Raw genomic sequence first — 490,398 nt, forward strand, 5'->3', positions numbered from 1 at the left:
TTCCTACCCAATTTTCGGGAAGTTTATCCCTCTGGCCACAAAGGACAAACCTTCCGAGTTATGGTATTAATTAAAGCATTCAACGATGCTTATAAGAGCTCGTAGCTTAGATCTGACATTAAAGGGACTCGTGTTCTGTGAGCAAAACAATGACAATCAAAACGTGGATATCATGGTTTTAATAAAGATTAATACTACGATTACATATGACTAAATAAAGGATACATGTATATACAGAAAAGTAAAGAAAGTAAAGAAGGAGGATAAGGGGAAGGGAAAGGAAGAAGGGTATGATCGTGTCCGATCCGACACCTTCCCGAACATAACCACTAGAGCCATCAAGAACCATATCACCTTAAACAGGGGTAAAATCTTAAAACGCATCTAAATTTCGATAGAATTGATACTTGCATGGTTTCTTTGTGTTGTGTATAGCGAGATGCGTGCGTTGGCGTTTCTCAGTGTTCGTGCGCTGAAGCGCTCTCTACGTTTGGTTTTTCCGGAGCTTAGTTGGTCCGCGGGAGTTTTAAAGGTGTTTGGGAAGGGAGTGTCTTGGAAGGGAAAGTTCATCTCGTCCAAGCTAAGTTCCTCGGTCTGATGGAGGATCTTCAAAGGAAACAACAGCTTGGCTGGGCCGCGCCGGCTCGCTGTCGAAACCCGCGAGCCGCGCTGATGAGGAAATTTGTCTCGTCGGGGTCCTTGCAAGTTTTCAGAGCCAAAAAATGTGTTGGTGTTTTTGTCCTTTAAAGTCCATTAAACTACGCCCATTTTCCCTGAGACGACCAATCGTTGTTGTGAATTTCAGGCGGGAGAGACTTTCTTTGTTCGGACTTTATTACTCAATGGAATGTTCTTGCTGGAAGCCAGAACTAGTAAAGTTTCACTCCAAAAGGACTAAACATACTAGCGGTACATCTCATAATCATATACTTTGTACCATTGACTAAGACAAAGAAAAAGGAACTTTTAGACATCAAACATGCCTTGGTTTAGAGACCTAAAGGCAGTGCATCTTCTATACAGAGCAATTTTGAGCGTTTAAGATAGCTCTTACATCACGCAAACATAAGAAATATGGGGAGCATGCATATACTTAAGAAATCATCATATATGTAATTTCTGGGATAGTTTAATTAAAGGCTAAATAGAGAGGAATGCTTGTGTGTGTGTGTGTGTGTGTGTGTGTGTGTTAGGGTCATCCCTCGGCCGTTCTAGACTGAAGGGTGAGGTAGGTGTCCTGGCTGATTAGAATCTGATTGAAGCTCAAAAAGGGCCATCATAGTATCTTCTGGTAACACTCTAGCTGGTCATTAATCAGTTGGTGGTGCAATTTGACTCAGACTTGTTGGAGCCGTTGGAGCAGGAATTTAATTTATATGCAGAGCTGTTTGGAGGAAAGCATCTCTGATGTTTCTCCAAACGACTCACCACTTTGATCCTATGAGAGAGACACTCCAGACGCTACAACAGTGCGCGGCGCTATGCCTCGCCACTCTTGTTCCCCGCTGAGGAAGGAGGTGAGGCAGACCGTGTGCAACGCCACAAAGCCTTGCCACGCTCAGCCCCTCCTTCATTTGGAGAGCGCGCTGGGCGGTGTACAACGCTCCCATGCCTTGTCAGCCTCTGGTGCCTCTCCAAATCGCCAGCAGGGGGTGCCGGCTGTGGGAACGCACTCAAGCAGCCTTCCCACACTCGCACACCCCCTCAGCGGATGCAGGTCGTGTGTCAGACCCAGACCCCTACACGGACCACTCCCATGTCATCCTGGGGTCCCTGCATTCCGCCTTACTGCCCTGCTGCGGGTACGTCTGTGATACCGATGACCCCGCTTGTTCGGTCTCTGGGGGCCTGGCTAGCGCTCCCCAGCCCGTCTCGCTGGGTCATCTGTACCATCAGACTTGGCTTGCGATTCAGTTCGCCCGGCGTCCGCCCAGGTTCGGGGGTGTTCACTTCACGTCTGTTGTGTGGGTGGATGCCCCCGTGCTTCAGGCGGAGATCGCTGTCCTACTGGCGAAGGACGCGATAAAGCCGGTCCCTCCAGCCGATATGAAGTCCGGGTTCTACAGCCCGTACTTCATTGTACCCAAGAAAGGCGGCGGGTTACGGCCAATCTTGGACCTGCCTTACTTAAACCGCTCCCTCCACAGGATGCCGTTCAGAATGTTAACGCAGAAACGCATCTTCAGGTGCGTCCATCCCCAAGATTGGTTTGCAGCGATCGACCTGAAGGACGCGTACTTTCATGTCTCTATTCTCCCTCGACACAGAGCGTTTCTACGCTTTGCTTTCGACGGACGGGCATGTCAGTACAAAGTCCTGCCCTTCGGGCTGTCCCTGTCGCCCCGTGACTTCACGAAAGTCGCGGAGGCGGCCATTGCTCCCATGAGAGAGCATGGTGTTCGTCTCCTCAACTATCTCGACGACTGGCTGATTCTTGCCCAGTCGCGGGAGCAGTTGTGCGAACACAGGGACATGGTGCTTCGGCACCTCAGCCGGTTGGGTCTTCGGGTCAACTGGGAGAAGAGCAAACTCTGTCCCGTACAGAGGATCTCTTTTCTCGGGATGGAGATTGACTCTGTCGCCATGACAGCGCGCCTCACCGAGGAGCGCATCCAGTTGGTGTTGAGCTGCTTGAATACGTTCAAACGCAGTACAGCGGTTCTACTGAAACAATTTCAGAGGCTCCTGGGGCATATGGCAGCAGCAGCCGCAGTAACGCCGCTAGGGCTGCTCCATTTGAGACCGCTTCAACACTGGCTACACCACCGAGTCCCGAGATGGGCGTGGCACAGCGGGTCCCTCCGTGTCCAAGTGATGCTGAGATGCCGCCAAACCTTCAGCCCGTGGTCGGACCCTTTATTTCTATGGGCAGGAGTGCCTCTAGAACAAGTGTCCAGGCATTCTGTTGTCTCCACGGATGCCTCATCCACGGGCTGGGGTGCCACGTACAACGGGCTTGCAGTTTCGGGTCTGTGGACGGGGCCCCAACTGCAATGGCATATCAATTGCCTGGAGTTGCTGGCAGTTCGTCTTGCTCTCAGCCACCTCAAAGGGTCGCTCAAAGACAAGCACGTTCTGATCCGGACGGACAGCACTGCGGCCGTTGCATACATCATCAAACAGGGATGTCTACGCTCCCGCCGCATGTCCCAACTCGCCATCTCCTTCTGTGGAGTCCGAAGCATCTGAGGTCCCTTCGTGCCATCCACATTCCGGGCCCGCTCAATCGTGCGGCCGACGAGCTGTCACGGTTGCCCGTGCTGCCCGGGGAGTGGAGACTCCACCCCCAGGTGGTCCAGCTGATTTGGAGTCGCTTGGGGCCGCACAGATCGATCTGTTTGCCGCCCCGACACGACCCACTGGCAGTGGTACTATTTCCTGACTGGGGGAACCCTCGGCACGGATGCCCTGGTACACAGCTGGCCCCAGGGCCTACGCAAATATGCCCCCCCCCCCAGTGAGCCTTCTTGCACAGACACAGTGCAAGGTCAGGGAGAGCGAGGAGCAGCTCCTCTTGGTAGCTCCGTACTGGCCCAAAAGGACTTGGTTCCTGGAACTAGTGCTCCTCGCAACAGCTCTTCCTCTGAGGAAGGACCTCCTGACTCAGAGCACTGACTCAGACTGACTCACTGACTCAGAGCAGAGGGTAGGGCACCCTGTGGCACCCGCGTCCGGACCTCTGGAAACTCCATGTCTGGCCCCTGGACGGGATGCGGAGGTTCTAGGTGACCTACCGCAAGCGGTAGTTGACACCATCACTTCCGCCAGAGCCCCCTCTACGAGGCGGCTATATGCGTTGAAGTGGAACCTGTTCGTCGACTGGTGCTCTTCTCACTGAGAAGACCCCCGAAAGTGTTCAGTCAGATCTGTGCTCTCTTTCTTTTCTTCAAGACGGGTTGGAGCGAAAGCTGTCTCCCTCCACCCTCAAGGTATATGTTGCCTGCTATAGCGGCAATCATGACCTGGTTAATGGTGAGTCCTTAGGCAAGCACGATCTGATTGTCAGGTTCCTGGGGGGGCGAGGAGATTAAATCCGCCTCGTCCTCCCTTTATACCCTCTTGGGACTTGACTCTGGTGCTGACCACACTTCAGAGGGCGCCCTTTGAGCCTTTACAGTCAGCGGAGCTTAAGATCTTGTCTCTAAAAACAATACTCCTGATTGCATTGGCCTCGGTTAAGAGGGTAGGGGACCTGCAGGCTTTTTCGGTCGACGAATCGTGCCTGGGATTCGGGCCAGGTGACTCTCAGGTAACCCTGAGACCCCACCTGGATATGTGCCAAGGTTCCCACTACTCCCTTCCGGGACCAAGTGGTGAGCCTGCAAGCACTGCCTTCGGAGGAGGCAGACCCAGCCCTGGCTTTTCTCTGTCCAGTTCGCGCCCTGCGCGTCTATGTTGACAGAACGCAAAGCTTTAGGACCTCAGAGCAGCTCTTCGTCTGTTTCAGAGGACAGCAGAAGGGAAAGGCTGTCTCCAAGCTGAGGATGGCCCACTGGATAGTGGATGCCATCGTCTTGGCCTATGAAGCCTAAGACGTGCCCTGCCCGCTCGGGTTAAGAGCCCACTCCACTAGGGGTGTTGCTTCTTCCTGGGCGCTGGCCCCTACGGCGGTCCCATACGTGTATTCTCCACGGTACAGCTCCCTACGGCGACCTCGTGTCTTTCCCTTGGCAGAGTTCCTCTGCCGTCTCAGTTCGGTGTCGTCCCCCACCTGTATAGGCCGGGGCCACCTCTGGGACTTCTGTATGTTGTGCTGCCCACGGCCAGCCCATACGTGTTCTCTCCACATGGTAACTCCCTCCGGGCATGATGTGGCTCCCGCAGCGTCCTTCGGGCACACTTTCCCAGCGTTATCCAATAAGTCTGCTGAATGGGTCTTGCGGAACAGCAGTGTGACTCTCCCTGCGTGAATTTCCCCGCCCGCATCAGAACTGGGTCTGAGGGGCTCTCGCTGGGAGCTGGAAGTGGTAGTAACTTTGGCGTTTTCCATAGGGATCCCAATTCGTCGGTAATACCGACGTACATCGTAGTGACCGACTGAAAGGGAACGTCTCGGTTACGTATGGTAACCCTCGTTCCCTGAAGGAGGGAACGGAGACGTACGTCCCGTCGCCACAGTTCCTTACCATCACTGCAAGGTCACTAGTTCGGCTCCTCAGTGAAAAACGTCAGTGCGATGCTCTCACTTCCTGTTTATACCCGCGGCGCGGGGCGGAGCGCGAGATGCAAATCTCACACGCCAATGGCCCATTGGCCTGTTCTCTAAATCTCGAAGCTGATAGGGGCTCTCTAAAGTGATCCCAATTCGTCTGTAATACCGACGTACGTCTCCGTTCCCTCCTTCAGGGAACGAGGGTTACCATACGTAACCGAGACGTTCCCTGAGAGGGAATGAGACGCTGCGTCAAAACGCTTTGAGAACGCTTTTGCGTGATTGCGTCTTGAAGCACTTGTGGAATCAGTCCAATGGACAGACGGAACGTCATAGACGGGTGATGTCATAGACCGGAAACTATAAAGCACCCGTGAACACAAACAGAAACTAGCTTCTGAAAAAGCCTGAAAGAAGTCGCTCACGGGCACACAGGGAATATGGCAGGGTGACGCAGCGTCTCGTTCCCTCTCAGGGAACCATGGTTACATACGTAACCTGAGACGTTCCCTTTCAAGGGAACTCGCGCTGCGTCAAAACGCTTTGAGAACGCAATACCAACGCCGCCATAAGAGCACGTGACCGTATGTGTGAAATCAAAAGTGCACACTACTACGATAGCACCTGCACCCCAGGAGTGGTCAAAGCAGATTAGTTTCCCTTGGTCTGACGCAGAGGAGGACAAAGGCCAGCAGTACTAGGTATTACAATGCTAATAGAATTTTTCCCAGCAACATAGCCTGGCCTAGGATGAAGAGAACTTTCCCTATGCCGGGCGCAACCCCTTGACTGCAGATCTAAGCCTCAAAAAGCCACAAAGGAAACAAGTAACTAGCGGGTGTCTCCTCAAAGAAACCTCACCCAAAAGGAGCGTGGAAAGCAGCTAAGGCTGCCACATACACCTTCAATGTGGCTAGAATACAGTTTCCTTGTGGACGGAGCTCTGGAGTGATATATGGTCTCAACAGCCTCGGCTGAGAGGCCTGAACTTATGGGCTGGGCCCCCTCGGAGGCCAGGCTCAGTTTCACCCTCCTGGCAGGGGTAATGATCAAACCTCTCACTTGAGAGTGAAATTCCCTACTGAACGGAATCTCCAGCGGAGAGCCATCCAGAAGAGAAACTAGGTCTGAGCCCTACTCGGGCCCGCTAGTACGGAGCTATTAACAACAAACGAGCCACGTCTCGGCGAATTCTCTCCAGAACTCCCAGAAGCAGAGCAATTGGGTAAAGGTGTACAGGGGTGGCCTCGGCCATTCCCATATCATGGTGTCCAGTCCCGGAGGAGCTGGATAACCACAAGAGCTCCGCCACCTCGGTGTGGAGTCTAAATTTACCCGGGCCTCAGCCCCTGTCTCAGCAGGATCACTCATGATCGCTCCCCCCAGCCCGCAAAGGAAGACTCTGTCGTTAGCGTAACGTGACGAACATGAGTCCCCAATACCGGCCTTTAGGACGTAAACCAAGGATCTTTCCACATAACTAGAGCATGAAGGCATCGCCGCGTGACTTCAATCATGCGGAGCAGGTATCCCCTCAGGGAAACCCCTTGGTTATGAGCCACCACTGTCATGGTCTCATGCTCAGCAGGCCAAAAAGGTATCCCCGTCGGACTCAGCTGACATGAAACCTAACAGATTCTGGGCGCACATCCCAGGGCCACTACGTTTCCGGGTGGAACCTGAGATATGTGCTCGTTAGGGACCACTGCGCCCCGAAACACACAAGGTGGCAGGGTTGACAGAATGGTCCCCCTGAGGGCACCGAAGGGAGACGGGCACCGTATAATGAGTTAGAGACCGCCTTCCTATGGAGGGGACCCTCTGAGACATGATATTGATATTGTCAGAAATATTATAGATACCAGTCTCTCAAGAGTGGCCTCTGGTGTACCACGAGCAGCAAGCGCAGTGCCCTGAAGCGACGAACCGGCAGGGAACAACTGGCCTAACTGCTCTAGAAACCTCCTCGGAGGGGCGCACATCCCAGGACCACTACGCTTCTGGGTGGAACCTGAGATATGTGCTTCTTTCTTCTTCTTTCTTTTTTCAGACTGCATCTACACGCTGCCTGGGCAAAACATGAGATGCAGTGTTATATTGCTCTAGAGAGTGACCACTCATGATTTCTACCCCCAGCCCGCAAAGGAAAACTCTGTCGTTTGCGTAACGCGACGAACATGAGTCCCCAATACCAGCCTTTAGGGCATAAACCAAGGATCTTTCCACATAACTAAAGCACGAAAGCATCGCCGCGTGACTTCAATCATGCGGAGCAGGTATCCCCTCAGGGAAACCCCTTGGTTATGAGCCACCACTGTCACGGTCTCATGCTCAGCAGGCCAAAAAGGTATCCCCGTCGGACTCAGCTGACATGAAACCTAACAGATTCTGCCATGGTGCCAGTCCCTCAAGACTGACCTCTGACATACTGCGAACAGCAAGCGCAGTGCCCTGAAGCACGAAGGTGCAGGAAACAACTGGCCTGACTGCTCTAGGACCCTCCTCGGAGGGGGCGCACATCCTAGGGCCACTACGTTTCCGGGTGGAACCTGAGATATGAGCTCGTTAGGGACCACTGCGCCCCGAAACACATGAGGTGGCGGGGTTGGCAGAATGGTCCCCCCAGACATGATATTGATATCGTCAGAAATATTAGAGATACCAGTCTCTCGAGACTGGCCTCTGGTGTACCACAAGCAACAAGCACAGTGCCCTGAAGCACGAAGGCGCAGGGAACAACTGGCCTGACTTCTCTAGGACCCTCCTCGGAGGGGGCGCACATCCCAGGGCCACTACGTTTTCCGGGTGGAACCTGAGATATGAGCTCGTCAGAAATATTAGAGATACCAGTCTCTCGAGACTGGCCTCTGGCCACAAACAGCAAGCACAGTGCACTGAAGCACGAAGGCGCAGGGAACAACTGGCCTGACTGCTCTAGGACCCTCCTCGGAGGGGGCGCACATCCCAGGGCCACTACGTTTTCAGGGTGGAACCTGAGATATGTGCTCGTCAAGGACCACTGCGCCCTGAAACACACGAGGTGGCAGGGTTGGCAGAATGGTCCCCCTGAGGGCACAGAAGGGAGACGGGCACCGTATAATGTGTTAAACACCGCCTTCCTACGGAAGGGACCCTCAGAGACATGATATTGATATCGTCAGAAATATTAGAGATAACAGTCTCTCAAGACTGGCCTCTGGTGTACCACGAGCAGCAAGCACAGTGCCCTGAAGCACGAAGGCGCAGGGAACTACTGGCCTGACTGCTCTAGGACCCTCCTCGGAGGGGGCGTGCATTCCAGGACCACTACGTTTCCGGGTGGACCCTGAGATATGTGTTCGCCAGAGACCACTGCGCCCCGAGACACATGAAATGGCGAGGTTGGCAGAATGGTCCCCTTGAGGGCCCCGAAGGGAGACGGGCAGCGTATAATGTGGTGAACACCGCCTTCCTACGGATGGTTTCCCTCAGAAACCTGACATTGATGGCGTCAGGAGTTTTACTTTGACAAAGCCCTCTTTATGACAATAACTGTCTTTCAATACCGCCTTGCCTTAAGAGAACTTTACTCTGCTTCCACATTTTGGAATTAGAAAGGGCACGAAGCACTCAGCGCATGCTCTTACCATAACCATGGTTTTTTAGAAATATGTATATATATTTTCCATATATAAAAAATTCTCAAGCCACAAAGAAATATGATTTAATTTGTCAAAATGAAATGCATTCAAAACCACTCAGATGTTCACTCTTTTGGCTGAATATTCATTGGCATGAAAAATGCAAAGAGGAGTCAAACACTTTTTTTCCTTTTTCTCTTCCTTCTTTCCCCCATTTATAAATGCATTGTGGCAACATGATCTATGTGTTGCCTCTGCAAACACGAGATCCATTGATTTCTCTTATATTTCAGAATGTAATCTACGCGTTGCCTCGGCCAACATGAGATCCATTGATTTCTCTTATATTGCAGAATGTAATCTACGTGTTGCCTCGGCAAACACGAGCTCTGTCCATTATATTTTTAGCAGACCCTGATCTATGCGCTGCCTCGGCAAAACGCAAGATCAAACGCTACTATATTGCAGACTGTAATCTACGTGTTGCCAAGCTCTGCAAATCCGTTACATTCTTAGCAGACTGCATCTACACGCTGCCTCTGCAAAACGTGAGATGCAGTGTTTATATTGCAGACTGTAATCTACATGTTGCCTCGGCAAATATGAGATCCGAGTCGTTATTTTCTCTTTTTCGCTACGTGCTTTTCTTACACATTTGAGAAATTTATCAATGAATGTCCGCCCACTCCTTTTTTATGAAAGCTGACGCACATACATATGTCTCTGCGCTTCACTCGTGGTGGAAGGAACCGCAAGCGTGCTTCCAACCCTGAGATTGAAACACTGGACCCGGCAGGTGAAGGCAGAGAAAGGGCGATGCCCATCTCTAACCCCTCTGCCGGACCTATTTGCAATCCCCACGACTGAAGCCGCCGTTCTGCCTCGGCAGAAGGGACCTGAGCCGCGGGGAACGCGAGCCGAAGCGCCCTCGTCGGAGAGCGCCTGGCAGCTTAACAAACAGTCAACACACATAGAATATGCATCCCCACCCGTAATGAAATGAGGGCAGGGATGAACACATCCAGTGAATTGCTGTCACATTTGTTTTACTTTTATGTTTTTCTTTTACAAGAACAAAGGTGGAAAACTCCTGCCTAACTTTTTCTAACGACAGACAAAAAACACCAGTTTTTACAGACAAGATTCACACAGAGCGCTTCTTGAAGGCAAAGAAGCTAGTTTCTGTTTGTGTTCACGGGTGCTTTATAGTTTCCGGTCTATGACGTCACCCGTCTATGACGTTCCGTCTGTCCATTGGACTGATTATATATATATATATATATATTTTTTTTTACATATTATGGCTGTACAAGAAGTCCATATTTTACCTACTGAACATATTCTTGGCCCAAAAGTCAAAAAAGTCACTCATTGGCTTCCCTTCTGATTCCAATTAGTAGCTAAAAGGTCCACAGAAGGTTTTATTTTATTGTATTTTTTTTACATGTTATGGCTGTACAGAAGTCCACATTTTACCTACTGAACATACTTTCGTCCCAACAGTCCTTAAACACTAACTTACTATACACACTCATTGACTTTCCTTCTGATTCCAATTGCAAGCCAAAAGTTCCCCCTTTTTTTTTTAAAGGTTTTATTTTATTTTATTTTTTTTACATGTTATGGCTATACAAGAAGTCCATATTTAACTTACTGAACATATTTTTGGCCCAAGAGTCCTTGAACACTAACTTACTATACATACACACTCGTTGACTTCCCTTCTGAATCCAATTGGCAGCCAAAAGTTCCACAAAAAGGTTTTAATTTTTTTTTTTATTATAATTTTTTTTTTTTACATGTTATGGCAGTACAGAAGTCCATATTTCACCTACTGAACATATTTTTCAAAAGTCACTCATTGATTTCCCTTCTGATTCCAATAAGTAGCTTACAGGTCTAAAAAAGGTTGTAATATATATATATATATATATATATATATATATATATATATATATATATATATATATATATATATATATATATATATATATATATATTATTATTATTATTATTTTTTTGTATTTATTTTTTTTTACATATTATGGCTGTACAAGAAGTCCATATTTGACCTACTGAACAAATTTTTGTCCCAAAGGTCAAAAAGTCACTTATTGACTCTCCTTCTGGTTCCATTTAGTAGCTAAAAGGTCTACAAATGCAACACCAATGATAAATAGAACGCTTGTGCAATGCAATGCAACAACAAATTTTTCTTCTTCAATGCACTTCCGATTGAGTTAGTTCGTACACATTGCAATGCAACAAGTGCATAGCTTATATGTTATTCTTCAATACACAGTGTTAGATTGTGTGTGCAATGCACTGCCATAGCAAATGTTATCTCTTAAATTCACATCGGAAATTAGTTACTTATTTATGCATTGCAATGAACAAGGGCATAGCTTATATGTTATTCTGTGTTAGATGTTATTACGTGTTAAAACGTTCGTGCAACGCAATGCAACAGCAATGCTATCTCTTCAATGCACATTGAGTTAGTTCGTATGCATATAATGCAACAAGTGCATAGCTTATATGTTATTCTTCAGTATAGCAATTAGGTTATCTCTTAAATGAACATCGGAAATTAGTTATTTATTTATTGCAATGAACAAGTGCATAGCTTATGTTATGTAACGTTAGTGCAACACAATGCAAGACCAATGTCATCTCTTAAATGCACATCCAATTGAGTTAGTTCGTATGCATTGCAATGCACATCGGAATGAGTCAGGTATTGTTTGCATTGCAATGCAACAAGTACTTACTACAATAAAACAGCAACATCTCAATGACTCTTTCAGATATTACATCAGCCAGACAATTGTCCATATTTGACTACAGAACTTATTTCTCGCCGTAGGTTCTAAGGACTAGAATTTTCTATACATGATCCTTGACTCCAGATTTTATGTTGTAATTCAAGTAATTCAAATATTAATTTTTGAACATATTTATGGCCAAAGTTTTTAACTTTCTAAATTTTTATGCATGCTCAATGACTCTTGATGTTTCATTTGTAGTTCAAATATGACTTTTTGACCATATTTATAGTTCTGTCAGGTCCATTAAGTCAAGAACACACATGACAATAAAAATGATTTAGAATTTTTATTGAATTGCAATCAGTTGATGAATTCTGAATTAAATTTGTTTTTGGCGGTATGGCTCTGTTCAGGGAGTCCTCTGACCTTTCATGAGCACCATGAAATAGCAGAGAGTCAGAGGACAGCAGCAGCATCAGGGAACGCTTACCAGTTTAGGACTGGGAGAGCTTAACTATTCCCCCTATGAACAGAGCAGCAACGATGACATAAACAAATGCCACGTTATACACGACAGGAGGAGGTGGGGAGGTGGCGGGTTGCAAAGCAGCGAGCAGCTAGTAGTAAGAGCGAACTTGATCTGCTTTAAATAGGCGCCCTGCTTTTAGCGTAGCCATTAGTAACGAGGGGAGTTGAAACAGCTGATGCAAATCAGCTGATGAGACAGTGTTGTTACCAATAGCGTTAGCAGCGTCTTGACTACTTGGCCTGCCAGAACTGACGCTGACGCTCAATTTCTGTCAGGTCCATTAAGTCAAGAACACACATGACAATAAAAATGATTTAGAATTTTTATTGAATTGCAATCAGTTGATGAATTCTGAATTAAATTTGTTTTTGGCGGTATGGCTCTGTTCAGGGAGTCCTCTGACCTTTCATGAGCACCATAAAATAGCAGAGAGTCAGAGGACAGCAGCAGCATCAGGGAACGCTTACCAGTTTAGGACTGGGAGAGCTTAACTATTCCCCCCAAACAAACCATACCTGGCAATCCTCTTGAGAATGACACAAGAGGATGGTGTAGAAAGACTTCTTCTGATGTTTCATCAGTAGTTCAAGTATGACCTCTAGTACTTATTTCCGGCCTAAAGGGTCTTTGAACTTTAACTTTGAACTCTTTTAACTCTCCTTTTGATGTTTCATTAGCCAGACAGTAGTCCGTATTTGACCTATTGGACTAATTTATGTCCAAAGAGTTCTCAATCTTGAAATTTCTATACATTCTCATAGACTTTTTCTGATGTTTCATCAGTAGTTCAAATATGACTTTTTGAACATATTTATGGCATGAGGGCCTTTGAACTTCAACTTTATATACAAACTCATACATTCCTTCTGAAGTTTAATTAGACTGAGGGTACTCCACATTTGACCTATTGAATGCATTTCTGGACAAAGAATCCTCAATAATGAACTTTCTATACATTCTCATAGACTTCTTCTGACGTTTCATCAGTAGTTAAAGTAGGACCTTTTGAACATATTTGTGGAAAAAGATTCTTTGAACTTAAATTTTAGATACTCATACACTCTTCAGATATTTTATCAGACTGAGAGAAGTCCGCATTTTACCTATTGAATGCATTTCTGGACAAAGAATCCTTCATCATCAAGAAACGTTTATACTCATAGACTTCTTCTGATGTTTCATCAGTAGTTAAAGTATTACCTTTTGAAATTATTTCTGGCAAAAGGGTCTTTGAAACAATAAAATTTTATATACATAATCTTTTGATGTTTCATTAGCCAGACAGTAGTCCATATTTGACCTATTGAAATGATTTATGGCCAAAGAGTTCTTGTTATTGAAATTTCTATACAGTCTTATAGACTTCTTCTGATGTTTCTTAAGTAGTTCAAGTAAGACTTTTTTAACATATTCATGGCCAAATAGACTTTAAACTTTAATTTTATATACATGCTCATACACTCCTTATAACACTGGGAGTAGTCCACATTTGACCTATTGAACACATTTCTGGACAAAGAATCCTTAATATTGAACTTTCTATACATACTCAAAGACTTCTTCTGATGTTTCATTAGTAGCTCCAGTATGACCTAGTTATTTCCGGCCAAAGGTTCTTTGAACTTTAACTTTGAATACCTACCTTCCTTTTGATCTTTCATTAGCTAGATAGTAGTCCGTATTTGACCTATTGAACTTATTTATGGCCCAAGAGTTCTCAATCTTTAAATTTCTATATATTCGCATAGAATTTTTCTGATATTTCATCAGTAGTTCTTTTAGAACATATTTATGGCCTAAGGGTTTTTGAACTTCAAATTTATATACAAACTCATACACTCCTTCTAAAGTTTTATTAGACTGAGAGTAGTCCACATTTTACCTATTGAACGCATTTCTCCAAAAAGAATCCTTATTATTGACCTTTCTATAAATACTGAAAGACTTCTTCTGATGTTTCATCAGTAGTTCAAGTATGACCTCTAATACTTATTTCCGGCCAAAGGGTCTTTGAACTTTAACTTTGAACTCTTTTAACTCTCCTTTTGATGTTTCATTAGCCAGAAAGTAGTCCGTATTTGACCTATTGGACTATTTTATATCCAAAGAGTTCTCAATCTTGAAATTTCTATACATTCTCATAGACTTTTTCTGATGTTTCATCAGTAGTTCAAATATGACTTTTTGAACATATTCATGGCCAAATAGACTTTAAACTTCAACTTTATATACATGCTCATACACTCCTTATAACACTGGGAATAGTCCACATTTGACCTATTGAACGCATTTCTGGACAAAGAATCCTTAATATTGAACTTTCTATACATTCTCATAGACTTTTTCTGATTTTTCATCAGTTGTTCAAATATGACTTTTTGAACATATTTATGGCCTAAGGGTCTTGGAACTTCAACTTTATATACAAACTCATACACTCCTTCTGAAGTTTTATTAGACTGAGAGTAGTCCACATTTGGCCTATTGAACACATTTCTCGACAAAGAATCCTTATTATTGAACTTTCTATAAATACTCAAAGACGTCTTCTGATGTTTCATTAGTAGCTCCAATATGACCTAGTTATTTCCGGCCAAAGGGTCTTTGAACTTTAACTTTGAATACCTACCTTCCTTTTTATGTTTCATTAGCCAGACAGTAGTCCGTATTTGACCTATTGAACTTATTTATGGCCCAAAAGTTCTCAATCTTGAAATTTCTATATATTCGCATAAACTTTTTCTGATATTTCATCAGTAGTTCTTTTTGAACATATTTATGACCTAAGGGTTTTTGAACTTCAACTTTATATACAAACTCATACACTCCTTCTGAAGTTTTATTAGACTGAGAGAGTAGTCCACATTTGACCTATTGAACGCATTTCTCAACAAAGAATCCTTATGATTGAACTTTCTATAAATACTCAAAGACTTCTTCTGATGTTTCATTAGTAGCTCAAGTATGACCTCTAATACTTATTTCCGGCCAAAGGGTCTTTGAGTTTTCACTTTTAATACATACCTTCCTTTTGTTGATTCATCAGCCAGACAGTAATGAACAAGTGCATAGCTTATATTGATCAGTAGTCAAAATATGAGTTCTCCTTTTTGACATATTGAACTTATTTATGGTCAAATAGTTTTCGGTCTTGAAATTTCTATACATACTCATAGATTCCTTCTGATGTTTCATCAGTCGTTCAGGTATGACATTTTGAACATATTTATGACCTAAGAGTCTTTGAACTTCAACTTTATATACAAACTCATACACTCCTTCTGAAGTTTTATTAGACTGACAGTAGTCCACATTTGACCTATTGAATGCATTTCTGGACTAAGAGTTTCTCAATCTCGAAATTTCTATACAAACTCATTGATTCCTTCTGATGTTTCATCAGTAGTTCAAGTATGACATTTTGAACATATTTATGGCCTAAGAGTCTTTTAACTTTAAATGTATGTACATTCTTATATACTCCTGAAGTTTTGTTAGACTGAGAATAGTCCACATTTGACCTATTGAACGCATTTCTCGACAAAGAATCCTTATTACTGAACTTTCTATACATACTCAAAGACTTCTTCTGATGTTTCATTAGTAGCTTGTTTCATAATTTCAAATCTTGAAATTTCTATATATTCGCATAGAATCTTTCTGATATTTCATCAGTAGTTCTTTTTGAACATATTTATGGCCTAAGGGTTTTTGAACTTCAAATTTATATACAAACTCATACACTCCTTCTAAAGTTTTATTAGACTGAGAGTAGTCCACATTTGACCTATTGAACGCATTTCTCCACAAAGAATCCTTATTATTGACCTTTCTATAAGTACTGAAAGACTTCTTCTGATGTTTCATCAGTAGTTTAAGTATGACCTCCAGTACTTATTTCCGGCCAAAGGGTCTTTGAACTTTAACTTTGAATACATACTCTCCTTTTGATGTTTCATTAGCCAGACAGTAGTCCGTATTTGACCTATTGGACTAATTTATGTCCAAAGAGTTCTCAATCTTGAAATTTCTATACATTCTCATAGACTTTTTCTGATGCTTCATCAGTAGTTCAAATATGACTTTTTGAACATATTTATGGCATAAGGGCCTTTGAACTTCAACTTTATATACAAACTCATATATTCCTTCTGAAGTTTAATTAGACTGAGACTACTCCACATTTGACCTATTGAATGCATTTCTGGACAAAGAATCCTCAATAATGAACTTTCTATACATTCTCATAGACTTCTTCTGACGTTTCATCAATAGTTAAAGTAGGACCTTTTGAACATATTTATGGAAAAAGAATCTTTGAACTTAAATTTTAGATACTCATACACTCTTCAGATATTTTATCAGACTGAGAGAAGTCTGCATTTTACCTATTGAACTTATTTATGGCCAAATAATCCTTAATATTGAACCTTCTATACATTCTCATTGACTTTTTCTGATTTTTCATCAGTTGTTCAAATATGACTTTTTGAACATATTTATGGCCTAAGGGTCTTGGAACCTCAACTTTATATACAAACTCATACACTCCTTCTGAAGTTTTATTAGACTGGGAGTAGTCCACATTTGACCTATTGAACGCATTTCTGGACAAAGAATCCTTAATATTGAACCTTCTATACATTCTCATAGACTTTTTCTGATTTTTCATCAGTTTTTCAAATATGACTTTTTGAACATATTTATGGCCTAAGGGTCTTGGAACTTCAACTTTATATACAAACTCTTACACTCCTTCTGAAGTTTTATTAGACTGAGATTAGTCCACATTTGACCTTTTGAACGCATTTCTCAACAAATAATCCTTATTATTGAACTTTCTATAAATACTCAAAGACTTCTTCTGATGTTTCATTAGTAGCTCAAGTATGACCTCTAATACTTATTTCCGGCCAAAGGGTCTTTGAATTTTCACTTTGAATACATACCTTCCTTGTTGTTTCATCAGCCAGACAGTAATTAACAAGTGCATAGCTTATATTGATCAGTAGTCAAAATAGGAGTTCTCCTATTTGACATATTGAACTTATTTATGGTCAAATAGTTTTCGGTCTTGAAATTTCTATACATACTCATAGATTTCTTCTGATGTTTCATCAGTGGTTCAGGTATGACATTTTGAACATATTTATGATCTAAGAGTCTTTGAACTTCAACTTTATATACAAACTCATACACTCCTTCTGAAGTTTTATTAGACTGACAGTAGTCCACATTTGACCTATTGAATGCATTTCTGGACAAAGAGTTTCTCAATCTCGAAATTTCTATACAAACTCATTGATTCCTCCTAATGTTTCATCAGTAGTTCAAGTATGACTTTTTGAACATATGTATGGCCTGAGAGTCTTTTAACTTTAAATGTATGTACATTCTTATATACTCCTGAAGTTTTGTTATACTGAGAATAGTCCAAATTTGACCTATTGAACGCATTTCTCGACAAAGAATCCTTATTAATGAACTTTCTATACATACTCAAAGACTTCTTCTGATTTTTCATTAGTAACTCCAGTATGACCTAGTTATTTCCGGCCAAAGGGTCTTTGAACTTTAACTTTGAATACCTACCTTCCTTTTGATGTTTCATTAGCCAGATAGTAGTCCGTATTTGACCTATTGAACTTATTTATGGCCCAAGAGTTCTCAATCTTGACATTTCTATATATTCGCATAGAATTTTTCTGATATTTTATCAGTAGTTCTTTTTGAACATATTTATGGCCTAAGGGTTTTTGAATTTCAAATTTATATACAAACTCATACTCTCCTTCTAAAGTTTTATTAGACTGAGAGTAGTCCACATTTGACCTATTGAACGCATTTCTCCACAAAGAATTCTTATTATTGATCTTTCTATAAATACTGAAAGACTTCTTCTGTTGTTTCATCAGTAGTTCAAGCATGACCTCTAGTACTTATTTCCGGCCAAAGGGTCTTTGAACTTTAACTTTGAATACATACTCTCCTTTTGATGTTTCATTAGCCAGAAAGTAGTCCGTATTTGACCTATTGGACTAATTTATGTCCAAAGAGTTCTCAATCTTGAAATTTCTATACATTCTCATAGACTTTTTCTGATGTTTCATCAGTAGTTAAAATATGACTTTTTGAACATATTTATGGCATAAGGGCCTTTTGAACTTCAACTTTATATACAAACTCATACATTCCTTCTGAAGTTTTATTAGACTGAGAGTAGTCCACATTTGACATATTGAATGCATTTCTGGACAAAGAATCCTCAAGAATGAACTTTCTATACATTCTCATAGACTTCTGACGTTTCATCAGTAGTTAAAGTAGGACCTTTTGAACATATTTATGGAAAAAGAATCTTTGAACTTAAATTTTAGATACTCATACACTCTTCAGATATTTTATCAGACTGAGAGAAGTCTGCATTTTACCTATTGAACGCATTTCTGGACAAAGAATCCTTCATCATCAAGAAACGTTTATACTCATAGACTTCTTCTGATGTTTCATCAGTAGTTAAAGTATTACCTTTTGAAATTATTTCTGGCCAAAGGGTCTTTGAAACTCTAATTTTATAAACATAATCTTTTGATGTTTAATTAGCCAGACAGTAGTAAATGTTGTAGGTGGCGCTATGGAGCCATTTTGCCATGCCTAATTCTGAAACTCATATGTAGATGTCTTCAGGCCAGGACTCTTATCAAACATATGAAGTTTGTGGCAGGTTGGACATTGTATGCCTGACTTACAACAGCTTCCTGTGTCATGGCGAAACATCAGACTTTGTCAGGCCGCCACGGTCACGCCCTTCAGGTAAAACTCAAGATCTTCACAATATAACATTACCAAGGCCTTTAGATTAGACTGACCAAATATGATGTTGATCTGGTTACATCTCAAGGAGGAGTTCATCACAGCGTAAAACATGTAATTTCCTGTTGCCCACAGGTGGCGCTATGACTGTCACTGAATATTGGCATATTGATGTCTTCAGGCAAGGACTCTAATAAAACATGTGAAGTTTGGGGCAGATCAGACATTGTATGTCCGAGTTACAACAACTTCCTGTTTCATGGCGAAACATCAGATTTTGCAAGGCCGCCACGGACACACCCTTGAGGGAAAACTCAAGATCTTCGCAATTTAACGTCGCAAAGGCCTTTAGATTAGACTGACCAAATATGATGTTGATCTGATTAAATCTCTAGGAGGAGTTCGTTAAAGTACAACGTCTGGAAATGGCACATTTTGCATCAAAAAATTAAAATTATCTGACTTCCTGTTGGTTTTCAAATTTTGCACGTAGAGACTTTTTTGTAGGTATTGGGCTGTTACATGTGTATACCGAATTTCATAGCTGTACGTGAAACTTAGCGGGAGGGGCACTACGTTAGGTGGCGCTGTCGAGCCATTTTGCCACGCCTAATTCTGAATACCATAACAGACGTAAATTTTCACCAATTTGGACGAGTGTGGAAAGTTTTGTGAGTTTTCGAGCGTGTTTAGGCCCCCCAAAAAGCGATTCATTTGGGAGAAGAAGAAGAAGAAGAAGAAGAAGAAGAAGAAGAATTAAAGCTGCTAGCAGCGATGAAAGGGCCCTCGCACATGCACCGCCAACCGGTGGCCTCAGGAAAACAGTGAATAGTGGGCGACATGCAGTTAAGCGGGTCAATATAGGAGAAATATGGCAAACTCACTTCAATGTGCCACACTTCCTTCTGCCAGCAGGTCGCGCTTCGACTATAACTGAATATTGCCATGTAGAGTCTTCAGGTCAGGACTATTCTCAAACATGAAGTTTGAGGCAGATCGGACATTGTATACCTGAGTTACAACAACTTCCTGTTTAATGGCGTAAATCACATACAGTAGCACGTATCCACGTGTTGCAAGATTTATTGTGTTTCTAGCATTTTTGGGATTTCATGGCATATTTAAAAGTGTTTCTGGGAGTGAATTATAGTATAAAGCATGCCATTTCCTGTTGCCAGCAGGTGGCGCTATGACTAACTGAATATTGGCATGTAGATGGGTTTAGGTCAGGACTCTTATCAAACATGTGAAGTTTGGGGCAGTTCGGACATTGTATGCCTGACTTACAACAGCTTCCTGTGTCATTGCGAAACATCAGACTTTGACAGGCCGCCACAGACACGCCCTTCAGGGAAAACTCAAGATCTTCACAATATAACATCACCAAGGCCTTTAGATTAGACTGACCAAATAGGATGTTGATTTGGTTACATCTCAATGAGGAGTTAATCACAGTGTTAAACATGCTATTTCCTGTTGCCCACAGATGGCGCTATGACTGTCACTGAATATTGGCATGTTGATGTTTTCAGGCAAGGACTCTAATAAAACATGTGAAGATTGGGGCAGATCAGACATTGTATGTCCGAGTTACAACAATGTCCTGTTTCATGGCGATACAACGACATTTCTGAGGCCGCCACGGACACACCCTTCAGTGAAAACTCAAGATCTTCGCAATTTAACGTTGCAAAGGGCTTTAGATTAGACTAACCAAATATGATGTTGATCTGATAAAATCTCTATGCGGAGTTGATTAAAGTACAACATCTGGAAATGTGAAAATTTGCAACAATTTAGTAAAGAAAAATCAAAATATCTCACTTCCTGTTGGTTTTCAGATTTCGTACCAGGAGACTTTTTTGTAGGTATTGGGCTGTTACATGTGTGTACCGAATTTCATACCTGTACGTGAAATGTAGCGGGAGGGGCACTTAGTTGAAATGTTGTAGGTGGCGCTATGGAGCCATTTTGCCATGCCTAATTCTGAAACTTATATGTAGATGTCTTCAGGCCAGGACTCTTATCAAACATATGAAGTTTGTGGCAGGTTGGACATTGTATGCCTGACTTACAACAACTTCCTGTTTCATGGCAAAACATCAGATTTTGCGAGGCCGCCACAGACACGCCCTTCAGTGAAAACTCAAGAGCTTCGCAATTTAACGTTGCAAAGGTCTTTAAATTAGACTGACCAAATATGATGTTGATCTGATTAAATCTCTATGCAGAGTTGATTAAAGTACAACATCTGGAAATGGGAAAATTTGCAACAATTTAGTAAAGAAAAATCAAAATATCTCACTTCCTGTTGGTTTTCAGATTTTGTACCAAGAGACTTTTTTGTAGGTATTGGGCTGTTACATGTGTCTACCGAATTTCATACCTGTACGTGAAACGTAGCGGGAGGGGCACTTAGTTGAAATGTTGTAGGTGGCGCTATGGAGCCATTTTGCCACGCCTAATTCTGAAACTTATGTGTAGATGTCTTTAGGCCAGGACTCTTATCAAACATGTGAAGTTTGGGGCAAATCGGACATTGTATGCCTGACTTACAACAGCTTCCTGTGTCATGGCGAAACATCAGACTTTGACAGGCCTCCACGGACACACCCTTCAGGGAAAACTCAAGATCTTCACAATATAACATCACCAAGTCCTTTAGATTAGACTGACCAAATATGATGTTGATCTGATTAAATCTCTAGGAGGAGTTAATCACAGCGTAAAACATGCCATTTCCTGTTGCCCACAGGTGGCGCTATGACTGTCACTAAATATTGGCATGTTGATGTCTTTAGGCAAGGACTCTAATAAAACATGTGAAGTTTGGGGTAGATCAGACATTGTATGTCCGAGTTACAACAACTTCCTTTTTCATGGCGAAACATCAGATTTTGCGAGGCCGCCACGGACACGCCCTTCAGGGAAAACTCAAGATCTTCGCAATTTAACGTCGCAAAGGCCTTTAGATTAGACTGACCAAATATAATGTTGATCTGATTAAATCTCTAGGAGGAGTTCGTTAAAGTACAACGTCTGGAAATGGCACATTTTGCAACAAAAAATTAAAAATATCTGACTTCCTGTTGGTTTTCAGATTTTGCACGTAGAGACTTTTTTGTAGGTATTGGACTGTTACATGTGTATACCTAATTTCATAGCTCTACGTGAAACGTAGCGGGAGGGGCACTACGTTAGGTGGCGCTGTCGAGCCATTTTGCCACGCCTAATTCTGAATACCATAACAGACGTAAATTTTCGCCAATTTGGACGAGTTTTGAAAGTTTTGTGAGTTTTCGAGCATGTTTAGGCCCCCAAAAAAGCGATTCATTTGGGAGAAGAAGAAGAAGAAGAAGAAGAAGAAGAATTAAAGCTGCGAGCAGCGATGGCATCAGCTTAACTGTGCACAGCAGGCAATAGGCATTTAAAATTGGAAAAACTAAAAGGACTATGTCAAAGTCATCTGAATTCACGACATTAACTGCAGCAGTTGGTGCTGCTATGACAACGAACCACAACAGCCACATCTATGAGATCAATTCAATTTAAATTAATTTCATGTCAGATGATGTCAAAGGTCAAATTGGAATGAGTTCACAATACCATTCAAATGCTGATGTTGTATTATCCTAACATTTCTCTTCATGTGTTTTTGACCTACCTTAGCTACCGTTTGTGCACCAATCTTATGCACCATAAAGCGTGCTTTCATTTCAATATGGGTGGTCCAATAAATTTTTTTTTATAAAAAAAATTATAAATTGAGCCAAATCACAGTAAAATGCAAAGATGATTTTAATATCAGTGTCAGGTAAGAGTAAGATACGTGTCTACATTTTATGGAAGTTTATTATAAACAGCCACTTTTAGAAAACCATGTGAAATTTACTTTTAATACATTTAAATTATATCAGTAAATTATTCATTAAAAGACATCTGCATCATATGTGATCTTGGCAAACACAGCACATGACGTTTTTATTTCAAGTGATAGTTATTTGTGAAAGCCTAAGAGAGAGTGGCAGAAAGAAAGACATGGAATGTTTTTTATATCCTGTTTCAAAACTAACACAATGCTGCCATCTTTTGTTCATTGAGAGAAGGGCAGCACACACAGGCACAATAGATTATTCAAAGAAATATTTATAATATATATATTAGTGCTGGGCATCGTTAACAAAAAAATTAACTAATTAATCACATTTTTTTCTGTAATTAATCGCGATTAATCGCAAGTTTTTAATATTTTAAGTTTTTAATATTTTGATATTGTAATAATTTCAGTTACTCTCCAAATTAATTTAGAAACAATTTAAAGACAGCATATTGTAAATATGTGTTGTGTTGTCATTTTTTATGAATGAAGGCCAGTATCACTGATACTAAAGTCTCTATGAAACATTAATGACGTTACATTACAGTTTAACTGAAAGATCCCAATTTCAACATTTATTAGGCTTTAAAAAACAACTTTTAATTTAAGTGAACTTAAAACAATCTTTACATAAACCCAAAATAATAAATGTTATATTTACCCATGGCCTTACCTGTTATACAGAAATGTAATAGTTATCAAACCTTCCTTAACTGCATAAATAATAAATCAAATATAGATGAATCATCATTAAAGCTACAATTTTCTCTGTTCCCGTTGTTCTTTGATGAACATTAATGACAGGCATCATCAGTGCTACTGTCACTTTAAGAACAGCCGCGGGTCTCACGCGCTGTCCCGCGCATCTCATTTCCTCACAACTCTTTAAGTTCATTTAAGACGTTATTTAACTAATTTAAGACTCTAATATGAGAATACTCAAAATCCTCTGTGTTATTGGTTGTTCAAGAGCAAAAGAGAACTCGATGTGAGCAGGAAACTAACGCGTGTCTATCTATGCGTCGAGTGTGTGTGTGTGTGTGTGTGTGTGTCAGTGTCCCTTGATTAGCTGACATGAGACGCATCCACACAGACAGGACACTGACACACACACACACACACACACACACACACACACACACACACACACACACACACACACACACACACACACACACACACACACACACACACACACACACACACACACACACACAGACAGGACACTGACACACACACAGACAGGACACTGGCACACACACACACACACACACACACACACACACACACAGACAGGACACTGACACACACACACACACACACACACACACAGACAGGACATTGGCATACAGCGCGCTCTCTTGTGTCTTGTCGCGCTTGGAAGCATTTACATGAATAGGAGCGTGATCATGTAACGCTAAGCAAAAATGGATATAAAAACGGATGCTGCGTTATTTGCGTTAAATATTTTTAATGCGTTAAGCTTCCGTTTCACGTTGACCGAGTTTGGTGGAGATTGAATAAATCGCCTACGAGGAGAACGTAAAAACTCAGACCCTGAATTATACAAATATTCACGTTCAAACAAAAACTTTCTGTGAAAAAAAGACACTTATAAACAGACACTTGTAGAAAACAATGTGAATTTTGTTTTAAAATAAATTTGAACTATGCCAGTAAATAATGAATTTAAAGACAAATGTGTCAAAAGTGATCTTTGCAAACACAGCACCTTAAAGCACATGTATAGAAAACACACACACACACACACACACACACACACACACACACACACACACACACACACACACACACACACACACACACACACACACACACACACACACACACACAGAGAGAGAGAGAGAGAGAGAGAGAGAGAGAGAGAGAGAGAGAGAGAAACAAGTTCCCTTTCGAAAGGGAACTCGCGCTGCGTCAGCTTGACGCTACGGGGAACGCCTCCAGCGTGACTGGTGCCTGAAATCACAATGAAAAAACTTCAATCCTATTGACCGGCGACAGCCTATGATGTCATCAAGGTGCGACCAGGAAGTATATAAGGGCGCCTTGCCAGCATGAGAGTATCTCTTCGTCTTCAGGGACTGTTTTTGCCTGTCTTCACGTGAAACGTCTACAAGAAGGATAACAATGAAGTGTGCTGAGAACGCCACTTCTGCAGGTGTGTTTTGAATGTGTATCTTGCACTTTGGATACACACACACTTTGCGTTTACTGTCTGGGAGAAGAGCATGCATGAGAGGTTTGCGAACCTCTTGTGAAAGTATTTGTGAGCGTTGTCCTCTGGAAACGCTCCGCTCTCGGTGGGACCTCTTCTCGAGGGGAGAGGTTTCAGCATCTGGGAAAGAGCACGCTCAAGCTGAGGCTGAGCGGCGTCTGAAATGCGCTTCCCAGATGGATCTGGCTCGTCGCTTGGAGATAGTTATGGTTCTTGAGGACGATCCAGTTCGCGAGAGGCTCGAGCAGAGGATGGGTGAGTCAGTTAAAGATGCTGAAGCTTTTCAAACCATCCTGTCCCATGTACGGGGAGTTGCTGGAAGTCATGGAACGCGCTGCGGGTAGACTGCAGCTGCCTTGCGGCGCGTGAGGAGAAAGGCTGAGCGTCCAAACAGTTCGGACGATCGGTTTCTCTCCGCCCATGACCTCCCAACTCCTGGGAGTCTTCCATTCTTTCCAGATCTCCATCAGCAGATCTCGAGGGAATGGAAGAAACCATACTCAGCCCCGCATCTGTCGACATCGGCGAGCTAGATGTCGCTGATGTCGAGGGACTGCCTGGCTGGGTATGTGTCGATGCCGCCCGTGGACGAGATGTTATGTTTATCTCGCCTCTGGGCAGCCGGCGACACTGTGGCTCCCACCCTGCCGGTCTAAACGCCTGAATGGCAGGGCGTACATGTCAGTGGGTCACGCTGCGGCAGCTTTGCACACCACAGCTGTGTTGCAGGCTTACCAGGCAGACCTGCTGAGGGACCTCGATCAGGGGGAGGGACCCCCTGAGGCGGTAGTCGAGTCGCGCTGGACAGCGGTTTTCGCTCTCCGGGCCACCGTACAGATAGCGCCGATGGCGGCAACGGTGGCCACGGAGAGACATCTGTGGTTAAACCGTTTGGACATCAAGGAGAAGGAAAAAATCCTTTCTCTCTGATGCCCCGGTTTCGCCATCTGAACTTTTCGGCACCTCCGTAGAGGCGGTGGTGGGAAAGTTCGGAGAGGCGAAGGCGCGCTCGGCGGCATTCAGGACATGCATTCCGTTGAGGTCCGGGACCGTGCCCAGTCAGTCGGGTGTCCCCGGCCCGTCCCAGTCTGAGGGCTGGAGACGGGAATAGCGAGCCAGCGTCGCCTCTCGTGCGCCCCGCCGCGGAGGACTGGGGGCGCAGGGGAGGCGGGACACCCGCGACAGGAAGAGGAAGGAAGCCGGGGCTGGTAACCGGAACCAGCGCAGGCAGCAGACTCCACCCCCCGAGGAGCGCGGAGATGAACGCTGCCTTTTTCCCTTCCTCTGGTTTTTCCCCCGGGCGCTTTTACATCAGGCCGGTGGCCTATGATGAGCAGAAAATGTAAGATTCTGCCGGCTCGCCTGGCTAGTTTGGTGAAAGCGCCCCCCCTCAGGATGGCGGGCGGATACTAGCTCGATGGCTGGGTTGAAGCACCGCGAGGAGCGATTGGTAAGTCCCCCTCTATGAGGGCGAAACATTTTCAAAACTATGTTTTTCAGGACTTTTTGACCGTCGCTCCCCTGAGGGGTTGCTTGGGGAAATTTTGGATCATCGAGGGATTTCGCAGGGCCTGCAGCTCCCCGTGAGTAAGCTAAGAACGATCTTCTTTGCAACATTATGTGGTTGTCTGTGAATTTCTCACTTTTGCTAGTAGAGTCTTGCTGCCTCTCCGTGTTATTTTTCCCACTATGTGGGTGTTTAATTTGCGCTCTTGCCCAAGGGCTTGTAGTGTAGAGGGCTAGCTGTGTTTTCCTAGCGTAAAAGTGGGAAGTAGCTGAAGACCGGGTACGCGCTAATGCGCGAGCTGTAGTAAGATCTGCGCCCAGCTCTGCGGGGCTTTGGGAAAAGGGGTTTCGGGGCCTCAGTGTGTTATATTAGAGGTAATAATATTTCTTTCCCGAGCCCTGAGTAGATCTAGTGCGGTATGCCGCACCACTTGGCCTAGGCTTTGTCAAGGATGGGGGCGTTCCCTTTTAATGAAGGTTGTTCGCCCCTGGCCTGTCCTTTGATATGAGAACATGGCGTGGTTTATGCATCCTGGTTTCAGCCTCCTCTTGTTACAGAGTCGTCCGGCCAAGGCCCGCCCCCTTCTCTGCGTTCTGGGGTTACGAGTAACGCAGTCGGGGTGTTGCAGCAGACAGCGACTTTGCCAGTGGTCGTGGGGCGGAGTGAAGCGTCTTTCGCTGGTTTTGCGATCAGACTTATCTGCCGTTTCCGCCTTTCAGAGCTTGGTGGCCGCCATCTTTTGGCGGCCCCCGGCCTCTTCCTGGAGGATGCTCGGCCGGTGGGTTCTATATTTTCTAAAAGAAAAGGTATGTTTCACCCTTGCTCTATGTCTCTGCTCCACCTCCTTTAGGGCTCGGGTTGAACTGAACATCGGATAAACCTCTGTGAAGGTTCTGGTCGGATGCTCCCCTGAGGCCCGAGCATTACCAATGGCTGACGCCCTCGCACTTATGGTTGGCCGCTGCATGGAAAGTAAGACAGCCGCCCCGAGGCAGGTGACGTAAGTTGTACTCCCCTCGCTTTAGAGGGTCTTTGATTAAGCACTTTCGCTGAGTACACTGCTGTTGGCAATGTGATTAGGTCCATGTTTGTAGGCGCTGCCCGAGAGACTGCGCCGTCCTAGGGGCCCTAGGACACGGCGATGCAAGTTGTCCCTAGCTGCCTCTGGGATGGAGCCAGCCCCAGGTGCGGGCATAGGAGCCAGCTGGTTGTTAGTAACCAACTTCGGCAGTCTGGGCAGTTGGACTTCAGAACAGGTAGTAGGCGTCAACCGGCCTCCCTGCAAGGAAGTCTCGACGCCGTGGCCCACGAGTGGGCCCTGGAGGCTCTTCTCCACTGGTGTCGACGTCAGCAGTAACCTCGTCAGCTACTTCCTTGGGGTTGAGTTCCCAGGTGTGAACTGGATTTCCAGGCTTTGTCAGCAGCAGACAGCTGCCGCCAGCCCAGGCGCAGCAGCCAGCCTTCTTAAGGCCGCCCTGAGGGGTAGGCTCCAGGTTTGGTTTACCTTTACTCAGATGGTAGGCCCGATTGGCCTCCCTGAGGGCCTGCTGTGGTCAGCAGGCGCTGCCTGGTCTCCCCCGAGGGGGCACGACTGGCATTGAGTCCCTCGATGGCTGGTATAAGCTGCTAGTAGGCGCTGTATGGCTAGCACGAGTGCTAGTAGGTAGTAGGCCTCAACCGGCCTCCCCTAATGCAGCCGCTGGGGCGGTGACCATGAAGTGCCATGAGTAGCACATTCTGGCTTGGGCGGCTCGCTCTGCTATCAGGTGGAGGCATTGCGCCTCCCTGGAATCGCTCCCCGGTCCCCAGGTTTGGTAACGGATCGTAGCATGGGATGCTTTCAGGCTTGGAGTAGTAGGCCCCACGTGGCCTCCTCTGAGGGCACGCTCCTGTCTCGTGGTCTCTGGATAGGTCCAGTCACTGAGCAGAGGGCTGTGATGGAGGAATGCCCGGCATTGTTGCAGGTGGTAGGCCCGTTAGGCCTCCCTGATGATGCGAGTCCCTATCTTCCCTGCTACCTCGAGGGCTAGCACGACTGCGATCAGGTTTCAGGCCCGTTTGGCCTTCCTGAGGGCGAGCTCCGCTGTTGGACACGCGAGCAGTCGGCAAGGGTTACCAGGTGGAGGCTCCTCTCGGCCTCCATGGGGAACGAGTTCCCCTGGCGGGAACGCATAACTGGCTTTACGCTGACAGCTAGTGGTCACCCGCTATCAGGCGCCGGTCTCTGGCCGTTCGCGAGACCTGGAGGCGGTGTTCTTACCCTAGCACGACGAAACTTACTGCTGCTATGCGGTCCCCACGGGAGGGGACTTTCATAGTTTGCCTACTGCATGGTTACCTACCAGGCAGGCTTATGAGCTCCTCTCGAATGAGGGTCTACTATGAGCTTACGGCCGCTTGGCGCTGGTTAAGGGTTGTAGGCCCTCGGGGCCTCCCTGGCATAATCAGCCTGTAAGGCCTCTGGCCTCCTAAGCACGTTTTAAAGTAGGTGCTTGGTAGATCCGAGGATCGAGCGGCTAAACTCCCCTCGCTAGCAAGGGTTATATAGCACTTCGCTGAGAGCTGCTCTCCGGGATAACCCGTCTCTGAGATCTGGCTAGTGGATGTCACTGCCTTTTTTGCAGCACCCTAGCGGGATGCCTCTTCGGAGGCGAGTACCAGAGGCTCTGTACTGTACAGACAGGGTTGACCGTATTACGTGTCCCACATTAAGTCTGGGTCACCTGGTCAGGTCTCCCTGGTGGCATTCGGTGAGAACCTCCCGAATAGTGACTGGCATAGGGTTCCCTCGTAGTTCCCTTGCCACGTTCCCTTAAAGGAACCCCTTCTAAGTCGAATGGGCTGGTTCCAGGCCTTCGAGCAGGGCCTGGGAAGGACCTCATGTGTGTGAAGGTTCCTTCTTGGGCGATAGCTTGGGCTATGACCGTAGGGAGCGCTGTCACTGACAGCCTAATGTGACCAGAAGGGGAGTGGTTCAGGCATCTCAGTAGAATCTGCTTGTCTTGACAGTTGTCACTGCCAGTGGGCATGCACTCCCGTCGGCATGGCGGCGTTGGTATATCGTTCCCCGTAGCGTCAAGCTGACGCAGCGCGAGTTCCCTTTCGAAAGGGAACGTCTCAGGTTACGAATGTAACCATTGTTCCCTGAGAACAGGGAACGAGACGCTGCGTCGCTGTGCCATGCCGCAGGGCCTGCCTGCCGAAAACAGTCCCTTCAGACGATTAGATACTGTCATGCTGGCAAGGCGCCCTTATATACTTCCTGGTCGCACCTTGATGACATCATAGGCTGTCGCCGGTCAATAGGATTGAAGTTTTTTCATTGTGATTTCAGGCACCAGTCACGCTGGAGGCGTTCCCCGTAGCGTCAAGCTAACGCAGCGTCTCGTTCCCTGTTCTCAGGGAACAATGGTTACATTCGTAACCTGAGACGTTTTTTTTTTATCCTGCTTCAAAACTAACACAATGCTGCCATCTTGTGTTCATTGAGGGAAGGGCAGCACACACGGGCACAATACATTATACAAATAAATATTTATAAAATATATATATATATTCATCTGAAAAATAGTATAGTCTTTTAAAATTAATCTAAGTTCAATTGCCAAACATACAATCTTAATTTAATTGAAATCAAAATATGATTTTACAAGATATGAGAGAATTTCTGTTCCCCTTTTTTGTCCTTATTTAATCCCTCGGCATGGCAACACCGTTTGAGATATCCAAAATCCGTTCGCATTTTAGCATCTTCGGTATCTTTGTTTCATGTTGACCGAGTTTGGTGGATATTGAATAAATCGCCTACGAGGAGAACGTAAAAACTCAGACCCTGAATTACACAAATATTCATCTTCAAACCAAAATATCTGACTACCTGTTGGTCGGAGCTAATGACTGTAAATTCGAAAGTTGTCCGGCTCGAAGAGAACAATATATGTACCGAGTTTGGTGACTGAAGATAAAACTAACCCCCCCACTTTTGTCAAAAGGTGGCGCTAGAGAGCCCCTCATCCCCGCCCATTTCTGAGGCTTTGCCAATGTGTACTGACTGACATCTCTGATGTGTGTGTTGAGTTTCAAGCAGTTTCAAGCAATTTCAAGCATGCTAAGAGCCTCAAAACAGCCAAAAGATTATTAAACTTTGACACGTTGCCATGGCAACAGTATTTGAAATTTCAGGAATCCATTTCATACGTCTCTATCTGTCATGTTTTCACATTATACTGATGAAGTTTGAAGTTATAAGCTGCTAGTAGGCGCTGTATGGCTAGCACGAGTGCTAGTAGGTAGTAGGCCTCAACCGGCCTCCCCTAATGCAGCCGCTGGGGCGGTGACCATGAAGTGCCATGAGTAGCACATTCTGGCTTGGGCGGCTCGCTCTGCTATCAGGTGGAGGCATTGCGCCTCCCTGGAATCGCTCCCCGGTCCCCAGGTTTGGTAACGGATCGTAGCATGGGATGCTTTCAGGCTTGGAGTAGTAGGCCCCACGTGGCCTCCTCTGAGGGCACGCTCCTGTCTCGTGGTCTCTGGATAGGTCCAGTCACTGAGCAGAGGGCTGTGATGGAGGAATGCCCGGCATTGTTGCAGGTGGTAGGCCCGTTAGGCCTCCCTGATGATGCGAGTCCCTATCTTCCCTGCTACCTCGAGGGCTAGCACGACTGCGATCAGGTTTCAGGCCCGTTTGGCCTTCCTGAGGGCGAGCTCCGCTGTTGGACACGCGAGCAGTCGGCAAGGGTTACCAGGTGGAGGCTCCTCTCGGCCTCCATGGGGAACGAGTTCCCCTGGCGGGAACGCATAACTGGCTTTACGCTGACAGCTAGTGGTCACCCGCTATCAGGCGCCGGTCTCTGGCCGTTCGCGAGACCTGGAGGCGGTGTTCTTACCCTAGCACGACGAAACTTACTGCTGCTATGCGGTCCCCACGGGAGGGGACTTTCATAGTTTGCCTACTGCATGGTTACCTACCAGGCAGGCTTATGAGCTCCTCTCGAATGAGGGTCTACTATGAGCTTACGGCCGCTTGGCGCTGGTTAAGGGTTGTAGGCCCTCGGGGCCTCCCTGGCATAATCAGCCTGTAAGGCCTCTGGCCTCCTAAGCACGTTTTAAAGTAGGTGCTTGGTAGATCCGAGGATCGAGCGGCTAAACTCCCCTCGCTAGCAAGGGTTATATAGCACTTCGCTGAGAGCTGCTCTCCGGGATAACCCGTCTCTGAGATCTGGCTAGTGGATGTCACTGCCTTTTTTGCAGCACCCTAGCGGGATGCCTCTTCGGAGGCGAGTACCAGAGGCTCTGTACTGTACAGACAGGGTTGACCGTATTACGTGTCCCACATTAAGTCTGGGTCACCTGGTCAGGTCTCCCTGGTGGCATTCGGTGAGAACCTCCCGAATAGTGACTGGCATAGGGTTCCCTCGTAGTTCCCTTGCCACGTTCCCTTAAAGGAACCCCTTCTAAGTCGAATGGGCTGGTTCCAGGCCTTTGAGCAGGACCTGGGAAGGACCTCATGTGTGTGAAGGTTCCTTCTTGGGCGATAGCTTGGGCTATGACCGTAGGGAGCGCTGTCACTGACAGCCTAATGTGACCAGAAGGGGAGTGGTTCAGGCATCTCAGTAGAATCTGCTTGTCTTGACAGTTGTCACTGCCAGTGGGCATGCACTCCCGTCGGCATGGCGGCGTTGGTATATCGTTCCCCGTAGCGTCAAGCTGACGCAGCGCGAGTTCCCTTTCGAAAGGGAACGTCTCAGGTTACGAATGTAACCATTGTTCCCTGAGAACAGGGAACGAGACGCTGCGTCGCTGTGCCATGCCGCAGGGCCTGCCTGCCGAAAACAGTCCCTTCAGACGATTAGATACTGTCATGCTGGCAAGGCGCCCTTATATACTTCCTGGTCGCACCTTGATGACATCATAGGCTGTCGCCGGTCAATAGGATTGAAGTTTTTTCATTGTGATTTCAGGCACCAGTCACGCTGGAGGCGTTCCCCGTAGCGTCAAGCTAACGCAGCGTCTCGTTCCCTGTTCTCAGGGAACAATGGTTACATTCGTAACCTGAGACGTTTTTTTTTTATCCTGCTTCAAAACTAACACAATGCTGCCATCTTGTGTTCATTGAGGGAAGGGCAGCACACACGGGCACAATACATTATACAAATAAATATTTATAAAATATATATATATATTCATCTGAAAAATAGTATAGTCTTTTAAAATTAATCTAAGTTCAATTGCCAAACATACAATCTTAATTTAATTGAAATCAAAATATGATTTTACAAGATATGAGAGAATTTCTGTTCCCCTTTTTTGTCCTTATTTAATCCCTCGGCATGGCAACACCGTTTGAGATATCCAAAATCCGTTCGCATTTTAGCATCTTCGGTATCTTTGTTTCATGTTGACCGAGTTTGGTGGATATTGAATAAATCGCCTACGAGGAGAACGTAAAAACTCAGACCCTGAATTACACAAATATTCATCTTCAAACCAAAATATCTGACTACCTGTTGGTCGGAGCTAATGACTGTAAATTCGAAAGTTGTCCGGCTCGAAGAGAACAATATATGTACCGAGTTTGGTGACTGAAGATAAAACTAACCCCCCCACTTTTGTCAAAAGGTGGCGCTAGAGAGCCCCTCATCCCCGCCCATTTCTGAGGCTTTGCCAATGTGTACTGACTGACATCTCTGATGTGTGTGTTGAGTTTCAAGCAGTTTCAAGCAATTTCAAGCATGCTAAGAGCCTCAAAACAGCCAAAAGATTATTAAACTTTGACACGTTGCCATGGCAACAGTATTTGAAATTTCAGGAATCCATTTCATACGTCTCTATCTGTCATGTTTTCACATTATACTGATGAAGTTTGAAATAAATCTGGTGAAAATAAGATGGTGATTCAAAGCATTTTTGAAAGTGACACACTTCCTGCTGCCAGTTGGTGGCGCTATAACTTTGACTCACAAAAGTCATATCCATGTGATCGGCCTCTTACAACGAACACACAGCTGAAGTTTCATCCAAACCAGTCAATGTTTGCACAAGTTAAAACACACTTCTTGTTTCCCTTTTCTCGCCATAAATTCGTTGCTTCGCCACGGCCAAACCATTTGAGATATCAAAAATCTGCTCGCAATTTAGCATCCTGGATATGTTCTCTTCATGCTGACCGAGTTTGGCAATGATCGAAACAATGGCCTCGGAGGAGTATATTAAATTCCAGAGCATGCGTTTTCCGAACAACCCATAATAGCTCACTTCCTGTAGGGCTGACGCATAACTTAGAGCATGAAAGTTGTTTGGCCTGATGAGATCTACATGTGTACCGAGTTTCATACATGTACGTGCAAGTGTGTTTGATATATGGACCAAGTTTTCAGACCCCACTTTAGGGGGCGCTGTCGAGCCCCCCTGCCACGCCCGGGTACCAGCTTCAGCCCGGCTCTGATGGCCGCGCATTCCGACGCCCGTGCGAAGTTTCAAGAGTTTTCGAGCATGTTAAGTGCCCCAAAAGTACCCGAGAAGTCGAAAAAAAAAAAAAAAAAATTAAAGCTGCGAGCAGCGATGACGGGCCCAAGCCGGTGGCACCGCCACCCCGGTGGCATCAGCTTAACTGTGCACGGCAGGCAATAGGCATTTAAAATGGGAAAACATAAAAGGACTATGTCAAAGTCATCTGAATTCACCACATTAACTGCAGCAGTTGGTGCTGCTATGACCACAAACCACAACAGCCACATCTATGAGATCAATTAAATTTATATGAATTTCATGTCAGATTATGTCAAAGGTCAAATTGGAATGAGTTCAGAATTCCATTCGAATGCTGATGTTGTTTTATTCTAACACTTCTCTTCATGTGTTTTTGAGCTACCTTAGCTACCGTTTGTGCACCAATCTTATGCACCATAAAACATGCTTTCATTTCAATATGGGTGGTCCAATAAAATTTTTTTAGTAAAAAATGTATAAATGGAGCCAAATCACAGAAACTGCAAAGATGATTTTAATATCAGTGTCAGGTAAGAGTAAGATGCGTGTCTACATTTTATGGAAGTTTATTATAAATAGCCACTTTTATAAAATCATGTGAAATTTATGTTTTAATACATTTATATTATATCAGTAAATAATTAATTTAAAGACATGTGCATCATACGTGATCTTGGCAAACACATCACATGACGTTTTTATTTCAAGTGATAGTTATTTGTGATAGCCTATATGAAAGGGTTAAATTATGATCAAGAGAGAAAGTCACACACACACACACACACAATGATAGAGTGAGAGTGAGGGGGAGGGGAAGGACTGAGAGAAAGGCACACACACAAACTCACAGGGTGAGAGAGACCCCCCCACACACACACACACACACACACACAGATAGAGAGGGGGAAGGGGAAAGACAGGCAGATGGCATTCCATAGACTTAATGGTTTGTATACTGTACAAACTGTACATTCTATCCCCCTACACTACCCCTAAGCCTACATATCGCACACACACACACACACACACACACACCATAGCTGTCAACCCTCCCGTTTTTTCCGGGTTTCTCACGTATTTTAGCTCTTTTCCCGCTGTCTTCCCGTTTTAGTATTTTCCCGTAAAATATCCCGTATTTTTACGTTCTGATTGTGTTAACTCAGAACACGCAACTATCTGGTTTAGTGCCAGAAGACGCGAATGAGAAGTCGCGCGCACTGTGAGAAAATTTTCCGTGCACTCATCCGAGAGCGCGCACACATCTCTCAGCGCGCAAATATTGAGTTCTCTTTCAAGTCTTGCTCTTGAATGGACAAACTCACGCAAAAAGTATGTCAACATATTGATGAGTATTCTAGCAGACATAGTCTGTATATGGCTTAAGTAAGCTTTATACAGTCCAGAAAAGACGACGCATATCCGAGGTCTTAAAGGGGCAGTAGCCTTTACTGCTGTCTGTTTAATGTCAAACAAAAGACAAGGGCATCACTCACTACTCTTGATTGAATAACGTTTGTAAGTTTAATAGGATTAATCTTTAATTTATACAGTCATATATGCAATGTTATTTTACATTTGATCAATTTCTGTACCTGAAAACTAATGTTAGACGTACCTGAAAAACCTGAAAAGCATAGTGTATTTTATTAGTATCTTTGCTCAATAGTATTTATTTGTGCTGCTGCTTGTATTTAAATGATTTGTTCTTATTATTTTCTTTTGTTTTATTTGACAGTAGTCCTTTTTTCCCTGAACATAGCAAATACTGAACCGTACCGAAACGGTGAACCTTAAACCGTGATACAAACCGAACCGTGAGCAATTCAAAGGTTGGGAAACACTGGCTTAGGCTACTATCGAAGAAGAAGAAGACAGTTGCAGCCGCGGTTGGGAGGAAGAGGGAAAAAGTAGCGGGAAGTAAACTTCAAGGAGAGTATAGTAATAATAAATAAATGATAATAAATGGAATAAATAAATAATAAATGAAAATAATAAATGTTATATTTACCCATGGCCTTCCCTGTTATACAGAAATGTAATAGTTATCAAACCTTCCTTAACTGTATAAATAATAAATGAAATATAGATGAATCATCATTAAAGCTACAATTTTCTCTGTTCCCGTTGTTCTTTGATGAACATTAATGACAGGCTGACTCCACAAAATGACTCTAATTTGCCTCTTTGAAAAATAATTCTCTAATTTAACCTTATTACTATACTAATTGTAATATAAATAATACAAATATTAGAAGAAAAATATTTTAAGTGGTCATTATTGACAATAAATATTGCACAATTAGTATTTAGTACCAAAAGATCTCCTCAAAATATTCAATAAATATTATTGAACTAAAATATAGAACATTTATTTAATTGAAAAATAGTTAAGGTGTATGGTCACATTTGACCATCAATTAGTATGAGTATGACCAATTAGTATGGAATACCTGAAGGCTAAGTACAATAAAAAACATTAACATTAATGTTAACATTGTTGCATTACTCTCCATTATAAAACGATCCTGTATGGTTGATGTAATAATCAATGCACACTATGCTGTACTGTTTACCAAAACTTGCTGCAAACCCCTGTAAAGTGGAGCTGTTGTGTATCAAGCCATTCAAATGTATTGACACAGCGCTAGAAGTATTGAGATTTCTGTGAAGCACGACTGCGCGCGCCGCCGGGAGATGATAGAGCATGTCGCAACTCCGTATGGTTTTTCAACACTCTGGCTTTAACTGTTATGCCATATTAGCGCCAAAACGCTATTTATTGTTTGAATTTCGCATTAAAACTTTAAAAAATGTAAAAGCTTAGACATTGTTTAATATCAAAAGCAGGTTTGGCAATTTGGCGTGAGATTAAGTTGGGCAGCGTGAGAGCGTGAGACAGAGCCTGAAAGCGTGAGTGTCACGCCAAATGCGTGAGAGTTGGCAACCCTAGGCAAAAGAGAACTCGATGTGAGCAGGAAACTGACGCGAGTCTATCTATGCATCGAGTGTGTGTGTGTGTGTGTGTGTGTGTCAGTGTCCCTTGAATAGCTGACATGAGACGCATCCACACAGACAGGACACTGACACACACACATACACATACACACACACACAGACAGGACACACACACACACACACACACACACACACACACACACACACACACACACACACACACAGACAGGACACTAACACACACACAGACAGGACACTGGCATACAGCGCGCTCTCTTGTGTCTTGTCGCGCTTGGAAGCATGTACATGAATAGGAGCGTGATCATGTAACGCTAAGCAAAAATGGATATAAAAACGGACGCTGTGTTATTTGCGTTAAATATTTTTAATGCGTTAAGCTTCCGTTTCACGTTGACCGAGTTTGGTGGAGATTGAATAAAATCACCTACGAGGAGAACGTAAAAACTCAGACCCTGAATTATACAAATATTCACGTTCAAACAAAAACTTTCTGTGAAAAAAAGACACTTATAAACAGACACTTGTAGAAAATAATGTGAATTTTTTTTAAAAATTAATTTGAACTATGTCAGTAAATAATGAATTTAAAGACAAATGTGTCAAAAGTGATCTTTGCAAACACAGCACATGACCTTCTGTAAAGCACATGTATAGAAAACACACTCACACTCCTCTGTTTTAAAAAAAGAGTTCTGTCTGAATGAGTACATGAAATCACGGCTGTCAGGTGATAAGAATTGTAACTCAAATGTCATTTAGAAAATGAGTCCTGTAGTGATATAGTGTCATAGTTCATGTCCACATTAACCACTACGTTGTAATACCAATACCCATGTCATCATACACATTTGTGTCCTCATAAATCACATAAGCAAGCACAGAGAGAGAGAGAGAGAGAAAGGGAGTTTCAAAAATAATACAACACTGCCCCCTTTTGGTGATAGAGGGGAGGGCACACAAACAGCCAAAAACATTATTAAACTTTGACATGTTGCCATGGCAGCATTATTTGAAATATCAGGAATTCATTCATATGTCTCTATCTGTCATGTTTTCACATTATACTGATGAAGTTTGAAGTCAATCGTGTGAAAATAAGATGGTGATTCAAAGCATTTTTGAAAGTGACACACTTCCTGCTGCCAGTTGGTGGCGCTATAACTTTGACTCACAAAAGTCATATCCATGTGATCGGCCTCTTACAATGAACACACAGCTGAAGTTTCATCCAAATCAGTCAATGTTTGCACAAGTTATTACACACTTCCTGTTTACCTTTTCTCGCCATAAATTCGTTGCTTCGCCACGACCAAACCGTTTAAGATATCAAAAATCCGTTCGCAATTTAGCATCCTCTGTATCTTGACTTCATGCTGACCGAGTTTGGCACTGATTGAAACAATGGCCTCGGAGGAGTATATTAAATTCCAGAGCATGTGTTTTCAGAACAACCCATATTAGCTCACTTCCTGTTGGGCTGACACGTAACTTAGAGCACGAAAGTTGTTTGGCCCGATGAGGTCTATATGTGTACCGAGTTTCATACATGTACGTGCAAGTGTGTTTGATATATAGACCAAGTTTTCAGACACCACTTTAGGGGGCGCTGTCGAGCCCCCCTGCCACGCCCGGGTACCAGCTTCAGCCCGGCTCTGATGGCCGCGCATTCCGACGCCTGTGCGAAGTTTCAAGAGTTTTCGAGCATGTTAAGTGCCCCAAAAGTACCCGAGAAGTCGAAAAAAAAAAAAAAAAAAAAAAAAAAAAAAAAGAATTAAAGCTGCGAGCAGCGATGACGGGCCCAAGCCGGTGGCACCGCCACCCCGGTGGCATCAGTTTAACTGTGCACGGCAGGCAATAGGCATTTAAAATGGGAAAACATAAAAGGACTATGTCAAAGTCATCTGAATTCACCACATTAACTGCAGCAGTTGGTGCTGCTATGACCACAAACCACAACAGCCACATCTATGAGATCAATTAAATTTATATGAATTTCATGTCAGATTATGTCAAAGGTCAAATTGGAATGAGTTCAGAATACCATTCGAATGCTGATGTTGTTTTATTCTAACACTTCTCTTCATGTGTTTTTGAGCTACCTTAGCTACCATTTGTGCACCAATCTTATGCACCATAAAACATGCTTTAATTTCAATATGGGTGGTCCAATAAATTTTTTTTAATAAAAAATGTATAAATGGAGCCAAATCACAGAAACTGCAAAGATGATTTTAATATCAGTGTCAGGTAAGAGTAAGATGCGTGTCTACATTTTATGGAAGTTTATTATAAATAGCCACTTTTATAAAATCATGTGAAATTTATGTTTTAATACATTTATATTATATCAGTAAATAATTAATTTAAAGACATGTGCATCATACGTGATCTTGGCAAACACATCACATGACGTTTTTATTTCAAGTGATAGTTATTTGTGATAGCCTATATGAAAGGGTTAAATTATGATCAAGAGAGAAAGTCACACACACACACACACACACACACACACACACACACAATGATAGAGTGAGAGTGAGGGGGAGGGGAAGGACTGAGAGAAAGGCACACACACAAACTCACAGGGTGAGAGAGAGACCCCCCCCCCCCCCTCCCCACACACACACACAGATAGAGAGGGGGAAGGGGAAAGACAGGCAGATGGCATTCCATAGACTTAATGGTTTGTATACTGTACAAACTGTACATTCTATCCCCCTACACTACCCCTAAGCCTACATATCGCACACACACACACACACACACACCATAGCTGTCAACCCTCCCGTTTTTTCCGGGTTTCTCACGTATTTTAGCTCTTTTCCCGCTGTCTTCCCGTTTTAGTATTTTCCCGTAAAATATCCCGTATTTTTACGTTCTGATTGTGTTAACTCAGAACACGCAACTATCTGGTTTAGTGCCAGAAGACGCGAATGAGAAGTCGCGCGCACTGTGAGAAAATTTTCCGTGCACTCATCCGAGAGCGCGCACACGTCTCTCAGCGCGCAAATATTGAGTTCTCTTTCAAGTCTTGCTCTTGAATGGACAAACTCACGCAAAAAGTATGTCAACATATTGATGAGTATTCTAGCAGACATAGTCTGTATATGGCTTAAGTAAGCTTTATACAGTCCAGAAAAGACGACGCATATCCGAGGTCTTAAAGGGGCAGTAGCCTTTACTGCTGTCTGTTTAATGTCAAACAAAAGACAAGGGCATCACTCACTGCTCTTGATTGAATAACTTTTGTAAGTTTAATAGGATTAATCTTTAATTTATACAGTCATATATGCAATGTTATTTTACATTTGATCAATTTCTGTACCTGAAAACTAATGTTAGACGTACCTGAAAAACCTGAAAAGCATAGTTTATTTTATTAGTATCTTTGCTCAATAGTATTTATTTGTGCTGCTGCTTGTATTTAAATGATTTGTTCTTATTATTTTCTTTTGTTTTATTTGACAGTAGTCCTTTTTTCCCTGAACATAGCAAATACTGAACCGTACCGAAACGGGGAACCTTAAACCGTGATACAAACCGAACCGTGAGCAATCTGTACCGTTACACCCCTAGCGTAACGTATGATAAAATGACTGAAAAAAGGTTGGGAAACACTGGCTTAGGCTACTATCGAAGAAGAAGAAGACAGTTGCAGCCGCGCGGTTGGGAGGAAGAGGGAAAAAGTAGCGGGAAGTAAACTTCAAGGAGAGTATAGTAATAATAAATGATAATAAATGGAATAAATAAATAATAAATGAAAATAATAAATGTTATATTTACCCATGGCCTTCCCTGTTATACAGAAATGTAATAGTTATCAAACCTTCCTTAACTGTATAAATAATAAATGAAATATAGATGAATCATCATTAAAGCTACAATTTTCTCTGTTCCCATTGTTCTTTGAAGAACATTAATGACAGGCTGACTCCACAAAATGACTCTAATTTGCCTCTTTGAAAAATAATTCTCTAATTTAACCTTATTACTATACTAATTGTAATATAAATAATACAAATATTAGAAGAAAAATATTTTAAGTGGTCATTATTGACAATAAATATTGCACAACTAGTATTTAGTACCAAAAGATCTCCTCAAAATATTCAATAAGTATTATTGAACTAAAATATAGAACATTTATTTAATTGAAAAATAGTTAAGGTGTATGGTCACATTTGACCATCAATTAGTATGAGTATGACCAATTAGTATGGAATACCTGAAGGCTAAGTACAATAAAAAACATTAACATTAATGTTAACATTGTTGCATTACTCTCCATTATAAAACGATCCTGTATGGTTGATGTAATAATCAATGCACACTATGCTGTACTGTTTACCAAAACTTGCTGCAAACCCCTGTAAAGTGGAGCTGTTGTGTATCAAGCCATTCAAATGTATTGACACAGCGCTAGAAGTATTGAGATTTCTGTGAAGCACGACTGCGCGCGCCGCCGGGAGATGATAGAGCATGTCGCAACTCCGTATGGTTTTTCAACACTCTGGCTTTAACTGTTATGCCATATTAGCGCCAAAACGCTATTTATTGTTTGAATTTCGCATTAAAACTTTAAAAAATGTAAAAGCTTAGACATTGTTTAATATCAAAAGCAGGTTTGGCAATTTGGCGTGAGATTAAGTTGGGCAGCGTGAGAGCGTGAGACAGAGCCTGAAAGCGTGAGTGTCACGCCAAATGCGTGAGAGTTGGCAACCCTAGGCAAAAGAGAACTCGATGTGAGCAGGAAACTGCGAGTCTATCTATGCATCGAGTGTGTGTGTGTGTGTGTGTGTGTGTGTGTGTGTGTGTGTGTGTCAGTGTCCCTTGAATAGCTGACATGAGACGCATCCACACAGACAGGACACTGACACACACACATACACATACACACACACACACACACACAGGACACACACACACACACACACACACAGACAGGACACTAACACACACACAGACAGGACACTGGCATACAGCGCGCTCTCTTGTGTCTTGTCGCGCTTGGAAGCATGTACATGAATAGGAGCGTGATCATGTAACGCTAAGCAAAAATGGATATAAAAACGGACGCTGTGTTATTTGCGTTAAATATTTTTAATGCGTTAAGCTTCCGTTTCACGTTGACCGAGTTTGGTGGAGATTGAATAAATCACCTACGAGGAGAACGTAAAAACTCAGACCCTGAATTATACAAATATTCACGTTCAAACAAAAACTTTCTGTGAAAAAAAGACACTTATAAACAGACACTTGTAGAAAATAATGTGAATTTTTTTTAAAAATAAATTTGAACTATGTCAGTAAATAATGAATTTAAAGACAAATGTGTCAAAAGTGATCTTTGCAAACACAGCACATGACCTTCTGTAAAGCACATGTATAGAAAACACACTCACACTCCTCTGTTTTAAAAAAAGAGTTCTGTCTGAATGAGTACATGAAATCACGGCTGTCAGATGATAAGAATTGTAACTCAAATGTGATTTAGAAAATGAGTTCTGTAGTGATATAGTGTCATAGTTCATGTCCACATTAACCACTACGTTGTAATACCAATAGCCATGTCATCATACACATTTGTGTCCTCATAAATCACATAAGCAAGCACAGAGAGAGAGAGAGAGAGAAAGGGAGTTTCAAAAATAATACAACACTGCCCCCTTTTGGTGATAGAGGGGAGGGCACACAAACAGTCAAAAACATTATTAAACTTTGACATGTTGCCATGGCAGCATTATTTGAAATATCAGGAATTCATTCATATGTCTCTATCTGTCATGTTTTCACATTATACTGATGAAGTTTGAAGTCAATCGTGTGAAAATAAGATGGTGATTCAAAGCATTTTTGAAAGTGACACACTTCCTGCTGCCAGTTGGTGGCGCTATAACTTTGACTCACAAAAGTCATATCCATGTGATCGGCCTCTTACAACGAACACACAGCTGAAGTTTCATCCAAATCAGTCAATGTTTGCACAAGTTATTACACACTTCCTGTTTACCTTTTCTCGCCATAAATTCGTTGCTTCGCCACGGCCAAACCGTTTAAGATATCAAAAATCCGTTCGCAATTTAGCATCCTCTGTGTCTTGACTTCATGCTGACCGAGTTTGGCACTGATTGAAACAATGGCCTCGGAGGAGTATATTAAATTCCAGAGCATGTGTTTTCAGAACAACCCATATTAGCTCACTTCCTGTTGGGCTGACACGTAACTTAGAGCACGAAAGTTGTTTGGCCCGATGAGGTCTATATGTGTACCGAGTTTCATACATGTACGTGCAAGTGTGTTTGATATATAGACCAAGTTTTCAGACCCCACTTTAGGGGGCGCTGTCGAGCCCCCCTGCCACGCCCGGGTACCAGCTTCAGCCCGGCTCTGATGGCCGCGCATTCCGATGTGTGTGCAAAGTTTCAAGAGTTTTTGAGCATGGTAAGGGCCCCAAAAGTGCCCGAGAAGTCGATAAAATAATAATAATAATAATAATTAAAGCTGCGAGCAGCGATGACGGGCCCAAGCCGGTGGCACCGCCACGCCGGTGGCATCAGCTTAACTGTGCACGGCAGGCAATATGCATTTAAACAGGAGAATATTTTAGAATCGCTCGAATATGCCACATTTACCGCAGCAACTGGTGCCACTATCACCACAAGCCACACCCATGATGTAATTTAAATCTAGATTAATTTTAATATCATAGGATAAAATAAATAAAAGTTATATTTTCCTGCTCAAAATTTTGTAAGTCCAGAAGGCCAGTATTTAATTCAAGGTGTTTGTAGTTCTTTTTTACTTATTCACACTAAAGTAGGGATGAAACGGTATGGAAATTTAACATCACGATTATAGTGACCCAAATTATCACGGTTATCAATATTATCACGGTTTTGTTCAAACAAGATGAAAGTGTTCAAAAAGAACAGATGCACACACTTAAAACATTTCAACAAGTTTTATATTTGAAATTAAACAAACAACAAATAACTAAAGCAGCTCTAAGCACTTTTTTAAGCTAGATTCTGTGGGATTTCTTTACTTAATGGCCGTCGTCAATAGCAACGCATAACGCATAAATAATAATAATTTGTCGTAAATATAATCTCTAATATTATCTCTGTAAATATATTCTCAATAAATATTCTCATCAGTGTTCAGCTACGATGCATTTAAATCAACCATATTTTGTGTTAGAGCCCAAACAGTATCCAAGTGAAATAATGCATATCCATATTTCCATATGATTTGACAGTTTATTTTATTAAATATCAAAATGTGTGCATCATACCTGACACCTAGATGAACACTTTACAGTCAGTTTTATGACTGTCATTCTCTTTAAATGCTAGTGAAGTTTGGTAACGTTATACACGTTTCAATGTTGTATGTAACTTTGCAGACGGTCCCTAACTTCGCCAGCGTTATGCCAGTCATATCAGATGCGCTGTGGTTCTGCTGTGTTTTTTTTAAACCATTTTACCTAAATCACCAAAATAATAAATGTTATATTTACCCATGGCCTTCCCTGTTATACAGAAATGTAATAGTTATCAAACCTTCCTTAACTGCATAAATAATAAATGAAATATAGATGAATCATCATTAAAGCTACAATTTTCTCTGTTCCCGTTGTTCTTTGATGAACATTAATGACAGGCATCATCAGTGCTACTGTCACTTTAAGAACAGCCGTGGATCTCACGCGCTGTCCCGCGCATCTCATTTCCTCACAACTCTTTAAGTTCATTTAAGACGTTATTTAACTAATTTAAGACTCGAATATGAGAATACTCACAATCCTCTGTGTTATTGTTTGTTCAAGAGCAAAAGAGAACTCGATGTGAGCAGGAAACTGACGCGAGTCTATCTATGCGTCGAGTGTGTGTGTGTGTGTGTGTGTGTCTGTGTGTGTGTGTGTGTGTGTGTGTGTGTGTGTGTGTGTGTGTGTGTGTGTGTGTGTGTGTGTGTGTGTGTCAGTGTCCCTTGATTAGCTGACATGAGACGCATCCACACAGATAGGACACTGACACACACACACACACACACACACACACACACACACACACACACACACACACACACACACACACACACACACACACACACACACACACACACACACACACACACACACACACACACACACACACACACACACACACACACAGCATACCAGCATAGCCATACAGTTTAAGTTCACCTACACTTTATATTAATAAAAAGGTTTACAGTGCAAATACTGTTGTTGCATATACTGTGCATAAAATTTGAAAACATTTGCAAAAAACACCACTGTATCATTAAAATTTTTTTAAACCTTTAAGTAACCATTTTTTAAACATCTATAAACATTACTTTTACATAGATAGACGGACCAGATATTCCTAACACTTTGGGAATACTTAAGGGTTACTAGTTGTTTTGTAAACTGTCTATAAACATTATCTGGATGGTTATTATAAAGTTGCAACCGATGACTATAATACCTTGTTAAATAGTTAATAAACAGTACCAGTAAAACGTGGGCAGTACCAGTAAAACATGTAAACAGTACCAGTCAAACATGTGGGTTGTCCTGATACTGTACTTCAAAATGTAACAGTGTAAAAATTGCCACAGAATAAAGTAATTGTTCAAGATCTATTGGTAACTCATAAAAATAATGTCATATTTGCATAAACTGTCACTACCGTATATATCCCGACACTAGCACATTAAGATAAGCTATGAAAAAAAATCATGTTCCTCTGCCTCTTTCTGGTTAAATAATGTTTATAATAATTGTTAATATAGCATGCTATATTAACTATTCCAGGTTATTTATGCATAGCATAAATAATAGTTAGTAGAGCATGCTATGCCACTTTCATCAAAACATATTACAAAGCTATAGCAATCTCATGTCATTCCGTCTTTTCGAAAAAAAAGTTGCACTAACTGTTCGTTACAAGCAGCATTTGCCGTCAGGCAGGTAACGATAGCTAACATAAACATATTTTTGCTAGCCTACCTGCTGCAAACTTACACTTTTTTTGTACAAGACAAGTAGAGCTATTTTATCCAGTGTAATTTATCACATACCACTATCTTGTTTTTTCTTATCCTCCTCTTCCTTTCTCTATTTTCTTTTCTGGCTTCCTGAAGCATAAAATTCCGCTTAAAATCCGAAGATTTTGTATTTTGCCGCAGCAGAGATCGCGTGGTTGGCTGGCTGCTGTCAGCGACTTCTGAGAGGGGCCCCTTAAGGGGGATCCCGATAACAGTGTCATTGCACTTTACTGCATTGACTATCAATGGGGCGCTCACACAGTTTGTCGTTTCATTTTATTCTTAACCTGTCGCTGTCTTGGGGCCCCAGGCCAGCTCGAGGCCCCAAGCAATTGCTTGGTTTGCCTGCCTTGTCGCGACGGGCCTGCACACACACACACACACACACACACACACACACACACACACACACACACACACACACACACACACACACACACACACACACACACACACACACACACACACACACACACACAGAAAGAGAGTTTAAAAAATAACACAACACTGCCACCCTTTAGTGAGGGGAGGGCAGACAGAGAATAAATATTCAGAAGAAATATATAAAATAAAATAAATATATTGATCTGAAAAATAGTATGATTATTTTAAAGCTATTTGGTTACATTTTAATAAAACATTGTTTTAGTATGTTTTTAAACACACACACATACACGTTGTAATACCAGTGTAATACCCATGTCATTATACAAATTTGTGTCCTCATAAATCACAAACAAGAGAGAGAGAGAGAGAGAGAGAGAAACAAGTTTTTTTTTTATCCTGCTTCAAAACTAATACAATGCTGCCATCTTGTGTTCATTGAGGGGAGAGCAGCAGACAGAGAATTTCTGTTCCCCTTTTTTGTCCTTATTTAATCCCTCGCCATGGAAACACCGTTTGAGATATCCAATATCCGTTCACATTTTAGCATCTTCAGTATCTTTGTTTCATGTTGACCGAGTTTGGTGGAGATTGAATAAAACGCCTACGAGGAGAACGTAAAAACTCAGACCCCGATTTAACCAAAAATTTACCTTCAAACCAAAATATCTGACTTCCTGTTGGTCGGAGCTAATGACTGTAAATTAGAAAGTTGTCCGGCTCGATGAGGTCAATATATATACTGAGTTTGGTGATTGTAGATGAAACGAAGCCCTTCACTTTTGTCAAAAGGTGGCGCTAGAGAGCCCCTCATCCCCGCCCGTTTCTGAGGCTTTGTCCATGTGTACTGACTGACATCTCTGATGTGTGTGTTGAGTTTCAAGCAGTTTCAAGCAATTTCAAGCATGCTAAGAGCCTCAGAACAGCCAAAAGATTATTAAACTTTGACACGTTGCCATGGCAACAGTATTTGAAATTTCAGGAATCCATTTCATACGTCTCTATCTCTCATGTTTTCACATTATACTGATGAAGTTTGAAGTAAATGGGGTGAAAATAAGATGGTGATTCAAAGCATTTTTGAAAGTGACACACTTCCTGCTGCCAGTTGGTGGCGCTATAACTTTGACTCACAAAAGTCATATCCATGTGATCGGCCTCTTACAACAAACACACAGCTGAAGTTTCATCCAAATCAGTCAATGTTTGCACAAGTTATAACACACTTCCTGTTTCCCTTTTCTCGCCATAAATTCGTTGCTTCGCCACGGCCACACCATTTGAGATATCAAAAATCCGCTCGCAATTTAGCATCCTGGATATGTTCTCTTCATGCTGACCGAGTTTGGCGATGATCGAAACAATGGCCTCGGAGGAGTATATTAAATTCCAGAGCATGGGTTTTCCGAACAACCGATTATAGCTCACTTCCTGTTGGGCTGACGCATAACTATGAGCACGAAAGTTGTTTGGCCCGATGAGGTCTATATGTGTACCGAGTTTCATACATGTACGTGCAAGTGTGTTTGATATATGGACCAAGTTTTCAGACCCCACTTAAGGGGGCGCTGTCGAGCCCCCCTGCCACGCCCGGGTACCAGCTTCAGCCCGGCTCTGATGGCCGCGCATTCCGACGCCTGTGCGAAGTTTCAAGAGTTTTCGAGCATGTTAAGTGCCCCAAAAGTACCCGAGAAGTCGAAAAAAAAAATAAAAAAAAAAAAAAAAAAAAAACCAAAGAATAATCTGAGGAAGAACAATAGGGCTCTGCGCCCTTTGGGCTTGGGCCCTAATAATCTGAGGAAGAACAATAGGGCTCTGCGCCCTTTCAGGGCTTGGGCCCTAATTAAAGCTGCAAGCAGCGATGACGGGCCCAAGCCGGTGGCACCGCCACGCCGGTGGCATCAGCATAACTGTGCACGGCAGGCAATATGCATTTAAACAGGATAATTTTTTTAAATCGCTCGAATATGTCACATTAACCGCAGCAGCTGGTGCCACTATCACCACAAGCCACACCCATGATGTCATTTAAATGTAGATGATTTTTAATGTCATGGGATGAAATAGATCTCTTTCAAATATGTGAAAAGTTATCTTTTCCTGCTCAAAATGTTATAAGTCCAGAAGGCCAGTATTTAATTCAAGGTATTTGTATAGTTCTTTTTTTACTTATTCACAAGTGATAGTTATTTGTGATAGTCTATGATATGAAAGGGGTAAATTATCATCATCAAGAGAGAAAGGCACACACACAAACTCACAGGGTGAGAGAGAGACCCCACACACACACACACCCAGGGTGAGCCTGAGAGTGAGGGAGGAGGGGAAGGACTGAGAGAGAGGCAATCTGCACATTGAACAAGATTCACAAGATTTTAACAACAAAAAGAAATAAAATCTAAATGGTGGGAGAAAGTTTTTTTTACTTCAATCTCTGAAAACATTATTTTGAATATATTTGAAATCACAGATGTTGGGTGATGAGAATTGTAACTCAAATATAATTTAGAAAACTAGTCCTGTCTGAATAGTGATATGTCAGTGAGATCAGCTCGGGCGCGCACACCGTCTATGGGTGATGTCACGTATTTTGCGAAATGCGCAGTTAGGTGATGTCGCCCTCCACACGTTGCGAAACAGACTCCGAAATGGGGAAATGTAAATTTGCGGACTCCTGGTTGGAGTAGGATGAGTTTAAACAATGACCGCAGGGTTTTTCTATGGTTTTTCCTGCATAGCGGCCGCCTCCGTCACATTTCGTGCCACCTCCGTCTGTCGACAAAACTCAAGACAGGCAGTCACTTGCTCAGATTAGGCATGTTGTGGTAATTAAATAATCATCAGAAATATATATTGTCACATGATCTTTCAGCAATCATTATTAGTATTTTATGATTTGCTAGTACAAAGTCATCTAAAGCCATTCCATAGCTGAATGTCTTTCCTCCGCTGTAGCTGTCCATCATTCTCCGTTCAGCATTCAAACTGCGCGTCGTGTTTGGTTACAGTCAGTCAGCTGCTCGGTAAAGCTCACTCCAAGATGATATATTCCCGTTATAAAACATGATATGCAGATAAAATTATTTATCTTCCTGGAGTTTATCTAGCGGTTTCTGAACGATGTTGTGCTCCCTACCCGGGTGACAACACAAGGCATCACACGCACAATAACCGGAATTTAAAACTGTGAAGAAACCGACCGATATACATAGTAGACTAGGATTTGTGCGCTCAACGCTCATCGTCTCTTTATGCCGTGAACTTTTTAATGTGCACTCGCGCTGCACTGCGCCCTCTGACTCCATGTTGCTTTAAGCGCATCATTCTGCACCCGGGATGCGCATAAGCGCATTGTGCCACGCTTTCATATATTTTCATAGTTTTGTGCACTTAAAGATGATTAAAAAAAATCTTGTTCTCACGTATCTATCATATATTTGTTGCCCCTTTACAGAGCTGCACATTACGTTTACAATAAACTATAAATCTTGAAATGTTATATTATTTGTGTAGGCCCATATAATTATTTACATTCATATATAAATTAAATATAAATTGTTTTTTTTATAAATGTATTTAATAAGAACACAAAGTAATTTGTACCTTTTCATTAACATTTTTAGATTTTATAAAATTAGTCCAGAGATGTTTTTTCAAGAATTACTTTTTGTAATTGCAAATTTTTTTAACTATCCACTCACCTAATTTAATATATATTTTTGTTATAGCTTATGATTATATATTTTTATTTTATTGCTCAACAGTACTTCTCATCGCCGATGAGGTCTTTAAATATTTTGAGAAGGTCTTAAAAAAGTCTTAAAAAGGTATTAAAATTTACTTCAGGATTCCTGCATATACCCTGCATATGCATCATACGTGATCTTGGCAAACACAGCACATGACATTTTTATTTAAAATTAGAAAGTTTTAAATTAGTTAAATTAGATTAGTTAAATTAGAAAGTTGTCCGGCTCGAAGAGAACAATATATGTACGGGGACACATGAAATGTCTACAAATGTATGTCCTCAGAAATCACAGAAGCACACACACACACACACACACACACACACACACACACACACACACACACACACACACAGAGAGAGAGAGAGAGAGAGAGAGAGAGAGAGAGAGAGAGAGAGAGAGAGAGAGAGAGAGAGAGAGAGAGAAACAAGTTTTTTTTTTATCCTGCTTCAAAACTAAGACAATGCTGCCATCGTGTGTTCATTGAGGGAAGGGCAGCACACATTCCCCTTTTTTGTCCTTATTTAATCCCTCGGCATGGCAACACCGTTTGAGATATCCAAAATCCGTTCGCATTTTAGCATCTTCCGTATCTTTGTTTCATGTTGACCGAGTTTGGTGGAGATTGAATAAATCGCCTACGAGGAGAACGTAAAAACTCAGAGCCTGAATTATACCAATATTCACCTTCAAACCAAAATATCTGACTTCCTGTTGGTCGGAGCTAATGACTGTAAATTAGAAAGTTGTCCGGCTCGATGAGGTCAATATATATACTGAGTTTGGTGATTGTAGATGAAACGAAGCCCTTCACTTTTGTCAAAAGGTGGCGCTATAGAGCCCCTCATCCCCACCCGTTTCTGAGGCTTTGCCCATGTGTACTGACTAACATCTCTGATGTGTGTGTTAAGTTTCATGCAATTTCAAGCATGCTAAGAGTCTCAAAAACAGCCAAAGACATTATTAAACTTTGACACGTTGCCATGGCAACAGTATTGGAAATTTCAGAAATCCATTCATATGTCTATATCTGCCATGTTTTCACATTATACTGATGAAGTTTGAAGTTAATCGGGTCAAAATAAGACAGTGATTTAAAGCATTTTTAAAAAAAAGTGACACACTTCCTGCTGCCAGTTGGTGGCGCTATAACTTTGACTCACAAACGTCATATCCTTGCGATCAGCTTCCTACAACAAACACACAGCTGAAGTTTCATCCAAATCAGTCAATGTTTGCACAAGTTATAACACACTTCCTGTTTCCCTTTTCTCGCCATAAATTCGTTGCTTCGCCACGGCCAAACCGATTGAGATATCAAAATCCGCTCGCAATTTAGCATCCTGAATATCTTGTCTTAATGCTGACCGAGTTTGGCAATGATCGAAACAATTGCCTCGGAGGAGTATATTAAATTCCAGAGCATGCGTTTTCCGAACAACCCAAAATAGCTCACTTCCTGTTGGGCGAAGTTTATGACTATGAGTGCGGAAGTTGTTCGCCCCGATGAGATCTATATGTGTACCGAGTTTCATACATATACGTGCAAGTGTGTTTGATATATAGACCAAATTTTAATAGGGGGCGCTGTTGAGCCCCCCTGCCACGCCCGGGTATCAGCTTCAGCCCGGCCCTGATGGCCGCAGATTCTGACGTATCTGCAAAGTTTCAAGAGTTTTTGAGCATGGTAAGGGCCCCAAAAGTGCCCATTTAGTCGATAAAAAAAAATAATAATAATAATAATAAAAATAATTAAAGCTGCGAGCAGCGATGACGGGCCCAAGCCGGTGGCACCGCCACCCCGGTGGCATCAGTTTAACTGTGCACGGCAGGCAATAGGCATTTAAAATGGGAAAACATAAAAGGACTATGTCAAAGTCATCTGAATTCACCACATTAACTGCAGCAGTTGGTGCTGCTATGACCACAAACCACAACAGCCACATCTATGAGATCAATTAAATTTATATGAATTTCATGTCAGATTATGTCAAAGGTCAAATTGGAATGAGTTCAGAATACCATTCGAATGCTGATGTTGTTTTATTCTAACACTTCTCTTCATGTGTTTTTGAGCTACCTTAGCTACCGTTTGTGCACCAATCTTATGCACCATAAAACATGCTTTCATTTCAATATGGGTGGTCCAATAAATTTCTTTTAATAAAAAATGTATAAATGGAGCCAAATCACAGAAACTGCAAAGATGATTTTAATATCAGTGTCAGGTAAGAGTAAGATGCGTGTCTACATTTTATGGAAGTTTATTATAAATAGCCACTTTTATAAAATCATGTGAAATTTATGTTTTAATACATTTATATTATATCAGTAAATAATTAATTTAAAGACATGTGCATCATACGTGATCTTGGCAAACACATCACATGACGTTTTTATTTCAAGTGATAGTTATTTGTGATAGCCTATATGAAAGGGTTAAATTATGATCAAGAGAGAAAGTCACACACACACACACACACACACACACACACACACACACACACACACACACACACACACACACACACACACACACACAATGATAGAGTGAGAGTGAGGGGGAGGGTAAGGACTGAGAGAAAGGCACACACACAAACTCACAGGGTGAGAGAGAGACCCCCCCCCCCCCCACACACACACACACAGATAGAGAGGGGGAAGGGGAAAGACAGGCAGATGGCATTCCATAGACTTAATGGTTTGTATACTGTACATTCTATCCCCCTACACTACCCCTAAGCCTACATATCGCACACACACACACACACACACATACACACACACACACACACACACACACACACACACACACACACACACACACACACACACACTACCCCTAAACCTACCATCACAGAAAACATTCTGCATTTTTACATTTTTATTAAAAAATTGTTTAATATGCTGTTAAAGCTATTTTGATTTACGGGGACACATGAAATGTCTTCATAAACCATGATTATGTTGTAATAAACACCCCTCCACCTATATATGTTATATATATATTATGTTATATATACCATGATTATATCCCAAAATAATAAATGTTATATTTACCCATGGCCTTCCCTGTTATACAGAAATGTAATAGTTATCAAACCTTCCTTAACTGCATAAATAATAAATGAAATATAGATGAATCATCATTAAAGCTACAATTTTCTCTATTCCCGTTGTTCTTTGATGAACATTTATGACAGGCATCATCAGTGCTCCTGTCACTTTAAGAACAACCGCGGATCTCACGCGCGGTCCCGCGCATCTCATTTCCTCACAACTCTTTAAAGTTCATTTAAGACGTTATTTAACTAATTTAAGACTCTAATATGAGAATACTCAAAATCCTCTGTGTTATTGTTTGTTCAAGAGCAAAAGAGAACTCGATGTGAGCAGGAAACTGACGCGAGTCTATCTATGCGTCGAGTGTGTGTGTGTGTGTGTGTGTGTGTGTGTGTGTGTCAGTGTCCCTTGATTAGCTGACATGAGACGCATCCACACAGATAGGACACTGACAGACACACACACACACACACCCACACACACACACACACACACACACACACACACACCGCAGCATAGCCATACAGTTTAAGTTCACCCACACTATATATTAATAAAAAGGTTTACAGTGCAAATACTGTTGTTGCAAATACTGTGCATACAATTTGAAAACATTTGCAAAAAACACCACTGTATCATTACATTTTTTTTTAAAACCTTTAAGTAACCATTTTTTAAACATCTATAAACATTACATTTACATAGATAGACGGACCAGATATTCCTAACACTTTGGGAATACTTTAGGGTTACTAGTTGTTTTGTAAACTGTCTATAAACATTATCTGGATGGTTATTGTAAAGTTGCAACCGATGACTATAATACCTTGTTAAATAGTTTAATAAACAGTACCAGTAAAACGTGGGCAGTACCAGTAAAACATGTAAACAGTACCAGTCAAACATGTGGGTTGTCCTGATACTGTACTTCAAAATGTAATAGTGTAAAAATTGCCACAGAATAAAGTAATTGTTCAAGATCTATTGGTAACTCATAAAAATAATGTCATATTTGCATAAACTGTCACTACCGTATATATCCCGACACTAGCACATTAAGATAAGCTATGAAAAAAATCATGTTCCTCTGCCTCTTTCTGGTTAAATAATGTTTATAATAATTGTTAATATAGCATGCTATATTAACTATTCCAGGTTATTTATGCATAGCATAAATAATAGTTAGTATAGCATGCTATGCCACTTTCATCAAAACATATTACAAAGCTATAGCAATCTCATGTCATTCCGTCTGTTCGAAAAAAAAGTTGCTCTAACTGTTCGTTACAAGCAGTATTTGCCGTCAGGCAGGTAACGATAGCTAACATAAACATATTTTTGCTAGCCTACCTGCTGCAAACTTACACTTTTTTTGTACAAGACAAGTAGAGCTATTTTATCCAGTGTAATTTATCACATACCACTATCTTGTTTTTTCTTATCCTCCTCTTCCTTTCTCTTTTTTCTTTTCTGGCTTCCTGAAGCATAAAATTCCGCTTCAAATCCGAAGATTTTGTATTTTGCCGCAGCAGAGATCGCGTTGTTGGCTGGCTGCTGTCAGCGACTTCTGAGAGGGGCCCCTTAAGGGGGATCCCGATAACAGTGTCATTGCACTTTACTGCATTGACTATCAATGGGGCGCTCACACAGTTTGTCGTTTCATTTTATTCTTAACCTGTCGCTGTCTTGGTGCCCCAGGCCAGCTCGAGGCCCCAAGCAATTGCTTGGTTTGCCTGCCTTGTCGCGACGGGCCTGCACACACACACACACACACACACACACACACACACACACACACACACACACACACACACACACACACACACACACACACACACACACACACACACACACACACACACACACACACACAGACAGGACACTGACACACACACACACACACACACACACACACACACACACACACACAGGACATTGGCATACAGCGTGTTCTCTTGTGTCTTGTCGCGCTTGGAAGCATTTACATGAATAGGAGCGTGATCATGTAACGCTAAGCAAAAATGGATATAAAAACGGACGCTGAGTTATTTGCGTTAAATATTTTTAATGCGTTAAGCTTCCGTTTCACGTTGACCGAGTTTGGTGGAGATTGAATAAATCGCCTACGAGGAGAACGTAAAAACTCAGAAACTGAATTATACAAATATTCACGTTCAAACAAACTTTCTGTGAAAAAAGACACTTATAAACAGACACTTGTAGAAAATAATGTGAATTTTTTTTTATTATATAAATTTGAACTATGTCAGTAAATAATGAATTTAAAGACAAATGTGTCAAAAGTGATCTTTGCAAACACAGCACATGACCTTCTGTAAAGCACATGTATAGAAAACACACTCACACTCTGTTTTAAAAAAGAGTTCTGTCTGAATGAGTACATGAAATCACGGCTGTCAGGTGAAAAGAATTGTAACTCAAATGTCATTTAGAAAATTAGTCCTGTAGTGATATAGTGTCATAGTTCATGTCCACATTAACCACTACGTTGTAATATCAGTGTAATACCCATGTCATCATACACATTTGTGTCCTCATGAATCACATTAACAAGCACACATACAGAGAAAGGGAGTTTCAAAAATAATACAACACTGCCACCTTGTGGTGATAGAGGGGAGGGCACACAAACATCCAAAAACATTATTAAACTTTGACATGTTGCCATGGCAACATTTTTTGAAATATTAGGAATCCATTCATATGTCTCTATCTGTCATGTTTTCACATTATACTGATGAAGTTTGAAGTCAATCAGGTGAAAATAAGATGGGGATTCAAAGCATTTTTGAAAGTGACACACTTCCTGCTGCCAGTTGGTGGCGCTTTAACTTTGACTCACAAAAGTCATATCCATGTGATCGGCCTCTTACAACGAACACACAGCTGAAGTTTCATCCAAATCATTCAATGTTTGCACAAGTTATTACACACTTCCTGTTTCCCTTTTCTCGCCATAAATTCGTTGCTTCGCCACGGCCAAACCGTTTGAGTTATCAAAAATCCGCTCGCAATTTAGCATCCTCTGTGTCTTGACTTCATGCTGACCGAGTTTGGCACTGATTGAAACAATGGCCTCGGAGGAGTATATTAAATTCCAGAGCATGTGTTTTCAGAACAACCCATATTAGCTCACTTCCTGTTGGGCTGACACGTAACTTAGAGCACGAAAGTTGTTTGGCCCAATGAGGTCTATATGTGTACCGAGTTTCTTACATGTACGTGCAAGTGTGTTTGATATATAGACCAAGTTTTCAGACCCCACTTTAGGGGGCGCTGTCGAGTCCCCCTGCCACGCCCGGGTACCAGCTTCAGCCCGGCTCTGATGGCCGCGCATTCCGATGTGTGTGCTAAGTTTCAAGAGTTTTTGAGCATGGTAAGAGCCCCAAAAGTGCCCGAGAAGTCGATAAAATAATAATAATAATAATAATAATAATAATTAAAGCTGCGAGCAGCGATGACGGGCCCAAGCCGGTGGCACCGCCACGCCGGTGGCATCAGCATAACTGTGCACGGCAGGCAATATGCATTTAAACAGGATAATTTTTTTAAATCGCTCGAATATGTCACATTTACCGCAGCAGCTGGTGCCACTATCACCACAAGCCACACCCATGATGTCATTTAAATGTAGATGATTTTTAATGTCATGGGATGAAATAGATCTCTTTCAAATATGTGAAAAGTTATCTTTTCCTGCTCAAAATGTTATAAGTCCAGAAGGCCAGTATTTAATTCAAGGTATTTGTATAGTTCTTTTTTTACTTATTCACAAGTGATAGTTATTTGTGATAGTCTATGATATGAAAGGGGTAAATTATCATCATCAAGAGAGAAAGGCACACACTCAAACTCACAGGGTGAGAGAGAGACTCCACACACACACACACCCAGGGTGAGCCTGAGAGTGAGGGGGGAGGGGAAGGACTGAGAGAGAGGCAATCTGCACATTGAACAAGATTCACAAGATTTTAACAACAAAAAGAAATAAAATCTAAATGGTGGGAGAAAGTTTTTTTTTACTTCAATCTCTGAAAACATTATTTTGAATATATTTGAAATCACAGATGTTGGGTGATGAGAATTGTAACTCAAATATAATTTACAAAAACTAGTCCTGTCTGAATAGTGGTATGTCAGTGAGATCAGCTCGGGCGCGCACACCGTCTATGGGTGATGTCACGTATTTTGCGAAATGCGCAGTTAGGTGATGTGTCGCCCTCCACACGTTGCGAAACAGACTCCGAAATGGGGAAATGTAAATTTGCGGACTCCTGGTTGGAGTAGGATGAGTTTAAACAATGACCGCAGGGTTTTTCTATGGTTTTTCCTGCATAGCGGCCGCCTCCGTCACATTTCGTGCCACCTCCGTCTGTCGACAAAACTCAAGACAGGCAGTCACTTGCTCAGATTAGGCATGTCGTGGTAATTAAATAATCATCAGAAATATATATTGTCACATGATCTTTCAGCAATCATTATTAGTATTTTATGATTTGCTAGTACAAAGTCATCTAAAGCCATTCCATAGCTGAATGTCTTTCCTCCGCTGTAGCTGTCCATCATTCTCCGTTCAGCATTCAAACTGCGCGTCGTGTTTGGTTACAGTCAGTCAGCTGCTCGGTAAAGCTCACTCCAAGATGATATATTCCCGTTATAATACTTGATATGCAGATAAAATAATTTATCTTCCTGGAGTTTATCTAGCGGTTTCTGAACGATGTTGTGCTCCCTACCCGGGTGACAACACAAGGCATCACACGCACAATAACCGGAATTTAAAACTGTGAAGAAACCGACCGATATACATAGTAGACTAGGATTTGTGCGCTCAACGCTTCTTTATGCCGTGAACTTTTTAATGTGCACTCGCGCTGCACTGCACCCTCTGACTCCATGTTGCTTTAAGCGCATCATTCTGCACCCGGGATGCGCATAAGCGCATTGTGCCACGCTTTCATATATTTTCATAGTTTTGTGCACTTAAAGATGATTAAAAAAAATCTTGTTCTCACGTATCTATCATATATTTGTTGCCCCTTTACAGAGCTGCACATTACGTTTACAATAAACTATAAATCTTGAAATGTTATATTATTTGTGTAGGCCCATATAATTATTTACATTCATATATAAATTAAAGATAAATTGTTTTTTTTATAAATGTATTTAATAAGAACACAAAGTAATTTGTACCTTTTCATTAACATTTTTAGATTTTATAAAATTAGTCCAGAGATGTTTTTTCAAGAATTACTTTTTGTAATTGCAAATTTTTTTAACTATCCACTCACCTAATTTAATATATATTTTTGTTATAGCTTATGATTATATATTTTTATTTTATTGCTCAACAGTAGTTCTCATCGCCGATGAGGTCTTTAAATATTTTGAGAAGGTCTTAAAAAAGTATAGTATAGTCATTCCGTTTCATGTTGACCGAGTTTGGTGGTACTTTAGTTGAGTATTTGTGCACATTTATGTGTGTGCGTGTGTGGTCAAACTGCAAACACAAAACAATTCACAATTATTATCTAGTAATGTTCACATCACCAAATACGTTTCTAAAACATTGTAACATCAGCTTTGTGTACTAAGCATTAAACTTTGTTTAACTAAATGCAACATATTTTACAGGCAATACAAACTGTAAATGTCTAAAACAAAACAAATATATAACATATAGGCGTTTAGGCGCTAATCGCAAATAGCGATCTTCATAGTGATACACAAACCATCACAACACTTAAACAACATAACACTACTCACCACGCTGGGAATATAATGTAAGATAATAGTTTTAGCTTGAATTATTAAATGTTCAAATCTTCATTTGAGATCAACATGGCTTTCTCACTCAGTTCTCTAAGTTCAGTTTGTTTTTCCCTGCACTTCTTCCTGCACGATCACATCACTTGGGCTCACCGGAACAACGTCCTTAAAGGGGCAGCACCCAACATCAGGGATTACCAGTCCACACACACACACACACACACACACACACACACACACACACACACACACACACACACACACACACACACACACACACACACACACACACACACACACACACACACACACACACACACACACACACACACACACACAACACACACAAACACACACAGACACACACAGACAAATCCCTGAAGAGATGGAATGTTTTTTTTTTTATCCTGTTTCAAAACTAACACAATGCTGCCATCTTGTGTTCATTGAGGGGAGGGCACACACAGGCGCAATACATTATACAAATAAATATTTATAAAATATATATATATATTCATCTGAAAAATAGTATAGTCATTTAAAATTAATCTAAGTTCAATTGCCAAACATACAATCTTAATTTAATTGAAATCAAAATATGATTTTACAAGATATGAGACAATTTCTGTTCCCCTTTTTTGTCCTTATTTAATCCCTTGCCATGGAAACACCGTTTGAGATATCCAATATCCGTTCACATTTTAGCATCTTCAGTATCTTTGTTTCATGTTGACCGAGTTTGGTGGAGATTGAATAAATCGCCTACGAGGAGAACGTAAAAACTCAGACCCCGATTTAACCAAACATTCACCTTCAAACCAAAATATCTGACTTCCTGTTGGTCGGAGCTAATGACTGTAAATTAGAAAGTTGTCCGGCTCGATGAGGTCAATATATATACTGAGTTTGGTGATTGTAGATGAAACGAAGCCCTTCACTTTTGTCAAAAGGTGGCGCTAGAGAGCCCCTCATCCCCGCCCGTTTCTGAGGCTTTGCCCATGTGTACTGACTGACATCTCTGATGTGTGTGTTGAGTTTCAAGCAGTTTCAAGCAATTTCAAGCATGCTAAGAGCCTCAGAACAACACTGCTACCTTTTAGTGAGGGGAGGGCAGACAGAGAATAAATATTCAGAAGAAATATATTAAATAAAATAAATATATTGATCTGAAAAATAGTATGATTATTTTAAAGCTATTTGGTTACATTTTAATAAAACATTGTTTTAGTATGTTTTTAAACACACACACATACACGTTATAATACCAGTGTAATACCCATGTCATTATACAAATTTGTGTCCTCATAAATCACAAACAAGAGAGAGAGAGAGAGAGAGAGAGAGAGAGAAACAAGTTTTTTTTTTATCCTGCTTCAAAACTAATACAATGCTGCCATCTTGTGTTCATTGAGGGGAGAGCAGCAGACACAGAGAATTTCTGTTCCCTTTTTTGTCCTTATTTAATCCCTTGCCATGGAAACACCGTTTGAGATATCCAATATCCGTTCACATTTTAGCATCTTCAGTATCTTTGTTTCATGTTGACCGAGTTTGGTGGAGATTGAATAAATCGCCTACGAGGAGAACGTAAAAACTCAGACCCCGATTTAACCAAAAATTTACCTTCAAACCAAAATATCTGACTTCCTGTTGGTCGGAGCTAATGACTGTAAATTAGAAAGTTGTCCGGCTCGATGAGGTCAATATATATACTGAGTTTGGTGATTGTAGATGAAACGAAGCCCTTCACTTTTGTCAAAAGGTGGCGCTAGAGAGCCCCTCATCCCCGCCCGTTTCTGAGGCTTTGCCCATGTGTACTGACTGACATCTCTGATGTGTGTGTTGAGTTTCAAGCAGTTTCAAGCTATTTCAAGCATGCTAAGAGCCTCAGAACAGCCAAAAGATTATTAAACTTTGACACGTTGCCATGGCAACAGTATTTGAAATTTCAGGAATCCATTTCATACGTCTCTATCTGTCATGTTTTCACATTATACTGATGAAGTTTGAAATAAATCTGGTGAAAATAAGATGGTGATTCAAAGCATTTTTGAAAGTGACACACTTCCTGCTGCCAGTTGGTGGCGCTATAACTTTGACTCACAAAAGTCATATCCATGTGATCGGCTTCTTACAACAAACACACAGCTGAAGTTTCATCCAAACCAGTCAATGTTTGCACAAGTTATAACACACTTCCTGTTTCCCTTTTCTCGCCATAAATTCGTTGCATCGCCACGGCCAGACTTTTCGAGATATCAAAAATCCGCTCGCAATTTAGCATCCTGGATATGTTCACTTAATGCTGACCGAGTTTGGCAATGATCGAAACAATGGCCTCGGAGGAGTATATTAAATTCCAGAGCATGCGTTTTCCGAACAACCCATAATAGCTCACTTCCTGTTGGGCTGACACATAACTATGAGCACGAAAGTTGTTCGGCCCGATGAGATCTAAATGTGTACCAAGTTTCATACATGTACGTGCAAGTGTGTTTGATATATGGACCAAGTTTTCAGACCCCACTTAAGGGGGCGCTGTCGAGTCCCCCTGCCACGCCCGGGTACCAGCTTCAGCCCGGCTCTGATGGCCGCGCATTCCGACGCCTGTGCGAAGTTTCAAGAGTTTTCGAGCATGTTAAGTGCCCCAAAAGTACCCGAGAAGTCGAAAAAAAAAAAAAAAAAAAAAAAAAAACAAAGAATAATCTGAGGAAGAACAATAGGGCTCTGCGCCCTTTCAGGGCTTGGGCCCTAATTAAAGCTGCGAGCAGCGATGACGGGCCCAAGCCGGTGGCACCGCCACGCCGGTGGCATCAGCTTAACTGTGCACGGCAGGCAATATGCATTTAAACAGGAGAATATTTTAGAATCGCTCGAATGTGCCACATTTACCGCAGCAACTGGTGCCACTATCACCACAAGCCACACCCATGATGTAATTTAAATTTAGATTAATTTTAATATCATAGGATAAAATAGATAAAAGTTATATTTTCCTGCTCAAAATTGTGTAAGTCCAGAAGGCCAGTATTTAATTCAAGGTGTTTGTAGTTCTTTTTTACTTATTCACACTAAAGTAGGGATGAAACGGTATGGAAATTTAACATCACGATTATAGTGACCCAAATTATCACGGTTATCAATATTATCACGGTTTTGTTCAAACAAGATGAAAGTGTTCAAAAAGAACAGATGCACACACTTAAAACATTTCAACAAGTTTTATATTTGAAATTAAACAAACTTTTTTAAGCTAGATGCTGTGGGATTTCTTTACTTAATGGCCGTCGTCAATAGCAACGCATAACGCATAAATAATAATAATTTGTCGTAAATATAATCTCTAATATTATCTCTGTAAATATAATCTCAAGAAATATTCTCATCAGTGTTCAGCTATGATGCATTTAAATCTAGCATATTTTGTGTTAGAGCCCAAACAGTATCCAAGTGAAATAATGCATATCCATATTTCCATATGATTTGACAGTTTATTTTATTAAATATCAAAATGTGTGCATCATACCTGACACCTAGGTGAACACTTTACAGTCAGTTTTATGACTGTCATTCTCTTTAAATGCTAGTGAAGTTTGGTAACGTTATACACGTTTCAATGTTGTATGTAACTTTGCAGACGGTCCCTAACTTCGCCAGCGTTATGCCAGTCATATCAGATGCGCTGTGGTTCTGCTGTGTTTTTTTTAAACCATTTTACCTAAATCACCAAAATAATAAATGTTATATTTACCCATGGCCTTCCCTGTTATACAGAAATGTAATAGTTATCAAACCTTCCTTAACTGCATAAATAATAAATGAAATATAGATGAATCATCATTAAAGCTACAATTTTCTCTGTTCCCGTTGTTCTTTGATGAACATTAATGACAGGCATCATCAGTGCTCCTGTCACTTTAAGAACAACCGCGGATCTCACGCGCGGTCCCGCGCATCTCATTTCCTCACAACTCTTTAAGTTCATTTAAGACGTTATTTAACTAATTTAAGACTCTAATATGAGAATACTCAAAATCCTCTGTGTTATTGTTTGTTCAAGAGCAAAAGAGAACTCGATGTGAGCAGGAAACTGACGCGAGTCTATCTATGCGTCGAGTGTGTGTGTGTGTGTGTGTGTGTGTGTGTGTGTCAGTGTCCCTTGATTAGCTGACACGAGACGCATCCACACAGATAGGACACTGACAGACACACACACACACACACACACACACACACACACACACACACACACACACACACACACACACACACACACACACACACACACACACACACACACACACACACACACAGCATACCGCAGCATAGCCATACAGTTTAAGTTCACCCACACTTTATATTAATAAAAAGGTTTACAGTGCAAATACTGTTGTTGCATATACTGTGCATAAAATTTGAAAACATTTGCAAAAAACACCACTGTATCATTAATTTTTTTTTTTAAACCTTTAAGTAACCATTTTTTAAACATCTATAAACATTACATTTACATAGATAGACGGACCAGATATTCCTAACACTTTGGGAATACTTAAGGGTTACTAGTTGTTTTGTAAACTGTCTATAAACATTATCTGGATGGTTATTGTAAAGTTGCAACCGATGACTATAATACCTTGTTAAATAGTTTAATAAACAGTACCAGTAAAACGTGGGCAGTACCAGTAAAACATGTAAACAGTACCAGTCAAACATGTGGGTTGTCCTGAGACTGTACTTCAAAATGTAATAGTGTAAAAATTGCCACAGAATAAAGTAATTGTTCAAGATCTATTGGTAACTCATAAAAATAATGTCATATTTGCATAAACTGTCACTACCGTATATATCCCGACACTAGCACATTAAGATAAGCTATGAAAAAAATCATGTTCCTCTGCCTCTTTCTGGTTAAATAATGTTTATAATAATTGTTAATATAGCATGCTATATTAACTATTCCAGGTTATTTATGCATAGCATAAATAATAGTTAGTATAGCATGCTATGCCACTTTCATCAAAACATATTACAAAGCTATAGCAATCTCATGTCATTCCGTCTGTTCGAAAAAAAAGTTGCACTAACTGTTCGTTACAAGCAGCATTTGCCGTCAGGCAGGTAACGATAGCTAACATAAACATATTTTTGCTAGCCTACCTGCTGCAAACTTACACTTTTTTCGTACAAGACAAGTAGAGCTATTTTATCCAGTGTAATTTATCACATACCACTATCTTGTTTTTTCTTATCCTCCTCTTCCTTTCTCTTTTTTCTTTTCTGGCTTCCTGAAGCATAAAATTCCGCTTCAAATCCGAAGATTTTGTATTTTGCCGCAGCAGAGATCGCGTGGTTGGCTGGCTGCTGTCAGCGACTTCTGAGAGGGGGCCCTTAAGGGGGATCCCGATAACAGTGTCATTGCACTTTACTGCATTGACTATCAATGGGGCGCTCACACAGTTTGTCGTTTCATTTTATTCTTAACCTGTCGCTGTCTTGGGGCCCCAGGCCAGCTCGAGGCCCCAAGCAATTGCTTGGTTTGCCTGCCTTGTCGCGACGGGCCCGCACACACACACACACACACACACACACACAGGACATTGGCATACAGCGTGTTCTCTTGTGTCTTGTCGCGCTTGGAAGCATTTACATGAATAGGAGCGTGATCATGTAACGCTAAGCAAAAATGGATATAAAAACGGACGCTGCGTTATTTGCGTTAAATATTTTTAATGCGTTAAGCTTCCGTTTCACGTTGACCGAGTTTGGTGGAGATTGAATAAATCGCCTACGAGGAGAACGTAAAAACTCAGAAACTGAATTATACAAATATTCACGTTCAAACAAACTTTCTGTGAAAAAAGACACTTATAAACAGACACTTGTAGAAAATAATGTGAATTTTTTTTTTATATATAAATTTGAACTATGTCAGTAAATAATGAATTTAAAGACAAATGTGTCAAAAGTGATCTTTGCAAACACAGCACATGACCTTCTGTAAAGCACATGTATAGAAAACACACTCTCTCTCCTCTGTTTTAAAAAAGAGTTCTGTCTGAATGTGTACATGAAATCACGGCTGTCAGATGAAAAGAATTGTAACTCAAATGTCATTTAGAAAATTAGTCCTGTATGAGTAGTGATATAGTGTCATAGTTCATGTCCACATTAACCACTACGTTGTAATACCAGTGTAATACCCATGTCATCATACACATTTGTGTCCTCATGAATCACATTAACAAGCACACATACAGAGAAAGGGAGTTTCAAAAATAATACAACACTGCCCCCTTTTGGTGATAGAGGGGAGGGCACACACACAGCCAAAAACATTATTAAACTTTGACATGTGGCCATGGCAACATTATTTGAAATATCAGGAATTCATTCATATGTCTCTATCTGTCATGTTTTCACATTATACTGATGAAGTTTGAAGTCAATCGTGTGAAAATAAGATGGTGATTCAAAGCATTTTTGAAAGTGACACACTTCCTGCTGCCAGTTGGTGGCGCTATAACTTTGACTCACAAAAGTCATATCCATGCGATCGGCTTCTTACAACGAACACACAGCTGAAGTTTCATCCAAATCAGTCAATGTTTGCACAAGTTATTACACACTTCCTGTTTCCCTTTTCTCGCCATAAATTCGTTGCTTCGCCACGGCCAAACCATTTGAGATATCAAAAATCTGTTCGCAATTTAGCATCCTGGATATGTTCTCTTCATGCTGACCGAGTTTGGCAATGATTGAAACAATGGCCTCGGAGGAGTATATTAAATTCCAGAGCATGCGTTTTCCGAACAACCCATAATAGCTCACTTCCTGTTGGGCTGACGCATAACTATGAGCACGAAAGTTGTTCGGCCCGATGAGGTCTATATGTGTACCGAGTTTCATACATGTACGTGCAAGTGTGTTTGATATATAGACCAAGTTTTCAGACCCCACTTTAGGTGGCGCTGTCGAGCCCCCCTGCCACGCCCGGGTACCAGCTTCAGCCCGGCTCTGATGGCCGCGCATTCCGACGTGTGTGCAAAGTTTCAAGAGTTTTCGAGCATGTTAAGTGCCCCAAAAGTACCCGAGAAGTCGAAAAAATAAATAAAAAAAAAAACAAAGAATAATCCTTAGGGGAACAATAGGGCTCTGCGCCCTTTGGGCTTGGGCCCTAATAATAATCCTAAGGAAAACAATAGGGCTCTGCGCCCTTTCAGGCTTGAGCCCTAATAATAATAATAAGAAACAGAGGAAGAACAATAGGGCTCTGCGCCCTTTCAGGGCTTGGGCCCTAATTAAAGCTGCGAGCAGCGATGACGGGCCCAAGCCGGTGGCACCGCCACCCCGGTGGCATCAGTTTAACTGTGCACGGCAGGCAATAGGCATTTAAAATGGGAAAACATAAAAGGACTATGTCAAAGTCATCTGAATTCACCACATTAACTGCAGCAGTTGGTGCTGCTATGACCACAAACCACAACAGCCACATCTATGAGATCAATTAAATTTATAAGAATTTCATGTCAGATTATGTCAAAGGTCAAATTGGAATGAGTTCAGAATACCATTTGAATGCTGATGTTGTTTTATTCTAACACTTCTCTTCATGTGTTTTTGAGCTACCTTAGCTACCGTTTGTGCACCAATCTTATGCACCATAAAACATGCTTTCATTTCAATATGGGTGGTCCAATAAATTTTTTTTAATAAAAAATGTATAAATGGAGCCAAATCACAGAAACTGCAAAGATGATTTTAATATCAGTGTCAGGTAAGAGTAAGATGCGTGTCTACATTTTATGGAAGTTTATTATAAATAGCCACTTTTATAAAATCATGTGAAATTTATGTTTTAATACATTTATATTATATCAGTAAATAATTAATTTAAAGACATGTGCATCATACGTGATCTTGGCAAACACATCACATGACGTTTTTATTTTAAGTGATAGTTATTTGTGATAGCCTATATGAAAGGGTTAAATTATGATCAAAAGAGAAAGTCACACACACACACAATGATAGAGTGAGAGTGAGGGGGAGGGGAAAGACTGAGAGAAAGGCACACACACAAACTCACAGGGTGAGAGAGAGACCCCCCCCACCCACACACACACACACACACAGATAGAGAGGGGGAAGGGGAAAGACAGGCAGATGGCATTCCATAGACTTAATGGTTTGTATACTGTACAAACTGTACATTCTATCCCCCTACACTACCCCTAAGCCTACATATCGCACACACACACACACTACCCCTAAACCTACCATCACAGAAAACATTCTGCATTTTTACATTTTTATTAAAAAATTGTTTAGTATGCTGTTGAAGCTATTTTGATTTACGGGGACACATGAAATGTCTTCATAAACCATGATTATGTTGTAATAAACACCCCTCCAACACACCCATTTCTGAGGCTTTGCCCATTTCCACTGACTGACATCTCTGATGTGTGTGTTGAGTTTCAAGCAATTTCAAGCATGCTAAGAAGAATTATACAAATATTCACGTTCAAACCAAAATATCTGACTTCCTGTTGGTCAGAGCTAATGACTGTAAAGTAAAAAATTAACTAATTAATCACATTTTTTTCTGTAATTAATCACGATTAATCGCAAGTTTTTAATATTTTAAGTTTGTAATATTTTGATATTGTAATAATTTCAGTTACTCTCCAAATTAATTTAGAAACAATTTAAAGACAGCATATTGTAAATATGTGTTGTATTGTCATTTTTTATGAATGAAGGCCAGTATCACTGATACTAAATTCTCTATGAAACATTAATGACATTACATTACAGTATAACTGAAAGCTCCCAATTTCAACATTTATTAGGCTTTAAAAAACAACTTTTAATTTAAGTGAACTTAAAAAAATCTTTACATAAACCCAAAATAATAAATGTTATATTTACCCATGGCCTTACCTGTTATACAGAAATGTAATAGTTATCAAACCTTCCTTAACTGCATTAATAATAAATGAAATATAGATGAATCATCATTAAAGCTACAATTTTCTCTGTTCCCGTTGTTCTTTGATGAACATTAATGACAGGCATCATCAGTGCTCCTGTCACTTTAAGAACAACCGCGGATCTCACGCGCGGTCCCGCGCATCTCATTTCCTCACAACTCTTTAAAGTTAATTTAAGACGTTATTTAACTAATTTAAGACTCTAATATGAGAATACTCAAAATCCTCTTTGTTATTGTTTGTTCAACAGCAAAAGAGAACTCGATGTGAGCAGGAAACTGACGCGAGTCTATCTATGCATCGAGTGTGTGTGTGTGTGTGTGTGTGTGTGTGTGTGTGTAACACACACACACACACACACACACACACACACACACACACACACACACACACAGACAGGACACACACACACACACACACAGACAGGACACACACACACACACACACAGACAGACAGGACACTGACACACACACACACACACAGGACACTGGCATACAGCGCGCTCTCTTGTGTCTTGTCGCGCTTGGAAGCATTTACATGAATAGGAGCGTGATCATGTAACGCTAAGCAAAAATGGATATAAAAACGGACGCTGTGTTATTTGCGTTAAATATTTTTAATGCGTTAAGCTTCCGTTTCACGTTGACCGAGTTTGGTGGAGATTGAATAAATCACCTACGAGGAGAACGTAAAAACTCAGACCCTGAATTATACAAATATTCATGTTCAAACAAAAACTTTCTGTGAAAAAAGACACTTATAAACAGACACTTGTAGAAAATAATGTGAATTTTGTTTTAAAATAAATTTGAACTATGTCAGTAAATAATGAATTTAAAGACAAATGTGTCAAAAGTGATCTTTGCAAACACAGCACATGACCTTCTGTAAAGCACATGTATAGAAAACACACTCACACTCTGTTTTAAAAAAGAGTTCTGTCTGAATGAGTACATGAAATCACGGCCGTCAGATGATAAGAATTGGAACTCAAATGTCATTTAGAAAATTAGTCCTGTATTAGTAGTGATATAGTGTCATAGTTCATGTCCACATTAACCACTACGTTGTAATACCAGTGTAATACCCATGTCATCATACACATTTGTGTCCTCATAAATCACAAAAACAAGCACAGAGAGAGAGAGAGAGAGAAAGGGAGTTTCAAAAATAATACAACACTGCCACCTTTTGGTGATAGAGGGGAGGGCACACAAACAGCCAAAAACATTTTTAAACTTTGACATGTTGCCATGGCAGCATTATTTGAAATATCAGGAATTCATTCATATGTCTCTATCTGTCATGTTTTCACATTATACTGATGAAGTTTGAAGTTAATCGGTTGAAAATAAGATGGTGATTCAAAGCATTTTTGAAAGTGACACACTTCCTGCTGCCAGTTGGTGGCGCTATAACTTTGACTCACAAAAGTCATATCCATGTGATCGGCCTCTTACAACGAACACACAGCTGAAGTTTCATCCAAATCAGTCAATGTTTGCACAAGTTATTACACACTTCCTGTTTACCTTTTCTCGCCATAAATTCGTTGCTTCGCCACGGCCAAACCGTATAAGATATCAAAAATCCGTTCGCAATTTAGCATCCTCTGTGTCTTGACTTCATGCTGACCGAGTTTGGCACTGATTGAAACAATGGCCTCGGAGGAGTATATTAAATTCCAGAGCATGTGTTTTCAGAACAACCCATATTAGCTCACTTCCTGTTGGGCTGACACGTAACTTAGAGCACGAAAGTTGTTTGGCCCGATGAGGTCTATATGTGTACCGAGTTTCATACATGTACGTGCAAGTGTGTTTGATATATAGACCAAGTTTTCAGACACCACTTTAGGGGGCGCTGTCGAGCCCCCCTGCCACGCCCGGGTACCAGCTTCAGCCCGGCTCTGATGGCCGCGCATTCCGACGCCTGTGCGAAGTTTCAAGAGTTTTCGAGCATGTTAAGTGCCCCAAAAGTACCCGAGAAGTCGGAAAAAACAAAAAAAACAAAAAAAAACAAAGAATAATCTGAGGAAGAACAATAGGGCTCTGCGCCCTTTCAGGGCTTGGGCCCTAATTAAAGCTGCAAGCAGCGATGACGGGCCCAAGCCGGTGGCACCGCCACGCCGGTGGCATCAGCATAACTGTGCACGGCAGGCAATATGCATTTAAACAGGATAATTTTTTTAAATCGCTCGAATATGTCACATTAACCGCAGCAGCTGGTGCCACTATCACCACAAGCCACACCCATGATGTCATTTAAATGTAGATGATTTTTAATGTCATGGGATGAAATAGATCTCTTTCAAATATGTGAAAAGTTATCTTTTCCTGCTCAAAATGTTATAAGTCCAGAAGGCCAGTATTTAATTCAAGGTATTTGTATAGTTCTTTTTTTACTTATTCACAAGTGATAGTTATTTGTGATAGTCTATGATATGAAAGGGGTAAATTATCATCATCAAGAGAGAAAGGCACACACACAAACTCACAGGGTGAGAGAGAGACCCCACACACACACACACCCAGGGTGAGCCTGAGAGTGAGGGAGGAGGGGAAGGACTGAGAGAGAGGCAATCTGCACATTGAACAAGATTCACAAGATTTTAACAACAAAAAGAAATAAAATCTAAATGGTGGGAGAAAGTTTTTTTTACTTCAATCTCTGAAAACATTATTTTGAATATATTTGAAATCACAGATGTTGGGTGATGAGAATTGTAACTCAAATATAATTTAGAAAACTAGTCCTGTCTGAATAGTGATATGTCAGTGAGATCAGCTCGGGCGCGCACACCGTCTATGGGTGATGTCACGTATTTTGCGAAATGCGCAGTTAGGTGATGTCGCCCTCCACACGTTGCGAAACAGACTCCGAAATGGGGAAATGTAAATTTGCGGACTCCTGGTTGGAGTAGGATGAGTTTAAACAATGACCGCAGGGTTTTTCTATGGTTTTTCCTGCATAGCGGCCGCCTCCGTCACATTTCGTGCCACCTCCGTCTGTCGACAAAACTCAAGACAGGCAGTCACTTGCTCAGATTAGGCATGTTGTGGTAATTAAATAATCATCAGAAATATATATTGTCACATGATCTTTCAGCAATCATTATTAGTATTTTATGATTTGCTAGTACAAAGTCATCTAAAGCCATTCCATAGCTGAATGTCTTTCCTCCGCTGTAGCTGTCCATCATTCTCCGTTCAGCATTCAAACTGCGCGTCGTGTTTGGTTACAGTCAGTCAGCTGCTCGGTAAAGCTCACTCCAAGATGATATATTCCCGTTATAAAACATGATATGCAGATAAAATTATTTATCTTCCTGGAGTTTATCTAGCGGTTTCTGAACGATGTTGTGCTCCCTACCCGGGTGACAACACAAGGCATCACACGCACAATAACCGGAATTTAAAACTGTGAAGAAACCGACCGATATACATAGTAGACTAGGATTTGTGCGCTCAACGCTCATCGTCTCTTTATGCCGTGAACTTTTTAATGTGCACTCGCGCTGCACTGCGCCCTCTGACTCCATGTTGCTTTAAGCGCATCATTCTGCACCCGGGATGCGCATAAGCGCATTGTGCCACGCTTTCATATATTTTCATAGTTTTGTGCACTTAAAGATGATTAAAAAAAATCTTGTTCTCACGTATCTATCATATATTTGTTGCCCCTTTACAGAGCTGCACATTACGTTTACAATAAACTATAAATCTTGAAATGTTATATTATTTGTGTAGGCCCATATAATTATTTACATTCATATATAAATTAAATATAAATTGTTTTTTTTATAAATGTATTTAATAAGAACACAAAGTAATTTGTACCTTTTCATTAACATTTTTAGATTTTATAAAATTAGTCCAGAGATGTTTTTTCAAGAATTACTTTTTGTAATTGCAAATTTTTTTAACTATCCACTCACCTAATTTAATATATATTTTTGTTATAGCTTATGATTATATATTTTTATTTTATTGCTCAACAGTACTTCTCATCGCCGATGAGGTCTTTAAATATTTTGAGAAGGTCTTAAAAAAGTCTTAAAAAGGTATTAAAATTTACTTCAGGATTCCTGCATATACCCTGCATATGCATCATACGTGATCTTGGCAAACACAGCACATGACATTTGTATTTAAAATTAGAAAGTTTTAAATTAGTTAAATTAGATTAGTTAAATTAGAAAGTTGTCCGGCTCGAAGAGAACAATATATGTACGGGGACACATGAAATGTCTACAAATGTATGTCCTCAGAAATCACAGAAGCACACACACACACACACACACACACACACACACACACACACACACACACACACACACACACACACACACACACACACACACACACACACACACACACAGAGAGAGAGAGAGAGAGAGAGAGAGAGAGAGAGAGAGAGAGAGAGAGAAACAAGGTTTTTTTTTATCCTGCTTCAAAACTAAGACAATGCTGCCATCGTGTGTTCATTGAGGGAAGGGCAGCACACATTCCCCTTTTTTGTCCTTATTTAATCCCTCGGCATGGCAACACCGTTTGAGATATCCAAAATCCGTTCGCATTTTAGCATCTTCCGTATCTTTGTTTCATGTTGACCGAGTTTGGTGGAGATTGAATAAATCGCCTACGAGGAGAACGTAAAAACTCAGAGCCTGAATTATACCAATATTCACCTTCAAACCAAAATATCTGACTTCCTGTTGGTCGGAGCTAATGACTGTAAATTAGAAAGTTGTCCGGCTCGATGAGGTCAATATATATACTGAGTTTGGTGATTGTAGATGAAACGAAGCCCTTCACTTTTGTCAAAAGGTGGCGCTATAGAGCCCCTCATCCCCACCTGTTTCTGAGGCTTTGCCCATGTGTACTGACTAACATCTCTGATGTGTATGTTAAGTTTCATGCAATTTCAAGCATGCTAAGAGTCTCAAAAACAGCCAAAGACATTATTAAACTTTGACACGTTGCCATGGCAACAGTATTGGAAATTTCAGAAATCCATTCATATGTCTATATCTGCCATGTTTTCACATTATACTGATGAAGTTTGAAGTTAATCGGGTCAAAATAAGACAGTGATTTAAAGCATTTTTAAAAAAAAGTGACACACTTCCTGCTGCCAGTTGGTGGCGCTATAACTTTGACTCACAAACGTCATATCCTTGCGATCGGCTTCCTACAACAAACACACAGCTGAAGTTTCATCCAAATCAGTCAATGTTTGCACAAGTTATAACACACTTCCTGTTTCCCTTTTCTCGCCATAAATTCGTTGCTTCGCCACGGCCAAACCGATTGAGATATCAAAATCCGCTCGCAATTTAGCATCCTGAATATCTTGTCTTAATGCTGACCGAGTTTGGCAATGATCGAAACAATTGCCTCGGAGGAGTATATTAAATTCCAGAGCATGCGTTTTCCGAACAACCCAAAATAGCTCACTTCCTGTTGGGCGAAGTTTATGACTATGAGTGCGGAAGTTGTTCGCCCCGATGAGATCTATATGTGTACCGAGTTTCATACATATACGTGCAAGTGTGTTTGATATATAGACCAAATTTTAATAGGGGGCGCTGTTGAGCCCCCCTGCCACGCCCGGGTATCAGCTTCAGCCCGGCCCTGATGGCCGCAGATTCTGACGTATCTGCAAAGTTTCAAGAGTTTTTGAGCATGGTAAGGGCCCCAAAAGTGCCCATTTAGTCGAAAAAAAAAAAAAAATAATAATAAAAATAATAATAATCCTAAGGAAAACAATAGGGCTCTGCGCCCTTTCAGGCTTGAGCCCTAATAATAATAATAAGAAACAGAGGAAGAACAATAGGGCTCTGCGCCCTTTCAGGGCTTGGGCCCTAATTAAAGCTGCGAGCAGCGATGACGGGCCCAAGCCGGTGGCACCGCCACCCCGGTGGCATCAGTTTAACTGTGCACGGCAGGCAATAGGCATTTAAAATGGGAAAACATAAAAGGACTATGTCAAAGTCATCTGAATTCACCACATTAACTGCAGCAGTTGGTGCTGCTATGACCACAAACCACAACAGCCACATCTATGAGATCAATTAAATTTATAAGAATTTCATGTCAGATTATGTCAAAGGTCAAATTGGAATGAGTTCAGAATACCATTCGAATGCTGATGTTGTTTTATTCTAACACTTCTCTTCATGTGTTTTTGAGCTACCTTAGCTACCGTTTGTGCACCAATCTTATGCACCATAAAACATGCTTTCATTTCAATATGGGTGGTCCAATACATTTTTTTTAATAAAAAATGTATAAATGGAGCCAAATCACAGAAACTGCAAAGATGATTTTAATATCAGTGTCAGGTAAGAGTAAGATGCGTGTCTACATTTTATGGAAGTTTATTATAAATAGCCACTTTTATAAAATCATGTGAAATTTATGTTTTAATACATTTATATTATATCAGTAAATAATTAATTTAAAGACATGTGCATCATACGTGATCTTGGCAAACACATCACATGACGTTTTTATTTTAAGTGATAGTTATTTGTGATAGCCTATATGAAAGGGTTAAATTATGATCAAAAGAGAAAGTCACACACACACACAATGATAGAGTGAGAGTGAGGGGGAGGGGAAGGACTGAGAGAAAGGCACACACACAAACTCACAGGGTGAGAGAGAGACCCCCCCCCCCCACACACACACACACACAGATAGAGAGGGGGAAGGGGAAAGACAGGCAGATGGCATTCCATAGACTTAATGGTTTGTATACTGTACAAACTGTACATTCTATCCCCCTACACTACCCCTAAGCCTACATATCGCACACACACACACACTACCCCTAAACCTACCATCACAGAAAACATTCTGCATTTTTACATTTTTATTAAAAAATTGTTTAGTATGCTGTTGAAGCTATTTTGATTTACGGGGACACATGAAATGTCTTCATAAACCATGATTATGTTGTAATAAACACCCCTCCAACACACCCATTTCTGAGGCTTTGCCCATTTCCACTGACTGACATCTCTGATGTGTGTGTTGAGTTTCAAGCAATTTCAAGCATGCTAAGAGGAATTATACAAATATTCACGTTCAAACCAAAATATCTGACTTCCTGTTGGTCAGAGCTAATGACTGTAAAGTAAAAAATTAACTAATTAATCACATTTTTTTCTGTAATTAATCACGATTAATCGCAAGTTTTTAATATTTTAAGTTTGTAATATTTTGATATTGTAATAATTTCAGTTACTCTCCAAATTAATTTAGAAACAATTTAAAGACAGCATATTGTAAATATGTGTTGTATTGTCATTTTTTATGAATGAAGGCCAGTATCACTGATACTAAATTCTCTATGAAACATTAATGACATTACATTACAGTATAACTGAAAGCTCCCAATTTCAACATTTATTAGGCTTTAAAAAACAACTTTTAATTTAAGTGAACTTAAAAAAATCTTTACATAAACCCAAAATAATAAATGTTATATTTACCCATGGCCTTACCTGTTATACAGAAATGTAATAGTTATCAAACCTTCCTTAACTGCATTAATAATAAATGAAATATAGATGAATCATCATTAAAGCTACAATTTTCTCTGTTCCCGTTGTTCTTTGATGAACATTAATGACAGGCATCATCAGTGCTCCTGTCACTTTAAGAACAACCGCGGATCTCACGCGCGGTCCCGCGCATCTCATTTCCTCACAACTCTTTAAAGTTAATTTAAGACGTTATTTAACTAATTTAAGACTCTAATATGAGAATACTCAAAATCCTCTTTGTTATTGTTTGTTCAACAGCAAAAGAGAACTCGATGTGAGCAGGAAACTGACGCGAGTCTATCTATGCATCGAGTGTGTGTGTGTGTGTGTGTGTGTGTGTGTGTGTGTAACACACACACACACACACACACACACACACACACACACACAGACAGGACACACACACACACACACACAGACAGGACACACACACACACACACACAGACAGACAGGACACTGACACACACACACACACACACACAGGACACTGGCATACAGCGCGCTCTCTTGTGTCTTGTCGCGCTTGGAAGCATTTACATGAATAGGAGCGTGATCATGTAACGCTAAGCAAAAATGGATATAAAAACGGACGCTGTGTTATTTGCGTTAAATATTTTTAATGCGTTAAGCTTCCGTTTCACGTTGACCGAGTTTGGTGGAGATTGAATAAATCACCTACGAGGAGAACGTAAAAACTCAGACCCTGAATTATACAAATATTCATGTTCAAACAAAAACTTTCTGTGAAAAAAGACACTTATAAACAGACACTTGTAGAAAATAATGTGAATTTTGTTTTAAAATAAATTTGAACTATGTCAGTAAATAATGAATTTAAAGACAAATGTGTCAAAAGTGATCTTTGCAAACACAGCACATGACCTTCTGTAAAGCACATGTATAGAAAACACACTCACACTCTGTTTTAAAAAAGAGTTCTGTCTGAATGAGTACATGAAATCACGGCCGTCAGATGATAAGAATTGGAACTCAAATGTCATTTAGAAAATTAGTCCTGTATTAGTAGTGATATAGTGTCATAGTTCATGTCCACATTAACCACTACGTTGTAATACCAGTGTAATACCCATGTCATCATACACATTTGTGTCCTCATAAATCACAAAAACAAGCACAGAGAGAGAGAGAGAGAGAAAGGGAGTTTCAAAAATAATACAACACTGCCACCTTTTGGTGATAGAGGGGAGGGCACACAAACAGCCAAAAACATTATTAAACTTTGACATGTTGCCATGGCAGCATTATTTGAAATATCAGGAATTCATTCATATGTCTCTATCTGTCATGTTTTCACATTATACTGATGAAGTTTGAAGTTAATCGGTTGAAAATAAGATGGTGATTCAAAGCATTTTTGAAAGTGACACACTTCCTGCTGCCAGTTGGTGGCGCTATAACTTTGACTCACAAAAGTCATATCCATGTGATCGGCCTCTTACAACGAACACACAGCTTAAGTTTCATCCAAATCAGTCAATGTTTGCACAAGTTATTACGCACTTCCTGTTTACCTTTTCTCGCCATAAATTCGTTGCTTCGCCACGGCCAAACCGTATAAGATATCAAAAATCCGTTCGCAATTTAGCATCCTCTGTGTCTTGACTTCATGCTGACCGAGTTTGGCACTGATTGAAACAATGGCCTCGGAGGAGTATATTAAATTCCAGAGCATGTGTTTTCAGAACAACCCATATTAGCTCACTTCCTGTTGGGCTGACACGTAACTTAGAGCACGAAAGTTGTTTGGCCCGATGAGGTCTATATGTGTACCGAGTTTCATACATGTACGTGCAAGTGTGTTTGATATATAGACCAAGTTTTCAGACCCCACTTTAGGGGGCGCTGTCGAGCCCCCCTGCCACGCCCGGGTACCAGCTTCAGCCCGGCTCTGATGGCCGCGCATTCCGATGTGTGTGCAAAGTTTCAAGAGTTTTTGAGTATGGTAAGGGCCCCAAAAGTGCCCAAGAAGTCGATAAAATAATAATAATAATAATAATTAAAGCTGCGAGCAGCGATGGGGCCCAAGCCGGTGGCACCGCCACGCCGGTGGCATCAGCTTAACTGTGCACGGCAGGCAATATGCATTTAAACAGGAGAATATTTTAGAATCGCTCAAATATGCCACATTTACCGCAGCAACTGGTGCCACTATCACCACAAGCCACACCCATGATGTAATTTAAATCTAGATTCATTTTAATGTCATAGGATAAAATAAATAAAAGTTATATTTTCCTGCTCAAAATTTTGTAAGTCCAGAAGGCCAGTATTTAATTCAAGGTGTTTGTAGTTCTTTTTTACTTATTCACACTAAAGTGATAGTTTTTTGTAATAGTCTATGATACGAAAGGGGTAAATTATCATTCAGAGAGAGAAAGGCACACACACAAACTCACAGGGTGAGAGAGACACCCCCCCCCCCCCCCCCCCACACACACACACACACACACACCACACGTGCGCGCACACACTCAAACACACACACACACATCCAGGGTGAGCCTGAGAGTGAGGGGGGAGGGGAAGGACTGAGAGAGATGCACTCTGCACATTGAACAATGTTCACAAGATTTTAACAACAAAAATAAATAAGATCTAAATGGTGGGAGAAAGTTTTTTTTATTTCACTCTCTGAAAAAAATATGTTGAATATATTTGAAATCAATATGTGTGGTCCAATATAAAAAATAAATAGAAAGTCACACACACACACACACACACACACACACACACACACACACACACACACACACACACACACACACACACACACACACACACACACACACACACACACACACACACAATGATAGAGGGAGAGTGAGGGGGGAGGGGGAGGACTGAGAGAAAGGCACACACACATACTCACAGGGTGAGAGAGAGACCCCCCCCCCTCCACACACACACACACACACACACACACACACACACACACACACACACACAGAGAGAGAGTGATAGAGAGGGGGAAGGGGAAAGACAGGCAGAGGGCATTCCATAGACTTAATGGTTTTTATACTGTACAAACTGTAAATTCTATCCCCCTACACTACCCCTAAGCCTACATATCGCACACACACACACACACACACACAACCCCTAAACCTACCATCACAGAAAACATTCTGCATTTTTACATTTTTATTAAAACATTGTTTAGTATGCTTTTAAAGCTATTTTGATTTACGGGGACACATGAAATGTCTTCATAAACCATGATTATGTTGTAATAAACACCCCTCCAACACACCCATTTCTGAGGCTTTGCCCATTTCCACTGACTGACATCTCTGATGTGTGTGTTGAGTTTCAAGCAATTTCAAGCATGCTAAGAGGCTCAAAAACAGCCAACAGATGATTAGACTTTGACACACTGCCATGGCAACAGTATGTAAAATATCAGGAACCCTTTCGTATGTCTACATCTGCCATGTTTTGTCATTTATACTGACGAAGTTTGAAGTAAATCGGGTGAAAACAAGACAGTGATTTAGCATTTTTGAAAGTGACACACTTCCTGCTGCCAGCTGGTGGACACACAAACACACACACACACACACACACACACACACACACACACACACACACACACACACACACACACACACACACGTTTGTTTTTGTGAAATGTGAGGACATTCCATAGGCGTAATGGTTTTTATACCGTACAAACCGTATTTTCTATCCCCTTACACTGCCCCTGCCCCTAAACCTACCCATGACACACACACACACACACACACACACACACACACACACACACACACACACACACACACACACACACACACACACACACACACACACACACACACACTGCCCCTGCCCCTAAACCTAGCCCTCACAGGAGACTGTGCAGTTCACTTTCTGTGAAAAAAAAACTTGTTCTGTATGATTTATAAGCATTTTGAAAAGTGAGGACATGGGGAACGTCCTCATATTTCACCCTCTTTTTGTAATACCTATGTCATACCCATGTCATTATACACATTTGTGTCCTGATATTTAACAAAAACATGCCCACACACACACACACACACACACACACACACACGGAGAGAGAGAGTTTCAAAAATAACAACACTGCTACCTTTTAGTGAGGGGAGGGCAGACAGAGAATAAATATTCAGAAGAAATATATTAAATAAAATAAATATATTGATCTGAAAAATAGTATGATTATTTTAAAGCTATTTGATTACATTTGAATAAAACATTGTTTTAGTATGTTTTTAAACACACACACATACACGTTGTAATACCAGTTTAATACCCATGTCATTATACAAATTTGTGTCCTCATAAATCACAAACAAGAGAGAGAGAGAGAGAAACAATGTTTTTTTTTATCCTGCTTCAAAACTAATACAATGCTGCCATCTTGTGTTCATTGAGGGGAGAGCAGCAGACACAGAGAATTTCTGTTCCCCTTTTTTGTCCTTATTTAATTCCTTGCCATGGAAACACCGTTTGAGATATCCAATATCCGTTCACATTTTAGCATCTTCAGTATCTTTGTTTCATGTTGACCGAGTTTGGTGGAGATTGAATAAATCGCCTACGAGGAGAACGTAAAAACTCAGACCCCGATTTAATCAAAAATTCACCTTCAAACCAAAATATCTGACTTCCTGTTGGTCGGAGCTAATGACTGTAAATTAGAAAGTTGTCCGGCTCGATGAGGTCAATATATATACTGAGTTTGGTGATTGTAGATGAAACGAAGCCCTTCACTTTTGTCAAAAGGTGGCGCTAGAGAGCCCCTCATCCCCACCCGTTTCTGAGGCTTTGCCATTGTGTACTGACTGATATCTCTGATGTGTGTGTTGAGTTTCAAGCACTTTCAAGCAATTTCAAGCATGCTAAGAGCCTCAGAACAGCCAAAAGATTATTAAACTTTGACACGTTGCCATGGCAACAGTATTTGAAATTTCAGGAATCCATTTCATAAGTCTCTATCTGTCATATTTTCACATTATACTGATGAAGTTTGAAATAAATCGGGTCAAAATAAGATGGTGATTCAAAGCATTTTTGAAAGTGACACACTTCCTGCTGCCAGTTGGTGGCGCTATAACTTTGACTCACAAAAGTCATATCCATGTGATCGGCTTCTTACAACGAACACACAGCTGAAGTTTCATCCAAATCAGTCAATGTTTGCACAAGTTATAACACACTTCCTGTTTCCCTTTTCTCGCCATAAATTCGTTGCTTCGCCACGGCCAAACCATTTGAGATATCAAAAATCCGCTCGCAATTTAGCATCCTGAATATGTTCACTTGATGCTGACCGAGTTTGGCAATGATCGAAACAATGGCCTCGGAGGAGTATATTAAATTCCAGAGCATGCGTTTTCCGAACAACCCATTATAACTCACTTCCTGTAGGGATGACGCATAACTTAGAGCACGAAAGTTGTTTGGCCCAATGAGGTCTATATGTGTACCGAGTTTCATACATGTACGTGCAAGTGTGTTTGATATATGGACCAAGTTTTCAGACCCCACTTTAGGGGGCGCTGTCGAGCCCCCCTGCCACGCCCGGGTACCAGCTTCAGCCCGGCTCTGATGGCCGCGCATTCCGACGCCTGTGCGAAGTTTCAAGAGTTTTCAAGCATGTTAAGTGCCCCAAAAGTACCCGAGAAGTCGAAAAAAAAAAAAAAAAAAAAAACAAAGATTAAAGCTGCGAGCAGCGATGACGGGCCCAAGCCGGTGGCACCGCCACGCCGGTGGCATCAGCATAACTGTGCACGGCAGGCAATATGCATTTAAACAGGATAATTTTTTTAAATCGCTCGAATATGTCACATTTACCGCAGCAGCTGGTGCCACTATCACCACAAGCCACACCCATGATGTCATTTAAATGTAGATGATTTTTAATGTCATGGGATGAAATAGATCTCTTTCAAATATGTGAAAAGTTATCTTTTCCTGCTCAAAATGTTATAAGTCCAGAAGGCCAGTATTTAATTCAAGGTATTTGTATAGTTCTTTTTTTACTTATTCACAAGTGATAGTTATTTGTGATAGTCTATGATATGAAAGGGGTAAATTATCATCATCAAGAGAGAAAGGCACACACACAAACTCACAGGGTGAGAGAGAAACCCCACACACACACACCCAGGGTGAGCCTGAGAGTGAGGGGGGAGGGGAAGGACTGAGAGAGAGGCAATCTGCACATTGAACAAGATTCACAAGATTTTAACAACAAAAAGAAATAAAATCTAAAATCTAAATGGTGGGAGAAAGTTTTTTTTACTTCAATCTCTGAAAACATTATTTTGAATATATTTGAAATCACAGATGTTGGGTGATGAGAATTGTAACTCAAATATAATTTAGAAAACTAGTCCTGTCTGAATAGTGATATGTCAGTGAGATCAGCTCGGGCGCGCACACCGTCTATGGGTGATGTCACGTATTTTGCGAAATGCGCAGTTAGGTGATGTGTCGCCCTCCACACGTTGCGAAACAGACTCCGAAATGGGGAAATGTAAATTTGCGGACTCCTGGTTGGAGTAGGATGAGTTTAAACAATGACCGCAGGGTTTTTCTATGGTTTTTCCTGCATAGCGGCCGCCTCCGTCACATTTCGTGCCACCTCCGTCTGTCGACAAAACTCAAGACAGGCAGTCACTTGCTCAGATTAGGCATGTCGTGGTAATTAAATAATCATCAGAAATATATATTGTCACATGATCTTTCAGCAATCTTTATTAGTATTTTATGATTTGCTAGTACAAAGTCATCTAAAGCCATTCCATAGCTGAATGTCTTTCCTCCGCTGTAGCTGTCCATCATTCTCCGTTCAGCATTCAAACTGCGCGTCGTGTTTGGTTACAGTCAGTCAGCTGCTCGGTAAAGCTCACTCCAAGATGATATATTCCCGTTATAATACTTGATATGCAGATAAAATAATTTATCTTCCTGGAGTTTATCTAGCGGTTTCTGAACGATGTTGTGCTCCCTACCCGGGTGACAACACAAGGCATCACACGCACAATAACCGGAATTTAAAACTGTGAAGAAACCGACCGATATACATAGTAGACTAGGATTTGTGCGCTCAACGCTCATCGTTTCTTTATGCCGTGAACTTTTTAATGTGCACTCGCGGTGCACTGCGCCCTCTGACTCCATGTTGCTTTAAGCGCATCATTCTGCACCCGGGATGCGCATAAGCGCATTGTGCCACGCTTTCATATATTTTCATAGTTTTGTGCACTTAAAGATGATTAAAAAAAATCTTGTTCTCATGTATCTATCATATATTTGTTGCCCCTTTACAGAGCTGCACATTACGTTTACAATAAACTATAAATCTTGAAATGTTATATTATTTGTGTAGGCCCATATAATTATTTACATTCATATATAAATTAAATATAAATTGTTTTTTTTTATAAATGTATTTAATAAGAACACAAAGTAATGTGTACCTTTTCATTAACATTTTTAGATTTTATAAAATTAGTCCAGAGATGTTTTTTCAAGAATTACTTTTTGTAATTGCAAATTTTTTTAACTATCCACTCACCTAATTTAATATATATTTTTGTTATAGCTTATGATTATATATTTTTATTTTATTGCTCAACAGTGGTTCTCATCGCCGATGAGGTCTTTAAATATTTTGAGAAGGTCTTAAAAAAGTCTAGTATAGTCATTCCGTTTCATGTTGACCGAGTTTGGTGGTACTTTAGTTGAGTATTTGTGCACATTTATGTGTGTGCGTGTGTGGTCAAACTGCAAACACAAAACAATTCACAATTATTATCTAGTAATGTTCACATCACCAAATACGTTTCTAAAACATTGTAACATCAGCTTTGTGTACTAAGCATTAAACTTTGTTTAACCAAATGCAACATATTTTACAGGCAATACAAACTGTAAATGTCTAAAACAAAACAAATATATAACATATAAGTTAGGCGTTTAGGCGCTAATCGCAAATAGCGATCTTCATAGTGATACACAAACCATCACAACACTTAAACAACATAACACTACTCACCACGCTGGGAATATAATGTAAGATAATAGTTTTAGCTGGAATTATTAAATGTTCAAATCTTCATTTGAGATCAACATGGCTTTCTCACTCAGTTCTCTAAGTTCAGTTTGTTTTTCCCTGCACTTCTTCCTGCACGATCACATCACTTGCGCTCACCGGAACAACGTCCTTAAAGGGGCAGCACCCAACATCAGGGATTACAAGTCCACACACACACACACACACACACACACACACACACACACACACACACACACACACACACACACACACACACACACACACACACACACACACACACACACACACACACACACACACACACACACACACACACACACAAATCCCTGAAGAGATGGAATGTTTTTTTTTATCCTGTTTCAAAACTAACACAATGCTGCCATCTTGTGTTCATTGAGGGGAGGGCACACACAGGCACAATACATTATACAAATAAATATTTATAAAATATATATATATATTCATCTGAAAAATAGTATAGTCATTTAAAATTATTCTAAGTTCAATTGCCAAACATACAATCTTAATTTAATTGAAATCAAAATATGATTTTACAAGATATGAGACAATTTCTGTTCCTCTTTTTTGTCCTCATTTAATCCCTCGCCATGGCAACACCGTTTGAGATATCCAAAATCCGTTCACATTTTAGCATCTTCAGTATCTTTGTTTCATGTTGATCGAGTTTGGTGGAGATTGAATAAATCGCCTACGAGGAGAACGTAAAAACTCAGACCCTGAATTACATAAATATTCACCTTCAAACCAAAATATCTGACTTCCTGTTGGTCGGAGCTAATGACTGTAAATTAGAAAGTTGTCCGGCTCGAAGAGAACAATATATGTACCGAGTTTGGTGACTCAAGATAAAACTAACCCCCCCACTTTTGTCAAAAGGTGGCGCTAGAGAGCCCCTCATCCCCGCCCGTTTCTGAGGCTTTGTCCATGTGTACTGACTGACATCTCTGATGTGTGTGTTGAGTTTCAAGCAGTTTCAAGCAATTTCAAGCATGCTAAGAGCCTCAGAACAACACTGCTACCTTTTAGTGAGGGGAGGGCAGACAGAGAATAAATATTCAGAAGAAATATATTAAATAAAATAAATATATTGATCTGAAAAATAGTATGATTATTTTAAAGCTATTTGGTTACATTTTAATAAAACATTGTTTTAGTATGTTTTTAAACACACACACATACACGTTGTAATACCAGTGTAATACCCATGTCATTATACAAATTTGTGTCCTCATAAATCACAAACAAGAGAGAGAGAGAGAGAGAGAGAGAGAAACAAGTTTTTTTTTTATCCTGCTTCAAAACTAATACAATGCTGCCATCTTGTGTTCATTGAGGGGAGAGCAGCAGACACAGAGAATTTCTGTTCCCCTTTTTTGTCCTTATTTAATCCCTTGCCATGGAAACACCGTTTGAGATATCCAATATCCGTTCACATTTTAGCATCTTCAGTATCTTTGTTTCATGTTGACCGAGTTTGGTGGAGATTGAATAAAACGCCTACGAGGAGAACGTAAAAACTCAGACCCCGATTTAACCAAAAATTTACCTTCAAACCAAAATATCTGACTTCCTGTTGGTCGGAGCTAATGACTGTAAATTAGAAAGTTGTCCGGCTCGATGAGGTCAATATATATACTGAGTTTGGTGATTGTAGATGAAACGAAGCCCTTCACTTTTGTCAAAAGGTGGCGCTAGAGAGCCCCTCATCCCCGCCCGTTTCTGAGGCTTTGCCCATGTGTACTGACTGACATCTCTGATGTGTGTGTTGAGTTTCAAGCAGTGTCAAGCAATTTCAAGCATGCTAAGAGCCTCAGAACAGCCAAAAGATTATTAAACTTTGACACGTTGCCATGGCAACAGTATTTGAAATTTCAGGAATCCATTTCATATGTCTCTATCTGTCATGTTTTCACATTATACTGATGAAGTTTGAAATAAATCTGGTGAAAATAAGATGGTGATTCAAAGCATTTTTGAAAGTGACACACTTCCTGCTGCCAGTTGGTGGCGCTATAACTTTGACTCACAAAAGTCATATCCATGTGATCGGCCTCTTACAACGAACACACAGCTGAAGTTTCATCCAAACCAGTCAATGTTTGCACAAGTTATAACACACTTCCTGTTTCCCTTTTCTCGCCATAAATTCGTTGCATCGCCACGGCCAAACCATTTGAGATATCAAAAATCCGCTCGCAATTTAGCATCCTGGATATGTTCTCTTCATGCTGACCGAGTTTGGCAATGATCGAAACAATGGCCTCGGAGGAGTATATTAAATTCCAGAGCATGCGTTTTCCGAACAACCCATAATAGCTCACTTCCTGTTGGGCTGACACATAACTATGAGCACGAAAGTTGTTCGGCCCGATGAGATCTAAATGTGTACCAAGTTTCATACATGTACGTGCAAGTGTGTTTGATATATGGACCAAGTTTTCAGACCCCACTTTAGGGGGCGCTGTCGAGCCCCCCTGCCACGCCCGGGTACCAGCTTCAGCCCGGCTCTGATGGCCGCGCATTCCGACGCCTGTGCGAAGTTTCAAGAGTTTTCGAGCATGTTAAGTGCCCCAAAAGTACCCGAGAAGTCGAAAAAAAAAAAAAAAAAAAAAAAAAAAACAAAGAATAATCTGAGGAAGAACAATAGGGCTCTGCGCCCTTTCAGGGCTTGGGCCCTAAATAATCTGAGGAAGAACAATAGGGCTCTGCGCCCTTTGGGCTTGGGCCCTAATAATTAAAGCTGCGAGCAGCGATGACGGGCCCAAGCCGGTGGCAACGCCACGCCGGTGGCATCAGCATAACTGTGCACGGCAGGCAATATGCATTTAAACAGGATAATTTTTTTAAATCGCTCGAATATGTCACATTTACCGCAGCAGCTGGTGCCACTATCACCACAAGCCACACCCATGATGTCATTTAAATGTAGATGATTTTTAATGTCATGGGATGAAATAGATCTCTTTCAAATATGTGAAAAGTTATCTTTTCCTGCTCAAAATGTTATAAGTCCAGAAGGCCAGTATTTAATTCAAGGTATTTGTATAGTTCTTTTTTTACTTATTCACAAGTGATAGTTATTTGTGATAGTCTATGATATGAAAGGGGTAAATTATCATCATCAAGAGAGAAAGGCACACACACAAACTCACAGGGTGAGAGAGAGACCCCACACACACACACACCCAGGGTGAGCCTGAGAGTGAGGGGGGAGGGGAAGGACTGAGAGAGAGGCAATCTGCACATTGAACAAGATTCACAAGATTTTAACAACAAAAAGAAATAAAATCTAAAATCTAAATGGTGGGAGAAAGTTTTTTTTACTTCAATCTCTGAAAACATTATTTTGAATATATTTGAAATCACAGATGTTGGGTGATGAGAATTGTAACTCAAATATAATTTAGAAAACTAGTCCTGTCTGAATAGTGATATGTCAGTGAGATCAGCTCGGGCGCGCACACCGTCTATGGGTGATGTCACGTATTTTGCGAAATGTGCAGTTAGGTGATGTGTCGCCCTCCACACGTTGCGAAACAGACTCCGAAATGGGGAAATGTAAATTTGCGGACTCCTGGTTGGAGTAGGATGAGTTTAAACAATGACCGCAGGGTTTTTCTATGGTTTTTCCTGCATAGCGGCCGCCTCCGTCACATTTCGTGCCACCTCCGTCTGTCGACAAAACTCAAGACAGGCAGTCACTTGCTCAGATTAGGCATGTCGTGGTAATTAAATAATCATCAGAAAAATAAATTGTCACATGATCTTTCAGCAATCTTTATTAGTATTTTATGATTTGCTAGTACAAAGTCATCTAAAGCCATTCCATAGCTGTATGTCTTTCCTCCGCTGTAGCTGTCCATCGTTCTCCGTTCAGCATTCAAACTGCGCGTCGTGTTTGGTTACAGTCAGTCAGCTGCTCGGTAAAGCTCACTCCAAGATGATATATTCCCGTTATAATACTTGATATGCAGATAAAATAATTTATCTTCCTGGAGTTTATCTAGCGGTTTCTGAACGATGTTGTGCTCCCTACCCGGGTGACAACACAAGGCATCACACGCACAATAACCGGAATTTAAAACTGTGAAGAAACCGACCGATATACATAGTAGACTAGGATTTGTGCGCTCAACGCTCATCGTTTCTTTATGCCGTGAACTTTTTAATGTGCACTCGCGGTGCACTGCGCCCTCTGACTCCATGTTGCTTTAAGCGCATCATTCTGCACCCGGGATGCGCATAAGCGCATTGTGCCACGCTTTCATATATTTTCATAGTTTTGTGCACTTAAAGATGATTAAAAAAAATCTTGTTCTCACGTATCTATCATATATTTGTTGCCCCTTTACAGAGCTGCACATTACGTTTACAATAAACTATAAATCTTGAAATGTTATATTATTTGTGTAGGCCCATATAATTATTTACATTCATATATAAATTAAATATAAATTGTTTTTTTTTATAAATGTATTTAATAAGAACACAAAGTAATTTGTACCTTTTCATTAACATTTTTAGATTTTATAAAATTAGTCCAGAGATGTTTTTTCAAGAATTACTTTTTGTAATTGCAAATTTTTTTTAACTATCCACTCACCTAATTTAATATATATTTTTGTTATAGCTTATGATTATATATTTTTATTTTATTGCTCAACAGTAGTTCTCATCGCCGATGAGGTCTTTAAATATTTTGAGAAGGTCTTAAAAAAGTATAGTATAGTCATTCCGTTTCATGTTGACCGAGTTTGGTGGTACTTTAGTTGAGTATTTGTGCACATTTATGTGTGTGCGTGTGTGGTCAAACTGCAAACACAAAACAATTCACAATTATTATCTAGTAATGTTCACATCACCAAATACGTTTCTAAAACATTGTAACATCAGCTTTGTGTACTAAGCATTAAACTTTGTTTAACTAAATGCAACATATTTTACAGGCAATACAAACTGTAAATGTCTAAAACAAAACAAATATATAACATATAGGCGTTTAGGCGCTAATCGCAAATAGCGATCTTCATAGTGATACACAAACCATCACAACACTTAAACAACATAACACTACTCACCACGCTGGGAATATAATGTAAGATAATAGTTTTAGCTGGAATTATTAAATGTTCAAATCTTCATTTGAGATCAACATGGCTTTCTCACTCAGTTCTCTAAGTTCAGTTTGTTTTTCCCTGCACTTCTTCCTGCACGATCACATCACTTGCGCTCACCAGAACAACGTCCTTAAAGGGGCAGCACCCAACATCAGGGATTACCAGTCCCCCCCCCCCCCCCCCCACACACACACACACACACACACACACACACACACACACACACACACACACACACAAATCCCTGAAGAGATGGAATGTTTTTTTTTTATCCTGTTTCAAAACTAACACAATGCTGCCATCTTGTGTTCATTGAGGGGAGGGCACACACAGGCACAATACATTATACAAATAAATATTTATAAAATATATATATATATTCATCTGAAAAATAGTATAGTCATTTAAAATTAATCTAAGTTCAATTGCCAAACATACAATCTTAATTTAATTGAAATCAAAATATGATTTTACAAGATATGAGACAATTTCTGTTCCTCTTTTTTGTCCTTATTTAATCCCTCGCCATGGCAACACCGTTTGAGATATCCAAAATCCGTTCACATTTTAGCATCTTCCTTATCTTTGTTTCATGTTGACCGAGTTTGGTGGAGATTGAATAAATTGCCTACGAGGAGAACGTAAAAACTCAGACCCCGATTTAACCAAAAATTCACCTTAAAACCAAAATATCTGACTTCCTGTTGGTCGGAGCTAATGACTGTAAATTAGAAAGTTGTCCGGCTCGAAGAGAACAATATATGTACCGAGTTTGGTGACTGAAGATAAAACTAACCCCCCCACTTTTGTCAAAAGGTGGCGCTAGAGAGGCCCTCATCCCCGCCCATTTCTGATGCTTTGCCAATGTGTACTGACTGACATCTCTGATGTGTGTGTTGAGTTTCAAGCAGTTTCAAGCAATTTCAAGCATGCTAAGAGCCTCAAAACAGCCAAAAGATTATTAAACTTTGACACGTTGCCATGGCAACAGTATTTGAAATTTCAGGAATCCATTTCATACGTCTCTATCTGTCATGTTTTCACATTATACTGATGAAGTTTGAAGTAAATGGGGTGAAAATAAGATGGTGATTCAAAGCATTTTTGAAAGTGACACACTTCCTGCTGCCAGTTGGTGGCGCTATAACTTTGACTCACAAAAGTCATATCCATGTGATCGGCCTCTTACAAAAAACACACAGCTGAAGTTTCATCCAAATCAGTCAATGTTTGCTGACGTTATAACACACTTCCTGTTTCCCTTTTCTCGCCATAAATTCGTTGCTTCGCCACGGCCAAACCGTTTGAGATATCAAAAATCCGCTCGCAATTTAGCATCCTGGATATGTTCTCTTCATGCTGACCGAGTTTGGCGATGATCGAAACAATGGCCTCGGAGGAGTATATTAAATTCCAGAGCATGGGTTTTCCGAACAACCGATTATAGCTCACTTCCTGTTGGGCTGACGCATAACTATGAGCACGAAAGTTGTTTGGCCCGATGAGGTCTATATGTGTACCGAGTTTCATACATGTACGTGCAAGTGTGTTTGATATATGGACCAAGTTTTCAGACCCCACTTAAGGGGGCGCTGTCGAGCCCCCCTGCCACGCCCGGGTACCAGCTTCAGCCCGGCTCTGATGGCCGCGCATTCCGACGCCTGTGCGAAGTTTCAAGAGTTTTCGAGCATGTTAAGTGCCCCAAAAGTACCCGAGAAGTCAAAAAAAAAAAAAAAAAAAAAAAAAAAAAAAAAGAATAATCTGAGGAAGAACAATAGGGCTCTGCGCCCTTTGGGCTTGGGCCCTAATAATAAGAAACAGAGGAAGAACAATAGGGCTCTGCGCCCTTTCAGGGCTTGGGCCCTAATAATAATAATAAGAAACAGAGGAAGAACAATAGGGCTCTGCGCCCTTTCAGGGCTTGGGCCCTAAAAATAAAAAAAAACAAATAATAATCTGAGGAAGAACAATAGGGCTCTGCGCCCTTTGGGCTTGGGCCCTAATAATCTGAGGAAGAACAATAGGGCTCTGCGCCCTTTGGGCTTGGGCCCTAATAATCCTAAGGAAAACAATAGGGCTCTGCGCCCTTTCAGGCTTGAGCCCTAATAATAATAAGAAACAGAGGAAGAACAATAGGGCTCTGCGCCCTTTCAGGGCTTGGGCCCTAATTAAAGCTGCGAGCAGCGATGACGGGCCCAAGCCGGTGGCACCGCCACCCCGGTGGCATCAGCTTAACTGTGCATGGCAGGCAATATGCATTTAAACAGGATAATTTTTTTTAATCGCTCGAATGTGTCACATTTACCGCAGCAGCTGATGCCACTATCACCACAAGCCACACCCATGATGTCATTTAAATGTAGATGATTTTTAATGTCATAGGATGAAATAGATCACTTTCAAATATGTAAAATTTATTTATTTACAAATAAATGTAAAATAACTATATCAAAGTAATCTGAATACACCACATTTATGCCTACAAATGTATGAGTTAAACTTTACACCATCAGAATGCTGTTGTATGCTGCAGGCAACGGATATCCAGCCATCCCCCTCCACACACAGAGAGAGAGAGAGAGAGAGAGAGAGAGAGAGAGAGAGAGAGAGAGAGAGAGAGAGAGAGAGAGAGAGAGAGAGAGAGAGAGAGAGACAGACAGACAGACAGACAGACAGACAGACAGACAAGGTTTTTTTTTATCCTGCCTCAAAACTAACACAATGCTGCCATTTTCTGTTCATTGAGGGGAGGACTTACAGAGAGTGGTATATAGATGAATTATTTTAAATAAATAAATATATTGATCTGAAAAATAGTATATTCATTTTAAATTCATCCAGGTTCAAGAGGTAAATTAACATCATCAAGAGAGAAAGTCTCTCACACACACACACACACACACACACACACACACACACACACACACACACACACACACACACACACACACACACACACACACACACACACACACACACACACACACACACACACACACACACACACACACACACACACAGTGAGAAAGTGAGAGTGAGGGGGGGAGGGGAAGGAAAGGCAGAGGACATTGCATAGACTTAATGGTTTTTATACTGTACAAACTGTACATTCTATCCCCCTACACTACCCCTACTCCTAAACCTACCATCACAGAAAACATTCTGCATTTTTACATTTTGAATAAAACATTATTTAGTATGTTTTTAAAGCTAGACAGTGAATTAAAGCATTTTTAAAGCCAGTTGGTGTCCACACACACACACACACACACACACACACGTTGGGTTTTCATGTTTTATGGGGACCTTCCATAGGCGTAATGGTTTTAATACCGTACATACTGTATATTCTATCCCCCTTCTGATGAAGTTTGAAATAAATCTGGTGAAAATAAGATGGTGATTCAAAGCATTTTTGAAAGTGACACACTTCCTGCTGCCAGTTGGTGGCGCTTTAACTTTGACTCACAAAAGTCATATCCATGTGATCGGCCTCTTACAACGAACACACAGCTGAAGTTTCATCCAAACCAGTCAATGTTTGCACAAGTTATTACACACTTCCTGTTTCCCCTTTCTCGCCATAAATTCGTTGCATCGCCACGGCCAGACTTTTCGAGATATCAAAAATCCGCTCGCAATTTAGCATCCTGAATATGTTCACTTAATGCTGACCTAGTTTGGCAATGATCGAAACAATGGCCTCGGAGGAGTATATTAAATTCCAGAGCATGCGTTTTCCGAACAACCCATATTAGCTCACTTCCTGTTGGGCTGACACATAACTATGAGCACGAAAGTTGTTCGGCCCGATGAGATCTAAATGTGTACCAAGTTTCATACATGTACGTGCAAGTGTGTTTGATATATGGACCAAGTTTTCAGACCCCACTTAAGGGGGCGCTGTCGAGCCCCCCTGCCACGCCCGGGTACCAGCTTCAGCCCGGCTCTGATGGCCGCGCATTCCGACGCCTGTGCGAAGTTTCAAGAGTTTTCGAGCATGTTAAGTGCCCCAAAAGTACCCGAGAAGTAAAAAAAAAAAAAAAAAAAAAAGAATAATCTGAGGAAGAACAATAGGGCTCTGCGCCCTTTCAGGGCTTGGGCCCTAATAAAAAACTTTCGAAATCCAATAGGGTCCTCACACCATCGGTGCTCGGGCCCTAATTAAAGCTGCTAGCAGCGATGAAAGGGCCCTCGCACATGCACCGCCACCCGGTGGCCTCAGGAAAACAGTGAATAGTGGGCGACATGCATTTAAGCGGGTCAATATAGGAGAAATATGGCAAACTCACTTCAATGTGCCACACTTCTTTTTGCCAGCAGGTCGCGCTTCGACTATAACTGAATATTGCCATGTAGAGTCTTCAGGTCAGGACTATTATCAAACGTGAAGTTTGAGGCAGATCGGACATTGTATACCTGAGTTACAACAACTTCCTGTTTAATGGCGTAAATCACATACAGTAGCACGTATCCACGTGTTGCAAGATTTATTGTGTTACTAGCATGTTTGGGATTTCATGGCATATTTAAAAGTGTTTCTGGGAATGAATTATAGTATAAAGCATGCCATTTCCTGTTGCCAGCAGGAGGCGCGATGACTAACTGAATATTGGCATGTAGATGGGTTTAGGTCAGGACTCTTATCAAACATGTGAAGTTTGGGGCAGTTCGGACATTGTATGCCTGACTTACAACAGCTTCCTGTGTCATGGTGAAACATCAGACTTTGTCAGGCCGCCACGGACACGCCCTTCAGGGAAAACTCAAGATCTTCACAATATAACATCACCAAGGCCTTTAGATTAGACTGACCAAATATGATGTTGATCTGATTAAATCTCAATGAGGAGTTAATCACAGCGTAAAACATGCCATTTCCTGTTGCCCACAGGTGGCACTATGACTGTCACTGAATATTGGCATGTTGATGTCTTAGGCAAGGACTCTAATAAAACATGTGAAGTTTGGGGCAGATCAGACATTGTATGTCCGAGTTACAACAATGTCCTGTTTCATGGCGAAACAACTAAATTTCTGAGGCCGCCACGGACACGCCCTTCAGTGAAAACTCAAGATCTTCGCAATTTAACGTTGCAAAGGCCTTAAGATTAGACTGACCAAATATGATGTTGATCTGATTAAATCTCTATGCCGAGTTGATTAAAGTACAACATCTGGAAATGGGAAAATTTGCAACAATTTAGTAAAGAAAAATCAAAATATCTCACTTCCTGTTGGTTTTCAGATTTCGTACCAAGAGACTTTTTTGTAGGTATTGGGCTGTTACATGTGTCTACCAAATTTCATACCTGTACGTGAAACGTAGCGGGAGGGGCACTTAGTTGAAATGTTGTAGGTGGCGCTATGGAGCCATTTTGCCATGCCTAATTCTGAAACCTATATGTAGATGTCTTCAGGCCAGGACTCTTATCAAACATATGAAGTTTGTGGCAGGTTGGACATTGTATGCCTGACTTGCAACAACTTCCTGTTTCATGGCAAAACATCAGATTTTGCGAGGCCGCCACGGACACGCCCTTCAGTGAAAACTCAAGATCTTGGCAATTTTACGTTGCAAAGGCCTTAAGATTAGACTGACCAAATATGATGTTGATCTGATCAAATCTCTATGGCACTATGACTGTCACTGAATATTGGCATGTTGATGTCTTAGGCAAGGACTCTAATAAAACATGTGAAGTTTGTGGCAGATCAGACATTGTATGTCCGAGTTACAACAACTTCCTTTTTCATGGCGAAACATCAGATTTGGCGAGACCGCCACGGACACGCCCTTCAGGGAAAACTCAAGATCTTCACAATTTAACGTCGCAAAGGCCTTTAAATTAGACTGACCAAATATGATGTTGATCTGATTAAATCTCTAGGAGGAGTTTGTTAAAGTACAACGTCTGGAAATGGCACATTTGACTTCCTGTTGGTTTTCAGATTTTGCACGTAGAGACTTTTTTGTAGGTATTGGGTTGTTACATGTGTATACCGAATTTCATAGCTCTACGTGAAACGTAGCGGGAGGGGCACTACGTTAGGTGGCGCTGTCGAGCCATTTTGCCACGCCTAATTCTGAATACCATAACAGACGTAAATTTTCGCCAATTTGGACACGTTTTGAAAGTTTTGTGAGTTTTCGAGCGTGTTTAGGCCCCCAAAAAAGCGATTCATTCGGGAGAAGAATAATAATAATTAAAGCTGCGAGCAGCGATGACGGGCCCAAGCCGGTGGCACCGCCACCCCGGTGGCATCAGTTTAACTGTGCACGGCAGGCAATAGGCATTTAAAATGGGAAAACATAAAAGGACTATGTCAAAGTCATCTGAATTCACCACATTAACTGCAGCAGTTGGTGCTGCTATGACCACAAACCACAACAGCCACATCTATGAGATCAATTAAATTTATATGAATTTCATGTCAGATTATGTCAAAGGTCAAATTGGAATGAGTTCAGAATACCATTCGAATGCTGATGTTGTTTTATTCTAACACTTCTCTTCATGTGTTTTTGAGCTACCTTAGCTACCGTTTGTGCACCAATCTTATGCACCATAAAACATGCTTTCATTTCAATATGGGTGGTCCAATAAATTTTTTTTAATAAAAAATGTATAAATGGAGCCAAATCACAGAAACTGCAAAGATGATTTTAATATCAGTGTCAGGTAAGAGTAAGATGCGTGTCTACATTTTATGGAAGTTTATTATAAATAGCCACTTTTATAAAATCATGTGAAATTTATGTTTGAATACATTTATATTATATCAGTAAATAATTAATTTAAAGACATGTGCATCATACGTGATCTTGGCAAACACATCACATGACGTTTTTATTTCAAGTGATAGTTATTTGTGATAGCCTATATGAAAGGGTTAAATTATGATCAAGAGAGAAAGTCACACACACACACACACACACACACACACACACACACACACACACACACACACACACACACACACACACACACACACACACACACACACACACACACACACACACACACACACACACACACACACACAGACACACACAATGATAGAGTGAGAGTGAGGGGGAGGGGAAGGACTGAGAGAAAGGCACACACACAAACTCACAGGGTGAGAGAGAGACCCCCCCCCCCCACACACACACACACACAGATAGACAGGGGGAAGGGGAAAGACAGGCAGATGGCATTCCATAGACTTAATGGTTTGTATACTGTACAAACTGTACATTCTATCCCCCTACACTACCCCTAAGCCTACATATCGCACACACACACACACACCATAGCTGTCAACCCTCCCGTTTTTTCCGGGTTTCTCACGTATTTTAGCTCTTTTCCCGCTGTCTTCCCGTTTTAGTATTTTCCCGTAAAATATCCCGTATTTTTAAGTTCTGATTGTGTTAACTCAGAACACGCAACTATCTGGTTTAGTGCCAGAAGACGCGAATGAGAAGTCGCGCGCACTGTGAGAAAATTTTCCGTGCACTCATCCAAGAGCGCGCACACGTCTCTCAGCGCGCAAATATTGAGTTCTCTTTCAAGTCTTGCTCTTGAACGGACAAACTCACGCAAAAAGTATGTCAACATATTGATGAGTATTCTAGCAGACATAGTCTGTATATGGCTTAAGTAAGCTTTATACAGTCCAGAAAAGACGACGCATATCCGAGGTCTTAAAGGGGCAGTAGCCTTTACTGCTGTCTGTTTAATGTCAAACAAAAGACAAGGGCATCACTCACTGCTCTTGATTGAATAACTTTTGTAAGATTAATAGGATTAATCTTTAATTTATACAGTCATATATGCAATGTTATTTTACATTTGATCAATTTCTGTACCTGAAAACTAATGTTAGACGTACCTGAAAAACCTGAAAAGCATAGTTTATTTTATTATTATCTTTGCTCAATAGTATTTATTTGTGCTGCTGCTTGTATTTAAATGATTTGTTCTTATTATTTTCTTTTTTTTTATTTGACAGTAGTCCTTTTTTCCCTGAACATAACAAATACTGAACCGTACCGAAACGGTGAACCTTAAACCGTGATACAAACCGAACCGTGAGCAATCTGTACCGTTACACCCCTAGCGTAACGTATGATAAAATGACTGAAAAAAGGTTGGGTGTTGGGTGTCCATTTGTGTCCTGATATTTCACAAAAACATGCCCACACACACACACACACACACACACACACACACACACACACACACACACACACACACACACACACACACACACACACACACACACACACACACACACACACACACACACACACACACACACACACAGAGAGAGAGAGAGAGAGAGAGAGAGAGAAACAAGTTTTTTTTTTATCCTGCTTCAAAACTAACACAATGCTGCCATCTTGTGTTCATTGAGGGAAGGGCAGCACACACGGGCACAATACATTATACAAAGAAATATTTATAAAATATATATATATTCATCTGAAAAATAGTACAGTCATTTTAAATTAATCTAAGTTCAATTACCAAACATACAATCTTAATTTAATTTAAATCAAAATATTATTTTACAAGATATGAGACAATTACTGTTCCCCTTTTTTTGTCCTTATTTAATCCCTCGCCATGGCAACACCGTTTGAGATATCCAATATTCGTTCGCATTTAAGCATCTTCCGTATCTTTGTTTCATGTTGACCGAGTTTGGTGGAGATTGAATAAATCGCCTACGAGGAGAACGTAAAAACTCAGACCCTGAATTACATAAATATTCACCTTCAAACCAAAATATCTGACTTCCTGTTGGTCGGAGCTAATGACTGTAAATTAGAAAGTTGTCCGGCTCGAAGAGAACAATATATGTACCGAGTTTGGTGACTCAAGATAAAACTAACCCCCCCACTTTTGTCAAAAGGTGGCGCTAGAGAGCCCCTCATCCCCACCCGTTTCTGAGGCTTTGTCCATGTGTACTGACTGACATCTCTGATGTGTGTGTTGAGTTTCAAGCAGTTTCAAGCAATTTCAAGCATGCTAAGAGCCTCAGAACAACACTGCTACCTTTTAGTGAGGGGAGGGCAGACAGAGAATAAATATTCAGAAGAAATATATTAAATAAAATAAATATATTGATCTGAAAAATAGTATGATTATTTTAAAGCTATTTGGTTACATTTTAATAAAACATTGTTTTAGTATGTTTTTAAACACACACACATACACGTTGTAATACCAGTGTAATACCCATGTCATTATACAAATTTGTGTCCTCATAAATCACAAACAAGAGAGAGAGAGAGAGAGAGAGAAACAAGTTTTTTTTTTATCCTGCTTCAAAACTAATACAATGCTGCCATCTTGTGTTCATTGAGGGGAGAGCAGCAGACACAGAGAATTTCTGTTCCCCTTTTTTGTCCTTATTTAATCCCTTGCCATGGAAACACCGTTTGAGATATCCAATATCCGTTCACATTTTAGCATCTTCAGTATCTTTGTTTCATGTTGACCGAGTTTGGTGGAGATTGAATAAAACGCCTACGAGGAGAACGTAAAAACTCAGACCCCGATTTAACCAAAAATTTACCTTCAAACCAAAATATCTGACTTCCTGTTGGTCGGAGCTAATGACTGTAAATTAGAAAGTTGTCCGGCTCGATGAGGTCAATATATATACTGAGTTTGGTGATTGTAGATGAAACGAAGCCCTTCACTTTTGTCAAAAGGTGGCGCTAGAGAGCCCCTCATCCCCGCCCGTTTCTGAGGCTTTGCCCATGTGTACTGACTGACATCTCTGATGTGTGTGTTGAGTTTCAAGCAGTGTCAAGCAATTTCAAGCATGCTAAGAGCCTCAGAACAGCCAAAAGATTATTAAACTTTGACACGTTGCCATGGCAACAGTATTTGAAATTTCAGGAATCCATTTCATATGTCTCTATCTGTCATGTTTTCACATTATACTGATGAAGTTTGAAATAAATCTGGTGAAAATAAGATGGTGATTCAAAGCATTTTTGAAAGTGACACACTTCCTGCTGCCAGTTGGTGGCGCTATAACTTTGACTCACAAAAGTCATATCCATGTGATCGGCTTCTTATAACAAACACACAGCTGAAGTTTCATCCAAACCAGTCAATGTTTGCACAAGTTATAACACACTTCCTGTTTCCCTTTTCTCGCCATAAATTCGTTGCATCGCCACGGCCAGACTTTTCGAGATATCAAAAATCCGCTCGCAATTTAGCATCCTGAATATGTTCACGTAATGCTGACCGAGTTTGGCAATGATCGAAACAATGGCCTCGGAGGAGTATATTAAATTCCAGAGCATGCGTTTTCCGAACAACCCATAATAGCTCACTTCCTGTTGGGCTGACACATAACTATGAGCACGAAAGTTGTTCGGCCCGATGAGATCTAAATGTGTACCAAGTTTCATACATGTACGTGCAAGTGTGTTTGATATATGGACCAAGTTTTCAGACCCCACTTTAGGGGGCGCTGTCGAGCCCCCCTGCCACGCCCGGGTACCAGCTTCAGCCCGGCTCTGATGGCCGCGCATTCCGACGCCTGTGCGAAGTTTCAAGAGTTTTCGAGCATGTTAAGTGCCCCAAAAGTACCCGAGAAGTCGAAAAAAAAACAAAAAAAAAAAAAAAAAAAAACAAAGAATAATCTGAGGAAGAACAATAGGGCTCTGCGCCCTTTCAGGGCTTGGGCCCTAATTAAAGCTGCGAGCAGCGATGACGGGCCCAAGCCGGTGGCACCACCACCCCGGTGGCATCAGTTTAACTGTGCACGGCAGGCAATAGGCATTTAAAATGGGAAAACATAAAAGGACTATGTCAAAGTCATCAGAATTCACCACATTAACTGCAGCAGTTGGTGCTGCTATGACCACAAACCACAACAGCCACATCTATGAGATCAATTAAATTTATATGAATTTCATGTCAGATTATGTCAAAGGTCAAATTGGAATGAGTTCAGAATACCATTCGAATGCTGATGTTGTTTTATTCTAACACTTCTCTTCATGTGTTTTTGAGCTACCTTAGCTACCGTTTGTGCACCAATCTTATGCACCATAAAACATGCTTTCATTTCAATATGGGTGGTCCAATAAAATTTTTTTAATAAAAAATTTATAAATGGAGCCAAATCACAGAAACTGCAAAGATGATTTTAATATCAGTGTCAGGTAAGAGTAAGATGCGTGTCTACATTTTATGGAAGTTTATTATAAATAGCCACTTTTATAAAATCATGTGAAATTTGTTTTAATACATTTATATTATATCAGTAAATAATTAATTTAAAGACATGTGCATCATACGTGATCTTGGCAAACACATCACATGACGTTTTTATTTCAAGTGATAGTTATTTGTGATAGCCTATATGAAAGGGTTAAATTATGATCAAGAGAGAAAGTCACACACACACACACACACACACACACACACACACACACACACACACACACACACACACACACACACACACACACACACACACACACACACACACACACACACAATGATAGAGTGAGAGTGACGGGGAGGGGAAGGACTGAGAGAAAGGCACACACACAAACTCACAGGGTGAGAGAGAGACCCCCCCCCCCCACACACACACACAGATAGAGAGGGGGAAGGGGAAAGACAGGCAGATGGCATTCCATAGACTTAATGGTTTGTATACTGTACAAACTGTACATTCTATCCCCCTACACTACCCCTAAGCCTACATATCGCACACACACACACACACACACACACACACACACACACACACACACACACACACACACACACACACACACACACACACACACACACACACTACCCCTAAACCTACCATCACAGAAAACATTCTGCATTTTTACATTTTTATTAAAAAATTGTTTAGTATGCTGTTAAAGCTATTTTGATTTACGGGGACACATGAAATGTCTTCATAAACCATGATTATGTTGTAATAAACACCCCTCCAACACACCCATTTCTGAGGCTTTGCCCATTTCCACTGACTGACATCTCTGATGTGTGTATTGAGTTTCAAGCAATTTCAAGCATGCTAAGAGGAATTATACAAATATTCACGTTCAAACCAAAATATCTGACTTCCTGTTGGTCAGAGCTAATGACTGTAAAGTAGAAAGTATTTAAAATATCAGGAATCCATTCGTATGTCTATATCTGCCATGTTTTGTCATTATACTGATGAAGTTTGAAGTAAATCGGGGGAAAACAAGACAGTGATTTAACATTTTTGAAAGTTACACACTTCCTGCTGCCAGTTGGTGGCCACACTCACTCACACACACACACACACACACACACACACACACACACACACACACACACACACACACACACACACACACACACACACACACACACACACACACACACACACACACACACACACACACACACACACACACACACACACACACACACAGACTTAATGGTTTTTATACTGTACAAACTGTACAGTCTATCCCCCTACACTACCCCTACTCCTAAACCTACCATCACAGAAAACCTTCTGCATTTTTACATTTTGAATAAAACATTGTTTAGAATGTTTTTAAAGCTAGACAGTGAATTAAAGCATTTTTGAAAGTGACCCACTTCCTGCTGCCAGTTGGTGGCCACACACACATACACACACACACACACACACACACACACACACACACACACACACACACACACACACACACACACACACACACACACACACACACACACACACACACACACACACACACACACACACACACACACACACACACACACACACACACACACACACACACACACACACACACACACACACACACACACACACACACACACACACACACACACACACACACACACACACACACACACAGACAAACCCCTTAGAGAGAAAGAGAGATGGAATTTTTTTTATCCTGTTTCAAAACTAACACAATGCTGCCATCTTGTGTTCATTGAGGGAAGGGCAGCACACACAGGCACAATAGATTATTCAAAGAAATATTTATAATATATATATTAGTGCTGGGCATCGTTAACAAAAAAATTAACTAATTAATCACATTTTTTTCTGTAATTAATCACGATTAATCGCAAGTTTTTAATATTTTAAGTTTGTAATATTTTGATATTGTAATAATTTCAGTTACTCTCCAAATTAATTTAGAAACAATTTAAAGACAGCATATTGTAAATATGTGTTGTATTGTCATTTTTTATGAATGAAGGCCAGTATCACTGATACTAAATTCTGTATGAAACATTAATGACGTTACATTACAGTATAACTGAAAGCTCCCAATTTCAACATTTATTAGGGTTTAAAAAACTTACAGTTTTTTTGGATTGCTTACACACTAAAATTAAAAGTAGTACACTATTAGCAAAACCTTACACTCAAGAAGCAAAACATCAGCCCATATTTGCACAACTATAAGCACATTGTCAACCTCACACTTGTTGCAAAACTCTACACACAGTGATTTGCAAAACACTAAACACACTTAACATACATTACACACAAAAATCTATCATGAAGTCACTTCTTTGCACTACCAAAGCACTGACTGTCAAATTACCGCACCGTCCAACCAATTGGTTCAAAACAGTCATCAGGTGTGCAAACACTTGTTCGCTTAATTGTAGACACACCAATCAGGTGTATAAGCACTATAAAAAGCAGCAGGTGAGTTCCTCAGTCTACAAGCACAATGGAAAGAGTCAGAGAAAGAGTAAGACGACGAGGAGGAAGAGGAGGAGGAAGAGGAGGAGGAAGAGGAGGAAGAGGAGGAAGAGGAGGAGGAGGAGGAGGAGGAGGAGGAGGAGGAGGAGGAGGAGGAATCAACAGAGGAGCAATCAACAGAGGAAGAGATGGAGGCCATGCTGGAGGCAGAGGTAGAGGAAGAGGTAGAGGTAGAGGAAGAGGAAGAGGAAGACAAGAAGGTGCTCAAAGAGGACCGAATCTCACAAATGAGATCCGTGCAACACTGGTTGATCACGTTGTCAACCACGGACTGACGCTGAGAGAGGCTGGACTGCGAGTACAGCCAAATCTAAGCCGATACACAGTGGCAAGTGTGATAAGAACATTTCGACTGGAAAATAGGTACTGTAAAAATATCATCATATCACAAACATCTGCACGGTTTCAGTAACTGCTTACAGTACTGTATTCTATGCACTATCAGCACTTCTGTTACCTTTTCCTGTAAAATTACTGTACTATTGTATGGATTTGTTTTTAAATATAGGATTGAGGGTCAGGAGCGACAAGGGGGAAGGCCTCCTATGTTCACAGAACAGCAAGAGAGGGAGATTGTAAACATGGTTTTGGCCAACAATGCTATAACACTCAAGCAGCTCCAAGCTAACATTGTAAATAACCATGCCACTTTCAACGATATCCATCAGGTCTCAACATCAACACTGGCACGCATCCTAAAAAAAAACCATATTCAAATGAAGCAAATTTATCGAGTGCCTTTCGAGCGCAATTCCGAAAGGGTGAAGCGACTGCGGCATGATTATGCAGAGGTATGTATTCACTATAGCAGTGTGATCTTGCATACTGTCTCATATTCTTTTACTGTACTGTACTATGTATACTAGATCTACACTGAACTATACAATTTTGCCTGACACTGTTCTTCAGAGAGTTTTACGAATGGATGGAGAGGAGATCCTGCATGAGTTCATTTATGTAGATGAGGCTGGTTTTAACTTGGCGAGAACACGAAGGCGGGGAAGAAACATCATTGGCCAAAGGGCTATAGTCAATGTCCCCGGGCAACGTGGGGGTAATATAACACTCTGTGCAGCCATTACACAGAATGGGGTCCTCCACCGCCATGCCCATATGGGCCCTTACAACACAGCACTCATACTTACATTCTTGGACCAATTGCACAACATAACAGCAGCTAATCAAATTGATCATATGCAATACATTGTTGTCTGGGACAATGTGTCTTTCCACCGCTCTGCTCTGGTTCAGAACTGGTTTCAGCAACATCCACATTTCACTATCCTATATCTTCCACCATATTCTCCATTCCTCAACCCTATAGAAGAGTTTTTCTCGGCATGGCGGTGGAAGGCATATGATCTCCGTCTCCAGGCTGAGGTACCCCTCATCCAAGCCATGGAGGAGGCCTGTGACCAGATGGAGTTTGCAGCAATGCAAGGATGGATTCGTCATTCAAGACGTTTCTTTCCAAGGTGTCTTGCCCATGACAACATTGCCTGCGATGTTGATGAAATTATCTGGCCAGATCCAGCTAGGCGAAGAGACGATGTATAGTTTTTTTTGTTCCTTGAACTTACAGTACAATATGTGAAGTGACATTTTGTTACAGTATTCTGGATCTCCATGTCAACATTTTGGGCGTGTTGACAAATAAATTAGTTTCTTCAGTCTGCAACATTGGTCTTGTGTGGTGTTTGGTGACTTTACATTATATTTGTACTTTGTTGATGGTAGCCTACTCTAATCATAGGGAAGTAGAAGTGCTAAAAGTGTTTTAGGTTTATCACAGCAGAGTGTAACTCGTGCAAACAGAGTATGTTAATGTGAAACGTGTGTGTTTCATATGGTAACAAAGTGTGGTTTTGAAACAAAGTGTGGTTTTGAAACAGAAGTGTATAGTTTTTACAAGAGTGTTTAATTATGCAAAGGATCTGTAGTGTTTTGCTAATTGGGTGTGTGGTTGTGCTAGTTGTGTGTAGTGTTTTGAAAACGCGGGCCCTGTTTTGAAAATCGTGCTTAAGCAATCCAAAAAAACTGTAAAAAAATCTTTACATAAACCCAAAATAATAAATGTTTGTACCATGATGTCATGAGCCTGCAGACAAATATTATGTCTGTATTGATCACCACAATCTTTGCTATTTGTCTGAAATCTGGGAGCCCTGAGCACGATCCAACGGAAATGACCATATTAGCACTGTACTTAATGCCATCTGTGCAAACAGAAGCTGCTACAAGGACTGTGTTCTGGTAGTTATTCCGGAGATAGAGACAGTTCTTCACATTTTCAGGAAATGAAGCAACAATTACAGACTTCACTTTGTTAATTTCAACAGAAGGCTTGAAAAAGGAAGTAGCAGCTAAATGGAAGGCGATCATATGCTGGTGTCTGAGAGCTAAAGTAAGGGGTATGTTCTTGAAGTTGTGAATGTGGCGCACAACTTTTTTGAAGAACTTGTGTTTGCCTTCAAAACGCATTGTCCACACATCACACAATGGACCAAAAGTTTGAATTAGTTGAGGGTAGTGCTCAATGTAGTGGTGCTTCGGTCGTAGCTTCTCGTTCGGGAAAACTTTCTGAAATATATCTCTATGTTCTGCAATCTTGCAGTCAAGAAAGCACACTGATTCCTCTGAGAAGCTTGCAGACACTGACAATTCCACTACATCTTTTAAGTTCATTAAAACCTCCCAGGTTTCATCCCCCTCAGGAATGTGATGACCTATCAGTAGTGGCAGAAGGCGGAGGAGTGTCCAGTTTTCATGACCATTTCCTCCAATTGTTGCTTTGGAAGCAAAGTTCTTTGCGATGAGCTGGGGTTGGTTTGTTCTGTCTGAAAATGTATATGGAAACCTTTTAATAGCCACATTCAGGATTTCAAGTGAGAAGTATCCCTTTGATATTAGGGCCTTCAAGCACAAGGCCAGTTCAGCCGGAACAACACCCTCCAGAAGATCATGCAAAAGATCTGGAGGATAACCATTGACAACATGAAAATGTTCCAAGCTTTCACTAAGTGGGCAGCTTCTTTTCACACCATATTGTTGAGCCATGGTAGGATCCTGCAATACATCTTGCACCTGTCCATTATGATTTTCTTTTGTTCTTGGTTGAAATGAGCCCGTCCGCACTTCCTTGTGTTGTATTTCCTCCCGTGTGGCCATACAGAATCGGCACATCCGACTTACTGTGAAGCTTTCAAATAACCCTCCCAAAGAATGGGCAGCTAAATTATCTGCTGCAACAAATAATACTGTGCCTTTTATGCTGGCTCCTAACTGTTCAACATATACACCCTGTTGATCAAGAAAAACAAGGTCCTGAATGAGTGGGCGGAGAATTTCCCCATAACCATGGTCTTTGAGACTGCTGACCTTGAAAAGTAGAGCAAGCTGAATGGCATGAAGAGAGGAGCGATATTTAGGGTGTAGATTTCCAAGTACCCAGTAAATGGCACATAGCTTGTGTTTCTTCCTAGAGGTTCCCAAGGGGTTAGCCACCTCAAAATCATCGATGTACAAGTAAAGAGCAATCCTGAATTCTTCCTCTGTCAAGAGAGAATTGTCTTTAAACCGGGAACCATCCCTGTAAGATCTGTATCCTTGTGACAAATTTGTCTCAGGTGACATGGCCTTATCTAAAATGTCTCGATTGTTTAGTAATGTATGCAGCATTTTTACTATGGGGATATACACAACTGTCTGCCTGTCATTTTTTAGGACAAACTCAACAGGCGTTACCACAGAGAATTCTTTTGAAATGTTTGATGTTCGCTTGCTAGTGGTTGACAATGATCCTCCAGTAGAAGTGAATTTCAGGAATACATTATTCTCAGTAAATACTTTAACTATCTCACTCACTAAAGAGTCCTCAACATCTCCACAATGTTGATTCAGAATTTTTCCAAAAGATGTATGTAACAATGGCTGTGAAAGCACATAAATTTGGTTAATCTGCTCTATAACGTCTTGCAGGGCATTTTCAGAGATGTTAAGAATTGATGACATTTTCAGAAAAAGAGCAGCTACATTATGTTCCAACTGACTCTCCAAGTTCTCCACATCTTCACTGAGCTCAGTAACCTCAAACTCAACCTCATCAATTTCAGGGGCACTATCCTCGGGTTGAATATTTATATGAGATGGAGTTTCCTCAAGTTCATTATGTGACACAATTTCAGGTTTGAATGCCATCTTATTGTGGTATTGATGTTCCTTGCTTTTATGTGCATTAAAGGTTGAATAAACATTGCTCTGAAAGTTACAGCCTTGATATGGACAAGAAACCTTTTTCTTCAGCTTCAAATGTCTTCGTAAATGGGTAAAAAAGTCATCTTCAGTGCAAGGCTCCACAAAGTCACACAGCTGACAATGTAAAGCAGTTTCACCCACGTTCCCTAGGATCTTTTGAGTGTGCCATGTTGATAAATGGACTTTGAGTGCATTGAAAGATTTAAATGTGCACAGCATTCCTTATGAAGGCATGGTAGTGGTGATATTCGAGTGTGGCACCCATGTTTTAAGCGGTAATGCTTAAATAAGTAGCCCCTCTTTTCAGCACAAAATGTGCAGTACTTACATGTCCACTGCATGGGAAACGGTTTGTCTCTTTGAAAAATCTGAAAGGAAAGAAAAGATCATTTTAGCATCAAGCCTAGCAACATAAGACAAAAACAATGATATGCAGTATCAGACTTGAAATACCAGAGCTATAGGAAAAACTAAATCCTTGCAAAAATCTAATTATCAAGCTTTTAATCATTGAACTTCTTTAAGACAAGTGAACACAGCAGTACAAAAGGTAAATAATAAATGGTAAATGACTCACTTATGTGGGTAGACGTCAAGGGAACTGTAGTCCTGGGTATGATGGACTAAAAGTCGAACCCACAGTATCTATAGAGACAGTTCAGAAATACTAATTACATCAAATATTTGAAATTCAAAATATGCACAACATATTCTGTATGATGAAATATACTATAATGATGAATTAATTTCAACACACAAGATAGATTTAAATAGATTTTCTTAAATTGATTTTATTTTGTTGTAATCCAATTGCTTGATGCAAGTATAACTTTTACTTTAGCATGCAATAATAATACAGTTAATAGTTGAAAATACTTTTTATTACTGGGATAATGGAATGTCTGGATTGATAACCATCTGCTTGAGCCTGGATAGGGACAGTTAAAAAAATAGAACAATGTAACATCCAAAGCTCACCACAACTCATAAACAAGTACATGTGAAAACATTAACATAGGCATATAACCCACAAAGACGATTCCCAGTATTAAAATGTACATATGTACAAGATGACCTTAAATAATAAATGTAAGCCACTGAGTATGCCAGCAAATATGTTCCCTATCATAACAGGCTATGATAAACTGAGTGCTAAGATCTTTTCAGACAGGGAGACACTCTTCTGTACCGAGTCTGATCTGGGTACTACACGTGGTAACCATGGAAATGGCACAGCAACGAATATGGATTAGATTTTAGTGCAGAGTGTTAAATAAAATAACATATAACCTCTTAACCAGCGCCCCTATTTTTGAGAATTTTCTGAAAACGACAAACCCAAATGTAAATGTCTGCAGCTCTTAAACCCTATGGTCTATATTCATAAATCTGGTCTTATTTTAAACTAGACACTTGAAATTGTGTTACCCAAGAGACATAATAGCTCAAAGTAGTATGGAAACAGAGTAACATGTAAATATACATGTAAGTGACTCACGATTTTTTTATTATTATTATTCACTTAGGGAAAAAATTATGAGACTTTAATGTTAAGAGCCTGAAAATAACCTAAATATAAAACTGAATGTCTGATCATGTTTTGATTCAAATATGAGGATGATTCTCTCAGAAATGTAGCTTCTGTAAGCTTTTATTTCAAGACTAGGCGTCCTTTCAAAAAGGCCATTTATTTCAGAACATTTATAATTGTAAAGAGTGTTTTTCTTTCAAATAAATCTGCAATAAACTGCTAATTATAATGAATTTACAGTTACTGAAAAACTAAAGCAACTATTTATAGATTTTACAAAGTGTAAAAAAACTAATTTAGTCCATATAAAACTCCATAGAAAAGCCAGAAAATAAGCTTTTTTTCCCAGTCCTATCTAAAGAGTTAATGGTGCCACCAGTTATCAACTGTAAAAATTACAAATTTTACCTCTTCCCAACAGGGAAAACCACCAACAATCAAAAATGCATGAGTATATAGTGTCACAGCATTGCAATCAAAAAATGTGATTATAATGGAAGTCAATGGGGCAAAAACAGCCACGAGGAGTAACTGAGGGAGAAAAAATTAAAATCTAATGTTGCACAAAAACTAACAATGCATCAAAGCCATTGTTGTTTCTGATCTTTGACATGGCCAAGATTGTGACAAAAGGTTAAAAAAAAATCCAGGTTGCATTTACATCTTATATTGAAAATATGTAATTTTGTGCCACCCGAGGGTGCGTGCGTTACACTAAAGTTTTCCTTCAATTTTAACGTGACATTGTAACGTGTCTTGAAAGTTACCAATTTTCAACACCGAGGAAGTTATGGATTGAAAAAATAATAAAGTATTGACCAAGTTTCATCAAAATATAGCCACGTTATGTCCATATATAGTTAGCTAGAATTAGCCGATATTACTACACAGATCATTAGTAGCAAGCGCAAAACACTGGCCTGACTTACAGAAACAAAAGGCCCACAAGGGTAAAATATTTACTCACCAAATGAGTGCGCCAAGCAGAAGAATCGCTGTTATGCTGATGATAATCACAAGTGCCGTTGAAGCGATGTTTAGGTCCAGCTCGACCTGGTCAGTTGCGGGCATGATTTGACGACATGTCTTCAAAATTACTTCCACTTCCCCAACGCACAGAAGTTCTAAGTGATGTTAACTTTTTTAAAGAAATGTATAATAAAGACAGAGTCAGGGATGATATCAGTGTTTTTTATTTTATTAAAGAAGACGTAATTTCATTACATATGAAATCTTTTATCACTTTTAAAACGTTAAAGCATCGATAAGTTTAAATTGCATTTTTTCTCTAAAAGTTGTCCAAAAAAGAGTTAGTGTTATTTTATGACATTTTTAAGATGTAAAGAAATCAATAATTTACAGAAAAAAGCAAATGTGTCCATTCAGATTTGAAAAAAAAAAAAAAACTATTGGATTTTACATAAAACACAAAATTAGTTTAAAACTGTTACATGAAACACAAACTAGTTTAAAAACATTGTTAAAAAGACTAAGGTTTTTTTTACATACCGGTCGTTTTAAATATACACAAAAGTGTCTCCTTCATCTCTGTCATTTCATGGGGGAAAGTAAAAACCTGCGTCCAATCCTGCCGGAGTTGTGAATTGAATGACGTTGTGGGAAGCCTGCAGAGAGACACACGCAGACTCCTCCCCTACCCCGCCCATAACACATGATCACCGTGGGAAAAACTAAATTGCCTTTGGTTCTCAGTGAATAAAAATGCGTCTTCTCCCTTCAAAGTTTAAAGGTCCCATGGCATGGCATTTTTCTATTATTTTATAATGTTTCCTGAGGTGTACTTATATTGTTAGAATGACTTTTACATCATAAAATGTCATAATTTAGAAATAAAAGGCATTTTTTCAATACTGCTGTTTGCCCTGTGGCTGAAGGCCCTGTTACAAGAGGCGTGTCTGCTGTGAGACTTCAGTAAAAACGCCCACTGTTGTGATTGGCTGACATCTTTGCATTTTAAATGAGCGGAGGGGGCGTGGTTTAACGAGGTCTACGAGGCACGAGCTGCTGCCAGAGAGACGGATGGACCTGAGTTCACTTCACATCAGTTCTCAGCATGTCTGAACTGTTGTAGTTACAGCATATACTTCAGGTTATTAGTCTATTTCTAGTCGGAGGGACTGTCACTCATGTCAGAAAGTTAGTAACCTTAGTAAATTATGGATCAGCGCTGACTGGAGACGCGAACCGTTTAGAACGATTCAGTCCGATTTGGTGAACTGATTCGGTTCACTAAAAAGAACTGGTTCAAAAGAAAGATTGTTCGCGAACCAGACATCACTAATGTACCAGAGATGGAGCTCAGCGATTGCTAACAAAGTTATTTATAGTAACTACTGAGTTATGAGAGCGCTGTCAGTCAGCGCGAGTTTATTGTGTTTGTATCTGAGAGTTCTGAATAAACACGAGTCCCAGTCACACCGAGTCCGTCTTCATCATTATTACCAACTTTGTAACACATGCAAAGTACCATTACAGCTGTCGAGATGAACGAGTTAAAAGTAAGTGTTGATAATAGCATTATTTTTTAAATAAAATAAAAGCGTCAGTGACGCGCGTTGAGGACACAGCGCAAACAAAGACACAACAGCAGTAATCGAATGTAATCCAGTTTATTGTGGGGCTAGGCTGCCTAGCCCGGATATGCTCATGCTTACCCCCCTTCTGCTTAATCTCACGCCGCGTTTGGTGCCTCCGCTGTGGGCCAGATGCAGTACTGGGGGTCGGGGATGTTGAAGGCCACCGGCCAGTGCAGCCCGAGCTTCGGCGTGTGTGAGGTTTGTCTCTAAAGATGTTACTCTGCCGATGTTGAGCAGAAACTCATGACTGTATGCACATTCTAGAACCGATAGACGCGACGAGGACGTACAAAAACACTGACTCACAAGATAGAAAACACGAAAACACCGTTCTGTCTGGAGAGAGAGAAGCCGCATTGTGTGCACGAATAATAAATAATTAGCTACACATCAGAAATCACTGATCACAGATCAGAAGGAACTGAAAAAAGACTTCTGTTTTCATTTGTACATCCAAACACTGAGAAACTGCCAGCATTCACTCGTTCACAAGCCGAGGACAATAATATGGTGCCAGATTCTCTGGGTGGAGGAAAGGGAAACCAGGTAAAACGTCAAACCAGGAGACTTCAGGATTGGCTTGTCTGGGCTCTCATTTTCTCAAAGGCAGAGAAAGACAGCCAGAACTCGGGTTTACACCGATCAACATTTCTATCCATTTGGGGACAATATTCAGGCTAGGGGAACTCATATTAATGTTGAAAAACCTCATAAAATGAAAATTTCATGCCATGGGACCTTTAAGTGAGAAATGACCGGTCAAACAGGATGCACTGGCTCAAACAGACCACACCCACTAACACTCCCCTCTCAAAGCTGAGAGGTTAATTCAAATTTAAGGGGATACGTAAAAAATGACGCTGATGATGACATCACTCACGGGGGGAATTCCCCTCCCCTGAAGTAGGTGTACATTTAAAAAGGACGGTGAAATACTAGTTGTGATTATTGTCTAAAGATCGGAGATAAAGTTGGTCTATATTTAAAACTTTAGACCATATAGTTTTAACCCCATCTCAAATATAACACGAAACCCCTACACACACACACACACGCACGTTTAAATGTTTTAAAATGTCAGACATTGTGTTTGGATAACAGTGACAAGATCAGGGAATAGTTTTTATTAAAAAAAGAGAGTATTTCACATACATTTGAACTTTGAGCTGTTAAAATGTTTTTCATAAATATAAAGATAGAGTAAACACTATTTTCAAACAAGTATAGGCATTAACATATAAAAGAAATGTGGTTAAAATCATATGAAACGAATAATGTTAAGTTGTTTCACATTACATCTTACTGTTCAAGTTTCTCTCTAGTTTTAGTTAAAATAATTCTCTCTTACGGACCTCTGTGCGAACACGTCCTTCCAGGTCGACGACAGAAACAAGACATGTACCGCCCCTAACACTCCCCCTCGGTACGGAACAGATGTTAAAAATAAATAAATAAATAAAAGCAAAACAAATAATATTATGTTTTTCACATTACAATTACTGTTAATTTTTTATTTAGTTTAGGCAAAAACAATGGTCTCTTATGGAACTCCGTGCAAACGCGTCCTCTCTCCCTGATGGCTAGATCATCAATGGACTCTGGGGGCTGTGCGTAAACCCCCGCCAGACTCCGCCCCTAACACTCCCCTCGGAGCAGAAGAATACACCCTCTTAAAATAATTAAACAAATGACTTTTATAAATAGTATTAGTTTTAACATTTTGTTTAGTCATAGTTTATTTATTTATTCACTCTTATCTCTTTCAACTCTAATCATCTCAAGTCACACACATACAAATCACACACACACACACACACACACACACACACACACACACACACACACACACACACACACACACACACACACACACACACACACACACACACACACACACACACACACACACACACACACACACACACACACACACACATTCTCTCCCCCACACTCTCACACACCCACACAGAGAGATGTAGATTTAAATGTTGGCAAAATAATGAAATAACATTTATGAAAATAATACTAGCTTTAACAAAGTTTTTTACTTAAAAAAAAAAGAAAAAAGTTTAAACTGTTCAAAACTATGTGCTTTAAACTTTAAAAGCACGAAACATAGATAGTAAACATGGCGATCATCATGGTGATTTTTATTAAAGAAAGTTTTTCTTACATTTGAAGAAAGTTTTTACACGCATGTAACATTTTCCACACACTAATTTTAAACTTTAAAGCGATTTGAAACTTTTGATCTTAAATACTGCATTCAGGGTGTTTTTATTAAAAATCTTTTAAGATAGGCCTACATTTGAAGAGTGGTTCCCCATTAAAACATTAAAACAACATAAAAATGCTAAAAACAGAAAAGTTAAGACAGGATAGGTACAATGTTTTCACATGAGGTAAACAATTTCAGAAGAGGTAAAATGTGTTTCTAAACCACTGTTTCAAACCAGCTTTAACGCAAACTTGAAATGTTCCGTTGCAATGAAAGGTACCAGATGAACAGATGCACCAGTAAGTTACTGTAAGTGACGATTACAATGCGTTAGTATTAGACATATCATGCAACAGTAATTTAAATTTGTCCAACGAGCAGTTTTTAACATTTGACATCAGCTTAATCTGTTCTGTTTGAGACGTCATCACACGCAAATGACAAACGTTTGAAATGAGGATAGAACTGCTGTGTATAGCTGTATCTTCAAGCATCTAACCTCTAGCACAACCACCCCCCACCACACACACACACACACACACGCACAGACAGTAGAACGTCTAAACTTTTACGACATCTTACAGAATGTAAATACTTTGTATCATGCTGTTTTGTATAACGAGAAAGGATGTCTGTTCGTGACGTAGAATCAGTAAAGCGTCAAAGGTTGTAAAACATGTTCTAAAGATGTTTTGCAATGTTTTACAACACAGCTCTGGTAAATCTGCAAGGGTCTGGCATCGTGAACTCTAGATGGTATTGTGAACTTTGGTTGGCATTGTAGCAATTATGGCTGCAGACATATAGATGAATTAATCTTCCAAATGATTCGATCAAATTAACATCCTTTTCACAAAAGCCCAATTCAGCTCCAGACTCCAGGAAATCGACCATCAATCACGAGAGAGATGGGGGCTCGATTCTGCCCGGAGCTACTAGTTGTGACTTCCTACCAACTGACTTCCTATGGACTCATGACCAAACTCAGTTAAAGAGGACAAAGGATTCGTTGTGTAACAAGACAAAGAAACAACCAGACCTCTGTCTTGCAATGACCGGTAAAAGAACTCCACGTGACAGCTAAAACTCCAAGCAAGCTCACAGAAACTGTTAGCTTATGGAGTGCATCAAATAACTGATTATTGGACTTTCATTCAAATAGCCTTCGACATACCTTGTTAGTGTGTTTACAACTGATACACGTGACTATTATGCATGTACATTACTCCCAATTCATGCAATTGTGTAACTATTGAATGAGTGGATGAAAAAGCATCATGTTTGGTACCGGTGCGTTCGTATGGGTATAATCCAACAGATGAGCTGAATGAAATCTTTATAGAATTGATCATGTCCTTATAGTAAGAAATTAGGTCTAAATTTACTCTCTGCTTAAGAGCAGGAAACTTAATTCTATAGATAACCCAATTTTGTGGGAGGGGTGGAGACACAGTCACCCCTGAAGCCTAATTGGCCAGAACCCATCCAGGGGATGGGCAAATGTTTGAGTTTAATCTCAGAACACGAACGAAGAGTTCAGTTCTGTACAGTTCAGAAGCAGTTCAGTTTGGTTCGGTTCCAGTTCAGCGACAGGACCAGCGAGCCAGTGTCGCCTCTCGTGCGCCCCCTCAGTGGCGGAGTAGGGCGCAGAAGAGGCGGGACTCCCGCACTAGGAATCGGAAGGACGCTTGGCAAGGCCGGTTCCAGCGAAGAAGACCACGCTGGGACAAGTCTCCTCATCTTCTCCTAGTTTTTCTCCCCAGGCGCTTTTTACACCAGGCTGGGCGCGCCACAGGCGAGCGGTTAAGTCCCCTATAAGGGAAATTATTACATATTTTCTGTCTTACGCTCCCTGTTGAGGGCTTCAGGGATCGCTGGATACAAGTTTTAAAAGGGACTGTAGTTCCCCTGTCGGGTTGGCTAAAGAGAACAATAAAATGTTATTTAAACAAAAAACAGTTGCTTAAGCTCTGAACAAGTAAGCTAGTATTGCTAGTGGAAGCCAGCGAACATGGTACATGCGGTGAGATCTGTACAGCCCCTTTTTATTCCCAGACCTAAAAAGGCTAAGATGCGTTAGAATTAGCGCTGGGAATGCCGCTCATTTCCTGCGGGTGTGTAGCGGTTATATAAAAAAAAGAAGAAAAAAAAAGAAAAAAGTTTTTTTTTGTGTTGAGAGAAGGCTAGGCATATTTTCCTCCTAGTATTAAGCTGCTAACTGGTAGCCGCCTCAGGGTAAGGCGGTCTGTATCTTCTCTCAGTGTAAATTTCTGGAGAACATAGGATCAGACCATGCTAGAACTACAGTTAGATCTAGAGCCAGATCTATTTAACGACTGGCACTTCTACCCGAGTGCCCCTTTTGCATATATGCAATAGTAGCGGCCCTTTTATGGACCTCGGGTACAGATCTAGATTGGCCTAGGCTTTCTAGGGATTACGGAGATGCACGCCAAGAAGCGTTTGCACTCCGGGTAGCTGTTTCTTTTCTGAATCTAGCTTTATTATTGTCCCTAATGTAGCCTCCTCTTGTGTAGAGTAGTCCGGCCAAGGCCCGCCCCCTTACCTGCGTTCTGATCTCAGCCGCAGGTGATCACAGCCGCAGGTGATCTCAATCAGTGCAGCGCCCAATCACACACACAAACACATACACACACACACATACGTAACGTACCAGAAAGAGATAGTGAATTCATGAACCGTGACAGTACCCCTCCCCCTAGGAACGCCTCCTGGCGGTCCCAGGAGGACCTACCTGTTGATTGTAATCATCAATAAGGGAGTGATCCAGAATGTCCCTAGCAGGAACCCAACTTCTCTCCTCCGGACCGTAACCTTCCCAGTCCACCAGGTACTGGAATCCGCGTCCCCTCCGTCTCGAGTCCAGAATGCGATTAACCGAATACGTAGGTTCCCCATCTACGAGACGCGGCGGTGGGGAAACCGGGACAGGCGGGTTAAGATGCGAATGAAAAACAGGCTTTAATTTGGATACGTGAAAGGCGAGGTGAATTCTCCTGTACGCCGGAGGAAGTTTGAGGCGGACTGTCACCGGACTAATGATCTTGGTGACAGTGAATGGGCCAATAAATTTAGGAGCAAGCTTGTTAGATACGGAACGGAGCGGAATATTCTTGGTAGAAAGCCACACTTTTTGACCCACGACGTATACGGGAGGCTTAGACCAGTGGCGATCGGCTTTGGCCTTAGTGCGCGCCCCCACTTGGAGCAGAGTCTCACGGGCTCTGGTCCATGTGCGGTGGCACCTCTGGACGAAGGCGTGGGCGGAGGGGACCGCGACTTCGGAATCCAGACTCAAAAAAATAGGTGGCTGGTAACCTAAACTACACTGAAATGGAGAAAGGTCCGTAAATGACACTGGTAGTGAATTATGAGCGTACTCAACCATAGAAAGTTGTTGGCTCCAGGAAGAAGGATTCTTAGACACCAGACATCGTAACACTCTCTCCAGATCCTGGTTGGCACGCTCGGTCTGACCATTGCTCTGGGGATGATAACCCGAAGACAAGCTAACTGTCGCCCCTAGTAATTTACAGAACTCTCGCCAAAATTTGGACACAAATTGGGAACCCCTGTCCGAGACCACGTCCATCGGGAGGCCATGTAACCGAAAGACGTGGTCTACGACAGCCACCGCTGTCTCCTTGGCTGAGGGTTTTTTGGGCAAGGGAATAAAATGTGCTGCCTTCGAGAACCGGTCCACCACGGTTAAAATAACCGTCATGCCATTAGAGGGCGGGAGGGCGGTGACAAAATCTAGCACGATTTGGGACCAGAGTCTCGAAGGCACCAGCAGCGGATGGAGTAACCCATCAGGGGATTGGATAGACGTCTTACCAATAGCACAAACTGAGCATGCCAAGACAAAACTGCGGATGTCACGAGCCATTAATGGCCACCAAAATCGTTGCTTTATTAAACCGCTAGTTCGGTTTACTCTTGGATGACAAGCTATGTTGGAGCAGTGACCCCATCGAATAACTTCGGACCGTTACTCCTCCGGAACAAACGATCGACTCGGTGGGCCGCCGGGCGGGGGCGTTACCCCTTCTAAGGCCGATCTGACCTCCGATTCGACCTCCCATGTGAGTGTGGAGACCACTATTCTCTCGGGCAAAATACACTCGGGAGTAATCGGGCGTTCGGATGGATCAAAAATACGAGATAAGGAGTCGGGTTTGATGTTCTTGGACCCGGGGCGGTACGAGAGTAAAAAGTCAAAACGTCCGAAAAAAAGTGCCCACCGAGCCTGCCCGGAATTGAGTCTTTTAGCAGTTCTAATATACTCCAAATTCTTATGATCGGTCCAAACGATAAAAGGTACCCCTGACCCTTCTAACCAATGACGCCACTCCTCCAAGGCTAATTTGACGGCCAACAATTCTCTATTACCAATGTCATAATTACATTCGGCAGGAGACAAACGATGGGACAAAAACGCGCAGGGGTGCATCTTTTCATCTGAAAGAGAACGTTGGGATAGAACTGCACCTACCCCCACCTCTGATGCATCGACCTCCACCACGAACTGACGTGAGGGATCAGGGGCGACTAGGATGGGAGCCGAAACAAAGCGGCTTTTGAGTTTGGCGAATACAGCCTCAGCTGTATCGGACCACCTGAACGTAGTTCTGGGGGAGGTCAAGGCAGTCAGAGGTGCGGCTAGTTGGCTGAAGTTGCGAATAAACCGCCGATAGAAGTTGGCGAACCCCAGGAACCTCTGCAGGGCCTTACGGGAATCTGGACTTGGCCAATCTATCACAGCCTGAACCTTGTCAGGGTCCATACGCACTCCCTCAGATGAGACGATGTACCCTAGGAAAGGAACAGACTGTGCATGAAAAGCGCATTTCTCCGCCTTGACAAAAAGCCCATTCTCTAGCAACCTCTGAAGCACTCGTCTGACGTGTTGAACGTGTTCCTGGAGAGACGAAGAAAAAATCAATATGTCATCCAGGTAAACATATATGAACTGAACGACCATGTCTCTCAACACGTCATTGACGAGTGCCTGGAAAACCGCAGGGGAGTTGGACAGCCCGAACGGCATCACCAAGTATTCAAAGTGCCCCCTAGGGGTATTAAAAGCGGTTTTCCATTCATCCCCCTTCCTGAGGCGAACCAAATGATATGCATTAAGCAAATCCAGTCTTGTGAAGACGGATGCTCCCTGCAACCTCTCGAAAGCTGAAGACATCAACGGCAAAGGATAAGTATTCTTCACCGTGATGTTATTCAGCCCTCGGTAATCAATGCAAGGTAGCAGCGAACCATCCTTCTTACCCACAAAAAAGAACCCCGCCCCCGCTGGAGAAGAGGAAGGGCGGATGAACTCGGAGGCTAGAGAATCAGAAATATATTTCTCCATGGCCTCCCTCTCTGGAGCAGAAAGAGAGTAAAGCTTGCCTCTAGGCGGAGACTTACCTGGGAGTAAATCTATCGCACAGTCATAGGGACGATGCGGAGGAAGAGAAGCAGCGCGGGACTTACTGAACACCTCCTTCAGGTCAAGGTACTCGGAGGGCACGTTAGACAAATTCACCACCTCCTTCTGAAAAACAGGACGAGACACAGACGAACAGGCAGACACAAGACAAGACTCATAACACTTATTACTCCAGAACGAAACAGAATGTTGTCCCCAGTCAATCCTAGGGTTATGCTGGACCAGCCAAGGATGACCGAGAACAACGGGAGCCAGAGGTGAGTCCAGAAGAAAAAATGAAATGAGTTCCGTGTGATTGCCTGATGTAATGAGTGTCAAAGGTTTGGTGGTGAGTGTGATACCGGGAAGTTCTTGACCGTTGAGTGCGCTGACCTTGATAGTGTCCTGTAGTGCAGTGATGGGTATACCCAAGGTGCGTGCCAATGATAAGTCCATGAAATTTCCTTCCGCCCCTGAGTCCAGTAGTGCCTGGCAGACGTGAGACCGGGCTGCCCACAGCAGTCTTACCAGAAGGAGAGTAGAGGATGAGGTCTTCTCCACGGAGATCTCGCCCGACAGTAGCCTCTGGTTTACCGCCGGGCTTGGTCTTTTACTGGACATCTATCCCGGAAGTGGCCTCCCTTGCCACAGTAGAGGCAAAGACCACGGGTTCTCCGTCTCTCTCACTCCTCCCGGGAAAGCCGAGCACGACCCACCTGCATGGGCTCAGGATCGAAAGTGGGACTGACCGCACCCCATCTGCTGGCCTGAGGGCATTCGACATTAACAGGTTGACGCATCCTCCTGGATGACTGCTCCAGACGACTGAGGCGACTGTCCACCCTCAAGGCCAGTTCGATCAGCTCATCGAGTCCTTCAGGAAGGTCCAGAGTAAAAATCTCTCTCTGGGAACATATCCCACTGTGCCTCCTCGTTCCAGTGGCACTCAGCGGCGAGGGTGCGGAACTGAATGGAAAAATCCGAGACCGAGCGGTCGCCCTGACGAAGGTCGCAAGTTGACGGGCCGCCTCTCTCCCCGCCACTGCTCGGTCAAACACGCGCTTCATCTCTTCTGAGAGTGCCCGGAACGAGGAACAGCAGCGATGACGATTCTCCCACACCGCCGTTCCCCATAGCGCCGCCCGTCCGGAGAGTAGAGTAAGAACAAATGCCACCTTTGCCTCTTCAGTGCAAAAAGTCTGACGTTGGAGCGCAAAAAACATAGAACATTTAGTCAAAAAAGGTCTACAATAGTTGGGCTCACCAGTATATACCTCAAGGCTGGGTAGGCGTGGTTCATAGTGGTAGGCGTGGTTCATAGTGGCGGGTCGGCACTTCTGGTGTGGGGGGAAGCGGCGGTGGGCTGGGCACAGCGGGACAAGAGAGTTGTTTGATCGCTTGGGTCAGCTCGGACGCCTGTGCCACCAAGGTCTGTACAGCGCGTCCCATGACGGCCAGATTCTCCTCTTGTTGATCCATCCTGGAGACGCTGTGTGTCAGAAACTTGCTGAATCCATCCTTCTTGGTCAGAGCGTTCTGTGACGTTACCTTAACGTAAACAGAGTCGGATTCAAATGCAAGTAAAAGTATTTATTTGGACATAAGTTCAAGAGATTGCAACAGTGCAGAGATGTCCAGGTGGAAAGACGCTTGGCAGCACAGGGATGCTGAGGACAACCCAGACCTCCAGAGAAGAGTGCTGATGGTGGAGTGGTGAGAGGTGATGGTTCTGACGCTCACTCGAAGACCAGGAACGAGGAACACGAAGACCAGGGAACGTGGAATACGAAGACCAGGAAACGTGGAACACGACGACCAGGGAACACGGAAGGCAGCAGGAGAGAAACAGGAGGCAAGCGGGAACACACGAGGAACATCCAACAACGCTCTGACAAATGACATGACAAACAGAGACACATTAAATAGGCTGCGCTGATAAGCAGCAGGTGAAGCGCTGATCACAGCCGCAGGTGATCTCAATCAGCGCAGCGCCCAATCATACACACAAACACATACACACACACACATACGTAACGTACCAGAAAGAGATAGTGAATTCATGAACTGTGACACTCACCCATGGCTCGGGTCGAGCAGCACTTCGCAACCTTTTGGAAATAATGTAGGTTTGGTCGTGAGCTCCCTTGTAGCCAGAGCATTGCCATGGCTGACGCCCTCGCACGGTATGGTAGGCCGCTATTTAAGCTCGGACCTTCATGAGGTGGGTGGTGTATGTGGTACTCCCCCTGCTTAGGGGGTACAGGGCGTTTGGTTTGCCGAGTACTCTGCTATGGACAATGTGATTAGGTTCCAGTGCTTGTAGGCACTGCCGATAAGACTGCACCATTGTACAGTTGGCTCCAGATGGAATTGGAGGCCTTCGGGATGGGTCACCCAGCTTTGCTGGGATGGTTGTTTAGGCCAGCTGGTTGTGAGTAGCCAGCTGGGGCAGTCTTGGCAGTAGACTCCAGGTCAGGTAGTAGGCCTCAGAGATAGGCCTCCTTGCGAGTGAGTCCCGACGGTTGGGGAGGTTGGCAAATGATTAGCTGCAACCTGGAAAATAGGTAGTCAGCCTTGGTAGGCCTCTGCAAAGTTCGGCCCCATGTGTATTGCGGTATATATTGCTCCCCAACGATGTCGGCTTCAAGTAGCAGAATTTCCCAACTAATAACCCTAGTTAGCAGTTGGATGTTAATTTTTTGTCAGCCAGCAGAGAAGCTACTGTCAGCCCAAGGTTATAACAGCAGTTCTTTTTCACTCCTGCCACCAGAAAGCTGTCCCTGCAGGCCTGCTGTGAGGTGGTAGGCCCCATTAGGCCTCCCTGAAAGCAGGCTCCCATTCGCCAGTCGCTGTGTCAGTTAGCATGGGCTGCTAAGCTGTTGATGGGTGGTAGGCCGCACCAGGCCTCCCTGAAAACTCGGTATGAGGTAACAGGCCTCACTAGGCCTTCCTTAAGGGTGCAGGCTTGGGCTCAGTCATTTGGTGGGTTGTGATGAACCGTTGGCAGGTAGTAGGCCTCACCAGGCCTCCCTGAAGGAGGGCTCCTGTTTTTGCCAGTCGCTGTGCCAGCTAGCACACGAACTGCTAGGCTGCTGCTGGATAGTAGGCCGCACTAGGCCTCCCTGTAGACTGATTGTAAGGCTTTGCTGGGCCTCTCTGAGGGCCCGTTATCAAGTTGTAGGCCTTACTAGGCCTATCCAACTCTTAGCATAAGGTAGTAGGCCTCACCAGGCCTCCCTGAGGGCACGTTTCTGGGCTCCTGGACCATCAAAATGAGAAACAGTTAGCACGAGTCGCCTGCAGGTAGCAGGCTGGGCCTCCCGGCAGGCCCGCTATCAGGTAGTAGGCCTCACTAGGCCTCCCTTGAGGGCGAGTTCCTGAGTGAGGATGCTCGGGTAACTAGCAATGCTTACTGTCAGGTAGTAGGCCTCTACAGGCCTCCCTAAAAAGCCTGTTATCGGGTGGTAGGCCTCACCAGGCCTCCCCAAGGGTGAGTTCCCGAGTCAGAGGTGCTCGGGCAGCTGGCTTAGTTTGCTACCAGATGGTAGGCCTAAGCACTAAAACCTCCCTTAAGGCTCGCTAAACAGGCCCTAAGGGCTTGCTATCAGGTAGTAGGCCTCAAAAGGCCTCCCTGAGGATGAGTTCCTGAGTCAGACACTCAGGCAGTTAGCAAAGCTTGCTATCAGGTAGTAGGCCTCACAAGGCCTCCCTGAGGGTTACTTCCCGAGTCAGGATGCTCGGTTAACTGTTGTAGCTTGACTATCAGGTAGTAGGCCTCCATTAGGCCTCCCTGAGGAAACGAGTTTACGTTTTTCAGCTACTTTGACAGTCGGCTTCAACTGCGATCAGGTAGTAGGCCTCACCAGGCCTCCCTCTAAGCGAGTTCCTGAGCCTGATTTCTCAGGCTTCTCGGGCATATATTCCTATTATACAATGGGCCTCACTAGGCCTCCCAACGGGTCTTTGGTTCTCAGTACGAGGACTGCTAACTTGCGTAACGCTGACAGCCAGTGGTGACTTGCTATCAGTGATCTGGCCCTTAGCCGGCAGCATCTGGTAAGGTCTTACCCTGGCGCGACTGGTCTCGCTTCTGCTACTTGGTCCCCAAGGAGGGGATTTCAGCCTGCAACCTGGTTTACCTACCGGGCAGCTCCCTTTAAGCTCCCCTCCTCTCGGAGGGTCGTATGTGAGCCGAAGCTGCCTGGGCCTGATCGGGTGGTCGTTGGCCCCTAGGGTGGCCTTCCAATTAGATCAGCTTTTAGGCCAGTCTGGCCTCCTGAGTGTTTCTATCTGATAATAGCTCAGTAGATCCTAGGATCGAGCAGATTAACTCCCTCGCTGGCAAGGGTAGAAAGCGCTATGCTGAGTACTGCACTCCGGGATTCCCGTCTCTGAGATCCGGTCTGAGGAGGACATTGCCATTCTGCAGTCCCTTGGACTGGATGCCTCTCCAAGAGGCGAGTACCCAGAGGCTCTGTTATCGAACAGACAGGGATGGCCCGGCTGAAGCGCCTGTTAGAAAAAGGGGCACCAAGCTAGGCCTCCTTGGTGGCGATAGTGGCTGGCTGGGGCGCCATAGGGCCCCCTAGCCACATTCCCTTAAAGGAGCCCCCTTCTTTCGAAAGGGTTGGATCCAGGCCTTTGAGCGGCCTGGGTAGAACTTATCTAAGTGTTCGAAGCTTCCTACTCAGGCTTATAGCTTGGGCTATGACCGAAGGGAATGCTGTCACTGACAGCCTCTGTGACCAGAGGGGGGGTGGTTCAGGCATTTCAGTTAAATTTGCTTGTTCTGACAGTTGTCACTGCCAGTGGGCATGCACTCCCCTTGGCATGGCGGCATTGGTATTTCGTTCCTCGTAGCGTCAAGCTGACGCAGCGCAAGTTCCCTTTCGAAAGGGAACGTCTCCGGTTACGTATGTAACCTAGGTTCCCTGAGAACAGGGAACGAGACGCTGCGTCGCTTTGCCATGCCTCAGGGCCTGCCTGCCAAACAGTCCCTGAAGACGAAGTCTTGTCATGTTGGCAGAGTCATGTTGGCAGAGGCGCCCTTTTATACTTCCTGGTCGCACCTGGATGACATCATCGGCTGTCGCCGGTCAGTAGGACTGATGTGATTCGATTGTAACTCACACACCTGTCACGCCGAAGGCGTTCCCCGTAGCGTCAAGCTGACGCAGCGTCTCGTTCCCTGTTCTCAGGGAACCTAGGTTACATACGTAACCGGAAACGTTTTCTTTATATAAAAAATGCTAAACATATGGTAACCAGTTTTTGTACTCATCGGCAGAATAACAAAATGTTTTTAACATATCGTACATTTCAATAGTTAGCTAGCAACTGCAAGTGAGATCATTTACAGTAATGTGAAACAAACACATCAGAGTTGGGTTCTAGTTTATATTAAACAGTTATTGCCCACAGCATGTTTATCAGTGCTTTCATTCTCCTCAAACACACTGCTTTTGAAACTGTTTACCAATTTCAACATCACCATTCTCAATGTAGTGTACATGTTGAAGTAGTAAAGAAAATGGTAAAATGGCATTAGATACAAATAATGCCATTTTACCATTTTCTTTACTACTTCAACATGTATTCGTCAATATATTGTATATGCATGAAATAAAAAGTTGAATCTTAACTTGTTATTCTTTTGTGGTCTGAGCTCAAAACTGTATTACACAGCCTGCAACCCTGGTTCTTAGGAGGTAAAAATACAAATAAAATATATAAATAAATAATCATAATAAAAATTGTAATTATCTGAATAATAAAATAATAATCTTAAATGATTTCAAACGCTACATAGATGTTTTACATGATAAAATATTTATTTCGGACAAAGTGTAAGGAAAACAGACACACACACACACACACACACACACACACACACACACACACACACACACACACACACACACACACACACACACACACACACACACACACACACACACACACACACACACACTACATTGAGAATGGTGATGTTAAAATTGGTAAACAGTTTCAAAAGCAGTGTGTTTGAGGAGAAATGCAAACAAAATCTAAGATGCATGAAACACAAATATCTTCGTTACTTGTGTAAACTTTGTTAAGCATGAAAGCACTGATAAACATGCTGTGGGCAATAACTGTTTAATATAAACTAGAACCCAACTCTGATGTGTTTGTTTCACATTACTGTAAATGATCTCACTTGCAGTTGCTAGCTAACTATTGAAATGTACGATATGTTAAAAACATTTTGTTATTCTGCCGATGAGTACAAAAACTGTTTAGCATTTTTTATATAAAGAAAACAAAATATTAAAACCTAAAACGTTTTTTGGACAAGACCTAATAGACAGTCACCTAAAACACTGGTGTTACAGTATTGGTGTGCAGCGAAAAAAAACAAACAAACAAAAAACAACATGAATCACCCCACCTTTCACCTAAAATGTCTACCTATCAACTGTAATTAATTTACTTAGTCGTTGTTTAGAGACGTACGCAAAATAAATGTGTATGACTGGTGTGAAATGCACAGCTTTAAGTATAATAGTTAGAAACGTTTGAAATGAATCAGTTGTGTAGTTGTAACAGAAAAACAGAAAGACTCACTTTGTCATGTTGAGGTGTCATGTCCACATCATAGACAAACCAGAAAGATGTCCTAAAAGAAATATAATTTGTTAAGTCTTAAACACTCTCATGTAGAAGGACTGTCATTTAATTCTCTTTATGCTGTATTTGTTTGTTTTTAATTAATTCCTATGAACATGTTTGACCATACTCAGTGACTAGTTTTATTACAAACTGTACAATTGTACAAAACAAAAGAAAATGTGAACATCGTCATCGACTAGAGGAAAAATTTTGCTTACAAATCAACATAAACTTTCACAATAGACCAGGAGAGAAGATTTCTGTATTCATTTAAAATGGTTCATGCTGTTTATGTTTTGTAAGTTGCTCTCTTGAATATACATTTTGTGCAAACATAATTTCTGTATAAAGATTATGTTTGGATCTTATCCATTGCCTTTAAAAGAGTGTGGAACATCATAGTTCTTAAATGTATTTATTACAGCAGTGGTGGCATATCTAACAAACCCCACAGAAGAGCAAAAATGTGCAAAGATTTTTAGCACATATAGTAGTTTTATTTGCATGATGATGATGATGATGATGGTGGGAAGATGTGATAATAGTCGAAAAATACTATAATCTTTAATGTCAAGTGGGATGTTGAAAGAAACCATTCTGCGTACATTAAACACCTTAGGAAAAAAAAAATATTTGAAATGCTGGTTTGTCAAAAGAGAAAGTTCAATCTTAAAAGTTTCTTGCGTTTCTGCGTTCAACACATGCTTTCCCATGTGAGGAATAGCTTGAACTCACAATGCTTTGTTGACAACATCCAGAGAAGCGTCTTCAGCTAAAACAGAACTCACTCCAACAAAAAGAAATGTGAACAGTGTTATGCTATCTGGCAGGGCCGGCTCTGTAAATCTGGGGGCCCTAAGCAGGATAATTTTGGGGCCCTGCCTTGCAGTGCATAATGGAGTATTGCACTGCAAACGAGCAACTGTATACAATCTAACACTTACATATTTCATCTGTATATCTTTTAACATGATTGCCTACAATTATTTTACTGCTTATTAAAGTACACTCACTGAAACAGTAAAAGTAAAGATTATAGATTTGCAAATTTAAGGTCAATTTGTTGTAAACAAATAAATATTAATAATTTAGCATTAACAATATATAGCTAACTTACAACATTAGCCATAGTGGTATGCGGCTCGCTATGCTCTACTGAAGCAGCAGTAGAGTCACCTCCTCCAGCTGTTGAGATTACAATATAATTAATAATAAATACAGTATGCAGAGTAGATAAAACACATTAATTTTAAATTAATATTAAAGTACAATTAGACAACATAGTGAATTATGATTATAAAACTAAATTTTTTATTGGCAAGAGGAAAATTAGCTATGTTGAAGTTGCGCACAAAACTATTCAAAAGAAAGGCAGTGGGAAATATTTACTTGTGTCAGCCTCCTGAAATGTTTCTCCACGACCACCAAAATATTTAAGAATGGCTCCTCCTGAGAAAGTGACATTTAGTTTTTTACAATTATGTTAAGGGTAAATTAAAAGAAATCCAATGTTAAATTATATTATTTAATTATTGGTTGATTAACTCTTACATACTGTTCATATTTTAAACCTTCACAGCATGGACTGCATTCACTGTAAAAAAAAAAATCAGGTGCCCAATTGAAAATTTTCTAGTGAGCGATCACATCTAAAATTTTCAGTTGGCCAAATTTAATTTCTTGAATTTTAATTGAATTAAAATGCATCAATTCACATTAATTCAATTTGGCCAACTGAAAAATTTAGATGTGATCGCTCACTAGAAAATTTTCAATTGGGGACCTGATTTTTTTTACAGTGTTCTTTACTAAAATTTACCACAAATCCATTTTGCTTTTAGGTGTCTTGTATCGATCATCATTCAAAAATGTTTCAGAGAGGACACTGTGTTTTCTTTAGGTTTAAATGGTCTGGGCGATTTAGCTTAACAATAGGCTATATAAAATATTTCATAATAGTATATAGATTAATATTTATTAATAATCTTTAATTGCCTATTCAATTAAGACCATAAGAAAAAGCTTGTATTTAACCGCTTTATTTTAAACTTCATTTTGATTTTGACTGTCAAATGATTGCTCTTTCTCTTCCTATTACTTTCTTTCTCTCGAATGTTCTTAAACTATTTTTTTATTGTAATAAGCGTCTATTGAGACAAAGATTTTTCGTTTTTTTCTTTCCCAGAACTAGTGTAGGTCATGTAACGTTAACTGTTAAAAAGAAAATACATTCAAAGGAGGTGAGTCTGTCTCTACGCGTTCTGTAGCCCAGAGCTGGGGCCGACGGCTGGACCATAGCGCAAGCAATGTTGATTCAGCATAATCGACGGACAGCTAACGTTATGCTGTGTTCACACCAAACGCAAATAGAGTGTCTGGAGCGAGTGATTTGATTTCAATGTTAAGTCAATGGAAAGGCGCGTTGACGCGCGTCTAGAGGTCCCGCGGCGCGGAAGGCGCTTTTCGCGTGGTGCGAATGACGCGAATTGAGCGTCTTGCGTGATAAACTGCGGCGACGCTGGCGAGTGCAATCTGTAGTTAGGGGGCCCCCTAGTGGCGGCGGGGCCCTAAGCAGCCGCTTAGTTCGCTTATAGGGAGAGCCGGCTCTGCTATCTGGACAAGATGGTAAAAACATAGTGGAGTAAAAAAAAACAAACAAACGTCATTTGTAAATCCACATTTACAACCTTGTAACAAACTAGCAAATTGCTCATAAATCGATTTTCTGTATGCATTATAAACAGTGCTTTTCTTGTATGGTGTATATTTGAGCTATATTTTATGTTATTTGGGGGTCTTGAAAAAAAATGATGAGTGTACAACACACCATGTAAATTCTTCTCATTTTGTCTACGGGTTTTACCAGAGTTGTACCTTTGTTTTAACAACCTCAAACTTTAATGAATGTGTAGCTTTCAGTACAATAGTCAGATGTGATTCAGTTGTAATTGTTTTAAGTGTAAAATACACAAATTCATTTGTTTTGATGCTTCATGCGACCCCTGTAAAGTTGCACTAAAATGTCAATTTGATCAAACCTTCTCAAACAGAAAGACTATTACTTAAATAATTTTAAGGATTTTTTTTTATTTTTTTTATTTATTCCAATAAACATTGAATGTTGACAGCTCTCAAAAGAGTCTTCACCTAAAAACACATACAGTCCAACAAATAAATGTGAACAGTGTCGTCTGCTTTCTGAACAAGATGACTAAAAACTTGTCTAACTTGACAAAAAAACGTAATTTACAAAACAACATTTACAAATTTACAAAACTACTCACGAATGGATTTTGTGTATGTATTATAATTGGTACTTTAAAATATGTGCTGTGCCCTCTTTTCTTAGTTATTTAGTCTTTTGAATTTTACATGGATGTTCTAGATACACATAATTCCTGTGTAGAGTTTATGTTTGAAAGTTATCTAAGCCTTTACAAGAGTGTGGAACTTTGGATCACAGCGTTGTGACATATCCCTGACAAAATATGTAGGTGTGTAAAAAAAATAAAACAAAGATTTTAGCACAACTACTGGGTAATAATGTGGTATTCCCGGTGGTTGTTAAACACTTCAGGTAATTAATTTGAAATGTAGGTTTTCTGCTTTTGTGACACAAACATGTTTAAATGTTTAAATCGACTTTGGGTCATTTAATTGGAATCCATGCTTTAGTCACGATTCTATGAGAGAGGACTCAAATGCAGGAATGAGTGATCAGGGGTTTATTGACAAACAGCAGACAAGACAAGAAATGGTGAGGAGGTGAACAGTCCAAACAGTAGGCGGGTTAGGAGCACAATCACAGGCAGGAAGAGCAGCCACAATAACTAGCTCCAGAAGGTGGTAGACGGGAGAGCAGTTCTGACAGAGCAGCATGAGACCATGCAGAGGATACCAGCGATGGCCAGGCAGGATTCCTAGGGTAATGCAGTCAGGTCATATCAGGAAACTCACCAAGCTTTCAGCTAGGCAAGGAGAGCAAGCTGCCAGGGAAGCTCTACTTGCAGGACAGGAACTAGAGACAGAAAACAAGAGGATACAAGACCAAAAGGCAGCACAAACACTTAGCACTACTAGTATAACACACGTAGGTAGCCTATAACGAACCAGCAACCACATGAGGGAAAGAACACACCTTATAAAGGGAGCAGAGAACAAGAGGAACAGGTGAACACACTCAAGCTGTGTCCCAATTCAAGGGCTGCATCCTTTGAAGGCCGTGTCCTTTGAAGTGCGCGGCCGACGCGGCCTCCAAAGGACGCACCGAGACTCGTTTACAGTGGAAGGTATAGCGGATTGCGTCACCGCGGCGCGACGAAGGCTGTCCCAATTCGTAGGTCCTTCGAAGGATCCTTCAAAATACGGCCTGCAAATGCGTCCTTCTTTTCCCATGAAATGAAGGATAGTTGGATGGATGCTTCGCAGCCTTGCCTACCCCAGAATTCATTGCGCGCCGCGACGTCACATTTTTGAAGAGAAATTGCCAGATTACACTTTTAAATGCTAGTATTGTGTTTCAATTTACTCCAGTAATCTAATGTATCTACTGATAAAAATAAAATGTTGACTAAATATGTTACCAACATACGATTTTATATAGTTTACTACATATTTAGTGGTTTTGTTTTTAGGCAGTTGAATATAACTTTAAAGTCCAGTATAAATGTTAATTTCAGTTCTCTTCAACAGCAGCTGTCAACAGTTGCTAAATATTACTAATAATGTAACGAAATGCATTTACTCTGTATTTGAGTATCATTGTGAACTACCTCAGATTTTTATTCAACTTCATCTCAGAGGCAAATATTGTGGTTTTATGAAAAACTGACTTTTTACACATGATTATTAGATTTCGTTATTAGTTATCGTTTAAAAAAGAATCTAAAAATAAAATACACTGTCTTAAATAAATATGTCTTCTAGATGAGGGATAGGCACCGTTGGTCTTGGAGGGCCGCTGTTCTGCAGTCAGAGTTCAGCTCATAGAACAGTTATGCATGTTAAAATATTTTATGGTTTGATTTGAGGATATGAGGTAATTTAATTTATTCTTCCCTCTTTCTGAAAACATATTAGCTACATGGCAGCCATCGAATAAGTCAGCACTGCAAACCTGTTGGCAGACAGTGGAAAATGCACTGATCCCAGATGATGTCCCGCTGACAGAGGCTTCACCAGGGTCTCCCAGCCCAGCTCAATAAAAGACTACATAAAAACATTTTCTTCCATCTGTTTTATGTACTGTTAATTTTAAAATGTATTTTGTTTTTCTAATCTTAAACGTAACTTATGTAAATAGTTGTAAAAAGTACTGTAAATAAAAATGTATAGAACAATTTATTGTTTCATTTACAAATTAATTGACATAAATGTACAGAATTGTTTATTTCATTTACAAATTATAACTTGCATTACAAAAATAATATGTAGAACGATAATATTTAATTTACACATTTTAATTTACAAAACCAAAATTTTAGTTCTCAACAATCTCTCAAGAAGAGAAAACAATCAGTCCATTCTCTCCCTGCTCTCCTCTGTCTGTCTCTTCATGTCCTCCCTCAGTATCTCCATCAGCTCATCCTCTCGGTCTCGTTTCCTCTTGGTGGACTTGCTCCTCATCTTGGTCATCCTCTGCTGAACTTGGCCCTGGTGTGTCCTCAGGGATGGAGGCAATGAGGACAGTGGGGTTGTCCCAACACCTCATTCATGAAGACAAACCATGGCCAAGTTTCCCAATTCCTCACCTGTCCCAGGACACTTTCAATACTAAGGCAGAGGAAATAAACATGTCACTCAATAACAAACACAACAGCACAATACATTTCAGTAAAGATGTGTCTGTTAACTTGCATACTTTGTTTGTTTGTTTTTAAGTTGTAATTTTTTTTTTAACCTGCAAGGCAGGGGTGCAATCTTAAGAAAATTAAAAAAATATGATGCACCAGTAGCCTACAAACATACAAAATACTCCAGAAATCATATTTATAGATACTCAAACTCTATATTCTTTTTTTGGGGGGGGGGGTTTGTATAGGATAAAGCCTCCCTATAGCCTACCTACACAAGAACCTATGGAAATACTACAAATGGGTCGTACTCCAATCCACACTGGCCGAGTTTTTCGGCCCGGTAAATAAATACTCATTTGCTGCCCTCATTTTAATAAAGCTGTCATCCATAAAACTTCATCCATAAAACAAAACGAAATATTACATCAGATCACGTAACGAATAAAGCCGTGCAGTGGTAACACAGAAATAAAGACCACCGGCTTTTAAAACGTTTCGTTGGTTATTTGAGTAAATGAAAAAACACAATACTTACATTTATAAGTGTATTCCTCGGCCGCGGGATGGGCAGAGGAATACACTGCGAAGGATCCACTTGTTCTGGTTGGTTCTATCCTTCGCGGACGGGGAGAAGGACGGTGGGTAGGGTTGCCAGGTCTCTGCAACAAAAGTAGTCCAAAACTGCCAATGCGATTTTCTCCATCGAGCGGCCAAATTCTCCACTGGAGTTGTACGTTTGGGGGTGTTGGAGCGGCGAAATCGTACTTATGGGGTAGAAACAAACCCGCGGAAATAATTTTTCACCCGCGGAAACAACTTAAAAGTAGCCTAATTCGGCTGAAAAGACGCGGACTTGGCAACACGAACGGCAGGCTGCATTTGAAGGCCCCTTCGAATTGGGACAGTCTTCGTCGCGCTGCAGTGACGCAATCGGCCTTCAAATGCGGCCTTTGAAGGATGCAGCCCCCGAATTGGGACACAGCCTCAGACAAACAAGGAGCAGAGAACATGAGGAACAGGTGAACACACTCAGACAAACAAGGAGCAGAAAACATGAGGAAAGGGTGAGCACACTCAGACAAGGAACAGGTGAGCACACAATCAGTTAATCAATGAGGACTAGACAAGAGGCTTGTTTGAGATGAGCGAAATCTGCGCAGAACCGATCACCGGTGATCAGCGCGAGATGCATTCCGGTTAGAAAAGTGTCCGAGGGCGGTCCGCCTTGCTCTGATGTCATGCTGACGTATGTCAAAAAACTCTCGCGAGCGAAAGGCGGATGTGTCGGATTTTGCAGTCGAGCGCAGCTGCTCTCCACCGACTGCGCGGAGCAAAAGCATGATGGGTAGCCTAACGACTTGCTGACGACACAGCTTAATGCTTATTGGTTTAAACAACCGTGATGTATGGTTCTTTTTTTTTAATGTTTGATTTTAAAACTCTGAGATCATGTTTTTATGTGTGAATATTCCCAAACTCTCTAACAAAGGCGATCTCTCTGTGGGTTATGTGATTGTTGTCATATTTATAATATATATATATATATATATAAGCATGTATGTAGGCCTAATTAAAGTAAAAATGATTGATAAACACGTCTTTCGAATGGAAATAAATAACAAAAACTTTGGGTGTCTTGTTCATAATATTTATTTTCATATAAAAGTAACATAACTTAAATTACATCCAGTTTATCAGCAACAAAGCGCACGAGTGTGAATCCCGCGATATCCGCCTTTGATCTCGCAGGTGTCTGATCCACTACGAGAAGAGAGAACTGTCCGGCTTGCCTGCACTTTTTTCACTCCTCCCCTCACTGCAGCCGCCTAGTCTCGGCTGAACTTCAGGCGAGGCGAGGCGCATCTCAAACAAGCCTATTGACTAAACAAGGCGTGGTAACAGGAAACAAGGAGGCAGGACACAGGGAGCACATGGCAAACACAAACCAAGACAAAGCCATGTGTTCATGCACAACACAAACAAAGACACATTAAACAAAGACAAAACATACAGAGCTGTCAGAGGAGAACCCTGACACACTGCTTTAGAGCATCATGGTTTTAGTTTTGAAAAATACAGAAATAAAGGAATAACTATATGGCTTACTGGAAAAAATAACTGTGGGTGTAAGTGAAAAATCCTACGTCTTGTTTAAGTAAAATAACCGTACTTGGTGAAGAAAAAGTTGCATTAATGTTTTTATAATGTTTAATCAATTTCTTGAGAGAAACCGAAATTTTATATAGGGTATATGTAAAGGTTTGCAATGCCAACCAAAGTTCACAATACCATCTAGAGTTCACAATGCCAGACCCTTGCAGATTTACCAGAGCTGTGTTGTAAAACATCGCAAAACATCTTTAGAACATGTTTTACAACCTTTGACGCTTTACTGATTCTACGTCACGACCAGACATCCTTTCTCGTTATACAAAACAGCATGATACAAAGTATTTACATTCTGTAAGATGTCGTAAAAGTTTAGACGTTCTACTGTCTGTGCGTGTGTGTGTGTGTGGTGGGGGGTGGTTGTGCTAGGGGTTAGATGCTTGAAAGATCAAAGAATGAGTAAATAACTAAATTAAATAAAATTACGTTTAAAACAATATTTGGTTAAATTCTTTTACCAAAGTTTAAATCTACACCCTTGGTGTGTGTCTTTGTGTTGGCCTACATTTCCTTTGGTCGGGGAGATACAGCTATACACAGCAGTTCTATCCTCATTTCAAACGTTTGTCATTTGCGTGTGATGACGTCTCAAACAGAACAGATTAAGCTGATGTTAAATGTTAAAAACTGCTCGTTGGACAAATTTAAATTACTGTTGCATGATATGTCTAATAATAAAGCATTTTAATGGGGAACCACTCTTCAAATGTATCTTAAAAGATTTTTAATAAAAACACCCTGAATGCAGTATTTAAGATCAAAAGTTTCACATTTAAAAAGCATATAGTTTTATACTGTTTCAATACATTTTACTTTTTTCTGATAAAATTGTACAATGCCTGAATAGTACGTTTTTGTTTTTAACTATATGTATCGCTTTAAAGTTTTAGTTGTATGTGAAAATGTTACATGTGTGTGAAAACTTTCAAATGTAAGAAAAACTTTATTCTTGATCGCAATGTTTACCACGCAAGATGTATAGGAAAATATTTTTAATAAAAACAACCCCTGAATCCAGCGTTTAATCTCAAACTTTTCACATTTCATAATTTGAAATCATATAGTACTCATCATACTGCTTCAGAAACACATTTTACTTTTCTGATAAATGCCTGAATATATTACGTTTTTGTATTTAAAGGTCTGCATCACTTTAAAGTTATATATGAAAATGTTACGTGTGTGTGTGGAAAAACTTTCTTCAAATGTATGTAGTTCATAAAAATGTTCTTTAATAAAACCCCCCCGTCAAATGTACTGTTTGGAGACAAATGTAGGCTATAAGATTTTTTAATTAAAAAACCTGAATCAGTTGAATCTCAAAAACTTGTTTCACAATTTTACATTTTTAAAGCGTTTCAGAAACACGTTTTACTGTTTCTGGTAACATTTGACAATGCCTGAATACTGCATTTTTGTTTTTAATGATCCGCATCGCTTTAAAGTTTAAAATTAGTGTGTGGAAAATGTTACATGCGTGTAAAAACTTTCTTCAAATGTAAGAAAAACTTTCTTTAATAAAAATCACCATGATGATCGCCATGTTTACTACCTATGTTTCGCGCTTTTAAAGTTTAAAGCACATAGTTTTGAACAGTTTTAACTTTTTCTTTTTTTTTTAAGGAAAAAACTTTGTTAAAGCTAGTATTATTTTCATAAATGTTATTTCACTATTTTGCCAACATTTAAATCTACATCTCTCTGTGTGGGTGTGAGGGTGTGTGAGAGTGTGGGGGAGAGAATGTGTGTGTGTGTGTGTGTGTGTGTGTGTGTGTGTGTGTGTGTGTGTGTGTGTGTGTGTGTGTGTGTGTGTGTGTGTGTGTGTGTGTGTGTGTGTGTGTGTGTGTGTGTGTGTGTGTGTGTGTGTGTGTGTGTGTGTGTGTGTGTGTGTGTGTGTGTGTGTGTGTGTGTGTGTTTGTGTGTGTGTGTGTGTGTGTGTGTGTGTGTGTGTGTGTGTGTGATTTGTATGTGTGTGACTTGAGATGATTACAGTTGAAAGAGATAAGAGTGAATAACTAAATAAACTATGACTAAACAAAATGTTAAAACTAATACTATTTATAAAAGTCATTTGTTTAATTATTTTAAGAGGGTGTATTCTTCTGCTCCAAGGGGAGTGCTAGGGGCGGAGTCTGGCGGGGGTTTACGCACAGCCCCCAGAGTCCATTGATGATCTAGCCATCAGGGAGAGAGGACGCGTTTGCACGGAGTTCCATAAGAGACCATTGTTTTTGCCTAAACTAAATAAAAAATTAACAGTAATTGTAATGTGAAAAACTTAATATTATTTGTTTTGCTTTTATTTATTTATTTATTTTTAACATCTGTTCCGTACCGAGGGGGAGTGTTAGGGGCGGTACTTGTCTTGTTTCTGTCGTCAACCTGGAAGGACGTGTTCGCACAGAGGTCCTTAAGAGATAATTATTTTAACTAAAACTAGAGAGAAACTTGAACAGTAAGATGTAATGAGAAACAACATTATTCGTTTCATATGATTTTAACCACATTTCTTTGATATGTTAATGCCTATACTTGTTTGAAAACAGTGTTTACTCTATCTTTATATTTATGAAAAGCATTTTAACGGCTCAAAGTTCAAATGTATGTGAAATACTATCTTTGTTTAATAAAAACTATTCCCTGATCTTGTCACTGTTATCCAAACACGTCTGACATTTTAAAACGTTTAAAGCACATTCGTTTTTAAACATTCTTTGATCGTTTTCGAACTTTTTAGAAAAACACAAAGTTACAAACAGTCGTAAATTCCTTTGAATGGGGGGGGGGGGGGGGTAGGCAGGGGGAGAATAATAAAACATTTGTGTGTGTGTGTGTGTATGTGTGTTAAAACTATATGGTCTTAAGTTTTAAATATAGACCAACTTTATCTCCGATCTTTAGACAATAATCACAACTAGTATTTCAGCGCGTCCTTTTTAAATGTACACCTACTTCAGGGGAGGGGAATTCCCCCCGTGAGTGATGTCATCATCAGCGTCATTTTTTACGTATCCCCTTAAATTTGAATTAACCTCTCAGCTTTGAGAGGGGAGTGTTAGTGGGTGTGGTCTGTTTGAGCCAGTGCATCCTGTTTGACCGGTGATTTCTCACTTAAACTTTGAAGGGAGAAGACGCATTTTTATTCACTGAGAACCAAAGGCAATTTAGTTTTTCCCACGGTGATCATGTGGTATGGGCGGGGTAGGGGAGGAGTCTGAGTGTGTCTCTCTGCAGGCTTCCCACAACGTCATTCAATTCACAACTCCAGCAGGACTGGACACAGGTTTTTACTTTCCCCCATGAAATGACAGAGATGAAGGAGACACTTTTGTATATATTTAAAACGACCGGTATGTAAAAAAAAAAACTTAGTCTTTTAAACAATGTTTTTAAACTAGTTTGTGTTTCATGTAACAGTTTTAAACTAAAATAGTGAAGTATTTCACTAAAATTAGAAAACCAATGACTTTTCCATGTGTTTTTGTAAAAGGAAAAAAGATTAAAGTAGTAGATGATTTCAAATACTTAGGGGTCATTTTAGAACCAACATTCGGTTTTAAAAAACACATTAAAAAATTGTCTAATATTTTAAAATACAATATCTCAGTTTTTAAACATATTCGAAATATGCTCACTTATGATGCAGCAAAAATATATTTGGATGCAATGATTATTTCTCATGTTAACTATTGTATCTCATGTTGGTCTCAAACAAGTCAAATAACATTAAAACCATTAAAATCACTTTATAATCAGGCTGTAAAAGTATTAGATAAAAAAACATTAAGACATCACCATTGCCAAATTTTTAGGCGGTTAAATATATTAAATTTTGAAAATCTAATTGTATACTCAAATGTTAGGTTAATTTTTAAGATTCTTAATAATAATGCACCTCCACCACTGAGGCGATTTGTGCAGCTCTGCTCAGAACAGACTACCAGGACATCTAGGTCCACAAGTCGAAATGACTGTAGATTACCTAAAAGATGCTCTGCCTTTGCACAGACAGCCTTCTCATTCAAAGCTGTTAAAGAATGGAACAAGCTTCCAGATAGTCTAAAATTAACCTCTCACCTGAGGGACTTCTCTCAAAATGTTAAAAAGGTATTATTAGAAAACCAACTATGTCAGCACTGATTATGTTAATGTTTAGTAATAATTGACTATAGCAATTTTAAAAGGTTGATTGTAAACAGTATGTACAGGGTTAGCTTAGGCTGAAGTGTAAATGTAAATGAGGTTGTAAATAGATAGTGAGTTATTGATGTTTAGATGTATATATTTTATTGTTTTATCTGCCCAGGGACTGCGGATGGAAATTAGCTGTGGCTAAATCTGGTGTAAAGCATCTTTTCTTTTGTAAGATTAATGTACTTGCACATGGTCCCTGTCAAATAAATAATAAACTTAAACTTAAACTTAAACTTAAACTAATTTTGTGTTTTATGTAAAATCCAATAGTTTTTTTTTTTTTCCAAATCTGAATGGACACATTTGCTTTTTTCTGTAAATTATTGATTTCTTTACATCTTAAAAATGTCTTGACATCTTAAAATAACACTAACTCTTTTTTGGACAACTTTTAGAGAAAAAATGCAATTTAAACTTATCGATGCTTTAACGTTTTAAAAGTGAAAAAAGATTTCATATGTAATGAAATTACGTCTTCTTTAATAAAATAAAAAACACTGATATCATCTCTGACTCTGTCTTTATTATACATTTCTTTAAAAAAGTTAACATCACTTAGAACTTCTGTGCGTTGGGGAAATTTTCCCACGCTTCAGATGTTCAAACCATAAGGGGCGTTACACATGTCCAATTTTCCCATGGTGTACATACACCACCCATAAGGGGGAGGAGCTAGCGTGGGAAAATTCCCACGGTGTACATACAGCCCCCATAAGGGGAGGAGCTAGCGTGGGAAAATTCCCACGGTGTACATACAGCCCCAATAAGGGGAGGAGCTAGCGTGGGAAAATTCCCACGGTCAAAAGGGGCGTGGCTTAGAGGGCAATAAGCTTGAGCCTGACGAGTGCTGCCCTCTATCCTCTCTCTTCCATGCTTTAGAGCATCATGGTTTTAGTTTTGAAAAATACAGATATAAAGGAATAACTATATGGCTTACTGGGGGAAAATAACTGTGGGTGCAAGTGAAAAATCCTACGTTTTGTCTTGTTTTAGTAAAATAACCGTACTTGGTCAATCAAAAGCTGCATTAACGTTTTTATTATGTCTAATCAATTTCTTGAGAGAAACCGAAATTTTATATAGGCTATATGTAAAGGTTTGCAATGCCAACCAAAGTTCACAATGCCATCTAGAGTTCACAATGCCAGACCCTTGCAGATTTACCAGAGCTGTGTTGTAAAACATCGCAAAACATCTTTAGAACATGTTTTACAGCCTTTGATGCTTTACTGATTCTACGTCCCGACCAGACATCCTTTCTCGCTCCAGAACTCGCACTGCGTCTGAACGACGGATTTGGGGACACTCCCTAAGCAACAGCGTATCTGAAGTCTGAATGAAACTAGCCCAATCCTGATTGGTGTTGCGTCATGACATAGCTATGACGGCATACCCGGATGATACATAAGGGGAGCCGGCGCATAGTAACGGCAATTATCGCTCTTCAGCATAGCGCTCTCTGTGAAACTGTCTGTCTATTTATTGTTGTTTGTCAAAAGGAAAAGCTAACACTCAGACACTTGCGCTCTCGGCTGTTCGATGAGGCCGGCCAGCCTCGTGAGCCCCGTGGTTCTGGACCCGCAGCCGCTGAGGCGGCTCGGTGTCGCAGGTCATGGGGCTCACAAAGGTACTTGTCAGACAGGTTTGGGACTGCCGAGGCACTTTCCCACTCCTCATCTAACAGTTCCGAGATCCTCCCTCCCCCCATGTGGAAGCCCGCGCTGTGGCTTCTTCCCCCGGAGTGGAGGATCAGATGTTCATTCTCTCCGGTTCCGAGGAACCGGATGAGGTGGACATCGAGGCGGATGGTGAAGCACCAAGTGTGTCGCCACTTCATCCACCCGCCCAAGAGGAGCTGGTTGAGGTGTTAACCCATGCGGTGGCCAAGCTTAACATTGATTGGCCACAAGAAAGTCAAGAAGTCCAGCCACCAAGCAGGCTGGATGACCGCTTTCTGACGCACCGGGCTCAAACACCTCGCCAGGGCTTGCCTTTTTCCCCTGACTTGCACAAGGAGCCTCTGGGACGATGCCGCGGGTGGAAGATGCTCTCACAAGCTATCTTTCCCCCGAATCGGCATCCTCGTTCAAAGCCCTGGTACTGCCCACCAAGCCCTGTAGGGACACATCTTCCTTGGTGGGCAGAGCTTATATGGCGGCTGGGCGGGCTGGTAGTACCCTGCACACACTATCCATCCTGCAGGTCTACCAGGCTGACCTCCTCAAAGAGCTTGATGAGAGCGAGGGTCCCTCTCCGGAGGATATGTTAGAGCTTCGGAAGGCTGCAGATTTGTCTCTCCGCATCACCAAGGAGACGGCCCGTGCCATCGACCGCTCCATGGCTTCTATGGTGACTGTGGAGAGACATCTCTGGCTTAATTTATCGGGGATGAAGGAGAGGGATAAAACCTTCCTCCTGGACTCCCCGATCTTGCCTTCTGGTCTGTTTGGCGACGACGTTAAGACGTCGTCGACAGATTTCAGGAGGCGAGAAAGCAGTCTGCAGAGCCGCTCAAAGCCGGGAAGGCTAACCCAAGCGGGCAGCCTCAGCCGTCCACCAGCTCCTCGCACCGACAGGTGCAGAAAGAGAGCGTCGCCTCTAGAGCCCCTCCTCCGGGAGCTTGGCAACAGAGGCGGCGTTCTCACCAGCAGTCTTCCGCGCCTAAGGGCGATCTAAGGAACGTCCTTCAGGCTAGGAAGGCTGCTGGGAAGAAGTCCTAGCTTCGGCTGGGCTTCAAAGAGCGGTCCCCCCCGCACAGGAGCAATCAAGGTTGTTTCCTCCGCGGCGCTGTGGGGAAATTGATGTGGTAATCCCGCCGTCACTGACGCTTCGGGCCACATCGATTTCCCGCGAACGCGCGCTGCTCCAGCTGCCTCTGGAAAGACCTGCGGCTGGGCAGCTCACGCGTCCGCACACCGAAAATTGTTCCCAACTACTTCCTGCCGGTCAGCCGCTTCAGGGGGTTGGGGATGAGGCTCGTGTAACACCCGAGGCCAGCCTCGAGAGGCGCATGGAAATGCCTTCCGAATATTTCTACATGGGTCCTGCGTACTGTAGAGACAGGTAACTGCAGTTCAGTCACCTTCCTCCAAAATTTATCGGGGTGACGTGAACTGCAGTGGTACCAGAGCGGGTTCGGGTAATGGAACAAGAAGTAAAATCCTTGCTGGAAAAAGAGGCCATAGAGAGTGTTCCTCCGCCAGAGAGGGAGTCCGGGTTCTACAGCCGGTACTTTATAGTTCCCAAAAAGGATGGAGGGTTGCGTCCTATTCTAGATCTGAGGTATTTGAATCAGTCTCTGAGGAGGTTCAAGTTCAAAATGCTCACCATTCCCATCATCGTGAGTCAGATCCAGTCCGAGCACTGGTTCGTCACGATAGATCTGAAGGACGCGTACTTCCATATATCCATCCTTCCATGTCACAGGAAGTTCTTGAGGTTCGCTTTGGGGGGCGAGGCGTACCAATATCGAGTGCTTCCCTTCGGCCTAGCTCTTTCCCCAGGGTAATGCGCAAACGCCTTCATTCCTCTTGCTCATCACCTCTTGATCAATGTTAAAAAAACAAAAGAGGTTATTATAGATCCCAGATCAGTAGGTGACAGGAGCTCTGTTGTAATCCATTGTCAGGAGATTAAACAGGTGGCTTCTTATAAATACTTGGGAGTCCACATTGACAGTGAGCTCAAATGGCACACACATGTCCAAAATGTTTGTTCACGAGTCCATCAGCGCCTACACTTTTTAAGAAGGCTTAGATTATTTGGAGTCAGTAGTAATATTATGTACATTTTTTACAAGGCTACAATTGAGTCTGTCTTGCGTTATGGAATTATTACTTGGTTTGGGAATTTGACGGTGAAAACGAGAGCTCAAATAAGCAATTTGGTAAAGGTTGCAGGAAAAATTATGGGAGTACGGACACTAAATACTATGCAAGAAATCTTTGATACGTCTATGATACAGCAGGTTAACAAGATTATATTGGACCCCTCACATGTACTGTACGCTGAGTATGCGTTGATGAACTCTGGAAGGAGATATAGGGTTCCTCTATGTAAGCATAATCGCTATAAACATTCATTTGTCCCATTGTCGATAAAAGTGCTTAATGAGCAACTCTAATTATGGTAATCATGTACTGAATAATAATTTTAAGTTTTATAGGTATTTTAATATGAATTATCATGTTTGAAGAGTAGAGTTGTTGTTGTTGTTTTTATTATTATTATTATTATTATTATTATTTATTTATTTATTTATTTTTTATGATTGATGTACGTATGGAATGGATGTTTGTGTATGTTGATGTGCAGCAGTTCTCTCATCCAAAAACAAATTTCTCCTAAGGGAGACAATAAATGTTACCTTGACCTTGATTCCCTAGTCATATGGAAGAAACCTTGGTTTCTGTCCCAGGGGCCAGTGTTGGGAGCGTCCTGTTGCCGGAAATCCGTTTCAACAGACGCCTCCCTCACTGGTTGGGGCGCAGTCATGGACGGCCACTTTGCGAGGGGCCCGTGGGAGGGCCGTCATTCCTCCTGGCACATAAATTGCCTGGAGATGATGGTGGTCTACAAAGCTCTCAGGAGCTTTTTCCCGGACCTCTGCGGTCACCATGTCCTGGTACGAACAGACAACACAGCTGTCGTGTCGTACCTCAATCGCAGGGGTGTCTGAGGTCGCGCCCTCTATACAGACTGGCGCATCAGATCCTCCTGTGGTCCCAAGGGAAACTATTGTCCATCAGGGCAATGTACGTCCCGGGGGTCCAAAATCAGGGAGCAGACATCCTGTCGAGGCAGGGGCTGAGGCCCGGTGAGTGGCGACTCCACCCAGAGGTGGTGGAGGCCATGTGCCAGAGGTTCGGCCCAGTGGAAGTGGATCTATTTGCGTCTCGAGAGACGACCCACTGTCCACTGTGGTTTTCTCTCACGCATCCGGCCCCGCTGGGGAGGGTCCGTCGACAAGGCGCCAGCCTGCTCCTGGTGGCGCCGCGTTGGTCGACTCGAGTTTGGTTCTCAGACATCATAATTCTGCTGGCTGGTCTTCCATGGCAGATCCCTCTGAGGAGGGATCTCCTGTCTCAGGCGGGGGGCATAATGTTTCACCCCCGGCCGGAGATGTGGAACCTTTGGGTCTGGCCCCTGAGGGGGTCAGGTACCTAGAGGCCAGCCTGCCGGCAGATGTGGTTGAGCCCTTGCTCAGTTCCAGGGCTCCGTCTACGAGGAGACTGTACAGCCTCAAGTGGAATGTATTTTCCACTTGGTGCAGGGAGCATGAGGTGGACCCAGTTAACTGCCCAGTGGCTTCAGTGCTGGAGTTCCTCCAAAATCGTTTCTCTGCAGGGCTTAACCCGTCCACACTCAAGGTGTACGTGGCTGCCATTGGGGCTTTCCACACGCCTTTGGGTGATGGGCCTTTGGGTAGGCACCAGTTGGTTGTGCGGTTCCTCCGTGGGGCTCGGAGGATGAGGCCTGTGGCTCGTTCCAGAGTCCCAACCTGGGATCTGGCGGTGGTACTTGAAGGCTTGGCTGAGGTCCCCTTCGAGCCACTGGAGTCGGCTGACCCAAAGAACCTGACCCTTAAGTTGGCCTTTCTCTTAGCCATCACTTCTCTGAGGAGGGTGGGGGACCTTCAGGCCTTGGCGATTACGCCGACTTGCCTGGAGTGTGCCCCTGGCGGAGTAAAGGCCATCTTACATCCTAGGGCGGGCTACGTGCCCAAGTTTCCATCTAGTGTGGTCAGGTCTTTGGTGCGTCAGGCTTTTCATCCTCCGCCTCACATGACGGCGGAAGAAGGGAGACTTCACCTGCTCTGCCCGGTCAGAGCCCTTAAAATATATCTGGAGAAGTCTGCACAGTGGAGGAAATCTGAGCAGCTACTAGTGTGCTTCGGTTCACCCAAGAAAGGGTTGCCTGCATCTACACAGACAATCAGTAACTGGATTGTCCAGGCAATAGCCACGGCCTATCAGTAGCGCAATTTGCCTTCAACGATGGCCGTGAGGGTGCATTCCACCAGGGGCATGGCCTCCTCGGTGGCCCTCCTTTCTGGAGTCCCTCTGCAGGACATCTGCGAGGCGGCTGGGTGGGCTACCCCACACACCTTTATAAGCTTTTATAGCTTGCACCTCCCATGCGACGCCTGGCGCTAGGGTGCTCCAGTCCTAGCTGTGCCCGGTCTCCGGCTTCACACTAGGGCAGGCGCTACCCTCGGTGTGGCCTAGTGGGTACTCGTTCCCCAAATTCGTTGTTCCGACGCAGTGCGAGTTCCCTCGAAAGGGAACTGCTCGGGTTATGTATATAACCCTTGTTCCCTGAGATAGCCCGAGCACTGCGTCTCATCGCCACACCTCGGCACGCCTGGAGCGCATGCTTCATCGCGATAATTGCCGTTACTATGCGCCGGCTACCCTTATGTATCTTCCGGGTATGCCGTCATAGCTACGTCATGACGCAACACCAATCAGGATTGGGATTGTTTCATTCAGACTTCAGATACGCTGTTGCTTAGGGAGTGTCCCCAAATTCGTTGTTCAGACGCAGTGCTCGTTCCCTATCTCAGGGAACAAGGGTTATATACATAACCCGAGCAGTTATACAAAACAGCATGCTACAAAGTATTTACATTCTGTATGATGGCGTAAAAGTTTAGACGTTCAACTGTCTGTGTGGGTGCGTGCGTGTGTGTGTGTGTGTGTGTGTGTGGGTGTGTGTGCAAGGTGTTAGATGGTTGAAAGATCAAAGAATGAGTAAATAACTAGATTACCTAAAAATAACACAAAAAAAATTTATTTTACCAAAGTCTAAAAAATCTACACTTTGCGTGGGCCTACATTTCCTTTGGTCGGGGAGATACAGCTATACACGCCAGTTCTATCCTCATTTCAAACGTTTGTCATTTGTGTGTGATGACGTCTCAAACAGAACAGATTAAGCTATTTGATGTTAAATGTTAAAAACTGCTCGTTGGACAAATTTAAACTACTGTTGCGTGATATGTCTAATGCTTACGCATTGTAATCGTCATTTACAGTAACTTACTGATGCATCTGTTCATCTGGTACCTTTCATGGCAACGGAACATTTCAACTTTGCGTTAAACCTGGTTTGAAACAGTGGTTTAGAAGCACATTTTACCTCTTCTGAAATTGTTTACATCGTGTGAAAACATTGTACCTATCCTGTCTTGACTTTTTTTTTTTAAGCATTTTTTAATGTTGTTTAATGTTTTAATGGGGAACCACTCTTCAAATGTAGGCCTATGTGAAAAGATTTTTTATAAAACAACCCTGATTGCAGTGTTTAACCTCAAAAGATTCACATTTAAAAAGCATATAGTTTTATACTGTTTCAGAATGCATTTTACAATGCCTGAAAACTACTTTTTTTTGTTTTAAAGATCTGTATCACTTTAAAGTTTTAAAGTTATATGTGAAAATGTTACATGCGTGTGAGTGTGTGTGTGTGTGTGTGTGTGTGTGTGTGTGTGTGTGTGTGTGTGTGTGTGTGTGTGTGTGTGTGTGTGTGTGTGTGTGTGTGTGTGTGTGCTTGTTTATGTGATTTATGAGGACACAAATTTGTATAATGACATGGGTATTTTTTTATTTTTTTATTTATTTTTTATTTGATATCTTTATTTTGAACATGAGAGAAAAAAAAATAATAATAATAATAAAATACAATAATGTTCCAACATTTTAAAAGGAAAAAAAGAAAAGAAAAAAAAGTAAAGAAGACAATTAAATTTAAAGGGGGGGGGGAAACACTCAGTTTCAGTCAGTCTCATGTCAATCTTGAGTACCTATAGAGTAGCATTGCATCCTGCATATCTCCGAAAAGTCTTTATTTTTATTATAATTATAAAAGGAAGATGCGCTGTTCCGAGTCTTTCCGAAAAAAGCCGTGCGGCTGGGGGCGTATCGTGTGGGCGGAGCTAAAGAATGTCGAGCGCGCGCCGCTGTTACTGTGTTGAGTGCGTCTGAAAGCTGCGTCATCCCTAAAAGCGGGAAAAAACTTTATTCAACATAAAAAATGGCTTTTAATCGGATACAGCCATACATCTATGATCCGGAATCAGACCCAGAGGCTGAAGTTGAACAGGAGCAGCAGCAAAAACGACTAGAGCAGGACATCTCTATGTGGTATAAGTTACACTAACTATATAATATGCTTAGCGGCTTGTGTTATTTATACTTTAATTATATCGTGTGTGTGTGTGTGTGTGTGTGTGTGTGTGTGTGTGTGTGTGTGTGTGTGTGTGTGTGTGTGTGTGTGTGTGTGTGTGTGTGTGTGTGTGTGTGTGTGTGTGTGTGTGTGTGTGTGTGTGTGTTTACGCGTGGTTTGTGTAGACATGATTTGTAGCAAGCGGACTGGTTTTTGCGCGTCAGGCTAGTGTTTACATAGAAAGACATGGAATAGTAGCGCATTTGAATGAAGAAGCGCGCTTATTTAGTTCAACATATTTCCCCATTCTTTGTGTATTGTTGTTTGGAGTGCTTTTACAATACACAAACATACACATATAGTGGCCAGCTAAACAAATGTAAAATTGAATTGAATTGAATTGAAAATCCGGAAAAGCAAATTCCATCCACTTTTGCCTTAACGCGGGGTTATTTGGCTACGAGCCATCGCTTTGATGGGCGTAGCCTATTGCTTTCACGCGCTCTCTCTCTCTCTCTCGCGCGCGCGCTCTTCCGGTAGAATTGTCCGTACGGCCCATACAAGGAAATTCCGCCCTGTTGACGTCAAGCGGACCCATGATCGAAAAAAACTTTCCGAAACTTATGACTAACAGGAAGTACTAATTTTGGCAAAGAAATACTCCCATCAAACGTCCACCTTAGCTTTTGAAACTGTGTCCATGTTTAGCATGGGAATCCAAGTCTTTAACAGTGCAAAAAGATCAGTATGCATGAAACAGCATTTCACCCCCACTTTAAAAAGAAAACAGAATCTTACTTTCCTGTATAAACATGCTTCTATCTCATGTACGAAAAGGAGTAGGAAGAAGTAAAACTTATGTACTCCTACCCCTTTAATTCTTGTTTTCCTTTAAATAACATACATATGCCTACACCTACGCATATACATATACACATACACATCTACATATATATACATACACATATACATATCTCTATATATACACGTACATATCTATACCCCTATAGCCACATAACACATACCTACATATAATCATACATACATACATACTTTACAATGACCACTAACAAGTATTTCAAGTCATAACAGAGGAGCTCTCCTATTTTCCTACAGTACTTCTTGATACTTCTTAAAAATATTTTCTGTATACATTTTTTTTAAAGAGGAATATGTTAGGGCATTGGTTTAATTTTTCATCTAGTTTATTCCACAATTTAACTCCGCAAATTGATAAACATAATCTTTTCCTTGTTGTTCTAAATCTATTAGTCTTAAAGTTTCCCCTTCCCCTTAAGTTGTACCCTCCCTCCCTCTCAGAGAACATCTTTTGTATATTCCCAGGCAATAACCTATTTCTTACTTTGAACATAAATACTGCAGTTTGATATTCAATTTGATCGTAGTATTTTAATAATCTCGACTGCAAAAATAATGAATTTGTATGTTCACAGAATCCTGCATTATGAATGATTCTCATAGCTCTTTTTTGCATTATGACTAACGGCTGTAGTGAATGTCAGTAAGTGCTTCCCCAAACCTCTACACAATAGTTCAAATAAGGTAACAATAATGAGCAGTACAAGATACGAAGAGATTTAAGATCCAGCATATGCTTAGCCCTAGCTGGAACTGCAATGCTTCTGGACAGTTTGGTTTTGATGTATTTTATGTGAGGCTTTCAGCATATCTTTTCATCTATGATCACTCCAAGACATTTATTTTCATTTACTATTTCTAAGTTAGCCCCCTCTATCTGTATTTGTGCTTGTTGTTTTGACTTACAGTTTCCAAATACCATGAATGTAGTTTTACTCAAATTTATCGATAATCTGTTAGTATCCAACCATTGTTTTATTTTCTTAAATTCTGAAGTGATTAATTCCGAAAGTAGCTGTAAGTTGTCTCCTGAACCAAATATGTTTGTGTCATCTGCAAATAATACAAACTTCAATACTTCAGATACTTTACAAACATCATTAAAGGGTTAGTTCACCCAAAAATGAAAATTCTGTCATTAATTACTTACCCTCATGTCGTTGGACACCCGTAAGACCTCCGTTCATCTTTGGAACAGAAATTAAGATATTTTAGTTGAAATCTGATGGCTCTGAAAGGCCTCCATTGGCACAATGGCACGGTTGTGGGCCCCCCCCTCAGGGGCCCCCAGCGGGGCTGGATGCGTGAGGGAAAACCACAGAGGACAGTGGGACGTCTCTCGAGACGCAAACAGATCCACTTCCACTGGGCCGAACCTCTTGCATATGGCCTCCACCACCTCTGGGTGGAGTCGCCACTCCCCGGGCCTCAGCCCCTGCCTCGACAGGATGTCTGCTCCCTGATTTTGGACCCCTGGGACATACATCGCCCTGATGGACAATAGTTTCCCCTGGGACCACAGGAGGACTTGACGCGCCAGTCTGTAAAGAGGGCACGACCTCAATCCCCCCTGCGGTTGATGTACGCTACGACAGACGTATTGTCTGTCCGTACCAGGACATGTTGGCCGCGGAGGTCCGGGAAAAAGCTCCTGAGAGCTTTGTAGACCGCCATCATCTCCAGGCAATTTATGTGCCAGGAGGAATGACGGCCCTCCCATGGGCCCCTCGCAAAGCGGCCGTCCATGACCGCGCCCCAACCAGTGAGGGAGGCGTCTGTTGAAACGGATTTCCGGCAACAGGACGCTCCCAACACTGGCCCCTGGGACAGAAACCAAGGTTTCTTCCATATGACTAGGGAACGAAGGCATTTGCGTGTTACCCTGATCAAACGGAAAGGATTCCCTCTGGGGGAAAACCCCTTGGTTTTTAGCCACCACTGGAGGGGTCTCATGTTCAGCAGGCCAGAAGGTATTACGCTGGACGCTGCTGCCATGAGCCCCAGCACTCTCTGAAAGTGCTTCACAGTGATGCTGTGGCCTAGCCTTATTCCTGAGACCATCGCCAGTATGGCAGGGAGACAATTGTGCCCGCATCGTCGTCGAATCCCATACGACCCCGAGGAACGTTGTCCTCTGGGACGGCGTCAACACGCTCTTTTTCGTGTTGAGTCTCAGCCCCAGGCACTTTATGTGGTTCAGAACGACACCTCGATGCCGGACCGCCACTTCGTACGACTGGGCCAGTATGAGCCAGCCGTCGATATAATTCAGTACACGGATGCCCTGAAGTCTCAATGGAGCCAGGGCTGCATCCATGCACTTCGTGAATGTGCGTGGGGAGAGGGCTAGGCCAAAGGGAAGCACTCGATATTGGTACGCTTCTTCCCCGAAAGCGAACCTCAGATACTTCCTCTGATATGGGAGGATGGAGATATGAAAGTATGCGTCCTTCAGATCTATCATGACGAACCAGTCCTCGGACTGGCTCTGACTCACGATCATGGGAATGGTGAGCATTTTGAATCTGAAGCTCCTCAGAGACAGATTCAAAACCCTCAGATCTATAATCGGACGCAACCCTCCATCCTTTTTGGGAACTATAAAGTACCGGCTGTAGAACCCGGACTCTCTTTCCAGCGGAGGAACACGCTCTATGGCTTCCTTCGCTAAAAGAGTTTTTACTTCTAGCTCCATTACCCGAACCTGCTCGGGTACCACTGCTGTCCAGTATAACCCCCTGAATTGTGGAGGAGGAGAACCGAACTGCAGTTTGTAACCCTTTTCTACAGTACGCAGGACCCATGTAGAAATATTCGGAAGGCATTTCCATGCGCCGAGATAATCTACTAAGGGAACCAGCCTCTCGAGTAGGGTTGGGTACCGAAATCCGGTTCCAATATGGCACCGGTACTTATATAACCGGTATGTACCGGACCGAATCAGAACGCAGATTTCGGTTCCTCATTTCGGTGCCAAAATTCAAACGTGCTTTCGCGTGCTTTGGCTGCACCGAGCCAGAGACAGACGCTCAGCGCTGGTCACATCACAACTCATGACAACTATTCAGTGTTTTCAACCACATCATGTTTATTCCAGGTTTCAGACATTTAAATGCTCATAAGTAGGCTACTAGCAACAAAACACCCACTGATGTCTATGAAAGCGGCAATAACAATCCTTTCAGACGGTTATAATTTGACTAACGTTACATGTTTTATTCACATCAGATACATACATGCACATTATATAGTAACTATATAGTTTACTCTATTCTTTTTCCAGTTCACTGGTCACTTACTTTCATGTATTTCGTGAGACGAGAATTAACTCAAGTGTTGTAAATCCGACAGATCCGATTCTGAGGCATAAACTAACATGGCGCCGCCCATTGCGCTTTATAGATCAACTAACACACATTCACTCACACATTTGAACATCAGATAGTTCGTGACACAGTTAAGAAGTTTGTGAATATTTTGAATAAAAAGAAAAAGCTAAATAGACCCGATACAGCTGAGCCGTCAGCGCTATGGCGGCTGCTGTGTGTCATGTGAGAAACATGACGCGTCGCCATGGAAACAATAAGGCGATGCGTTCTAAAATATTTAGCCAGAGAATATGATCCATCCATCCATCTATCTTCTTCCGCTTATCCGGGGCCGGGTCGCGGGGGCAGCAGTCTAAGCAGAGATGCCCAGACTTCCCTCTCCCTAGACACTTCCTCTAGCTCTTCCGGGGGGACACCGAGGCGTTCCCAGGCCAGCCGGAAGACATAGTCCCTCCAGCGTGTCCTAGGTCTTCCCCGGGGCCTCCTCCCGGTTGGACATGCCCGAAACACCTTCCCGGGAAGGCGTTCAGGAGGCATCCGGAACAGATGCCCGAGCCACCTCAGCTGTCCCCTCTCGATGTGGAGGAGCAGCGGCTCTACTCCGAGTTCCTCCCGAGTGACTGAGCTTCTCACCCTATCCCTAAGGGAGCGCCCAGCCACCCTGCGGAGAAAGCTCATTTCGGCCGCCTGTATCCGGGATCTTGTCCTTTCGGTCATGACCCAAAGCTCATGACCATAGGTGAGAGTAGGAACGTAGATTGACCGGTAAATCGAGAGCTTCGCCTTACGGCTTAGCTCTTTCTTCACCACGACAGACCGGTACATCGACCGCATTACTGCAGAAGCTGCACCGATCCGTCTGTCAATCTCCCGTTCCATCCTCCCCTCACTCGTGAACAAGACCCCTAGATACTTAAACTCCTCCACTTGGGGCAGGAACTCTCCACCAACCTGGAGTGGGCAAGCCACCCTTTTCCGACTGAGGACCATGGCCTCGGATTTGGAGGTGCTGATCCCCATCCCAGCCGCTTCACACTCGGCTGCAAACCGTCCCAATGCATGCTGAAGGTCCTGGTTAGAAGGGGCCAACACGACAACGTCATCCGCAAAGAGCAGAGACGAAACCGTGTGGTCCCCAAACCTGACACCCTCTGGCCCTTGGCTGCGCCTAGAAATTCTGTCCATAAAAATTATGAACAGAACCGGCGACAAAGGGCAGCCCTGCCGGAGTCCAACATGCACCGGGAACAAGTCTGACTTACTGCCGGCAATGCGGACCAAACTCCTGCTTCGGTCATACAGGGACCGGACAGCCCTCAGTAAAGGACCCCGGACCCCATATTCCCCCAGCACCCTCCACAGGACGCCGCGAGGGACACAGTCGAATGCCTTCTCCAAATCCACAAAACAAATGTGGACTGGTTGGGCAAACTCCCATGAACCCTCCAGCACCCTGTAGAGGGTATAGAGCTGGTCCAGTGTTCCACGACCCGGACGAAAACCACATTGTTCCTCCTGAATCCGAGGTTCCACTATCGGCCGGATTCTCCTCTCCAGTACCCTGGCATAGACTTTCCCGGGGAGGCTGAGAAGTGTGATCCCCCTATAGTTGGAACACACCCTCCGGTCCCCCTTCTTAAAAAGAGGGACCACCACCCCGGTCTGCCATCCCAGAGGCACTGTCCCCGACCGCCACGCGATGCTGCAGAGGCGTGTCAGCCAAGACAGCCCCACAACATCCAGAGACTTGAGGTACTCAGGGCGGATCTCATCCACCCCCGGTGCCTTGCCACCGAGGAGTTTCTTGACCACCTCGGTGACTTCAGCCCGGGTGATGGACGAGTCCTCCTCTGAGCCCCCAGCCTCTGCTTCCTCAATGGAAGACGTGACGGCGGGATTGAGGAGATCCTCGAAGTATTCCTTCCACCGTCCGACAACATCCCCAGTCGAGGTCAACAGCCGCCCATCGCCACTGTAAACAGCGTTGGTAGGGCACTGCTTCCCCCTCCTGAGGCGCCGGACGGTTTGCCAGAATCTCTTCGAGGCCAGCCGATAGTCTTTTTCCATGGCCTCACCGAACTCCTCCCAGGCCCGAGTTTTTGCCTCCACGACCACCCGGGCTGCAGTCCGTTTAGCCTGTCGGTACCTGTCAGCTGCCTCAGGAGTCCCACAAGCCAGCCAGGCCCGATAGGACTCCTTCTTCAGCTTGACGGCATCCCTTACTTCCGGTGTCCACCACCGGGTTCGGGGATTGCCGCCTCGACAGGCACCGGAGACCTTGCGTCCACAGCTCCGAGCAGCCGCTTTGACAATGGAGGTGGAGAACATGGTCCACTCGGACTCAATATCTCCAGCCTCCCTCGGGATCCGGTCGAAGCTCTGCCGGAGGCAGGAGTTGAAGATCTCTCTGACAGGAGACTCGGCCAAACGTTCCCAGCAGACCCTCACAGTACGTTTGGGTCTACCGAGTCTATCCAGCTTCCTCCCCCGCCATCGGATCCAACTCACCACCAGGTGGTGATCAGTTGACAGCTCCGCCCCTCTCTTCACCCGAGTGTCCAAGACATACGGCCGCAGATCAGATGAAACGACCACAAAGTCGATCATTGACCTACGACCTAGGGTGTCCTGGTGCCATGTGCACTGATGGACACCCTTATGCTTGAACATGGTGTTCGTTATGGACAAACTGTAACTAGCACAGAAGTCCAATAACTGAACACCACTCGGGTTCAGATCAGGGGGGCCGTTCCTCCCAATCACGCCCCTCCAGGTTTCACTGTCATTGCCCACGTGGGCGTTGAAGTCCCCCAGTAGAACGACGGAGTCCCCAGTCGGAGCACTCTCCAGCACCCCTCCCAGAGACCCCAAGAAGGTCGGGTACTCTGCACTGCCGTTCGGCCCGTAGGCACACACAACAGTGAGAGACCTATCCCCGAGCCGAAGCCGCAGGGAAACGACCCTCTCGTTCACCGGAGTAAACTCCAACACATGGCAGCAGAGCTGGGGGGCTATAAGCAAACCCACACCAGCCCGCCGCCTCTCACCATGGGCAACTCCAGAGTGGTAAAGAGTCCATCCCCTCTCGAGGAGTGTGGTTCCAGAGCCCAAGCCATGCGTGGAGGTGATTCCGACTATCTCTAGTCGGAACCTCTCAACCTCACGCACAAGCTCAGGCTCTTTCCCCGCCAGCGAGGTGACATTCCATGTCCCAAGAGCCAGTTTCCGTGTCCAGGGATCGGGTCGTCTAGGCCCCCGCCTTCGACTGCTGCCCGATTCGCTTTGCACCGGCCCCTTACGGTCCCTCCCGTGAGTGGTGGGCCCACGGGAAGGTGTCCCCACGTCGTTCCTTCGGGCTGAGCCCGGCCGGACCCCGTGGGGGAAGGCCCGGCCACCAGGCGCTCGCATACGAGCCCCAACCCCAGGCCTGGCTCCAGGGTGGGGCCCCGGCTGCGCCATACCGGGCGACGTCACGGTCCTCCTTCTTTTTGTCATCATAAGGGGTTTTTGAACTGCTCTTAGTCTGACCCGTCACCTAGGACCTGTTTGCCTTGGGAGACCCTACCAGGGGCATATAGCCCCGGACAACATAGCTCCTAGGGTCATTCGGGTACTCAAACCCCTCCACCACGTTAAGGTGGCAGTCCATGGAGGAGATATGATCATATTTCAAAATAAAGCTGAAGCTCGAAGCTGGTTTGTAGCAGAGCAAGAACACAGACGACCGCTGTTATTACTGTAACTGTTATTTAGAGTTATATTAGGCTTGTTGTAGTTGGGTTAGGTGACTTAGGTTTTACTGTGAATTTGTAAATAAGTAAATTATAATTTGTAAATAAGTAAATTGTGTTTTGTATTTATTTATATTCATACATTTAAGTATACATTAAATTGATGTGGCCCGAAGCGTCATAGACGGTGGGATTACCACATCGATTTCCCCAGAGCGCCGTGGAGGAAACAACCTCGGTTGTTTCTCCACGGGGGGGACCGCTCTTTGAAGCCCTGCCGCAGCTAGGACTTCTTCCCAGCAGCCTTCCGCGCCTGAAGGACGTTCCGTAGATCGCCCTTAGGAGCTGAAGACTGCTGCTGAGAGCGTCGCCTCTGTTGCCAGGTCATTCGGGTACTCAAACCCCTCCACCACGTTAAGGTGGCAGTCCATGGAGGAGATATGATCATATTTCAAAATAAAGCTGAAGCTCGAAGCTGGTTTGTAGCAGAGCAAGAACACAGACGACCGCTGTTATTACTGTAACTGTTATTTAGAGTTATATTAGGCTTGTTGTAGTTGGGTTAGGTGACTTAGGTTTTACTGTGAATTTGTAAATAAGTAAATTATAATTTGTAAATAAGTAAATTGTGTTTTGTATTTATTTATATTCATACATTTAAGTATACATTAAACTTTTAATAAATGGTTCAATTTAAATAAAAAATAAATAAATAAAAAGCCATTTAATGTCGTCCACCTCGTTTTGTGGCCTTTTTTTTTTTAAGTATCGGTTCAGGCACCGTTTAGGCACCGGAACCGTTTTAAAAGTATCGGTTTGGCACCGGAATCGAAAAAAACCCAAACGATACCCAACCCTACTCTCGAGGCTGGCGTCGGGTGTTGCACGGTTCCCGTTCCCAACCTCCTGAAGCGGCTGACCGGCAGGAAGTAGCTGGGAACGGTTCTCCGTGTGCGGACGCGCGAGCTGCCCAGCCGCAGGTCTTTCCAGAGGCGGCGGGTGCAGCATGCGTTCGCGGGAAATTGATGTGGCCCGAAGCGTCATAGACGGTGGGATTACCACATCGATTTCCCCAGAGCGCCGTGGAGGAAACAACCTCGGTTGTTTCTCCACGGGGGGGACCGCTCTTTGAAGCCCTGCCGCAGCTAGGACTTCTTCCCAGCAGCCTTCCGCGCCTGAAGGACGTTCCGTAGATCGCCCTTAGGAGCTGAAGACTGCTGCTGAGAGCGTCGCCTCTGTTGCCAGGCTCCCGGGGGAGGGGCTCTAGATGTGACGCTCTCTTTTTGCACCTTCCGGTGCGAGGAGCTGGATGACGGCTAAGGCTGCCCGCTAGGGCCAGCCTTCCCCGGCTTAGAGCGGCGAGGGAGGTACTGGTGGAAGGCTGCCGACTGTCTCTTCGCCTCCTGGTGTCTGGAAACGACGGCGTTAACCGCGTCTCCAAACAACCCAGAAGGCGAGATCGGGGAGTCAAGGAGAAAAGCTCTATCCTTCTCCGTTATCCCCGACAGATTCAGCCAGAGATGTCTCTCCACAGTCACCATGGAAGCCATGGAGCGGCCGATAGCGCGGGCCGTCTCCTTGGTGACGCGGAGAGACAAATCTGCAGCCTTCCTCAGTTCCAGAATATCCTCCGGAGAGGGACCATCTCCCTCATCCAACTCTTTGAGGAGATCGGCCTGGTAGGCCTGCAACACCGAGAGAGTCGCCATATAAGCTTTGCCCACCAAAGATGAGGTGTCCAGACAGGGTTTGGTGGGCAAAACCGGAGCCTTAAGGGACGATGCAGAGTCGGGTGAAAGATAGCTCGCGAGAGCCTCCTCCACCCGAGGCATCGCCCCATAGCCCGCTTCGCGTGCCCCCAGAATATTGGAATAATCCAACACTGGAGGATTAGAAACACGCGAAGAATAGGGCTTCCTCCAGGATCTGCACACCTCGGTGTGCAGATCCGGGAAAAAAGGCAGGCCCCGGCGAGGTGTTTGAACCCGGTGCGAGAGGAACCGGTCATCCAGCCTACTGGGTGGCTGGATTTCCGGAGCCTCTTGTGGCCAATTTATTTTTAATTTAGCCACAGCCCGGGTCAACACCTCGACCAGCTCCTCTTGGGCGGGTGGATGAAACGATGAAACAATTGCTGCTTCATCCCCCGCCTCGGTGCCTAGTTCCTCTGGCTCCTCGGAACCAGAGAGAACAAGCACCGGACCTCCCACCCCGGGGGAAGAAGCCGCAGAGCGGGCTTCCACACGGGGAGGAAGATCCTCAGAACTGTCAGAGGAGGATCGGGAAAGTGCCGCAGCAGTCCCGAAACCCTCTGTCAAGTCCCGCTGTGAGCCCCATGATCTGCGACGCCGAGCCGCCTCAGCGACTGCGGGTCCAGAACCACGGGGCTCACGAGGCTGGCCGGCCTCATCAAACGCGGCCAGCCGAGAGCGGAGCACCTTGAGCGTCAGCCTCTCACAATGCTCACAAGCGGCTCCCTCGAGAGCCGCTTGAGCATGCTGAACGCCCAGGCAATGCACACAAAGCAGGTGTGTATCCGAGCCCGACATGTAGCGAGGGCAAGGATGCACACACTGCTTAAACTCTCTCACACTCTCACATTTTTCCATTTTTCAGTCACACACACTTTCACTGACAATACAACAGTAAATAGACAGACAGTTTGACAGATAGCGCTTGCTGAAGAGCAATAACTACCGCCATTACGTTCCAGCCCCCCTTTTATACTTCCGGGTATGCCGTCACGATGACGTCATCACGCACGCCAATCGGATTGGCCTAGTTGGCATTCTGGTTTCAGATTCGCTGATGCTAAGGGAGCATCCCCGAAGCGTCGTTCAGATGCAGTGCGAGTTCCCTCGAAAGGGAACCTTCTGTCAAAAACATGAATTATTATACCAACTTCAAAAAACCCACACATTCTGTCAAAAACATGATATATTATACCAAATTCAAAAAAACCTAAACCTTCTGTCAAAACACGATATATTATACCGGAGGGGAGGGGAGGGGAAACAACAAGGTCAAAGGTCATTCTGACCTATCCCGGAAGTCCCGCCCTAACCCGGAAGGTGAAAGGTCAAAGCCATTAATCATTTTGACATTAAGTATAGCATACTTACTACTAACTAATGTTAACAAGATTTTAATAATGCATTAGTAAATGTTGAAATTAACATTAACAAAGATTAAAAATGCTTTATAAGTGCAGTTCATTATTAGTTCATGTAGTTAACTAATGTTAACTAATGAACCTTATTGTAAAGTGTTACCAAGGCGGAGTGCTACATCAGAGCCCTTTATGAACTCAGTGAGAACTCTGAATTCGGTATAAGAGATCATATAAACATATAAACATTTAAGAGATCCAGTCCAGCGCTGTTCTAGAAAATGCTTAAAGGTCCCATGTCATGAAATTTTCATTTTATGAGGTTTTTCAACATTAATATGAGTTCCCCTAGCCTGAACATTGTCCCCAAGTGGCTAGAAATTTTGATCAGTGTAAACCGAGTTCTGGCTGTCTCTGCCTTTGAGAAAATGACAGCCCAGATGAGCTGATCTTGAATTTTCCTGTTATGACGTCATAACAGGAACGGTTACCTCCCTTTCCTCCGCCCAGAGAATTTGGCACGCCCATGCGAGCGCCATATTTGTTTGTCCTCGAGAGATCATGGCTTGTGAACGAGTGAATGCTGGCAGTTTCTCAGTGTTTGGATGTACAAATGAAAACAGAAGTCTTTTTTCAGTTCCTTCTGATCTGTGATTTCTGATGTGTAGCTAATTATTCAAGTTCACACAGAACTTTATTATTCGTGCTGCGGCTTCTCTCTCTCCCGACAGAACGGTGTTTTCTATCTTCTATCTATATGTCTTCGTTGCGTCTATCTGTTCTAAAATGTGCATACAGTCGTGAGTTTCTGCTCAACATCGGCAGAGCCACATCTTTAGAGATAAACCTCACTCACTCACACGGGCTGCACTGGCCGGTAGGCCTTCAACATCACCGATCCCCGCTACTGCATCTCGCCCACAGCGCAGGCATCATACGCGGCGCGAGATTAAGCAGAAGGGGGATAAGCGCGGGGTATCCTGGCTAGGCTAGCGAGCAATCCCCACAATAAACTGGATTACATTCGATTACTGCGCTGTTGTGTCTTTTTTTGCGCTGTGTACTCAATGCCGCTTTTCATATGATAGGAAAATATCTAAAAAATAATGCTATAATCAACACTTACTCGTAACTCGTTCATCTCGACAGCTGTAATGGTACATTACAAAGTTGATAGAATAAGGAGGAAGATGGGCTCGGCATGACTGGGACTCGTGTTTATTCAGAACTCTCAGATACAAACTAAATAAACTTGCGCTGACAGCGCTCTCACAACTCAGTAGTTACAATATAACTTTGTTAGCAATCGCTCCATCTCTGGTCCATTAGTGACGTCCGGTTTGCGAACGAATCGTTCTTATGAACCGGTTCTTTTTAGTGAACCGGTCAAACCAGTTCACCAAATCGAACTGAATCGTTCTAAACTGTTCGCGTTTCAAGTCAGCGTTGATCCATAATTTACTAAAGATACTAACTTTCTGACATGAGTGACAGTCCCTCTGACTAGAAATAAACTAATAAACTGAAGTATATGCTAGTAACTACAACAGTTCACTGAACTGAGACGTGTTGAGAGAACTGATGAGAAGTGACATCCGTCTCTCTAGCAGGCTTGTGCCTCGTAGACCTCGTTAAACCACGCCCCCTCAGCCAATCACAACAGTGGGCGTTTTTACTGAAGTCTCACAGCAGACACGCCCTTGAAACAGGGCATTCAGCCAGAGGGCAAACATCAATATAGAAAAAATGCCTTTTATTTCTAAATTATGACATTTTATGATGTAAAAATCATACTAACATTATAAGTACACCTCAGAATATATTATAAAATAAAAAATCCATGCCATGGGACCTTTAAACTTTTGTCCATTGTACACTCCAGCCACTGTAGGTTTTTTGAAGTACTTATAAAGAGAGTTGCATACATCGAAAGAGTTTGCCAGTGCACTTTCAGAAGACATGGCATGCATGATAACCAGATGGAGTTGGTGGTTAAAACAATCCACATATGGCACTTCTCTCTGTAATTCCTCTTGCAAGTGATTCTGTACCCCTTGTGTTCCTGACATGACACTTGCCCCATCATAGCATTGGCTTAGAATTTTGTCAGTGCTCAATCCATTATCTTTAAGTTGTGATAAGACCAACTTGTCAGAGACATGGTATCATAGTGCTTGCCATCGAAACAAGCCTCTCTTTCACACAGTTAGTCTTGTCCACATAACGCAGCACAATTGAAATGTTTTCACATCCCGTGGGATCTTTGGTGCCATACATTTTTAATGTGTACCACTCATCTCCAATTTATTTGACTATCTCTTCTGTTACAATTTTCCTCATGTTTTCAATCATTTCATTCTGTATATTATTTGAGGAGTATGTGGCATTGGGTGGTAGTGTGCTGAAAATCTTTGCAAGCTACTTTTCCTTTTTAGGAGTGTAGTCCATCAAAGCTAAAAAAAAAAATTCCACCGCCTTCCTCACCCCTTGAATCCACTGCATCTACAGATCCACGAAAAGGCAAATGGTTCACAGCTATGAATTTGATTATGACCACAAAAGCTGATAGATAGGCATGGTTCCTTTCAAGCTGATGTGAATTAACAAGAGATGAAATCTCAGTGCCTTTCTTGACTCTAGAAAGCATCTCCTTCCACAGCACCATCGCTGCAATGTGTTCTTTACTGAATTCATGCCTTTTTAGTCCCTTATTTTGAATGAGGGCATGGCGCCAATTGTTGTAGCCAATGGTTGTAAAGGCATTATCTGTCCCAGCTGAGCCAAATTTAAGACTTGCATAACAAAATGCAGAATCCCATTCAACAGAATATTCGAGCCAATCTCTATTTTTATACCAAGAGCTACTAAATGAACGACTATTTCCACTGCCACTAAATGATCAACTGAGGCATAAGCACATCACCTGTACGGGCTCTTCATCACCTTAGTCACTCTGTGACATCAGCCACGGCACTTGCTGGGGTTTGTCACCGGTGTGTGCAGGGGTGTCATGCGGTGAGAGTGAGGTTGTAGGGTGGGGTACGATGGTGTCATCAGCATGTCATTTGAACGTCTTGTGATGTAGAGCCTTGGGCTTTCTTTAGACAATTTTTTTATGTCCATGATGAGAATTATTCGTACGGTAGTGCAACATGGACAATTAAAATTTTAAGGCTACCTAAAGCCCCGTTTTAGAAAGTCAGCGAACAAATTTCCTTAATGGGACACACACACGCAAGCGAGTTAGACTGTAAGGTGAAGAAGTTTTTTATTTAATCCCGTTCCCATATACGGGGTACTAAATTATTTTCATTCCAATAAAAAGATCTATTGGTTTTGAGCGAGAAAATAAAAGTTGTCCATCTGTAATCCTGCAGTTTATTTTTTATTAGTGTTCAAAGTCAGCAATAGTTCTTTCCTTGTGTAATCATATTTTGATCATGAGTGATGAGGCTTCGTGGAACAATCGTCACGGGTTTCCCGCTAGATTAATAAGGTGGCTGCTTTTTGGAATGACATGTAAACATAAGTCCAGGATGTCTGCACCTCTGTCTTCAATATCAAGTAGCGAAGAAGAGGAAATTACGGCCAGACCTCCTTCAAAAGTCAGTAAAAAGCATTATAAAAAATGCTATATGCATCTCACATCCATAAAGAAAGAAACAAAGGATTTTACACGCACACGTTGGGATACATTCAGAAACAGCTTCAAACGGTGGCATGGCTTGCAGGGTGAGAATCAGAGAATAGCAGAAACATACAAACATTGTCTAGAAATCGAGTTTGACGCTGGGTTTCACTTCATTTGCTACAGGTGTTTCATTGACAAAAAAAGCTCTTGGATGCGGCCAAGAAACGGGTCACGCAGCATCCTGAAGCTCAAGATCAAGGCCAGTCTGTGTCATCAGGTAGTAGTACCTCAACAATTGAATGTCCGACAAAGAAACTTAGGTCCAGGAGGGGCCTGCCAGTAGCTTGTGTAGGTCCTGTTCTTCCTGCCTTGTGCATAATTTGTAAGAAAATGGACAAGTACATTACTATGTAAACACCAGAAAGACCATCTTTCACAGGAAGAAACATTGTCAGCAGGTAGGAAAAAGCAACAAACGCACACGCACACACACACACACACACACGCGCGCGCGTTTGAACTTTAAAGTTTTATGTCATATGCTCTGTACCATGGCTAAATTTCAATTACAATTACATCATTTATTTAATAATTATTGTACAGTCAGATTTTGATTGTTTTGCATACAGCATCAGCCGGAACATTCAATATTGTTTAAGTGTTAACACAGTTTTTACTTATTGGTTTTTATTTACAAATTGATTTTATTATATATTTTTTTATTTACAGGCCAATTGCTGAAAGCTGCTGAGATGAAGGAAAACACTATCATTCTTGTGCATATTCAAGACAAAGACTGTTTGTCTCTGGAGGTGCGATACCACAAGTCTTGTTACAGACAGTACACCAGGTTCTTGACAAAGTCTACTGCAACAATTACTAGGACCTCAGAAGAACAGTGAGTTGTTATAGCCCATTATCAAATAATAATTAATAAATCCCTCACATTATTGGACATTTCAAAAGTAAAGCATTGACCACCTACATAGTCTGTTTATTGTCGGTTTGACTGTAAAGAGTCTTGACTGGACAGCAATTCAATATGATAAAATGTGTAGTGTTTTTGAAGGTGGAAGAAACAAGAAATAATTTATTACCAATATAATTTCTTTCTGAAGAATACATTTAAAAAATATTCTCAAATCGATTGGTCAATTGCTTTTGATTTTCCACTAGTTATACTATATTTAAAATAGAAGCCATGGTGAAATAGTTATGGCACACAAAATAATACATCTTTTCCATATTTAATGTGTTTTCTTTTCAGAAATGTGCCAACCTTCGATGCCAGCTACAAGATCTTCTGTGAGAGGATCATCTGCCATAGAATAATTGTAAACCAAGAGGTGCTGACAATGATGCAGCTAAGAAGGATCTTTTTAAATCTTGTGAAAAAACATGAAGATCTTGATGTTTCAAACTACTCCAGCTTTGAAAAGAACATTTAATCAACATACATATTTATAATAAAGATAATCATATTTTATAATGTGTAGAAGCTGATACACAGTATATTTTTAACTGTTTTCAGTGTTAATATATCTTTATTTATACCGTTGTAATATTTTTTTCAATGTATCTTTGTTTCAGGCAGGATAAATTGAAGAGGAGGTTGACCTGTGATTTCCCCCAGCTGGTGTTTCACTCCCCCAACAAGCGCAACATCAGTGAACTGGTTTTTGTTGAGACACTGTCTGCTAATTGACAGGCTACCTCATCCATCAGGTACAGAAACAATTGAGGTAATTAGCCAAAGTGACAGTGAAAACACAGCAAGTAAAACAGCTGGTCGCAAAGACCAATTTCAATGGCCTCTATTAATGCTACAGAGGACACAAGGGCTGCGTTCGAAACCGCATACTTCCCTACTATATAGTATGTAAAAAGCAGTAGGCGAGCGAAGAGAATGCTCGAATCCTTTGTATTCATAAAAGAGTAGGCGAGAACTACCAGGGTTTTGGAGTATTTCTCGCGAGATTCGGACGTGCGTATACTGATGTTTCGTTCGAATATGCCTACTTACCTACTATATAGTAGGCGAAAACAGTACGTGAAAGGAGAAGTATGTTCGAAACCTCAGTAATCATAAAAGAGTAGGCGAGAAGTTCCCGGATGGCCTACTGATTCCGCCCAGATTGTGAAGTACCCATCGTCGGATACTTTTCTATCCCTGCCTTCCCATGAGGCCACAGGAAAGGATACGTCAGGCGGAGAAAAGCCAATCAAATGTGAGTATTACAAACCAAAATCACCGTTCCTTGTGTTAAAATCGCATTTGTTGGACTACTGTAGAGTAACGTTAAACTGTTGAATTGTTAAAAGTGTAAAGACGACAGACAGTATAGTGTAGTTGTGATTGGGCTGTAAAAACACGTTTTATTATGTATGAGCTCCAGTAACACACACACACGTCTCCAAAGTGGATTTACATAAACGATATACTTAAAGATAAAGATGCTTACTAAATGTTTATTTAACATCTGACAGGAACATTTTCGATAAGTATTGCAGATGACACCACAGCATGAAATAGACATCTGATCAGAGTGATGTGTGTGTGCTATAATGTAGAGTTCACTGTGGTCAACACTGCTTTACATGAACGTCAGTAATGTTAATAGATCTACATAAAGTAACTAAACATAAGTTATCTTTTTTTATTTGTCCATTAGTACTGTTGATGAATTGAGGAACATTAACACATCAGCAACTACCTCAACATTTAAGGCTATTGAGCACATAAACTTTTATGCTTTTATCAAGGTGTTGTTTAAGATAGAGGTAACGTGAAAGTTGTCTGATGTTACAGGGGTAGAAGAGCACGTGTGTGTTTATCTGGTGGAGACTGGAGAGAGGCTGATGAAGGAAGCCTGTTATCAAAGGCTTTGAGTATACTACAGAAATGAATAAAACATACATTTAAATCTTAAGTTGTATTTTATTTTAATTTCAAACAGAGTTATTTCAGCACTTTTCTGATTCTTGATGTCTGTGCATTTGCTGCAGAGCTTCTGTGGTTGAGCCTTGCTCAAGGACACACTGGTGGTGACGGCTGCGGAGATCCAAGCAGAAACCTTCTGCTTATCAGTTCAGTGTTTAGCCCACTACACCACAAAAGTCATAAAGCTACAATACAAGTAGCATGTAATTGTAAAAAATATTAAATCAAATATGGCAAGAAATGGGATGCTGACAACATGAATTGTAAAACGTTTTAAGTAGTCATGCTGATGGAGAGCAGGCACACGGATGTTTGGAGTAGACATCAGCAGTCAGATTGTCCCGCACATGTTCTCCACTCTTGCTTCAGGGTTGTGGGGTTCAGAAGGGACATGATGGACGGCTAGGACAGGCGAAGGTGTTCACGGTGGTCAACTGCTTCATCAAGCTGAGTTGAGATGGCAGCAGATGTGGGGTTCACCGTCTGTAAATGTGTGATGGTTTGTTAGAACAATACGTTTGAATAAAGCTTTGTTTCATGGTGACTTATTCATTTGTGATGCTTACTTTTATTCATTCTTTTACTCATTAATTCATGTTTCCTATTGTTGTCAGTAAATAAAATATTTTATTAACTCATGCATTTATTCATTGCTTGACTGAAAATTGGTATTCACATCGGCTGCATTTGTCTAGTGTATTTTCATGCATCGCTATGTCATATGACAAGTTGCATTTTGCTTGTTTTACTAAAACAATATAATTTTCAGTAAAAAAAAAAGTAATATAATTAAGTATTGGTCAGCATTTGTTATTATTATTATTGTAAGTGTTTTAGTGGGCTAGCAATGCAATTCATTCTGGGGTAATCTTAATTTTGAATAGTAATAACTTACATTTTAAGAGTATAAAATCAACAGTGTTCTCCCAAGGTGAGATCTTCGAGCAGCTGAAAGACGTCCTCGTTGCAGACTCTGAGGGAAACTGCACAGGTCGGGCTGTGGAGTTATTGATGCTTTGAGCTGTTACTGCACCTGTCACTCATAGGCCTATCTTTTATTTTATAATTACATGGTTGTATCTTTAACAATCCTAATAATAAAACAAATATCATGGGTTTGCATACATTATATACAAAGAAAAAACAATAACAAGGTTAGATATCTTTGAATAAGGGATTGAGGGATAAAACAGGAGTTAAATTTAAAAAGGAAAATATAAAGGAGATTTAGGCCAATTTTGCTTGTGGATGACATGTTTTGCATATAAAATAAAGAAATTAACAACATATTTAAGAGATCACGATTATGGGTTTTGGTAAGGATAAAACTGGGTCAGATTAGTAGGGTTAATATCACAAAATAAATGGGCAGCTGTTTCTTCAACAAGCCCACACAATTAGCAAGTTTAATCAATATTAAGATATTTATAGATCGATGAATTAAACCTGTCACTCGTCTTTCAAGTCGTTGCGCTTGAGATAACGTCGTAGGTCACATGATAACGTCAACATGGCGCATAAAGTGCGGATCGCATTCATACTTAACGAGATCAGGCAATATAGTACCTACTCTTTTAGAGCTCGTTAAGTAAGTACTTATTGAAAATGAGTACCTACTCAAAGAGTATGCGGTTTCGAACGCAGCCAAGGACACTTTATAGTGCGCCATTGTATGACATGCCCGTGGCTACCCACATCAGATGATTTAATTAATTTTTTTTAATTGTGAGCAAAGCAAAATCTGTTGTGCCACTCAAACTGTACAATCTGATTTCTTGGATTATTGGTGCAACTGAGAAACCAACACTGGCCCATTATGTTGATATTCCAGACGATTTGAATCTTAAAGTGATATCTATTTGTCAAGACATTGTGTATCTCACATCTCACATCGCGTGCGCAGGTTGTGAGCGCGTTGTTTGTGTTTGGAGCTCCGTCAAATTGATTCATAATCCTTGATTTTCTTCTTAAAGGTCCCGTTTTTCGTGTTTTTTTGAAGCTTTGATTGTGTTTACAGTGTGCAATATAAAATGTGTTCATGTTTCGCGTGTAAAAAAACAGTATTTTTCACACAATTTACTTATCTGTATACCGCTGTTTTCACTGTCCTCAAAACGGCTTGAAAGATTTCCCTGTTCTATGAAGTCCCTCCTTCAGAAATACGTAACGAGTTCTGATTGTGCCAGCGGTTCCCGTGTTGTGATTCGACAGCAGCTTAGGGCACGCAGAGCGCACGTTACCGGAAAGGTCACGCCTCTTACCATAACGGGGATGCATGCGCTCAATGATCTCTAAGTACAGCGTCCCTGGGAAAGCCAAACAAAGGTGACTTGACTCCGGGATGAAAATAACAGCGTCTCGACGACATGGCGACAAACAAACTATACGAACGCAACCGAACGCAACACTTCCTATTCTCCACGCGGGAGCAGCAAGACCACGCCCCCTTTTTCGCATGTTCTTGTGGGCGGAGGTTAGTCGACATACTGCTCTACTGACGTAATTAAAGCAGGAAATACCAGGATGTAGTCCTAACCGGCCGTTCGCTGTAGTCTTTGAAAGGGAACTTCTGTTAAATAAAATATCTCGCTTGGCATTGAACTTTGAGCTTTATAATTTTACAGGTATTATAAATGCTCTAACAGCAACATTACACACTAACTAAAGTTTGAAAAATGGGATCACGAAGAACAGGACCTTTAACACTCGCTTACAAACGAATACTTTCTATTATTTACAGCGTGTGAACATATCTCCGATACGATTCTCTATAAAAAAACAATCGGATTGCTTTGATATCGCTACTTATATCCGAACTTCTGCTACTAGCCGTAGCCCGCTAGCATTGCACGTGTGGTAACTTGTTTACACCCGGTACCAACTGAAACCTACAATTCGCCATCGTAGCACATCTGCCACAATGGCGAATAACTCTGATGTGTGTCTAATGTTACCTTTGAGTGCAGGTGAGGACACGTTCGAGCTGCATTCGGTGCAGTTGAAGTTGGAGTCGTTGGAGAAGCAGATTCACGGCCTTCTAGACAGACAAGCTGTGCTGAGAGAGCGAAGAACAGTGCTTGAAACATTGCGCGCCGATTCTCTCAAGTCAGTGGATAGTAACATTTTCTCTGCACAGGACCCAAGCACCCAGGACGCGATCATCATCCCTGGTTTCGTTCACTCCGGCACCGACACAGCACCATGGACCCTGGGTGTTTCCACAGCGGAAGACGCGAGCCAGGACCAGAGCTAGGACCTCTCCGCCCCTCCCGGTCTTTGAGATCTCCACCCGGAACCGCTTCTCCCCTCTTCGCGAGACGGAACGCGACGCTGTGGTCATCGGTACTTCCATCGTCCGGCATGTCCACGCTACCTCAGGTAGGTTATCACTCACTGCTTTCCTGGTGCTCGTGTTCTCGATGTCGCTGCGCAGGTTCCCGAGATCCTGAACGGTGACGAGCGCATCGGAGCTGTCGTGCTGCACGCGGGAACGAACGACACCAGGCTGCGGCAGACGGAGGTTCTGAAGAAGGACTACAGGAGTCTGGTCGAGACGGTGCGCAGAACATCGCCTGAAGCAACAATCATCATTTCTGGACCCCTTCCCACGTACCGACTAGGACATGAAAAGTTCAGTAGATTATTTGCTCTAAATGAATGGTTAATGTCATGGTGTAATGAACAGAAGCTGCTCTTTGTAAATAATTGGAATCTGTTTTGGGAGCGACCTAGGCTCTTCCGTCCTGATGGCCTTCACCCCAGCAGAATCGGAGCGGCTCTTCTGTCGGACAACATCTCCAGGGCGTTGCACACCAACATATGACTAGTAAGTCAAAGTCCAAATCACAGTATTTGCTGTCCTAACTTAATTGACATAAGTACCAATGTAGAATATTATATAGAAACTGTGTATATTCCTCGTTTAGGGAGGTCAAACATTAAATCTACTGTAGGATCTAGGAAAAATCTAATTGTGATTAAACCAGAAAATCTCAATATTAGTGAACAAAAAATTTTTTGTCCTAACTTAATTGACATAAATACCAATGTAGAACATTATATAGAAACTGTGTCTATTCCTCATTTAGTGAGGTCAAACATTAAATCTACTGTAGGATCTAGGAAAAATCGAATTGTGATTAAACCAGAAAATCGCAATATTAGTGAACAAAAACAATTTCTAAAACTAGGTCTTCTAAACATTAGATCGCTCACACCTAAGGCGGTTATTGTAAATGAAATGGTCACAGATAATAGTTTCGATGTACTTTGCCTTACTGAAACCTGGCTTAAGCCAAATGATTATTTTGGTCTTAATGAGTCTACTCCACCAGGATACTGTTATAAGCATGAGCCCCGTCTGATTGGTCGTGGTGGGGGTGTTGCAACAATCTATAGAGATATTCTTAATGTTACCCAGAAAACAGGTCACAGGTTTAATTCGTTTGAAGTACTAGTGCTAAATGTCACGCTCTTAGATGTAAGAAAGAAATCCGTATTATCTCTAGCCTTGGCTACTGTATATAGACCTCCAGGGCCCTATGCTGATTTCCTAAAAGAGTTTGCAGACTTTCTCTCAGATCTATTGGTCAACGTCGATAAAGCATTAATTGTTGGAGATTTTAACATACACGTAGATAACACAAATGGTGCGTTAGGGGCTGCGTTTACAGATCTATTAAATTCCTTTGGGGTCAAGCAAAACGTCACTGGTCCCACTCATCGTCTTAATCACACACTAGATTTAATTATATCACATGGAACCAACCCAACCGATATAGATATTATACCACAAAGTGATGTTGTCACTGACCATTACATGGTAACTTGCATACTGTGTACTGCTGAAATCTGTCATGTTGCGCCACGTTATCGGCCAGGCAGAACAATCCTTCCAACCACTATAGATAGATTCTCAAATACCTTACCTGATCTGTCTCAGCTGCTAAGTGAACCCAAATAAACAGATGAACTAGAGGAAATTACTAGCAGTATGAGCACCATTTTCTCTAGTACATTAGAAATTGTTGCACCAATTAGATTAAAAAAGGTTAGAGAGAAAACTAAAGCACCATGGTACAACAGTGCTACACATGTTATCAAGAGAGAAACTCGTAACTTAGAGCGTAAATGGAAGCAAACTAATTTAGAGGTCTTTAGAATCGCGTGGAAAGATAGTATGTCACGTTATAAAAAGGCCCTAAAAGCAGCCACCCATATGGAAATGTAATATATGTACATATATGAAATATACATATATTAAATATATCCACATAGAAAGTGAAAACATATATGTACATATATATCTGCCCATATATAAAACCTATTAGAAAATGGAACAATTTCATATATTGACATATAAAACTAGCCCATATATTTTATGTATGTATAATACAGTATTTTATATATATGTCACATATATAATTATCAATATACATGACATATATTTCTTTGTATATATGTTCAATATACAAACTACACATATATGCATAGCATATTGCTTGCATACATGTTACATATATGTCCCTAATATATGTTTTTATATAGTCTTATTATATATTTTATATTTAAAATGAAATATATAAAATATATTTTTGATAAATGTATATGGAATATATAAATTACATACGGTGCAGTTAGCAAAAAATAAGTAATACAGTAAAACATTTAAAACATTTAAACTTTATTAAAACAGTTTTAATACAAAAAGAAAAATTAAGCTGCACAAAATTAGAAAACTACTGAACACACAACCTTGTTATATATAAATACAATATTACAACAAAACAAGTAACAAATAAAACAGCACAGAACATGAAAATCCACCAACAGGTATATGATACAGCCTGTAATTTTTTTTAAGTTAGAGTCTTTTTGGATGTCCTCAGCTCAGTGATCTTTTGATTTATAGCTACCCCTAGTTGGCCCCTGGTGGTTCCATGAAATTTCTGGATCACCGATCACGGTTGTTCAGCTTAGGCTTGCGCCCTTGTCCTTTACGCACTGAAATTCCTCCAGCTTCCTTGAATCTTTTAATTATGTTATGCACTGTTGAATGTGAAATATCCAAATCTCTTCCTATCTTTCTTTGAGGAACATTGTTTTTAAACATTTCAATAATTTTCTCACGTATTTGTTGGCAAACTGGCGATCCTCAGCCCATCTTTGCTCCTAAAGGATTAGACCTTTCTTGGATGCTGCTTTTGTACCAAATCATAATAACAATCACCTGTTGACATCACCTGTTTCAAATCACATCATTATTTAACCATTTTACCTCATTACTAGCCCTAAATTGCTCCTGTCCCAACTTTTTTTGAAATGTGTTGCAGGTCTGAATGACATGAAGTTGACCAGACAAAACATGAAATATTGTGTGTTCATATTGTCTGCTATGAAATACAAGTCAAAGTAAATTTAGAAATCACTTCTTTTTTTATTTATTTGCGTTTTCCATACTGTCCCAACTTTTTCTGATTTGGGGTTGTATATATGTATATAAAAAAAACTTTTTTAATGAAATGTGTATTGTGTAGACTTGTTAAAAGTTCAAGCTGTTCAAATAAGGAAAAGAAGGAATGAATTAATAAGGAAACCATAGGCATATAAAAGTTATGTATGTTGTTTAAATAAATGGGCATATATAAATGAAACATATCGGTGACATATATGGTCATAACATACAATATTATATAAACAATAGTCATATATATCGTATTAATATATGTCAATATACTAATTTAATATGGAAAATGTATATATGTTATAAACTTATATCAACATATATCTAGAGATATGTAAATATGTGATTGCAATATATTGTCTTATATTTAGCATATATGACGGCGTCATTTGCGATATAGGGACATATATGTCATATATTACATTTCCGTATGGGCAGGGCTGAGCATCTCCGCAAACTAGTAGAAAATAACCAAAATAATCCAAGGTTTTTATTTAACACTGTGGCTAGACTAACAAATAAACAAGCATCGCCTGAACAAAATATTCCGTTACAGTTTAGTAGTAATGATTTTATGAATTTCTTCACTGAGAAAATAGAAAGCATCAGAAACAAAATTGTAAATGTACAATCTTTAATGATGTCTTATGCTTCAACCGCGATAAGCCCCTCAAGAACTACTACACCGCTTTACAACTATAGGACAGGAAGAGCTAAATAAACTGATCATTGCATCTAAACCAACAACATGTTTATTAGATCCAATACCCACTAAACTACTGAAAGAGTTGTTACCTGTAGTGGAAGAGCATCTTCAATATTATTAACTCGTCTTTATCTTTAGGTCATGTTCCAAGAATATTCAAGTTGGCAGTCATAAAACCTCTCATTAAGAAGCCACAATTAGATCATAACCTAGCAAATTACCGACCAATTTCAAATCTTCCATTCATGTCTAAAATACTAGAAAATGTTGTCCGCTCAATTGTGCTCTCTTGCAAGAAAATGATATCTATGAAAAATTTCAAACAGGATTCAGGCCGCATCATAGCACAGAAACCGCGCTTGTTAAAATCACAAATTATTTACTTCTAGCTTCTGACCAAGGCTGTATCTCAATACTAGTTCTACTCGATCTTAGTGCTGCGTTCGATACTATAGATCATAAAATACTCTTAGATCGACTTCAAAATTACACTGGTGTTCAGGGACAGGCATTAAACTGGTTTAGATCGTATTTATCAGACCGCTACCATTTTGTCTGTCTAAATGGGGAAAAATCAAAGATAACGTCAGTAGACTATGGGGTGCCGCAAGGATCCGTGCTAGGCCCTCTGCTATTCTCAATATATATGCTGCCACTTAGTAATATTATAAGAAAACATGGAATTAATTTCCACTGTTATGCTGATGACACTCAATTATATATTTCATCACGACCAGATGAAAACGCTAAATTATCTAAACTGACAGCGTGTGTTGAAGATATTAAATACTGGATGACGTGTAATTTTCTGCTATTAAATTCAGATAAAATGGAGGTATTACTTATTGGTCCAAAAAACTACCCACAAAACCTCTCACAATACAACTTTAACTTAGAAGGATGTCCTGTCACTTTATCCGCTACAGTAAAAGACCTGGGTGTTATATTAGTGTAACCGATGTTAGGGCCGAGGGACGATTACCACACTCCGGAGGAGCAGACACCTGAGGATACCAAGAGGCGGACAACAGAATGACTTTCAAAGGTAAGTTTTTTTTATTAATTTAAAACAATAAAAACAGTGCTGAGAATATTCGTGGCTGGAACCCGATTTGGGAAGAGGAACTGGGGGGGGGGGGATATTCCTCTTCTCTACTGACTCGTGGGTGGGACAGTAATTTCTTCGACTCGTCAGAAGGTGCTTGTAGGACGGACAGAGGCTTCTTCTCGCCTTCAACTTTCCCCACGGACAGAGCAGGTAAGTATTTGGCCCGTGAAGGTGTTCTTAGGACAGCCGATCGAATGAACGGTAGCTTCCTCACCTCTTCTGAGGGACAGACAGTGACGGTGCCCAGACTCGGCTTGTGGACGTGTTCATAGAACAGCCGATCGAATGAGAGCAGCTTCCTCACCTCTTCTGAGGGACAGACAGTGACGGTGCCCAGACTCGGCTTGTGGATGTGTTCATAGAACAGCCGATCGAATGACAGCAGCTTCCTCACCTCTTCTGAGGGACAGACAGTGACGGTGCTCAGACTCGGCTTGTGGACGTGTTCATAGAACAGCCGATCGAATGACAGCAGCTTCCTCACCTCTTCTGAGGGACAGACAGTGACGGTGCTCAGACTCGGCTTGTGGACGTGTTCATAGAACAGCCGATCGAATGACAGCAACTTCCTCACCTCTTCTGAGGGACAGACAATGACGGTGGATCAGGCAACAACAAGTGAGACAGGACCGTGGTAATTTACCCGCCTTTACTCTCGTTCCGTGCGTAGCAGAGCGGCGTCGTTGGGAGAGTTCGTGAGACTGGACTTTCGTGGACGTGAGAGACAGTGCTCGTGGAGTGTGGTACTCGGGGTGCGTTGAGCTCTTTCCCTCCACACCGTACACTCAAGTGGGAACCTGGACACAGCTTTAGACAGATCAATTTGAAGGGATCTTCAGTCATAAGTCAATATTCATCCATCAAAGTTTCAGAGGGAAACACAGTCGTTTGATCTCACCACACTTGTGCATAAATCACTCTTATAAATCTTCACACGTGTGCACTTCACTCTTTCAGACACTGCAAACTCACTTCATCTCCACAGTGATTAATCGACTCGTTTCTCTTCTCTCTGTAGGGTGGATGACTCGAGGAATAACGTTTTCAGAAGATCAGCATGAACACAGCAACAATCCTCCCAGCTGTTCCAGTTACTACGCTTCGTTCTGTCAACAAGATCACACACACTGCCCACAAACAAAGGTTAGTTGCACTCTGGTGATGGTCACTCTTCAACTGTGGTTTTCTCAACGGGTAATCAAATGAAGGGTGCACTTAACTTTTCCTCGGTGAGTCACTCAATATCCTGCAGTGGTTTCCTCTCTCACTTACTTCATTACGTTGCTGTTCGTGGTTTCTTCAGAAAACTCACTAAATGAGCATGCCTCGGGGAATCTCACAGTAGAACTCCGATCCGGCATTAAACCTTCAGCCTTCCTCTTTCACCGCCGCTGTCAGAACACACACTGCTGCCTACCCGTCCTCCCACACTGCGCAAACACTGCCTTTTTATGCTCCTTTTCCTGAGCACATGCTTCAATGAAGCACAGCTGATTTGCTTCAGCTGGCGCTCGTTATGGCCAACACTCAACAGAGCCAGATTTAGAACCAATGAGGAATCTTTTTGGATTTACCAGGTTTTCACCCGGTGACATTAGACTGCAACTTGTCTTTCGAAAATCATATTTCATATGTTACAAGAACGGCATTTTTCCACCTTAGAAACATTGCTAAGCTACGTAACATGCTATCTATTTCTGATGCAGAAAAGTTAGTTCATGCATTCATGACCTCGAGACTAGATTACTGTAATGCTTTATTAGCTGGTTGTCCTGCATCATCAATAAACAAGCTACAATTAGTCCAAAACGCAGCTGCTAGAGTTCTTACTAGGTCAAGAAAATATGATCATATAACACCAATTTTATCATCTCTACACTGGTTACCTATTAAGTTCCGTATCATTTACAAAGTATTGCTACTGACCTATAAAGCCCTAAATGGTTTAGCTCCAGTGTATTTAACGGATCTTCTATCGTCCTACAATCCATCACGCTCTTTAAGATCACTAAACTCGAGGCTTCTGGTCATTCCTAGGATATCTAAATCCACTAAAGGAGGGAGGGCGTTTTCACATTTAGCTCCTAAACTCTGGAATAGTCTTCCTGATATTGTTCGAGGTTCAGACTCGCTGTTCCAGTTTAAAACTAGATTAAAGACGCATCTCTTTAGCCAAGCATTCACATTATAAATACGTTTTATACTACAGTTAAATCGGATCAAAAGCATTAATATTCTGAACAGCAGCTATGCTAATTATTTCCCATCTGCTTTTCTGTTGTTATCTCGGGACACTAGTAACTAGTTCGTCAGCTCCAGTTTGTATCCAGCCTCTCATGGAGACGTGCCCCAGATGCCCCAACACCTGTGAAGAGACGACTCGACGCCTGTGAAGAGACGACTCAACGCCAGCGTTGTTATGGCCTAAAATAATACATGATTGATTAACTTATTCTAACATTTTTCTTTAACATTCTCTTTCTAACATTTTTCAATGTACATTTATGAAATGCACTTTCTGTAAAGCTGCTTTGAAACAATGTGTATTGTGAAAAGCGCTATACAAATAAATTTGAATTGAATTGAATTGAATTGAATCTAAGGGCCGGAGACAGGCCCCTAAATCATTGTGTCTTGGTCTAACTGTTCACCATTTAACAGGTTCATTACAAGTTGTCTAACTTCTAAATAGACTAGGACATTGTGCATCATGGGACACAGTTGTTAGTCTAGACACTAGCCTTTCCCAACTACAACTAGAGGGCAGAGAAAAAATACCAAAGGGATTCTCAAAGAAGATTCCTACAATACTTTTGTGGGACAATATTGAATTTGGGGAGGAGACACTATCAGGTCGTAGAACTACCCACCACACAAATGGGATTATGCTGCAAAGATCTGTAGTTGAAACTGTGTCAACAACAAACAGACAACCACTACAGAAGGGAGTTTCCTCATTCAAAGCACCCCCTAGCATCCCTGTAGAACAGTACCATCAGTCTTAAAGACAAGGACCACAGAACTTGTATCATCATGAAAGTATTCCATTACAGGCAGACACATACAAATTGAACACTGTGTCTACTGCACAAACTGAACTGGCATATGTTTTTGTAAAGTCCAAATATGCTGAAAGATGCACAATCCCAAGCTGGACAGGTTTCCATACATTGCTTCAAGGTGATGGCACTCTGCAAAAGTCAGCACTATATTAACTTCCAGTTATTGAGGCTTCACCGACAAAGATGTCAAAACAATTCTGAAGCAAAGTATCCAAATTGCTGATCAGCTAGAACTGGACCATATAGTGTTAGTTTTTGACCAAGCTACATATGCCAAAGCTCAGCAAATCTGCTGGAAAGATGATGATTTTTCTCAGCATATAGTGATTAGACTAGGTGAATTTCACACATGCATGTCCAACCTGGGCATTCTAGAAAAAAAGTTTGGAGATGCAGGACTGCAAGACATACTCATTGAGTCCGAAGTTGTTGCCCCAGGATCCATCAATGGAGTGATCAGTGGTCATCACTACAACCGCAGCATGAGGGCACACAAACTTCTGTATGAGAGTCTGTAAAGCATCAGACTTCTCACCTTCTTAGACTCTTTGCCACCAGAGGAGAGAGATGAGTGTATGGATGTAATCAATGAGCTCAAATGTGCATTCCAGGACAGAACAATGGATGTTTTGTGTGCAAATGAGAAATTTGACAAAATGTGTTCAAAATATGAAGACTTTGTGAAAAGAAGTGCAGAAAACCCAACGTTTGCCTTCATACATACAGTTCATACATTGACATGGCACAGATACTCCTTCTGTTTGTGAGAGCAACACGAGAATCTGACTGGCAGCTTCACCTGTCAACAGTGCGCTTGCTGATGGCATGGTTTTTTGCATACGATCGTGTAAATTATTAATAACAATAATAATGCATTTTATTTAAAGGCGCCTTTTGAAGTGCTTTGAGCGGCTGGTCCTGGAACACCTAAAAGACTCTATACCATCCACATTGGACTCACACCAGTTTGCCTACCGCAGCAATAGGAGCACAGAGGATGCCGTTTCCATGGCACTGCACTCTGTGCTCACCCATCTGGACCATAAGAACACGTATGCACGCATGCTGTTTGTTGACTTCAGCTCAGCATTCAACACTGTCATCCCATCCAAGTTAATTGCCAAACTTGGAGACCTGGGCATCAACACTTCAATGTGCAACTGGATTTTGGACTTCCTAACTGACAGACCCCAGAATGTTCGATCAGGATCCACCTGCTCCACATCCATCACTCTTAACACTGGTGTACCACAGGGCTGTGTGCTAAGTCCGTTTCTCTACTCCCTCTTCACCTCCGACTGCAAGCCTGTGTATGGAACTAATTCCATCGTCAAGTTTGCGGACGACACTACGGTGATTGGTCTCATCAGCAACAACGATGAGACTGCCTACAGGGAGGAGATCCAGCACCTGGCCACATGGTGCGCTGATAATAACCTGCTCCTCAACACCACCAAAACGAAGGAGCTCATCGTGGACTTCAGGAAGGAGTCAAGAGGCACACACGACACCATCCACATCAATGGAATGGCTGTTGAGCGTGTCTCCAGTTTCAAGTTCCTGGGGACCCACATCTCGGCGGACATGTCGTGGACGACCAACACCTCCAGCCTGGTCAAGAAGGCTCACCAGCGCCTCTTCTTCCTGAGGACACTGAGGAAGAATCAGCTCTCCTCGGCTATCCTGGTGAACTTCTACCGCTGCGCAATAGAAAGCATCCTGACCAACTGTGTGGCAGTGTGGTATGGGAGCTGCTCTGTTGCGGAGCGCAAGGCACTGCAGCGGGTGGTGAAAACTGCCCAGCGCATCACAGGAACTCCACTGCCTGCCATCGAACACATCCAGAGGAAACGCTGCCTGCATCGAGCTCGCAGCATCCTCAAGGACTCCTCTCACCCAGCCCACAGACTGTTTTCTCTCCTGCCCTCCGGCAGGCGTTTCAGGATCCACCGGACCAGGACCAGCAGACTAAAGAACAGTTTTTTCCCCAGAGCTGTCTCTTTACTGAACTCAAACCCCCGTTGATCCACTTCCCTCATAAACTGCGAACTCTCCTACCTCACACCTACATTCACTTTGTTATTTGCACTACCGACTGTTTATTACAGTAACAACTGTTTACTTATGCATTCTGCACCACCATACCGTAACTGGATTATGCTCATTTGCACTGCCGACTGTATTTACAGTAACAATGTTTACATTTGCATTTTGCACCGTACTTCTAACTGGAATATGCAACCACTTTCCACTGCACTTTTACACTTTCTTTCGGATAGCTCTGTCCATAATTTATTGTACTAACTTAATCCACTGCTATATTCCTCATATTAGCCTAACATATTATTGTATACCTCTAACTGTAAAATTCTGTTCAAGTAATAACCGTCTGTATATTTATTCATAGTACATAGTCACCTGTAAATTCTGTTTATAGTAATAGCCATCTGTATATTATATTCATAGTACATATTCACCTGTAAATTCTGTTTATAGTAATAGCCATCTGTATATTATATTCTAGTACATATTCACCTGTAAATTCTGTTTATAGTAATAGCCATCTGTATATTTATTCACTGTATATATTCATCTGTAAATTCAGTTCTACTTATAGTAATAACCATCTCTCTACTTATACATATTTATATATATTCAGAACATTTTTATGTCCTGCACTTACGCAACCATTGTATATCCTGCACTTGCTGCTATTGCACTTCTGGTTAGACCTAAACTGCATTTCGTTGCCTTGTACTTGTACTTGTGTAATGACAATAAAGTTGAATCTAATCTAATCTAATCTTTCACAACACCCAAGGTCACCTCACAAGCAAAATACAGATCAATACACAACACAACACGAACACTCCGAATATACAGATAAAGTGCAGTCAAGACTCAATAAAACTTTATTGCATTTATTTCACTTATTTATTGTTATAAATAAGCCTGTATAAAAATATAAGTTTTAAGATGTGTTTTAAAAGTCAATAAACAATCGCTATTGCGAACATCAAGGGGAAGGGAGTCCCATAGGCAGGGGGCAGCATAACTAAAAGATCTGGCACCCATGGAAGTCAGTCGAATCTGAGGTACCACAAGCGAAATTGAAGATGAAGATCTCAGAGTACGTGAAGGAGTGTAAATGGTAACACTTTAGAATAATGGTCATTAGTTAACATTAGTTAACTACATTATTTAACATTAACTAATAATGAACTGCACTTATAAAGCGTTTAGTAATCTTTGTTAATGTTAATTTCAACATTTACTAATGCATTATTAAAATCTTGTTAACATTAGTTAATGCACTGTGAACTAACATGAACAAACCATGAACAGCTGGATTTATATTAACTAACGTTAACAAAGTTGAACAAATACAGTAACAAATGTACTGCTCATGGTTAGTTCATGTTAGTTAATACATTAACTAATGTTAACTAATGACCATTATTATAAAGTGTTACCGTGTAAACATGAAGAAGTTGAGTAAGGTACTGGGGTGCAAGATTATGAAGTGCCTTGTAAGTAAGAAGCAGGATCTTGAATTCAACTCGATACTTTACTGGAAGCCACTGCAATTGCTGAAGAACTGGAGCAATGTGCTCAGTAGAAGATGATCTAGAAAGAACACGTGCTGCAGAGTTTTGAACCAACTGAAGCTTATGTAGCAGTTTAGCGGGGACACCTGTGAGAAGACCATTGCAATAGTCTATACGTGAAGTGACTAATGCATGAATAAGAACTGCGGTATTGTTGGTTGAGAGGAAGGGACAGAGACGGTTAGTGTTATGCAAATGGAAGTATGCAGTCCGTGTGATATTATTAATGTGAGTTTCAAATGTTAGTGTGCTATCCATGATAACACCCAAACTTTTAACCTGTGAGGAAGGAGATATTGCATTATTGTCAATGTACAAAGAAAAATGATTAGATTTCGATAAAACGGATCTAGCGCCAACAAGTAAGGCCTCAGTTTTGTTGCCATTTAGCTTCAAGAAGTTCACTGAAAGCAAGTCTTTAATTTCAGCTAAACAGCTGGACAAAGATGGTGGAGGAAAAGAACCAGTCGGTTTGGCAGACAGGTAACTAGGTATTTACCTTCATACTGGCTGGAAATGGCCCTCAATCACACATTCTTTTTGCCACGGTCAGCAAAATGTCCATGGATTTGCCTTGATTGCTTGTGACCAGGCCATTGAGCAAACATGCAAAAGAGATTCCAAGACAAAGGGTGGTTGGACAGGGTTAACACAGAATCGAGCTGCAGTATTTCACTGGATATTGTCGCAACATGAAAGGGCAGCCATAGCAAGACAATGTGAGATAATGGTAAATCTACTGATATAAGTAAACGAAAAGACCTTACAGCACACACATTCATGCTGATGAAAAAGATGCAACCAGAATAATTTTCACCCTTCCCAAAATGGCATTGTGTGTTTTAGCACTGGGACAGTCGCAGCTGAAGAAATCATGAGGGATTTGCTCGCAGCTCCGGAAAAGGGGAAAACAACTGTCAAAATGTTTATGGACCATAGATTGTTATCACCATCAGTTGACATATTTGCTCCCATCAAAACACAAAAACTAAAGACCTTCAGTGATCAAGCAAAGAAAAAAGAAGAAATCTGCAGCAGGCAAGGAAGTAATTTTGCCTGCCAACAAGAAGCTATTCTCCAGACTACTCGTCATAGGTCAAAGTAGAAAGACAGACCTGCGGGAAATTATGTCCTACTCCTTGGGAACTGTGTCATATCCTTTAGCCAGTGCTGATGGTTCACTTGATAAAACAAACAAATCAGCTCTTATGGATTTATTGGAAAACAATTGGAAACTGTTTAGTTGGCAAAGTTCCGGCAGATGGAGCTATTCTCTTCGATGGCATGGCAGTCATTCAAGCCATTCGGTCTATACCAAGTACTTCATCAAGACCATACTGCAGTACATAGTCAAGCTTGCTCTGAAGCACAACTTTACACAGATAGACTTTGCGATTGACCAGTATCCAGAAATAAGTATTAAAAATCTAGAACGGTCACAGAGCTGGTGGTGGTACACAACTGGTGAAAATGTATGGATGGGATCAGAAGACACCAACACAATGGAAAAAGATGGAACAAACAAAGAGGCACTGGCAGAATTCCTCTATGTTGTGTGGAAAGATGCTGATCTTACTGCTGTGGGGAAGGACTTGAGCTTGTACATAGCACATGGAGACCTGTGTCACTGCGTGACTGTAATGAAAGGTTTACAAACTCTCAGTGCTGTTGAAGATCTGACATGTGTTCATGAGGAATGTATAAAAACATCACAGTTTTGCTAAATTTACAATTAGTATGTTTAATTTTGCTTCGTGCCAATCCTTGAAGTTGAAGTGTATATCTACAAATTTGCCATATTTCATGGTCTACATTCACACTTGATGCCCCAATATCAGTCTCAAATGTTAAGGTACATGTATAAATGTCAATTTATGTATAATTGCATGAATATTTAAATGTTGCACTTTGCAGGTAATTTAATACTGGATTTAGATTTTTAAATGAACTTTTCTTTAAAAGTACTGTAAGGGAATACTAATATTTTTATGTTTTAAAAGTTATTACAATTAGGACAATATGACAAAATTTTTGTGAGTTTTTGTGAGTTTATAGCGTCGCTGCCCGATGAAACTCACGTATGTCCAAAACGTATGGTTACTTTTCAGGAAGTGAAAAAAACACCGTATTTCAAAAGCAGTTGAATGTAGCGTTGTCATACTTGGTACGGCATCTTTACATGTAACCATATTCTTGCCAGTGTAATGATATAATCCACATTTGACCAAAATTGAGTTTAAATGGACATACGTGCATATTTTACAGTAACGGTGGTCGATACGCGTTCTTCCGATCATAAATTAGAATGGCCAAGTCGCGTTTCATATTGACAGAGGAATACGTGCTGGACATTCTCAGCCTCTGGCAAGCAGTGATAGCAGTATGAGTGAGGCATGTTCTAGTGACAATCATGACAGTAGCATTACAGGCAATAATTTGATCAGTTTGACTAAGAAAAAAAAAGTTTGAATCTAATCAATGAGACCGCGTTTATTTACATACTAGCAAGCAAACTAATCTGTGAAGAACTAGATTAGAACTAAACTGTGGAGAGCTTCAATGTCGTATTTTCGGCTATCCAGTGCTGAGCTTCGATGAAACTTCACGAGACCGGCGAGATGCTTCCACAGGGCGGGGAGATACGCGGCGTGATTGACAGCTTTGACACCAAATGGATATACGTGAAAATCAGATGACATGATTTCACAACTTTTCATTGGCCATTTAGATATGTGAAGCATACTGTATACGGAAATGAACCTGGACATTCAATCCGTTGAAAAATCTCAAAATCTGCAAAATGGACATACGTGGTTTTCATCGGACAGCGATGATAGGGTAAAAATTATGACATTATGAGCTCAAGATTTTATTACATTGAGAAAATTATTAAATTATGAACATTTTATTACAATAATAATGTAATACTTATTACATTATGTGCAATTAATACATTATGAGAACAGTTGCTACAAGCACACTTATCTATACACAGAGTTTTGAACAGTCGCATACGTTTCCTGACCTTTCCTGTTCAATATACCTGGCATTTCCATGGTATTTGCATTCTCTTTTGCAGGGGCTTAGCCAAAACGTTTTTTCAGGGGTGGCCAGGTAAGACCCAGTGATTTTATTGGTGTGGCCAAATTTTTTTACTACTCACTGTGACATGCTGTACCAAAGCAAAGTCTACAGAAATTATAGATCACAAACGAACAAAAATACATTTAAATTGTCAATTTATTTACAATGTCATACAAAATAAGGAAAATATGTATGCTGATAATTTTAGGGAAAAAAAGATAAAAACCTTAAAGTCTGCAAAAAAACAAAAAAACAAAAAAACAATGAACAAGTCTTTCACACATGAACAAAGTGTAGACAGTCTTTCCCTGCTTTGTCTGTATTCTCACACATTTTAAGCTTATGGTCCTTTGCTTACCAAAAATTTGCCCTAAGAAAACAGATATCAAGTAACATTACAAAAATAGAAAAGTTACAAAATTGAAACAACATAGAAGTTTGTAAAAAAGAAACTATAGCCTTGCAATGGCCAATCACAGGTAGAGAAGTTAGAATCCACTCACCGCTGGAGTTTTTGTCCAGTGCCGAGTTCTGCACATGCGCTAATACTCTCTAAGTGTAGACATACACTCTAAAAAAAAAAGGTTCTATATGGCACCAAAAATGGTTCTTGGCGCGTAATCATAGGGGAACCTTTTTTAGTGCTATATAGCACCAATTTTGGTGCTTCAGTGGTTCTTCAGCGGTTCTTCAGAGGTTCTTCACCGGTTCTTTGACTAAGGTGTTATATAGCACCTCTGAAGAACCGCTGAAGAACCACTGAAGCACCAAAATTGGTGCTATATAGCACTAAAAAAGGTTCCCCTATGATTACGCGCCAAGAACCATTTTTGGTGCCATATAGAACCTTTTTTTTTTTAGAGTGTATGTACCTATATAAGAGATTAATTGCGTCGTCAGCTTCACTGATTAATATAACAGACTTTTGTGAGATTATTAATTATTATTATAATTATTAAATTATGAATTATTCAAAATTTGAATAAAACTTTTGTTTTCTATTCTTGATAATATTTATGTACCGAAATCAGGCTAATATAAATGTCAGGAAAACATGATTCCTGGGTGCATGTCAATATCCATGGGTCACTGGATCTTTGGTAAGTTGTAAGGAACACTATATCGAGACCAACCTTTAGTTGAAACTGATAACAGTTTTTTCTTTTTTACTTGCATTTCCCCTATTAAAAACCAATCATGCAGCAGCTCTTCTGCCTCTCAGTCCCGGCTAAAGGGGCGTGTTCCGACGGGAAAGTGACGGCGATGCATTGAGAATGAGGAGTTACGTCACAATGTTTTCACGCCGCGTTGCCTTTCGGGAAGGCGCCGCCATATTGGGAGGATATGCTATCAGTTGCCATGGTTATTTCGACAGTGAGACTGAGAGAGCAGCTTGATATTTGTTTGCATTTTTGCATTGCGGTGCAGTTTCTTGGGGAGAAATGGAGAAGGAAGAAGTGAAAGGAAAGGGGCTCTATCGGGAGAGACTAAATAACACCGCCAAACAGCGTTATTTAGAGAAACTGCTTGACATCAACAACATCAACTCGTACGATCTGCCAGCTACAGAATGATGCTACCACCTCTCACACACCCTGACATTGTCAAATATCTGGTTTATAGTATCAGCGCGTATTTTTTCGGCGCCCATGTTAACAGATTAGAGCATTCACACCGCGCGCAGCAGGAGCAGAGCAGAAGCAGCAGTGCCGTGATCGTTTCGGCGCCGAGTCTATTATTGCCGCTGCTCACGCTGAATTAAAGCCACAGTGGATTGTTCTTGATCAAAACTGACCTAATTAACATGGAAAAGAACAAATTTCACCATGAAATCATGTAGTGAAGTGTCCCGTGTGTTTCACGATCACCATATGACATCCAGAGCTGTGAAAAAATAGAATAAAATACACGAAAGCACAACACTGCCAGAAGTTTTTGCCCGAACTTCAAAAGCCTGTTTAAATTATTAAAACTAGAAGCATATCTTCACTTTAATGTTGCATTTATCATGTGAACTATTAATATAAAACATATTATATGCATGTGTGTATGAGACAGAGGGGAACACGGTCGCATTTGCAGCAGATATATGCTGCCCATCATAAATCAAAGCACGAGACAGACAGGGGTCGGAGGGGAACACCGGAAAATGTGACATAATGGACAATATTCGTCTGTATTTGCAATACACGAGCCGCGGTTCAGTTGCGCGAGACAAACGCTGCCAGTGTGAATGCACAACGGGCGCACGTGGCTCCCGCTCTCCATACGCACCGCTCCTGCCCTGCCAACGCACTGCTTGCGCGTGCGGTGTGAAGCCGGCGTTAAAGCTTACGAACTCTTGCATTGTGTAGGCACTGATACTATAAACCAGATAATTGACGATGTCAGGGTGTGTGAGAGGTGGTAGCGTCATTCTGTAGCTGGCAGATCGTACGAGTCGATGTTGTTGATGTCAAGCAGTTTCTCTAAATAACGCTGTGTGGCGGTGTTATTTAGTCTCTCCCGATAGAGCCCCTTTCCTTTCACTTCCTCCTTCTCAATTTCTCCCCAAAGAAACTGCACCGCATTGCAAAATTTAAAACAAATCTTAAGCTGTTCTCTCGGTCTCACTGTCAAAATAACCATGGCAACTGATACCTCCCATACTGCGTATCCTCCCAATATGGCGGCGCCTTCCCGAAATGCAACGCGGAGTAAACATCGTTACGTCACCTTCTCATTCTCAATTCCCTCTATTGTAAGCTAACATTTGTTTCTGCTAAGGAAACATTTGCATTACCTCAACTTTAACAAACTTTCCCGAAAAGGTAGGAAAACTTAGGTAAATAACATTGACTTTCCTAACCTGATCATCACCGTATCCTCTTGCGTTGCTCACTCGGCTTGCGTTGCTCACATCAGGGGTGGCCAGAGGGGTGGCCAAGCTTCAGACAGGGGTGGCACTGCTGGCCACCCTTGGCAACCCCTTAGCTATGCATGCACTGAAGAATAAAACTGCCCTGTCAGAGGTAATTGTTAGGGTTATGTTAGGTGTGTTCGACATTGGCTGTGGCTTGCTGTAACCGATTTGCGAGAGTAGCCGCATGCAGGCGGGGAGGAGCTGCAAACGGAGACATGAAGTCGGATACTTTCTGCTTCCCATAGTGATGCTTGCGCCGTATTTGCATACTTTATTACAGCTGAAGTGAAATAAATGCAATATTTGTAAAATACGCAGGTGTTTCAGAGACATTTTAATTTATGTAGGCTACTTCTTAATACAGTGTCTGTTTGTACGAGAATAAAGTTCAACATAGAAACCTACACTATCAATTTTTTTTATTTATTTAACAGGGACAATGCAGTCAAACATAGTTACAATACAATTACTGCAACTGATGCGCAGCATACAGAGTTTATAGCTAATGCTAATTCTCAACTCCTGTCCCCGGTTGGGCTTTTCTAACATTATACATACACTATACATTATAAAACATATGTGCAAGTATAAAACATTCACATTTCTACACACTCACTCACCCATTCACTCACATAGATTCACTCACTCACTCACAAAAAAAAACAAAAAAAAGATTAATATTTAAAAATGGTTACAGTTTTGGTTTGTCTTTAGCCAAACTTAAGCCTAGAAGTCAACTTTTTTAAGTCAGATATAGTCTTAATGTCAGATGGTAATGAATTCCATAGCTTAGCTACAGCTCTTGACAGAAAAGGCTGTCTGAGCGAAGCTTGTCCTGCAGTATGGTATCATGCAGTTATGATTTGAAGTGCTTCTAGTAGCTCTTTTGCTGTTCTGTATTTGAACAAATGGATACATTTAAAAATGTATTTTAGAAAACACAAATCACTAAAGCTTTCAAAGCTTAGTAAATTGTATTTCTCGAGGATATGACAATGATGATGGCAGATTGGCTCTTTATCCATAATTTTTATTGCTTGATTAAAGAGTGAACCAATGTGCTTTGTTGCAGATGGAGCTGCTTGTGCCCAAACTGTCATGCAGTGTGAGATATGTGAAAAAACCATAGCATCAGGGGCGGATCTACAGGGGGGCAAGGGGGGGCAGGTGCCCCCCCACTCTAGAGCCTTGCCCCCCCAGCTGCTCCCCTAACTTTGATAATCCAAAAACTGTACTTTTAAAAACAACCCGCCAGTATGTCCAATACATTTACCAAAAATAAACCATTTAATTTTTTATTTTAAATGTATTAAAATTGAAATGCATAAAATACCCCTCCCCCCGCACCTCTAATACTTAGCTACGTCCCTGATTCAAACGTGCAGAGCAGCGTTCGCTCAGTCTGGCTCACACACAGCGAGTCTATGGGGGTAGATTTGTTGCATTATTCCAAACAAATAGATTGTTATCCACAAATAAATGTAAAGAGATTCACAAAAATGAAATAAATTCACAAATAAATAGAATGAGATCCACAAATATATGCAGGAGTTTCACAAAAATGAATTAGATTCACAAATAAATACAATGACATTTGTGAATAAAAAAAAATATCCACACATATGTTTTTATGTTACAAACACAACTCTGCCCTTCATTCATTTGTGAATCTCTTCCTGTGCATTTGTGAATCTCTTCCTCTGCATTTGTGGATCGCTTCTTGCACATTTGTAAATCGCAGCACAGCGCGTGGATTTTGAAACATTTCTAGCGTCTACACTCAAACAAATCCACAAATAGGTAGACTACACCCACCGTCTACTTGAGCCAATCAGATAACGGCCATATTGTGCTGACTAGAGCCATAGAGCTCTCAATAGTTCTAAACATCTCCGCTCTGTCAGTCTGTTTTAATAGGATTTAGCAGGATAGACAGCATTTTCACTGTATTTGCAGCGATTTCTGTCGAATATTAACACAATATGTGCATTGACTTCGATTAGGCTTTACAGTAGCATTTTATTCTGGGGAGAGATAAAGAAAAGACAACGTTAATCTTTTTTTGAGTGATCTGGTCATTTTATTTGGGTCATGACAGTACAACATGATATTACATCGTTGAGTATTGTAGTCAATCGCGGGCATTTCTGTTGAAAATAATAACCAATCACAGTGTTTCCCACACATAGACTAACTTTTTTGTAACGCTATTTAAAACGTTCAGCTGCATTTCCTTTCCCTGCTCTCCCTCCGTCTCTCTGTCACTCACGCGCGTCTCTCGCTCTCAAATTGCCAAGCTGCTTTTGATATGAAACAAAGTCTAAGCGTTTACATTTTATTAAGTTTTAAAACGAAATTCAAACAATAAAAAGCGGTGTGGCACTAATGAGTAAAGTCAGAGGCGTTGAAAAACTACCTGCTCTCATCTCCCCGCGGCACGCGCGGTCACGTGGTTCATGGAGCTCTCAGACGCTTTTGACTGAAAGATCTCAGAGAATCTAAAAACTGTTGAAATGACAGATAGCATCTGGATATAGTAGCTGTTGCAGTGGTGCTCACGTTATCTAACTGAAGTCTAACGATATATTATATAACACTAAACATTACCTCTAACGTGCTTCACAAAATACATCTTCTATCAATATTCCTGAGAGGTCAACTAATGTCATAAAATCTCAAAATATGCAGTAATTTCATCAGTTTGCCAGGAGTGTGCTTGAGATAACCTACACTGAAATGAATGGGGTTCAGGGTTCAATGCTGGAAGAACTATTATTGGTCACTCCATGACACTCTTTAAGTCTATGGGAGTGGTAACTAACGGCTCTGGCCAAAACGTGATTGGTTGGAGCGAGAATGTGCTACGATTGGTCAGCACAATATGGCCGTTATATGATTGGCTCAAGTAGACGGTGGGTGTAGTCTACCTATTTGTGGATTTGTTTGAGTGTAGACGCTAGAAATGTTTCAAAATCCACGCGCTGTGCTGCGATTTACAAATGTGCAAGAAGCGATCCACAAATGCAGAGGAAGAGATTCACAAATGCAGAGGAAGAGATTCACAAATGCAGAGGAAGAGATTCACAAATGCAGAGGAAGAGATTCACAAATGCAGAGGAAGAGATTCACAAATGCAGAGGAAGAGATTCACAAATGAATGAAGGGCAGAGTTGTGTTTGTAACATAAAAACATATGTGTGGATATTTTTTTTTATTCACAAATGTCATTGTATTTATTTGTGAATCTAATTCATTTTTGTGAAACTCCTGCATATATTTGTGGATCTCATTCTATTTATTTGTGAATTTATTTCATTTTTGTGAATCTCTTTACATTTATTTGTGGATAACAATCTATTTGTTTGGAATAATGCAACAAATCTACCCCCATACGAGTCTGCTGCGGTGCGGTCGCCCTACAAATCGACTGGAGAGACTGAGCTGCCCCAGAGCCCCTGAAGGTGAAGTGAGTTTCCCCAGGTGAAGTTTAAACACACGTTTAACTTGAAATTACAAAATACACTGTTTATAGACGTGCTCCCTCTCAGTCGTGTGTCTTAATTTGGCGTTATTATTGGAAACCATGGTAAACCGTTGCTGCATTGTGGGGTGTAACACTGCATCACATAATCGCCATGGGAAAAAGGTTGAAAATGGATTAACTTTCCACCGCTTTTCTGCTTGGAGACGCAACCACGGAGACCAAGTATCCGAGGTAACAAAGAGTCGTCGGCTCGCTTGGATCGTGGCTGTAAGACAAACTGTTACCTGGGGATATGGTGTTGGCTGATCGCGGCTTTAACATAAAGGACAGTGTGGGACTTATGTGTGCCGAGGTAAAGATCCCTACTTTCACAAAAGGACGCTGTCAGCTGGATGCAAGTGATGTGGGGAGCACAAGAAAAAATGCCCACCTCCGAATTCACGTGGAAAGGGTGATTGGAACCGTCCGCTACAAGTACACTATTTTGTCAGATAAAGTAACGATTCACATGGTGTTGCCAAGCAAGGACGAAGACATGACATTCCTCTATAAGATTGTGTCTGTATGTTGTGCTCTGAAAAACATGAGCCCTAGCGTTGTGCTGAAATAAATGTGCATTAAATACAGCCATAAGTGTCTGTTGCATCCATACCCACAATCTTCACAATAAATATACTTAAATCAGTATAATGTGCAAAAGCAAGAAGTGTCACACAATCAGATATTTTTCAGTGTTTATTTGCAAGTAGTGCAACCTGAGAACACAGAACGGTGCAGAATGCTTCAAGGTAAAAGGTTAACGTTACATAGGCTTCATGATCTGCAGCTCCTGAACCCATCCATTTGTGAACTGCACATTTCATATGAATCCAAACCAATAATAGTTCCAATTTTGTCCATATACCGGTCCCTGGCTTCCCTATTTAACGTATATGCCGGTAAATGCCACATCCTTTTCGGGATTTTAACATAGTTTTTCTTTCTCCCAACTCTGCTTCTCCTCGTTCGATTTGCTGTATGTTTACATTCGCGAGGCCATCAACAAGGCCGCCACGTCCCAGAATGCAACGCAGCGCCCGAGCCCTATTACGTTAGCCAAAATCAGCGGTTGTGATCCGTAAGAGCACTCTTCCCTTTGATTAGCCTAATTTTGATTTTAGTAAAGACAAGAACATATAAAAATATTGTATCCATAACTGCCAAATCTCACGCATTCACCGTGAGACACGCAATTGACACTTTTCACGCTCTCACGCCACATACATTTTCTCACGCACAGAAAAATCGCGAAGCAAAGAGGACACGAAGACCGACAGACTAGACAGAGCAGGTTACTTATGATATAAAAAAAATCTCAGCTCTCAGATTCTGTCACTTTTATTACGAAATTCAGACAATAAATGCCGTTTTGGCGCTTGTAAATGTTATGTGACAGATCCCTAGCTGCACGTGGACAGATCATCTCTAGCTAGGCTAAATAAACACGAATGAACAATGTTGAAAGAAACAGTATAGCCTACAACTTACCTAAATGTATATTCCTCTTACATAATATCGACCAATCAATCTAACAAAGGGGTCAATAAAACAACTGGAGAACAATTATGTCACATAACATTTTCCTCAGGAAACCCATTTAATGACCATAATAGACTATAGCGCATTAGTTGGCTAGAAAAAAAGAGCTATAGAGAGTATTTTGCTAAATATGTGTAATGTACCATATTACATATTTATTAAATTTTTATTTATATCATGAAATAAAGTTGTTAATATAATAAAAAAACACATTATATGTAATTCGAGTTATTTTTAACCTTAAATAACACTGCCAGCTGATAGGGCTCTCTCTATGTTTACAGCATTAGGTGAGTTGTTTTTTTCTTGAGATTAGGTACATCTTGTGTTCCTAATATTTTTCCAAATGAGTCAATATTAAATAAAATCATGATAATTTAATTGAATTGAAATAACAAAAAAACGTAGCTTACCAGAAATTGTACCATGTAAACACTGTAACATGTTGTCACTAAACCTAATAAAGTTCAGTTGTTACTAAAATGTTAGTGACAAATACACTTATTGTGATGCAATTATTTATTTTTTTACATTTGATTTAGCTAAGCAGTCCTATTAAATCCAATTCCTCTCAGATATCACAGCAATGAAACCAATTGGGGAAATAACAAAAACAATAGGATTAAGTAGTCTAAACATAACTGGTGTCAAGTCAAGTCAAGTCAACTTTATTTATATAGCGCTTTTAACAATGTAGATTGTTTCAAAGCAGCTTTACAGTGTTAAACAGGAAAATAATGCAGCATAATTTTATTCAGCTGTATAGCCATTCTGGAAAAATTTCAAGTATCATACAATGACAGTGTGGGCTTTAGATCAATAATTTGATCAGTAATTTAGTTTAAATGGTTAATTTAGTTTATTATTTAGATTTTGAAAAATTTAGTGTCCCCAACTGAGCACGCCAAGCAAGTCCATGCATGGTGTGTGCATGCGATTAAATCTTTCTGATTTTATATTTGTTATATAGGCTACTTATTAGCTACATGGCCCTACAGTGTAATGTAATACAAGGACAACCAGAGGTTTTCACATATTGACTTTTGCAGGCAAGAGTAGTTGAAGAAAGTAGCTGGAGCCTAACCATGAAAAGGAAGGCTAACAGTGGGGATATTGCCAGCTTTTTTGCCAAAAAAATTCAAAGAAGTACACAGGAGGAAGAGCGTGAGGGAAATGAAGGAGAAGGTAGTAAACTGGAGAGACCAGGAGGGTCAGAGCAGGAGAAGACAGAAGGAGACAAGGAAATAAGTGACAGAGAAGAGGAAATAAGTGAAGGAGATGAGGAAATAAGTGAAGGAGACGAGGAAAAAGAAGAATCAGTGAGGGATGAAGAGGAGGCTCCAGATTCAGAGAGAGGGACAGAGGCAGGGAGTGATCAGGAGGAGGAAGATGACAGAGAGGAAGAGGGTAGACCTGCAGTTCCCCCTGGACCACATGGTATGTTTTTATTCTTCTCCCATATAAATTGCTGTACAGTAGAATAATATGTAATGCCACATATATGCATTGGCTATGTCCATGTACTGTTCAATTGCATTAGATAATTGTATTTGGCACTCTCCTCTTTCTTAAGATATATCAAAATGCCAAGGTGATGCAGCAGTGCAGCCTGATTTAAAGACATTCCCAAAGACACAACATGGAGCAGCAAAAAGAAGCTTCCACAGGGAGTGGTACAGTTCTTGGCCATGGCTTGAATATTCCATGTCTAAAGATACAGCATACTGTTTTGCAAGCAGACATTTTGCACATTTAAAAAACAGTGTATTCACATCAGAAAATGGCTATTCTAACTGGAAGAAGGCCACTTCCAAAGACAGTGGGTTTAGTGTACATGCCAGATCAGACACACATGTCAATGCGATGATTGCATGGAGTGATTTCAAAAGAATGGCCAAGAAAAATACAACTGTATTGGGAATGATGGGAGAAGAAAATCAGAAACAAGTAATCAAAAATCAAAAGTACATTAAAACTTTGGCTGAAACCTTGCTGTTGACAGCCACTCAGAATATTTCCCAACGTGGCCAAGATGAATCGGAAAACTCAAAAAACAGGGGAAATTTCCTTGAGATTTTAGATCTTGTGAGTAAACATGATGCCTTAGTGAAAAAACGGCTGTCACAGGGTCCCAGAAATGCTAAATACACAAGCAAAAGCACTCAAAATGAGATTTTGGAGTGTTTAGCAGAAATGGTGAGAGAGGAAATTATTAAAGAGGTTAAAGAAAGTGAGCACTTTTCTATTTTAGCGGATGAGACTAAAGACATTCAAAAAAAGGAGCAGCTGTCTCTGGTCATAAGATATTATTATAATGGTGTGGTTCAGGAGAGCTTCCTTGAGTACCAGAAAGCAGAGCACTTAGATGCAGCCAGTTTGACAGAGAAACTTATTTCATGTCTGGAAAAGTATGGACTGGAATACAAAGAGAATCTGGTGGGCCAAGGCTATGATGGGGCTGCAGTCATGAGCGGCAGGTGCTCTGGGGTCCAAACAAGGGTTAAGGAAGTTGCCAAATATGCATTTTATGTTCACTGCAGGGCACACTGTTTGAATCTTGTCATTGTGGACAGTGTAAAAAATGTCCCAGAAGCTGCATGTTTTTTCACTTTGCTGGAAAGACTGTACACATTCATGTCAGGCTCATATGTTCACATTAGGTGGATGGATGTTCAAAATAAATGTTCAGTGGTGGGGCACCACGAGAACTTCCAAGGCTAAGTGACACTAGATGGGCCTGTCGCTATGTTGCATGTAGAAATCTTATGGACAGGATGCCTGCAGTAATAAGAGTGCTGGATGAAATTTCAGATGAGGCCAATCCACAGAGAGCTGTAGACGCAAGAGGACTACGTTCTCAAATTGATTTTAATTTCATAGGGCTCCTGGCAGTCTTCAGAAAAGTGCTAGGTGAAACCAAGTTTTTACTGGAGATGCTCCAGTCAACTAATGTGGACCTTACTAAAGCAGTTGAACTTACTGAAACCCTCAGACAGACATTGGAAGATTATCGCAAAGAGGAGAGCTTTAATGACCTGTGGAGTACAACAATTGACACATGCAATGGTTGCAACATTTCTACAATTGTCAAATCAAAAAGAACCAAATAGACATCTAGGAGACTACATGATACTCTTGTAACATCTACACTTGGACAGCAAACACATGTTGACAGCAAAGATGTCTTTAGAATAGGTATATTCATTCCCATCATAGACTCAATGATCAGTGAAGTGGACAGGCGCTTTTCAAACTCTAGCAGCAAGATAATGAGGGGTATACAAGCTTTAAACCCATCAAACAATGACTTCTTAAAGGAAGAATTGGTTTTGTTAGTGGCTGAGGAATATGGTTCTGACTTGCAAGACTTGAAAACTGAGATACACAGGCAAAAAGACGTCTTGAAAGAAACAGAGCAAATGGCAAAGTAAACCCGTCCAGTCTGACTGAGTTTGTGACGTTCTTGGTGCCTTTTAAAGAGGTTTTCTTTTAGCTTTTTCGCCTGTGCAAGATTGCTATTGTTTTGCCAGTGAGTACTGCTGGGTGTGAGCGAAGCTTTTCAACTTTAAAGCTTGTAAAAACTCACCTGCGCTCAACCATGGCAGATGACCGTCTGAGAAATCTGGCTGTTCTCAGTATTGAGAAACAGCTGGCAAAAGCACTAGATTTAGATATGTTAGTGAAACATTTTGCTGCAAAGCACAACAACCGTCGCCTTAAGCTTTCCTAAAAAAGATGGGTGATCATGGGTCATTTCATTTGTGGACTGTAATTATAAGTTTTTAATTATAATAAGAACTTGAGTATTGTCCACGGTTGTATATTTGTAGTCCACTGCATCTTGGACACAATTATTGTACTTTTTTATATTTTCATTTTGCTTTTTATACTGTTTTGTTTTGTTTGGCTTATTCCTGTTGTGAATTAAACACCTTTGTAGTGTGTAAGGGCATGATTAAACAATAAGTACTGTAGTTAAGTGGTTTTGTGTTTGTTTTGTTAAAGCAATTCACATATAGGGATTTCCATGTACCGTCTACCCCTGCCACCCTGCCAAGACCTCTTGCCACCCCTTCGCCCCCCCATGTAAAATTTTCTAGATCCGCCACTGTCACCAAGCGACTGACTCTCCTCACGCAGCGGGCGACTCACTTTCCTCACACAGCGACTCACTTTCCTTTCCTCACTCTTGTAGGCCTACAATATTATAATAAAATGTACCCTTTTCAAACACTGTGATGGGGCAATAACAAACTACATTCAGTAAACTTTATCATTTTTGTGACACAAATGTAATTTGTTCTGAATCTGAACCAATATTCCAGTCAGTGTTCTGTAATTGATTTTCATGGCATTTTTTACATTTATAAATTTAATAAATGTAGGCCGTCATTAGGCATGTGCCGGTATCAAATTTTCATGTTGCGATTAATTGCTGAAGCTTTTATCACGGTATACGGTATTATCACGATATTGAAATAAGTTGCAAAAAAAGTGTTGTCATACTATAACAGGTTAAATCACTTTCTTATAACAAAAGAACCAAACATTTAAATACAATAAAGCAATACACAAAAATTTATAAAGTAAACAAATATTTTAAACAGATTAAAGTGCAAAAGAATTATAAAGAACAATAGGTATGCTGAAATGTACATTTAACTAAGATTAATACATGCTTTAGAAGTATTTTTCATTGTCAGTTTGTTAATGAAGGAACTAATGTTAAATACTGGAGCCTTGTAAAGTGTGTGATTGAACAACAGTCAGAACATATTCAAACAATATCTAGGGCATGTAATTTAGTCCAGATTAAAATATAAAATGCAAGTTTGAAAATTAATAGCCTTAAGTCTTTAAAGGAGCGTTTAACATGTTATATGCACGTGTGTATGACACAACGTCAGCTGCATAAGACAAACACTGCCAGTGTGTGAATGCACGACGCGCGCGGGGCTCCCTCCCGCAGCAGTTTTTCACGGAGGAAAACTTTCACAATGTTCGCGAGTTCAACACCGGATTTGCACAACGTCAGCTGCATAAGACAAACGCGGCCAGTGTGTGAATGCACGACGCGCGCGGGGCTCCCTCCCGCAGCACATTTCACGGAGGAAAACTTTCACAATGTTCGCGAGTTCAATGCAGGATATGCACAACGGCTTGACCTGAAAGCTGGATTTACAAACAGAAGCTGTTTACGGGCCACAACCTGTAAGTCTGATTTATTTTTCATCAATGTGTTTTCCTGTAATAGGTTGTAGCAAGGAAGTAAACAGATGACAACACTGTTCTGCAAACCAGTCTGTTAAATGCTCATTCATACTTAACGTTATCCGACGAACACCTAACGTTACAAACACTAACGTTAAAATCTCAACAGCGAACTTGGCATTAGTGTAAATGATTCTTTGATTAGAGCTTTTATGTATTATTTATCTACAGGCATGCTAAACATGGTTCTGTGTGTGATTTGGCTACTATAGTAAAGCCAGTGTTTAGTGTTTTGGGTTAATAGTTCTTGCGACAGATATTTGGCTATAATCGTTCTAAAAATACAAAAGTAACAGTGCCATTCAGTAGCGATCACTATAGATCCGCAGTCTTTACTCATTAGGACTGAACAGGTTCTGCTCGATCATCTTCACTAAAATGTTCTGGGTCTGATTCGGGCTCAGATTGGTGTGGTTTTATTGACGCCATCGTTTCTAATACTCAGTCTACCGGTAAGGTAAGGGGCGTGACGTTTCCGATAAACGTACACTGCGGTTAGCGAATCACAGCACACTGGGCCAGCTAACCAATCTGAGCCCATTGCGTATTTTTGAGGGACTGGCTTCATACAACCCGGAAAGCATCAGACCGTTTTACAAGGAGGGACAGAGCAGTGTAGAATAAATGTCAAATATATGAAAAATAATGATTTTTTTTTAAAAACGAAGCATTAACACATGTTACAGTGCACCCCACAAACACAATCAAGCCTTCAAAACAATGTGTTTTACCACCCCTTTAAGTATTATGTATAAGGTTATGTGATTACTGGGGAAACGGCTGCATTTCTGCTGTTCCGTCAGCGCCCTCTGCTGTCGAAGAGTGAATGTGCACTTCAGCGTGTCTCCTCATTCCGCCATGTGCTCGGCTCATGCACGGTCTATTTACATCAGTGCTCGTTCCTCTTTGACATGTTTTTCATTTTAAACGGTTGATGGGTAAAGTATTCTTAAAATTCATTCTAAAAATCTGAATAATTCGTAATAAACAATTATTCACGGTATTTTGAAGTGCCCACGATAACAATATTGTGCATGTTCATTATTGCGGTATATCATATTACCGTTTACCGGCACATGTCTAGCCGTCATCTTTCATGTCATCTATGTATATCTATGTCTATTGTTATTGTGCATAAAACATTATGCAAGTAGCCTACTATGGCTGACATGGCTAATATTTTAAGAAAACTTGCCAATGAAGTGGATAGTGGTTCTTAGCTGCTATGTAGGGTGTATGGTGATTTTTGTCAGATCAGAGATAATGTTACCTTTTTATAAATCAGGATTTTTGTAGGTCAGGTCAGTGAAGAAACTACTGGTTAATGGGTCGTTTTAGTCACTATTTATATTGGCACGCTATGTATATTTTCATTATTATTATTTGTTTACATATTTATAGCCACGCAAATGTGGTTCAGGCAATGCGTAGGGCCTACATTGATTATCTTCACTGCATATCTATATTTATAACAAAACGAGGTATAAATTAAAAAATATTTTTAAAAAACAATTACAAAAATTAAACAAATTAATATGTGTGTCAGACAACAAGTGTGTGTATATATATATGATTATCATTGTAATACAATTAAATATGACATAAAACACAACCCATTTTCTCACATTTTTGGTATGTCAGTTCATGTGTGATCAATAAAAGAAAAGTGTTTTGGCAAAACTGTAATTCCTCCAGGTACCAACAGACACAAGTTGCTTTCTCATACTGATGGATTTATTGAATCCAGCTTGGTCAGGATCATAAACACACCGTGAAAACTAAAAGCACAGTACAAACAATAATTAGCTTAAAGAAAGAAATTTCACAGATTTTGACAAATACAACATACAAAACATACCTCGTTGGTACCGAGTACCGAGAGAGGAATTAGTTTGTCCTTTTCTTCTTCTTTTTGTTTATCTTATTTCTCTTAAACTTAGCTTAGTGACCACACTTTAGTCATGCATCTTTCTTTCTCTTGAGAGATCGCTTTGTAATGGCAAAAATTAATTCGTCGACATCACTAATAAGAGACAAACCATAATCCAATTGTCTTTATAAAGATTTATTTTCCTTGCAAGGAAGAGCCACGGTCAAACGCAGCCGCTCGAGGCTACCTTGAGTGTGAACTGGAGACACAAAGAAGCCACAAGCTTCTTATACCCCCAATGTCTAAATAACCCCCTCAGTAATTTCCCATACATCTGGCGAAACCCACTGAAGGTTTCGCCTTGAGCAATTAAAAGCAAGAAACACAATGGTCCTTCATCTGTAACAACAGACAGAGTATCACCTACTCTTAATCAGCATATCTATTCAAACGCATAGATGCTAGTCAGGAATTCCAATTCCAGGAGCCATGAAAGATAAAAGGGACAATGTATGGCTTCCACAGGTGAGGCCTCTTTGATCTGACTTATTTAAAACACAATAGAGAAAACAGGTCTGGAAGATTAAATCTTCTGTGATTAAATTTTTCCCCAACAATTTCCCCCTTTTATCATTCTTTGATAACTTGCAAAAAAGAAAAATTTTAAATGTGTATATAATAAAAATAGAAGTAGTAATAATAGTCACTCATCACATTCATTAAAGCTGGATAACAGCAACCTGTCGAGTCTTTCTGTGGCATGAAATGGTTTCTGTCACCACAAACCCAAATTACAGCATGCGAAGTGTCACTTGGTTTTCTAAACGTACAGGTAAAACCTGTTGTGATACTGCCTATCACCGCTGTGCAGTTCCCTGTGGTCGAATTCTTGATGTCAATTCTGACTCTGCAGTCAGAACACCCTGCTTTCACGTTCAGCTTCAGTCTCGTGAGCACACGCACACATCTCCTTGAACATGCATCACTCTCAATTTTGTAATCAACATGTCTGTGTGGTTGTACCGCTGCGTTCTCTTTCGAGCAGACGTTGGATGTTTTGTTGGAATCTTCCCTTGCTCGATGTCCGCTGCAGCTCTAAGCACCACCTACTGGATTCTGTAGGCTTGAAATAGGGTTTAACTTGAAAACTGGTTGGCTCAGCACCACGTTGTGCCAGTGTCTCTGCTCCTGAGATGATAACGGCAAATGATGTTTATATATCTGCTCGCACAGACGTTTGCCTCCTGCTTCTCTCTCCTCTTGGCTCCTCCTCCCCGATCACTGTTGGGACCTTTCTGCAATGGCTCGCATGCACCCACGTCGCTCTCTCCGCTTCTTTGACGGCAGTGTCGTCAGAAGCCTGACAAAAGGCCCTAGCCACCTTTCCGCCTTCCAGCTCTTCGTACTCAGGTCCTGTTTTACCACGTGATCTCCTGGCTTGATGTTGTGCAAGGGAGTCTCAGCCGGTTTTCCCCTGTAGCAGTTTTCGCCTGCACACATACACCAGACAACAGAGAAGACATTTCTTTGCAATAATTCACAATTCTATTGATGCAAGCTATTGTTTACCCCCTTCCATTCCCATGAATGGTGGTCTTCCAAAAAATGTCTCAAACGGGCTCAGATTTACTAAAGGCCTTTTCTCGTTTTCATGTATTTCAATATGCATCAAAATGCGAAATTTTCAGCAAATATTGTAACCCCCTTATAAACTTCATTCATTTGAGTACCATTACCATTACCATTCCCCCTTTGGCTGCAGGCTCGCCCATGCAGCCATTTATCATAATCATTGAAAATATTGTTGGGGTAAACAAGGCTTGCCATCACTTCTTGTCTAGACGCCATTTTGCACATTCACACATCATTCATAAGTTTCCAGCCACGTCTCCACAGGTGCTTCTCCGCTGCTGTGGCAAATGCCTGCATACTCTGTAAGGAAATCAAAGCATTTGTGTTAGTTTCAGATAATAAAATACATTCTGGTTCCTTTGACTGCTGTGCTGCCGTGGCCTTCGCAGCCGCATCTGCTCTCATGGTTTTCTGTTGAAATAAACTCTTTGTTGTTAGTTACGCTGCGCATTTAAGTCTTAACTTGAAAGTTTCCCATAAACATACTGAAAGTATCCCATAAAATGGAAGACAAATCCGTATTTCATCTCTGTAAGCCGGGCTAAGTCAGTAATCACTGTCACTGCTCTCCCATCATGTTAGGGGTGTGTGATACCTCCAAAATTCAAACATGCCAACTTTCTGCTATCAACCGTTTGACGACACACACATCCCTAGGCCAGACCCACAGTCACTCCTCAGAGACTAAACACTTTAGAAAACATATATGAAAACAAACAATCAGTGGTTCTTTTGATTAATCAAAATCATAACAGACCTTTTTGGCATTCACTCAAACTCAAACTAAACAATACAAATAAGTAAGATAGATAATAATCCATCTTAGCGCCTTAAATCTCTACATAAAACATCCTTCAGTTTACATTTTGTGCTTTGCCCACAGTTTCTCACTGTGCATCACATTCTTATCAACCTTCCTTCAGTCAGTCATTTCAACACAATTCTTCACAAACTACCCTACTTACTATTTCCAACAGAACCATTTTCACTCATCATAGCCCACCTCATATTTAACCATTAACAAATATAAATCTAAATTTGTTAATGTTAAATATACTTCATCAAAATGACAAAATTATCAATTTGTATTACGTTCAATCAGCTCGTTCACTCATCTTTATCTCGTGACATCATACTTAATCATACTCAATACCCAATTCTTTATCAAAATCTTTTCAGCTCCTGTTATCAATAAACAAAATTAATTAATTAATCAATTAGGATTTCTTTTAAAGTACCCTTTTCTCCATGCCCTGTCCATTAAAACTCCTCTTACATCATGTCATTTGGCAGTGATTCTTATCATCAAACTTGCCACATCAATTTCTTTAACGCTGGTTAAAACCAATCTGTATTTTAAAAAGCATTCATATTTCAATATCCATTTTAGCCTAATTTGACTTTGATTGTTCACAATCCCTGTCAGAAATCCTAATTTTTATTTTTATTTTCTATTTATTTTTTTTGTTTCCTGTATGAATCAAAATATGTCTAGAAGTTATCTAGATATTCTTGTAGAAGTTATCTTTTTGGTTCGCCCTCCGGCCTTTCATAAATATGAGGGAGTCTCTAGATCATTTGGATAGTGACTTCGGTTAAATTGTCACTTTGTCTCTTAATTAATCCAAAGATAAATTAAAATAGTCTTCATCCATGACAAATTTGGTCATAATTACTAGTGACAGACAGAGCTGGATGTCCAATCCACTTAAAGCTCGTCCCATGTTCTGATCATCTTTTCATCAGATTCACTCAGAATAATCAACTTCCTCTAAAGTTTTTTTTTTTTTGTTTTGTTTAACTTAACTCATCTGTAATGATAAAGACACTAATTCCAGAGGTTACTGACACACTACACTCAATCATGACACATAAATATGAACTGCTCATTCTCAAGATGTGCTTTTACATGGTCTCTTAACCAGTTTCAAATATGTCTGTTCATTAGTTATTTATTTTTAGAAAAGTCAGCTGGGTTGTTTTGTTCTGATATCATTGTTTTTGTGTAGTCTCAGCTTTAACTGAGCAATAACAGATAGAGTACAATCCCTGTTTCCAGCCTCTCTCTCTCTCTCTCTCACCCAGATAATCTTTTCAACAGTCTTCTAAGACTTTAACTATAATGTTAAATTCATTAACCCTTAAATCATTAATCCTTCACAAAGTTTAGAAATTTCATAGTGTAACTTATTGTTTCAAGTTATCTTTAGTTTAGATTTCTTTGTTATTCAGACCTTCTCTTTAAACTTCAAAAGCCATCCTCATCTTAAAGCCATCACCATGTCTCCAAATTATCCTCTGCCATCCTAATGACCTGCAGGATTAAGACTATGATAGAGACATATTAGTTCAATATCATACAGTTTTACTAATCCAAATAAATTTTGTTCTGCTCCACAAAGTTATCAATCACAATCACAGCATGGTCTCAGCTGGCTCTTGAATGCCGATCTCATTCATAGCTCTTTTCCTTCAGGGTGTTTCCTGGCTCTCAATTTATGCGGTATTTGGTGAGCGGTATAGAGGGGCCAATATTAGGGCAGGGGCTGCTGTGTCCAGTCTTGACCTTGGCCCTTACGAAACACAGCTTCCCCCCCCAACAGAGATGCTGCTGGCCTCACAGACATCTGCCTCACCTCTCATACACACCTCACATAAAACCCCCTCCTCCTTTTTTTTTTTTTTTTTTTTTTTTTTTTTTGGTAGGTGGTCCAAGGCGACTTATCGTGATTCCCCTGGCTTGGGTTGCTATCCTGTCAGGCCGTAGGAAGTCTTACCCGTCATCGGGAACAACCACATCGTGCTCAACCTCGTCATCGCTTTGAGATCTTTGACCCTAAACAGGATCCGATATTTTCTAGAGCCTTTCGGAAAGTGCATTCAAGAGTCACCAGAGCCATCTGGTCTGCTTTCAAATTAGCAAAAACATGGAGACAGGTTAATTATAACACAACTTAATCACTAAAATCCATCATACTTCTTCAAAGACGCAACCTAACAGTGCGTGGATTACACTCAGTGAATTTAGCCAAAACAACTCTCCATTCCATTTAATGTTCTGCTACATCTGTGACTAAGGCCATCAGTTCTGTACATGGTGAAGGCTAAGAGTAGACAGAAGTTACTGGTCGTATCATACATTAATCAAAATTTCAGTTCAATTTCCGTCTTATTGCCCTCTTGATGGCACCTTTTTTATATCTTAACAAATAACTGTCTATTGTGTTCACATAATGCCCCGTGCTTTTACTCATCAATATCTTCTATCATCTGTGGCACAGGCTCAGATATCAGCTTTGAGCTGGTCTGGGATCAGAGAGAGACTCTGAGGCCTTCAGGGCTGGTACACTGCATTTTCATAAACCTTTCACTCCTCACACTAGCTCAGTGTAAGATCTGGCTTTGTTTTCAAATAAATATAAGACATTTTCCTTTTAACTCTATCCTTAGACAGAAATCACATTTTCAAGTGATCATAACTTTATATTTGTCTTTTGCCCCCAAAATAAATTCAGAAGCTATAATTTTCACTCAGATTGAGTCTCTGTTACTCAAATTAGGCCACGTGGTGGCCGGATTGAGATTACAAATTGTTTATTTCAGCTCAGCACAGGCTTATCTTTTGAAACCAAAACATCAATTTCTAGGGTTTTCAACATTTTAACACCTATAGTTATTTCAACAACCCAATATTCAGTCAAATCATCATTATCAGAGTTTTGCAAAGGTGAGAAGAGCAAGAACATATTTATTATCTTTTTCATTTAACTCGGTTAATCAGGATTTATATATTTTATATATCTTTTACAACATGTTTTATCATCTTTAACTTTAATTTTAACCTCATATTAAAATTATCTCAAATCCTTCCTTCAAAAATAATCACTAAAGAATTTATCAAGCTTATTATTTTCTCATTTTCTTAGTGCAAATCTCTGTTTTATTCTTTTTTTTTTTTTTTTTTTTTTTACTGATTTCATTTACAGAATTTAGTCTGGTGGCCTGATTTGCCACACTTTTTACACCTTATGGGTGTTCAGACACAGTTACGCGCAAAATCAATGGCCCAGCTGACCACAATTAAAACGCTCTCATCTTTAGCTTATGGAGCAACGTTCAGCAACCTGTGTGCTCCAAAAGTGGCAGTCTGTCTGAGAACAGAGCTCGCTCGAGGTCCAATAAAACAGACAATGGCTTGCAATTTATGGTGCTTTATCAAAGTTTATCTGCTTTTTTCACCAACATTATTTTTAGTTACTCAAATTGTATATCTCCCTTCGGGTATGGCACCTCCCCCATTTTATAAATTAATTAATACTCACAAACATCTACAAATTTGAATTTTCTTGTTCTCTCTTTGTTTGTAGCTAGTTAACTTCCAATTACAATAAAAACATTTCTGCCCATTATCTTCATCAGTCCAGCAAATTTCTTTGAAGTCAGGGTTTCAGAGCGGAGCTGCTTACAGCATTTGCTCTTGTTCATCTTACAATCTTTATACCGACTAATCAAATTACTGATCATATCACTCAAATTGTTAGCTAAAATTTAGTCAAAGTTCATACTCACCAGCGATCTTTAAACAGCTGTGGCATTTTAATTTCTCCGTTTCATTTCTCCACAGTCAATGCCTCTCACACCCAGCATTTCGGTGTCTGCTCACAGTTCTCACACACGTTCTCACAACAGCCCATCGATTTATCCTTTTCCTTCAACTGACTCTTTCACAGTCCCAGTCCGGTCACTCAGCGGTGACACTCAAATCATGACATTTAATGAACTTCGTATACGTTGCATGCATTTCTGGCCATATAATTTTCTCATTTGATAAAATACCGGTGTCTCATATTCAGCTAGCTTGCTTTGGATTTCCCCATATTGGCAGTCTGATTCTGTGGCTTTTTCGCGCGCGCGCTATTAATCTGTTGGACGTCTCCGTACAGATCTGATCTCTTCACCCAAGATCAGCCGGGCGGACACTCGCAATAGTGCCCTTTTCGGGACTGCACACAACTCAGTCCCCGGACCGCACACAACTCAGTCCCCGGACCGCACACAACTCAGTCCTCCAATTCGCCCACGTGATTTCAGTTTCTATCCCATAAACATATCAACCACGTTGCATTCGTCACAGAGTCAGACTCCCCCTATGGTTTATCCCTATCAATTCAATTCTCAATTTAACCAAATTCTAAAAAATAAAATAAAATTCCCCCTGAATTTTTTCAAGAGTTTGTCTCTTACCAGAAGCGCCCCGTTGCCATCGGATTCGTTTTCTCTGATTCCAGTGTCTGGACCCTCCGGACACCCCCAGAGCAGTCAGCCCTTCTCCCTCAATTTTTCGGGGTAAGGCTGTGACTCTAAGTCCAGGATGATCGGGTCACTGTCTGCTCTCGGGGTCCAGAAGGCACATCCAAGGAATCCCAAACTTCTGACACCAACTGTAATGGCAAAAATTAATTCGTCGACATCACTAATAAGAGACAAACCATAATCCAATTGTCTTTATAAAGATTTATTTTCCTTGCAAGGAAGAGCCACGGTCAAACGCAGCCGCTCGAGGCTACCTTGAGTGTGAACTGGAGACACAAAGAAGCCACAAGCTTCTTATACCCCCAATGTCTAAATAACCCCCTCAGTAATTTCCCATACATCTGGCGAAACCCACTGAAGGTTTCGCCTTGAGCAATTAAAAGCAAGAAACACAATGGTCCTTCATCTGTAACAACAGACAGAGTATCACCTACTCTTAATCAGCATATCTATTCAAACGCATAGATGCTAGTCAGGAATTCCAATTCCAGGAGCCATGAAAGATAAAAGGGACAATGTATGGCTTCCACAGGTGAGGCCTCTTTGATCTGACTTATTTAAAACACAATAGAGAAAACAGGTCTGGAAGATTAAATCTTCTGTGATTAAATTTTTCCCCAACAGCTTCTTCTATGGAAAAACCTCTTCCCTTTCGTTCAGTCACTACGACGTACGTTAGTGACTAACGAATGGGGGTTTCGCTTAGAAGCCAATCATCTTCGAGTATTCAACAGCACCCAATGGCAGTGCCAATGCCATGGGCATGCGGAATTTGCATGCGTAACTCCGCCCCACCTCGTGGGTATATAAGGAAGTACGCTGGCAACATCGCATTATGTTTCTGCTTTGGAGCCAAGAGGATCTCTTCACTCCTTCAAGCCTGATCTGAGTCTTCGACAGCTTTTCGAGACGAACAGCTTTCCAGAGGCGTTGGTGTTACGGCGCGTTCCAGTGATCATCATACTGCCTGCCTGCTGATCTGCGCAGTGGTCTGCTAGACAGCTGGTGTGTGGTCCCTGGGCGCTTCGGCGTTCTCTGCGAGGCTTCCTCTCCTAAAAGAGCTTACACGTGACGCGTCCTTTTCAGGATGTCTCGTCCGTGTACTTCTGGGTGTGGTCGGTCGTTATCTCCCTCTGATGGGCACACACACTGCCTGGTATGTTTGGGCTTTCAACATGCCCAGGCAGCGTTTGTGGATGAGTCATGTTCCCACTGCGGGAACATGACCATCGCGGTGTTGCGGTCAAGACTCCATGACCTTCGTACAGAAGTGAGAGTCCCCTCTACCACACCCCGATCTACTGACTCCCAGAGGCCCAGTACTTCGGCTGGTGGTCAGGGTGACCTGACGGTTACGGTGTGGAACAAAGCCCCGACGCTCATGCCTCGGGCCACACCCCCGTCTTGCACACTGCCTCCGGCCCCCCCGCGTGTCTCGTTTGGCGCTCCAGAGGAAGATGCGATGTCGATCACCGCATCACAAGGTGGGCTCGAGTCCTCTGAGGATGATGACTCGGCTGTGCTGCCGCCTTCGGGCGCGCCAGCATTGCCCGAGTCGGACCCAGAGCTGACAGCCATGTTGTCTCGGGCAGCCGCGAGCCTAGGGATAGAGTGGAACCCTCCACCCTGTCCCGAACGCTCAAGGCTCGACGATTGGTTTTTGGGAGCCCGCGCTGACAACAGTCAGTCCCCGCCCCCAATACCTTTCTTTCCCGAGCTGCATGAGGAACTTGCGCGGTCCTGGAAGTCCCCGTTGTCTTCCCGTGACCGTTCGGCGACTTCCTCCGCCTTCTCCGTCCTCGATGGGGCGGCAGCTAAAGGGTACACTGGGGTCCCTCCAGTTGAACGTTCTGTTGCGATGCAACTGTGTCTTCAGAGCGCTTCAACCTGGCGTGGTGATCCTAAGCACCCCTCCAAAGCCTGTCGATTCACATCAACCTTGGTGGCGAAATCGCACAGAGCCGCGGGGCAGGCTGCCGCTTCGCTGCATGCCATGGCGATCCTTCAGGTCTACCAGGCCAGGATCCTCAAGGACATGCACGAGGCCGGAGTTGATCCGGGGCTCTTAAATGAGCTGCGTGCCGCCACCGACCTCGCTCTCCGGGCGACGAAGGTGACTGCACGCTCCCTGGGTCAAGTGATGTCCACAAATGTGGTCCAGGAGCGTCACCTGTGGCTGAACCTGGCTGATATGCGGGACACCGAGCGGACCCGGTTCCTCGATGCCCCCATATCCCAGGCCGGCCTCTTCGGCGGGGCGGTTGAGGACTTTGCCCAACAGTTCTCAATCGCCCAGAAGCAGACTGAGGCTATCAAACACGTACTGCCCCGGCGGCCAGCTGCTGCCTCCACCCAGCCGCCGGCACAGTCGCCTCAGTCTGCTCCACGCCGAGGACGCCCTCCTAAGGCTCCCGCCCCTCCCACCCGGTCCAAGCAGCAGCCTTCACCCGGGCCGGGTCGCGGAGGAAGCCGTAGGAAGGCGTCCAAGTCCCCTCAGGCCGCCCCGCTAAACGCCAGGCCAAGCGGCGCTCCTGAGACGGACGGCTCAGGGATGGGAAATTCTTTCGAGGAGATGGTAGCAGGACCACTCCTTCCCCCGGTGGAGGGCCGGGGGAGAATCCTTTGTTCAGCTGCTGGCCCCCGGGTCAGCAGCACCCTATGTTGGTCAAAGAAAGAATTAACACTCCCATCCCTGAGCCCACAGAGTCCGGTGATGACGGTGCGCGCCACCCACGGGTCCCGCCACTCGCATCCCACTCTTTCGCCAGCCTCCTGGCAGAGCAGACCCCAGTGGAACGTGCGTCCTTCCCTGGTCTCCTCTGTCAGGACGCAGCTGTCAACCGTGCCCCCGCACCGGGACGCCCCACAGCCTCCCATGTCCGGGCCGGTGACGCTGCATCGCTGCAAGCCCACACCGGGTACGTCTGTACTCCGTATGACCCCGCTGGTGCAGTTTCTGGATGTCTGGCTTCAGCTTCCAGGGCTGTCCCGCTGGGTCGCGCGGACCGTCAGGCACGGCTACGCGATTCAGTTCGCGCAGGTTCCTCCCTGCTTCCGGGGAGTCCGTTCCACCATGATCGGGGCCAACGCCCCCGTCATGCGAGCGGAGATTGCCACCCTACTGGCGAAGGGTGCGATCGAACCTGTCCCTCCAGCCGAGATGAATTACGGGTTTTACAGCCCGTACTTCATTGTACCCAAAAAGACCGGTGGGCTACGGCCAATCCTGGACCTGCGCGTCTTGAACCGATACCTTCACCGGTTTCCGTTCAAGATGTTGCGAATGCAACATTTTCGAATGCGTTCGTCCACACGATTGGTTTGCAGCGATCGACCTGAAGGACACCTACTTCCATGTCTCCATTTTACCTCGACACAGACCGTTCCTACGGTTTGCTTTCGAGGGGCGGGCATATCAGTACGCAGTTCAACCATTCGGGCTATCTCTGTCCCCTCGCGTCTTTACGAAGATTGCCGAGGCAGCCCTAGCCCGTCTGGGCCTTCGGGTCAACTGGGAGAAGAGCAAACTTTGCCCCGCGCAGAGGATCTCTTTTCTCGGTATGGATATCGGGACAATGTATGGCTTCCACAGGTGAGGCCTCTTTGATCTGACTTATTTAAAACACAATAGAGAAAACAGGTCTGGAAGATTAAATCTTCTGTGATTAAATTTTTCCCCAACAGCTTCTTCTATGGAAAAACCTCTTCCCTTTCGTTCAGTCACTACGACGTACGTTAGTGACTAACGAATGGGGGTTTCGCTTAGAAGCCAATCATCTTCGAGTATTCAACAGCACCCAATGGCAGTGCCAATGCCATGGGCATGCGGAATTTGCATGCGTAACTCCGCCCCACCTCGTGGGTATATAAGGAAGTACGCTGGCAACATCGCATTATGTTTCTGCTTTGGAGCCAAGAGGATCTCTTCACTCCTTCAAGCCTGATCTGAGTCTTCGACAGCTTTTCGAGACGAACAGCTTTCCAGAGGCATTGGTGTTACGGCGCGTTCCAGTGATCATCATACTGCCTGCCTGCTGATCTGCGCAGTGGTCTGCTAGACAGCTGGTGTGTGGTCCCTGGGCGCTTCGGCGTTCTCTGCGAGGCTTCCTCTCCTAAAAGAGCTTACACGTGACGCGTCCTTTTCAGGATGTCTCGTCCGTGTACTTCTGGGTGTGGTCGGTCGTTATCTCCCTCTGATGGGCACACACACTGCCTGGTATGTTTGGGCTTTCAACATGCCCAGGCAGCGTTTGTGGATGAGTCATGTTCCCACTGCGGGAACATGACCATCGCGGTGTTGCGGTCAAGACTCCATGACCTTCGTACAGAAGTGAGAGTCCCCTCTACCACACCCCGATCTACTGACTCCCAGAGGCCCAGTACTTCGGCTGGTGGTCAGGGTGACCTGACGGTTACGGTGTGGAACAAAGCCCCGACGCTCATGCCTCGGGCCACACCCCCGTCTTGCACACTGCCTCCGGCCCCCCCGCGTGTCTCGTTTGGCGCTCCAGAGGAAGATGCGATGTCGATCACCGCATCACAAGGTGGGCTCGAGTCCTCTGAGGATGATGACTCGGCTGTGCTGCCGCCTTCGGGCGCGCCAGCATTGCCCGAGTCGGACCCAGAGCTGACAGCCATGTTGTCTCGGGCAGCCGCGAGCCTAGGGATAGAGTGGAACCCTCCACCCTGTCCCGAACGCTCAAGGCTCGACGATTGGTTTTTGGGAGCCCGCGCTGACAACAGTCAGTCCCCGCCCCCAATACCTTTCTTTCCCGAGCTGCATGAGGAACTTGCGCGGTCCTGGAAGTCCCCGTTGTCTTCCCGTGACCGTTCGGCGACTTCCTCCGCCTTCTCCGTCCTCGATGGGGCGGCAGCTAAAGGGTACACTGGGGTCCCTCCAGTTGAACGTTCTGTTGCGATGCAACTGTGTCTTCAGAGCGCTTCAACCTGGCGTGGTGATCCTAAGCACCCCTCCAAAGCCTGTCGATTCACATCAACCTTGGTGGCGAAATCGCACAGAGCCGCGGGGCAGGCTGCCGCTTCGCTGCATGCCATGGCGATCCTTCAGGTCTACCAGGCCAGGATCCTCAAGGACATGCACGAGGCCGGAGTTGATCCGGGGCTCTTAAATGAGCTGCGTGCCGCCACCGACCTCGCTCTCCGGGCGACGAAGGTGACTGCACGCTCCCTGGGTCAAGTGATGTCCACAAATGTGGTCCAGGAGCGTCACCTGTGGCTGAACCTGGCTGATATGCGGGACACCGAGCGGACCCGGTTCCTCGATGCCCCCATATCCCAGGCCGGCCTCTTCGGCGGGGCGGTTGAGGACTTTGCCCAACAGTTCTCAATCGCCCAGAAGCAGACTGAGGCTATCAAACACGTACTGCCCCGGCGGCCAGCTGCTGCCTCCACCCAGCCGCCGGCACAGTCGCCTCAGTCTGCTCCACGCCGAGGACGCCCTCCTAAGGCTCCCGCCCCTCCCACCCGGACCAAGCAGCAGCCTTCACCCGGGCCGGGTCGCGGAGGAAGCCGTAGGAAGGCGTCCAAGTCCCCTCAGGCCGCCCCGCTAAACGCCAGGCCAAGCGGCGCTCCTGAGACGGACGGCTCAGGGATGGGAAATTCTTTCGAGGAGATGGTAGCAGGACCACTCCTTCCCCCGGTGGAGGGCCGGGGGAGAATCCTTTGTTCAGCTGCTGGCCCCCGGGTCAGCAGCACCCTATGTTGGTCAAAGAAAGAATTAACACTCCCATCCCTGAGCCCACAGAGTCCGGTGATGACGGTGCGCGCCACCCACGGGTCCCGCCACTCGCATCCCACTCTTTCGCCAGCCTCCTGGCAGAGCAGACCCCAGTGGAACGTGCGTCCTTCCCTGGTCTCCTCTGTCAGGACGCAGCTGTCAACCGTGCCCCCGCACCGGGACGCCCCACAGCCTCCCATGTCCGGGCCGGTGACGCTGCATCGCTGCAAGCCCACACCGGGTACGTCTGTACTCCGTATGACCCCGCTGGTGCAGTTTCTGGATGTCTGGCTTCAGCTTCCAGGGCTGTCCCGCTGGGTCGCGCGGACCGTCAGGCACGGCTACGCGATTCAGTTCGCGCAGGTTCCTCCCTGCTTCCGGGGAGTCCGTTCCACCATGATCGGGGCCAACGCCCCCGTCATGCGAGCGGAGATTGCCACCCTACTGGCGAAGGGTGCGATCGAACCTGTCCCTCCAGCCGAGATGAATTACGGGTTTTACAGCCCGTACTTCATTGTACCCAAAAAGACCGGTGGGCTACGGCCAATCCTGGACCTGCGCGTCTTGAACCGATACCTTCACCGGTTTCCGTTCAAGATGTTGCGAATGCAACATTTTCGAATGCGTTCGTCCACACGATTGGTTTGCAGCGATCGACCTGAAGGACACCTACTTCCATGTCTCCATTTTACCTCGACACAGACCGTTCCTACGGTTTGCTTTCGAGGGGCGGGCATATCAGTACGCAGTTCAACCATTCGGGCTATCTCTGTCCCCTCGCGTCTTTACGAAGATTGCCGAGGCAGCCCTAGCCCGTCTGGGCCTTCGGGTCAACTGGGAGAAGAGCAAACTTTGCCCCGCGCAGAGGATCTCTTTTCTCGGTATGGATATCGGGACAATGTATGGCTTCCACAGGTGAGGCCTCTTTGATCTGACTTATTTAAAACACAATAGAGAAAACAGGTCTGGAAGATTAAATCTTCTGTGATTAAATTTTTCCCCAACAGCTTCTTCTATGGAAAAACCTCTTCCCTTTCGTTCAGTCACTACGACGTACGTTAGTGACTAACGAATGGGGGTTTCGCTTAGAAGCCAATCATCTTCGAGTATTCAACAGCACCCAATGGCAGTGCCAATGCCATGGGCATGCGGAATTTGCATGCGTAACTCCGCCCCACCTCGTGGGTATATAAGGAAGTACGCTGGCAACATCGCATTATGTTTCTGCTTTGGAGCCAAGAGGATCTCTTCACTCCTTCAAGCCTGATCTGAGTCTTCGACAGCTTTTCGAGACGAACAGCTTTCCAGAGGCGTTGGTGTTACGGCGCGTTCCAGTGATCATCATACTGCCTGCCTGCTGATCTGCGCAGTGGTCTGCTAGACAGCTGGTGTGTGGTCCCTGGGCGCTTCGGCGTTCTCTGCGAGGCTTCCTCTCCTAAAAGAGCTTACACGTGACGCGTCCTTTTCAGGATGTCTCGTCCGTGTACTTCTGGGTGTGGTCGGTCGTTATCTCCCTCTGATGGGCACACACACTGCCTGGTATGTTTGGGCTTTCAACATGCCCAGGCAGCGTTTGTGGATGAGTCATGTTCCCACTGCGGGAACATGACCATCGCGGTGTTGCGGTCAAGACTCCATGACCTTCGTACAGAAGTGAGAGTCCCCTCTACCACACCCCGATCTACTGACTCCCAGAGGCCCAGTACTTCGGCTGGTGGTCAGGGTGACCTGACGGTTACGGTGTGGAACAAAGCCCCGACGCTCATGCCTCGGGCCACACCCCCGTCTTGCACACTGCCTCCGGCCCCCCCGCGTGTCTCGTTTGGCGCTCCAGAGGAAGATGCGATGTCGATCACCGCATCACAAGGTGGGCTCGAGTCCTCTGAGGATGATGACTCGGCTGTGCTGCCGCCTTCGGGCGCGCCAGCATTGCCCGAGTCGGACCCAGAGCTGACAGCCATGTTGTCTCGGGCAGCCGCGAGCCTAGGGATAGAGTGGAACCCTCCACCCTGTCCCGAACGCTCAAGGCTCGACGATTGGTTTTTGGGAGCCCGCGCTGACAACAGTCAGTCCCCGCCCCCAATACCTTTCTTTCCCGAGCTGCATGAGGAACTTGCGCGGTCCTGGAAGTCCCCGTTGTCTTCCCGTGACCGTTCGGCGACTTCCTCCGCCTTCTCCGTCCTCGATGGGGCGGCAGCTAAAGGGTACACTGGGGTCCCTCCAGTTGAACGTTCTGTTGCGATGCAACTGTGTCTTCAGAGCGCTTCAACCTGGCGTGGTGATCCTAAGCACCCCTCCAAAGCCTGTCGATTCACATCAACCTTGGTGGCGAAATCGCACAGAGCCGCGGGGCAGGCTGCCGCTTCGCTGCATGCCATGGCGATCCTTCAGGTCTACCAGGCCAGGATCCTCAAGGACATGCACGAGGCCGGAGTTGATCCGGGGCTCTTAAATGAGCTGCGTGCCGCCACCGACCTCGCTCTCCGGGCGACGAAGGTGACTGCACGCTCCCTGGGTCAAGTGATGTCCACAAATGTGGTCCAGGAGCGTCACCTGTGGCTGAACCTGGCTGATATGCGGGACACCGAGCGGACCCGGTTCCTCGATGCCCCCATATCCCAGGCCGGCCTCTTCGGCGGGGCGGTTGAGGACTTTGCCCAACAGTTCTCAATCGCCCAGAAGCAGACTGAGGCTATCAAACACGTACTGCCCCGGCGGCCAGCTGCTGCCTCCACCCAGCCGCCGGCACAGTCGCCTCAGTCTGCTCCACGCCGAGGACGCCCTCCTAAGGCTCCCGCCCCTCCCACCCGGTCCAAGCAGCAGCCTTCACCCGGGCCGGGTCGCGGAGGAAGCCGTAGGAAGGCGTCCAAGTCCCCTCAGGCCGCCCCGCTAAACGCCAGGCCAAGCGGCGCTCCTGAGACGGACGGCTCAGGGATGGGAAATTCTTTCGAGGAGATGGTAGCAGGACCACTCCTTCCCCCGGTGGAGGGCCGGGGGAGAATCCTTTGTTCAGCTGCTGGCCCCCGGGTCAGCAGCACCCTATGTTGGTCAAAGAAAGAATTAACACTCCCATCCCTGAGCCCACAGAGTCCGGTGATGACGGTGCGCGCCACCCACGGGTCCCGCCACTCGCATCCCACTCTTTCGCCAGCCTCCTGGCAGAGCAGACCCCAGTGGAACGTGCGTCCTTCCCTGGTCTCCTCTGTCAGGACGCAGCTGTCAACCGTGCCCCCGCACCGGGACGCCCCACAGCCTCCCATGTCCGGGCCGGTGACGCTGCATCGCTGCAAGCCCACACCGGGTACGTCTGTACTCCGTATGACCCCGCTGGTGCAGTTTCTGGATGTCTGGCTTCAGCTTCCAGGGCTGTCCCGCTGGGTCGCGCGGACCGTCAGGCACGGCTACGCGATTCAGTTCGCGCAGGTTCCTCCCTGCTTCCGGGGAGTCCGTTCCACCATGATCGGGGCCAACGCCCCCGTCATGCGAGCGGAGATTGCCACCCTACTGGCGAAGGGTGCGATCGAACCTGTCCCTCCAGCCGAGATGAATTACGGGTTTTACAGCCCGTACTTCATTGTACCCAAAAAGACCGGTGGGCTACGGCCAATCCTGGACCTGCGCGTCTTGAACCGATACCTTCACCGGTTTCCGTTCAAGATGTTGCGAATGCAACATTTTCGAATGCGTTCGTCCACACGATTGGTTTGCAGCGATCGACCTGAAGGACACCTACTTCCATGTCTCCATTTTACCTCGACACAGACCGTTCCTACGGTTTGCTTTCGAGGGGCGGGCATATCAGTACGCAGTTCAACCATTCGGGCTATCTCTGTCCCCTCGCGTCTTTACGAAGATTGCCGAGGCAGCCCTAGCCCGTCTGGGCCTTCGGGTCAACTGGGAGAAGAGCAAACTTTGCCCCGCGCAGAGGATCTCTTTTCTCGGTATGGATATCGACTCGGTCGCCATGTGCGCGCAGCTTTCGAGCGCGCGCGCGCAGTCTCTGCTGACTTCCCTTCGTCAAATCGAGGGCAAGAGTGCGGTTCCACTGAAACTGTTTCAGAGGCTCCTGGGGCATATGGCATCTGCAGCCGCGGTAACGCCGCTCGGATTGCTTCATATGAGACCGCTTCAGCACTGGCTACGCGATCGAGTCCCGAGATGGGCATGGCGGTCTGGCACGCTCCGGGTACAAGTGACTCGGGCCTGCTTACAGACACTCACCTCGTGGTCGAACCTCAGTTTTCTACGGACCGGAGTGTCCTTAGAACGAGTTTCCAGGCATGTTGTTGTGACAACAGATGCATCTTCCACGGGCTGGGGTGCCATGTGCAATGGACAAGCAGCCGCGGGCTCCTGGACAGGACCCCAGCGCCTTCTGCATGTCAATTGCCTCGAGTTACTGGCAGTACGGTTCGCCCTGCACCGCTTCCGAGCGTTGCTGAGGGGTCAACATGTACTAGTCTGGACAGACAACACGGCCGTAGTAGCGTACATCAACCACCAGGGCGGTCTACGCTCCCACCGTATGTCTCAACTCGCCCGCCATCTCGTTTTGTGGAGTCAGAAGCGCCTGAGGTCCCTTCGTGCTGTCCACATCCCGGGAGACCTGAACCGTGCAGCCGACGAGCTCTCACGGATTCAGCCTCTCCCCGGAGAGTGGAGACTCCACCCCCAGAAGGTCCAGCTGATATGGGAACGGTTCGGCGACGCACAGGTAGATCTGTTTGCCTCCCAGGACTCTTCCCATTGCTCCCTGTATTATTCCCTGACCGAGGGCACCCTCGGCACGGATGCACTGGCGCACAGCTGGCCGTCAGGGCTACGCAAGTATGCGTTTCCCCCAGTGAGCCTTCTTGCACGGGTACTGTGCAAGATCAGGGAGGACAAGGAGCAGGTCATGTTGGTCGCCCCGTATTGGCACGGCCAGACCTGGTTCCCAGAACTTTTACTCCTTGCGACAGCCCCTCCCTGGCCTATTCCTCTGAGACCGGACCTCCTCACTCAGAGACGGGGCACCTTTTGGCACCCGCGTCCAGCGCTCTGGAAGCTCCACGTGTGGCTTCTGGACGGGACGCGGCAGGTTTGAGTAGCCTTCAACCTGCGGTGGTCGCTACCATCACTTCCGCTAGAGCTGAGTCTACGCGACGCCTCTATGCGTTGAAGTGGAACCTCTTCGTCACATGGTGCTCTTCCCGCCAAGAAGACCCCTGGAAATGCCCGATCGGGTCCGTGCTATCGTTTCTCCAGGAGGGGGTGGAGCGAAGGCTGTCTCCCTCCACCCTTAAAGTATATGTGGCCGCAATATCTGCCTACCACGATCTCCTGGGGGACAAAAAGGTAAGTCAGCACGACCTGATCATCAGGTTCCTGAGGGGGGCGAGGAGACTGAATCCTCCTCGCTCTCCTCTCGTTCCCTCTTGGGACCTCTCAGTAGTCTTAAGTGCTCTGCAGAGGCCTCCCTTTGAGCCTTTGCGGTCGGCTGAGATTAAGTTCTTGTCTATGAAGACGGCTCTGCTGACCGCATTGGCCTCGCTTAAGAGGGTCGGGGACCTGCAAGCATTTTCGGTTGACGAAGCGTGCCTTGAGTTCGGGCCGGCCAACTCTCACGTGATCCTGAGACCCCGGCCCGGATATGTGCCCAAGGTTCCTACCACTCCGTTCCGAGATCAGGTGGTTAACCTGCAAGCGCTGCCTTTGGAGGAGGCAGACCCAGCCTTGGCATTGCTCTGTCCAGTACGCGCTCTCCGCGCCTACGTAGACATGACGCAGTGTTTCAGGACCTCAGACCAGCTCTTTGTCTGTTATGGTGGAGAGCGGAAGGGAAGTGCTCTCTCAAAGCAGAGGTTGTCTCACTGGATAGTGGACACCATTGTTTTGGCGTACCAGCAGCAAGGCCGACCATGTCCCCTTGGTGTGAGGGCACACTCCACCCGGAGTGTGGCCTCCTCTTGGGCTCTAGCGCATGGCGCCTCGCTAACAGACATCTGCAGAGCTGCAGGCTGGGCGACACCCAACACATTCGCCAGATTCTACAATCTCCGAGTGGAGCCAGTGTCCGACTATGTACTCGCCCCTACGGGTGGCCGGTAGTGGGCCAGGCTCAGGTGTCTTCGCTTGCTCGCCATTCCACTCCCAGGACTGGATACGTGCGATATTTTCCTCAGGTGAGCTCCCCGAGAGCCCTGAGCTCCTCCAGCACTGCTTACGCCGACATCAGTTCAGTCTGCCGTTTCGAGCCCAGACCCTCATGTCCGGCCAGGTGCTCCGTGTGCATGGTTCCCTCCGGCGACCCCCACACGAGTATTTCCACCGTAAGCCTCCTCAGTGAGCAGGTGTCTTTCCTTTGGCAAGTCCCTGCCACCCCTAGGGTTAAAAATCCACCTTCGGCTGGTACCCTAGTGATCTTCCATATGCAGCCCTCAGCGGGTCATATGTGTATTCTCTAAGCCCTCCCTACGGTAGGCATCTTGGCATTCCCTCACTGGGATATGCTTCCCAGTGTACCTTGGTATTCCTGTGATAAGTGGGAGTCCTTCGTCCGTACTAGTCTTACAACAGGATACTCACACTTACGCAGGGCACTGGACGACAGCTGAGTGGCGTTGTTGTATCGGAACCCCCATTCGTTAGTCACTAACGTACGTCGTAGTGACTGAACGAAAGGGAACGTCTCGGTTACGTATGTAACCCTCGTTCCCTGAGAAGGGAACGGAGACGTACGTTTCCTTTGCCACGTCAGCTGTGCTGCACTGGAACGCGGAGTTCAGTCTTGGCTCCTGCAGCAGTAACATAATGCGATGTTGCCAGCGTACTTCCTTATATACCCACGAGGTGGGGCGGAGTTACGCATGCAAATTCTGCATGCCCATGGCATTGGCACTGCCATTGGGCGCTGTTGAATACTCGAAGATGATTGGCTTCTAAGCGAAACCCCCATTCGTTAGTCACTAACGTACGTCTCCGTTCCCTCCTCAGGGAACGAGGGTTACATACGTAACCGAGACGTTCTCTGCATACAAAGCTCACTCTTAAGCTACAGCGCCCCCTAGTGGCACTTAACGGTAATAATAATAATACAAATACAGAAAATGAATAGAAACGAAAATGTGGCAGTAACACTCCCACCAATCTCACAACTCTTACTGTGGGATTTCTATAGCTTACATTCAGACTGACAACTGAACATGAAAATGAACACAAACTCTTAGTCCGCTTCTAGCAAAACAATAACCTTATGAATAGGTCGTTCTAATGAGGTCGTTTTAGTCACAAGTTTACTGTGTTTGTCATGTGTCCTTTCACTAACCAAAAGTCGAACCTTTCTCACTTTGTTATCAGTTCCTGGATAGACATCAGTGACTTTGGCTAGCTTCCATTCATTACGTGGTGCCATGTCATCTTGTAAGAGCACTACATAATTTATCTTCAGATTCCTTCTGTGTACATTCCACTTCTGTCTTGGTTGCAAGTTGAGCAAATATTCTTTCCTCCAACGGATCCAAAACTCATTGGCTAAATATTGTACTCTTCTCCATCTTTTTTGAAGATACAAATCTTCTTTCATAAACTCTGCTGGAGGAGGTTGAACAATGGTTGACTTCATAGTGAGAATGTGGTTGGGCGTTAATGGCTCAGGACCTGTTGGATCACTTAAATGCTCGATGGAAAGTGGCCTACTGTTGACAATCGCCATGATCTCGTACAACAAGGTTCTCAAGGATGTACTGTCGAGTCTCTTTGCTGACTGGTCAAGGATGGCTGAAAGAACACTACGGATGGTCCTGATCTGTCTTTCCCATATTCCACCCATATGGCTTGCCGAAGGAGGATTCATGAGAAATTCACATCCAAGTGCTTTTACCTTCTCCTGATTCATTTCTTTCATGAGATCGGCGAGTTCTCTCTGGGCACCAATGAAATTGGTTCCTCTGTCACATCTCAGTTGACGCACATTTCCTCTTATTGCAATAAAGGCTCGCAGAGCATTTAGGAATGCGTCTGTACTCAGGTCGTCTACTACTTCAATATGTATGGCTCGTGAACATAGACAGGTTAGGATGAGTCCATATCTCTTGAGCTCCTTTCGTCCATCTTTGACGTATATTGGTCCAAAGCAATCCATTCCGACATAAGTGAAAGGCAGGGTAGGCTCCGTTCGGTCTACTGGCAAATCTCCCATACTTTGATTCTCTGTTTTCCTTCTGTATTTGCGACATCTGACACATTTGAAGATGTATGATGAAACTGCACGGCTGCTCCCAAGAATCCACCAACCATTTGCACGCAACTCATTCATCGTCATTCCATGACCTTGATGTTGAACCTTCAAGTGAAAATGTCTGATCAGCAAAGTTGAAATATGACTGTCCTTGGGAAGTATGGCTGGATGTTTTACATGCGGGTGTAGTACAGCTTGACCCAAACGTCCACCCACTCTGAGGATTCCTTCTTCGTCCAGAAACGGACTTAGTTTGTACAGTTTATGATTTGTGGTCTTGGAAACTGTTTTCTTTGATTTTAGACTCTTTATCTCTTCTGCGAAAGCTTTCTCTTGAACAATTTTGATGACAAACAGTTCTGTTTGTTTTCTCTCTTCCAAAGTTGTACTTTCTTTGGTCTTTTGTATATCACCCTTGCGTTCCTTGACCTTTCTTCTTAAGATTGCAAGTGCTCTTATCAATCTGGACCATTCTGAGAACTTCTCAAATCTGCTGAAAATAGTTTGCTCTTCCTTTGCATTGATGGTATACACACAGGCTTTGCGAAGTTCTGGATCATTCTCCCTGATCTCTCCCACCTTGACATCTCTATCAGGAATGTTCTTCTCCCAGAGAAATGCTAGCCCCTCAAACCATTCAGAGGACTTCAGTTGTTCTGCGGTTAAGCCTCGAGAAACGTAGTCTGCAGGGTTCTGCTCTGATGCGACATACGCCCATTGTTCTGGCCTTGTGCTTGACTTGATCCTTTGTATCCGATTTGCTACGAAGACTTGAAACCTTTTGGCATCATTATTTATGTAGCCGAGAACAACGGTGGAGTCTGTCCAGAAAAACTCTGCAATGTCTGGGATTTCAAGCTCTGCCCTGAGTAGATCACTGACTCTAACTGCAACAACTGCTGCTGAGAGTTCGAGTCGAGGGATAGTCGTGACACTAGTAGGTGTGACTCTTGACTTGGCCATTACCAAGCAACAATGGACTTGATCTGATTGGTTAATGATTCGCAGGTAAGTACAAGCACCATATCCATTGACACTGGCGTCTGCGAAGTGATGAAGCTCGTAGCTTTTAACCTGACCAAAATCTGTAGGAATGAAACATCTTTGAATCTGCATGTTGGCTAAACTTGGAAGGTCTTTAATCCAGGATTCCCACTGGGGTTTTAAGTGCTCTGGAAGCTTGTGGTCCCACTCAACCTTATCCTTGCACATTTGCTGGAGAATCTGCTTTCCCAAGAGGACGAACGGTGCAATAAACCCCAGGGGATCGTAAACGGAGGCGACAGAAGAAAGTACACCTCTTCTTGTAAGGGGGTTTGACTTGACTTGAACCCTGAATTTAAAAGTGTCTGAAGTGACACACCATTCAACTCCCAGAGCTCTTTCAATGTGTGGTAAACTTAGGGACATGTCAAGGTCTTTCACTGTGGCACACTCTTCCTTTGGAATGGTGGACATAACTCTCTCACTATTACACACAAATTTGTGGAGTCTTAACTTTCCTTTGGCACAGAGCTCTCTCGAGTCTTTGATGAGCTGAATAGCTTCCCTTTCAGTAGGAACGCTTGCCAAACCGTCATCAACATAAAAGTTTCTCTGTATGAAGTGTATGGTGTTTTCTTTGAATTGACCTTGTCCTTGGGCCGCGAGGTGTTTTAGGCCAAAGTTGGCACAGCCTGGAGAAGACGCTGCTCCAAAAAGATGGACCTTCATACGGTAAACTGATGGTGATGCTTCCAAATCTCCCTCCTCCCACCAAAGAAACCTTAAATAATCCTGATCTTCTTTTGTGACATGGAACTGGTGAAACATCCGCTCTATATCACACATGAATGCGACGGAACTTCTGCGGAAACGACAAAGAACACCAACCAATGCATTTGTCAGGTCAGGACCGGTTAAGAGATGGTCATTGAGAGAAGTGTCCTGGTACTTGGCCGAGGCATCAAATACTACTCTGATCCTTCCGGGTTTGTGTGGGTGATAGACCCCATGATGTGGGATATACCATGCAGGAGTGTTATTCAACTCTTCGTCAGGGACTCTTTCAGCATCTCCTCTTGAGATGATGTCATCCATGAAGTTTGTGTAATCATTGTAGTATGATTTGTCTTTCTTTAATCTCCTTTCCAGACACTTTAGGCGATGCATTGCACATATTCTATTGTCTGGTAATGTGGGTCTTCCGTCACGAAACGGTAGTGGCATCTCATAGTGGCCGCTCTCATTCTGTGTGATGTTTTCTTTAAGTTTTGTGAGAAACTTTAAATCTTCTTGTGACACAGGGTTGCCCTCGATGGCTCTTTCAGAGAAGTCTCCTTCAAGTGCTTTGATAATGTCAGAAGGGGTGATGTCCTTTACTGTTGTCCTATTGACATAGTGGACTTTGTTCTGAAGTTTTAGAGAGGGCTTAAGCTCTGGGATAACTTTCTTGACAATAATGCGATGACTAATTCCAATCGCATCTCCATAGTTCAGGCAGGGATTGGTTTGTCCAACTATACTCCAACCAAGATCGGTGCGCTGAGCGTATGGCTCGCCTTCTTTGCCTGACACAATCTCTCTCGGGAGAAGAGCTTGTGAGCAGTTGTATCCGATCAACAATCCTACCTCGCAATCTTGCAAAGGTGCGATTTCTGATTGAAGGTGTTCCAGATGTGGCCAAGCTTTAGCTGTTTCATTAGTTGGAATGTGAGCTTTGTTGGCTGGAATGAATTCTCGTGTGTATGTAGGAGGTAAAGTGATTCTTTTGCTTGAGTTAAGGCCACGAACTTGAAGATCTTGAAGTCTGTCGGACTGAACAACTGTAGTCTGGGAAGACATAGTAGACAGTTCTAGTTTAACAGGTTCTTGGTTTGTCTCTAGTAACTTTGCAACTTCACTGAGAACAAAGGTTGTATCGCTTTGCGAATCCAGTAAGGCATACACAAGAACTTCTTTGAGTTTTGTAGAAGATGAAAGCCACACAGTAATGATTGCAGCTGTCTGTGTGTTATTTTCTTGACTTGCGACTCGGTTAGTCGTAGCCATGGCTGTAACTTGTTCTTGAGCTCGGTCGCTTTGACTTGACCTTTCGTTACTTGACTTTGGATTAGCTAGTGGTTGCCTTTGTTCTTCTTTGTCCTTAACTCTATCTTCATGAAGACAAGTCGGATGCCCTTTACTGCACCTTTCACAAATATTGCGGTTGGTACAGCTCTTCGAATGATGGCCTGGTTTGAGACAACCAAAACATAGCCTCTCTGACTTAATAAAGCTGACTCTGTCTGACACAGCCTTTTCCAGAAAACTTCTGCATTTGTGTAAACTGTGCTTAGGTTTCTTACAGAATACACATACCAGTTGTATCTTTTCTTGTGAAGAGGTCATCAGTGTTTTAACTCCAATTTCTTTCTATTTTGTAAGTTTCAGTTTGTCTGATTTGTTAGGCTCACATTGTTTTAGTGACTGTAAAGATGTAACAGGATTACAGGCAATCTTGGCTTCTCTCGTTAGAAACTCAACAAACTGGCTGAAAGTGGGAAACAGATTTGTTTGTTCTTCAATTTCAATTTGCGGTTCCAACTAGCAGCAAGCCAGTCTGGAAGTTTGGAAAGTATCTTTCGGTTCTCATTGCAGTCGTTCAAGATCTCTAATGACTTGATGTGAGATGTTGCAGCTTCGCAACTGTGCAAGAAATCTGCAAAGTCTCTTAATTCGAAACTGTCCCTTGAGGTCATTTTTGGCCATGCATGCAGTTTGTCTCTAAAGGCTTTCGCGATTGTGAATGGATTTCCATATCTTTCTTCCAGAATCTTCCATGCAGCAGCATATGCAGATTCAGTTCCAAGCAGGAAGTATCCTTCAACCGCTCTCTTAGCCGGTCCACTCAAATATCTCCGAAGGTAGAAAATTTTCTCCTTGTCCGGGATATTTTTTTGGTCTATCAGCGTTTGAAATGACAGTTTCCAGTCACTGTAACTTAAGGGATCGCCAGAAAACACAGTAGGTTCCGGAACAGGGATACGGCTAGCACTTAGTGCACTTGCTAGCACTTTAACAAGATCTGATGTACTATCACTTATATGAGTGGCTGCAGCTTGGGGTATGACTTGTTCAAGCATAGATGAGAAGCTTACATGTTCAGCGTCTTTCATTTCTGTGTTAATCTTTGTTACATCGATCTTTTGTACTTCTGCTGCACTCATTTGGTCATAAACCTGCATCCTTGCTTGTGCTGCCTTTAGATCTTTGACCTTTTCCAGGTGCAGTACTTTTCTTTTCTTTTCATCAAGTGTTCTCTGCAGAGCTGCATACTCTGCTTCTTGTAGAGCCTTAAACTTTGCTTCATCTGCTTCTCTCTGCATTCTTAGTCTAATTTCTTCTGCCTCTCTTTCTAAGCGCTTTTGTCTAATCAATGTATCTTGTTCTACTACTTTTTTCCTGACTTCAGCTTCTAGTCTTTCTATCTCTTGCTGTTCCATTTCTTGTTCTTCTAATATTTTGAGAACAGCTTGACTCGCTGCTGCTTCTGCTGCGGCTTCTTGATGTTTTACAGAGGATCTATGTGAATGCTCAGATGAGTTCTTCTTAGTGGTGTTGAAGGAGCTTGACTTACTGCTTGCAGTTTGAAAGAGGGAGCCTGCTTCCGGCCAATCTTGTTCCTCTTTTCCTTCCAATCGGCTGGTTGCTTTATTCACGAGGAAACCTGAGATCTCCACTCACAGATCAACTCTGCGACGTGACTCCTGATCAGGTGGGGTGAGCTTACGTAACTCTTCATAAACTTTCGTGACATCTGCACAAAGACCTCTAACATCACCAATAATGTCTTCAAGTATGTCTTCATTCAAGGGTCCTGTTTGAGAGAGGGGTTTCTTAGATGCTTTTGCACGTGTTCTCCACTTTTCATAGTTGTAGTTAAATCTTTGCTGGAGTCCTTTAATCCTCTCATCCTGCATTTCTCTTCCCTTTTCTGTGAGTGTTTTCACTCTCTGACTTCTAATTTGTACTGATTCTTGCTGCTCACTAAGATCAGTACATTGGGTTTCTTCAGACTGCATCTGGGGGTCTGCACTAGCTAGTGGTGTATTTGGATCAGTCATTTTAACGTCTTGTCACTTGTCACTAAACAGCAAAACGTTTACGTTAACTAAAAGTCACCCCTGTACTGCAGGCAGTTCAAATATAAAGGCAGAATAAAATAAAAATGTAACACTGAATCTTAATGCAGTAATATGAATGTAACTTAGATTACTCTCCACTTAAATATACCCAAAACGTATTCAAATAAGAGTTATTCACATTTAAACTCTTCACATGAAATACTGAATTCAAATTACTGTTACAAATAGCCCAATAAACTAAAGTCCTGATGCTTAAACTTAGGTGCTTTAGAACTTACACTGAGGCTTAATAAAAAAAAACTAGGAATACCAAAACGTTACTTTCACTTTTTACTGTTTGATTAATCAACCTTAAACTTGTGTTTTGGTTTCCTTGTTTAAACAAACCCTTATCTTATGAATGTCCACATTTCTTATGGCCTTATCTTAAAGTGTTGCTCTTCAAATCGTATGCTTTGGTCCCGTATGCTTTGGTCCCCCGCTCTGCGCACGTGCCGATCACGCTGTGGCAAGACTGCTGCTCCTTTGATCATTCCGCCTCGCCTCCACTCGCGTGCAGATCAGTCCGAGTTTTCACTGTAATTCCTCCAGGTACCAACAGACACAAGTGGCTTTCTCATACTGATGGATTTATTGAATCCAGCTTGGTCAGGATCATAAACACACCGTGAAAACTAAAAGCACAGTACAAACAATAATTAGCTTAAAGAAAGAAATTTCACAGATTTTGACAAATACAACATACAAAACATACCTCGTTGGCTGAGTACCGAGAGAGGAATTAGTTTGTCCTTTTCTTCTTCTTTTTGTTTATCTTATTTCTCTTAAACTTAGCTTAGTGACCACACTTTAGTCATGCATCTTTCTTTCTCTTGAGAGATCGCTTCTTCTATGGAAAAACCTCTTCTCTGCATACAAAGCTCACTCTTAAGCTACAGCGCCCCCTAGTGGCACTTAACGGTAATAATAATAATACAAATACAGAAAATGAATAGAAACGAAAATGTGGCAGTAACAAAAACACTTGGGAAATAGAGAGAGAAAAGCTTTTTCCAAATGTTTTTTTTTTTTTTAAAGCGATTTAAAATGTGCATTTAAACGTGCATAATGCTCTTTTTATTGTTTTATTAATATACGTTTTAAAACATTAATTTAATAAACAGTTTTAAATGTGTCTATTTATTTATAGCCTACCTTTAAAATGTTTTTGTAAATGTATTGTTTTATTAAACTACATTTAAAAACACAAATTAAATAAAGAATTTTAAATATGACTATTGATTTGTCCATTTAAAAGTGATTTATTTATATAAGTTTTTATTTTTGAATGATTAAATCGATATATTAATTCTTAATTTTATTTTAAGTATTTAACTCCTGGTCCTCCATACATTTGTCCTGTATGTAACATTTTAGAATCCATAAAAAGTAGGCTACAGTAAAATGTTCGGTCAAATAACAACAATCTTTAACAAATGCCTTAACATGCAGTCAAGCCAGTCGTGTGTGTCGTGGCCGAGAACGCATGCATTCAGATCATTCAAACAAAGTTATTCATTCTGGTTTCAGCCTTCAATAACATCAAATCAATCAAAAACATTAAATCACTATACTAAAAAAAAAATTCTCAGAGACAGATGCAGCTGTAACCTTAACTTATTATTTGTGTAACCTATATTTAACTTCTTTAAATAGTCTAGCTTAACTGATGCCGTCTTAACGATTTTAGAATTAGTTTAGAGCTTTATGGTTTAAACCAAATTTATTTATTATTTGGATTGGTCTGAGATAAAATTATAGTACATAGGCCTATTAATACATATATTTATACAATTATTTTAACAAAGGGCGTTGTTTTTGATTTTCACTTGTAGAGTAGCAAGTAGCACGATTTCATTCCTGCATGAAATCGTGATTTTATGGCATTCATTTTATTTATTCAGTATTGGAAACTCCAACGGCCTTCCTTCGTTTGACAGACGTTTTTTTATTGACAAGCTGCAGATATTTTCAAGGCGCCATATTTCCTCATCATTTTTTCAAAATTGTGGGCCCTATACAATTATTTTTATTAGTAGCTAAGTGTCATGTTTTTTTTACTTTGTTATAAACACTGTTCAGATCAATAGCCTACTTGATCAAGCAATATTCAGAAATGAAGCAGCTATTTTTCTGATTAACTTTTATTAGATTGTAAAAAAAACAAACTTACAAAAATAAGAATGAATGTTTGAGAGGTAACATGTCTTTTCATAAACTTTAATTAATGTATATTTCTTATTTCACCATTACAGTGTTTGAAAAGGGTATACATTTTATTATAATATTGTAGGCCTACAAGAGTGAGGAAAGGAAAGTGAGTCGCTTGGTGAGGAACGTTTTTTTTAGATTAGATTCAACTTTATTGTCATTACACAAGTACAAGGCAACGAAATGCAGTTTAGGTCTAACCAGAAGTGCAATAGCAGCAAGTGCAGGATATACAACGTTTGCATAAGTGCAGGACATGGATATGTACTGAGTATATATAAATATATCTATAAATAGAGAGATGGTTATTACTATAAACAGAATTTACAGGTGAATATGTACAGTGAATAATATAGCCTGATCAGTCTGTTGTTTACTGATGGCTGCATGAAGTTCTTTCATAGCAAGCTTGGCATCAGCATCCGGGGAAATATAGGCTGCAGTTATAATGGTGGAAGTGAACTCCCGCGGTAGATAAAACGGTCTACATTTAACCATGAGAAACTCGAGGTTAGCTGAACAATGCGAGCACTTCCGCCCGGCCGGGTAGAGTGCACAGCCTCGGGTGTCCTAGCAATCTCAGGAAGGAGTCGAAGATTGTCCATAAAACTGTCGGAAATTCGCAAACCAATATCCAAAATCTCACCACGGGTGTACGATGTTAAGGCACAACTATTCTGAACGAACAGACCCGAGATGAGCAAGAAAAATACCGCAAAATTGCAGAATCTGGAGAGACCCAGAGCCTCGCGAACTACTCGCGCCGCCATCTTGGGTTGTGAGGAAAGTGAGTCGCTTGGTGAGGAAAGTGAGTCGCCCGCTGCGTGAGGAGAGTCAGTCGCTTGGTGAGGAAAGTGAGTCGCCCGCTGCGTGAGGAAAGTGAGTCGCTTGGTGAGGAAAGTGAGTCACCCGCTGCGTGAGGAGAGTAAGTCGCTTGGTGAGGAAAGTGAGTCGCCCGCTGCGTGAGGAAAGTGAGTCGCTTGGTGAGGAAAGTGAGTCGCCCGCTGCGTGAGGAAAGTGAGTCGCTTGGTGAGGAAAGTGAGTCGCCCGCTGCGTGAGGAGAGTCAGTCGCTTGGTGAGGAAAGTGAGTCGCCCGCTGCGTGAGGAAAGTGAGTCAGTAGTCTTCATTTTGGACCTTCCCGCCCGCCATAAGTAATCACTTTTGCGCGATACTGTCTGCAACAATAACAAGTGGAGGAGATGCAAGCAGCGCTGCTTTTGCATACACATTACCAACACTGCTTATTTAAACGTGCACTTTCACCTGGTTTGACCATTTTAATGCAAAATGGGATGATGGGTAATCCAAAATCTGAATGTGTTGTAATAGCTCAATTCCAAAACAGAAGATTTTCTATAAAAGGATAATGAGGTTTCAGTCATTCATGACAGATGTGTGAAAAGTTAATTGTTAATGTTAATGTTAATCAGTGATTGTATATCAAGAACAGGGACACATTAGGGTGCATTTCGTTTTGTGATTTCAACAGAATGAATAGTCTCCACAACAGCAATCGATTGAAGTGCTCGTCTGTGCATGAGCCAACGATACTGAAAACAGTGTCACGAGCACTCGGCATGATTTCAAAAATGCATTCCAGCGCCAGATCGCCTCTTTTGTAACTCTACTAATCAACTAGAGATGCTTAATTTGTATTATACAACAACTCAAGCTGCAAGAAAAGCCGCTATCTGTCGCCATGACGGCTGCTGATACTCTGACAATGTAAACATGCTTCTTCTTCGGCGTTTGCCTTGATACTGAGGTTTACCATCAACATGCCCGTGGACACTGCCAACTATCAGTCTGCATGTGGAATTGCAGCAGACAACAACGAAGAAGTATAAATGAAAACCAACGCGTAAAGGCCCTTTCACACCGGACGCGTAACGAAAAAGCGAAGTGGAAAAAGCGAATATTTCGTGTGCGAATAGTTCGCGTTAAAACCATTCACACCAGCCACGACGCGAGTTTGCGACGTTTCAGAGCTCCAACATTCCAAAACATTCGCGACGACAGCTGAGAAACACAGACACGTAATCATTCAGTGGAGACGAGCTTTTAATTTTCTTTAAAAGACAGAGAAGAAGGCTTTGGGTGCACCCAGTCTTAAAGAACAGAGTCTGAAGGGGAGTATGCTAATCTTGTACAGGAGCTAAAACTTTATCATGGCCGGTTCCGAACTTACTTTCAAATGTCCGTGGGACAATTTGAGGAGCTCCTCCAGACAGAGACGGTAGCAGCGCATCTTACGACACACACACACACACACACACACACGTTTGTTTTTGTGAAATGTGAGGACATTCCATAGGCGTAATGGTTTTTATACCGAACAAACCGCATTTTCTATCCCCTTACACTGCCCCTGCCCCTAAACCTAACCCTCACAGGAGACTGTGCAGTTCACTTTCTGTGAAAAAAACCTTGTTCTGTGTGATTTATAAGCATTTTGAAAAGTTAGGACATGGGGAACGTCCTCATATTTCACCCTCTTTTTGTAATACCTATGTCATACCCATGTCATTATACACATTTGTGTCCTGATATTTCACAAAAACATGCCCACACACACACACACACACACACTCACACTCACACTCTCTCTCTTCAGGAACGGCTCGATCCAGAGCTGCTGTGTTTCCAGTTGAGTCACAATGTAAACATTTAAGTGCCACAGTCGTACTGACGGAAACACATTCAATTTATATAGTCGCGGACACAATTAGATACAAAAAAAATCAATGTATTGATTATAATATCGTAATCTGTAGCCTATAAGTGGGCAAACACAGCTGCATCTGTACAGCTGTAAACACAACTACAGCTATAATCTCGTGAGAAATGCGACACCTGGCAAAGGTTAATGTTGATTGAATGGCTAGTGACATCAACTGGACATTTCGTCACCATTGTTTCCTTGTATGTGATTGGTTTAAGCCTTTTCTGTCGCTGCGAGTGTTAAAAAAAATCGACATCAAAACGAAAAAAATAAACATTGTTTTTTCGCCACAGCACATTCGCGTTCGGTGTGAAAGCTCTCATTACACAAACAGCTGATCAAAAAATAAAACCATTGTGCGAATTATCCGCGCGTCAAAATCGCGTCCAGTGTGAAAGGACCTAACTTGCGCCGTAGAGGATGCGGCGTAGGTCCGACGCAGAAGTATAAATCAGCCTTAAGCCGGACAAAATTTCTAACCTGCTTGACATCACCCGTGCTGCTTTATATTTTTGTGTAAATCATGGTGCATTTTTCAGGATTCTTGATGAATAAAAAGTTTTTTTTTTTAAAGTATGAAAGTTTAAAAATCTTATAACATTATAAAAGTCTTTACTGTCACTTTTGATCAATTTAATGTATTTTATTTTATTGTCTTTCAAAAAATATTTGGAAGAATGTTTGTAACCAAGCAGATAGAGCAACTATTGACTACCATAGTATTTTTTTTCCTTCTATGGTAGTCAATAGTTGCTTTATCTGCTTGGTTACAAACATTCTTTCAAATATCTTCTTTTGAGTTCAGCAGAACAAAGAAACTCATACAGGTTTGGAACAACTTGAGGGTGAGTAAATGATGACAGAATTTTCCTTTTTGGGTGAACTATCCCTTTAAGTTAAATACGTTTGTTAAATTAATTCGCCACCTTCCGATGATTCATTTAATTGCCTGTAAAACTGGCAAAACTGTCAAAACCTCTCATTTACACATTAAAAGCCTAAACTTTTATAAACAAGAGCTTAAAGGTCCCGTTTTTCATGTTTTTTTTTAAGCTTTGATTGTGTTTACAGTGTGTAATATAACATGTGGTCATGTTTCGTGTAAAAAAACACAGTATTTTTCACACAATTTACTTATCTGTATACCGCTGTTTTCACTGTCCTCAAAACGGCCTGAGAATGTCCTCGTTCTATGAAGTCCCTCCTTCAGAAACACGTAACGAGTTCTGATTGTGCCAGCGGTTCCCGTGTTGTGATTCGACAGCAGCTTAGCGCACGTTGCCCGGAAAGGTCACGCCTCTTACCATAACAGAGATGCATGCGCACAATGATCTCTAAGTACAGTGTCCCTGGGAAAGCCAAACAAAGGTGATTTGACTCCGGGATGAAAATAACAGCGTCTCAACGACATGGCGACAAACAAACTATAAACGCAACACTTCCTCTTCTCCACGCGGGAGCAACAAGACCACGCCGCCTTTTTCGCGTATTCTTGTGGGCGGGGGTTAGTCAGCAAACTGTTCTACTGACGTCATTAAAGCAGTCATTAAAGTACAGGGATGTAGTCCAAACCGGCCGTTTGCTGTAGGCTTTGAAAGGGAACTTCTGTTAAATAAAATATCTCGCTTGGCATTGAACTTTGAGCTTTATAATTTTACAGGTATTATTTATGCTCTAACAGCAACATTACACACTAACTAAAGTTTGAAAAATGGGATCACGAAGAACAGGACCTTTAAGTCTAGAGTTAATGTTAGCCTCGTTAACTTACCTGTTGTGAAAACGGTTGAGATGCTTACAGACTTTTTCCAAAGACACATTTCTATAAATTCAACAGAAGCGTGTCAATTACACGTAAGAAAAGTGTCTGGAACAATTGTGTGTATTATTTGTGTGATTTTAGAGACTAAACTCACCTGAAATCAGTGAAAACAACAGTGAGAGAGGGAGTTTTGCGGTTTGTCTGTTGTGTTCAGTGTTGCCAACTATTTTCCAAGGAAAGTAGCTAAAGCCTGCCCAAAAAAGTCGTTAAATATGTTCTCATTTCCTGTATCTTTTTTCATACAGTAGAACGAGTATGATATAGTGAATGAATGACAAATTTTTTTTAACAATCTTAATTGAGAGATGTCAGGAACTGGATGAACTAAAGCTCTGTGATAATTAATAATATAAGTGATAAGCACAAGAGAAGAATGGAAATCATAACGGGTCAAACTAAATTCTTTAAATATGAAACAAAGGAAGCAGATAAGTGATTGGTCCGTGGCAGCACTGTGTGATCATGTGGAGCTCGCTCATTCATGTCTGTCAGCTGCTGTGTGTGTTCAATGGCATGCGCTGCTCTTCTCAGCCATTCACTGAACAGGGTAGACGTAGAGAGAGGTGTGACGGCAGGGAGAAAGCAAGATTTTGCGCTTGCAGGACAGTACTGGCGACATTTGTAAAGTAGCTGACGTTTGTCCAAGAAGTCGCTAGATTTGTCGCTAGTCGCTTTTAAAAAATTTAAAAAAGTCGCCAAAGGGGTCAGAAAAGTCACTAAATATATAGCGACAAAGTTGGCAACACTGGTTGTGTTGCTGCGCCGTTTCCATGGCAACTATGCGCCGCTCCAGTGTTTGAAATTGATTCGTCAAAGTCACGCAGCAAGAATTAACACATTACATTAATAAAAATTATGAATTTATAACTCATTTTTAAATTCTATGACCCGCTCAGGTGCAAAATGCTACTCTTGGCACGTGATAGTGGGACAATTGTGGCACTTTCATAATGTAATATTTTTTGTATTGTTGTTTTTGCAAACACAACGATTTGAAAACATTGATTCATTCAAATTGATTAATTGATTAATTTATTAATCTTTGATGAATTAAGTAAATGTCCAATATTATACAAATGGCATACTTGTAATGCAATTAAAAAAAAAAAAAAAACTTTACCACTACGTCCTGTTGGGGTAACAGTTTAGGACCCAGGACCAGTAGTGAAAAATGAAGACCAAGAGTCAGGAGTTAGATTAATTAAAGAAATATTTACTGAAGAATAGTTTGCAGTTTCATCAGCAGAAGCCAGCGTCAGAGTCTCTAGTGGAATCGCAGGCCAGACTCTAACTTACAGAGAATTTTGCCCACCAGTTATACAGTCTGCTCCTGCCTGATCGATTGCTCCTGTCTGCCTGCTGTGTCTGTTGCTCTGTAGCTCAAGTCTGTAGCTCTGTAGAGCCTTGCTTACGTTTGAATCTTTATTTTGATATTTCCTCTTTCTTCTACTGCTAAATATAACTTACTCATCACCATACATTGTTTAAAAATGGCCTATCACGTTAAATTTGACATCGCTAGCTTTTAATATAAATCACCATCACACGTTAGCATTTCGCTAGCCTGTTAGCTTGTTATCTCTGCACCCGGGTCTCCCTTTTTCTGAGTTCATAACTTGGATTAGTAAATTGTGTCCAGCAAACGATTGTGGTAAGTGGTAAGTTGGATTTATCAACAAACACGGTAAGTCATGTCTTCTCCTGTCATTATCACTTGCACCGCATGTCGCATGTTTAGTGTAGGCTTCTCCGCTGGCGAACAGGGCTTCACATGTGATAAATGTAAGGAGATAGTTAGGCTGACGGAGAAGATTTCAGAATTAGAAACACGCATCCATACTTTATCTGAGAGTAGTGAGGATGTAATAGTTTTAGACACTGATTTGGATGCACATAGCTTAGTGAACTCTGTACATTCTTCGGTTCCAGCTGCAGGATCCTCGCAGCAGGGAAACTGGGTAACAGTGAGGCAGCATAGTCGCAGACCAAAAAACGCTTTTCCGTTCCGGTTAGAACATCAAACAGGTTCTCCCCTCTCAGTGAAGCACCCACTGAGTATCCTGTTGAAAGTGCCCTAGTCATTGGCGATTCTATTACACGGAACGTGAAGATAGAGACACCAGCCACCATAGTCACTTGTTTACCGGGAGCCAGAGCACCTGACATCAAAGCAAATTTAAAAGTGCTGGCTAAAGCTAATCGTAAATTCTCTAAGATTATTATTCACGTCGGCACTAATGATGTTCGACTTCGCCAGTCGGAGATCACCAAAATTAACATTAAAGAGGTGTGTGAACTCGCTAGTACGAAGTCAGAGGCGTTTTTTTGTTCTGGACCGCTCCCTGTAAAAAGGAGTGATGAGATAGTTAGCAGACTATCATCACTCAATGGCTGGTTGTCTAAGTGGTGTCTGCAAAATAACATAGGGTTCATAGACAATTGGAAAAGTTTTTGGGGCAGACCTGACCTGTTAAAGAAGGATGGCATCCATCCCTCTTGGGGTGGTGCCGCTCTTCTCTCTAGTAATTTGGCACATAGTCTTAGAGCTAAACCTTGACTCACTAGGGCCCAGGTCAGGAAGCAGATAAACTGGCTAAACCGACCGTCTGCTAACTGTCTCACGTTACCGGAGTCAGATAAATCCCAGCACATAGAGACTCTTTCACCTAGATATTATCATATAGAGACTGTGTCTGTTCCCCAAATTAGTAAATACAAAAAAACATCAAAACCATTCAACAGTAAAAATTTAATTGACGTCCAACAAATAAACAAAAGATATAATACAGATGAACAATTGATAAAGCTTGGGTTGCTGAATATTAGATCCCTTTCCCCAAAAGCGCTTATTGTTAATGATATTATTACAGATAATACTCTAGATGTGCTCTGTTTGACAGAAACCTGGCTAAAACCTGACGACGACATTACCTTAAATGAGTCCACCCCCCAAGATTATTGTTATAAACATGAGCCGCGTCTGAAAGGTAAAGGGGGAGGGGTTGCTGTAATTTATAATAATATCTTCAGTATTACTAAGAAGTCTAGTTTCAAATATAATTCCTTCGAAGTTTTGGTGCTTTATGTAACGCTATGTAGTGTACATGATAAAACCCGTTCAACATTTGTGTTAGCTACTGTATACAGGCCACCAGGGCATAATACAGACTTTATCAAAGAATTTGCTGATTTTCTATAAGAGTTAGTACTGGCCGTAGATAAAGTACTAATTGTTGGTGATTTTAATATCCATGTAGACAACGGAAAATACGTATTGGGATTAGCATTTAAAGACACACTAAACTCTATTGGAGTTAGGCAACACGTGTCAGGAGCCACTCATCGCCATAATCATACTTTAGATCTAATATTGTCACATGGAATAAATGTTGATACCGTTGAAATTCTGCAGCAGAGCGATGACATCTCAGATCATTACTTAGTATCATGTATACTTAATTAAGCTAAGGTTGCAAAGCCGCCCCCTCGCTTCAAAAATGGCAGGACAATCACTGCCGCTACTAAAGATTGCTTTTTAAATAATCTCCCTCATCAGTATCATCTGCTCAGCATCCCAGATAGTATAGAAGAACTCGATGTTGCAACAGAAAATATTGACTCTCTCTTTTGCAGTACTTTAGACACAGTTGCTCCTCTGCGCTTAAAGAAGATTAAAGAAAATAGTCCAACGCCGTGGTACAACGAGCACACCCGGGCCCTTAAAACAGCAGCCAGAAAAATGGAGCGCAGCTGGAAGAAAACAAAATTAGAGGTATTTCGTAATTCGTGGAAAGAGCACATGACCACATACAGAAAGGCCATAAAAACTGCTAGAACTGCTTATTTCTCAACTCTCTTGGAAGAAAACAAACACAACCCAAGGTATTTATTCGATACAGTGGCTAAATTCACCAAAAATAAAGCTTCAACTTCTGATGATTGTAAACAGCACAGCAGTAATGACTTTATGAACTTCTTCACATGTAAGATTGATAATATTAGGAAAAATGTTTTAACCATGCAGCCGTCTACTACAGCATCACATCAGACAGAGCATTGTAGTGTCACTGAGGAAAAATTACACTCATTCACTGCTATAGGAGAAGAAGAATTGGCTAAACTCGTTAAATCATCAAAATCGACAACATGTATGCTCGACCCTATACCGACTAGGCTACTAAAAGAGATGCTACCAGAGGTCATAGATCCTCTTCTTAATATCATTAATTCATCTTTGTCCTTAGGATATGTACCGAAAACTTTTAAGTTGGCTATTATTAAACCACTTATTAAAAAACCGCAACTTGATCCTACAGATTAGTCAATTATAGACCAATATCAAATCTACCCTTTCTGTCCAAAATACTTTAAAAGGCAGTGTCTTCATAATTATGTTCCTTTTTTAGAAAGAAATGGTATCTGTGAGGATTTCCAGTCAGGATTTAGACCGTATCATAGCACTGAGACTGCTCTCATCAGAGTTACAAATGATTTACTCTTATCATCCGATCGTGGCTGTATCTCTCTATTAGTGTTACTCGATCTTAGCGCTGCATTTGATACTATCGACCACAACATTCTTTTGAATAGACTCGAAAATTGTGTAGGTATTAGTGGAATTGCATTATCATGGTTTAAATCATACCTATGTGACCGTTATCAGTTTGTAGTAGTAAATGAAGATATGTCACACCGCAAGTTCAGTATGGAGTACCACAAGGCTCAGTGCTAGGACCGCTACTCTTCACCCTGTACATGCTACCACTGGGAGATATCATTAGGAAGCATGGCGTTAGTTTTCATTGTTATGCTGACGATACTCAGCTCTATATTTCTTCACGCCCTGAAGAAACTTACCAATTCACAAGATTAACGGAATGCATAGCTGATATAAAACATTGGATGACCGGTAATTTCCTGCAACTCAATTCAGAAAAAACTGAATTTTTAATTATTGGACAAAAAAGCTCCACAAGTAGTAAGCTAGAATACTGTCTAACACTTGATGGCTGTTCTGTCAAGTCCTCGTCGTCAGTGAGGAACCTGGGTGTGCTCTTTGATACCAATCTTTCGTTTGAAAGCCACATTTCTAGCATCTGTAAAACTGCTTTCTACCATCTTAAAAATATATCTAAATTACGGCACATGCTCTCAATGCAAAATGCTGAACAGTTAGTTCATGCGTTCATGACCTCAAGGTTAGATTATTGTAATGCTCTACTGGGTGGTTGCACTGCTCGCTTAATAAATAAACTCCAGCTGGTCCAAAACGCAGCAGCTCGAGTTCTTACTAGAACCAGGAAGTATGACCATATAAGCCCAGTTCTGTCAACACTGCACTGGCTGCCTATTAAACATCGCATACATTTTAAAATCTTACTTATTACTTACAAAGCACTAAATGGTTTAGCTCCCCAATACTTGAGCGAGCTCTTAACATATTAAACTCCATCACGTCTGCGGTCTCAAAATTCTGGCCAGTTGATAATACCGAGAATATCCAAATCAACTGCAGGCGGTCGATCCTTTTCCTATTTAGCTCCAAAACTCTGGAACAGTCTTCCTAACATTGTTCGGGAAGCAGACACACTCTGTCAGTTTAAATCTAGACTAAAAACACATCTCTTTACTGTGGCATACACATTAAACACTTTTTCAATGAAATGATAGTTAGGCTGCATTAACTAGGTCAGCCGGAACCGGGAACACTTCCCATAACACCTGATGTACTCGTTACATCATCAGAAGAATGGCATCTACGCTAATGATAGTCTCTCTGTTTTATCCCGAGGTTTACTGCAGTCAGCTGGATCCGGGCCGTATCCAGTTCAGATGGTGGACCTGCGCCCAGAGAAGACCAACACAGGACCCCGAAGTGTCTGCAGAGACCGTGATTAGACTCCCCCTGCAACTGCCTCATCGACACGGCATCTCAATAAACCCGTCTCCGGCGTGTTGACTCAGATTGTTCGAATATTACAATTAAATAATACTTAAATCGATATGTCATCCTCAATAAACCCGTCTCCAGCGTGTTGCCTCCGATCATTCGAATATTTCACTTTAATAATTATTTAATCAAAATCATCCTCAATAAACCCGTCTCCAGCATGTTGCCCCCGGTCCCTCGAATATTCTGATCTATTATGACCTCCGAGCTGTAAAGCTGCCAGAATAATAATAACAATACGCTGTTTGTTAATTGGCCAGAGGAGAACTGGCACCCCGACTGAGCCTGGTTTCTCCCAAGGTTTATTTTTCTCCATTAGGTCACCTAATGGGGTTTTGGTTTCCTTGCCACTGTTGCCTCTGGCTTGGCGTGCTCAGTTGGGGACACTAAATTTTTCAACTAAACATCAAAATAAATCTAAATAATAAACTAAATTAACCATTTAAACTAAATTACTGATCAAATTATTGATCTAAAGCCCACACTGTCACTGTATGATAATTGAAATGAACTGATGACATCAGCGTTTTTTCCAGAATGGCTATACAGCTGAATAAAATTATGCTGCATTATTTTCCTGTTTAATACTGTAAAGCTGCTTTGAAACAATCTATATTGTTAAAAGCGCTATATAAATAAAGTTGACTTGACTTGACTTGTTTACAAGGACATTGATTACATCAACAATAACAGATGGCCTAAGCCTTGATTGGCCACAGAGACCTAAAAGCCTAAACATTTGTCACACATGTATAGATATCCCGGAATGGCGTCGTTTAGTCAGGATGCTCGTCGCAACATCCCTCCCAGATGGGTAAGATTGGCCTCGGACGCCGTAAAGGGCGCCTGCATGTCGGGAGGCATCAGATAGCTCCAACCAACCTGCACAGAACATGTGAAACGCACACACATACAAGCACTAGGGCATCGCACTAGGGCATCGCACTCTAGTCAAATGTCAGTGGATTCTGACCATTATCAAGAGAACACCCAATACCCAAACAGCGATACAGCCACAGCTATCCTTGACGAGAGAGAGCCATGCATCCTGGCTGGAGGTCAACCCAAAGGAGCTGAGGAGACTAGATTTAAAACTACAAAATCATACTTAAACTAAATATATAAAAGTATGAAATCACACAGAATTACAATAATCTCAAGACTACATATGAAAGCAGAGAAAGAGATATTTATTTTGATTATCCTTGATTATTCAGGTTATGGATATAATAAAAAGAAACATTGAGAAGGATAGGTGTATAAAAAAGAGACACAGGTAACTGACCTGCCCCTTCAGTCCTCACAACGTTCTCCGTGGGATAAACTAGTGATGTCTTTTGAGGACGTGCCCACGAAGTTTCTGGAACGTTAGCTAATATAAAAAAAAAATGGAACTTTACCACAACATCCTCACAACGTTCTCCATGGGATAAACTAGCGACATCTTTTGAGGACATGCCACAACGTTTCTGGAACGTTAGCCAAGATAAAAAAAATTGAACTTTACCACGACGTCCTCACAACATTCTCCGTGGGATAAGCTAGCGACGTCTTTTGAGGACATGCCCACAACGTTTCTGGAACGTTAGCCAAGACTCTAAAAAATTTAACTTTACCACGACGTCCTCACAACGTTGTCATAAAGTAATGTCACGCTGACCAAATGACAACTAACTGACGACGTCGTCACAACGTACTGTGTTTGCTGGGATTTGCCCTTGTACTTAAGCCTTCAGTTTCTGTCAGTTATTTTGTCCTGGATTGTTTATTTTCAATGTTTACATGGTTGTGTTTCCTCAAACTAATTCTCCTGTTTATTGTTTTGATTCTTGGTTTAAAAATCTACTTAAGTATCTTCATCATTGTGTGCTTTCATTACAGCCTGCCACCATGACAGAATCCAGGACCAAACAAAGACTCAAGCATGGATTTTACTGAGGTTAGGAAGAGGCTGAGGACCATCTCCTGTACACCATCTTCCAGAATGGTTGGCCTCTAGAGTGGTAGCCTACGTGAAGGAGTTTTTTGAGTATTCCCATCTGGTGAACTGAAACAATTCTACGCTCAATGTCTGCTTTCGGATGGGACTGGATGATGATTTATTTCAGTTTCTTGCTCCAGGTAAATGTTATATACCCTTAGTTGATTATATTAACCACATCCTCGGGCTTAATGGTTCTTATTTCGTGGTTGATGAAGTTAAAGAGGTCCATACAAACCCTCATCCAGTCCCATCCCGATAGCATTGAGCATACAGCTCACCCTAGCTGCAACCTAACCCTCCACATCCCTAAACATGGGAACCATCTCATCCATTCCTCGGAAGATGGTTACTAACAGTGCTGACCTAGTAGCTAAAATGGCAGATCCTGTGTTTATCTCCATCTGGGTGGCTCTGAATACATCTTCCCCTCTCCGGTCCCCACATCCAGAGTCCGCTTCCAAGTCTGTTCAAGTGTGTAAAATCACTGAATGAGTGAAATTCCTAAGTGTTACTTGGGAAATGATATCATTATCTCTATCACTGTCACAAGCATGCCAGGCTCCACCCTCTTCCAGACACAACGCTCACTGTCACCCGAGGACTGATCACACTCACCTGCACTTCATAATCACTGCAATCACCACCTGCACTTAAGCCCCACGCATTCACTCAGTCACTGTCTGGTCTCGTTTGCACACACTCATGCTTATGCTTGCTTCTACGGGCTCACCTGTGTTTACCTACCTGTTCTCCCAGTCTCCTGAGTGTCTCCTCATCCTGTCTCCTGGCTCCTTGTCTCCATTGCTCCATCATCCTGCTCTCTGTGTCACCTGCAACCAGACGTACAGTATTACCATTGGACTACCTCTTCTGTTACTCACCTCATCTGCTCACATCCTGGTCTTGTTAATAAACTCTGTTTACCCCTGTCATCAGTTTTCCGTGTCACATCTGTATTGTAACAGTAACAGTAGACCGGACCAACACCGCACAGCACCAGGATGAGCACCCCGAATCCCTTCAAGGAGCTCGTCGACACTGTTCAGCGAGCTCTTCCCTCCAGCACACCTGCACCTTCACCAGCGAGCACTTCCGGAAAAAACACCACTGCTTCTTCACCCCCCGAGTGCGCCAGTCCCATGGCCAGACGGGCGCCCTTCTCTGGTTCGGTGGAGGATTGCAACGGATTCCTGCTTCAATGTTCGCTGGTCCTGGAGATGCAGCTGCACCTGTACCCACACGGTCGCGCCAAAGTGGCGTTCATCACTTTGCAGCTATCTGGTAAAGCGCTCCAATGGGCGGAATCTCTGGTCCAACGACAGTCCTGTGATCGAGACCCTTTCCGGTTTCATCGCACACTTCAAGGAGGTCTTTGGAAAACCGTCTTGGGATTTGTCGATCGGTGAACAACTCTACCACTTGAAACAAGGTACATTATCTGTAAATGAGTGTGCCCTCCAGTTCCGGACCCTCGCTGCTGCCAGTGGGTGGAACGAGCAATCCCTGATCACGACCTACCGACAGGGTCTGGATCCTCAGGTGCGGCTGCATCTCGCTGCATATGAGGACACCATCGGGCTTGAACGTTTCATCCAACTCTCCATTCGCTTCACCACTCGTATGCAGTCGTGTATCGAAGAACACCAGGGCCAGCCGACATTTTTTCCTTTCCTCTGCCGACCAGATGGTGTCAGCCCTCCAGAACCAGCCCACGAAGCTATGCTACTGGAAAATTCTCGTCTGACAGCGGCTGAGCGGCAGAGGCGGCTGACCCAGAATCTCTGTTTATACTGTGGTCTTCCTGGGAATTACATCTCCAAATGCCCTGTCCGTCCTCCACGTCCCATGGTGAGTGCAATCATTCCTTCCCTTAATAAGATGAAACCACTCACCACTACTGTAAACCTTACTGCTGCTGGTATCTCCCTTCCAGTTACTGCCCTCCTCGACTGTGGGTCAGCCGGGAACTTCATCTCGGGCACCCTCTGCCGCTAGCTCAAGCTCCGCACGTCTGCTACTCTGACCATCTACCAGATCCAATCGATAACCGGGAAATCCCTCAGTCGGAGACAAGTTAGTCTCTCCGTGGGCCCTATCGAAGTTCAAGTGGGAATCCTCCATATGGAGCGTCTACATCTGCTGGTTCTGGAGGAATCCACCGCTGACATCATTTTAGGGCGCCCATGGTTAGAGCAGCACAACCCAGTCATCTCCTGGAAGACAGGAGAAGTCCTGAAGTGGGGCGACAGCTGTTTCCTGGACTGCTTCCCATCTCCACCGGTACGTCCCTCTCCTCGTGTCCAAGATCTCCCAGTCTACGCCATGTCCATCGAGAGTCCAGTAGAGAAGTTCGGTGGATGTTCCTTCCTGCTACACCCCCTTCAGCGACGTCTTCTGTCCCCAACGGGCTTCCAAGCTGCCTCCCCATCGGCCATGGGACTGTGCCATCGATCTGCTGCCTGGTGAACCAGTGCCCAAAGGAAAGATCTATCCCCTCTCACTCCCGGAGGAGAAGGCCATGGAGGATTACATCAAGGAGGTGCTGGAGCAAGGTTACATCCGTCCATCTACTTCCCCTGCTGCTTTGAGTTTTTTCTTCGTGGCAAAGAAGGACGGAGGCTTGCGGCCCTGCATAGACTACCGAGCACTCAACAACATAACCGCCAAGTTCAGGTACCCCCTTCCTCTTGTCCCAGCTGCCCTGGAACATCTCCGTGGTGCCACTGTGTTCACGAAGTTGGACCTCCGCAGCGCGTAAAACCTCATCTGAATACGTGAGGGGGACGAGTGGAAGACCGCCTTTGTCACGCCCACCGGCCACTGCGAATACCTAGTAATGCCCTATGGACTCGGCAACGTATTCCGTATTCCAGGATTTTATCCATGAGGTGCTCCGGGAGTGTCTCCACAAGTTTGTGCTGGTCTACATCGACGACATCCTGATCTACTCCCGGAGCCTGGCTGAACATCGCCACCACGTTGCGGAGGTCCTCCAATGCCTGAGGAGCTTCCAGCTCTACCTCAAAGCTGAGAAATGTTCGTTCCATCAGCCCTCAGTGCAGTTTCTCGGCTACAACATCGACCGCAGTGGCATCCGGATGGACGAGGGGAAGGTGGAAGCCATCCGGTCCTGGCCAACCACCTCCACAGTCAAAGAACTCCAGAGATGTCTCGGCTTTGCCAACTTCTATCGTCGTTTCATCCATCTTTACAGTTCCATCGCCAGTCCACTCACCAGTCTCCTACGCAACAAGCCCAAGTCTCTGTCCTGGACCCCATCTGCCACCGAAGCCTTCCAGACCCTCAAGACCGCCTTCACGACCGGTCCCCTCCTCGTCCACCCTGATCCTGAACTGCCCTTCGTCGTAGAAGTGGACACCTCCACCACCGGAGTGGGAGCAGTCCTTTCTCAGCAACAGGGGAACCCCAGTCGTCTCCATCCATGTGCCTTCTTCTCCCGCAAGCTCAACCCGGCGGAGGTGAATTACGACATCGGGAACCGCAAACTCCTCGCCATCAAGCTCGCACTGGAGGAGTGGAGGCACTGGCTAGAGGGCGCCAAACACCCCTTCCTAGTACTCACCGACCACAAGAACCTGGGTTATCTCCGAGAGGCAAAACGTCTTAACCCACACCAAGCTAGATGGGCTCTATTCTTCACATGATTTCTCTTCAACATCTCCTATCGACCTGGCAGCAAGAACATCAAGACGGATGCACTTTCCCGCATCCACAGCCCTGAAGAGAAGTCAGAGGAGACTCCTATCTCCTGGTCGGAAGAGACCCTGCCCTCTGCTAATGCCTCCACCAATGTGCCGCCGGGTTGTCCCCCGTCCCCCCGACGCACTCCTCATCCACTCTTCCCACACGTCACTGGTCACCCCGGGGTCAATGACTGATACGTCAACGCTTCTGGTGGCCCCAGATGTCATCAGGTACGTGCAGGGATGTGGGGAATGTGCCATGTCCAAGAGTCCACGTCACCTACCTGCTGGAAAGCTCCATCCTCTGCCCGTTCCCAACCGCCCTTGGTCAAGAGCTAGGGGTGGATTTTATCACGGATCTCCCAGTCTCAGACAATTGTACCTGTGTCCCCTGCCGCTTCCTCCCACTACGAGGATTACCCACTGCCCTGGAAACTGCTGAGTTAATGTTCAATCACATCTTCCGCTATTATGGTATCCCCGAAGACATAGTATCGGACAGGGGTCCCTAGTTCATATCCAAGGTATGGAAAGCCTTTTTCTCCCTCCTAGGTGTGAGAGGGTCTGGGACTCAGCTCATCATCAACTTCAGCGGGCCCTTCACAGACGCAGGATGACAGCCGACCTTCGCTGCTCCGAGGCTCCCACGTTCCAGGTTGGGCAGAAGGTCTGGCTGTCAACCCGGGACATCAGACTGCGTCTGCAGTGCAAGAAGTTGAGTCCCAGATTCGTTGGCCCCTTCACCACCCTGTCACGTTTAAACTCCAACTCCCACCTCAGTACCAGATTCACCCCACATTTCATGTGTCACTCCTGAAACCACATCACCCCTCTGTTTCTGTTTCCCCAGAGCCTGGCGTTACCCCGGAGCCCCCTCCTCCGCCTCTCCTAGAAGACAGCGCAGCATACCAAGTCCAGGAGATCTTGGACTCCCGGCGTCGTGGTGGTCAGCTCCAGTATCTCGTTGACTGGGAGGCCCAGAGGATCGATCATGGGTACCCAGACACGACACCCTAGACCCGAACCTACTTGAAACCTTCCACTCTTCTCGTCCAGACAGACCGGCACCTCGGGGTATAGGTCGACCACCACGGCGTGGTGGAGATGGCCGTGGAGGGGGGGGTAGTGTCACAAGCACGTCAGGCTCCACCCTCTCCCAGACACAACGCTCACTGTCACCCGAGTACTGATCACACGCACCTGCACTTCATAATCACTGCAATCACTACCTGCACTTAAGCCCCACGCATTCACTCAGTCACTGTCCGGTCTCGTTTGCACACGCTCACGCTTATGCTTGCTTCTACGGACTCACCTGTGTTTACCTAGCTGTTCTCCCAGTCTCCTGAGTGTCTCCTTGTCCTGTCTCCTGGCTCCTTGTCTCCATCGCTCCATCATCCTGCTCTCCATGTCACCTGCAACCAGACGGACAGTATTACCATTGACATTCCCATTCCATTGGACTACCTCTTCTGTTACTCACCTCATCTGCTCACATCCTAGTCCTGTTAATAAACTCTGTTTACCCCTGTCATCAGTTCTCCGTGTCACATCTGTATTGTAACAATCACTGCCCATGATCATCTCTCGAGCCCTGATGAACTGATATCCTCCTTCAATACATCTTGCTCAGCTATCCTTGAAAATGTGGCTCCTCTTAAACTCAGACACCCTAATTTTAAATCTCAACAGTGGCTTGATGATTCCACCCTCCATCTCAGGCAGGTTTGTCGTAGAGCTGAGCGTAAGTGGAAAAAGGATAATCTCCTGTCTCTGAAATATTCAGAAATTCCCTGGCCAATTTTCAAGCTGCATCTAAAAAAGCCAGGGCTAAGTATTTCTCTGACATTATAAGCAAACACTCCCATTGCCCTATAATTTTATTTAATACCATAAACTCAATTGTTAACCCCCAAGTTTCTCCAGAGGTCGAGGCATCTACCAATAGCTGTAAAGAGTTTTTGACTCGAAAATAATGTAGGTATTAGTGGAATTGCTTTATCATGGTTTAAATCATACCTATGCGACCGTTTTCAGTTTGTAGTAGTAAATTAAGATATGTCACACCGATCGCAAGTTCAGTATGGAGTATCACAAGGCTCAGTGCTAGGACCGCTACTCTTCACCCTGTACATGCTACCACTGGGAGATATCATTAGGAAGCATGGCGTTAGTTTTCATTGTTATGCTGACGATTCTCAGCTCTATATTTCTTCACGCCCTGAAGAAATGTACCAATTCACAAGATTAACGGAATGCATAGCTGATATAAAACATTGGATGACCGGTAATTTCCTGCAACTCAATTCAGAAAAAACAGAATTTTTAATTATTGGACAAAAAAGCTCCATAAGTAGTAACCTAGAATACTGTCTAACACTTGATGGCTGTTCTGTCAAGTCCTCGTCGTCAGTGAGGAACCTGGGTGTGCTCTTTGATACCAATCTTTCGTTTGAAAGCCACATTTCTAGCATCTGTAAAACTGCTTTCTACCATCTTAAAAACATATCTAAATTACGGCACATGCTCTCAATGCAAAATGCTGAATAGTTAGTTCATGCATTCATGACCTCAAGGCTAGATTATTGTAATGCTCTACTGGGTGGTTGCCCTGCTCGCTTAATAAATAAACTCCAGCTGGTCCAAAACGCAGCAGCTCGAGTTCTTACTAGAACCAGGAAATATGACCATATTAGCCCAGTTCTGTCAACACTGCACTGGCTGCCTATTAAACATCGCATACATTTTAAAATCTTACTTATTACTTACAAAGCACTAAATGGTTTGGCACCCCAATACTTGAGCGAGCTCTTAACATATTATACTCCATCACGTCTACTGCGGTCTCAAAATTCTGGCCAGTTGATAATACCTAGAATATCCAAATCAACTGCAGGCGGTCGATCCTTTTCCTATTTAGCTCCGAAACTCTGGAATGGTCTTCCTAACATTGTTCGGGAAGCAGACACACTCTGTCAGTTTAAATCTAGACTAAAAACACATCTCTTTACTGTGGCATACACATAAAACACTTTTTCAATGAAATGATTGTTAGGCTGCATTCACTAGGTCAGCCGGAACCGGGAACACTTCCCATAACACCTGATGTACTCGTTACATCATCAGAAGAATGGCATCTACGCTAATGATAGTCTCTCTGTTTTATCCCGAGGTTTACTGCAGTCAGCCGGATCCGGGCCGTATCCAGTTCAGATGGTGGACCTGCGCCCAGAGAAGACCAACACAGGACCCCGAAGTGTCTGCAGAGACCGTGATTAGACTCCCCCTGCAACTGCCTCATCGACACGGCATCTCAATAAACCCGTCTCCGGCGTGTTGACTCAGATTGTTCGAATATTACAATTAAATAATACTTAAATCGATATGTCATCCTCAATAAACCCGTCTCCAGCGTTTTGCCTCCGATCATTCGAATATTGCACTGTAATAATTATTTAATCAACATCATCCTCAATAAACCCGTCTCCAGCATGTTGCCCCCGGTCCCTCGAATATTCTGATCTATTATGACCTCTGAGCTGTAAAGCTGCCAGAATAATAATAATAATACGCTGTTTGTTAATTGGCCAGAGGAGAACTGGCACCCCGACTGAGCCTGGTTTCTCCCAAGGTTTCAACTAAACATCGAAATAAATCTAATTAATAAACTAAATTTACCATTTAAACTAAATTACTGATCGAATTATTGATCTAAAGCCCACACTGTCACTGTATGATAATTGAAATGAACTGATGACATCAGCGTTTTTTCCAGAATGGCTATACAGCTGAATAAAATTATGCTGCATTATTTTCCTGTTTAACACTGTAAAGCTGCTTTGAAACAATCTACATTGTTAAAAGCGCTATATAAATAAAGTTGACTTGACTTTGAATTTTTTTACTGAGAAAATTGACCACATCAGTACACAGTTTTCTCCTGTTGTATCCGAGACCCCACCCCTTTTTCCCCATTGCTACAGCTACTTTTGACCAATTCCTCAGGTGATAATGCCATTCTGGTCCTGTTGGATCTCAGTGCTGCATTTGACACTAGACCATGGTATACTACTACAGCGTCTCGAACAGTGGGTTGGCATTAAGGGTACAGCTCTTAACTGGTTTCACTCCTACCTTCACCGAAGATCAAATTCAGTATCCATACGCCAGTACACTTCATCCTCTGCCCCTATGTTGTATGGTGTTCCCGAGGGATCCATTCTGGTTCCAGTACTTTTCTGCCTTTACATGCTCCCCCTAGGTAACATCATCAGAAATTTTAATATTTCATTCCATGTCTATGCAGATGACTCCCAACTGTACATCCCACTTAAATCCGGCAACTCCATGCAGCCTCTTTTAGACTGTTTGAAAGAAATTAAAATCTGGATGGCTAACAATTTCCGTTATTGTCTTTGATCCTTCAAAATAATGCCAACCATGGCCCCCTAGCCCCTTATGTTAAATCCCATGCACGTAACCTGGGTGTTATTTTAGATTCCAATCTTAACATGGACAAACAAATATCATCTGTTGTAAAGATCAGTTTTTACCAATTAAGAATAATTTCCAAACTTAAGTCTGTTCTGTCATATAATGATATAGGTTCCATTTTAGGTTTTGTTATGTAACTTAATAAAAGTTTGATTATTCTATTGGTTCCAGAATTTTCATTCCGGTGCATTACTAAGAACATGGATCCATCATGCCTTGTTACTACTGTGCAGGCTGCTGGTGGTGGTGTAATGGTGTGGGGGATGTTTTCTTGGCACACTTTAGGACCCTTAGTGCCAATTGGGCATCGTTTAAATGCCACTGCCTACCTGAGCATTGTTTCTGACCATGTCCATCCCTTTATGACCACCATGTACCCATCCTCTGATGGCTACTTCCAGCAGGATAATGCACCATGTCACAAAGCTCGAATCATTTCAAATTGGTTTCTTGAACATAACAATGAGTTCACTGTTCTAAAATGGCCCCCACAGTCACCAGATCTCAACCCAATAGAGCATCTTTGGGATGTGGTGGAACGGGAGCTTCGTGCCCTGGATGTGAATCTCACAAAACTCCATCAACTGCAAGATGCTATCCTATCAATATGAGCCAACATTTCTAAAGAATGCTTTCAGCACCTTGTTGAATCAATGCCACGTAGAAATAAGGCAGTTCTGAAGGCGAAAGGGGGTCAACACAGTTTTAGTATGGTGTTCCTAATGATCCTTTAGGTGAGTGTATATATATATATATATATATATATATATATAATTATTTTTTATTTTTTTCCTCTTGCAAATTCTGCCATGTAAATAGCGAATCCGCCATTGCGCAACCTCAACTGGCCTTTAAATGGAATTTTGAGACTCTAATTGGTTTATTGCACGTTACACCCAAAACACACCCATTACTGACTAATAGAATAGGGACAACCCTTTTAGACTATGCGCCGGGCACACCGACCGTTTTTCCCATCCTTAAACTAGCAAAAGTGGATCCGGACACGTCCTAAGTGCACTTGCGTTGTGCGCTTTAGACCATGCGCTTAGATCGTTAAATAGAGACAAAAATGTGAAAAAATGTAAGGGGTTTGAATACTATCGCAAGCCAATATTGCTAATTTAGAGGGAAAAAAATGCAATTGTCCTACCACATGAATATGTGTAATTCTACACATAGGTGTAAAGAGTACCTGAAAACCACACTTGAGTAAAAGTACAGATTCCTTACAATGAAAATTACTCCATTACAAGTTACAAGTCAAGTCATGTCAAGTCACCTTTATTTATATAGCGCTTTTTACAATGCCGATTGTTTCAAAGCAGCTTCACAATGTTAGACAGGAAAATAATGCAACAGAATTTGATTCGACTGTACAGCCGATCTGGAGAAAATGGTGATGTTATCCAGCTCATTTCAGTTATCATATAGTGACAATGCGGGCAGATCCGTAATTTAGTTGAAAATTTATTTGAATATTTAGTTGAAAATTTAGTGTCCCCAACTGAGCAAACCAAGCCAAAGGCGACAGTGGCAAGAAACCAAAACTCCATCAGGTGGCAAGTCACCAATTCCAATACAACTTGAGTAAAAGTCTTAAGTATCTGGTTTTAACAGTACTTAAGTATTTTATATAGGCTCGACAATGCACTAGTCTTCGACACCTGAGAGACATACCAGTGAAAACAAGAAATAATTGATTTGTAAGATGAGAAATCATGTTTATTTTCCAAAATAAAAATGAAACCGAAACCTCAATATTGCAATAAATCAAGGTCGACTCAACAGCCTCTTAAACGTCTACAAACTCTCAAGTCTCAGTTAAGCTCAAGTGCACAAAAAGGCCATAAGTAAACCAATATCCTTCAAAAAGGTCTCGTCAATATAGCGGATCAATAAAATAATGTTAAGTAAAATTAAATATTCAAACCTTTTGCTGATTTCAGCCTCATCACCGGCTGCAGTCATGTTCTCATCTCATAAATCAAACACTTCATCATCAACTACCTGCTAATGCATTTGTATTCATGTAAAGTATCCTTGCTGACATGTTTGGGTGAGTAAAGTCAAAACACACAAGATATAGTACCTTCAATGCCTTAGATGAATATGTCGCTTCTTTTATTAGCAGAAACAAACTGCTGCAGAAAAAGTTAGGTGCCATGCAAAATGTAATGTGTAATTGCATTACACATCACAAATGTATAGGAGTAAAAAATAAATTTACTTGTTTAGAAATGTAGTCAAGTACAGAGTAAAAGTTGCTAATATCTTTGATACTCAGTACAACTACAAAGTAGCCAAAAAGATACTAGAATATGTTCTCAAATACTTTACACCACTGCTTGTATGTAACACTTGTATGTAACACATTTTTGAACACTATCAGGACATTTGGACCTAAAATCAGCCACTGCACCATGTCTGAGCAAAAAGAAGCTAACATAGAATGTTTATCAAATAAAGAATTTGCTTGGGTTTAAAATTCTTAATAGATCTTTATAATCTTAATAAAAATAGACAATTTAAATAACAGAGGATCTCGCTCACTTTCCCAAGTTGTTTTCCTTCCAAAGAAGTGATGACAGCTTTATGATTTCATTTGAAAAGACAGTAGTCAAAAAAAACAGAGAGACAATAACTTTCAGAGACTAAAACACCTTTATTATAATTGTTCAAATTAATTTAATAATTAAAAAAAAAACTATACAAGACGCATTAGGCTACTGGTATGACCAAGAATGTAAAAATGATTGTAGTGTTGTAGTTATCATCACAGTGGGTACACACCTGGGGACATAGCAAAAAGGGTTATAAGTGGTGGTTCAAATTGCTGTAAAATGTCTCAAAATATTTAATAAACTTCAATATGCTTAGTGTTCAAATGGTGTTATTTATTAATAAGACAGCTCTAAAATGTATATTGTTCAACATGTATAATTTATTTATTTATTTATTTATTTATTTATTTATTTATTTATTTATTTATTTATTTATTTATTTATTTATTTATTTATTTATTTTAAGTCCGGCAGGCGTGAACACACCCTGTGACGTCATGACCAAGACTGGGCAAGAGCGCGTGTGCAGTGAATGAGACGTCTACGTGAAACAGTCCACCTTGGAAAGGTAAGAAACAACTGATCTGTACGCAAAAACAATGTATCAGTATCTTTTGTGAGACATAGAGCATCTCTTTGTGTGTTTTTGGCGTCATATTTTATGTCATAAATGTATTGTTACAGACGAAAACAAAAATTGGCTATTTTGTGTAAGTTATATAATTAATTGCCTGCTTTGTTGTTGTTCCCTATGATTACTGAAGCCTAATGATTCATTCATGTTTTAACTTTCATACACTTGTTACTGTTCAGCGTATCGGGTTTAACTTCGTGTAACTGGTTTCATTTTATAATAATGAGTCGAAACAATAGCGAAACGATTTAAATCAAATTACACCAGGCTATGATCTTCTGATCAATCTTATTATAATAGTGCGTCTTTAATACTCTGAATGGTGTCAAGTGGTTTAAAATTGCCAAAGTTATTTTGTGTAGAATACCCTATGTAAAGACGTTTTTGGTTTTAGCAAATTCAGCGTGTGTGAGAGAGAAACCTGAACTCATCTGAGCAGTCTGGACGCATTCCACACACACACACACACACACACACACACACACACACACACACACACACACACACACACACACACACACACACACACACACACACACACACACACACACACACACACACACACACACACACACACACACACACACACACACACACACACACACACTCATCAGACCAGTTACGCTAAGCACACATTCACATCAAAATTTTCTAAAATAAACATTTCTATAACCATTGCACCACTATTACACCAATTTAGCGAATTTAGTAAGCCTCAGTGGCATTTCCCTCATCACATGACAGCATTTTATTTAGTATTTATTTTCTTTAAACATAAAATTTGAACAGAGACACTTTCAGATCAGATACCAGTGAGCTCATCAGTTAGTTCGTTACAAATAGTTTTAGAGAAACAACTTTTTTCCTGCTTGTTCGCATTGCTCAAATTAAATGCCAATGAGTCACTGCGTTTTGAGGCAGGCCTACAATGCGTTTACTTTACACATCGTAATTTTTAAAAGATTTGGCATCTTATTTTGTAATTTTACATGCATGCACCTATTAATTTAAAGAGAGCAGTCTAAGCAAAACTTAAAGAGATGAATGATCAAAAATAATTTCTGATTTCATGCCCAGGAGGTGGCACAATCCTCAGTTTGCTGTGCCCTCCGCAGATGGGGATGATAACATACTTCTGATAACATAAGTTCTGTTTCAACAGGCCAAAGTATTTGAAAGATATGACCTCATGTCCTGTTTTTTTGACATGTAACAAGTAAACCATTTTATTTATCAAAAAGATTTGAATAACTTTTGGTTTTGGGCTGTTCCAAATTGGTAGGAATCTGATGTACAGGACTGATGTGTTTGAAAGTGTTTTTCAATTTCATGCATATGTTTGTATAATGCATCTCAGAGCTTATATTATTTGATGGAAGCATCCAGCCCCGAATAGACTGACTTCTAAACATACCAACTATATCAATGGCTGACTACGGACATCATCTGAATAGCAGTCAATCAGTGAGTGCTTTGGATAAATCAGTGGTTGTTTGTGCTATTAAACCCACACATTTCCACAATGGCAGCACAGGATCTTCACGCCACTCACGACAAGTCAGTGAAACCACTCTCAATATTTCTTTTATGCTCTGGCTCTTACATCTTAATTGTTTGTAATCTCATCTTAAAACGTATCAGTTATCGTAAATCTACAAACTTTTTTTTTTCTTTTCTGGATGCAGAACTCCAGAGACTGGGAAGTAATATCAGATCCAGAATGTTCTGCACCTGTCGCAGGAATAAGCATGATCAGTAATGCTGTTCCAGGCATTTGTGAGGGATTCCTCATGAAAAAAAGGAAATATCCTCTCCAGGGCTGGCATAAGGCGAGTTGCATGAAATAAGAAAATATAAATAAAGATTAATGACCTGTGGTAAATGACCACTATGGCTTCTGGTGACTTTTTTCAACGTAATATTTTTCTTCTTTAGAGGTATTTTGTATTGGATAAGGGGATTCTCAAATACTCAAAGACTCAGCAGGATGTAAGTAAAACTAATTTCCCTTATATAATCTTTATTATTTAGTAATATCTGCCTCCAGGGTTTTTCTAAGTGTGTGACTGCTCACTTCCTCAGATTGTCAGAAGCAAGATTCATGGTGCTCTAGATGTTAGCCTTGCGGTCATGTCTGTGAACAAGAAATCCAAACGCATCGATCTTGATGCAGGTGACAGCTTGTACCATGTCAAGGTGTGTGTATATAACTAAAACATTATAGTAGTTATTGATATTGTAAATCATTACAGTAAAGCTAAGCTGAATCTGAGTCAAGTTCAATCAAGGCAGTAATCCAAATGGCATGATTGCACTCAACATAAACTTGCATTGGTTTATGTTGAGTGCAGTCTTGCAAATTGGATACTGTCTTGTCAGTAATTTGTTTATTTTAAGATTCAAATATTTGCATTCTGCATAGTGCTTTGTTTTATTGAATGTCTTTCACAGAAATTTGGTATTATTTGGATATGCATAACAAATTGTGCATGACAAGCTGGGTTTGCAATTGTTTTTTTTCCTTCACTCACCAGCCAATTTGGCTACCAAATTAAATTACCAGCTATTCAGAATGTTTACTGAAAACAAAAATAAGCAATAAACCAGATTATTAAAGTCACAGCTAAGATTGAAATATATTTAATAATAAATCTGATTCTGCTTTTTTAGTTTTGACAATCATTGTTTGCAGATACCATAAAACCCTAATACCATAAACTGAATCTTAGCTGTCTCAATTCATGTGACTTCTCTTATAAAACTGCATTTATTTTGTTGTAATTTCCAAATATAGCTCTCTAAAATAATGTTTAATGGTACACACGTTGACGCAAAAGTCACAAAACCTCACCTCAATTGACATCTATTTAAAAAGTTAACTATTCTCATTCCAAAACCATTCGATAATGAGAATCGTGCAACAAAACATGTTGATGATAAAAATATATCCCAGTATATAATGCCATGATGATAAAATTCTCAATTGTAAATTGACAGTAAATGTTTCTCAAAAACAATGTGGAGCCATATGTAAAAATCTGCTCAGAGTAGCATTTTAGTCTTAAGTATGTCAAAATTCTAAGAAGGAATGTTGATCCTGGAACCTTGCAGAGTTTAGCTCCAACCCTGAAAAAAAAATTCCCCTGCCAGTAACTTTAGTAATCCTGAAGACATTGATTAGCTTCAGGTGTGTTTGATTAGGGTTTGAGCTAACCTCTGCATAAGAGTGGCCCTCCAGGATCAATGTTCCCCATTCCTGCTCTAACTGAAGAAATAAAAGTAATAATTACATATTTTGGTAACATGAAAAAGGCAGCAGTTTCAGTGCAACTGAAAGTTGCTTTTAGCTTCTTTATGAAAGTCTCTTCCTCTTAGACTACTTTTTACTAAGAATAGTTTGACACTTAAGTAAAAGCTTAAGACTATTCTTAAGAGCATTTCTGAGAAGTTGTATACATGCAGGTCATGGTGTTTGATGCCAAAGCCCACTTTTGGGATCTGTATAATGGTGTGCAAAAATCTTGGACACCAGGGAGTGGGAACGGGTTAAAAAAGTGGCCTTTTGTCTCCTTGACATCTCCTTGTACTGGAGATGCTCCAGAGGTGTGTTAACCGGTCACACACTGGATGTCTCAAAGATATTTCACACTGGACTTGTCATTCTGTACTTGAATTCTTAAGTCCAGAAATGTGATGCAGTCTAAATCGGTCAATCTAATCACTAAACGGGTAAAAGTTTACTTTAAGAATGGAAAAAAGTGGTGTCAATTAGTTTGAATATAGGTGTAAGAGAAAGGTAGGTAGGTGAGAATACAGTGTAACAGAATGAGCGATCTATATCATATGAGACCCACCCATTTTTTACAACCAATGATATTGGACCCACTCACTTTTATCGTCTCTAATTCAGCATGTATGTTTACCTACCCCTAACTGATAAACACTTGTTATTAAATGTTTTATTTTCACTTTTCTATTATATTCTTCATTTTATTGAAAATTAATGTGTTTCTGATCTGAAATGTGATCGAGAAAGGGAGTAGAGTGAGTTCGGCAAAAGATGGATTAGAACCTCGGGTCGTTTTGCTTCAACTTGATGCCATACGTCTTACCCCTACACTATAACAGCTGTAAAGGACTTTTTCCCTAATTTTGGCTGGCCCAAGCAGACGTTTAGTGAACAAGTCGATATATTTGTACTTAATGTAAATGGCATCTACTCAAGTAAAACATTTATTTTGCTTCCGACGCCCAGCATATGAAGCATAAACTTTATTAAAGTCACAGAAAACAGATTTATTCCTCAAAATGCACAATACACAATCTAGGCATATATTTTCCCAAACCTATTTGAATGGTGCTGTGCAGTGTGACAGGAGTTTAAACAACCTACGAGTTATGCTGCCAGTTTGAGTGAATCACGGTAAAGTTATTTTAGTTGTTGTACAAAAGCAGATTACAAACAATATTACAAAAATATGAATCAAAAAGGTAAAATGTTCAGGTACAAAAGGTTTATTTCAAATGTAGTTAGAAATGGTACAAAAATGGAATAATCAAATGTAAAAGTAAAATAGTCTTCACTGTATGAATTAAATGTATTCTTATTAAAGGTACAACAGTTAATCAGTCATGAGCAGTAAGTTGTAGTGTTTGTGAGTTGATGGCATCACCTGCCTCAGTTTATTTTTACCTGCATTTGGGAGGTTGATGGTGTTCATTTCAAACCCTTGTGCCAAGACTTGAGACTGGACTCCATTTTGACCTTGAGTTCCAAATCTCTCTAACAGTAACTCATTACTTTGTGGGTGGATTGGCTTGTCATCTGTTTTCAGGCAAAGAGTGATGATATCTTCTATATCTGGCTGACCAAACTGACTGCCCACCGCCGTTTCAAGAAGAATGAGGCTATAAACCTGCATCACGGGGTCCTGCAAGCACTCTCAACAGGAAACAGCAGCACTTTGCCTGCCATGGCAAGTCTTGCACAGAGAAACAGAGTGATGGTAGGGATTTAGGTTCTTGTTAAATCTTAAAGGGTTAGTTCACCCAAAAATGAAAATTGTCATTAATTACTTACCCTCATGTCGTTCGACACCCGTCAGACCTCCGTTCATCTTCAGAACAGAAATGAAGATATTTTAGTTGAAATCTGATGCCTCTGAAAGGCCTCCATTGGCACAATGCACGGTTCACTCTCAAGACCCTTAAAAGGCACTAAAGACGTCGTTACAAAGTCCATCTCACTACAGTGGTTCTAAAATAACTTTATGAATCTGCGACAATAGTTTTTGTGCGCAAAAAAACCCTAAATAACGACTTGCATAGTGATGACGATTCCAAAACAAAGCATCGAGAAGCTTCGAAGCGTTATGAATCACTGAGTCGATTCAGCGGTTTGAATCGCCAAATTTCAGCAGTTTGGCGGTTTGACACGCGATCCGAATCATCATTCGGCTCAGTGATTCATAACGCTTCGAAGCTTCATGATGCTTTGTTTTGGAGTCGTCATCACTATGTAAGTCGTTATTTAGGGTTTTTTTGCGCACAAAAACTATTGTCGCCGATTCATAAAGTTATTTTAGAACCACTGTAGTGAGATGGACTTTGTAACGACGTCTTTAGTACCTTTTAAGGGTCTTGAGAGTGAACCGTGCATTGTGCCAATGGAGGCCTATCAGAGGCATCAGATTTCAACTAAAATATCTTAATTTCTGTTCCGAAGATGAACGGAGGTCTGACGGGTGTCGAACGACATGAGGGTAAGTAATTAATGACAGAATTTTCATTTTTGGGTGAACTAACCCTTTAAATTAGAGATTTAGGTTCTTGTTTTCTCAGTGACAATAATTGCATTTAACTTTATCATTATTTTAAAGTTCTGTTTTTTTTTTTTTTCACTGTCTTGGCTTTTCCTCATTGAACTGTTGTATTTGTTTTTTCTTCGCTAGATTCCACATTACCAGAGCTCGGCATCATTGTCCGGGTCAGAGACACAGGGTTCACCATTAGCCTCTTCATCTCAAGGGAATAGTAACGTTTCTGACTGGCTCAAACAGACAGAGGATGTTGACTTGTGTCATCAAGGTATGCACCACCCAATACCTTTAATTCAGCATGAGTATATGGGAAATCAGTGAAGGTTCTTAACCCTCTGAACCTGAGAAACGCGCCCATGCTTTTTTGTTGAATTTTTCCTCATGACAGTGTAAAACAACTTAAAATACTGTCTTTACAAAGCTTAGTGTCTACTTTTATTTATGTACACTAGGGGTGTAACGATATTCAAACTGAACCGAAAAACCGCGATACACCACCCACGGTTCGAACTACGATCCTCTCATGTCGTGCCCTGCCCCCTGCTGTCCCGGCCCCGCTCTCTCTTCACCTTATGCCACATTATATTTTTCTTCCTTGATATTTGATTAAATAGTAATTAGTACACTTTTAACAACTAACAAGAGCTGTAATTTATTTTCTGAATATTATCATATTATTTACTAAATATACAATAACTAAGTGCATGTCACGTGACTTGGGTGATCGCTCAAGCTCAGTGCCGCCACTCCCATCACGTGCTGCGCGTAGGGCACCAAGTGCTGAGTGAGCACCACAAGAAGACCCATTGTTCTGAGTGGGTCGCGGAGTGCCTGAGAAAAACGCGTTGTCCAGATTCAGTATCTGCAGTCAGATGAAATGTTGAAAGGCTATATGTTTCTTTCACCTTAGAAAACCGAACTTTCATGTCCTATCAGCCATTGTACTGTGCTCGTAGCGCACACACTTCAACTGCATGCGCAAACGCGGCAGCGCACACTGTTTATCACTTCATATATTAAGCTCAAGAGAAACTACGTAAAGTCATGAAATAAAAGTAAAGTACCAAAAGATCACGTAACCGGTACACCGTGTGTTAGCTGGGAAGGATTTGCATGCATTCTGTGCTAATCAGGAGCAGTCATATGATTCATTAACAGTTCATGTTGTTATTGTGTATTTGCCATGGTAAATGTTGTTTCCATAACCCCAAAATGCCAATGCAATTTATTTTCACTGTTATTTTTTAAATAAATTATGTTGTAAATAAATTAAAAATTATTTTGTAAATTTAAATTAGTGTGGTGGCTACTTGTTATAGCTACTAGCTTTAACTTATAGGCCTATTGATTCATCATCAGTATAAGTCATATTCATACAAAATATGTGTTTGAGTAGGCTAAAGTGGGACATTACAGGGAGTGCAGAATTATTAGGCACGTTGATTTTCTGATCATATTTTTTTTCCAGGCACATTTGACCAATTCCAAACCACAGTAATCCTAATAACTACTATTGATTTAGTATTTAATAATGTATAAGTGATATATAATTGTTCATGAAGGCTGGAAATGAAAATCACCTTATATTCAGGTGTGCAGAATTATTAGGCATGTTTTCTTTTACAGATAAATTGAGCCAAAAAAGAGATTTAACTCAGACTGAAAAGTCAAAAAGTATTAAATGCCCATGAGAAGGATGCAATACTAATGCAATACTAGACATTGCAGTTAAGTTGCATTTCGTTGCCTTGTACTTGTACTTGTGTAATGACAATAAAGTTGAATCTAATCTAATCTAATCTAAGGCGTGACCATTGGACAGTGAAATGCTCGTTGGGTCAGCAGGGTCAGACAAAAACATGTGGCGGAGAAAAGACACCTGTTAACTGCAAAAGAATTTAGAATTAAGGTGAAGAATTAAGGGTGAAACCATCAGGAACCCTTTAGTCTCCAGCGCCACCATTTTCCAGAGCTGCAACCTACCTGGAGTCTCCAGAAGTGCAAGGTGTCAGGATCTCAGAGACTTCAGTTAGGTAAAGAATCCTAAAAAATTACCCTCACTAGATAAGAATCACAAGCTGAAGTGTTGTAAAATACATGAAGCCTGCTTTTTTATAGGCTTTATAGGTTTTATAGGTTGAGAGTGACTCTTGAAGGACCAGCACCACATCCTCTAGTACCACTGTTTGAAGAATTCATCTTCCAGAATCTGGCAGTATGTTTTGGGAGTTCATTTTAGTCCATCCTGAAGTCCGTTTTGGAGAGATGGACTAAAAATGAACTCCCAAAACGTACTGATTCGGGAAGATGAATTCTTCAAACAGTGGTACTAGAGGATGTGGTGCTGGTCCTTCAAGAGTCACTCTCAACCTATCTGTCCATAAAGCCTATAAAAAAACCTTCTTCATGTATTTTACAACACTTCAGCTTGTGATTCTTATCTAGTGGGGGTCATTTTTTAGGATTCTTTACCTAACTGAAGTCTCTGAGATCCTGACACCTTGCACTTCTGGAGACTCCAGGTAGGTTGCAGCTTTGGAAAATGGTGGCGCTGGAGACTAAAGGGTTCCTGACGGTTTCACCCTTAATTCTTCACCTTAATTCTTAATTCTTTTGCAGTTAACAGGTGTCTTTTCTTCACCACCTGTTTTTGTCAGATCCTGCTGACCCAACGAGCATTTCACTGTCCAATGGTCACGCCTTAACTGCAATGTCTAGTATTGCATTAGTATTGCATCCTTCTCATGGGCATTTAATACTTTTTGACTTTTCAGTCTGAGTTAAATCTCTTTTTTGGCTCAATTTATCTGTAAAAGAAAACATGCCTAATAATTCTGCACACCTGAATATAAGGTGATTTTCATTTCCAGCCTTCATGAACAATTATATATCACTTATACATTATTAAATACTAAATCAATAGTAGTTATTAGGATTACTGTGGTTTGGAATTGGTCAAATGTGCCTGGAAAAAAAATATGATCAGAAAATCAACGTGCCTAATAATTCTGCACTCCCTGTACTTGTGTGTAGTCATTAATTTTTTTGGAATTAGCTGGTTTTTTTTTTTAACTTGTCTACAGTGGAGGCATTTATTTCATTTGAGTTTAATCAGGTTTGCTAACTGCTCTAAAGAAAATGTGAAGCCAATGTATAAAGTTAATAAAGATAAAGTTAAATTATTGTTGTTGTTATTATTAGGTTAAAAGTGAATCTAGTGTTATTATTGCTGGTGCCCTTGCCATGAACCCTAACTCCACAGCAAACAGAACCGAAACAAACCGTGGCTCCAAAACCGTGACATGAACTGAACCGTGGCATAGGTGTATCGTTACACCCCTATTGTACACTCAAAATAAAAATTAAATGTTGTGCTTTTCGCTAAATAAAGGAAACAAACAGGATGCGCGTTCTCCCGTCTGTCTCCCTGTGATGTCCATTCTGAAATGAGTCTGAAAATGAGCTGTAACTCCGAAAAATTGCCACACAGACACGACAGATATCTCTTTATAAAGATTGGACTGTCTACTTTTAAATGAAGTAATTTATATAAAAAACAAATATTATATCTTTATATAATCCGAATGAAAACAGCGAGAGATACAGTTCCTCCAGGGGAGCCTCAGGAACGATTTGCATGTGAATTGCTTTACCCACGTGCGCAAAGCGATTCACATGCAAATCGTCCACGTGAAGGAACGCAAAACTGTAAATGCCCCCATCACCTCAAAACAAAGAATCAGCTTCATCGTTCTTCTGATTTTCATCGAGTTTGGAAGATAATTTTTAATGTAAAACATTTCTTCTCACTTATATTAGCGTTATTGTTGCATAAACTTCACATTGTAGGCTACTAAAATGTGTGAAATCAACGGAAGCATGTTGAAATGGGTAGGCAACCTTTCAATGCTAAATAAAGATAAACGTACGACATGAGGTATTTTATGCTCTATAATATTCGCATGATATAAAAAGCGGGTTGCCAACTGTCCCGTATTAGCTGGGACATCCTGTTTATTGGGCCTAAATATCCCATACATGACTGTCCCCTTATTGCAAGATCAGACGTGGAAGGAACATCTGTTTGTGTATGCATTTGTAGATTACATTGCAAACCAATCATTATGACATTCACAGTGATACTGTAATGAGTAATCCATGCTGAATACAGTCATGTCATTTTTTTTCAGGATTCTTTGATGAATAGAAAGTAAAAAAACAGCATTAATCTGAAATAAAAAGCTTATGTAACTTGACACATGTAATGCATTTTTGCTGAATAAAACGATTTCTTAAAAAATATTAATTATTAATAAAACGATTAATTTAACTGTAGTCAGGGGCGCCGCTAGCAATTTTGGGCCCTATGAAAGAATATGATGTTGGGCCCTCTACCACGCCAACCTAGCTATCCAAAAATCTTTGTCTGCAATTTAAAATAACTGACCAATTAAGCTCCACTCGCTCAACCCAGAATGCCCCAATTGGCTGATGAAACATTGATTAAAATTAAGATACAATTTATACAAAACTTAATGAAGTGGTCACAATCATGTCTGATCAACTCCATTCATCTTATGATGTGTCCTATCTCATGCTGTTCACTTCTCATAATTGGCATAGATCGACAAATTGATATCATAGACATAAAAAAACAACATTATAATATTTAAACATAAATATAAAAATAAATACCTTAATGGCTGCAACAAGCACAGAGAATTTTCATGTCGGAGTGGGATTTGAGTGAACATAGTTTTATCGGTGAGTGTGAGCGGTTCATGAGTGGAGCGTTTTGCTGGATTTTGCCGGAAATGCACCATAATATTTTTATATTTGCAACTCTTTGGTAGATTATACATTTATAATACATTACTACTAGTACTGTTACTACTAATAAAACTGATCTCTGGGGGGCCCAAAAGTGTGTGGGCCCTTAGAATCATCCTAACCCCCCCCCCCCAAAAGCTTTAGTTGGTTTGTGTGTAACAATTGACATTAATTTCTATGATAATTCTTTTTACGATTAAATTGTGCATTATAAGGTTGAGCAAATCAAATGTGTTTAGCTACATATGGTCCCAAAATGTATTCTCTGCAACATCAAAATTCGCACAGCACAAATGGATCGATGTATAGTTAGATAGGACAGCGCTACTGCAGCACGCATCGCCGCACACGATCAGCTGGATATCTCTTCAGCAAACTGACGCAAATTAAAGTAAAAGTTGCAGACGCTCAATACACAATCATCATCATCATTAAAGGTAAAGAAACTAACTGATCAGTTCTTATGCCACTCTCTCTCTCATTTCGCGGTCCTTGAATTAACTGTTGATCAATAAAATGTTGGTGATGTGAACTCATATATACGTGATGATGTGAACAGGCATATAGCGTGGGAATTGAAGATTGGATTTATATCCGTTTTGTGGAGACACATTTATGTGGCCAAGTGTAAATGGAATGGTTATAAATCAGATAAATATCTGATCTGTAAAAACACATGAAGTGGACCAGCCTAATAGGCCCAGCAAGATCACTCTTTGGGAAGCTTGAACTATAGGAAGAAAAATATAGATATTGAATTGGGGAGGGGGGGTTACATGAATGTATCCCTGAACAAAACTGACTGTCTTCAGAATAGTTTCTATGGCATTTTACAGCGGTACCCAAATAAACGCTTGTTTTCCATAAGCACCTCCTACTGTCAGAGAGTGAATTAGCATTTTTATTCAGTCCATCTGTTTTTGTTTTGTGCAGGTGTGTCTTATGTTACAATTTCACAAAGCTAAAGTCAGAGCATTCTGTATTTACTCTAAGTCTTGAAATTATGCAATAATTTAAATAAAAAACAACTGCTCATGCTACATATGTGTATCTTTGTTTGGATCGTAATTAAAATGCAGTGGTTGCCTCACATTTCAAATGGCAAATTTTTTTAAGGTCAGTTTGGCCTGTTATAGAGCAAATAAACAACAAATAAATTTGCTTTAATAAATAAAAAAATAAAAAAACGACAGATGGTCTCGGAAATAAAAAAAACCTCTGAATCGGCCATGAAAAATCTATAGGTAGATCTTTCCTTTCATCAAGGCTGAGGTTAGGGATCTTTGGCTTGAAAAGGTTGGTGACCACTGCCTTAAAACATCTTAAAAACGGCCAGATTTTCACCCGAGGTCTTAAATTTAATTTAGTTAGGTCTTAAAAAAAGTGTTATCCTCGTTAATTTCCAGAAATGCTGGCTGAAGAAAGTTATTAACGTTACACAGTAGCAAAAAAGTATCGAATCGCGAAAGCGGAGCTCAAGAGTCTTTGCTGCGCCGCCCTCAGAGCGTTCGTTCGGGGTGTTGTGATCTTTCTGGGGGTGTTGGTACACGTACTCGGTGATAAAACCACAAATCCCGTGATAAATGCAATTACCTGCCGGCAAAATACGTCTACATTTAATAACGTTGTATTTTTCTGGACAGAATGAGGCAGACATGCATTGTTTTATATTATTCTAAACAGTGATAAAGTCTGCACTTATTCAGCACTGCATACCTTATTATTATGAAAATAGTGAAGGCTTGAAGAACTCAAATACACCATAGCTTGATGCAGTCGTGTTTATTGTCTTCGATTCATCAGTCAAAGCGTTTCTATCTTCAGTTTATCCTACATCGCTAGCTTGGCTTCACCTTAGGGCTAAGGATTACTTCTCTGAGGGAAATGTGGAGTTTCTGCTCGAGGGCGCCCTCTGGCTTCCAGTATGAATGAAAGTTTGGGTAACAAATGAAAAATAACTTCTCTCTAAATAAATTTATATGACAACCCATTAGGGCTGGGCGATATGACGATATTATCGTATATCGACGATGTCTCGCAAATATCTCGATATCGATAACAGTCAGTGTTATCAGACGATAATCGACAGTATCGTAAAAATGACGACTGATAAACTCACAGGACATTGCGTTGCCAAATACATTATAAATAGCTTAGAAGTTACCATACACTTACCTCTTTAGTGTTTTTGATGCATAGCTACAGTAACCTATATGTGTTAAAGCAAAACATTGAAGTATATGGATAAAAAGTTGGTTGTGTCTGTTTTCATTATACATGCGCAAAGAGAAGCACGTTACAAATTAACGAGACATAGGTTGGCTTGGCTAAATGTTTTAAACAGCTCTACAAATATTATTGGCTATTAAATTATTAATAGAATAGCCTATTAATAATACAAATATTAATCAATCATGGAAACCTGGAAAACGTTTAAAATACTAACGCTAAAAATAAAACGAGAGCGAAACCTTTGAACAAAATATTTTATTCAGGACACAATGCGAACGATATTCAATCATTTAGACAAATTGCTTTTATCAGTAACATATTCAAAACTTTTTTTTTTTTAAATCAAACAATGGGTAAACAAAAATCACCTTAAAATAACTTTATGCAGGTGATCTGTAAAACACCGTAAATGTGGTTTACCCAGCATAACAGTTGCGTCTTAACAGTCTTAACAGTTGGGTATGAAAATCATAAATGCATTTTTTTAAATCATCAGTAAAATCTTCAAAAAACTAAATCATCATTCAAAATTAAAACAATTCTTTTTTTTTTTTAATTAGACACCTTAAAAATAAAATATAATCCAAACACCTCGTTATTCAATTGAACCATTAAAACGTATGGTTTGCATGCATGTCTTGGCAGTTGCGTATCATAAATGCATTAAAAAAAAAAAAATTAAAATCATCAAAAATCTAAATTATCATTCAAAATTAAAACAAATATGATTTCATTTTTTTAAAAATACATTAGGCTAGTTCTCAAAAATAACATATAATCTAAACACCACGTTATTTAATTGAACCATGTATTTATAAAACATTACCGCAACAATCTAACGCAGGTTTCTAGACAGGAAAACGAGCATATTAACCTTTTCTGGGGTTAAAGCATTACGGAATGGGGTGACAATTTGACCTGCTGCGCTAAAAACCCTTTCTGAAGGACTGCTTGTTGCAGGCACACACAAAAATTTTCGCGTTACAAGAGACATGAGCGGGAATCGGCGTTCATTATTTTTCCACCACTCAAGTGGGTCCTCCTCTCCGTCAATTACATCTTCCAAAAGATAGGCCGTGAGCTCAGCCGCTGCCCGACCTGCCTCACTCGTAGGTGTTTTTTTGGTCTTTCCAAGAAGATTACTCAGTGTGTTTTTTTTCTTCTTCAAAGGCACCTCTTGAGCGCTGGTGTTTGCATGTTCTCGTGATTTACCGGGCTTGAGTGACGATGGCACTCTGTAATGGCATCAAGCACTTCTGTCTTGGTTTACTCCAATTCGTTCAAATTAAATCCACCTCTGTAGCGGGGATCAAGGAGAGTGCTGATTCTGAGAAGGTTTTGGGTTGCGTGGTTGTTATATTTGGCGTCTAATTCCTCCAAGATGCCAGTCTTCATTTTTTTACCCAATTGTGTGTCATCGTCATTTTCCGTTAAGACAAGACGTGTGTGTTGTAGCACTGGGGTGACAGACGAAACAGTAACGTAAGTTTCTCCTGACAAAACGTCGGTCAAGTCTGCTACAGGCTTCAGTCCTTTGTTCACTGACTCCAGAACGGAAATATCTTGCCACGTTAAGTTTGGTAGTGGACGTCGGCTTTTGTCATCTGCAAAGACCCGTCGTATTGCTGGAGTCTGCTCCAGAATCCTTTGTCATCTTCAGCTTCGAGCCCCAGCGAGTTGGACAGTCCTACAATTAATTAATAAACTGTAAACTGGTTGAAAATGTATATAAAAGGTAACCATGGGCCTGTATTTTAAATAATATAAAATAAAGGTTAGAATAAAATTATTGTAATATAACAAAATGAAAGAAAAATATATTAAAGTGATGACAAAAATCATGGGTAGGCTATTTGAAATAGCATAATAAAATACAATATATAAAAATAATGGTAACACTTTACAATAAGGTTTAATTTGTTAACATTAATGTAATGAACCAACCATGATAAATAGCCTATTCATCTTTGTTATGGTCAGTTCATAGTGCATTATCTAATGTTAACAAATACTACACATTTTGATAGTAATAAGCAAGCATATTACTAAATGTTGAAATTAAAATAATTCATTTTTACATTCATTATAACATCAAGTTCATTATTAGTTTATGCAACTAATGTAGTTAACTAATGAAACCTTGTTCTAACGTGTTACCAAAATAATATTAAAATAATATTAAATTAAAATGGTTTTACCGTTATGAGAGAGTGATTAGGGATGTCGAGCTCCTCTTGCGCTCTCACGAGTTCGCGTCTTCGGTGCCAACTCTTCGAGAAAGCCCCATTAATGGCCCGGCATACACCAAATGCTCGGTCTGTACTGGCCTTCTCCTTCTGAAGTGAATTGTTTATGGCGACATTCAAATTGCCCAAAACAATTAAGCCATGGCCATTTTAGTTGCCGCACTGCTTCCACGACATTAGCTCCGTTGTCTGTGGTGATGCATGAGAATTTTTTTTCATCGACGCCCCATTCTTTAACACTCTCCAAGAGACTATCTGCCAAATAATCTGCTGTGTGGCTCTCAGGCACATAAGTCGTTCCGAAGCAGTTTGATTGTAGTACCCAGTTTTTGTCAATGTAATGAGCAGTAATTGACAAAGTAATTGTAAGGTGTCATCGTATTGCTGCTCGACCACATATCCGTCATAAGAGCGACGTAATCCGCGCTACTGATGCTAGTCATAACCTCAGTTTTCACTGTATTATACAGCTCTGGAATAGCTGTTCTTGAGAAATAATTCCGACTGGGTACTTCATACTGCCGGTCAAAAGTTTGAAGCATGGACCGGAATTCTGCCTGGCCCACAAGACTAAGAGGCATCATCTCTTTAACCAGAAAACGGGTCACAGCTAGAGTGCACTGTCTCCATTTTAAACTGGATTTATCGTACTTCTTTCCACAAGCGAACGCAGAAGCAATCGGAGTTAAACTAGAATTTTTCCCGCTTTGAGAAGCGGCTACAGAGCGGGGCTCAAATGAGGCCGCTACTGCTGGATGGTGTATGTTGATATGGCTGCGGAGATTAGTGGTCTGCGCATCTTTAACCCTTACTTTTTTTTTGCACAGCCTGCTGATAGCCTCTGTTGGATCCGCTGGTTCACCATTTGCATTTGGTTTAAATCCATAATACTGCCAAATTACCGATGTGCATCTTTTCTTGGATATTAAACCGTTGTCCTCCATTTTATGCCTGGAAAATTTTGACACAGACATGAGCAATTGCACGCGCGGGCGAGTGGGCGTGGTCAGTGCGAAGTAGACGATATTATCAGATATCGCGATATTTTTGAAGGCGATTATCCCCCCCAAAAAATTCACATATCGCCCAGCCCTACAACCCATATGTTTTTCTCCAATGTACAGTTTTTCCCCCACAGTGGATGCATAAGAGGCTCATATTTCATATTAAATACATTACATTACTTTTTTTTTTTAATTTTTTTTTTTTTACAATAAATCTTTAGACCTTTCTAATGATTTTTAGTCATAGGCTGTCTGCATATTAACAGGTAACCCAGCAGGTTTTTTTTGTAAAATAAGTTTTCTGTAAAATATAAATGTTATTTTATTAGTATTATTATTATATTGTTATATTTATTCTTAAATACTCAATTTTTAATTTTTTAATAATTAAAATGTTATTGTAATAGTAATATTTCAAATTTTGTTAAATATTTGTATTTATTGAATATAATCATTATTATTAGTCTCGTTAATATATAAACATTCAAATATAAAATGTTATATGCATACACTTTTCATTTGTAAAAAAAAAAAAGCATTTTAACCAGAATAATCGCTATTAGATATCTTCCCCAAATCGTGCATCCCTAGTTTATCCTATGTCCCTAGAGCATCCCCTGTTCAATCTCTATTAGGCTATTAATATGCTGTTTTGTATTCTATTCTATTTGAGGGCAAGTTTGTTTTAGCCTATTTTCATTTTGGGCCTAAGGTTTTGGGCATTTGGCACGTTGTTGGCTGTGGAGGGTTACTAATGTCATTGCTTTTTTTATTATTTCTTTGATTTAAATAATTTTGGTAATGTGTCGTATAGGTCTTAAATTTCAATCTTTATGGTCTTAAAATGTCTTAAAAAGGTCTTAAATTTGACTTTCTGAAACCTGCAAGAACCCTGCATTCAGCTGATACAGGGCCATTAGGAGTAGGGGAGGGGTCTTTGCCTTTCTCAGGTGTGAAACACATCAACATTCATGATGATTCACGCCCTCCCCGCATAAGCCTTCATGACACAAAACATGTCTTACAAATTTTAAAACAGTATATTGAACCAGTACATCGTCTTGAAGCAAAAATTCTAGCCTACGTGATCCAGTTATCAAAAGTCTTGTGAAAAAAATATTCAGTATGGGTTTCATGGCTTTATTTCAGTGACTTAATTTTTTTTATTTAAATTTTTTAAAAAATTTCACAAACCACGCATAAATGTAATTTTCTCAAAACTACAAACTTTTACATACATGCTGCTCACATATTATTGTATCAGAGTTTGTGCTGAATACAGTGTATTCAGACTTTAGCCGTGGAAATGTTACAAGTAACAGAAATAAGCTCAAATGTCAGAGCATGTCAAAACGCCTCCAGGGCCCAGAAAACCGCTCAGGGCTCAGAGGGTTAACCCTCTGGAGTCTGAGCTGTTTTGGGGCCCTTTAGAAGTTTTCACATGCTCTGACATTTGTGCTTTTTTTCAGTTGCTTATAAACACATTAATGGCAAAAGTGTAATTACACTGTATTCAGCACAAACTGGGCTATCAAAATATCTGAGCAACATCTATGTACATGTATGAAATTTGAGAGAATAATGTTTATGCATGGTTAATTTTTTAATTAATTTTTCTTTAATTAATTAAGGCCTCAAAACACACAATAGATATGTGTCCACAAGACTTTTGACTAATGGGTGTTTTTGCTTCAAACTGATGTGAGAATCATTGTGCCTACTCATTCACATAGCAAAATATATTGATTTACATTTTGTAAGACACTTTTTCTTTACAAAGGCCATATGCAAGGAGGCGTGAACGACCATGAATTATGCTGGGTATCACACCTGAGAGACAAAAGACCTGCATAATGAGCTGCATAATGAATGAGCTTCAGGTACAGTGGGGAGAACAAGTATTTGATACACTGCCGATTTTGCAGGTTTGCCCACTTACAAAGCATGTAGAAGTCTGTAATTTTTATGTGACGGAATCTTAAACAAAAATCCAGAAAATCACATTGTATGATTTTTAAGTAATTCATTTGCATTTTTTTGCATGACATAAGTATTTGATACATCAGAAAAGCATAACTTAATATTTGGTACAGAAACCTTTGTTTGCAATTGCAGAGATCATGCGTTTCCTGTAGTTCTTGACCAGGTTTGTGGACACTGCAGCAGGGATTTTGGCCCACTCCTCCATACAGACCTTCTCCAGATCCTTCAGTTTTCGGGGCTGTCGCTGGGCAATACGGACTTTCAGCTCCTTCCAAAGATTTTCTATTAGGTTCAGGTCTGGAGACTGGCTAGGCCACTCCAGGACCTTGAGATGCTTCTTACGGAGCCACTCCTTAGTTGCCCTGGCTGTGTGTTTTGGGTCGTTGTCATTTTGGAAGACCCAGCCACGACCCATCTTCAATGCTCTTACTGAGGGAAGGAGGTTGGCCAAGATCTCGCAATACATGGCCCCATCCATCCTCCCCTCAATACGGTGCAGTTGTCCTGTCCCCTTTGCAGAAAAGCATCCCCAAAGAATGAGGTTTCCACCTCCATGCTTCATGGTTGGGATGGTGTTCTTAGGGTTGTACTCATCCTATTTCTTCCTCCAAACACGGCAAGTGGAGTTTAGACCAAAAAGCTCTATTTTTGTCTCATCAGACCACATGACCATCTCCCATTTCTTCTCTGGATCATCCAGATGGTCACTGGCAAACTTCAAACGGGTCTGGACATGCGCTGGCTTGAGCAGGCGGACATTGCGTGCGCTGCAGGATTTTAATCCATTACGGGGTAGTGTGTTACTAATGGTTTTCTTTGAGACCGGTCCCAGCTCTTCAGGTCATTGACCAGATCCTGCCGTGTAGTTCTGGGCTGATCCCTCACCTTTCTCATGATCATTGATGCCCCACTAGGTGAGATCTTGCATGGTGCCCCAGACCGAGGGAGATTGACCGTCATCTTGAACTTCTTCCATTTTCTAATAATTGCACCAACAGTTATTGCCTTCTCACCAAGCTGCTTGCCTATTGTCCTTTAGCCCATCCCAGCCTTTGTGCAGGTCTACAATTTTATCCCTGATGTCCTCACCCAGCTTGGTAACACTTTATAATAACGTTCAGTTGTAAATCATTTATAAGTGGTTAGTTAATGATGAACTAATCATTTACAAAACATTCATAAATGATTATCAAGTGATATGCTAACATTTTATGTATGTAAAAAGTCATTTACAAGTGTGTTAAATGATTAACTAATAATTTACGCATGACTATGCGTTCACAGGGTTTTTCCTGGGTCAAAAATGGTCTTCGGTGGTGGTTCACACACACACACACACCCTACCCACGTGATCTGCGAGCGCAATACTGACAATACATTTAAATACATTTTTACAGTTATACATTTTGATCATCTTATTTTGATATCTAATTATGTATGATCTCTTACATCGATGTTTGTTTCTTTTGTTCCTCATTTTTTACACTATTTACAGATAATTGTGAGTCGCAACATCACGTATTCGGGGTCACCAACTGTAAGACCTCATGAATACGCTCCAAGGATTTATCGCTCCAACGCAATTATCCCTTTGTTGCCCTTTGTTGCAATTATACCGTTCCACATTGGAGGTAGTGTGAAAAATGTAACAATTTATTAACAATCAAGTAAAAGTAAAATGTCAATTCCATCATAGACAGAAATCTCTTCTAAAAGGAAACACAAGTTCTAGTTATGGTTACACTTAAAATAGAGAGAGAGAGAGAGAGAGAGAGAGAGAGAATTTTTTTTTTTGAATTTAACAATGCTTTTATTACCAGAGTAATAAGAACTCTCCTATTCACAAAACACTCCTAAAACACAGTACATTTATATATATAAAAAAATAAAGATTTTTATAAAAAAATAAAAATCACAAAAATTGCGAAAAAATCAATTCATCCTCAAAAACAGAGCACAGAGCCTCATTACAGCACCAAATACATTCAAATGTAACAAAATCATTAATAGACTTATAATACAGAAAATCAACCATAACTCTTGATTTCACCAAGTTGGAAAACAATGCTACTAAGTTCTGATTAACATTTTGTTCTATTTTCTTTTTCATACTTGTATAAATGGCCAGTTTTGCCTGGCCCAGAACAAAATTCAGAAGTTGGCAAACAAATCTTTTTTTCCTCACATATTTGTACCCCAAAATAAACGTCTCCAGAGAAAATGTCTCATTAGACCTCCTAAAAACATTGCTTGCAACTAAAAACAAAGACTGTAGTCTACTACAATTCATAAAAGCATGAAATACAGTTTCTCTATTAGAGCAAAAAGGGCATGTAGAAGCAACATCAGGGTTTAAAATGGAAACAAAAGCATTAACTGCGACTGCACCATGGAGAATTCTCCATTGCAAATCACCTGTTCTCTTGGTCAACGGTGGTTTATACAAGGATCTTCACTCAGGTTTTGTGCCTTGATCTAGTTTTAAAAAATCATGCCAAGGAGAATCAACTTTTCCATTTAACACCTTTTTGTTAAAAACCAAAACACATGACCTGTACTAAGATTTACCAAAACTCGAGAAAAGGTTTACACACAAATATGCACCACTTTCAATAAAAGGGGAGGTAATCCCTTCAACATTTACAGACAAAAACAAACAAGGAAAAGAGTCTTTGGGGTTAGGAACACAGGAGCCTACACAATGCTCTGTTAACAAGTCCATTTCAGTTTCTTTAAGGGCAGCTTTCCATTTCATGAGCAACTGAGTAACCAAACGAATAGACTTGATCCCCAAGTGTTGAGCTAATACTGCTCCATTCTTGAAATCCAGTCCTACAATATTTAGTAGGTGACTCAGAGTTGTAACATTGTGTTCAATCAGCACCCTGCTAAGTCCAGGAAAAAACGAACTGTCCGTTATGTCCAACCGAGAGCCATGGATTAAGGGTTCCTCAAGTAGCCAATGAAGAGAATGTGAGCTTTCTGGTCGTTGAACATCAAAGAGACTCCAAACTTTCAAAATGTTCTTATAAAAAATTGGCAAAGTAGAAGTGTCCATTTTTAAAGCTACACTGTGTGATATTTTCCCCCATCTAGCGGTTAAAAGGTATATGACCATCCAGTGAATTTTAGTTTCTGTTCTTCTCAATTCCGATTTCGTTTCAACTCCTACGGTGGCCGAATTAGTCCAAGATTAATATGGCTTCCAGTTCGACCTTGTCCACATTCGACACGGTGCCTGTGGGATATTCTGTGCGCAGTGGGATGGTTGGAACTCAACTGGCCTAATTATTCGGCTAGAAAGAACTGCAGCTAATCCAGAGTGAACTTTGATGATAGTAATGTTTATTCAGTCATCCAATTGCAAGGCATAAACAGGTTTGCGTGGATATGTACATACATGTGGTTTCTGTGAGAGAACAAATAAGGATGGTAAATATACATACACAGTTAAGAACTGTATAAGTATACTTATAAGTTCCATTTGTATAATGTAACCGTAAACCAGAGCTTATTGTACCATATATAGGTGCTAAATGCAGCTGCATTAAAAGGAGCGGAGCTGCCGCTGCTAACAAGCGGTGTCCGGTTACAAAAGTGTGTGCGGCGCTTTAACGTTAGCACTGCAGTGCGCTCTGTATAACAATTGTTAATATGTCGATCAGACCTGATACATATTTCCGTCAACATACATTACAAGCAAATATTTTCTAAAAACGAATAAACATCGTTGATAACAAAATAACTGAATGATTATTCAAATAGGTGAGCATTACGCTATTGTATGTTGACACAAAAATACTTCTGAGGTGACATCAACTGAATTACGCGATGACACACTCTGAAACACATCTAACGTTACAATGACAATAACTATTATTACTTACGGAGTTATTAACGCACAGAAATACCACACAAGGAAAAACAGACTTTTGAGGAATAAACAAGCCAGGAAAACTCCGTATAACTCTGTTACTGGACGCAGCTGAGATGAAAACTCTCTGCACATGCACCAGACAAGTCTGAACAAGTTGACGCGCACATGCGCGAGGCAGAGAATTTTGTACAGTGCCATCGAGTGAAACGCAAAAGGCGAAGCTTGAATTTACGGGTATGTCCCTCTTTGGCTAATGTACTTTCAAGATGGAGGGGCAACATGGCGACCACCGTTAGATCCCATTACCTTATGTATTTTCAATGGCATATTATAAACTTACGAGAATACTTTATTACTTGAAAGAAGTAAATATACATTAATGAGCACATATATTTTTCAAAGAACTAAGTGTTTTTAGCTAAGAATAGACTAAAAAAGTTACACAGTGTAGCTTTAAGGGATCCATCAAAAAAAAGTGCTTTGTCCATCCCCAATCCTACAAAACTACGTGAAATCAGGCATGAAACAGCACGCCAACTACAATTTAAAGGTCCATCCAACAGTCTTTGCACAAACTGCAGACGAAAAGTTGCAATTCTGCTTTGAAGATGCATCAAGCCTTGACCACCTTCCTCTTTAGGCAAAAATAATACATTTTGTGAGACCCAATGCAATCTATCCCAAAAAAAAATCCACCAGGATAGCCTGAATTTTTGAAAGTAACTGCAAAGGAGGGTCTACACAGGCAAACTTATGCCATAAGGAAGACGCCACCAAATTATTAATAATTAAAATGCGTCCTCTGTATGATAATTTGAGACAAATGCCTCCATTTGTCCAGGCGTCCCTTAACTTTTTCAATTAAACCTTCGCAATTTTTATATACCATTGTCTCATTACCTAAAAAAACACCCAAATATTTAAAACCTTCATTTCCCCAATGTAAACCTGCAGGAAGTTTTGGTTTCCCACTTTTCCAACTTCCCATAAGTAAAGCTTCACTTTTATTCTAATTAATATTAGCAGAAGATAAAGCTTTACATTTTCCAAGCAATTCAGATAAAACATGTACATCACTTTGCTTACTGATCATAACCACAATATCATCAGCGTATGCTGATAATAAAAAATGACCATTGCAATTTGGCAAAGATATGCCATGGAGTTTTATTCTTATTTGCTGTAATAATGGCTCTATGGCCAAAGAATACAGCATACCTGAAAGCGAACAGCCCTGCCTGATACCTCTACAAGCTCCAAAAGGAGCACATAACCCACCGTTGACCTTGAGAATACTCTGAACATCACTATAGAGAATTTTCACCTGATCAATACATTTTTGACAGAAACCAAAAGCCCCTAAAACTCTCCATAAATAAACATGCTCAACACGGTCAAAAGCTTTCTCTTGATCCAATGATGTTAAACCACAATCCAAATTTAACATCTTAGAGACATCAAGAAGATCTCGAATCAGGGAAACCTTATCAAAGATTGATCTGCCGGGGACACAGTATGTTTGGTCAGGATGAATTACCTGGTCCATGACCTTTGCCAATCGATTAGCTAAAACTTTAGAGAGCAGTTTGTAGTCACTGCACAACAAGGAGACCGGCCGCCAACACTTGATGTCCGTCAGATCCCCTTCTTTGGGTAGGAGAGTCAAGACTGCTCTGTGGCAACTCAACAGCAGTAGCCCTCTGGCTAAACTGTCATTCAGTACCTCCAGCAAGTCTCCTCCAATCTCTGACCAAAATGACTTATCAAAGTCGACTGGCAGACCGTCAATCCCTGGTGCTTTTCCCAGCTCCATACCGTGGAGGGCTTTATATAACTCCCCCATGGTCAAGGCACCGGAAATCTTTGCGTTGACTTCCTCTGCCACTTGAGGAAGATTATCAAAAAAATCACTGTCATTCCTATAATCTGGACCAAGTTCATTTTTATATAAAGACTCATAAAAAGTAACCGCTCTCTTACGAATGGCTTTGGGGTCAGTGAGTAATGCTCCAGAATCAGAACGTAGAGCATGAATGACCCTGTTCTGCCCATTTTTCTTTTCCAAACTGAAAAAAAACCTTGATGGTGCATCCATCTCATTTATACTTAGAAAATGTGACCTGACCAAAGCACCCTGTGCCTTAACCCCTAACAGATCAGATAACTGAGTCCTCTTATGTTTTATGAGAGACTCCACATCACTTTGGCTTCCATGCAAGTGAGCCAATTCTTGCAGTTTTAAAATATCAGTCTCTAAGGTGTTCAACATCAGGGTTACTTCTCTAGTGACATTCTGAGAATATTGCTGACAAAACTGCTTTATTTGGACTTTCCCAAAATCCCACCATTGCTGTAGTGTTCTAAAGGAGTTCTTTGTAGTTTTAAAAACATCCCAAAAATGTTTAAAACACAAATCACTCAAAGTGGTGTTTAAATGCCAGTAAGCACTCTTTGGCTTAAAAGAGTTTAAAAAAATGCTGCACTGCACCATACTGTGATCTGAGAAACATGATGGGGTAATACAACAACTCTCAACAATACTGCCATGATGTTTAAAAACATAAAACCTATCCAATCTTGCTGAAGAAATCATGCCATCACGAACATGAGTCCAAGTGTATTGTCTTTGTTCTCCACCAAGCTGCCTCCAAACATCAATTAAATCATGCGTTTTTATTATCTGAACAAGACGTTGTCGTGAGGGTAAGTGAGGTTCAACATGGTTTCTATCCAAGTTGGACTCTGTGCAATTAAAATCCCCACCCAAAACTAAATGCTCATCAACAGCAATGCTTTGTAACAAAGAACACAAAGTATTTAAAAATAAAATTCTTTAAACCGCTGAAGTTGCTATGTACACACAAATGAAAACGAACACAACATTTTCAAAAGAGGCTCTTCAAAAGTCTGCCTTTAACAAACTCTTCAACCTGATAAGAGTGTGGGATGAAACTCTTAGAAAAAAGAATGGCAACTCCAGCACTAATTGAAGTTTTATGGCTTAAAACAGCAAGTCCATTCCATTCTACTGCCCAACACTGCATGAAAAGTGGGATTTTCGACCCCGTAAACGCCTGTATACTCCCGGAAATCTCCCTAATTTTCGGCAGTTTTCGACAATTTGGAGGCAGCGAATGTCGCGTTCGTCTGTGCCACAAATTGTCATAAACGAACCATGACGTAGGTGGAGAGCCCCCCGCTGAGAGACCGCGCGGAGGTGCGACGCCTCTAATTAGCATATGAATAGCAGCGAAACCAGAGAGTCAACGGCCAGACTTGAATTTACTCACTCACTATACTGCTGAAGCCACTACATTTAAAAAAGAAAAATCCCTCGTGATTGGTTGGCAGATCACTGCAAACCAATCATTATTGGTCCCCCTGGCTCATTATAAATGTAAACCCCAATTATATTAATAAATATATAATTTATGTTGTAATAATTTGTTTTATATTAATGTTATTGTGCTATGAAGTATTCATACCATCAAGGAATATATGGGAAAATTATACGGACCGTGCCGTTTATTCAAAGAAAGAGCATTTATAAGCAAACAGCTGTTCATTCAAAGAAAGGGCTTCATTTATAAAACACAGCTGTTTATTCAAAGAAAGAGCTTTATTGTTAAACACACAACTATGTACAGTGCAGCAGTAATGTCTCGTAATGTAATGTAAAGTTCGGCGTGCTCCGGGCTGCGAGAGAGCGGTGGCCGCACAATCCATCCAGACACCCCGTCAACAAAGCAGTCTTCCTCGTCAGACATGAGTTCAATGGTCGCGGACTTCCAAATGTCCACCTCATCCAGCACACTCTCGCTTCCAGCAACTGTAATACAATCCATAAAGACAATAAGCAACCTGAAAAATACTCACATTGACAAAAAACGGATCTAATATAATAAATCTTACCCTTTTTCTTCTTGATCGACTCCGAGCTAAACTTCGCAGTTTCCGCCTGCAAAGTAAGTTCAGGTTGTTTGTATCTGAAGCTCCGGCGTGTCGATTCATAATACGTCTTACAGGCAGCTGGAAAACAATTACATGAGACTGGTATTAATAAAAACAGTCACGGTAAAATTAAACTAGGAATGAGAAACACATTAGAAGTTACTTACACACAATTTCGTCGTGATCAGCGGTTAAATCTGGACTCGTGGAAATCGCTCCAAGCAGATAAGAGCTCACGGCTTCGTTCTGAGGCGAGGATAGTCTGTGAAAACAAAATGTGCAGCTTTAAGCTCGGATCTATTAACGCATCCATTTCCTTATACAGCTGAATAAAAGCATATTCTTTAAATCGTAACGCTACATTACCCATGCCCTTGTTCATAGCGCCTGCAGTTTGCCTCAGAGTTGTGAAGACGAAGACAGCCTCCTGAAAATTAGTCGAAAAAGTTGGTCGCGTCCAGGAGTTGAAGACGGCGTCCTGTCATAGTTGATCGCGAAAAAGTTTAAAGCTCGTCTTCTACGCGCCATGGCCATGACCTCGACCTCGCACGTCATTGGACTAGGGCTCTACTATGGAACGCGCCCGGGGCCAAATCTCTTTATACGAAACGCGTGACTTATGACTGTTTCAACACGCACTGTTTGTCCGCGTCAACGCAGCAATTTTTTACGTGTTTCTTTTGTATGTGTAGACACGCACATTCTGGTCGTGTAACAGGCATACACGCACAGTTGACGCACAGTTTTAACATGTTAAGAAGACACATTTGAACGTGTTTCTTAACGCGCACATTCTGTACATGTCGAAGTGTAATATATATTTTTTTTAAAGCAGACTTACCTTTAGATGTAGCCTAGGCTACATACATATTAATATAAGATATTAATTAATTGCTTAACTGACTACTGTGCTAGAGTAAAGTAGCCTAATGTTACAATGTATATTAAGTAAATGCTTAATATTATACAATTATTATAATTTATCTATATGGGTTATTGTTTGTTTTTTAAAGTTAGACTATATATAATTTCTAAAAGTGTATATATAGGCTAATTTACACAGCACATATTTATAACTGAAAACACACACACACACACACAACTTTATTCACTTTCACATAATAATGTTTTTGTAATTTGGTGTTTAGTTTGTTGTATAGTTTGTTTATACTGTTCTGTCTCTGTTTTGTTTCCAGGAACATCTGATGAGTGCTATAATAAAATGACTTCATTATATTTAAAATATGTTTTGATATACATTTTATTTATATTATTAATATTTTATTTACCCATAAACGTGTCTTTAGGAAGCCATAAGTTATAGAGACAAGAATAACTTTTGCCATTTAAATGCCACATTAATTTACTGAGGACCCATACAGCCAATGATCATGTGTGAAAACACTTATACATAAATTGATCACTTAGAAATCAAAACTAAGGTTTGAGAAAGAAAGAATATGCATACAACAAAATATATTGTTTCATAGCAGCTTCAGTAACAAGTTCAAAACAAATTCTGCTGTAAACCGGCTCTAACAAGCCAATATAGTGTCAATATTCAGCTCAAGTGACTTCAGTGTTGATTCAGTTCAGCTGATTTCAGTTCAACTGTAAATTCCTCAGTTGTGCATATTTGTGTGTAGTTAGATATATGCAAAAACAACATTTTTGGAAGAGTTAAAATAGTTTTGCACAAAGTGTTGCTTTTGCAAGCGATGTCTGATGTTTTGCATGTTGTGTGTTTTGTGTGTAGAGTTACAAGAAATGGAGCCATATTTTTAGAAATTGTGTGTAAGCAATTAGATAAAACTGTAAATGAATCCAGTTTATTTTAGTTCAGGACTCATAGTCCAGGTGTTCGTAATCTGTGCTTAATCTTTGTTCCAGGCAACAATTTTTTAACTCGCGATTTACTAGATTAGGCCTACTCTTGGCATAATTTAAACCCTGTCCAGGAAACCACCTCTTGAAAATCTGCATTGATAATTAATTTAAATGACAATTACAGAAAAACACAATCTGACTTAACTATAAACACACAAACTTGTACTTTTCACATATATGATTAATAGCCATTTAAAAAATCATTCACAGTGCAGGGTGGAAAAATTTATTTTGGTATGTAAACTGTATGCTTTACTTGATTTATTTGTGTGCTTTGGTTCATTGTCTTGTTGCATCACATAACCTCTCTAAAGGTTGAAGACATGAACTGCTGTCCTGTATATTTTTTTTTACATAACATTGGTTATTGCTAATGACATACAGAGTAATTAATCTACACTGTGAGCCCGGACAAGTTGAATCTACTTAAAAAATTGGAGCAAACTGGTTGCCCTAAAAATTTAGTAATGTGAACTAAAACGAGTACATTTAACTTAAATTTAAGTTAACATTTTAACTTAAACTTTAAACTTGTTTTAGTTAAAAAAATTCAGAACCTAGATAAAATTCCCCCTGCTGCTACTCTGATTTGCATTTGTGTAGCTCACAGCATGTTCATTTACATGATAAAGCCTCCCCTAGAATTAAGGGGAGGGGGGGGTCATGGGGGGACAACTGCCAAGCAAGGCCCACGTCAATTTCCGACAATTTACGGCAGTTTTCGGTGTTGCCTGCAAATTGCCGTGCACAGTCGTAAACCTGAAGTTCCACGGCAATCTACAGTGCCACATACTGACGAAAATCCCACTTTTCATGCAGTGCAATCCGCAGCATTATTCAAATCAGCTCAGAGTTGAGTTTCCTCACTATTTTTTTCTGCCGATAGACCTCTTTATTAGTAAAGGAGCCCTCCATCATGAAGCACTTCGTTTTCTCGACAAACTGCTTCACATCAGGAAAATATTCATTGACGCACACTCCTCTCTTATTTTTTGTAGCTCTAAGGAACAGTTTAATGTCATCAACCTCATAATGAAAATTTCATCCTGATCACTTAACACAGTTTTATCTTTTTTTTTTTTTATCAGATCTTTACCAGACTTCTTTCTTTTTAACGGGACTTTAAAATCAGTTTGCCCTGATTCCATTCGAGTATCATCACATCTGTTTCTCACAGTAGATTGAAGGTCGCTATTGAAATCTCCATTTAGATGCCTATCCGTCCCAATAACGGCTGCCCCCGCCTGAACATTAGACACCTCTACATCTGAAACTGTATTTTCACACACCATCTCTTTAGCATCAGTCACCGTGATCACAGGTAAAACATCATCACTTCTGCTATTCACTGCTCGTACCCCTGAAACACCCGGAGCTTCATCTGACGGTCCTGCTCCATCGGATTCAGCGCTAACTAGTACCACATCGCTTCTGACAGCGACTACGTCAGCATCAGCTGAGTTGTTTGACTTTTTTGCGGGACACGCACGGATTAAATGACCAGACTGCCCACAATTAAAACATTTCATTTTGTCAGTCGTTACGTAAATAATGTTATCGTACTCATCAGCCCGAAAATGCAGAGACACATCTACATCATCATCGTCATTCATAATCATGTAAACGAAACGCCTAAATGAGACAACATGTTTTAATAAATGCGACTCACTGCTGATAGGGATCTTTTTAATGGGCGAGACCAGTTTTCCATAACGAGACAAAGCTAATATCTCATCACTTAAGAACGGTGGTACATTAGATAATGTAACTTTCTTTGAAGGTGTAGAAAGTGGCAACACAGGGGTAAATAAACCATCAACAACTATCCCAGTTTCAACTAGTTCATTGGCCTTTTCAACAGTGTTTAGAAATACAACAGTAGCGTTATTCATCCTGGATGCAGACAGAATGCTATCATGCCCAACGACATCACCCTTACATTTGTGTTTTTTTCTCAGTTGCTTATAAGCACATTAATGGCAAAAGTGTAATTACACTGTATTCAGCACAAACTGGGCTACCATAATATGTGAGCAACATGTAGGTACATGCTTGTATTTTCGAGATAATTACTATGCACGTTTTTGAAAAAACTAAAAACTTTGTTTTAAAATTAAGGTCTCAAAACACACAATAGATATGTGTTCACAAGACTTTTGAATCCATCTTGTATTTCCTTTTTTTTTTATACTGTTTTTTCTTTATACTGATGTGAGAATCATTGAGCCTACTCATTCACATAAAACAATACACTGATTTAAAATTTGTAAGACAGTTTCTCTTCACAAAGCCAATATGCGAGGAGGCGTGATATCTAATGAATAATGATGAGATAGCACGTGAGATAACAAAGGACATAATAGCCCGCATTAATGAGCTGCATAATGAATGAGCTTCAGGTAGGCCTATGTGACAGAGAGCAACAGAGCAAAGGAAATATATCTTTTGTGTAGTTTATTTTTTTTGGAATGTAGTCAACAAAGGCCTATTATATTCGCTTTGCCCTGAAGAAGACCATCTGTTTGGTCGAAACATGTTGGCTCTTGTAGTTTTTTAAATATGACTTAAGCCATACTTAATAAAGGCTTTTAATTTATTCCTTCTCCTCTTTTACGTTTGACTGAGTGCCTGGGACCTGCTTTTTTGCCATTGGATTTTTCCCTACCCCAAGAGCACCTATTGCGGACTGTTTAAATATACCTGAGCGCCGGGTTGAACCCTTTGCAGTTCAAAGGCCTATTATATTTTAAATCATCAAAAGATTTGACTACACTGCAAATAATGCTCTTCTTATTTGGTATTTTTTCTTGTTTCCAGTCCAAATATTTAAAATTCTTAAATCAAGATTAATTTACTAGATAAGTAAAAATTGCTGGGGGGGAAATCAAAATGAAGTGAGTTTTTACTTAGTTAGTTAGTTAACTTGATTGTCCCCAAGGGGAAATTCTGCTTTGGTATAGTGTAGAGTTGCTTCATAAAGGTAGACCAGATAAATTAAAACATATTATCTGTATTATCTGCCACATAAATTATTGTTTAATAAATCATAAATTGTTGATTTATTACACCAATTTATTAAAACACAACAATTAATGAGATTAAAACCATGTTTTTACTCCAAACTTACTTTATCACAAGTCAAATGTTATAAATAGCCAAGCCAACATGGTATAAATAACACAGATAAGCCATATATTGTCGCAATTGTGTGTTTATTATCTTCAAACGTGTCTATCTCCATGTTATAGCAATTTCTGGAAGCTGTTTATGTCATAGTGATGTCCAGTTTGCGAACGAATCGTTCTTTTGAACCAGTTCTTTTTAGTGAACCCGTCGAACCAGTTCACCACATCGGACTGAATCGTTCTAAACGGTTCGCGTCTCGAGTCAACTTTCTGACATGAGTGACAGTTCCTCCGACTAGAAATAAACTAATATCCTGAAGTACAACCCCAAATAAGAAAAAGTTGGGACAGTATGGAAAATGCAAATAAAAAAAAGTGATTTCTAAATTTACTTTGACTTGTATTTCATTGCAGACAATATGAACAAAAAATATTTCATGTTTTGTCTGGTCAACTTCATGTCATTTGTAAATATGCATCCTTTCCTGTCATTCTGACCTGCAACACATTTAAAAAAAAGTTGGGACAGTAAAGCATTTACCACTTTGTAATGTTGCCATTCCTTTTCACAACACTGAAAAGATGTTTAGGGACTGAAGACAACAAGTGATGAAGTGTTTCAGGTGTAATTTTGTCCCATTCTTCCTGCAAACAAGTCTTAAGGTGGGCAACAGTACGGGGTCTTCGTTGTCGCATTTTGTGCTTCAAAATGCGCCACACATTCTCTATTGGAGACAGGTCGGGACTGCAGGCAGGCCAGTCAAGTACCCGTACCCTCTTCCTCCGCAGCCAGGACTTTGTAATGCGTGCAGAATGTGGTTTTGCATTGTCTTGTTGAAATATGCATGGACGTCCCTGGAAAAGATGTCTTCTTGAAGGCAGCATATTATGCTCCAAAATCTCTATGTACTTTTCAGCATTAATGGTGCCTTCACAGAAGTGCAAGTTACCTTTGCCAAGGGCACTGACATAACCCCATACCATGGCAGACCCTGGCTTTTGGACTTGTTGCTGGTAACAGTCTGGATGATCCTTTTCTTCTCTGGTCCGGAGCACACGGCGTCCATTCCTCCCAAAAAATACCTGAAATACTGATTCATCTGACCACAGTACATGTTTCCACTGTGTGATGGTCCATCCCAGATGCCTCCAAGCCCAGAGAAGTCGACGGCACTTCTGGACACTGTTAACATAGGGCTTCCTTTTGACACAGTACAGTTTTAGCTGCCATTTATGGATGTAACTACGTATTGTGGTACTTGACAAAGGTTTGCCAAAGTAGTCCTGAGCCCATGTGGTGATATCGCTTCTAGATGAATGACGATTCTTGATGCAGTGCCGCCTGAGGGATCGGAGATCACGGTTGTTCAGCTTAGGCTTGCGCCCTTGTCCTTTACGCACTGAAATTCCTCCAGATTCCTTGAATCTTTTAATTATGTTATGCACTGTTGAATGTGAAATATCCAAATCTCTTCATATCTTTCTTTGAGGAACATTGTTTTTAAACATTTCAATAATTTTCTCACGTATTTGTTGGCAAACTGGCGATCCTCTGCCCATCTTTGCTCCTAAAGGATTAGACCTTTCTTGGATGCTGCTTTTGTACCAAATCATAATTACAATCACCTGTTGACATCACCTGTTTCAAATCACATCATTATTTAACCATTTTACCTCATTACTAGCCCTAAATTGCTCCTGTCCCAACTTTTTTTTGAAATGTGTTGCAGGTCTGAATGACAGGAAAGGATGCATATTTACAAATGACATGAAGTTGACCAGATAAAACATGAAATATTTTGTGTTCATATTGTCTGCAATGAAATACAAGTCAAAGTAAATTTAGAAATCACTTCTTTTTTTTATTTGCATTTTCCATACTGTCCCAACTTATTCTGATTTGGGGTTGTATATGTTACTCTAGTAACTCCAACAGTTCACTGAACTGAGACATGTTGTGCTGAGAGAACTGATGTGAACTCACGAGCAGCTGATACGGAGCATGCGCTTGTACTACCACACATACAGCGGTTCTCGAGTTAACTGTTCTCGAATCTGAACGAACCGTTCTCCGTACCGAACATGTCCGAAAGAAACGGTTCTCGATTCTGTACTGATGATCCGAGAACCGCTGAAACCCATTCCTGACTCGAGAACCACTGTATCCGTGTATAAGTGTGCTGAGCTGAGAACTGCTGCAGCTGAATAGTCAATATCAAAACTACTGTTTTGATTCATACATTTTAAGATTTATATCAACTTATTTAGAAATTAAATAAGCTGTTCCTGAAAATATCATTGATAAAACAAATACATGTTTAGGTTGACCGTTTTACAATGCATTGTTTTTCCAAACTTTAAAATAATAAGACAACAATTATGTGATGAACATGTTTCACTCATTATTAATTTTATACCCTTGAAACCTGCATTTCCTTCCTCTGAACAAATGACACGCATTATCAGCTCATCTCATCAAACGTGTCCGAAAGAAAACGGTTCTCGATTCTGTACTGATGATCCGGTTGTACACGCATGCTCAGCTCATCGGTTCTCAGTATCGAACGTGTCCGAAAGAAACTGATGAGGTTATAGACTGAGCAAAGTGGGCCTGCGTGACAGCACCATCTGAACTGAACTGTTTCTCTCGGACAGCTGATGCTGTGCTGATAATATGAGCACGGGTGAACCGAGGACTTGTGTAAGTTTATGTTATGTCAATGTAAGTTTATTTAATCCCTGTAAACATCCATGTTTGCACCACAGTGGCTGTATTGAGTCCTTTTGCAAAACGTAAATGTACTTATCCAAGATGATGACGATGCTTTTAATATTATTAGGGGCTAAGCACCGAAGGTGCGGAGGCACCTATTGAAACCGTTAGCGTTCCTTTTATTCTTCTTCTTCTTCTTCCGCCATGGGAGTCTATGGCAGCCCATAGAACCATTTGCGGGAAAGTTATGAAATTTGGCACACTCATAGAGGACAGTCTGAAGTGTCAACATAGCAAATTTGGAGTGTCTAACTCAATCCCTCTAGCGCCACCACCTGTCCAAAATATGACTCATGTTTATGCTAATAACTTTTGAACCATAAGGGCTAGAAACAAAATTCTTTTTTCATCTAATTCATTGGACCCTATGACGTCATTTTCCGTCATTAAAATTTTCCCGCCATTTTGAATTTTCCGAAAAACCTACTTTTGCGAACTCGTCCTAGATGGTTTATCCGATTTTCACGAAAATTTAACCAGATCATCTTCAGACCATGCTGACAAAAAAACATGGAATTCAAGTGGATTCGTCAAATCGTTTTTGATAAATGCGCAAACAAATTTTACGTAATGCTTGCAAAAACGCGCTTAAGGCAATATCTCAGCAACGCTTTATCGTATTCAAACCAATCTTGGTACATATCATCGCAAGCATGACCTGAGGCAACATGCAGCGTTTCAGCGCAGCACCACCTACTGGTCCGGAGATACAAAAAATGGCTGTTTTTGCTTATAACTTTTGAACCGTTTGTCCAAAAATCATAAAAGTGGTCTCGTTAGATTCAAGACGTCATGCAGAGTCGTCTAATATTCAATTTTACCATATCGGCCATTTTGAATTATGTGCTAAAATGCTGTATTTTATGAACACATGAACGGATTGTTACGAAACTCGGTTTGGGTCATCAACACGATGCCCTGAATGAGCCCAAGAAGTTTCGAAACAGCGCCACCTAGTGTAGAATTTTTTTTTCAAATGCTTATAAACTTTATGTGAGATTGACTTATTTTCATGCGAGTTACTTTTTTTGTCTCCTGAATCCTTGCCGAGTCCAATGATACCAGACTTGCTAGGTTTCGGCGTATGGTTTGTGCAGCGTTGTAATTTAGCGCTTTAAAAACATTAGCTGATATCTTCGAAACCGCTAGTCCGATCGAGACGAAACCATCGTCAGAAGTTCGAAAACATAGGTCGATAGATATATGCCAATGCCCAAATGTCAAAATATTGATAGTAAGGGGGTGTAAAATCCAATCAAAGTCAGGTGTCAGTCATTTTTCATGTGTTTTTTCATATAAATGTCTATAACTCCAAAACTAAACAAGATATTTTCACCAAAATTGACACAGACATGTATGGGCTCACTGCGAGGACACATACAAAAAATGGTAGGATTGTGCCACTTGGTGGCGCTATAATAGAACAAAACATGAAATTCCCATTGACTACAATGCAGTATTATGATATAAAATGCTATGCTTTACAAATGAATTGGTGTATAATTACGAAACTTGGTATGTGCCATCAGCACCATGCCTTTAAGGTACTTAAAAGGTTTCAAAACAGCACCGCCATGTGGTCCATACTTATAATGAAATGGCCTCTTGTGGCTATATCTCTGCAATGACATATTGAGACTATATTGACACCCTGCTTTGATATATTGACACCAATCTTTGCATGTGTCATTGTTCCCTTATTCTGGCCACACCACATTAATTTCGTAACCGTGCCACCTATTGGTTGAAAGTGATAAATCATTAAATCATTATTATTGACTGTATTTATCATTTTACAGCTATTTTGCCTCAAATCACCTTATTAGGTCTTTAATTGTTCATTGCTGCAGTTGATCTGACATTGCCAGCCATTTTGGCATGTCTTGTCTTCTTTGCGCTTGGCCCCGATAATGGCTGCTTGCAGCTATATTTCTAGTTGTTTTTGCACATATTTGCCTATTTTTTTTTTTGTTCAGGTTGTGGATTTTGATATATAATAAGAGATTCTCAAAGACTATTTTTGTCAAGTTTTTTATATGTTTGGTTGGTTTAAATGGTAATTTGAAGTGCCAGTTTTACTTTATAATACAGTCAAACCTGAACATTGCATTAGAAAGAGAACAAATGGAAAGCATTTTGTTATCCATTGTTTTAATTGTAACTTAATAGAAATGCAATTATTTCAGTCATAACACTTTTTTTATTAACCTTTTATAATAAACATTTTCATAATTTTTTTTTACAATTCAATGAACAGTAACTCTTTTTATTTCACATATTCTCACATTTCTCTGTTACAGTTTCACCAGTCAAATATTTCCCTGTGTGAGTGTGTCTATTTTGCAACTTTGATGGCTTAGTCACATGCTTTCATTGCTGTGCGCTTTATTTCTTATATTGATGAATAATTGCTGTATTTCACACTTTTCACAAAATTAGCTTTTGCAATGACACGCGTTCATTTGTGTGTGCGTGTGCTTTTGTGTGTGTATAAGCGCGTGTGTGAGTGTATTTGTCTGTTTTGCACTCTTGATTCACCCCTTCACCCCTTTACTGTTGTGTGCTTTTGTGTGTTTTTTTTCTGCATCGTGGCTGATTTGTAGATTGTATGCACAAAAAAACTCTGTATTTTCATATTTTTGCCAATTTCCCATTCATTTCCTATGGGGGTCATTTTTGAACCGAAGACCCTGAGTGTGACTTTTTTTTTTCTAACAACCACTTAGACTTTTCAAATCCTGTCCCCAATTTTTTTGTGTTCATATACGAAGTACCAATAAAGTCACCAAGTTTCGTACCATTCCGATGAAGCTACGATTTTTAACTTTAACAGAAGTGACCGAAGAGCTCTAGAGGGTTAACTAATCAATTGTAAATTACTTATAACTGAATCTACAAAACATACGTAAAATAATTAACATTTCACTTATTAATAATTTATCAACGCATAGTCATGTATCGTAAATGATTAGTTAATCATTTACTAATCACTTGTAAATGACTTGTAACGGAATTTACAAAACATATATAAAATGTTAGCATATCACTTGATAATCATTTATGAATGTTTTGTAAATGATTAGTTCATCATTAACTAACCACTTATAAATTACTTACAACTGAACGTTATTATAAAGTGTTACCAGATTTGAATCAGAAACTTATCTAGTAAATGCATCTTGATTTAAGAATTTTTAGATATTTAGAATGGAAACAAGCATTTTTTGCAGTGTACTATGTAATTTTTTTTTAAAGTAGTCTCATGCTAAAAAAACAGTAATATTGTGACACTGAACACAATTCAGTAAATACAAATACAGCTCTGAAAAAAATTAAGAGACCACCGCAATTTTTTCTTAAATCAGCATCTCTACATGTATGGCAGCCATTCCATTCCAGTGTCTGTTGAATTCCAACACAGGCACACCTCATTCTACTGAAGGAGGTGCTGATTAGGTGATCTCCTGAACCAAATCTTATTTAATGAGGAAAAGTATAAAAAAACACTGCTGTGGTCATCACTATTATCTTGCAATAGAACCAGCTGGATGGCAAAGAACAGTGCTAATAGTACCTCAAAAGTAATTGGAATCGAAAAATAACTATTGACCATGCCAAAAGAGTTGAAAAGGAAAGTTTTGAGTGAGGAAAAGAAGGGTTCAATACTGGCTTTACTGGCAGAGGGATACAGTGAGCGTCGGGTTGCTTCCATCCTTAAAATTTCAAAGACGGCGGTTCATAAGAATAAGGTCAAGCAGCAGACATTGGGGACAACAAAGCTACAGACCGGCAGAGGGTGAAAACGACCCTCCACTGACCAGAATGACCGCCAACTCATTCGAATGGCACTCAACAATCGTAGGATGACAAGTGACCTACAAAAAGAATGGCAAACGGCAGCTGGGGTGAAGTGCACAGCGAGGACGGTTCGAAACAGTCTCCTAGGGGCAGGGCTGAAGTCGTGCAAAGCTAGAAAAAAGCCCTTCATAAATGAGAAGCAAAGAAGAGCCAGGCTTAGGTTTGCAAGAGACCATAAGGATTGGACTGTATAGGACTGGAGTAAGGTCATCTTCTCTGATGAGTCCAATTTTCAGCTTTGTCCAACACGTGGTCGTCTAATGGTTAGACGGAGACCTGGAGAGGCCTACAAGCCACAGTGTCTCGCACCCACTTTGAAATTTGGTGGAGGATCGGTGATGATCTGGGGGTGCTTCAGCAAGGCTAGATTGGGCAGATTTGTCTTTGTGAAGGACGCATGAATCAAGCCACGTACAAGGTTGTCCTGGAAGAGAACTTGCTTCCTTCTGCTCTGACAATGTTCCCCAACTCTGAGGATTGGTTTTTCCAGCAGGACAATGCTCCATGCCACACAGCCAGGTCAATCAAGGTGTGGATGGAGGACCACCATATAAAGACCCTGTCATGGCCAGCCCAATCTCCAGACCTGAACCCCATTGAACCTCTGGAATGTGATCAAGAGGAAGATGGATGGTTACAAGCCATCAAACAAAGCCGAGCTGCATGAATTTTTGCACCAGAAGTGGCATAAAGTCACCCAACATCAATGTGAAAGACTGGTGGAGAGCATGCCGAGACGCATGAAAGCTGGGATTTCAAAATCAGGGTTATTCCACCAAATATTGATTTCTGAACTCTTCCTAAGTTAAAACATTAGTATTGTGTTGTTTGAAAATGAATATGAACTTTATTTTCTTTCCATTATCCAAGGTCCGACAACACTGAATATTTTTTGTTATTGTGACCAGTTGTGGTTTTCGGCAAATAAATGCTCTAAATTACTATTTTTATTTGGAATTTGGGGAAAATGTTGTCAGTAGTTTATAGAATAAAACAAAAATGTTAATTTTACCCAAACACATACCTATAAATAGTAAAACCAGAGAAACTGATAATTTTACAGTGGTCTCTTAATTTTTTCCAGAGCTGTAACTGAATAATTGGATGAATGGTTATAAGTAAAATATTTGGGATTTAAAACAACGCAATGCAATTATGATTTCAAAGAGTATAGGGTGAATAAATTCAGGTTGATTGGAACACTTTTTCCCCAGTCATTTCAATGGCGCAATTTTTCTGAATCATTTGATTTTGTAAACTATCTGATAAACACAAATCTAAAATATCATTTGAGTTTCAGTTAATTTATGAGACAAGCGTACAATGCATGATCGCCAGCGCTAAGGCTATTGTCTGCTATATATGATTCTTATTAAATAAGAAGCAAATATATTAAAACATTGATTAAAATTAAGATGCAATTTATACAAAACGAAATTCTCTTTAAAGAAAGGCTTTCTACAAAACAAAAATTGAAGTGGTCAAAATCATTTCTGACAAACTCCATGTCTTCTGATGTATTGCGCATCAAATGATGCGTCCTTTATTACTTGTGCTGTTCACTTTTCATAATCAACATATGTTAAAGCAGCACTAGGTAACTTTTCAACCTTTTATAATATATTTTCAAGACTCTTGTGATGATACATCGACTTACAATAGGTTGAATGACACGTCTGCCATAGCCTGACGGGGTCTGTATAGTTTTTAATCATACTTTTAAACTTCGGGTTTCGGGTAGTAACCCGAGAACAAAAAGAACTACAAAATTTGACTGCTTTACGGCATATACGTCACTTCCACCACCACCCCCACCCCCAATTCGGACGTGCGAGCCCAACTATCGTTTGTTTGCCGGATGTTATAGTTATGGCCGAAGCAGCACAGAAAAATAAGAAAGCAAAGGTTTTGTCGGAGGAAAGCAAAAAGAGGAAACAAGAAAGTGATCGGATTAAAGGCAGGACGAGGATCAACATTGGGCCAGCGTTTGCTCGTTGGCGTAAGCTGAAGGAGGAGGGGCTACATTCTTGCAAGTAAATACATAAGACGTACAAAATCATATTTTAGGAGACCTAACATGTCTGTGATATTTGTTTATTTGTCTTGCCTCAAGCTATAATGCAAATCGATCATGGTTGTCATGTCAACAAATGCACGTGCGATGCATCCCCTGATGTAGAATGACAGTTTACAACAGTAGTAGACGACAATACTGTTTCCCAACTGTAGGGGGACCCCGAGAGCAAAAACTACCTAGTGCTGCTTTAAATTTAAAAAATAACATTAGGCTATAATATTTAAACGTCAATATGAAGCAAAATACGTTTGACTGGTGCTATATTTATAGCATCAGAGCAGACATTTGCTAATAAAAGATTTATTGATGTGACACTAGGCTATTTTCCAATAGCCTAAACACTTCATAATCTGTCCAAAACAGGCCAAATAAATCTTGTCTAAACAGTCTTGCGTGTATGACATTTTATGTTGCAGCAGGATTCATATTTAAACAGTCTTTTTGTGTTTAATATTCACAGATGCTAACAGAATAAACTTGGCCTACCTTACAATCAGCGGCTGAATCAGTTGTTCTTAGAAATTAACAGCTTTTCATGAGGTAAATTATTCTAAGAATATTCCTCAACGCATCTCAAAACGATGTAGCTGAAGTATAGCACTAAACTTGATGTGTTTGAGTTGATGTGGGCGTTGATGCATGGATCGTCAGTATTTGAATCTCTAAAGATTCAAATACTGAATCCGTGGGCGTGGTCACATTAGTGGATAATGAGACACTCGCGAACGACTTGCATCTCTCACAGATTACATAAATACAGAATATTTGTTTACGATTTGATTTACTTTTAACCCTCTGGAGTCTGAGCTGTTTTGGGGCCTTTTAGAAGTTATGACATGCTCTGACTTTTGTGCTTTTTTCAGTTGCTTATAAACATATTAATGGCAAAAGTTTAATTACACTTTATTCAGCACAAACTGGGCTACCATAATATGTGAGCAACATGTAGGCACATGCTTGTATTTTTGAGAGAATAATGTTTGTGTTTTTTGAAAAAAACTAAACATTTTGTTTTTAATTTAAGGCCTCAAAACACACAATAGATATGTGTCCACAAGACTTTTGACTAATGGGTGTTGTTGCCTAGAGTTTTTGCTTCAAACTGATGTGAGAATCATTGAGCCTACTCATTCACATAAAACAATATTTTAATTTACATTTTGTAAGACACTTTTTCTTTACAAAGGCCATATGCGATGAGGCGTGAACGACAATGAATACTTCTGTGTCACACCTAAGAGAACAATTGGCCGTTTAATGGGCCGCATGATGGGACACATAATGAGCCGCATAATGACTTGCGGAATGAATGAGTTTCAGGTATGTGACCAAGAGAGCAACAGGACAAAGGAAATATATTTTGTTGTAGTTTATTTAGAATGTAGTCATCAAAGGGACATTACAAAGGCCTATTATATTTTAAATTATCAAGATTTTACTATACTGCAAAAAATGCTCTTCTTATTTAGTTTTTTTTTATTTAGTTTTTTTTGTTTCCAGTCCAAATATGTAAAAATTCTTAAATCAAGATTCAGTTACTAAATAAGTAAAATTTTCTGGGGGGGAATCAAAATGAAGTGAGTTTTTGCTTAAAACAAGCTAAATGATCTGCCAATGGGGTAAGAAAAATAATCTTATTTCTGACAAAAACAAGAAACAAGATTTCAATCAGAAACTAGAGTATTTTTCTTACCCCATTGGCATATCATTTTGCTTGTTTTAAGCAAAAACTCACTTCATTTTGATTTTATTTTCAACAAAACAAGAAATGAATGAATGTCATTTTACTTATCTAGTAAATGCATCTTGATTTAAGAATGTTTAGATATTTAGACTAGAAACAAGACAATGCAAAAAAAAAAGTAATATTGTGACACTGAACACAATTCTGTATTCAGTAAATACAAATAACTGAATAATTAGTAATGATGAATATTATAAGTTAAATATTTGTGATTTAAAACAACATAATGCAATACAATTATGATTTCAAAGAGTATAGGGTGAATTCAGGTTGATTGGGACCCTTTTTTCCCAGTTATTTCAATGGCAAAAATGTTTTGAATCATTTGATTTTGTAAACAATCAGATATACACAATAATCAAATATCATTTCGAGTTTCAGTTCATTTGAGACATGCGTGCAGTGCATGATCGTGCCAGCACTAAGGATATTGTCTGCTAGATTTGATTCTTATTAAATAAGAAGCAAATATTTTAAGAACATTGATTAAAATTAAGATACATTTTATACAAAACGAAATTCACTTTAAAGAAAGGCTTTCTACAAAACTCCAAAATCATTTCTGACAAACTCCATGTCTTCTGATATATTGCGCATCAAATTATGCGTCCTTTATTATCTGTGCTGTTCACGTCATAATCTGTCCAAAACAGGCCAAATAAATCTTGTATAAACAGTCTTGCGTGTATGACATTTTATGTTGCAGCAGGATTCATATTTAAATTATCTTTTTGCGTTTAATATTCACAGATGCTAACAGAATAAAATTAGCCTACCTTTACAATCAACGTCTGAATCTGTTGCTCTTAGAAATGAACAGCTTTTCATGAGGTAAATTATTCCAGGATTATTCCTCAACGCATCTCAAAACGATGTAGCTGAAGTATAGCACTAAACTTGAGTTAATGTGTGGGCGTTGACGCATGGATCATCAGTATTTGAATCTCTATAGAACGCGTGCTCTGTGGGCGTGGTCGCATTAGCGGATAATGAGACACTGATGTCTCTCTCTTTTCAGACATAGAAACTGTTTTCATAAACACAGAATATTTGTTTTCGATTTGATTTACATAGGGCTGGACAATATTTCAATATCAATATATAAATTATCTTTTTGCGTTTAATATTCACAGATGCTAACAGAATAAAATTAGCCTACCTTTACAATCAACGTCTGAATCTGTTGCTCTTAGAAATGAACAGCTTTTCATGAGGTAAATTATTCCAGGATTATTCCTCAACGCATCTCAAAACGATGTAGCTGAAGTATAGCACTACACTTGAGTTAATGTGTGGGCGTTGACGCATGGATCATCAGTATTTGAATCTCTATAGAACGCGTGCTCTGTGGGCGTGGATATAATTAGCGGATAATGAGACACTGATGTCTCTCTCTTTTCAGACATAGAAACTGTTTTCATAAACACAGAATATTTGTTTTCGATTTGATTTACATAGGGCTGGACAATATTTCAATATCAATATATATCACAATATAATTTTTTTCAATAACGGGGATCTGATTCTTAAACACATTTACAATATTTCGATATATACATCACATCACTGACTTGATGTTCAGGGTGCAGAAAGAGCAGAACATGATTGGCTACTTGCATGATGACGTACACCACAGACATCCTGTGAGGAACGAGACTGAGGAATCTGATGCAAGTTTAACAAGTTTATTAATAGATGAGAACAGACAGCAGAGAGCTCAGAAGTAATTCCCATCCGCTTCTCAGGGTAAACAGTCACACGGTACAGTCCTCCACGGTTCACAGATCAGCGGTAGAAAACTCGGATATGCGGTGTTCTCTGGAACACAATGAACGTTCAACCGGCTCCAGTCTAAAGGCAAGACACATCGATGAGCAACATAGAAAAAGAGACAAATGTTCACAGGATACACAGTACCGAGAGAAGATGAAGATGCCAGCTCCAGTCTAAAGGCGAGACACGCTGACAGCAGATAAGTCCAAAGATCCACAGAGAAAATCCACTGGAGAGAGAGAGACCCACTGAGAGATTCAAACAGAACAGGTGAGAGGAGAAACAGACCGAGGCAAACACAGTCTCAGCAGAGTCCTGTAGGCAAAACAAAAGGTGAATAACAAAATAAACACGATCAAGACCAACAAGAGCCGGACAACACATGGCAGCGACCACCCAGGAGTAAACAACGAACGCGCAATGAACACAGAACATCAGGACATTAAATAGAGAGACGAACACAAGACAACAGTGGAAAACAATCAGGGATAACGAGGAGGGAGGAGACAGAGAGTGCACATGTGGAACACAGAAGGTAAACAAACAATTAGTGCAGACGATCACACCGAAATCCTGACAGTACCCCCCCCCCCCCCATCAGGGCCGGCACTGGACGGACCCGGGAGGAGCTCACCTTGTCGACGACGGAGATCCTCGATCAAACCGGGGTCCAGAATGTCCCGAGCCGGTACCCAACACCTCTCCTCCGGACCGTATCCCTCCCAGTCCACGAGATACTGATAACCTCTGCCCCTGCGGCGAACATCTAGTAACCTCCTGACCGAATAGGCAGGAGCACCATCCACTAGTTGCGGGGCAGGGGGCTTAGGGGCAGAGACGGGGGAATTAATGTGGGCAAAAATCACTGGTTTAACCCTGGATACATGAAAAACAGGGTGAACCCGACCAAGAGAAGGAGATAACTTAAGCTTAACTGCCACTGGACTGACGACCTTGATAATACTGAATGGCCCAATGAATCACGGAGCCAGCTTACGAGATGACTCACGGAGAGGCAGATCCTTGGAAGTAAGCCAAACCTTTTGTCCACAAATGTAACAGGGAGGAGGTCACCGGTGGTGGTCAGCCGCAGCTTTGTTTCGTCTGGAACTTTGTAATAAGAGTGTTCTAGCTCTCCTCCAGGTGCGTTTGCACCTTAGGACAAAAGCTAGAGCAGACGGAACCGCTGCATCGGGTTCTTGTGATGGGAACAGGGGAGGTTGAAACCCAATAGAAGATTCAAACGGGGAGAGATTGGTCGAGGAAACGGGAAGTGAGTTGTGAGAATACTCGACCCAGGGTAGCTGTTGGCACCAGGAGTTCAGATAACGAGACGACAGACAGCGGAGCGTACGACCGAGATCCTGATTAGCCCGTTCACATTGTCCATTGGTCTGCGGGTGATACCCAGAAGACAAGCTGGCAGTAGCGCCGATCTGTCTACAAAACTCCTGCCAGAAACGCGAGATGAACTGAGGACCCCTATCTGAAACCACGTCAGTCGGAAGACCGTGTAAACAAAAAACATGGTTAATCAGAACCTGAGCCATCTCTTTTGCAGAAGGAAGTTTGGGCAGGGGAATGAAATGAACTGCTTTAGAGAAGCGATCCACCACAGTCAATATAACAGTGTTACCATCAGACGCCGGTAAGCCGATGACAAAATCAAGGGCTATGTGAGACCAGGGGCGGGAGGGCACGGACAAAGGTTTAAGCAGACCAACGGATGGTTGATGAGAGGCTTTATTACGAGCACAAACCTGACAGGCTAACACAAACTGTCTGACGTCCGAACCCATAGAGGGCCACCAAAAACGTTGACGGGCGGTTGCCAACGTTCTCCGAACCCTGGGATGGCCGACAAACCTGGACTCATGACACCACCGGACGACATCAGAGCGCACCGCCTCGGGAACCCACAGACGACCCACCGGGCACCCCTCAGGGAACTCCACCCCTCGACCGGCCTCTCTCACCCGCTGTTCGATGCCCCAGACGAGAGCCCCAACCACCCTCCCCTCCGGGATGATGGTCTCGGACCGCTCAGACTCTGTGCCACCGAACAGACGGGAGAGAGTGTCAGGTTTAACGTTCTTAGAGCCCGGCCGGTACGAGAGGGTGAAGTTAAAACGATCAAAGAAGAGCGCCCAGCGAGCCTGTCTGGATGTTAACCTCCTGGCTGAACGGATGTATTCTAGATTCTTGTGGTCCGTCCAGACCAGAAAGGGCTCCGAGGCTCCTTCTAACCAGTGGCGCCATTCACCCAAGGCGAGTCTAACCGCCAGCAGCTCCCGGTTACCTATGTCGTAATTACGTTCTGCTGGGTTTAACCGGTGAGAAAAAAAAGCACACTGATGCACTTTCCCGTCAATGGGTGACCGCTGAGACAAAACTGCGCCTACCCCGACATCAGAGGCATCTACCTCCACTATAAATTGGTAAGCCGGATCAGGAAAAGAATGAACAGGAGCACAGATGAAACCGGACCTTAATTCATCAAAGGCTTTCTGAGCTTCGTTATTCCAACGGAAACCTACTTTAGTGAAAGTAAGAGTAGTAAGGGGTCTAGCAATCTGACCGAAATTTCTGATAAAACACCGGTAAAAATTGGCGAAACCCAGAAATCGCTCCAACTCCTTACGTGTGTCGGGTACTGGCCAATCAGCGACTGCTTTGATCTTAGCGGGATCGGGACGAATTTCCCCAGCGGCGATAACAAAACCCAAGAACGAAACCGACTCCTTGTGGAACTCGCACTTCTCCGCCTTGACAAATAACTGATTCTCCAATAACCGTTGTAAGACTAGGCGAACCTGCTGGGTGTGTATCTGCATAGAGGGGGAGAAGATGAGAATGTCATCTAGATACACAAAGACAAACTTGTTAATCATGTCTCCCAACACTTCATTTACCATAGTCTGGAAGACAGCTGGTGCGTTCGCGAGACCGAACGGTAAAACGGAGTATTCCCAGTGTCCCGAAGGGGTATTAAACGCTGTCTTCCACTCATCGCCCTCCCTTATGCGAACCAAGTGATAAGCGTTGCGCAGATCTAACTTGGTGAAGACACAAGCTCCCTGTAATAATTCGAAGGCGGTCGACATTAATGGTAAGGGGTACTTATTTTTAACAGTAATGTCGTTTAACCCTCTGTAATCAATACACGGACGGAGGGAGCCGTCTTTCTTCTTAACAAAGAAAAAACCTGCCTCAGCGGGGGAGGTGGAGCGGCGAATGAGACCGGCGGCAAGAGCTTCGTTAATGTATTTATCCATAGCCTCTCTTTCAGGACCAGAAAGGGAAAAAACGCGACCCTTCTGCGGAAAAGTACCTGAGAGGAGATCGATAGCACAATCATACGACCGGTGAGGAGGCAGGGACGTAGCTCGAGCCTTACTGAACACCCGATGTAGATCAGAATACTCCGCCGGAACCCCTGAGATATCGACCGCAGGAACCTGTAAAACAGGACAAACAGGACCAGGACCAAGACAAGAGACATGACAAGACGGTGACCATGACAATACAACACTATTCTGCCAATCAACGTGAGGATTATGCCTAGTCAACCAGTCGTGTCCTAAAATGATGGGTGACTGGGAAGAATGTAACAAGAAAAAAAAACAAAAAGACTTACAGAGGGAGTGCAGTGACTGATCTCTGCCATGTGTTGACCCTTCAACGTAAAAGCAGATAATTTATCAGTAAGGGGCACAGCAGGAATGTCCCAAGACTCGGCTAAAGACACGTCCATAAAACTCGCCTCGGCACCGGAATCCAGCAGAGCCTGTGAGTGAAACACATGATTATCGAAGTAGATGGAGACAGCCAGTAAGGTACGAGATCCGAGAGAAGAACTGATCTGAGACACGCCCACCGATACTCCCGGAACTACCGGCGGGCGTACCCTTTTACCGGGCAGTTTAGAGCCTTATGCCCCGGTCTACCACAGTACAGACAAAGGCTGTTGACGAGTCGGTGTTGTCTCTCCTCAGCGGTAAGCCGGAGCCGACCCAGTTGCATAGGCTCTCCCGAGGAGGAAGATGGTGTAGAGGTGTTGTCATTCGCACGCAGCAAAGGGTCGAGGAAAAGATGTTGAACTGAGCGATGAACCCTCCGCCCTCTGTGACGAGCCTCGACTCGGAGAGCCAGATCGATAGCTGCTCCCAGAGAGACGGGAAGATCATGAGACGCAATCTCATCCTGTATGTTCTCTTTGAGTCCTCTCAAGAACTGAGCTTTCTGGGCTGCATCATTCCACCCGCTGGAAACGGCAAGGGTCCGAAACTCAATAGCGTAATCTGTGACAGAAGATTTGTCCTGGGTGAGATGGGTCAATTCGGCCGCAGCTAAATCACCTTGCACTGTCCGGTCAAAAAGCCTGATCATCTCAGAACGAAGAGACTCAAATGATGAACAACAAGGTTCCTGTGCCTCCCAGACTGCCATTCCCCAGTCTCGCGCTCTGCCCGTGAGAAGAGTGAGAAGATATGCTACCTTCGACACCTCTGCGGCATACCTCCGAGGCTGGAGCGCAAAGACTAGGCAGCACTGTGACAGAAAAGCTCTGCAGGTCCTGGCGTCTCCGTCGTAATTAGGAGGATTAACTACCTGAGGCTCACGTTCGGATCCGCTCGGAATATCAGCTAAGGGAGTTGAACCCTCTCTCTCTCCAACAACCTGTGCCACCTGCTCCAACCTGTTGTGGATCTCAGTTAGTCGACCAGATAGTAGTTGAAAATCATGGGAAGCATCTGTGAGTAAGGAGGAGTGCTGGTCCAATCGCGCCCCTTGCTGGGCCAAAGCCGCCTGAACAGACTCTCCGCTCGCCTGACTTGCAGACTCCATTCTTTGGCGCGTTCGTCCTGTGAGGAACGAGACTGAGGAATCTGATGCAAGTTTAACAAGTTTATTAATAGATGAGAACAGACAGCAGAGAGCTCAGAAGTAATTCCCATCCGCTTCTCAGGGTAAACAGTCACACGGTACAGTCCTCCACGGTTCACAGATCAGCGGTAGAAAACTCGGATATGCGGTGTTCTCTGGAACACAGTGAACGTTCAACCGGCTCCAGTCTAAAGGCAAGACACACCGATGAGCAACATAGAAAAAGAGACAATTGTTCACAGGATACACAGTACCGAGAGAAGATGAAGATGCCAGCTCCAGTCTAAAGGCGAGACACGCTGACAGCAGATAAGTCCAAAGATCCACAGAGAAAATCCACTGGAGAGAGAGAGACCCACTGAGAGATTCAAACAGAACAGGTGAGAGGAGAAACGGACAGAGGCAAACACAGTCTCAGCAGAGTCCTGTAGGCAAAACAAAAGGTGAATAACAAAATAAACACGATCAAGACCAACAAGAGCCGGACAACACACGGCAGCGACCACCCAGGAGTAAACAACGAACGCGCAATGAACACAGAACATCAGGACATTAAATAGAGAGACGAACACAAGACAACAGTGGAAAACAATCAGGGATAACGAGGAGGGAGGAGACAGAGAGTGCACATGTGGAACACAGAAGGTAAACAAACAATTAGTGCAGACGATCACACCGGAATCCTGACACATGCAGCCAGTGCTCTGCAGCAGTAGGCTAAGATCCAAGGCGGCAAGTTTTATCTACAAAATGAGTAACAATACCCTTGGACCGCAATACAAACGTGACTGAACGAGCTTCCACATGTAAGGAGACCGCAGAAGAAATGGTTGATAAGAGAGGAAAGACAGTGGCGTGGAAGTGGTTCGGCTATCTAAGATCTGATATTAAACTGCAGGTTTCTGTGTGCTGCAAAATGTGCAGGAGAGCAGTGTAACAATACATCAACATAGATTGATGTATCAATCTAATGTCTAAAAATACGATGCATCGATGCAAAGCGTTGAAAATCGATACATGTAACTTAGGCTATTTATATATTTAAGAGGCACATTTGTTTTAACACTCTCCAAATGTTCACACAATGTCAGTCTATGTATTATCGCCAATGCGTTCATTCCCCTATAAATTACCTTTCAGAGCTTGTGAAAGACGCTCGGACAGTGCTTCACGAAATTATCATTTGCCTTGCAAAAAGCAGCGCACAGTCATCTCAAACAGAGCACAAATAGGCCACTGAAATTAGTCTTTTATTTATTTTTTTTGCTTCAGTAGATAAAGGTCTATGGTTTTGCATATAAGGAGAATAGGGCGCTATGAATCGTTCTTCACACTGAAATTTAAAACCGTTAAAAGAAAATGCTCAATAAACTGCATAGGCATAGGAGCGCTGCACGCTGTGACTCTGTGTTGCTTCAAGCGCATCATGTGCCGGCGCTCTTTATTGAGGGTAGGGCTGTAATCAACCAAAGAAAATCTTGGTCGACTGAAGTCCTGAAATTTTCGACAAAATATCGACTAAAAATGACGTTAGGAAAAAAAACGTTAAATCAATTAGCTGCGCACTGTGCGCAGTACTTGGTAGCCTTGTTGTCTGCCTAAATGAATTATAAATAAACATAAACTAGTAGGCTATTTGCAGTATATTAAATAACTTTTGACCTGATTATTTTGTACTGTAGTGAGTCTGACACACGAGTCTGTCGGCTCTGACAGCGTCGCATCACGTGCACCTGCGCAATATCAATGATTTCCAAAAACATAGTTACTGTTACGATGTTGTACACTAGTGATATCATCACAAGAACTTTTGAGGAATATGCAACATAATTTAGACAATTGTTTTTGTCATATGTATTATAATAACTGACAGACACTAATATTTCAGCCGCTCTGTGCAGCTCAAACAGGTGCTTTCCACCTGATGAAATGAACGCTGCTAAACTGATGAAATGAACGCGGCCAAACTGATGAAATGAACGCGGCAAAACTGATTAAATGAACGCGGCCAAACTGAAGAAATGAACGCGGCTAAACTGATCAAATGAACGCGGCCAAACTGATGAAATGAACGCGGCAAAACTGATGAAGTGAACGCGGCAAAAAAACGACCAATGAGAATTTTGGTCGAGCCAGAACGTATCAACTAATAATCGACCAATCGACTGGGAGATTACAGCCCTAATTGAGGGTATGCCGTGATGTCACCCTCAGCTGGAGTGACTGTGGTTATGAATCGTGATGAACCGTCCGATTTACAACATGAGTTGTAAATAGTGGCCAATCCCACTATACAACATGACTTCACCATCCAGTTAGGTACATCCTTGATTTCCCCATCAAAGTCAGTCAGAGATCTTGGAGTAACATTTGATGATCAGTTGTCCTTCAGAGAACACATTACTAAAACAGCTCGCTCATGCAGGTTTGTGCTCCACAACATCAGGAAGATTAGACCGTTCCTAACAGAGCACGTAACCCAGCTTCTGGTACAGGCCCTGGTTATTTCTAGACTTGACTACTGCAATGCGCTTCTGGCTGGACTCCCCTCTTGTGCGATCCATACACTTCGAATGATCCAGAATGCAGCAGCACGTCTTGTCTTCAACGAGCCCAAAAGGACCCACGTTACACCTCTCTTCATCTCCCTTCACTGGCTACCACTCGCTGCTCGCATCAAGATTAAGGTGCTGACGCTTGCCTACAGAGCCACCACGCACTCAGCTCCTGCATACTTTGACTTGATTCTACAAATCCACACCCCCACCAGAAGCCTTCGCTCAGCTAAGGAGTGACGGCTTGTGGTACCATCACAGAGAGGCAAAAAATCCAGAACATTTTCATTCAGCGTTCCCTGATAGTGGAACGATCTTCCCAATGCCATCCGAAACGCAGAATCATTGACATCATTCAAAAGTCAACTAAAAACTCAGCTCTTCCGTGGCTAACCTCATAAAAAAAAATTTCCCTCCCTACTCTAGCCTGTGCTACACTGAGCAATGTACACGGTCTCGGTATTTCGGGCACTTGTTGCGCTTACTCGACTCTTCATGACCAATCACTTCGTGTACCCCCAAGTTGTAAGTCGCTTTGGATAAAAACGTCTGCTAAATGCATAAATGTAAATGTAAATTTACACCCCTGGTGCCGACTAGCAGCGGGAACACATCAAATCACTTCCACCATCTCAAGCAGTTCCATCCGATAGAATATTCTGAGAGTCAGAAGATGAAGATTCTGTTTTCAGCAAATCTGAGCACTTTTCATATTCTTATTCATATAGCACTTTTGTTTTAATCTATATTAAGAATAATATAATCACCCTACGTTATAGTTTAAAGTTAAAGATATTAAAGGGTTACTTCAGTGATTTAGCATTAAGCTTTGTATCAGTAGAAACCTGGTAGTATATTCGAATTATGGTACTTTCCCCCCTCATATCCCCCTGAGACGATTATCGACGAATATCGTAATTTTGCGTCATCGGAGGATTTTTTTGGCCAGAGCCTAAAGACTGAAGCCAGTAGAAGGAGCTAGTTCCGCATGTTATCAACCCGCCCACAGGGGAGGGATCTCACTCACAGAATGTAAATGCGCTCGGCTCGGCCATTCATAACAGAGCGTTGCAGTGAAAAGTGTTTCAACTTTTCAATGAATTCCTATGAAAGTTTAGCTTCCATATGCAATCTGAAAATGTGCCAGATTGGACACGTGCTGTGAATGACAGCCACGCTTACCTCAGCCCTGCGCTCTCATGATGAATGAAATCTGACTCCTGCTGCGTTTGTGCCGTTACTTCCGTTCAGCTCACTCACACGTTATTGAAAATATATGTTCCATTTTTAATTGTAGTGTTTATTCTCTAACTGAATGAAATGATTATTATGAAAATCAAAATGACGGTGGGGTGGAGCCCCGGTGGGCAAAGGATGTAACCAGTAGCCGTAGCTTTGGGAGTGGCCTCGTTGGGCAGCGAAGCAAGTGCATTCTGGCAGTTGTTGTCTTTTCTCAGTCTAGAAGGCACCAAATAAACATTTTCACATTTCTATTATATAAATTACCCAGTTTAAATACACATTTATCTTCCAAGCGCTGAAGTACCCCTTTAATAATAATAAAGTGAGTGAGTCTTATGTTTATTTGACAGTGATTTCACATTTCTTGTTTGATGAAGGCTAAATACAAATAAAAGGCGAACATGAATTTATTTGTACCATTTTTATTTCTAAAATATTATATAGTTTTATAGGAGGAGGTTTCATAGACTTGGCAAATTCATTTTTCAGAAGTTTGTAGGTACAGACGATGTTGTGGCGTTCTTGGCAGTTTTTCTGAGGCTTTTATATAGTTCTGTCAGGTCCATTAAGTCAAGAACACACATGACAATAAAAATGATTTAGAAATTTTTATTGAATTGCAATCAGTTGATGAATTCTGAATTAAATTTGTTTTTGGCGGTATGGCTCTGTTCAGGGAGTCCTCTGACCTTTCATGAGCACCATGAAATAGCAGAGAGTCAGAGGACAGCAGCAGCATTAGGGAACGCTCACACAGTTTAAGACTGGGAGAGCTTAACTATTCCCCCTATGAACAGAGCAGCAACGATGACATAAACAAATGCCACGTTATACACGACAGGGGGAGGTGGCGGGTTGCAAAGCAGCGAGCAGCAAGTAGTAAGAGCAAACTGGATCTGCTTTAAATAGGCGCCCTGCTTTTAGCGTGGCCATTAGCAGCGAGGGGAATTGAAACAGCTGGTGCAAATCAGCTGATGAGAATGTGTTGTTACCAATAGCGACAGCAGCAGCATTAGGGAACACTCACACAGTTTAAGACTGGGAGAGCTTAACTATTCCCCCCCAAACAAACCACACCTGGCAATCCTCTTGAGAATAAAACAAGAGGATGGAATTAGACAATTAAAATGCTTAGACGTCTTATGAATTAATTACGAATTAGTGCAATATGGTTTTGTTCAGATGAGTCTCCTGACCTTTCATGAGCACCATGAAATAGCAGATAGTCAGGGGACAGCAGCAGCATTAGTGGACGCTCGCATGAATTAGGACTAGGGGAGCTTAACTATTCCCCCCCCAAACAGCAGAGGATAAAAAGCAATTTCATCTAGCACGAGGATGTAGCTACAGTTATTGATACGAGTAAATAAATAGTAGGGATGCACCGAAATGAAAATTCTTGGCCGAAACCGAAAACCGAAAAAGAGGAAACCAAGGCCGAAAGCCGAAACACCGAAAGAAATTATGCCAAATATTAGTACCATTGCATTTATGGCTATGACTGTGTACTAACTTTACTAAAATCAAGGCATTGCAATTGCATACATTAATATTAAAGTTTCAAAGAATAAATCAATTACAAGTTATGCCAATATTTATTTAGCACATTGCAACAATGCACAGTATAAAATAAAATTCAAACTAAAATGTTTAACTTGACCCCACTCATTTGTACATTAAATAATAATGTACAGGCCTACAGAAAGGTTTTTAAATTAAATGTTCTCTCATAAAAACAAAGTGCATTTAGGTCTAGTGCATTTAAAAATTTTCTCTGGAGGACTACTACAAGAAAGTGCATTCAGAACAAGTGCAACTGCTTAAAGATACATTTATTTTCTCTGTAGGCCTTTAACATAATAGTTTATCAAAGCAAAGACTGCCATAGCCCATATGTTAACTGTAGAATAGGGGTGTAGCGGTACACAAAACTGACGGTTCGGTACAGCAGTTTTACAAAATGGCTTTTTATTTATTTTTATTGGTTAACTGAAAAAAAAAGTCTGTCCTTAAATGAATTAAATTATAACTAAAAGTTTATTGAATATATTGCTCTAAACTATATAGGGAGCCCTTACTTGCACATTAATATTAAAGGTTAAAAACAGAGCCCAAACTATTAGCCTAAATTCAGTTGCTATGTATTTTTAGGTCTAATAATCAACACTCAAATAACATCGTACACAAACATGTACACTTCACATAAGGCAGTTTTTGCAATCACTTCTAAATCTAATTATAAAATAGTTTTTTATCCAATTCGTTGTTGAAATATAATCATTTATACACAGTGTCTGTCATTTTATTTAAACATACATGAAATAATCAAGATGTCATTAACAGGTTAAGTAGAATATAATGAATATAACGGCTAATATAGGTCATATATTTAGTGAAAGAGTTGATTTTTCTAGTGAACTAACAGCTGTGGACACTGAGGTGCCTGAGGTAAATGATGCTACATGACTGTTTAGTTTACAGCAGTTATATTAAGGTCTTTCTGCCGTTGAAACACTGACTGAGCGATTACACCACATATGATACGTAACAGTAAGTTGTAATGTATCCTCAACACACCTTAGATGTTCATTCATGTTTATTCTTAAGGAAGAGATGATCGATCGCGCTCACAGATGATCGCGTTCACGCGCGCGCGCGCTGCCGCCAGATTGAAGTGTGTTCCGCGCTTAAAACATGCCCACTGTTAAAGATTGCGTTCGGTTTCACAGTGAAGTCTGGTCCTCTTCTCATCGAGAACATGAGCTCTCGCTGTCAGTGCTTGTGCATGGAGCAGACGTGGGTGTTTCTCAGATATACTGAAATACGTCCACACCGCAGACATGCCGCTTCAGACTAGCACGTGCAGGTCCCGGTTTCTGTTTGCGTCATCACAACATTTCGGCCATGTTGTTTCGGTGATAAAAGTCTTTCGGCCGAAAACCGAAAATGCACTTTTGGGGCAATTTCGGCCGAAAATTTTCGGTGGCCGAATATTCGGTGCATCCCTAATAAATAGTAAATAGGCGATATGGCTCTGTTCTAAATTCCCTTTCATTATCATGGGGAGCTCCACAAAATCCAAAACAGGGAACAGCAGGAGCTTCTAGGGGCAATCATCCTATTTTATAGACTGGAGAGTAGCATAAATCCCCCGAATAGACCATAACCGGGCAATCCTCCCAGGCTCTTCCTTCTAAATCGAAGAGCCACGGAGGATCCAAAAGAGTGTTTCGAGAGAAGGCAATCGAACTGAATTTAATTGTAAAGATCCAATCGATCTACGTGAAGCTAGCATGATGAATGTAACCAGCTAATTGATAGAAGTAATTTATATACATCGACAGCTACTGAAGCTATAATATAAAATTTCCCATGCAACGATCAGAGAGCAGCACTCATAGCTTTTCTAATGGATGGCTCGAGCATCAGGCCAGATAAAACGTTCATAAGCAGCTGAAGACAATCGCATGAATGGCCTTCAAATGTAGAGACAAGAGTGGAGGAAGCTGCAGTTGTAGCAGCCATTATGCACAGAGGGAAGCTTGCGGTATGCATAGCGGCGGAGACAGGAGGCAAGCCAGGCTCTGGACACGAGCTTTCCGTACTCCAAGGCAAATAATGGATCCTGCTGACCAGCTTGTGGATGACTCCTCAGTTAGGCTAACATAGATGACATAAAAGCAGAGTCAGATTCAGAGATAAAACGCCATTCATCCCCTTTCCTATCAGTTTAGTGTGCTTAGAATTATGCTGAAGTGCTACAAATTGTTCCCTGAAGGAACAAATTGATACATAAGAAATATGAGGTCATGTGACCGCAAGTAAAACGTATCTTAGCAATATATCAGGATAAGGCCTAAAAACGCCTCTATCAGCTTTAATAATATCAAATTCCCATAGTGCCTATAGCTTTAAGAAAAGCATATTCCCAATAGTGCCTATAGCTTTAAGAAAACGCATATTTCCAAATTTCCAATAGCGACTTTAGCTTGAAGAAAGAATTTCTGAAAGAATCTTTAATCAAATATGAAAAGTAACTTCTAACTCTAAAGTTCTACTCTAAAGTTAGTTATAACTTAAGAACAAGTGTGTTTCTAATAGCACCTACAGCTTTTAAAACAAGCATGTTTCCAAACTTTACTATAGCTTACGATATCACTTTAAGACAAGCACATTTCCAACATTTATAGCTTAAGGAAAAAGTAGTTTTCCAGTAGCTATATTGCTTTAAGCCAAGCATGCATCAGACACTATAGCTTTAACAACAAGCAATTTCCAATATTGATTATAGCTTTAAACAAGCATGTTCCGATATCAACTATTAATTAAACGACAAGCACTTCCAATATTAATTATAGCTTTAAGAAAGAGCACTTCCAATATTAGTTATAACTTTAATATTGATTATAGCTTTAACACGCGATTTTCAATATTACTATAGCTTTAAGAACAAGCACTTTCCTTTTAATTAAAACTTTAAGAACCAGCGCTTCCAATATTAATTATAGCTTTAATTACAAGCACTTTCGATATTAGCTATAGCTTTAAGAACAAGCATTTCCAATATTAGCTATAGTTTTAAGAACAAGCATTTCCGATATTAATTATAGTTTTAAGAACAAGCATTTCCGATTATTAATTATACACGGTAAAAAAAATTTTTTGGAAAAATTGTGACAATAGATCATTACATATTGGCCCAATAAATGACTTCCAAATAATTATCCCCATGCAAAAAGATGCATTGTACTAATCATAGCTTAAGGTCTTAACTCAAAATTAAAATTGTATATTCACCGAACATATTTAATTGTGCTCAGTCAATCTATGAAGTCGAAGTGAAAAATCCATGTTGGCTGAACAAGTCCTACGTCCGAAAAACGGTATACGCATGCGCAAAATGCGCTTGAAAAAAACGTTCGTGTGGAGATTTCAAATGCGAAAGCGCGGGAGCGGCAGCGCGAGCGGAGCCGAACCAGCAGGTGCTGAAGACCGAAACAGACATTCCCAAGAGAATAGAGATATTCATCTCACAAAGACGTTGGTGAGTATTGAGCACTGAAATTATTCTACAGAGTTTTGCTTTATGACCCGGTATGAAGTTTAAAAGACATTTTGTAGAATCACGAGTTCATGCATTCATTGGTTTCATGCGTGTGTTCTCGTTTACTCTAAGGGTAGCCAATAGTTTTATTTTCCTCATGTCTTATATGTCTAAAAAGATAAGTAATAAGTAATAAGTAATAAGTAAATTAAGTCATTTGTGTGATATATGCGGCATGCGACCGTTGAACACGGTGCCGGAGATTGCATTTGGCGTCGGCCTCTTTCAGGGCTTAAGTTATTGCCTTTTAATATCAAACACGTCAAGCTCGATTTTCTTATTCATCCATTAATTCGTCTCATCCTCATTATATAATGAAGTAACTTCTGTTCTGTCATTTGCCAGATGTGATGCAAGGAAACTTTGCCATTAATGTTAGTTTTTATTTTTATTTGCAGGTTTTTAGCTTGCAGTGCCGTGTTTTCTTCACCACTTTAAGACAACCTGTTATGCAGAAGACTTCTTGAATATTCAGAGTTTTCCTTATTGAAAATAAGGTATTTTTACACCAAATATCCTGTGTTGGTATTTACTTGTTAATAAAGTAATGTGATAATGTCAACCCTGTTGTCTGTGTTCTGTATTTTGCTTAATATATTTATGTTTTTAGTCATTTTTGTCTTTTGGGACAGTGAGAAATAAACAATTGTTACTACAATTTAAAATATTTAATTGGACCAACCTCACAGTTTCACTGTAGAACATTTCTCCAATTCAAAATTTTCTAGTGAGCGATCACATCTAAATTTTTTTAGTTGGCCAAATTGAAAAATTTAGATGTAATCGGTCACTAGAACATTTTAAATTGGAGAGGCCTGACATGTTGGTAAATTACATTTTTCCATTGGCTCAACATATTTCTATTTGAGCCCATGTTAACAGGCTGTTGCCACAATTGATAAAATTCAATTCACAGAAATTCAATTTGGCCAATTGAAAAATTTAGATGTGACCAGTCACTAGAAAATTGAGTTGGGAAGATTATAAATTTTTTACAGTGTAGTTTTAAGAACGAGCATTTAGCTATAGCTTCAAGAACCAGCGCGTCCAATATTAATTATAGCTTTAAGAACAAGCATTTCCGATATTAGCTATAGCTTTAATATTGGACGCACTGATTCTTAAAGCTATAGCTAATATCGGAAATGCTTGTTCTTAAAGCTATAATTAATATTGGACGCGTTGGTTCTTGAAGCTATAGCTAATATCGGAAATGCTCGTTCTTAAAACTATAATATCGGAAACGCTTGTTCTTAAAACTATAATTAATATTGGAAATGCTTGTTCTTAAAGCTAGCTAATATTGAAATGCTTGTTCTTAAAGCTTTAGGTAATATTGAAATGCTTGTTCTTAAAGCTTTATTTAAAGGCTTGTTCTTAAAGCTTTAGCTAATATTGGAAGTGCTTGTTCTTAAAGCTATAGCTAATATTGGAAATGCTTGTTCTTAACCCTTTAAGACCTAAGGGTATTTTTACAATTAATTTTCCGCCTGGTGTTATTTACTAAAAAAGCTTGTAAAACATCAACCCTGTTGTGCACAGACAATTGACACACCTCTTTTTTTTCAAGACAAGTTGCACTGTCAGTATATTTGTGTTGCATTGATGTCACCTGAATGTAAAATAAGTTATGGGACCATAAAGACAAATGAAAACATAAAACGGAAATTGAATCACTCAAATATTTATTGAAAACACACACAAATAAATAAAAGCTAAGCATATTTCCTCTGGAAAACAGTTTGTTCAAGTCTTTGGAGTCCTGGAACTCAGGAATAAACATGATAACTTATACAGAACCAAAACTATTTACATTTTTCCAAAAAAAGTCCAAGCGCTTTTGGCCTCTTTGGATTTTGGATATTTACTGGTGCCAAGCCTCAAAACAGTTCCTATCAGGAACTTCTCCTCAAACTTTCTCCTCAAACTTTTTCCACAAACTACACTACTCAAAACTGCAGCGCGTCTCTCTCTCTCCTCAACACTAGCCGTGCGTCTCTCTCTATCCACAATAACAGAGCTGTGGTTCATGCGTAATGACGCACACCAACGTGGATGACGGATCAGCCTGTCATTGGTCAAACCCTCATCCAAAATGGCAGCTAGCATCGCGCTAGCGGCAAAAATGACGGAAAATTTATAAATTATGGACATCAAGTGGATATATCTTGGATGTAAGCGTTTTGATTTATTGCTGAACAACTCCAAAAAGATGCACATGTTCCAGGCTGGATAGAAAACCTTCTGTAAAGGCTACAAAGACACCAAAGACACCCCCGTGATGGCTAGCTCGTTAGCTTTCTGCTGGAAAAAACGGTAAGAAAATCGATAAAAGTTTCATGAAATAATATAGATATTTATCGGAGGTGCCGTGTGACGTTGTGGGCGATGCCGTCGGGCTCTGAGGGTTAAAGCTATAATTAATATTCAAAGTGCTTGTTCTTAAAGCTATAATATTGGACGCACTGATTCGTATAGCTTTAAGAACAAGCACTTTGAATATTAATTATAGCTTTAAGAACAAGCATTTCCAATATTAGCTATAGCTTTAAGAACAAGCACTTCCAATATTAGCTAAAGCTTTAAGAACAAGCACTTCCAATATTAGCTAAAGCTTTAAGAACAAGCCTTTATATAAAGCTTTAAGAACAAGCATTTCAATATTAGCTAGCTTTAAGAACAAGCACTTTGAATATTAATTATAGCTTTAAGAACAAGCATTTCAATATTAGCTAAAGCTTTGAGAACAAGCACTTCCAATATTAGCTAAAGCTTTAAGAACAAGCACTTCCAATATTAGCTAAAGCTTTAAGAACAAGCCTTTATATAAAGCTTTAAGAACAAGCATTTCAATATTAGCTAGCTTTAAGAACAAGCACTTTGAATATTAATTATAGCTTTAAGAACAAGCATTTCAATATTAGCTAAAGCTTTGAGAACAAGCATTTCAATATTAGCTAAAGCTTTGAGAACAAGCATTTTAATATTAGCTAAAGCTTTAAGAACAAGCATTTCAATATTAGCTATAGCTTTAAGAACAAGCATTTCCAATATTAGCTTTTTAATACAACGCTTCCAATATTAATGATAGCTTTAATAACGAGCACTTCAGATATCAATTATAGCTTTAAGAACAAGTGCGTTCCCAATCTCAACTATAGCTTAAGACAATATCCAATAGCAACTTTAGCTTAAAACGAGTTACACATTTACAAATACCACTATAGAGATAAGAACAATATCCATAAACCTAGCATTTACTGAAAACGACTAGCTTAAGCAATGCAGATACCATTGTCAATTACCTGATAATTTTTAACAGGGTTTTAAAACTAACTTGGCTTCATGAAGACGCAGATGAATGAGAGTGAAAATTGCCAGCTGAGACATATGCTTGATATACTTAACTTGTGGAGTGCAGATTTCTCTGAAATTGTTCTTGAGTCAGTCAAAGTTTTAAGTATAACTTCAGAGGGTCCATGAAAATAATGCAGCGATGCAAACTCCAAATTAGACAGTTTATGAACCATGCAACAAAATCGCAAGTTCAAGTTTACAACCTCAATGAATGAGAGGTGAACCGTGTGGGGGCAAATTGCTCTCGCTATATTTCGCACTGCACAAATCCTTGTGATATGATTCTGTTTTGCCTGCCGTAGTCCCCATTTAATTAGCTCCTGACAAATCTTGTATTAAAGCAAAACATGCACTTAAGCAGTGAGTGATTTTAACTAATAAATACCTCTCTGACGGCCTCCTCTCAGGATCACGTCCTGCTAAACATGCCGCAAATAGAACACCCGACGTATCCCAGAGCCCGAGACACAGAACCCAGTGAAACATTTGCCAAATGATATAATTACAGCTCATCAAGCGGGGTTGCTTTCGTTGAGAAAATAGCTTGTAACGTTAGAACTTGAACCGGCACACTCGGATAAGCTGGAGGAGAAAAAAAAAATCATTCTTACTAGACAGCATTTAGCATAATTCTGCTGAAAATGCAGCTGCTGGCGTTTGTATGTAATATTGAATACCTTATTTGCAAAAATAATGCTCACATTGCATGATTGAATCATTAGCCAACACATCATTATCATAATCATTATCTCTCACTCAATAGAACACAGAGTGAAAGGCAATGCACTTTAAAAGAGCCTTGTGTATGTTCAATGATTTGTTAAAGCAGACTGCACAAAATGCATAGTGATAAGCAAAGGAAAACCAATAAATTCTTATCCTGGTTGCAAAGCAGCGAGCAGCAAGTAGTAAGAGCAAACTGGATCTGCTTTAAATAGGCGCCCTGCTTTTAGCGTAGCCATTAGCAGCGAGGGGAGTTGAAACAGCTGATGCAAATCAGCTGATGAGACAGTGTTGTTACCAATAGCGTTAGCAGCGTCTTGACTACTTGGCCTGCCAGAACTGACGCTGACGCTCAATTTCATATCGATATCGGAATTATATTGTATCAACCGAAATTAAGAAATATTGATATAAATTTTGGCCATATCGTCCAGCCCTAGATTTACATTATTTAAAACCTGACATTTCAATGTTTGCGCCAGCGCGACGGCCGACTCGAGGGGGTTAACTTGCCTTACACACTTTTCCTGTCTGACCCCCTATTGTTGAGAAATTGTGGCAAAAGGAAGGAGTATGGACAAGGCTCTCTTGCAGGTAGTCCTTTTCCACTCCAATCTAAAATGCAGCTAATGTCTTGGACTTAAACTGAAGCCTCTTTGTTGAATCCGTAACATTAATGCTCTTATATAGTGCCGAAGTCAGCAGTTGGTGTTGGACTGAAGGGTCTAAAATCCAGTCATATTTTGCAGGATCCTGCACTGCAAAAATACCTTGGAACATTTTTTTGTAGGGCAGTGTTATGAGTTTTCATCTTGGGATCACTGTTCTGCAGCTTGTTGGTCTTGATGAATGATTTCAAGCTTTTAAATGAGTCTCCATTCCCCTCTCTGCATCTCCGTTTTTCTTGTGAATGATGTGATTTTTGTCTTCCAGCTGTGGAAGGTATGTTGGTGCCCTGCATCTGTAGTTTTCAATAGAATTTTGTAAACATGTCAATGAGGTTTGCACGTTTCATGAGAAATTTTTTGAACTTATGAAGTTAATAACCCTCTTTCTCAAGACGATTCTGATCTCATCACGAAATTCAAACACCCTAGATAAAAGTCAAGTCAAGTCAACTTTATTTATATAGCGCTTTTAACAATGTAGATTGTTTCAAAGCAGCTTTACAGTGTTAAACAGGAAAATAATGCAGCATAATTTTATTCAGCTGTATAGCCATTCTGGAAAAATTTCAAGTATCATACAGTGACAGTGTGGGCTTTAGATCAATAATTTGATCAGTAATTTAGTTTAAATGGTTAATTTAGTTTATTATTTAGATGTATTTCGATGTTTAGTTGAAAAATGTAGTGTCCCCAACTGAGCACGCCAAGCCAGAGGCAACAGTGGCAAGGAAACCAAAACCCCATTAGGTGACCTAATGGAGAAAAATAAACCTTGGGAGAAACCAGGCTCAGTCGGGGTGCCAGTTCTCCTCTGGCCAATTAACAAACAGTGTATTATTATTATTATTATTCTGGCAGTTTTACAGCTCGGAGGTCATAATAGATCAGAATATTCGAGGGACCGGGGGCAACATGCTGGGGACGGGTTTATTGAGGATGATGTTGATTAAATAATTATTAAAGTGCAATATTCGAATGATCGGAGGCAACACGCTGGAGACGGGTTTATTGAGATGCCGTGTCGATGAGGCAGTTTCAGGGGGAGTCTAATCACGGTCTCCCAGACACTTCGGGGTCCTGTGTTGGTCTTCTCTGGGCGCAGGTCCACCATCTGAACTGGATACGGCCCGGATCCGGCTGACTGCAGTAAACCTCGGGATAAAACAGAGAGACTATCATTAGCGTAGATGCCATTCTTCTGATGATGTAACGAGTACATCAGGTGTTATGGGAAGTGTTCCCGGTTCCGGCTGACCTAGTTAATGCAGCCTAACAATCATTTCATTGAAAAAGTGTTTTATGTGAATGCCACAGTAAAGAGATGTGTTTTTAGTCTAGATTTAAACTGACAGAGTGTGTCTGCTTCCCGAACAATGTTAGGAAGACTGTTCCAGAGTTTAGGTGCTAAATAGGAAAACGATCGACCGCCTGCAGTTGATTTGGATATTCTCGGTATGATCAACTGGCCAGAATTTTGAGACCGCAGTAGACGTGATGGAGTATAATATGTTAAGAGCTCGCTCAAGTATTGGGGAGCTAAACCATTTAGTGCTTTGTAAGTAATAAGTAAGATTTTAAAATGTATGCGATGTTTAATAGGCAGCCAGTGCAGTGTTGACAGAACTGGGCTAATATGGTCATACTTCCTGGTTCTAGTAAGAACTCGAGCTGCTGCGTTTTGGACCAGCTGGAGTTTATTTATTAAGCGAGCAGGGCAACCACCCAGTAGAGCATTACAATAATCTAACCTTGAGGTCATGAACGCATGAACTAACTGTTCAGCATTTTGCATTGAGAGCATGTGCCGTAATTTAGATATATTTTTAAGATGGTAGAAAGCAGTTTTACAGATGCTAGAAACGTGGCTTTCAAACGAAAGATTGGTATCAAAGAGCACACCCAGGTTCCTCACTGACGACGAGGACTTGACAGAACAGCCATCAAGTGTTAGACAGTATTCTAGGTTACTACTTGTGGAGCTTTTTTGTCCAATAATTAAAAATTCTGTTTTTTCTGAATTGAGTTGCAGGAAATTACCAGTCATCCAATGTTTTATATCAGCTATGCATTCCGTTAATCTTGTGAATTGGTAAGTTTCTTTAGGGCGTGAAGAAATATAGAGCTGAGTATCATCAGCATAACAATGAAAACTAACGCCATGCTTCCTAATGATATCTCCCAGTGGTAGCATGTACAGGGTGAAGAGTAGCGGTCCTAGCACTGAGCCTTGTGGTACTCCATACTGAACTTGCGATCGGTGTGACATATCTTCATTTACTACTACAAACTGATAACGGTCGCATAGGTATGATTTAAACCATGATAATGCAATTCCACTAATACCTACATAATTTTCGAGTCTATTCAAAAGAATGTTGTGGTCGATAGTATCAAATGCAGCGCTAAGATCGAGTAACACTAATAGAGAGATACAGCCACGATCGGATGATAAGAGCAAATCATTTGTAACTCTGACGAGAGCAGTCTCAGTGCTATGATACGGTCTAAATCCTGACTGGAAATCCTCACAGATACCATTTCTTTCTAAAAAGGAACATAATTGTGAAGACACTGCCTTTTCAAGTATTTTTGACAGAAAGGGTAGATTTGAGATTGGTCTATAATTGACTAAATCTGTAGGATCAAGTTGCGGTTTTTTAATAAGTGGTTTAATAATAGCCAACTTAAAAGTTTTCGGTACATATCCTAATGACAAAGATGAATTAATGATATTAAGAAGAGGATCTATGACCTCTGGTAGCATCTCTTTAAATAGCCTAGTTGGTATAGGGTCGAGCATACATGTTGTCGATGATGATTTAACATTTTGATGATTTAACGAGTTTAGCCAATTCTTCTTCTCCTATAGCAGTGAATGAGTGTAATTTTTCCTCAGTGACACTACAATGCTCTGTCTGATGTGATGCTGTATTAGACGGCTGCATGGTTAAATTTTTTTTCCTAATATTATCAATCTTACATGTGAAGAAGTTCATAAAGTCATTACTGCTGTGCTGTTTACAATCATCAGAAGTTGAAGCTTTATTTTTGGTTAATTTAGCCACTGTATCGAATAAATACCTTGGGTTGTGTTTGTTTTCTTCCAAGAGAGTTGAGAAATAAGCAGATCTAGCAGTTTTTACAGCCTTTCTGTATGTGATCATGTGCTCTTTCCACGAATTACGAAATACCTCTAATTTTGTTTTCTTCCAGCTGCGCTCCATTTTTCTGGCTGCTGTTTTAAGGGCCCGGGTGTGCTCGTTGTACCACGGCGTTGGACTATTTTCTTTAATCTTCTTTAAGCGCAGAGGAGCAACTGTGTCTAAAGTACTGCAAAAGAGAGAGTCAATAGTTTCTGTTGCAACATCGAGTTCTTCTATACTATCTGGGATGCTGAGCAGATGATACTGATGAGGGAGATTATTTAAAAAGCAATCTTTAGTAGCGGCAGTGATTGTCCTGCCATTTTTAAAGCGAGGGGGCGGCTTTGCAACCTTAGCTAAATTAAGTATACATGATACTAAGTAATGATCTGAGATGTCATCGCTCTGCTGCAGAATTTCAACGGTATCAACATTTATTCCATGTGACAATATTAGGTCTAAAGTATGATTATGGCGATGAGTGGCTCCTGACACGTGTTGCCTAACTCCAATAGAGTTTAGTGTGTCTTTAAATGCTAATCCCAATACGTCTTTTCCGTTGTCAACATGGATATTAAAATCACCAACAATTAGTACTTTATCTACGGCCAGTACTAACTCTGATAGAAAATCAGCAAATTCTTTGATAAAGTCTGTATTATGCCCAGGTGGCCTGTATACAGTAGCTAACACAAATGTTGAACGGGTTTTATCATGTACACTACGTAGCGTTACATAAAGCACCAAAACTTCGAAGGAATTATATTTGAAACTAGACTTCTGAGTAATACTGAAGATATTATTATAAATTACAGCAACCCCTCCCCCTTTACCTTTCAGACGCGGCTCATGTTTATAACAATAATCTTGGGGGGTGGACTCATTTAAGGTAATGTAGTCGTCAGGTTTTAGCCAGGTTTCTGTCAAACAGAGCACATCTAGATTATTATCTGTAATAATATCATTAACAATAAGCGCTTTTGGGGAAAGGGATCTAATATTCAGCAACCCAAGCTTTATCAATTGTTCATCTGTATTATATATTTTGTTTATTTGTTGGACGTCAATTAAATTTTTACTGTTGAATGGTTTTGATGTTTTTTTGTATTTACTAATTCGGGGAACAGACACAGTCTCTATATGATAATATCTAGGTGAAAGAGTCTCTATGTGCTGGGATTTATCTGACTCCGGTAACGTGAGACAGCTAGCAGACGGCCGGTTTAGCCAGTTTGTCTGCTTCCTGACCTGGGCCCTAGTGAGTCAAGGTTTAGCTCTAAGACTATGTGCCAGATTACTAGAGAGAAGAGCGGCACCACCCCAAGAGGGATGGATGCCATCCTTCTTCAACAGGTCAGGTCTGCCCCAAAAACTTTTCCAATTGTCTATGAACCCTATGTTATTTTGCAGACACCACTTAGACAACCAGCCATTGAGTGATGATAATCTGCTAACTATCTCATCACTCCTTTTTGCCGGGAGCGGTCCAGAACAAAAAACAGCCTCAGACATCGTACTAGCGAGTTCACACACCTCTTTAATGTTAATTTTGGTGATCTCCGACTGGCAAAGTCGAACATCATTAGTGCCGACGTGAATAATAATCTTAGAGAATTTACGATTAGCTTTAGCCAGCACTTTTAAATTTGCTTTGATGTCAGGTGCTCTGGCTCCCGGTAAACAAGTGACTATGGTGGCTGGTGTCTCTATCTTCACGTTCCGTGTAATAGAATAGCCAATGACTAGGGCACTTTCAACAGGATACTCAGTGGGTGCTTCACTGAGAGGGGAGAACCTGTTTGATGTTCTAACCGGAACGGAAAAGCGGTTCTTTGGTCTGCGACTATGCTGCCTCACTGTTACCCAGTTTCCCTGCTGCGAGGGCCCTGCAGCCGGAATCGAAGAATGTACAGAGTTCACTAAGCTATTCGCATCCAAATCAGTGTCTAAAGCTGTTACATCCTCACTACTCTCAGATAAAGTATGGATGCGTGTTTCCAATTCTGAAATCTTCTCCGTCAGCCTAACTATCTCCTTACATTTATCACATGTGAAGCCCTGTTCGCCAGCGGAGAAGCCTATATTAAACATGCGACATGCACTGCAGGTGATAATGACAGGAGAAGACATGACTTACCGTGTTTGTTGATTAATCCAATTTACCACTTACCACAATCGTTTGCTGGACACAATTTACTAATCCAAGTTATGAACTCAGAAAAAGGGAGGCCCGGGTGCAGAGATAACAAGCTAACAGGCTAGCAAAATGCTAACGTGTGATGGTGATTTAGATTAAAAGCTAGCGATGTCAAATTTAACGTGATAGGCAATTTTTAAACAATGTATGGTGATGAGTAAGTTATATTTAGCAGTAGAAGAAAGAGGAAATATCAAAATAAAGATTCAAACGTAAGCAAGGCTCTACAGAGCTACAGACTTGAGCTACAGAGCAACAGACACAGCAGCTTTGCCATGCAACAATTAACAGACCTGTGAAACAAAACAAATATCTGTCATTACTACATTCATCATTCAGCTCCTCTCCGTGTCCACTGCACATTGGGGGAAACGTGCTTGACTAATGCTTACAGCCCTCCACGTTTCTTAGCCATTGCCTGACCCCCATATGTGCAGATCTTTACACAGTCCTCACATTTCAGATCATCTTTCATGTAAGTGTCAATGATTTTGAACAATTTGTCTACAGTGTTAGTGTCTTAGTGATAAGCTTGCAGAAAAGCAAATCCTTCTAATGACTTCTGGTCAAATGGGGAAGTCTCTAAGTGGTGGTTTAACTTGTTCTGCTTCATACTGTCAGAAGCAAGTATTTTGAGGAACACAAGACACTGTGGTCTCGCTTCATTACCCACGTTGTACTGGTGAATTGGAGGGTGAGGTATGAATCACCATATTTTCTTGTCTTTGTTTTAATAGTTGTGGCATTTGAAGTAGAATCATCATTGAGTTACAATTACCTGGCACTGGCCTCCTTTCACAAATGTGTGCATGTTTAGTGCAGAACCATGTATCAATCATTTATATTTTTACATGGCTCCCTGCAATACTCAATTCTGATTGTTCAATTGTGCCATATTATTTTCTTATGTGGCAAGTAAATAATTAATATATACTGTGCCCCTCAGTTTGGGAACCACTGCCTTATACCTTGTCTGCTGTCTTTTTTATGTTTATTGCTAGAAACTTCCATGAGGCAGAGAAAGCTTTTGAATCCAAGTGCGTCAGAATATAAGTTTGTCACTTCCTCTAACATTTCCTCTCTCATGCACAGAACTTGCCAGGTGTCAGCTGGATTTGGCTGAGCTCTCAAGTTTAATCCAAAAACTTCACTGGCATGGAGGTGGCCTACCCATCACAAGCACTGACCTGGAACGTCGCATCAGCATGCAGGTGAGCCTGCTTTTGTAAATCTGACACAGAATGGACATGACATCTGCTATCTTTGGGCCACAGCCAGCTAACACAAAGCAAATGTAAAATGAAATGTGAGGTGAGCATTTGATGACAGTAGCAGTATTAAATAATGAAGAGGTAAACATGTTAATTATTTTCCAGAATCTTAGTCTTGGGAAACCCAAAAAGAAGTCTGGAAAGCTCTGGGGTCACTCCCAAACACTTTCACGAGTTGAATCGTTTGACTTTGTAAGTTCATTACGATTATATACCTTGTTTTTGGTTTTATAATATTTAGTATATTTTATTATATTTTGGCTGTTCTAACAGTGGGTCTCATTCACTATTAATGCAACATGTGCGTATGCATGTACATGTGTTCTTACCCACATTATAATGAATTGCTAATGAATCTTATTCTAAATGAGGTAGACTGCGTCCACAATTAGTAATTAGCATAATAAACAGCCAAACCATCTCCACATTATTGCTACATTCTATACTGGTGTTATGGTAATATTGCTGTGGCCGAGGGTCAAAATCCTGAAAGTGCAATAGTATTTTAACAGCAGTATTATTGTACATTAACTGTTGTACGTATGAAATGTAGTAAATATTCCTAGATAGCATGCACTACTCTGACTGAAAGTAGTTGTGTCTTAAACTTTGCATGAGGCTAGTTTTAAGGCCACCAGTCTTTGCAAAACCCTGGATAATTTTCCCAGCATCCATCTAGCTTAAAGGGTTAGTTCACCCAAAAATGAAAATTATGTCATTAATTACTTACCCTCATGTCGTTGGACACCCGTAAGACCTCCGTTCATCTTCGGAACAGAAATGAAGATATTTTAGTTGAAATCTGATGGCTCTGAAAGGCCTCCATTGGCACAATGGCACGGTTCAGTATCAAGACCCTTAAAAGGTACTAAAGACGTCGTTACAAAGTCCATCTCACTACAGTGGTTCTAAAATAACTTTATGAATCGGCGATAATAGTTTTTGTGCGCAAAAAAACCCTAAATAGCGACTTACATAGTGATGACGATTTCAAAACAAGGCATCATGAAGCTTCGAAGCGTTATGAATCAACGAGCCGAATCATGATTCGGATCGCGTATCAAACCACCAAACTGCTGAAATTTGGCGATTCAAACCGCTGAATCGACTCGTTGATTCATAACGCTTCGAAGCTTCATGATGCCGTGTTTTGAAATCGTCATCACTATGTAAGTCGTTATTTAGGGTTTTTTTGCGCACAAAAACTATTATCGCCGATTCATAAAGTTATTTTAGAACCACTGTAGTGAGATGGACTTTGTAATGACGTCTTTAGTACCTTTTAAGGGTCTTGATAGTGAACCGTGCCAATGGAGGCCTTTTCAGAGCCATCAGATTTCAACTAAAATATCTTCATTTCTGTTCCAAAGATGAACGGAGGTCTGACGGGTGTCGAACGACATGAGGGTAAGTAATTAATGACAGAATTTTCATTTTTGGGTGAACTAACCCTTTAATAAGAACGACTGAAATCTTCATAACTGTATGTGACAATAATGTTTCAGTGTTTTTCCCCTTCATTGGTCTTTATTTCTGTGGGAAAACATTTTTACACGCAAATGCATACGTATGCATGATTGGTAAATTAAATGCACAATCAGGCTTTATGTCTTGCCCTCTGTATGAACTACTGCTTCAGTTTCCTGTTAACAGCTTTTGTTTCCTGATAATAATTCTATTTCCATCTCTAACTTTTGGAGCAGTTTTCTTCAAGCCATTTGGGCACATCAAGTGGTTTGGCTGCTTCCCTTCAGTCCATCCCAGATTATGTTTACTCCCAGCTATCCACACCTGAGGTCTCCTCACTGGAGGGAAAGAAATTACAGATGGACATTTGTGCCTTGTGTGAAGGAGGTAAATTGTTTCATTCCTACTGTCACTACACAATTTTTCAGCAGCATTTAAAATTGTAGAGCAGTTTTACATCTTTAGAGTAAATCTCGTAATTCAACTTTTTTTTTTTTTGTCAACGCAATTCTGAAGGGAAAAATTCAGAATTTTGATATACAAACTTGCAATTGCTTTTGGGAAAAAGAGGCAGAATTGTGAGTTTAGGTCCCTTAAACGGGCAATGTGCACCACAGGATACATTGTTTTTAGTCTCTTGTAGGAGGCACGAGAGAATTTTTCATCCAGTGTCAATATCATAGTTGAGCCTGTTTAAAGCAGCGGTTCTCTGCCTGTTTTGGGCCAGCGCCCCCTATCCATTAGCCAGGTCCCTTACCCCCCCGACACCAAAAAAGGGCTAAATGTCTTTTTTGAATGCATGCTGATTATTATTTTGTTTAAATAATATGTATTTTATTCACGTCATTATTTTCTTACTATTATTAGCTATTATTAAATGCGTAACTTTTTTGTATTTAAAATATATATATATAATGAGCGAGTACATCATGAATCCATTTCCCAAACTGTGTTTTTGTCTTATCCTGAATCACTTGTATACCTATAAGTAGTGTTTATAAATATTGGGACTATATTAGGGGCGTTTGCGTGGAACACATGGAAAGCGCGGCTGCGCTGCTGTCTCCTTTCCACAAACGCTTGCGAGATGAGAAATACAAATCTGCCCTAGTGTTCAGCTATGATCAGCTGTTCGTCAGAGCTTGTTATACGGAAAAGCCAAAGCTGATCGGTTGGTTTTTGTTACATGACCTGCGGTGGGCTTGCGGCATTCTGAAAAGTTGAGTTTTCATCTAGCCGCGACATGGGTGCACCTGTAAAAATGAGCGCACCGCACTGCATGCGCGTCGCAACTGCGCCGCTTCTGTTATGAGCGCGTTACTACGTTAGGCTACTCTGCACCGCTGCGGAGTAGCACAGTACCTCCACAAAGTACCGTCGCAAGGGCTGTGCCAAGTGTGCGACTGCACAGAGCCTCGCACCTCACCAGGGCCTCGCACAAAGTAAAGTGACAGTTGACTTAATGTAAAAGCCAATAATGGTTCATGTTAAAGTACATGTTTTAGTCTTTCAAAATACTAGTAATAGTTAAAGAGGTCATGAACTGGCTTTTTAAATTTTTTTATACTGTTGTCTGAGGTCAACTTATGACGTTTGTTGTGGTTTTTACATTCAAAAACATCATAATGAATAAGTAATAGGGTATTTTCTGCCTTGGTTTTGAGGCTCTCTGAGAAACACTCGGATTTGATGGGTGTGCCGCACTGAAGACTTGGAAGTAAATGCCCACGGCTAGGATTGGATAAGATTTGCATATTTAATGAGCTTCAGCTACCGTCAGTCCCAGGAATCGTCTGGGGGAAATGCTCAGAGGACTCGCAAAATATCAAACAAACACAATGATTAAAACACACACACTCACACACTCACACACTCTCGCACACACGCACACGCGCACACACTCACACACTGTCACACACACACACACACACACACACACACGTCTGGTGCGCTATCCTTCTGGGACTCGCCATAGGCGTAATGGTTTTTATACTGTACAAACCGTATTTTCTATCCCCCTACACTGCCCCTGCCCCTAAACCTACCCATCACAGGACACATTCAGCATTTTTACATTTTCATAAAAACTCATTCTGAATGATTTATAAGCTTTTGTGCCCATGAGGACCTCAATTTAGGTCCCCACAGTGACACGAGTCCCCATGAGTCTGTCTACAGTCAGGTTGAAGTCCCCACCAGGCTAGAAAAACATGTGTACCACACACACACACACACACACACACACACACACACACACACACACACACACACACACACACACACACACACACACACGCACACGCACACACACACACACACACACGCACACACTGAGAGAGTGAGGGGGGGAGGGGAAGGAAAGGCAGAGGACATTGCATAGACTTAATGGTTTTTATACTGTACAAACTGTACATTCTATCCTACACTACCCCTACTCCTAAACCTACCATCACAGAAAACATTCTGCATTTTTACATGTTGACTAAAACATTGTTTAGAATGTTTTTAAAGCTAGACAGTGAATACAAGCATTTTTGAAAGTGACACACTTCCTGCTGCCAGTTGGTGGCCACACACACACACACACACACACACACACACACACACACACACACACACAGACAGACAAACCCCTTAGAGAGAAAGAGAGATGGAATTTTTTTTTTATCCTGTTTCAAAACTAACACAATGCTGCCATCTTGTGTTAATTGAGGGGAGGGCAGCACACACAGACACAGAATAGATTATTCAAAGAAATATTTAAATAAATAAATATATTGATCTGAAAAATAGTATAGTCCTTTTAAATTAATCCAAGTTCAATTACCGAACATACGATCTTAATTTAATTTAAATCAAAATATTATTTTACAAGATATGAGACAATTTCTGTTCCCCTTTTTTTGTCCTTATTTAATCCCTCGCCATGGCAACACCGTTTGAGATATCCAATATCCGTTCGCATTTTAGCATCTTCAGTATCTTTGTTTCATGTTGACCGAGTTTGGTGGAGATTGAATAAATCGCCTACGAGGAGAACGTAAAAACTCAGACCCTGAATTATACAAATAATCACCTTCAAACCAAAATATCTGACTTCCTGTTGGTCGGAGCTAATGACTGTAAATTAGAAAGTTGTCCGGCTCGAAGAGAACAATATATGTAGGCTGAGTTTGGATTTTTGATACCTCAAATGGTTTGGCCGTTGCGAAGCAACAAATTTATGGCGAGAAAAGGTAAACAGGAAATGTGAAATAACTTGTGCAAACATTGAATGATTTGGATGAAACTTCAGCTGTGTATTCGTTGTAAGAGGCCGATCACATGGATATGACTTTTGTGAGTCAAAGTTAAAGCGCCACCAACTGGCAGCAGGAAGTGTCACTTTCAAAAATGCTTTGAATCACCATCTTATTTTCACCCGATTGACTTCAAACTTCATCAGTATAATGTGAAAACATGACAGATAGAGACATATGAATGGATTCCTGATATTTCAAATAATGTTGCCATGGCAACATGTCAAAGTTTAATAATGTTTTTGGCTGTTTGTGTGCCCTCCCCTCTATCACCAAAAGGTGGCAGTGTTGTATTATTTTTGAAACTCCCTTTCTCTCTCTGTATGTGTGCTTGTTTATGTGATTTATGAGGACACAAATGTGTATGATGACATGGGTATTACACTGGTATTACAACGTAGTGGTTAATGTGGACATGAACTATGACACTATATCACTACAGGACTCATTTTCTAAATGACATTTGAGTTACAATTCTTATCACCTGACAGCCGTGATTTCATGTACTCATTCAGACAGAACTCTTTTTTTAAAACAGAACTCTTTTTTTAAAACAGAGGAGTGTGAGTGTGTTTTCTATACATGTGCTTTACAGAAGGTCATGTGCTGTGTTTGCAAAGATCACTTTTGACACATTTGTCTTTAAATTCATTATTTACTGACATAGTTCAAATTTATAAAAAAAAAAATTTCACATTATTTTCTACAAGTGTCTGTTTATAAGTGTCTTTTTTCACAGAAAGTAAACTGCACAGTCTCCTGTGATGGGTAGGTTTAGGGGCTGTGTGTGTGTGTGTGTGTGTGTGTGTGTGTGTGTGTGTGTGTGTGTGTGTGTGTGTGTGTGTGTGTGTGTGTGTGTGTGTGTGTGTGTGTGTGTGTGTGTGTGTGTGTGGACTGGTAATCATCACGTTATGGGGACAAAATGTCCCCACAAAGATAGCAATATCCGAAATCCTCATCCTTGTGGGGACATTTTTAGGTCCCCATGAGGAAAACATCTTATAAATCAGACTAAGTGATGTTTTTTGAAAATGTAAAATTGCAGAATGTCTCCTGTGAGGGTTAGGTTTAGGGGCAGGGGCAGTGTAGGGGGATAGAATATACGGTATGTACGGTATAAAAACCATTACGCCTATGGAAAGTCCCCATAAAAGATGAAAACACTACATGTGTGTGTGTGTGTGTGTGTGTGTGTGTGTGTGTGTGTGTGTGTGTGTGTGTGTGTGTGTGTGTGTAGGGGGATAGAAAATACGGTTTGTACGGTATAAAATCCATTACGCCTATGGAATGTCCTCACATTTCACAAAAACAAACGTGTGTGTGTGTGTGTGTATTGTTCTCTTCGAGCCGGACAACTTTCTAATTTACAGTCATTAGCTCCGACAAACAGGAAGTCAGATATTTTTGTTTGAAGGTGAATATTTGTATAATTCAGGGTCTGAGTTTTTACGTTCTCCTCGAAGGCGATTTATTCAATCTCCACCAAACTCGGTCAACGTGAAACGGAAGCTTAACGCATTAAAAATATTTAACGCAAATAACGCAGCGTCCGTTTTTATATCCATTTTTGCTTAGCGTTACATGATCACCATTCTCCTATTCATGTAAATGCTTCCAAGCGCGACAAGACACAAGAGAGCGCGCTGTATGCCAGTGTCCTGTCTCTCTCTCTCTCTGTGTGTGTGTGTGTGTGTGTGTGTGTGTGTGTGTGTCAGTGTCCTGTCTGTGTGGATGCGTCTCATGTCAGCTAATCAAGGGACACTGACACACACACACACACACACACACACACACACTCGACGCATAGATAGACTCGCGTCATTTTCCTGCTCACATCGAGTTCTCTTTTGCTCTTGAACAAACAATAACACAGAGGATTTTGAGTATTCTCATATTAGGAGTCTTAAATTAGTTAAATAACGTCTTAAATGAACTTAAAGATTTGTGAGGAAATGAGATGCGCGGGACAGCGCGTGAGATCCGCGGCTGTTCTTAAAGTGACAGGAACACTGATGATGCCTGTCAACGGGAACAGAGAAAATTGTAGCTTTAATGATGATTCATCTATATTTCATTTATTATTTATGCAGTTAAGGAAGGTTTGATAACTATTACATTTCTGTATATAACAGGGAAGGCCATGGGTAAATATAACATTTATTATTTTGGGTTTATGTAAAGATTGTTTTAAGTTCACTTAAATTAAAAGTTGTTTTTTAAAGCCTAATAAATGTTGAAATTGGGAGCTTTCAGTTATACTGTAATGTAACGTCATTAATGTTTCATAGAGACTTTAGTATCAGTGATACTGGCCTTCATTCATAAAAAATGACAATACAACACATATTTAAAATATGCTGTCTTTAAATTGTTTCTAAATTAATTTGGAGAGTAACTGAAATTATTACAATATCAAAATATTAAAAACTTGCGATTAATCGCGATTAATTACAGAAAAAATGTGATTAATTAATTTTTTTGTTAACGATGCCCAGCACTAATATATATATTATAAATATTTCTTTGAATAATCTATTGTGCCTGTGTGTGCTGCCCTTCCCTCAATGAACACAAGATGGCAGCATTGTGTTAGTTTTGAAACAGGATAAAAAAATTCCATCTCTCTTTCTCTCTAAGGGGTTTGTCTCTGTGTGTGTGTGTGTTAGGGCTGTCAAAATTGCTCAAAAATGACGTTCGAATATTCCCTCTAAAAAAAGCACGAATATTCAAACTATTCGAACATCTGGGGCCCGTTCTTCGTACCTCGCTAACTCAGTTAGCTGGATTTGATTGTTGACTATTTGGCATGATCTTGGATTGTTTGGTTCTTCGAAGCTCATCCTGGACTTGCTGTCATAGTAACAGGTCCGTGAGCTTAAACCTGCTCGGGAGCAGGTTTATTTCATGTAAACAGGATTAGATTGCATCTTGAGGTGATACTTAAAATCTGTCCCAGCCACTGCTACTTTATTACAAGAGTTCATTACTGAACCAGGGGCAATAATAATAATTTTAAATAATAATATAAAAATGTTATATTGTATATGTATATGAGAATGTATAATACTATAGACAGACACTTGATTGAGCGATTTATTTGTGATGGAATAATTACTTTATATAATTTTATTTTTATTGGTTTACACACATGTTGTGCAGTTAATCTGAGCCGTGCATTAATTTGAGTGATCACAGATATTATGGGAGTGGCTTGATGCAGCGCAAGAGAGGATAATTTGATCTTGACCCATAAGAAACTTGAATACTGTCACGTTACAAATCTGCTTCAAATTGAATTAAGAATTAAATTACAACATTGAAATAAAAATGTAAAGGGTGTACAAATACTGTATAAAAATCGTGAATATAAATAATTGGTAATCATGTAAAAAAAAAAAACATTTATCAATTATAACTTTTGTTGGTTTGGTCGTTTGGCTGTTTCCTTATAAAGGTTCAGAAATTTGTGGGTTTTTTTTGTGTAATTTGTCAAGTTTTTTGCCAGGTGGCTTTTTAATTATATGATGTCATTACGTTGCTGTCTTGACGCCAGCCAATCGCTGCATTGCTGATCGTGGTTTCGAGTATCGATGCATCTGCCCTCTTCAGGGAAAAAAAGAACGTGCAGTGATCTTAGATAATTTAATCCAGATATTTTAATCCAATCCGCAAATTCGTTTGAAGAACCAAATTAGCCAGAGATCAGTTATCACGATTAAAAGATCTGGGATCTGTCAAATCATCTTAGATGTATTAAGCGAGGTACGAAGAACGGGCCCCTGGTTGCGCATTTTATCAATGACGCGCATTACGTCAATAACAGGACAAATGAATACAAAGAGACATAACTACTTATATAGGTAGTCTATTTAAGTTTAAACATATTTGACAACGTATTACCTACACAAAAACAAGTAAATCAACTAATGGCTAAAGACCGCAGACCTCACTCTCTCTCGCCCTCACTCTCTCTGCGCATAACGGTTTAAATGAACAAACACATTTTGAGAGCTGATCAAGAGTTTTGTGAAAGCAATTTAAGGTCGCGACTCTTGTCCCAAATATAGCAGGCTTCATTCAGTGATTGAAACAAATATTAATATAAGTTTTACAGCATATTATTGAACGCTCCGAGCGAGCTGTGTTGTGGTAAACATGGAACTTTTCCTTGACATGAAACGGTAAATAATCAAACCAGTGGAAGCAGTGCATTTATCCTTTATTCATGCAATATCTATTCAGTCAGTACCATTGCTTGACAGAACTCCAGCCTGCCCCACCCACGACACTGATCGCTCTCATGTCCTAACAAATGAACAAAATGAATTTCTCCGTTATGGCCTCTTGTCGTGTTGCAGACAGAGAGCTTGTGGCGGGCGATGCAAAGTAAGGGTGGTCCAGTTTGCACATACAAATTAGTTGCTTATATTTACAAAACGAACCTACAAAAGCATAAAAAAGCCCGTTTAATAAAGAAAAGTTCACGAAACGAAGTGAAAACTCACTAAAGTGTTTAGTGAAATTAGGAAACATTTAGATATCATAAATTGAGTTGTATAAGTTAACGTTACATTCCTACATACATTTTGTTCTCATGTCACAAGTAATATCAAGGTTTATTTTGATCTGTTTTACATGATACTTTTGTAGTGTGGTGTACTAAAATAAATATTGTCACCTGTGTACATTAGCCACTTCTTCTCGACGCTTTTCCTGATAGTTTATAGAACAATTACTCCGAGTCGCCATCTGTCGTTTCAAAGAAAAGCACAACGGCGAGCGCGTCAAGTATAAACACCTCGTCCGTTTGGGGAGGAGCGGCGCAGTCAGCGGGGGCTCGCGCTGCGGAGACAGGCCAAAGTACACAAGGCTTCAGACGCGCTAGCGCCCACTCGCAAAGCAGACAGCCACGCCTCTACTACCGCGGGCGTTTTTTTTTCCACATTTTTTATTTATTCGAATATTAATTTTCACCTTCGAAATTCGTTTTTTAAAAACTATTCGAATATATATTCGAATCTAGAATATTCGTTGACAGCCCTAGTGTGTGTGTGTGTGTGTGGCCACCAACTGGCAGCAGGAAGTGTGTCACTTTCAAAAATGCTTTAATTCACTGTCTAGCTTTAAAAACATTCTAAACAATGTTTTATTCAAAATGTAAAAATGCAGATTGTTTTCTGTGATGGTAGGTTTAGGAGTAGGGGTAGTGTAGGGGGATAGAATGTACAGTTTGTACATTATAAAAACCATTAAGTCTATGCAATGTCCTCTGCCTTTCCTTCCCCTCCCCCCTCACTCTCAGGCTCAGCCTGGGTGTGTGTGTGTGTGGGGTCCCTCTCTCACCCTGTGAGTTTGTGTGTGTGCCTTTCTCTCTTGATGATGATAATTTACCCCTTTCATATCAGAGACTATCACAAATAACTATCACTTGTGAATAAGTAAAAAAAGAACTATACAAATACCTTGAATTAAATACTGGCCTTCTGGACTTATAACATTTTGAGCAGGAAAATATAACTTTTCACATATTTGAAAGTGATCTATTTCATCCTATGACATTAAAAATCATCTACATTTAAATGACATAATGGGTGTGGCTTGTGGTGATAGTGGCACCAGCTGCTGCGGTAAATGTGACATATTCGAGCGATTAAAAAAAAATTATCCTGTTTAAATGCATATTGCCTGCCATGCACAGTTAAGCTGATGCCACCGGGGTGGCGGTGCAACCGGCTTGGCCCCGTCATCGCTGCTCGCAGCTTTAATTATAATTTTCTCCTTACAGTCTTGTGAGTTAAAGCTACACTGTGTGATATTTTCCCCCATCTAGTGGTGAAAAGGTATATGACCATCCAGTGAATATTAGTTTCTGTTCCTCTCAATTCCGATTTCGTTTTAACTCCTACAGTGGCCGATTTAGTCGAGTGTTTAACCATCGAGTGTTAAAACGCGAAAGGCGAAGCTTGAATTTACGGGTATGTCCCTCTTTGGCTAATGTACTTTCAAGATGGAGGGGCAACATAGAGACATTGCCATTGACTTTGCATTGCGGGAGGCTACCTCATTGTCATTTCGGACTTATAACAAAAAACAGAACAATGTATAAAAGCTGATATGTGACAAGGTGTACAGCAAACAAGCTAAAAAACACAGAAATAAGTTTTTATAAGCTGTCGACCCAAAAAAACGAGCGTTTAAGAAGATAAAAGTGGATACAGGCAATACGAAGTGACGCTTCAGCAGGATGAATGGGTAAATTTTGGGATCCTAACACTCAGTATGTCTCAGTATGTGTATGTGTGCTGTAAACATTTTGTCACTGTTAAGTCAAATATCCAAATGTCCGTTTTATATATGATATTTCCTGTCGTTGATTACATTCCCCTCTAGTCCCCGTAGTTATCAGTGTAATATGACCTGTAGCGCTCTTGTCTCAATGGCCTGAATCCACTTTTTTGTCCTTAAACGCTCGTTTTTTTGGGTCAACAGCTTATAAAAACGTCTGGGTTTTTGCCTCTGGGTTTTGTTTAGCTTGTTTGCAGTTCACTTTGTCACATATCAGCTTTTATACATTGTTCAGTTTTTTGTAATAAGTCCGAAATGACAAGGAGGCAGCCTCCCGCAATACAAAGTCAATGGAGACGGTTTGATTGTTTTCCCCCCCGGTGGGCGTGGTCTTCAGATTATGACGCGTGTCGCTCTGTCTCTATGGCGACTGGCATTCGAACCCCTCACCCGTATGTATTTTCAATGGCATATTATAAACTTACGAGAATACTTTATTACTTGAAAGAAGTAAATATACATTAATGAGCACATCTATTTTTGAAAGAACTAAGTGTTTTTAGCTAAGAATAAACTAATAAAGTTACACAGTGTAACTTTAAAAATAATGCCTGACCAGTACATTACTTGGTGAACTATAGCACTATTCGCACGGGATTAGTATTATCTGGGGATCTCGTGTGATTTAGAAATTGTGCACGGGATGCATTCGCACGGGATAAGCAAAGCCTGTGATTTTATTTGTATTTACTGACTTATCTTCCGGATAAGATGTCAAGACTTGTAAATGTTTTTTCGTTATAGCTAGAGCTGTATGATATATCATAAACAACAGTTCCTTACCGCGTGCTGCTATATGTTATCTAGGCTTGTTGCGATAGTCGGTGTTACACCGGTTACATCACTTTCCCACAGTCGTTTACATTTTTTATAGTAATAAAAATAGTTCAGTTAGAGAACAGGGTTTACAATTAAAAACCGAACTGAGCACAGACCAGCAGCAGGAGTCAGATTTCATTTATCACAAGAGTGAGGAGCTGACAATATGACGGCGGAAGATTTGGTAGCCTATAAAGCTAAATGTAAAAGCGCCCATTTAAGCGAGCTTGTCATCGAGCTTGTTTTTGTGTTTTTCATTAAGAATAATATTGAACACACCTTTCAAGCAATTCGCTCCCAAATTGGCTCTAATTCTAAAGTGAAAGTATAATGTTCACTGCCGCACAGGCATTTATAACGGTGCGCGTTATGAATGCAGCCTCCATTCTTAGAGAAATGTGGATAAAATGCGCACAGGAAACAAAAACCTTGTAAAAATTATATACGACCCTCTAAATCCTGGCCAAATCACAGAGATGCTGATTCACACGGGACTAATATTATCAGAGGACCTCTGTGTTCGGCGAAATATGGTAGGTCATTTGCCGGGGAATTTTTACTATTTCAAATTATTAATTAATTAAAAGAAGAATTAATTTACAAATTACAGACATGGCCAATTCGCACGGGATTAAGATCACAGACAACCTCCGCAATTATTACAAATTAGGGTACTAGAGGCCTACTAATCCCGTGCGAATAGGGCTTTTAAGAAAACATTTTGGCATTAGGCATTGCATTCGTTAATGCCTAAAAATGTAAAATTTTTACCTTATAAAAATAGAATTTATTTTAATTAATTTTAAAATTCATCACCGGAATGAACATGATTTATTGGGGTTCTTAAGTCTTAAGTTCTTAAGTTAAGATTCTAGCCACCACTGGATTGAGCGCTTGAGTCATTGCAAAATAAACGATACATAGCTTACATGTCGCATTAAACAGGCAGATTTTTATAATGTTGTAGGCAATTATTTTGCAAGTAATTAGCCTACATGTTTAATCTTGTCTTCCCTGGATCTTTGGTGTAAACTCGTGACTTGGCGGTACCGCCCCCGTTGAGAAACACTAGTTTAAAGTATGTGGATCATGTGACTTGGTTAATTTTCTGTACTCGTTTTGTCAGTTTGACCTAAAGCCAAAACGCTGGACATTCTTGTAGAAAGGAGGCATTTTCACCTTTTTCAGCAAAAAAAATGCAAAACAACTGCTAAAATGAATTGTGAACATTGTCTTAAATTAAATTATGTGGCTCATGCTGTTATTTACCGCATTTTGAAAAGTATGCATCTCCTAGGATGTGTTGCCCTATTAGGGTATAAAAAAAAGGACCCCCTGGCCTCTGGAATCCTGTACTAGTGTTCATTTTGTCAGCTATTTTTTTATTTAGTCTCAGTCTTGTGTCAAATGTGCTTTTAGTTTTCATCATATTTAGTCAACCTTGTCCTTTTTTTGTTTAGTCGACTAAATCTCTGAGGATTTTAGTCTAGATTTCGTCATGCTGCATTGATAATCCCGATTATTTTGCTCAATTATAATCACAAGGATTGTTGTAATTTGAGAAATGCATTTATTGTTGCACTTTCACCGATAAGCACAAATTAAGAGAATGTCAGCCCATACGCATGGTTTGTTTTACCTCATCTAGTTTTCTTATTTATTTTAGGCTATTTATCCTATAGGCCTACTGGAAAAAATAAGAAACTTTATAATAAGAAAATTTTAAACAATGAAATTCCAAAGCAAAAAACACTGTCACAGAAAATTAACAAAATTAACACTACATTAACATTACACAGTCCCCTTTTCTCAGTCTATGTATTTTGAGTTTAAAAAAAAAATTGTGCAAATGTTAATATTCACACGTAAAACTGATATTATGTTTAGTTTTTTTAGTTTTAACTAGATATTTTCTTGCAGAGTTTCGCCCAGCTCGTTTTATGGTTTTATGATTTTTTTTCTTTTTCTAACAATTTTTTTTTATGGTTAATTTACTTTATTTTCTGAATAGTCTATTAATCCTTTGGTTAATTTACCAATAAATAGTAACTAATAATTTTCCAGTAAATAAAACCGCAACTAATCTACGTATGAACTTTTACCTAATGATATTATTTATCACAAAGATGAGGGTTATGCAGTGTAGCCATAATTAGGAAAGGTGTTTACTATGGTTGTGATATGTTTTGTTCAGTCAGGAGATTTAAAGTATCTGCATGAATGCAGTGCATCCGGAAAGTATCCACAGCGCTTCACTTTTTTCACATTTTGTTATATTACAGCCTTATTCCAAAATGAATTAAATTCATTATTTTCCTCAAAATTCTACAAACAATACCCCATAATGACAACGTGAAAGAAGTTTGTTTGAAATCTTTGCAAATGTATTAAAAATAAAAAAACTGGAAAAAAAATCACATGTACATAAGTATTCACAGCCTTTGCCATGACACTCAATTGAGCTCAGGTGCATCCTGTTTCCACTGATCATCCTTGATGTTTCTAAAACTTGATTGGAGTCCACCTGTGGTATATTCAATTGATTAGACATGATTTTGTCAATATAAGGTCCCACAGTTAACAGTGCATGTTAGAGCACAGACCAAGCCATGAAGTCCAAGGAATTGTCTCTAGACCTCCAAAACAGGATTGTATCGAGGCACAGATCTGGGGAAGAATTTGCAAAATTCTGCAGCATTGAAGGTCCCAGTGAGCACATTGGCCTCCATCATCCATAAATGGAAGAAGTTTGGAACCACCAGGACTTCCTAGAGCTGGCTGCCCGGACAAAACGAGCGATCAGGGGAGAATGGCCTTAGTCAGGGAGGTGACTAAGAACCCGATGGTCACTCTGACAGAGATCCAGCATTTCTCTGTGGTAAGAGGAGAACCTTCCAGAAGAACAACCATCTCTGCTGCACTCCACCAATTAGGCCTGTATGGTAGGGTTGCCAGATGGAAGCCACTCCTCAGTAAAAGGCACCTGACAGCACACCTGGAGTTTGCCAAAAGGCACCTGAAGGACTCTCAGACCATGAGAAACAAAATTCTCTGGTCTGATGAAACAACAAAGATTGAACTCTTTGACCTGAATGGCAAGCGTCATATCTGGAGGAAACCAGGCACCACCTGGCCAATACCATCCCTACAGTGAAGCATGGTGGTGGCAGCATCATGCTGTGGGGATGTTTTCCAGCAGCAGGAACTGGGAGACTAGTCAGTATCAAGGGAAAGATGAATGTCGCAATGTACAGAGACATCCTTGATGAAAACCTGCTCCAGAGCACTTTGGACCTCAGACTGGGGATAAGGTTCAACTTCCAACAGGACAACGACCCTAAGCACATAGCCATGATAACAAAGGAGTGGCTACAGGACAACTCTGTGAATGTCCTTGAGTGGCCCAGCCAGAGCCCAGACTTGAACCCAATTGAACATCTCTGGAGAAATCTGAAAATGGGCAAGAGAACTGGAACACGTGCAAGTATAAGCTATATGAAATTCACCCGGAAATTTTAAACAGACTTTTAATCACTCTTAAAACTAGATATGATCAAGTGGTCTTCACCAGATGTCATATAGGTCATATAAGTTTGAGTCATGCTTTTTTGCTTAAAGGTGAACACCCAACTCTATACATGTTTTGTAAGATTCCCCTCTCTGGTAAAAAAATGTATTGGACTGTCCAAGTAGAATGTTATTTCACTTAAAGGTACTCTATGTAGGATTGTGGCCAAAACTGGTACTGCAATCACTTTCAAATTACTGTAGAGCAGTGTATGCCCTCTCCCCCTACCCCCTGACTCGAGGTTGCCAGATAGGCTCCAGGATCCAGCAGGAACGTAGGCTGCTACAAGAATCTTCCAATGGCAAGTGACGAGTCCTACACAGCAAGTTTTTTTCTTCTTCTGTTAATTATGTTTATGCTTCATGAGAGATGTTTTGTGAAGTAATCATGTATCGCAAAAATGTACTATTGGCGATTAGCCAAATATAATCGTAAATATGAACGCTCGTATGTGACAGTACATTGTTAGAACAGTAAGTTAGCTGTTAGTCTAACTTGTAACGGTAGGTATCTGTCATTAACGTAAGTACAAGCACAAGCCTAAGTCACTGTGTCATACAGGTCAACTTGCAGCATGTGTTGTCCACTATATTTGCGAAGAATGAATGAGGAATCATTTTTACTGAGGTAACGTTAGGCTACTGTCTCAATTACCTGTCCAGGAGAAAATTAGCAACGTTGGCGTCTGTTTTTCAATTGAGGAGTTCATCCATTAGATATTATAATTAACCAACAACAGTGTTAAATGCTTTGTAAGCGGTAGCAGAGAGTATGTGTGAGCCACGCATCTCGCAGCCACTGCAGCTCATAAAAGCGCTTTTTACAACACAGATTGCTTCAAAGCAGCTTTACAGTGATAATATGAAATTAATTTAGTTTTAGAAAAGTTTTTGATTGATTTAATTTCTGTTGTAAAAACTGATTAGTTATTTAATTTGGTGCCACTTAAAAAACACCACCCTCAACTAAAACAGAAAACCCCCAATGCATTCCGGACCCCATCCGCCGAGAACACAAACCATGAAACAGGTCTGAAATGGTTTTTAAACTATACCATCATCCTCCCCGCGCAAACCCCAAAAAAGGTGAATCCATGAAAACGGTGACAGCATGTACGCAAGCATTACGTGTTCAGCTAAGTGTGTTTGAATACGTATGTGTGCATATGTGTTTCTATGTGTACGGAAGGGAAGGGGGCCTTCACAGTGGAAAGTCTAGTTGACACAGCCTCTGCCGACACTTCAGGGCTGCGTTGTGGTCGTGTCTAGGAGCAGGTCTGCCATCTGATCTGGATCCGGCAGACTACAGTAAACCTCGGGATAAACAGAGAGACTAGAGATGTGCGGATGGGCTATTATTTAATCCGCAACCGCATCACAAAACTCCACATCCGTCCGCCATCCATCCGCACCAACGTTTTTGACCAATTTTCAAAACCGCACCCGCCCACCATCCGCTGATTGGGCGATGCAAGGTGCTGCTGATGACCGTCGCGAGACTAGAAAGCTCTCAGAATATCAGCAGTGAACTCCGTCTCCGATCGGTGCACAGGGACAAAAATAAATAAATAGCCTAAATTAAACGCACTGTACTGTACAATATTTTCATTGTAGCCTAATAGAAAACGCATTTTGGCACATCATTTCAACATGCTGCTATTTAGCCTACTACTAAATGCCTATTTCACTTTATTTTTTAGCAAATAGATAGAAAGCTTGAATAAAATAACAAGTCATTTACATTATAGGCTAATAATGTTCACATTTGTAGTTGTCCATAACAACCCAAAAAACTTACCTGCTTGCCTTCCACATCTAATTAATGGGCACAGTTTTTCGACAATTTTTTTATTTTATTTTTTGTTTATTTTTGCTGTGGATGTTATTGAGCTTGTAGAAATCGGAAAACAACACCAATTCTGCGACAAAGATGAACCAGTCACCCCCACAAACTTACATTAGAAAAATAATCCCTCTTTGAACAAACATAAAGTCTGACCAGGCTAAATTGCCTGTGTGACAAGTTTATGCCCCAATAAAACTTATTCCAGGCAACACCTTTCTGACCTTCTATTTCCTTTGTTTTTAATTCTCCTTTTTTGAGTTTGTCACATACCTCCTTCGCCGGCGTTGCCATCTCTGATAATAACAAGCAGTCGATCTGCATAGACTCGACTAGCCATATTACTGCCTGATGGAAAATTTTACTATTTCAAAGTGTGCTCGATTTTTTTTTTTTTGGATGTAGGTATAGTCAGATAACAATATTTAACAATGTACACATATATTTTTAATATGATTGGTCCAACTGCCCCCCACCCGCCCAAATTTAATTAAAATATTATTTTTCGTCACGTCATCCGCCCGATCCGCGGTTTATCCGCGGAGTTTGCGGCTGTAACCGCCAACCGCGCATCTCTAAGAGAGACTAACATTAGCGTAGGTGCCATTTCTTTTTATGATGTAATGAGTACATCAGGTGTTATGGGAAGTAGGGCTGCAACGACACATCGACGTCATTGATGTATGAAAATAGCAGCTGAACAGAGGGAGGACAAAGAAAAAAGGCCACACTTATATTCATATGAAGAGGATTAAAATTATGAGGATAATAAAGGTGATTAACTAAAGGGTTAATGCTGAGATGTACATAAAAATTTGGGAGATGAGAATCGTGAGAGATGTTTTGTGAAGTAATCATGTATCGCAAAAATGTACTATTGGCGATTAGCCAAATATAATCGTAAATATGAACGCTCGTATGTGACAGTACATTGTTAGAACAGTAAGTTAGCTGTTAGTCTAACTTGTAACGGTAGGTATCTGTCATTAACGTAAGTACAAGCACAAGCCTAAGTCACTGTGTCATACAGGTCAACTTGCAGCATGTGTTGTCCACTATATTTGCGAAGAATGAATGAGGAATCATTTTTACTGAGGTAACGTTAGGCTACTGTCTCAATTACCTGTCCAGGAGAAAATTAGCAACGTTGGCGTCTGTTTTTCAATCGAGGAGTTCATCCATTAGATATTATAATTAACCAACAACAGTGTTAAATGCTTTGTAAGCGGTAGCAGAGAGTATGTGTGAGCCACGCATCTCGCAGCCACTGCAGCTCATAAAAGCGCTTTTTACAACACAGATTGCTTCAAAGCAGCTTTACAGTGATAATATGAAATTAATTTAGTTTTAGAAAAGTTTTTGATTGATTTAATTTCTGTTGTAAAAACTGATTAGTTATTTAATTTGGTGCCACTTAAAAAACACCACCCTCAACTAAAACAGAAAACCCCCAATGCATTCCGGACCCCATCCGCCGAGAACACAAACCATGAAACAGGTCTGAAATGGTTTTTAAACTATACCATCATCCTCCCCGCGCAAACCCCAAAAAAGGTGAATCCATGAAAACGGTGACAGCATGTACGCAAGCATTACGTGTTCAGCTAAGTGTGTTTGAATACGTATGTGTGCATATGTGTTTCTATGTGTACGGAAGGGAAGGGGGCCTTCACAGTGGAAAGTCTAGTTGACACAGCCTCTGCCGACACTTCAGGGCTGCGTTGTGGTCGTGTCTAGGAGCAGGTCTGCCATCTGATCTGGATCCGGCAGACTACAGTAAACCTCGGGATAAACAGAGAGACTAGAGATGTGCGGATGGGCTATTATTTAATCTGCAACCGCATCACAAAACTCCACATCCGTCCGCCATCCATCCGCACCAACGTTTTTGACCAATTTTCAAAATGTACATAAAAATTTGGCAATAAAATTGCCACACCCAAATCTCAGCATTACTTATACACAAATACAATCATTTCCTTTACCTTCTTTTGAAATTATGGACACTTAACAGTTCCATTTATCAAAGCATATTGAGAGGATACAAAGTTATTCATAGCACGATTAATCAAAGCTCTGATAAATGGAATAATACAACAGATAATAAATGCAAGGATTAATAGGATTACGCCTATTGGAATTAAGGCAGATATAAGCATTTGTTGCCATCCTGTAAGCCATGCTAAGAAACCATTTTGATTGTGGTTTCCAATTCTTGAGCAATTCTAGTCATATTTTTTTAAACCTTCTGCGATTAAATGACCATTGGCATCATTTTCAGGAATGTACGTACAACATGAACTTCATACTATAACACACACTCCTCCTCTTGCCGCAGTTAATTGATATAAGACCAGCCTGTTTTGCAGGGTAGTTAAACGAAGCCCTCGCAGTTCCTGTTGGACACTAGCCAATGTGTCTCTTGTGGTATTAATAAATGAGATTAATTCATATCTTGTAACTTCTACTTTAATCTGAAGACTAGTAGTACCGACACAGGGGGGAACAGTGCTTCAAAGAATTTTTCAGTACCTGTCTAAAGTCTATGTTGGTTCCCTCTATCCATACTACTAGATGAACTGCAGCCAGAGAGGGAGCGTTTCTTTTTCTGTTTTATCATAACATCAGGTTTGTGTGGTCTAATAATCATGGAATACTCTTCCAAAGTTACTAGAGCACATCTTCCACTCCAATCTTTTGGAAGACTAGTGTAGACTTTATGTCCACACAACCAAAACCAATCTTGGAGAGCTCTAGAGTCCCTCGTGCAGAAGGAGCATATCTGTGACAATTTTGACCTGGCGTAAGTTCACAATAACTTTGACATCTGCTTTGGACAAAGGGAATAGCTCATCCATAAGCAATTAAAGTAGATATGGGCTGTGTTTTTTTTGGAGAACAATCAGCTATATTAGTCTTTCCATACAAAAGACAGTCCATGCAACATGGCATATTTTGTATCTCGCAATGACGGTATGTTAGATTACATTTACTTTCAGGAATTTCCCCCAGTCTCACTGTTCCAAATTGTCCTACAATACACAACAGTGAGTCTGGAATGGTGGCAACGGTTGCCACTTTTGCTTGTACTTGTGGTGCGAGCATCAATTTAGCTGTTGCGCAACCCCATACTATAGTTTTATTTGGTGCCATCACTCCAGTAACGCTAACAAAAAGTGGACACTCCAATTCTTCCTCGGTCATTGGTGATTTAACCTCTACATGTGGTCCAGAAGCACTATGTGGCATTTTTGTAGAGACATAAGTCATCAGTTTTTCCTGCATGTTTGGCAGTGAAATTGGCGAAATGCCACCACATATTGGTGGAAAAGGCATGTTCTCCGTCGTCATGATATACCCATGTCTCATTACCCGTGTTGACTGTAGCTTGTACATGAACAAACGCATCTGTTAGCACCACTAGATAAAATATAACTTTCAGCATCATGGCTCAAGAGCTTTCACTGAGAATCGTTGCTGATTCTAGCTCTTTTGCGATTTCTTTCGTCGTCTCCTCTTAGAACTTCTTGGTTCCCCTTCTGTCGGATCTCTTCTTGACTCACTGGCTTCCTCCTCTGCATCGACCAGAACGTTTCCTTGGCATGGAGCTACTTTCAGTCAACTTGCGTGGATCCACTGCGGCTGGAAGTCAGTCAGAACACTTGTTCTCGTTACAGAGAGAGAGAGAGACATTACCATTGATGCTATTCAAAGTTTTGACTAGGGAATCCACATAGTCCGTGATAACCACCTCCGCGTCACCTGTGGAGAAATTGCCAGCACGGCCTTTGACCCATGGGGTCAGGAAAGGTTTACCCATAAGAATTTCAAACGGCGACATTTTTGTGGTTGCTGATGGTGACATTCAAATTTCCGTCAATACGGCAGGCAGCAGATCAACCCAATTTCTGCCTGTATCAATACACGCTTTATTAAGACAATCTTTGATAATTCTATTAAGGTTCTCAACTTGCCCACTCGAGGTTGGACTATAGGGCATGTGGAATTTCCAGGTAATAAGTTATTTGGCTAACAATTGTGTGACTTTGGAAACAAACGGTGTCCCATTATCACTGTCTATGACTGAAGGTATACCAAAACGCGGTATAATGTCCTTAGCCAAAGCTTTCACTACAGTCTGTGCATTTTCTCTTCCACAAGGAAAGGTTTCTGGCCACATAGTGAACCTATCAACAATCACAAGCAAATATATATTATTTCCACAAGGAGGCATATGTGTAAAATCAATTTGCAAATGTTGGAATGGTAACTCAGGGTGTGGTAAAGTGTTAAATTTAGTTGGCTTGTGTCTGTTGGTTTGAGCACACACCAAACAAGCATCCAATATCAAAAGATTATTTCTTCGAGCATTTGCTATGCAGTAAGATTGATTCAACATTTGTATCACCTTCTTTTTCTCATGTGGTACACCATGATAATGTCTACATAGCATAATAATTGCGGATACAGGTAGCGCAAGTCTACCTTGTTTGTCTCTTAAAATTCCAGCTTGATCTGGTTTTACTTCATTGTCTGACCATTGAGTCAAATCAGCTTGCGTAGGATTAGCTTGTAATATTTTGATGTCCAAATCATTAGTCAATGATGAATTCATCATAGCCACATCTGTGCCCCTTTCGCTTACATATGGACTTAATATTACTTCTTTAGCAGCCCATTTTGCCATTTCATCTGCAAATCTGTTACCTTTGGCTTCATCTGTTTCTCCTTTAGCATGTCCTGCTACTTTGATAACAGCGAGTTTTGATGGCTGTTGTGCTGGATGAATGAGCTCTGCTACAATGCTATGATGGGCTATCGGCTTTCCATCTGAAGTTTTAAAATCTTTCTTCCCAGAATTTAGCAAAATCATGGACTATGCCATACACATATTTAGAATCAGTGTATATATTAACACACTGATCTTTTGCCAGTTGACAAGCTCTTGTTAAAGCAATTCATTCTGCAACTTGTGCTGATTTGTATGGCAAAGAGTATGCTTCAATTACACGATCAGGTAATTCAACAATAGCATAACCACTCAAGTATGTATTATCATTTGGTTTGAGGCAGGACCCGTCAATATACCAATGTAGCCCCTTCTCCAGGACCGATGTAGAAACATTTGGCCTGCAGGACGTTGAGGTCTGAATTAGGGCTGCAACGACGCGTCGACGTCGTCGATGACGTCGACTACGGAAATACGTCGACGTGCGTGAAATGCGTCGACGCGTCGGCGGCACATTATTTACGTTCTAGAATGGAACAGAAGATCTAGAATAATGGCAGCTTCTGCACCCGGGCATAGAGAAAATGATCATTTATCATATAAAGCCAGACCGCGACATTCAAAAGTGTGGGAGTACTTTAAACAGAAGCCGAATAAAACTGTGCTTTGTTCGCTCTGTAACGCCGGTTTCACACTGCGCGCGGTGGCAGAGCAGGAGCTGTGTGTGTGGAGAGCGGGAGCTTTCACACTGCAGTCAGTGTTGCCAAGTCCGCTTTTTTTCCGCGGAATTGGGCAACTTCTACACTGTTGCCGCGGGCTGTGTCTCATGTCCGCGGTTTGAAGCAAAAAAACACACATATTTAACCCCCCGAACGCGATGTTTACCAGAGAACCTCCCCGAAACGCAATTAGGCTAGTTTTGAGTAACGAATGGGTGGGTTTTGTTGTGTAAACCTGGCAACCCTGCTGCCAGTGTTCTCTCCATGGTTCTCTCGCGCAGCTGAACCGTGGCGCGTGTATTGCAACAGACGGTCACATTTTCCTGGGTTCTTCTCCGACCCCAGTACGTCTCGTGCTTTTATTTATTATGGGCTGCATATATCTCCTGTTAATGCGACCTGGTTCCGCTCTGTCCCAAACACATATGCATAATAACTTGCTGTATATAGGTAGTTTACATGATTAAAGTAACATTAAAGTAAAGATATGCCTCTAGCTTTAATCATTTAAATGTGTCTTTGAAGTTTGGGCAAAAACTTCTGGCAGCTTTAGTCGTTGTTTATGCACATGTATATCTTCAAAATAGACGACTAGTTATACATTAACACTATGCTGGAAGCTCCTGTATGTGAACCTTTTGCAGATAAATACAAGTGCATTTTCGTTTATTGACACAAATCAATAAGTAAATCATACTCAACTACTATAGTAAACAACTTTTCCTAATTAGGCCTACTCTGTATACATTTTATGATGAATAGTATCATTATATATTATGTTTAAAAAGCTTCTTGTGTTCATATATTTCATTATAAAATGGCATACTATGTACACTACCCTTCCTGAAATACAATTAATATTGTCATCATTCATTGATTTCATGTTAAAATAATATACAAATTCACTACCCTCTTTGAAATACAATAATCAGTAAAAAAGAATAATAAGATTAATCTGGAAAAATAATCGTTAGATTAGTCGACTAATCGAAAAAATAATCGTTAGATTAGTCGACAGAAAAAAATAATCGTTAGTTGCAACCTGTGCAAATGTACAGTAGGACCATGAATAACAGAAGTGGGTTTCAAAATCAAATTAGCAGTAACTAATTATATAGCCTCATAGCCCGAGCAACACTGGGCTGTCATATGTTGTGTAGAAATGTTACTCATAATAACTCCTACCTGATGTGAAGTATGCACAATCAATTTATGTGACAGCACAATTCGTTCAGCATCCTGTACCATGATCGCTGTGGCAGCCACCGCACGCAAACAAGCCGGGAGTCCCCTGGCAACTGGATCGTGAGTTTTGGAAAGATACCCAACAGGACGGAAAACACATGCTCCTGGGCCAGTATTGCAGCGGCTGTCTCCCCACCTTGGTGCACATAGAGATGGAACGCTTGTCTGTAATTTGGGATTCCGAGTGCAGGAGGTCTCATCAGGGAGGATTTCAACTGTCTGAATATTGGTCCATCTCAGATGTCCATGTAATATTCTCTGTGTCTCCCAGAGTAGCAGTTCGTAGGATTTTGTCATAAAAAAAGAACAGTTAGGCACCCAAGTGAGGCAGTAATTGACCAGTCCTAGGAAGCTTTGCATTTGCTTCTGTGTCGTTGGGTGCTTGAAGGTAGCAATAGCTTTCACTCTGTCCGCAGACAGTTGAACCTTCCCCTGCGACAGCTCATGGCTGAGGTAATTGACCCTCCTCTGAACCGACTGCAGTTTCTCTCTAGATGCCTTGAAATCAGCTTCTGCTAAAATGTTGCAGACAATTTTGGAAGCAGCAGCACATGTCTTTTGATGCTCCTGTAATGAGGATATCGTCCAAATATTGAAGCAAGCAGGTGTCTGGAGGAAGTTTGGCATCTTTTAGCGTTGAGTGCACCACAGAAGAGAAAACAGCCGGAGAATCACCGAACCATTGAGGGAGCCGTGTCCACGTCAGTTGTGAATTTTCCAGGGTAAAGGCGAACAGTGGCTGCGTTCGGCGATCAACAGGAATGCTGAAGAATGCACTGCAAAGATCCACAACATCGGGAATCGGGCATTATTGCAAAAGCATGGATTTTAAACAATGATGGAACATCATTAGAAGTAACCGGAAGACTTTGCGTCATTTCACACTTCACAGCCGTACCAGTTATTCCCACCGAATTTACATGTTTTCCTGTAATCAGGCCCTCATAAACAAGTGACGATAACAACGAAATTGTTGCGCCTGTGTCAAGGAGAAAGGCATAGGATTTATGGTCAACATTTAACTCAAAAAAGGGCAAAACGGTTGATACATTTGGATAATGCAAAGAAATCACTGAAAAATGATCACAATCTGATGTAACTGCACTATAATTTAGTCATTTATTTTTCCAAAAGGTATGGTAGGCTAGATTCTGTTTGTCTATTTTAGCAGAAAAGGGCACCATTGGTCCTTGTTTGGAGCCACCTGATTTCTGCAAATCATAGGTTTTTTTCCTACATTGTCGCTCAAGATGTCCAGGTTTGCCACAATAAAAACATCTCACTTCACTGGCTTGGTAAGCTTTTGGATTAACTGCAGCGTTCATTTGAAATACTGCAGGGTTCCCCCTGCAATTTACAATGCTCCAGCTGAGCTCACGCAAGCGTCTTCCCAATTCAACAACAGAAATTTTAGTAATATTTGGAGTTGTTTTCCGAATTAACTGCGCAGTGTCTTTGTTCATGTTATTCAGAAACGTATTCAAGAACAACGGGCAATTTTGATTGACAGGAATCGCAGATTCTTCAACCCATGCATGCCTAAAACGATTAAAAAACGCGACAGGGCTTTCACCCACGTTTTGCATCGTGTTTGCAACAAAAGACAAATCTTGTTTCGCAGAAGACACTTTGAGCAAAAGGGCTGTCAATTGCTTAAAAAAAACTTTGAGTTTATCTGCTCTTGCCCACACCCATTCAGTATCATCAGCATTGTCGTCATCATCAGAATCAGAAAATAGAAGTGCTCGTGATTGTTAAGACAGATCAATTGGACTCGAATCTGCAGGTTTAGAGACCTGTCGAACCGGTGGTGTATCATAGATTGGGTTTAAGTACTCAATTTCTCCGATCGTTTCATCCTCCGTCATTTCTGCAGGCAATGTTTTAGTCAAAATAAGGCGATAATCTCGCCCTGTCAATTGACACTACGACGTTAGCCGTTTCATCATTGTGACAAATTTATGCGGAAATTTTGACAGATCGGGAAGGTCTTTGCAAATTGCCATTGCCTCAGTTGCACTCGGGGGTAATTTTAAATCCATCAGGGACCTTTATGAAAGGGAACATCTCTGTATTTGGTAACTGCGGGTATAAGCGATTAATTGCAGGCTTTGGGGCTTCCGCAAACAATTGCATCGTAGAAATTTCAGATTTTTGATGTGTAAGCGAAAAGGACTTAGAACAGTCTGATTCTAGCAGTTCTAGCCTTTTTTTCTGTGTAGGAGAAGCAGGGGCCGCGTGGCCCTCCCCAAACTGCTCTGGCATCTCAGATTTCAACTGCGCATATACAGGGAGTGCAGAATTATTAGGCACGTTGATTTTCTGATCATATTTTTTTTCCAGGCACATTTGACCAATTCCAAACCACAGTAATCCTAATAACTACTATTGATTCAGTATTTAATAATGTATAAGTGATATATAATTGTTCATGAAGGCTGGAAATGAAAATCACCTTATATTCAGGTGTGCAGAATTATTAGGCATGTTTTCTTTTACAGATATATTGAGCCAAAAAAGAGATTTAACTCAGACTGAAAAGTCAAAAAGTATTAAATGCCCATGAGAAGGATGCAATACTAATGCAATATTAGACATTGCAGTTAAGGCATGACCATTGGACAGTGAAATGCTCGTTGGGTCAGCAGGGTCAGACAAAAACAGGTGGTGAAGAAAAGACACCTGTTAACTGCAAAAGAATTAAGAATTAAGGTGAAGAATTAAGTGTGAAACCATCAGGAACCCTTTAGTCTCCAGCGCCACCATTTTCCAGAGCTGCAACCTACCTGGAGTCTCCAGAAGTGCAAGGTGTCAGGATCTCAGAGACTTCAGTTAGGTAAAGAATCCTAAAAAATGACCCTCACTAGATAAGAATCACAAGCTGAAGTGTTGTAAAATACATGAAGAAGGTTTTTTTATAGGCTTTATGGACAGATAGGTTGAGAGTGACTCTTGAAGGACCAGCACCACATCCTCTAGTACCACTGTTTGAAGAATTCATCTTCCAGAATCTGGCAGTACGTTTTGGGAGTTTTTTAGTCCATCTCTGCAAAACGGACTTCAGGATGGACTAAAATGAACTCCCAAAACGTACTGCCAGATTCTGGAAGATGAATTCTTCAAACAGTGGTACTAGAGGATGTGGTGCTGGTCCTTCAAGAGTCACTCTCAACCTATAAAACCTATAAAGCCTATAAAAAAACCTTCTTCATGTATTTTACAACACTTCAGCTTGTGATTCTTATTTAGTGGGGGTCATTTTTTAGGATTCTTTACCTAACTGAAGTCTCTGAGATCCTGACACCTTGCACTTCTGGAGACTCCAGGTAGGTTGCAGCTTTGGAAAATGGTGGCGCTGAAGACTAAAGGGTTCCTGATGGTTTCACCCTTAATTCTTCACCTTAATTCTTAATTCTTTTGCAGTTAACGGGTGTCTTTTCTCCGCCACATGTTTTTGTCTGACCCTGCTGACCCAACGAGCATTTCACTGTCCAATGGTCATGCCTTAACTGCAATGTCTTGTATTGCATTAGTATTGCATCCTTCTCATGGGCATTTAATACTTTTTGACTTTTCAGTCTGAGTTAAATCTCTTTTTTGGCTCAATTTATCTGTAAAAGAAAACATGCCTAATAATTCTGCACACCTGAATATAAGGTGTTTTTCATTTCCAGCCTTCATGAACAATTATATATCACTTATACATTATTAAATACTAAATCAATAGTAGTTATTAGGATTACTGTGGTTTGGAATTGGTCAAATGTGCCTGGAAAAAAAATATGATCAGAAAATCAACGTGCCTAATAATTCTGCACTCCCTGTATATACCTCTATATTTGGGGACAAAAAACACTTTGGAAATGTATCTTTATCATTAGGAAAAAGTTTCTCAGCAAAAAAAATCCCAAGCATATTCATTTCCTTTACTGTATCCAGACTGCAAATTCTGAAGAAAATTTTTCAACAATTCGAACTGATTTAATACCTAAAGAGGCAGCTGTTTTTTCCACATTTTTAAAATTTGGACCAGTCACATTAATTAACCGTCCCAATGTTGCAATCTTGGATTTAATAAAAGCACCATTCAACAGTCCACTAATATCCAGACGAGCACCATAAATCATGGGTTCTTCCAATACAGAATCTGTACTCTCATTTCTTTTGACTTTAAAAAGGTCCCATATTTTATACAGATTTTTTATAAAAAACAGGAAGCCTCGATGTGTTGATTCTTTTTGGGTCCATCAAAAAAAGGTTCTTATCAAAACATAGTTCATCCACAGACTTAAAAATGGCACAAGCCACTGATTCCCAAGCCAAGTTCTCTGGACTAGTAAGAAATCGTTGTATGAACTGTAGCCAAAAGGCTGCAGTTCTGCTTTGTACATGTACAAGTCCTTGACCACCTCCTTCTTTTTTCAAATACAAAATGTTATGTGGTATCCAGTGTAACTTGTCCCAGAAAAAGTCTAATAAAACAGACTGGATTTTCCCAATTAAATAAGCAGGTGGATCGATGCAAGCCATCCGGTGCCACAAAGAGGAAGCCACCAAATTGTTAATCACCAAAGTACGTCCTCTGTATGATAAATTTGGTACAACCCATTTACATTTCTCAAGTCGACTCTTAAGTTTTTCAATTGTTCCCATCCAATTTTTTTGAGCTACTGTCTCATTACCTAATATTATTATTATTATTATTATTATTATTATTATTATTATTATTATTATTATTATTATTTTTATTTTTATTTTTTATTAATACATTTTATTTTACGCCTTTCTCAGACTCAAAGCGCTACAGCATACAGACAGAGTAATCAAACAATCAAACCTTGCAATAATGAGCATGATTTATACATTATACATTAAAAGCTTGACTAAAAAGATGCGTCTTAAGAAGTTTCTTAAAACAATCCACAGAAGCAGCATCCCTAATAAACGCGCGGGTAATGTATTCCATAGCTTCGGCGCCTTATAGGAAAAGGCCTATATATAAAGGCCCCCCATAGTTTTTAATTTACAACGAGGCTGCAACAGAGCGAGAGAGCCAGCGGAGAGAGCGAGCAGGAATGGAAGGAGTAACCAAATCACAGATGTAATCTGGAGCCAACCCATGTACTGCTTTTATAGGTTAAAATCAGAATTTTAAAATCAATACGCAACTGAACTGGAAGCCAATGAAGTTGCTGGAGCACAGGTGTAATGTGATGGCGTGAGGATGTATGAGTCAAAACACGTGCGGCAGAATTCCTTATATATTGCAACCTCTTAATAGAGTTTGCTGGTAAACCAGCAAACAGAGCGTTACAATAATCAAGCCTTGACGTGATAAAGGCATGGATAAGCCTCTCTGCATCAGGCCTAGAGAGAAACGGTCTAATACGCGCAATGTTCCTCAGATGGAAAAAAGCAACCTTCGTTATATTTTTAAAATGTGAATTAAAAGTTAGCTGGGCATCAAAAATCACGCCCAAATTTCGAACCTGACCAGAAGAGGACAATTGAGTATTGTCTACTGAGATTTTAAAATCATTACATTTACTGACATTCAAAGGAGTGCCAATTAATAAGACTTCAGTTTTGGAGCAATTTAGTTTTAGAAAGTTGAGTTTGATCCACCCTTTAATTTCCAGCAAACAGTCAGAAACTTTTGAGGAGGAAGAATTAAGATCAGGCTGAGAGCTGATATAAATCTAGGTGTCGTCTGCGTAGCAGTGAAAGCTCAGGCCATACTTCCGAATGATCTGCCCGAGAGGCAACATATAAACACTAAATAAAACAGGACCCAACACGGACCCCTGAGGGACACGCTGACACAGAGGAACAGTCTGAGATCTGTTCGAACCTAGGTAGACAAATTGGGAACGATCTGAGAGGTAAGATTTAAACCAGTTTAACACAGTTCCAGACAGACCGGTCCACTTATGTAATCTGTCCAATAATATACTATGACAAATTGTATCGAATGCAGCAGTAAGGTCTAACATGACCAGAATGCCACAAGCCCCAGAGTCAGCTATAACAAGGAGATCATTGAGAACCCTGACAAGAGCAGTCTCTGTACTGTGTCCAGATCTAAACCCAGATTGAAATCGTTCTAATAGGCTATTCGAACAGAGATGAGTATGGAGTTGGCCAAAAACCACACGCTCAAGCACTTTTGCCAGGAAAGGTAGATTAGAAATGGGTCGATAGTTTGACAAATCGGTGATATTGCTCCCAGCTTTTTTGAGAACAGGCGTAACTGCGGCTATTTTTAAAGCAGAAGAGACATTCCCTGAATTGAGTGAAACATTTACAATAGTAATGATGTGGGGTAAAATGGCAGGCAGACTATTTTTTATAACAGTCGTAGGGAATGGATCAAGTATGCAAGTAGTAGAATTCATTGACAAGACAAGTTTAGAAATTAAATCAGAGTTAACTTGAAACTTGAAAAAACAATACCAGAAAGATTTGGAGGATGCACCTCAACAAGCTCAGGAGCGTCCTCACAGGCAATAGCATTATAGATCTTCTCGATTTTAGTTGAAAAATGATTGAGAAATGCATTACACTGCTCAGTGGTGGAACAGTTAAAGTCACTAGGAGGTTTAATTCGATTATTGACTGTTCTAAACAGAACACTAGGATTAAAGATGTTGCTACTGATAATATTAGAATAATAAGCCCCTTTTGCAGCTTTGAGAGCATTTTGATACTCAATCAGATGCTGATCAAACATTAATCTGTGAACTGTTAGACCAGATTTTTTATATTTCCGCTCCAATTGCCTGCCTAACGCCTTCAAGTTACGCAACTCCGATGTATACCAAGGAGATGATCTCTTAAAAGACACAACGCGCTTTTTCAGAGGGGCGAATTCATCCAGAATAGATGTAAAAGCAGCATTATACTGGTCGACAGAGGCTGCAACTGGTATGTCACCCACAGTATGATTAAGCAGATTAAGATCAATGTCACTGATTTTCCTAAAACAGATAACACGTTATTTCACAGTGTGCAAAGAAGGAGGAGTCAGATTGAACGTGAGGAGCTTGTGATCACTTATACATACATCAGTACTCTGAAGTTGTTCAATAATTACTCCTGAAGTGCAAACCAGATCTAATACATGACCGTGTTTGTGTGTCAGAAAGTCAACATGTTGAGTGAAGTTAAAGCATTCCAGTGCATCCATGAGGCACATAGCATTATTGCAGGCCAAATTGTCAACATGAATATTTAGATCACCAGTTAAAAGAATTACTGGGCAGAGTGCACTGGCAAGTGTCAAACTCTCAGTAAATTCAGAGAAAAATGCAGTTTGGTTTGGGAGGACGATAGAAATTCAACACAAGAACTGATGAGAGACCAGTCAGCTTGAAGGCCAGGCATTCAAATGATGAAAAACACTGCAGTGAAACCTCAGTTACTGCAACATCTGATCTATAAATGACAGCAAGACCGCCACCGCGGCCAGTGAGGCGTGGCCGGTCAAGATGAGTGTAGCCAGGCAGAGCACACATATTTAGATTAAGATCTGATGCCATGTTTCACAAAGACAGAAAAAGTCCAGTTTTTTGTCCAAAACAATGTCACAAAGTGAGGCCGCTTTGTTGTTAATAGAGCAAGTGCTCAGATATGCAAACCTGATTGTGTCAAGGCGGACACCACAGCGGGATGAAGTAGACTTCTGGAAGTAGGCATAGTTAGCAGGGCAGACATGACGCGAAGATAAATGGCACGATCCAAACGCCTCTGAGACCAAACTGTGTTTATATCTGCTCCGCTTGCACGCAGATTCCGGCGGGAGCCACGATGAACGTACTTTGGCCGCCAGAGAAGTCGTAGTGATCGCAGTTGTTCTTTCAAAACACCAGTGGCAGGAGGCACGAAGTGACGAAGCTGTAAAAGTGCCGGGGCAGAGAATTGTATCATAGTGCAGTCCGGGAGGTTGAAGTGAAACTTGCCGTCAACACCAAGTGCCAGTATAAAAACAAATCAAATCCAGAAAAGCCGCATATTAGCAAAATCATCCGACATAAAGCCAATCAACAGCACCTTAAAATAAACAATTAAACGCGCTGATGGAGAAGCGGCAGCCACAATGCGCCAGCGTCCTCTCGCTACCGGAAGTCCCAATATATACCCAAAGATTTAATCCATCTCTGGTCCAACATAAACCATCTGGAAGATTTGGTACTCTACTTTTCCACTCTCTCGTCAAGACTGCCTCACTTTTATTCCTGTTAATTTTTGAAGAAGAAATTAAACCAAAATCATTTAATGTCTTTAGTAACAAGTCTACATCACTTTGCTTATTAATCATTATAATAACATCATCTGCATACGCGGACAGACATAAATTCTCATAACATTTTAGACATAAAAGGTACTCCCTCTAAAACTCTCCTTAAAACACTTAAAAGTGGTTCTATTGCGAAAGTATATAGTAACTCTGACAGGGAACACCCTTGTCTTACCCCGCAACACACTTTAAAAGGCGCACATAAGCCACCATTAATCTTCAGAATGCTCTCAATATCACAATATAAGACTTTAATATAAGCCAGAAAATCAGCATTAAAACCAAAAGCCTGAAGAGTCTTCCACAAATAACTGTTCTACTCGATCAAAGGCTTTTTCTTGATCTAAGGAAATCAAGCCTATGTCAAGACCAAACATGTTGGATACATCAAACAAATCTCTGATTAAATGAATGTTATCAAAAATGTACCTACCCGGCACACAATATGACTGGTCAGGATGGATGACTTCATCTAAAACTTCACCCAATCGGGTATCAAGTACTTTAGATAACAATTTATAATCACAACACAATAAAGACACGGGTCTCCAATTTTTTATATCGCTCAAATTACCTTTCTTAGGCAAAAGGGTCAAAACTGCTCTTCTACAGCTCATTGGCAAAAGTCTTTTGGTTAAGCTGTTATTAAGAACTCTAAGCAAATCTTCTCCTATAACAGACCAAAAAGTTTTGTAAAACTCAACCGGGATTCCATCTATTCCAGGAACTTTACCATTATCCATGTTATATTTGCTTTTTTCGACACTTTTGGTAATTTTTCAAAAAACTTGTTCTATGTCTTTATTTTCTTTATATTCAGATTTATAAAGTTTTTCATAAAAACTAACTGCCCTTTCTCTTATTTCTTTAGAATCTGACAACACCGATCCAGACTCAGAAAGTAATGAATGAATAAACCGTTTCTGGCCATTCTTTTTTTTTCTAAATTGAAAAATTTTTTGGATGGTAAATCCATCTGTTCTATGGTCTTAAATCGCGATCTGACCAGTGCACCCTGTGCCTTCATCTCTTGTTAGTCAGACAAAGCAGTTTTCTTTAAAAAAAAGAGAATCAATATAAGCTTGATTTCCATTTAATTGTGCCATATCTTGGAAATTTAAAATTTCAGTTTCCAAAATTCTTATAGATTTCTTATAGTCTCTCTTGTGATATTTTGAGTATACTGTTGAAAAAAAATCTTAATATGAATCTTGCCAAAATCCCACCAACTCTGCAAAGAAGAAAAAGAAACCCTTTCATTTTTTTTTTCCCAAAAAAAATGTAAAAGTCTCTTTAAAAAAGGCATCATTTAATAAAGCAGTGTTGAAGTGCCAATACGCACTCCTTGGTGACACAGAATTGAAAAAAACACTGCATTTAACTAAACTGTGGTCTGAGAAACCAACTGGGAAACCAACTCTTAAAAACACTGGTGGTGTTTAAAACTATAAAATCTATCTAATCTTGCTAAAGACAATACATTTTCTTGAGCATGAGCCCATGTATATTGCCTTGAATTCCCATTTAAATTTCTCCAGACATCACATAAGTAATTTCTTTCAAATATTTCACAAAGACGTTTACGAGAGGGCATATGTGGTTCTATATGATTACGATCAATATTTTGTTCCACACCATTAAAATCTCCACCGAGAAAAAGATATAGGCGGAAGTAATGGCGGAGCTCAGAGATTCAAAACTTCGTCTGATAAGAGCATAAATAATAGCATAAATACTGCTCGGTTTCTCGCAGAAACTGATCGTTTCGCTAGATAAGACCCTTATTTATTGTATCGTTTGGTTTCGTTTAAAGCCCTTTGAAGCTGTATTGAAACTGTCATTTGGACCTTGAACCGTTTGGAGCCCATTGAAGTACTTTACATGGAGAAATATCATGGAATGTTTTCATAAAAAAAACTTAATTTCTTTTCGACTGAAGAAAGAAAGACATGGACATCTTGGATGACATGGGGGAGAGTAAACTATCAGCAAAAGTTTATTTAAAAGTGAGCTAATCCTTTAACACCTTTTATTTAAAACGATTTAGGTTTTAACCCTCTGGAGTCTGAGCTCTTTTGGGCCCATTAGACGTTTTGACATGCTCTGACATTTTTGTTTTTTTCAGTTGCTTATAAACACATTAATGGCAAAAGTGTAATTACACTGTATTCAGCACAAACTGGGCTACCATAATATGTGAGCAACATGTATGTACATGCTTGTATTTTTGAGAGAAAAATGTTTATGCACGTTTTTTTGAAAAAACAAAAAAACAGTTTTTTTAATTAAAGAGCACCTATCATGGCATTTAAAATGTTCCAAATATTGTTTTAGAAGTCCCCAACAACAGTTTTGCATGCATGCAATGACAAAAAAGACTTTAGTTTTCTTATAATATGCATTTATTTTTACCTGTTTTGACAGCGATTCTCAAATGATTCCTTTAGTGATTCACTTTTCAAAACCCCGCCTTTACGTGACGCTAATCTGCGGTGATTGGTCCGATGACCCAGTCAGTTGTGATTGGTATAGTCTGTGCAGATATTCTCGGAAACGGAACGCCCATCAAAGTCTTATAATGACAGTAATTTGTTAATATGTGTCAGGAGTTATGAATATGAAAACCGCGTCGGTACTGTTTGATTGTAATATGAGCCTCAGCTGATCTCATTCATAAAAAAACTCCTCACGAAGACTCGCGACAAATCAACATCCCTCAGGGCTTTTAGTTCAAAAGTGTGCAGATGAGGAGACATATTGATAGATTCTCATATGTCTGTGTCAAATTTCTAAACAGAGGAGTATTTTTTATTCAATACTTCCTCAAAATGGGCAGAAATAGCCTAATCATGAGCGATTGTGTCTCTTATGTGTTGTTTTCAATTCATACTGACAGCCGGAGGGCGCTCTGTGCACATGTAATCCATATATGGTACAGACAGACGAAGAAGATACCATGTGCCATAATAAAAGTCCATAATAAAAGCTTCCTGAGATCGCGAAACATACATTTGACGACTAATAATAAACACTCAATCGCGACGATGTATGGTTTGTCTTCAAGCCACTTAGTCTTCAAATGCTCATCCTTGGGCAGATGAAAAAAGTTTGCTTTTGAGTCGCACTTCAGAACACAGCGTCTCGTGGCCATGATGTTTTCTAGTTTTCACTGGCGTCTTGGAGCGCAATAAGTGGGCGTATCGTATTCAAATAACTTGACAAGTTGACGTCATCTAGTCAGAGAAAAAGCTTCGGTCTTCTAACGATTCTTAAAAATGACTCCGAGTCGACTCTTACTTTTGAAAGAAAATAACTTTATATACGGTGCACTGTCATATTTCAAGCTATCACAGGATGTTTTTGTTCACTTAGATCTATGTTACACACTATATGAAAGGTAAATTTCAAAATTCCATGATAGGTGCTCTTTAAGGCCTCAAAACACACAATAGATATGTGTTCCCAAGACTTTTGACTCCTGTCTTTATTTGTATAGAGTTTTTTCTTTTAACTGATGTGAGAATCATTGAGCCTACTCATTCACATAAAACAATATATTCATTTACAATTTGTAAGACAGTTGATAGCTAATGAATAATGATGAGGGAACAAAATAACATAATAGCCCGCATTAATGAGCTGCATAATGAATGAGCTTCAGGTAGGCCTATGTGACAAAGAGCAACAGAGCAAAGGAAATATATATTTTTTGTAGTTTATTTTATTTGGAATGTAATCAACAAAGGCCTATTATATTTTAAATTATCAGAAGATGCAAAAAATGCTCTTCTTATTTGGTATTTTTTTTCTTGTTTCCAGTCCAAATATTTAAAATTCTTAAATCAAGATTAATTTACTAAATAAGTAAACATTTCTGGGGGGAAAATCAAAATGAAGTGAGTTTTTGCTTAGTTAGTTAGTTAGTTAGTTAGTTAGTTAGTTATTCATAACTCCTGACACATATTAACAAATTACTGTCACTATATGACTTTGAGAATAAAACAGAGGTCAAAAATGGAAGCTTGAGTCTTAGATCTTTTAAATTATGTATAGTTTGTTAAGGTAATTACTGACATCTGACAGTAATTTTAAGCCGATTTAAACAAAGAAAGCTTCAGTGCGTCCTCGCGCAGGTTTTTGCGTTTAATGTTCACAGATGCTTACAGAGTAAACTTGGCCTAATTACACACAGTGGGGGATTGTTGCTTCCAGAAATGAAAAGCTTTTCATGGAGAATTATTCCAGGATTATTAAACGCGTCTCAAAACGATGTAGTTTGAGTTGTAGTATTGAGTTGACGTGTGATGTGATGTGTGGGCGTCGCCTCCAGAGCCTCAGTATTTGAATCTCAATAGAGCGCGCACTTTGTGGGTGTGGTCGCATTAGTGTATAATGAGCCGCTCAGGAACGACTAACATCTCTCTGCTTTCAAACGGATTACATAAACACAGAATATTTGTTTTTGATTTGATTTACAGTGTTTAAAACCTGACATTTCAGCGTTTCTTTATACGTATGTCTCATGTTTGTGTGACAAGTATTCACTAAGCTAGAGGTCATTTTCTGAAGACTATCTGAATGAACGTCTTTGAGAGAGAGGCTGCAGATCGCGCATCATGTTTGATTTCTTTATTTTGCAAAAAGCACAACAATTTGTTTTTATTGTGACTGTTATCAAAAAAAAATTAAACTTAACAGATTAAAATTATGTATAACACTTGCCTGAATGACAAAAAAAAACTACAGAGTTATTTGAGTCTCTTTGGCATTGATAAGAAAAAAAGCGAGCTGATCGCGCCGGCGCGACCGCAGACTCGAGAGGGTTAAACCACACAAAAAAACACTTAAAAAAACAAACAAACAAAACACAAAACCCACAACACATTTTACCAATTAAAAACTAAACTTCCGTACTCACTCACAGACACCAATGCCTCTCTCACACCCCATCTCCATTCAAACAAAGCAACATTATCAGTGTATTTGTAATATGTATACTCAATAGCCACGCGAGATTCTATTAAAGATTTAAACATGGCAACCATACCAACTTCTTTTCCTGCATTTTTACACTGGTGGGATTTCAAAATGGCTAACTTAGCTTGGCCAATTAAAAAATTGCCTAGAACATTGTTGTTGCCATGACCTATATTTATATCCCAATATGAACAAAGTATTGTTATATGAAAACCCTAATTTTGTTATCAACTTTTCAAGTATTACAAATAAAGGATCAAGTCTTGGACATTCAAAAAACATATGAAAAACAGTATCATGAGCATTACAGAAGGGACATAATAAAACCATCTTAATAAACTTTGAAACCAAGCTATTTGAGGCTATTGCACAATGGAGTACTCTCCACTGTATATCTCCACATCGCTTAGAGATAGGAGGCTTATACAATACTCTCCATGATGGATGCACTTCTTCACAAATAGAGATCTTATCCCTCCATTTAGTTTCTGTTTTCCCGTGCAATTGTCCAACATGCACAGATTTAACACAAATATAGTAAAGATTTTTCTTCGCCACATTATGAAAAACCAAATCCCCATATCCCTTCAACAATGTAGTCTGGTTTATATTACCCCCAACTCCTCCATTTTTAGGGATCACCTTCAGCTCAGGAAAGTTCTGAGGTGTAAAACCATTTACCAGGGCTGAGTTTATAAAGGACATCAATGCAGGGGGGATAGCATCCCTAATACACTTGATTATCCTATCCACAGTTCTCAGAGATTTTAATTTAATTGATAACACAGTTCGCCACTGACATTGTGTCAAATCAATTAAATCCATTACTCTACTGACACCAGAATTTAAAAAATGTGGAACAAAACAAGACAAATTAGATGGTAGTTTTATAAGGGGGTTAAAAAACAAAGGTTCTGCAATCCCATAGTGCACATCTTCTGTTCTTGAAAAAATTAAGTATTTCCATGATTTAATGACTGACATGTAAAAATTACAAAATAACCATTGTGCATTTTCCTCAACGGGCTTTTCCATTAAAAACATCTGTTTATCAACTCTAAATGTATTAGTCCTTGACCTCCCTCAGCCACAGGAAAGTAAAGTATACCAGGAATAAGCCAATGGTAACCATTCCAAAAAAAAATCCACAAAAGCTTTTTGAATGGTTATAAGCAATTCCTTAGGAGGATTTGAAACCGTTACTCTATGCCATATCATTGAGGCAGCCAGATTGTTGATAATCAAACACCTCCCTCTGAAAGAGAGCTACGGGAGCCATCGCCATTTCTGTAATCTGCCGATTACCCGATTTGCTAATCCCTCCCAATTCTTTTCAGTGTATTGAGCGGTCCCAAAAAAAACACCAAGTACTTTAATTCCATCTTGAACCCATTTACACTGTTGGGGCAATCGAGGTGGTCCTATATCCACCCAGTCTCCCAACAACAAGGATGCACATTTATCCCAGTAAATACGAGAAGATGTAGCTTTCTGAAACTTATTCAAACAAGAAATAAGTTTGGTAACATCATCAGTGCTCTTGATTATTACTGTCACATCTGCGTACGCTGTTAGTTTCACCGGGGCTATTTCTGGGAAGCCTGGGACACCAATACCACACAGCTGTTTCCTCAGCATAACTAGCAGGGGTTCAATAGAAATAGAGTACAGCAGACCAGATAGAGGACATCCTTGTCTTATTCCCCTAGTCACAGAGAAAGGCCTAGTTAAAGACCCATTAATTCGTATCATATTGTAAATGTCACTGTACAGTAGCTTGACAAGAGAACTAAAATGCTTACCAAAACCAAAAGCTTCAAGGGTCTTAAACAAATAATGATGGTCCTCCCTGTCGAAAGCTTTTTCTTGATCCAAGGAGAGGAATCTAATGTCCAATTTTTGTCTTTGTGCAACTGTAATAATGTCTCTTATGAGAAAAAGATTATCAAAAATTGAACGTTTAGGGACACAAAATGACTGATCTTCGTGGATTACATTTGTCATATATTTTTTTGAGTCTATTAGTTAATGATTTAGATCAAATTTTAAAATCAACACAGATCAGTGACACAGGTCGCCAGTTTTTAAGGAATCCAAGATCCCCCTTTTTTGGTTACAATGTTACGATTGCCCTCCGACAACTCAGTGGAAGTTTCCCTCGGTTAAAACTTTCCAGAAAAACTGCATACAAGTCCTCTCTAATCAAATTCCAGCAGGCTCGATAAAATTCTGCTGAAAGACTGTCCAGATCCGGCGACTTCCCAGGGCTCAGCTCCTGGATGGCAAGACAGAGTTCTGCGAAGGAGATAGGGTTCTCAAGGATATGTTGATCCTCCTCTGATAACTATGGTAGATCATATAGAAGTTCTTCTGCTGCTGATCTGTCACATGGTTCGGCACAGTAGAGGTCCTCATAAAAGGAAAGTCGCCTGAGTACAGATCTCCTGCTGATCAGTTGTCACCCCACCTTGTGGTACATTCAGTTTATGGAAAACTTATGTTCTTTGGGGGTTTTTTCAAGACCAAAGAAGAATGCAGAAGGAGCATCCATTTCGTTTAGTTGGGAATATCTGGTCCTTAAGAGGGTGGTTTTTCCTTGCACCTCCAACAGAGTCTTTAAAAGGAGTTTATTCCTCTCAATGGAATCAGCAGAGTCACCATGGTTACTTTGTATCAGAATGTCTCGTTCAAGTGATCTCATTTTTTCTTTGAGATCTCTGGTGTTATGGGCCGTATATTGTTGGCAAAACAACTTAATATGCATTTTCCCTATATCCCACTACTGACTTAATAAAGGAAAACTACATCTCTCCTCTCTCCAAGATTGCCAAAAAAGGCCAAAAGAGTGAACAAAAGAGTGATCCTGTAATAGTCTATTGTTAAAGTGCCAGTGTGATTTGTGAATTTTAGAAGACAGGATAGACATGGCTATGGATATATAATGGTGGTCAGATAGAAAAGATGGTACTATTAGGCTGTTTTAAAACTTACCACTATTACTAGCTACGTAAAATCGGTCAAGACTTGCTCCCGACAAAGCATTTGAGTTAGCTTTTAACCAGGGGTCCGTTCTTCGTACCTCGCTTAATACATCTGAGATGATTTGACAGATCCCAGATCTTTTAATCGTGATAACTGATGTCTGGCTAATTTGGTTCTTCAAACGAATTGGCGGATTGGATTTAAATATCTGGATTAAATTATCTAAGATCACTGCGCGTTCTTGTTTTCACTGAAGAGGGCAGATGCATCGATACTCGAAACCATGATCAGCAATGCAGCGATTGGCTGGCATCAAGACAGCAACGTAATGACATCATATAATTAAAAAAGCCACCTGGCAAAATTACACAATAAAACCCCACGAATATCTGGACCTTTTATAAGGAAACAGCTAAACGACCAAACCAACATAAAAGTTATAATAGATAAATGATAAAAAAAATTTTTTTTAAACATGATTACCAATTATTTATATTCACGATTTTATACAGTATTTGTACACCCTTTACATTTTTATTTCAATGCTGTAATAACATTTTTAATTCAATTTGAAGCAGATTTGTTACGTGACAGTATTAAAGTTTCTTAAGGGTCAAGATCAAATTATCTGCATCTCTTGCGCTGCATCAAGCCACTCCCATAATATCCGTGATCTCTTAAATTAATGCACGGCTCAGATTACCTGTACAACATGTGTGTAAACCTCCAATAAAATTATAAAGTAATTATTCCATCACAAATAAATAGCTCAATCAAGTGGCTGTGTCTATAGTATTATACACAACATTATAATAATATATACATTCTCATATACATATACAATTTAAAATTTGTAGGCTATATTATTATTATTATTATTATTTAAAATTATTATTGCCCCATGTTCAGTAATGAACTCTTGTAATAAAGTAGCAGTGGCTGGGACCGATTTTAAGTATCACCTCAAGATGCAATCTTATCCTGTTTACATGAAATAAGCCTGCTTGCGAGCAGGTTTAAGCTTACGGACCTGTTGCTATGACAGCAAGTCCAGGATGAGCGTCGAAGAACCAAACAATCCAAGATCATGCCAAATCGTCAACAATCAAATCCAGCTAACTGAGTTAGCGAGGTACGAAGAACAGACCCCAGGTATGCTGTTTGACCCCAGGAAAACTATCTCTCCATAAATCAACAAAATCATGATACCCAATAAAAATGTTTAACTCTTCTGCAGAACTTGAATGCGGTTCATCATGGTTTCGGCCTAAATCAGGGTTTAATGTACAGTTAAAATTACCTCCTACAACCACAACATTATCCTGAGGGCACTGTGACAAAGCATCTGACAATTTTTTTAAAAATATCTTGCGTTCATGTCCAACATTTGGAGCATATACATTAAAAAAAGAAAACCTCATTTGTCCAACCACAATATCTGCTCTTAAAAGTCGACCAGGTATTATCTCAGACATAACTGGTTGATTACAGACACATGGAGAAAAAAAGCATAGCAACACCAGCACTAAGATTAGTCCCGTGGCTCATTACAATATTTCCCTTCCAATCACAATTCCACTGTGTCTGATTCTGTAAATCAGAATGAGTCTCTTGGAGCATAATAATGTCTGCCTTCTTTAATTGTAAATAACTAAACAGAGCAAGTCTCTTTGTTGTGCCCCGACATCCATTGATGTTAAAACATCCAATATTTATGGATGCCATGGAAAAGATAATGCTAGGGTATCCAAAGACCCAAAAAAATAAACTGACAATCATGACCCCATATATAGTCCTTAAAAAGAGCTTTTCATCTTTCTTTTTTTTTTAACCATGTTCATGTGTTTTTTGAGCCTGTAGCGTTTCGGCTGATCAAGCTCATCCAGTGTTGCCTTTCTCATTGCCACTGTACATGAATCAACGAAAAGCTGTAAATCTGGGAAGTATTTTGTAAGGTTTGGTTTTCGCTGATTAAAGGTATTGTCCAAAAAATCATTAATTTGGCAAACTGTATAAAGGGGGTGTTTTAATTTAAGATTGTGACTCTCTGCAGAACTTCCCTAAGAATTTACAATAGAAAGATTTTCTGCCATATCAGAAGCATCACTATCAGAATCCATGGACTGAACTTCACTTCTTTCTATCAACACATCAGCATCGCACTGAGACAGGCTAAATCCTGATGCCTGCGAAATGTGTGAATCGACGGACTCACCGCCAGGTATCACAAGCTCAACCCGCTCCACTGGCTGCTCCGGTTCAGCGATCACTCCGGCGGGATCTGTGTCCGCGCGCTCTACAACAGCCCGCATTGGGCTGTCAATATTATTTACACTTACAACGACATTCACGGAAGAATGTACCAATTCGTCAACGTTCGTTTTCATTATAAACTCAGAACTGTCTCCATCTTTAGAGAGAGAAGATGCTTCAATTACGTCACTGTTATTTCTTTCCCCTTCATTATTTATTAGAGCAGAAGGCAATTGTTCCGTAGAAGGAATAATCTCATTCACGTTAGTGTTATCCTCATCATCCCTTGAACATACCAGTTTTGTATGACCGTACTTCCCACAAGTAAAACACCTCATTGATTCAGCACTGATATAAATTGTATAATCTTTACCCAGCACAGTGGTTTTCGCTGACATATTCAAAGATTGAAATTCAGCGTTCAGGATCATGAATGTCTGACATCTAAATGACAATCACATGTTTGAGTTCTGGATTTTTTAATCCTAAAGGGATCATTTTAATCGGCCCCACTATCTTACAATAACGTCCTAACAAATGCTCAAGTGAATCTTTAGTGATGAACAGGGGCACATTCGAAAGGATAACCTTCTTAGAAGGATTCGACAACGGCAAAACAGCTAAAAAAGTATCTCTAACGGATAAACCAAATTCAACTAGATGCTGAACCAAAGAGACTTCTTTAAAAAAAAAAAACAATAGCCTTGTTCATCCTGGATGCAGACACAATGTTACACGCACCAACTTCGGTGCTAATCGCAATTAGACAGTCCTCAACTGTTATGGACTCATCAGGTAAACATTTGCACCCATGTTGAGCGGTTAAAGGAGCACAACCATCTGAATTTGTCCCCATTTTTTGATTAAATCGGTGACAATTAAATACTAAACCAAAATTTCTAAACCAATTAAAGGAAATAGGAAAAGAATAACAACTCAATCAAACACGTTGCACCTCGCTCAAACGCTCACACACTCCTCAGAATATCCGCACATGCGCAGAGAGAGAAAGAGATTTGATTTTGAAAAATACTTTATTTACAAATCACCAAAATTCACTGTTTTACAAAATCACATCTCAAAATCACACAAAATTAAAAACAAAAAAATAATTCATCATCAACAATTATACACAAAACATCACAACTACACCATTTCAAATCAAAAGTAGAAAGATCACACATAGCCTTGTAATATCTAAAATCAATCCAAATTCTTGCTTTAAGTAAAGACTTAAAAACAACAACAACATCATCATTGCTTCTTTGTTCGATTTTACTCTTTCTGCTCATGTAGATCGCCATTTTAGCTTGCCCAAGAATAAAATTCAATAATTGAAAAATAACACGCTTTGTACATATTTAAAACCAAAAATAAAAGTTTCAGGATAAAAACATTCATTAAATTTATTACACAATTCCTTCACCACTTCAATCAACGGATCAATTCTGTAGCACTGCATAAAAGCATGAAAAACAGTCTCTTTTTGAGAACAAAACGGACAACCTGCATTATTCTTAGAATCCAAAATTGACACAAAAGAATTCACCGCAATAGCACTGTGAAGGATTCTCCACTGCAAATCCCCTGTTCTTTTTGATAATGGTGGCTTGTACAAAACTCTCCACTCAGGTCTTACATCATCACCTACTTTTAAAACAGAACGCCAAGGGGTATCAACGCTTTTATCAAGTGTCTTATTGTTGAGAAAGAACACACACATTTTATACAAATCTTTCCCCACACACGAAAAAAAATCAACAGATAAACTTTTTTTGTTGAAAGAAACAACCTGAATACTCTTCAAACTTTGGTTGAATTATTAAACAAGGAAAAGCATCTTCGTGATCAGGGACATTTGTCCCTAAAAAAAAGTCCTCTAACATCATTTTTTCTTCATCCGTAAAAACTTGTTTTAACTTAGTCAGATAACGAGTCACTAAACGAAACAGATCTGATTCCCAGTTTTTCCTTAACAGCTTCTACATTCTTAAAATGAGGCCCAGCTATGCACAGTAACTGATTTAAAATAAAAACTCCTGAGTTTTTTAATAACTTACTGAATCCTGGTTAAAAAAATGACTCCGTAAGATCCAGTCTTGCCTTAAAAATCAAAGGTTCATTAAGCAACCAAAAAATTGAATGAGAATTTTCAGTTCTCTGAATATGAAAAAAACTCCAAATCTTGAAAAGATGCTGATAAAAAGATGACAACTTTGAAAGATCCAGGCACTTCAGGTCCATTAAAAATAGAGGTTTATCCAGTCCAAGGTTTCCAACAGTTCTAAGTAAAACACAACCAATCACCCTCCAACTTACATTCATGGGTCAATCAAGAAGTCTTTGTAAAAAAAGCAACCGAAAAGCTGCAATTCTGCTCTGGATATGAACCAAGCCTTGGCCCCCTTCCTCCTTGGGTAAAAATAAAATACTCTGAGGAATCCAATGGAGCTTGTCCCAAAAAAAGTCAACAAACACTGCTTGAATCTCGGCTATCAACTTCACAGGAGGATCAATACAAACCAATGTTTGCCATAAAAGTGAAGCAACCAAATTATTTACAATAAGTGTTCTTCCCCTATAAGACCAGTTTGGTAGAATCCATCTCCATTTGTCTAAACAACCTTTAATTTTTTTGTAATACACCATCCCAATTTTTTTGTACAACACCATCATCTCCCAAAAAAACTAAAAGATATTTCAAACCCCACTTATTCCAACACAAACCTTCAGGAAGAACTGGTCTCCCTTCATTCCAGTCCCCTAATAAAAATGCTTCACTTTTTTTCCAATTTATTTTTGCTGAAGACCATTTTCCAAAGTCTTTTATCAGTCTTGATAGAACATGTATGTCACTTTGTTTATTAATCATTATTATAAGATCATCGGCATAAGCTGATAAACAAAAATTAACATCACAAGAGAGTATGCTAACACCATCTAAATTCTTCCTGATTGCTTGTAGAAATGGTTCAATAGCAATAGAAAATAACATTCCTGATAATGAACATCCTTGTCTAATACCTCTATTGACCTTGAATGGAGCGGATAAGCCACCATTAATCTTAACAAAACTCTCAATGTCACTATAAAGAATTTTAATCATGTTTAAAAACTTCTCATTAAAACCAAAAGCTTTTAAAACATTCCATAAATAAGCATGCTCCACCCGATCAAACGCTTTCTCTTGGTCTAGAGACAACAAACCACAATTGATATTAAATAATTTGGAAACCTGTATAATATCTCTAATTAAAGAAATATTGCATACCTAGCAGGTCAATCTTTGACAATAAGATCGATCTAGATGGATCACCTGCCCCTTTACCTTAGTCAATCTGTTAGCCAAAGTTTTAGAAAGTAATTTGTAATCACTGCACAGAAGGGATACCGGCCTCCAGTTCTTAATCTCAGTAAGATCTCCTTTTTTCGGAAGAAGAGTAACCACTGCCCTTCGGCAGCTCAACGGCAACCCACCATTTAGCAAGCTGTCATTGAACACCTCCAGCAGGTCACACCCTATCTCTGACCAAAATGCTTTCAGAAAATCCACTGGAAGCCCATCCACACCAGGAGCCTTGTCAGACTCCATGTCTTGGAGTGCTTTATGGAGCTCTCCTAGAGTTAGGCCACAATCCAGTTCTACATTGGACTCTTCTGAGATCTTTGGTAGATCATCTAAAAAAGGAGATTTTTTTCCTCCCTTTCTGGCTCTAGTTCACTTCTGTACAGGGACTGATAAAACCGTATTGCTACCTCACGAATCTGTCTGGGATTAGATAACAAGGTACCATCCTCAGAACGCAGAGCATGAATTAAACGTTTTTGCCCATTCTTTGTCTCATGACCAAATAAATACTTGGATGATGCATCCATCTGATCAATATTTAAAAAATGAGCACGAACTAATGCTCCTTGTGCTTTATGCTCTAACAGCTCCTTAAATTCATTTTTTTTCCTAAAAAAGGTTTCCCTAAAATTACCATCATTTGAAGTTTGAGACTATTTTTGTAACTCCATCAATTGTTTCTCAAGCATTTCTTAAGAACGATTCAATTCTTTTGTGACATTTTGAGTGTATTGTTGCGTGAATTGTTTTATCTACACCTTGCCATAATCTTACCATTGTTGTATTGATTTAAAAGATTTCTTCTCTTTAAAACCCTTCCAAAATTTTTTAAAAGATTCAATAAATAATTTATCATTTAAAAGACTCGTATTAAAATGCCAATATGCACTTTTAGATTTCACTGAACTTAAAATAAATTTACAACTGACCATATTATGATCAGTAAAAGACAGAGGTGTGATAAAACATTTGTTAAACACATTCAAATGATGTTTAAAAACATAAAATCTGTCTAGCCTAGCCAATAAAATATAATTATCACGTACATGAGCCCATGTATATTGTTCCCTTTCGTTCAGTCACTACGACGTACGTTAGTGACTAACGAATGGGGGTTTCGCTTAGAAGCCAATCATCTTCGAGTATTCAACAGCGCCCAATGGCAGTGCCAATGCCATGGGCATGCGGAATTTGCATGCGTAACTCCGCCCCACCTCGTGGGTATATAAGGAAGTACGCTGGCAACATCGCATTATGTTTCTGCTTTGGAGCCAAGAGGATCTCTTCACTCCTTCAAGCCTGATCTGAGTCTTCGACAGCTTTTCGAGACGAACAGCTTTCCAGAGTCATTGGTGTTACGGCGCGTTCCAGTGATCATCATACTGCCTGCCTGCTGATCTGCGCAGTGGTCCGCTAGACAGCTGGTGTGTGGTCCCTGGGCGCTTCGGCGTTCTCTGCGAAGCTTCCTCTCCTAAAAGAGCTTACACGTGACGCGTCCTTTTCAGGATGTCTCGTCCGTGTACTTCTGGGTGTGGCCGGTCGTTATCTCCCTCTGATGGGCACAAACACTGCCTGGTATGTTTGGGCTTTCAACATGCCCAGGCAGCGTTTGTGGATGAGTCATGTTCCCACTGCGGGAACATGACCATCGCGGTGTTGCGGTCAAGACTCCATGACCTTCGTAATGAAGTGAGAGTCCCCTCTACCACACCCCGATCTACTGAGTCCCAGAGGCCCAGTACTTCGGCTGGTGGTCAGGGTGACCTGACGGTTACGGTGTGGAACAAAGCCCCGACGCTCATGCCTCGGGCCACACCCCCGTCTTGCACACTGCAGGCCGGCTCCTGCCCCCCCGCGCATCTCGTTTGGCGCTCCGGAGGAAGATGCGATGTCGATCACCGCATCACAAGGTGGGCTCGAGTCCTCTGAGGATGATGACTCGGCTGTGCTGCCGCCTTCGGGCGCGCCAGCATTGCCCGAGTCGGACCCAGAGCTGACAGCCATGTTGTCTCGGGCAGCCGCGAGCTTAGGGATAGAGTGGAACCCTCCGCCCTGTCCCGAACGCTCAAGGCTCGATGATTGGTTTTTGGGACCGCGCGCTGACAACCGTCAGTCCCCGCCCCCAATACCTTTCTTTCCCGAGCTTCATGAGGAACTCGCGCGGTCCTGGAAGTCCCCGTTGTCTTCCCGTGACCGTTCGGCGACTTCCTCCGCCTTCTCCGTCCTCGATGGGGCGGCAGCTAAAGGGTACACTGGGGTCCCTCCAGTTGAACGTTCTGTTGCGATGCAACTGTGTCCTCAGAGCGCTTCAACCTGGCGTGGTGATCCTAAGCACCCCTCCAAAGCCTGTCGATTCACATCAACCTTGGTGGCGAAATCGCACAGAGCCGCGGGGCAGGCTGCCGCTTCGTTGCATGCCATGGCGATCCTTCAGGTCTACCAGGCCAGGATCCTCAAGGACATGCACGAGGGCGGAGTTGATCCGGGGCTCTTAAATGAGCTGCGTGCCGCCACCGACCTCGCTCTCCGGGCGACGAAGGTGACCGCACGCTCCCTGGGTCAAGTGATGTCCACAAATGTGGTCCAGGAGCGTCACCTATGGCTGAACCTGGCCGATATGCGGGACACCGAGCGGACCCGGTTCCTCGATGCCCCCATATCCCAGGCCGGCCTCTTCGGCGGGGCGGTTGAGGACTTTGCCCAACAGTTCTCAATCGCCCAGAAGCAGACTGAGGCTATTAAACACGTACTGCCCCGGCGGCCAGCTGCTGCCTCCACCCAGCCGCCGGCACAGTCGCCTCAGTCTGCTCCACGCCGAGGACGCCCTCCTAAGGCTCCCGCCCCTCCCACCCGGTCCAAGCAGCAGCCTTCACCCGGGCCGGGTCGCGGAGGAAGCCGTAGGAAGGCGTCCAAGTCCCCTCAGGCCGCCCCGCGCCCCGCTAAACGCCAGGCCAAGCGGCGCTCCTGAGACGGATGGCTCAGGGATGGGAAATTCTTTCGAGGAGATGGTAGCAGGACCACTCCTTCCCCCGGTGGAGGGCCGGGGGAGAATCCTTTGTTCAGCTGCTGGCCCCCGGGTCAGCAGCACCCTATGTTGGTCAAAGAAAGAATTAACACTCCCATCCCTGAGCCCACAGAGTCCGGTGATGACGGTGCGCGCCACCCACGGGTCCCGCCACTCGCATCCCACTCTGTCGCCAGCCTCCTAGCAGAGCAGACCCCAGTGGAACGTGCGTCCTTCCCTGGTCTCCTCTGTCAGGACGCAGCAGTCAACCGTGCCCCCGCACCGGGACGCCCCTCAGCCTCCCATGTCCGGGCCGGTGACGCTGCATCGCTGCAAGCCCACACCGGGTACGTCTGTACTCCGTATGACCCCGCTGGTGCAGTTTCTGGATGTCTGGCTTCAGCTTCCAGGGCTGTCCCGCTGGGTCGCGCGGACCGTCAGGCGCGGCTACGCAATTCAGTTCGCGCAGGTTCCTCCCTGCTTCCGGGGAGTCCGTTCCACTATGATCGGGGCCAATGCCCCCCGTCATGCGAGCGGAGATTGCCACCCTACTGGCGAAGGGTGCGATCGAACCTGTCCCTCCAGCCGAGATGAATTCCGGGTTTTACAGCCCGTACTTCATTGTACCCAAAAAGACCGGTGGGCTACGACCGATCCTGGACCTGCGCGTCTTGAACCGTTACCTTCACCGGTTTCCGTTCAAGATGTTGACAGCGAAACGCCTTTTCGAATGCGTTCGTCCAGACGATTGGTTTGCAGCGATCGACCTGAAGGACGCCTACTTCCATGTCTCCATTCTACCTCGACACAGACCGTTCCTACGGTTTGCTTTCGAGGGGCGGGCATATCAGTACGCAGTTCTACCATTCGGGCTATCTCTGTCCCCTCGCGTCTTTACGAAGATTGCCGAGGCGGCCCTTGCGCCCCTTCGGCAGCACGGGGTTCGCATCCTGAACTACCTCGACGACTGGCTCATACTGGGTCACTCTCGAGAGCAGGTTTGCGGACACAGAGATTTGGTGCTCCATCACCTAGCCCGTCTGGGCCTTCGGGTCAACTGGGAGAAGAGCAAACTTTGCCCCGCGCAGAGGATCTCTTTTCTCGGTATGGATATCGACTCGGTCACCATGTGCGCGCAGCTTTCGAGCGAGCGCGCGCAGTCTCTGCTGACTTCCCTTCGTCAAATCGAGGGCAAGAGTGCGGTTCCACTGAAACTATTTCAGAGGCTCCTGGGGCATATGGCATCTGCAGCCGCGGTGACGCCGCTCGGATTGCTTCATATGAGACCGCTTCAGCACTGGCTACGTGATCGAGTCCCGAGATGGGCATGGCGGTCTGGCACGCTCCGGGTACAAGTGACTCGGGCCTGCTTACAGACACTCACCCCGTGGTCGAACCTCAGCTTTCTACGGACCGGAGTGTCCTTAGAACGAGTTTCCAGGCATGTTGTTGTATCAACAGACGCATCATCCACGGGCTGGGGTGCCATGTGCAATGGACAAGCAGCCGCGGGCTCCTGGATAGGACCCCAGCGCCTTCTGCATGTCAATTGCCTCGAGTTACTGGCAGTACGGTTCGCCCTGCACCGCTTCCGAGCGTTGCTGAGGGGTCAACATGTACTAGTCAGGACAGACAACACGGCCGTAGTAGCGTACATCAACCACCAGGGCGGTCTACGCTCCCGCCGTATGTCTCAACTCGCCCGCCATCTCGTTTTGTGGAGTCAGAAGCGCCTGAGGTCCCTTCGTGCTGTCCACATCCCGGGAGACCTGAACCGTGCAGCCGACGAGCTCTCACGGATTCAGCCTCTCCCCGGAGAGTGGAGACTCCACCCCCAGACGGTCCAGCTGATATGGGAACGGTTCGGCGACGCACAGGTAGATCTGTTTGCCTCCCAGGACTCTTCCCATTGCTCCCTGTATTATTCCCTGACCAAGGGCACCCTTGGCACGGATGCACTGGCGCACAGCTGGCCGTCAGGGCTACGCAAGTATGCGTTTCCCCCAGTGAGCCTCCTTGCACGGGTACTGTGCAAGATCAGGGAGGACAAGGAGCAGGTCATGTTGGTCGCCCCGTATTGGCACGGCCAGACCTGGTTCCCAGAACTTCTACTCCTTGCGACAGCCCCTCCCTGGCCTATTCCTCTGAGACCGGACCTCCTCACTCAGAGACGGGGCACCTTTTGGCACCCGCGTCCAGCGTTCTGGAAGCTCCACGTGTGGCTTCTGGACGGGACGCGGCAGGTTTTAGTAGTCTTCCACCTGCGGTGGTCACTACCATCACTTCCGCTAGAGCTGAGTCTACGCGACGTCTCTATGCGTTGAAGTGGAACCTCTTCGTCACATGGTGTTCTTCCCGCCAAGAAGACCCCTGGAAATGCCCGATCGGGTCCGTGCTATCGTTTCTCCAGGAGGGGGTGGAGCGAAGGCTGTCTCCTTCCACCCTTAAAGTGTATGTGGCCGCAATATCTGCCTACCACGATCTCCTGGGAGACAAAAAGGTAAGTCAGCACGACCTGATCATCAGGTTCCTGAGGGGGGCGAGGAGACTGAATCCTCCTCGCTCTCCTCTCGTTCCCTCTTGGGACCTCTCAGTAGTCTTAAGTGCTCTGCAGAGGCCTCCCTTTGAGCCTTTGCGGTCGGCTGAGATTAAGTTCTTGTCTATGAAGACGGCTCTGCTGACCGCATTGGCCTCGCTTAAGAGGGTCGGAGACCTGCAAGCATTTTCGGTTGACGAAGCGTGCCTTGAGTTCGGGCCGGCTAACTCTCACGTGATCCTGAGACCCCGGCCCGGATATGTGCCCAAGGTTCCTACCACTCCGTTCCGAGATCAGGTGGTGAACCTGCAAGCGCTGCCTTTGGAGGAGGCAGACCCAGCCTTGGCATTGCTCTGTCCAGTACGCGCTCTCCGCGCCTATGTAGACAGTACGCAATGTTTCAGGACCTCAGACCAGCTCTTTGTCTGTTATGGTGGAGAGCGGAAGGGAAGTGCTCTCTCAAAGCAGAGGTTGTCTCACTGGATAGTGGACACCATTGTTTTGGCTTACCAGCAGCAAGGTTGGCCATGTCCCCTTGGTGTGAGGGCACACTCCACCCGGAGTGTGGCCTCCTCTTGGGCTCTAGCGCATGGCGCCTCGCTAACAGACATCTGCAGAGCTGCAGGCTGGGCGACACCTAACACATTCGCCAGATTTTACAATCTCCGAGTGGAGCCAGTGTCCGACTATGTACTCGCCCCTACGGGTGGCCGGTAATGGGCCAGGCTCAGGTGTCTTCGCTTGCTCGCCATTCCACTCCAAGGACTGGATACGTGCGATATTTTCCCTCAGGTGAGCTCCCCGAGAGCCCTGAGCTCTTCCAGCACTGCTTACGCCGACATCAGTTCAGTCTGCCCTTTCGAGCCCAGACCCTCATGTCCGGCCAGGTGCTCCGTGTGCATGGTTCCCCTCCGGCGACACCCACACAAGTATTTCCACCGTAAGCCTCCTCAGCGAGCAGGTGTCTTTCCCTTGGCAAGTCCCTGCCGCCCCTAGGGTTAAAAATCCACCTTCGGCTGGTACCCTAGAGATCTTCCATATGCAGCCCTTAGCGGGTCATATGTGTATTCTCTAAGTCCTCCCCACGGGTAGGCATCTTGGCATTCCCTCTCTGGGATATGCTTCCCAGTGTACCTTGGTAATCCTGTGATAAGTGGGAGTCCTTCGTCCGTACTAGTCTTACGACAGGGTACTCACACTTACGCAGGGCACTGGATGACAGCTGAGTGGCGTTGTTGTATTGGAACCCCCATTCGTTAGTCACTAACGTACGTCGTAGTGACTGAACGAAAGGGAACGTCTTGGTTACGTATGTAACCCTCGTTCCCTGAGGAGGGAACGGAGACGTACGTTTCCTTTGCCACGTCAGCTGTGCTGCCTGGAACGCGGAGTTCAGTCTTGGCTCCTGCAGCAGTAACATAATGCGATGTTGCCAGCGTACTTCCTTATATACCCACGAGGTGGGGCGGAGTTACGCATGCAAATTCCGCATGCCCATGGCATTGGCACTGCCTTTGGGCGCTGTTGAATACTCGAAGATGATTGGCTTCTAAGCGAAACCCCCATTCGTTAGTCACTAGCGTACGTCTCCGTTCCCTCCTCAGGGAACGAGGGTTACATACGTAACCGAGACGTTTTTCATTACAATTCATAAATCTCCAAATGTCACATAAATCATATTTCTCAATAAGATGAATTAAGCATTTACGTGAAGCCATATGGGGTTCAACATGATTCCTGTCTATATCCAACTCAGTACAATTAAAATCACCACCCAAAAATACAAATTCTTCAGTACAACAATTTTTTAACATTGAACAAAGAGTATCTAAAAACAGTAACCTTTCTATAGGTGCAGTTGGAGTATACATTTTCATACACAGCTCTATAGGTGTAGTTGGAGTAAACATTTTCATACACAGCTCTGACTTTCAACATTCTACCTCTCACAATTTCCTCTACATCATACGAAATTGGTTTAAAATTCTTACTAAATAAAACGGCTACTCCACCACTCACATTTGAATAATGACTTAATACAGATACTCCACTAAATTCCTTCATCCAATCAACCACATTGTCTTCACTACTATGAGTTTCTTGTAGAAAAGCTATGTCTATTTTTTTCTGTTCAATTTCTTCAAAAATCGGTGCTCTTTTTTTAGAATTCTTTGCACCATTAACATTCATAGACGCAATATGCACCTCACTCATGGTGAAAAAAGACTCAAAACACTCAAATCAACAGTTGTAGGTGGAACATTAGAAACTGAATCCACTTGCTCAATCTGAGATACTGCTTCAGCCTCAAATTCTACTGAATGGTCCACAACATTCTGTACCAAAACCAAACCTGTTTCCTGAGCTTCCACCTCAGACTCCTTTCCATCTTTTTCTTCACTACCTTGTTCTACTGTTTCGTCTTCTTTTCCTTCCTCACCCTCATTATTTTGTTTGGACAATTCCGAATTAAATGCCCTGTATTACCACATCCAAAGCATTTGACTTTTCCAGTAGACATAAATAGCATAGCTAAAATCATCGATTCAAAAATTCAGTGCAACATCTAGATCAGCATCGTCCAGAATAATCATGTACACAAACCGCCTAAAAGAAACAATATGTTTCAATAAAGGTGACTCGCTACTGATTGGAATTTTTTTTTATTGGGGACACCAACTTTCCATAGCGTGTCAAAGCTTGCGTTAGGAAACCATCACTAACAAAAGGCGGCACATTAGATAGAATTACCTTTTTCTCTGGTAAGGAAAGTGGGAGAACCGGAATAAATTCCCCATCAATAACAATTCCCCGTTCTACCAACTCATTCGCCTTGTCTACACTATCCCAAAAAAACACTGTTGCATTATTCATTCTAGAAGCGGACAAAACACTAGCGTGTCCCACCACCTCCGCGATGGCCAAACAACATTGTTCAACAGTCACCGCGGACGCCACCTTAATCGCATGGCAGCGCTTGTTGGGCCGACATGGAAAACACACGGCCCTCAAACTAAACTAACAAATCAGACAAAAATAAATAAACAGAAAAGAAGAAGAAAAAACTTTGCTCGCTCCGCTCCGCGCACACTCACTCAACAAACACACCGGAAGTGAGAGAGAGAGAATTTAATATATACTTTTATTATAACAATTTACTCTTGATTTTCACAATTATTCAGACTTCAATTTTTTTTTTTTTTCATGTATATTCAAAAAGTTAAAATCAATTCATTGTTTTCCTATACAGTACACAATACTTCATTAACACCCCAGATTTCAACAAACTTTATTAAACAGTCCACCAACTTGTAATAAGCAAACTCTATTTTTAGTCTGGCAGCCACAAACCCCAAAAACATAGGAACCAAACTTATTACATCCTGCCCTAACATTTTGTTTTTACGTGTTTTCCAGATAGCTAGTTTCGCAGTGCCAGATAAAAAATTTATTAAAACCCTTTTCTTAATTAAAATTAATTAAAAGTCCTTTTCTTTCGAACAGAATACCTAGGACCATAAATAAACAATTCAAAGGAAAATGTCTCACCCAAAGATAGAAACCAATCACTTAAAAGGGAAAAAAGATCCCCTAAACGTGAACACTGCACAAATAAATGAAAACATGACTCTGCCTCTGAACAAAAAAGACAACCCACCCCAACGCTAGGATTAAGATGCACCACATATCTGTTCGTAGCTACTGCTCCGTGTACTATTCTCCACTGGAGGTCCCCTGTACGCTTATTGACTGGACATTTGTACAGGGATCGCCAGCAGCCTTTAGGGGAAGAGTCAAGTCCAAAAAAGTCTATCCATTTTGTTGAAATAACACCATTCAATAAACATGTCAAGTACAAGGCCTTCTTCCCCGTTGACTCGAAAAAAATCCAAAACTGGGGTTTTAAAACTCAGCAAACAGTGATCATTTTCTTCCCAACCCTCCACAGCAGCCTTGATGGTGAGTGAAGGAAAAACGTAATCATTCCCTTGTGTCCACTACTTCTGCAACAAACTGCTGTATCATTCTTGTAGATTTTACTCCAGTCCTTTGGCTTATGACATCCACACTGCTACTCAATACATGACCCAGCTTCGTGTATCCTGCAGTCAACAGCCGTGAACGTAAACAAGCAGATGATAAAAATCTTGAAGAAAAAAAAGGTTGAAAAACAGTGGTTCTTCCAGCAGCCAAGGCCCTACTGATATAAGGGGTGATCTTGACACTGTAAAGACTTTCCAAGCCTCCAACATAGATTTGTAATATGGTGTAATGTCCACTAACTCAGACTCTTGTAACTGCATAAGAAATAAATGACTATCAAGTTCCATTCTGCCTACCCTCCGCAAAAGGGCTATTGCAGTGTCCATCCAAGCAAGTTTGCTGCTGTATAAGAGTCTTCGAGCTGTTTGTAAACGAAAAGCCATTATTCTTGCCTTGTGTCTACCAGACCTTGTCCCCCTTCCTGTATAGGAAGATGCAGCACAGCTGATCGGACCCAATGGTATCCAGACCAGAAAAAAGTCACTAAGTGTCTTTGAATCATTTGGATTAGACCTGCCGGTGGTTGCAGCACATTCAATTTATGCCACAAGGTTGATGCCACCAAATTGTTAGCCACCAGAACTCTTCCCCTGTAGGACAACTGGGGTAGCAACCATTTCCACCTAGACAATCGGGTGCATACTTTCTCCTCTATGCCCTACCATTTTAATTTTTGAAAATCATTAGATCCAAAATAAATGCCTAATATCTTAAGCCCTTCTAATTTCCATTTGAGATTTCCAGGCAATTGTGGAAGGATCTCTGAGAAATCTTGACCTACCCAAAGGGCTTCGCTTTTGTCCCAATTCACCTTTGCTGTTGAAGCCTTCTCATAAACATAAAGAGCATCAGACAAAAACTTTCTTGTTCATTGTTAACAAATAAAGTAATATCATCTGCATAAGCACTTAAAACTATTCTTGAGCTCTTATAAATACCAGGTGAAATAAAACCAGACATTTTTTTCCCGTAATTTACAGAGTAAAGGTTCAATTGCGATGCTGTACAGTTGCCCTGATAATGGGCACCCTTGTCTTATGCCCCTTGTTACAAAAATGGGATGACTTAATCCACCTCCCACCTTGACAATACAAGAGGCACCAGCATACAAAAGTTTTACCCATTTTAAAAAACCTTCCCCAAAACCAAAAGCATCCAAAACGTTAAAAAGATAGTTATGATCAACTCGATCAAATGCTTTTTCTTGATCCAGGGAGATTAAACCAATCTTTGTTTTAAAAACTCTGCAAATATCCAAAACACCCCGGACCAAAAACCAAATTATCTGATATTGTCCTTTCTGGAACACAGTAGGTTTGATCCTTATGCACTATTAACTCGAGATACTTTTTAAGCCTATTTGCAAGGCATTTAGATAGTATTTTATATTCAGTAGTCAACAGTGCAACTGGTCTCCATATTTATTCATTGCGAAAATGTACCTCTGGCAACGTTTTTGCAAACCCCAAAATACGTACCAATATGTACATATCACTGCAGTTTCAAAGTGAAATGTCCACTGGGTGGCGCCAAAAGCTTCGTTTTTTTTCTCGGAACAGATGAGCGTCAATCTGACGTTTTGTGACATTGTTTTTTTAACATACACCTACACTAAACCCTAAACCTAACCGATAGTGTTAACAAAAGCAAATGTGACAAATACAATAGTAACCATGTCTTTTTAGCTTGTGTGAACTCATCTTTGAGCTCTTTTATCATGACTTGTCTTTCACGGGATTCATACCTGAGCTTTCATTATTACAAGTACAAATCTGTACCAGCTGAGCTACTGAGCAAGCTTGTTATATAAAAAAAGCCGAGCATATGGAGCAGATTAAGTGACGCAAACTCCAAAATGTATTCATTTACATGGTACAAAAAAAAAACGATAAAAAGTGCTTGCTGTTTTACTGCCTCTAGTGTTCATTTCACTTTGAAACTGCAGAGATATGTACTTATTGGTACGTATTTTGGCGGTTTGCAAAAACGTTGCCAGAGGTACATTTTCGCAATGAGACCAGGTTGATTAATTCTGCCTCTATAGATGAAATCTCATTTTCAACTGACTCAATTGTCTCTCTTAACACTTTAGTATAATTGGTATTGCAGACAAAAAGTTTTGGACCCACTTTATATTAGGTGGCCTTAAGTACTATGTACTAACATTTTAATTAATCATTTGATACAATACACTTATTGTGTACATACATGTTTTTACATTGTACTTACATTTTTAAAAAATACCTGCATGTAATTACATCTGTAATTAATTTCTGTAGTTACATTTGTAATTACACAGTTGACACTTCCCTTACACCTAACCCTACCCTTAAACTTACCCATACCACCGCACCTGTCCCTAACCCTACCCGTATCCCACCTCAATATCAGCAAAAGTGTTTTGCAATACAATTTGAACACAGTAAGTACATTGTATTTATTTTTGGATGTAAGTACATAGTACTTAAGGCCACCTAATATAAAGTGGGGCCAAAGTTTTTATATTGACTTTTCCTATGTCCCACCACTGCCTTATATTTTCAAAACTACTTTTTTAAATTTTCCACTGTTGCCAAAAAATCTCAAAATACCGACAACATTCTTTATCCTGGAGCAGTCTAGTATTAAAATGCCAAAAAGAAGATTTATTTGAACTCTGAGATTTACTTATTACAACCAGAACTAAACTGTGATCTGTAAAACCCATTGGGATGATAAAACTATCAATAATTTGACTGCTCAACTGCTTTGAGACATAAATTCTGTCCAAACGAACAGCCGTAACTCTATTGTTGTTCACCTTAACCCATGTATATTGTATTGTATAGTGTGATATGTATATATCTCACATCGGGGTATTTTACCCTCCAAATATCCAAAAGATCAGCTGCCCTTATTAACCATGATAAACAAGATGAAGACTGAATGTGTGGTTCTTCAGTATTCTGATCAACAGTAAAGTTCTCTGTACAATTCCAATCCCCTCCCACTATGACATTTCCATCATTAAAACATTTTTTAAACACAGTACGTAACACGTCAAAAAACATGAGTCTTTCAGACCCTACATTTGGTACATACACATTAATGAAATAGTAAATTTCCCCATCAATTTCAGCTTTAACTACAAGAAGACGACCATTTATAGGTTCTTCTGTTCTCAAAACAGTGACTTTTAAATCTGGTGAAAAGAAAATTGCCACTCCTGCTCTCAAATGTGTTTTATGGCTTAATTTATACTGCCCTTTCCACCACAATCCCCATTCAATTTCATTACCAACATCACTATGTGTCTCTTGCAAATAAGTAACATGCAATTTTTTTCTGCTCTATTATTTCAGATACTAATGCACGTTTGTGCATTTCCCTCCCTCCATTTATATTAAGAGAACCTACTCTTAGAGCTTCCATATGTAGGTTTAAAAGGAAAAAAATAAATAAAGATAGAAGCAGCTTTACAAAAGAAGACACCATGTGATACATGAAGTGGTCAACTAAACCAAAGCCTTTAACATTCTCTTTTTTCCACTTTTCTATACTTTCTAACTGCCGTTACGTGTTTTTTCAAATGAAACCTTTTCTTTTCACTTAAGATCTCAAAACCCACATTCCTCTGATGAACTGAAACAGACTTCTCAAATTTCTCAATATCTGGGAAAAAATCTATTACATTAACTTGTTTCCCAAAAGTATCATCCAGAAAAGCATTAATCTCTTCTAAAGGATACAAACATGAATCATCTTGTAAGAACTCCTGAGAGTCCACCTCACCACTACATATAGAATCTCCCTGTGAGTATAGATCAATGTCCTGTATAGATGCAGTCTCATCTGACAATGTTTCATCCATGCCACCCTTACATTTTTTGTTGCCGATCGGCTCCATCTGCTCGTTCTCCACTACACACTCAACACTACAAACACTAGACTGAATTCCACTCATGCTTGGTTCAGAGTGCATTCCATAGACATCAACATTTTCAACAATCAGTGGTTCAGCACTTTCTCCGTTCATATTAGAATCAGTCACTATTGTTTACACTTCACTGCCGTTAGTTTTAGTAACTTCAGGGTTAAAAACACTAACTTCTGAAACGCTTGCCTCCGGAGGACCTTCAAACTCATCCCGACCTCCTTGAGTAAGCACTGCTTCAGACGTAGCACCGATCTCTGATCCTGCTGCACGTTCTTTGTGCGGACAGGCATGCCGTTTATGCTCGAAATCGCCGCATTCAAAACACTTCATGCTCCTGGCTGTTTCATAAATCATATACGTTTTTCCTTCATGTTTTACACGAAAAGAAATATCAAGCGTTCGCTCCTGAGACTCTAAAATCATATTAACTTGTCTCCTAAAAGACATTACGTGTTTTAGAGCCGGGTGTTAACACCCTAAAGAAACCACTTTGAAAGGACTAGCCATTTTTCCGAAACGGATTAACTCACGCTCCAGTCCTTCATCAGTTATGAACGGCGGCACATTTGAAATTGTAATTTTAGACGAAGCTGCGTAGAGTGGAGTCACTAGTACTAAATCGTCATTTACAATCAGGCCATTTTCAATTATTTGATTCACCAGATGCTGCGTTTTCAAAAAGACCACAACAGCTTTATTCATTCGAAAGGCCGATGAGATATCATGACCAACCGCCTCCCCAGTCGCAACAAGCACATCTTCCACCATTACCCCATCGGCAGGTACACACCTGAAACCATTGCGTAAGGACAACGCCTCGGCCTGAGACGCCATCCCTCCGCTCTAAACTCACTTTAACAACAGCAATAAATAAACAAAAACAAATTACCAAACCATGCAGAAAAAAAGGATTAATTAGAGAGAGAGAGAGAGAGAGAGAGAGAGAGAGAGAGGTCACCTTTATTTACAACATATGTAAACCTATACTGTGTTACCCCTGAAAACATACATTATACAATCTGAATTATGAAATTAAAAAAATTAAATGCATAAAATAATAAACAACAAACGACAAACTCACTTAAAAAGTCAACAACAGATCATCATTTTCATTAACGGTACATAATACTCCATTTATGGCCCAAGTATTCACAAACATTGGCAAGCACACTACCAGCTTGTAATATGCATATTCTATATATCTATATTCTAGTCTTGATGCTACCAAACCCTTGAACATCAGCAAAGGATCTAATGTATCTTTTCCAAGAATCTTGTTTTTTCTCGTTTTCCAAATAGCGAGTTTGGCAGTTCCAAACACAAAATTCAGTAAAACCAAAACATTTTTATGACTAGCAGAATATTTTGGCCCAAAAATGAACAATTGGTGAGATTAAACTTTGCCTAAAGATGATACCCATGGAATTATAAAGGAAAACAAGTTACCTAAACATACACATTGCACAAAAAGATGAAAAATGGTTTCATTGTCAGAACAGAAAGGACAACCCTGTCTGTTCGTAGCTATAGCACCATGTACAATCCTCCACTGTAAATCACCGTTTATCAATGGGGCGTTTGTACAGTGACCGCCAGCTACCTTTAGGGGAGATGTCCCCTCCAAAAAATTCTGTCCATCTTGATGATTTTACTCCAGATAGAAAACATGCATTGGTCACTTTCACACAAGTCACATACAGAGCCTTTTTACCAGCAGACTCAAAGCTATCCAGTTGAGGGGTTTTAAAAGACAATATAAGTTTTTCCTCTTCAAGCCATCCCCTTGTGTCAGCAGTTATCATCAAGGACGGCAAATCATAGTCACTCATAGCCATCCATTCATTCATATGGTTAGAGTTATTGATAAAAAGTCGTTGGTCATAATTCAGCTCTCCAACCACCTTATCAGTAAGCTGTTTCAGAAAACGAATAGACTCTCGACTCTCTCTCACTCAAGGTCTCCAACCTGATGCTTAAAATGTGGCCAAGTTTCACGCATCCAGCAGCTATCAGCCGTGATGACAAACTGACAGAGCTTAAGAGTCTGGAGGGCAAAAAAGAGTTCTGAAACAATGGCTCTTCCATCAGCCAAAAACCTGCATGTATTCCAGCAGGTCTTGAGACAGAAAAAACTTTCCAGGCTTCCATCACAGATCTATAGAAGGAAGTAAAGTCTTTTAAAGTGGTTTCGTTCAAATCCATTAAAAAGTTATGTTTATCAAGTCCCATATCGCCTGCTTTCCTGAAGAGTGCAATAGCAGTATTAGACCATGCAATATCAGAGTTATACAGCAGTCTCTGATTAGCTTGCAGAAGGAAAGACCTTGCCCCCCTTCTTGCACTGGTAAAAAAAGGACAGCTGATCGGACCCAATGCTGCCCTGACCAAAAAAAATTGACCAGCATCCTTTGAATGTCCCGAACTAGTCCAGCAGGAGGTTGTAACACAATAAATTTGTACCACAGGGCAGAAGCGACCAAGTTGTTGGCAACAAGGACTCTCCCCCTATAGGATAGCTGGGGTAGCAACCAGTTCCACATTTACATTTACATTTACATTTATGCATTTAGCAGACGCTTTTATCCAAAGCGACTTACAACTTGGGGGTACAATAAGCGATTGGTTGTGAAGAGTCGAGTGAGCGCAACAAGTGCCTGAAATACTTAGTCCGTGTACATTTCTCACTGTAGCACAAGCTAGAGTAGCGAGGGAAAGAGGAGGAAAAAGAGGAAAGGAAAGTGTTTTTTTTTTTTTTTTTTAAGTGTTAAGTGTTAAGTGTTAAGTGCTCATGGAAGAGATGAGTTTTGAGTTGACTTTTGAATGTTGTCAACGAATCAGCATTTCGGATGGCGGTGGGCAGATCGTTCCACCAGCTGGGAACGTTGAATGAAAATGTTCTGGAAAGGGATTTTTTGCCTCTCTGTGATGGTACCACAAGCCTTCGCTCCTTAGCTGAACGAAGGCTTCTGGTGGGGGTGTGGATTTGTAGAATCGAGTCAAAGTATGCAGGAGCTGAGCGAGTGGTGGCTCTGTAGGCAAGCGGCAGCGCCTTAAACTTGATGCGAGCAGCGAGTGGTAGCCAGTGCAGAGAGATGAAGAGTGGTGTGACATGGGTCCTTTTGGGCTCGTTGAAGACCAGACGTGCCGCTGCATTCTGGATCATTCGAAGTGTTTGGATCGCACAAGAGGGGAGTCCAGCCAGAAGCGCATTGCAGTAGTCAAGTCTAGAAATAACCAGGGCCTGGACAAGAAGCTGTGTTGCGTGTTCTGTTAGGAACGATCTGATCTTCCTGTTGTTGTAGAGCGCAAACCTGCATGAGCGAGCTGTCTTAGCAATGTGTTCTCTGAAGGACAACTGGTCATCAAATGTAACTCCAAGATTTCTGACTGATTTTGAAGGGGAGATCAGGGATGTACCTAGCTGGATGGTGAAGTCATGTTGCATAGTGGGACTGGCAGGGAAGATGAGGAACTCAGTCTTTGCCAGGTTGAGCTGTAGGTGATTTTTACTCATCCATGCAGAGATGTCAGCCAGACAGCTGGAGATTCGTGCAGCTACTGTGGGGTCGTCTGGTTGGAATGAAAGGTAGAGCTGAGTGTCATCAGCATAGCAGTGATATGAGAAGCCATGTGCCTGTATGACAGTTCCATCTAGACAATCGGGTGCACACTCTCTCCAAAACTCCCTCCCAATTTTTCTTTTGAAAGTCTGCAGATCCCAAAAACACACCAAGTATTTTTAACCCTTCACTATTCCAGTTCAAGTTACCTGGTAGTTGCGGAAGATTTTGCAAATTTCTTTGACCTGACCAGAAAGCCTCAGTCTTATCCCAGCTTACTTTTGCTGATGATGCACCCTCATACATATCATACAGTACTTTAGACAGAGCTTCTATATAATTATTGTCATTGACAAAGACTGTAACATCATCAGCGTAAGCAGTAATTGTAGTTTTTAAATGAGGCATTGTGGGTGTTGCTAAACCAATTAAAGTTTTCCTTATATTAAAAAGTAATGGTTCAATAGCAATACTGTACAATTGTCCTGATAAAGGGCATCCTTGTCTAATGCCCCTTGAAACCAAAATAGGCCGACTTAGACCACCTCCCACTTTAACCATACAAGAAGCTCCAGTATATAACAACCGTATCCATTTGATAAAACCCTTACCAAACCCAAATGCAGCAAGTAGATTAAAAAGATAGTTATGATCAACACGATCAAACGCCTTTTCTTGGTCTAAAGCAATCAATCCAATCTCTGCATCAAACATTTTGCAGATATCCAATGTATCTCTCACCAAAAAAAGGTTATCCATTATGGATCTCTTTGGAATGCAATAGGTTTGGTCTTGATGAATTATCAAATGTAAAAACTCCTTAAGTCTATTAGCAAGACATTTAGATAGGATTCTATATTCTGTTGTTAATAAAGCAACAGGTCTCCAGTTCTTTAACAAAGTCAAGTCTCCCTTTTTAGGTAGTAGGGACAATACAGCACGTTGACATGTAACAGGTAAAATACCATCTTTATAACTTTCACAAAAAACTTCAAAAAGGTCCATTCCAATATATTTCCAAAAATGTTTATAAAATTCAGAAGTCAACCCGTCAATGCCAGGAGAGCGACCGGGTTTTAACTGTCCAACAGCAATAGTGAGTTCTTGAAAGGTAATTTGCGTATCCAAAGCAGTCTTAGAAGCAGAGTTTATTTGAGGAAGTTCATGTAAAAGTTCTGCTGTACAATTAGAATTGCAGTAATCAGCTTTGTAGAGAGAAGAATAAAAGTCAACAGCATAACGGCGCATTTCTATAACGTCATTTGTAATCTTTCCATCTGGAAGACGTAAACATGTCATCTGCTTATTTTGTGCCACAGAACTTTCTAAATTAAAAAAATAGGCACTTGGGGCATCCATATCAGTGACTGATGTAAATCGTGACCTCACCAAAGCTGCCTTCACCCTCTCATTCAAATGAAAATGTTACTGTTTCTTTTTCTGTTGTAAGTTATAAATAAAGGCTGGGTCATGTCTTCTTAGCATTTCTGTCTCTATAGTCTCTATATCTCTTTCCAGGGCTTGAATAGTTTCTCTTTGAGTGGTAGTACAATATGTCGTATACTGTTGGCAGCATAGTTTTATTTGAGTTTTACCAACCTCCCACCATTGTTTTAAATTTTCAAATTCAGTCTTTTTTTCCTTCCAATACTTCCAGAATATGTGCGTGCGTGCGTGCGTCCGTCCGTCCGTCCGAGCGAGTGTGAGAGTGTCCGTCCGCCCGCCCGCCCGCCCGAGTGAGTGAGTGAGTTTTGTTTCACAATCCTGTTCAGGGTGTGGTTATCCCTATTGCTTGTACACTTTTTTTCTTCCACATCTTTTCCTTCCCTTCGCCTCTCTATTAATGTGCTTGGACACAGAGCTCTGTGAACAGCCAGCCTCTTTTGCAATGACCTTTTGTGTCTTGCCCTCCTTGTGCAAGGTGTCAATTGTCGTCTTTTGGACAACTGTCAAGTCAGCAGTCTTCACCATGATTGTGTAGCCTACAGAACTAGACTGAGAGACCATTTAAAGGCCTTTGCAGGTGTTTTGAGTTAATTAGCTGATTAGAGTGTGGCACCAGGTGTCTTCAATATTGAACCTTTTCACAATATTCTAATTTTCTGAGATACTGAATTTGGGATTTTCCTTAGTTGTCAGTTATAATCATCAAAATTAAAAGAAATAAACATTTGAAATATATCAGTTTGTGTGTAATGAATGAATATAATATACAAGTTTCACTTTTTGAATGGAATTAGTGAAATAAATCAACTTTTTGATGATATTCTAATTATATGACCAGCGTGTGTGTGTGTGTGTGTGTGTGTGTGTGTGTGTGTGTACACACACTATATGTATGTATATGTATATGTATATGTGTAATATATGTCTGTATTGGGGCGGGAATCTTTAAGCACCTCACGATCTGATTCCAAACCGATTCTTAATTTTATTTTTTTTATTTTTTTTCTTATTAGTTCACGACTCGAAAATTGTAATCTTTTTTAATTTAATTACATATGTAATTATACGCACTTTTTTAAATAAAGATTTAATTAAAACAATTGTTAAGAATTTTAAATATATAAACTAATATAGCTTCAAAACATAAAAGCAAGTAGTAAATAATAGAGAAACAAACATATTACAAGCAGTAAACAAAGAGTGATTTCAGTATTTAAGAGTATCTGAACATTGATTATTAATGACACCATATAGGCAGCTGGAGATCTTATAAGTTGCATTCAAATTAATGCACAGATTTCTTTTAAAATAGAAGATGTGGTCTGTCCTGTATGTTTTATCCCTTAAGACGTAACTGACTGAGTTTACAATTTACATTTTGCATCTTAAAAGCATTTTGAGATGCAAGTACATTTAACCACTTAAGCCCCCGTTCACACCGTCAGCGACACGCAGCGACAAAGCGACATGATCCCATTCATTTCAATGGACCTCTGGCGACATCCGGCGACAGTGCCTTTTGTGAGAAGGGATTTTGGCAACCGACAACCAATATGAGTAGACTGTCTGTGGAGCTCACGTCACCGTCTGGAGTGCAGGCAAGACAGACAGGACAGAGTTCCGGAGCGATTTCACTCTTTTATATTATTTGACCATAACCACATACATGATACAATAAAATGATGCCTGGATAAGAAACTTTGGCAGTCTGTGAGTAGTTTGATTCATACATTGATAGTTTGTGGTGTTAATTATATGACGCATCTGAAAATAGAACATGAAGGAAATTTTACTGCTCATTCAGTCAAACTGATGGATAAGGATTATTTGTAGCGCACATTTTTATTGGGTCAAATTCCTGAATTGTGGAATTGTAGATAAGGTAGACCATTTCAGTGGGGCTAGCAATTAGTCCATGGGCCCAGGCCACAATTTTCACTAATTGGTACCACCCTGTAACGTACTGCTCCGAGACAGAGGTTGAGAATCCAAATGCAGCTTTATTTGTAAGGGGTAATCCACAATCGTAGTCAAAACCAGGCAACAGGTCATACACAGGCAAGCAGTCCAAACAGGCAAACAAGGCAGGAGAGACAGGCAAACGGGTAATCCACGGAACAGGCAAGAAATCCAAAACCAGAGACATGAAACCAGGGAAACGCTCAGAAATGCAGTTTACAACAAAACAAGACTTTGCAGTTGATGAAAGGGTGAACATGGTTTATATAGGCTGGGGTAATGGGGTAATGAGGTAATGTGACACAGGTGCAAACAATGAGTGATGATGAGTCCGGGCAAAGGATTATGGGTAATGTAGTTTATGATGAAGTGACAAGTCCGGGGTGGAGTGCCCTCAGGTGGTAATCAGGGGCACTCTCACTGGTGATTGTGACACACCCAAGGTGGCAAATTCTAGTTTGATTATTTGTTTTAATCCATATCTCTAGATGATATTACAACATGATAGCCTTTTGTTAGTGGTAGCTTTGTCACAGAAATCAGCCTTCAATGACACTAACCGTTGAGCCAAAAGATGAAAAAATCTTGTAACTTTATTTGAACAGAACATGTCCTGCAAAGAAAAACTAAAATAATTCTACCTTGTTCATGAACTTATTTGGTCATTGCAAACGGTTTCTGTTTATTTATCATCATCATCTTCATCATATTCATCATATTCAACCAGTTTCATGACATCAGTGTCCTCCTCCTCCCTCTGATTGCTGCAGTTTTTTTTTTTGTAGCTTGCACATTTTTGTGCACTTCAATTTGTTGGCAAGACCGGAACAGTCGGGAAGCTTGCAGATCCGTGAACACTTGCAGGTCATAAGCTCCAGAACAGCCATTGGTGCTGGGGGTCCCCGCATCCAGTCTAAAATCAGCATACCTGTACAAATAAATGGATGATATTTCTCATCCATTTCAGTGAGATGTCCAAATGTCTAGAAATTACCTATGCATATTTATTCTATTTTATTTTATTATTAGTTATTAGTTATTGTATTTATTAGAAGTTTGGGAAGGCTTTACACAGCAGACCTGTCTGACAAGAACATGGCCGCCTCCATCACCCTACAGCTCTCTGAGGGCCTTGAAAAGATTGCCCAAAGCTTGCTACCTGGCAAAATGAAGGTCTGGTGTTACCATTATACCTTGTACCATCGCTTGATGTTGTGCCTCAAACTGTGTGACATCTGCATATCAGCAGTCCAGAAGAAGGACTCAAAGGCTAACAACTATATCCGGAAGTGGCTGGGCCTTCCCAGAATGTAGCCCTGTTTGGAAGAAACACCTTGAGGCTCCCAATGAAATCCATCAGCTTGGGCTACAAGCTGAAGATGGTGTGGCTGGTATTCAAGCTGAACGACTCACCGGATCCGGCAGTGCAAAACAACAATGCAAAAGTGCAGACTGGAAGGAAATGGAAAGCATCACAGTCAGTACACCAGGCCATTACCCAACTAAACACCAGGAGCTTGTCGGATTGGTGAAATATGGCAGGGCAGGCTTTGGTCGGGAAACACCACATAAGATGTGGTCCAAAGCCTCAAAGGTAGAGAGAAAAAACCTGGAGATCTCTGAAGTTGTGAGGGAGAAAGAGGAGGGCTACAAAATAAAAGCCGTGAGCCAATCCCAACAAGGCAGATCCCAGATAGACAACCTGGGTGGCTGTCATCGACAGGGCTGTGATGTGGGCTGATTAGTGGAGGATGCCTCAGGCAAGGCTGAGCTTCCTAATCAGTGCCACGTACGATACCCTACCAAGCCCCCAGAATCTGCACCTTTGGTATGGCTCAGAGAAGATCTGCCAGCTTTGTGGCAATCAGAACCCCAACTTACAGCACATCCTATCCAGCTGCTAGACGGCACTGACCCAAGGACTTTATGGTTGGCGTCATGACCAGGTCCTGCGAAAAGTAGCTGGAGTCATCGAGGCACGCAGATTAGAAGCCAAAAGGGCCAGCCCAGCAGCAACTTACGGGCTGATCCAGTTTGTGAGGCAAGGGGGTGAGGCATTAAGCAACACCTCAAAGGAGTGGTCCTTGCTGTCACCCGGCGGCAACTGGGAACTGAGAGCTGATCTTGATCACCAACTGAAGTTCCCACAGCAGGTCACCGTAACCTCCCTCCGGCCAGACATTAAGCTCTGGTCTACCATCACAAGAACAGTTATTATGGTTGAACCGACTGTGCCATGGGAAGATGACCTATAGTGTGCTTTTGAGAGGAAAAAGGAGAAGTACGCAGACCTATCAGCTGCATGCACAGAGGCACGTTGGCACGCTGTCATGTGCCCAGCAGAAGTCTGCTGTCGAGGCTTCACTGGAACTTCCATGCAACGGCTCCTGAAGTCCCTAGGTGTCAGAGGTGCCAGGTTGTCAAAGACACTAAAAGAGCTAGCAGAGACAGCAGAGCAAGGGAGCTTCTGGCTCTGGCTCCTGAGAAAGGACAAGGTGTGGGGGAGAGAAGGATCCTAAGGCTGGTTGCAGGGGGCAGTAGGGAGAAGTCCCGGCGATGTTCCGGGATTAAAGGAGCGAAACGTCAACGAAAGCTCTGACGACTCTGCAGCCAGCTCAAATGGTACCGTCGAAAGTGCGTCAGACAGAAATGCCTTGCAGGTATTCCTACCTGTGCTTGCAACTAACTAAGCATACCTTTGTCATCAGTTGTCCATCCATGTCCATTCTGTTGTCACCTTTCCTGACAGCTGCTCTCCTGATCGTAACATCAGCTCTCTACTCTGTGCATTTTGTCAGGCTCTCTTTTGTCCTTTGACCTTTCAAATACTTGCTACATTTGTTGCAAAATATACATTTGGCCTCATACACACTTGATGCCGATGGACTTAGTCTAGTGGATTTTCTTAAGTCTTCTGTGAGAGATCTTTCTAAAGAACTTAATTTTGAACTCAGAGTAGTGTGTTCCATGAATCTATATTCGTAGGTGCCACAAGGTTAGAGTCATCATCCGAACAGTGTATTAAACACACTGGCTGTGTACCACTTGCACTTTGTTCTGCCATATTTCTCTAGTCTGTGATGTACATTACTCTGAAAATAACAGAAATACCGGTATATCAAGAACAAGGAACATTTAAATATGTGGTGCTATATAGCATCAGGACTAGCCGTTTCCAATTATGCTATGTGCTAGTCTGTGCAACAAAGTATTGTGAAGTAATCTGGTTTTAAAATTTCAGCCGTCTTAAAATACTTTCATCTCTGCATCTCTACACACTCAATCTTTTTTTAATTACTCATGAAGTTATTGTATAAAACAGGCATCAAATGCAAGAGTGGACCTTCTGCTTCACAGTGACGCTAGTACTGTGAAGCAGAAGATTACGCCAATCATCTTTGTTCTACAAGCAAGGTAGCCTACTAGACCTTGCTTGTAAAACAATGATGATCGGAGTAATCTTGATTTGAAAATGCATCAAATTAAACAAAGTTGCAATCATCTGTCATTTCTTCACTCATTTTCACACAGCTGAGTCACAGCTGAATAAGTCGCAAAGTGCTGGTTGCCTCCTAGGTTAACACATATCAAAATAACCAGCAGTATTCACCTTTTCTGATGATGCTAGTGGCTTATCTGTACAACAAAGTATGGTGGTGTAATCTGGTTTTGAAACTAGCACCAGTCGTTGTTCTTGCATAATATACTATTTCATATACAGTACATGCATTTTTTTTTTCAAATTACTATGTCATGGATTGTGACATAGATTGTGACCAGATTACAGACAGTCTTCTCTATCCATATGTGAAACAATTTCCTCCCTAACATCAATACATTTTGAGATAGATATACAAATATAATTTAATAGATGCAAAAACATGTTTTCTTTAATATGAAGGCTAATATAAAACATATACAACAAAAATAACGTAAAATTATGGCAGATCTGGATAGCCCTGACTGTCCTGAAAAAAAATCAACATAGCATGTATGGCTACCTCTTACAATAGACTTCATACAAACCTGCTGTGCAGAAACTGTAGGACGATAATGGCAAAAATAATGATCGTCCCAAAAAATTAGTAAAGCTACTCATTTGAAATGGTTATCATGTTTCAAAGTACTTGTATGGACTCTACAAATAAACTGGTACCAAAGAGATTTTGCCACCTTAGGTGGTACCAAATTCTGGCTTGGCCCATGGACTAAATAGTGAACTAACTTTAAAAGCCTCCTTCAAACACATGAACACACAGCAGAATCTGCAAAGCATCACCAGACAATAGGCATTAAATTGCCTCATGGCTCAAATAACATTACAGTAATAATGAACGTAAACACCTTACAGAGCTCTAGTTGTACTACCTGACTGCTGCAGATTCCTTTCACCGTTTATAATGTTGACATTGAAACGCATAAATCCGAGTCGTGAACCGAGTCGAGGGTAGAACGTCACAGGTTGCCATCTTGTAATTACGGTTGCGACATGGCATGAACGTAGCATAAGCTCATTGTTTTGGTTCAGGAGGAACTGTAAAAGGTGACTGCTGTTTGTTTGTGGTGCTCAGTGACTGTCTACAACTCTGCATAGCCTTACAGAATGCACTGATGACCACATAGCAGGCAGACTTGGCCCGAATGGGGCCTTAAGCTGGCACTGCTGGGCTTCTGTCTGCAGCGGCATGTGTCCTGTCAGCCAAAGCTGGGCCATGTGTTGCAATGATGGCACAGCATGGATGACGGCTAAGAACAAAAGGGCCGATTGTTGGTAGGAGGCATGTGGCCTAAATGTACACCCTGGAGTAAAGGACAATAATAGACGGCAATGAATTGTCAGTCATTACCACTTACGGTGTATTATAAAGAAAGTTAAGAATGCAGTGTATTAGTCATGATGGAACTTGCAGATGTTATAGTTTCTTGATTCCCCAATGATGCTGAATCGTGTTTAAGGCGTAACTAAAGTCAGTGAAAAGAAGTCTGGTATAGCTTTATAGTTGCTGTCCAATTTGCATATAAGCAAATAAGAGGTACTTCCTAAAAAGGTAAAACGTACACAAGAATTTCCAGATTTCAAATTGTGTACCCATAGAGAGTTAATGTGCATACACATTCCTACCACCACACACTTTTCCCTGTTTCTGTCTGCCTGTATGAATCGAAAGATGTATTCATAAGATCTTTTATTACTAGCAAGTCCAGTTTATTTTTTAATGAACGAGCCTTTGAAAAGGCTCTTTTTTTCAGCCTTTTCAGCTAATGTATGCACCAAGACACCAACTGCTTGATCAAGCGATGCATTTAAGTCAAGTGTGTACTGGGAGGTTGAATAATGTTTGTTTGTTTTTTTGGCTGTTTGTTTGTTTGTCTGTCTTTTATAGTACATGCATCTTTAAAGTCCATCCATGAATCCCTGGCTTTGGAGCGTGAGCGTGTCAGACAGGCTTGGGCTGGACCAGACCTTCGGCAGTCAACCTCAGATCAGTTAGCCACATTGTGCACGACCCTCTCAGAGGTAAATTGTTGCTCACTCTTGCTTTTTTTAATCAAGCCACCTTTATTTATATAGCTGTTTATACAATACATATTGTTTCAAAGCAGCTTTACAGTGATAACAGGACAATTATGCACTTTGGCTGTTGTTCTGCTAAAGTCAGTTCAGTGTTGATTCAGTTCCATTTGTAAATATCATGAATCATTTAATTAATTTAATCTATAAAGCCATTTTGCAAAAAATGATGGCATCGTCCAGCTCAGTTCAGTTCTCATATAACAGTGTCAGTACAATCAGATCAATAATATTGTTGAATATAAAGTGTCCCCAACTAAGCAAGCCAGAGGTGACAATTTATTTTCCCTAAATTGTGTCGTTTTTAACTTTTATATATATATCTTTTTTAGCTTGAGCTGCAGTCACGTTTAACCAGAGTTCACTCTGTGTCACTGTCATCCGATTCCTCAGATGAGTCCTACTGTACGGTGCGTCAGGATCAGGTGTGTGCTTCCCCATGCCCCATGTATTTTAAAGTAAATATTTTTATTTATTTCAAATAAATGTTTTTGTCATTAAGCAGCCCACCCCCTCTCAGGATCGTAAGGTGTATCGTACACCCTCAGGGACAGGCTCTACAGCAGAATATTTTGATGCTAGTGAGGTGGTTTGTGAGAATTTGTCTGAAAATGAAATGTCTGACGAATCTGGTTTGAGTGATGTCACCACAAGCAACTCGGAACCAGAGGAAGGCCACAGTACGTCTACAATTACTGAAATCTTAAGCTGCTTTACAGGTTGATGGTTAAGTAATCATTAATCTTCAGCAAATGTGTAACCTAAAGTGTTTTTTGTGGGTGTTTTCAGTTTTATTGTGTTTTAAAGTTTTATTATTTATATGTTACTTTTTTTTCAGCAGCTGCAAATAAGAAGTACAGAGCCAGTGTTTCCAGCACACAACATTTGCCTTCTAATGCTCTGAAGGTTGCTGGACGGCGCATAGTGCTTCCTGCACACAGTACAGATAACAGCCATATTGGTATCCTTACCTTCCTATACAACAATATTGGGAAGGATTTGTCACGGGTTTCCATGCCAGTGGCTCTCAATGAACCACTTAGTTTATTACAGCGTGTCAGTGAAGAGCTGGAATATTCTGAACTCCTGGATATTGCCAACCACATAGATGACCCTTACAAAAGAATGGTAAGGGCCTGGTGCATCATAGATTTTATCCTAACAGTGTGTGTGTACCATAGAATATATACATAGCTGCCTTATTAGTAGCTGTTACTATGCGCCACTATACGCAAGCATCCTCAATATTGGAACTATCAAAGTAGTGTGTGAGCACTCGAGAGCAAGTTGACTGCTGAGTTGAGTCTGTAACCGTAGTCATATACATGTATTGTTGTTTTGACCCAAACATTATAATTGCTAAACTAACATAATTCAAGACGAAGCTACAAAACAACATATTCTCACCTGTAAAATATTATCCCATTTCCTCTGGGATTTAAATCTTGGTGGTTTTTCCAACCAGAGGCTGTGCAATGTTGTGGCATCTTGGAGAACTCATTGATTTTTACTGTGAGATCACCTTTATTTATATAGCGCTTTTTACAATACCAATTGTTTCAAAGCAGCTTTACAGTATTGACAGTAAAATAATGCAACAGAATTTGATTCGGCTGTACAGGCGCTCTGGAGAAAACAGTGATGTAATCCAGCTCAGTTCAATTATCATATAGTGTCAATATGGGCAGATCAGTAATATAGTTGAATATTTAGTGTCCTCAACTGAGCAAGCTAAAAGCCAAAGGCGACAGAGGCGACGGTGGCAAGGAACCAAAACTCCTTCAGGTGACAGCCTGGTTTCTCCCAAGGTTTTTTCTCCATTCTCAGTCGGGGTGCCAGTTCTCCTCTGGCCAATGAACAAACAGTGTATGATTACGATTCAGGCAACATTACAGGTCAGAAGTCATATTAGATCGGAATATTCCGAATATTTGTCCAGTTCCATCTGATTGAAGATCGGAGTCATCACGCCGGAGACGGGTTTGTTAAGGATGTCGTGCCGATGAGGCCTTTACAGGGGAGAATCTAGTTGACAGCAGTGGTGTAAAGTATTATGAGCAAATGTAATTAGTTACTGTACTTAATAGGGTTGTGACGAGACTAAACTGTGACTAGATTTCTCGTCGAGGTGAAAAGCTGTCTCGTGTCATAATATTTTTTTTTTTACAGTCTATGGTCATAATGTCATGACGGAGTGTGAGGGTGAAGTTAGGATTAGAATAGGCCAACACTACGTTTACATTACGCATCCACCCTAGTTTTGCTTTTTATATAAATAAAAGCTATTTAATTCAGGCGGATAACAGTCGCTTCAACTCCATCAGCTCACCCAACTCAAGCTGTTTTGAGTTGTGCGCACAGCACTGATCACGTGACGAGAAGACATTGAGCGTGTTATGATTGTGCGTTATGTGTGCTAGTGAAGCGCTCTCATTGTACGAGTGTGTGTTGCATGTCAGTGGACTCGACCGTGGCGAGGTTATATTTTAAAATGCGCGTTCAGCACCACCGCTCCCTATTCCCAGAGTACACAATCGCGAAATTCAAAGTGAAAGTAAACGCGAGCGCGCATTCAAACGCGATTTCAATATGTTACCGCTGTTTGAAAGCGGCTCCTTGAGGCACGCGAATATCTCCCAATATATAAGCCAGTGGTGGCTGGTCAATAGTGGCTGGGGCGCAATAGTGGTCAATAGTGGCTGGGGCGCCGCCCCCATCAAAATTCCAGATATATACATGTATACAAAAATGATATAAAAGTTAAATAAAAATAAAATAGTTTACTCATACGATGTGCTGGCTGTTAGTAAGTGCCTCAGCATTGAATAAAAACTGGCTTTGATCGGTTAACTATTTTATATGTCCTCAATATGTTTCATGCGGTTTCATGCGTGAGGGACGCCGGACAAATGGATCTCTGAGTCTAAAAATATACGGCAGCATGTGACCTGAAGCTGGTCTCTAATTGGTTCTTAAAGATCCTCCTCCGGACGAAGGTCGATGCGTCCCTGGCGAATCAGAATTGGATGCGTGTAATTTTATCCAATCTGATTGGTTCTCGTCACCTGTCATTCAACTTTCCGTTCTTTGCCACTAAAGTGAAAGTGCGCGGGCGACACAGTCACTCCGACTCCGCCAAAACCTTGCAAGGATGATCATTTTCGTAGAGATGGCAGCAGTTAAACCAAATTCTTTCACAAGGCGTTCGTTGGAAGATCCCGAACCGGACCAACGCGATTTACAAATCCAGCAGCAGGCCAGTGACAGGACGCAGCTGCACTCGGAGCTCCACGCGCTTGTTATGAGAAACGTAGGTGGCTGGCTGGATGTGTTGTTAGCAATGCCCTTTATTGCTTTCCCTGTCTTTTATTTCAAAGTGTCGGTACTGAAGTTTTGTGAACAACAACAGGGGGTAAGAGACCTCAAATATCTAACTGAACAATGCACACGTCATGACACTACTGAGATGACAGACTTTAATCAGAGAGTCATTGAGAAATTTGCTGGCCAGAAAGAAAGGAGAGCAAAATTTATGTTCAAGTAGTCAACATGCTAGTCTGTTGTGGCTGTTTTCTTTTGTTTTTCATTTCCTCATTCAATTATATGTGGGAATGAATTTAGTCAACATGCATCTTGATACTGCCCCCCCCCCCCACGGAAAAAAACCCGCCCCACCCAAAAATAATTATCACCAGCCGCCACTGATATAAGCTATCTCCCGTTGTAACCATCTCTTAGCTCTGTATCATGCTTGAAGATAAATTTGGTCTCTATTTGCACTTTGAATATTGAGTACTTTGATTATGGTTATTGTTTGCACTTAATATCTATGATCAATTTGTGGGAAGGAGTTCAGTTAGGAGGTCAAAAGAAGCTCATGTGCAGTTCTAAGGTCTGAAGAGACAATCATACAGGAGAGAAGCCAGTCAGTTGAGTTTTTGCCAAAACCTTTACAGTGCTTGAGTACTGTTGTCTTTAACTGCGTATGATAATTCATACTCAGAAAGTAGAACTGAAATGACATTCATTACAAGATGAGTTGGCCCTCATGGCCTTAAGTAAAAACATAAAATTATTACATAAAAAATAAGTACAATGTAAAACTACAAACTACTTAACTACTATGCATCTTGATATTGCCCCCCCCCCCCCCCCCCCAGGTGTGATGGTATGGGTAAGTTTAAGGGTAGGGTTAGGTGTAAGGGAAGTGTCAACTGTGAAATTACAAATGTAACTACAGAAATTAATTACAGACGTAATTACATGCAGGTATTTTTTTAAATGTAAGTACAAAGTAAAAACATGTATGTACACAATAAGTGCAATGTGTCAAATGATTAATTAAAATGTTAGTACATAGTAGTTAAGGACACCTAAAATAAAGTGGGTCCGATGAGTTAAATCATTTCAAATGCACCTGCAAACAATTTTTCTAGTAATGTATTTCATCATTGAGGATTTCTTAAAAATACTATGTAAAAATCTCGTCTCGTCTCATTCTCGTGAACCCAATCTCGTATCTCATCTCATGAGATAAGTGTCTCGTCACACCCCTAGTACTTAAGCATCTTTGGCTACTTTGTAGTTGTACTGAGTATCAAAGATATTAGCTACTTTTACTTTTACTTGACTACATTTTTGAACAAGTAAATTTAATTTTTACTCCAATACATTTATGTTAAGTAATGCAATTACACATTACACATTTCTGCAGAAGTTTGTTTCTGCTATAAAGAAGTGATATCGCCATCTAAGGGCATAGAAGGTACTATATCTTGTGCGTTTTGCCTTTACTCACCCAAACATGTCAACAAGGCTACTTTATGTGAATACGACTGCATTAGCAGGTAGCAGGTTGATGAATTGCAGCTGTTTGATTCATGAGATGAGGTCATGACTGCAGCCGGTGATTAGGCTAAAATCAGCACATCCAGTGCAAGAAGGCTTTGACTATTTTACTTAACATTATTTTATGTATCCGCTATATTGATGAGACCTTATTGAACGATATTGGTTTACTTATGGCCTTTTTGTGCACTTGAGCTTCACTGAGACTTGAGAGTATGTAGACCTTTAAGAAGCGTATGTGTCGACCTTGATTTATTGCAATATTGAGGTGTTCAGTCTTATTTCGATTTTAGAGAATAAACATGATTTATCATCTTACAAATACTTTTTTTTCTTATTTTCACTGGTATGTCTCAGGTGTTGAGGACTAGTCCATCGGTGAGCCTATATTTAGTATGAGTAAAATACTTAAGTACTGTTGAAATTAAATACTTTAAGACTTTTACTCAAGTTGTATTGGAATTGGTGACTTGTAATGGAGTCATTTTCGCAGTAAGGAATCTTTACTTTTACTCAAGTATGGTTTTCAAGTACTCTTTACACCTCTGGTTGACACAGTCTCTGCTGACACTTCAGGGATGCGTTGGTCATGTCTAGGCGCAGGTCCACCATCTGATCTGGATACGGCCCGGATCCGGCTGACTGCAGTAAACCTCGGGATAAACAGAGAGACTAACATTAGCGTAGATGCCATTCTTTTTATGATGTAATGAGTTCATCAGGTGTTATGAGTAGTTTTCCCTGTTCCGGCAGACCTAGTTAATGCAGTCTAAAACATCATTAAATCATTTAACTGATTTGAATAATATAAATTGATAATGTGCTATGTGTATGCCATAGTAAAGAGATGTGTTTTTAGTCAAGATTTACACTGACAAGAGTGTGTCTGCTTCCCGAACAATGCTAGAAAGACTGTTCCAGAGTTTAGGTGCTAAGTAGGAAAAGGACTGACCGCCTGCAGTTGATTTTGATATTCTAGGTATTATCAACTGGCCAGAATTTTGAGACTGCAATAGACGTGATGGAGTATAATTCGTTATAAGCTCGCTCAAGTACTGGGGAGGTAAACCATTTAGTGTTTTGTAAGTAATAAGCAAGATTTTAAAATGTATACAATGTTTAATAGGGAGCCAGTGCAGTGTTGACAGAACCGGGCTAAAATGGTCATACTTCGTAGTTCTAGTAAGAACGTGAGCTGCTGCGTTTTGGACCAGCTGGATTTATTTATTAAGCGAGCAGGGCAACCACCTTATAGAGCATTACAATAATCTAGCCTTGAGGTCATAAACGCAACTGTTCAGCATTTTCCATTGAAAGCATGTGCCGTACTTTAAATATATTTTTAAGATAGAAGAATGCAGTTTTACAGATGCTAGAAACATGGCTTTCAAATGAAAGATTGGTATCAAAGAGCACACCTAGGTTCCTAACTGACGATGAGGACTGGACAGAGCAGCCATCAAGTGTTAGACCGTATTCTAAGTTACTACTTGTGGAGGTTTTTTGTCCAATAATTAAATGTATTTTTTTCTGAATTAAGTTGCAGGAAATTACTAGTCATCCAATTTTTTATATCATCTATGCATTTAGTTAATCTTGTGATTTTGGTAAGTTTCGTCAGGGCTTGAAGAAATAGAGCCGCATAACAGTGGAAACTAATGCCACGCTCTCTAATGATATCTCTCAAGGGTAGCATGTACAGGGTGAAGCACTGAGCCTTGCAGTACTCCATACTGAACATGTGATCGGTGTGACATCTCTTCATTTACTGCTACTAACTGATAAAGGTCAGATAAGTATGCAATTCCACTAATGCCAACATAATTTTCGAGTCTATTCAAAAGAATGTTGTGGTCGATAGTATCGAATGCAGCGCTATGATCGAGTAACACCTAATAGAGAGATACAACCACGATTGGATGATAAGAGCAAATCATTTGTAACTCTGATGAGAGCAGTCTCAGTACTATGATACGGTCTAAATCCTGACTGGAAATCCTCACAGATACCATTTCTTTTCTAAAAAGGAGCATGGTTGTGAGGACACTGCCTTTTCTAGTATTTTTTAAAGAAAGCGTAGATTTGAGATTGGCCTGTAATTGACTAATTCTGTAGGATCAAGTTGCGTTTTTTTTATAAGTGGTTTAATACGTTTTTGGTACATATCCTAATGACATGGATGAATTAATGATATTAAGAAGAGGATCTATGACCTCTGGAAGCATCTCTTTTAGTAGCTTAGTCGGTATAGGGTCGAGCATACATGTTGTTGATTTAGATGATTAGTTTAGCCAATTTTTCCTCTCCTATAGCAGTGAATGAATGGATTTTTTTCCTCAGTGACACTACAATGCACTCGTCCTCTCATAAAAAGTAGTTTCCTCTAACTGATCATATTTCATACCTGTTGAATTTGGATTGATTACCATTTGTATTACCACAGTTTTACTACAAATACCATGGTTAAACTACAATAATCATGTTGTTTATTTTTTTATTTGTAATTTTCGTGAGAGCAGTATTTAAATAGATAAATGAATGTGCTGTAACTGCCTTAAAGAAATGTAATGATGTTTGATTTGATTAATCTTAAACAGTAATACGTTGACAGCGCGATTGCTTTGAATATTAAGAAATTTGGCATGAATGTGTGAATTACATAGTGAAATGATTGTCAATGGAAAAATGACAGATAATGACTAAAATATTGAATACAAATTAATAAATATGTTTTTTCTGATCTTATTCATGCGGTCTCACACTGCAGCGTCGCAGCCACCATTTACAACCCCAAATCAGAAAAAGTTGGGACAGTATGGAAAACGCAAATAAAAAAAAAGAAGTGATTTCTAAATTTACTTTGACTTGTATTTCATTGCAGACAATATGAACAAAAAATATTTCATGTTTAGTCTGATCAACTTCATGTCATTTGTAAATATACATCCTTTCCTGTCATTCAGACCTGCAACACATTTAAAAAAAAGTTGGGACAGTAAAGCATTTACCACTTTGTAATGTTGCCATTCCTTTTCACAACACTTAAAAGACGTTTAGGGACTGAAGACACCAAGTGATGAAGTGTTTCAGGTGTAATTTTGTCCCATTCTTCCTGCAAACAAGTCTTAAGGTGGGCAACAGTACGGGGTCTTCGTTGCCACACATTCTCTATTGGAGACAGGTCGGGACTGCAGGCAGGACAGTCAAGTAACCCTCTTCCTCCGCAGCCAGGACTTTTTAATGTGTGCAGAATGTGGTTTTGCATTGTCTTGTTGAAATATGCATGGACGTCCCTGGAAAAGATGTCTTCTTGAAGGCAGCATATTATGCTCCAAAATCTCTATGTACTTTTCAGCATTAATGGTGCCTTCACAGAAGTGCAAGTTACCTTTGCCAAGGGCACTGACATAACCCCATACCATGACAGACCCTGGCTTTTGGACTTGTTGCTGGTAACAGTCTGGATGATCCTTTTCTTCTTTGGTCCGGAGCACACGGCGTCCATTCCTCCCAAAAAATACCTAAAATACTGATTCATCTGACCACAGTACACGTTTCCACTGTGTGATGGTCCATCCCAGATGCCTCCGAGCCCAGAGAAGTCGACGGCGCTCCTGGACACTGTTAACATAGGGCTTCCTTTTGGCACAGTACAGTTTTAACTGGCATTTGTGGATGTAACTACGTATTGTGGTACTTGACAAAGGTTTGCCAAAGTAGTCCTGAGCCCATGTGGTGATATCGCTTATAGATGAATGACGATTCTTGATGCAGTGCCGCCTGAGGGATCGGAGATCACGGTTGTTCAGCTTAGGCTTGCGCCCGTGTCCTCTACGCACTGAAATTCCTCCAGATTCCTTGAATCTTTTAATTATGTTATGCACTGTTGAATGTGAAATATCCAAATCTCTTCCTATCTTTCTTTGAGGAACATTGTTTTTAAACATTTCAATAATTTTCTCACGTATTTGTTGGCAAACTGGCGATCCTCTGCCCATCTTTGCTCCTAAAGGATTAGACCTTTCTTGGATGCTGCTTTTGTACCAAATCATAATTACAATCACCTGTTGACATCACCTGTTTCAAATCACATCATTATTTAACCATTTTACCTCATTACTAGCCCTAAATTGCTCCTGTCCCAACTTTTTTTGAAATGTGTTGCAGGTCTGAATGACAGGAAAGGATGCATATTTACAAATGACATGAAGTTGACCAGACAAAACATGAAATATTTTGTGTTCATATTGTCTGCAATGAAATACAAGTCAAAGTAAATTTAGAAATCACTTCTTTTTTCTTTTTTTTTGCGTTTTCCATACTGTCCCAACTTTTTCTGATTTGGGGTAGACAAGCACTGACACCTTGTGGTGTAATCACATATGTTTATGAGCCTCGGCTTATGTTTGATTAAAAGTTTATCTCTTCGCCTGTCACTGAAAATGTCCAGATTTTGAAATTATCCTCTGGATGCCTATTTTAAGAGGCATTTGTTCAACTAATGCTTATTTCAGACTGCACGATTTTCAAACTCGTCGGATCACTGCTTTTTCACACTGCATGACTAATTGGCTGCCCTGTATCTCGTTCTCTCATTGGCTGTAGGTCATCACCGATGTATTTTTCAGTCAGAACACATTTCACACAGCAGGAGTTTGAATCGCCGACAGGTCCAGATATTTAGCATGCCAAATATTTTGCGGAAGTATGCGACTCATCTGCGATTCTCTCTGATTGCGTCACGAGCACAGATTTGCCTATGATTTCGGGCATTTGTCGGCGATTCTGCAAAACTTGTCGGCGAGTCAAAATCTGGGCTAAAATTGGGCAGTCTGAACTAGGCATAAGTGTTAATAGCACATGCATAACAGGAAGAATGGACACACTGCTTTGACGCGCACTTCCAGTATTCAATTCCGCTGTGAATAAAGGTCTATTAGGCGTAGACAAAAGCTAAGACAAGTTTAGTTTAATTATGTTTTTGTTCTGTTTTCCCTGTTCTGGTTTGCCTGTGTTCCCTGTGCTGATTAGTTTCCAGAGTCTCAAATTAGGCCCAATCCCAATTCTATTTTATACACCTTGCGCTACCCCTTCCACTTGCCCTTGCCCCTTGAAACAGAGTGGCACGACGTAGGGGTGAAAATTAGGGATGGGCATGATTAATCGACGATCGATAATTGATCGTTAAGTATTTCGTCGATCACGTTAATTTGTTATCGATTAATCTAATGCATTTTTTATTTATTTTATCTAATGCAGATTGCGTTGCCTAGTGTGAGTCTTGAAGCAATTAAATGAATTTCACTGTGTGGTGAAGTTCACTGCAAACATTGCGATGCCGTGTATAAATACAACGTGGCCACGACTCAAATGATGTACCACTTAAACAAAGTGCGTCCGTCCCTGGTTAATGTCGGTGGCGGTGCATCTTGATCTTAGTCTCAACCTAGCATCAAGTCGGCGTTAGCACGGACTCGGAGCTGTGATGCACAACGAGCAGAGAAAATTACCCAAGGGATCTGCAAGTTCGTTGAGTTGGATATTCTGCCCTTAAAGGGTTAGTTCACCCAAAAATGAAAATTCTGTCATTAATTACTCACCCTCATGTCGTTCGACACCCGTAAGACCTCCGTTCATATTCGGAACACAAATGAAGATATTTTTGTTGAAAGCTGATGGCTGAGAAAGGCTTCAGATAGGCCTCCATTGGCATTCAGTACATTTACACTCCCAAGACGCATAAAAGGCACTTAAAACGTCGTTACAAAGTCCATCTCACCACAGTGACTCTAAAATAATTTTACGATGCGACGACAATAGTTTTTGTGCGCAAAAAAAATCAAAATAACACCTTTATCCAACTTGTTATTGTCTTCCGTGTGTGCCTCCACGACACATGCGCGAGAATATGACGCAGATCCGGCGTTCGGACACATGACCCAGAAGCGATTTGTTTACAAGCAGAGGAAGACGCGCGTGTCTAAGCTGTTGGATTCTTCATTGATCGTGCTTTACAGGGAGTGCAGAATTATTAGGCACGTTGATTTTCTGATCATATTTTTTTTCCAGGCACATTTGACCAATTCCAAACCACAGTAATCCTAATAACTACTATTGATTTAGTATTTAATAATGTATAAGTGATATATAATTGTTCATGAAGGCTGGAAATGAAAATCACCTTATATTCAGGTGTGCAGAATTATTAGGCATGTTTTCTTTTACAGATAAATTGAGCCAAAAAAGAGATTTAACTCAGACTGAAAAGTCAAAAAGTATTAAATTCCCATGAGAAGGATGCAATACTAATGCAATACTAGACATTGCAGTTAAGGCATGACCATTGGACAGTGAAATGCTCGTTGGGTCAGCAGGATCTGACAAAAACAGGTGGTGAAGAAAAGACACCTGTTAACTGCAAAAGAATTAAGAATTAAGGTGAAGAATTAAGGGTGAAACCATCAGGAACCCTTTAGTCTCCAGCGCCACCATTTTCCAAAGCTGCAACCTACCTGGAGTCTCCAGAAGTGCAAGGTGTCAGGATCTCAGAGACTTCAGTTAGGTAAAGAATCCTAAAAAATGACCCCCACTAGATAAGAATCACAAGCTGAAGTGTTGTAAAATACATGAAGAAGGTTTTTTTATAGGCTTTATGGACAGATAGGTTGAGAGTGACTCTTGAAGGACCAGCACCACATCCTCTAGTACCACTGTTTGAAGAATTCATCTTCCAGAATCTGGCAGTACGTTTTGGGAGTTCATTTTAGTCCATCCTGAAGTCCGTTTTGCAGAGATGGACTAAAAATGAACTCCCAAAACGTACTGCCAGATTCTGGAAGATGAATTCTTCAAACAGTGGTACTAGAGGATGTGGTGCTGGTCCTTCAAGAGTTTTGGATTTTTTAGGATTTTTTACCTAACTGAAGTCTCTGAGATCCTGACACCTTGCACTTCTGGAGACTCCAGGTAGGTTGCAGCTTTGGAAAATGGTGGCGCTGGAGACTAAAGGGTTCCTGATGGTTTCACCCTTAATTCTTCACCTTAATTCTTAATTCTTTTGCAGTTAACAGGTGTCTTTTCTTCACCACCTGTTTTTGTCTGACCCTGCTGACCCAACGAGCATTTCACTGTCCAATGGTCATGCCTTAACTGCAATGTCTAGTATTGCATTAGTATTGCATCCTTCTCATGGGCATTTAATACTTTTTGACTTTTCAGTCTGAGTTAAATCTCTTTTTGGCTCAATTTATCTGTAAAAGAAAACATGCCTAATAATTCTGCACACCTGAATATAAGGTGATTTTCATTTCCAGCCTTCATGAACAATTATATATCACTTATACATTATTAAATACTAAATCAATAGTAGTTATTAGGATTACTGTGGTTTGGAATTGGTCAAATGTGCCTGGAAAAAAAATATGATCAGAAAATCAACGTGCCTAATAATTCTGCACTCCCTGTAGGTCTCGGCGTAGTTCTCAAAACGGGGCTTAAGTGTGCATTTCATGGATTCCCGAACGCTGGTGCTACGTCATATTCTCACGCATGCGTCGTGGAGGCATACACGGAAGACAATAACAAATTGGATAAAGGTGTTATTTAGATTTTTTTTGCGCACAAAAACTATTGTCGTCGCATCGTAAAATTGTTGTAGAGCCACTGTGGTGAGATGGACTTTGTAACGACGTTTTAAGTGCCTTTTATGGGTCTAGGGAGTATAAATGTACTGAATGCCAATGGAGGCCTATCTGAAGCCTTTCTCAGCCATCAGCTTTCAACTAAAATATCTTCATGTTCCGAATATGAACGGAGGTCTTACGGGTGTCGAACGACATGAGGGTGAGTAATTAATGACATCATTTTTGGGTGAACTAACCCTTTAAGTATTGTTGAGGGCAATGGTTTTCGAGAACTGATACATTTATTGGAACCATTTATTGGAACCAGCATATCAAATTTCATCACGACGTACCATCACCAGACTGGTAGAAACTCACTACGAAGAACGAAAGCAGCATCTGTTAAAATAATTGAGCAAAGCTGAGAGAGTTGCTCTAACTACAGACTGCTGGATCGCTTTAACAGCTGAGAGCTACATCACCATAACCTGACAGCTACATAATTCATCGTGTTTCCATTACAGATTTGGCCAAAACTTTCGCAATATTTTCTAAAGGTCGATAAAAAAAAATATTGCGAAATGACGGCGTTTCCATTAACTGATGTTATGCGACTAAAACAATTTTTTTCTTCTCGTGATAGTCATTCCAAAAATTATGCTACATATGTTGTTAGGTTTATATATATCCCAGCCACCGCGCGCCATTATTTTTAATGGAAAGAGACGTGTGTGTTATCCAAGCATTGATGGCAAGGAAGGCACCTTATACTTGAGCGGCACATAAGAGGTGTTATGATAAATTGTGGCATTCTATATTCTATTGCTTTTTATGAGTTTAATAAAGAACTCTGTCTCGTCTTCTGTCCAAACATACCATCATCTGTAAAGAATGATCCACTTTGACGCATTGCCACATACAGAGACGAGCGAAAAGTTTGAATCGTCATGGTGATAACTCAGTTTTTTTTTTACCACTTCGTTATTTTGGCTGTGAATTTCGTTTGTTGGAAATATAAACTGAATTTAGAAATGCTTTTGAAATGAAAAACTTTGCATTTAATAAACAAACCAGTCTACTAATACTCTACTAACACTCTAATGAGAATTAGTAGACATGTAGGTGCAATGTTATTTATAGTCAACAGAATGTGTTAAAGGGACCATCAAAATAAAGTGAAACCTATATTTTTGAAATGAAGACGGCGTTTGGAGTGGAGTGCAAAATAATCTGTTCCCAGAATCCACGTCCTTTGCCTTTATTGTGAGTGTACACAGATAAAAGTAGATAGTTTACTGTTTATTATATGTCTTGCACTTATCTATAGTATGGCTAGACATTATGGAGTATTGTGATTTGTTTCTGCACTGTCATAAAGGAAAACATCCATCAGAAGGCGCAGACGACTTCGTTGGACAGCGGGTTAAAGAAAATGTAGCCTATTTAGTTTCATATAGTTAGGCTATGTAGGCTATTTTGGAACAAATGAGGTCTCTGTTTAAGAACGCCAGCTTGCAGCTGCAGGTTCCGCTGCTTTAGAGCACCGCATATGCACGCGCATATATGTTCGGTTTGCCTAACTGAACGTAGTTAACTGTCTGCCATAAGTTGATCTTGTAATAAATGTCTCATCGAGGAAAAACATGCTGTATTTTTGTATCCATTGCATTTTTGAATTATAAAAGTTAAATAATTAATTTTATTATAAAAATATTAATGATTAATCGATAGTCGATCATTAATTCTCCCGACGATCAACTAAGAAAATTTAATCGAATGCCCATCCCTAGTGAAAATATTCCCTTAAGAAATGGAACACCACAAATATACCATTACATGTCGTCATATATCATCATGCACTGTTTCTTTTATTAGTGTCCTGTAACATTTAACCAGTATGAACAGCAATGATGTGTACATATCTAACAGAAATCAGGCGGATGTACATTTAACAGATGGCTCACTCCCAACTTTGTTTTGTGCTTTATTTGAACTTAAGAAAATGCCGCTAGTTTTCAGTTTGGAAACATACAGGCCTTCAAGTTTCCTAAAATGATACAGAACATATAAGACTAGTGGAACTGCTTTTCCATCAGACCAAACTGTTCTTTTTATTAACCGTTCTATTCCGTGCTGATCCGAGCCACCGGTACAGATGTTTTTTTTTTTCTACTGTGGTGCTGCGATAACAAAGCGCTTTGCAATGTAATACAACAAGAGTTTACAGACGATAAGTGATGTAAATAGTGACTGCGTTATGAAGGATGACCAGATACTTCTTTGAACTGTATTATTAATTTGTGTTCACAAATAGCATGAACGCCAGCATTTCCAGGCAATTTATGTTCCAGGAGGAAAGCCGGGTCTCCCATGGACCTCTCGCAAAGCGGCCGTCCATGAACGCGCCCCAAACAGTGAGGGAGGCATCTGTTGAAATGGTTTTCCGGGAACATGGCCCCTGGGACAGCAACCAAAGTTTCTTCCATATGACAAGAACGAGGCATCTGCGCGTTACCCTGATCATACGGAACGGATTTCCCCTCGAGGAAAACCCCCTGATTCCCAGCCACCACTGTAGGGGTCTCATGCAGCAGGCCAAGAGATATTCTGTTGGACGCAGCTGCAATGAGCCCCAGTAGTGAATCCCATACGACTCCCAGGAACATGGTTCTCTGAGAAGGCGTCAACATGCTCCTGCGTGTCAAGTCTCAACCCCAAGCACTGAGTGCAGCCAAGGACGACATCTCGATGCCGAACTGCTGCTACTCGCGACTGGGCCAATATGAGCCCAGTCGATGATGTAGTTCAGTACACGGATGCCCCAGAGACTCAGTTGGAGCCAGAGCTGCATCCATGCACCTGGGAACGTGCAAGGGGAAAGAGCCAGGCCATACGGAAGAACCCGATATTGGTACACTTCGCCCCTGAAAGCGAACCTCAGGAACTTCCTGTGACACAGAAGGATGGATACATGGAAGTATGCGTCCTCTTTAGATTCATCGTGACAGACCAGTCCTCAAACTGGATCTGAATAACGACAGTAAGAATTGTGAGCATCTTGAATCTCAATCTCCTCAGAGAATGATCCAAGTACCTCAGATCTAAAATTGGACGCAACACCCCCATCCTTCTTGGGAACTATGAAGTACCGGCTGTAGAACCTAGACTCCCTGTCTGGCGGTGGAGCACATTCTGTGGCCTGCTTACCAACAGGGAGTGAACATCCTGTTCCCTTACCTGAACCTGCCCTGGGACCACTACAGTCCAGACCACCCCGTTGAACTTCAGGGGAGGGTAACCGAACTGCAGTCTGTATCCCCTTTTCTACAGTCGCAGGCCCATGCAGATATATTCGGAGGAATAACCATGCGCCAAGATAATCTGCTAAGGGAACCAGGCTGGCTTCGGGTGTCCACTGAGCCTCATTCCCGACCCCCTAAAGCGGCTGACCGGCAGGGAGCAGTCGAGAATGATTCTCAGTGTGCGGACGCGTTCGCTGCCAGCTGCAGGTCTTTCTAGAGGCAAATGGAGCAGTGTGCGTTCACAGGAAATCTAACGGCGGGAGCACAGCATCGATTCCCAAAAACTGGGGGAGACCACCTCGATCGCACCTTCCCGGGTGAGGGGGCTGGCCAGCAGGGGCCTCATTTAAGGGAGCAACTCGACAGGGCCGCAACAACTAGGGCGGACACTGCGATTAGCAATTGCTGGAAACTGACGTGTCCCGCAGCCCACACGGCGACGAGAACAACATCAATTTCCTGAGGGCTCCATCTTAGATGAATATTCAGACATGCTTTGGATGACAGGCTGATTTAAAATATCTAACTTGTCAAAGTCCGATAATATACCATTTAATTCATCAGAATTAAATGCCACCATAATCACCCAACCCGTGAAACCTGGTCTGAATGATAGGCTGAATGAAAGAAAATATCTAACTCCTCAAAGTCAGATAATATTTAATTTTAATTCCTCAGAATTAAAGATAAGATATTTCTCAATGAAAACAGACAGGAGCTGACTGCTTGCCTCGCACCCAAACAGTATCACATGCGCACCGATCGCGTGTGTCACTTTAATTACAGACCTATAATCTACGCGCTGCCTCAGCTGGTTGTATTATGTGCCGGTGAACCCTTTGTAGCTTCAGTGTATGCTGTCACAAACTACGTAATGATGCAGCACCAATCAGGATTGGAGGTTGATTTCATTGATGCTTCAGACGCGCTACGCTGAGGGGCGTCCCCTAGTGTCGTTCCGACGCAGTGCGAGTTCCCTCAAAAGGGAACTGGCAGCCAGGCGACACACAAGTGATTGATCGATCCAGAGAGGCAACATCACTACACGCATTCTAGCAGCACGGTAGTCAGTGTATGTGGGGAAACTCCTCATACCCTTCGTTCGTAGTGTGGTCCCGAAAAATCTTCGTTTGAAGGGCTATCTGGCCCTTCCCCTTACCCCTATCACTCCAGCCAAAAGAGAATCGAGACTCCCCTGTGTATTTGAGTTCATTGTTTGTTTTCTGGTATCGTTTATGATTATGTGATTGTGTTTGTGATTTCTCCAGTGATCTCCTGCATGTTAGATGGTTAAATAAAGTTAAATTAAATTGAATGGTTAAATTGCTGTGTATTCATCGTTGTGCGCTCATTATAGCCACTCACATGTGAGACAGAGTGGTTGCACATGGGTGTGGCTGGGAGTCTCTGCCTCGCTGCTACATTTACATGGTACATAAACTGGGTGCATGTTTCATATTTTTAACATCTTGAAATAATTTTTGTTCAAGGGGGCAAATCACATTGATTTGGCTATTGGATGACTCATTCAAGAAGCGTTCTTAACTTGGAAATATGTATTTTGTTTTACTGTTGTAACAGTGCTGAAGTTAAGTTGGTCTTAAGTTAAGTTGGTCTTTAGTTGGGATAGTTGAAAAAGTGCTGTCATGATTTACTAACCCTATTGTCATTCCAACACTGCTTGACTTTCTTGTGTGGAACAAAAAAAAAAAAAAGAGAATTTTTATTTATATAATTGAAGTCACACAAACTATTTGGTTACAAAACTTCAAAATGTCCTCTTTTGTTTTCCGTAGAAGAAAAAAGGTTTTCGTCTTTTGTTTTAATTTAATTTCCTTGCCAAGTGGACATTTTCACTGTATTTGCTGCATTAGTTAGTGCCATTGTTTAAAATTGTCCCTTTTCCCCTCTTTCAGGTTTATGTGGCTGCTTTCTCTATTTCGGGCTATGCCTGGGCCAGCTGGCGCAATCGGTACAAACCCTTTAACCCTGTTCTAGGGGAAACGTATGAGAATGTGTGTGAGGACCGCCGTTTCCGATATGTTGCAGAACAGGTATGAGATCTTAATACTGAATGTCCTATATATTAAGGACTCATTAGTAGTAATTGCATGTTTGCATAATTTTCTAGGTCAGTCATCACCCACCCCTGTCTGCCAGCCATGCAGAGTCTGATAATTTCAGCTTTTGGCAAGGTAACATTTCAAATTATTATTTATTCTTCAAGCGAAGTGTTTAATTTTGGATTTAAATACAAAATAGAGATCATAGTAAACAGTTGTAATAAAATTATTTTGATTGTAAACTAGGGCAGATCATTAGTGTTGTTTTCTATGGTTATCGGTGTATTTTATAATAAACCCGTCTCCAGCGTGTTGCCTCCGATCATTCGAATATTGCACTTTAATAATTATTTAATCAACATCATCCTCAATAAACCCGTCTCCAGCATGTTGCCCCCGGTCCCTCGAATATTCTGATCTATTATGACCTCCGAGCTGTAAAACTGCCAGAATAATAATAATAATACGCTGTTTGTTAATTGGCCAGAGGAGAACTGGCACCCCGACTGAGCCTGGTTTCTCCCAAGGTTTATTTTTCTCCATTAGGTCACCTAATGGGGTTTTGGTTTCCTTGCCACTGTTGCCTCTGGCTTAGTGTGCTCAGTTGGGGACACTAAATTTTTCAACTAAACATCGAAATACATCTAAATAATAAACTAAATTAACCATTTAAACTAAATTACTGATCAAATTATTGATCTAAAGCCCACACTGTCACTGTATGATACTTTAAATTTTTCCAGAATGGCTATACAGCTGAATAAAATTATGCTGCATTATTTTCCTGTTTAACACTGTAAAGCTGCTTTGAAACAATCTACATTGTTAAAAGCGCTATATAAATAAAGTTGACTTGACTTGACTTGACTATTTTGAGTCTTCCAAACATCAGAAACACTTGCCCAGGTAACCCAGCTAAAACTGATTAGATTACACCCTAGCAGCAATTGTCCAGGAATCTGCCCTCTTGACAGCCACCTCAAGGTTCTCTCTAGCATCCATGCTGTTCCTGATGAATCATCTTTTTTCCTGTGATGTCAAGTGCAGAGCACTGACCTGCAAAGCCTCTGTTTAGTAAGCTCCAAAAGAAGTTTAATGCTCATTGATTGATTGGTTGGTTGGTTGATTGAGTGATTGATTGAGTAGTGATTTGAGTGATTGAAAAAGCAATCATTCTCTCATTTTCAACTGCTTTTATTTCCAGGAGATGTCTTAGGCCTAGTCCACACATGCATACATGCATGGGTATTTTTATAAATCAAGTTTTTCCTAGTGTATAGTGTCCACATGAAAACGCAAAAACACGCTATTAAGCGCTGTCAAGAGCATGCCAAACCAACAGGTGGCAATATAACCCTAACCGTAAAGCCATGTTGGTCAGTCAGAAGCCTGGAAAAAAAGTTTATTGCCGGTTCCAGTTCTGATGTAAAATCGGTTTCAGTGACCAGATACTGCGTTTGAGTGTGGACGAATGGCCAAACCGCATAGAAAAAGCTGTGGTTTTGAAAATACCCGTGTTCGTGTGGACAGGGCCTTAATGTGTAAATATTTGTATGAACATTAGATTCAACAACTGGGACTAAACAAGTTTCAAAACTAGCAGTCAGTAGCTGCTTTAAGGGTCCCACTTTATATAAGGTCTCTTTAAACACTATGTAGTAACATTTAAATTATTAATTTGATACAATGCACTTATTGTGTACATGCATGTTTTTACATTGTACTTGTATATTAAAAATACCTGCATATAATTACATATGTAATTAATATCTGTAATTCCCCCCAAAGGAACCCCAAAAGGGAAGGAAATGACATCACGAACTGAATGGTATCATTCCTCTCTTTTTATTCCAAACAAGACAGATGATAGGCAAACCAGTAAATCCTGATTCACTTTACCAGTAATCTGACAAGTATATTAAAGATTGCACATACTTAATGTTGCATAATCCGTTTGTACATTTTCTGGACCCCGGTATGACCAGTAATTCCTTGACGGGCCAATTGGGAAACGGATTCTCTATGTTTCCATGAGGAACTACAATCTAAGTTTTAGGTTCTATCAAAGCATCACTTTAAAATTGTATTTGGACTGAACGTAGCTTTTTTCGAAGGCGATCATACCCCTTGACCAAAGCTATGTTCAGTCCAAATCCGATTTTTGTGCATATACGATTGAAATCCGATCAGATTTAGCAAGTGTGAAATCGCATTTCTGGAAATTCCGTTTCAGTCTGACCACTCTGATTAGTTTTTGCCTGGTTTGTGACTTTCTCACGCCATGTAAAATGTAAAGACAGACGTTGTTGCAGGAAGCATTCTGAAAGACGCTGCAAAAACAAGGTTGTGTTGATCCAAAGTGCCGATCGAGCAGAAATTTACTATAACGGAGACATGTTTTGAAAATGGCGAAGACGACAGTGCGGAATAAAGCCGCTCATACCAGCCTCCTACGTTTCTGCCACTGCCTCAGGAGACGCAATAGCCCAGCGTGCAGTGGCTGCACAATGTCATGTTGTAAATAAGACAACATCTGTATTGCAGACCCCTCTATGTTGCGGTTGTTGTTGCTGTTTTTGTCTTATGTCTACTGCAGTAGACGTCATTAGGTAGGAATGGGAATATCAGTCACCTCTTCATTGATTGAGATGGGGGAGAGGGGGTGAGCAGGTATGATGTATTCTTTGTTGACCACAGCACAACATACCATCAAGAAATGTGCAATAAAGAAAAACCATCAAAAGTAATTTTTGCCTCACTGATATTTAATTTATGTGTCACAAATGCATAAAGTCCGTGTCTTAGTCTCTCAGCGGCGTTGATCAAGGACAGAGTACACACTATATTATGTCAACAAAGAGTATTCTCAGCGGACGCATGCCAAACGGATTAAGCCCACATCGCATCACAAAGTACAGGATTCTGCTAAACTGGAAAAGAAGATAATTCTACAGCCGCAGAAGTTGAAACACCAAAGAAAATTGATCAGCAAAGAGAAGCATGCAGAGAAGCAAGCAAGCAAACAGTCACCGCATAGGTAAGCCTGCTGGGCTTTGTTCTAATCAGTTCTGGAATGGGCGCAGTTTGAATTGTTAACGTTGTTTATCCATTGGGGATGATCACGCGGTTGTGTTATTGTTTGTTGTTTGGCTTCAGTTGATGTTGATCAGAGCTCTAGTGTTTAAAGCGTATTGTTGGTGATTAGTTTTGTTTGGAAAATATGGTCGCAATGTTTATGTCAAGTCAACTTTATTCATATAGCGCAGGGGTGTCCAAACTTTTTTTTAAAGGGGGCCGGATTCGATGTTGTGGACATACCCGGGGGACGGTCCCTTTTCTATTATATATATATATATATATATATATATATATATATATATATATATATATATATATATATATATATATATATATATATATATATATATATATATATATATATATATATAATGACATGTTTTGAAACATGACAGATTTGACAAAAGCTTGAGCTGACAGTAGAGTAGGTTGAGATAGGACACAGGAAATGTATAGATATTTAACAATATCTGTAAAACTTTCATCAACCAAAAAGTTTTAATGGGTGAAATTTTAATATTATTACGGAGTTAGAACTCTATTCTTATTTAAATTATTTAAAAGTGCTCTATTTAGATCACCATAGGTAGAACCACACTACAAAACATGCTTTTTTGACTTGGTATTTCTGTCTTTTTTCCAGTCCAAATATCTAAAAATTCTTAAATCAAAATGCTTTTACTAAGGAAAATTACATATTTTTAATTCAAAATGAATTGAGTTTTTGCTTAAAACAAACTAAATTATCTGCCAATGGATTAGAAAAATAATCTTACAAAATCTTCCTTAAAGATTCCAAACAGAAACATTATTTTTCTTACCCCATTGGCAGATATATTTGCTTGTTTTAAACAAAAACTTCAATTTAATTTTATTTTCCAGAAAACAAGAAAAAATATCTAGTCATTTAACTTATCTCGTAACATCTTGATTTAAGTTAAGATTTAATTTTTAGATATATTTAGACTAGAAACAAGACAAAAATACTAAATGACAGCATTTTTTGCAGTGCACACAAGGCAAAAAGTAATGCACATATATATTTATATATATATATATATATATATATATATATATATATATATATATATATATATATATATATATATATATATATATATATATATATATATATATATATGACATTTTTTGTTTCTTTTTGTTCTTTTATATATATATATATATATATATATATATATATATATATATATATATATATATATATATATATATATATATATATATATATATATATATATATATATATATATATATATATATATATATATATATATATGGGTCAAAGACGAGACGTCACAATTTTGGTGTCCGCATCAAATTATGTTTACAAAAGTCATTTTATATACTTAAAAAACATGTTAAATGCAAGTAAACTGTCTACTTTACCATTTCAAATAACTTTTGTCAAAATAAATTTTCAACATTTAGGGGAAATAATGTTCCAAAGTGTAAAATTGTCATTCAGCGTAATGGTCCGGACTTTGATTTTGCCATTACATCTTTAAATAAATGTATAAGTTACAAAACCGCACGTCATTCAGTAAAATGCCAAAAAATATTTATATTGTTAGAATTTTTTAAAAATAAGTAGATGTTGAGAATAATTGTGATTAACTGTACTGGTCAAGCTCACTTTTTGATATAGATGGCCAGCTTATGGCCTGCAATATAAGCTGAAGTAGAAGTTTCATTATTCAGGGTAATGCTTTTTTCATTCAGTGTAACAGATATATTTATGTAAAAAATTAAACAATATACTTATTCTAACCTGTAATCATTAAAATATATAAAATAATGTGATCATACAAAATGTTATTATATTTTAAATGATTTTCACTTCCTTACAAAAACTTCTTGCTGGCAAATGGGTAAACCTAGTGGTTTAAAGGATAGTGGCAAAGTATAAAGATTTAAAAATTACAATTAATTAGTATTTGTGGGCTGGACTTTGATACTTAAATAGAGTCTTTTAATATGCCATCAAATGATTCCTGTTTTAAATATGCCTAATAAGATTTTCTGATACATAAATATTGTTACACTGAATGACATTTTAGTGGGTGTCTTCTGTAAATCATGGTAAAAAATGTGTGATAGTCATTATTTTTTGCTAAGAAAATATAAAATTAAACAGGCCACATTCTAATCTACAGGAAAAAACTAAATTTAAAGCTGTATTACACATTTATTTTTTTGATGCTTGAAAACCCCTGTTTCGTCTTTGACCCATATATGTATATGTAAATATATGTATATATATATATATATATGTGTATGTGTGTATATATATATATATATATATATATGTGTATGTGTGTGTATATATATATATATTTCTATATCTAGAATGGTATTTAGTCTATAGACAAATCTTGGAATTATAAGGTTCTATCTGACATTTTTGTCAAAATTGAGTTATTCACATATTCTTATTCTGTGACAACTTCTTTACATTATGTGATGTTGTTTTTTAAGTTTCTAAGTTTTTTTGAACTTTTTTTTTTTTTAATAAAAAGGTTCTTTCTACACAGTCAAATGGAATGCAAAAACTTTAAAGCTCAATATCTCCAAACCAGTCAGAATGCAGATAGAACCTTATAATTCCAAGGTGGCGAAATGCACAAAACTGCAAGTTTATGACAAAAAATAGTCTGCAATTTGGCCTTTACTACTCATTAAATACATGTCTACATTACAAATTAAATAAAATGAGATATTAACCTACATTTCTTACAAATTACCATGGTTACAGGTAGTGTTACTACAGTAAATCCATGATAAATTCGAAATGCAAATTGTTGTTTGAAAAGTATTTTGAATCGGATCAACTGATTTGCACGTTAGTGCTGTTTATTAAGTCAGCGCTGTTTAACTGGATTTAAATTAAATTAAATCACAGAGAAATTCGCAGCTCGTACCGGAGACCTCTGCGCCGAACTCGAACGCTTCTCACAGGCTGTTTAGTGGGCGCGTGATCGAGACACTCAGCAGGTAAACACATTTGTTCAGAGCATAGGTTCAGAGTCGGAGCTCGCAAGTTGCGCAGAGCACAAGCAGCACTGTTTCATTCCGCTTTGGGCACTGTTTCCCTGGCCTAAAGTCTAGTACTGCCACCTTGCGGTGACATCGTGAAACTGCATGATTTGTAAATGATCCGTGGCGGGCCACATATAATACATTTTAATAGACACGCTGCGTGTCGTTTGAAATTCATCCCCGGGCCGCACTTTGGACACCCCTGATATAGCTTTTACAATGCAGATTGTTTCAAAGCAGCTTCACAGTGTTAAACAGGAAAATAATGCAGCAGAATTTTATTTGGCCATACAGCCGCTCCGGAGAAAACGGTGATGTCATCTAGCTCATTTCAACTATCATACAGTGACAATGTGGGTAGATCAGTAATTTGCTTTATATGGTTTATTTAGTTTACTAATTAAATGTTCAACTAAATTTCCAAATAAATCTAGTGTCCCCAACTGAGCAAGCCAAGCCAAAGGCGACATGGAGTTGACTGCATTTGTTTAGGTATCGCTGTGATGATGTTGGAGAATTCGAACGTTACTTGCTAGAAACCAAGTGTTGATGATGTCACTGGCATTGAAATGGATTGCGGTAAAAGAGAAACTAAACTCACTGGAAAGGCCTTGGTGAACAAAATTGAAAGCCTGCAAAAGGAATGAAAAACAAATGTAAATAAAATTAAAGGGCTGATACCACAGATGAAAAATCTGATGAACAAAAAGGAAAATGTCTCCCAGCTGCAAATCACGTTTAAAACTCTTGTTCAGCTTTGTGAAAATGCCAATAAGCTGCATGACATGGTGATTCCCTTACTTCCTGAAGATGAACAGGAAAAACAAAATGAATGGTTATTGAGTATTATGAAATACAGCAACACATTTAAAGATGCAGTTCAACATTGGTTGAGTGAACCAGAGGGATCAGTGGAGAATGTTATGTCTGTTCAGTCTGGCACTGGTGCAATGTGGTCAGAGTTTCCCAATTCTCAAGTGCCAGTTCATGCTTCATCCATCGTTTCAACAGATGACTTACAGGATGACATCAAACCAAGTGACAGCGTATCAAATGTGGGAAGTAGAACATCCAAAAATCAAAGCTCAACTGTTGAAAAAAGGTCTGTGGCATCATCTACTTCTTCTGTATGTCTTAAAGCAGAGGCCGAGTTGGCTGCATTAAGAGCACAACAAAAATTGTTGAAAGATAAACATGAGCTGGAGGATCAAGAGGAACAGCAAAGAAAAAGAAAAGAACAACTTCATTTGCAGGGAGAAATTGCAATTCAAATGGCCAAACTGAATGTTTTAAAATCTCAGAGTGTGTCAAGCAGTAGATCTGATCGTTCAGGTGGGAAACATTCCAATCTAGTGCAGGAACAAAAGGGAACACACAGTCTTAATGCCACTGCTAAACCATTTGTTTCTCAAATGTCTGCAAGAGGTTCAGTGCATGATCGTTTGGAATCAGGAGCAAGGCCTAAAGAGAAAACTGTACAACAACGGGTATGCTCACAGCCTCATCTAGTGGACCAACATCCATCTAGATGCCAAACGGTGGAACAGAGATCGCGAGGAAGTGCATTAAATTCACATGTTGACTCCAATGATGTACAGCAAAATAACACATTTGGAATATTGAAAGCAAAATGAAATGACACTATTGTTAAAACAACAATATGTATCATCCTTGCCCAAAAAAGATCTGAACATGTTTGATGGTAACCCTTTACAGTATCATGCATTCATGAGAGCTTTCAAGAACAGTGTTGAAAGTAAAACTGATAACGATAGTGATTGCCTGTACTACCTTGAACCGTATACTGTTGGTCTTCCAAGGGATTTTATACAGAGTTTTCAGCATATCGATCCACAGAAGGGGTACATCAGAGCCAAAACTTTGTTACAGGAACATTTTGGCAATGAACAGAAAGTTGTATCTGCTTATATGAGCAAAGCTCTTTCATGGTCTTAAATTAAAACTGAAGATGTGAATGCTTTGCAAGAATGTAGACTTTTTCTTAGAGGCTGTCGTACTGTCATGGAGGAAGTGCAATATATGTATGATTTGGACATGCCTGCCAATATGATGACAATTATAATGTTGCCCTACAGACTCCGGGAAAAATGGAGAACAATTGCTTGTGAATTACAAGAAAGACACAATCGCAGAGTTTCCTTCATTGAAATTGTCCACTTTCTAGAACATCAAGTCAAAGTTGTAACCGACCCAGTGTTTGGATAGATACAGGATGTCCCTTTAGCAATGAATAAAGATGTGAAGAGACCTAAACAATATTCTCTTCCTGGAATAAAAGGAACCAGCTTTGCTACAACTGTGGTCCCTGAAGCAAAGAAAATTCAGGAAAGAAAAAGGTTGGATTTGATAGGAAAGAGTGTCTCTGCTGTAGAGGTGCACACACATTGGGTATGTGTCCTCAGCTGGGAAAACAATCCCACAAAGAGAAGATTGGCTTCTTGAAAGAAAGTGGAGTTTGTTTAGGCTGTTTGTGTATTGGGCACATCAGCAAAGAGTACAAAAAACGTCTTTGTTGTGATGTTTGCAGTCATAGACATCCCACTTTGCTGCATATCTTTCCCAAAGAAAAAGGAACAGATACAACTGAGAAGTCGTCAAAAATGGCAGTGGATGATGTTTTAGTGTCTAGTGGTCTTACTGGGGCTGGTGATCATGATTGTAAGCTTCCAATTGTTCCTGTACAGATCAAGGCCAAGAAAGGCAGCAAAATTGTCAATACTTATGCCTTTTTAGATCAAGGGAGCACTGCTGGGTTTTTTACGGAGAGCTTAATGAGAAGACTTAACCTCACTGGAACCAAAGTGTGGCTACTTCTGCGAACTATGGAGCAAGAAAAGGTTGTAAGTAGTAGGGATGCAACAATACAGTTAGGTCACGGTTCAATACATACCTCGGTTTTTAACCACGGTTTTCGGTTCGGTTTGGTTCTGATGGCTTGTCTCATACATTTTTTGTTATTCTATTCTTAGGCGACAGGAACAGCTAGAGGTTAAGGAGAAAAAATACTTTTTTATCGCAATACTCTTTCTTTATTTTACTTAAAATAATTGAAAAACCTGCTTTAAAAAAAACCCCTTGTATTCCTAGTGTATTGTATAATATAATATTATATATATATATATATATATATATTTACACTGACAGCTCAGAGTTGAACAGCAGCATTAAAGTATGAAATTGAATGAAAGACTGTAAAAATAAAACACTACACTTCACTATAAAATATACATTGATTCTTAGCCTACTGTATTAGTTTTTCAGTCAGGAGCAGTGAGTGATTTTCTCTTTGTCTTTTGTTGTTGTATTAACATTAAAGGGATAGTTCATTCAAAAATGAAAATTCTGTCATCGAGAAATTAATACAGGTTTGAAACAATATTAGAGTGAGTAAATAATGACATCATTTTAGAGGTGAACTGTCCTTTTAAGGACCTCGTGTTCACTACTGCGCTGTTGTCAATTTAAGACCTTTGCATCCATTGGCGTCGGAAGCAAAAAAAATGTGGGTGGGTCCTCAGAATTTTTTTACTGGAGTAGATGCCAATTACATTAAGTACAAATATACAGCTTTACTTGGTAAACGTATAGGTCGGAAAGACAAAATTACGTAAATCGCCATATCATTGAGAGCGATAGTAGTGTAGGGGTAAGACGCACGGCATCTAGTTTTGACACAAATCGACCCACGGTTCGAGTCCTGCTTTCGCCGAAATTAATCTTCTCCGTTTTCCCATCACATATCAAATCGGAAAGGCATTTATTTTCAATACAAATTAAGAAAATATTAGAAAAGTGGAAATAAAGCGTCTAATATGTGTTTAATAATAAGTGTTTATCGATTAGGGGTAGGTAAACAGACATTTGCTGAATGTTAGAGACGATAAAAGTGAGTGGGTCCAATATCATTGATCGTAAAAAGTGGGTGGGTCTTGTCCCACCCATATACAATGGTTCCGACGCCCGTGTGTGCATCTAATATACAGACACACGCGATTTTTCTTTCACTTTAGACATAACCGACTGTGTTTATGTTAACCTTGTGTGTATTTGACAATATTAGCGCAGTAAGACGACTATTTAGTCCTGTAATCACGTGTTTGACAGGCGTTTAGTGCACGCGCTCGGAAAAGCTCATGTTAAAACCGCGCACGTGAATGGAACACCTGTTAGGCTTTAAAACGCATGCAAATAATGAACTTTTGTGATTGTGAATAACTATAGTGTTCCGTGAGTATAACTAATGTATGTCGCGTTGTTCAGTATATTGGGATGGAGGCAAATGATAGAATTTGTAGAAAAATAATTAATTAAATGCAAAACCGAAAAAAAATGCAATTCACAAGCGCGTATTGAACCGTGAATGCCGTACCGAACGGTTCAATATTATATTGAGAATTGTGGCATCCCTAGTAAGTAGTCATGTTTTATCTGTAGCTGGCTTGAATGGAAATAACTTTTGTGAATTACATTGAGTTCATACACAGGAAAGTATGCCTGTTCATAAAGGGAATATACCCAGAGAGAGAGAGATCTTCAAAGATGCCCCATTTAAAGAGTGTTAATTTACCTGAAATTGAGGCTGCTGATAGGGACAAATGTTCCCAAAGCATTGTAACCATTGGAGGTAATCCGCAGCAGGAATGATGGACCTTATGCAATCAGGACAATGTTGGGATGGACTGTGAATGGACCACTCTTTGTAGACTTTGAGCACAAAATGGATTGTGCTTAGCCAGAAGTCACTGTCAACAGAATATCAGTTGTGAATTTGGAAGACGTGACAACAGCAGTTTAACCCCCTCGAGTCGGCCGGCGTGAGACTCAAAGAGACTCAAATAACTAATTTTTTTATCATTCAGGCAAGTGTTATTCATACATCATTATAATCTGTTAAGTTTCAGTTTTTTTGTGTAGTCACAATAAAAACAAAATGTTTTGCTTTTTGCAAAATAAAGAAAACAAACATGCGCGATCTGCAGCCTCTCTCTCAAAGACGTTCATTCAGATAGTCTTCAGAAAAGGACCTCTAGCTTAGTGAATACTTGTCTCACAAACATGAGACATATGTCTAAAGAAACATTGAAATATCAGGTTTTTAACAATGTAAAACAAATCGAAAACAAATATTTTGTGTACATGTAATCTTTTTGAAAGGAGAGTGATGTCAGTCACCCGCGAGCCAGTTCATTATCCGGTAATGTGACCACGCCCACGGAACGCACGCTTTTTCAGATTCAAATACTGACGATCCATGCGTCAACGCCCCCACACGTCAACCCATACAAACATCTAGTGAAGCGCTGTAACGTTTCTTCAGCTACATCGTTTAGAGACGCGTTGAGGAATAATTCACCTCATGAAAAGCTGTTTATTTCTGAGAGCAAAGGATTCAGGGCTGATTGTAAGGTAGGCTACGTTCATTCTGTTAGCATCTGTGAATATTAAACGCAAAAAGACAGTTGAAATATGAATCCTGCTGCAACATAAAATGTCATACACGCAAGACTGTTTAGACAATATTTATTTGGCCTGTTTTGGACGAATTATAATGTGTTTATTGTAAAAGAGCCTAGTGTCACATCAATAAAGCTTTTATTCGCAAATGTCTGCTCGGATGTGATAAATATAGTACCAGTGCTTTATATTGATGTTTAAATATTATAGCCTAATGTTTTTTTTTTTTTTTTTTTTTTTATATCAACGTTTGTCAGAAATGATTCTGGAGTTTTGTTTTGTAGAAAGTGAATTCCTTTCTTTAAATTTATTTAATTTTGTGTAAATTGTATCTTAATTTTAATTATTTATTATTAAAAATGTTTAACATGAGACTACTTTCAAAAACATAAAAAATAGTACAAAAAATGTAGAAAAAAATTCTTCTTAGTAATAATTTGTCTTGTTTCTAGTCTAAATATTTAAACATTCTTAAATCAAGATGCATTTACTATATAAGTACAATTTCAACTAAATAAGAAGAGCATTTTTTTGCTCTCTGTCACATACTCATGCTCATTCATTATGCAGCTCATTATGTAGGCTATTATGTTCTTTTGTCCTCTCAGGTGAGATTCCAGCATTATTCATTAGCTATCACGCCTCCTCGCATACTGGCTTCGTGAAGAAAACCTGTCATACAAATTTTAAATCAGTGTATTGTTTTATGTAGATTTATGAGTAGGCTCAATGATTCTCACATCAGTTTAAAGCAAAACTCCAGGCAAATACACCCATTAGTCAAAAGTCTTGTGGACACATATCTATTGTGTATTTTGAGGCCTTAATTTTAAAACATTTTTTTTTTTTTCAAAAACCATGCATAAACATTTTTCTCTCAAAAATACAAGCAAGTTCATACATGTTGCTCAAATATTATGGCCCAGTTTGTGCTGAATACAGTGTAATAACACTTTTGCCATTAATGTGTTTATAAGCAATTGAAAAAAGCGTGAATGTCAGAGCATGTCAAAACGTCTTAAGGGTCCCAAAACAGCTCAGACTCCTAGGGGTTAAAATGGACTACCCAGAATGTAGTCAAGAGGAACAAACTGGCTACTCAAAAGATCAACAATTCATGGAAATTGTGACATTTCTTGTTGATGGGCATTATGAAATCAGCTTACCTCTGAGAAAGAGAGTTCAGATGCCAAACAATCTGAACATTTTGGATAACGTGCTTTGCATCTAAAGAGGAGACTTCAAAAAGATTCAGGTTTTCTTGCTGACTATAAAACCTTTATGAAGGATATGGTCTCCAAAGGCTATGCAGAACGAGTATCTGCAGAGGACATGACACGTAGTGATGGAAATATCTGGTATATTCTGCATCATGGTATCTACCATGCCACAAAGAAGAAAATCTGTGTGGTGTTTGATTGGGGAGCAAGTTTTCAGCAAACATTACTTAATGCTCAACTCTTGCAAGGACCAGACCTTACCAGCTCACTCATTGGAGTGGTGACACGATTCAGAATAGAACCAGTAGTGATCATGGCAGATGTTGAATCAATGTTCCATCAGGTAAGGGTAACAGCTGATGATGTTGATTTGCTAAGGTTTCTTTGGTGGCCCAATGGGGACTTAGGTCAGGATCCAGTTGACTTTAGGATGCGGGTACACCTCTTTGGAGCAACATCTCCTAGCTGCGCAAATTTTGCTCTAAGAAAATGTGCTCAAGATCATAAAGAGCAGTTCAACAAGGAAACAGTGGATACAATCCTATATTCCTTTTATGTTGATGATTGTTTGGTTTCAGTTTACAGTTTGTTTAGCTCCCCCCGAAAAGACAATAGGTGTGTATGTGCTTGTTTACTGTCATTTGTAATGAGTATGTTTGTGTATTTCACTGTATTGTTTGTTATTGATAATGCTATGGAGAGAGAGTTTGTGTACGAGGTGTTTATGCGCTATTCTTTGTTTTTTGTTCAGCTCTTACGGTGATTTTTGGAGAGAAAATCCGCTACATTTATTGAGTTGTTGAGAGCGAGCTTATTTGTATCTGAGAGTTCTGAATAAACAGTCCCAGTCACGTCGGCTCTGTCTTCCACCTTTGTGACACATGTAATGTACCATTACAGCCATCAAGATGAACAAATCGTCAAAGTGTGGATTATAGCATTATTTTATGATCTATTCCTATCACATGAAAAGCTGCAGTGATGAGCATTGAGTACACAGGCAGTCTGTTGATCGCGTGAATGCAGTGATCTCCTCATTGCAACGCGTTTTCTCTCACAAAATTCTTTCACCACAACTAACAGCAAACACGACTTCGACAGGAATACAGTAAGAGCTTTGTGCAGCATAACAGCGTGATTCATTATAATGGCAGTTTGGGCAAGTGTGCAGATACACTCGCGACCTGTGATTGACAGCTCCGGACATTATAAAGAGTGTTCTTTGATCGAAAATTCCAGATCAGCTCGTCTGAGCTCTCATTTTCTCAAAGGCAGAGAAAGACAGCCAGAACTCGGTTTACACCCATCAAAATTTCTAGCCACTTGGGGACCATATGCAGGCTAGGGCAGTGGTCGCCAACCCGTCGATCGCGATTGACTGGTCGATCTTTATCACTGTCCCGGTAGCTCCCGATAAATAACAGAAAAATAATTAACAACATGTAACAAATAGAATTAGGTACTGCTCCTTTAAGGCAGAACGCATGCACTCACTCACTCGCTGATGAGTGGGCACTGGCAGTTCGTGGATGGAGCGCGAGCTATGAACATCACATGTATGCGTGTATTTCTGTTGCTCTTTGCACTGTTTATTTTCTGTTCAGTAACGCTGTTGTTAGTGGAGTGTTTTGCAAACTGCCCCATGTGTGCGTGGGATCGACGATGCTGATAATAAACCCCTGTGAAATATCAGATACGTGAGTTTTGCTTACACTTGGCTACAACCATTCAGGCCAGCTATCCGGCCTCTCTGTGTACGAGCGTTACAAACACATTATCAAGGCACAAAATAGCTACATATGCTCCCAAAATGTATTCTCTGCAACCTCAAAATTCGCACAGCACAAATCGATCGATGTTATAGTTAGATAGGACAGCGCTACTGCAGCACGCATCGCCGCAGACGATCAGCTGAATATCTCTTCAGCAAACTGACGCAAATTAAAGTAAAAGTTGCAGACGCTCAATACACAATCATCATCATCATTAAAGGTAAAGAAATTAATTGATCAGTTCTTATGCCACTCTCTCTCTCATTTCGCGGTCCTTCAATTAACTGTTAATCAATAAAATGTTGGTGATGTGAACTCATATACATGATGATGTGAACAGGCATATAGCGTGGGAATTGAAAATTGGATTTATATCCGTTTTGTGGAGACACATTTATGTGGCCAAGTGTAAATGGAATGGTTATAAATCAGATAAATATCTGATCTGTAAAAACACATGAAGTGGACCAGCCTAATAGGCCCAGCAAGATCACTCTTTGGGAAGCTTGAAATATAGGAAGAAAAATATAGACATTGAATTGGGGAGGGGGGGTTACATAAATGTATCCCTGAACAAAACTGACTGTCTTCAGAATAGTTTCTATAGCAATTTACAGCGGTACCCAAATAAACGCTTGTTTTCCATAAGCACCTCCTACTGTCAGAGAGTGAATTAGCATTTTTATTCAGTCCATCTGTTTTTGTTTTGTGCAGGTGTGTCTTATGTTACAATTTCACAAAGCTAAAGTCAGAGCATTCTGTATTTACTCTTAAGTCTTGAAATTATGCAATAATTTAAATAAAAAAACAACTGCTCATGCTACATATGTGTATCTTTGTTTGGATCGTAATTAAAATGCAGTGGTTGCCTCACATTTCAAATGGCAATTTTTTTAAGGTCAGTTTGGCCTGTTATAGAGCAATTAAATAACAAATAAATTTGCTAAAATAAAGAAAAATAAAAAAAACGACAGATGGTCTCGGAAATAAAAAAAAACTCTGAATCGGTCATGAAAAATCTATAGGTAGATCTTGCCTTTCATCAAGGCTGAGTCAGGGATCTTTGGCTTGAAAAGGTTGGTGACCACTGGGCTAGGGGAACTCATATTAATGTTAAAAAACCTCATAAAAGGAAATTTTCATGCCATGGGACCTTTAAGAACAAGACATGGGCATCAGGTCCTGCCTTTCTTCCTGAAAGTGAATGGCCTGCTAATCTCAGTGAATTTGAAAAACTTAAAGTGGATGACCCTGAGGTCAAGAAAGGAGTTGAGATTAACTCTGTACAGCTCAAAGAAGAGGATGATGTGCTTTCTACTAAGACGCGTTGGCTGCGAACATCTTAGAGGAAGCCTGAGAAGGGTTCGGTTCAAGATGTGCAGGCCCAGGACTGGCCATGACCCATCGCCTCTGCTAGGTACAATGAGGTCAGGGCTGGGACCTCATCTCGGCTGGAGGGATGACCTTGACCGCACCCTTCGCAATTAGGGTGACGAACTCCGCACATGACAGGGACGTTGCCACCCACCATGGTAAGCGGACTCCCCGAGAGCAGGGAGGAGATTGTGCGAACTGAAACGCATAGCCGAGCCTGTGGGAGGACCAGCTGGTCAGTCTGAGAAGCTGAAGCCAGACTCCCAAAACTGAACCAGTGGCCGTGCGAGCCACAGATGTACCCACGATGGGGCAGCGAAGCGGGATGGCTGGCCCAGACATAGGGAGGCGTGGGAGCGTCCCAAAGTGTGGGCGGGGTCGAGTTCCGCGCCCTGACAGAGGAGACATGGGAAGGACTAGCGTTCCACGGGGTCTCGTCTGACGGGGGGGGCTGGCGTCAGAGCGGAACGAGAGTGGCGAGGCCCTTGGGCGGCGCACACTGCCGAGCCATACATCTTGAAGTGGCACCTTCATTGGACATTAGTGGTGTAACGGATCACAAAACTCACGGTTCGGATCACACTACAGATCATGAGTCACGGATCGGATCAGAATAAAAGGGGGAGGAGACCATTTTTATTTGCTTTACATTTATTACTTTTTAAGACCAATGATATGGACCCACTCACTTTTATTGTCTCTAATTGAGCACGTCTGTTTACATACCCTGAACACTGATTAAATGCGTTAGAAGCTTTATTTTCACTTTTCTAATATTTTATTCATTTTCATTGAAAATAAATGCCTTTCCGATGCATCTTACCCCTACACTATTGTTGCTGCATAAGATTTTGAGTTTTCCGTAGTTTTGTCTGCCTCAACCAGACGTTTAGTAAACAAGCTGATATATTTGTACTTAATTTAAATTGCATCTACTCCAGTAAAAATTTTCTGTGAAAGGACCCACCCACATTATTTTGCTTCTGACGCCCATGCAATATAGTATAAATAGTAGCCTATATAGTATAAAATATATACTATACTATATATATTTTATACTATAAAATTTGTACATAAAATTATTTAATCTTTATTTTTTAACTTTATTCTGTTACTTTATTATTCATTACCCTTTCCAAGTAAGTTCAGTGCCACACAAGTAAAGAGCTATAGGGTTAACTTTAAGCTTGTTGGCTCGTTTTTGGAGTAGTGGAGTAATGGAGAATAAGGGTACATGGGGCGAATCAGACAGCGGTAAGTTAATTCATTCAGAGCGCGACTCTCACAGTGCGTTGAGAGTACGATTCAAAAGCATAAGGAGTCGTTTCTCGTTTGCCCTCGAAACACTCTCGCGGAACTTTGCTGTCATATGCCGATCGGTCTGCACAGCATTGGTGCATCGAATAAGCATATTCTCCAGCACGTACATCTACTGTACACTCGTTATTGCGGTGCATTGTGGGATTGAATTAGTGCACTCAAAAATGTCCACTATTGTTTCGGACACTACTACAAATGGATGTTCACTCAAATAGTGCCCTATTTAAGGGTATAGGGGGCAATTTTGAACACAGCCTATGACATGCCTTTCATGTGACTCGAAAAAATGTGACCCCGTTTAATCCATAATGCGTATTTTGCATCTTCCAGCCAACGTTAATTGAAACGACAACATGGGGGCAGAGTCACACATGGAAATAGACTGGCAGATTGCGAGCACAGCAGGTTCATTTTAGGCTCTCCAACATTTTATTTCTCCATTTAATAAACAAACTATTCAGTCAGATAGGTATTTGTTGTAAAAGAAATAGTTACAATTTCAAGCATTTTCTAGCATTTTTTCCAAAATTTAAGCACTTTTCAGACCTTGAAAACACAACATCAGAATTCAAGCATTTTCAAGGATTTCAAGCACCCGTACAAACCCTGATTTATATGTTGTTAATGAATTATTAATTTGATAGTCATGTCTCTAATTAAATTGTAATTATTATTTGGTAATTAGGGGCTGGAAATGTAGTAGACATGAAAGGGTTAGTGGATTTTTGTTTGTCACATGATCACGGTGGGGGGGGTCACCTGATTAGGTAGGAATAGGAATATCAGTCACCTGTTCATTAATGGAGAGCAGGGACGATGTATTCTTTGTTGAACACAACATACAATCAAGAAATCAGTCTGTGCAATAAAGAAAAGATATTTTGCTTCACATGCATAAAGTTCCTGTCTTAGTCTCTCAGCGGCGTTGGTCAAGGACAGAGTAGGCGCTATACCTACCAACGCAATGTCATTGCCATAGAAACCAATGCAGATATTCCGGAAAATGAAAAACCTGCATGGACACACATCTGATCTGAACAGTTGCGATACATAGTGTGGATGTCAATAATTTTAGATCAGATTTCAATACAAATAACAAATAATCGGATTTGGACTGACAGTGTAAACATAGCCAAAGTAGACTATCTTCGAGGAAATGCAATGAAGAAAGATTGTCGGATCCTTCCTTATGCCGAGTTTGCATTGCACGATTTTAGCCCATATTTTCACTCGCCGACAGTCTTTGTGAAATCGACGTCAAATGCCGGAAATCAGAGGCAAATCTGTGTTTGCTCATGCGAGTGACAATCACACACTGTGAATTTTCAAAGACGCGATCTGAGAGAATTGGCGTTTTGGAAATGATCCGACTGTGTCTGTTCTTTAATTTGCGCAGTCAAGTCACCTTTATTTATATATCGCTTTTTACAATACAGATTGTTTCAAAGCAGCTTTACAGTGGTAACAGGAAAATAAAATCACGTGCGCAGTAGGTTGCGCACAGAAATTTCCACTCCCATCTGTGCTTTTTTGGAATTGTGCTTATGCTAATTTGCCTTGTTTAGTAAATCTGACCCTTAGTTCATAAATTATAGCCTGACGTCGTCATACTCAATTCTAGTCAGAATATGAGTCTGATACTGCTCCGTTGGGCTGTGATTATGGGGCGTGTTTCAACCGAACCAGGAAAGACCTCAATTGGATAGACCTACAACCAATCAGTGCAACGAAGCGACGCATAACGTTAGTTGTCAAATGTCAACAGAACTCAACTGCACTGTGTTGCCATGTCCGTGGGTTGAAGCGACCCTAATTATGTGATATACAGACCCAGGAATGCGATTTTTAGCTGCCAGCCCTGCCAAAATAACACATATTTTACCCCCCAAATGCCTTTTTTTCCCGGAGAACCCCCCCAAAGCCAGTTTCTGTTCGGGCATAATTACTTCTCTACCGATCAAGTCCAGACCGAACTGCCCGAGTAAAAATGTTGTGGGCGGGGCTAAGTTCGGCTGGCATCCAGGCTACATAAATTACCTAAAAAGCACGCAGCACCTATATTTGTTACCTCTAAACTGTCAACAGTTGGTGCAGTTATATCACCACTTTGCTGGAGTTGCTTATAAATCAATTTTATAGACAATGGAACAAACAAATGTTTGTAGCGATTATGCTTACATAACAGGACCCTGTATCTCCTACCAGAGTTCATCAGCACATACTCCAAATATAACACATGTGAGGGGTCCAATAAAATCTTTTTGGCCTGCTATATCATAGACATCTCAAAAAATATCTTGTAAGGTGTTAAATGTCTGTATTCCCATAATTTTTCCTGATACTCTGACCAAGCTACTTATTTAGCTTTCATTTTCACCGTTAGGTTCCCAAACCAAACAATGATTCCATAATGTAAGACAAACTCTGAGCTCTATAAAAAATGTATATTAATGTATAAAAAATAATATTCCTACTGACTCTTAATCTTAGTCTTCTTTAAAAAAAAATGTAGTCGCTGATGGACTCTTGAACAAACACTTGACATGTATCTTGTATGCCATTTGAGCTCGCTGTCCCAAATATTTGTAGGAAGCCACCTGTTTAAATATACTGTCTATATATTACAACAGAGCTCCTGTCGCCCACTAATCTGGGATCTATAATAACTTTTTAACTTTGTTTTCTTAACATGATCAGAAGATCAACCTCATAAAAAAATAAATAAAAAAATTCCTCTTTCTTCCCTTTTCCCTCCCTACTCTGGCTTGTGCTACACTGAGAAATGTACATGGACTAAGTATTTCAGGCACTTGTTGCGCTCACTCGACTCTTCATGACCAATCGCTTATTGTACCCCCAAGTTGTAAGTCGCTTTGGATAAAAGCGTCTGCTAAATGCATAAATGTAAATGTAAGATAATGGACATAACACCAGCCCACAAAGCCCTCCCACAGCTGCATTGTACTCATCAATGCTGGAATCTCTTGTTAACAGGTTCACAATTACCGTATCCTGTATCATCCAAAAATTTCAAGTTTATAAGTAGTCAGTACATTTTTACTGTATACGATGCTTAATAGGCAGCCAATGCAGTGTTGACAGATATGATTATACTCAGATTTCGTAAGAACTCTAGCTACTCCACTACCTTGAGTTTGTGTAATACAATCCTGATTGGAAAATTGGAACATGATTGTGAGGATAATGCAAAAAGGTTTTGACATAAAGGAAGATTCAAGATAAATCTGCAATTAATTAATTAATTAATTTTGTATTTATTTTTTAATGAGATGCTTAATAACAGCCAGCATGAACGTTTTTGGGACATATCCTAATGACAATGATTAATAATGTTAAGTATGTTAATGTTAAGAGGATCTATGACTTCCAGAAACATCTTTCAATAGCTTGGTAGGTACAGGATCTAACATGCATGTTGATTTAGATATAATTTTAGATTACATTTTTCTTCTCCTTTGGAAGAGAATGAATGGAATTGTTCCTCAGGGGCTCTATCAGGGTGTTAGAGGGGTGGCATTTGATTCTGTAACCAATATTAAATCTAAAATAGGGATGCACCAAATCCAGGATACGAGTTCAGATTCGGCCGAATATTGGGCTTTTTGACAGGGTTTGGTTTCTGCCGAACCTTAGAATTTTTTTCCACCGAACCCTAGTTCGACGCTGGTCGAATGTAATGACGGCGCCGTTGATTATGGGAACGTGTTTACTAGGTGGACCGTTCAAATGCAGTAGGCTGTGAGAAAGTAAAAATGGAACTCGTGAACAGAAAACGTGTTGTTTGGCAGTACTTTCAGTCAAAAGAAGGCGATTCAAGTCGAGCTACATGTTCAATTTGCAATGCCGATTTGTCTCGTGGTGGCAAGGACCCTAAACAATAGCCGCTGTTAAAACATTTGCGTATTAAACATCCAAAAGAATACGAGTTGTGCATGAAGGAATCTACAGACAGCAGCTAAAATGCAGCAACTTCAGGTACATCAAAGGAAAGACAGTCATCCTAGCATAATGTTGCCTATTCTTAATTAAAATTAAATTCAATTAAAAATACACTGCTGTAGAGGTGATCATTCGATTAATTTTCCCAACCGACAACCGCTGCTCATTATTCGATTATTAACCGTTAACTGATAAGATTATAATAATGAATTGGCATTAAATAAAAATACGATTGACGAGTGTCTGTTTTTAAAGTAACATGTCTAAGTGATGTGGGTTAGTCTGGAGCGCAGCCTGTTGACAGAAAACACCCTCTCAAGCCTCGCTTATACTTTCGTCTGTCTCCGCAGCACGAGCCTCTGCTCACTGCACGCACACCTTCTGCGCATGCCGTTGTGTTGTTCTTTGAAACGACAGATGGGTATCTCGGGGTAATTGTTCTATAAACCATCAGGAAACAGTGGCGAGAAGAACATACGTGACAATGTTTACTTTAGTAAACTTGACCAAAACCATACTACGAAAAGCCTTAAACAAGGCTTCAGATGGCACTGGTGCCCCGGGAATACAGAGATAACGCCTCGCTAGAGTGGCCAGCCTCGGGAAGCGCATTTCATTTGCTTTCCACCAGTCAAGAGCTTGTACTACTGCTGTATTTTAATACCGCATAGCATATTTAGCAATATGAACATCCCTACACTGCTGTGGACATTGTTTACTTAATAATGTGTTTACTGTGATAATGGACTGAGGATGGGAGTAGGATTGGCTTTCAGATTCGGCAGAATCTTAACCAGTGGATTCTGTATTCGGCCGAACCCCAAAAATCTGGATTCGGTGCATCCCTAATCTAAAGTATTGATTACAAAAATGAGTGGTCCCTGACACGTTGTGTCTAACTCCAATAGAGTTTAGAATGTCTATAAATGCCAATCTTTTTCATTATCTATGTGGATGTTAAAATCATCAACAATTAAGTATTTATCTGCACAAAGAGCACATGTTCTAGGTCATGTAAACATATTTAGAATAATTGTTCAGTACATTTACTCAATGTCATTCTAATATCCAACGAGGAATGTTTTTGCAGAAGAGGGAATTCTTACTTTCAAATAAAGATTACTTCCAAATGAAAATGCACACCTCAAAAAGAAAATAGATTTTTCATTCACGCAACTTTTCATTCATTGTTTCATTCTACATTTTCAGACCAGAGATGGAAGTATAAGTTCTGGGGGAAGTCAGTGGAAATAGTTTCAAGCGGAATGGTTAATATCACTCTACCAAAGTGAGTATAGTTCAGCGGAGCTCTCTGATGGTAACATCTGCTTCTAGACATGAATGCAGAAATGAATGAACAATAGGCCTATTGAAAATTACTGAGATTACTGAAAATATGCAGCTGAGATTTTCATGTAATCATTTTATTTTGCTTTAATATTTTTTGAGAGATGTTAAAAGCAAGTTTGAATATTCATTTTATAATAATTATGCAGTTTTGATAATTGCAGTTTTGCAGGTTTTTTTAGTTGCAAACAAGCAAATGCATGATCAATAATCAAGCCAGAAAAATAATCAAGCCAGTTTTTATATGATGTATTTTCTGATCTGGTCATGATCTTTCCTCTTCAGCTACGATGATCATTATGAGTGGAATAAAGTGGTCACTTGTATCCACAACGTGTTCAGTCAGGACAGATGGCTCGAGCACTACGGTGACGTTGTCATTCGCAACCTTAAAAATGAAGAGTGCACCTGCAAGATCACATTTGTCAAGGTGAGTGTAGGAGCCAAATTTATATTTCATGTAGGGAATTTAGTTTAGTGGTGGATTATGATAATTGTTTTTATTATAGTAATTATGATATATTGTAATGCACAATGTAGAAGATTTAATATTGTCTATTTGTCGTCGTCGTCCAGCAATAAGGTGGTTATGTTAGACATGCCCCATATGTTTCATGTGATCAGATCAACAACACCTACCTTTGTCATTTAGTAGAGCTGCACAATTCCGGATTAATTGAAACATAATTATTATTATTTTCACTATTCTATCACTATTCTCCCACGATTCTAAAATCTATTATTGACATGTAAAAGTTTAGTTTAGATCCCAATTATAAGACGACTCAATATTATAATTCATGAAATATGGTACTTTCAAAAGTCAATTTGCTCTATTTTGATCTCTAAGCAGCCCCTAAAGCAGTGGTTCTCAAACCTGTCCTGGGGACCCCTCACCACTGCACATTTTGTATGTCTCCCTCATCAGACACACCCAATTCAATTCAGGTCTTGCAGTCTCTCTACTAATGAGCTGATTAGTTGAATCAGGTGTGTTAGATGAGGGAGACGTGCAAAATGTTCACTGGTGGGGGGTCCCCAGGACAGGTTTGAGAAGCACTGCCCTAAAGGGACGTGGTGGTGGAAAAATGTAGGATGGGAGGAGAAAATACTTTTCTAAGCATTTTGCATTCCCTCTCAAAAATTTTTGCATTCCCTCGTAAAGATATTGCTTTCCCTCGCAAAATTTTTGCGTTCAGTCGCAAAACCTGCTGTGAGTTTGTAGTGTAAACACTTCCATTTTAATGTCCCGCTGGCAGTGTTTCAAACTACTCAGTACGTTAACAATGGTGCGGTTTATAATTTTATTTTGAACTTGGGCTTAAGTATAAAGAAATACAGTCAGTGCTTAGTTCAAGGAGTTCCGTAAAGTTGGCAATATATTCATAGATTTGAACTTCCCAGATCAATAACTTGTGAGCTAAACGTTAAAACACAAATGGCACCTCTTTAATGTAGACATTGAGCTACAACCTAATTTTCCTCAAAACAAGCCTTATAATATGAGAGACAAATCCGAAGGGACCATTTGCAAAGGGCAAAATCTGAAAAGCATTTTACAAAAATGCTACACACTGTAGTGTCTCCAAATTCAGTTTACACCTCAATGCTCTCCTACTGGTCATACTACAACACTTAGTTTGATAAAATGTCTTTTTGCATAATTTGATTATGAAATAAAATCAATACCTTCACTGTTATTAGAAAAAATATTCATCAACTTCACTGTTATACAGTGTAATGCCATCAAAATCAGTAAGCAATCATCATGCAAAAGCTATTGTTGCAACTATGTTAGCTGGGTACCAACATTATTTGTGTAAAGAATAGGCCTACTTATGTACCATTACTTTTAATTTTTATTTGTATACTTTTATTATTTTTATTAAGTGTTGTAGTATGACTAGTCGGAGACCATTCACCAATGTCAACTGAAATTTTTTTTTAGACACTACAGTGTGTAACATTAAAGTTAATGACTATTTTTGTAGTAACACTTTTCGAGTTTTGCACTTTGCAGACGGCCCCTTCAGACTTGTCTCTCAGCTGCCTGCTTATAGAGATCTTTTTATATTATAAGGCTCGTTTTAAGGAAAATTAGGTTGTAGCTCGTTGTCTACGTTAAAGAGGTGTCATTTGTGTTTTAACAATGTTTAGCTCACAAGTTATTGATCCGGGAAGTTTGAATCTGTGAATATATTGCCAAATTTACTGAACTCATTGAACTAAGCACTGACTGTATTTCTTTATACTTAAGCCCATGTTCAAAATAAAACTCTATGAACCACTCCATTGTTAACATACTGAGCTGTTTGAAACACTGCCAGTGGGACAAAAGTTTTGCGAGGGAACACAAAAATATCTTTGCGAGGGGGAAGTAAAAAGCACAAGATTCTCGGGGGAATGCAAAAGATTTGAGAGAAATTTTTCCTCTTTAGGGCAGGGGTGCCCAATCTTTTTTGAACAAAGATCTACTTGTATTCTTAAGTTGTAAGCTGGTTTGTGTTCAAAAGCACAAACATGCAGGATGCTAAAACAGTTTTTTAAGAATAGTAATTTTTTTGTTTTCAAGGTAGGGATGCTCATATTGGCCACCGTTAACCGAAAGTAAGAACTTTGACCTATTAAACACTATCAGTTAAACGGTTTAAAGTTTTTTTCCCCCGCTTTTTTTGTTTGTTTGTTTGTTTGCTGCATGGTTAAAGAAAAATATTCTGTATTTGTTCACTCACGGATCGCGTCGACACGTGCAACCACGTCTAACCAGACATATTTCGAAAAATGAAGCAATGGGAAAGAAGAAGCCTACTGTGTTCGACCATTTCGACAGAAAGAGCGCTTGCAAAATATGTCTTGTAAGGGTAAATAAAGAACTGTTTCTTTTTTTAAATAAGTGCAGCATTTTCTTTACTCAATCAATACTGTCTATAAAGGGTAATATTTTATGTATTTGAGGTCTGAGAAATGGGAATGGTGAAGAGAGAGAAAGGGCAAACCAGAGTGCAATTTACTCTTGACCAAAACCACACTACGAAAAGCCTTAAACAATCGACTGGTTGGGCACCCTTGCTTTAGGGGCTCTGTAGATCTCTACTGTAGACATCAGTATTTATACTGTATGGACCAGCCCGTTTTTTTCCTGCTATGAAAAACAAAAGGAAAAAAGGCTTTAGAACAATTCCAGGGTGAGTAAATAATAACTGAATTTGTATTTTTGCGTGAACGATCACTTTAAATATGTTTATTCATGAAAATTATTTCTCTAGAGAATTGGTCTCAACTCACATAAACACACATTTATATAAATTAGATTTATGTTAAGACTTGCGCAGCCTTTCTGAGTATGTAATTCATGCAATTGTTCCTAGCCACAGGCAGTCCCACACCATGTTTAGGTTTGTGTCTGCTGTATTTAACATGTCTCATAGTAGTCTACTATGTCTCTTAAGATCACAGTGCAATCCTCATCATCATTACCTCACCAGGTCAATAGCTTTTTTTAGTCTGTCCACAGAGGCATGTTGAAACTGCTTTTGCAACATGATTAGGATTTACTTTTTCTATTTTGAAGTAATGTTATTCTGCAGTTTTTCTTTGCATAATTAACCCATTTAATATTTGTGAATAATATTTGGCTATCATTGCCTAGGACTGACCTACTCTTGTCATTTCACTGCTCACCACTGCTGGGCAGGCTACAGAAGTGATCAAGTAATGTTGGCATTGATGTGTTGTGTCTAATATTTGTGCAGGGTACTATAAAACCAAGAAACATTCTGTGTACAATTAAGACCAGATTGCCGTCAAAATCGTCAGACGTGTGTATATAATAACCCTAATGTCATTTCTTGTTTGTCCAGTCGCGTTATTGGGGTCAAGATAGTGGCAAGAATGAAGTACAGGGCACCGTTCTAGACAGTGCTGGCAGAGTTCTGCACCGCTTTGGTGGATCATGGCATGAAGGCATTTTCTGCGATACCCTTCTCAACCCACAATGCATCTGGAAGCCCAGTGAGTGACCATGCACATAAGGGTCATGACATAAATTTTACAGAATGAAACGCAATCTAATTTTATTAGAACCGGATTAACTTTTAACTTTTAGTTTTAACTGCACACATTATATTGTTTAATTTTATCTATTGTTAAAATTATATATATATTTAAGAGATTTCTATATCATAATTCACAGATCTTCAACCAGATGATCACTGTGACTACTTTGGCTTCTCCCAGTATGCCAGAGAGCTTAATGAACTGACCCCTGATCTAAAAGATAAATTGCCTCCAACAGACTCTCGCTTCCGTCCAGACCAAAGGTATGTGGTCTGTAATTAGAGAAACAATCCTTTTGACATTTTGCACTGTAAATTATACTATCATAACTTTTTAGTTTCACAGGTTTTATAACTGTAAAATAGTATTTTTCTCCTAGACACCTATTGTTTGGGGAAAAAAAATTACGTTTTAAACAGACAAGGAGAAGGACAATACAGGACAATGAACCAAGGGAACTGAGGGCATACACGATGATGAGTAACTAAACGCGTTACAGGTGAACATAATCAATAACCATGGAAACAAACAAAGTACAAGAACAAAGGAAACGGGTAACACTTTATAAGTGTACAGTAACGGCACTTTTATAAATAATTTTCAAACTAGTTAACTAATAGTTAATAAACTGTTGTACATTTTATACATTTAATAGACTAAAAATAGTGAGTTCTTCATTCATTGTCACTGTAACAAAATGTTATTGTTTAATTAGCTCATATATAAAGAGTTAGATAATGCTTTAACAACTTAAGTCAAGTCAACTTTATTTAAATAGTGCTTTTTATAATGCAGATTGTTTCAAAGCAGCTTCACAGTGTTAAACAGGAAAATAATGCAACAGAATTTTATTCGGCTGTACAACCGCTCCGGAGAAAATGGTGATGTCATCTAGCTCAATTCAATTATCATACAGTGACAATGTGGGCATTAAATTAGTAATTACATCAGTAATTTAGTTTATATGGTTAATTTAGTTTACTAATTAGTTTTATTTGGATATTTAGTTGAAAAATGTAGTGTCCCCAACTGAGCAAGCCAAGCCAAAGGCGACAGTGGCAAGGAAACCAAAACCCCATCAGGTGACCTAATGGAGAAAAATAAACCTTGGGAGAAACCAGGCTCAGTCGGTGTGCCGGTTCTCCTCTGGCCAATTAACAAACAGCGTATGATTATTATTCTGGCAACTTTACAGGACAGGGGTCTTATTAGATTGCATGATAGATTGATCGATTCATATTAGATTAATTGGTCATATTAGATCAGAATATTCAAAATATCGGAGGCAGAGACAGGTTTATTGAGGATGCTGTAGTGATTAAACAATTATTAAATTGCAATATTCGAAAGATCGGAGCCGTCAGGCCGGAGACGTGTTTATTGAGGATGACATATCGATTAAACAATTATTAAATAGGAATATTCGAACAATCGGAGTCATCACGCCGGATACGGGTTTATTGAGGATGCCGTGTCGATGAGGTAATTTCAGGGGGAGTCTAATTGACACGGTCTCTGCAGACACTTCAGGGTCATGCGTTGGTCATGTCTGGGCGCAGGTCCACCATCTGATCTGGATACGGCCCGGATCCGGCTGACTGCAGTAAACCTCGGGATAAAACAGAGAGACTAACATTAGCGTAGATGCCATTCTTCTGATGATGTAACGAGTACATCAGATGTTATGGGAAGTGTTCCCGGTTCCGGGTGACCTAGTTAATGCAGCTTAACAATCATTTAATTGAAAAAGTGTTTTATGTGTATGCCATAGTAAAGAGATGTGTTTTTAGCCTAGATTTAAACTGACAGAGTGTGTCTGCTTCCCGAACAATGCTAGGAAGACTGTTCCAGAGTTTAGGTGCTAAATAGGAAAAGGATCGACCGCCTGCAGTTGATTTCGATATTCTCGGTATTATCAACTGGCCAGAATTTTGAGACTGCAGTAGATGTGATGGAGTATAATGTGTTAAAAGCTCGCTCAAGTACTGGGGAGCTAAACCAGTTAGTGCTTTGTAAGTAAGCAAGATTTAAAAATGTATGTGATGTTTAATAGGGAGCCAGTGCAGTGTTGACAGAACTGGGCTAATATGGTCATACTTCCTGGTTCTAGTAAGAACTTGAGCTGCTGCGTTTTGGACCAGCTGGAGTTTGTTTATTAGGCGAGCAGGGCAACCACCCAGTAGAGCATTACAATAATCTAGCCTTGAGGTCATCAACGCATGAACTAACTGTTCAGCATTTTGCATTGAGAGCATGTGTCGTAATTTATCTATATTTTTAAGATGGTAGAATGCAGTTTTACAGATGCTAGAAACGTGGCTTTCAAATGAGAGATTGTTATCAAAGAGCACACCCAGGTTCCTCACTGACGACGAGGACTTGACAGAGCAGCCATCAAGTTTTAGACAGTATTCTAGGTTACTACTTGTGGAGCTTTTTTGTCCAATAATTAAAAATTCATTTTCTTCTGAATTGAGTTGCAGGAAATTACTAGTCATCCAATTTTTTATATCAGCTATGCATTCCATTAATCTTGTGAATTTGTAAGTTTCGTCAGGGCGTGAAGAAATATTGAGCTAAGTATTATCGTCAGCATAACAATGAAAACTAACGCCATGCTTCCTAATGATATCTCCCAGTGGTAGAATGTACAGGGTGAAGAGCAACGGTCCTAGCACGGAGCTCTGCGGTACTCCATACTGAACTTGTGATCGGTGTGACATCTCTTCATTTACTGCTACAAACTGAAAACGGTATGATTTAAACCATGCCAATGCAATTCCACTAATGCCTTACATAATTTTCGAGTCTATTCAAAAGAATGTTGTAGTATCTAGTATAGAAATGCAGCACTAAGATCAAGTAACACTAATATAGAGATACAACCACGATCGGATAATAAGAGAAATCATTTGTAACTCTGATGAGAGCAGTCTCAGTATTATGATACGGTCTAAATCCTGACTGGAAACCCTCACAGATACCATTTCTTTCTAAAAAGGAACATAGTTGTGAGGACACTGCCTTTTCAAGTATTTTTGACAGAAAGGGTAGATTTGAGATTGGCCTGTAATTGACTAATTCTGTAGGATCAAGTTGCGGTTTTTTAAGTGGTTTAATAATAATTTATAATTTATAATTTGTTACATTTATATAGCGCTTTTCTAGGCACTCAAAGCGCTTTACATATATAGAAGGGGGAATCTCCTCAACCACCACCAATGTGCAGCATCCACCTGGATGATGCGACGGCAGCCATATTGCGCCAGAACGCCCACCACACACCAGCTGATTGGTGGAGAGGAGACAGAGTGATGAAGCCAATCTGTATATATGGGGATGATTAGGAGGCCATGATGGAGAGGGGTCAATGGGCAAATTTGGCCAGGATGCCGGGGTTACACCCCTACTCTTTATCGAAGGACATCCTAGGATTTTTAATGACCACAGAGAGTCAGGACCTCGGTTTAACGTCTCATCCGAAGGACGGTGCTTGTTACAGTATAATGTCCCAATCACTATACTGGGGTGTTAGGACCCACACAGACCACAGGGTGAGCACCCCCTGCTGGCCTCACTAACACCTCTACCAGCAGCTACCTGGTTTTCCCAGTTGGTCTCCCATCCAGGTACTAACCAGGCTCAGCCCTGCTTAGCTGCAGTGGGAAACCAGTCTTGGGCTGCAGGGTGATATGGCTGCTGGTTATAATAGCAGCCATGGTTATAATAGCCAACTTAAAAGTTTTTGGTGTAAATAAGTTGTCGGTGACTTTATGAACTTGCATGTAAAGAAGTTCATAAAGCCATTACTGCTGTGCTGTTTACAAACATCAGAAGTTGAAGCTTTATTTTTGGTTAATTTAGCTACTGTATCGAATTAATACCTAGGCCTGTAGTTTTCTTCTAAGAGAGTCGAGAAATAAGCAGATCAGGCCTTTCTGTATGCGATCATGCTCTCTTTCCACGAATTACAAAAGACCTCTAGTTTTGTTTTCTTCCAGCTGCACTCCATTTTTCTGGCTGCTGTTTTAAGGGCCCGATTGTGCTCGTTGTACCACAGCGTTGGACTATTTTCTTTAATCTTCTTTAAGCGCAGGGGAGCAACTGTGTCTAAAGTGCTGGAAAAGAGAGAGTCAATAGTTTCTGTTGCAACATCGAGTTCTTCTAAGCTATCTGTTATGCTGAGGAGATGAAACTGATGAGGAAGTTTATTTACAAAGCAATCTTTAGTGACGGCAGTTATAGTCCTGCCATATTTGAAGCGAGGGGACAGCTTTGCAGCCTTAGCTAAATTAAGTGTACATGATACTAGGTAATGATCTGAGATGTCATCGCTCTGCTGCAGAAATTCAACGGTATCAACATTTATTCCATGTGATAATCATACTTTAGACCTAATATTATAACGATGAGTGGGTCTTGACACGTGTTGCCTAACTCCAATAGAGTTTAGAATGTCTTTAAATGCTAATCCCAATGCGTCTTTTTCATTGTCTACATGGATATTATAATCACCAACAATTAGTACTTTATCTGCAGCCAGAACTAACTCTGATAGAAAATCAGAAAATTCTTTGGTAAAGTCTGTATTGTGCCCTGGTGGCCTGTATACAGTAGCCAACACAAATGTTAAACGGGATTTATCATTTATACTACATAGCGTTACATAAAGCACCAAGACTTCAAAGGAATTATATTTGAAATTAGTCTTCTGAGTAATACTAAAGATATTATTATAAATTACAGCAGCCCCTCCCCCTTTACCTTTCAGACGCGGCTCGTGTTTATAACAATAATCTTGGGGGGTGGGCTCATTTAAAGTAATGTAGCCGTCTGTTTTTTGCCAGGTTTCTGTCAAACACAGCACATCTAGATTATTATCTGTAATCATATCATTAACGATAAGCGCTTTTGGGGAGAGGGATCGAATATTCAGCAACCCGAGCTTTGTCATTTGTTCATCTGTATTATATCTATTGTTTATTTTTTGGACATCAATACAATTTTTACTGTTGAATGGTTTTGATGGTTTTTTGTATGTGTTAATTCGGGGAACAGACACAGAGACTCTTTCTCCTAGATATTATCACATAGAGACTATGTGCTGGGATTTATCTGACTCCGGTGACGTGAGACAGCTAGCAGACGGTCGGTTTAGCCAGTTTGTCTGCTTCCTGACCTGGGCCCTAGTCAGTAAAGGTTTAGCTCTAAGACTATGTGCCAAATTACTAGAGAGAAGAGCAGCACCACCCCAAGAAGGATGGATGCCATCCTCCTTCAACAGGTCAGGTCTGCCCCAAAAGCTTTTCCAATTGTCTATGAACCCTATGTTATTTTGTGGACACCACTTAGATAACCAGCCATTGAGTGATGATAGTCTGCTAAGTATCTCATCACTCCTTTTAAAGGGGAGGGGTCCGGAGCAAAAAACTGCATTTGACATCGTACTTGCGAGTTCACACACCTCTTTCATGTTAATTTTGGTGATCTCCGACTGGCGAAGTATAACATCATTAGTGCCGACGTGAATAATAATAATCGTAGAGAATTTACGATTAGCTTTAGCCAGGACTTTTAAATTTGCTTTGATTTCTCTACTTCCTGCTTCGCTACTGTTCGGATGCTCTTGCTTACTGCTCCGCGCTTTGTTCTATCTCTTCTATATTTTACAACTTCAGCAAATCAGCACAGTGCTCAAACGACAAAGCTTGACTCCAATGATAAAATTAGGAACTCTGGTGACTGAATTCCTAAACAAAAAGCGGAATATTTCAACCGACCAGCCTCCCACTGCCTTCAGCTTACAATCCGGAGAAGGGAAAACACAGCTGCCTACATTCAAAAGGATAAGGAAATGCCTCTTCTAGAATCTACTTGCTGCACAAACTGCCACAGACTTTTACAAAGGATTGCAGTTCTTGAAACAAAGTTATTTGCGGAACCATCCAACCTGACGAATCACACAGCAGAGCTTCATCATGATCACCCTCTGCACACTGCCGGTGAGTCCCATAAATGTAGTGCTACTCAACAGGTAGAGAAACAAGTAACTGATCAACACACTTATCGATGGAACAAACAGGGAGCAAGACCCAAAGGCACTCGAGACATCAGATTGTCACGAGCATCACATATTGCCGCAGTAGCATGCTCTACCCCAGACACAAGGATTGTAAACACTAGTTTTCTACCACCAAATATACATCTTGAAAACAGATTTGAAGTGCTAATGAATGTGGGTGAGGAATCCCCAAACGTGATAAATGTGACCGAACACAGATTGAATCAGCCCGCAGCTAACACTAATGCTAACAGGCGCTCAAGGTCGAGCAGACAGCTCAGAGGGCAGCCGAGCCCAGGACTCTGATAGTGGGGGACTCCACAATCAGAAACATTAGCAGCAGGGATACAACTACATGCTGCCTTCCACAAGCAACAGTTTCTGATGTAAACAGGGAACTTAAGAACATTCTGATGAAACACAAGACTGCAAATCGACTCATCATTCATGTGGGAAAGAACGATATTCAGAGAGAGGAGTCAGAACTCCTAAAGAGGGATTTCAATTAACTGAAACACTTAGAAAACTGAAAGTTCAGCCGTTCATCAGTGGATCACTTCCAGCAAGAGGAACAAATAGGTTCTCACGGCTACTTGGGCTTAATACATGGCTGCAAAAAACCTGCAACATGAAGGGAGTGAACTTTATCGACAATTTTAATCGCTTCTGGAGTCAGAGACAACTGTTTACATCAAATGGCCTCCACCCAAACAAACTCGGTGCAAGAGTGCTAAAGGACAATATTTATTTTTCCCTTCATCATCCTTCAGCTGTGTGTGCTAACCCACTCAACCTGGATGGCACACACACACCAGCAAAGAGTATGGACGATCACAGGACTTCATTTCAGCATCTGAATGGACATGCGGTTGATACACCCCACAAGGACAATGATAACACTACGCAGCCACAACAACCACTTCTCATGGACATACTCCCAGCTGAGCCCCGCCCTCAGAGCTCACCACAGACACACTGTGACGGATTAGAACTGCTCCAAGTGACACAGAACGAGCCACTAAACAGTAACATCTCAGCCCATACTGTGGAGTCTGTGGAGGCACTGGTAAAAATGGGGACCATCAGGGGTGAGACTGGTGAACTTTTACAACTTATATGTGGTATAAGCAATAGGCTGGAAGAAATGTCTATATCACTCCTTGAACCGGACAATAACATATTGCAGTTTCCGGTAACACCAGAGAAACAGCCCCCCTCACCAGACATGTTATTCCGCTCTACAGCATCCCCGCCTCTGAGCTTCACAGAGAAAATGGATTTTGTTTATACTGGAAACAGACCATCACACTCGATCGCTGCGAGCCCCCAGATATCAACAAAAAGCGTCGAGCCCCACAACCACCAAAGACTGTAGGCCCAGCTCGCTCTGCCCCTCCTCCTGTGAGATTTCTTCGGTCACAACGCCAGGGCACACACCCTCCTCCATCTGCACCAATAACAACTGATACCAGCTCTCATTGACGTGTCCTGGGTCCTTGCAACGTCAACAGCAACCTTATCAAATGTTTACAAAACAAGCGTGAACCCAGTGCACCTGTTTCTTTCTCTACAGGGAGTGCAGCATTATTGGGCACGTTGATTTTCTGATCATATTTTTTTTCCAGGCACATTTGACCAATTCCAAACCACAGTAATCCTAATAACTACTATTAATTTAGTATTTAATAATGTATAAGTGATATATAATTGTTCATGAAGGCTGGAAATGAAAAACACCTTATATTCAGGTGAGCAGAATTATTAGGCATGTTTTCTTTTACAGATAAATTGAGCCAAAAAAGAGATTTAACTCAGACTGAAAAGTCAAAAATTATTAAATGCCCATGAGAAGGATGCAATACTAATGCAATACTAGACATTGCAGTTAAGGCATGACCATTGGACAGTGAAATGCTCGTTGGGTCAGCAGGGTCAGACAAAAACATGTGGCGAAGAAAAGACACCTGTTAACCGCAAAAGAATTAAGAATTAAGGTGAAGAATTAAGGGTGAAACCATCAGGAACCTTTTAGTCTCCAGCGCCACCATTTTCCAGAGCTGCAACCTACCTGGAGTCTCCAGAAGTGCAAGGTGTCAGGATCTCAGAGACATCAGTTAGGTAAAGAATCCTAAAAAATGACCCCCACTAGATAAGAATCACAAGCTGAAGTGTTGTAAAATACATGAAAAAGGTTTTTTTATAGGCTTTATGGACATATAGGTTGAGAGTGACTCTTGAAGGACCAGCACCACATTCTCTAGTACCACTGTTTGAAGAATTCATCTTCCAGAATCTGGCAGTACGTTTTGGGAGTTCATTTTTAGTCCATCTCTGCAAAACGGACTTCAGGATGGACTAAAATGAACTCCCAAAACGTCTTTACCTAACTGAAGTCTCTGAGATCCTGACACCTTGCACTTCTGGAGACTCCAGGTAGGTTGCAGCTCTGGAAAATGGTGGCGCTGGAGACTAAAGGGTTCCTGATGGTTTCACCCTTAATTCTTCACCTTAATTCTTAATTCTTTTGCAGTTAACAGGTGTCTTTTCTTCACCACCTGTTTTTGTCAGATCCTGCTGACCCAACGAGCATTTCACTGTCCAATGGTCATGCCTTAACTGCAATGTCTAGTATTGCATTAGTATTGCATCCTTCTCATGGGCATTTAATACTTTTTGACTTTTCAGACTCTTTTTTGGCTCAATTTATCTGTAAAAGAAAACATGCCTAATAATTCTGCACACCTGAATATAAGGTGATTTTCATTTCCAGCCTTCATGAACATGTATATATCACTTATACATTATTAAATACTAAATCAATAGTAGTTATTAGGATTACTGTGGTTTGGAATTGGTCAAATGTGCCTGGAAAAAAAATATGATCAGAAAATCAACGTGCCTAATAATTCTGCACTCCCTGTATTTCTGTTCTGTTATGTGATAGAAAGTCTAAGGCTTTCTCAGGCAGTATGGCAAACCCATCTAATCTGCTGCCTATTAATTGTCAAACTAAGATTACTGTAGGGGAAATTTTTTTAATTAATACTGTTAAGTTAGCACTCTTAAACATCCGTTCACTTAAAAACAAATAATTTCTAGTCAACGACTTAATATCCACAAACAACCTAGATTTTTTGCTTCTAAATGAAACGTGGCTAGAAGACAGCTGCAGTGCAACAGTCCTCAATGAAACAGCCCCTCCTAACTTTACTTTTATGAGTGTCTGCAGACCAGTCAGGAGGGGTGGGGGGGTCGCTGCTCTATTTAACGATGTTTATCAATGTAAGCAAGTATCATTTGGTGACTATTTGTCTCTAGAATATCTGGGCATTGTGCTAAAAGGTGCACCACGCATCCTGCTTATCATTATTTATAGGCCTCCGAAATATTCTCTGGCCTTTATTGATGACTTTACAGAGCTGTTATCAGCAATCTCATCTGAGTATGACTGTTTTGCTATTGCTGGGGATTTTAACATTCACATTGACAATGCTGAATCCAGTACAACAAAAGATCTCATGACTGTTCTTAACACTTTTGATTTGACACAACATGTTCACGGACCCACACATGATCGTGGACACACTCTAGATTTACTTATCAGTAAGGGTCTAAATATTTCATCAATAGTTATTAAGGATGTAGCAGTGTCTGATCATTTCTGTATTTTCTTTGATATATCAATCTCTCCTGCCATTGAAACTAGATCTGTCTCTGTCAAAAAGAGATGCTTAAATGAGAACACTAGTGTGCTGTTTATGAAGGCTATATCTCTAACACCAAGCATATCTGCAGACTCTGCTGATTTTCTCCTGGACTCTTTTAACTCAGAGGTTAAGGGTGTAATTGATGATATTGCTCCTGTAAAAGCCAGGAAAAAGAGTGGCAAACAAAAAGCACCTTGGAGAAACTCAACAGCAGTGCAATTAATGAAAAGACAATGCTGGAAATCGGAATGCATGTGGCGAAAGACAAAACTTGTAGTCCATTATAAGATCTATAAAGACTTCAATGTGGAACTAGGCAAAGCTAGACAGACCTTCTTTTCAAATATTATAAACAGAAATATAAACAACACGCGCACTCTTTTTGCTACTGTAGAGAGACAAACAAACACCCAGAGCCACATTCCCAGTGAAATGCTCTCAGACAGCAAATGTAGTGAGTTTGCTTTCTTCTTCTCAGAGAAAATCAATAATATCAGAAATGCGATCAGCACATCCTTGAGTTTCTCTGGGGTGAATCAGATCAGACCACAACCTCAGAAAGTTACTATGACTGATTTCGAAGCAATTGATGGTAAAATTTTAGAAGAAACGGTACAGCACCTTAAAACATCAACCTGCGCCCTTGACACACTCCCCACTTCTTTTTTCAAAAGTGTGTTTAACTGTTTAGAAGCAGATCTCCTAGAAGTGGTAAACGCCTCACTTCTTTCTGGGACTTTTCCAAACTCCCTAAAAACCACAGTAGTAAAGCCTCTCCTGAAAAAGAGAAATCTGGATAACTCCATACTGAGCAACTACAGACCAATCTCAAATCTCCCCTTCATGGGCAAGATCAATGAAAAAGTTGTTTTCAGTCAGCGGAACAAATTCTTAAGCTCAAACGATACTTTGACAATTTTCTATCTGGTTTCCGACCACATCACAGCACAGAGACGGCCCTCATTAAGATAATAAATTATATTCGCCTCAATACAGATACAGGCAAAACATCAATTTTGGTACTACTCGACCTCAGTGCTGCATTCGACACTGTTGACCACAACATACTTCTTGACAGGCTAGAAAATTGGATTGGGCTTTCTGGAATGGTCCTCAAATGGTTCAGGTCATACTTAGAAGGGAGAGGCTATTATGTGAGTATAGGTGACCATAAGTCTGAGTGGACATCCATGACATGCTGAGTCCCACAAGAGTCAATTCTTGCACCACTCCTATTCAACCTGTACATGAGCCAAATAATGAAAAATAACAAAATGGCTTACCACAGCTATGCTGACGACACCCAGATCTACTTAGCCCTATCACTTAATGACTACAGCCCCATTGACTCTCTATGTAAATGCATTGATGAAGTGAACAGTTGGATGTGCCAAAACTTTCTTCAGTTAAACAAAGACAAAACTGAAATTACTACATTTGGAAACAAAGATGAAATTCTCAAGGTGAACGCATATCTTGAGGCTAAAGGTCTGATTTCAAAAAATCAAGTCAGGAATCTTGGTGTGATTTTGGAGTCAGACCTGAGTTTCAATAGTCATGTCAAAGCAATAACTAAATCAGCTTACTATCATCTCAAAAATATATCAAGAATTAGATGCTTTGTTTCCAGGCAAGACTTAGAGAAACTCGTTCATGCTTTTATTACCAGTAGGGTGGACTATTGTAATGATCTCCTCACCTTCCCAAAAAGACCATTAGACAGCTGCAGCTCATACAGAATGCTGCTGCCAGGATTCTGAGCAGAACCAGAAAATATGACCATATCACACCAGTCATCAGGTCTTTACACTGGCTTCCAATTACATTAAGGATCGATTAGTGCTATTACTTGTATATAAATCACTCAATGACCTAGGACCTCAATACATTGCAGATATGCTGATTAAATACAAACCCAACAGATCACTCAGATCATCAGGATCAAGTCAGTTAATACCAAGGGCTCACTCAAAGCAAGGAGAGTCTGCTTTTAGCTATTATGCCAGCCGTAGCTGGAACCAGCTTCCTGAACAGATCAGATGTGCTCCAACAGTAGACACTTTCAAATCCAGACTCAAAACACATCTGTTCAGCTGTGCATTTACTGAATGAGCACTGTGCCACTGTACGTGCTTTGTCCGAACTGCTTGCATTTTAATTTATATATTAAAATTTAACCCTGTTTTTATTTTTAATTATACTCTTTATTTTTATCTTTCAATATTTTCTTTATTTTTTATTTCTTTTCATTCCTATTATAACTGTTTTAATTATCTTACAAATATTTTTATTTCATTTCTGTGTAAAGCACTTTGAATTGCCACTGTGTATGAAATGTGCTATACAAATAAACTTGCCTTGCCTTGCCTTGATGTCAGGCGCTCTGGCTCCCGGTAAACATGACTATGGTGGCTGTTGTCTATTTTCACGTTCCGTGTAGTAAAATCGCCAATAACTAGGGCACTTTCAACAGGATACTCAGTGGGTGCATCACTGAGAGGGGAGAACCTGTTTGATGTTCTAATCGGAACGGAAGAACGGTTTTTAGATCCGCGACTATGCTGTCTCACAGTGACCCAGTTGCCCTGCTGCACGGGCCCTGCAGCTGGAACCGAACAATGTGCAGAGTTCACTAAGCTATTTGCATCCAAATCAGTGTCTAAAGCTGTTACATTCTCACTACTCTCAGATAAAGTCTGGATGCGTGTCTCTAATTCTGAAATCTTCTCCGTCAGCCTGACTATCTCCTTACATTTTTCACCCAAGATGGCGGCGCGAGTAGTTCGCGAGGCTCTGGGTCTCTCCAGATTCTGCAATTTTGCGGTATTTTTCTTGCTCATCTCGGGTCGGTTCGTGCAGAACAGTTGTGCCTTAACATCGTACACCCGTGGTGAGATTTTGGATATTGGTTTGCGAATTTCCGACAGTTTTATGGACAATCTTCGACTCCTTCCTGAGATCGCTAGGACACCCGAGTCTATGCACTCCACTCGGCCGGGCGGAAGTGCGCGCAGGCGCCGTCGAGACCGTAAACAAAGGCGGGGGAAGCGCGGTGGACTGAGCGCTAAGCTAAGGCTAACTCCACATCGGCTCTCTTTACCCAGCATTTTCCTTGCCAATGTACGGTTGCTAGTGAACAAAATGGAGGAGATTCGACTCAGCATCACACACTGCAATAAACTTTTGAACTGTAACGTCCTAATCTTCATGGAAACCTGGTTAAACAGCGGAATACCGGACACCTCTATTGAGCTAGCGGGATGCCACACGCTCCGGGCGGATAGAACATTAGATGGCTCCGGTAAGACCAGAGGTGGATTGTGCATTTACATTAACAAAGCTTGGTGCACAAACTCTGCTATTGTTGGGAGTCATTGTTCAGCTAACCTTGAGTTTCTCATGGTTAAATGTAGACCGTTTTATCTACCGCAGGAGTTAACTTCCACCATTATAACTGCAGCCTATATTCCCCCGGATGCTGATGCCAAGCTTGCTATGAAAGAACTTCACGCAGCCATCAGTAAACAACAGACTGATCACCCGGAAGCTGCTTTTATTGTTGCAGGTGACTTTAATTATTCAAACTTTAAGTCAGTGCTACCCAAGTTTCACCAGCATGTTTCCTGCCACACCAGAGGAAACAAAACCTTAGACCATGTTTACACAAACATGGCTGGCGCTTACGTTGCGACACCCCTCCCCCACCTGGGACAGTCATATCACCTATCTTTGTTCCTCACCCCCAAATATGCACCCCTCATCAACCGTGTAAAGCCATGAGTGAAGACCATCAAGGTGTGGCCTGCCGGAGCAGATTCCACACTCAAGGAAAGGTTTCTACACACAGACTGGAGTGTGTTTGCTTCTCAAGCCACCAGTGGCGCTCACATAGACATTGACTCCTACACCTCCTCTGTATTGGATCATATCAATACCACCATTGACAGTGTTACAACCCAGAAACAGATCACCACATACCCAAATCAGAAGCCATGGATGAACAGGGAAGTGCGACTCCTGCTTAAGTCACGCAATACTGCCTTCAGATCAGGAGATGCACAAGCCTACAGCACATCCAGAGCAAACCTGAAGAGGGGGATCAAAAAGGCCAAGCACTGCTACAAGCTAAAGATAGAGGGACACTTTTCCAACTCTGACCCTCGACGCATGTGGCAGGGCATTCAGGCCATCAGTGACTACAAACCCACCAACTCCACCCCCACAGCCACTGATATCAACTTCCTGAACGAGCTAAATTACTTTTATGCTCGCTTTGAAAGAGACAACAAAGAAACTGCCACCAAGCTCAAACCCTCAGATGACCACCCACCAATCACACTCTCCTCCACAGATGTCTGCAAGGCACTGAGCCGGATCAGCGCGCACAAGGCTGCTGGACCAGACAACATCCCTGGTCATGTTCTCAGGGCATGTGCGGAGCAGCTCGCTGGGGTTTTTACAGACATTTTCAACCTGTCTCTTGCCCAAGCAGCTGTACCATCATGCTTTAAACGCACTTCCATTGTGCCAGTGCCAAAACACTCTAGCCCAAGGTGCCCTAATGACTACCGCCCTGTAGCACTCACACCCATCGTTATGAAGTGCTTTGAGCGGCTGGTCCTGGAACACCTAAAAGACTCTCTACCATCCACATTGGACTCACACCAGTTTGCCTACCGCAGCAATAGGAGCACAGAGGATGCCATTTCCATGGCACTGCACTCTGTGCTCACTCACCTGGACAATAAGAACACTTACGCACGTATGCTGTTTGTTGACTTCAGCTCAGCATTCAACACTGTCATCCCAACCAAGTTAATAGCCAAACTTGGAGACCTGGGCATCAACACTTCAATGTGTAACTGGATTTTGGACTTCCTAACTGACAAACCCCGGAATGTTCGATCAGGACCTGCTCCACATCCATCACACTCAACACTGGTGTACCACAGGGCTGTGTGCTAAGCCCGTTTCTCTACTCCCTCTTCACCTCTGACTGCAAGCCTGTATATGGATCTAATTCCATCGTCAAGTTTGCGGACGACACTACGGTGATTTGTCTCATCAGCAACAACGATGAGACTGCTGTTACAACTCCTTGACTCGAGGAGAAGCAACATGAATGGAGAGGCCATACACGGAATCCAATTTACAAAATATTGAATATTTAATCAAAAAGACAAACATAACTACAAATAAAGATTAAAGATAACACAAGTACAAAACACATCAAACCCTTGACTGGAGAGGAGGAGAGAGCCAACAGGATGTCCAAGCTACCAGGACCGCAGAGATCACGCTCCCAGCCTCTTGTCCCAATACAGAGAGCCCTCTTGTCAACTCTCAAACTTCTTATAAGCAGCATGGTCAATCACCGTCAATTCTCCACACCTGTATCACAGCCCTCAACCTGAAACACACACACAACATTTACCCAGAGACCCCTGCTGGACAAATAAAGTACTACTCGCCCGTGAGTCATCACACCTCCCTCCTAAAAGACAGAGGCCCTAAAAGGTACTCTGTTAACATCAAACACCAAACAAACACAGGATACGATCAGACTTGGAAATCAGATTATTGGTTTCACTTACCCTTTCTCCATAACCACCTACCCATGCCCCCAGGCGCCTTGAGAACACACAGAGGCGGGGCGAAAGAACGGGAGACAAGGACCAATAAGATTACTCCTGCAATAAAGCTCGTGACAAGGTATCCGCCACCACATTATCTACCCCTCTAATGTGACGAATGTCCAAGTTATAGGACTGCAAAAATAAAGCCCAACGAATAAGTCGCTGATTTGGACTATGCAAAGACTGCAAGAAGGTAAGAGGATTGTGGTCCGTAAATACTACCACCGGTCCAAAACCTCCCCCCACATACACATCGAAAATGTTGTAAAGCCCAAATTAATGCCAACAACTCCTTTTCTATAGTTGAATAATTCCTTTGACACAAATTAAACTTCTTAGAAAAGAAGCTAATAGGTCGATCAATACCATTGTCATCCTTCTGCAATAACGCAGCTCCTGCACCTAACCCACTCGCGTCCACCTTTAAATAAAAAGATCGGTCCCAACGAGGTGCAGTTAACACGGGAGCCGAACTCAACACCAATTTGGCATTTTCAAAAGCACTTTGACAACGTAAGGACCAGTCGTATTTCTGCTTGCCCTTTAACAAATCCGTTAAAGGAGCAACCACTGTTGAGAAATTTTCACAGAACTTACGATAATACCCTATCATTCCTAGGAACCTCATTAACTCTTTCTTGGTGGACGGAGCAGGGAACTTATTGATAGCCTGGACTTTTGCCCGAACAGGACACACTTTACCCTGTCCTACCACATTTCCTAAGTATACCACAGTGGCACGGGCGAATTCACATTTGGCTAAATTTATCGTCAATTTGGCCGTTTCCAGACGAGTAAATAATGCACATAACTGACGAAGATGTTCCTCCCATGTCTGACTGTACACTACCACATTGTCGAGATAAACAGCACATCCATCCAGCCCAGAGATTACCGAATTCATCAACTGCTGAAATGTAGCGGGAGCGTTTCGAAGACCGAAACTCATGCGCTTGTAAGTATATAACCCTGACGATGTAGTGAAAGCACATACTTCTTGAGCACGAGAAGTTAGGGGCACCTGATAATATCCCTTAAGTAAGTCAATCTTCGTAACGAACTTCGCTGACCCCACTGAATCAATGCAATCTTCAATTCGGGGAAGTGGAAAAGAATCTGACTTCGTCACTGCATTTAATCGTCTATAATCAGTGCAAAACCTAAATGTGCCGTCTGGTTTCGAAACTAAAAGACAAGGGGAAGCCCAACTGGAACTAGATCGTTCTGCCAGTCAATTTTCCAAAAGATACTTGACCTCTAATTCCAAAAGATTTTGTTTTTCGGGAGACACTCGATAAAATCGTTGTCGAATAGGTTTTGAATCACCGACATCGATATCATGCTGAATCATATCAGTGCAGGATGGAATGTCGGAAAAAAGCACTCGAAAACTTGTAATCAGCCGTCTTAATTCCTCTCCCTTATCTGGAGATAAATGCCCAAACATACTCTCCCAATTATTTAACTGCTCAGAATTCCGAAGTCTAGGTTGAATTAATTTGTCATCCAAAATATCCTTTTCAACCCCATCTTCCAAGGAACCCCTTCCACCCCCTACAGCAGTCACAACAGACTTAATTTCACTATCTCTGCTAATGCTGATCTCACGAACCACATAAGGTTTCAATAAATTTACATGGCACAACTGGGCCTTCTTTTTCCTATCAGGAGTAGAAATCATATAGTTTTGTTCTGACAACTTCTCTAACACTGTATAAGGTCCTGAAAATCTCGCTGAGAAAGAATTACCAGTCATTGGAAGTAACACCAAGACCTGATCTCCCGGATGGAATTCCCTTCTTTCTGCCTTGTGATCAAACCAGGTTTTCATTTTCGATTGTGCCCTACCTAGATTCTCACGAGCCAAAGCACCGGCACAATACACCCTATAACGGAACCCATTTACATAGTCCAAAAGATTTACAGGTGGTTCAGCTTCTAACAGATCATCATGCAACAGCGCAAGCGGTTCCCGGATCTTATGTCCAAATACTAAGTCGTTAGGACTGAAGCCTAAACTTTCTTGAATGACCTCGCGAGCAGCGAGCAGCAACCAAGGAAGTCCCTCCTCCCAGTCTGTCATCAATTCAGTACTGTACGTTCTCAACAACTGCTTCAGCGTTTGATGGAAACGCTCGAGGGCCCCCTGACTCTCCGGATGATAAGCGCTACTTTTCTGATGATCTACACGCAACTGTTTCAGAATTTGTGCAAACATGCGAGACGTGAAATTTGTTCCCCTGTCAGACTGAATAACACGAGGAATTCCAAATATGGAAATAAACTGCGTCAAAGCCTTCACGACAGACTTCGTAGTAATATTTCGCAATGGATAATCAGCAGGATATCGAGTAGTTTGGCACATCACAGTCAATATGTAGGTCGATCCAGTCTTTGAAGGAGGTAATGGCCCCACGCAATCAATCATGAGATGCTCAAACGGATTTTTCACTACCGGAATCGGATACAATGGAGCCGGAGCTAACACTTCATTTGGCTTTCCCACCAATTGACAGACATGGCAAGTTTTTATAAAAGCAGCCACATCTCGCTTTAATCGAGGCCAAAAGAAATAACGCATCACACTGTGATAGGTTTTCCTCACTCCAAAGTGACCAGCTATGTCACCATGTGCAGCTTTCAAAACTACCTCCCGCAATCCCTCCGGTATCACTATTTGAAACAGTGGGTAGCCCAAAATTTTATCACACGGCGTCCATTTTCGAAGTAATAATCCGTTCTGTATAAAATATCCGCTAGCCAAACTTTGTATCTCAGATTCTGTTTTAACAGATTCAAACAAGGGTTTCATTTTCAGATCATTTTTTTGTTCTACAATCAAATCTCGCAGAGAAATCGACGGAGAAAGCAATGAAAAATTCTTAGAAAGATCAACCTGAACTTCCTCTTGTTCTTCATCCTCCTCCCTACCTTTTCCCTTCCTCATCGCTCGGGTTACAGCGCAGGAACAAAAAACGTCAGGCAGTTCCTGAACACATTTATCCGATTCGGTCCCACAGACCGGCGTGACATTAACCACGGGAAACACCCCCGTACCCCATACTTTACTCCCGGCCAAATTGTTTCCCAAAATCAAATCCACACCGTCAATAGGTAACCTTGACCTCAATGCAATTTTGACTTCTCCTTTCACCACCTCAGAATCTAACTGAATGCGGTGCAGTGGAGCCGAAAATGTCTCCAATCCAATTCCTTGAATTAGAACACTTTTACCCGTATTCGATTTAGAAGAAAACGGCAGTTTCGAATCCAATAAGAACGATTCCGATGACCCTGTGTCTCTTAATATCCTAACCGGTACTTTCGTCAACTCATCCAAAGACACAGTCCCTAGAGTTATGAACGGTTTGTAACCTGCTTGCAAAGAATCACGATCATCCCTTCCACTCGCAATTTCTTCTCCTACATCTGATTTGAAACTCAATGCAGTAGTCGACACCAGACCCACAGCTTTTGGAACAGCGGCTTTGAACTTATTTCGTAATACAGGGCATTCCTTTTTCCAATGACCTTTTTCCAAGCAATACCTACAGGTCGAATCTGGATCGGCTGTCCTAACGTACTCTGATTTGTTCTAATTTCTCGCAACATTTCCGCTACCATCTTGCTTTTTATAGAACGAATCACCTGCGGTTTTATGAATTAAAACATATTCGTCCGCAAGAACAGCGGCCTCCGCAGCCGTCATCACTTTATGTTCATTTATAAACATTGCGACACGCTCGGGGATAATGTTTTTGAACTGTTCCAATACTATCAAATTCGAAAGACCTTCAAAAGTATTAACACACAGTGATGTACACCACCTATTAAAATGACTTGTCAATTCCCTAGCCACTTCTACGTGCGTTTTTCGATCATCTTTTCTCCATCCCCTAAACCGTCGCCGATACGCTTCAGGGACAAGTTCATATGCCCTTAACACCGCCTCTTTTACGAGCTTATAATTCTTTCGATTTTCAGAGGAAAGTGAGATGAATTCTTCCTGAGCTTTACCTTCTAAAACGCTTTGTAGTAGGAGTGTACACTCTGCATCATTCTAACCTCTATCCTCCGCCAAGCTTTCGAACGGAGAAAAGAACACATCTGGATCTCGATCATTGAATCTTGGTAAGAGTTTAATCATCTGTAGTAACCCCGACATTCGATTTCCACTCACCCCCGAAAGTTCCTGATCGTCCAAAGGTCCAGCACTATCCCTACTGAGCTTTCCTTGTCCGATTAATTTTAAACGTTCTGCATCCTGTGCCAATTTCACTTCTTCCATTTTAGTTTGCATTCGAAGCGTTTCAAATTTACGTTCTTGTTCTCTCTCTTGCATTTTTAATTTATGTAATTCGAGTTGTCTATCTAATTCACGTTCTTTGTTTTGTATACTAAGGAGCTCTAACTGTTGCTCGAATGTTAATCCAACAGGTGCTAATAACGCATGAGGGGTTGAAGTACCTTCAGTTATCACCTCTTCAGACTGGGTCTCTGCAGTTAAAATCAATCTCTCTTTTAACCCTTCCTCTACCGCATCCCGAAGAAGTTTTACCTTTGTACTTTTTGGAACAGTTAATTCAAAATCGAAATGTTCAGCTACTTTAAACAATTGTTCTTTTGACAAACCTCCTAATTTCTCATTCGTAGGAGCAGCTAAAAAATCCTGTAACAAATCCATTTTTGCCGGTTTTGCTATAATCCACCGAACGTTTAAACAAATAAGGTTATACTCACCCAAACCAACTGGTCACACCTCCACTGCCAGAACTCTTATAAAGCCACCCCGCACCTAACTAACAATTAAACAACTAATTATCCTCAACCCTAGTCTTCAGTACGCCCACATGCAGCTCAACTGCTAACCAGTCTACCCGCGTTCGACATACCAAAAACAACAAACTAAAATAACAAACTAAAATAACAAAAAAACGTTAGGCGTTTCTTCAGCCTACCACAGGGTTTCTCATGGCTTATTGCAGTCTAAACCGCACCATCTGAGCAATTTAAGTGCAACTGCCGGCCGGGTTTCTCTCTCCTCTCCAGTCGATGACCACTAGTCCAAACCAAACAAAATCTTTTTGTATGACACTCCCCAAAGATTATCTTCCTAATAATACCCAATTTTGAAACCAATACTCTTAACAAATTTTCCCAAATTATAATTCCTATTAAAGAATTATCCAAATATAACTCCAAATAAAGAATTATCCAAATTATAATTCCTATTAAAGAATTATCCAAATTACCTACAATTCCCGATCCAAACTCAGGTCAATCCCGGACGAGCCCCCAAATGTTACAACTCCTTGACTCGAGGAGAAGCAACATGAATGGAGAGGCCATACACGGAATCCAATTTACAAAATATTGAATATTTAATCAAAAAGACAAACATAACTACAAATAAAGATTAAAGATAACACAAGTACAAAACACATCAAGCCCTTGACTGGAGAGGAGGAGAGAGCCAACAGGATGTCCAAGCTACCAGGACCGCAGAGATCACGCTCCCAGCCTCTTGTCCCAACACAGAGAGCCCTCTTGTCAACTCTCAAACTTCTTATAAGCAGCATGGTCAATCACTGTCAATTCTCCACACCTGTATCACAGCCCTCAACCTGAAACACACACACAACATTTACCCAGAGACCCCTGCTGGACAAATAAAGTACTACTCGCCCGTGAGTCATCACACTGCCTATAGGGAGGAGATCCAGCACCTGGCCACATGGTGCACTGAAAATAACCTGCTCCTCAACACCACCAAAACGAAGGAGCTCATCGTGGACTTCAGGAAGAAGTCAAGAGGCACACACGACACCATCCACATCAATGGAATGGCTGTTGAACGTGTCTCCAGTTTCAAGTTCCTGGATCCACATCTCTGCGGACATGTCGTGGACGACCAACACCTCCAGCCTGGTCAAGAAGGCTCACCAGCGCCTCTTCTTCCTGAGGACACTGAGGAAGAATCAGCTCTCCTCGGCTATCCTGGTGAACTTCTATCGCTGCGCAATAGAAAGCATCCTGACCAACTGTGTGGCAGTATGGTATGGGAGCTGCTCTGTTGCGGAGCGCAAGGCACTGCAGCGGGTGGTGAAAACTGCCCAGCGTATCACAGGGACTCCACTACCTGCCATCGAGCACATCCAGAGGAAACACTGTCTGCATCGAGCTCGCAGCATCCTTAAGGACTCCTCTCACCCAGCCCACAGACTGTTTTCTCTCCTGCCCTCCGGCAGGTGTTTCAGGATCCTCCGGACCAGGACCAGCAGACTAAAGAACAGTTTTTTCCCCAGAGCTGTCTCTTTACTGAACTCAAACCCCCGTTGATCCACTTCCCTCATATACTGCTAACTCTCCTACCCCATGTAGCACAGGTGATTTTAGCTACAAGAGATTCAATACACACACAGTAGTTCTTTAATTCATTTATGTTGATTTTATTTAAATTTATAATTTATTTAGTTACTAAACAAGAAGAAAAGTATTTCTGAAAAGAAAGAAACAAAAAGAAATTGTTTTTGTATGTGTTTAATTTATTTTTGAGGTTTTTCATTTGGTTTCGTCACATGTGAAAATAGAGTACTGCCCCTTTAAGCTTGCTCTTCTAGAACGTGCTCGCAGGCAGCGCGAGAGCTGAATCCTCCATTTTGAGCAGAGCTCCTGTGGGTAAATGTGTCTGATCATCGTTGTTTTGAGACCAAATATCTGATAAAAGACATCCATAGACAAGGATTTGGTGAGTGTTAATGTTTTTTTGTATGCTTATGGTTGAAGTGAGAGAAACGATGGTTTAATATCGATTGGTAAATGAGTTACATGGAATTGTGTGACGAAGTTCTATGAAGTATGCACTTTATGTGAAGTTTTGAGTTTATTATTAATGTGTTTATGTGGTTTAATGTGAGTTTTATCTAAACTTACTTTATGTGAAAATGTAATGTATGTCATTTTATTTGAGTTATTGCTGTAATGGGATAATAATGCAGCTTACCGCTGATTTAAGATGGTCATTTCCCTCTGAAATGATTTTGATATAATTTTGACCTAAAATACAGGTCAGGTTTTTGTTCCTGTGGACAAATATCTGGATTCACTTTGATGGCGAGCCCCCGTGGATCTACTGGGGTCAAGCCATCCGCCACTCCGAAATACACAGTCAATCTATCCGCCACGTTATTTTGGGGTTCGCGCATACCTTGGCTATTACGGTAGGACCGTCAGAGAACTGATATGAAAACAAGTGATCTTCCGGTGAACACGAATACATTAATTTATTCAGTCCAACAGTCTGATTAAATAAAACAAATATTTTACCTGTAACTGTATGATGCCGAATTCCAAAATAAAAGTCTGCCTGAATAATAATTTAAAAAAAACAACAGGCACAAATAATTAAATATAAATAAACATTTCACAACCCAGTTTCACCAGTAAAAGATGGTACACACCTCAAAGCCTGTCACTGTATGATGCCTAATTTCAAAATAAAAGTCTGCCTGAATAAATAAAAACAACAGACCTAAATATAAATCAATAAATAAACATTTCACAACCCAATTTCACCTGAAAATCATAGTACACCTCACAGCCTGTCACTATATGATGCGAATTACAAACTAAAAGTCTGCATGTGTAAAAAAAGGACCTAAATAAATACACATTTTACAACCCAATTTCACCTGAAAATTATAGTACACTTCGCAGCCTGTCACTGTGTGATACCGAATAACAAAGTAAAAGTCCTCAAACACACAGTTTATACATTCAGAAACCCATAAAAAGAAAAGTCCTAGTTTCCACAGACTAATTTCACTACAAATGGAGAGTACACCTTCTCACAGTGTCAACTACACCGTCTGATGTGGAATTACAGAATAAGAGCCACCCAAAATCCATATTTGCGCTGTTTTGAATGTACATTAAAGGGGTGGTAAAACACATTCTTTTGAAGGCTTGACTGTGTTTGTGGGGTGCACTGTAACATGTGTTCATGCTTCGTTGAAAAAAAAATTGCCTTATTTTTCATATATTTGACCTTTATTCTACACTGCTCTGTCCCTCCTTGTAAAACGGTCTGATGCTTTCCGGGTTGTATGAAGCCAGTCCCTCAAAAATACGCAGTGGGCTCTGATTGGTTAGCTGGCCTAGTGTGTTCTGATTCGCTAACCGCAGTGCACGGTTGTCGTCACGCCCCTTACCTGGAGGCTGTGCTTTGGTCGGCGTCAATAAAACCATATGAGAACATTTGAGTGAAGATGATCGAGCAGAACCTGTTCAGTCCTCAAGTGTAAAGACTGCGGATCTATAATGATCGCTACTGAATGGCACTGTTACTTTTGTATTTTTAGAACGATTATAGCCAAATATCTGTCGCAAGAACTATTAACCCAAAACGAACACTAAGCACTGGCTTTACTAGTAAGTTAGCCAAATCACACACAGAACCATGTTTAGCATGCCTGAAGATAAACAATACATAAAAGCTCTAATCAAAGAATCATTTACACTAATGTCAGGTTCGCTGTTGAGATTTTAACGTTAGTGTTTGTAATGTTAGGTGTTCGTCGGATAACGTTAAGTATGAATGAGCATTTAACAGACTGGTTTGCAGAACAGCGCTGTCATCTGTTTACTTCCTTGCTACAACCTATTACAGGAAAACACATCGATGAAATATAAATCAGACTTACAGGTTGTGGCCCGTAAACAGCTTCTGTTTGTAAATCCAGCTTTCAGGACAAGCCGTTGTGCATATCCTGTATTGAACTCGCGAAGTTTGTGGAAGTTTGTGTTGTCCTCCGTGAAATGTGCAGCGCGCGCGTCGTGCATCCACGCACCGGCAGTGTTTTTTTCACGCAGCTGACGTTGTGCAAATCTGGCATTGAACTCGCGAAGTTTGTGGAAGTTTGTGTTGTCCTCCGTGAAATGTGCAGCGCGCGCGTCGTGCATCCACGCACCGGCAGTGTTTTTTTCACGCAGCTGACGTTGTGCAAATCTGGCATTGAACTCGCGAAGTTTGTGGAAGTTTGTGTCGTCCTCCGTGAAATGTGCAGCGCGCGCGTCGTGCATCCACGCACCGGCATTGTTTTTTTCATGCAGCTGACGTTGTGCAAATCTGGCATTGAACTCGCGAAGTTTGTGGAAGTTTGTGTTGTCCTCCGTGAAATGTGCAGCGCGCGCGTCGTGCATCCACGCACCGGCAGTGTTTTTTTCACGCAGCTGACGTTGTGCAAATCCGGCATTGAAATCGCGAAGACGGTGGATGTTTTCCTCTGTTAGATGTGCTGCAGAGAGCCCTGCGCGCCCCTGATTCCCCGCTGACTCAAACACACGTGCAGATAACATGCTGTGTGTTAAACGCTCTGCAACGCACCCCCGTCCCAAGGAAGGCTGAACAGAGCAAGTACCCCAGACCTGCAATCCGGATGGAAATAACAGCGTTTCCTCGGCATCGCGACAACAACACTCCAGCCTAACTAACTTATACCACAACAGCGCCGCGATACAAAATGGCCTCACCCTCCCTTATTTAATATTCTCGGAGGAGGGGTTTATGTAAATATTGAGCCTGTTGATGTCACCAACCCTGGAGGAATGTGTGTAGTCGCCTACTGGCCGTTTGCTGTAGTTCTTAGAAACTGATTTCTTTAAAAGCAAATATCTCCCTTTGCTTTAAACTTTGAACGTTGTAACTTTGCAGATGTTGTTTATGCTCAAGCAGCAACATTACACGCTAGCTAAAGTTAGAATAGTGAAATCGTGGTTTACCACCCCTTTAAGTAACCCATAAAAAGAAAAGTCCTAGTTTCCACAGACTAATTTCACTGCAGATGGAGAGTACACCTTCTCACAGTGTCAACTACACCGTTTCAGGACAGTCTGATGTGGAATTACAGAATAAGAGCCCACCAAAATCCATATTTGCGCTGTTTTGTATGTACATGAAGTAACCCAAAAAAAGAAAAGTCCTAGTTTCCACAGACTAATTTCACTGCAGATGGAGAGTTAACCTTCTCACAGTGTCAACTACTCCGTTTCAGGACAGTCTGATGTGGAATTACAAAATAAGAGCCACCCAAAATTAATATTTGCGCTGTTTTGTATTGACATTAAGTAACCCTTAAAAAAGAAAAGTCCTAGTTTCCACAGACTAAATTCACTGCAGATGGAAAGTACACCTTCTCACAGTGTCAACTACACCGTTTCAAGACAGTCTGATGTGGAATTACAGAATAAGAGCCCCCCAAAATTCATATTTGCACTGTTTTGTATGTCCATGAAGTAACACATAAAAAGTAAAGTCCTAGTTTCCACAGACCAATTTCACTGCAAATGGAGAGTACACCTTCTCACAGTGTCAACTACACCGTTTCAGGACAGTCTGATGTGGAATTACAAAATAAGAGCCATCCAAAATCCATATTTGTGCTGTTTTGAATGTACATTAAGTAACCCATAAGAAGAAAAGTCCTAGTTTCCACAGAGGAATTTCACTGCAGATGGAGAGTACACCTTCTCACAGTGTCAACTACACCGTTTCAGGACAGTCTGATGTGGAATTACAGAATAAGAGCCACCCAAAATCCATATTTGCGCTGTTTTGTATGTACATGAAGTAACCCAAAAAAAGAAAAGTCCTAGTTTCTACAGACTAATTTCACTGCAGATGGAGAGTACACCTTCTCACAGTGTCAACTACACCGTTTCAGGACAGTCTGATGTGGAATTACAAAATAAGAGCCACCCAAAATTCATATTTGCGCTGTTTTGTATTGACATTAAGTAACCCTTAAAAAAAAAAAGTCCTAGTTTCCACAGACTAAATTCACTGCAGATGGAAAGTACACCTTCTCACAGTGTCAACAACACCGTTTCAAGACAGTCTGATGTGGAATTACAGAATAAGAGCCACCCAAAATCCATATTTGCGCTGTTTTGAATGTACATTAAGTAACCCATAAAAAGAAAAGTCCTAGTTTCCACAGACTAATTTCACTGCAGATGGAGAGTACACCTTCTCACAGTGTCAACTACACCGTTTCAGGACAGTCTGATGTGGAATTACAGAATAAGAGCCCACCAAAATCCATATTTGCGCAGTTTTTTTATGTACATGAAGTAACCCAAAAAAAGAAAAGTCCTAGTTTCCACAGACTAATTTCACTGCAGATGGAGAGTACACCTTCTCACAGTGTCAACTACTCCGTTTCAGGACAGTCTGATGTGGAATTACAAAATAAGAGCCACCCAAAATTCATATTTGCGCTGTTTTGTAAGTAACCCCACCCCCCAAAAAAAGTCCTAGTTTCCACAGACTAATTTCACTGCAGATGGAAAGTACACCTTCTCACAGTGTCAACTACACCGTTTCAAGACAGTCTGATGTGGAATTACAGAAGAGCCCCCCAAAATTCATATTTGCACTGTTTTGTATGTCCATGAAGTAACACATAAAAAGTAAAGTCCTAGTTTCCACAGACCAATTTCACTGCAGATGGAGAGTACACCTTCTCACAGTGTCAATTACATCGTTTCAGGACAGTCTGATGTGGAATTACAGAATAAGAGCCCACCAAAATTCATATTTGCGCTGTTTTGTATTGACATTAAGTAACCCATAAAAAGAAAAGTCCTAGTTTCCACAGACTAAATTCACTGCAGATGGAAAGTACACCTTCTCACAGTGTCAACTACACCGTTTCAAGACAGTCTGATGTGGAATTACAGAATAAGAGCCCCCCAAAATTCATATTTGCACTGTTCCCTTTCGAAAGGGAACTCGCGCTGCGTCAGCTTGACGCTACGGGGGAACGCCTTCAGCGTGACAGGTGTCTGAATCACAATCGAATCACGTCAATCCTATTGACCGGCGACAGCCCATGACATCATCAAAGTGCGACCAGGAAGTATATAAGGGCGCCTTACCAACATGACACCGCTTCTTCGTCTTCAGGGACTGTTTGTCTGCTTCGAAAGAAAGAATCACGAAAGCTACAATGAAACACACAGGGAAGTCCAAGCATAGCTTCCGGAAGTGCGCGGATCCGTGTCCCAGGTTCCTTACACCTGAGGACACACATACCCTTTGTGTGTTTTGTCTGGGGGAAGAGCACGCACGGGAGGTTCTCGAGGGAGCCTCCTGTGCCAACTGTGAGCGTCTTCCCATCCGGACGCTCCGCTCTCGTCTGGCCCTCTTCTCGAGGGAAGTGGGTCCAGCTTCTGGGGACGGTCCCGCCGGTGCTGAGGCCGAGCGCCGGCTGCAATCATGGGGTTCCCAGATGGATCTGGCTCATCGTCTAGAGAGAGGCGTGGTTCTCTCTGACGATTGGTCAGATCGCGAGGGGCAGCTGCCGGGGGAGGAGTCAGACCTTTCCTCCCTTTCGTCAGCTGGTGTTCTTCCGGATGAGCAAGGGGTAGCTGAGCAGGGTGGTGACGAAGTATCAGCTGAACCCTCTCAGCCGCCCTGCCCCGTGTATGACGAGCTGCTGGAAGTGATGGAGCGTGCCACTGCTAGACTGCAGCTACAGTGGCGGCGCGCGAGGAGAGAGCCCGCGCGTTCGAGCCGCCTCGACGATCGGTTTCTCTCCGACGTCAATCCAGCAGCTCCCGGGAGCCTTCCATTCCTCCCCGATCTTCATGATCAGATCTCGGGGGCATGGAAGAAGCCGTACTCGGCCCGGATTTTTCGTTATCAGCGAGGGAATTTCGCTGATGTCGAGGGATCCGCCGAGTCCGGTTATGTGTCGATGCCACCAATCGACGAGACGTTCGCGAACTATCTCGCGTCTGGGAGGCCATCGACACTGAGAACTCCCGCCCTGCCCTCTAAGGCGCTGAAGACCACCTCACGCCTTAACGGCAGGGCATACACGTCGGCAGGTCAGGCTGCGTCGGCATTGCACACTATGGCGGTGTTGCAGGCTTACCAGGCTGATCTGCTGAGGGATCTCGATCAGGGGGAGGGCCTACCCCCTGATGCGATGGCCGAGCTGCGTCGCACCACAGATTTTGCTCTCCGGGCTACCAAACAAACAGCGGTCGCCATCGGTCGTTCGATGGCGGCCATGGTGGCCACGGAGAGACATCTGTGGCTGAACCTGGCGGACATCGGGGGGAAAGAAAAGACCTTTCTCCTCCATGCCCCGGTCTCACCCTCTGAACTCTTCGGCACCTCCGTCGAGGCGGTAGTGGGAAGGTTTAGAGAGGCGAGGGCGCGCTCGGCGGCATTTAGATCATGCATTCCGCGGAGATCCGGGGCGGCACCCAGACAGGCGGGAAGCTCCGGTCCGTCACGGTCTGAGGACTGGCGGCAGGACCAGCGAGCCAGCGTAGCTTCTCGCGCGCCCCCTCCTGGTCGGAGCAGGGCGTGGAAAAAAAAGGAAGAGGAAGGACGTCGGACAAGTGACCCGGAACCAGCGCCGTGGAGGGCCACGTTGGGATCAGTCTCCGCCTCCGAGGAGGCGCTAGACTAACGCAGGCCCTTCCTCCTTCTAACAATTCCCTTTTCCCCAACGCCTCTTACATCAGGCGGTGGGCCCGTGATGAGCGGGAAAAGGAAGTACCCCAATCTCTGACGGCCCGCCAGGCCTGGTGTGTGAGAGCGCCCTCGAGCGGGTCGGTGGTAATGTTGCACCTAAGCACACACATTATGAATAAAGATTGTGGTTGAATATCAATGGCGCGCTGCAGGCGAGCGGGTAAGTCCCCTGTGGGGAAAATATCAATACATTTTCTGTTCCATGCTCCCTGCTGAGGATTTCGGGATCACTTTGGAGTATTTGGATATTTCTGTAGGGCCTATAGTTCCTCTGTTTGGACGGCCAGAACGAATGCATTTTACAAGCCAGTTGCTTTGAAAGTATATTCAGCAGGTTTTTGAAGGCATGTGGCAGTACTCCTCTGTTAAAACAGGGTAGATTAGAGTATTTCGCTAACCTAGCTCTGTATCATTCTGCCTCACCCATGGCTTGGGTTGAGCAGCACTTCTTAACCTTTGTGAAGCAAAATTTGTTGGTTTGGTAGTGAGCTCCCTTGTAGCCAGAGCATTGCCATGGCTGACGCCCTTGCATTTAAACGATAGGCCGCTTCAAAAGCTAGGTCCTTCATTGGGCGGGTGGCGTACGTGGTACTCCCCCCGTTTAGGGGGTCCAGGGCGTTGTTTTGCCGAGTATCCTGTCATGAGTAATGTAATTAGGTTCCAGAGCTTGTAGGCGCTGCTGGTAAGACTGCAACTGTCACACAACTGTCAGTAGGCCCGAAAAGTGGGCCACTGGGATGGATTAGCCCCAGGTTGAGACCTTGGGGAAACCAGTTGGCTGTGAGCAGCCAACTTGGGCAGTCTGGGCAGTAGACTCCGGGTCAGGTGGTAGGCCTCAGTAGGCCTCCTTGCGAGTGAGTCCCGACGTTGGGGAGGTTAGCGATTAATAGCTGCAACCTAGATAGGTAGTCAGCCTCGGAAAGTTGGCCTTTGCAAAGTCTGCCCTTTTTTTTGGTATTGCTATGTGTTTACTCCCCAACGATGTCGGCCTCAAGTAGCAGAATTATCAACTAATAACTTCTCTTTGTTGTCTTGTCAGCCAGCAGAGGAGCCGCTGTCAGCCGGGAGATATAGCAGCCAGCCTCGTGCCTGCCACAACAGGAAGCCGCCTCCGCGGATCTGCTGTAAGGCTCCATGGACGCCAGTCGACCATGATAAGTCAGTGCGGCTGCCTGACTGTCCCTAGGGGTGAGCCCCGGGACCAGGATGCCTCTGGCAGTAGGCATGTGGGGTTTCCAGGTAGCGGGCCTCTCCAGGCCCCCCTGAAGGTTTGCCGTGGGGAGTAGGCCTCAAGCCGGGCCTCCTCTGATGGCACACCCCAAGGTTTCAGTCATGTGGACTAACATGGACTGCTGGCAGATGGTAGGCCTTACTCTGCCTCCCGGTGAGCTCGCTACCAGGCGATAGGCCGCACTGGGCCTCTCTGAGGGGGAATTCCTGAGTCAGAATGTTCGGGCGGCTAGCATAGCCTGCTATTAGGTAGCGGGCCTCTCCAGGCCTCCCTGAGGGGATGAGCTCCTGTTTCCAGCTGCATCGACAGTGGGCTTCGACTGCTATTATGGGGATGGGCCTCATCTGGCCTCCCTTTAGCCGAGTTCCCGAGTTGGTTCCTCGAGCATTTGGCATGTACTGCTATCATGTAATAGGCCTCACTAGGCCTCCCTGAGGGGTTGGGTTCTCAGTTCAAGAACTGTTTACTGGCATATGCTGACAGCTAGTGGTATCTGCCCCTTATTTGGCAGCATCTGAGGATGGTCTTACCTTGGCGCGACTGAGGTCGCTTCTGCTACTTGGTTCCCATGGGAGGGAATCTAGCCTACAACCTGGCTTACCTACCGGGCAGCCCCTTTTTAAGCTCCCCTCTCTTCGAGGGTCATATGTGAGCCCAAAGCTGCCTGGGCCTGATCAGATGGTCGTAGGCCCCTCGCGAGGCCTCCCAATTAGATCAGCTTTTAGGCCATTCTGGCCTCCTGAGTGTTTCTACTTGATAATAACTCAGTAGATCCTAGGATCGAGCAGATTAACTCCCCTCGCTGGCAAGGGTCGAAAGCGCTATGCTGAGTACTGCTCTCCAGGATGCCCGTCTCTGAGATCCGGCTCAAGGAGGACACTGCCTCTCCCGGAGGTGAGTTTCCAGAGGCTCTGTTCTCGAACAGACAAGGATGGCTGGTCCCATGTGTCCCATATAGAGGTCTCTGGGTCAGGTCTCCCTGGTGGCATTCGGTGATTTCTTCCCGAATAGTGGCTGGCTGGGGTGCCCTAGGGCCCCCTAGCCACATTCCCTTAAAGGAGCCCCCTTCCTTTGAATGGGTTGGATCCAGGCCTTTTTTCGGACGGCCGCTCTCACTCCCTCTGGTTACGACCTCAGATCAGGCGAGACTACCCGCTGAATTTATGCACATTATTAAGCGGAGGTAAAGAAACTAACAAGTATAGACCTTGTTGAGTAGGACCTCGTGCAGCCGCACTAAGGTTCCTGACGAGGCTTATAGCTCGGGCTATGACCGTAGGGAATGCTGTCACTGACAGCCTTGTGTGACCAGAGGGGGAGTGGTACAGGCATTTTATTTCAATTTGCTTGTCCTGACAGTTGTCACTGCCAGTGGGCATGCACTCCCCTCGGCATGGCGGCGTTGGTATTTCGTTCCCCGTAGCGTCAAGCTGACGCAGCGCGAGTTCCCTTTCGAAAGGGAACGTCTCCGGTTGCGTATGTAACCTAGGTTCCCTGAGAACAGGGAACGAGACGCTGCGTCGCTTTGCCATGCCTCAGGGCCTGCCTGCCGAACAGTCCCTTCAGACGAAGAGGCGGTGTCATGTTGGTAAGGCGCCCTTATATACTTCCTGGTCGCACTTTGATGATGTCATGGGCTGTCGCCGGTCAATAGGATTGACGTGATTCGATTGTGATTCAGACACCTGTCACGCTGAAGGCGTTCCCCCGTAGCATCAAGCTGACGCAGCGCGAGTTCCCTTTCGAAAGGGAACAGTGCAAATATGAATTTTGGGGGGCTCTTATTCTGTAATTCCACATCAGACTGTCTTGAAACGGTGTAGTTGACACTGTGAGAAGGTGTACTTTCCATCTGCAGTGAATTTAGTCTGTGGAAACTAGGACTTTTCTTTTTTTGGGTTACTTCATGGACATACAAAACAGCGCAAATATGAATTTTGGTGGGCTCTTATTCTGTAATTCCACATCAGACTGTCCTGAAACGATGTTGTTGACACTGTGAGAAGGTGTACTCTCCATCTGCAGTGAAATTAGTCTGTGGAAACTAGGACTTTTCTTTTTTTGGGTTACTTCATGTACATTCAAAACAGCGCAAATATGGATTTTGGAGGGCTCTTATTCTGTAATTCCACATCAGACTGTCCTGAAATTATGTAATTGACACTGTGAGAAGGTGTACTCTCCATCTGCAGTGAAATTAGTCTGTGGAAACTAGGACTTTTATTTTTTTGGGTTACTTCATGTACATTCAAAAGAGCGCAAATATGGATTTTGGAGGGCTCTTATTCTGTAATTCCACATCAGACTGTCCTGAAACGATGTAATTGACACTGTGAGAAGGTGTACTCTCCATCTGCAGTGAAATTGGTCTGTGGAAACTAGGACTTTTCTTTTTTTGGGTTACTTCATGGACATACAAAACAGCGCAAATATGAATTTTGGTGGGCTCTTATTCTGTAATTCCACATCAGACTGTCCTGAAACGATGTAGTTGACATTGTGAGAAGGTGTACTCTCCATCTGCAGTGAAATTAGTCTGTGGAAACTAGGACTTTTCTTTTTTTGGGTTACTTCATGTACATATAAAACAGCGCAAATATGGATTTTGGTGGGCTCTTATTCTGTAATTCCACATCAGACTGTCCTGAAACGGTGTAGTTGACACTGTGAGAAGGTGTACTCTCCATCTGCAGTGAAATTAGTCTGTGGAAACTAGGACTTTTCTTCTTATGGGTTACTTAATGTATAGAAAAAAACAGCGCAAATATGAGTTTTGGGGTGCTCTTATTTTGTAATCCCACATCAGATTGTCCTGAAACGGTGTAGTGGACACTGTGAGAAGGTGTACTCTCTGTTTGCAGTGAAATTAGTTTGTGTAAACTAGGACTTTTGTTTTTATGGGTTACTCAATGTATAGAAAAAAACTGCGCAAATATGAGTTTTGGGGTGCTCTTATTTTGTAATCCCACATCAGACTGTCCTGAAACAGTGTAGTTGACCCTGTGAGAAGGTGTACTCTCTGTTTGCAGTGAAATTAGTTTGTGTAAACTAGGACTTTTGTTTTTATGGGTTACTCAATGTATAGAAAAAAACAGCGCAAATATGAGTTTTGGGGTGCTCTTATTTTGTAATCCCACATCAGACTGTCCTGAAACGGTGTAGTTGACACTGTGAGAAGGTGTACTCTCTGTCTGCAGTGAAATTAGTTTGTGTAAACTAGGACTTTTGTTTTTATGGGTTACTCAATGTATAGAAAAAAAATGCGCAAATATGAGTTTTGGAGTGCTCTTATTTTGTAATCCCACATCAGACTGTCCTGAAACGGTGTAGTGGACACTGTGAGAAGGTGTACTCTCAGTCTGCAGTGAAATTAGTTTGTGTAAACTAGGACTTTTGTTTTTATGGGTTACTCAATGTATAGAAAAAAACTGCGCAAATATGAGTTTTGGAGTGCTCTTATTTTGTAATATATATATATGTAAATATATATATATATATATATATATATATATATATATATATATATATATATATATATATATATATATATATATATATATATATATATATATATATATATATATACAGTTATACACATACATACATATATACACGTATATATACATATATATATATATATATATATATATATATATATATATATATATATATATATATATATGTGTGTGTGTGTGTGTGTGTGTGTGTGTGTGTGTGTGTGTGTGTGTGTGTGTGTGTGTGTGTGTGTGTGTGTAAATATATACATATATTCATATATATATATACACACACACATACATATATATATATATATACATATATATAACTAAAATAAAAGCCCTCCCCCAAAATTCATATATACGCCCGTTTATTTGTTTATTTATTCAGGGAGACTTTTATTTTGGAATTCGACATCATACAGTGACAGGCTGTGAGGTGTACTATCCTTTTCAGGTGAAATTGGGTTGTGAAATGTTTATTTATTTATATTTATTTAGGTATGTTTCTACTTTTATTCAGGCAGACTTTTATTTTGGAAGTCAGCATCATACAGCGACAGGTACAATATTTATTTGTTTTCATTTATTCAGACAGACGTACTGAATAAAAGTATGTTAAATCGCGTTCACCAGAAGATCACTTGTTTTCATATCAGTTCTCTGACGGTCGTACCGTAACAGCCAGTGTATGCGCGCACCCCAAAAAAACGTGGCGGATAGATTGACCGTGCATCTCGCAGTGGCGGCTGGCTTGACCGCAGTATGGCTTGACCGCAGTATGGAACTGGACACGACTGTCGGCTTGAGCAGGCCTAAACCCATACTGTGAACTTTTATATTATTCTTCAAATTCGAGGTGGGATCTTCACTCACATTCTTTCTTCAACTTTTTTGTATCACTTGAGACTGAGTGATTCAAAATTTTCCTGGATCGGGTCTAAAGGGCTATACATATATATATATATATATATATATATATATATATATATATATATATATATATATATATATATATATATATATATATATATATTAGGGGTGTAACAGTTCGCGTATTCATACCGAACGGTTCACGGGGTGAGTTCCAAATGGAATCAGTATTCCCTATTTGATCATCCCTATGTGAGCAGGACACGCGTGTGCCGTGCCGTATGTAGCAGTTTGGAATGCACTTGGCAAAGGGAGCGGCGTAATTTCCTCATTATCTTCAGCTGGGATTTTCAAACATTTTCGGCTTCAGTTTCGGTTTTCGGCCAAGTGCATACTAAATTTTCGATTTCGGTCCAGAATTTTCATTTCGGTGCATCACTAATCTGCATAATTCTTTTCTTTTTTTTAGCCTAACTGTTGCAAATAAAAATATTTTTTTATTTTAAAGAGTTTATAAAAATATGCTTTGTAATAGGCTGCTGTATATAAAAAGTAATACAACTCTTAAAAATATGAATTATATTTATATTTAAAAATATAATTATATATTTATTTATGCCGGCGCTGCGTTGTCACAGGAAAATCCCAGCTGAAGATAATGAGGAAATTACTCCACTCCCTTTGCCAAGTGCATTCCAAACTGCTACATACGGCACGGCACACCCGTGTCCTGCTCACATAGGGATGATCAAATAGGGAATACTGATTCCATTTGGAACTCACCCCGTGAACCGTTCGGTATGAATACGCGAACCGCTACACCCCTAATATATATATATATATATATATATATATATATATATATATATAATTTATTTATTTATTTTTTCATTTTTTGCGCTTTCACGCAATAGGACTGGACTTGCGGTTTTTCCTTCATTTTTTTGGAAAAGTAAAGCTAACTTTGACTGGAAAAAATAACCAGAACTGTTCAGGTTGTATTTTACTGACTGAGAAATATCTTTGGAACACATTCATTTTTTTTGATTGATCGATTTGAATTTGGTATTCAGACTGATATTGAATGAATGTGAACAAAATTGATTTGCCATACTTGTAAGTGTGTGTTTAATTAGAAAGGTGCACCTATAGAGTGCCGAAGTTATGACGTCACTTTGTAACGCGAAAGGACTACATCCTTTGGCGGGGACTTTAGACGTCATCGTGACAAACAGGCAATCTCTCACTAGCCCGCGTTTCCGCCTCACATATGAAGAACTTATGTGGCGTGAATAAATCGCGCTATTTCGTGCAAAGTTGGATGCTTGAACATTTTGAGTTTACTCGCTTCAGTGACATTCACAGCACAACAGACACGAATTCGCCTCATAGGAGGAGCTACTGCCAGCGGCTCGTCTCGTTGAGAAATGACTGACATGGACTGTGTTTACACGTCTTTTTGTGTTAAAATCTACTGTTAATGTGTGACAAAACATAGTTTTAAGACTTTTTCAGTCGATAATGTAGTTGTTTAAAGCTCAAATCTGTGGTTTATTTATAAGAAGAGTGCCTATTTTAACATTTTATCTGGTGTTTTCGGACTTGTGAGCTCCAGTGGGTCGGCGGCGCTCCGCGCTTGTTTACCCGGCGAGAGTAGACCTTCCTCGGCTAGTCCTTCTGCCGTCTGCCGCTGGCTCTGATGTCTCTGTGGCGTCTCCAGCTATAATTCGTCTTGTGCAGATTTAACGGCCCATATTTGCTCTCATGGATCTTTGATTTGTTCCCTGGCAAATCGTTTAGGCTGAGGGCAAAGTGAAGTTTCATTGTTTATTTTTAGGCTATAACTGTACGTTGCAGTTGTAACGTTAGCTGACTAGCACTGACTTTGAATGTCTGACTGAATTGTTTGCTTTATTTAATGTATAGCTTATTATACCTTTTGTATAATTGATCATACATAAATTTGCATTTAACAAAAAGAGACTGGGTTGTGTTTCATGTCATTTAATGTTATCACAGTGATAATCATATTGTCTGAAAAAACATTAACAAAAGATAAATCTCAGAGAGGCATGCATAAACAAAATTAGTTTCTAACATTTTTGGAAAAAACAAATGGGCAATATTTCTCATGAAAAAGTGGATAAGTGTTCATACACAGCGCAGATCATAATGAGCGAGCGGGTTTTTTAAATAAAGTTTGAGGAAGCTTGATGATGACGTTGATCCGCGACCATGGTGTGCTGTAGTCCGTTTATAGCCTACCGTTAGCATTTTATATCTGACGGCTTTATTTAGGCTTCAAAATTTATACATTTTGGATTAATTTGTAAAGAGTATCTTGATAGACAAAACGTGCAAGGGTCATAACTCTTTGTTGAACACAGATCTTATTTTTTGCGATTTTCCAAAAGTCTATACGTCATAACTTCGGCACTCTATAGGGATCTGTGAGCTCAAACTTTTGTACAATCTTTTCCATACCGGTATATTGTTCATTTTTTCATTGATGTTATTTTTCTTGTAATTGTTTATTTGAGGGTTTACAAGGAATTTATTCCCTTTTCTCTAACAAGTAAACAGTCGGCTGACATCACAAGAAGTCTTGATTTATTTTATCTGTACAAACCTTTAAATTTAAAGTATCTCAGGCTCCCTAGACGAACCTAGTGGTCCACAAAATTAACCTACCTACTGCACAAAGGTGTTGCAGGTGTTACACTCACATCTGCCTTCACTTTGTTATTTGCACTACCGGCTGTTTATTACAGTAACAACAGTTTATTTATGCATTTTGCACTACCATACCTTAACTGGATTATGCTCATTTGCACTGCCGACTGTTATTTACAGTACCTACTGTTTACATTTGCATTTTGCACCGTACTTTTAAATGTAATATGCAACCACTTTCCACTGCACTTTTTTACACAAATCGATTTTCTAAATGTTGATAGTGTAATGTTGACGGAACGCAAAAGACGCAAATCTGAAGCGCGCAGCCGGACCGCCTGTGGCGTCAGCGTGCACATAACAGAAACGCATGATAACTGAGCGACATCAGACCGGCACCCTCTGCATTAAAAGCTAGCGGAAGCACTTTGGCTTCTATAAGTCGAAGGGGAAAATAACCTGGACAAGAGCCACACTAAATGCAAGTTGTGTCAAAATAAACTAAAATATTTTCGAAACACGCAAAACCATATCACACGTTTCCAACATTTGGCTGAACCGGTAACGTTAGACACTGCCAACCAGAGGACCACAAACTTAATCGCTAATTTGATGGTCAAGGATTTGCGTCCGTTTTCTCTGCAGATAGTAATTTAGTGTTCAGATGTTCGTTGCATAAAATATTTTTTTATTGTGGCATAGAGCAAAAAATTGTCTGTGCTAGACTTTATTTGTGTATAAGAGCAGCTGTATGTTACTAGTTATTCAGAATATGCTGAAGTCCACAAGCATTACTTTTGTATGAGAGCTGCTGGTACAGAATTCTATATTTTTTTGTATAAAAGCTGTGATTTTGGTACAGCAACATTTTTATTTTATTTTTATGTCTGAAGGATTATATTATTCATTGCACATAACAGGAGGGTATTGCTCATTACTTTATGTTAGTGATTTAGAATATGCTGAAGTCTGTATTAATTTACAAGTATGCTGCTACACATGTTTCCTGTTGGTTCTTCGAATGTTGGGACATATTCTGGCAAATGTAACCTTTCTGTAACACTTTTATTTGTTTTATTAATACAAAATATTGGAAGTAAATTCATTATGGGTCATTACAAATATTTTGCTTTAAAATTACCAATAGAGGAAAAAGAAAATCTGTATAGAGAAAAAGATGCACCGATAATCGTTTTATAATCGCATCGCAGCCCTCTGAATCGTAATCGAATCGTGAGGTGCCTAGAGATTCCCACCCCTAATATTTATATATATTCAGTACATATCCATGTCCTGCACTTATGCAACCGTTGTATATCCTGCACTTGCTGCTATTGCACTTCTGGTTAGACCTAAACTGCATTTCGTTGCCTTGTACTTGTACTTGTGTAATGACAATAAAGTTGAATCTAATCTAATCTAATCTAATCTAATCATTTATCACAAGTGAAGCCCTGTTCGCCAACGGAGAAGGCTATGCTAAACATACTACATGTTAGGGCTGGGCGATAAAATGATAATAATACGTATCGCGATAGACACGTAATCGATATCAATAAAAAATGCGTTCGATAAAACGTTCGATAATTTTTTTTTTTCTTCGTCGGAAGTAACCAGAGGTTGCAAAGCAAGTTTGGCTGCATGAACAAAAGGCACTCACTCTCTGGTAACCAAGCAACGTAGGGAGTGACAGGCTAACAGCCAATCAGGTAACTGTATCACGTTTTGTTGCGCCATATCGTTGTCTCGTGTTGGATTCATTCTTCAGTAAACAGAACCGGCGTGGAGAAAAAGTGGAAAATGAGCCGCAGCAAGCGAGGAAATTGTTGATAAAACAGAAAAACAAGTCAGCTCGCCAGTTTTTTGGATTTTATAAGTCTGACCGTAGTCAGACCAATGTCGTATGCAAATTATGCAAGACTGTCTTGTTTATACTTTCATCTGGCTCCACGGAGCGAGCCTCCGCTGAGCTCGACGCGCTCGCCGTTGTGCTATTCTTGACTTTGGCTGAATCCGAAATCGCCCCCTAAACCCTCAATCACTATTCCCTGCTAGGAGTGAATGAAAACAAGTGAGCGAATTTGGACAGCCGCTTTGTGTACATCAGCTGTACACTCGTTATTGCGGTGCAAAGTGGGATTGAATGAGTGCACTCAATAACGTCCACTATGGTTTCAGACTCCACTACAAATGGCTGTCCCCTCAAATAGTGCCCTATGTAGGGTATAGGGGGCGATTTCGGATTCAGCCTTTGAAACGACATGGAGAGGTAATGTTACTCTGCATCAGTGCCTTATGACAAAGCATCTAAACGCTAACAGTTACAAAGAAATAACGGAGGCACTGCAGCTTAATGTTAAGAGATAATGTTTAAGTGTTCATTGTGATTTTAGACTTGTGTTGAAATTGTAATTATTTGAGTGTTTTCCATGGTTGTGTTGACATTTCTGCCTTTATAACTGAGGGGATTATAATCAGAGGAAGGTTACGTTTAAAATAATGTTTAAATGTAAAAAAAATTCTTCTGGTCCTTATTTTAAATAGGTCATAAAAAGATCAATAATTATTGATATCGACCAATATGAAACACTTATATCGTGATACAGTTTTCAGCAATATCGCCGAGCCCTACTACATGTAGTGCAAGTGACAATGATGGGAGAAGATGACATGGCTTACCGTGTTTGTTGATTAATCCAATTTACCACAGTTGTTTGCTCGACACTATTTACTAATCCAACTCACCACGGTTGTTTAATGAACACAGAAAACAGGAGACCCGGGTGCAGAGATGACAAGCTAACAGGCTAGCGAAATGCTAACGTGTGATGGTGATTTAGATTAAAAGCTAGCGATGTCAAATTTAACGTGATAGGCAATATTTAAACAATATGTGGTGATGAGTAAGTTATATTTAGCAGTAGAACCAAGAAAATATATAAAATAGCGATTCAAAAGCAAGGCTGTACAGAGCTACAAACACTAGCTGCAGCAGGAGGCAGACAGGAGACAGGAGCAATCTATCAGGAGCAATCGATCAGACACAAACTTAACCATAAATAGTTCCCTTTCATTTAGTCACTACGACATAACGTTAGTGACTAACGAATGGGGGTTTCGCCTAGAAGCCAATCTAGATGAATGAATCTTCCAAATGATTCGATCAAATGAACATCCCTTTCACAAAGCCCAAATTCAGCTCCAGACCCCAGGAAATCGAACATTTATCACCAGAGAGACGGAGGCTCGATTCTGCCCGGAGCTACTAGTTGTAGATAATAATCATGGGCTTCGGAAGCAAAAAAAATGTGGGTGGGTCCTCAGAATTTTTTTACTGGAGTAGATGCCAATTACATTAAGTACAAATATACAGCTTTACTTGGTAAACGTATAGGTCGGAAAGAAAAATTACGTAAATCGCCATATCATTGAGAGCGATAGTAGTGTAGGGGTAAGACGCACGGCATCTAGTTTTGACACAAATCGACCCGCGGTTCCAGTCCTGCTTTCGCCGAAATTAATCTTCTCCGTTTTCCCATCACATATCAAATCGGAAAGGCATTTATTTTCAATACAAATTAAGAAAATATTAGAAAAGTGGAAATAAAGCGTCCAATATGTGTTTAATAATAAGTGTTTATCGATTAGGGGTAGGTAAACAGACATGTGCTGAATGTTAGAGACGATAAAAGTGAGTGGGTCCAATATCATTGATCGTAAAAAGTGGGTGGGTCTTGTCCCACCCATATACAATGGTTCCGACGCCCGTGATAATAATTAACCGACTTCCTATGGACTTTTGTCCAAAACTTAGACAAAGAGGACAGAGGACTCGTTGTGATCACAAGACAAAGAAACAAACCAGATCTTTGTCATTTCAATGACCGGTAAATTAACTCCACGTGACACAGCTAAAACTCCAAGCAAACTCACAGAAACTGTTACATATGGAGTGCATTAAATCACTGATTATTGGACTTTCATTCAAATAGGCTTCGACATAGCTTGTTAGTGTGTTTACAACTGATACACGTGACTATTATGCATGTGTATCACTCCCAATGCATGCAATTATGTAACTATTGAATGAGTGGATGAAAAGGCACCGTGTTTGATACCTTTGTGTTCGTATGGGTATAATCCAACAGATGAGCTGAATGAAATCTTTATAGAATTGATCATGTCCTTATAGTAAGAAATTAGGTCTAAATTTACTCTCTGCTTAAGAGCAGGAAACTAAATGACTATAGATAACCCAATTTTATGGGAGGGGTGGAGACACAGTCACCCCTGAACCCTAATTGGCCAGAACCCATCCAGGGGATGGGCATATATTTGAGTTTAATTTCAGAACACAGACGAATCCAGTTCACGCTAGTTCACGTCTGTTCACAGCTAGTTTGCGGCCTGTTCAGAGCCAGCAGTTTGAGCCGGTTCAAGGCCTGTTCGTTCAGAGATGAGTTGAGTCCTAGCAGTTTGACCAGAGTTGAGTTCTGAACGGAGAGCTCCCAGGAGACGATCTGACGATCGTGGCAGACCAAGATCAGAGAAAATGGGTTAAACAACGATTTCATTCAGGCCATCCGCTCTTCTCTCACTTTCCTTTCTTTTACTTTACTTTTTACTTACTTCCGTTAAGTCTCGGGTTCTGTTAAGTTTCGCCGCAAAAGATTCTCAACGAGTCTCCGACAGCGCGCTTCAACTTCAAACAACGCCCACAAGACTTCCAGCCAGCCGCCAACACGCCACGTGATTGGCTTCCCAAGACGTCGATCAAAAGACGTCGACCTTCTCTGCCCTTGATGGGGCCGAGGCCTAAGGGTACACTGGGGACCCCCCATTGTTGAACTCTCTGTTGTGCACTATGGTGTCCGCAGAGGGCTTTGGCGTGGCGTGGCTATCCTAAGCACCCTCCCAAAGCCTGTGGGCTCGTCTACTTCGGTGGCGTGGTCCTGCAGAGCTACGGGGCAGGCTGCTGCCCCTTTGCACATGCACAAGGGTGGAGCCGACCCAGGGCTCTTCAATGAGCTGCATGCCGCCACTGTTTCCGCCCTCCGGGCGGTGAAGGTGGCCACACGCTTCCTCGGTCGGGCGATGTCCACAGCTGTGGTCCGGGAGAAACACCTGGCCTTACCTGGTGATGTGCTGAAGGTTGAGCGGGTCCGCCTCCTCAACTCACCCATATCCCAGGCTGGCCTCTTCGGCGGCGCGGCTGAGAACTGCGCCCAACGGTTCTCGGCCGCCCCAGAGCAGACTGGGGCTGTAACACGTACTGCCCCGGCGGCTATCTGCTGCACCCAGCCGCCGGCTCAGTCGCCTCAGTTTGCCCGCCGCCGAGGGCACCCTTCCCCCTCCCACCCGGCCCCAGCAGCAGCCTTCACCTGGGCCGTGCCATGGAGGTGGTTGCAGGATGACGCCCAGTCCGCTCCCCGGCCTGGTTAAACGCCAGGCTGGAGGTGGACAACTCAGAGATGGGTCCCAGTTCTTTCCAGGGGATGGTAGCAGGTAGCTCTCGTCCCTCTCTGTCGCCAGCCTCCTCTCAGAGCAGACCCTAGTGGAACGTGCGTCCTTCCCTGGTCTCCTCTGTCAGGACGCAGCTGCTGACTGTGCCCCCACACCGGGATGCTACGCCTCCCACGTCCGGGCCAGTCACGCTGCCTCGCTGCCCCACCCGGGGTACGTCTGTGGTTCGAGTGACCCCGCTGGTCAGTTCCTGGGAGCCTGGCTACAGCTTCAGGGACTGTCCGCTGGGTCGCGAAGGCCATCAGGCTCAGCTACACGATTAAGTTCGTGCAGGCAGCACGGGGTTCGCATCCTGAACTACCTCGACGACTGGCTCATACTGGGTCACTCTTAAGAGCAGGTGTGCGAACACAGAGTCCAAGTGCTCTGGCACTTAGCCCGTCTGGGGCTTCGGGTCAACTGGGAGAAGAGTGACTCTGCCCCATGCAGAGGATCTCTTTTCTCAGTATGGTTTCCGACTGCACTCGCGACAGGGCGGAGTTCCACACCAGTGCGAGGCTCGCGGCTGCCCGAGATAACATGGCTGTCAACTCTAGGTCGGATCAAGCGCACAGTCACTGCTGACTTGCCTTCGTTAATTCGAGAGCAAGAGTGCGGTCCCACTGAAGTTTTTCAGAGGCTCCTGGGGCATATGGCATCTGCAGCCGCGGTAACGCCGCTCGGATTGTTTCTTATGAGACCGCTTCAGCTTTGGCTTTGCGATCGAGTCCCGAGATGGACATGGCATTCGGGCACGCTCCGGGTCCCAGTGACTCGGGCCTGCCTGCAGACCCTCACCCCGTGGCCGAACCTCATTTCTACGGGCCGGTGGCCTTAGGACGAGTTTACAGGCATATTGTTGTCTCAACAGATGCCTCCTCCACGGGCTGGGGTGCCATGTGCAATGGACATGCTACCGCGGGCTCCTGTACAGGACCCCTGCGCCTCCTGCATGTCAATTACCTCGAGTTGCTGGCAGTGTGGTTCGCCCTGCACCGCTTCCTAGCGTTGCTGAAGGGTCAACATGTACTAGTCCGGTCAGACTACACGGTCAGTAGTGTACATCAACCACCAAGCTGATCTATGCTCCCGCCGTATATCTCAACTTGCCCGCCATCTCGTCCTATGGAGTCGATGCATCTGAGGTTCCTTCGTGCTTTCATGTCCCGGGAGAACTGAACCATGCAGCCCACGAGCTCACGGTCTCAGCCACTTCCTGGAGATTGGAGACTCCATCCTCAGTCGGTCCAGCTGATTGGGAACAGTTCGGTGACGCACAGGCAGATCTGTTGCCTCCCACGACTCTTCCCTCTGCTGCCTGTTTTATTCCCCGTCCGAGGGCACGCTCGGCATGGATGCACTGCCGCACAGCTGACCACGGGGCCTACGCGAATATGCGTCCCCCCAGTGAGCCTTCTCGCGCAGCTATTGTGTTAAGTCAGGGAGGACAAGGAGCAGGTCCTTCTGGTCGCCCCGTATTGGCACGGCCGGACCTGGTTCCCTGAACTCTTACTCCTTGCGACAGCTCCTCCCTGGCCTTCCTCTGAGTATCTCCTCAGAGACGGGGCACCCTATGGCACCCACGTCCCGATCTTGGAACCTCCACGTGTGGTTCCTGGATGGGACGCGGCAGGTTTGAGCACCCTACCATCTCCGGTGGTGGCTACCTTCACTTCCGCTAGGGCAGAGTCCACTCTGCATGCCTATGCGTTGAAGTGGAACCTCTTCGTCACCTGGTGTTCTTCCCGCCAAGTAGACCCCTGGAAATGCCCGATCGGGTCTATGCTCTCGTTCCTCCAAGAAGGGCTGGAGCGAAAGCTGTCTCCCTCCACCCTTAAAATTTACGTGGCCGCAATATCTGCCTACCACGACCTCTTGGAGAACAAAAAGGTAAGTCAGCACGACCTGATCATCTGGTTCCTGAGGGGAGCCAGGAGACGAATTCCTCCTCGCTCTCCCCTCGTACCCTCTTGGGACCTCTCAGTAGTCTTAGATGCTCCGCAGAGGTCCCCCTGTGAGCCTTTTTTTCCGGTCGGTCGATATTAAGTTCTTGTCTATGAAGACATCGCTACTGACTGCATTGGCCTCCATCAAGAGGGTAGGGGACCTGCAAGCATTTTCGGTTGACGAAGCGTGCCTGGAGTTCAGGCCGGCCAACTCTCACGTGATCCTGAGACCCCGGCCCGGATATGTGCCCAAGGATACGTTCAGAGACCAGGTGGTGAACCTGCAAGCGCTGCCTTTGGAGGAGGCAGACCCAGCCTTGGCACTGCTCTGTCCAGTACGCGCCCTCCGCGCTTACGTAGACAGGACGCAGTGTTCAGGACCTCAGACCAGCTCTTTGTCTGTTATGGTGGAGAGCGGAAGTGAAGAGCTCTCTCAAAGCAGAGGCTGTCTCACTGGATAGTGGACACCATTGTTTTGCCTTACCAGCAGCAAGGTCGACCATGTCCCCTTGGGGTTAGGGCCCACTTCACCCGGAGTGTGGCCTCCTCTTGGGCTCTAGCTCACGGCGCCTCGCTAACAGATATCTGTGGAGCTGCAGGCTGGGCGACACCTAACACATTCGCCAGATTCTACAATCTCCGAGTGGAGCCAGTCTCGGACTATGTACTCGCCTCTACTAGTGGCCGGTAATGGACCAGGCTCAGGTGTCTTCGCTTGCTCGCCATTCCACTCCACGGACTGGATACGTGCGATTATTTTCCTCAGTTGAGCTTCCCGAGAGCCCTGAGTTCCTGAGTCTTACGCTGACACCAGTTCAGTCTGCCCTCTTTTGAGCCCAGACCCTCGTGTTCGGCCAGGTGCCCCGTGTGCATGGTTCCCCTCCGGCGACCTCCACACGTGTATTTCCACCGTAAGCCTCCTCTGTGAGCAGGTGTCTTTCCCTTGGCAAGTCCCTGCCACCACTGGGGTTAAAAATCCACCTTCGGCTGGTACCCCAGAGTTTTCCCATATGCAGCCCTTAGCGGGTCATATGTGTACTCTCTAAGTCCTCCCTACGGGTAGGCATCTTGGCATTTCCTCACTAGAATATGCATCCCAGTGTACCTTGGTAATCCTGTGTTAAGTGGGAGTCCTTCGTCCGTACTAGTCTTACGACAGGGCACTCGCACTTACGCAGGGCTCTGGAAGACAGCCGAGTGGCGTGATTATATTGGGACCCCCATTCGTTAGTCACTAACGTTACGTCGTAGTGACTGAACGAAAGGGAACGTCTCAGTTATGGATGTAACCCTCGTTCCCTGAGGAGGGAACGGAGACGTAACGTTCCTTTGCCACATCCGCTGTGCTGCTGGAACGGCCGGGAGTTCAGTCTTGGCTCCTCAGCAGGTAACAATCCGATATTGCCCACGTACTTCCTTATATACCCACATGGTGGGGCGGAGTTACGTATGCAAATTCCGCATGCCCATGGCATTGGCACTGCCATTGGGCGTTTTCTAAGATCTCGAAGATGATTGGCTTCTAGGCGAAACCCCCATTTGTTAGTCACTAACGTTACGTCTCCGTTCCCTCCTCAGGTAACGAGGGTTACATCCGTAACAGAGACGTTCTCACTTTAATTTAGGTCACGAAAAATCAAAAAATGTAATTTAAGTGCTTTAATCCAGCACTTTTTATTGGAAATGAATTACATTAGTATTCAGAGTTCCTTCAAATGTTTACAAATACATTAAGCTTAACTACAGTTTAAAGCTTAACTATTAATTAGCTATAAACTAATAGTTTGCAATGGATTTGTAAATACTTTATTACTGTATACTTATTATAAAGTGTTACCGAAACAGGAACTAAGACTAAGGGAAACGGGAGCATAAAAACATAGTCAAGTCCAGTCACCTTTATTTATGTAGCGCTTTATATAATGCAGATTGTTTCAAATCAGCTTTACAGTGATAACAAGAATATAATGCAACAGAATTTGATTCGGCTGTACAGCCGCTCTGGAGAAAACATTGGTGTAATCCAGCTCAGTTCAGTAATCATATAGTGTCAATACGGGCAGATTAGTACTATAGTTGAATATTTAGTGTCCCAAACTAAGCAAACCAAAGGCAACAGAGGCGACGGTGGCAAGGAACCAAAACTCCATCAGGTGACAATGGAGAAAAAAAAACGCCGGAGACTGGTTTGTTGAGGATATTGCGTCGATGGACATAGGGTTCTCAATCAGACATCAGAAGCAGGGACGTGTACAGGGGGGTGGCAAGGGGGAAATACGCACAGCTCTGGAAAAAGAAAGCAACAGAAAAGTTGCGTGCGCTGCAGAATTCTGACTGAAGCGCGCGTCGCCGTGCACACGCCTTTCACTCAGACAGATCGCGACGCCAGTTTCGTGGATTATTGGGTTTGAATGGTAAAAAAATATGTAAAAATACAAGTCCTGGCGAGTATTCAGGTAAACACAGTCAGATATGTCTTTAGTGAACGTATACAGAGTCGAACGAGAAAACGGGTGTTACAATGAATTTGGTCCGTGCAGCTGTTAAAGGGCCTGACCTAATATTCTGTATGAAGCAGGGCAGGAACCTGATAGGAACATGCCGGTCAAGTGAGTTTTTAGGGTTTTTTAACAACACTAACTATTGTTGTAGTGTGACAACACTATTCTATATAAAAAGTATTTGCTGATATTCTCTTTTTTTGCTATGTTGGTTTACAAATTTGTATCTTTTGGAATTTTTACTCTTTTAGTTTTACATTTTGTCAAGGGCTTGTTTACATTTATACTTTTTTATAATACACTACTGAATGCCAACGTTGCAAGTTAAATTAAATGTTTTTAAGTAAAATTGTTGAAATTTATTGTGATAAATTAGTCGATAGATTAATCAATAAATTAGTCGATAGATTAATCGATATAAAAATAGTTGTTAGTGGCAGACCTAAAACCTAACCATACCACCAAACCGGTCCTTGACCTAACCCATATCCCACCTCAATAGCAGAAAAGGTGTTTTGCAATACAATATGAGCACAATAAGTACATTGCACTTATGTTTTGATGTAAGTACATAGTAGTTAAGGACACTTAATATAAAGTGGGACCGAATATACTGCTCCAGACCCAATCCTGGGTTTTCCATTTCTTGCTTGCATTGTCAACATTCATTTTACATTTCAGTCTTCTGCCTTTCAAGTTTCCCGTTTAAACAATCGTCTGCTGTATTTGTGTTCTAGCAAGCAAAAATCACTGTTAAATATTAAGGGTGGGAATCTTTAGTCACCTCACCATCCGATTCTGGGTGTCACGGTCCGATTCCAAAACGATTCATCTACTTTTTTCACTTATTAATTAGTTTACTTTTTTTATTTTATTTAATTACATATGTAATTATAAGTACTTTTTAAAATAATTACAAATTGAAAAAAATATATATTAAAACTATTGTATGTTAAGAATTTTAAACTAATATAGCTTCAAAACATAAAAGCAAGTAGTAAATAATAACTAGGTACAAAGAAACATATTTCAAGCTATAAACAAAGAGTGCTTTCAGTATTTAAGATTATCTGAACGTTTTCCATTCAAGAACTGTGAGTGATTTTTCTTTTTTATCTTTACAGTTGTTTGATTATTACTATATGACATCATAGACAGCGGGAGATCTAATAAGATGAAAATATAAGATATGTTAAAACTGATCAAACGGACAGGACAAACCACGTCTTAAAATAACTGACTGTTTACATTAATTTCTCGTCATTAAACAAATTTGAGAACCAAGTAGGGATGAGCTGGGCACAACCTAATGCGGAATTAGTTGTAACGCACATGGTTTCAAACTTTCCGCACATGCCAGCATGACACAACTTGGTGGACACAACCATTACTAGTTGCCATATCAAAACTATATACCAAAAAAAAATGTTTTTTTCAGCCTTCACATACAAAAAAAAAGTGTTTTGGCCGACCATCACCGGTGCTACTCCACCACCGCGGTGGTACGGTTGTCACGTTTACCGGCACAGCCCTACTGTTCCCTTTTCATAATTGGCATAGATGAAATTAAAAACATAATAATAATAATAATAATAATATAGGCTACTATTTAAACATAATTATGAAACTAAATCTTCTGACAGATTTTTTTTTTTGTCTGGCTGACAAACGCACCGGCCTGTTCTGATGGATTTTCTTCCTCCTGACCGCAAACAACTTAAAATACTAATTTATTTTTGGCCATACATTATTATAAGACATCATTATAAATAAGACATTATTATAAACTATAAATGGTCTACCTTTATTTGTGTACACTCACAATAACAACAAAACATTGTGCTTTTGTAAACAAAACAAAAAAAGTAAAGGCGTTCAGCTATCTCTGCGAGAATCTTTCTGAAACACCTCTCAAAGAGGAACTGAAACTCAGCTAATACTTATCACACAAACATGAAACACGCATCTAAAGCTTGAAATCGCTACTTTTAAATAAAACAATTTTAGATTCACATGGAGTGCGCTGACAGAGTGGAATATCAATATACACCAAATATTGTCCCTTAATGGAAAAGGTAATTTCTTGCTTAGGACTTAAATTAATATGGATGTCAATAACTCAAAATAGCCTATGTAATCTTGATTAATCTCATGCTATTGCAATGTTTTTTTTATTATTGTTTTGAGGCTATAATTGTAAAAATGATAATTTTACATGTGCCCTTTTTCTTGGTTTGAGCTACTGCCTGTGCATGTCCCTGATCAGAAGGCTGCATGCTAGTATGGCTGCATATCGGCTGTCATGTTGTCAATCATATAAGAAACATAATGTTGAAGTAATTTTGGAGATGAAGGCAATACATGTTAACTTTTGTTTTGGCGTAAATCACTTAACACTAAACTGCCAATAATTTAAGTCACTGGGAGCACTGCATGAAAAGTGGGATTTTCGACCCCGTAAACGCCTGTAGACTCCCGGAAATCTCCCTAATTTTCGGCAGTTTTCGACAATTTAGTGTCGTAAACGAACCATGACGTAGGTGGAGAGCCTCTAATTAGTGCAACGCCTCTAATTAGCATATGAATAGCAGCGAAACCAGAGAGTCAACGGCCTGACTTGAATTTACTCACTCAGTATTGGCTGAAGCCACTACTTTTAAACAAGAAAAATCCCTCGTGATTGGTTGGCAGATCACTGCAAACCAATCATTATTGGTCACCCTGGCTCATTATAAATGTAAACCCCAAATAATAATAAATATATAATTTATGTTGTAATAATTTATGTTTTATATTAATGTTATTGTGCTATGAACTACACTATTCATACCATCAAGGAATATATGGGAAAATTTGCCCGGACCGTGCCGTTTATTCAAAGAAAGAGCTTCATTTATAAACACACAGCTGTTTATTCAAAGAAAGAGCTTTATTGTTAAACACACAACTATGTACAGTGCAGCAGTAATGTCTCTTATGTTGTCCTCCAAAAACATCTAAAAGAAGCGCCCAACACATTCGGGAAACACAGGCGTATATGGTGAGTTGCCCTGTATTTCGGTATCGCCTCTAATCTGGATTGCAAAGTGGCACAGAGTTCGGAGAGAGCTCCAGGCTGCGAGAGGGCGGTGGCCGCACAATCCATCCAGACACACCGTCAACAATGCCGTCTTCCTCATCAGATATGAGGTCAATGGTTGCGCACTTCCAAATGTCCATCTCATCCTCAGCCAGCACACTTTGTCTCGCTTCCAGCAACTGTAATACAATCCATAAAGACAATAAGCAACCTGAAAAATACTCACATTGACAAAAAACGGATCTAATATAATAAATCGTACCCTTTTTCTTCTTGATCGACTCCGAGCTAAACTCTTCGCAGTTTCCGCCTGCGATACAATTTCAGGTTGTTTGTATCTGAAGCTCCGGTTTATCGATTCATAATACGTCTTACAGGCAGCTGGAAAACAATTACATGAGACTGGTATTAATAAAAACAGTCACAGTAAAATTAAACAAGGAATGAGAAAAACATTAGAAGTTATACTTACACACAATGTCGTCATGATCAGCGGTTAAATCTGGACTCGTGGAAATCGCTCCAAGCAGATAAGAGGTCACGGCTTCATTATGAGGCGAGGATAGTCTGTGTAAACAAAATGTGCAGTTTTAAGCTCGGATCTATTAATGCATCCATTTCCTTATACAGCTGATTAAAAGTATATTCTTTAAATCGTAACGTTACATTATCCATGCTCTGGTTCATAGTGCAGTTTGCCTCAGAGTTGTGAAGACGCCAGACAGCTGAAAATTAGTCGAAAAAGTTGGTCGCGTCCATGCAGAGGAGTTGAAGGGGAGCTGAAGGCGAGACGGCGTCCTGTCATTGTTGATCACGAAAAAGCAAAGCAGCAAAAACACACAGGAAATGTATAAAAAAAACGTCCAAAACACGTCTGTTTAAAGCTCGTCTTCACGTTTTGTACGCGTCATGGCCATGACCTCGCACGTGATTGGACGAGGGCGAAAATGACTTTAAAGTTTTTTTGTCCAGCCAATTGTATGACAGGTAGGACGCTGAAAAATTGCCAAGTAGTTGTCATAATTAATATATTTATCTACATTAAAAAAAGTTGCTCAAACCTGACCTTTGACCCTTATTCGGAAGTTACTGTATTCTGCCTTTGCATTATCTGCAAAACAATAATGGGTCATACAAAGGCAAAATACCTTAACTTCTAATCTATTGATCATTTTGACTTTATCACGCTATACAAACATTTCTATGATAACAATGATAGCATTAAAATAACATTTAGTGAGTTCTGTCTAGTAAGGCTTAATATTACATCAATAGAATATTACAAAATAAAATATTATGAGAAGGCTACAACTGTACTGGATCATTTTAAAACTTTATTATTGTGCTTAATTTAAGTAAAATAACACTTTAAGAGGTTAATAAAGTAACCTTCCACAGATATTTCTTACATTTAAAAGGTTTGATTTGGCTATACCAGTAATATGTAGACGTCCTTTCTCAAATACCATTCACCCTTTTCTGACAAAATGCATAGGAATATGCTTATATCTGATGACATTGTGTGTATGTTTTCCAGAATTAATGAAAAAACTCTGTATTAATACATTTTCCTGGACAGAATGGAAAATGTATTTAGTACCACATGCATGTACAGACTACAGTTCTCGCTCACAAATTTGATGGGATTAGGATTGATTGTCTTGATATAGTCAGTTTATGACAGTTTACAAAGAAGGGAGTCTAACAACAAACTGATTTTAAGAAATGTATTAAATTAACAAGAAAATGAAACAAAAGAATGTTAAGAGGTGAATAAAAAAAAAAAATGTTGATGTATTTTGGCTGTGTGCGTGTGATTGTGTGTGATTGTGTGTGTGTGTGTGTGTGTGTGTGTGTGTGTGTGTGTGTGTGTGTGTGTGTGTGTGTGTGTGTGTGTGTGTGTGTGTGTGTGTGTGTGAGAGATAGAGAATCACAAGAGTCCGGAAATCAGTCCACAGAGGGGCTTAATTTATCATATTATTCTTCAATTTTTATTATTTCTACAATTTACGGCAGTTTTCGGTGTTGCCTGCAAATTGCCGTGCAGTCGTAAACCTCAAGTTCCACGGCAATCTACAGTGCCACACACTGACGAAAATCCCACTTTTCATGCAGTGGAGACCACAGACGGTTGTCATTCACTGTATTGATTTATATTAAAAACCTTTATATAAACTAGCTTTCTATTAAATTATTTTTCAAATGATAATTTTAATAGTATTTTCGTGCAATGACAGCAGGGGCGGAAATGTGTGACATAGCCTTGCACACTTGCTAGAAAGTCTCATTATAACATTTAATGCTGAGGAGGACTTTAGCCTACAAGCTTCCAAAGGGCTAACTAGGAAGGACACAGCCTACCATTTGAGAAGCACTTTAAATTGTCAATGAAAACAAAACTGAAACAAAACTTGTTACATTGCCTACAGCCAACCGCACTTGCGTCACGCTTTACAACATGCTGATGCATACACTTGCATTATATTTATTATATTTACCCCAAAGATGAATTATTTTTATAAAAAACGTTTGTTTGTGTTTATCTGAATAAACAGTCTGGAACAAGCTTGTTGGATGAGTAAATGATGAGAGAATTTTCATTTTTGAGTGGAGAAAGAAGGTGTATGAAAAAAGATGTTTTTAAAATGAATCAAACTACTGTACTCATTTCAGTTATTAAAGCTTCTATATCTTTTTATTTTGGTCAAATTTTTCTAAATGTTATTTTAAAGCATAAATACATAAGGCAAGTTTGAAAATGGCTGTGAAATGTATTTATTTATGTGTAAATATGTATTTTGCTTATAGACTGCTTGAAGAGGGTAAAGTGGTGGAAGCTGATAAATGTAAGGATGAAATAGAGGAGAAACAGCGTGACAGACGCAAGACAATGGCCAAAAGGGGCGAAGAGCATGTTCCACGTTTCTTTAAGTGAGTCCCAATATTTACCCCATATTAATGATGTTGTTTTTTTGTTTTTTCTTTCTGGTTCTAAACTCTCTCCTGGTAATATACACAGCAATTAATTAATCATCAGGTTTATAATTATGTCAGATGACCACATTATATTTTGAAATATTTTGCAGATAATATAAATTTGTAAAAATGGACATGAACTTCTGCATATTCAGAATGAATCGACACCGATGATTCATCAACTAAATACATTCAGGTGTAATTGTTAATGCCTCAATTAAAATAATGTACAAATATTTCTCTTTCATCAGAAAAACCCTAGATCACGCTGGAAGAGAGGTGTGGGTGACAAATGGCACTTACTGGAATATTCGAGAAAATCCAGGATTTGCCAGCACTGAAAGTCTCGAATTGTGGTGTTGATGATATTGGTGAAGTCCTGGGAAAATAAATACATTTTATATATATATATATATATATTTCCCATGGGTTTTATGGGAATTGCATGTTTTTTTGTTAAATTGAGACAAAATAAATTGATTGCGACCAGTGATGCCAGTAACGCGTTACTTAGTAACGCGTTACTCTAATTTGACCACTTTTTCCAGTAACGAGTAATCTAACGCGTTACTATTTCCAAACCAGTAATCAGATTAAAGTAACTTATCCAAGTCACTGTGAGTTACTTTTTTTTGTCATTTCCCTTAGTAAAAATATATATTTTTGCTTTCTTGTTTAGTCTCACAGGGTTTTTCCTGCATAGAGAATTATGAGGCGGCCGCCTCCGTCTGTCGACAAAACTCAAGACAGGCAGACACTTGCTCAGATTAGGCATGTCGTGATAATTAAATAATCATCAGAAATATATATTGTCACATTATCCTTCAGCAATCATTATTAGTATATTATTATTTGCTAGTAGCCTACAAAGTCATCTAAAGCCATTCCATAGCTGAATGTCTTTCCTCCGCTGTAGCTGTCCATCATTCTCTGTTCAGCATTCAAACTGCGCGTCGCGTTCGGTTCCAGTCAGCAGCAGCACGGTAAAGCTCACTCCAATATGATATATTCCCGTTATAATACTTGATATGTTGATAAAATAATTTATCTTCCTGGAGTTTATATAGCGGTTTTCTGAAAGATGTTGTGCTCGCTACTCAGGTGACAACACAAGGACTATTAATTAGCATCACACGCACAATAACCGGAATTAAAAACTGTGAAGAAACAAATAATCAGTGAATGTTTGGACCGATATAGGCAACATAGTAGACTAGGATTTGTGGGCTCAACGCTCATCTTCTCTTTATGCCGTGAACTTTTCAATGTGCACTCGCGCTGAACTGCGCACACTGATTCCATGTTGCTTTAAGCGCATCATTCTGCACCCGGGATGCGCATAAGCGCTTTGTTGCCGCTCTGTTTTGAAGCGTTTCATATATTTTCATAGTTTTGTGCACTTAAAGATTATTAAAACATATATTGTTCTCACGTATCGATCATATATTTGTTGTCCCTTTACAGAGCTGCACATTACGTTTACAATACAATATAAATCTTGTAATTTTATATTATTTGTGTAGGCCCATATAATTATTTACATTAAAAATAAATGTTTTTCATGAATGTATTTAATAAGAACACAAAGTAATTTGTACCTTTTCATTAACATGTTTAGGGTTTTATGTTTAGTGTTTTATGTTTAGTGTTTTATGTTTAGTGTAGTGTAACATGTTTTATGTTTAGTGTTGGCAAAAACGGTTGTCATTTTTATGTTGAGGCTGCAGAGGTGTTGTCGGCAACTGATGAATGTAACTAATAAAGTAACTTGTAATCTAACTTAGTTACTTTTAAAATCAAGTAATCTGTAAAGTAACTTAGTTACTTTTAAAATCAAGTAATCTGTAAAGTAACTAAGTTACTTTTTCAAAGTAACTGTGGCAACACTGATTGCGACCACTTACGATAAAATGTTTTAGTAAATTCAACAAATAATTTTTTTCAGTGTATGTGTGTGTGTATACAGTGAGGAAAATAAGTATTTGAACACCCTGCTATTTTGCAAGTTCTCCCACTTAGAAATCATGGAGGGGTCTGAAATTGTCATCGTAGGTGCATGTCCACTGTGAGAGACATAATCTAAAAAAAAAAAATCCAGAAATCACAATGTATGATTTTTTAAACAATTTATTTGTATGATACAGCTGCAAATAAGTATTTGAACACCTGAGAAAATCAATGTTAATATTTGGTACAGTAGCCTTTGTTTGCAATTACAGAGGTCAAACGTTTCCTGTAGTTTTTCACCAGGTTTGCACACACTGCAGGAGGGATTTTGGCCCACTCCTCCACACAGATCTTCTCTAGATCAGTCAGGTTTCTGGCCTGTCGCTGAGAAACAAGGAGTTTGAGCTCCCTCCAAAGATTCTCTATTGGGTTTAGGTCTGGAGACTGGCTAGGCCACGACCAGAACCTTGATATGCTTCTTACAGAGCCTCTCCTTGGTTATCCTGGCTGTGTGCTTCGGGTCATTGTCATGTTGGAAGACCCAGCCTCGACCCATCTTCAATGCTCTAACTGAGGGAAGGAGGTTGTTCCCCAAAATCTCGCAATACATGGCCCCGGTCATCCTCTCCTTAATACAGTGCAGTCGCCCTGTCCCATGTGCAGAAAACCACCCCCAAAGCATGATGCTACCACCCCCATGCTTCACAGTAGGGATGGTGTTCTTGGGATGGTACTCATCATTCTTCTTCCTCCAAACACGTTTAGTGGAATTATGACCAAAAAGTTATATTTTGGTCTCATCTGACCACATGACTTTCTCCCATGACTCCTCTGGATCATCCAAATGGTCATTGGCAAACTTAAGACGGGCCTGGACATGTGCTGGTTTAAGCAGGGGAACCTTCCGTGCCATGCATGATTTCAAACCACAAAGTCTTAGTATTACCAACAGTAACCTTGGAAACGGTGGTCCCAGCTCTTTTCAGGTCATTGACCAACTCCTCCCGTGTAGTTCTGGGCTGATTTCTCACCTTTCTTAGGATCATTGAGACCCCACGAGGTGAGATCTTGCATGGAGCCCCAGTCCGAGGGAGGTTGACAGTCATGTTTAGCTTCTTCCATTTTCTAATGATTGCTCCAACAGTGGACCTTTTTTCACCAAGCTGCTTGGCAATTTCCCCATAGCCCTTTCCAGCCTTGTGGAGGTGTACAATTTTGTCTCTAGTGTCTTTGGACAGCTCTTTGGTCTTGGCCATGTTAGTAGTTGGATTCTTACTGATTGTATGGGGTGGACAGGTGTCTTTATGCAGCTAACGACCTCAAACAGGTGCATCTAATTTAGGATAATAAATGGAGTGGAGGTGGACATTTTAAAGGCAGACTAACAGGTCTTTGAGGGTCAGAAGTCTAGCTGATAGACAGGTCTTCAAATACTTATTTGTAGCTGTATCATACAAATAAATAGTTAAAAAATCATATATTGTGATTTCTGGATTTTTTTTTTAGATCATGTCTCTCACAGTGGACATGCACCTACGATGACAATTTCAGACCCCTCCATGATTTCCAAGTGGGAGAACTTGCAAAATAGCAGGGTGTTCAAATACTTATTTGTGTGTGTGTGTGTGTGTGTATATATATATATATATATATATATATATATATATATATATATATATATATAAGTGGTGGGATGTTAACGTGAGACTCTTATCGGGCGATAAATAAAATATCGCCGTTAATCTATTCTCAAAGTTGGGTTGGGAGCTGGGTCTATACTACGCAAGCTATGATGACTTTCACCTTGATATTTTTGCGCGGATGTACACCTAGCCGAATTGCACTGTAGGGGGCGAGAGAACGAGTCTTCGAACCTGTGTGTATGCCTACTAGTGTTGTCAAAAATATCCATATTTCGCTATGTATCGATACTGAAATATCTGAAACGATACAATACTAATTTTCTACAGTATCGATATCAGCTGCCCTCTCCTCTCCGACCGACAGCGAGTTGACACGCACCCGCCTCCTCTCATTCAGTCCGTT

The 490,398-nt window shown here is 41.1% G+C and overlaps 1 protein-coding gene across 1 annotated transcript; it reads left to right on the forward strand.

The window, feature by feature from the left end:
* Positions 1–248,290: 248,290 nt before the first annotated feature.
* On the forward strand, positions 248,291–486,768 carry LOC307134372 (oxysterol-binding protein-related protein 7-like; the record flags this gene model as incomplete). The annotated part of the gene is made up of 22 exons (XM_079830070.1): positions 248,291–248,361; positions 249,785–249,984; positions 250,113–250,256; positions 250,363–250,416; positions 250,510–250,623; positions 253,263–253,433; positions 254,379–254,514; positions 316,575–316,693; positions 316,859–316,945; positions 318,457–318,607; positions 388,493–388,626; positions 389,013–389,105; positions 389,186–389,360; positions 389,519–389,808; positions 406,369–406,506; positions 406,584–406,647; positions 428,981–429,059; positions 429,404–429,548; positions 432,979–433,129; positions 433,311–433,437; positions 486,238–486,360; positions 486,657–486,768. Exons 2-22 carry the CDS (start codon positions 249,853–249,855, stop codon positions 486,766–486,768), a joined length of 2,739 nt encoding a protein of 912 aa, XP_079686196.1. The 5' UTR covers positions 248,291–248,361; positions 249,785–249,852.
* Between the last annotated feature and the right edge of the window lie 3,630 nt (positions 486,769–490,398).

Source organism: Gobio gobio, assembly GCF_949357685.1.
Source record: "Gobio gobio genome assembly, chromosome: 11".
Classification (NCBI taxonomy): Eukaryota; Metazoa; Chordata; class Actinopteri; order Cypriniformes; family Gobionidae; genus Gobio; species Gobio gobio.